We start from the raw sequence: 529,838 nt of genomic DNA on the forward strand, positions 1-529,838 counted from the left end.
ATTTCAAAAGATATAGCGAAGAAACACTCAGCAATAGGCTACACGAAATCGCATAGGAAACGAATGTTTCCATGTTGTGTTACGCGTATTTTTATCGTATCGTCTGGGTTAGCAGCGACGTTCTTAGTATGAATTTGTAATATGTGGTGTCAGAGGGAGCTGTGATGTCGTGGAAAATACGGCTATTGCCTCGAAACAACCCCAAATACGTGCATAGTAAGCCTACATTCGGGTAGTGTCTATGGGAACCAGTTGAATCAGAAGACGCCAATTCAAAATGTTACCTGAAGGCCAATGTAGTTAAGAAATAACTAACGATTCTCTCGCATTTTGTGAGCTGATATAGCTCATGGTGTTAGTCAACGGACTTTGATGCGTTTATGTTTTTACTCTAGTGCGATCGAATCCCACTTCATGCGAGTCTGCAAATGTTTTATTTTGTCTCCATTTATTTTGTCGCGAATGGTAGCCTAATGTAGTGCGCACGTAGCCTATAGGCCTACTTTCATATTTGCCGCAGCAAATATGAGATCCGACTTGAAAATCGCCAGTAATATGTTTGTGAATTTGTGACGAATCTGGTGACAGAGGCAGACTGATAGGTGCACGCACAGCTGGGGAACCAGTTAAATTGGGAACCAGTTGGGACGTAACACCGGTGCACGTAACTCTGCCAGCCGATTTTGTACTTCTGTCGATCAATTTCTTATTTCTTGTAAGTTAGCCTACTGCATCCAATCAGCGCTGAAGTGTAGTACCTACCCTTTCCGTTCAGAGTTAATGTAATGTTTTTTTGAGTTAATGTAATGTCGTTTTCCATTTGGGGGAGCGTGTTTTTGTATTGGGGGGAGGTGAAACTATCTACTATCTTGAATTTCTTGCTGATTTTATTAATCGTCTTGGGTGTTCTCTCTCGGTAGGCTATGTCTGCACGCATGTGTGTGTTGTGTGCAACGCGTTACAACTCGTTCCTCTAAAACAAACCAAAAAAAAAGAGATAAAAATGCCATATAATAAACAACTTACTAACCTTGACCGTTTGGTCATGCCTGGAAATATCAAACCTCGGCTTTGCCGTATCGACCTCCAAGCCTCAGTTTGATATTTCCCGGCATGACCTCAATCTCTATGGAAGCAAATCGTGACCAGTTCTTTGCGGGCAGAACACAAAATTGAAAATGCAATGTCCGCTCTTTTTTCGTTTTGATTATGGCATAAAATGTGCAGTCTGAAAAATATGCCGGGGCATATTTTGAAAATTAAATCTCAAATGTCTATTTATTTTTCATTTTAATTGAGTGAAAGATTGAGCACTGTTGAAGAAAAAAATTCAATGGATGATTATTTACTAATTTCATTTTTGAGTCAAATAATGCAGCCACATTCTTAAAATGAAAATGCATTTCTGGAAATGCATTTGAATTTGAGTCACGATTTGCTTCCATAACTCTCGTTTAGTAAGTAGTTGGTATTAAATTAGAAATGTAGGGAGGAACTTCTCCATGCAGTGCTATGAAGGTGAGGACCAGAATTTTAAATTGAATTCTGTACTGGACTGGTAACCAGTGGAGTGAAGATAAACAGGTGTGATGTGTGCTCTTTTGTTAATGTGTGTTAAAAGCCTTGCAGCAGAGTTTTGAACGGCCTGGAGACAGTTGAGCTCCTTCTTGTTTCAACAGGTAAAAAGACTATTACAATAACCTAAACTAATTGCCTCGGGGGAATGTCCCTGTAATTACTGTAAGTCTCTCTGGATAAGAGCGTCTGCTAAATGACTAAATGTAATGCGATGTAGAAGTGAAAGGGACTTCTTTGAGGAATCTTAATGACGATGTTTATTACAGTACAGTAGGAATTCTTGCTGGGGCTTTGCAGTTGATACACCTGGAACAAAATGTATCCAATTTCTTCCTGTGGCTTGATATGATTGGACGTGGTCCTCCAGAGACTTTGGGCGGAACTGCTTCCACAGCAATGGTTTGTTATTCAATGTGGTGGCCTGCTTTTCAGGAATAAAAACGACATAATGCCGTGATTGACCAACCAGATTAAAGTGTTCAACAAAGCTGCAAAACAAACACATAACACACACGAAGAAATATAACCCTGTGGCTTTTACTATTACTATTATGTTGCAGCTGCTGTTTGGCAGTTCTTTACATTCACACACATGCTGGTTAGACATACCCTTAACACACACACACTAGGAAATAGATATCTTACCTGTCTGGTTTTTCCTCGCTTCAATTTAGTTCCTTGTTGGTAGTGCCATACACTTGCACACATCTATACACACAACACTGTTGCTGTCTGCTCATTCTTAAATGTTGGCTCAGTAGGCTGATATCTGGCTAACTATAGAGCTAAAATTGTAGCTGAATAAGTTCCAGTGTGGACTTAATGGAATCAATATACTTCAATAGACTCTGGTTACACTTAGGTTCTAGTTAATTGAACAGGTCCATAACACTGAAAGAGGAGTAACAAGAGAGTGGAAAACCAAAACATAGAAGAAAGAAGAAACTAAAAAGAAGAGAAGGCTTTAGTAACATCCCATACTGTAGGTAAGTGAAATTACTATAGTTAGTATGAATACACTGCATACAATCTATTTATCAACAGTAGCCTTAATGTGTTTGTCATATTGTGAGTTGCCGTCAAGGTATTTGGCCAGAGTATTATATTATTGTGTCCCATTAGAAACGGACCAACTCTCTTTATTTGTCTCTCATGCTCTCTATACAAGCTCACTTGTTCTCTGTGCTGGTTGTGAAAAATGTAACACAGTGACATTTCTAAGCAAAAGAAGGCCCTTCTGGAGATTTGGTACAGAAAGAATGGAATATAGATCTGACTAAAGGTAGAATAAAGAAGGAAAAGACTGAAGAAACAATGTATAAACCTATTACCTGGAAGCTGGCCTATTACTTGGGGGATGGGGGTGAAGCTCACTTTCCTAGTGCTCAAACTGTACTGCACATTATTGAACATGTAGTATTCACTCATGTACTCAATGGCGGATCTAGAAAATTGTACATGGGGTGGCAAGAGGTCTTGGCATGGGTAAACGGTACGTGGGAATCCCTATATGTGAATGGCTTTAACAAAACAAACAAAAATTGGCAACAACCTTGGTACACGCACTTGTGTTTGAGAAAGAGAGAATGTGCAACAACTGAAAACAGCACTTTTTAATGCACAGTCTGATCATGCGCTTATTTAAATTAAAACCTAGTGTAGCCTATTAGCTTACTTATCAGTCACACAGTAACTTAACAAACTTAACACATCGTTTTATTCAGTGTGTGAAAAAAACAAAGACAAAGTAAGAGATCTGCTGGCCCAATTTATGAGCTGGCAGAGCAGCCCACCAGGAATTCTCCCAATTCTTCCAATGACCACTCAGGGCCTGAGCCCATGTGTTCAAACAAAACAAAACTGTGCATCTTTTAAAAATTCAAAGTATAAAAAGCTAAATTAAAATTCAAAGTACAAATATAGCTGCAAGCAGCAATGAAGGGGCCAAGCAGCATTCGATATTGAAATTCAGTAGCTAAAGAAAAAAATCATAAAAAACATTCATGTCATTGTGAGACAAAATGCGCTGGCTAGATGTAGCAGCGTTATATCTACAAAGCAGTGTTAATTTCGTCGACGAAAACTATGACGAACTATGTTCGTTAACGACCTTTTTCCCATGACTAAAACGTGACGAAAACGGATCTCTGAAAATAAAAACTATGACTAAATATATTACAGCTTTCGTTAACGAGACGAGACGAAAATGTTGGTGGTTGACAAAGTCACAATACTTTTTTCCCAAATGTTTTTATATTTAGATAAATTCCTCCTCTCTGTTTACTAAGCGCGCTCTCATCCTTACTGCTGTCAGTGGCCGATTCTCGTCAAGTCTCTCGGCCAAGTTTTGCACGAGTTAGAGGCGTGTTTGAGCAAGTGTTATCGACCCATGCAATTGGCAAGATATGTCGTGCACGGTGCTGCTATAACGTACACAGGCAGCACGGCTGATTTAGGTAGTCACCTGAAGAGGCTACATGGTATTTGTGTGGAGACGTCTGCCTCTATGGAGGACCAAACCTGCCATATTTATGAATGAATGAATAAATAAATGTCCACATCCATGCATTTAGACAGAAATAAACGAATATATATATTAATTAATGCACAATTGTCAATCAATAGTTACATATATTTTACATTTATGTATTTATTTATTTTGTATTCATTTATGTATTGATTTATTTATTCATTCATTCATTTATATATTCATTTATTTATTTATTCATTCATTCATTCATTCATTCATTGTTCCCAATATGATAATGAGAGGAGGCCAGTAGGCGTGGAAACTGATGTTCAGACATTGCAATCAATCCAGAGCCATAGATTCAATCTAGCTAACGCCTGGGACACACTGGCTGCGAAGCGCCCTGGAGCGCCACAATATACTACGAATGGCGCGATGCTGTTCACACTAGACGCGCATTTCTCCACGCCGGTCACCAAGCCTTTCACCTTCTCTGAGATTTTCTTTTCTACGTGTAAAGCTGACATGTACATAAACATGGCATAGGCTACAGGCTATTTAGGCAACTTGTTGCTCCAACAATAACCGTCGCAACGGCATCCCATTCCCAACATAACGTGGCAACGTTTGGCTTTTGTTGCCGTAGTCTTTGTAAAATATGTGCTATGGGGCATACAACTCCATTTAGGACTAAGCTACTTTTCATCTTCGATGATTAACTTTGTGTCGTCAATCTTCACAAATTTATCTTCTGCTTGATTGGGGGCTATATGCCAGATTGTCTATCTCGCTCTTACACACAGGACAAATATGTTGGTTTGACAATCAACAAGGATTTTTTATTTTAAAATGTTTAAGTTTTTATCGGGGTAAACACATGGTTGGCCGGTCAGTGTAGTGAAGTTGGGTGTTAAGTGATAGCCCACAACTAACGTAGTAAAATCTTTATAACATGTTTGTTTATCCAAATATCATATATGGTGAATTAAATCTTTGTTTTCAACAAGGTCGGCCAGCCTGTCCAAATAGGCTATGTTGTCCATGACAGCAAGGATGAATGTAAGGCTACATAATCGAATACAAAGCGTGAAAAACGATTAACCAATGGTGTGTCAAATACCGCCTACCTATTTTGATTGACACATCTCATTAACATATTGAGAAGAAGAAATACAGGAATGAATGAATGAATAAATGAATGAATAAATGAATGAATAAATGAATGAACACATGAATTAATAAATGAATGAATACATGAATGAATAAATAAATGAATAAATAAATGAATACACAAATAAATACATAAATACATGTAAATTATAAGGTAATATTGATTGACAATTGTGCATTAATTAGTACATGTATTCAGTTATTTATGTCTAAATGCATGGATGTGGACATTTATTTATTCATTCATTCATTTTTAAATATGGCAGGTTTGGTCCTCCATATGCCTCCCCCTCGGATTCAGCTATGGCTACAGTTAGTGGCTAGCTCCACCAGTACCCTTAGCAATAATAGGAAGCTATTCTCCGACAAAACAAATCCCTGTTGTGTACGACAAAGTAAGACGAGAGATAGCTGAGTCATTGAGAAAAACCTGAAAGTAGGACATGAGTTCAATTTAGTGTGTGGTGTTAAATGAGTGTTTACAGCAGCTTGTGACTGCCAGTAATAGTTTACCATTTTTACATTCAGAGAACACAGCCTACAACAGGAAAGAAGGACTAGTTTAAGGCAAGGTCCAGGTCTGATGTTATGTATTTTGTCAGAGACTTTGTTTAATATGTGAAGTTAAACTTTAACTTGGTTAGTTAATTGATGATTTGCTGTCTGACAAAGAAATACATAAAGGCTACCATATTAAATTGCATAGCATCATATTCATTTGCGTCTCATTGAATCACATCTTGTCAACTCGCACTACATCGCAATGGGGGTGAATCGGATTGTATCGGATTAGTAGTTGCTTTTATGTATCTTTAATGTATCGGATCGTTGGCAATGCATCGAGATGTGTATTGCATCGTCCTCAGTGATGGAGATGCACTCCTAGAAAAGGAGTCTAATATGGCTATTAAATGTGACTAAAACTAGACCAAAATGTTATTAGTTTTCGTCGACTAAAACTAGACTAAAATGTTTTGAGTTTTCATCGACGAAAACTAGACTAAAACTAAGAAGGATCGAAATGACTAAATGTGACTAAAACTAATAAGCATTTTCGTCTAAAGACTAAGACTAACTCAAAAATAGCTGCCAAAATCAACACTGCTACAAAGCACAATAAATCTGACACTTCTTAAGTATAAATGTCCTGAGAATGAAACATTATTGTTACCATTATGATTATATTGCTCGACAGCTACTATAGCATCACTAAACAGATTATCCAGTGTCACGATGCTTGATGACTGTGGTTGGATTAGATCCTACGACCTCACGTTTCAAAGGAGCTTGTCTTATCCCAATGAGCTATTCTGGCTGCTGGGAAATGCTGTGTTTGGTTACTTTATTCAAAAAAAGGATGCTGTTTCTCCCGTGGCGAGCTTTGTCAGATTTGACCCAAGAATAAACAGCTGTAATTCAGTCATATTTTGACATATCAAGGTGATTGTGGTAGGAAGATGATTAGATGACATGCTCGTGATGACATTATCAAAGTTTCGTCTCCATACAGTAAACCGTCACAGAGTCAAGGCCTCACATCCGCTTTGGTGTCCTCTTTGTCAAAACCCTAACCCTAACGGTTTGACTTATCAATAACATTTTTATAACTTTTTGTCGGCATGGTCTGAAGATGATCTGTTGCAATTTTCATGAAAATCGGAGCAACGGCCTAGGAAGAATTGGAAAAAGTTGGCATTTCTTAAAATACAAATGACGGAAAAACCATCATGACGACAATGACGTCACAGGGTTCAATCGAATCGTCTGCATCCAAGGAATCCAATGATACTTCAATTAAGAAAAACGGTCTCACGGTTCAAAGGTTATGGGCGTAAATGCACCTCTAACTTTGACACCTTGGTGGCGCTATAGAGCTTCAGGGATCGACATGAAACTTTACTGACGATAATCAGGAGACAGTTCCAAATCAGTATGCCAAATTTCAAAACTTCGCACCAATGGCTATGCATAATAACAATAATAAAACTAACAAAAACAATAGGTGCCACAGCAGCTTCGCTGCAGCTTGGCCCCTAATAATTGTGTCCAAGATGCAGTGGACTACAAGTATAAAACAGCAGACAATACTCAAGTAGCTGACTTATTACAATTAAAAACGTAAAATTTCAGTCCACAAATGACCCATGATCCTGATGAAGAAAGTGTTTTGTCCGTCTCTTCATAAACGGAGTGACTAAGTTCAGTTGAGTTCTGGATTTCAATAAGTATTATCAATCTGCAGATTGGGAGAGAAAATCGGACCTCTGACCATAAATGACAACACAACACCAGGCTTAGGTCTCAATCATGTCTCTCTCAGCCCTGAAGGCTGGAGGACCATCTTTTATAGGGCACAAGAATGTAAACACAGATAGTGACAGTCAGGCAGTAATGACGTTACAACAGTCTCAGAGGAAAAGATTCACAGCTCCCAACACATGACCACTCAGCCTAGAGAGTTCATAGTTGGAGCTCTCCTTGTAGCCATAACAAGGAACATTTAGCCAGCACTTTCTCCTGACCCCGAACATCTATTAACCCTGACACATAGACACAATCTACTCTTATTAATAGCAAGCTTACATGAGAACATACTAACTAGTATCCAATGACTAGTTCTATTGATTAGTGAATAATGTAAGCACACAGGAAATCGCAATTTCTTCCACAGTCCCCCCCTTTTGACGTTTAACGTCAACACAACAACTGTTTATCTGGGGCCTGCTATGGTGCCTTACATTTCATAAGTTTTATAACATTTCAAAACCTTAACAATCAAACAATACCGTATCTGTTACTACCCAACGCAGCATACATGATTATAGGATTTAAAAGTATTACGTAGTACCCAATCATAGGTAAAACAAAATCAATGAAGTGAACAGCATAATGACAGTTCATCAATGATTCTAGAAACATAGGCATATTTCTCTGCTGGACATACCCCCTGGTCATGCTCTCGTGAGCTCAACACAGCAGGGTATCGATCAAACACTGTTCATTAAATTCAGAGTATTTCAAACAGTATTAAAGTAATAAAGTAACCACCTTTAATTATTGTTAACTAATCTGTGGTCAAGGACAGATCTATTCACATTGCATACAGCATTGTATATCAGTTGGAACATAGAAAGGAGCCAAATGGCCATCTTTATTACAATGGCAAAGTAGACACTTGGTACTTGAGATTAAATATCAGACATTTCAATCATTCCCAGGGCAATAAAGTAATCATCAGTCTTGCTTGCTTTTGTCTGTGGCTTGATTTGGGCTACCATAATCTTACTGGCAGCCTTCCGAGAGCCCACTGCACAGCACTGTACACAGCAGGCAGTACACATCTTCCAAGCACAAACCACAATCAGCACAACAACGATTAACATGCCCAATCCAGTGATTCCCATTTGAATGATAGTCGAAAAGAAACCCCCCACAGAGGAGGTCAGCCAATCAGCAAAATTCCAAGGTTCAGGTTCCCCCAAATCGGAAATGATCTCTTTAATGTGCGCAGCCATATTTGTGATATTAGCAGATTCATCTGGGATAAAAGTACAACAGTCATGACCTATCACAGCACATGTACCTCCCTGAGCTGACAACAGATAATCCAGTGCCATCCGGTTCTGCAGCACTACTTGTCTCATAGCCTTCATCTCATAAGCAACCGCAGTTAAGGCGTCGGCTGTCTCATTACCAATGGACTCCAACCCTACTGCTAAGCTCCTAATATCTCTAAAGGCAGTGATAATACCATACGCAGGGAGAATGGCAGCTGAGAAACGTGAAAAGTGGTTGTGCACTATTGATTCCAAGTGATGTGATCCCAGCTTCTTAGCATCTGCATTAACAATACTTCTCTTGTGGCGGTGCCACCAATGTTTTGGCAAGGGGTGCAGGGGCAACCCATCTACAGGTCTGAGGGCTCCTACAATAAACCCAAGGTAACATGTTCCTGACCAGTTGGCTGGCAGAAAATAATAAGCCCTGTTACCACATACCCACATGGTGCCATTGTTAGCTGCAGAGGAACCCCAAATGGATCTGTTGTAATACTTATCGGTCCACCTTTAACAGGCAAATCAGACAACTTTGTATAAGCATATGTCGACACAGTATGATTACACGTGCTGTTCCCCAATGCCCTCCCTGTCCCGTTATGAGTCACACATAACCACGCCTGTGGAGCATAGGCTAACCACAATGGGGGCGAATAGGTAACTCCTTTAGGAATGTGTCGCTTGTGTACAGTAACATTTTTCACATTCAACCCGATACACTGCCAACTCCAGATCTCACACATATCTGCCTTAGAGAGTGGGACCGCTATCCAAGGATAGGTTCCTGCATGTTGGGGAATCATACCACACACCCAACAAGACCCATTTCCTCTCATTTTCCGTGCAGTCATTTTGGCGGTTCTTAGGAAGGTGTTGGCGAAGTATTCAGTCTTCATGTGTACTCCAAGGTGATGGGTGTCAATGTTCAAATCAGTTTCTTTGGGAGCATGTAATATTGACTCTGGTAGTGGCTCATGTCTGCGATATCTGTGGACTCGTGCGTCCGTTATCAGTAAATGTCTGTCAGGTGTGTGCGTCAGTTTATCTGTGGATATCATCTCTCGTCGTAGCTCAGGCAGCGGGCTCGGTTTCCTTGAAACAACCGAGGTCCTCTGCCTCAGTATCCTCTCGTTCCCGTTCTGGGTGCTGTCACCTGCTTTATGTAGAGGCCGGAGGAAGACTGAAAGTGTCTTCCCCTCTCCAGGCTCCTCTCTCTGGTTTCCTGTCTGGGTGCTCTCATCTGCTTCATGAATCACACATGGGGGAGAGAGGCATGGTAGCAACAGCAGCCCCTCTCTGGCTTTCACCACATGTGACTCACCTTTTGACGTCTTCAACACCTCCGGGTGGGTGCTCTTTGGGACCTCCGTCTCGGCGCCCCTGGATTGGAGTGCTGGACGGCAGGGTCCTGGTTCTGGCTCAAATCGGTCCGCTGGACTGGAACCTGCTCCCGAATCAGCCGCTGCGACCGGGTCTCCATCCCCCTTGGTGTACTCCCGAAGGAGCAGCCCAGTGGGGATGAGACAAATGGCAAGTTGGAGCAGGCACCATTTGGAGGTGCACCTGCTCCTCCACCGGCCCCTTGCTCTCCGTTGGGACCCTCCAACGTGTTGTTCGGTGGAGGGGCCGTTTTGCAGTGTGTCGCATGGATCCATGTCGGACGACCCTCCACTTTCACCGCTGTGTGAGTCACCAAGAGAACCAAGTATGGACCGGTCCATCTCGGTGAGAGGGCAGTCCTCCGTTTGTGCACTTTCACATACACGTAGTCTCCCGGTTGATAGGGATGACATGGCTCCCCAGCAGGTTCAGGCAGGGCAGCTTTCACCTGTGAATGCACAACCCTGGCTGCTCTAGTTAGGGCGTAACAAAAGTTTAACATTGTATCATCCATCTGGTGGATATTCATCTGTTTCAATGATAGTGGGGGAGAGACAGGCAATCTCATGGGTCTCCCTAAAACTATCTCGTGTGGAGAAAGTCCATTCCTCCTTTGGGGAGTGGACCTCATGGCCATAAGAGCTAGTGGGAGTGCATCAGGCCATTTTAGGCCAGTCTCTTCACATATCTTGGCTAGTTTGTTTTTCAAAGTTCCATTTTGCCTCTCCACTGCCCCCGCAGACTGTGGGTGGTAGGGACAGTGGAAATGCTGGTTGATCTGGAGCGCTTTACAAAGTTCCTGAACAATCTGACCTGTGAAATGGGAACCTCTATCACTGGACAGTCTTGTGGGGATCCCATATCTACAGATCACATCTCTCATGAGAATCTTGGCTACCGTGGTAGCATCCGCTTTCCGACATGGGTAGGCTTCTACCCATTTCGAAAACATGTCAACAATTACAAGTACATACTCAAAATTACAACACTTGTTCATCTGAATAAAATCAATTTGTAAATGCATAAAAGGACCACTTGGAGGTGGGTGGGCTGCGTCTCTTCTCTTTGGTCCCTTTCCGGGATTATGCTGCTGGCAGGTATGACACTGAGCACAATGTTGCTCAGCCTTTGTGGAAAAACCAGGCCAAACCAATCAGTATTTACTATTGAGACCATACCCCCCTTGCTCGTATGGGCACAGCCGTGCGCCATGCGAGCCAACCAAGGGAACAATGCACGTGGCGCCACCACGCGGCCGTCGGGGTGGCTCCACACTGCTGAAGTAGGATCTTTCACACAGCCTACGGATAACCAACCATCCCTCTCAGTGTTATCAGCAGCGGCTTGAAGGTCCGCCACATCATGAAAAGAGGGAGTGTGTGTTTCCGGTTGCTGAGACACAGAAAAAATAGAGACCTGGGACACATCAGAGGATTTGGCCGCAGCCTTTGCTGCTAAATCAGCTTTAGCATTTCCTCTTGAAACATCATCTGTATTGTTAGTATGAGCCTCACACTTAACAATAGCTAGCTTTCTCGGTAGTAGTATTGCAGATAACAAATTATCAATCATCTTTCCATTCTTGATTGCTCCACCTGAGGAGTTTATGAAACCCCTTTCTCGCCATATGGCACCAAAATCGTGAGTAACTCCAAATCCATATCTTGAGTCGGTGTAAATATTTACGATCCTTCCTTCTGATAAACAACATGCCCTTGTCAGAGCAAACAACTCGGCTTGCTGTGCAGTGCATTGTGGAGACAGTTTACCAGATTCGAATGTCTCACTGTCCGTGCAGACCGCATATCCAGAGTTTAGAGAGCCATCCCATGCTCGGGACGAAGATCCATCTACGTACAACACAAGTTCAGCATTTTCCATAGGTTTGTCAAACAAATCAGGTCTGGGTGTTAGCACTTTATCGACAACCATCTCACAGTCATGTGGTTCACCATCATCAGGGGTGGGCAACAATGAAGCTGGATTTAACGGGGAGCATCTATGGATTGTAATGTTACTTTGAGTCAACAAAATCAGTTCATACTTTGTAGCTCTGGTGGCTGACAGGTGTTGAGTCTTGGTGCGTAACAGAAGAGCACTTACTGCGTGAGGAACCATCACTGCCAAGGGCGACCCCAGCACTATATCTGAAGTTGCTTCCACACATGTTGCCGCAGCACAGACTGCTCGTAAGCACGGGGGAAAACCTGCTGCCACAGTATCTAAAGACGAACTCACATAGGCGATAGGCCTCCTAAGATTACCATGCTGCTGGGTCAGTACACCCTGGGCAAACCCTTTGGCCTCGTGGCAGTACAGTGTGAATGGCTTGGTGTAGTCCGGCAGACCGAGGGCTGGCGCCTGGGCCAAGGCCTGTTTGAGAGATACAAATGATTTATCAGCTTCAGTGTTCCACAACAAATGAGTATCAACCTGGCCCTTCATTAAATCAAGGAGAGGTCTAGCCAACAAAGCATAATCAAGGATCCATTGACGACAATACCCCGCTGAACCTAGAAAAGACTTTAGTTGTTTTGCTGTTCTAGGCTTCGGTATCAACCGGATGGCCTCCACTCTATCAGGAGTCAATAGCCGCTCTGTACCTTTGAGTGTATGGCCCAGATACTTGACCTCCTCGGACCATAACTGCAGTTTTGCCTTTGAGGCCTTGTGGCCCTTCTCAGCCAGTGCCTGTAGCACAGCAATAGTGTCCTGTTGGCAGGAAGCAAGGTTCTTAGAACATATCAAAAGGTCATCAATATACTGCACCAGAGTAGAGCCGGCTGCTAAGGTGACATCCTGGAGGTCCTCTCGTAAGGCTTGACTAAACAACGTAGGTGATTCGGTGTACCCCTGTGGCAGAACTGCAAACTTATACTGGACCTGGCGAAACGTGAATGCAAACAGATACTGGCTCTCTTCTGCAATGGGAACAGAGAAAAAGGCACAACATAAGTCAATTACTGAGTAATGAGTTGTGTCAACTGGAATGCAGCTGAGTATTGTAACAGGGTTAGGCACGACAGGATGTGTTGGGATAACACATGCGTTGACTGCTCGCAAATCCATAATAAACCTCAGTGTTTTTACTGGCCTTCTTCAAAGGGTAAATTGGGGTATTACATTTGCTCTTACAACATACAATGATTCCTTGTGCTAACAATGATGCAATTACTGGCTCAATTCCCTTTTCTGCGTCCTTACTGATAGGATACTGTGGTTTGTTCGGCAAAGGTTTTCTGGGATCTACAGTGATAACTACTGGGATAGCGTTCTTAATGCGTCCTACATCATTTGCATGCTCAGCCCATAACTGCTCGGGCACTGCTGCTAATAAGGCTGCATCCGTGGTGGAACGCTCTGAACAATCTCTGCAGTCCACCAATGGATCTGTGTGGGAATACAGAATGTGATAGGCCAAGTGTTCCTTTTCCTGAGGAATAGATAAGAACACTCCATCAGTAGTGCATTTAATGTCACAATTCAGTTTGCACAACAAATCCCTTCCCAAAAGATTTACTTCCCCCCCCTTAGTTAAAAGAAACGCATGCTCATCACTCAATGGACCAATATCAACTCTTAACGGCTTGCTAACCACTGGTGGAACAGGAATCCCAGATACCCCCACTGCATTGACTGTGTGTCTTGATTTTGGAAAATTTGGATAGTTTTGTGCTGCAATAACAGATCTAGTTGCTCCTGTGTCTATCAGAAAAGGAAGGTCTCTGCCTTCCACCTTCAACGTAATCATAGGTTCATTATCACTAGACACAGTTACTACCGGCATACATGTTGATGTTTCGAGTCCTAGGCCTCCCTATTGTTGTTGCTGTCTCTGACCTTGCGGCGGCTCGAACGGCTCAGTATCAGGCCAAGTCAACTGTCTCTGTTGGGGGTGGTGATTCTGGGGCTGTGAAAACCCATTGTACTCAAGGCGATACTGTTGGTTAGGAGGGGACTGGATCCCATACGAATGCTGGGTCTTTTTACCAAACTGCGCATACGTCTCAGGGCACTGGTGGGCCCAGTGACCTTTCTTCCCGCAGCGTTGACAAACATCCTTGCCCATTTCATCTGTCTGTCTCCCCCCCTTCGAGTTTCTCCCTTTTCCTTTACCTTTACCTTTACCCTTGAATCCTTTTTCCTGTTGTTCTAAAGAGCTTATTTGCAAAGCCATTAGTTTCTCAACTTTCTTTCCTGCATTTGCCTGCATTAATGTAAAATTATGCTTTGCATAATCCATAATCATATCAACTGTTTTGTTCTCCCAATGCAGAACTTGTTTCTTAACTTCTACCTGGAGTTCAGGGAGCAAACCACACATGAACACATGACAAAGTGGCACAGGGGAAGCGGCCGCAGTAAACCCAGAGTGTTTGTCAAATATCTTAGTAAGCCTTTCTAGGTAGTCTGTAGGTTCCTCGTCTTTCCTCTGTTTACAATCATACACTTTATTCCAGTCCAGAACACCAACTCCCATTTTTGGTATTACAGCTATCAAACGGCGTTTAAGTGCTTCATATGGTGCATTTTCAAGTTCAGCGTTTGGTGCAGGCCAAACTAGTTCTGCGTTATCCTCATTAGGAATCAATGCTTTCAGTTTTCTCAACACTCCAGGCTGGAGTGCTACCTCTAACAATTGATTCAAATCTAGAAAAGTAGGTCTGTGTGCATTGATAGTTATTTGCAGCTCTCTAATAAATTTTGCTGGGTCTTCTCTTATGTCAGGGAAACCCTTACCTAACTCCCTCAGCTCAGTCACTGACCACGGGCGATAAAGGTACACAGGCTGTAATGCATCAGGACCTGGATAAGCTCGCATAGGGTACATGGGCACTGGAGGGTCTAACTGGTCAGTGTTACATGTCTTGCGTGTTTGATATGTATGGGGCTCTCTTTCTTTGCTTGAGTTACGTGAACCCCGAGCTGATTGAAAACCCCGACCTCTAGAGATTGCCCTCTCTATTTCTCGCCGTGGGTCGCTGCTCAACTGTCTCAATTTCGTCAGCAGGGCTAGTTCATCTTTAGTTAGGCCTACCGGATCAATCACATCTGTGGTGCTTGTAGCACCAAGTAACCCTTCAACCTTTTCTGGTAGTTTCTGTGCTGGCTGCTCCTGACCCGATGCTTCACCTAACAATGCATTTTCCCTGTCTCTGGCTCTCCTTTGCATAGCCACAGTCATAGCAACAACATCATCTTCATCTTCGGTAAATAAGCTACAAATCTTAGGTAGTGGTTTTCCTAGGGAATTTGCGCTACCTTCAGCCTTTTTCACGACTACTGACTTCTCACAATTTGTTTTCGCACTAGTCTGTTCACGCAACTCCATGTTAGCATGTTCAAGCAATGTCTCGAGTTCCCTCACTCTCCGAAATTGTTCAGTCTGATCACGTTTTAACAATGACTCCCGCATCTTCTGTTTCTCAAAGTGCTCTAGCTCGATTCTAGCAGTCTCTTGTTTGTCTCGCTCGAAACGTTCCAACTCTTTCCTAGCTTCTCTATCAGAATCAGTTTTAGCTTGTTCGGACCGTATTTTCTCAAGATAGCCAACTCCACGTCGTCTCGTAGCTTCAGTTAACCATATCATAAACATTGGCCAGTTGACAAAATGTTTAGTCATCCGACTTGTTTCCTTGTCTTGCAAAACCACTTTTAAGCTCTCCAATACTTTTACGTCAAATGTTCCCTCCAACGGAAAACAATGTGTCGGGTCATGATTAGTCCATGCATGCCATTTCTCAACGCTTGACACTGCTTGAATTCCATGTAAATCAAACATATACCGCGCTGGACTATTCTCAGGTAACAACGTCTCTATTGCTTTCGTATTGGACGCTAGATTACCCATACTGAATTACAATGTAGGCTATCTGTAACGAATCTCATAACGGTATGAAACCAACTTAATTGATTTACTGCAGCAATAATCAGACAGCACTTTAGAACAGTCACACAAACTCTTAAGAATAAACTACAAGAAGTGTGGTGGTGGTGAACTACAAATATGGCCTTTTCAAGCCAAAGTATCCTCGCCTTCCGGCGCTCGATCATGGGACGCGCATACAAAGACCCGACTCTTTGGGAACGCGCATACACTCATTTCCAAAACTCCGTTACCTCATGAGTAACAAAATAACCACAATTTTGTGCTTTAAAAAAACGAGTTAAATCATATAGGCTAACTGCCAGTCTATATTTCCCTTAGTGTTTGATTGTGTCCCTCGCTGATCATTAAGTGCCAAGATTGTCAGTTAACCTCCTAACTGTCCCTTTTACATTGACAAAGTATCCCTAACTTGTTTAAAACCCACTTTACCATTAAAAGTCGGTCTCTCGCATAAAGCCTTTGACCCTAACACATTATGACCGCCCACCTACTGTGCTTGGTCTAAAGGAAGAAAAACCCAAACAACACTTAATACAGTTACAATTCAAACGAAATAAAATCCCAATAAGATCTCTGTTCAAAAGAGAAAATTTTTAACATGCATTGAAAATAACATTTCCTTGTTTGGTTCACCCCTGGTCTGTATCTGTAAAACCATAACTCTCTGTTAACAGATCCTTTACCTCAGATCAAGAGTATATGGTCCGTATTCTCTGTTAACAGATCCTTTGCCTCAGATCAAGAATACAGATATGTTACATACTTTTTCAATACTTCCCGCGACCAGGGTTCTTGTACGCTATCAGAGTTTGCCAACTCTGACCAAGACAAAGTAAAAATAGCAAGTCAAACAATGACCCAAATTTACTAAACCAAACTCTACCTAAACTAAAACCTTCTATTATCTTCCTCCTGTTGAGGCCTAGCAGACTCTGCTCTGCTAAGACCAGGCTCCCAACTGAACGTCACAATAAAAAAAAGGTTCTTAAATTGTTTACGTTACCAGTATCGCAGAGGGACAGCAGGCGCACCAAGCACAAAGCAGTCCGTGAATGGGGTTTTTTAGAAAAAAGGATCCCCTTACCTTTTTGGTTTTGCGCGTCACGGGTTCTGCTTTATACTGGTGCCGCCGTGGGTCTCTCCTGGATCTGGTTCTGCAATCCTGCTGCTCGACAACGCCAATTGATGAAGAAAGTGTTTTGTCCGTCTCTTCATAAACGGAGTGACTAAGTTCAGTTGAGTTCTGGATTTCAATAAGTATTATCAATCTGCAGATTGGGAGAGAAAATCGGACCTCTGACCATAAATGACAACACAACACCAGGCTTAGGTCTCAATCATGTCTCTCTCAGCCCTGAAGGCTGGAGGACCATCTTTTATAGGGCACAAGAATGTAAACATAGATAGTGACAGTCAGGCAGTAATGACGTTACAACAGTCTCAGAGGAAAAGATTCACAGCTCCCAACACATGACCACTCAGCCTAGAGAGTTCATAGTTGGAGCTCTCCTTGTAGCCATAACAAGGAACATTTAGCCAGCACTTTCTCCTGACCCCGAACATCTATTAACCCTGACACATAGACACAATCTACTCTTATTAATAGCAAGCTTACATGAGAACATACTAACTAGTATCCAATGACTAGTTCTATTGATTAGTGAATAATGTAAGCACACAGGAAATCGCAATTTCTTCCACAGTCCCCAATATTTTTAAGGAAAGCTTAAGGCAACGGTTGTTGTGCTTTGCAGAAAAACGTTAAAGGTTACAAGTCAGTCTCACTATCCTTTCTGCTACACACCAACTGTTGAGATTTTATGAATAGAAAGGGCAGAGTTTTACCTTTGGTCAGATTTGGGACAAAGGTTGAGAAACGGTCAGCATTTCAAGGTAAAATTGCATGAAATTGTGCATGGTACTACTTTAGAATTATGTAATCTCGAAGCCAATAATGGTTGAAAAACCCTCAGTCAAAATGATATTTGATTTATTGACACAAAGATATTGAGGCAATGTGGACATTTACATAAATACACCTCTTTCAGCCATTTTGTTTTGCATTTCTTATTCCATTTCCCCCTATATAAAGACACATCTGCCCACACACAACTTCCATCCATGCTTTTTCCCTCTCTCCCAGCACAGGTCATGCCAAGGCATGAGGTTTAGGGGTAGCCCAAAAACATGCCTCCATGCCTCTTTCCAGAATCTCAGTTAATGCACAAATAACAATAGTCATGTGGGCAACTGGGCTAGGGCAGTGCTCATGTTCAGCAGAATAGTAAGGATGGGCAGATCAATCCTGGCTAACGTAGGTCTATTTCTCAGGCAATTGACAAATGAAACAGACTCGCCTTAAAAAATCCTATATACTGGCGTTTCTGGAGTAGAATTGAGTGAAATACAAAATAGTTTACACACTGCCAGTGGGCGAGCCGAGTCTGACTCTGAGGCTAACGTCATACAATGTACAGTATCACCGGGCGCAGTCTTACTCCACTTGCAAGTTTTGCACAAAAAAAAATCTGGCTAAAAGCACAATTCACACATCTCTTGAAAGCTGCCCTGCTCGTCTTTTTTGGTGTAGACCGAACTGTAAAATGGTGAATTTATGAACATGACGCGACCAAAGCATGGCTGCCACCTAAGCCTATGTGGTCTCCCTTGCATCCGAAGTCACTCCAATTACAAAGACTTTCACGACCCAAACCCAAAATTCTGAGCCAACAGGTCTGTTGGGAATCGCTTGTTCTCCTAAAAGCCGCCCTCCTCTACCTTTTTGATGAATTCGCCGAGAGGCTAAACGATTCACTAATTACACAGAGGGAAAAAGCTAGCTACTTTTCGAATGCGGTTTTCCGTCACTTCAAACTCATGATCTAAAGGTCTCAAAGTGCTCAAACCTTCACCATAATTCAAGAGTAGTGTACTTTCACGAACCCAATAATTGATTCTAGCTTCAAATGTGTAAAAATAAGACCCACCGAACGTGGCTGCCTCCAACACGGCTATCAGGCGATTCCAGTTGAAAACAACAATGGCCGCCAAAAATTATTTATATTCGTAACAGCGAGTTGCGATTGGAAGCAAAATGAAACAGGAGCCCAAGGGTGGGGGCTTGGTCAGCACACCATTTCCAGGAAGAATGTGTGTGCGTCTCGCCAAGCTCGCACGTGTGTCAAGTAGGGTGACCACCTATCCCGCTAAGCGCTGTATCGCACAGCGATACGCAACATATGCAATATGCAACATTCGCAACAAGGGTTGAAAATGCTGTGCAACACAACGCAAAGCGAGACAGGTGGTCACCCTAGTGTCAAGGAGCAGGATGAGCCTGTGAGAATTTGGTGTGTGCGCTGTGGACCAATTCAAATTAATTCAATCATATATAGACATACCAAGGTGAAATTGTTTATGGTACTTCAGAGTGATGTCGTCTTGAACCCTAATAGGTTTGAAAAACCACCAGTCAGAATTATATTAGATTTATTGACACCGAGATACTGAGGCAATGTGGACATTTACATAAATACACCCCTTTCAGCCATTTTGTATTGCATTTCTTATTCAAATTGACCCTTTATAAAAACATATATTCTACACATCTGTAACAAATTTCAAGTCAATTGGATCAATGGTTCAGGAGAAGGGTTCTAAAGGTTGTACCAAATTTGGACAGTACAAGAAAATTCAAAAGTCTGACAATATGGGTCCTTGAGGCTTTTTTGTTCCCATGAGAAATAAGGCATGCATACCAATTTACAGGCATTTAGGACTCATGGGGCACTGGGGAAATCACAGACTTTGGGCGTGTTTTATAGCGCCACCTATGGGCCACTAGCCGTCTGGGAGTAATGAGTGACCTGTTGAATCATTGGGCCAAGTTGGAAAAAATTGGGTACAGGACTTTTTGAGCTATTGAGCCATTTAACAAAGAAGAAAAATAATAATAGGAATACTATTATTCCTATATTCCTCCTACCGGAGGAACCCTAATATTAATAATAATAAGAAGAATACTAACAAAAACAATAGGTTCTCTCCTACCGGAGAAACCCTAATAATACCAACAATTACAATAGGGTTCCTCCTGACGGAGGAATCCTAAGAAGAATACTAACAAAAATAATAGGTTCCCTCCTACCGGAGGAACGCTAATAAGAATACTAACAAAAACAATAGGTTCTCTCCTACCGGAGGAACCCTAATAAGAATACTAACAACAATTTCAATAGGGTTCCTCCTGATGGAGGAATCCTAATAAAGTTGCAAAAGTTTTGTTTTTAATAGTAGATACATTTAAGGCGCACAATACATCGCTGAGTCGAAAGTGGTGGATCGAGGCCCTGTAGTGGGTCAAATGCATGCTCGCCACACGTGTGCCGGCGGCTCTGGTGGTCAGGTACTTTCTCTGAATCTGCTTTCAAGAAGTCATACATACAGCTGGCCTTCCTAGAAAAGTCTTTGATGTACTGTCTGTAAGTAAACCGAGCATTTCTCTGAGCTGGCCCACAGTCTCTGGTCTGAATTCTTTCAATGCTCTTACTGCTTCAAAATTGACTGGGTCAACTCTGCTGCCCTCTGCAGACACTATTCTGCCCACATCGGGGACCTGGGGAGATCACACTTACTTGGCTTCAGTTTGATGCCATACTCTCTGAGGCGCTGCAAAACGTTTTGCACATCATTCACATGGCTGTCAAAAGCTTTACTGAAAACCAGTGTATCGTCCAGATCCAAACATTCCTCCATACAATGCTGAAAAGCTGCAGCAGCGTTCATGTGGCCAAATGGCATACGTACCCATTCATAGAGTGCCCAGGGGGTCACAAATGCTGTCAGTGGTCTGCTTTCTTAAGAGATAAACCCCTGGTGATATGCTTTCCCCTGATCTAAGAGGGAGAACCAACTAAACTGTCCATGATGTCTTGGACCCGAGGGATGGGCTGGTGGTCAGGATGTGTCTTCCTGTTCAGGTTTCTGTAATCTATACACAACTGGAGCGTCCCGTCCTTCTTCCTAACGCACACGACAGGTGAAGAATTGTTGGAGAATAGTTTGACTTCCTAACCCAGCCCTGAGCAATGAGGTCTTGAAGATTACTTTTCATCTCCTGATACAGTGGCCTGGGCACTGACATGTGCAATTTACTGGTTCAGAGTCCTTTACAGAAACTGTCATTTTCAATCATTCAATGCAGCCAATGTCTTTGTCTGATCTGGAGAAGGAGTGACACGTCTCTAAGCATTTGCCAAACTATCTCTCTCTGCTCTTCGGTTAAGTGACTTAAAGCTACTGGTGGAACCCACTGTTCCGTAGCATTACATGGGGTTCAAACACTGGTGTGATTCACTATGACTAGGGTGACAGCTTTTTCAAAGACTTGGGTAGGTAGCACAGTCATAATGGTTTGTACTGTACTGATGATTGTGCTTCCTAGCAGGGCAATGTCATGGTCAGTGGGGTTAGTAACATCAAGCATGATAACTGGGAAAACACCTTTCCTGACTCTGAAGAGTGTGTCAATGAACTCAAGTCCATCTGGCCACTGAGGGTTCAGGTCTGACTGAAAAATGAAAGGCTTTGAAAGGCTGGGAAACTACCCAGCATTCAGTCTGAATACTACTGTGTTTTGGTACAACAACCTTCTCTTTCTTGGTTTTCACCCCATATTCCCCTGTCCTGCGCTAACAGCCTGTATAAGAGCCCTCACCTTCATTCTTTTGAGGCTTGGGGAAGCTTTTCTCACTGTACTGTACTGCTTAGTCTTTTCGGTCATTGTCAGGATGTGCTCAATAACATTGAAACTTATTATGGGATGAGATAAGTGGCGCCTTTCATTACCAGCACTGGGATGATCAATTCATTTGTTTGTTAAGTTTCAGAGGCTAGCCGAACAGTTGTTTCAATCCATCCCAGGTACGGCATTTCAGTCCCATTTGCTGCAGTCAATCTTAGATCATCAGGTGAGTCCAGGATTTATGAAACATCCCTCAGCCTTGCGTTTGGGAGGGATTCCTCTTTCCATCATTCATTAATGACCGATACCTGAGAGCCTGTGTCCCATAGAGCTTGGAGGTGGTGGCGATTCAGGTGACACTCAACGAGGCACTGTCTGCCAACTAGCGAGGTAACCAGAGATGGGTAAAAATACATCAAAATGTATTTTGATACAAAATACCCCTCAAATAAATGTATTATTAAAAATATATATACATGAATTATGTATATGTTTTGATTATGTAACATAATCAATCAAGTTGTTGTCTTTTAATAGTTTGGCTTAGTTACACTGACATTCTTTGACTGTTCTTTCTTTTTGTGGGGTTCACCAAAGCTTTGTGTACATTACATAGCCCAAACCTGAATGCTCTGCTATACCAAATTGTGAGAAAACAGAAAATCCAGAAAAAGTATTTCCTATATTTTAAATACAAAATACATGTATTGTATTTTGTTACATTTTCTGGCACCAGTATTTTGTATTTTATTTTAATGAGAATTAACAGCCCATAAACTTACATTGATACATTTCACTTCGATATATTTATTCATTCAATATTGTCTCAAAATTATCTGATAATGTTCTTCAAAAAATTATCTCTCTCACACACACACACAGAGGCATCAGAGGATGAGTAGGCACACACACACACTTTTCTGGTGTCCTCCAGAAAACAAAGGGTCTTTAACTCAGCTTTGCTCATCTCCTGTCTTTCCTGGACTTGAGTTTCTTCAGCTGAGAAAACAAAGAAGTCATCTTCCTCATTATCTTGGAGGTTGGAGGAAGACGTTTTACTCTCTGCCACCAGGCCAAGATCTTCAGCTGAGTGGAGCATAAGCTGGTGGATTCGCCTCCTTTCTCCTGACAATTGTTGTGGTAGCCAGTGCATTATGAAGAATGGGTGGGTGATTGTTGCCAAGATTACTTCGTTCACATCCGTCTTTAACTCCAGATAGCTAATGAACCCTTTCTCAAAACCTACCAAGATGGTTTGTTAAAGGGGAGAAGTGTGCCATAGGTTGGAGGCTTGTAGGTCCTGGAGTTTGTATTGCACAGTAAAAAGGGTAGGGATAAGTTCACCATAGTAGCAGGATATCTGACCCTGTAGCCGATCTATGGCTACTGCAATAGGTCTCAGGATTTTGCAGTACTCAGCCAGCTGGTCAAGCTCCATCTCTTAGAATGGAGGCAGCTGAAGTTTTTCAATCATTTCAAGGAAGTTTGCCTCTTAAAGAGGCCAGCTGATTCAAACTGTCATACATAGAATTCCAACCTGTTGGACATGGTGTTTTCAACTGTTCTTTTGTCCCTTCTGACAGGAGCTCTGCCGTCTTGAGTCTTTTTGATGGATTCCACAAAACTGAGCACTTTCCCATGGCTGTGTGGTTCAGACGGGAGAGTATGGGAGAGTCCTTCATCGGCTGCTTCGCATCAGTGGTACACACAAAGCTCAGTGTATGAGTGGCACATCTCACATGAGGTGGTAGGGGGATTGCACCTTCAGACACTTCCTCTTCGGAAGCATTGATGGTTACAAAGGATGGCCATCCTCTTCGGTGTAATCATTCTCGTTTTCATCTGCAACAACAGATATGTTGAACTCCTTAAATGCCTTTACAAAATTTGACCATCGTCAGTCACTGTTGCAATGAGGTTTTCATTTGACAGGCCAAATTCTGAGTGGATTTCCTCCAATATCTCAGCAATACGGTTGTAGTTGTGTGGACTTGGGAAATGTCTGCATGCGAGAATGACTGATTCACGTTCAGTTGAATCTGGCTTGATCCAGTGAGCTGTTACGCCCATGAAGCTAGTCTTACTAGTGGACCAGATGTCAGCAGTGGTGCAAACATATTGCACCGTCTTCAGTTTCTCTTTCAGTTTATTTTTTTGGGCATTGAAATCTGCTTCTATTTTTCTTCGCAGTGTACGTCTGGAAATCACCATCAGATTGGGGTTTGAATCAATGAATCAATTCCACAAATTCAGTTTGTTCAACTGTATACAACGGATGCATTCCCTTCACTATGTACAAAGTAATGAGAGAATCAAGTTTACCCTGTGTTACATTGTGTTCAAAAAGGCAGGTCTGCCTATAGGGGGTATTTGTCTTTTTGACACTATAATTAGGCTTACACTCTGTCTTGTGCTTTTCAGAATCATCAAGATTGTCAGGGTGAAGTCTCTTCAGGTGAGTTTTGAAATGTTATGTATTTAAAAGAGTTCCAGATATTACTGCTTTCTTTTTGGTGCAGAGTTTACATTCCGCCTGGACTTTCCAATCTGGTGTTTGAGAGACAATACTGAAGAACTTCCCATCCAAGATTGCAGGGAATCTGTGCTTGTTGATGGTCCTTGAATATCATGTTACTGAGACATGTTTTCCACCTGGCCAACTGTAGAATGTATGAAATAATACAACTAAGAATACTTTCATAATATGCCTTTTAATTCAAATAAATTGGATATTTAATGTTTTTTTTACAAATAGACATATACTGTCATGGACTGGCTAACTGTGAACTATATCATCTGCCAGTAATTGATATGGCATTATGACATTCACATTGAGAAGATACAGCAAAACTTGTAATACAGGGCTATTACGGTTATATAAGGTTATGAACAAGCTCCCAATCTCCCTCTTCCTATAGCTAGCTACTCAACTGATAAGTTAACTTGCTAAACACTGGCTATGCACTAGCCTAGACAGCATGCAAGCTTCAAAAGCATGTTAGCATCGCCAGCATCACTAGCTTGACATTATAACCTTCACCATGTATATATAATAGGCTATGTAGCCAGACCCAGACATAAATTATACATTAAGCTAGTTGACATCTGCCACATTGTATAAGAATAAGAATAAGAATACGTAGAAACACTTAAGGTGGCTTCGCCGCTTCGCGGCTTGGCCACCAAAAATACTCAAAAGTCTTGAAATGTGTATTTCAAATACAAGTAATTGAAATACTGCCCATCTCTGGAGGTGACCTTATGGGGTGGCAAACTTGAGCTAGGGTTGGTAAGGAGTGGGGATTTTCCTCTGGGCAGGAAAACTTTTCCCTGGTAGAGTCAGTCTTCTGGTAAGTGCCTTTTCCCCTATGTTTAGGTGGGGAATACGCATAAGGTGGTGACTGAAACATAAGCTGCTGTAATGTCTCTTTGATCTGAGCTATCTATGCACTGAGACCTTAAAGAGAAGCTGCACCTGTCCTAAATTCAGCTAACTCTGTTAACAGTTCTGTGGGTACTTAGCTTTGGCTTCGTTCACAGGACACTTTGCAGATGGCGTATCTTCTGATTGGACTTACACTTACAGTTGTAGCAAGCTGTGGGGCATTACACCGCTTTTTGCTTAATCTTTCTATCTTGATAGCACAAGCAATGTTAAGTTCTAGCAAGGTTTGTTCTTTTTTTGAATTCCCGCCATAAACGGAGAGACAAATAGTTGCTTGGAGACGTATGTCTCAAACAAGTCCTTCAAAGCTTGTAAGCCAGCAGGGGGGCATCATATGCAGAGTGGGAAGGTACCCTCACCCCACACTCTATGGTCACTTTTGGCATTTGGTGGGTAATCAGCATACTGAGGGTTTCAAGAAGGCTGGTTAGGTTGGTCTAATGTGGAGAATCCACAGGTGTCGGCTCTGTGTGGTCTGGCTGACCTTGCTACACTTAATCATGTAATAATCATGGACCTATTATTAACTTGTGATACTAGCCAAATTGATGCAGCCGTCATTTTCTATCCATGAAAAACTGTTTTTTTGCTACTCCTCCTACAATTTTTGTCCAATGTTCCCCAAAAGTGGCACAGATCATCTTCGGAGCAACCACATAAAAAAAAAAACACATAAATCATCAATAGATTTTTGATTTTTTGGGTCAGTTGATCTGCATGGCCCCCTCGTTGCTGCTTGCAGCTATATTTAACTCTGGATTAGCAAAGGAAATATTTAACTCGTCCCCCATTGTCAATATGCCCCTCACGATTGCATGAGAAACATTCACTTTCATTATTTCAAAACCAAGCTGTAATTTTTCAAGTACAGCAAGAACAGATGGAAGCAATTGACTTATTTCCTAAATAAATACCGAAATAAATAATGAACTAAGGGAACAAATAATTATATGTATTTGATTATTATTCTTTATTTATTTATTTAATTATTTAATTTAGGCACAGATCTTCCTCCATACTGTTATATTTCAAACTCAATTAATTAGACAATTAGTTACCGTTCTGCAATTGCATGCTTATATATTAATTAGGGCTGCACGATTATGGCCAAAATAATAATCACGATTATTTTGATCAATATTGAGATCCTATTAATTATCACTATTATTTGTTGATTTTAACCTAATCAAATTTGATTGTCACAATGCATTGTACTTGCAGAATGGATGTGAATAAAATAAAAATATACGATCAATAAAAAACAAACGATCTCCGTCCACACTAGCGTTTTCATATTGTTTTCCAAATGTTTGCCGTCCACACTAACCCTACGTTCACACTGCAGCGACACGAATCGCTTGCCGTTGCTCGCCTTCCCACAGTTCTCCACAATCGGGGGCGTTTGTTGGGAAAATTGAAGATGTAACACATTTATCCTGTATAAGAATGATTCTGTGTTCAGCATTCCTTGTGTGTAGAGAGAGGCCTACCCCCAAATCTGAACTTTGGGGAACACGAGGCATATGTAAACAAGGTGACCTGGGCGGACCACTCTCTTACTGGAGAGGCCATAAAAGATGTCTGGCCTTATCTGTGTTGGGTGAATCATGTGGTCAAGCTTACAGGGGTCAAAAGGCACACACATTCAAACACGTACGCACACACGCCTGCGCCAGGTCTATGCAAGGAGCCAATGAAGAAGAGCAATGGAAAATTTGCATGCCTTTGTCTTAACCAATGACTGTAAAGAGCGGTTCTGCTTAAATAGCTAGCTAGCACAACATGTTAGCGGACAAACTTGTAGCACAATGGCGTGTGATGTTTTTGTCTCTTTGTGGGCCGGCCGCAAGCATTAAACTTTCTTAAACTTGTTCATCGACTGACTGTGCAATGCTTGATAGATTAATATTTCTGACAGCGTTTCAAACAGATTCATTTAGAATGTAGTTCTCTAAAGTCACTGTTGTAGTTGTAATGGCCAAGTGTGCAGACTTGGGTTAATAGACATACACGTTGACATGTGTATAAAACGTTTTATTATATTACTCAAAGTCTCTGCTAATCTGTCGATACGACAGGGAGTTCCAGCCGGGCTAGCTAGCTAGCTACAGTAGGCTAGTTACCACAGAACGAAGTTACGTAATGTCACTAGACTGAATTAGAAAGTACAATCACCAACAACTTCGGCAACCTTGCGCCATGCATGTTTTTTTTTTTAAATTAACATCTCTGTACAAATACAGCCATGTATCTACAGGACTGGGTAAGCAGCCACACAAACGATTAGTTTCTCCTCCATCTTGAAACCGAGAAAGCTAGAAATGTTTTCCATGGTTGCTACGTTACGAGAAATAAGAAAACACTCCAATTGGCCATCGCTAGCGAAAATCGCTCCTCATTTGCATAAAGTTTAGAAAATCTCAACTCTGTCGAGTCGCCTCGCTACCCACAATGCACCACGCAAGCGATTCGCCTGCCTCCATAGAAAATGAATGGAAAACATGTTGTCGCTCGCATTGCGTCGCTGCAGTGTGAACGCACTGTTACACGGGTACGTGACAATCGTTGTCATGGTTACGCCACTCCTGCCCCTCCCTCCCGCCACAGTGCCCTGTTTACATACTCCTCTGGCGATACTATTTGGTGTTTTAAAATTGTGCCACCAGATAGCTGTTCAGCCAGGTCTCACCCAGAACCGCCGCTCTATGTTTGGTTTAAACCGTCTTATCTGCCCTGTCCCCCTATCGTTCAAGCACACCGAGTACAACACTCGCCTTCTGCGTAGGAGTAACGCTATTAAGTGATAATACTTGTACCTGAAGTACACTAACTAAACTGGTTAATAAATTATAAAGATGGAGCAGCATATTTCTTTCAGCTTCCATGTTCATCTTGACATTATAGCTATAGAGTGAAAGCTATCCCCAATGCCATAGCAACTGAACGTCATCGTATCTAAAAAGCTTTGTGGACCCCGTCCACACTACTACACAAACCAAGCGTTTTTAAATGTCTCCGGCTAGGGGAGCATATTCAAAAAGCTCTGTTTTCAGTGTCCAAATACGCCGTATTAGTGTGGACAGGAGGTGCAAACGCAGACATATGTATGCGTTTTTAAATGTACTCGGGCTAGTGTGGACGGGGCCTCTTTCCTCTGTAACCGTCTACATCTAAAAAGTAAGCTGCGTGGTGCAGGGAACATCTTGTGATCAGACACTATGTGTATTCGACTCCATGCAGCGCCGCAGCCGGCTGCAGCCTACAGATTGGAGAAAGAGTTTATCATAGCTCAAAACATAAAATGACAAATTTTCCGACTTTACAGAGCCGTTATAACTAGAACGCACCTATTGGTTTACGGAGCGCTAGATTGGCTTTGCAAAAAGTAACTTTGATATGGAGCGTTCTATTAACGGAATGACGCATTTTAAATATTGCTCGATCACGTGATTTGATCGTAGGAAGCCGAAATTGTGATCAAAATTCGATTAATCGTGCAGTGCCCTAATATTAATGTATGGTGTGAGACTAAAAAACTCCTTGTAAGACAAATATATAAACTAGAGAGGGAAATTGTAGGGTTTGCTTGCGTCGGTTGCAAATGGGGCTGTCCCCTAAAGTTATACCCTTCTAGTGATATTTTCAAGCATTTAGCCTACTCATATTGCATTAATTAATTAAGAACCACCATTGAAACAAGCTGAACCCCCTTTGAAACAAGCTATTGTAACAACGTTCCCTCACGAAAAGAAGCATATTTCAAGTTTAATTTGTAAGTATACTTAAGTATAAAAAGTATACTATTATCATGGTACTTAAAGTTTACAAGCAGTGTACTTATTTATATACTATTTTTGTACTAAGTAAACTGAATTGGCGCACTTTTTAGGTCATTTACTACACTTTAAAGTACACTTAGTGTATTTGAGGTTTACTTTTGAATACTGTAAAGTAGCCTGTGTAGTGCACTTTTAGTTTATATAAAGTATACTTCCTAAAGTACTTCAAAGTATACCTTTGAATACTCTAAAGTAACCTGTGTAGTGCACTTTCAGTTCATGAAGTATACAAAGTATACTTGTACCTCAAAGTATACTTTGGAATACTTTCAAGTGCACTTTCAATTAGTGTAAGTACTTCAAGAAGTAAACTTAACAAATGTCCATTTACTGTGAATTACTAATATATTGAAATGTTTAGGGGCTCCTCAAACGCCCCCATTCTTGCGACACTTGACGAACGGGGCCCTTGCCATGGGACACTGCAGGTTATTAGCTGAAAGAAACGAGTATGAATGAGTATGAACTCATGTAATATCAATACAGCTCTTCTTATCAAACGTAACAGTCATTTAACTCATGGTTAACCAGCACAACAAAGACAATTACCACGCAACAAAACACTACATTCTAGCAGACACATTTAACATTTTTAAAAGTTACATTTGTATTTGGAACAAACGGCAAACTTATCAGCAAATTTTAACACTATTTACCACTTTGCATCAAGGGAATTGACCAGCCAATGAGCCATGCTATCTTGTTTTTTTCACTGCATTTCAATGCATAATGCAACCCTTGTGCCTGCTCCTTTCTCAAGTAGCTTTTTTCCATTAATACTCCAATTGATAATTATTAATATAAGAGTGTAGGACTTAAAAATGTTTTGGCAGTAAATAAGGTTCCAGCTTCAGTAACAAAAAAGATTAGATGTGCAATGCATAATAGATTTTCCTAGACATGAATAATTAGAATATACAAGATGGATCTAAAACATTTTACCCGTAATGTACTTTGTTTACCCGTAATACTTTGTACTAAGTATTTTGACTGTTTTTGCTAGGTATAATAACAGAAAACGTGCATAATACTCAAGAAGAAATGTATACAATTTTTGTTTTCGAAGCATACTTCTTAAAAGTATATCAAAAGTGAACTAAAAGTGTACCATCCATACTTATAGTAGGCTATACTTTAATATAGTTCTTTTTTGTAAGGGTTGTCACCGGCAGTATTTCAGATGGAATCGCGATTCAAAAAGTACCATCTTTAAACTGAAAATATGGCCCCAAAAACGTATAAGCTTGACATTTGTTTAGGGGGAAATGGCTAATTCATAAAAAGTTAGCTGGAAGCGATCATTGTCAGTAATAATGCCAAATGCGACCATTTGGCCTCAGTCTAGAGCCCTGTGTGGAGAAGCTAACCCCGGTAAATTGTGCTACGAGCAAGCTAGCTGCTGCTGCTATAGCCAAACTTCAGTGAGGGGATTGTTTGAATGCGCCGGAAATGAGAAACATTTCTTTTGACAAAGTTTAGGCTGTGTCATTGACAACAGCGATGCACCACACAAGCTTGAATTTAAATAAATTATTTAATGTGACATTACTTACTGTACATGCAAGTCTTGATTTGCTTAAATGTATGATGTTGCATGTACACCACGGCGCAACATGATACTCGCTGTGCAACAGCACATATATGCACGTAGGGTGACCAGAAGCATGACCCTGAAAAGGAGGACACTTGGGTCCAAAAAGGAGGACAAAGGGTCAAAAAGGAGGACAGGGGGGGGGGTTATCCATGTGTCGTTGCTAACGTGTGCTGAAGTTGTGACGTTAGCATTGAGTTCCCTTTGTGGACACAAGGCATTTTTTGCCACTAAAACTTTGTAACCTCTTAAACGGTAGCCTGACGTTGTCATATTCATAATTCTAGTCAGAATATGAGTCTGAAAACTCTGTTGGGCTGTGACTATGGGGCGTGTTTCAACCGAACTCGAAAAACTCATCTCTCTCCACTGGCTACCCATCAACGCCCGTTTCAGATTCAAGACCCTGGTACTGACCTTCCGAGCAGTGAACGGGACTTCACCCGTCTACATCAAGTCTCTCCTGCAACCTTACACCCCCACCCGTCACCTACGGTCTTCTTCAGACAACTGCCTGGTGGTCCCACCGCTCAAGACTGCCCGGTCCCAAAACAAGCTCTTCTCCTGCCTGGCCCCCCAATGGTGGAACCAGCTCCCCACCTCCATCAGGGACACTGACTGTCTCCCCACCTTCAAGAAAAGGCTCAAGACGCACTTGTTCCGGGAGTACAACGGCACTTAAGAATTCTTGGCTGGACTTGTCAGTTTGTTTCCTCCAGGATCACAATGACTCTTATTAAGTGACTCATTGCTCTTTTAGATTAGATATAACGAAGCTAAGTCTTGTACTCGCTGTGAAATATGTTACTGTTGATTGTCTTCTATAGGTACAGTCCTGCAATTTTGTGGTTCATGTTGTTTTAATTTGTAACTTGTATAACTGCATGCTCTTATGGGTCTTCCCTTTTGGCACTTGTTTAGCTTTTTCACAATGTATGCTTCATGTTTTTGGCTACTTGCAATGTTTGGGACAATCTCGTTGTTATGATCAGTGACCTATGCTCTTTTGTAAAGCTCTCTCTTGGAAGTCGCTTTGGATAAAAGCGTCTGCTAAATGAATAAATGTAAATGTAAAACAAATGCCTCTTCGCTCAATTGGATAGACCTACAACCAATCAGAACAACGTAATATGTTGTTTGTTGAAAACGAATTTAACCCAAGGTACTCATTTCATTTTGTGGACAATAAACCGACGGAGGAAATCCGCATTCTACTTTGTGTTTGGGCTACGAAAGACCTCCACAGATTTAGTCACAGTTCTGCCAGTAAAGGTATGAATTTTTGTGGGTTAGTAGTGCCCTGGTCCAGCAACACATGGGCACCCAGCCGTTTGTATTTCACCTGACAATGAAACTAAAACCCAGGACCGGTGATGTGGGACTTTGAGGATCCCCTTACAAAAAAGAAGTATATTAAAGTATACTATAAGTATACTAAAATATGGATAGTACACTTTTAGTTCACTTTTGATATACTTTTAAGAAGTATGCTTAGAAAATAGTTAACTTTTAATATACTTTTAAGAAGTATACTAAGAACATAGTTTACTTTAATATACTTTTAAGTATGCTTTGAAAATAGTTCACTTTTGAATACTGCAAATTAGCCTGTGTAGTGCACTTTCAGTTCATCAAGAATACTTCCTAAAGTACTTCAAAGTATACTTTGGAATACTCTAAAGTAACCTGTGTAGTGCACTTTGAGTTCATCAAGTATACTTCCTAAAGAACCTCAAAGTATACTTTGCAATACTTTCAAGTGCACTTTCATTTAATGTAAGTACGTCAACAAGTAAACTTCTAAATGTAATTTTACTATTATTTACTAATGTATTAAAATGTTTATGGGCCCCTCAAACGCCTCAGAACTTGAGTCACTTGGCGAGAATGGGGCCCTCATAAAAGTTTACTGCAGATTCGTAGCTCTTCACTACGTACTCATTAACATACTTTTAAGAAGTATGCTTAGAAACAGAAAATGGTATACATTTTTTTCTGGAGTAGGATGTATGTTTTCGATTATTATACAGCAAAAACAGTCAAAATAATTTTAAAGTACATTACAGGTTACATTTTTTAGATCCATCTCATTCTAATTATTCATTTCTATGAAAATATAATGCATTGCACATTGAATCTTTTTTTGTTACTGAAGCTGTAACCTTAATTACTGCTAAAACATTCTGAAACCCTATACTCTTATACTAATAATTATCAATTGGAGTATTAATGGAAAAAAACGAAAAAGCAACTTGAAAATTTGAAGGTTATACTGTCAAACTGACTGAAGAACGAAATAACGACGTGAAATAATGAAGATAGTGTGGCTCATTGGCTAGTCAATTCCCATGATGCAAGGCGGCAAATAGTGTTAAAATTTGCTGATAAGTTTGCCGTTTGTTCGAAATACAAATGTAACTTCATGAATTTCGTTTTTTAAATGTGTCTGCTTAGAATGTAGAGTTTTGTTGCGTGGTAATTGTCATTGTTGTGCTGGTACCATTGTAACCATGAGTTAAATGACTGTTACATTTGATAACCACAGCTGGATTCTAGGAACATTAATGAATACGTAGTTAAGAGTTATGAATCTGCAGTAAATTGTTACGAGGGCCATGTTCTCGCCGAGTGACTGAAGATCTGAGATGCTTGAGGGGCCCATAAACATTTTAACATAAATAAATAATAGTAAAATTACATTTAGAAGTTTACTTGTTTATGTACATACATCAAATGAAAGTGCACTTGAAAGTATTGCAAAGTATACTTTGAGGTTCTTTAGGAAGTGTACTTCATGAACTCAAAGTGCACTACACAGGTTACTTTAGAGTATTCCAAAGTATACTTTGAAGTACTTTAGGAAGTATACTTGATGAACTGAAAGTGCACTACACAGGCTACTTTGCAGTATTCAAAAGTAAACCTTGAAATACACTACAAGTGTACTTTAAAGTGTACTAAATGACCTAAAAAGTGGGCCAATTCAGTTTACTTAGTACAAAAAAAGTATATAAATAAGTACACTGCTAGTATACTTTAAGTAACATGATAATAGTATACTTTTTATACTAAGTATACTTACAAAATAAACTTGAAGTATACTTCTTTTTTGTAAGGGTCTGACCAGGCTCTATATCTGCTTTAAGGTAGACACGGTTGTGTCCCACCTCCTTTATTAAAACGCGACCAACTTTATTGCTGTGGAGGTGCCTAGTTACTGATAAGACTCAGAGCTTTTCAGGTTATTCATCGCTTCATCGTCCGTAGCAACAGAGTTAATAAAGTGGCTAAATATGCTAGTGTACGTTAATTGAGGCCACTTTTTCAGGTCGTCCTCCCATCCCTCGATAGTAGAAGGCAGAGGTATGATCAAATTGTCCAGTATCAGGTGTAACAGGCTGTGTTCCCACATGTTTTATTTCGCATCAGAATTAGCTTACCGCAATGACAGTTTATAAGCGCACCATGACAATCGCCAGCTCCGGAAGACGCAACCATAATTCAGGAAATGGATCATGGGAGCTAGGAATAAGGTGGATAGAAGCAACCAATCGGGACCAAGACAAACATTTTGACTCTGACATTGTGCATGTAGTCCAAATATTCAGGGATCCTTAGAGGTGGGTAAATAATAATATATATGTGAGAGAACAATGGTTGTGTTCGCCGAAGGTGTGAGCACACCCAATAAATAGTGCTGTAATACTTGAAAAGTTCAAAATTGTGCATCCCTGAACTAAATCAATGTGTATGATTGTGTGTGCACCCGCACAGATTTAGTTATATTAAACATTAAATGTAAGCATTGTTTACTCCCAAGTTAATTGTGAAATAATTTCTGTTTGTGCAGGGTGCAGCGAATGTGTGACTGTTCACATGACTATGCATTGGATATGATTGCCTCCAATTAAAAGAATAATTCAGTGATTAGGTGAGTTCTTGTAAATTCAAAACAAGCCTAAACTGTATGAATTCATTTGTATCAACTTACTGCAGTTTGTCTAGTCTTGTCTCTTATGGATGTTTGTAATAGAAAGTGCATACCTGTACAGTTTTCAAGATGTATCCCCTTTGTTAATAAGCCTAGATTAAACTTTGTCTCAGGTTTGACCATCTCATCGTACCCAAATGCAACGAATAAAACTACAATGGAAGGTTATTCTCATTCTCATATATGCAGTTGCATGTATGGTCATTTTTGGATTCATAACTCGTATGAAGTCTTATGCTGTTCCAACCAAATCAGAAGATCTTTGTCTTTCACTTCACGTGTCAAATGAGACCCTCACCCCTCTAACTGGCACCAAACATCTACTGGTGTCCGCCTACTTGGAGCGCAGGTTGGAGGAGAACGTGGTGCGAATTATCAGTGTGTTCAAGAGAGACTCGGTCCAGGATCTCTTCTGTGTGTTCTGCTGCATGGATAATATGTCGACTACCTTGCCCGCTCAGGTGCTGATGCACTCTGATCACTTTGGCTTCCCCTTTGCTACCACTGACATCCTCTGTAAGATTCCTGCTTACTGTAGCATTGTGAAATATGTCACGTTGATACCACATGCCAATGTCAATAGTACGCTGGAGCAGACCTTCCTCCCCATCAAAAATCTGCAGAGTGGACAGAAAAGGGAGGAGGGCTATCACTATCAGTTTAACTTCACCGTCTGCATCTCCAACCTCTTTGGGAACTACAACAATGTGCTTCAATTTACCCAGAGCCTAGAGATGTACAGGTGAGTGTCTACACTGATGATGGAAGCACTGTGTGTCTGCAAGTGTCTGGCAGCATAATGCACCCTCAATACAGGACCTCCATGCTCTTTGTCTCCCAGATTGCTGGGTGTTGGCAGGGTTGTGGTGTATAACACTAGCTGTGGACTAGAGCTAGACATGCTGCTGAAGAGCTACAGTCAGGAGGGCTTTGTGGAGGTGCTGCCCTGGCCCATTGAACTTTACCTCACTCCATCGCCTGGCTGGACACCAGACCAAGGAGGTGAATTACATTACTACGGCCAGCTGGCAACACTCAACGATTGTGTGTACAGATACATGTATCACTCGCATTACGTCTTACTTAATGATATAGATGAGATCATAGTACCGTATCAACACACCAGCCTCAAGTCTGCTTTCGACATGCTGCAAAGACAGTACCCACAGGTGAGTGTATGTGAAAATGCTTGTGGGAATATAATTGTTATAACATTTGCTGTAAACTGTCTCCATCCATCCCTTTGCACAGGCAGGAATTTTCATGATCCAGAACCATATATTCCCTAACACCCAGTTTGATCTGAGTGGAAGGTACCATGTACCCTACTGGGAGGGGGTGCCAGGTGTCAACATTTTGGAGCACATCTACAGAGAAGAGCCAAACTGGAAGCAAACATCAAAAACATCACACCCATTCAAGATGGTAGTGCAGCCAAGGCAGGTGTTGGGGCCAGTGTCATTTTATGTACACATTGTATGAAATCATACAAGAATGTTCATCCAATCTGCAAAGCAAACTTTCTGGTCTCTGACTTCCAATGTGTAATTTTAGTTACTGTTTTTTCCCATGGACTTGCATTCATTAGAAATCACTCATTCACTATCGATGTGCTTACACCTTCTTGTGTGTCTCCAGAGCGGTGGAGCAGACATCAGTGCACAGCGTACTGCACACCTTCAAGGATGTGGTGGAGGTTCCCCCAGAGGTGTGTCGGATCATCCATGTCAGAGCTGCCCTGCAAAATGCACTGACAAAGAATGAACTACATCAGGACACCAGATTATGGGACTACCACAGACAACTGGTCCCCAACGTGGACAAGGCCCTCAGGAGGGCAGGGCTCCTGAAGTGAAAGGGTTTGTGGATACCAAGCGGTATCCATTGTAACTTTTTTATACAATGAAATAACTCATATGAAATCATATATATATATATTTATATATCTTGTATAAACATCCAAGTTCTATAAATTGATCCTAAGAAAACTTATTTGCTTACTGCTTGTTACTATTCATTGGTTGTATAATTTTGTTATATGTAATTCAAGTTAATTGCTTTGAAGTTTTGTGATCATTTTTTATTCTCTTGTAGTTCTTGGAACAATATTCCAGATCAAGCTTACAAGCTGTTTATTTTAGAGCTTCATGTTGTCCAGTATGGTTAAGTAGATTTCCTTTTGTCCAATATGAAACCAACAAGTCCGTACATTCTTGATGCCTGTGTGCATGCCAATAAACTTACTAAGATGAACAAGTGCTGCTTCATCCCTTCACTGTAAAATCTGCATTTATTTGCTTGCACTGTACCTGAGCGACTTGGTCTTGTAGATCCATGTTTTAAAAAGGTGGTATCTCTTGCAAAGTGACTCGAAGTGACGATTCAGACATTTCAAGAACATAACAAATAACAAAATAAGAAAAAGGACATTTGCCAAACTTGTAGTCATGCCATATTAATTCCTAAACATCATTATAACACTCAATGTCTCAGAGTTCATGACCAAAGCTATATCCTATCCTGCTACACCCATCAATAATTATTTTCCTTGTGCTCTCAACTAATATGAAAATATACACTCTGCAAACTCCCTCCATGGCTTTCCCCAAAACATAACTCCAAAAAACACCATTCAAAAACGATTTGGAAACTATTTATTGAATATTTGCAATCAGATATCAATTAAATACAGGACTTCATTTATCTTGCTGTCTTTGAACAGCAGGGACTGATTGCCCTCTCCTGAGAGAAGGGAATGCTACAGGACTTGGTAAGGCGCACACTGTGCTTAAGTATTCTAGCTTTCCGCCGTTGGATAAAGGGAAGCAATTTCATCAGTTAAGCCTACTGTTTTATCCTCTCCTGTTCTCCTGTCCTTCATCTGCACTGCAGTCACGGGACACAGCGTAACAAGTGGATACTGAGCCCGTTACTTTTTCCTATCCTGTGTTAACAGATCAGTGTAATGGAAGGAGGAGGGGGCCGAGTGGAGGATAGCACTTGACCAAACATTCTCCCACGGGTGTGTGACTGAAATCACAATTAAAACGCTAAAAGTAAAATAATCACATGAATATATTAGAAAAATGGCAATTAGTATTTAATTAAACACCTTGCCTATTTCCCAACTAGACCAGGGTTATAAATTAAAACTGTTCAATAAAATCAACCAGACAGGGGCAGTTCAATTCCATCTAAAGACTTAAAAAAAAAAAAAAAAAGCCTTGCCAAAAACAAATTGCACTTTTCAGTCTCTGGAATTTGAATGAATGGAATAAAAACTAACCCCTGCCCTAAAATCAACTCTTCTATATTACATACATGTATGCTTCAACAGGCCACCAGTTTGGATTTTTGCCTTCTGGGAAGCTGGGATGTGGTCTCCTGGGCTAAGCCACAGTTTTGAAGGTCTGCAGTATGAGGTTGGTTTGGTGGATGAGCCGGTTTGCACTGATGAACACATTTATCGCCCTGGAAGACAGGGAGTAACAATTGGACTAACACTAAACACTTGCAATCTACAATGCAACAATTCTCAGTAGGGAGCAGTGTAATTAACAGTCTTTTAACAAATGAAAAATCGTTTTCTTGTCTCCCCACAACAACATTAGTAGACATGGCTTGACACACAAACATACTGAAGATGAGGATCTCGATGTTGTGCATGTTAAACAAAACTATTTCACATGGGATGGAACCAAGTTCTGCCTACTCACTTTCCGTCTTTGAAGTATGTTTTGAGGGTGTCGCTGAAGCTTTTAGAGTATTTCACAAACTCTTTCTTCTGATGCTCCAAGGCCTGGGTAAGGTCAGAAAATTGAAGAGCATTGACAAAGACAATGTGGCTGACTAACAAGATTAACATGTGTTTGTGTGTCTCACTCTGCGATTCTGGTACTGGTATTTTTTAAAGACGTTGTTGACTGTGTCCAGTAATTCCTTTATGGCACTGGCAATGTCTCTGCAGGAAATAAACATCAAACCAGAATGGATAATTCATTAATAATGATGTCTGTGGGCCAAGAATGTGTAGTAGTAAAAATATTACATATCATTTGAGTATGAGATTTAATGCATCCTGTATGTTCTGAGTTTGTTTAGGGTTCAACCTTACTTAATGGTCTGTAAGAAGCGGACTCTGTCATTGATCTCATCTGGAATCTTGCTGAGGATGTGTTTCAGAGCTCTGGCCTTCTCGTTCAGGTCTTGAAACTCCTTTTCGGGACGGTCGATCATAAACTCTGTAAATAAAAAGAATAGGTGCACTGAAAAGAATGAACAGAGAAAGAGTGTTTCAATAATCTACTTACACCAGGCATATCTCATGCGTGCTCACTCACCTTCCACATCGTCCGCAGCCATGCGCAGTAAGGATTCAGTGAAGTTGATCTGGACATTCTTCTTCTCCAGAATCTTCATGATAATATCCTGGGTCAAACCTGGGTTCTCCCTCTCGGCCTAGTGAAAGAACACAACAATCCCATTTTAAATCATCCTAAACTTCACACTCTCTCAGACACACAAACTCAAAGATTAGCCTGGTAATAGGCTACTAGTCAAAGACCCAGTGTCCATGTAGATATTACTCATGACAAATGGCCGAACAGACAAATCTCCCAACCTCTGTGTAGAGTTTGTTATGCATTACAGATATAGTAAATAAAGCAGTGTCTAAAATCCAGCTGTGTGGAAAAAAAACTGTGTGATTGTTTGAGGTTGTGTTTCACGCCATGACTATGACGTTCTACCTTGATGAAGGCTGCCCGCAATGTCTGAGCAGCTGATAGGTTGATTCTCTCCAACTGATAACAAAAAGAAGAAAACCATACAACCTAACCATTAGTAAAGGCTCAGCAGTGAATCTCTGGCTCTCAACGTCAAACACACAGACAGGCACACAGAACATAAAGTTCACCTCATTGAACACTGGGTACATCACAGCATATAGCGTCATGGAAACCATGGAGCTTGTCTCCGCTTCGTTCTTCATCTCCTCCATTGTCATCCTCCAGGAGGAACTGCGCTCAATATACAGGTGCAGCACAAGCAGGCAGCAACTCACACACACACTCAAACATACACTCACCCACCCACACAGACCGTGAATCCAACAGGCCCCAGAGCGTTAGCAACCTGGACAAATAGAGAACAGTATTCATTGTCAGGATCTCCTTTTCGGCTGAGTACTGTTCATGAGAACCCTACCACTAGCTATTACCACTACCACAGCTGCTGGGATACTTAGTAGTAGCTGTCTAGCTACGTACATAGACAGATGAGCCAATGCTACTTTGACATGCTTCAGATCTAACAACTTAGACGTTTGCTGTATTTATTGATAATTGAGTGGATAAGATCTAGAATTGCATGACAACGATTCTGACAATATTGTTAAATCAATACAGCATTAACACACATGACAGGTACGATTTGACTGGCTAGCTAGCAAGTTAGCAAGCCGAGGCCTCGTCTGCTCTGCAATGGCTTTGGTTAGATTACTGTAGTTAGCTCTAGCCAGATGGCTGGATAGCTAGCGCGTATAAACTACCAAGCTAAACACAAGACGATTGACAAATTAGTGAGTGACAAATTACTTTATGGGTACGTGACAATATATGTAAATAGTTATGATTATTGTTCCATATGTAACTAGTCTACCTTTCTTTTTAGTTCTTCAATCGGCAAGTTCGTTCGGCGATTGTTGAATAGTCGCTAGCTGCAATGGTTTCTTCACAACTCAACAAGGCGGAAGTTTTCAGTTACAGTCAAATGAGAAGACTTCCGTCTACAATCCAATCAGCTCGCTTGTAATCAGAGAACGTCAAATATAGGGAGAACTCCCACTCTCGGGAAACTTCCGGGTTCTGAACTGGTTGCAGTTCTACTGAAGTTCCATATGAGGACGCTAACGGTCGAGTGCAGAATGAATGGAGGTCTATGGAGCTATATAGACCAACTATCACCATAGGTCACACAACTGTCAAGCAGGCTCAACTGCGCATGTCGGTTGCAAAAGACGAACTTCTCTCTATTACACTTGGAGTGTCAATCAGGTCATCATACATCTCTGGCCACTGGATTGCAGGGCTTGAAATTAACTTTTTGAGGCTCTTGGCCTTTGGACAAATACATTTACTTTTCACTTGTCTATGCACAAAAGTCACTTGACCCCAATACCCTTAAAAAGCCTGACCAAGTGATCGGACAAAACTAGCCTGGCTAATGGAGGTCGCTTTCTCAGGCAAATGACGAATGAAACAGGCTTGGTTAAAGAAATCCGAGATGCTGGCTATCTCCATCAGGCTCGTATCTACATTAGGCAGTCCTCCTGACGTTTCTGTTGTAGAATGGAGTGAAATACAACATTGTGCACACTGCCAGTCGGCGAGTCTGACTGAGGCTAACGTCAAAACAGTGTAACGGGGATGCAGTCTCACTCAGATTGCCAGTTTAAACAAATCTGAAAAATAATCTGACCAAACGGTGTGTCCCGGGCGACATTCCCACTCAAAGTTTCAAAACTTTCGTGACCTAAAAATTCTGATACGACAGATCAATGGGTAATCGCTTTCTCTCTTAAAGGCTGTCCTCCTCAACGTTTTAGGTCTTTTTAAATCTAACTATTTGTATAATCTGCGTGGTCCTTTTGCCATTTAAAATGCTATCCTTTCCCGGTTTTCTGCAACCAGATTGCACGCGCATCCCGAATGTTTACAAACAAATAATTGGACTATATGGAGCTAAATCAGGGCCAAATGTTTTGTTAATTTGAAAAAAAAAATCTTTAGTCGAAAAACTAAAGCTTGACATTTTAAATGTACGTTTTGGTAGAAAACCTGAAAAATAAAACCATGTTTTCAAAGAAAAAATAAGCATACCAATTTTTTTTTCAGGTTGAATAAAATTTCGATTAAATTCTGGAATTATTTTGAATAAGTTATTAATTTTCATTTTCATATTTTCACAGAGTTTCACATTTCATGTTTTCAGATTCAAAACTCTTTTTTTGAGTTTCAGGTTTTTTTTCTTCAGTTTCAGTTTTTTTTTTCAGTTTCAGACTTTTGGCCCCGATTTTGCCTAGGGGGCAACTCAGAGGCCCCTCCATGAGTCACCACCTTACCGCGGTGGAGGGGTTTGCGTGTCCTAGTGATCCTGGAAGCTATGTTGTCGGGGGCTTTATGCCCCTGGTAGGGTCTCCCAAGGCAAACAGGTTCCAGGTGAAAGACCAGACAAAGCGTGGCTCAAAAAACCAACCATGAAGAAACACAACAATGGTTCCCAGTTGCCCCTGCCCGGAAGCGGGTCACCGGGGCCCCCCCCTGGAGCCAGGCCCGGGGGTGGGGCTCGATGGCGAGCGCCTGGTGGCCGGGCCTTTTCCCATGGGGCCCGGTCGGGCACAGCCCGAAGAGACAACGTGGGACCCTCTTCCAGTGGGCTCACCATCCGCAGGAGGGGTCATGGGGGTCGGGTGCAGTGTGAGACGGGCGGCGGCCGAAGGCGGGGGCCTTGGCGGTCCGATCCTCGGCTGCAGAAGCTAGCTTTAGGGACGTGGAACGTCACCTCGCTGGCGGGAAAGGAGCCTGAGCTGGTGCGCGAGGTAGAGAGTTTCCGGCTAGATATAGTCGGCCTCGCCTCGACGCACAGCACGGGCTCCGGAACCAGTCTCCTTGAGAGGGGCTGGACTCTCTTCCACTCTGGAGTTGCCTTTGGTGAGAGGCGTCGAGCTGGGGTGGGAATACTTGTTTCCCCTCGGTTCGGTGCCTGTACATTGGGGTTCACCCCGGTGGATGAGAGGGTAGCCTCCCTCCGCCTTCGGGTGGGGGGACGGGTCCTCACTGTCGTTTGTGCTTATGCACCAAACGGCAGCTCAGAGTACCCAGCCTTTTTGGAGTCTCTGGAGGGGGTGCTGGAAAGCGCTCCTCCCGGGGATTCCCTCGTCCTCCTGGGGGACTTCAATGCTCATGTGGGCAATGACAGTGAGACCTGGAGGGGCGTGATTGGGAGGAACGGCCCCCCCGATCTGAACCCGAGTGGTGTTCTGTTGTTGGACTTCTGTGCTAAACACGGTTAGTCCATAACGAACACCATGTTCAAGCATAAGGGTGTCCATATGTGCACCTGGCACATGGACACCCGAGGTCTCAGTTCGATGATCGACTTCGTAGTCGTGTCGTCGGACTTGAGGCCGCATGTCTTGGACACGCGGGTGAGGAGAGGGGCGGAGCTGTCAACTGATCACCACCTGGTGGTGAGTTGGCTCCGATGGTGGGGGAGGACGCCGGTCAGGCCTGGCAGGCCCAAACGTAATGTGAGGGTCTGCTGGGAACGGCTGGCGGAACCCTCTGTCAGAAGGAGCTTCAACTCCCACCTCCGGGAGAGTTTCGATCATGTCTCGGGGGGGGCCGGGGACATTGAGTCCGAATGGGCCATGTTCCGGGCCTCCATTGTTGAAGCGGCTGACCGGAGCTGCGGCCGCAAGGCGGTCGGTGCATGTCGCGGCGGTAACCCTCGGACCCGGTGGTGGACTCCGGAGGTGAGGGATGCCGTCAAGCTGAAGAAGGAGGCCTATCGGGCTTTATTGGCTGGTAGGACTCCTGAGGCAGCTGATGTGTACCGGCAGGCCAAGCGGAACGCGGCTCTGGCGGTCGCGGAGGCAAAAACCCGGGCATGGGAGGAGTTCGGCGAGGCCATGGAGAATGACTTCCGAACGGCTTCAAAAAGGTTCTGGACCACCATCCGGCGACTCAGGAGGGGGAAGCAGTGCTCTGTCAACACTGTATACGGTGGGGACGGTGCGCTGCTGACTTCGACGGGGGACGTCCTGGATCGGTGGAAGGAATACTTTGAAGACCTCCTTAATTCCACCAACACGCTTTCCGACGTGGAGGCAGAGTCTGGGGACATCGGGGGGGGCCCTTCTATCTCTGGGGCCGAGGTCGCCGAGGTGGTTGAAAAGCTCCGCGGTGGCAGGGCCCCTGGGGTGGACGAGGTCCGCCCGGAGTTCCTTAAGGCTCTGGATGTTGTAGGGCTGTCTTGGTTGACACGACTCTGCAACATCGCGTGGACATCGGGGACAGTGCCTCTGGACTGGCAGACCGGGGTGGTGGTTCCCCTCTTTAAAAGGGGGACCGGAGGGTGTGCTCCAACTTTAGGGGGATCACACTCCTCAGCCTCCCTGGGAAAGTCTATTCAGGGGTCCTGGAGAGGAGGGTCCGCCGGATTGTCGAACCTCGGATTCAGGAGGAGCAATGTGGTTTTCGTCCTGGCCGTGGAACAGTGGACCAGCTCTATACCCTCCGCGGAGTCCTGGAGGGTACATGGGAGTTCGCCCAACCAGTCTACACATGTTTTGTGGATTTGGAAAAGGCGTTCGACCGTGTCCCTCGGGGGCTCATGTGGGGGGTGCTCCGAGAGTACGGGGTACCGGATTCCCTGATCGGGGCTGTCCGGTCCCTGTACGACCGGTGCCAGAGTTTGGTCCGCATTGCCGGTAGTAAGTCGAACTTGTTTCCGGTGAGGGTTGGACTCCGCCAGGGCTGCCCTATGTCACCGATTCTGTTCATTACCTATATGGACAGGATTTCTAGGCGCAGCCAGGGTGTTGAGGGGGTCCGGTTTGGTGACCTCAGGATCGGGTCGCTGCTTTTTGCAGATGATGTGGTCCTGTTGGCTTCATCGGGCCGTGACCTTCAGCTCTCACTGGAGCGGTTCGCAACCGAATGTGAAGCGGCTGGGATGCGAATCAGCACCTCCAAATCTGAGGCCATGGTTATCGACCGGAAAAGGGTGGAGTGCCATCTCCGGGTCGGGGAGGAGATCCTGAACCAAGTGGAGGAGTTCAAGTATCTCGGGGTCTTGTTCACGAGTGAGGGAAGAATGGAGCGCGAGGTCGACAGGCGGATCGGTGCGGCGTCCGCAGTGATGCGGGCTCTGCATCGGTCCGTCGTGGTGAAGAAGGAGCTGAGTCGAAAGGCAAAGCTCTCTATTTACCAGTCGATCTACGTTCCTACCCTCACCTATGGTCACGAACTATGGGTAGTGACCGAAAGAACGAGATCGCGAATACAAGCGGCCGAAATGAGCTTTCTCCGCAGGGTGTCCGGGCTCTCCCTTAGAGATAGGGTGAGAAGCTCGGTCATCCGGGAGGGGCTCAGAGTAGAACCGCTGCTCCTCCGCGTCGAGAGGAGCCAGCTGAGGTGGCTCGGGCATCTGATTAGGATGCCTCCTGGACGCGTCCCTGGTGAGGTGTTCCGGGCACGTCCCACTGGGAAGAGGCCCCGGGGAAGACCCAGGACACGCTGGAGGGACTATGTCACTCGGCTGGCCTGGGAACGCCTCGGGGTCCCCCAGGAAGAGGTGGTGGAAGTGGCCGGGGAGAGGGAAGCCTGGGCCTCCCTGCTTAGGTCGTTGCCCCCGCGACCCGATCCCCGTACAAGCGGCAGATGACGAGACGAGACGAGACGAGGCAACTCAGAGGCGGGAATTATGAGTGACAGCCTAACAAAGAGGCAGAAGACCCGGCAGTCGGCATGGCGTCTGCTCCGCCAACCCTGTCTCATACTTCTGCTTATCTATGACACGGGTTTACACATCTATTTTGCGTGCCATATACGCCAAATCGGAGATCACTAATTAGACGTGTGTGGTAAATATTGAGATGATTGTTGTTCCGAGTTATAAAGAGTTAAATCAGAAAACATTCTCCACAGCCCACCCATCCATAGCTGGCAAGAACCTGGTTTGACTACATCTTGCATGTTGTTGCCAATGTTGCTAATGCTCTGACATTCTGGTTCTGCTTCGGATGCCATCAAGCGGGATCTCTGGTCGTAGTCAGTCCTTCACTAACCAATCAGCATTTGTTAGCAGAATGCTTGCGTGTCATGGGCAACAACAACTTACCCTGTAAGAAATCGAAAGGACATAAGTACTCGTTCATTCAACTTTTGACCTGTAATCCATGTTGAACATGCAAAAACTACAATCAAATCTGAGATTTATCTACACCACACTTTGTAATGTTCGGCAAACTGTATAAGGGCGGTAGAATGCTGTGTATGGAAGTATTAAATGACCGCGGATACAGACAACACATAGCCAACACAACCACTGCTTATATAGGTGTCTCATTCCTCACATTTGTGATATGTATTGTGAATCAGGGGAATACTTGTGGGGACAGTGGGGATGTGCTTGTGCAATATGAAAAGGCAGTGTACCATAACGGGGTTCACGGGAATGTGTTTGTGCAACAGTCTGATTTTATAAGTTCTTATTTAGGAACAGGATTTGTTCAACTGTGCTGGGCTTCAGACAGCTTCTCCTCTGGCTCACAATTTCACCAGCCTTGGAAAAGATCTTCTCACAAGGCACTGAGGATAATGGTGTACACAGGAACTGCATGGCCACTTTAAATAGCTGAGGGTAAAGGGCCTTGCGTGTTACCCAGTAGTCCAGAGGGCCCTCCGTCTTGGCCACATTTGGTTCTTTCAAATACCTGTATAGAAAGAAATGTACTTGTATTAATTCTACAGAGAATAAGCATCGTCATTTAATTCAACCAATTGTAATTCAGCAGCAAACAATACAATTGGAAATACTATACCCTTGAGCCTCCACAGTGGCACTGGCAGTTGGGTTGGTCACCTGCTGTGATCCAACTTCGCAGTCCAGCAGGGCCCAAAGGTTGTCCTCAGCTTTTTGACCCAAGGTACCCGGTGTCGCTGCAGACTCCTGTGGAGCAGAACCTTCTGAGACATCGGTCTCTAAGAAGTGGGCACATTCCCTGGTCAGCCTCACATTGGCACCCTGTGCACAAGTGGCACTGCAGAACCCCGCTGCTTTGAATCTGGGATCCAGCTGTGTTGCAAAAGACAGTGTCGATATCTTCTCCAGGAGAGTGAACTTGTCGAGCAAATTGTTTTTCAAATTCGTAACAAGTTTGGCAGCAACGTTGTGCCTTATCTGGGCACACTGTCCCACCACAGTGTGCTTCAGCATTTTGATTAGTGGGATGACTTTGGATCCAGACACCCTTTTCTCTTCTGACAACTCCAAAACGGCAAGGCACTGACGGATTGTCTCATAGTCCTCAGCAGTGATGGGACTCAAGTCTGCCCAAAGTGGTGAGAGCGGCACCAAGTGGTTCTCTGACATTGTAGAGTCTGTCCAGCATGGCAAAAACACTGTTCCACCTGGTGTCCACCTCCTGGATCAATTTCAGTTATTTTCTTCCCATATTGACCTGCATTTCCGACAGCTTCTCTTTGGCTTTGGTGCTGGATTTAAAATGACCCAAAATTCTGCGTGCCCGAGTGTGGATCTCTTCCAGTTCTGGGGTTTGAAAAAGGGATTTTTTCACCACAAGATTTAGGATATGGGGAAAACAAGTCACATGCCGCACTCTGAGCTGGTTTTCAGAGGCAATCATGTTGGCTGCACAATCTGTGACCAGGCTTCTCACCTTTCCTCTGATTCCCCACTCTACCATCAGGGTGTGTTTTACCTCAGCAAGCTGAGCTGTTGTGTGGCTTTGGGGAAACTTTCCTACACCTAAACAAACTGTGGACAGCTTTGCCTGGTCTGTAATGTAGTGACATGGTACAGCCAGTTAAGCTCATGTTCATGGAAGTCCACGTCAGTCGTCAGGCTAACGGCAGAGGCCTTCCTCACCTCAGCCATGGCCTCCTCTTTAGTGGCCTTGTACTTGGCCTCCACCATTTTCTTTAAGGCCATTCTCCCATGGATGTCGTAGGTAGGGTCCAAAAGGTGGACAAAGGCCTTAAACCCGTCGTCCTCTACCACTGTAAAGGCTGGGCATCCTTCACAATCATGTGGACCAATGCATCATCCAGCATTAGTTTTCTGGACACTGTAACAAAGATCATATTTATGATCATCATTTTCATGATGATCAATAGAATGGACAGATAATTTAAACTGAAGCTAAACTTTATTAACTACTTACTAACCTCGACCGTTCAGTCATGCCGGGAAATATCAAACCTCGGCTTTGGCGTATCAACCTCGCTAGTGCTCGGTCGATATGTTCCTGATATGTTCCTGCCTGTTTGATATTTCCCGGCATGACCTCACTCTCGGTTAGTAAGTAGTTAAAAAAGTTTAGCCATAGCTGTGGCATACTGTAGTAGTCTACTACACTGCCAGTGGGAGAGCCGAGTCTGTGACTCTGTGGCTAACGTCAAAACAAGACGCAGTCTCACTCAAATTCCAAGTTTTAAACAAATAACAAACTATGCTGACCCGCTGGCTGTCTTCGCAATTGCCATATCTTTAAAACACTGCTGTCCATTTAGATGTAAAATTGACCCTGGTACAAATTTAAGAAAATACTCACCAGATGCAGATCGACAGTGTCAACCTGTTGAAAACACTGTTGCTGCCGCAATCGTCAATGGAGGCTGACAGGCTCTCACTTAGCACTTAGGTGGCTCTCACCACCTGGCTGTTTTCACAATAGTCATATCGTCATAACATTTCCCTCTTTCAGTTTTTTTGTGTAAAATTGAACTATGAAAGCTACAAAAAATACTACTATGACGCTTTCTATGTGGTGGTATTTTTCACTCGTAATCCAAGCTCCAATTTGCAAGCTAGAAAGTCTATCACGTTGTATCCATGCGTCGTTGCTAACGTGTGTTAGCGTGGTGAAGTAGCTAGCACAGGTTACCCTTTGTTGACAAAAGGCACTTTGTCCCCACAAAAACGTTGTAACCTCCTAAACTGTGCAGCGGAACGTAAATGCAAATAGAAGCAACGCAATCGAGACCAAGACGAACCTTTTGACATCGACGTTGTCTATGTAGTCCAAATATTGACTGAGCCTGAGGGGCGCGAAAATAAACAATAATAATAAAAAAATATACAGTCATGGCCGAAATTGTTGGCACCCAGAAATGTTTCCGGAAAATCAAGTATTTCTCACAGAAAAGTATTGCAGTAACACGTTTTGCTATACACATGTTTATTCCCTTTGTGTGTATTGGAACAACAACAAAAAAAAGGGAGGAAAAAAAGCAAATTGGACATAATGTCACACAAAACTCCCAAAATGGGCTGGTCAAAATTCTTGGCACCCTTAACTTAATATTTAGTTGCACACCCTTTGGAAAAAATAACTGAAATCAGTCGCTTCCTATAACCATCAATAAGCTTCTTACACCTCTCATCCGGAATTTTGGACCACTCTTCCTTTGCAAACTGCTCCAGGTCTCTCTTATTGGAAGGGTGCCTTTTCCCAACAGCAATTTTAAGATCTCTCCACAGGTGTTCAATGGGATTTAGATCTGGACTCATTGCTGGCCACTTTAGAACTCTCCAGCGCTTTGTTGCTATCCATTTTTGGGTGCTTTTTGATGTATGTTTGGGGTCATTGTCCTGCTGGAAGACCCAAGATCTCAGACGCAAACCCAGCTTTCTGACACTGGGTTGTACAGTGCGACCCAAAATCCTTTGGTAATCCTCAGATTTCATGATGCCTTGCACACATTCAAGGCACCCAGTGCCAGAGGCAGCAAAACAACCCCAAAACATAATTGAACCTCCACCATATTTCACTGTAGGTACTGTGTTCTTTTCTTTGTAGGCCTCATTCTTTTTTCGGTAAACAGTAGAATGATGTGCTTTACCAAAAAGCTCTATCTTGGTCTCATCTGTCCACAAGACGTTTTCCCAGAAGGATTTTGGCTTACTCAAGTACATTTTGGCAAACTGTAGTCTTGCTTTTTTATGTCTCTGTGTCAGCAGTGGGGTCCTCCTGGGTCTCCTGCCATAGCGTTTCATTTCATTTAAATGTCGACGGATAGTTCGCGCTGACACTGATGCTCCCTGAGCCTGCAGGACAGCTTGAATTTCTTTGGAACTTGTTTGGGGCTGCTTATCCACCATCCGGACTATCCTGCATTGCAACCTTTCATCAATTTTTCTCTTCCGTCCACGCCCAGGGAGATTAGCTACAGTGCCGTGGATTGCAAACTTCTTGATAATGTTGCGCACTGTGGACAAAGGCACATCTAGATCTCTGGAGATGGACTTGTAACATTGAGATTGTTGATATTTTTCCACAATTTTGGTTCTCAAGTCCTCAGACAGTTCTCTTCTACTCTTTCTGTTGTCCATGCTTAGTGTGGCACACACAATCAAAGCTAAGTAAACTTCTCTCCTTTTTATCTGCTCCCAGGTGTGATTTTTATATTGCCCACACCTGTTACTTGCCCCAGGTGAGTTTGAAGGAGCATCACATGCTTGAAACAATCTTATTTATCCACAATTTTGAAAGGGTGCCAAGAATTTTGACCAGCCAATTTTTGGAGTTTTGTTTGACATTATGTCCAATTTGCTTTTTTTCTCCTTTTTTTTTGTTTTCTTCCAATACACACAAAGGGAATAAACATGTGGATAGCAAAACATGTGTTACTGCAATACTTTTCTGTGAGAAATATTTGATTTTCTGGAAACATTTCTGGGGTGCCAACAATTTCGGCCATGACTGTATATATATGTGAGATAACAATGGTTTGTGCTTGCGAAGGCAATGGGTATAATAATGGGTATTATCAAATACGTCTTCACTAGTTAATGGATTATACTGGGCTATTATTTTGGTTGTCTATTCTGTGGCTATGGCTTCTCCATTGAATCATCACTATGGGGATCCGATGAGATGAGTTGTCAAGCTGTCCAGCATGATCCCCAGCAGTGAACTCGCCTTCCTCATCAGTTCATTGAGTATATCCACATCCACAGCCGTGATGGAACAAAGACCTAGAGTCACTTGATTGGCATAGGATCTCAAGTAGCAAGTAGAAGTCACTGCTATCATCGAGACTCACTGCTCTGCTAACCTTGAGTATCTCATGCTTAAGTGTAGACCTTTGTTTCTGCCCAGAGATCTACTGCTGTAACTGCAGCTTATATCTGCCCAGATTCTAATGCTAAGCTTGCAATGAAAGAACTGCATGCTGCCATTAGCAAACAACAGAGGGGGGTGAGGGCCGTGTTTACACTTTGAACAGTGTTTGCATCAACATGGCTGATGCTAACAAAGCCGTCCCCCTCCCCCACCTTGGACAGTCTGACCACCTCTCTTTGTTCCTTCTCCCAAAATCTTGACCACTCCACCCTGGCCTGCCACAAAACTTCCTCCAGCCACTGTACAGTTGCACTAGACTTTTTATAACTACTGTACAGTTCTCACCTATAGTGTATTCATATGTATATCTATTTAAATACATATATTTTCCAAATGTATTGTGTTTACATCATATGATGCCTCTTACCTTATTCTGTATATAACTTCTACCATCACCTGTACTTACACCTGCACATTATATATACTTATATCACATCTGCACTACCTACTGCTGCTTGCTGCTCATTGCTGCTCATGTTCATAGTCTTACCACTGCTTTACTGTCAATACTGTTCATACTCCATATATCTTATTTCATACTGTATATATCTTATTTATTTATATATTACCACTAGATATATGCGCTTCCACTGAGCATTTCTGCTTTTTTGCAATCCTGGTTAGATGAAAAACTGCATTTTGTTGTCTCAGTACTTTGCAATACTGTGCAATGACAATAAAGTTGAATCATCATCACTGAATCCTAAGATATGTTTCCTATCTAGGACATGGCATTTGTAAAGAAAAACATTTTACTTCTAGTCATGTGATTAGTTTTGTAACCCAAATTATATTATTGCCAACTAAATGTGGCTCACGATAAGATTATATGATTTAGAGAAGGACTTAATGTAGATATCTATGCAAACAAGAGCGCAAGACAACAACAAAAGTTCAAGGGTCCTCTCAACTTGGTCAATCAACCACTTATAAAGGACTCTTTAATAATCGCTGACACAAAAACAACTGTAAAAACAATTATTGAGGATTAGACTTTCTTTGCAGGCAGGTTGCTATAGCGTATGTTGAAGTGATAACAAAAGATGTCAGTATCTTTAAACTTAATTAGTTGTGCAGTTTTATTCTGTTGTATTGCTGAAATTGGTTCTCCAAGTAATGCTACATGGAATACAAATGGTAAGTACAACAATATGCTGTTTTTACAGCACAAAAAAAGTATTAGATGGACCATGTAATGCCATATAATGCAACGCAAATAGAAACGATGTTATGAAATATTTTTTATAATTATTATTTGAACAACTATTAAGGCAAATGCAACTTTGGACAATATTGAAAATACAATAGCAAAAGGCTTTAGCAGTAGGGCGAGTTACATCCTAATGTCTCTCAAAGTGTATTGGTAAATACTTGCGATAATCTAGTTAAAAGAATGTAACAGATTATTCTAGTTCCTGCAAACTATAATGAACTAAAAATAAAGACATCATTGATTGGAATTTTTAGTTACATCAGCATATGTAGGAATGGGACCAATTAAAGTGTTGGGACATCACATCTAGAGTAACATCATGGCTCTTTTTAAATGTCCTTACTCCCACCGTATTTCTGCTTTATTAATACCTAGCAATAAAATATACCATATACCATATTTTCTGGACTATAAATCTCTCCGGAGTATAAATCGCATCAGACCAAAAAATTGTCATGAAGAGGAAAAAAACATATATAAATCGCACTGGACTATAAATTATATTTATTTAGAAATGTATTTCACAAAATCCAAGACCAAGAACGGACATTTAATCTGAAAGGCAAGTTATTCAACCACACAATAGCAGAACAACAGGCTGAATAGGTGTCAGGTATGTTAATGAAATACACATTAACAGTTATTCACAGTGCCGCTGCTAGACATTTTGGTGCCCTATAAGCATTATTCCTTTATGATGCCCCCCCCTCCCCGAAAAAACCCGCTTGTTTTTGCCAGTTTACTTTTTTATTACCAAACATATAACTCAATACCAATAGCCTAACTCAACAGTAGCATCACAAATATAACACCTATTCAGAGGTGGTGGTTCTCTGCTGTGTATCTGTCAGGGTGGTTGATCAGGGCTTGGTAGGGACGGACTGGGAGTAAAAATAGGCCCTGGACTTTGATCCAGACCGGCCCACTAGAACCATCTATACCCTGCTATATTAAGCTCATGAGTACATAATCCTTGGTAATGTCCAGAAGAGAAAAATGCACATCTATTAATGATGTTTCTTATATCATTGATAAACTGTTATTATGCTGTTTTCTTATGCCTGAATAGCCATAAGTTAGTTCTTTGTAAGGTGCGACTAAGAAAGACCTGTGACACTAGCGTAGGTCAGAGGTCACAATATTACCAAAGTGTATAATGCCATGCAACTTTGAGCTAGGAAAACAGAAGGAATGTCAAGGCCATTTCTGGGATCCCTATCTAAAATACCATAACAAAAGTTATGCAGTGTCCTATTTCTGTGCTTGCGATGGCTATGCTAATCATCGCGCATCCTCCCATATTGTGAAACTATTTAACTCCCTTGATTACCTTTATTCAATGTCCAGTCTTCTGAGATACTTAACCTGAGTGTATCAGACACCTGCACCTTACATATATAATAAATACGTTGATTTTGTCCTGAACTTGTACTTACATATTCCCTTCATTGACTTCGTACTTTCACAGCAATAGGGTATTATCAAATACGTCTTCACTAGTTAATTCAAGTGTTGGGACATCACATCTAGAGTAACATCATGGCACTTTTTAAATGTCCTTACTCCCACCGTATTTCTGCTTTATTAATACTTAGCAATAAAATATACCGTATTTTGTGGACTATAAATCGCTCTGGCGTATAAATCGCATCAGTCCAAAAAATTGTCATGAAGAGGAAAAAAACATATATAAATCTCACTGGACTATAAATTGCATTTATTTAGAAATGTATTTTACAAAATCCAAGATCAAGAACAGACATTTAATCTGGAAAGGCAAATTATTCAACCACACAATTGCAGAACAACAGGCTGAATAGGTGTCGGGTATGTTAACGTAACACACATTAACAGTTATTCAACTACACAATATCTTAAGAACATACCTGGCAGACTGAATAGGCTATATTAACATAACAAGTTAGCGAGTCCAACAAGCAAGTTACTGGTAAACTAGTTCACCAAGCTCCCGATCTCATTCCACATCACGGAATCCGTTGAACTTGTTGGTTCATGTCAGTCAGTATAAATTCACATTTATAAACATGTTAAATTATATATATTTTAATATATCAATTGCACCTGAGTATAAGTCGCAAGACCAGCCAAACTAAGTGTGATTTATAGTCTGGAAAATACGGTGCTAGTACTGACATGAATTTGTTCCATAGCACCAAAGGGTACCAGTATATCAATAGTTTGAGTAATTGCTGCATAATTTGTTTGTTTGTTCCAGACTTCTACAGGATTAAATTATTTGCTTGTTGTCTTTTTTCTCATTCCGTAATTTATTTTAGGTGTACTCAACAAAAAGGAATTGATTGTTTCCTCATTTCAAGAAGGCCTTGAGATGGTAAACAATGCATTGTTTCAGACTATGATACGGTAATCAACTTTTTCTTATAATCTTTATATGCTTCAAATGAGATAAACAAATAAAAAAAGTCAATTAAATTCTACCCATTCCTCTGAGTTACAGGAAAAGCATGCACCAGTCACCATTGCAGATGTATACTTTTCTCCGGCAAGCCGAGTCTAAAACCCAAGAGATTTCCACAGCTGCAGAAGTCTTTGAAACTACTCTTCATATTTTAAAGCACAGAGTCAGTCAGAGAGATAAAAGGGATCTCACTTTAACAGGTACAGTCACATTTTAATTCCGAGCTATCAAAAAATATAGACAAAACCAGTCTGAACCAATCTTGCAATTCGACATTCTTCTGAAAAATGGTCATAAACATTTTTTGTGAGTTGTTTGTTCGTATGTCAGGTAAAATGCATGTGCACATTATTTATGCATGTATGTTCTTTGCAGTGAACACACTTTAGAAACAGAATTGCATGGGATAATTGCATTAGTGAACTTGATGCTGCCACTTTTCCAGAAATCCTTTCATGGCAGGATATGGAGCTGATTGGAGACATGTCAGGATGTCCTCCACCTATGTCCTCAGTCATCTGTCGTCAGGACCACCTATTCGACAAGTACCGGACCATATCTGGCGTGTGCAATAATAAGTATTCAAATTTATATTTACTTATATGAGTAATATGTCTGTTAATACAGAACATTGAGACAGATAAGCAGAACAGGGTCTTCTTGATTTTGCACATGTCTGAGGCCTATTCCATAAACTGAGTTTACCGAATAAGCCAGACTTTTGTCAGTTACAGACTCAATTCTAGTTCATTCGGTTCCATCAAGCTAGCTCAACGTAGTTAGAACTCGGTTACTGTGGCAACTTATGCTGCGAAACTAGGCAGGCTAACTGTCAGGTTTAGTGAGACTTGGTGCTTAACCAGACCTTCCTGTAACACTGCTCCAACGGGAAAACGATGATTTACCACGGATATTCTAATTTTCTTAATCTCATCAGTTCAATATGTTCAACATTTGTAGAAAATCAACTTAAATGGCCAACATAGGCTACAACATTTAGCCTAATGCATTAAACGATGATGAACAATGATTTGATACACACTACGTTAAACGTAGTCTATGGCTTGCCGAGTTTGTGATTTCAAATGTTTAGGCATCAGGCATAGCCTATCTCAATCTAAATTATCCGAGTGTACTTATCATAGCTACATAGTTGTTAACAGTAGTCTACAATTGCAAAACAAACCTAAATCCATAGGCTACATCTATATCCACCATTTTCCCGACACAACCATGTAAAAAAGTTAGGCTACTGGGTAATGTATTGAGTAATAGTAGGATATTTATTTAAAACAATGTCAAAAAAGTAAATTTACATGTGTTTAGAGGGTGTCTGTTTTTTAATCAACGAAGTAACTAAAGGTCTAAAAAATCGACCTACGTAGCCTATCGTTCACGTCAATCATGGCGTATCATTTCATTTTGATGAAGCGGTGGATGAGGGAGCTGTCATAATACAAGGCTTAAAGGGAACGTTCTTTCTGGAAGAAGTCACGTGGCCGTGTGCATTGCTTTTGCCGTGGTGGATTGTATGATCCATGTTTTACCTCTCAGGCTGTTTAAGAATAGGGTGCACGCGCAATTAGCTTGACTACTTAAATCTGACTTGAATTAGTAGGACTGCGTGAGCTGAAATAGGCCTTTATGGAACTGATTTAGCCCCGCTTGACTTGTTAAGGTAATTTAAGTCTGGTTTGTGACTTTAAGTTATTTATTATATTCTCATGTTATCGTGTTCTCATGTTATCATGTTCATGGAAGATCCTTTGCAAGTCTCCTGCACTATATATATATTTTCCAATAGACCTTTTTGAGTATCAAAACAATTGTTTAATTTAAAGTTAATAAGTTATGGATCTGTTAATTTAATAAGTTCTAAAGTATGGTTCACATGTCACAAGTTCCTCCAAAGCCTATTTTTTGTGGTCTCACTGTCAAACTTTGTAGGCCTATGTTTATTATCGTCATAGATGTGTATTCAGCAATGACGATATGACCACTTGAGTTGTGGTATAGAGATAGACTGAGTGCATCTGTTCAAACTGATTTCAATAGCAGAAATCTTTTTATAATGCCCATGTATCAATCTTAATATTTTTATGAAAACATGTTTTAAGTTGTGATTTACCACCACTGGCACGTCATTGGGCCTGTGGTCCTTGTGGCCCCGAGGGGTTGGCCCCCGCTGCGGCAGGCGTCCCTTATTTTTCTGTATTGAAGGTGGCAACCCTAATTCTAGTACCTCCTGCTGAAAAAATGCGCCCAAAAACAGATATAGCCTAAGCTTGAAAGTTCTTTTTGTAGTTTACTGGAAGCGATCATTGTTTACTGGAAGCGATCATTGTCAGTAACAACATCAACAAAATGCGACCATTTGGTCCCAGTCTACAGTCCTGCTAGCTAGCTACATGTGATCACCCTGGCATTTGCCTGTGGCGTTTCTGCAGCAGTTTTGCCATTTGAACTAATGTTCTACTATAGGTAATTGCACGGTGGTTTGTAACGTTAGTGACTGTGGCTAGCTAGTTAGCCACTGTTAGCTTAACATTTCTCCACAAAAACTTAAATTAAACCTAAACTGTGCAACGGAACGTAAATTCCAATACAAGCAACGCAATCCCGACCAAGACGAACCTTTTACGACCAACATTGTTTATGTACTACAACTGAAGGACGAGTTAGGGTGGGAACATAAATAATAATAATAAATATATATGAGAACGAATATAGGTTATGCTTTTTCAAAGGCAAGCACACCCAATAAAAAAGTATAACAGTAGACACAATAGGTGACTTCGCAGCTTCTCTGTTTGGCCCCCAATTATAATACAAACCAAAGCAGCAATAGGTGCATTTGCAGTTTTGCGGCTTGGCCTCTAAACATGTGATTTACTTTTTTCAGACAAAACCCTCTCTGGGGAGCAGCCAACACTGCATTGGCTAGATGGCTACCAGCAGAATATGAAGATGGAGAAAGACAACCCAAGGGCTGGAACCGTGGACGGCTTTATAATGGCTTCCAACTACCCCTGGTAATACACTGTAATATTTTATCAGAAATGTGTGATCCAATGAATACTTTTTCTGAAACGTGTTTTGTTCCATAGGAGACAAAAGTATTTATTACTATTTAGTCAGTAAACATGAATTCAAATACTTATTTGATGTGTAACCCGCTGTGTTCCACGCCTGTGATGTTGCAGTGCGTTGTGTTCTGGTTTGCTCAGATATTAGGCAGGAGAACTGGGTCTCTGGGTCTTTATTAAATCCTGTGACACACAAAACAAATTTATCCCTGATTTAGGTGAACCACCAGTTGACTTCCCTTAGGTCAGATGGAAAAGCCTCTTTTTTGAATCACATCAGAAAACACATATGGGATAGGACACTATGAAAAATAACAAATTGAACGATTTTTGGATGAGCAATTAGATTCAATAAGATAACCAGAAATAAGATGTAATAAATAAAGAACCCCTTTTGAAACAAGCTGATTCCAACAATGTTGTCACTGGTAGTATCTTTAGGATTCCTCCGTCAGGAGGAACCCTATTGTAATTGTTGGTATTATTAGGGTTCCTCCGGTAGGAGGACATGGCACATTGATACTACATCCAAGTGGGTACCCCATACCAAATATGGGCCACATCGGACCATAGGGGGCGCCACAGGCCTCGCCCAAAAGTCCGATTTCCAAAGTGATGGCATTTCCACCTTATTGCTCCAATTCTTCTGAAACTTGGTGTGCATGTCTCATTTTTTTCATGAGGAACAAAAAAGCCTCAAGGACCCATAAGGTCCGCCATTATGGATTTTCCTATACAGTAATAATTTTGGAAAACATTCAAAATTCCTCTTCTCTTGAACCAAAGGTCTAATTGACTTGAACTTTTGTACAGACATGTATCATTGACGTATTTTAAATGTTACTTAAGGCAATTGAATCAAGTACAAAATGGCTGAAAGGGGTGTATTTATGTAAATGTCCACATTGCCTCAATGTTTGTGTCACTAAATCAAATGTATTTTGAAGGATGGTTCACCTTGATATGTAAAAATATGACTGAATTACAGCTGTTTGAACTTGGACCAAATCTGACAATGCTACCATTGGAGAAACAGCTTTTTTTATTATCCAGTTATTGAACTTTGTGTATTCCATGCCTGAGAATGGCTCAATTGGCTGAGATATTGTGCTGGTAAGCAAAAGGTTATAAGTTCAAAACCGGTCAGGGGCATAGTTTTTTATTCTGACAAAACGGTTTCTAGTCTTCTGATAAATCCTCCGGTTGTAAAACATAGCAATGCGTGTTTATTCGAGCCCATCACAACACTCCAATCATCTGTTTAACAAGACAAAACAAGCCAGGTTCACCACAGTAGCTCGCTACTTGTAGTCTACGCATGCTAGAGATAACGCTAATGGTTATCTCTAATGAAGTGAATTGATTGTTCAGGTGGATCCCTTGTCCATTGCGCAAATTAATTTCAGGAACCTAAGCCAGGACAAATCGCCACTGATGCTAGTCATGATTTTAAATTCCCTTACATGACAAGTTATGGCACCCCAAATAACCTTTTTAAAGTACTACGAGTAAGCTATTCTTTACAGCAGCAACCCAGTCATCCTGTTTTTTTATGTCCCATATATAAATAGGACTAAATTACAGCTGTTTGAACTTTAACCAAATCTGACAATGGGTGCCATTGGAGAAATATTTTCTGATTCAAAAACTGAATGATCTAATGTCTAAGTCTGTGAATGACTTAGTAGGATGAGATGCAGTGCTTATGTGTGAAGGCTGGTGGGTTCAAATCCAATCAGAAGTACAAACACTTTTCTTTTATTCTGACAGAAATTACATTTCCAAGTCTTCTGGTTAATCCCAGTGTAACTATCTTTTATGTCAATTTTACAACATTTTGCCATTTTGAAGGAGGAATCAGCCATTGCTGCTTGCGGCTATATTTGCTGGGATTGTGATTGAAACAGTTCCATCTGCAAACTGAAAATATGCCCCCCAAAATGTAAATAAGCTTGAAATATATTTCTGGGAAAGCTGGCTAATATAACAAGTTTACTAGAAGTAATCATTATGTGTCAGTGACAACGTCCCTGTCTGGAGACTTTGGAGCCATGTGACCGTATGTGGGGAAAACCGCCTGGCGCTTATCCGCTCTAATTGTTTGGATATCGAATGGCATTGATTGTTCTACAGGACTTATGATCATCATTAGATACCCCTCTCGTGGTTACTTGCTTTAATAATCTATCAATCCCACCACAATACTGGCTACTGTAGCTGGCTAACACAGCCTGGTACATCCTATGCTCTTGAAATTTGATTATTTGCTACTGAAGAGCACCACCTAGCAGGCATAATGTAAAATTTTCTTCACCTCGACATTGAAAGATGTCCCTGTGTCTTTATACTTTTAACTGAGGACAACAACGCAATCTTGTCAGCCGACTATAAAATATTGGTAATGTCAGGCTACTTAAGACCAACTGCAGTGAAAGATGGATGAAGGCACATTAATTTTCCTACTGCGCCTTTGTTCCGTGCAAGAAGTGCCATCTAGGGAACATTATGTGTCAGTAACATTGTCCCTGTCTGAAGACTCACGGGTGTCATTTGACTCCAACAGTGCTATAAGTAGGGGAAAATGGCTTGGCGCTTCTAGTGTTAAATTGTTGATTTGAGGTAAACATTTTACCATTTGGCTTAGGTCAATGTGAGTCATTGCCACAACCTATATAATTGATGACCCAAAACCACAGAGTTGTTCAAAGAGACCACTTTTTGGACAAGCATTTTTCTATAACTGTTATGGGTGATGCACAAATACATTTATATACATGTGTTTGAAACCAAAATAGATTTGCAATTATGCACCAATGCAGAATGTGAAAATGGCTGTACATATTGCTGTCTCCTAGAGTAGTTACTATGTATCTTGTCCTGTAAATTATTTTACTAACAGTTAATACCAAATTATACTTAGGTCGCAGACACTTTTGAAAAGGTCGCCGACAGAAATGACGTCACGGTCAACACTTTTAACCGTCGCTTGGAAGTGTCGCCTACCAGGAGAAATTTCTACTGGCGCTGATGTTGTGAACCTTGAGCACAGGCAACTGTTTGCCGAAGTATAATTGCAGCAGCCTGAGCGACACTTTTTTTTTGTCGGTGACCATTTCAAAAGTGTCGGCGACATAAGTATAAATTAGGCTTTATTGCCAATATGTTGCTAAAAGTGATTAATGGATGGTTAGTGTGTGCTAAATTGGACCCATCCAAATATAATGTAGGTATAATCTAAGAGCCTAAAACAAAAGAAACCACTTTCTATTTAATTTATTGCAAAAGTCTGTCAGCACTTTCCTAACCAATACTGATGCAGAATTACCATTGTCATTTTTTTATTGTTTGTTTCATGTTACGATTGTATTTCAGGTGCATGAGGTCAGCAAAAATATAATGCAGAGGTCTTCCAAACATATGGCACAAGATGAGGTCTACTCTCAAATGCTTGTGGACTGGGGCCAGTACATAGACCATGATATGTCCTCCTCTCCTCAAAGCACAAGCAAAGCCACATTTTTGGGAGGACTGAACTGTTTAAGCACATGTGAGAACATAAATCCATGCTTCCCTATTGAGGTACTGTAATTCTTCAACTATTACAGTGTACAATTGTCACATGCCTATATTTGTGAAGGAATGTGGGTGATTTTCATAACCATATACAAGCATAGAAGCATACAAGAAACATCAAATTATAATTATATTATTTTTTTAATATTTATTTTCACTACATCGACCACATTCACTACATAGAACCCATCATGCCCACTTTGCACAGTAAACTGAACAATGAGAAATATTGACTTTTTTAGCAGTGTTATGTGGCTTGTATGTCATGAGGTTTTCTGAAGTTTATGTTTTTCAATCATTTTCTTCCCGCTGCAGAAAGTCCCCAATGACTTGTTTTCTGAAAACAGAAGTTGTTTGCCTTTTTTCCGCTCCTCGCCATCCTGCTTCGCTGGTAATACACAGTCTGTGATTGGGGGCACCAGACAAGGGTTAAAGCGCCAACAAATGAACTCTATCACATCATTCATTGACGCATCTTCTGTATATGGCAGCACCCCAGATTTACAGAGTTTCATCCGTAACCTCTCTAGTCCAGAGGGCCAAATGGCCATCAATAGAAGATTTTATGACCAAAGGGGTCGATCATACCTGCCTTTTGTCCACACTGGTCCATCTGCGTGCTTTCAAGATCCTAAGAACCCCCATGGAGAGGAAAGGGTGGATTGTTTCCAGGCTGGAGACAGCAGAGTGAATGAGATATTGACTCTGTCTGCTCTGCACACACTATGGGTGAGAGAACACAACCGAATTGCTAAGACTCTAAAGAGTTTCAATGCCCACTGGAGTGCAGAACACATATACCAAGAAGCCCGCAAAATAGTGGGAGCTCTGCATCAGGTAATAATTTTCTTGAACAAGTTTACTATTAAATGTACAGTTCTTGATAAAGTACTATTCTCTTCCAATTCATGTTGTGAAAGCAATGTAAAGCAACATAGTCAGACAGCATTGTTGGTATCTTGATGTCTAACTTGACACTAAATGACAAATTTATACAAATCAAATGGACACGTACCGTATTTCAAATAAACGCTGCCCTCGATTAAACGCCGCACCCAAAAATCCGAAAATGGTTATTTAATTGGTTAAATTAAAACTCAGTATTTATTAGACAAGTAAATCATAAGTGTACTATAATTCCCTTAAAGCACTGGCAGACACAAGTGGCTTTCTTGGTACAGGTCTATTTGAAGCTTCTTCTCCAAATCCACTGTGAAAACTAAACCCACAATATAACGAGAAAATAAAAACCACTTTAGCATCATGAACATACGATGACATGCGCAGAATGTAAATAACATTCACCAAAGTAAAATACAGACACAAAACAACACACCTCGTTAGCTGCATGCTGTATATAAGGGAATAGAGGTTTCCTTAGATCGTGGCTTCAGTTTTACACTGTGTTTGACCTCCTTGTCTGTTCTTTGTTTGTCTATGGCCGCACTGCAGTTACAATTCACTAAATCTCTCTTATTATTTAAACCCTGCCCTCAAACACTGCACCAAAAATGATAATTGTGTAACCACAGCGTTTAATCGAAGAAATAAAGGCAAAAAAGGCAATTTACCCAGTTGAATGAAATTCACTTTAGAGTAGTATATGCTTTAAAAGGTAAGAGAAGTTTCACTGAGACAAAGTTTTATAAGGCATCTTGATTTTGTCTGTTGTCTGAGGTTACAGCTACAGTGAAAAATGTGTTATGTTAAGAATATGCTGCAATATGTTGCAGGTTGTCTGGGTACAACTACATTACAGTTGTCTGTACAGTGTCTTTTAAAGATTTTTGTTGATCCAGGTGTAGGAACAAGGCCTATATAAATAGTGATACAGGTAGAGGAATTTCCCTAAGGTTAACCAACAGAGAGCAAATGTGCAAGTATATAACATATCTTAAACATACCCTATCTCATATGTATTTTTCATTAATGTATGTCCTATATATGACGGTCATCTTTAGGATTTCTAGCATCATATTAAAGTACGTTCATCAAACAACTATAGATGCCCATGGAAAGTGGAGTATCAAGAAGAGTTCAAAACCAAGGCACAAGATATCAAAGAAATATTTGTTTTATTGGAGTTTGTTCTCCCTGCTCCTCACTTGGATCTATAAGATGAAAAAACAAAAGCATGTAAGGATGGGACAGGCAACACTGAATATATGAGACTACAATACACAATTTAGCTTTTACTTAATTAAAATAAACATTGTATGCTTAGGCTGTAAGTTAACCTATACACTACCTTGTTGGTTGGGCAGAAGAATTGGCACAGAAATGGAGGGCCTCTCAAATTTCATTTGCGCCAGTAATAGCTTATTTTCCTCAATTTGGAGGCGAGCAGTTTTGATTTGCAAGACCTCCTCCTTATAATGTGCATCCCTGGCCGCTGAGTCTTGAAGGGTTTGCTGAATGGATTTGAGGATGTTGATTTTCTCCACCAGATCCTGGCTGCAGGCACAGGTGGTCTCGAACCTGGGTGTGTTTGAGGCTGCTGCTGCACACCAGAGACCAGGGGGGACCTGGGGAGACCCGGGGGAGACCCGGGGGGACCGGGGAAGACCCGGGGGGACCGAGGTCATGTGTTCTTGAGGTGCTGGCTGTGGGCAAAACACCCCTGCGGATATCCAACCCCCCAGTGATTCTGTCAGTGGACGTGACACCCATGATATGAATTGCCCTCTCCTCCTCGGGTGTCAGGGATGTGGCAGAGCTTGGGCCACCACCAGTTTGGCTCAGGGAAGCCCTCACTGCACCTGCCTTTCTTTTTGAGAGGCTGGAGAAGTCTTGCCACTTTTTCCGTATGTCGCTTCCCGACCCCACTGACTGCCATCAGTTTTTGGCCAATGTCCTCCCACACCTTAGTTTTCTGTTTATTGGTGTGGGCACCTTTAAACCTCGAAAACAGTACGACTTTATGCTTTTCAACTTCTTCTATCAGAATGGCCATTTCGTCAGGCTTGAAGCCTTTTTTTCGGACGCCATTGGTCTTTCATCAAATGGTTTGAGCGTCACCTGAGCATTTTTATACTCATCGCGGTGATTTCAGGGAACTGACACCGGTGTAAAACAGTTTGCACGATCACCTTAATGTCTTTGCCTTCATGTAGCATCATACAATGCACGTAAGAAATAACGATGGATCGTTATTTTGATCATAGGGAACCCTCGTAACAGCTACAATCCATCGTTATCGGGAAACGCAGCCCTGGCCTTGGGACCCACAATTTGTTAAGGTGATTGGCCGCGACCCACTTTTTTTTACATTGAAGAGAACTTATTTTATTTCTCAAACATATTACTGCACATATTATATAACATTGGCATTTGTATTAAAATATTCAATCATTGGTAAACATTTCATCCATTTAGATTTGACATCACACTGTATGTGAACGCTGCAAATAATGAGGTGGGCCTACCACCTTTTACATTGACCAGATTTACAATGAAAAGACCAGGGCTGCGTTTCGCGAAAACGTTGCAAGCCTAAGTTGATCGTAGAGTCCATCGTACAACAAACCTTAGTTTTATGGGCCGTTCCCAAAGACATCGTACCTAAAATGTCTCTTGAAAATGTGCAGCTCTTGAAAGCGCATAGATTAGCCTACTCCTTACGAGCATGTTTGGGTAACGCACGTAAGAAATATCGATGGTTTCGTTTTTTGCTCGATCATTGCTACGATCCATCGTTATCAGGAAACGGAGCCCAGAACAGGCTGTTTCAAGAATTCAGCAAATTAGGCCTAGGCTGTTTTAGGGTCAATAATGAGAGAACTGGGCAAAATATTACTGTACGCCTGATATTGGCATTTTTAGTAAAATATTCATTGGCAAAATACTCTGATACTCTAATACTGACAAAATAAAATGTCATCCATTTAGATTTGACATACGTAGCCTACTAACTGGATGTGAACACTGCAAAAAATGAGATGGACCTACCTCCTTTTACAATGACCAAATTTACAATGAAACCTGAACAGGCAGTTTTAACAATGAGCAAATCAGGCCTAGGCTGTTTTAGGATAAGTAATGAGAGAACTTCGAATGCTTTTTAGATCTGATCAGAGACTGAAAATCAGGCACAGGTAGACAGAGCTACACGTAAATCATCTCCAGTGTCCAACCTGTTTCTTTGATTGGACTTGCGCTGGACCAGAGTGGAGAATCCACTTTCACAGAGATAACTAGTGATTAAGGGCAGTAAGATTTTAATTGCAGGGATAGCCAAGGAGGAATACTCAGCCATGACACTGCTGCACCAGAAGTGAGAGGCTGACTTCTCCAAATGTCTTTTTCAGCGTCTGGTCGAATGAAAGCTCAATCAGCTGATTCTCTTCATTACATGGCAACACGGCGCTTTCGAGGACGATTCAGGGATCGCACACACTGTTCATCTTCACTCCATGTCTCTGAGAAGTAGCCTAATTGTGTGGCCCGGTAATAGTAAGAACGGACATAGGAATTTAGATTATTTATATTTATTTGTGGATTTTTATTCCCTGACTGCACTCAATGAGAACAGTATTAACAGTATTAATCTTTCAGTTTTTAGGAGCTTTTGTAACTAAAATTCTTATTTCTTATACTGTGACTTCGTATTCTGTAAATTTAGCTCAATATGTGGGAAGAACAAACAAAATAGGCACAAGATAGGCAACAGTAGTGGCTCTTCTGAATAATGAAAAAAAGGTGAGCCACATTAGTACATTGGTTAATTAAAACATTTTGTTGACAATTAGCCATGATTCATGACATATTCCTTCATATAAAAACTCACTTTCACACCGGTATACAGCCTGTGCGCTAAATCGCACATGGAAACCAGAAATCCAACCAACAATATCTCCCCTCTGGATTAGGCAAGAACATAAAAATAAACCCAATTTATTAGTATATAAACGGATCATGCAATATTGAACAATTATATGTTCTGATGTACTGTCTGTATCGCTATCCCGCTGCTCAATACATTCCACGTTGTGGTAAGTATTCTTCCAGCTCACTCGCAGTCACTATCCAGACTAAATCTACATCAATTTATAAGCATCAACAACAAATATTGGTCAGTTACATTCACAGTGTTGTCATTCACTAACATCAATAGCTAATTTTTGTAAAGTAAACGTATTTAATCCCTATTTCTAACTAACTTTGTCGGCAAGTAGGCTATACACACTTGTATTGGAAGCTATAGCTCTGCAGTCTTCTACCCGCGCTAACTTTGTGACTTTAAGCGCGATTTCAAAACCCTAGCAAGCTAAACATGAACTGCTCTTAAGGTGACAGTAGGTGCATTCGACATGGACTGACTTCATGCAGCGCTGCAGCCGGCTGCAGCAGTGAATTTTGGTTAGACTTTTTGTCCGACTGGAGACGGCGCCAAAGCTAGGTCACTGTGACGTAGCCATCAAAGTACCGTGAGATCGATTCAAGAACTGCCGGCTATGTAGCCGAGCGCATTTTCTCAAGAGCAACTGCACAGGTTCAAGTGACGACACAGCTTTTTCATGATTGGCCAGACTCACACACGACAACTTTGTGTTTTGTAATTATTCTGACACCTTCAGTTTCGCCAATGCTCAAATCCGGTTTACTTTTCCGGTGTTACCTCCCAACTGGTTCCCAATTTAACTGGTTCCCCAGCTGTGCGTGCACCTATCAGTCTGCCTCTGTCACCAGATTCGTCACAAATTCACAAACATATTACTGGCGATTTTCAAGTCGGATCTCATATTTGCTGCGGCAAATATGAAAGTAGGCCTATAGGCTACGTGCGCACTACATTAGGCTACCATTCGCGACAAAATAAATGGAGACAAAATAAAACATTTGCAGACTCGCATGAAGTGGGATTCGATCGCACTAGAGTAAAAACATCAACGCACCAAAGTCCGTTGACTAACACCACGAGCTATATCAGCTCACAAAATGTGAGTGAATCGTTAGGTATTTCTTAACTACATTGGCCTTCAGGTAACATTTTGAATTGGCTTCTTCTGATTCAACTGGTTCCCATAGACACTACCCGAATGTAGGCTTACTATGCACGTATTTGGGGTTGTTTCGAGGCAATAGCCGTATTTTCCACGACATCACAGCTCCCTCTGACACCACATATTACAAATTCATACTAAGAACGTCGCTGCTAACCCAGACAATACGATCAAAATACGCGTAACACAACATGGAAACATTCGTTTCCTATGCGATTTCGTGTAGCCTATTGCTGAGTGTTTCTTCGCTATATCTTTTGAAATCAATTCATTTCATAATTGTATATTAGGTGGTATAATATACAGAACCCCCCGTTCTGCTGTTGGTGTTATGGCTCGCGATATCCGCTTTTCTCCACATTGAAATGACTGTGTGCACCTCTGCAAACCAGGGCGATCAGTTGAGAATGGCTAAATTCGAGGAGAAGGGTCCAAATGCAGTGCTCCCTCCTCAGGCCCCTCTAAACCGGAACTCTCTCCTCAGGCCCCTGAAGCCGGAACTCTCTCCTCAGGCCCCTCTTTTCATGTGTATCCGAGGTATTAGTGCCACCGCTGGTCGGAGGATACTGTAGGCTATTTATATTAATAGGCTAACTTACATTGAACTTCGGTTTTAGCATAAGTCAATAGTGTTTAACAAAGCGGAAATTAGCATTGCGGCTAGCGTTAGGTACAGAGTTCTAAATTAACACCCTCCAAATGCGGGCTAAATTTCATTTTCATAATAAAAACTCGCTAGCCAGTTTGGCCGGTGATAGCCTAAATGAGGCATTTCATCAACGATACATAAGGCTATGTTCTCGGCATGGTTATTGTTAATTTATCCCCCTGCAGTAGCCTAAGTTTCCCATGAACACCGTAATCCTACGTTATTGGAATATGGAATATATGTTTAGTGCTATTACACATCTTTATGATTGAAGTGGTAATTGATGAAGCAACATTTAACATAAATACAAGGATGGATATTGATTTCAGATTAAGAGAGTAGTGTTGTTTGTATTATCAACGTTAAAAAATGAATTATTTCAGAGCCGGCTCTTGTTGCCGTGGAAACAATAAACAATAACACGAGCCAGCTGTTGCTGCTGCAAATGACCAACGGAAAAAATGTGATATTCTATAATGACCACTAGATGACGCTAAACTGCCAAACCTATTTTCTATGCTTGCCAGGGTTAGAACAGTGATCATGTTTGTAATGTTAGCAATACGTAACGCTAGCCGCAATGCTAATTTCCGCTTTGTTAAACACTATTGACTTATGCTAAAACCGAAGTTCAATGTAAGTTAGCCTATTAATATAAATAGCCTACAGTATCCTCCGACCAGCGGTGGCGCTAATACCTCGGATACACATGAAACAAGGGGCCTGAGGAGAGAGTTCCGGCTTCAGGGTCCTGAGGAGAGAGTTCCGGTTTAGAGGGGCCTGAGGAGGGAGCACTGCATTTGGACCCTATTGAATTCGAGGCATCTTATAGCAACGGGGGCTACGAGCCATTGCGATACATCCGTTGTAAACATTAGCGCATGTTGCCGCCCCTCTCCTCCTCGTTAGCATTTAAAGCTACAGACACAGAAACTTCTGTTCTTCTGCGTTCTGAGGAAAGCTGATTGTGGGACTACTTGTAGTGGCTATAATTCTGCACCATGGCTGAATTTCGGGAAAGAGACTAATCGCAGTTCAGTTCCACTTTAAGCTCCATTGTACCGAATTTGGCTGCAGTTCCACCAGAGTTCCACTGGGGGTGATCGCGAGTGCATGTTGAATGGGAGCTAAACGGCTACATTTGTCTCTTTCGTCTGATTGTTGTTGAGAAATCTCTGATTATATTGTAGTTTTTGCATGTTCAACATGGATTATAGGTCGAAAGTTGAATGAACGAGTACCTGTGTCCTTTTGATTTCTTACAGGGTGAGTCGTTGTTGCCCATAACACGCTAGCATTCTGCTAATGAATGCTGATTGGTTAGTGAAGGACTAATACAACAAGCTCCCGCTTGCTGGCATCCAAAACAGAATCAGAATGTCTGAGCATTAGCAACATTAGCAACAACATAAGCAAGCCAAAACTCTTTCTAGCATGTGTAGAGGAAGAGCCTAACCTGTCAGCTGTGTTGTCGATGCCTTGAGAGAAAAAAGGAAGTGAACAGAGCTTGCCGTAAAGTAGTAGCTCTGGTCGTACAATGTGACATTTTCAAAGGCTTTTTAGAACAGAAAGGCGACTTAAAAAAAAATCTAACAGCCAGCAGTGTGTATTTTTTTGCCTCCCCTTTCGAATTCAGAATTGAAATTACTAGACCTAAAATTATATCCTGAGAAAAGTGGATTTTGAGGTGTATAGCTCCATAGACCTCCATTCATTCTGCACTCGCTCGTTAGCGCCCTCACATGGAATTGCAACCAGTTCAGAACCCGGAAGTTTCCCGAGAGTGGCAGTTCTCCCTATATTAGACATTCTCTGCCGCTATTCAAGCACCAAACCTCCATCAAAACAAACAATAGTATTTGAACCGCTGAACAATCCCTTCCCATAGTTCACCTGGCTACATATGAAACCGCAATTGCAGTTTCCCGAGGTGCACCGTAATGATGCTCTTCAGGGCATTTTTGTCCGCGGAAATGTCCAGCTGAAGTATTTCACGATGAGCATTGGGAAACATGTCCAGCCTGTCTTTGGACACACACAGTGCGATCTTCTTCTTGAACGCATTCACTTTATCAGACTGCTCAAGCTTATTATGACCCTTCCCTACGGTGGCCGACATGTGCAAACGCGCTGCAAACAGACAAAGCACAAGCAAATTGACAAAACACAAGCAAATTAAGAAAGCATCTTCATGTATTTGACAACACATGCACAGCATTCAGCAAACGCGCTGCAAATATAGAAATGCACTGCAAATACTCACACCACAACCAAATATATAAACACGCTGCAAATATATAAACGCGCTGCAAAAAGGAAAGCATGCAAACCCCGAAAACAAATGCAAACAGAAAAACGCTGCATCCAGATAACACAACGGAAGTGCTCCAGACCTCTAGGGGGAGCGCTAAGGGGAAGAGCGTGATTATTGAACAAGAGAGGGCAGATGAGAAGTTTGTTTTGGAATGGGGACCAAAATCGAAGTAAAGAGGCAACATAAAAAGATTAGTATTCATTTTTACATGTGCCCCTCCTCTTTTACAGTTTTACTTCGATGTTGGTCCAAACTTTACATATGCTCTCTCTTTCTCTCTCGCTCCATGGGGCCACAAATCAAGATGTTCCACTTGGCTCTCCCCCCAGAGGCCTGGAAAACTTCCGTTGTGAAAAATGGATGCAGCATTTTTGGTTTGCGTGCTTTCGTTTTTGCAACGTGTTTATGTATTTGTGTGTTTGCAGCGCGTTTGCCAAATGCTGTGCATGTGTTGTCAAATTAATGAAGATGTTTTCTTAATTTGCTTGTGTTTTGTCTATATGCACGTGTCTTCTTAGTTTGCAGTGCGTTTGCACATGTCGGCCACCATACTTTCCTTGTAGGGATGTGCATCTCCATCACTGAGGACGATGCGATACACATTTTGATGCACTGCCAACGATCCGATACATTAAAGATACATAAAAGCAACTACTAATGCGATACGATACGATTCACCCCTATTGCGATGCAGTGCGATTCGACACGATGCGATTCAATGAGATGCGATGCAAAGGGAATATGATGCCATGCAATTTAATATGGTGTATATTGATGTACATTTATGCTATGATTTATTTCTTTGTCAGACTGCAAATCGTCAATTAACTAAACAAGTGAAAGTTTTATTTCACATATTAAAAGTCTCTGACAATAGATAAAATAACATCAGGCCTGGACCTTGCCTTAAACCAGTCCTTCTTTCCTGTTGTATGTGTTCTCTGAATGTAAAAAAGGGTAAACTATTACAGGCAGTCACAAGCTGCTGTAAACACTGTCATAATACAACACACTAAATTGAACTCATACGTCCTACTTTTTCCCTAAACATTTTCTCAATGACTCAGCTATCTCTCGTCTTACTTTGTCGTACACAACAGGGATTTGTTTTGTCGGAAAATAGCTTCCTATTCTTGCTTAGGGTACCGATGGAGCTAGCCACTGACAGTAGCCAGCTGAATCCGAGGGGGAGGCAGACGTCTCCACACAAATACCATGTAGCCTCTTCAGGTGACAACCTAAATTAGCCGTGCTGCCTGTGTACTTTATAGCAGCACAACATATCTTGCCAATTGCATGGGTCTTGTCAAATTGCCCAGCTTTCTTGTAAAATCCGAAGTGTTGCCAAACCTTGGATTTATTGCAATTTGTAGTAACGTGTAACTCTTCCTCCGCCATGATAACACTCGCCCGAACACGCCTCCAACTCGCGCGAAACTTTGCCGAGAGACTTCACGATAATCGGCCACTGACAGCAGTGGAGATAAGAGCGTGCTTAAGAAACTAACTAATTATAAAATTAATGGTCACAAATCATTAGTCAAATTTCTAAATACTAAAGGTGTTCGCATACACATCATTCTATATAAATACATCGGATTATACCGATGCAAAGATGTTAGAAACGATGCATCGCGATTTCATCCCACATTGTATCCGGTGCACACTTTTTTGATCCGGGCCATCGCATCGTGAACTTTTATGCCGATGCACCGATGCGAATCGGTGAATCTTCCCATCCCTATTCCCTTGCAAAGATAAGTTCAGTGCGTTTAGGTGCTCAAACACATCAACAAGATAGGCAACGTGGGCCAGCCAGATCTTACTGTCAAACAGCTTAGCATAAAGCGAGTTAGTCTCAGAGAGGAAATCTGCTATTTCCTTGTTCAATTCGTAAAACCGAGTCAACATTTTTCCTCTAGACAGCCAGCAAACTTGTGATTAAACAACTGCAAGTGCTCTGCACCCAGGTCTTTACAGAGTTTTGAAACACCGGCTACTCTTGGCACTGCATTGAATGTGATTCACCACTCTTACAACATCTTTCAACGTGCAATCAAGCACTAGAACCATGTCTTTTGCGGTTAATGCCTCCCGATGGAGAAAGCAATGGTTCCAGGATGCATTCGGTGCCCTCTCAAGAATTATTTTCACCACTTCCAAATGCCTGCCAGTCACGCAGGCAGCTAGCACCATCAGTTGTAATCCCAACGCAATTGTCCCAGCTCAGGCCCACAGAACCCAAGTACAAATCCACAGTTTAAAATTGTGTATGCCGTTGTAGTGGTAGGCAGATCTCTACTGCAGAGAAACTGTTCTTCTTTTCATGAAAAGAATGCAATTTTTGCAACCATCCCTTCACGACCCACCCAGGACACCTCCTCTAATCGGTAGTCATGCCAGCCGTGTATTGACCTCATCGCCGGTCTGCGGTCTGATACGGATTATTATTGCCCTCCTCTGACATAATCTTCAAAATGAGCGATATCGAGGAGTCAGGTGAGTTTACTATCCAGATGATACGGAAGACATCAACAGCGATGAAGAAATTGTTAACTTTCGTTATTTGTGTTGGAATTAAAGCCATTTTAGCAGAACCGTGTTGTCCGCTTTATCAAAAGTAATTGGGTGATAGGCAACACCTGAAACACACCGTGAGAAGACTTGAGAGCTAGCTACAATTAGCCTACCATTTATTTTCATTTACAAAATAAAAATAGCTAAAAATGCCATATAATAAACAACTTACTAACCTCGACCTTTCGGCTTTGCCGTATCAACCTTGCTATCGCTTGGTCCATACGTTCAAGCCTCAGTTTGATATTTCCAGGCATTACCTCACTCTAGTTAATAATTTTTGGTGCAGCGTTTATTTGAGGGCGGCGTTTAATTAGTAAGAGAGATTTCGCGAATTGTAACAATGGTGAATATGCCATAGACAAATAAAGAATACGCAAGGAGGTCAAACACAAAGCCTAGTGTAAAAGCCTACATATCTACATTGTGTAGAAAATCTGAAGCAGCATGCTGAAACGTTCTTGCACTAGCTTTTAAACAGAAAGCTGTGCAGAAAGCATTCACCAGCAGCAACAGATGTGTAGCACGCAAATCTGGGGCTGATGAAAGGTGAATTTGCAAGTGGTGAAGTCAGCTACCTCGCTATATTGTACATCTAATTGTCGCAATTACATTATAATAATGTATCATTTGTTTTCAACCAATGTCATAATTTAAAATTATATAATTGCATTCAGTATTATTAAGTTACTTTATTTTGTAAGAGTACAGTGCCTTCAAGTTGAGACTTTGGAACACTTGTGAGTGAGAGTTGACAAGCTAACAACAAGCAAAACACAGACAATTTAATGCTCCAATGAAAGTTTAAAGGGATCATTGATTGCAAAACCGATTTTACCTTGTCATAGTTGGATAACGACAGTTCGGTGGGTAAAATGAACATACAGTGAACCTCAAAGTCCATTGAAACCTCTTTCTGATCTAAGTCTCACAACTTGAAACTGCAGCTGCAAAATGATAGGTTTTGAAGACGTTGTATTTGTGACGTCACAAATAAGGTATCGCCTTTGTCTTGCCCAACATTTACATACAGACCAGTCCTCTTGGGTTTTGGCCCTGGATCTCAGACACTAGTTTAGCTGTGCGCTGCTCTGTGTACTTCCAAGCGAACAACAAAGTAGAAAGTTTGAACGTTTTTAAAGTATATCGAAAATGGACTATCGTAAATGCAGTGTTCTAGGCTGTACTGGGAATGCTGACACTTTTCATAATCTTCCCATGGAACCAAACACTCGACGGGCATGGCTGATGTTTGTCTATGAGAAGATGCCTGTGAAGTTCGACCATCAGTTATGCATTTGCTCAAATCATTTCACCAAAGACAGTTTTGAAAACCAAGGACAATTTAAAGAAGGATTTGCTGGAAGGAAGCTGTTGCTGAAGAGGTGCTGTTCCGACCATATGCTCATCACAAACGCAAGCTGTAAGTAACTAACAGTTAGCCTATTAGCAATGCTAAAGTCTCCTGTATCTAGCATAGGTACAATGCTAAATACATTTTTAAACACATCAACATACCTTACTTAGCAAATGACTCTAGCTAGACTCACTGTAGTCTGCATTAGAAGGGAAGCTTCCCAAAAAATATCCAGAAAACAAATAGCAGTCTAGTCTATTGCTGTAACGCCTGTCTAGATTATCTATTTGAAAGAACTGGAGAAAGGCGGGTACTAGATATTGAATCACGATAGTTTATTTGGTAAGCTGTAGTGCTAATGTTATCCAACTAAGGCAATCCTGTTTGCTTCGACAACAGAAGTGGAAACAACTAACGTAATAATTTCTAGTCAGTTGTTTTCTAATATGTTGAAAACAGTGTTGTGTAGACACAATAGATTTATTTGTACGTTTTTATTTAAAGTCTTCACCTTCTTGTTTCAGTGAGTGTTGGCCGTGTTGCGTCTTTGCTCCGCAGCTTCACTCGTTGTAAGCCAACCAACCAGCGCGCAGCTCATCTATATATTCATGAGCATACCTTAAAAGGAGAAAAACTAGCGTTTTTTCCCCAGGATGTATTAGGGGGCATAGAACAGCACCCGGGCCATTTTCAGCCCAACCAATGTTACATACCCTATTCAGAGACCTTAAGGAACAGTGTGAAATACCCCCAAAAAACAGTCAATCACCCCTTTAAGGTTGTTATAGCTGATGTTAGCCATCTAAGGAAACCTCTATTCCCTTGTGTACAACATGCAGCCAACGAGGTATGTTGTTTTGTGTCTGTATTTTACTTCGGTGAATGTTATTTACATGCTGTGCATGTCATTGTCTGTTAATATTAAGCTAATGTGGTCTTTGTTTTCTCGTTTTCATGGTGGATTTGGAAAACAAGCTTCAAATAAACCTGTAGCAAGAAAGCCACCTGTGTCTGCCAGTGCTTCGAGGGAATTATAGTACACTTGTGGTTTACTTGTGTAATAAATACTGTGTATAAATTTAACAAATTAAATAACCGTTTTCAGATTTTTTTGGTGCAGCGTTTAATCTAGGGCGATAGTACACAATGCTTATAATTGAAGAAATACGGTAGTTGTCATTCTGCAAATAAATTGGTATGGTCACGGAAGATGCGTTCCCTCCTCAGGGCACGATCTGCAAAGTTTTGCAGCAACAATAATACACCTTTGGGTGGTGTAGTCCTAGTGTGCGGAACAGGCCTACCTATAACCGTGATAAGTCACTTATTATTGGATGGCAAGATTCCCCGTTAAAGGTCACATGACATGAAAACTTCACTTTAGGAGGTTATTTAACGTTAATATGGGTTCCCCTAGCCTGCCTTTGGTCCCCCAGTGGCTAGAATGTTCGATAGGTGTAAACCAAGCCCTGGGTGTTCTTCTCCGCCTTTGAGAAAATGAAGGCTCAAACGCTCTGTTTGAAAATCTGCTTCTTGTGACGTCACAAAGAGCCTCTGCACAACCAGTAGCCTATCTTAATTTTTTTTTCACTGGAAATGCACCGACACAACCTCTCAAAGTTTTGCATGTCTGCGCCAAACATTTCAGCCACCACTGTTTCCTTAACTTGAGCCAATACATAGTTGGCTTTGCTGACCGTCTGAAATTAGATTCTGGATCAGTACTCCTTGGTCCAGTTACAAACCTCAGACAAGTAAGTCAACTAACGCTATAGCATTTTGTTGCTTACTATATGGTTACCTAGCTTGCTACCCTTAGAATCTGGTAACATTAGCTCTGCAGCTATCAGCTGAGGTACTGTCGCTAATGTAAAGGTAGATAGCATCAAATATGTGTGTGAATACACATTCTGTAACGCAGTTAAGATGCTTCGGATTTGCCCATTCTCATCTGATAACCCTGGTTTGCAGAGCTGCACACTCAGTCACTTCAATGTGGAGAAAGGCGGATATCGCGTGCGCCATAACACCAACAGCAGAACGTTATCCACATAACAACTAAGCGTGTTATGGCGCACGCGATATCCGCCTTTCCCCACATTGAAGTGACTGAGTGTGCAGCTCTGCAAACCAGGGTTATCAGATGAGAATGGGCAAATTCGAAGTATCTTACAGCAACGGGTCTACGAGCCATTGCGATACATCCACTGTAAACATTAGTGCATGGTGCCGTCTCTCTCCTCCTCATTTAGCATTTAAAGCTACAGAAACAGTAGCCTGGTCCTAACCAGACCCTCGTACATTTCATTTGTACAGAGGGTCTGGGATCTCTCCATTGACAAACGTTAACTTCCTTGAAGGCGGGTCCTCTGTTGAAGTTTAAAACTATTGGATCCGCCCAGAGCCACTCTGATTTGCCACAACCAATCGCAAGCGTTTGCCTTAGCCAACTCCTTCACCACTACTGTAACGAAGCTAGCTGCCGTAGCTGGAAAATCAAACTGTTCCCGAACCCCGTGGGGAGGAGGGCCACAACATCATGGCCACCAACAAAACTCAGCAAGGAATGTTCTTGCTCCGGCTTTAACCTATGGATATTTGGCAGCGTTGCCACAACCGCAGAATAGTTTTGCTCGCATCTTTCTCCGCCGCCATTACTGAACTACTCAAACTAGTGCACGACATTAACGTCATCGTTCTCAGCCACTCCCTCTGTTCACTGATTGGACCTACAAACAATTTGTTTCTGGAAACCGAATTCAGAGCCGAGCTCCCAGACCTAGTACAGAAGCAAAATCCAAATTGAGTAGAAGTACGTAGGAGGGCAGAGCCAGGCTACAGAAACAGCGCGTTCTGAGGAAAGCTCATTGTGGGACTACTCGCAGTGGCTATAATTCTGCACCAAAGCTGAATTTCGGGAAAGAGACTTCAGAAACAGTATTAGGAGACCACTAAGGCCTATATAAAAGCATCCAAAAACAGCATTTCATGTAAACATTAACATAATTAATGTGAATTGAAGGCAAAGCAAGACTAATTTGTTTATATAGGCCGAGCACAATTCATACTAATGGCAATTTAAAGAGCTTTACAAATGAGCAGAAGTGTAAGTAGTAGTATGTATTTATTAAAACAAACAAGCATAATTATGTGTAAAATAATAAATTATTAGCTGCAAAATTATAAAAGACAGAACTATTCAGTTTTAAATAAGAACCGACAAAAACGGTATACCTTATTATTTTGGGCAAACATGTCAGCTCTCAATTGTGTCGCTGACATGTTTATAGTAGTGCTCTTGGGTATGCGTAAATTCTCTTCTTACCTGAGAACAAATCCCAAATAAGAACATTGGTAAACGCCAGAATCTTCGTGAAAACCGCCTAAATTGGGTTTAAGAAATTCTTTAAATCATCAAAGGTTTTGATTTAAAACTGTCTTTGGTGAAATAGTTCGAGTAAATGAGTGTCGAACTTCACAGGGATCTTCTCATAGAAAAACATCAGCCATGCACGTCAGGTGTCTGGTTCCTTGGGAAGATTATGTAAAGTGTCAGCATTCCCAGTACATCCTGGAACACTGCATTTACGATGGTCCATTTTCAATATACTTTAAAAACGTTCAAACTTCACAACAGTACATATATGTACCCATTATGAGGTTATTTTTGTTGATGAGGCTGCTTTACTGTTCCCGCAAATGTTTGTATGCCATCATGATTTCAAGTGTGGCACATTAGCAGTGTGAAATTGGTTGGTTGATGGTATTATGTGCATGTACTGTAGGTATTGTATGTGCATGCGTGTGGGTGACATACTTTTGTATTTGTACGCTATGTCATTGTTTAACAGTTAACAGTGTGTCCTAGAGACAAATGTATTTTTTTTAAATTCATGCAATGAATCTAAACCTCTCCTATTGTCCTCTGTAATTTACAGATTATTACCATTAGGGATTATGTTCCAAAAATCATTGGCAGTGAGGCTTTTGATCATTACATTGGTCCCTATGGGGGCTATGATCCGACAACAGACCCCTCAGCCTCCAATGTCTTTGCTACGGCTGCATTCCGTTTTGGCCATGCCACAATTTCCACTGTTCTCAGGAGACTCAATGAAAGCTTCCAAGAACACGAGTGCTTCCCTTCTTTGAGTCTACATAAGACTTTCTTCAGCCCATGGAGATTAGTTAAAGAAGGTTGGTGTTCTTTCTATCTGTCCCCTATTAACTACTTACCATTTCACTTAAAAATGTTGAAAACATGTAGCAGACGTGGCCACGTCCCCGTCGAGGTACACTTATACCCCTTTTCCGCCAACGTATTTTGGGTGCCGGTTCGGAGCCGGTGCTTAATCGCAAACCAGTTCTTTCTCTTTTGACAGAATGAGAATCGGAAAAGTGGTTTGTAAGTGGTTCGTACGTGGTTCGGAAATAACAATTTCGGCGCTGGGCTAGATTGGGAACCAAATAAGAACCGCTTGGGCTGTGGTTCCCGTGACCAACAAGACGAACAGAATCCTTTGACCGCCATTGATCAACGTTTTTACAATTCAAATTTCAGCTAAATGGTACTTGTAAATCAGCATCTGAATTAAAATGTAACGAGAAGTGGGCAGTGTAGTTGCTGAAAATAATTTGTAAATTTGCTCCGACTTTTTGATAACCTAGCTAGCATCGCAGTTCAGTGCAGTAGTTGCTGCGTTTTATCATAATCCTATCAAATGAGTGAAATGACAAACACAAATGTGCTATTGCGCCTATATTTAACACAAATGTAATACACAAGCACTAAACAGCAAAAGTTTATAAAATGTTGCGCTGGTAATGCCAGTGTTGCATGGGCGTCAGCAGCATTTTGAAAGTGGGGGGGGACACATTTTAGCCTGGCGCTGCCCTCCTACGTACTTCCGCTCAATTTGAATTTTGCTTCTGTACTAGATCTGGGAGTTTGACTTTGAAGTCGGTTTTCAGAAACACATTTTTTGTAGGTCCAATCAGCGAACAGAGGGAGTGGCTGAGAACGATGACGTTAATGTCGTGCACTAGTTTGAGTAGTTCAGTTATGGCGGCTGAGAAAGATGCAAGCAAAGCAATTCTGCAGTTGTGGCAACGCTGCCGAATATCCATAAGTTAAAGCCGGAGCAAGAACATTCCTTGACGAGTTTTGTTGGCGGCCATGATGTCGTGGCCCTCCTCCCCACGGAGTTCGGGAAAAGTTTGATTTTCCAGCTACGGCAGCTAGCTCCGTTACAGTAGTGGTGAAGGAGTTGGCTAAGGCGAACACTTGTGATTGGTTATGGCAGATCAGAGTGGCTACAATAGTTTTAAACTTCAAAAGAGGACCTGCCTTCAAAGAAGTTAACGCTTGTCAATGGAGCGATCCCAGACCCTCTGTACAAATGAAATGTACAAGGGTCTGGTTAGGACCAGGCTAGACACATTTTGCCGGGGGGTCCAATTTTCGACCAATTTTTTCAAGATGCAATTTCCCGCATTCTGGTGCATTTACCACAACTTTTACTACCATAGTTGTTATACATATACTGAGGGGCTGGACATTCAAATATTTTGAAAACTAAACTTCCCAATAAGCAATAGGACATCTTCAACTATTACCTGTCACCTTTCAACACTCACCTCAGCTACAGAGCCGTCTCCACTGCCCCTGCATGCTGCCCTTGCCTCTGACTCACTCTCAATTTTAAAAACCAGCTAAGCTATATCAGGAGACATGGAGATGCATTGAGCATTCTTTCATATTGATAATTGAAATAAGCTTAATGTAGATTGTTCATATGAAGATTTCTGAGATGTAAATCATGTTATCAGCATATCAAATTCACAATTGGTATAGGTTTAGAAGCCAAAAAATTATGTAGGCTACATAAAAAATTAGCATTTCTTTAAAGCATGACTTGACAGTTCAGAAATGGTCAAATGTGTGTTCAAACCTGTAGTCTTTTACACAGATCACATCCTTAGGATGTAAGCTCTCAGAAAATAAATGGTTTAGGTGGTTGAATCCGTTTCCCTAAATGGCACAGCCCAAAAAAGCCATATACTCCATTTACCAATACCAAATTTATTATGCATGGGCAGCATACTAATATGGAGAGAACGACATGTCTCTTGTCTCATTAGACAATATCCTGAGGGTATAAGCTTTCAGAGGATATATGGTTTTAATGGTTGAGCTTGCTTATCTAGCTAGCTATAATCCTAATGTTTGCAGAAGGATCTTTGTGACTTAACGCTAACTAATGCTATTACCTCCTTATGTCCATCTCGTCTGTGGAACAGTCGTGTGTGAAGTGCTAGTTGAAAGCACGATGCGTCGATCAAAGAGTATGGGAGTTGAATCTGCGTGCATGATGCCGTTTGTCTAGAAACGTGGAGTGGAATTCTATCGCTATGGCTATTCTCCCTACTGAAAAAGTGGAACAGATTTGATTGTGAAGCAATGGAAAGATCTCTGAACTAGTAGACCAGTCATGCACTAATATTTTGATTGCAAAAGTGGGGGGGTCCAAACACATTTTTTTTAAGTGGGGGGGACGTGACCCCCCCCCCCCCAGTTACATTGCGGCGACGCCCATGCAGTGTTGTCACACTGCTGGGAGTCCAGGGTATTGTACAATAACCAAGAAAACACGCATCTCACCCTCACGTTCTTAAGGCCGATTTATACTTCTCCGACTCCATTACGGAGAGATGCACGCACGGAGTCAGACAGATTGGTTGAATTTATACGAATTAACTACGACGGCTCTGCGTGCTGAAAGCAATTCACTGCCAGAACAGTAGGTGGCGCTGCACTGCGATGCTAGCTAGGATATCGAAAAGTCGGAGCAAATGTACAAATTAGCCGTTTCATCAATAAAATAAGCACATTTTCAGCAACTACACTGTCCATTTACATGTACTGTTTATCTGAAATATGAATTGTAAAAACTTACAACAATGGCGGTCAAAGGATTCTGTTCTCTTGTTGGTCACAGCAACCCCGCCCCCACCCTTGACGCAAGCGGTTCTTAATACAGACCAATTACAGCCAATGGATGTAAAATGACGGACGGACGGATAGTCAGGAAAATCAGGAAGTGCATGTAGAGCTCTCCGAGGGGCTCGGAGAGGGCGTTCCTCGTCGGAGAGGGCGTTCCCTGTGTGTGTGTCCGTAAAAACGCAGAAGTATAAATTGGCCTTTAGCGTTCTTCGGATTGATAAACAGCCTTTAAACGGGCTCTGCTTTGTGTTTGGCGCTGCCGCGCTAGCGTTGCTGGGAAAGATGAGACATACAGTGATGTAATTACGTGGCTCTGTGGTGGCTCTCTAGCCCGTGGAAAAGCAAACCGGTTCTTCGAAGGCTCCGTTCTTGAACCAGCTCTGAACTGGCTCCTGGTTCACTTTGGTAGAAAGGGGGTATGAGTCGACTCGGGATCAAACCCGCCACCTCTGATATAACAAGCATGACCACTATCAGCTTCGCTAATCTTTTCGCTGTTGTTTTGAGACAACCCCAAATACGTGTTTAGCCTACATTTGGGTATTGTCTGGTGTGCCCATGGTAACCAGTTGTTTTCGATGAACCCAAAACAAAATGTTACTGTAGAGGGTCTGGGATCGCTTCATTGACAAGCATTAACTTCCTTGAAGCCGGGTACTCTGTTGGAGTTTTAAACTATTGGATCTGCCCAGAGCCACTGTGATCTGCCATAAACAATCGCCAGCATTTGCCTTAGCCAACTCCTTCACCACTACTGTAACGGAGCTAGCTGCAGCTGTAGCTGGAAAATAAACGTTATCTGTTCATGGCTATTGCGCAATACCCTGGACTCAATTAAGCAGTGGTATGACAACACTGGCATTACCAGTGCAACATTTGATAAACTGTTGCTGTATTGTACTTAAGTTAGACAAACTCAAAACTTGTCATTGTCTCATGTGTCCATATTATAGTGCCAGGAGTTTGAGAAACTGCCCTGACCAAGCCCCCACCCCAGAGACAGTTGGTGACAGAGAGGTGCAGACCATAAGTTACAGGCATGCAAACAGGTCAGGAGTAAAAAAGGTGATAGGATACTGCGAACCCCCGACCCTCTAGGGGGGTCCGGGGCATGCTCCCCCGGAAGGACATTTATTTATTTTAAAAGTTAAACGCATCAATCTGGTGCACTTTGAGAGCAAAATTAAGATTAAGCTTGCTTTCCGATGGACATTTTCTGCCATGATCAACTTCAGTTCGGTTCAGTTGACGGACTGCTCAGTGTTGCAGACTTTGAAAAAAACCTCTCCTCACCAGAGGCGATTTTAGACCCTTCTTAAGGGTGCTCAAGCACCCCTAAATGTCATCTCAGCACCCCTAAAAATAATAATAAAAAAATAACAATTATTATTGTTTATTATCATGTGATGCTGGTAGTTCATGAAGAAAGGGACGTCCTTAGTTTTTTTATTTATTCAATATTTTGCATAATAATAGATGTATTAATTGTTATCCTGTGAAATTAGGGATTTATTTCAGGCATGCAAACTCCTCACCTTTAGGTGAGACTCACTGTATTGAAACCAAAATGGCTAACCTTCGTGATTCGTGCAGATCCGATGAGAATTTGTATTTATTTATTTATTTATTTGGGGGAGGGGCGTGGCGGGTTGTGGCCATGGCCAACACAGCATTTTACCCGTGTTTCCAAACTTTACAATTTGTTCTGAACCAATTGTCACTACTAATGCCTAAACCTCACAGCCAAATTAGAAGCAGAGTGGGGAGATGTTTACTGCTCGATCTTACAACATCTAGTACAATTTTAATGCAATATAAAAAATTATGTCTATTGGATGTGTGTTAGCTTAACAGTGAGTGATGCTTTTGACTTTTGCTTTTTAAAGTAGTTCAACACAGGTTATTCCGTTTGTTTAATGCGTTTAACTTAAATGTAATACATTTTCTTCCGGGGGAGCATGCCCCCAGACATCTCTAGAGGGTCAGGGGGTTCACCGTTTCATTCTCACCTTTCTTTACCCCTGACCTGTTTGCATGTTATTAGCAAGGGGAGTTAGCACTTTTGCCAAGTACTGTATTCATGTCTCATTCTCATCGGGGGCTGAGCACCCCTAAAGGTCTGATTCTAGAATCGCTTCTGCTCCCCACGCTGCCTCTGATTGGCTGTGAAGTTTACGCCTGGGATACACTGGCTGCCAAGCGCCTGGAAGTGCCTTGATCGGCTACGACTGGCTCAAGGCTGTTCACACCAGACGCGCATTACTGGACTGGTGATATGAGTCTTATTTCAAAGTTGTTGTGTGTGAGTCTGGCCAATCATGAAATAGCTGTGTGGTCATTAGAACCCGTGCAGTTGCTCCCGAGAAAATGTTTTCGGCTACACAGCCGGCACTGTAGCCAAATCGATGTTGAGTCGATGCATACCTGTCAACATTGGAGTACCAAAATCCGAGAGATTTTTTTTTGGGGGGGCGGGGGGATTGTCGATGCGGCTTGCTGATTAGACATTAAATTCCTCCGTCCATGTAGCCTACTGACAGGGACGGACTGGGAGTAAAAATAGGCCCTGGACTTTGATCCAAACAGGTGTTGTATCACCCGATGCATGACTCTCTGGATTGGCACCCCCTCGCGGGAGCGCGCGCGATTCAAAGAGTGAAAGATTTCGTCTTGATATTGCATCCAAAAGAAGGGGAGACAGAAGTCTCACATTATACCGTCTTTGTTGTTGAATTCAAGAGAAGGATGTCTGTTATCTGTGTAAATATCAGATGCTATTTTCAACACAAAATCCTTAAAATTCGTCATTCAAACGGTATACGCGAACCAACATTCTTGCTCCACGACATCGCATTCTGAGGAAATATAACCCAGTATGATCATGATTATTGCTACACAAAATGTATTTTGTGTTGCAGGTTCAAAGTATTTCACTTATATAGCTCTTCATACTAATGTATAGGTTCAAAGGCATGCGATTTTAATGCAGTTAGCCTGTGCGTAGGCTGGGTTACTCAGACAGGTCGAAAACAACAGCCTTCTGATGCAGAATCAGCTGTCCTGAAAAGGGACCAAAGGTTCACATGCCTAGCCTACAAAAGACAAGTACTAAAAACAATGTATCAACCATGTATCAACATCAAAAGAACCATCGAAATCCTTTTTTAAGATAGGAAATATTATTCTTATTGTTTAAATAAATGAAATAAATGAAAAAATAAAACATAATAATCCCTCACCTACCATGGACTATTCTGTTTTCAGACCTGTCCACCCTATACATACACATGTATTGGTATTCAATTTATGCTATTAAATGTACATAATGCTGGCGTAGAAGGATAGAAACGTATGCAAGGGGAGAGCATTTCATGGCAGGTTTCCCATTAGATGTAAGTGCAATGAACCCCCTGTTAACCCTGACCAGGACAGTGTGACATGCCTGAAACTTACTGAGGTTACTCATACTAGTGCCCTTAGTGTACAGTAAGAATCATTTGATGCTGGGATATACAGAACAGACAATAGAGGGGGGGTGCATCTCACGACAGGCTTGTTGTATTCCTTCTTGTCACAAAATGCACCCCCCGCTAACCCTGACTAGCGAAGTGTCACATGCCTGAAACTTACTGTGCTTACTCATACTAGTGCCCTCAGTGTACAGTAAGAATCATTTGATGCTGGGATATACAGAACAGACAATAGAGGGGGGGGTGCATCTCACGACAGGCTTGTTTCATTCCTTCTTGTCACGAAATGCACCCCCCGCTAACCCTGACTAGGAAAGTGTCACATGCCTGAAACTTACTGTGCTTACTCATACTAGTGCCCTCAGTGTACAGTAAGAATCAATTGATGCTAGGATATACAGAACAGACAATAGAGGGGGGGTGCATCTCACGACAGGCTTAATGCACCCCCTGCTAACCCTGACTAGGAAAGTGTTACATGCCTGAAACTTGCTGTGGTTACTCATACTAGCCCCATATTGTGCACTGCACACACTCTGTGAATAACAGACACTATAAAATTAAAGATTTTGAATAAAATTTAATAATATAAACCTTTTATTATTTTCAATGCAGTTGCAGTCCCATATTACTTGCTGGTAGGTATTTTGATTTGGGGAAACAGTGCAAATGAGGTGACAGGACAACCACTGTCCTGTTGTGTTGTAGTATATGCATAACCAATACAATCTAGTGTATGATAAATATGTGACTCCTTTTTTGTGTTATTTTCTTTGTTACTAATGTTTATTGAGGTACATCTTCACAAAGTACTTCTTTATGTCAAGGCAGTTCTGTATATCCCAGCATCAAATGATTCTTACTGGACACTGAGGGCACTAGCATGAATAAGCACAGTAAGTTTCAGGCCTGTAACACTTTCCTAGTCAGGGTTAGCAGGGGGTGCATTAAGCCTGACATGAAATGCACCCCCCCTCTATTGTCTGTTCTGTATATCCCAGCATCAAATGATTCTTACTGTACACTGAGGGCACTAGTATGAGTAACCACAGTAAGTTTCAGGCATGTAACACTTTCCTAGTCAGGGTTAGCAGGGGGTGCATTAAGCCTGTCGTTAGATGCACCCCCTCTCTAGTGTCTGTTCTGTATATCCCTGCATCAAATGATTGTTACTGTACACTGAGGGCACTAGTATGAGTAAGCACAGTAAGTTTCAGGCATGTGACACTTTCCTAGTCAGTGTTAGCAGGGGGTGCATTGCACTTACATCTAATTGAAAACCTGCCATGAAATGCTCTCCCCCCGCATACTTTCTATCCTTCTACGCCAGCATTATGTACATTTAATAGCATAAATTGAATACCAATACATGTGTATGTTTAGGGTGGACAGGTCTGCAAACAGAATAATCCATGCTCGGTGAGGGATTTTTATGTTTTATTTTATTTCATTGACTTAAACAATAAGAATTAATATTTCCTATCTTAAAAAAGGATTTGATGGTTCTTTTGATGTTGATACATGGTAAATACATTGTTTTTAGTACTTGTCTTTTGTAGGCTAGGCATGTGAACCTTTGGTCCCTTTTCAGGACAGCTGATATCCTATTCTGGATCAGAAGGCTGCTGTTTTCGACCTGTCTGAGTAACCCACCCTATACGCACACGCTAACTGCATTAAAATCGCATGCCTTTGAACCTATGCATTAGTATGAAGAGCCATGCCATGTGAAGTACTTTGAACCTGCTAACAAAATACATTTTGTGTAGCAATAATCATGATCATACTGGGGTATATTTCCTCAGAATGCGATGTCGTGGAGCAAGAATGTTGGTTCGCGTTCGTTACTATACCGTTTGAATGTCGAATTTTAAGGATTTTGTGTTGAAAATATCATCTGATATTTACACAGATAACAGACATCCTTCTCTTGAATTCAACAACAAAGACGGTATAATGTGAGACTTCTGTCTCCCTTTCTTTTGGATGCGATATCAAGACGAAATTCTTCACTCCTTGAATCGCTAGCGCTCCCGCGAAGGGGTGCCAATCCAGAGAGTCATGCATCGGGTAATACAACACCGGACAGGCAGCTATGACGGTAGTAGTAGCACTGTTAAGCCTCAATTTGAGCAGATTTCTAGAAAACTTGGAAAAACAACATTATCTAGCTAGATTATGTACACTGTAATGTAAATGTACATGCCTTGTTTGGCCAATTTGGTTGATTGTGGAAGAAACTCAAACGGTTTTTAGTTATCGAGAGAAGTATCCAGCCATAGCACTATCTACTTTTGGGGGATGAGAATTCCGGTTACCCCCATGTTTCCACGAGTCACTAGAATGGTCATAACTTTTAATCAAAATATAACATTTCTAATCTGTCTTCTGTTCTACATTTCCCACAGATTTGTGGATATTCCAACTACTCAAAGTATTTCTCCATCTTGTAAATAAAGTGGTTAAAAATGTATTAAATTGTCTGATGAGGTATGGTGGATGGAGACGTGTATGTAAAAAATGGCTGCCTGAAATCACTTTGATAAACATTATTTTCCTTAAGTGATCGTATTTTTATTAATATCATAAAAATCCCTTAATTCTCCTCTTCAATATGGTGTAAACAGTTCTGCAGATGCACTGTTCTGTCGTGTTTAAGTTCTTGTTATAAATAAACTAGGCATCTTGTAATTTTTCCTTTGATATAATTGTTTCTTCTCTGATTATTTTCCTTTCAGTTTGTACAATTGTGGGAACATGCAATACACAGGTTTTAAAATATTAAAAAAAATTAATAGGGGGTCGCCAGACGTCACCACAGAAATTTGGGGGGTCGCCAGGGGAAAAAACTTGAGAACCGCTGCTTTACAGTACAGTAAAACAAAAATGATAGGCAGAAAATCAAAGAAAAAAGCTATTTTATTTGTCAAAAAAAAGTACGCACATTTGTCTATACCTGACCAAAAATAAAACAAATACAATCATCACACTGGCATCGTTTCTTTTTTGTACAGTTACAGTAACAATTTACAGAAGAACAGAACATACTGCCAACTGTTAAAAACACTTCATCACCCCCTAAGCTTGTTCATGAACTTGAAGCTTGTTACAAGCATTTAGTATTTTACAGTAAAGGACACGCTTCAAAGTTGTCACTTTCAAAACGGTGGCATTTTGACCCTGTCAGGCCAAGAGGTCTAATTTGGTACGCATGCCTTATTGCTCATGGGGCAAAAAGTCTTAAGAACCCATAATGTCGGCAGCATTGATTTCTCTCTACAGTGATAATTTGTGAAGAATTTCTAGAAATAACTTAAAATCACCCATTGCTTCATTTGTCTTGAAATGTTATGTATGTTATACATGTCTATCATATCAAAAGTTTGAAATGGTGAAAATGAACCCGCCATTGCTGCCTGCAGCTATATTTGGGGGTCAAGCAGCAAAGCCACCTAAGTGTTTATCTACCTTTTCTTATTATTGATGGCGAAGCAGTGAAGCTGCAAAAACACCTTAAGGGTTTCTACCTTTTCATATTATTAGGTGTGCTTGCCTTTGGCAACATAACCTATTGTAATCTCACTTTTTTTAAATATATAATTTATTATAATTTATTATTTTCCCACCCTTAACGGTGCGTGTCCACTGCAGCGACACAAATCGCTTGCCATCGCTTGCCTTCCCACAGTGCACCACGGTTTAGGCTGGATTTAAGATTTTGTGGTAAAAAGTTAAGCTAATGGTGGCTAACTAGCTAGCCAAAGTCACTAACGTCATTGGCCGGGATTCCCAGATTCGTTAACAAGCTCTTAACGCTAAGAGCTTCTTAGGAACGTTCTAAGAGCGTTCTAGAGCACTGTTAGAACGTTCCTAAGAAGATCTTAGCATTAAGAGCTTCTTAATGAATCTGGGAAACCCGGCCATCATCATCACAAACACATGCGCGACTACCTGTAGTAGCACATTAGTTTAGCAACTTGTTAACTTCTGGTAGATAGCTAGGCTAATTACCTAAAACGTCAAGACAGCTGCAGAAACGCCACAAGCAAAGAGGCCAGGGTGATAACCATTTACTGATTTAACATTGTGATAAAAAAAAAAAAAACATTTTGAAATGTAATGTACAATATGATATGATAGGGATAATGATATGATAGGCACCCCACTGTGCATCGGGGTGTTATTTTTGGATGATGACCGACGGACAATAGTCCGTCGGTCATCATCCAAAAATAACACCCCGATGCACAGTGGGGTGCCAGGACAAATCGCCACTGATGCTAGGCATGATTTGAAATTCCATTACATGACAAGTTATGGCACCCAAAGAAACCTTTTTAAAGCACTACGAGTAAGCTATTCTTTACAGCAGCAACCCAGTCATCCCGTTGTCCCGTTGTTATGTCCCAGATATATAAATAGGACTAAATTGCACCTGTGTGAACTTTAACCAAATCTGACAATGGGTGCCATTGAAGAAATGTCTTATTTTCTTATACAAAAACTGAATGATCTAATGTTTAAATCTGTGAATGGCTTAGTAAGATGAGACACAGTGCTGGTGTGTGAAGGGTGGTGGGTTTGAATCCAGTCAGAGGTATAAACTTTTTTGTCTATTTGTCAATTTTACAACATTTTGCCATTTTCAAGGAGGAATCCGCCATTGCTGCTTGCAGCTATATTTATGCTTTATGAAGGCCTTCCCAAATATATTGTAATACATAAATATATTGGTTCAATCAAACAATATATAACAGTTAATTTGAAAATAACTGCCATTTCTCTTGTCCAAAAGGTGGAATAGAGCCGGTGTTACGAGGTATGTTGGGGACGGCTGCTGTGATAATGACCACAGACAAGCTACTGACAGATGAGGTGACAGAACGACTTGTGGTGCTAAACATACCAGAGAAGTTGGACCTGGCCTCACTCAACCTACAGCGTGGCAGAGATCATGCACTACCAGGTGAGACACAGTGATGAAATATCCATGCCATGATGGCCAATAAGGTAGAAAGCTCTTATTCAATAACATGAGGAATCACAATACATCCCCTGGACAAGACTGGTGAGTACTGTGATGTGGTAGTGGGTGTTTAAAGGAAAACAATGAAAGGAGATGATGGGTGAACAGGAGAACAAAATGGCACTATAAATGAAAGTAATAAAATAATTAATTGTTTAATGATAAATTGGTTAACTAAACCTGATCATTTCTAGTCCCAAATTTCAAATATTTACAATTAAGTATATGTATTATGGCAAAATTGCAACCTTACTAAATTCCTTAGTGTTCTGTCACTCAACGCATTGCGCTCATCCTCTTTTTGTTACATATGGTCTTTGTTGGCAGACATTATTTGCATTAATATGCACATTCCTGAGAACATGTACAATGAAGTAATCGTACTTGATACTTATCCGAAACAATATCATGAATTCAGTTTTTGTTTTCATTCACACCAACAAACACATTTTTTTGAGATAGTCACGTTCTTCATTGTAGGCTGCATTGGAGTACATTTGAGAGGGTGTTGGATGAAAGGTAGTTGTGTAAGTAATCTGATATTTTTTTCTGCATTAAAAAAGGGATAACAAAGATATATTATATTCTCGATAGTACAAAGGAAACTGATGGACAACTACTCCAGAAAATCTTCCATGCACAAATAACTTATGGGTCTTCCCTTTTGGCACTTGTTTAGCTTTTTCACAATGTATGCTTCATGTTTTGGCTGCTTGCAATGTTTGGGACTATCTCGTTGTTATGATCAGTGACCTATGCTCTTTTGTAAAGCTCTCTCTTGGAAGTCGCTTTGGATAAAAGCGTCTGCTAAATGAATAAATGTAAATGTAAAATGTAAACAAGGGGGCAGCTATTACACTACTGTTACCCCAACCCTGATACACAATTAACACTGGTTGTTTATCAATCCATGTTTTTCTCCGTTCTTGCGAACTCATTTTACGTCATATTTCATTGGCAAATACGGTTCCAATCCAAAGAACACAAGTAACCAAGAACGTCAAAAATACCCGGAAGTGTTGGAAAATCGAATGGTGACTTGGCCAGCAGCTTGGACGCATATGATTTCCGAGAAGTCATTGCAAGATGTCAGGAGAGGCGGACAAACTTCATAACTATGTTTTTACTACTTCAGCTAAACAATTAAGGAGGACCAAACCTGCCATATTTACAAATGAATGAATGAATAAATAAATGTCCACATCACTTAACACCCAACTTCACTACGCTGACCGGCCAACCATTTGTTGATTGTCAAACCAACATATTTGTCCTGTGTGTAAGAGCGAGATAGACGATCTGTCATAGTGCCAATCAAGCAGAAGATACATTTATGAAGATTGACGACACAAAGGCTGTGTCTACTACCATGCACTTGTGCACTTCGAGCACTGACTTTCAGTGCTTTGGGCGCTTCACTCACAAAACCAGCAGAATTCAGTGCACTGAAAGTACCCCGATGGCGCACTGCAAACGGTCCAAAAAAACAGTGTACAACGATGGACACTACTCGCCCTAAATGGGCGCCATCTTGGCTACGTAGCGGAAGAGGAGGAGTCCTTTCGGCAGCTTTTTCCACTTGGGGTGGATAAGCGCGTTCATTTTGGCGGGTGTCGCGAGCAGATTTGCGTCTGTCACTTCCGTCAAGTGTTTAACGTAAGTGTTCCATTTCAGACAGCACTTATCAGCGACGAAGTGCACTGAATATGTAAGTGCACTGTTTTGCAGTGCACTGTACTGCCCTACAAAGCCAAAAGACCGTAACTCGCCGAAGTGTAGAACTGAGAAAAACGACTTCAAAGTTTTTGCACTTTCAAAGTAGTTGTCCTGCCAAATGCATTTTAGGTAGGACACTGGAAATCTAGCAGTTTGATGTTTTAGTGATTACACATTATCTAAACTAGACATTTTTGAAATTGTTGATCTTAAACTGCACTTTTGACCCATATTTTGAAGTTACAGTAGTATACCATAGTCTATCGTAAGTGGTCATGCCAAGGCAAAATACAGTAACTTCCGTTTCTTCGCTCACTTAGTTGCTTATCACGATATAAACTCTGTATTTTATAAGCCAATGTAACATCCAGTGGATACCTGTCACAAGACTCACAAGACAAGAGTGTTTTTGATTTAACTGCCAGGGTAAGATACTTACAAACGACTCATGTTTGGGATGTTTGGTGTTGAATGCCAGCGAGTAGGCTAAGCTAATGCTAGATGTGTTTATTGTTGCTAGGTTACGTATTAGTTCAATTGAAACCATAACTCCGTTTGAGTGCCGCAAAACAAAGGCAAAGAACCGTAACTGATGTTACGGCATTCTGCAGTGGATTTCTAAAGCCAAAGCAGGCTTTTGGAAGGTACGGTGAAGACAACAACCTTATTTTCTCTGAAAAACAGACGAGTTCATTTAAGATATTTGGCCACATGATAAAGCAGACCTTAACTGTTCCGAAAATGAAGAAAAATAATTTTCGACAAAATTGAAGTTACGGTCTTTTGCCTTTGCACGGCAGTGTATTGCAGCGTACTTCGTAAAGTGAGCGGTAGTAGACACAGCCAAAGTTAATCATCGAAGATTAAATGTAGCTTAGTCCTACATGGAGTTGTATGCCCCACAGCACGTATTTTACAAAGACTACGGCAACAAAAGCCAAACGTTGCCACGTTATGTTGGGAATGGGATGCTGTTGCGACGGTTGTTGGAGCAGCAAGTTGCCTAAATAGCCTATACCCTATGCCATGTTTATGTCCCATGTCAGCTTTACATGTATAAAGGAAACTCAGAGAAGGTGAAAGGCTTGGTGACCGGCATGGAGAAATGCACGTCTAGTGTGAACAGCATTGCGCCATTGTGCATCGCAGCCAGTGTGTCCCAGGTGTTAGGTAGATTGAATCTATGGCTCTGGATTGATTGCAATGTCTGAACATCAGTTTCCACGCCTACTGGCCTCCTTTCATTATCATATTGGGATCAATGAATGAATAAATAAATGAATATATAAATGAATGAATAAATCAAGAAATCAATCAAGAAATGAATACATAAATAAATGAATACAAAAATAAATACATACATAAATGTAAAATATATGTAACTATTGATTGACAATTGTGCATTAACCTTTAGAGGAGTGAGTTCTAAATATTACCGCCGCTGCCACCAGAGTGAGTTATTTTTTTTAAACGAAAGCTAGCTAGCTTTCGTTAGCTTCCGTTACCTAGCAACCTAGCATAATACTCGTAGCAATGCTACTACCTGCTAGTGTTACTTGTTAGCCTCCTAATTGTAAATTTTGAAGCCATACTATAGCGTTTGTCATATAGTTTTTGTCTATAGGAAAATAGTCGGTTGGAATGTTCAGAATCACGTGTGACTGTACTCTGTGGGGCCCGCTTTCGAACGATCACATATACGTGACGCTACTAATTAACGGGTTAATTAATACATATATTTGTTTATTTCTGTTTAAATGCATGGATATAGACATTTTTTCATTTGTAAATATGGCAGGTTTGGTCCTCCATAAACGGTACGTGAAAATCAGCATCTGAAATAAAATGTGACGAAAAATGGGCAGTGTAGTTGCTGAAAATGTGCTTATTTTATTGATGAATGGCTAATTTGTAAATTTACTCCAACTTTTCAATAACCTAGTTAGCGAGTCCAGGGTATTGCACAATAGCCAAGAAAACCTGCATTTCAATTCATTTTCCGTCCTCGCGGTCTTGCAAGACGGGTTAGGGTTCTTATGGTGCATTCACACTGCAGCGTTTTTTAATGCTCTGCTCCGCTCGCCTTCACACAGTGCACCACGCTCGGGGGCATGTTAGAAAAGTTAATACAGAGTTGTAGTTCTCTAAGGTCACTGTTGTAGTTTGTGTAAAACAGTGTCATGGACAAGTGCAGACTTGGGTTCATGTACATACAATATAATTATTGATATAAATATTAGGTGCGCCTGTCTCAAAATACAGCTTTTACATGTCATGATGCAAGGAATCAGATACGCTGAATAGATGTTGCATGATTTTGTCAACTAGGCTATACAGCATTTCATACATTTTTCCAGGAACATTTGCTAGCGTTTTCAAGCTCCTCATTTACATAAAGTTGACAAAATACAACTTGCAATGCTCCGCTCCGCACGCCTTCCCACAATGCCCTACGCGTGCGTCAGAGCCTGGTTTCATTGAAAATTAATTGGAAGCCGACTCCCCGTGCCGCCAGCTCTGCTGCAGTGTGAACGTACCGTTAGCGTTCTTCGGATTGACAAACAGCCACTGTGTTTATTAATGATTATCACACTACTGGGGGGTATTCCAGGTAGCGGGTTTAGTGAAAAATTTGAGTTGGTTAACCTTGAAAAGAGGCATACTTTTGGTCAGTGTCCTTTGTAACTTACTCTTACCTAACTTACCTAACCTGCTCGCTAGCAGGTTTGTCATGACTAACTCTGCGTTTCTACCTATCCCCTCCAACTTTCTGAGCCTGATGGCGTTCGCAGACATTGGATATCCTTTCCTGGTTCAGCTGACCAATCTCAAACAAAATGTAATTTGCTTAGTTGTACATCGGGAGAGGATTTTAATACTGCAAATCGATGTGCTTTAATTCCCTGATGAATACCTAAATTAACGTTACCATTACCGTTTCACAATCTGTAATTTATTTTTAGCAACATTCTCAGCCCTTACATGGGGGGCTCTGGGGGGTCCAGGTAGCGGGTTTAACAAACTCTGAGCCTAACCCTGAACTCTGAGTTGAGTTACTCGTCGTCGTCGTCATCTGCCGCTTGTCCGGGGATCGGGTCGCGGGGGAAACGACCTAAGCAGGGAGGCCCAGGCTTCCCTCTCCCCGGCCACTTCCACCACCTCTTCCTGGGGGACCCCGAGGCGTTCCCAGGCCAGCCGAGTGACATAGTCCCTCCAGCGTGTCCTGGGTCTTCCCCGGGGCCTCTTCCCAGTGGGACGTGCCCGGAACACCTCACCAGGGAGGCGTCCAGGAGGCATCCTAATCAGATGCCCGAGCCACCTCAGCTGGCTCCTCTCGACGCGGAGGAGCAGCGGTTCTACTCTGAGCCCCTCCCGGATGACCGAGCTTCTCACCCTATCTCTAAGGGAGAGCCCGGACACCCTGCGGAGAAAGCTCATTTCGGCCGCTTGTATTCGCGATCTCGTTCTTTCGGTCACTACCCATAGTTCGTGACCATAGGTGAGGGTAGGAACGTAGATCGACTGGTAAATAGAGAGCTTCGCCTTTCGACTCAGCTCCTTCTTCACCACGACGGACCGATGCAGAGCCCGCATCACTGCGGATGCCGCACCGATCCGCCTGTCGACCTCGCGCTCCATTCTTCCCTCACTCGTGAACAAGACCCCGAGATACTTGAACTCCTCCACTTGGTTCAGGATCCCCTCCCCGACCCGGAGATGGCACTCCACCCTTTTCCGGTCGATAACCATGGCCTCAGATTTGGAGGTGCTGATTCGCATCCCAGCCGCTTCACATTCGGTTGCGAACCGCTCCAGTGAGAGCTGAAGGTCACGGCCCGATGAAGCCAACAGGACCACATCATCTGCAAAAAGCAGCGACCCGATCCTGAGGTCACCAAACCGGACCCCCTCAACACCCTGGCTGCGCCTAGAAATCCTGTCCATATAGGTAATGAACAGAATCGGTGACATAGGGCAGCCCTGGCGGAGTCCAACCCTCACCGGAAACAAGTTCGACTTACTACCGGCAATGCGGACCAAACTCTGGCACCGGTCGTACAGGGACCGGACAGCCCCGATCAGGGAATCCGGTACCCCGTACTCTCGGAGCACCCCCCACATGAGCCCCCGAGGGACACGGTCGAACGCCTTTTCCAAATCCACAAAACATGTGTAGACTGGTTGGGCGAACTCCCATGTACCCTCCAGGACTCCGCGGAGGGTATAGAGCTGGTCCACTGTTCCACGGCCAGGACGAAAACCACATTGCTCCTCCTGAATCCGAGGTTCGACAATCCGGCGGACCCTCCTCTCCAGGACCCCTGAATAGACTTTCCCAGGGAGGCTGAGGAGTGTGATCCCCCTAAAGTTGGAGCACACCCTCCGGTCCCCCTTTTTAAAGAGGGGAACCACCACCCCGGTCTGCCAGTCCAGAGGCACTGTCCCCGATGTCCACGCGATGTTGCAGAGTCGTGTCAACCAAGACAGCCCTACAACATCCAGAGCCTTAAGGAACTCCGGGCGGACCTCGTCCACCCCAGGGGCCCTGCCACCGCGGAGCTTTTCAACCACCTCGGCGACCTCGGCCCCAGAGATAGAAGGGCCCCCCCCGATGTCCCCAGACTCTGCCTCCACGTCGGAAAGCGTGTTGGTGGAATTAAGGAGGTCTTCAAAGTATTCCTTCCACCGATCCAGGACGTCCCCCGTCGAAGTCAGCAGCGCACCGTCCCCACCGTATACAGTGTTGACAGAGCACTGCTTCCCCCTCCTGAGTCGCCGGATGGTGGTCCAGAACCTTTTTGAAGCCGTTCGGAAGTCATTCTCCATGGCCTCGCCGAACTCCTCCCATGCCCGGGTTTTTGCCTCCGCGACCGCCAGAGCCGCGTTCCGCTTGGCCTGCCGGTACACATCAGCTGCCTCAGGAGTCCTACCAGCCAATAAAGCCCGATAGGCCTCCTTCTTCAGCTTGACGGCATCCCTCACCTCCGGAGTCCACCACCGGGTCCGAGGGTTACCGCCGCGACATGCACCGACCGCCTTGCGGCCGCAGCTCCGGTCAGCCGCTTCAACAATGGAGGCCCGGAACATGGCCCATTCGGACTCAATGTCCCCGGCCCCCCCCGAGACATGATCGAAACTCTCCCGGAGGTGGGAGTTGAAGCTCCTTCTGACAGAGGGTTCCGCCAGCCGTTCCCAGCAGACCCTCACATTACGTTTGGGCCTGCCAGGCCTGACCAGCGTCCTCCCCCACCATCGGAGCCAACTCACCACCAGGTGGTGATCAGTTGACAGCTCCGCCCCTCTCCTAACCCGAGTGTCCAAGACATGCGGCCTCAAGTCCGACGACACGACTACGAAGTCGATCATCGAACTGAGACCTCGGGTGTCCATGTGCCAGGTGCACATATGGACACCCTTATGCTTGAACATGGTGTTCGTTATGGACAAGCCGTGTTTAGCACAGAAGTCCAACAACAGAACACCACTCGGGTTCAGATCGGGGGGGCCATTCCTCCCAACCTTGAGTTGAGTTACTCTAAAATGGGAAACTCCGAAAACTCAGGTCCAGAAAAGCTTATGGGAATTTTTTTAACTCAACTTGGAGTACATCAACCGGATCTCTATTGTGCACAAGAAGTGCCCATCAAGCCAATCCAACTTGCGAGAGGTGCTTCAGATTAATTCAACAAATTGACAACTAGAATGCCAAAGGTCTTCCAAACTAAGGTAGTGGTAATGTAAATGATCAAGGTAGGTTCTCTAAATTACCTTTAAATCAAGGTAACATTACAATAATATATTTTGAGTTAGTATTCACTCACTCACCCCATCACCCTGAGTGACTCCCCAGTCAGCACTGTGGAGTCCTTCTGCTTCCTGGGCAACATCCTCTCCAAGGACCTTAAGTGGGAACTGAACATCAGCTCCCTCACCAAAAAAGCACAACAGAGGATGTACTTCCTACGGCAGCTCAAGAAATTCAACCTGCCAAAGACAATGATGGTGCACTTCTACACAGCCATCATTGAGTCCATCCTCACTTCTTCTATCACCATCTGGTACGCTGCAGCCACTGTCAAGGACAAGAGCAGACTGCAGAGTATCATCAGCACTGCTGAGAAGGTGATCGGCTGCAATCTGCCTTCCCTTGAGGATCTGCACACCTCGAGGTCCCTGAGGCGAGCAAGGAAGATTGTGGCCGTCCCTTCCCACCCTGGACACTCCCTGTTCCAGCTGCTCCCCTCCGGCAGAAGGCTGCGGTCCATCAAGACCAAAACCTCACGCCACAAGAACAGTTTCTTCCCATCCGCTGTTGGCCACTTTAACAAGGCCAACACCCTGCACATTGCAATTTGCACTATTGTATCCTTCTCTTTGCACCATCTGTATTTTTTGGTTAGATTGTAAATCATGGCTACTTATATTTTATTTTGTATTCTAAATCCCCTTAGTATTAGCTAGACTTAGCTCCTTTTGTATAGTCAGTCCACATATTTAAGTTTCAATATTCCTATGTGTTTAATGTATGCACCTCCCTGCCAAAGTAAATTCCTTGTTTGTGCAAACATTCATGGCGAATAAAATCCCTTCTCATTCTGATTCTATTTTTAAATAAGAGCGACATTATAATGTACTTTTTGTAATTGAGTATGAGAGAATTGGTCAGGAGTCTGTGGTCCGAAATAACTTTTCATTCCAAATGTTTGAGGTGTCATGGACAGGTGATTAATGCCTTTTGAACTCCCCCAGAAGTAGCAGGTTCTGTAAAACGGGTTGTTGCATTTGAACACCATTATTATATCACTCAGACACCATTTGGCACCTGTATACTATCTTGACACCTACCTTGCTTATTCAGAGCACATACCACTGTGTATTATTCTCTCCACTAGGTTATAATGAGTGGAGGATATTCTGCGGTCTTAGCAGAATAAAGACTCTAGACCATCTGAGAAAAGCTATACGGAATACAAGTGTTGTAAAGAGGATCATGGAACTTTATGGACACCCTGACAACATTGACGTGTGGCTGGGAGGACTCGTCGAAGATTTATTACCTGGTTCTAGGACTGGCCCACTATTTTCATGTTTAATTGCAAAGCAGATGAAGATGCTTCGTGATGGGGACAGGTAGGCTATTTGGGAAATAAAACCAACACATAAAAAAAACTAAATATAACATATTGTCGTTATTCAATTCTTATTTCCGCACATTGGCATTACGGCAGGAATGAATGATGATATACAGCTGTTACGTAAATACAAGGAGATATTACTAGAACAATTATATATTGGGAAGCCAAGTTGCTAATAGGTTATTGTCATCCTTTTGATTATACCACTGATTCACTACAAAATTTAAATAGTAATTTTAGAGTAGTTTCCAGGTGACCAAGGGTGGACTGAAACAATAATTTAGGCTGGCGTTGGGGTTTAATTGTTGGCCAAACAACCAAAACTATTCCCCTATGTTTAACACTAGAAGTGCGGAGCCACATTTCCCTACTTATAGCACTGTTAGGTGTCTAATTGACCCATGAGTCTACAGACAGTGGCATTGTTACTGACATGTAATGATCAGTAGATGGCACTTTGTTGTCTCCAGTCAAAAGTAGTGTAGCGACCCAGCAAAGGGAGTTTTTTGTTAGCGGGTCAGCCTGTCAGTAGCATATACTTACACACAGGGACATCATAAACATTCAATGGTCTGATAGATCCAGTCATCCTGGCAAAACAGTTATTGTTCTTTATTTATTGACAGGGCACGGTCCAAGTATTGCAAAAATGAGAGAAGTGTATTAGTTTGGAATTTTTAAGCTAGAAGCTACGATCTCTGCTTCGTCTCCCGTTTATCCTGCTCTCAATTCTTTGCTCCCTGAACAATACATTGCACTGTGGCTTGTGTGTTTACATCCACACAAAATGCAAAAACTTGATGCTAGTTTCTTATTAGGCTTCTGCTCATCGCTGGTGGAGCTTATGAACGTTGTGTTCACACTTGTAGTTCGGTTCTCTTGAGTCTTGGATCACTTGGTCTGGACCCCCACATTTTGGGAGGCTATAACCTACATTCAGTCCTGGTTTGCTAACAGCAATTGCATCAATTTTGGTTTTCATCAAACCAAACTAAGTGGGAACACACCCTTTGTTTGTACTCATAGTTTTTTTATTTACCACTGGAATTTACAACTGTCCTGTGAGGCTACATTTTCCCCAGTGCAAACGTTAAGGAAGCACTCTGTGAATAGGGCCATCAACAAACTGCTCAATCTGCCCCCACTTCGGCTACAAAAAAACACATTTTTGTTATGCTTTTCCCCGCATACAGACTGCCTGTTAGACGCCCGAAACCGGTTTTAAAGCAAATGGCTCATCACTAGAATAGTGTAGGCTGGTTGGCACTGCACTGTGTGTTGTACAGTCTTTATTGTCCTGTTGCTCATGTTTGTACGTGCACTGTAAAAATGTGTAGGTCTTATTTAGTTCTATGTAGTCTCATGTATTTCTGTGTTGTTTCATGCAGCTTCTGGAGGAACGTTGTATCACGTTATATCCATTAATTGGCGTTTGGTTTTGTAGGATGAACATATAAAACACAGGCCACATTTCTACACTGATGATAAATTGAAGGCAGTGTGAATTTCATGGCATTTCGTTTGAATATAAAGTGGACAGTAAGCTATGGTAAGTCTGCATTATGGAAGATTTCGGTTTTCAAAATAACTATTAAGCTTTCTTTGCCTGGCGAGAACAACGACGGAGCTGTTCATGTTAACAGTTTATTTCATGCTGTCACTGTATAGTATTCCTTTCACTTGATTTTTAGAAATAGGCTATAGGGCGAAATATAGGGCTATTCTAGATGGAACTCATCACATATGTTGCTTTTTTTCTTCGTGATGAGTATGATTTTCAACACATTATAGGCCTATCGGATGAAATAAACTGTTAACAAGAACAGCTCCGTCATTGTTCTCGCCAGGCAAAGAAAGCTTAATAGCTTTCTTATTTTGGTAACCAAAATCTTCCATGATGCAGACTTACCATAGCTTACTGTCAACTTTATATTCAAACGAAATGCCACAAAATTCACACTGCCTTCAATTTTACATCAGTGTAAAAATGTGGCTTGTGTTTTGTATGTTCATCCTACAAAACCAAACGCCTATTAATGGATATAACGTGATCTAACAAGACTTGGTAATAATGTAATAAATAAAAGCTTGAGAACTGTGTCTAAACTATACTTTATTGAACATTTGCCTTTGAAAGGGGCATATTCACAGAACCATACAGGCTACACAACGTTTCCATCAGATGTAAGTGGGGGTGAAACAGAGTCACTGAGGACCTTCATTGTCCCTTAAAAGCAGTCTGGCTTGATGAAACGATCAAAAAAAGAATAATGGGGGTGTTTAACATAAGTCATGTTGCGCTGCATTTAAAAGCCTATACGATTCGTATGTCGTGCTACATGTAAAATCTGAATGATTGTCTCACGAAAATAGACTAAATGTTGAGCTGCACTTGAGAAACAATGTTGATGTTGTGCTACACTGTCCTATTATCGGAATGAGGTAATATGTGTATAATGTTGTAGTTGCGACTGCTGTTATGTCACTGTCTGGTAAAAGTGAGCATCCTCTTTGTATTCATTTGTACAAATTACTGTTAGTAGAACTATTCACTTCTGATTCTTGATTACGTTGTATTTGCTATTATAGGCTACTTACTAAATGTACTATATGCCAATTGTGATAGAATTGTCTGGTAAATGAGTATAGCTACATTATTTTAAACATTTATATAAAAAGGCCCCTGCTCACAGCCAGATAGAGGTACCTGCTACCAGAATTCAACTTATATTTCCCTCTCAGTGAACTACTTGCCACACAACTGTTTTGTGTTTACAATCATATCAATTTTATGGATCCTGCTTCCCACAGCCTTGTTGGTATCTTCTCACTTGCAACATACAGTGCTTGTTTTCTAGTACCTGATAAGCCAAGCCTGGACCTTCCCTTTGTGACTGGCTAGTGGAAAACATCTAATAAATGATGACATTTTGATTGGTTCCATCAAATGTATTTTAAACAAAAAACTATAATGATGTACTTAACAAAAGGTAGAAAAAGAAATTTAAAAAAATTGTGATAATTTAAATAATAGTTTTAACAAGTTTGAAGCTTGGTCCTGAAAACAGGTCAGGGCTGTTTACGGCAGGCAGCACAGACATATTCCTATAATGGCAAGACTTCAATATCTATGTTCTGTAGAGCACTTTCCCGCCCAAAGTACCTCTACAAAACCTACAATGTGTGCCGAAATAATATATCCTGACAAGCCATGCTGATCAATTTAATCTATAAGGCCAGCATGCGATCCCTGACACGACTAATTCAAGTGTTGAGCATTAAATTAGCTGCACGGTCTGTAGAGATCTTGGGACAAAGCCACTTTTTTGTTCTAAAACCGGGCTATAAGCCGCTTCGAAATATAAGCCGTACAACCACAAGAAAACTGTAAAATCGGGGTACAAGCCACGGCTTTATTTCTGAAAAATACAGGAATATGTTGTAATTCTGTGGCCAGATAATGTATTCTCCTGAGTTTATTTGATACACTGTTTGCATAATAGGTGTATTGCATGATATTGTGTGATGTTGCTATAGGCCTGTATGAGACTTTGTTTGTCAAGTTCAGTATTGTCTTTTGCAGTGTGTTGCTCTGCTCACGTGACTGTTCTGTGTAAGTGTGATGGCACTGTTGTATCTTCAGTCAGTCACATTTCAGAATTACTGGTGGGCTTCTGCTTGGAAGTGAACAATATTAGTGAACAATATTGCAATAGACTTGAGCCTTACACTGCCTTGAGATGATTTAATTAATTGTATCATCGTCTTGTGATTGGTGAGTGAGATGGCAGTACTTGGTTTATCGAATTGGACAGGCATACCAGAGAATGTCAAATATAGAGAGAACTGCCACTCTCGGGAAACTTCCTGGTTCTGAACTGGTTGAAGTTCCATGTGAGGGAGCTAACGAGCGAGTACAGAATGAATGGAGGTCTATGGAGCGGTACCCCTCAAAATCCACTTTTCTCAAGATATAATTTTTTGTCTAGTAATTTGAATTCTAAATTCGAAAGGGGAGGCAAAAAATACACACTGCTGGCTGTTAGATTGTTTTAAAGTCGCCTTTCTGTTCTAAAAAGCTTTTGAAAATGTAATCGCCGTCATACACACCGTTCGACCAGAGCTACTGCTTTACGGCAAGCTCTGGTCACTTCCTTTTTTCTCTCAGGGCATCGACAATACAGCTGACAGGTTAGGCTCTCCCTGTCAATACACATGCTAGAAAGAGTTTTGGCTTGCTAATGTTGTTGCTAATGTTGCTAATGCTCTGACATTCTCCCTTTTGGGGGGGGGGGGATGAGCTTCAATGCCTGGGGGCTCTTTGGGGGACTAATCTGGCCTGGCATAGGGGACTGTCACCCCCTGAACCTGCCTCCCCAAAAAGTTTGTGTATTTATTTGCTGGGCCACACTTCTTGTGATGTGAATTGATCATTATCTAGATTTTTAGTTTTATTCTGCTAAGATTTTGTGTTGTTGGGTAAGTTAGAGAAAAGTTTATAAGATAAATTATTGCAAATCTTTGTTTAGTGAGGCAAATATAACTACCTAAGGACTAAAACCAATCAAATCACATATTTTAAAACTTTTTTTTAAAGTAAAGAAGTGATCAAAAGCCTACTATATGAGAACCGAGGGGTACCGACATGCGATGCAAAAAAAACGATTACACACATTCTTTTGTTAGAATGAACTTTTGAGGTTGGAAGTTACAGGAATTACAAAATAATTTACAAGAATTTCACTTATTCTATTCAAAGAGCCGCAGCAAGATAGACCCCAAAGTATGTGGATTGCATTACATTTTAATTGACAAGACAGACTGACAGTTTAGCTAGCACAAACTAAGCTACAGCATGGCAAGTACCCACCCCACTCAAAATGTAAACTGATGTGCAGCTTAATCATTAATTAGAACAAAATATTGAACATTAGTTACAAAATTACTGATCAGTTGCTGGTCCAGAGCAAAAATGTATGTGATTTACCATTTGTATTAGCTGGCATGACTGACTGATATGAATTGTTTATATTTTCAGGTTCTGGTGGGAGAATGAAGATGTGTTTACAGAGCGTCAGAGGGCAGAGCTTCAAAAGCATTCTCTCTCAAGAGTCATCTGTGATAACAGTGATGTGTGGGAGGTTCCTCTTGATTCCTTTAGAATGAGGAAATACCCAGACAATTTTCTCTCATGTAATGACATTCCATCATCAAATTTGGAGGCCTGGAGAGAGGTTCCTAGTAAAGGTAAGACAAGTCTCTTTTCATAATGTATTTTCAATTTTTAAGGCTTCGGTTAATTCACTGCCATATATATATGAATAATAATAGCAGTTGCCCCAAAGATTTGCATTATCTGAATAAAGCTAGATTCAAATTGATACCATAATGGAAACGTACTGAATGTGTTGTAAGCAACAAATACAACTTTTAGGAACATGTAATTTTGTTCTACTTCTCTACTTTGATCTACTCCAATAATAATGTAATCAAAATATTGTATTTAAGTTCAGTTTACGTCTGACATTTGACAGCAATTGTAATAATTATTGACTGAAATTTTATAATATTAGGAACTACTGGAACTGTTTTAACTATTGAAGCTCCCTCCAACTACGTGAATGAATACACAATTAATATATTTAGATATATATGGTCTGTATATAATTTTGTTTTATTTCAGCACATGTACACTGTGGCATACCAGGAAAGATAGAGCATGGTGATTACATACTTTCATCCACTCCAAACAAATTAGTGGCTTTGTATTCTTGTTACCATGGTTATACTTTAAAGGGTAATGTAAAAATTGTCTGCACAGAAAATGGTTGGAGTGGCCAACCACCTCAATGCTCAGGCAAGTAATCATGTTTTATTGCCTCAAATGTACCATAATTTTCGGACTATAAGACGCGCCTTTTGTCGCATTTTTTGACCCTTTGGCTTATATAACGGTGCGGCTAATCTATGGATTTTTACGGCTAACGGTTAATACATGGGAGCTTCCTCAAGCAGCCATCTCTTTCCCGACAATCCCCTCTGTCCACGAACCCTTACATATGGTAATTAAACATTAGAACACCTGTGGCTTATAGTCCAGTGCGGCTTATTTTTGTACACATAATTCAATTTAGCTGCTGCGGCTTATATAACAGTGCGCCTTATAGTCTGAAAGTGATGTTTTTTCTTATTTTTTTAAACATTGCACTCATAGTTTAAAGACCTCTGCACTCTTTACATTTATTCATTTAGCAGACGCTTTTATCCAAAGCGACTTCCAAAAGAGAACTTTAAGAAGTGCATAGGTCACTGATAATAACAACAAGATAGCCCCCAAAAATTTTTCGGGTAGCCAAAACATGAAGCACACATTGTGAACACCCAACATAAGTGCCAAAAGGAAGAACCATAGGAGCATGTAGTTAAACAAGTTAGTTTTTGTCCTTGATTATTTGCTGCACTTAATCAATTAGCATTACAGAGGTAGGTGTCAAGGGATTGTCTTTTACCAGACACAGTGTGACAACAATAATATCTAACAAAAAAAACTGCTATAATGACAACATATATGAAGTACTCGCAAGGGAAGTCTGTATTAGTGGAATAACATCTCAATTTAGCAAAGTAATCAAGGGTTGTACCATGAACTGTTCTTTTTCATTATTCGACTTTGTATCTGTTTTTTGTTTGTTGGGATTGTATACATTCTTTGTAATAAACGTGCCATTCACTACATCAGGGGTCCCCAAACTTTTTTCTGCGTGGGGTTTTTTCTTTAATTTTGGGCAGGGTCGGTCTGTAACAGTAAATTACATGGGTCGCAGTGACTACCAGTATTATTGTGGAGATGTTATTATGATTTAAAATGTATTTATGATGCTAGATTAGTTTATTATTTTGTTATGCATCGTACATCCGTACATATCAAAGGATATATAGCCTATTAAAAGATCATTATTAATATCGTAATGACCTTTTTTCATATTCATTGCTATTGAAATGAAAACATGTATTTACTTATGCATATTAATCAGTGTAATAAAAATAAAAATACACAGAAAAAAAGTATCTGGCATCGTTCAGAGGGCCGGTCCAAATGCGTTGGCGGCCTGTATTCGGCCCGTAGTTTGGGGACCCCTGCACTACATAATGGGGGTATTTCAGGAAGCAGGGTTAACCTAAACTGAATTCAAACCGTTACTCTGGGTTGACAGAGCTGGGAAAGTTGACGGTTTCAGAACAGGTTTTTTTTGTAATTGTGCCCCCCAAATTGATATCAGATTTTCACCCATTAATTCTGGGACTCTAATTGTACTTCATGTCCTTCATACTTTGTTTGCCAGTAAGGACATCATTTACGTCTTAAATTGCATTCATAATGGTCTTCAAAAGATGGTCTTAAAACAGTGCTCAAATTACGTGGGAGCCAGAGGGAGCCGAGCCCCCAAAATATGAAGGGGTCTCTCATATCTGAAGGTGTCTACCATATGTTGCATTGTAATTTCATCTTAAACAATGCTCATTATTACGGTGGCCCACGGGTGCACACCACAGCAACATTAGCAAAGCAAACAAAAGTTGAAAACACAACAATATTAACACACAACACAACAATATTAACAAGAACTAAACATTTATAAAAACGCTACATTTCAAAAAACAATATACTACTTACAACACAACAGCATTGGTGCACACCACCAACATCAGCCGAGAACACCGCAGCATTAGCCGAGAACACTGCAGCATTAGCCGAGAACACCGCAGCATTAGCACAAAACACAACATTTGCAGAAACGCTGAATTTCAAGTTCCCACCGAATCGTTCTCCAGACCACTTTTTAAATGTAGCGTTTAAATGTAGTGTTTTTTAAATGTAGCGTTTTTATAAATGTTTAGTTTTTGTTAATGTCGTTGTGTTGTGTGTTAATGTTGTTGCGTTTTCAACTTTTGTTTGCTTCGCTAATGTTGCTGTGGTGTGCACCCGTCAGCCACCGTACATCAGGGGTGTAGCCACGGGTAGGCCTGGGTAGGCACAGGACTACCCAATTTGTTCTAAGGCCTACCCAAAAATGAAAATATCACTGAATAATTATGCTCTGGGTGCACATTACAAAGTAAAGAAGTAAAACAAAACTGAAAAGATGCCTATCCATATTTTTCTAGGCCTACCCAAAATATTTTTCTGGCCACGCCCCTGTCATACATTATCCATCCATGTGCGCTGCGGTTTCTTACCATTAAAGACCTTAAATTAAAATATAGGCTACTACGGGACGTACATAGACCTGAGCCTACCCCACAATCATGAACCATGACTGCAGTTCACTACCACACCACTGGGCTATGTGTGAGCAAACCGCATACAATCGATTTGACAGCACTCGCAAGTCCAAAGAAGTCACCTTGCTTTTAGCTTAATGTGCTTTTGAGGTAAATAACACAATACACCTTCAATATAAATATCACTGTCAGTCATGCCACCTAAAAAAGGCCACCTGCGCCAAATTCATATTTGGCCCTGATAAGTTTAGGTTTTAACCACCAAAAAATTAAAAATAGTTGCAGATTTAGAATCTGAAAATATGGCACTAGCAACAGCTAGTTTTAGCTTAGCACCTACTTGGTCTACCAAGGCAGAGGACGTTGAGGAGGAATTTATGAAGGTAAATACGGTGGTCTGGTTCAAATGAGTTACGTTATATTTCATTTTGAAATTGGGAATGACACTCAGACTAAATCTTTTAGGTTACTTCTTTGTATTGTGAAATTGAAATTAAATATTATCAACTATTACAATCAATAATACGTTGCAGGCATGCAAACTCCTCATCTGGGGGGGGGGGGGGGGGTCATGGCCTTGGCCAACACAGCATTTTACCCAGAGCCTGTTTAAGGAGAGCCTGCCCACTCCCTGTTAAGCCCCATTGTACCGAATTTTGAATGAAATGAATGAGAGTCTATGGAGCTAAACGGCTAAATTTGTCTCTTTCCCCTGATTGTCGTTGATAAATATCCGATTTGATTGTAGTTTTTGCATGTTCAACATGGATTACAGGTCAAAAAATGAATGAACGAGAACTTATGTCCTTTCGATTTCTTACAGGGTAAGTCGTTGTTGCCTATAACACGCTAGCATTCTGCTAACGAATGCTGATTGGTTAGTGAAGGACTGACTACGACCAGAGACCCCGCTTGATGGCATCCGAAGCAGAACCAGAATGTCAGAGCATTAGCAACATTAGCAACAATATTAGCAAGCCAAAACTCTTTCTAGCATGTGTATTGACAGGGAGAGCTTAACCTGTCAGCTGTGTTGTCGATGCCTCGAGAGAAAAGTGGAAGTAACCAGAGCTTGCCGTCAAGCAGTAGCTCTGGTCGTACGATGTGTATGACGTCAATGCAATTTTCAAAGGCTTTTTAGAACAGAAAGGAGACTTAAAAAAAATCTGAAACCCGGCATAGTGTGTTTTTTTGCCTCCCCTTTTGAATTCAGAATTCAAATTACTAGACCCTTATTAGACCCTTTTTAGGGGTGCTCAACCACACCTAAATTTCATCTCAGCACCCCTAAAAATAATAATAATAATAAAATAAAAAATAACAAATATTATTGTTTATTATCATTTGATGCTGGTAGTTCATGAAGAAAGGGACATCCTTATTTATTTATTTTATTCAATATTTTGCATAATAATACATACATGTATTCATTGTTATCCAGTGAAATTAGGGATTTATTACAGGCATTGAAACTCACCTGCACTGAGCCTCACCTGCACGACTGTTATTAGCAAGGGGGTTTAGCACTTTTGCAAGGCACTGTATTCATGTCGCATTTTCTTTGGGGGCTGAGCAACCCTAAAGGTCTGATCCTAGAATCGCCCCTGGGAGTAGCAAAAAACGTTTATCCTTAATCTTTATTGAAAAGAAAAATCCAATATGGCGGCCGTTATAGGTTCTTGAGGCTTTTTTGTTCCTCGTAAGAGGTAAGGCATATGTACTAAATTTCCGAATTTTGGGACTTATGGCCTGCAAATGGCATCACTGTCATTCCTGTTAACAGTCATTAGAGGGTGCAGTTGTCGTTATCAGGCAAGTCAATTTAAATAGAAAAATATACTGTGATACTTTTCGGGATATTTAATATTAAAATAATAATTTGTTAAGTCTAGCTTACGTTAGATCATGTTTACGATATTTAAATTACTAGTAATAGTAACCTAGCTAGCCTAGTCTAATGATGTGTTGCAGCTAGCTACTGTAAAGGCTATAATGTGTCAGGTTGGACTCTTGTTACAGTACCACCATTCTCTAATAGAGAGATATCAATAGTTGAATTCATTATACAGTTTGAAATGTTCTTACTTTGCTACTTTACTTTTCATTTTTGAGATGCAGCTTATTTTTTGGTCAATCTATTACAGAAGCGGGTGAAAACGATTTTTATTGATTGTGTACAATAATGTGTTGATAGCCACCTGTAAATCGATTTCTAACAGATTTAACGCAGAACCAAGAAACATTTCCAGCTCGTCCACTTACTAGGGTGAGTATTGGATAAAGCAGCGGATTAAAACGATCACATCTAGACCTATTCGTTGTATAATGTGTTGGTAGACATAATCGCCTCTGACTTGAGTTCTGGTTACAAAACTGCTCGAGAATGTCCTCTTGAGCAGGACACTCGCGCTCAAGTCAGAGGCGCCCACTTTAAACGGTGAGTTCTGTTCACATCACTATATGGAGGGCAATTATCACTTACTTGATCCACAAATACATTTAGCTGTAGTAGGACCTTATTCTGTAGACTAATTTATTTTCTGTTCATAGATGATGTACCATATTGTTGACTTTCTGGACACGGGAGACACAGAAGTTGTTCCAGCCTCTTGGGTTGCTAATGGAAGAAGTTACTGGCCTCCCTACAAAGCCAGGGAGCGATGCAACAGGGCTTTAATGGGAGCGGACCCACCTGAAGAATCGTGGGCAAATCATAACGTCAGGATCCAGGCCACTAAAAGTATAATTTAATTCATTATGATTAAAGTGTTAGCAACCACAATTGGCATTAGATTTATTTAAGAATTACATTAATTAAATTAATTGTTTCCATTTTAATGCAGATACATTTAGTGAGGCATGGCCGCTGCTACCAAGGGCACTGCTTACATCTGATCTTCAAACTGAAGATGAGGAGGACCAACGTCCATCTTATAAGAGAAGGAAGGGAAGGTAAGATGGAGTTTGCTCTCTTAGTAATTATAAATGAGGTAGTAACTATTGATTCATAAATCCAGAAATTAAAACACAACTTATTTTGTTCAATAGAGGCCAAAACTGAATTTAGGACTTAGGGCCTCATGTACTAACATTGCGACCGCAGCTTAATCTGCGCCTTTGCCTAACCGCAAATAGCGGACGGGGAATTTCCGTATTTTGCGTGGTATTTATCAAACCAGATCCTTGTCAGGCAATCAGCGCCCATTAGTGTTAATTAGCGCGCCGTTAAAAGACGGGAAAAATTGCCTGCATGTTACTGCCACCTAGGGTGATTTGAGGAAAAAAAGTTAAGCAATCAAGAGCTAGAAATATACACACCATTTTTCCCTTATACCCTCCCAGCAGCGGTAATCGGTTTTTACTTAAGTGTGCTGCCTTTGTAAATACAGTGTTATATCTTTACCCGCTATTTCACGCCTGAAATGGGCGCAATCCTGTTAGTAAATTAGGCCCTCAGAATGAAGATGACAGCACACATGAGCAACCCAGAGGGGTAAACACCAGAGCACCTTTAAGTTTACCCCCTGCACCAGTTAGTGCTCCTCCAACTCCCACCAGACCAGCCATTGCTACAAGTGTCCCCAGACAAAACTTGAGCATGGCAACCCCTAACCGGCCCAGGGTAAACAACCAGCCCATGTGTGATCGTAAGTGTTTAACAGCAAGTACTACAAACAAACTTATTAATTTCTCAAAAAGGTTGTAGTAAAATTGGCTTATTTGTATTTGAATATACTATTTAAGTACTTCTGTCTTTGGAAGGACAGGACTCACACATTCCTCATGTCTCTAAGAAAGGTGGTGGTGTTGCTATGATATATGAAGCCAGCTTAAACCTCAGCCTAAAATCTGTGAACAACTTTAAAACATTTGAAAAAATGTGCATGAAACCACCAACTACATTAAAGAGGAGTAATGTTAATGTTATTACTCCTGCCCCTCCTCCCTCTTTTTGTATAGTTTCTCTATACCTCTAGCCTGGCTGCCAGCCCAACTTAGCCCCGCCCGCAAAAAAAAATTGTCGGGAAGTTGGGTCCCCCTGGCCCGTACCCCCTCTTCCTAGAGGAATTTTCTGATTTTAGTGTTGCTCCCATAACGCGCACTACGCGCTGTGCGTAGGGTACCGAGTCTTGGGGGGGCACCAAAAAATTGCCAACTGAACAATCATCATAGTTATAATAATTATAATGCCAATATTATTTCAGTATAGAAATATTAGGCACCTTTTAGGCATGTATATCACAACATAGGCAGAACAAGAGATATATTTATTTGCTCAAAAAAAGTTACGATGGTGCCTGTTGTAGAAATTTTGGGCCTATGTACAATGTATGTGTTTAGGAAAAGTTTCCAGTTGGATAAGAAGCTTGATACAATGTATGTTGATTCGACTTCATTTGGTAGACATGCCACCTGTAGTTTTATAACACCTAACTAGGAGACATGAAGTCTAGGAGACAGGAAGTCTAATTCTTGTTTGAAGATGGTCACACAAAGGACAGTCGACCATTTGACTGGTCAACCCCTGTGGATCTACTGCTCTGGAGAGAGCCAGACAACAAAGAACTTTGGGACTCTTGGTGGAGATGTATTGTTTCAAGCTGTCACTAAGTTGAGTTAGCCAATCACAGAGTTTGCTATATTGATTGATTGATCTTACAGAATGCCATTCATCTAAAGTTTATATAAGGTTGAGCATGTGTGATAGTTGGCTATCACTCTTACGAACGATCTGTGTGAACGGCACCTCCTTCGTTAATGACTGATCACAAAGTACTTTGTTTAAAACATATGTATTGTATAGTCTAAATAAATTGTATTGTAACCATATCCCTTGACTATTCAGATCTACACAGTGCCACTGAAATTCTTCCATAACAGTGCCCCCCCCAAAAAAATAAACTTCCCAAGCTCGCCGTGGGTGCCCTTTCCTATCTCAGTGGCCTGACGAACTTTGACAGTAGGCTAGGTCAACTATTCGAAAATTGCCTCAAAAAGACAAGAGGAGTCAGGGGCAGAAAAAAGAAAGAGAAAGAAACTGCGAGATGATGCCCATGCATCACTTTCAGGTAAGTCCATGTTTATTCATTGTTAAATATGGGAAATGTGCTGCTAATTTAATGGTTAGCCTATGCATACACCTCGAACTAGCTGACGTTATTGCTAATGTTAGCACACTCCAATATGTTAGGTGCAAGCTAAATTGAGATTTTACTGTTAAACATTATCTATACATTTTACAAGTAACTGACGCCAGCTAGCTGTTACTTTACTTTACATTCTATGATGCTTTTATATAAAATGTATCAAATAGTTTTAAAATGAGTAATAAAAGGTGGAGAGCTCCTTGGCTGTTTTCAGTTGTAAATGTTTTGGAAAAACAGGCTAAGAAATGTAAGGGTGGGGCTGAAAAATTTAGAGACAAAAATACATCAACTTTACTAGACAAGGTTTTACCAATTTAAAATCGGCTGTTTATTTTACATGAAGCTCAAAAAACTATTTTGCACTGAAATAAAGGCCAACGCTTGCGCGTGTTGCGCGCTCGCATTAAGTCGGGAACTCCGTAACTAGCATCATCAAACACAGAATGTGGATGCATTGGCAGCAGGGTTGCCAGGTCTGTGTGACAAAACCAGCCCAATGGCCAATCAAAACTAGCCCAATATCAGAACTCGAAATATGCCCCTGCTAAACCATATACACTGCTTTTAAAGTCCAACAGCATTGCTTTCATTGCCAAATCTATTGTAATATCTACAAAGTAACACCAAATGTTTAGTATGCCAGCATTAAAACCAGTTTTTAGAAGATTCTCAGAAGACTGAGTGCATTAGGCACGTCTGCACACGCACAGTGCGTGTGTGCATGTGTGCGTGCCCCATGTCCATGTGTGTATGTGCTGATCTGGAGTCAGTTTGGTAGGATTTGGGCATAAATAAATTATTTCATTTAAAATATAAATTTATAGTTAAAGATATTAATGTAATTTGCATGCAAAATATGTCTACCCGAACCAGCGGACAAAAAAAATCAACCCGCGACAACACTTCAAAAGTAGCCCAATTCCACGGGAAAACCGCAGACCTGGCAACACTGACTGGCAGGGCAGCTGTAGTGGCGTATACGGGGCCGGTTCTGGGGGGCCAGTTCTGGGGGGCCAGTTCTGGATCAAAGTCCAGGGCCTATTTTTACTCCCAGTCCGTCCCTGCCAAGCCCTGATTAACCACCCTCAACCAGCTGTTTATGGACAGATACACAGCAGAGAACCACCACCTCTCAATAGGTGTTACATTGTGATGCTGCTGTTGTGTTAGGCTATTGGTATTGAGGTATATGTATAGTAATAAAAAGTTAAACTGGCAAAAACAATCGTTTTTTTTCGGAGGGTGGGGGTGGGGGCATCATAAAGGAATTATGCTTAGGGCACCAAAATGGCTAGCAGCGGCACTGCATATACTGATAACATCTCAATTATGGGTGATTTTAACATTCACGTGAGGGGAGCAGAACACAGGCTTAACGTAGTCATACAGCAGGTAAGTGTCAATGGGCTTTGTGACACCAAAATCCATTGTTCAATTGGTAGATATAGGAAGGGACCGGGAAACTCGCTGTGTCGCAAAACCAATATGCACAGTTTTGAAAAAGTGTTTTGGAGCTTGTATCAAATTACGATAATAACGTGATAGATGACTTTCAATGCTGCAAACGTCACAAACTGGTTCAAAGTTTTACCGCTCTTCTGAACCAGAGCCATAGAGGGAACAAAGCCACTGCTTCTTGTTACAGACAAATCACACATTGCCAGAGAAGCAGCACTAGGCACGCTCGAGACTAGGTAGGTCTATACAGTGCCCAGAAAACAAATGTTGAGGATTCTTCAACATTGTCAACAGTAATAATAATTAGTAACTAGAGAGGATACAATTTCTGGGGAAATTGTGACGGTGTGCTTGCGGCTGCCCCAGCTGCCCAGTCTCCTGGGGCCTCATGTATAAAGGATCGCTCAGCTTTCATTCCAGAAGATGGCATACGGCCAAAACTCGAAAAGTACCTATGCACAGAAATATTTGTACTCGCTGAGAAATATTTTTACGGTTCATTGTTCTTCTACAGGTACAGTCCTGCACTTTTGCGGTTTATGTTGTTTTAATTTGTAACTTGTATAACTGCATGCTCTTATGGGTCTTCCCTTTTGGCACTTGTTTAGCTTTTTCACAATGTATGCTTCATGTTTTGGCTACTTGCAATGTTTGGGACTATCTCGTTGTTATGATCAGTGACCTATGCTCTTTTGTAAAGCTCTCTCTTGGAAGTCGCTTTGGATAAAAGCGTCTGCTAAATGAATAAATGTAAATGTATTTACATGTATAAAACCGGTTGTACGCCAGGACCTGCGCACCTTTCCTTTATAAATCACAATCAACGTGAGATTGACCGCACGTGAACGAGCCACTGACCCCGCCTTGCCTCCTCCAATAAATGAATATCCAGATGGACTATAAATGCGCTCCTGAGGTCAGTTATTTGTCTGAATTACTGTATTTCCGCAAATAAATGCTGCCCTCGAATAAACGCTGCACCAAAAATGAACGTTAAACGCTGCTGCGTTTATTCAAAGAAATACGGTGACTGTGAGACCGAGGTTCTGACAACAGAGGTGGAGGCGAGAAAATGTGTCCTGTTTGGCAGCCGTTCATCAGGTATTAGCGACAAAAGAAAGTGGGCGGTGTGGAAAACTGTCACTATTTGCACACTTTCTTGATTTTAACCTGTAGCACTTTGAGATTTAGCTAAATGTAAAGTGCATTACAAATGAAATCATTATTATAGGGCCATAAATGCTGTGGGTTCAGAGAACCGGACCATGGCAGAAATTAAGAAGAAATGGTCCGATATAAAACTTTTAAAAAGGAGAAACGAGTGGTGGTGCATCGTAACAGCATGGCAGCTATAGGGTTAACGTAACAAGCATTTCCTGAGTGATTTTATCGTTCATTTGACACCCTCAAGTTTAACAGAAGTTATTAAGTAGTGTCGGATTAAACAAAAGGCTATATAGCATTTACATTTATTCATTTAGCAGACGCTTTTATCCAAAGCGACTTCCAAAAGAGAGCTTTCCAAAGTGCATAGGTCACTGATAACAACAACAACAAGATAGCCCCAAAAACATTGCAAGTAGCCAAAACATGAAGCACATATTGTGAACAACCAAAATAAGTGCCAGGGAAGAACCATAAGAGCATGTAGTTAAGCAAGTTACAATTAAACAACATGAACCGCTATAAGTGCTTGTGTATATGTAGAAAAACAAGCTACAATAAAAACAATATCACAGCGAGTACAACAATCTAAATCAGTTACCACTAACCACAAGAGCATCAAGTCTCTCAGCATTTCCCGTTTTGGGTTTTGGCATTTTGATGTGATCATCCACATTAATTATCAAACTTTTGTACGTTTTTTTGAATAGTCAACGTCATAAACGTAGTAGTGGAAACTTTATTTTGTAATGTTAGGTGAGTTTCGGCACTTTTCAGTTATAATTGGCCATGTTACAGAGCCAGACAACATTCTCACGTCTGCTCAAAACTTTCCGTGACGGCCCTTACATTCCCACGTCAAGTAAATCTTTATACATCACAAAGTGTGCATGAAAACCAGCGTACGCAAGCTTTTTGTGCGTACGCAACGTTTATACATGAGTCCCCAGTGGCCTGTTCCATAAAGCGAGTTTACCGAATAAGCCAGACTTATGTCAGTTAGTCGGCCTCATTTCTTGTACATTTGGTTCCATAAAGCTAGCTCAACGTAGTTCGAACTCGGTTACTATGGCAACTTAGGCTACGAAACTAGTCTGGTCAGGGTCAGACTAACTGTCAGGCTTAGCGTGACTTGGTGCTTAACCAGACGTCCCTGTAACACTGACCCAACGGGAAGACGATGATTTACCACATATATTCTCATTTTCTTATTGTCATCAGTTCAACATTGATAGAAAATCTACGTAAATAGACTACATAGGCTACAACATTTAGCCTAATGGATTAAACAATGATGAATAATGCTTTGATAGGCTACCCACCATAGCCTTTAAATGTATGGATGTTAGTTTGTGATTTCACATGTTTAGTCATCAGGCATAGGCCTACATCTCAATCTAAATTATCAGAGTATAATTATCATAGCAATATAATTGTTAACAGTAGCCTACAATTGCAAAACGAACTTAAATCCGCCCCCCATTTCCCCGACACAAAACCCATGTTAAAAAGTTAGCACTTGGCTACTGGATAATGTTTTATTAATAGTAGGCTATTTATTTTAAACAATGTCAAAAAAGTCGATTTAGATTAGTTTAGAGGGTATTTTTTAATCAACGAAGGTCTACGTTCACGACGTCAATCATGGCGTGTCATTTTACATTGATTGAAGTGGTGGATGAGGGAGCTGTCATTGTACACGATTTAAAGGGGACGTTCTTTCTGGAAGAAGTCATGTGGCCGTGTGCATTGCTTTTGCCGTGGTGGATTGTATGATCCATGTTTTACCTCTCGGGCTGTTAAAAAATAGGGTGCACGCGCAATTAGCTTGACTACGCAAATCTGACTTGAATTAGTAGGACTACGTGAGCTGAAATTGGCCTTTATGGAACCGCTTAAGCCCCGCTTGACTAATTAAACGTATTCAAGTCTGGTTTAGGACTTTAAGTCTAGCTTTTTTGAGCGGCCTTTATGGAATAGGCCCCAGGTCTCAGTGCAGCTTTCTCAGTCTCTGCATTGGGAGGTTGTTGGTCATGGTCTTCCTGTTGCTCATAAGGAGGCTGTAAAGCTGCAGACTTTGCCTCTGATAGATCAGCACTTTCTATGCAATTAAGTACCTCCATCATTTCAGTTTCATCATCGCTATCAAGGTCCATCCGATCAACATCATCGTCAGATCAGCTATGATTGTAATGTTCCTGTAGTCAGGGTGTGTCAATGAGCTTTGAAAGTCCCACTACTACATTTCTCATGTTTACAGTGTGAAACAGCTGGTGGCCTTTGTAAACCAGACGTCTTTTCAGCTTCACTCTGTATTTACCGTTGTTTCCACTTCGGATGGTTACACCCCACAGCATTATGTATAGCTGCTTGTCGACCTTTAGAAAGTGTGACAATCTTGGCAAATGGCAGTATTTTGGCCAAAAGTTCAAATCACAGAGCTCTGGGGGAATGGGCTCTTGCTCCAGGTTGTTAGCCACAGCGATGGATAATTTGTTTCCTGCCTTCAAATGGGAATGACAGCTGTGACAAATTCACAGTTTTTTCCTTTCTTCCAGTACAGTGCATTGTTCAGGGCCTTGACATTGGTAGTTGCACACATGGACATATTGCCCTGTCAAACAGACAGCAACAACGTGTGGATTCTTCTTGTAAGTGCTGCGATTGCAACACTTTATTTGGTTGGGAAAAGGGTGCGATGGCACATTGTGCATACAAAAGTTGGGCCAGCGTGTATAATTAATCCATTGTCTGTATTTACTTTCAAGGCACAGCGCATATTATGGGCCATCCAAAAGTGTGCTTCACAGTCACCGTGGTTACATGGATTCGAATTACTGGCTTATTTGGACTGAAATAGAATTATACCTTTCTTGTAAACACCTTTGTTCTAATAATTGAGCTGAAATTTGTCATTTTATGTTTTGGGCTATGTTAAACTCTTTCTTCAATCTGCAGATTGATAACAACCAGAACTCAATTAAACGTAGTCTTTCCTTTAGTGAAGAGGCGGACTAAAACCCTTCAAAAAATATTTTATTCAATTAAACTGTTTGGTCCAAAGTTAAGCACTGGCGAAACTGAAGGTGTTAGAGTAAATACCAAACATCGTCAAAGTTGTTGTGTGTTAGTCTGGCTAATCATGAAATAGCTGTGTCGTCATTAAAACCCGAGCACTTGCTCTTTAGAAAATGCACTCGGCTACACAGCCGGCTGTTCTCGAATTGATCTCACGGTACTTTGATGGATACATCACAGTGACCGTGACCTAGCCTCAAAATTCTAACCAGAATTCACTGCTTCAAATCAGCCGGTGCTGCATGAAGTCGAGCACACTTCATGCTCTTGGTACCCAGAATGCTACAAAGTTAAGGTAGGGTGACCAGATTTGACTTTGTGAAAAAGAGGACACTTAGTTACGGGGGGGAATGCATACAAGTGTCACAAATGAAATGACACAAATGACATAGGCTATATGATCATTTATTTAAACCTTAACAAAATTGCAAAATACAAATGTAAACAAATCTTTTTGTGCCATTTAGTCCAGTGCTTCTGTGGCTTTCAGTGGTTGTTTAATGAATGAATAAAAACCTTTAATGTGTCTTGTCCATATATTAAAGCAATAAATGTAACAAATAATACATAATTTATATGGCCACATATTACAATAAGAAAATAAAGACACATTTACATATCGGCATGGCTGCAGGTGTCATGTGCTGTTGTAAACTATGCAACTAGTGGAGGCGGCAAGGTGCTCAGTGTTGCCAGATTGAAAATGCTGAAGTATTGTACCAAAGTCTCAATTATCGTATTTGGAGGATAATGATCGTGCATCTGGCAACACTGAGAAGGCGGTCGACCTATGACAGTTCTCTACAGTCAAGAGCTCGCCCAAGAAGTTAATTGAGGTAAGGGAGATACACTTTCCAAAACTTGTAAGGGCGTAATAATTTGTTTGTGAAAGACCCAGAGAAACACAAACATCTGACAAGACAAAATCCTGGATGTTTTTTGAATACCTGCCGGACGCATATTTTAGGTCTCGAAAAGAGGACATGTCCGGGTAATAGAGGACGTCTGGTCACCCTAGTTAAGGGCATTAGCTTAGTTAGATAAGCATTGTTTGGAGTTCTATTGTTGTGTTTGTTCTGTTTTGATATGTGTAATGGTCTGTAGTTTAGATAATTTGAGTGTTCACCCTGATTGGGAGTGTTGTGTAGTTAGATGGATATCCAAGCTGTCCAATGGAAAAGTGCTTCTGGGGAAATAAACTGTCGAGAGCATTGTTCTACTCAATGCTAGTCGGTGCTACGGTATCTTTGTTCCCGATTAAAGTGCGGCCTATACTCCCATTTGCAAACACAAAGCTCCCATTCTGGTGTGGTGCGGCTTATTTCCGAAAAATACGGTACATGCAATATTGACTTTTCATTTATGATGTGTCTGTAACTGTATTTTTTTTAAAGAAAAGTAAAGTAAACGCTTTGATTTGTGGCAGGAAAATAAATAATGCAAGAAACTTGTTTGGATGTTTCCTATGTGGATTCTATGTGAATAAGTTGAAGTAGATAAAGTAAAGGTAAAGATAGGGCATACCTTGTTTACCAGTGGTCTCACCAAGCAGACATCCTATAAGACAGTTGCCATTAAATTATTATTTTGCATGCATGTACAGATTACTCAGATTTGTCAATCAACATTTGCCTGTAGGCAATAATGCATTAGGCAAATTACCATGTTTTTCAGGGTGGACTTAAATTGTTTTATCTGGAAATCACTTTCTCACACTTTGGGCAGTGCCAGTGGCTCCGTTTGTGATCTGTTTCTTTTTCACAAAGGCAAGGAATTGTGAACTTCTCTGTTGAGAAATTGATTTTTATTTTTATTTTGCTTAGGTTGTTAACCAAATGATTCATAACTGCCAAGAAAAGCATGTACTTTAGTGACCATAATAATTATAATCTAAACATAGATAAACTATTTGTATACTTTATGAAAATGTATATGGTCAATCAAGGTGCCTATTAGACTGCTCTTTGGGGGATCTCCCACAGTCCACTAAGGTCAAACTAGGCTAAAATGGGATTTAGTGTGACCAAATTAAATTGAGGAAAGAAAATAAGAAAACAGGCTTACCTTTGCCAACATCTATAAAATACACAGCATACTTAATGTGCCTTTGCTTGAAATGTTGTTGAGATGCTGCTGTCCGAGTGCAACAGTACCTGCAGTCATCTTCCCCAAAAGGCAAGTCGTCGGGTGAGCTGAATTTGAATATTGGCTTAGACCCTGAACACAACAAGAATGTTCAATTAGCAATGTGACAATGAATCACACCTGAACCAATTAATCTATGCCCATCCAATGACAAGGTGGTCTACCATGGAAAAGAACTACATTTCTGATTCTCAGAAGTTTATTGATTCACTCACAGCACAATAGGGGTCCCATTTTAGGATATATTATTGAGTGGCCTGTTATGTTAGGCAGTGTATAGTAAATTATGACTTTTATTGTGAAGGAATAAGCTGTGTGCAAAGACTGTGGAGACAAAAGGTGTGTTTGACTTAATTCGAGGCTTGGTCACTGTGGAAGCAGGAACGTCCGGCTTACCCCCTAGCATATCTAATAGTTATTTGTTTGTATACTGCTTGTTTGTATATTGATCTTTCTCCAATAATAAAAAAACAGAGCCGTTTTTAACTCCTCCCAACTGCAAGCTGCAACTCTCGCCAGCAGTGCCAGTCCAAGCACATTGGACACCCTGGGCGAGTTTATAATTTTTTTTTATGCTTGTGCGCCCCCCACGTGACATGAAAAAATGGCAGCTGCCCGGTCCGCCCGTGCCTAAAACCGCCCCTGCTCGCCAGTCGTTCATGCAGCCGCAGCCGATGTCGAAAACACCTAAAGTGTAGCCGCCTTGTAGAGTCACAGACAGGGGCCCACACAAATACCCATGTAGTGAAGCAAATGCACTTTATAGAATTGAAAAAAAGAATATTGTCACATAATTATATGCTATATTTAAACTATACATATTTTGCTTCACATACAGTGTTATTTAACTAATGAATGAAAGACTTGGGAGCAGAGTCGGACTGGCTGTCGGGAGATTTCCCGAATGGCCGGTTAAACAGCCGCAGCATAATGCAACAAAAATATATATAGGCCCTATAATAATAATACACGATAGTTGGCTGGTCTGCGTTTCAAAGTCCAAGGCCATTTTTCGGTCTCATGTCTGCTTTGGAGTAGCCTGGCTCTGCCCTCCTACGTACTTCCGCTCAATTTGGATTTTGCTTCTGTACTCGGTCTGGCCATTTGGTACGTGAGTCAGATTTTGCAAGTTGATTTTCTACCGGCGAATCAGCAAACAGAGGGAGTGGCTGAGAACGTTGATGTGGTGCCTAGCGCTAGTTTGTGTTGTAGTTCCGTAACGGCGGCGGAGAAAGATGCGAGCAAAGCCATTCGATCCGCTGTGGCAACACTGCCGAATATCTATAAACTAAAGCCAGAGCAAGAATAAGTTTTGCTGAGCTTTGTTGGTGGCCATGATGTTGGGGCCCTCCTCCCCACAGGGTTTGGGAACAGATGATTGATTTTCCAGCTACTACAGCTAGCTCTGTTACAGTAGTGGTGAAGGAATTGGCTAAGGCGAACACTAGCGATTGGTTATGGCAGATCAGAGTGGCTCTGGGCAGATCCAATTAGTTTTTAACTTCAACAGAGTACCCGCCTACAAGGAAGTCAACGCTTGTCAATGGAGCGAGGCCAGACTGTCCAGGCTAGCTTAGGAGCCCTTGCAACATCAAAAAGAAAAGAGAATCGCAGCCTTGAAAGGAAGGTGGAAAATGGCTGAATGTGCAGCCAGCACCAACTTAACAGAAAAAGGATAAAATAGCATTAAACTAGCTTTTCCCAGTGTGATTTTGAAAATTTAAAAATACTGGATGATAAACATACAATCGACAAATATTCAGTTTGTGCAACAACAAAAAAATGTTACAAGATTATGTGAGTGGCAGTGGTGGACAGTGGACAGGTGGCAGTCTGCAGAGACAACGATAACAGGACAGCGGGGATTTGTCCTCTTACAAATACACTTTCTATCGACAAATATACCATTTAACGATGTCAAAGTCAAATATCAAATTATTTTGACCTTATTTCAAAACCAAATTTATAGTTAGAATCAGAAAATGTCAGATTACCCACCATTGATTGCACCAACACTAAAGTAAAATGTTGTAGAACTGTAAGGGCCAATAGTGCTCTGGTTTAAACCTATTAACTAAGAGGCACACTCACTGTATAGGGGGTCAGATGGCTGAGCGGTTAGGGGATTGGGCTAGTAATCAGAAGGTTAGAGCTAAATGATGTTGTGTCCTTGGGACAGGCACTTCACCCTACTTGCTTCGGGGGAATGTCCCTGTACTTACTGTAAGTCGCTCTGGATAAGAGCGTCTGCTAAATGACCAAATGTAAAAACCGACTGTTTTACAGCTACATTTTTTAATTGTGAGATTTGCATAGGAAAGAGGTGTCAATGGACTTTGAGGTTCACTGTATGTCCATTTTACCCACTGAACTGTCGTTATTCAACAGTGACAAGCTAAATTCGGTTTTGCGGTCAATGACTCCTTAAAGTATTCTCCTATACTTTTTTTAAAGAAAGATTATTTTTTGTCAATCTCGATAAACTATGCTGGGCCTGCTCAAACCATACCTCTTCCACAAATACTGGTCAGGGAAGCACAGTGCATTGTCTCTGAAAACCCTTGGGGCTGGTGGAATAAACGCTCTTTGGTACCTGTGCACCTTCATCCACAGGGTCGTCGAAAAACAGATACACCATAATTGGTTGTAACTTGTCTAGACGCACTGCTTAGGCTTTTTGTCATGTCAATTAGCCAATGGCTTTTGAAAACTATTGAAGTGACATGATTTCTTAATTAACTTGTTTATTTAAATTAATACGTTATTTGGAGATAAAGCAAACACGTAAATTAATTCATGCTGGGTCATATTGTGAAAAAGAAAGTCTGCACTTATGTTTCCCGACACGAACAAAACACACTCGACGGAACTATCTTTTAAGATTATGTTTCCGCTTGATTGAAATTCTTTGCAACACAGCTAAATTCAGCTCGACTTTCAGCCTGACACGGAGCAGGCTTGTTAGAGGTATAAGTTGCCTATTTTACTTAGCTAGGGCTATAATAAGTCTACTTAATGGAACGGAACCCTCACTGAAATAAACGAGACTTATGGAAATAGTCTGTCTTTTCCTTAATCTACGTTGATGGAATACCCCCCAGTTCTCTACGCGAAGGATCGGGGCGAGCATTCCAAACGATTCCATGCTCCAAACAAATCGTTCCTGAGCAACGAGTCACTTCCGTTGTTAATACCAAGAATAATGGCGGAGAAACGTCGCCCCGCTGTCCCTGCAGCGATGTCAGAAACCAAGTCGACTAAAACGGACAGCGAAAGGGAATTTCTTTCGCAGGTGGGGGTGGGAGAATTGCTCCGAGGCGCTCTGCTTAAGATGGTTGAAGCTAGATCGGATGACCCTATCGGGGTCTTAGCCGATCACTTCTGTAATGTAGCATCCGAGTCAGAGAACGGCACAGCGGGATACAGCGACGGAGAGCAAAGTATCACACTCACCGCAGGCGTTCAAGAACAGCAACCTCTCAACAAAGCACTGTGGCACTTGAAATTAGCGCATCACTCCCAGAGGTAGGAATACCTTGCGGTCCCTCCAAGGGCGTAGGTTTGGCTTGAAAGTTGGTAGGAACACAAGGATCAGTCAACTGTGTAGGAGGATGTAACCACTGGCACTGTTATTATATGGTTGGGCAAATTTAGTAAACAATCGCAGTAGGGATCTGACGGGGACAACAAGAAAAGCCACAGTATCAGGGTCTTGGTTGTGGTTATTCATTTTCTCTGATCAAACTGTGATACTGTGGCTTTTCTTGACAACTTTTTTATATTGCTCACAGAATTCCTTGGCAGACCGGGGAGGGGGGTTGTAATAATAATTAGTTACACAAAACTTAATTATATTAAATAAGCTTGAAAATATTGTACAAATTAATAACATAACTACTAACACTGGTCGGACTGTTTATCTCTGTTTCAGACTGGTTCAGGCTGGTCTTCATCTTTAACACGTGCCTTTTTCAGTCTTGGAAAATACTTTTCAATACTCATCTGGATTAAAGCAGCAAACATTCAGTAAAAATACAAGAGTAAAAAAAATGACATAACTTTATTTATAATAAGTTTATTTGATTCACAGCTGCTACATATAGGCTAGTGTTTTGACATGTAACTCTGTCATTATCATGAACTTGATCGTTTTGGTTGGAAGGAAAGAAGCATTTGTGTTAACAATTCAGTCATGACTTGCACTACTCTTTATTTTAATTAGGGTCATTCCTATGAAATAATCTTAGATATGCTGTTAACGTTTCACAATATTAAAAGCAAGTATTATATGGAAGGAAGCAGGACTTTTCAGAAGAAAAAACTAATAGTCCATGACAGATCAACGAAGTTACGTGGACCAGGATAGTTGTTTGGCTATCGATTTTTACGTTCCAGCACGCAATTTATGCTTTTGCATAAGTAGCCTACTATTTGCTACATGCTTCAATACCCAAATAAATGTCCTTGTGCATGTAACTCTGTTAGGGTATTGCATTTTCTACTTCTGTCGATCAATTTTTTATTTCTTGTTAGTTACTGCATCCATTCAGCGACAAAATGTTGTACCAGTACCAACCATTTCCGTTTTGAGTTAATGTAATGTTGTTTCCCATTTGGGGGAGCGTGTCTTAGTATTGGGGGGAGGTGAGCAAGTCATCCTATTTGGGGGGAGTTGACTTGTATTTGGGGGGAGTGTTTTCATTTGGGGGCTGTACTCATTAGGGGGTGTGGTTTGCACTTCAGGGCCACCGTACCTAACCGCCGAACAGCCATCTGACCCCCTATATTGTTATTGATGCATATTTGTTGTTTTGGCCGTTGGTAGCTTACTGTTATATTGTTGTTTTTATGTTGATAATGAATTGTTTTTTTTGACAGAGACAAATAAACACCACAGATTCTAATATTTTGACTTTGAATGATATTGTTATAATTAGAGCTGAACGATTATTTGCATTGATAATATTGTGATGTGACAAAACAAGATTTTGTAATCGCAAATGCTGCGATTTTACTTTGGTCACGTGACACGCGTGACAAACAAATGGGAGTCAGGTGGCTGAGCGGTGAGGGAATCGGGCTAGTAATCAGAAGGTTGCCAGTTCGATTCCCAGCTGTGCCAAATGACGTTGTGTCCTTGGGCAAGGCACTTCACCCTACTTGCCTCGGGGGGAATGTCCCTGTACTTACTGTAAGTTGCTCTGGATAAGAGCATGTGCTAAATGACTAAATGTAGAGCAGTTTGTAGACGAAGGATCAATTTTGCACGCTACACTTTACCTTGACGATTGCCTTGGGCTTGACAGAACCTGACACTACAGACATTTGTGTGTCAAAAAGGCACAGTATGTCAGTTGTGTGGGGATATTTCGCCCTTAAAAAAGATGCTGTGCAGTGTCAAGTATTGTGCAAAACCTACCTGGCCAACGTTGCTACCTCATGGGACAACCACACCAATCTATTTCAGCCCTTAAAAAACACCACAAAGCCATGTACAAAGCATAGCTAAAATGCAGTACACCAGTGTGTCAAATAAGCATGTCTGACAGGTTAATACAGAGTTGTAGTTTTCTAAGGTCACTGTTGAAGTCATGGCCAAGCATGCAGACTTGGGTTCATGTACTCCCAATATCAATCAAAATACAAATTTTACACAATATTTGTGGCACAGAACAAAGTCACGTAATGTGACGAGACTGAATTTAAAAGTAAAATAAAAAACACACCAGGGACACTAACAACATCAACAACCCTGCACCATGCAATATTATTTTAATGTAATCTTTAAATTCAGTCTCGTCACATTACGTAACTTTGTGTTCTGACCGGGACTGGATGTGAAGCCACACAAAATACATTTCTCCTCCATCTTGAAACTGTGAAACCTAGAAATGTTTATCATGACCAACAGTTGCTACGTTACAAGAAACAAGAAATCAATCCGATTGGCCAACACTAGCGTTTAACGCTCCTCATGACGTTGAGAAATTTCAACTCGCAACGCTCCGCTCGCCTTCCCACAATGCACTATACGAGCGTTAACACCGGGCTTCATAGAAAATAAATTGGAAGACGACGCTCCGCTGTAGTGGACACGCACCGTTAGCCTTCTCATTAGTACATTTTGAAGCCATACTAAAGCGTTTGTCGCATAGATTTTGTCTATTGGAAAATATTCAATTGGAATTTTTGTACTCACATATTTGATGTTACGCTGTGGGACCCACATTTGAATGATCACATATTTGTGAAGCTGCTCCTTATTAATGATATCATAATAAAAATCATATTAAATCGCAATATTAGAAATTAATCGCAATAGGCTTATTTTCCTGAATCGTTCAGCCCTATTTATAATGTATTTTGACGTTTGTGACCCGGGCCACTGGTAGGGGGCTATGTGCTATTTTGAAAACTGTTGAACAGACTTGCAAAATTCATGTTTTTTCAGGACTAGGCCTAGACGTGAATTGGACGTTGTAGGTAGTGTTGTTTTTGGCGGCCTGTTTTAATTTGAGTCTAGTCTTTGTGTCAAGCTGTCGTTTTTTTAAATAGTTTTAGTCACATTCATACTCTTTTTATTGTAGTCAAGTTTCAGTCGACCAAAGGTTTGAGCAGTTTAGTCTTATTTTAGTCAGACTTATCCATGACTATTTTCTTCTAGTTTTAGTCTGCGAAAACTGATACATTTTAGTCTAGTTTTAGTCGACACAATTTGTATTTTAGTCTAGTTTTCATCACGTGATAAAGGTCCGTTGACGACGATATTTAGTTATAATTTTCGTTGATGAAAGCAACACTAGTGGCTAGGAAGTTACAAATTCACAAAATTCAAGTCTAGGCCTAGTCTCTTCAGCCTAAATGAATTCTGATACATTTTGATAACTGAGTGAGTGCATACCTGAGTTAATGAGTGCAGGCCTGGGCTGCGTTTCCCAATAATGATGGATCGTAGCAACGATTGAGCAAAAAACAAAACCATCGATATTTTTTACGTGCGTTTCCCAAACATGCTCATAGAGTAGGCTAATTTATGCGCTTTCAAGAGCTAAAACTTTTCAAGAGACACTTTAGCTAAGATGTCTTTGGGAACAGCCCGTAAAAGTAAGATTCGTTGTACGATGGATTCTACGATAAACTTAGGCTTACAACGCTTTTGGGAAATGCAGCCCTGGTCAGTAAAGTCAATCATTCAGAAAAATACTACCCCGTTCTAGCTACAGAATTTAATAAAAATGTATCAGAGTTAGCTAGCTAACAGTAAGCGTCTGCTCTCACAAGTATTTTCCAACTGTAGTAGAAAAAATACATTAATTTTGAAAGTCTGTTTAACAGTTGTCAGAATGGCACCCGCAACGATTAAATGACTCACCTGTTGTCGTGGAAAACAAGTATATGGCTGCAAGGTATGTCGGTCTCTTTTAGAGTCAACATCACAAATATGGCTAAACAAAGCGAAAACTGGAGGTGGCCAATACAAACCAGCAAAGGTTGTCATATAATTGTTAAATTAAATAAATCAACCATTATTTTCAATGAACGCTGAAACTGGGGAAGTCCCAGACAACTACAATGTGTTGTCTAATCTCATGAGTTATTTAAATCACTTTACAAAACTCAGACAATCAAAGTGAAAGTTTACAATGCATGTTAGGACAAAAACAGCGAGAGAAGCAAAAGCTGAAGTGAGAGAAGTTGTAGAAGGACTTGCGCAAAAGTCAAGATCAATACAGCCATACCTTGTATTTCTCACTCTGAGAAGTAAAGAATAACTTGTGAAAGGAATGGACAAGGCACAGGCATACGGAGGGTATGCCTGTGCCTTTTTCTGCCGAGTTGATAGCTGTCTTGAGTTATGCAGACTTCAATGCCATCTACCAGTCATCTGATACATCAATAATTGAATTGTTGGCACTGACATTCGTGTTGTATGCCTGGCTAGATATTACTTTTATGAAAATATGTGTTAGCGATTTGAACCACCCCATATATGCCTCTTTTTTCTTCTTTTTTTAATGTTTCCTTACAGATCTGCCTTCAGCAATAATGTACGTGTGGCATATGACCTACTGACCCAGGCGGGCCCCCAGAGGTATAGAGAACAGTTCTGTGGAGGCCCTGGAGGCCGTAGTTCCAATAGGCCAACCGGTGGCGGTGTGCGAGGGGGCCTCTACACCCAGACTCTTCAATGCCTGTGTAGCGAAGGTGGAGTCCCTGCCTCCACCTCTGCTCCGCTTCTAAGGCGCCTTCACTGCCAGAATCACGAAGCAGTACCTTACGATGTGTTCGGGCAAGGCGTGTTGACGTGTGCCGTGTTCTGTGACTACATACGGCGTGTTCAGCGGTTGTACGCAGAGGTTTGTGGCCCAGCCGAGGGGCCTGCAGGCCGGGCTCTGTGTCTGGCTGTGCTGGGGACCTTACAGGAAGCCCTGGAGACCTCCCAGGGATGTGACACCAATGCAAATGCTAACACAAAGGCTAATTCCTACCTAGAAGCTAATGCTAAGGCTAATCGCTATCTGGAGGCGAGTGCTAAGATCTCACCCTGCAAGCTTGCGCAGGCCATGGCTGAGGCACACACAGCTGGAGAGGCATCAGGAATCAATATGGACGCCAAAGAGTTTGAGGATGCAGCAGCAGAGTTGTTCATCACTCGAGTCAGAGTTATATCATAAGTTAACTACTGTGTGCATTACAGATTTGTACAACAAATGGTGTACATGCTCAGAATAATATGCTTTCCTGACTTATACTAAACTACATGAAAATGTGCAAGCGGCCGGAAATATTTAAGATATTTTCAAAAACAAAAGTGACAAATGTCTGTGTCTGTTAAATTAGTCTACCTTCATCGCTTGTATAATTTATTTCAATGTTAATCATGTCACAAATAAACCAACCTATGAAATACTTCCTGTGTTCTTGACTATTACAATGCTGATCATATAGGATTCTTCATTGATATCTGTATTGACTTCAGGGTGTATTCACAAAGATGGTTAAAAGGATCAAAACCTGATCAGAACCTCTACAAAAAATGTGTTGATAACATAAATTGACAATTAAATTGTTAAATGGTCCATGGTCATCAGAATGTTTGCTAAATTAACACTGCACATTGTAGTCAGGTGCATGCACTCTTGCTAGATGGATGACTGAATGGCTGTTGATATGCAGAAGTTTTACATAAGACTATCCTTTGCTGAGGTCAAGAGGCCATAGAGAGGCTCCTCACAGTACATATTTAGAATAGGAATGCACTGTCCAGACTCTTGGGAGACAGAAGGAATCATGTATAAACGGTATTTACATGAGTTATGACGTTATCACCTGTTGGTCTGTTCTACTATACGCATGGGCTGTACTTTCCTTGACTTTGTAAGGAAACGTTCTCTGGATCCTATATCTGTACTGTCCATCCATTATATAAAGGACGTCTGTGAGACATGTTCTTCACTCATGCTGACCACTCTGTTGTGAAAAAATCACATGATCCGAGTTAATCTAATAAACAAAGTCAACAATCTTCCATTGTCGTGCAACTCTTTCCGCCTCCGACTGACAGATTTCATCCTATCAATTGGCGTCACGAAACAGCCTACCAGCAGCAAGACAGACCAACAGGTGAGCAGTATTTAATTGTTATTATTGAAGGATCATATCGCTCAGGATAAGAGCGTCTGCTAAATGACTAAATGTAAATATCGACTTCTGCTCACCTGTGGTTAAACAGCTGTTAGGTCACAGATCTGTTCAATCAATTTACAATTTTTCACAATCAATTTAAAATTGTTTTGGGATTTAGAAAAATGTGCATTTTGATCTATCAGTTGTGAGTTTTGTGTCTAGAGTTCTGAAAAAGGACATCAAGGTTTTGAAATTTGTGTCAAAGTGATTGTAAAAAACGGTATAAAATGGGAAAAAAATGAATTATATATGGTCTAAAGGCAAGAGGCACTATTTAGTTCAAATATAGTACACTAATAGTGAATTGGCAGAAACGTGCATTAACACCACTTAAATTACCAATAATTGTATGCAATATCAAAAAAGGCCTATAAGTTGCTTGGGTAACAACCAGTGCCACCGCTCCCATAATGCGCACTATACACGCTGTGCGTATGGCACCAAGGCCTGAGGGGGCACCAAAAAATTGACAACTGAAAAATTATCATAGTTATAATTATAATGCCGACATTTTTTCAGTATAAAAATATTAGGCACCTTTTAGGCATGTATATCACAAAACAGGCAGAACAAGTGATATATTTTTTTAAAGTTACGATGGTGCCTCCCCCCCCCAAAAAAAAAAATTATATATATATATATATATAGCTGCAAGCAGCGATGCGGGTTCCTCCGCAAAATGGCAAAATATTAAAAGTACAATGTAGAATGTCAAGAGTTGGACAACAAGAGAGCAAAACGACTTCATGTTTGGCCAACAACAATAGGCTGAATGGGGATTTGAACTCATGAGCATAAGGTTACAAGTCAGTCTCTCTATCCTTTCTGCTACACACCAACTGTTTTGATTTTATGAATAGAAATGGCAGAGTATTACCTTTGGTCAGCTTTGGGACAAAGGTTAAGAAATGGTTGACATTGAAATGACAAATTACATGAAATTGCACATGGTACTACTTCAGAATGATGTCATCTCGAGCCAATAAGGTTTGAAAAACCATCAGTCAAAATGGTATTTGATTTATTGACAAAAAGATATAGAGCCAATGTGTACATTTACATAAATACACAAAACAACTAATGGTTAATTTGGAGTGTGTATTGCTTAAATAGCAGTATAACAGTACATTTCATTAATAATAATCACCCAACAGTCATATTTTGATGAATCGGTATGTATAAAAAAATGGATAAATATCATCAAAAACAGGATGAAAACTTCAAAGACCCCCTGGTCCATTGTTCACGTGCAATGGTAGTCCCAAAAGCAGTTCCTTTCCTCTGAAAAGCAGAGATGGAGATTGCACTTTATGCAGAGCGTATTAGAATATCCTTTTATGCATTGTTCGCAGTGTCCTCTCGTTGTCTTCACCGATATAATGAAGATGTGTGCCAGAAGATGAATCTGTATCAGCGGCGCAATTTCATGAGGAACTTGTATACGGCTCCAAATGAGTCCAGCAAATCCACACCGCCCATGTATTTGTAGTATGCACCACAATATGAGGTCTCTCAACTTCAATGTAGGATTTTTTTTGTTTGAGCGTTGAATCTTTTGCACAGGATCAATGCCAGCTAAGGATGACACAAGTGTGACTGCCCTGTTGTCATACCACTTGACAGCACATATGTTGTGGTTTGGTTGGCTTGTGTTGGTTTGCTCGATGTCTTAACCATCATCATCATTAGTTGGACAATCAGTCGGTCTCTGATTCTCTTTTTCAACTTCCTCAACATTTTCAACCACCTCCTCCTCACTCGAATCACTGGTGTCTGATTCCATGTCAACATCACTTTCTCCATTTTGGATAGCATCAATTACATCATGCACACTGAAGTAAACTGTCCTTGCTGGTCATTCTGAAATGGAAATAATAGTTAGAGTATGTTCAAGTATACCTAATTCCAATGCAAATGAATCTTATTCATACAATACATTCCACTGAAGGCACACAATACTGTCTGACTAGCCTAATGTGCTCTCTACTTAACATTCTAAAAGAAAGATACAACCCCCCAGATCTCTTACATCCCCATATTGCAGAACATTCACACCTGTCCCTGAACGATGCACCATACATGCAACCCCCACATTCCAAAACATTTACACTTTTCCCTGAACAACCATCCTACAAAGCATTCCACAAACAGTATTTGCCTCGTGCAACAAGCAGATATTTGTGCAAACAAGCAAAGTCCAGATTTTAAAAAAACAGTTGACTATGTTTCACTGCTAACATAGAACTAACAATCTTCAAATCTGGTTTAAACTGAAAAGTATAACAAATAGCCCATTTGTAAAGTGTGAATCATCAAATACATTATATTTCTGTAAGTATGTATCCTGTATCTGAATATTCGAAAAGTGTGTCTCCATGTAGAGTGCAAGGTGCATGCTATTTTAGCTACCATTTTGACCCAACGTTGTAAAATTACAACAAAGACAAAACAAGCTGAAAATCAAAAGTGATGCATGAATTCCACAATAACTTCGCCCCAAAAAATCACCCAAAAAATTATTTAATGGAATTTACTTACTTCAATGTCGATCTATCCAGTCAAATGAATTTGCTTCCAGGAAAGTTGGCTGGTGGGATGAGTTCATGGCCTTACAGCCAGATCTATATACACAGTATCCAAGTGGCATTGCAAGGCAATACAATAACACCCAATGGCTTTGAAAATGTGGTCTTTAAAAAAAGATTTGGGGGAAAATGTGTTTTTTGGAGAGTTAAAGGTGACGTTGTTATATTACAACAAAGGGTCTTACAGGGTTAACTCAGAGTGGACGTAGCTTACTCAGAGTTGATTTAACAAATCAGCTTTTCTGTAACCGAAAAGTCGGAGTTTCCCATTTTAGAGATCAACTCAGAGTTCAGGGTTAGGCTGACGTTTGTTAAACCCGCTACCTGGAATACTCCCCAGCCCATTTGGAATGGGTTCGTAGTTTTTAAATATCTGTCAGTGTTCAGTAGTGTGTTAGGACAATCAGCGACCCCGACATTTCCGTGCGTTGAAGGGGCCAAGCCAGGACGCAGTAGGGTCGCTGCTGTGTGTCGCCTACTCTGCCGCTCACCTAGCGTAAGGAAAAGGTTGCACAGGTAAAGGAGTGGAGCCGGAAGAACGAGCAAATCGGGTTGCTCAGTTTTGCATTCTTCTTTACAACTGAACTTGATCATTTCATAGTAGTTCTGATATTCTGAAGGTAGAACAGGGGAGACGAATCATGATGGACCAGGGAAAGAAGATCATGTTGATTGTAGTGGATGTTCTTTGTGTGTTTGCTGGTAAGTGATCCCTTTTCACCACAACATGGCTGAAATATTATTTGTATTACTTCACAATAACACAGGCAGACTCAAGCACAGTGTTAATCCTACACGCGTGTCATCATTCTATACAAATAAGTCTAGATAGCTAACCTTTTTGAAAGAAAAACCTATGATACACGTTTTTGTAAACAAGTTAGATTATAGGACGGGTGCAGTACACGCGCGCGCGCGTACACACACACGTTATTTTTTTTGAAGAATCTGGATGCATGTTGCGTCAATTTTGGTACTGAAATCTAACTGCAACCAAATGTAGCCTTCTGTAGAATAAAAGTTCAGTCAAGCCAGGCTCATTCGGACCTGCCTTGCTACGGGTGTATACATTTTTACATTTTCACAATTATGGATATGTATTTATATGCAATTCCTTAAGCATCCCTCGTGTCTTTGTAACTCTGGTGTTTAACTCATAGAAGCAGGTGTGTGAGGGGTTATGTGTTTCTGACTTCAATGTTGACTGGGCCTACCTGTTTTGACTTGTAGTGTTATAGTTTAGAGAAGGCATGTAAAGAGTGTCCTCTTACTGTACACGCTCATGTCTCATTCATTATCTCTTAAGAAACGACAAATGACACTACTGGGTCTTTGTGTTAGGGGGTTATTATATGTGTGTATTGTGTGTTTTTTAGTGTTTTTTAAGAGTGTGTGTATATGTAAGTATGGGTGAGAGGTTATCAGAGTGTGTCCATGCATTGAAAAAGCAGCGATGGATATGGAGGAAGGAAAATACCAGTCTTTCCTTAACCCCCTCTGATCTGGACCTTTGTACAGTACTTGTTGGCTCGGCTGTGTTTGGTCCGATGTGTACACACACTCCTGATATATCTTTATCTATAGATTAAGTAGTTATGTTCTATTACAAACATCTTAACTGTGATCGGTCTTCTTTACTCCCTCTTATTCTCGAGTTTTCTTGTCTTATCCATCTTTGTGTTACCCTCCTTTTGAGGAGCAGTCAGCTGTACAATAGTCATTTCAAATGTCCAACACAGGTGAGATACGTTCCTTTATTTGTGTGTGTGTCTGTGTATGTATGAACTGTATGTGTTGCAACATATTGATGTTGAAGGTGTTGAGAAAATGTGCTGAAAAGCCCATTTGTAACTTATCACCGGACTCTCTTTCTTTCCCATAATTTTCCCCTGTAATCCTCTCTGGTGACCATTCCTCTATCTCACCCCTATTCCCTTCCTGTTATCACAGCCTCAAAACACACACACACACCACTGCACATACAGTTCTCTCTTTGACACACAATGCCACCAAAGGACACCAATACCAGGAGATAAACATGTTTACACTTTATGCACTCCTCATCTCTCTCGCTCGCTCTCTCTCTACCTCTCAAATATGTCAACGACAGCATGCTATAGGTCACCCCTCAATGTCTTCACTGAGCAGCACTCAACAAATTATTTGAATGCCTTCCGCCTTGTTGACCATCATTAGTTGGGACAGATTGATACAATGTGTTAAAGCCATCTGCGCCCTTTCTAGGGTAAGTACATTTAAAACAGAGGACAGCTGTTGCTGCTGGTCTTCAAGTCAAAATTATCATGCAGGCAATGACAGGATAAGTTATTGCGTCAGTTGTCCTCTGTTGTGGTTTTGGATGAGAATGAAGTTGGGCCCTTTTCACAAAACATCTTAAGGCTCAAAGAAGCTTCCAAATTGTTATCAAGTCACTAAGACAAATCACAAACCTAAAATGGCCGCAGGTAAAATTTTTAGAAACATCTAATGTAGTTTTTGTCTTTTTAGCTTTTCAAAGGTATTGGACTTAATCACTTTTATGACCATAATAGAGCTACTCAGGGATGCAGTCACTTCACCAACAAGCAACCCAATAACACCAGAGATAAAGGTTGTGACAACTCTGTTACTTGGCCACAGGGAAAATGTGCCCTCCAAACTCCATATCATCTGACAATTCAAAAGTGTTTCGCTTGATGTTTGCCAACTACAAAGTGAGGAAGACAACTTGATTTCAATAACTGGTCAACTGAGTGTAGCTGTGTCATAGATTGGATACATCCAAATTATTGCGCCGTTACAATATGAACATGCATTTGCGAACATCATTTTGTTATAGCATCAACACACCAGTAGCTTAGCCACGGGGGGATCTGGGGGGGCCGGAGGCTTCCTCATTTGCAGTTCTGGAAATTAACGGATAGCAGAGAATGTCTAATATAGAGAGAACTGCCACTCTCGGGAAACTTCCGGGTTCTGAACTGGTTGAAATTCCATGTGAGGGCGCTAACGAGCGAGTGCAGAATGAATGGAGGTCTATGGAGCGGTACCCCTCAAAATCCACTTTTCTCAGGATATAATTTTTTGTTCAGTAATTTGAATTCTGAATTCGAAAGGGGAGGCCAAAAAAATACACACTGCCAGGTTTTAGATTTTTTGAAAGTCGCCTTTCTGTTCTAAAAAGCTTTTGAGAATGTCATTGACGTCATACACATCGTACAACCAGAGCTACTGCTTGACGGCAAGCTCTGGTCACTTACTTTTTTCTCTCAGGGCATCGACAACACAGCTGACAGGTTAGGCTCTCCCTGTCAATACACATGCTTGAAAGAGTTTTGGCTTGCTAATGTTGTTGCTGATGTTGCTAATGCTCCGACATTCTGATTCCGCTTCGGATGCCATCAAGCGGGAGCTCTGGTCGTATCAGTCCTTTACTAACCAGTCAGCATTCAGTAGCAGAATGCTAGCGTGTTATGGGCAACAACGACTCACCATGTAAGAAATCAAAAGGACATAAGTACTCGTTCATTCAATTTTCGACCTATAATCCATGTTGAACATGCACAAACTACAATCAAATCGGAGATTTTTCAACGACAATCGAGCGAAAGAGACAAATTTAGCCGTTTTGCTCCATAGACTCCCATTCAACATGCACTCGCTCGCGATCACCCCCAGTGGAACTCTGGTGGAACTGCAGCCAAATTAGGTACAATGGGGTTTAATAGGGAGTGGCAAGGCTCTCCTTAAACAGGCTCTGCGGATAGGATGACTTTATAGTGCAAAATAGAGAATCCCGACTCTATGGTGGCCCACGGGTGCAGACCACACCAACATTAGTGAAGCAAACACATGTTGAAAACAAAACAACATTAACACACAACACAACGACATTAACAAAAACGAAACATTTATTAAAACGCTACATTTCAAAAACAATCTACTACTTACAACACAACAGCATTGGTTCACACCACCAACATCAGCCGACCCAGCAGCATTAGCCGAGAACACCGCAGCATTAGCCGAGAACACAACAGCATTAGCCGAGAACACCGCAGCATTAGCCGAGAACACCGCAGCATTAGCACAAAACACAACGACATTGGCAGAAACCATGGAGTTGATATAAATAGAGACAGCTACTTCTGTCTTCCAAGATGGCGTCCCCATTCATTTCTATGAAAGTGCTCAGTGCCGCAGTGAGGCAAGCGAGAGCGCGAGACTGGACGCAGCCATTTTTCCACTTCCGTGTCTTTCGGTCTAGCTTTAAACAGTGGCTCTTTTTTTCCCTAGCTCCGAGACCTCGTGCACGCTTGCAACTAGCTGCACACGTCATACTTTGCGACAACCAGTCGCGAGCATAGATTTATATGGTTACGAGCGTGTGGGCATTGCAGTTTCAGAATCTATGGGCAGAATGGGGTACAAGTCCAATAAGAATCAGACACATGATGCAAACTTAACGGAAATGTAGACTATTCTGTCACTGTATAGTATTCCTTTCACTTGTTTTTTAGGCTATATGGCTAAATATAGGGCTATTCTAGATGAAACTCATCACATATGTTGCTTTTTTTCTTTGTGATATGAGTATGATTTACAACGCATTGTATCGGATGAAATAAACTGTTAACATGAACAGCTCTGTCCTTGTTCTCACCAGGCAAAGAAGGCTTAATAGTTATTTTGGTAACCGAAATCTTCCATAATGCAGACTTACCAAAGCTTACTGTCAACTTTATATTCAAACGAAATGCCACAAAATTCACACTGCCTTCAATTTCCTATCAGTGTCGAAATGCGACCTGTTTTTTACATGCTCAACCTAGAAAACCAAACGTCTATTAATGGATATAACGTGATCTAACAAGACGTGTTAATAATGTAATAAATAAAAGCTCGAGAAGTGTGTCTAAAATATACTTTATTGAACATTTGCCTTTGAAAGGGGCATGTTCATAGAACCATAGGCTACAAGACGTTTCCATCAGATGTAAGTGGGGGTGAAACATTGTCCCACAAAAGCCGTCTGGCTTGATGACACGATCAAAAAAAGAATAATGGGTGTGTTTAACAAAAGCTTCTGAAGGCAAGACTAATATTATTTAAATATATATAATTTCCTATTGTGGTTAACAGTTAAAGTATTAATCTTCGTCTTTGCTCCAGATAGACATGTCAACAATCTATGCTTGCGCTTAACATAATATATTTGCCATCATGTCATGAACGTTTTTACGAAAAATCAAATCTGTTTGAAAATAACGGGAATAAACTATATTAACAACATTACATGTTGGCCTATGAGTGACAACGATTTGCTAAACTTGCTACAACAAGGCAGGCAACTCAAGCCATTTCTCCCTGTGCTCATTCAATATAAGTCTATGGCTCATTCAGCTCAATGTAAATCGGCTATCGGCCAATGTGAACTTTTGTGCTTGTGCCCTGTTAGTATCCGCAGGCACATTTGCAGGCAAATTTTCTTGACGTAAGCAAATAAATGGGCTGCTAGTTTACCCGTTTCGGATTGGTTTCAATCTTAGCAAAAATCAGGAAAAATTATTCTATGAAAAAGCTAGTAGTATGAGCCAGGTTCGAGAATCGAACAAAAATTATTGGGGGAGATAGTTTTGTAAATGTTGACTGGAGTTAATAGAATAAAAACGACCGGAAGAGTTGGAAACCTAACCGTAATGCAATACCACCTACATTCACCGGGGCCGTTGCTTCAAGCCGAGGGTTGGGGGCTTGGCAGAAACGCTGCATTTCAAGTTCACACCCAATCGTTCTCCAGACCACTAGGGGCAGTGCCAAGTGGAATTAGTTGGGTTCTCATCTAAACAAATAAAACTTTTGGACAGCCGGGGGGTGTTCCATCAACGTCGATTAAGGGAAAGCGAGACTTATTTCGCCAAGTCACACTTACTTTAGCGAGAGTTCCGTTCCATTAAGGTGGATTATTCTAGTTCGAGCTACGTAACCAAGGATCGGGACTAGCCTGATCCGTGTCAGGCTAAAAGTCAAGCTAAACTAAAATGTGTTGCAAATAATTTCAAACAGGCGGAAACAGAATCTCAAAAGACAGTTCCGTCGAGTAAATTCCTGCGCGCAAAGCACTTTAGTCCGTGTTCGGGAACGTAAATTCAGACTTTTTGAAGTGCAGACATGAATTATTCTCGTGTTTAGGTCTACTTCATCTCCAAAAAATATAATAATATAAAATAACAAGTTAATAAATAATGTCACTTTATCTGTTTTCAAAAGCCATTGGTTAATTGACATAAAATAAGGCCTTAGAAACTAAGCAGAGCCTCAAGACAAGTCACAATCAATTATGGCGTATCCGTTCTTTGACAAGCCTGTGGTGGATGAAGGTGCTCAGATTAGACAATGAGCGTTTATCCCACCAGCCCCAAGGGTCTTCAGAGACAGAAGTAATGCTTCCCTGACCAGTATCTGTGGAAGAAGTATAGGTTCAGCATGCCCAGCATAGTTTATCTAGATAGATTTAATTGTCATTCTTAAATAAAATAAAACATTAATTATATATATATATATATATATATATATACAAATATATATATACTGTGCAATAACACTTTAGCAACTCTTAAGGATGGCAATGAACACATAAGAGCAGCCTACCATCCTTTGTAGAAAGTAATAGAAAGGAGAGTAGACTATAATAGTAGAAAGGAGGGTAGTAGACTGCAGTCTATGTAGGTAGGCCTAGACTATGTAGTCTGCTGGAATCACACAAGGAAGCAAACCCACTGCAGCCAAGCCTCGACACTGTTCAGTCTGTCTGCATCTGTCTATGTCTTTGCATGTGGGACGTTCTTGAACTATGCCAGGAAATGTGAAGGGTATACTTTGCTCCAAGCAGTACCTGAATATTATCATCAGTTTTTCAGGTAATCGTGAAACACAAAGAATCAAGGAGACTTTTTATTCAATTGTATAAAGTATTTTCATTGTTTAAAGTAGCCTATATGTTGACAAGCCTCTATATTACCTCTCCTCTGGCTTCCCGAATATTATAGGTGTAATATACTGTCCCCATGGGTGTTTCCAGGCCCATTGGAAGACTCAGGGGGTGACTGCCTGGTGCCCCCATGGTTGAAAGTGTTTCTAAAATGCCCAGTGGCAAAAATTAGACCAAGTGCCCTACTGTCTGCCATTCACATTGTGAAATATGCTTGAGTGCCTGCAGGATGCCCCACACAATAAATGACAGTGTGCCCTCTATAAATGTAAAAACATGTCTTAATGAGTTCCTTTATAGTATAGAAAATGTGATGCAGTACCCTATATGGTGCCCTTATAATGGCCTAAATTGGACTGTTCCCATGCCCTTACTTCCAATGGAAAAGGGTGCTGTTATGAAGTGCCCTTTATGCTGCCCCTACATGACAGTGTCCCACATGTTGCCCTCTCCAAAGAAGACAATTAGATGCTGTGCCCAACAGTCTCTCCTAATGTTCCCAGTAGGGCATGCTTTCCCAAAGTTAGTCCATCACTGTCCAAGCCCCCTCTGGATCTGTGGAGGCAGACTATTTTAATTGGAAATAGCCTACTTGTGATATAATAATGCTAGTCATGCTGAGCAATTTAAAATAACTGTTCTGCCAAACAAAGTGTGCAGTTTGGGTCACCTTCTGATCTAAAAAGTCAGTGAATCCCTATTTTAGTCATGGTTATCTTTCCCTTTTATCTTAAAGCTCAGTTAAAAGATCAGTTAATAAATGCGTGTGGCAAAGTTATTTTGAAGTAATTTATTCAAGATGTGAAGACAAAAACATTATTAGCTCACATCAAGTGCAATTAACCATGGCTTTCTTCAGTGTTTTGAATTTTATCCTACAATCTTCAATTGCTCCCACGTTCTTTTTTGGGCTATTATTCTCAATCTCCTGTTGAGAATATTGGCCATAGGCTAGCCTGTCAGAACGGTTTCAGACAGCTCATCAAATTACGCTAATTATCAGTAGGCCTAAATGCATATAGGCTATATATGTTAAGTAGATTTGGTAGGTCTACAATATACGCATTTTAACGGTCGTAATGGTTTGACAAGTTGATCTCCCTTGCCATGTTAATTGCGGCAACATTGCCCTTTTTGGGGACAACTAAAAAAAACTCAAAAAATCAATTTACGCTGCTGAAACAACACCTTTCTGCTGCTTTACGCTTTGCTTTTTGCGACATAACTCCTCTTTTCGACGATCGCCTGATCTGGGCTGCAGAGTCTAAGCTTATTGAGGTCTAGCTTGAATTAGCGTTGCCTGTTAGTGGAACGGAACGTTAGTGGAACGGCTTCAGGCTTAAGTCTAAGTTGACGTTTGCCCAAGTGAGACTTATTCGTGTTAGCGCGACTTGCGTTAGCGACGTTGATGGAACACCCCCCAGGTCAATTTGAAATCATTCAAATCAAGAACATCAAACAAGAACACAACTTAAATTCACCAATGAAAGTTGGTTTTATTATATTTTAATTATAATCTTATGTTTTACAAAATGCACGCCCTCTCTTAGTTTCAATGATTTTATACTGTTATGTTCGAAAGCAAACCTCCAAGAGGTAGGCTACGTAAGCGTGTTCCCGTAGAGTTAATATACTTCACTTGATTTTACTACAACAGGTAAAACACCCCACTTTGCATGCACTGCCCCTAGTGGTCTGGAGAACGATTTGGCGCAACAAAAAAACAAAACACTACCCTTTGCACACCCAGTTTTAAAACCATAACGTTCTGCTCAATGTTCTCTGAACGTTCTAATCGTTCAATTTTGAGCGTTCTAGGGCGAGGTTGACACATCTGGCGTGTGATTGGACCCTGCCATTGGGTTTGCGGGAAGGTTCGTCTCTTTTGTGTTTTCTGTGTCGTGTAATGTTGTTGGCATTTGACATTGCTGTTCTGTGTTTGTGTATGTGTTTTTGACCCCTGCAGCACACTAATTTCCTTTTGAAGGATAAATAAAGTTGGCTAACGCATGACTGGAGTGGGACTGCACATGAGGAGTGTGTAACAGCGACCAAGTAACGCTAGGGTAAGACTGACTAACGATAGCCAAACGCATGCAATGTTAGTCAAACGTTCCACAAACGTTATTCAGCGTTATCCAGTATTTAAAATTAAACGTTGAAGACCGCTGGTCTCCATGAGAACTTTTGTCCATGTTCAAAACTTGTTTTTTTGGACCAGCGTTCTCCGCCGATCATCACCGATTACCTGCGTCACGCTCTTCTGGCGATGTTCTGGTGCTATAGCAGCGACCATGGACCAACGTTTCATATAACGTCATAGAACGTTGACCAGACCGTTATGGTATGACGGGGCCTTAACATTATGGCATAACATCCCACTCTATAAAATAGCTTACTATAGCATTTCTGAAAATGCTATATGAGTAAATTATCATTTTACAACCTCTACATTTGGCTGCAATGAATGCCCATATTTTCTACAAAGAGTATGAATTTAACAGTAAGCTAAATTACATGTTGTGTTGAGCTGTAATTTGGGCTATCAGAATGGAATTCTTGGAATGTTGGATAACTGGATTTGAGTAGACAACATTGAAAGGAACTGTTAAGGCCAAAATGCATTGATACACTATGCGATCGATCTTTAGAAGGGGGGATGGGATACATGAAAGATGCATTAATATAGTTTATAAGCACAAAAAAAAAAAGAAATCCTGTGGACAATGCAATACCCGAGATTAGCCTATTAATTATATTTAGTCCGTAGATGTAAAAGCTACAAAACGTATTATAAATTATTAGTACTGTCAGTTAAACGCGTTATTAACGGTGTTAAAAACCCATTTGAACTGTGTAAATTTTTTTATTGCGAGATTAACGTTCTTTTTGGCCTAGAAAAGCTGTTGCAACAAATACTGATGTTAGAAAAACTACAACACCACACCGGATCTAGGTAGATCGGAAACAAAGGCGTAGCAGGCGTTTTAAGTGATGGCGAGTGCGAAATGCCGAAATGGATGCCAATAAAATTCTGAATGGAAAGTTCACTTTAAAAAAGATGCCAAATGGTTACATTGACAAGACCAAAGTGATCTGTGTGTTTCGTCGTTGTGAACTGAGCTATCATCACAGCACATCCAGTCTGAAATACCACTTGATGGCCAAGCACACAGCTGATGGGAATCCTCCGCCCCCTCCTCAAAGCCAGGCGATTGCAATGTTGTTTTCAACAAACAAAAAAAGATTTGCACTAAGCAATCCGATCCACTTTTCCATGTAGGTAAGAGCGTAAAAATGAGAACAAATAATGGGCCAAAAATAAATCAAGGGACATTTAGAATAGAAAAAAAATGTGCGATTAATTATTGTAATTGTTTGACAGCACTTTAAATTATCTGTCTGGCTAATTGTAGTAGAGACGCAACCAACTTGATTTATCAAATACAACTTTCATTTTACATAGGGTGACCAGATTTGATTTGTGAGAAAGAGGACACTTTGTCATGACAAAGGGGGGTATTGCATGCATTTGTTATTTTAACTTTTTTGCAATTTACTTACAGTTTAGTGCAGTTTAATTGTTTCCCGCAATAATTAAATGCTAGCGTGATAATAAGTGACCATTTCAAATCATACAAACTGTCATGATGCATTATTTTAATGCAGTCATTTTTCTTTTAAAATAGCATCTGCTGGTTTTACATGTACTAACATACACATGAGAATATGATAAATGTTTGCAGTGGGCGTATTTAGGCCAGGGAATTGACTGTAAAATCCCCCCCCACCCCCCGTTGAAATGAATGAATGACTCGAAAAAATTTGTTCATTTTAATGAACGAGATTCAAAGATCCGAACTTCCCATCACAAACTAGCACGTCATATCTATGTGTTGTTGCTAATGTGCTGACATTGTGATGTTGGCTAACACTAAAGTGGCTAGCAAACTAGCTACCATTCAAGGTACCTTTTGTCACAAAGACTTTGTTTCCTCCTAAACTGTGCAACAGAACGTAAAATCCAATACAAGCAACGCTTTCAGGGACCAAGACGCACATCTTGATACCGACATTGTCTCTGTAGTACCAGAATTGAGGCCCAAGTTAGGGTGTGAAGATAATAGAGATAGCTAATAAAAAATAAAAAAATAAATATGTGAGATAAAGTGGCTGTTTATCTATCCACGTTTTTCGTCATCTTTCATTGCCCAAGTACGGTTCCAATACAAAGAACACAAGTCACCAAGAACGGCAAATGCATCTGATTTCCCAGAAGTAATTGCAAGAACACACTAGGGTGACCACCCGTTCTGCTTTGCGTTGTACCACACAGCATTTTTCTCCCCTTGTCCTGTATGTCGCATATTGAGAAAATGTCCCGCATTTTTATCAGTCTGTTGGTTTTTAAATATCATCTTCAGAAAACGTACATGCGTTTCTTTTTTTCTCTGTATTTGCTCCCGCTGGGGTCCATACTTAGGAAGCCTGATATGTGTTTTCACCGTTATGCAGATGATAGTCAGATCTATGTCCCTCTTAAAAATGATTAAACTGTTGGTCCATGACCGTGTCCGTGTCTTGATGACATAAAGGCCTGGATGGCTCTTAACTTAACTAAGTTTTAATAAAAGTAAGACAGAAATTAAGTTTTTTGGTGGCACCACCGGGACCCTTTGTGCTAATATGGGTTCCTTAAGCCAATATTTTAAGACAACAATCACTAACCTAGGGGTAAAAATTTACCCTGACCGTGAGATGGACAGACAGATGTCAGTGGTAAAAAAATGTTTTTTTGTCATTTGAGGCAATTGGCCAAAATAAAGCAATTTCTGTCTTGGCAGCATTTTGAAACAGTATGTTTCCATGATGGTATCAATTCGAATCTAGCTTTATTCGGATAATGCTAATTTGGGGGGCAACTGCTATTATCCTAATATATATGTCAGTGAATAAACGTAATCATTGGCCGAAAGCATGTCATGTCCCAGTACGATACGTGGAACTGTTTTCATTACAACTAGTGGCGATACAGGCCTTTCCGCTTGACCTCTTCACTACCACATCAATAACAGCGAGAAAGACGGCGAACGGAGAGCAAGTTGAAGCTACGTCCCTCTACATTTGGTGCATGATGACAATAGGAGTACTGCGTCCAGTTCATAGTCCAATTCACTGTTTACAAGCATGCGATGTCCAAATTATCAACCGACTTGGATCGAGTTATCTAGAGGTGTCGATCGGATCGTAGTCGGACCACAATTATTCGAACAAAGGTGTTTACAAGAAAGGGATCATTCTATTTCAGTCCAAATAAGCCAGTAATTCGAATCCATGTAACCATGGTGTTTGTCACTAATAGATTGGATTATTGTAAAGCATTGGATGTGGGGGTCAGTGGGTCCTCTATCGCTCGTCTCCAGTTGATGCAAAACGCTGCTGCACGTCTTCTAACTGGAACACGTAAATACACTCACATTTTCCCAGTTTTATCTTCACTCCATTGGCTCCCTATATATCAAAGTATGCATTTTAAGATTCTTTTATTTGCTTTTTAAAGCCTAAATGGCCTAGCCTGGCTCTGCCGAGTGCCGACCTACGTACTTCCGCTCAATTTAGATTTTGCTTCTGTACTCTGTACAAATGAAATGTACGAGAGTCTGGTTGGGACCAGTATATAAATGGCCTTGCCCCCCTCTACATCTCTGAGCTGTCACATCCTTATAGACCCACCAGTTCTCTCAGGTCAGCCGATAAACTGCTCCTAAGTGTGCCTAAAACAAAGTGCAAGCTAAAAGGGGATTGTGCTTTTGTGGTAGCAGCTCCTAAATTGTGGAACGATTTACCCCTACACATTAGACAGGCAGCTTCACTGCCTGTTTTTAAGTCTCTTCTTAAAACCCACCTCTATGCTTTGGCCTTTGAAAACTGAAATTGAAAATTAATGTCTGGTTATATCCCTAGATAGTATTAGGTCTTTGTATGGTGTGTTATTGTTTTTGTATTTGTAGTTAGGGCTTTATGTATTCATCTATTGTTTTACTGTACAGAACTTTGTGTTCATTTCGGATTTTAAAGTGCTCTATTTTTTTGTTGTTGCTTGCTTACTCTTTCGCCGGCTCGCAAGCCCAAACAAGTGTGTGTGGCGTGCCTGTTGTTTTGTTTCCGGTCTAGCTAGATCCAGGGTGGTGTTGTAGTTTTTCTAACAACGGCAGTTAATTGTTGCTAGCTCTAATCAGATGTACTAACCATGCTAATAAGAGAAGACTAACTTTGTATGCCAACGAACAGCAATAACTAGAACTAATTTGACAGACTATAACCAAAAACGTATAATACACGCGCTCTCTAGCTAGCTACAGTAAAAGTGTTGCTTACGTTAGATACTAGACCTACAGTCTAGCTCTAACTGCATTTAGAATAAGCTATAGCTTACAATAGTAAAGCTGGCTTGTCGGATATTTGTGTTTCTCCCTTACAAATGTTGAAAAAGTTTTAAAATAATGCAGTAGGCTAATTTTATCAATTTACCAGCTAACTTGCTTCAGAACACTGAACATGAATGGGGTTGAATGTTTGAAAAGACAATGTTTGGGACTAAAGGTCGCAAATGACACGCTTCAACCTTCTTCGATTACAATGGAAGTCTATAATGTACCAGTATTTTAAGAAAATATTATAAACTATATACATGTTTCTTAAAGTATTTGTCGTAGTTTTATCTAAGTGAAAGTCGCTAGTTGTCTAACAGCATTAACAGTTAAGTCAGTGGCGTTGTTAGACATAAAACTGTACTGGGGCACAGGCCTCTATTCATATACCTTCTTCCAAGCGTGTTGCCCACAATGCACTATTAGGCTATTCAGGGACGCAGGTTTGATATCAGCTTTGGCAGGGACATCTAAAGTTAATGCAAGCTACATTTTTTTACCTTCATATAATATTGTTTTTATGTTTTTATAAAAATAAGATGATTGGTAGGCCTATCATTTAGAAACTATCTTTAGTATTGTAATGTTTTCTTAGCCTACCTCCATTCTAACTTGTGTGCCGAGTCCGACACGTGGACTTCTGTGTGCGTGCTGCAGTGGCTATTTGGCAAGCTCAGAAGAGCACGCTGACATCCATCGGTTTGTGTTTTTGGTTAAACTGCTTTGATTTTACAAGCGTTGATTGGGATACTGCGTGTATTTTTTCGGGATTGTCAACCTAAATTAATGCACTGACTAATGAGTAAATTGTTAAAACTCAAACTTTAGATTTTACTGGGGCACAGCAGATTTATACTGGGCACGTGCCCCTGTAAAAAGGGTCAAAGGACGCCCCTGTGTTAAGTTATGTTTTATAAACAAATACAATAAAAAAAACACTGTGCTCCTAAATGTCTTTGTGTGCTCCTAAACTTTTCATGTACTTCTTGGTGAGAACATTAGCGTAGAGCCCTGATATTGGCCCTTCGGAAGCCGAGGCTCTGCCCACCTACGTACTTCCGCTCAATTTTCATTTTGCTTCTGTACTAAGTCTGGGAATTCAGCATATTAGTCGGTTTTCGCAAACAACATTTTTGTAGGTCCAATCAGCGAACAGAGGGAGTGGCTGAGAACGATGACGTTGCAGTCACGCGCTAGTTTGAGTTGTAGTTCAGTAATGGCGGCGGAAAAAGATGCAAGCGAAGCCATTCGGTCCGTTGTGGCAACGCTGCCAAATATCCAAAAGTTAAAGCCGGAGTAAGAACTATCTTTGCTGAGTTTGTTGGTGGCCATGATGTTGTGGCCCTCTTCCCCATGGGGTTCAAGAAAAGTTTGATTTTCCAGCTTGTTCCGTTAGTGGTGAAGGAGTTTGCTAAGGCGAATGCTAGCAATTGGTTATGGCAGATCCAGAGTGGTTCTGGGCAGATCCAATAGTTTTAAACTTCAACAGTTCAAGGTAGTTAGCGCTTGTCAATGGAGCGATCCCAGACCCTCTGTACAAATTAAATGTAGGAAGGTCTGGTTAAGACCAGGCTAAGCTTCCCTTGCAGTCTTAAAGAAATCGCCACTAGTAGAGAATAGTGTGCACTGTTTTGTAAAAAGTTTGAAGCAGAATTGGAAAATTAAGAAATATTCTTAGAATTTTTGGGACTCAGTTTAAGTATTTGGTACATTTTAGTACCACATTAAGTCTCTGTGATTGCGTTTCAATTTTAGTTTGTAAACAATTGGGAAAAACTGTAATCTATGTCTGGGCAACTGAGAGTTTGGAAATTTGGGGTTTGGAGGTTTAGAAGATTGGAGTGGGGGTTTAGGAGTCAAAAGCAAAGAGACATATCATGTGCACAGTACAGGTTTATTATAGACAATTACATTCTTGTGACATGGCAGCTATGTATAAAAAAAGGAAAAATTAAATGAAATGCAAAACACAATCAAAGGAAAGCGCGCACGCAAAAACAGAGTATTGCAAAAATAAATAAAGTATAAGAAATTGCCACACCAAAATACAAGAATGCCAACAGTATTATTGATATAAAGTGAAGATTGCCTATGAGTATGAGTTAGGGTTTAGGAGTTTGGCATTAGTAGTTTGGAGTTAGGGGTTAGGAGTTATGGTTTGGAGTTAGGGTTTAGGAGTAATCGTTTTTGTCCCAGTTTCCCAGACATGGATTAAGCCTAATCCATGTTTGGGAAACTGGTCTCGAAGTTTGGAGTTGGGTTTTAGAAGTTAGTAATAAAAGTGTTTATGTAGAGGTTAGGTTCAGGAGCTGGGGTTTAGGGATTAAAGGTTTGGGGTAGGAGTTAGGTTGAGTGTTTATTTAGAGGTTAGGCTTACAAGTTAAGGTTTTGGAGTGAGTTATGACTTGTTAGCCTTAGGTATTAGGGTGAGTTTATGTAGAGACTAGGTTCAGGAGTTAGGGTTTATGAGTTAAAGGTGAGGAGTAAGTTAGGATTTAGCAGTTTGGAGTTGGAGTGTTTCAGTGGAGGTCCAACATTTGTCTGACAAAGTAACATAAGGGTTAAGATGATCCATCCCACAGTTTTACTGTCTCACAAAACAGACAGCCTCTTGAGTTCCAACTATGTGTCAATGTCAAGGGGGGGGGGGGTGTTGACTCCTGCTCTCCGACGTTCCTGTGTGAAAATATCCATGATTCTGACAGAGAGGGAAAGAGTGTCAAGAAGAGGAGAGACAAAAAGGGGAAAAGAGAGGGACAGCAAAAAAGGAGAGCAAAAGATGAATGCTCATTGTTCAAATCAAAAGTGTGTGTGTGAGAAAGAGAGCAAGAGCAATACATTTAATCATTGTTTACATTTGGCAGTGCATGTACAGTGTTAAATGAAGAGGGCAGTATGTGTCAGGATGTCTGTTGTTGTTGCTTTTGGATGGGACTGTAATGTGAGTGCTGGTGTGTACAGTTTGGCATTCATGTTTCATCTTAAGCAGAATAACAGGAACACTTACACTTCCTGGCAGGTCAGAGGTTAAGAGGAAGTTCTACTTGTGCCCAATTGCAAATTCCTCCATGTTTATTTTCTCTGAGTGGAGTCCGGAACTTCTTGCCAGATGAGATTATGAAAGAGTAAAACAATACTTTCCCTTCTTTTTCTTTTATCTTACAGTTTCATACATTCTGATACTCAGGACAAAGAATACCTTTGCCCAGATCTGTGTGTGTGCGCATGCTCATGTGTGTGTAACCCAGACAGTGGAGGGTTTGTGTACAAGATAGCAATATGGATAACTTGTCCCCGAGACTCAAATTGTTTCTAAAACACAAGCTTACTTGAAGAATAGTGGACACAACTAGTCAGGTCAAATTTAAAATGATATGAGCTGCTTGAGGAGAGGACAGCAGGAGATAGGAGAGGAAAGGACCATGATGAGAAGGCTATAGTTTAACATTACATCTGATGAGAAACTAAATTTCCTGCAGCTACTGGCAATGTACCCTGCTAACTAAATGCTTGATGGTGGACACTTTAAAGTCCCTTTAATTGTATAAGATAACCCTCACATCTCAAAATGTTCAGTGACTGTATTAATAAACTGTGTCACACTCCCCACAAAGAAATATATTCATCTCATCTTAAAATATTGACCAGTTAATAAGCATGATGTTAAGGAAAACAGGAAGACTAATGTTCGTAAAGTCCATGACATTAGCCGGTAAGGTTGAGCTATTGTGCCTTGAAGATTTAAGAGACAGCTTTACACACTCTGGTGCCAGTCTGCCATTCAGTCTCTTTGTCTTTGGTCTGACTCACTCCTCAATTTGTGTATGTTTGTGTTTTAGAGAAAGATAATGTATGTGTGTTGCAGAAGGAGAGAATGTGTGTGTAGGTATGCTTCACAAGGACAGATAATGAGTGTGAGTACTTCGCAGGGAGGGAATGAATGTGCGTAAGATAGGGAGAGAGAAAGATAAAAAGGTTAATGGAAACAACTTTTTCCATGGACCTTTCCACGACAGATCAGAATTTCTCATGAGAGGAGTGTATAAAGACATTGGTGACCCATGAGTGTATATGTGAGATTGTGTACTAAAGAAAAAGGATGTCTATATAGTTGACTGTTAGTTAACAAATTAGTGTATGTGTGTCGTAGAAGTAATGTGTGTGTTTGGTTGTATTGTTTGAAAGTGTAATGGGTGTAATGTATTTCACGTGTCAGTGGTTGGTTCCCAGGCCCCTGTCTTTGTCAGTAGCCCTCAGGGTCATACGCTAAAGGCTAGTACACCAAGCCACGTATCAATGGTGATAGAAACTTCCTCCACAAGGAAAGAGCGGGAATTTAGCCTATAGAGGTCACAACCCTTTGAACTATATACTTCATCTTGTACTTCTCTCTGTCTCCCTTTGACTTTCTCTATCTTTCTGTCCCTCCACCGTCCCTCTTTCCTCTCTAGTTGCCCTACCCTCTGCCATCCTGACCATAATGTTCCAGCCATACCAGCGAGGCATCCACTGTGAAGACAAGTCCATCAGCTACCCGTTTAGACAGGCCACCATCTCCCATGGCACCATGGCTGCAGTTACCATCTCTTCCTCCCTCATCATAGTAAGTTCAACCCTGCCCCCATCTCTCTGGTCCAGCCTGGCTGCCATGTTTTCTCTATACAGCTATGGGATTTTGGGGATATTAATGGGTGAAAGGAACAGCTCAGTGGTAGAGTATTTTCACTTTCTGTCTCTAAGATCACCGTTGGAGAGGCATATTTGGTCTACTGCAAGCGGCTCCACTCCAACTCCCAGTTCAACCAGTACCTGGCAGCTCTCTATAAGATAGTGGGCACCTTCCTGTTTGGAGCTGGTGTCAGCCAATCACTTACAGACATGGCCAAGTTCACCATAGGTCGACCTCGACCCAATTTCCTGGCGGTCTGTTCTCCCGTCGTGTGCTCTGGGTATATGCCTCAGATCAACTGTACCGGCAACCCTCGCAACGTCACAGAATCCAGGTGGGTCTTATGGTACTTGTCTGTCTACCTCCTTCTGTCCTACTCCCTCCATCTTAGTGATGTGCTAAAGCATTGCGTTAACCGATCGGTTTGTTCCTGTATGTTCCAGGTTGTCCTTCTACTCGGGCCACTCCTCTTTCGGGATGTACTGTATGCTGTTTCTAGCAGTGAGTGCTGGACTGTGCATATGGTGCTTTTCCAATACATGGTATCGGCTCATCTTGACGGACTCAACTGTACTCGCAAAGTTCATTTTCCACTGCAGATAGTACCCACTCTATGAAGCTGGTCGTCGTATAGCAACGCTGCATGAAACTGTCATAACATCTTCAACGCAACATACTCCACTCTCACTGGATCCTTTCATCAGCAACCACAGGAACATCTACACTTCCTCAATTGACATTGTTTTACTGGTTGACATTTAATTGAGTTGTCCATGGAATAAAACTGTGACAGCTATTATAGCCAGCAGTTGCTATTATTGTCTTAATTCTCTCTGACCAGTCAGTAGTCTGCACTGTTTTCACTTCACCTTTTGTTTTCACTTTGGCTTGCTTTTAACCTAGACGGAGATGGAAAACCAAAATAGTTGAGCCAGTACCATGCAATGAAAAAGCACCAATAGTAGTGGAGTTAAAACGACCATAGACACAATTTTTCTATTAACTGCTTCTTCTGTTTCTTACAGATGACCATGTGTTATGAGGATCATGACCTGTGCATGTGTGTGTGTGTGTGTCTAGCTGTACGTGCAGGCTCGTATGCAGGGAAAGTGGACCCGCCTCGTTCGACCTACCATTCAGTTTTTCCTGATTGCGTTTGCTGTGTACGTAGGGTACACACGCGTGTCGGACTTCAAACACCACTGGAGCGATGTGGTGGTAGGTTTACTACAGGGGGCGCTCATTGCTGTGCTGAACGTAAGTGAGAAAGAAGAGGGTAGGAGTGGCTGTGCATCATGCACTCTATATCTAGTTATCATTGATCTATGATCTAAAAATGTACGCTTCTCTTCTCTCAGGTCTGCTATGTGTCAGACTTCTTTAAGTCCCGCCCCTCCCGCTGCCTGCGACCAGCAAACCCCTCTGAAAACGAACATCTGGAACGCAAACCCAGCCTGCAGCCACCTGACAACCAACATAGCAACCACTACAACTCCTCTGCGCCTGTATGAGTACTTGACAACACAGTAACATCTACCACTGCCACCAGATGAGCTGTGTGAAACAACCACACTATAAAAAAAGTGACAATCCAGGACATGTTCAGACAACTTAATCAGAATGAAAAACCACTACATCCACTCTGGTGCAAGCTTGTGAGCGCAAAGACAACACAAACCACAATTCGCTTTAAACAAACCAATTTAAGGGATTTATATGATTTAAGCTTATATTAGTAAAATGTTTAACCTGCTGAAGAGAAAAGGGGAAATGGATGGGTACAGAGATAGAGGTAGAAAGAACCAGACAAAGTGCAAATGTTGTTCACCAACTTTATTCCAACTGAAATCATTATCCAGCTTGTGCCTTTCAAGAGATGTGTATCTTTCTGAAACCAGTGTGCATTGTAGCTATATCCCTTATTTGTCTTCTTCCCTCTCTCGTTCCACTATTGTGTCTTTGGACCATGTTTTTTTAACTCAATAATACATGTCAGAAATATGTATACTGCATTACATGTACCAAATGTTGTCATGCTGTTATATCTTATTTTTGTTTACAGAATCATTGTCAATTCATTGTCTAAACCAACGTTGTACAAACTGTAAGAAAGAAATTCCAGTTAGTAATTGTTCTTATCTCAAAGAAATATTGGACTTTTTGTACCTTTTATAACCTTTTATGTACACAATACATGTTTTATAATGACTATACCAAACTGTAACTATTATGATTTCCTTATTGTTTGGAGATAGCCAACATCAGTAAAGAGTCAAGCCATGGATTACACACACACATAAAAGTATGTTTGTAGGCCATGCACACCTCTTAAGCCTTACTGTGATATATCACCAAACTCTAGAAGATGCCTGGGTGCCTACAGAACCACAGACCAGGGGATGGGGAATTACAAAACATTAGTGTGAAGTCTGTGTATGATGGGGTTTTACACATTGTTTTAAAGGTTTTCAAATATCTTTTGATACTTGTTCTATATCCGTGGGTATGTTTTTCAATTATTTCATGATTAAATATGAGTCAATATGCCTTATAAGAGGTGGTGTCTTGATTTTCTTTGAAAGGGAAACAGTGTGAGACAGCATAATTGTGTTTAGACCCTGTGTGCAGATAAGGACAGCAGTTGAATATTTTTGTACTTTCCCTTCATGCAGCTTTTGACAATAGTGTAGAGCACAGAGATGGGTCATGTTCAGACCTGCTCCAAGGGGTTGTGGTTCACATCAGTGAGAGCCAGAGGAATGACATGGGTTAAGCACATAACTCAGGAGCTTCAATCAGGTCTTTTATTTGTAAGGCACAAAAGACATTTCCTTACTGCAGAATGGTTCATTCAATTAGAGTAAATGGTTTGTGGGTTTTACAATACATTTCTTTCCCCCTGCGTTTTAAATGAAGCTATAGTACACTTTTTTTTAATAACATAACATTATTAACAAGTACATATTTGTAACTTTTACATACAACAAAATGAAGAGTTTCAATGAAAATGACAAGACATTTACAAAGCTTAAAGCAGTTGCCTCATCGTTGTCAAGGAAAGGAGGGGTGGGGGGGGGGGGGTGTATAGAGTCACTACAGCATTCTAACACACACTCACTCTCCATAGTCCTCCATGACACATGCTCAAACACACATTAGAAAGCAGCTCTGAAACATACAAAAATGCTTACAAAATTATAGGTATATTCATGTACGTACATAAATTGGCCCTTGACAACATACACAAACATCTACCATTCACAGGTCTGAGTTAAGCTTTGTTCACCTAAGGTTGTCCTATGCTAGCCTAGGAGGGGTTTCACAAACAGGAGCTATATCAGGGTAGTAAGCTTGGACAAACTGTTAGGCTTCCGCTATCCCCCCCTCCCCCCCCCCCCCGACACCACTAGGGTTTATTCTAGAAGGCGCTATAGTTTCTGCCTTTAAAAAGATATTTGAGGAATGCTGTGCTTTTTTGAGATCCCCGATTTCATCTGGCTAGCTAACATTAACAATAAGTCAAGTGCATCAGTCAACAGTGCTGCTTTACTGCCATCTTCTGGCTAAAAACACCACCACACATCCTGTTCTTCTACTAAAGACACTTGCAATATGTGAGAAGGGAAGCAGTACAACAGTCAAGTTACCCAATGACCCTCTACAAACTCCTCATGGAAAATGTAGAGAGCTAGGTGTTATTGTTTGCCTGACATGTTCATGGACTGAAATGTCCCTATCCCACTACAGCTGAAAGCTGATTGGCTGAGACCCAAACAGCCATGTAACTCGAGGTCTACCCTAACTTTAAGAATGCTGTGGGCTAAAGTAACCCTAGTAGGTTAATGTTCTCTTTATAACTAGTTAAGCTTTCTGATTAGGCCAAAATTGACTTTTACGGTCCCAATTAAGTTAATCTTGGTTGAAAAAAACAATAAAGGAAGCAGAAAAATAAATTGGGAGAGATGAAAGGTGCTTAATATAACAAACATTGATTTGTTTACACGCACATTTACACCCCCACCACACTTGTTTAGACACACACTTTTAATTAGACTGTCTCTTACTTAGAATCCTCTTCTTTAAGGTTGGAACAGAACATGTCTTGAAGAGGTCCCTTTGGCTCTTTGTGCGGATTTGCATGACACCACAGTACTTTCCTCTGCACTGAACTTACATTAGATAGGGTGAGGGGTTGAGGGGACTAAGCCACCAATCAACAGACAGATACAGGATGAAGGGGGGAAGGTCTATTGACGCATCTCCTTTATCCCACTTGTCTAAGATGAAGGTGTGGAGATAGAGAGGGAGGGAAGGGGGAAGAGGGACAGATGATGGGCCAGGCAACAGAATCAAATACAATCAGACTAATTTTATATATCAACAAATAAAGGAAACCCTTGGAGAAAAAAAAAAAATCAAAGATGATGCGCGCAGAAGAGGAATGAAGAAGAGAAGGAGGAAATCGGAGAAGGGGAGAGCAGAATGATGTTGCCTTAAGCAGAATCTGGGGAGACTGACAGTCAACTCTTACTAAACTCCTCTCCTCCTACCTCAAAACCCTTTGAGACAATTCCTCTTAAGGAATAGAATTCTAAGCAGCATCACCTACCCATAACTATGTGAATCTCTCCCTTTCTTGATGAGAAATTCCCTATGATCCTCTCTCCCTCCACACTGTGGCAACAATGGGGCATTAGTCAAACTTGTCTCCCTACCCTCTCTCTCCTCCTCCCAGCCTCCATTCACTATGCCATGCTGCACCACGCTTCAAGGTCTCTTCCCATCAGTCTGACTTGTCCCCGTCCTCTTCTCTCTGGTCCCTCTCGGCCCCCTCTCGGACCTTGTCCTCCTTGGCTAGCTGAGCCTGGGCATGGGAGTGGGAGGCCAGGATGGAGGAGAGGGAGAGCAGGCCAGAGCTGGAGGTGACAGCAGGTAGGCTAGGGGGCGTCAGACCCAGGGGCAAGGGTGTCATGGGCAGGGCCAAGCCCTGGAGCTGAGACAGCTGGTGAACCTGGAGCTGTTGCTGAAAAGAGATGACACACACAAGAGCTTACTACAATTAAGACCGGGATCCACTGAAAGGAAAACAAGGCAAAATTCATCCAACAAAATGTCTTCCCCATTCATTGGGTGTGCTCAAGCCTTTCGGCAAGCACAACCATTGTTCTCTCTCATATATATTATTTATGGGTGCACGATATTGAATTCTAGCCGATATTCGATATGCCGATATTTACAAGCTCATTTTGGCCGATTGCCGATGCCGTTACCGATATACACCTCTGCTTTTTAATTATTGAAAAGTCTCTCCTGTACTAGAATTAATCTGTTATTATGGTGGGGTACTTTCTGTAAATTCGGGACATTAAAAACTTTGTATCATTTTAGAAATAGACATTCACTCATGAAAACTATTGAAATGATTTCAAATATGGCAGATTTATTTATATTTTCACATCACAATTTTCATACTTGAACAGTACCTCCTTGAACTTGAACAACTACAGTTTCCTTAAAACTGTGTTGTTGACAATGACACATTCTTGACACATATGCACAGAAAGGCAGCTGTAACTCTGTAAACTTAAAATGTATTGCATCACTGACACTGTACAAACTCCGCCAATAGCCATTTTGTCATCATCCTTTGATACTGTGAAGTCCTGCCACACAGCCGACATGTTGAATCATGTTGTTGGCGCTCGTAGTAACTTCTAAAACTGATTGTTCTAATCCTTGATTCTGATTGGCTATATCGCGTTCCATGCCGTTGTAAAATCCAGCATAACCTTTCAAGTTGTCCTCATAACATAACATTCCATATTACTGCGCATCGAATATTTCAAATAAAAAAAGACAAATTACAGCAAGCAAGCAACCTAGTCGTAAAGAGAATGGCAACATTTGTTGTGAATTTTGATTAGCTGGGTGGGCTGACGTTTAACGACTGGTGGGAGACTATTGATAGAATGGAGTAGAAAGAGTTTAAAAAGACCAGTCATGCAGAGAAGACAGAGGCTGAAATCGAAGCGTTAGCAAAGCCAAGGAATGAAGCCGCCACTATAAAGACGATATGGGCCGCCCACTGTTTTCAATCTGTTGCGTGGCAACGATTTATGTAGGAACTATACTTTGTAGTGGCGGAAGAATGACGGTTTATTATTAAACTATTTTGTTTCTTAAATTTGATTGTCTTTATTTATGAAACCATATCAAATATTTGTAGTAACAGTTTTAGAAAAGCAATAACGCCCGCAAGTCCGCGTTTTGCGCTGATTTAGAACAGGTAAGGGGAGTTGTTAGGCACAACGCGACGGGCTTATTGCTTAATTAAACATTTGCTTCGCGTGCGCATAATTTGCACGTCACCTTATGGGCCAGGTACATCGGCAGAAAGATTCATATCTGCAGATGCCGATAATCAAGTTTTGAAGCTTTTATCTGCCGATACCGATGACGTGCAGATATTATCGTGCATCCCTAATATTATTTATTATTTCTCCACCCCTAAGAATCCCTCAATATTTGGACTACATAGACAACGTTGCTGTCAAAAGTTTGTCTTGTTAGCAGATGCGTTGCTTCTATTTGGATTTACGTTCCGTTGCACTGTTTAGGCTTGAATTAAGTTTTTTGTGGACAAAAGTGCCTTGTGTGGCCACAGAGAACTCAGTGCTAGCCTAACGTCACAACGTCAGCACAAGTCAGAACGTCAGCACACGTTAGCAACAACACAGTTGTAGTAAGACAGACAGCGATATCAGTGAGCCCTCAGCATTAGTACCATAGCTTAAAGTCTAGGAAAATTGAGGCTACTTTTCCCTAGGTAGCTACGAACATGTCTTAATCTGCTACACAAATCGGTTCCCCTTCATTCTTTTGGTGAACAGTCTCACAAGCCCTACTTACCGGGCGTCATGGAGCCAACCAGCCAAATATTTATTTTGCACTAGCGTTGCTACCTGCATAATACCTACAGCTGGCAGCTGTGCTCCATCTTGCTCCTAGATTTGGACCTATTCCCAGTAAATTGTAGAGCTAGCTAACTACTACACTTCTGTTGTGTGGGAATTGCAGCAGCTAACCAGTCAAAGGCCATACAAAAATACAGGAGCACACCCCACAATTTCCCCAGAAATGGTACCCTCTCTAGAAATTTATCATTTTCCCATCCCTAAGGATTTCTCAATGTTTGGCCTACAACGTCGGCATCAAAATGTTTGTCTTGATCCCGATTGCGTTGGTTCTATTGGGATTTACGTTCCATTGCACGTTTTTCTACGATTAAATCACAAGTGTACAATATGAAATGTAATTCGCCACTCGCCTTTCATCAACCCCAAGTTCGCGTGCTACAGATCTGTTGCTGCTGGTGAGTGCTTTATGCACATCTTTCTGTTTGAAAGCTAAAGTGTAAGAACGTTTCGGCATGCTGCTTCAGATTTCTACACAATGTAGAACATTTGTATTTGTGACAGTTAAAGTAGGCCTGCTACACATGCACACCTAATTGATAGCCAATGCAGGGTTTTTCCTGCATAGAAGAAAATGTTAGCATGCGCCAAAGCCGTTTTCCCGAGTGCCTATGACAAATCCGGAGCGCCTAAGGCAAAAAAAAGTCAGTGATTAATAAAAAATAAATAAAAAATAAAGTCTATCTAAATAAAGTTAATCAAGTTGATAAGCGTGTCTTCTTGTCTGATCAATACGCAACTGTGAGGTGCGCGAATGGACAGAGCAGCCACTAAACTGTCGTTTCGCTGCGAGGGCCTATGGAGGACCAAACCTGCCATATTTACAAATGAATGAATGAATAAATAAATGTCCACATCCATGCATTTAGACAAATTAATACATTGTACTAATTAATGCACAATTGTCAATCAATATTACCTTATAATTGACATGTATTTATGTATTTATTTGTGTATTCATTTATTTATTCATTTATTTATTTATTCATGTATTCATTCATGTATTCATTCATTCATTCCTGTATTTCTTCTTCTCAATATGTTAATGAGATGTGTCAATCAAAATAAGTAGGCGGTATTTGACACACCATTGGCTAATCGTTTTCAACGCTTTGTATTCAATTATGTAGCCTTACATCCATCCTTGCTGTCATGGACAACATGGACAGGCTGGCCGACCTTGTTGACAAAGATTTAATTCACCATATATGATATTTGGATAAACAAACATGTTATAAAGATTTTACTACGTTAGTTGTGAGCTATCACTTAGGCCTAACACCCAACTTCACTACGGTGACCGGCCAACCATGTGTTTACCCCGATAAAAACGATATCCGATCAATTTTCAAAATGTAAACATTTTAAAATAAAAATTCCTGATTGTTGATTGCCAAACCAACATATTTGTCCTGTGTGTAAGAGCGAGATAGACGATCTGTCATAGCCCCCAATCAAGCAAAAGAGAAATTTGTGAAGATTGACGACACAAAGTAAATCATTGAAGATGAAAAGTAGCTTAGTCCTAAATGGAGTTGTATGCCCCACAGCACATATTTTACAAAGACTATACGGCAACAAAAGCCAAACGTTGCCACGTTATGTTGGGAATGGGATGCCGTTGCGACGGTTGTTGGAACAACAAGTTGCCTAAATAGCCTGTAGCCTATGCCATGTTTATGTACCATGTCAGCTTTACATGTATAAAAGGAAAGCTAGATTGAATCTATGGCTCTGGATTGATTGCAATGTCTGAACATCAGTTTCCACGCCTACTGGCCTCCTCTCATTATCATATTGGGAACAATGAATGAATGAATAAATGAATGAATGAATAAATAAATGAATAAATAAATGAACAAAAAAATGAATATATAAATGAATGAATAAATCAATCAATAAATGAATACATAAATAAATACATACATACATACATACATGTAAAATATATGTAACTATTGATAGACAATTGTGCATTAATTCATATATATATTCATTTATTTCTGTCTAAATGCATGGATGTGGACATTTATTTATTCATTCATTCATTCATTTGTAAATATGGCAGGTTTGGTCCTCCATAAGGGCCAGCCTCGACGTTCTCTTTAGAGCAATAGTAATCCCGTTGATAGAAAGATCGAGTGTGTCTTCTTGTCTGATCAAGATGCAACTGATGTGCGCGAACAATAGCTTGCTTCGATAAACTTGAATTTCATAATTTGTGTGTTCCATTTCTGGCCACTGGTTAGTTCTAGATAATATTGATATAAATTTTAGTAGTTTGCATATATATGTAAAGAGGTAAACCTTGAAAATCTTTGAACCATACATGATAGCACCATGGGGCTTGGACTATTGTCAATCTATTAGCTTATCTTTTTTAGTCTAAAGTGGAAGCAAAATGATTTCCTCAAGCATAGCCTCCATTATTTATGAAATGGTGAAAACAATTAATAAATACATGTCTGCTAATAAGGTGACACCGGTTTTTTTTGGAGCACCGAAGACCCATTTTGACCCAGGAAAAACCCTGCAATGAGAGGGCGTTGACGCACTCATACTGCCCTTGTACTCCCGATAAAACGTGCGGCTTAAATTTTACACTAAAAGGTCAACCCTTTGTGTTTGATCTCCTTTGTATATTATTTGTTTGTGTATGGCCTACAATTCACTAAATCTCTCTTACTAATTAAACGCCACCTTCGAATAAACACCGCCCTCAAATAAACACTCCACCAAAAATGAACATTGTGTAATAAACGCTACGTTACTGACAATGATCGCTTCCAGCAAACTTTTGAATTAGCTATTTCCCCTTAAATCCGAGAGGGACCAAAGAGAAGAGGACGGGGACAAGTCAAGCTTATTTACGTTTTTGGGGGCATATTTTTTGGGGGTACTGTCAATCGTTGCTAGTGTACGTTATTTGAGGCCACTTTTTCAGGTTGTCCTCTCATCCCTCGATAGTAGAAGGCAGAAGAATAATCAAATTGTCCCGTTTGAAGTCTAACAGGCTGTGTTCCCGCATGTTTTATTTTGCATCAGAATTAGCTTACAGCAATGACTGTTTATGACCGTTACCATGACAATTGCCGGCTTGGGAAGTCGCGCCAATAATTCAGGAAATGGATCATGGGAGCTAGGAATAAGGTTCTACACTTCTATCACTTTTTGTAAATGAGCAGCAACAAATGTATGCTTTTAAATCTATGCAATCTTCATAAATAATAAGTACGCATTTTAATATAAAATATACAGAAATATCAGTTGCAAAAATTACAGTTAATAAATGGACCCATCTGCAACCAATGCAAGCAAGCACACCCTACAATTTCCCCAGAAATTGTACCCTCTCTAGCTCTCAAGTCATATGTAACCGCCTCCACAAGGCAGTAAAGGATAGCTGGCGACGCGAGGCAGGCGAATAGGCCACCCAGCAAGAGGAGCAAATCCGATTCTATGCTAATTGCACGCAAAATGTTGCCTCGGGTTATTGAGCAACAACCAACTAGCATCTATGTTTATGTGTTTCCAGCCCTCCATTATGTTGTCATCCGTTATCAAAGCCATATAGCTACCTTTAGTCGCATAACTATTGCTACGTTTGTATAATTATAGTATCACTACCGGTTCCAAGTAAAAAACTAATCACACACACACAGAACATGCTTGTCACTGTTTACTATGGGCATTAGTGGATGAGCAACATCAGTATGGCCCATACTATGAGCTACTGACTTAGCTCATGTGTTAGTTCATGTGTTTTGGGAGAGTGGCTTTGAAGTGAGGGGGTGGGATATTTGGGGTTGGATACTTTCAAAGTCAAGCCAAAATGGCTAGTTTCACAAAACGTATCCAACCTTTAGCCTTAGGCGCTTCAGAGTAGCAAGCACAGCTTGCGTCTGTCTAATCTGCATCTTTTCACTGCAACTCTGCATTGAGATTTAGGGAATGATGTGATCCGTACAGGACATGGATCAACTACAGTCTGTTACACCACCCACAAATTGCCTAAATACATCGGCAATTGCCGATTGAAGAAGTGACGGCTGTCCATGGGGAAAGGTGCGTGTATCGCTCAACCCTATTACAGAAGTCCCTATGTATAGTGACGAACACACAGAGTACAAACAGATTCACAAGCACACATATGAAGCACACACTTACCCGTATGATGGAGTTCATCTCAGGTGGGGTTACCTGCTTGGCTCTCTCTATGGCACCCATGACCTGCTGCTGATGCTGAAATATATACAAACGCACACAATCAACACCAGAAGTTATATTACAATGATCAATAATCTACACTTATCTGAACAGTAACTTTACATGACAATCCTACCAATAATTTGATTGAGAATCTGAACGGAAACGTAGCTCAACTGAAGTTAGACAAGCAAATCTTTGGAGAGGAGGGTGCCATACCTCTTGTGATAGGTAAGGGAGAACTTGAGCACAGATTCCATTGAGTCTCTTTACCACCTCAGCCTGGGAGGAAGAAACAACAAACCCAGAAAAACTGGATTTTACTGAACAATGCCGTAAAGACTTCAAAAGAAAGAGACAACAAAGTAATGGTCAGGTGCGGATAGAAGTCTCTTACCTGTTTGTGCATTTCAATGTTCAGTCCATAGGACATCTCATAGTACTGCAAAATTAGCATGTGTGAGACATCCAATTACAGCAATAGTTGGTTTATGAACTTTGGTATGATATCAAACTAAGATGATGTCACTGACCATGATGTAATGACGCTGCATCTCTGACTTCTCACTAGCTAGTTTATCACACTCCATTTTCAAACTGAAAAGACAGGTCACAAAGCACACATATTAAAGTCAGCTTTCCAACTGTATGTGTATCTGTTTGTATTTACTAGACTTGTACTTACATATGTGTGGTTAACTGACTCTTTACCTGTGGTATTGTGCTTGGAGGAACTGGAACTCATCCTTGATCCGGTCACAGGAGTCTGAGGTGGTGAACTTGAGGGGCTGACTGGACTGAGAAGATGTCTACAAAACCAGTGTGAGAACACCCTGTATGTAAAATACTCTTATCTACTAAAATGTTTCAATAAAATAGTAACCCTCGGTTACTAAACTTTAAGGTTAAAATGTTCGTTTATCCTATACCTTATCTTTGATTTTTTTTAACCAGTTTTAAAATTAACCCTGACCCCCCACTCTTAACCTTAAATCCCACACTTGTCTCTGAACTATGTTATCTAGGACTCAAACGCACGAGGATGGGGGGGGGGGGGACACAATGATGAGAAGTAATCCTGGATTAGATAGCAGCGTTTTATGATAAGGTTAGACAAATGGGGGTCTGATTTACCGACAGCAAAAGTATCTTAACCAACACGCTACCTTGATAATCAACCAAAGAGCTAGCATTTTGTGTGTTTTGGCAAGCTCCTTGGATGTTATAGCAATTCACTAAAGGATAACTTTCTACATGATCGGGGGACAGAATATAAACAGAATGCCTGGGGCACATGGCACACACGAACCTACGCTTATTCTCTAGTTTATACGATTTGAGGGCGAATGTTGGTAGCTGTAATCATTGTCTTGTTGACTAGACAATAGCTTAACAAGAGTAAAACTAATGAGCAGTTTCTATTTTTTTCTATCAAGAGGTTAACTTGTGACTCCACATATGCTAACACAGCTAACGCTAGCTACGAGGTTAAGATAGTTTCGCTTTTTAACTAGAGCTAACGTCGTTAGCAAAATTACGCTTGGAATAACTACTTACCGAGTGTCTTGATTGTGGAAACATCATGTCAGTGGATGTTACGGAATATTTCCTTCCGCGGTTAGGTGAATAAACTCAACCCCTCCACCTATTCGGTTGGGTAGTTATGTCGACAGGCTATTATACTTGAAGTGGAACCGCAGCAGCAGCAGTAGCTTGCTAGACAGCTGTATTGCAATCGTTTCTCAATCTAACACCGTTGTTTTTGTTTAGTTCGATTTGCTTGTTAAAAAGCCAACTCAAATGTTTTGTTTTCTTTGACAATCCCTTTCCGTGACATTTGATAGACGTTAGATCAGCAAAAACTGCATGGAATTTTCTAAACAAAGGATATGTTAGCTAGTAGCTAGTTGTCTTAAATTAAGTGGATCATCGCGAGGAACATCTCCGTTATACAGATTGGAAAGGAGCCTCGAATTTTTTCTACATTAAACAACGTTTACAAGCTTATTCCACCCAAATTCCCTGTCTAAACTGGCTATCCAGTTAGCTATACAATGTACGATGTCGAGGAACGAACGCCCCATGTGATGTGGGATTGAGGTGGCGCACTAAAGGTCCATTTTAGATGTCAAATGTATAAAATTACAGTGCGGAAGTGCTGTTGCAGCATGGCATGCCCCTGGTGGAAAGCGTGCAGAACTGTGGGTCCATACGTTTTGAACTACAGCGGCGCCATAGACGGCGGGAGGAGTTACCAACAAAGTGTTGCAGGAATGACGTATTTTGTAGGCCAACCCGGAAGTTAGCATATCGCCAATTCGCCATACCCATAGACCTATATCTCTAGACCAAGCTACGGTCCGTTTCGCGCTCTCGCTTGCCTCACTGCGCCACTGAGTACTTTCCGTAGAAACGAATGGGACGCCATCTTTAAAGCACAAGCTCGCTGTGTCTACTGTAATAAGTCTACGAGTGAGGCAAGTGAAAGCGCAAAACGGACCACGCCGGCTTTCCAGTTTCGGCTCGTCCGGTCTTGCGCAGAACAGTGGCTAGCTCGTACAGGCCAGAGCCATAGAAAAAGAGTTGCGACACTTCCATAGACTCCCATTGTTATCGAGGAATGCGGAAGCAAAGCGTGTCTCACTCGAGCTATAGTTCCAAACATTGTATTTTCCCCCGTTGAACCCCATTCATTTTCAGTATCTCCGAAGCAAGTTGGCTGGTAAATTGTTTAAAATCATGCATTTTTTCATATTTCAACCACCACATATCAATTGTTATGAGTAGTATTTCATATAGCCAACTTTAGATAAACAATTTCGTAAGATTTTAGCTTGTTAGATTCTAAATGCAGTTAGAGCTAGACTGTGGGTCTAGTATCTAGAGCTAAGCAACACTTTTACTGTAGCTAGCTAGAGAGCACCTGTATTATAACCAGAAGTTCGTTGGTTTATAGTCTGTCTAACTAGTTCTAGTTATTGGTGTTCGTTGGGATACAGTTTACATAATCTGCTCTTATTAGCTTATAGTAGCCTACATCTGATTAGAGCTAGCAACAATGAATTGCAGATTAAAGCCTTGGGTCCCCTATCGTCGAGCAACGCTCGACAGGAATTTCAGGTCCACTCAATAGCTAGCTAGTTAGCTCAACTAGATGCATCTACTACTGCGGTCTAAGGTTTGTGAAAAGCAGACATTTAGATCACCTGGTCACTACAAACAAAAGAAGTGGAAGAACACTGGACATATTGTACAATAAAATGTTTGATTGAATTGCAGTTGGTTGCCTTGTATATTCTGTTCTATTTTTTTCTATTGAACAGTTGCTGGTGATCATGGTTAGATTCAACTTGCATCAAGTACTACAAACGTCGAAGGTTAAACGTTAAAGTGGAACTGAACTGATTTATGAAGTACGGCTCATAATTATTACAATAAAATCACAAAATGTATCATACAAGCCCCAACCCCTCGGCTTGAGGCAACAGCCCCGGTGGATGTAGGTGGTATTGCATTTCCGATTTTCTACCCGACTCGTCCGGTCGTTTTTATTCTATTAACTCCAGTCAACATATCTAAAACTATCTCCCCCAATAATTTTTATTCGATTCTCGAACCTGGCTCATACTACTAGCTTTTTCATAAAATATTTTTTCCTGATTTTTGCTAAGATTGAAACCAATCCAAAATGGGTAAACTAGCAGCCCATTTATTTGCTTACGTCAAGAAAAGTTGCCTGGAAAAACGTGCTCGCGGATACAAACAATGAACGAGCACAAAAGGGAGCATCAGCCAATCGCTGATTTACCTGAGCTGAATGAGAACAAGGAGAAAGGATTTGATAATCTACAGCTGCCTGCCTTCATTGTAGCACGTTTTACAAATGGTTGCACATACATGACGGTTGTTTGTAGAGTTAATTTCAATCATTTTCATGCAGATTTAACCATTTTGTAATGAACGCTATTATGCTCATGGCATGACAAACGTAATTATAGCCTAATATAATTAGTTATAATATCGTGGCATGTTACGGCGTCATTATATATTGTTGACATGTTATTCTGAGGCAAAGCCAAAGATGAATAAATCATGTCTGATAACGTCAATATTGTTAAGGTCGTTATATTTTTAGAACTTTAAGTCAGTTAACACCACAATGGTGGCATTAACAATAAGCTAGTAATAGTAAACAACACATCATCATTATAATAGTTACAAAGGTATAGCTTTATTTGCTTTGCAAAGCTAGAACAACAACGGAGCCAGCTCACAAGCTCGCGTACGGTGTTCATTTTAGGACATCCTCAGATCTCAGACTCAATTGTCAGACTCAAACGAAAAAGGCGTCAAGTCTCAGACCAAAAGTCATCAGACTCAGGCGAAACGGCTTCAGTCTCAGAAAAACTCTGTCATTCTCAGACCAAACGCCATCGTTCTCAGACAAAACGGTCTCAAACCAAACGCCATCGTTCTCAGACAAAACGCTCTCAAACTAAACGCCATCATTCTCAGACAAAACAGTCTCAAACCAAACGCCATCTTTCTCAGATAAAACGCTCTCAAACTAAAAGGCGTCATTCTCTGAAAAAACGCTGTCAAACTAAACGGCGTCATTCTCAGACAAAACGTTCTCAAACCAAACGCCATCATTCTCAGAAAAAACGCTCTCAAACTAAAAGGCGTCATTCTCAGAAAAAACGCTGTCAAACTAAACGGTGTCATTCTCAGACAAAACGCCCTCAAACTAAACTTTGTCAGAATTGTTTTTATCAAAACTTGGGTTGAATTAGTTTTCAACAAACAACTTAATACGTTGCTCTGATTGGTTGTAGGTCTATCCAATTGAGCGTAGAGGCATTTGTTTTACGAGTTTGGCTCCTACTCAAAGCCCAACGTAGAGTTTTCAGACTTATATTCTGACTATAATTATGAGTATGACAACGTCAGGCTACCAGAGTTCCACTGGGAGTGATCGCGGTAGAGTGCAAAATGAATGGGAGTCTATGGAGCTAAACGGCTAAATTTGTCTATATTATGCTGCAATTTAAGTCCGCCTTTTAATTCTTGGACAATCTGCTGTTTTTCTTGGAGGATATATTTGCAAATTTTTTCAGTGTTTGGTGACAAAATGCAAGCGCGCATAGCGCAAGAGCAAAACTTGTTTTGACCTTCATCTGAACGCAGAATAGCTTTTTGAGCTTTATGTAAAATAAACATTGCCGTTTTCCAATAGCCTAGGTAAAACCTTGTCTAATGAAGGTGATGTCTTCATCATTGCTGGCTCCAAATTGTCGATAAGGGAAGCAGAAACATGCTAGCTTGGCTGAGTACTCTAACCAAGTTCGAGAGCGATACCAACTTGGGTTGAATGCCCGAGGACCTTGGCTGAAAATGCACATGGGGTACGTTCGCAGAACCGGCTGCATTGGAGTGCTGTCATTCAAACCATGGTCGCCTTCACCCAGTTAAACTTTGCGTTTAACACTGATTAACACTGCTGTTTAACACTGCTTTCTAGAGGCGGGATGTCGTCACTTTGCCGTAACACAATTGAAATGCATGGTGAGAGATGTCGTTTATGGTCAATCCACGCTCTAAAGCAGCGTAGACTTATTTCAATAGCCCATTAATCTTCCGCGGGCCACATAAAATGACGCGGCGGGCCTTGAGTTTGTCTTTAATATAATATTATGTGACTGCACCTGCAGCACTCATCGTCTGACTAGTGACAGCTGGTAAGAGTGTCACACGTGTGATGAGAGGTGGGAGATAAACAACGACGATTTCTAACTTACAAAGACGCAACAAAGCAACGTGTTTTCGACAAAAAACCGCTTCTCCACCTACTGTTCTGGCGGTGAATTGTTTTCAGCACCCCCAGCCTTCGGAGAACCATAAAGGCAACAGAAATGCTAATCCGTCCTATCCGGCGGCCCGCCCATCCGTAACGGAGTCGGAGTACCATACTGGCACCTTAACCTGTCAGCTGTGTTTGTCGATGCCTCGAGAGAAAACTAGAAGTAACCCAGACCCCCGCCCCTCAGCTTGATGCAACGGCCCCGGTGGATGTAGGTGGTATTGCATTTACGGTTAGGTTCCCGACTCTTCCCGTCGTTTTTATTCTATTAACTCCAGTCAACATTTACAAAACTATCTCCCCCAATAATTTTTGTTCGATTCTCGAACCTGGCTCATACTACTAGCTTTTTCATAGATTAATTTTTCCAGATTTTTGCTAAGTTTGAAACCAATCCGAAATGGGTAAACCAGCACCCCATTTATTTGCCTACGTCAATAAAAGTTGTCTGCAAATGTGCTCGCGGATACTAACAGGGCACGAGCACAAAAATTCACATAGGCTGATAGCCGATTTACATTGAGCTGAATGAGCCATAGACTTATCTTGAATGAGCACAGGGAGAAATGGCTTGAGTTGCCTGCCTTGTTGTAGCAAGTTTAGCAATGGTTGTCACACATACATGAAATGTTGTTTATATAGTTTATTCCTGTTATTTTAAAACAGATTTGATTTTGGTAAAAACGTTCATGACATGATGGCATATTATGTTAAGCCCGAGCATAGATTGTTGACATGTCTATCTGGAGCAAATAGACGAAGATTAATAGGCTACTTTAACTGTTAAACACAATAGGAAATGATATAGGCCTATATTTAAATAATATTAGTCTTGCCTTCAGACGCTTTTTGTTAAACACACCCATTATTATTTTTTGATCGTGTCATCAAGCCAGACTGCTTTGTGGGACACTGAAGGTCCTCAGTGACTATGTTTCACCCCCACTTACATCTGATGGAAACACCTTGTAGCCTATATGGTTCTGTAAATATGCCCCTTTCAAAGGCAAATGTTCAATAAAGTACATTTTAGACACAGTTCTCAAGCTTTTATTTATTACATTATTACCAAATCTTGTTTGATCACTTTATATCCATTAATAGGCGTTTGGTTTTGTAGGATGAATGTTACGTGCCTGCACGTTGTGTGGCCCTGCATGTCCTGTGTTCTGTTTTGTGTTCTGTCTCCTCCTACTGGCTCATCTTCCCAGTCATCAGTCACCCGTGTTCAGATGTGCACACCTGGGTCCAATTGGTCATCAGCTCCTCGCCACACCTGTTCCGGATCCCCATCAACCAGTTCCCTTTATAAGCCCGTGGTTCTGTGTGTTTTGTGGGAGAGAGTTGTGTGTTGAGCTGTGGCAGAGCTTTGAGTTTGGTATTGGTTTCCCCCTTCTGGTTTACGTCTATTTGTGTGTTTGGTTTAGAGGCTGGCTTGTGTCGTGTCTTCAGGTTCAGTGGCGTGCACCGTGGCAAACGAGGATAGGTAAGACACCCTGGGTCTACATTCCACACCCACGTAGTTATTACTTTATGTTACTTCCCCAGGTTAGCAGTGAGCACCACCCTCTGTCTTTTTTAGGTGCTTAGCACCGGTCTAAGGGGCAGGTGGGTTTGTTTATGTTCTTTTCTTTAATTGGTGCCACTGATTGTCCTCTTTGATCCCGGTATTGCTGTAAAAAACAAATAAACTACATATTGTTTATAGTGAGTCTCTTGGTTTGTGTGACTGCACCCTCACTGGCTTTACCTGTAGCCCTATGTGCGCATTTCCACCCCGAGCCATCGGGAGGTGTCACAATGAACATATAAAACACAGGCCACATATGTGATGAGTTCCATCTAGAATATAGCCCTATATTTAGCCCCATTGCCTATGTCTAAAAAACAAGTGAAAGGAATACCATACAGTGAGAACATTTTCGTTAATTTTGCATCGGTCTCAGATTTTTATCGGACTTGTACCCCATTCTGCCCATAGATTCTGCCACTGCAATGCCTTAGCTCACACGCTCGTAACCATAGATATATCTATGCTCGTAACCATACAAATCTATACTCGCGACTGGTTGTCGCAAAGTATGACGTATACAGCTAGTTGCAAGTGTGCACGAGGTCCCGGAGCTAGGGGAAAAAAGAGCCACTAGGTGCGTTCGACATGACCCGACTTCATGCGGCGCTGCAGCCATTTTTAAAATTGTTTTTTATTGCAAAAACAGAACAACAACACACAATAACTCTCGCAGGGGAAGAGAGAATATACATACAATACAAATATTTTCAAAGTGCAAGAAAGAACGACTTAAGCAGTAAAACAAACAAAAACAAATCAAAAGGGGAATTACTTGAAATGCACAAGGCAATATTGTAGCATCCCCGGTTGAATAAGATGGTCTCTTTCACTGATGGTTCACAATCCTTTATTAAAACCTTGTGTTGTGAACACACCGTAAGAGCTGAAGATACAAATACATTGAAATGAGTGACTCTTACGTGATGTGCTTCCATTACCTTTCACTATAGCTAGCAACAAAACGACACGTTTTATCAATAGCATTAGCAATAAACATATGCGCATAGCAAATTATTATAAACATGAAATATTAACAACTTAAACACATTAATCAAACAAACCTTGTTCCCTCATCAACCAGTTGCTAAATATGAATGATCTTCTCAGTATTTATTACACTTCTACTAATTATTTTACTCATGCGCTATCTTTCACAAACTCTTCTTCGACTTCTTCTTCTTCTGCAGGTAAGTTCGATAACAGCACCTAGAAGCAGCTTGTTACGCCATCATTTCAAAATAAAAGCAACTACCATATAAAACGGGAAAACAAGAATCTAAGCATATAAAACATTTGCAACCGTAAGAAATGGTTGTGAAGTCATTTACACTCCCATCAAATCATTAGAGCTTAATTGAGAATCGGTAATGTAGAACGATAATGATTTCTTAATGAAGTAATGACCATAAACTCTTAAAGTCAATGAACACTTTAGTCCATATGCAAAACAATATACTTCAAACTTTAAAGGATATCTGTAGAATGGGTTAAACAGTCTCTAGTAGCAGAACTAGTTTCTGCACTGGGCGGTCAACAATAGACCGTTTTCCAGAAGAAGGTTCCTTTTCTATCTTCCTTTCTCCAAAACAAATCTTCACTTTTCTAACTAGTCCATCATTGTCTATTACTGTATCTGTTACTCGTGCTAATCTCCAATCATTGCGAGGTAAGTCGTCCACCTTCTCCATGACAACATCTCCAACCTTTAAGTTTCTCTTTGGGGTATGCCATTTCTGTCGTGTAGCAATATTGGAGAGGTATTCTCTTTTCCAACGGGACCAAAACTGTTCTGATAAGTACTGAACTTGTCGCCACCTTTTACGTGCATACATGTCTTCTCTGATGAATTGACCTGGAGGAGGCAGTGCTACTTTAGACTTCATTGTTAGCAGGTGATTAGGGGTCAATGGCTCTGGGCTATTAGGGTCACTTAGATTGTCCACTGTAAGAGGCCTACTGTTGACGATAGCCATTGCTTCGTAGAAGAAAGTCCTTAGTGATGCATCATCTATTCTACCAGATGAAAGTGAGACGGTGGAGCGAAGAACATTTCGTACCGTTCTGATTTGCCTTTCCCATACGCCTCCTGTATGGCTTGAATGAGGAGTATGCATTATGAAATCACACTGTTTTTCAGCTAAGAATGTGGTGAGGCGCTCAGAGTCCACTTCCTTTAAAGCCTCATGTAGCTCATTTTTAGCTCCCACAAAGTTACTTCCTTGATCACACCTTATTTCACTCACGGTTCCTCTTATTGCTATGAAGCAGCGGAGCGCATTGATAAAGGCGTCCGTGGTCATATCGTCCAACATTTCAATGTGAACTGCTCTGCAGCAAAGGCATGTAAAAAGTAGTCCATAACGCTTATGAACTTTGCGTGCTTGTTTAGTCAGAAAGGGACCAAAACAGTCCATTCCACAATATAAGAACGGTGGAGATGGATCTAAACGCTCTGATGGGAGATCTGACATTCTTTGCTCTTCTGTAGGTCGTCTTAATCTGCGACACTTTACACATTGATGCACATAGTTAGCTACAGCTTTGTTTATGCCTGGGATCCAAAATCCATTCGACCTGATCTCATTAATAGTCTGTCCTTTGCCTTGATGTTGCACTTTACTGTGGAAATGGGCTATTATTAGTTTGGTTAAATAATGATTCTTTGGAATGATAACTGGGTGTTTCAGTATAGTTGAGAATGATGCATTTTTCAGCCTTCCTCCCACCTTGAGGAGTCCATCGTTATCAAGAAAAGCATCTGTTTGAAACAGTTGGTTTTGGTGAGGAAGTGACTTTCCCTTGGTAAGCATCCTTATCTCTTCTGCATAGACATTGGCTTGTAAGTCCTTTAGTATAACACATTGTGCATTTTGTCTTTCTTGTACTGTACTATGGCCTGTAGCTTTATCTTTCTTTGCACGACGGGTGAGACGAGCTATAGCTTGAGTGGCCTTGTACCATGAAGAAAACTTAACCAACTTGTCTGATAGACTTGAGTGTTCCGTTTTGAGTGTGTTCAATGAATGTACCTTTTTGACCTCTGGATCTCCCAATGGTATGTCTGTGACGATTTCTGCAGCTGGAGGTATTTCTTTGGCCCGGAGAAACTGTGGCCCTTTAAACCAGTCCGATGTGATGAGCTCACTTGCACTTGAACCTCGGGAAGCCATATCCGCAGGGTTTTGATCTGAGGGGACATATCTCCACTGCTGAGGGGAACTGTTAAGTCTTATCTTTTGAACTCTATTCGACACAAAGGTGTGGAAACGACGTGCTTCATTATTGATGTAGCCTAAAACGACCTTAGAGTCCGTCCAGAAGTATTCATCCACTTGTGTCAATCCAAGCTCATCCTTTAACATGTTACTGACAGTGATTGAGACAACAGCAGCTGTCAGTTCGAGTCTTGGTATTGTTGTGATCTTTATAGGAGCGACTCTGGTCTTTGCTGTAATTAGAGCACAATGTACATTATTCTCTTTGTTTACATGACGTAAGTATGAACATTGACCATAACCATATGAGCATGCGTCAGAGAAGTGATGCAACTCTGTTTTCACTACTTGGCCAAAGTCTTTAGGCACGTAACAGCGTGGTATGGTGATTTTCTCTAAGTTCTCTAGGTCACTTTTCCAGTTATCCCATACTGGCCTTAGTTCAGTGGGAAGGGGATCATCCCAGTCCGTGCCTTGTTTGCATGTCTCTTGGAGCACTCTTTTACCTATGAGTACAAAGGGGGAAACAAATCCCAGTGGGTCGTAAAGAGATGCTACTGTTGATAGGATGCCACGCCTTGTGGCATGTTGGTCGTTGGGGCGAAAGCAAAATCTGAGTGTATCAGACTCAATGTGCCAGTGGATGCCTAGCGCTCTTTCCATTTTAGAGTCATTAAAGGCTAGGTCGCAAGCCAGCTTTGGAGTAACACGTTCAGATGGAGGAATACTTTCTAACACTTTTTTGTTGTTACTCATAAACTTGTGCAATCTGAGGCCACCTGATGCACAGATTGTCTGAGCTTCATTTGCGAGCTGAATGGCTTCCTCTACGCTTGAAGTACTTGTTACACCGTCATCCACGTAGAAATCTTTCAGCATGAACTGTGACGCAAGGGGAAACCGTGTCTCGTTCTCTTTAGCTAGATGCTTTAAGCCGTAGTTGGCGCACCCTGGCGAGGATGCGGCGCCAAAAAGGTGCACTTTCATTCTAAACTCTTGAGGCTCAGTATTCAGATTGCCATTTTTCCACCATAAAAATCTTAAATAGTCTCTGTCAGCTTCGTACACATGAAACTGATGGAACATTTTTTCAATGTCACAAAGTAATGCAACTTGGTGCCTTCTGAATCTGATGAGAACACCGTTTAGACTGTTCAGCAGATCTGGGCCTGATAACAAGTGCTCATTCAGACTGGTTCCTTTGTATTTGGCTGAGCCGTCAAAGACTACTCGGAGTTTGTCTGGTTTCTGAGGATGATATATCCCATGGTGGGGAATATACCATTTTTCTCCTTCCTTGGCTTCGCTGTGCGCTTCCTCTGCGTCACCCTTTTCTATTACTTCACTCATGAACCTTATATATTGTTCTTTGTACCTTTGGTCCTTTGACAGTTTTCTTTTTAGATGTTCTAGTCTGACAGTGGCTGTTCGTTTTGTAGGGGGGTAAATATTGTCCAAACAACCAAAACTAATTCCCCTATGGTTTAAAGGAAGATGGGAAACTGAACAGTGTATTAGCATGAACTAAATAATGCCAATACCAATAGAATTCCAGGTATTTGACTCTATGGGTTAAATCAGAGCAAGAATGGTCAAAGTATGGTTAAATGAAATACGCATTTAATAACTTTGCAAATGAATGAAATCAATTACAAGGCAAACATGTTACAATATGAAAGTTTTCAATCTTACCTACTCTACCATGATCATTGTAAATCAGAGAGAAAACAAGAGGTGAGGAAGGAGTAGGACAGTAGGACAAGGCAGAACTGAGGAGAAGGTCTCAGGAGATGAAGAATCCAAAGAACAATGCATTACAATTCCCTTTATACACAAGAACAACCAATCAGACCACATCTTGAATGGGGTGTGAGAGCCATCAAGTTGAGACCGTCCAGAAACTCCAGACTTTAGCATATGAGAGGTGGGGGCAGGTTTGACACCCAGCCTTACAATCCTCCCTCTTGGACACAAAAGCACATGAAAAGCTGCTGTGTTCATCCTGTGATAACCTGCACCCATAGGAAAAGGAACTTGATTGCAGACAGGTCAGCATTGAGATTCTAATGGTCATGGCTATTGCTCAGAGGATCACTTTTGGATCATGGCTAGTGCTCAGAGGACCAATTTTGGATCATGGCTATTGCTCAGAGGATCACTTGGAAGAACCTTTGTATTGGCATGCAGACGTTCCCTTGGTTAGCATATTCCTGCTACTTACGTTCTTGTCCTGTTACAGCAGAACACAATTGGAGCACAGCACTTGGTTAACAATGAAAATGGTAAAGTTTGGAGTGGTCTGGGGTCTGAGTGAGTCGGATTGGATACAAATGGAAATTAGTGAGACAGTGTCCTAAAACTCAAATGGAAAAAATAGGTGAACAACAGTCCTCCCTTTTGATAGATGAGAGGTACACAAACATATCATCTAGCAGATGAAAATGGCAATTAAAACAAAAGCGTTCTTGGGTCCAAAATAAACAAAACACAAATTACACAGCAATCATAAAATAAAATACAAGTTATACCAATCTACATTTACAGGTCAGGAACCAATGTGAGTTTAGCTAAAACCTAGAACATTTACCACCAACTCTATAAAACACACAAAGGTACATACTGATCCATAATACCCAATACTCATCCACACAAACCAACATAGGAACTAATGGATGGACAAACCATATGCACTATGCATATGCAGCTAAAGGAACTGGAGCAGCAACAAATAAACTGTCCCGAACGAATCTTTGAACTACAACAAAGACTAAACACAGGGGTAATACAGTAGGAATGTAGCAATATCACAATTTGGACCTGAATTAAGTAAATGTAAAAGATAGTTGGAATTGCATGTAATCACATTAAAAAGTTTAAGATTTGGTTGTCTTGATAAAGGCTCAGCTTATGCTGCATGAAAAATGGGGGAGGCCTACCCTTTCCCAGATCCCAACATTTGGACTCAGTGTGACCACTTCTTAGACAAGCACGACAAAATCTAACTTTGTTGTTAGCATAAAACAAGCGTGTGGGTGGAATAGGCATATTTCTGCCAAGATCCCAACATCGCATTTCGGTGTGTCCTTGTCTTTTACAGAAGTTACACTGTATATGATGGGGCTGCTGGGGCTTGGGTTTTGCCTCTGTCACCATTTTTATGGCAGCAATGCGTGGCGGATCAGGAGCACGACGGTTCTTTGTAGAACGCGGTTTGGGAATTTGCGCACCAATTCCACTCTCTGTGTCTGAACACTCATTAGTAGAATGTGAGCCAGCATGGCTGGTCTCTTCACTGCTTTTATTAGCGGTGTGTTGCCTTGTGGCACTAAAAGGTGTCGCTGCTTTGAGGACAGAGTTGAGAAGACATTTGCCAATTAAATGTACAGTAATCTTCAATGTTTGTTTCTTTTCTGCTTTCTTTTTATGGACTCCTACAGTTCGCCAATGTTCAATTATTTCAGCTAGCGTAAAATCAATTTTAAGACCGTTCTTGTCTTTCTTGCTCAATTGAGATAACGTTCGGTTAACGCTAACTTCTTCCCATAGGTTAAGTAATTTGTTAACTTCAGTTTCCCATTCCATTTTTGTTCATTTCATGCAGGAGCTAATATCAGAAACTAGTAATAGGCTTCTACCAACAGAACCAGGTGGAACACAATTAATGTACATTTGTAAATGCTTACTCACCGCACCATGGTTTGAAACGCCGGTTTGCCTAACTGTAACTGAATTGCTCGAAACATATCACGTCGTCGGGGTCACCAAAACTGTAAGGGGGTAAATATTGTCCAAACAACCAAAACTAATTCCCCTATGGTTTAAAGGAAGATGGGAAACTGAACAGTGTATTAGCATGAACTAAATAATGCCAATACCAATAGAATTCCAGGTATTTGACTCTATGGGTTAAATCAGAGCAAGAATGGTCAAAGTATGGTTAAATGAAATACGCATTTAATAACTTTGCAAATGAATGAAATCAATTACAAGGCAAACATGTTACAATATGAAAGTTTTCAATCTTACCTACTCTACCATGATCATTGTAAATCAGAGAGAAAACAAGAGGTGAGGAAGGAGTAGGACAGTAGGACAAGGCAGAACTGAGGAGAAGGTCTCAGGAGATGAAGAATCCAAAGAACAATGCATTACAATTCCCTTTATACACAAGAACAACCAATCAGACCACATCTTGAATGGGGTGTGAGAGCCATCAAGTTGAGACCGTCCAGAAACTCCAGACTTTAGCATATGAGAGGTGGGGGCAGGTTTGACACCCAGCCTTACAGTTTATTGTCAGGTAAGTGTGGTCTGTCCTTAAAGGGGAGCGGCATTTCGTAATGTCCTTCTTTATTTTTATATATGCTTTCTTTTAGTGTGTTCAAAAAGAGAATGTCGTCTTGGGAGACTGACCTGTCATCTTTGTTGTCATCCTTGAAGTCAGACTCGAGAACCTTGAGTGCATCAGCAGGAGTCACTTGGGGGAACTCCTTCACTATAACTCTGTGACACATAGTATTCATGTTTAACGAGTCATCGTGATATGATGATGGGCCTACTATACTCCATCCTAATGCTGTGCGAACTGCATAGGGTTCTTCCTCTCCTCCTAGTATTACCTGCCTTGGAGCCAGTGCCTTAGAGCAATTGTAGCCTATTAACAAGCCGACTTCACATCCTAACTGTGGGGGAATCTCATTTACTATTACCGTGAGGTGATTCCATGGCCTTGCCGTTTCACAGGTAGGGATGTGTGAGCGGTTCACTGGTATACAGTCCTTAGTGTAAGCAGGAGGGAGTTCGATCATTTCTGGGGAGTTGTAGCCTCTCACTCTAAGACCTGAGACACGTTTGCTTGACATTATAGCATCCTTTCCAAGCATTGTAGTGAGTTTTAACCTGACAGGTGTAGACTTAGCCTTGAGACTGTTAGAAACATCTTGGTCAATGAATACTGTGTCACTTTGCGAGTCTAAAAGTGCATAGACAAGTTTTTCCATACCTGGGTGGTGCTCTGAAGAAAGCCATACTGGTACGATCATTGAAGTGCTGGCACAGTGTTCGTTAGTGTCTGCGTTGAGTGACAGGGTAGTTGCAGCCTGCTCTATGTTGCCTTGATTTGTGGTTGTGGCTGATTTGTCATTGTCATAGCTAAAGTTATGGAGACATGTGGGGTGTTTTTTCTTACATACTTCACATACAAGTCTGTAGCGACAGTCCTTTGCACTGTGTCCAAGTTTGAGGCAGCCATAACACAGTTTTTTCTCCTTTATGTATTTCCTTCGTTCATCCAGTGATTTACTTTTAAACTGTGTGCAACTGTGAAGTCTGTGTCCGTTGTCTTGACATAGCATGCATGATGGTTTTGCGTTTGGTTTGCTGTGGTTTGAACTTTCAGTCTCTGTTGTTGTCTGCGTGTGGAGAACATTAGATGCAGGCCTTCTTTCCCTTTGGTGACTTTTACTAGTGGTGATGTCAGATGAGCGGAGTGCATGGAATGATGTAATTGGGTTGCACACAATCTCTGCTTCTGATGACATGAACTCAGCAAAGTCCTTGAAACTTGGGAATTCACCACTTATTTTCATAGACTGAGTAGCCTGTCGATTCCACCTTGCTGCTGCCCAATCTGGCAGCTTTTGAACCAGTTTTTGGTTCTCCTCACAATCGTTGAGGATGGTTAATCCTTTAATGTGTGGCATAGCTTCTTGACATGTTTGAATATAATCTGCAAATGTTCTGAATCCTGCAGAGTCCTTTGGCTGAATCTTCGGCCAGTTTGTCAGCTTTTCTCTGAATGCTCTTTGAATGACAAATGAATGTCCGTACCTCTGGTTGAGACGTTCCCATGCATCCTTGCGTCATTGTCGTTTCTGTAGAATATACCATCAAGTGTCTTACGAGCTGGACCTCCTACGTACTTCTTTAAGTAATGCAGTTTGTCAGCGGATGATATGTTCTTTTTATCAATGAGCGCAATAAATGAAGCTTTCCACTCAATGAACTGTATTGGGTCTCCTGTGAACAATGAGGGTTCTGGTATTGGCAGTCTGTTCATTGTAATGCTATCTTGTACTGCTTGAGCTAGGTAAACTACATCTGGCTTTGGTTCTGCAGTATACATTATGTGACTGTTGGGCATTTGACTAGGAGCTGAAATTATAAGGGGTTGCTGAGTCTCTTTACTAACATCTGTGTGAATACTATTCTCATTCCTTATATCTTGATCATAGGTTATTAATCTGGCTCGTGCAGCCTTAACATCCCCTTCTGCCTTTATCCTCTCTAGCTCACGTTTTTGAGATTCAAGTTCCTTTCTTTGCCTTTCTTCTAAAAGTTGAATCCTTTCTTTTTGCTTCTCCTCTTCCATTAACGCCTCATATTCTGCTTCCTTAGCTGCTAACTCTGCGGCAGCCTCTGTTCTCTTTGCAGCTACCACTGATCTTGATGAATGTGATTGGCTAGAAGTGGAGTGTTTACCTGAAGGCATGACTGAAGAACCGTATATGGACTGAGCATAGTCTGGGTCACGTAGCTCACGGAGACGGGCCTTAACTTCTTCACTATCATAATCATCTATGTGTGAGAGTCTTTCATGTGCAACTTTAATAATGTCCTTTGTGACAGCCTCACATGCATCTATCAGTCTCCTTGTGTCACTAGAGGGAGTAATGTGTTCCCTGATTTCTGTATACCACTTAATGACACTGTCTCTTTCCTTCTCTATATTGTCCATAAGTAAGGAGATTTGACTGTTTGATATGTCTTCCTTTAATTGCTGACGTGCTGTACGTACCTGGGTTTTCCATTGATCATACAGATGCGATAGCCGTTTTTCCTTTCTGTATGCTTCTTCCTCCAGATACATTTGCATCTTTTCTGTAGGTTTCCTTGGGCGAACAGAACGTAGAAGTTCCTCTTCCTTCTCGATCTGGCCGGCCTCCGTGTTCTCTGCGCCTTCATTAGATACTTCCATGTTGAGGATAGGCGATGCCGTAGACCATCGAATCCCAGTGGACCTTGATTAGAGCTGTGGTACCTTGCTGGCGTGGCTCTTACTGGGACCTCGTGCGTGAAGCTCTGAGCTGAGCTTCAGGGCAAGCTCTTACTGTAGCATCCCCGGTTGAATAAGATGGTCTCTTTCACTGATGGTTCACAATCCTTTATTAAAACCTTGTGTTGTGAACACACCGTAAGAGCTGAAGATACAAATACATTGAAATGAGTGACTCTTACGTGATGTGCTTCCATTACCTTTCACTATAGCTAGCAACAAAACGACACGTTTTATCAATAGCATTAGCAATAAACATATGCGCATAGCAAATTATTATAAACATGAAATATTAACAACTTAAACACATTAATCAAACAAACCTTGTTCCCTCATCAACCAGTTGCTAAATATGAATGATCTTCTCAGTATTTATTACACTTCTACTAATTATTTTACTCATGCGCTATCTTTCACAAACTCTTCTTCGACTTCTTCTTCTTCTGCAGGTAAGTTCGATAACAGCACCTAGAAGCAGCTTGTTACGCCATCATTTCAAAATAAAAGCAACTACCATATAAAACGGGAAAACAAGAATCTAAGCATATAAAACATTTGCAACCGTAAGAAATGGTTGTGAAGTCATTTACAAATATGGCTAAGGAAAATACAATTATCATTTAGGCCCTTGCAACAAGGAGAAGTGAATCAAAACAGTAGTTTCTGAGACATGTTACTACACATTTTTCTTGCAGATACACTAGATACTAGATTTGATCTTTTTCAGTGATTAGAAAAACAATTTAAAATAATTAATAAACCAGACAAAGGAAGGCTTAGAACTTCTCCACTTACTGCAATGAATATGATATTTACCCATAAGAATAATCATATTGACTAAATCTAATACAGACGAATCTACATCATCCATATAAATGAGGATGTGTGGCAAGGTGAGAACAGGGACACCAACAATTTTAGGTGTATCTCAGACCAGAAGACATTGGACACGGGACAAAAAAAGAAAATGTGATCCAGAGTCTCATCAACCACCTTACAAAAAACACAAGGGTCTACATCCAATCTGAATCTGTGTCTAAGAAAGTCAGCGACCGGATATATTTTATAAATTATTTTAAGGTGAGTCTCTTTTACTTTCGGGGAAATGGGCCATTTAATGAATTTAAAATATAACTTTTCTATGGGCAATGCACCCTGTTCGGAACCTGTATACACAATCCTCTTCCATAATCAAAACAATTTTTTGATTTGAAAGCATCATTAATAAATCTGTTTTTACTGTCAAACTAAATACAATCATTTATAACTAAATTCGGTAAAGTTGGTATGGGTCTTGTTCTTGCATACAACATTGTGCCTCAAACGAGCTGTAGTAATGGTACAGGTATTGCGTTACAAATCTTGATAAATTCTCTAGAAGTACAATTTAAACTATATTTATCCAAGAAAGCCTTATACTCCAAATATGTACCATTATCATCTATAATATTGTTTACAAACACAATGCCCTTTTCATACCAATCAATTTTAAATAACGATTTCTTGTTGTTCAATTACCCTTTTTTTCCATAAGGTGGATCCATGTGGAGAAAAGTTATTAGGTGCGTTCGACTTCATGCAGCGCCGGCGGCGCGGACAGCCGGCTGCAGTCAATTCTGGTTAGACTTTTTGTCCTACTTAGAACCATATAGGCTACAATACGTTTCCATCAGATGTAAGTGGGGGTGAAACGAGTCACTGAGGACCTTAATTCATTGTCCCACAAAAGCAGTCTGGCTTGATGACACGATCAAAAAAAGAATAATGGGTGTGTTTAACAAAAGCTTCTGAAGGCAAGACTAATATTATTTAAATATAGGCCTATATAATTTCCTATTGTGGTTAAAGTATTAATCTTCGACTTTGCTCTAGAAGTCAACAATCTATGCTCGCGCTTAACATAATATATTTGCCATCATGTCATGAACGTTTTTACGAAAAATCAAATCTGTTTTAAAATAACGGGAATAAACTATAATATAGCTTCAAGCAGCAATGTGGTGGCCAAGCAGTCAAATGACCCATAAAACAATTAAGAAATCCTCAGAACAGGGTTCTGAGTGCATGCAGCAAGTTTGGTGTGAATCCATCAAAGATTTGCTGAGATACGACCCAACTTCCTGTTGGCTGGCTTAATGGCACATTTTGACTGCCTGTACCGGGCAAATGGTTCTGAAAATCAAAAAATCATGTGAAACCCTATGTGAGGCTTGGTCTGAAGATACTCTCTGCCACATTTGGTGAAGATTGGACAACATGTGTAGGAGGAGTAAAGAAAAAACGTTTTTCAATGAATTCAAAATGGCGGCCGGATCAATTCGGCTATTATCACAAGTTATCATGTATCACATACGGGATGTCCCAACAAATCATGAGACAAAGGAATCACTTAATAAAAGCAAACAAATCAACAGTTATTGGCCAAAACACATTTTTGCTTCCTGCGGGGACTGTGCTTAATAAGTGTGCCAAATTTCACAACTTTTTACCATACGGTTCTAGGGGCTGCCATAGACTCCAATGACAGAAGAAGTGTAATAATAATAATAAGAAAAGGTAGAATCACTTATGTGGCTTCGCGGCTTGGCCACCAATTAACAACATTTCATGAATGTGTGACAACCATTAGCTAAACTTGCTACAACAGGGCAAGCAACTCAAGCCAGTTCTCCCTATGCTCATTCAATATAAGTCTATGGCTCATTCAGCTCAATGTAAATCGGCTATTGGCCAATGTGAACTTTTGTGCTCGTGCCCTGTTAGTATCCGCGAGCACATTTGCAGGAAACTTTTATTGACGTAAGCAAATAAATAGGGTGCTAGTTTACCCATTTCGGATTGGTTTCAAACTTCGCAAAGTTCTGGAAAAATTATTCTATGAAAAAGCTAGTAGTATGAGCCAGGTTCGAGAATCGAACAAAAAGATAGTTTTGTAAATGTTGACTGGAGTTAGTAGAATAAAAACGACCGGAAGAGTCGGAAACCTAACCGTAAATGCAATATCACCTACATCCACCGGGGCCGTTGCTTCAAGCCGAGGGGCGAGGGGTGGGGGCTTGATCTCAACTCGGAACCCTCTTTTGAAGATGTGCAAACAATTTCGTGTCATGTGACCACTGGGTGTGGCCGCAGGAAGCAAAAATGTGTTTTGGCGAATAACAATTGATTTGTTTGCCTTTATCAAGTGATTCCATTGTCTCATGATATCTTGGGACATCCCGTGTGTGACTCATCATAATTTGTGATAATAGCCGAATTGATGCGGCCGCCATTTTGAATTAATTCAAAAACGTTTTTTCTCTACTCCTCCTACACATGTTGTAGCCTGGCTCTGCCCTCCTACGTACTTCCGCTCAATTTGGAGCTTGACTTTGAAGTCGGTTTTCAGAAACGGTTTTTTTGTAGGTCCAATCAGCGAACAGAGGGAGTGGCTGAGAACGATTACGTTAATGTCGTGCACTAGTTTGAGTAGTTCAGTAATGGCGGCGGAGAAAGATGCGAGTGAAACTATTCTGCAGTTGTGGCAACGCTGCCGAATATCCGTAGGTTAAAGCCGGAACATTCCTTGCTGAGTTTTGTTGGTGGCCATGATGTTGTGGCCCTCCTCCCCACGGGGTTCGGGAAAAGTTTGATTTTCCAGCTACGGCAGCTAGTTCCGTTACAGTAGTGCTGAAGGAGTTGGCTAAGGCGAACGCATGCGATTGGTTTTGGCAAATCAGAGTGGCTCTGGGCAGATCTAATAGTTTAAAACTTCAGAGGACCTGCCTTCAAGGAAGTTAACATTTGTCAATGGAGAGATCCCAGACCCTCTGTACAAATGAAATGTAGGAGGGTATGGTTAGGACCAGGCTACACGTTGTCCAATCTTCACCAAATTTGGCAGAGATTATCTCCAGACCAAGCCTCACAAAAGCTATCACGTTTCTTTAATTTTCGAAACTGTTTGTCCGGTACAGGCAATTAAAATGTGCTGTTAAGCCAGCAAACAGGAAGTTGGGTCGTATCTCAGCACATCTTTGATGGATTCACACCAAACGTGCTGCGTGTACTCGTTACCCTCATATGAGGATGTGTAAAATGTTTTCTGGGTCATTTGACTGCTGGCCACCTCATTGCTGCTTGCAGCTTTATGTGAGTGGTGTAACAGTCACGCAACACAACAAATCGATAATGAAATTAGTTGCCAACTCTTAATAATCAAATTTTATCGAGTCGTTGTTGCAGCCCTAATTTGCATGAATGTACCAGAGCATTAGCAATTTGTTTAAAATAACAAGAAATTGCATTTATAATGTGCATAAGTGACAAGATGATGTGGAGGTTGAACAAGTATTTTTGTGATCAGAGAAATCTAGGTACTAAAAGCACTGAAACACATCTGCATCTATTACAGAAATCTGTGCATCATCGACGACATCACAGGCACTGTGCCCTATCTATAATTCCAAGAATCTGTGCTTGTCACCTACTTAATAACAGGCACTGTGCATTAGTGTGTTCTAATGTGCGCAGTGTTACACATACTCACGCCAAGTGTTTTTTTTTAAATCTGAAACTGTAGAAACACCTGTATGAATTTTTTATGCACCTTCGTACATTTAAGCTCAGGAATGTGTGTGCGCCTAGATTTTCAAGGGACCTTATCAATGGGAGTAGTTCGAAATGCCTCTGGACACAAATGGATTGAAACAACAAATTAGAGCAACAAAAGATCACACTGGTTGTGTATGAAAATGACTCAAATGCACTCCTATGTAGTCATAATATGAAATCATCCCCATTTCTGACAAAAAGGTTGTGAGTGGCTCAGCACTTTCCAGGACGAGGTGGAAACCTGTTTGAATGAAAGGCTAACCCTAACCACACCCATCTGCCAGGGCAAATAAAGCACAAGTTCACAATTTTGTCTGTTTCCCAAGATGGAGTATACTTCAGCAATTTGAATATAATCTCAGGTTTACAGAAGCATCACATCTTTAGAGATCAGAACTGCACACACTAAGCAATCATGAAACACACAATAAGCAAGTATAGGAACAAATTTATTTCAATTTAAAACAGATACCTTGTCATTATGTTTCTCTCTTAGAAGGCGGCAATGATCATAATTCATGTTCATGTTTGAATGAGGATCAGGCAACAGTGGTTGAAACAAATACATGAGACAAAAAAAAAAAGAAATATGGCAGAGTAATGAAAATCAATAATAATACAAATTAAAAAAAGATTCAACTCTTAAGAACTCTGCTTCAATAAGCACATATGAAACCTCACTTGCAAGACAAATTAAACACATGCAATTATAATTTCCCCCAAAATAAAATAAAGTTACAATTTTCTCTTAAATCTTAAATACAGAATAAAGTATTTTGTGTACTTCTAATCTACCTTTTGTTTCGTCTCTGGTGTGTTTGAAAAAAGAGGCTGCCTGGGAGTGCAGCCCTCTAACTGATAATGACCACTGCGTTGGCACTTAGAGATCCTGGCTCTAGAGTGAGGTTGGCACACTCCGTATAATACATCATTTACATTTGGTTTACATGAAAAGAAAACTGCATTTTATACGCCACTACACATTTACCATCAGGTTTCGTTAGATTAAAAAATCAAGTGGTCCTAAAAACAAGTATTTCTGTAATGTTTTCTTATCATACAAAGAAAGAGGAAGAAAGAGCAGGGGAATGGAACCAAAGTTAATAACTTGAACTTCTCAATTTGCACCGTGTCCATGTTGATTTCTAAACAGAAAGGAGATTCCACTGGTTAATTCGCTCACAGGAATGGCAAGTCCAACCCCAACTGTCAAATGGCTACAGAGTAAACTAGGTTCTAATTCTGAGCCAGCCTGCATCTGTTTTGTCCCCCATTTACCTAATACCACTAATTACAAACAAATAAAAGGAAATTCAAGTTACAGCATGATAGCAGAAACCTGTCCAGTCCTTTCACAAACTAGCAGTCATGTACAACAAAAATAAAATGGGAGCATTTGAACTCATTAATCCACACTGTCTACAGTCTTAGAATACATTTCTTCTCAGGTGAGATGAAAGGAAACCCAACTGCAAATACAGGGGAACTGAATAGAGAACCTCTTCTCCTTGGCACCCATACAGCCAGATGGAGCAGATCCGTTAACAGTCTAGCTGTCCACACTGTGCTGCAATTCTGTACTCGCACACAGGAGGTAACATGAACCTAACTTGCAGAGATGTAAACGTACCATATCACTTGTACAAGCCTCTAATCTGCGGTCCAGGGAAGGACAAACACTACTTACTGTGAGGGAACTGAAGCGGTGCTAATTACTGTCCACAGCTAATCAATTATCTATTGATAAGATCTGAAAAAAACACTAAGCAAAAAATGGCAACTCTCACTATTCGCTTCACTTCATAAAACTTGGCCAAAAGCAAACACCTGGTAATGAACTACGCTTTGTTTTTAAATGTGACAAGTGTTTGAGACTTCCTATAGATAAGAACACATAATAATTCACATCTGATACAATATATTGGACAGAGACATGTTAACCACTGTGCCAAACTGAATTTACACTAGCCAATGAACAAACATAAAACGATCCTACATCATATTAGTCCCTTACTGCCCACCACTCCCAAGCTTTAAAACTGCTGTGAGAACAAAGATTATCTGGGAACAAGCGTGAGTGAATTGACTTTGTTCACTGTGACCCTGTGCTATTACCTGCTTGATGCACTGTGATAGCCCTTAATGAGAATGGAGGATAAGTTGCCCGTAGAAAAAGGTAAAGCTTCAAAGACCAAAAGTATATCAGCACATCACTGGCACTAGTAAAGCAAGCCTCAAAAACTGGAAATTAAACAATGCAAACCAACGACAGAACCATGTGATAAATTACAAATAGCAAGCATAGGTCTTCAATCATTGAAGAAAAACAAAGAAAACACCTACGTTCATATTGTACATTGTTCTATGTTCGTATTACAGCGCAGCATAAACTAAAAATAAAAAAAGGAAATACTAGTTTTAATTATTAAACAAAGTGTGAGGGCTGCTAAAGAAACCATACCGTCTGGACATGGAGATGTAATGGCTAGTTCAACTGGAAATATCTTAAGAGAAAATAGAAAGCAGAGAAAGCCCATACTATACCAGACGGTTGTTTTTACAGCAGAGTAGACTCAAGTATGCCCCTGGTTTCCCATGGGAGAGAGGAGCACTTCGACATGACTTAACAAAAGCAGTCAAATCATCCACACCTTCAAACCTGGTCCATAAATTAGATAAATAAAAAAAAATCTTTAATTACTTTTTTTAAACATTTTTATTATCTCTTTTGTCACCATATAGTGTAGAATCTAGCCTGCTCTAGACTCAGTACTAAAGGGCTGTAGTGTCATGTTGGAGTCTAGAGTGACAGGACAGGCTGTGGACGTGCCTATTCTTCAGACTCTTATTCCCACAGCACCACTCAGCCCTGAATGTTTCTCTAATAATAAAGTGAACAAAATCCAGAATCACAGTATCAATACTATCTTAAATTCATACGAAAACAAAACAAAAAAACAGTACATTGTCAAACGAAGTGGATCATTTTTGTTTCCTTTTTTTTGCCAAATATTGTGTACCACAGAGTTTATACAGGAGTGTTTCTGTGTATATGTATTTACAAACAAATATACACAAACAAGAACTTTTGCAGACTTCAGAGTGCACGTGTCCATCAATCTGGGAAATAAAGGTCAGTAATCTCCACTTCATCACTCATAAGCAATCTTCTATAAAACAAAAAGTGACTATACAATAAAAAAGTAAACAGAAATCCTTCCTGTGTTTGATATAATGAACGTCACCATGTCACTCTCAGTATGTGTATCCAATGGGATTGCAGTGACAGCGATTAGATGCCATCTAAGGTGACATTCTTACATTTAATGATCGCACACACTGAATGACAACATGCTGCCCTTACTGATGGCAAAATCAGAGCACAACTTGTATCGAGTGGTAGGGTCATCATTAAAGTCTGAACGTAGTGTGGAACCAGATACTGAGATTGTTAAATGGAAGGTTACAGAGTCTGTCATTCCATACAGAAATCCTCTTGAGGAGGGAAGCAATGTGATCAACATAAAACAAACACAGAAATCTGCAAAGGATACCTATGTCAAGTAAGTTTCTGTTTCCATGTTTTTATTTTTGTATATTTCAGTTTTTGGACATTTAAGGTTCGGTGTTTTATTATCCTGTGTTATTAACCTCTGAGTCACTATTATCCCATAAATAGAAGTTACTATTTTTAAAAATGTTTTAAAAATCTCAGCAAGAGAGATTTTAGATTAGCTTTTTCTCTCCGTCTCGTGCTTTAGTGTTTTGACATATGCATTTAATATGTGTTGCGATTGCCACGCTCACACTGGAGGGTACATTCATGGATGCAAGGTGGAGACTCTTTTCTCCGCCCCCTACCTTCCTGTGTGTAACATCGTATCCTGTTCTGGGTCATGCTGTTCCTCCTTGAGCTCACGGCAGTGTTCCACGCTGCATTTTTGTTGATGGTTTCCTATTCGCTGCTTCCAACTTCCGCTGTCAAGAGCTCAGAAAGAAGGCAGGAAGTGAACTCACAAGCAGGTGTCAACTCAAGAGATTCAAGGGGTTAAACCCCTGACTTCACAAATCCACAGCACCTCACTGGTCTTTGCGGCCCCACTCCCACCCCCTCACACACACACACCCCAATGTCCCCTACATAGTTACTGTACAGCCCATGAGGGTGTATGTGTGCCAGATTAGTGTGGGGGGTGGGGGTGGGGGGGGCAGGGGGGTTTGGGGAAATACTGATCCAAGCTGCCATGAAGGAAGGTGAGTGCCAGCTGTGGCCAGGCAGGTGGGGGATTGACAGGGGAGACAGTGGCGTCTTTAAAACCATTGTAGTGAAAATCAAGAAGAGGATGGGGTCCAATAGGTGTCTGTGTTTTCATGTGTGATTGGTATGTTTGACGCATGTGGAGCCGAGCACAGACTCAGTGAGGTGTGTGTGTTCTATGACGGAGAGGTGTGCTGGTGTGAGCTCACACCAGGTTGTACTCTTTGAGATTGAGCTGCAGGATGGTGTCTTTGACAGCAGCAAACACAAAGCGGATATTCTCAGTGTCCGTGGCGCACGTAAAGTGGGAGTAGATGATCTTGTCGCTGTCGGGATTTAAGTCCACAAACATCTTCAGGATGAACTCCCGCGCTGCCTGAGCGTCTCGCTGGGGACCTATGACACACACACATACACTTACAATGTTGTCTTAACGGCACACAGATTTCTACCTAATAATGACCATCATACTCAATTAAAGCAGCGTGACCTCACATACAGTAATGTGCAGAAGTCTTAGGCACCCAAGATATTTTACATGAAGATTGTCTTATACATAAAATGTGTCTTATGTATTTGTGTAGCAGTATAAAAGTGCTTTGGCACAAAAAATTAAATGGTTTAATCTTTTTATTTCTTTATTTCCTAAAGCATTTTTGCAACAAAAAAAAAGGTTACTTGTGCCTCAAAAAATTACACACAACTATACCCATGCACACAAACGTGCATACTAACACCAGCTCACCATCAAACTCTGGGAAATAGTCAACCAGGTGTGAGTAGGTGATCTTCTCCTCAAGCAGGTCTTTCTTGTTCAAGAACAGGATGACTGAGGAGTTCTGGAACCAGGGATAGGTGATGATAGTCCTGAACAGGGCCTTACTCTCCTCCATACGGTTCTGATAAGAGGGAGCCAGAGAGACTAAGAGTGAGAGAGAAAGATGGACAGAAAGCCAGACAGGAAAGACAGTGCATCATCCAGATATACAATCGATGTTTATGTGTGTGCGTTACCTCGTTGTCAGACTCCACTAGGACCTGGTCGTACTCGCTCAGTGCCACCAGGAACATGATTGAGGTAACGTTCTCAAAGCAGTGGATCCACTTCCTCCTTTCTGACCTCTGACCCCCCACATCCACCATTCTTGAGGGGGAGGAGCCAGAATACGCAGGACCACAAACAACACATCTTAATATCTGTGTGGTTGTGGGCATGCATGTGTGTATTTGTTTAGCACAACAGCTACTTGAAAACAACTGATTTTATATGATGAGGTTTTGTCTTCCCTTCATGTAGGTTGTGATTCCATTAGCGAAAGTGTCCTCAGTAATTCCTAGAAAGTTTCAGAATGTTTGCTCAACTATGTGCTTTAACTTATAAGTAAAAACACTGTCATTCTCATTCAAGACAGATACAGAACCTGAAAGAGCATGAATAGATACTTATATGACCAGAGTCTGGCAAACTTAAAGTAATAGTAAGAAAGGTAATTTTTGCCATGGGCATGGTTGATGACAGCACAGCTGTCAGTTTGCCAAACCCTGCTTGGTGTAGAATACACAAAACACACTTGTGACATGAACACACATTTACAGGATACAAACATGAACAAGATTTATAACCACAGTGAGTGAGTTGTGCCCAACACCATCTTCAGTGATGCATTGAGGTAGATGTTGCCCTTAATCACAGTGTTTAAAAAATCCACACGAGCAAAGCCAACTCTGGACTTCCATCCCACTGGTCAGGGGCAACCTCTATACCCCCCCCCAACCCATGTAAATCTGTGAGACAGAAAGGGTGGAGGTGTATGTGTGTATGTGTTTGAAGCTTAAGACAGGATCAGCCATGCAGCTATGAAACCTTAGTGAAGGACGAAAACAGGTGGAGAGGAGGTAAAAATAATTAAAAGCAAAGGGGACAGAAATAAAAAAAGAGTGAAAAGGAGAGCCAGAAAGGTGGAGGACTGAGTACGGAAGACTGACGAAGGGGGCAGTAGAGTAGAAGAGGATGGGAGGGTGGAGAAGGACATTGACTGCGGGATTCCATGGTTGGGATTGCATGTGACGAGAATGTACAGAGGCAGGTTTCTGTGACCTCGAGCAGAGGGGTGTGGAACACGCCTACACACTGATAGCTCTTATAGCTCCACTGTCAGCATGATTGGACCCCTACTAATAACCATTCTGTTTCATCTCCTTCTCCTTGCCGACTACCTGATCGTCCTGTCAAGGTCAGCCAGTTCTTGTAGGAAAAGTTCATGTCTCAGTTTTATAGCGTATATATCAACTCCTCAAACATGAGATTCTGGACAATCAAGCTCATCAACACCGTGATTCAAAGAACAGATGTTTCTGAGTATGTATAGGATATACATACACTAGGCCGGGTTAGGAAATACATGGTCTCATGTAACAGATGGGATATTAATTTGCAGTTCATCAGTGCCCTCTGGTGGTGGCCCAGTCCACTGGGGTCCACAGAGACCCGGGGCCAATCAGAGCTCTGCAGGACCTGCAGCCCAAAATAACCCTCCTCCAGCGGAGAGGACGACCTCGTTTCTTCTGCCAGGCAGAGAGGAGAGGATAGGAAGAGAGGATTGGGGGAGGAAGAGAAGAGTGGAGCGAGGTGACCCATTTACTGAGACACAAAATGTAGGACTTTGGGCTCATGAGAATGTTAATGTGGGGATGGAGGAGAGTGCAGGAGTGTGCGAGTAAGAACAGAGAAGGTGTGTGTTATGAATGTGCATGGAGACACAGGGGGCGGATATGGGGCATAGCGCTAAACGCCAGCTTTCAGCATGAACTTTATATCCAAGATGGGGGAGGCACAACGTTAATGAGCGGATGGGTTCAGGAGACAAGCAGAACACATGGGATGATTGACTGGTTCACTCGAGTCTCCATATGGAAGCTAAAGCGAGCATCCTCTACCTGAAAATGATGCTTTGCAAGTCGAAGGGGTACTCTATGATCCCAGTGGTGGGGATGCGGACCCTGAGCACGTCCTGCTGGGTGGGCAGATAGTTGGGCTCTGCGATACGGTCCAGATCAGTTAGATAGCTATGAATAGACAATTGGAGAGAGAGAGAGAGAGAGAGAGAGAGAGAGAGAGAGAGAGAGGGAGAGAGAAACAAGGACAACAGTCATATAAAGCGTGACAAGACAGTTACCAAAACCCCCTGCCATTCCAAAGAGTGGATTGGTCTGGTGGATGAGGCTTGGGAGACCGTACCATGTCGAAGAGATACAAGGGTGTTAGTCAAATCATTCACCGCCACTCCCAGACCCTTAGCTTACCTCTGTGAGACCAGAGATTTGTCATCATAGAGAAGCCAACTCTACTTCTGTTTTCTTCACAGGTATCAACTCTTCCATTAAAATAAAGACCTTCCAAGCAATTTCGGTTGTCAAGTTAACAGTTCTAGGGTCTTGTTCAGATAATATTGTTCTCCAGCCCAGTCTCAAAGAGGTTGCTAAGTTGGGACCTGCGTGTGTCACACAAGGACGTGGCAAGGACATCAGTGGGAGCAGCAGAAGCTCACTGGAGGAATACTGGTTAGACAGATGATGTCATAGAGGAAACCAGGAAGCGGGCTACTTATGGGGACTGTTTCAGTTCCAAACAGTTTCAATAGATCCATCTCTTTGAAGAGTTTCATGGAGCTCACAGCGCAGAGGCCATACACAGGCCACCTGTAGAATGAGGGTCTATGACGTCACCTTTTAACCTTTCCTGGTCAAGGTACCGGATAGGACCGGGCCAGCTTCCCTTGAGACATCCAGAACTCATCTAGGTCCTGGGCACAAGCAAACGTTACCCCCTAACCACACGTCAGGGGTCAGGATTATCCTCCCTCGACTCTAATCTCTGCCAGAGGAGTGGACAATTGCCTGGCCCAGGAGCAGTGGGCAGGGGGCAGCCTCTGCCTGGTGCCTGATGCAGGGTTCCTCTTACTGGGCATCTACCTGAAGATGCAGTTCTCCAGGTCAAAGGGGTACTCTATAATACCGGTGGTTGGAACCCGGACCCGTAGCACATCCTGCTGGGTGGGCACATAGCCTTCGGCCGTCACACGGTCAATATCAGTAAGGTAACTGGAGACACACACATACACTTTTATTTGGGTAGCCGATGACTCAAACTCATGCATGTGTCAGACATCTTCAAAGACACCGATGCAGAGTCCATACACGCACACACGTATACACTCACTCCCACGCCAGACCTAGGGGCAGGAATTATACAGTATTAGGTTGTAATACACTCAACCTACAGCCAGGGGGCAGAGTGAGGTGATGCAGTGGCTCAGCTTTAATCTAATGTTTGAGTCTAGTAGCTCATCTTCACATCGAACACCAACCACCTTCCACTTTCGAATACAGCCTAGAAAGCATTCTGCACACATGCAACTCAGTTGACCACATCCATAACAAGTTAAATGTGCAGAGGTTTTCCCGCTTGCATTTGAGGGAGCGGTGTACGTCTGAGATAATGCTCCAAATCTCTGGAGTAGAGTCAATTGAATGACGAGCACAGCACAACGTAAGCCAAGCACAGACACACACACAGACACACACAATATTCCATGTACACACATGAAAGCACCTTTGCAAATAACACCACCAAAGACTGTACACACGTAACACACACACTCACGCGTAAGCATAAGCAAACATGCAAGCAAGCACACACACCATTTGCATCACCTGTCTCACCAAACTCTCACACATGCACATAAACACAGATGAGCTGTACGTATGCACACACACAAACACCCACTCACAAGCACATACTATTTGGTGGAGTCAGAGAGCTGGTACTCTCTGCGGCGGTCATAGGCTTCCTGTATTCCTGGATCAGCCCACAGGGTCTTGATGGCATTGATGTACGGATGGTCAAACCCAGATACCTTCTCAATGTCCACCTCCTTGACCAGCATGGCATTAGACTGCAGGGACAGAGGAATGAAGGGGGGGGGGGGAGAAGTAAAAGAGGAAGAAGGGAAATTTTAAAAATAGGGATGAGGGATGTTAATCTGTGCTTGGTTCAGTGTGCCACATTAACTCACCCGGTTTTGCTCGTATTTGTAAGGGATCTTGAGGTTCTCACAGGCACGGATCATGGACTGCATGGAGGTAAAGATGTTCTGGTAGACCAGCCTGGTGAAGCCCCTCTTATCCTCGTCTGTGTAGCCCGCCCCGTGGATGATCCTCATCTGCTTAATAAACGTGCTCTTTCCACTCTCTCCTGTGCCTAAAAACACCAGCACAGCAGACCGTCAGAGGGGACCAAAACAGAGCAGGGGGGAACATATAACAGCACACACATTGAATGCAGCACAGCTGAAGGGAGAACACAACAGACTCCGAAAAGAGGAACCAGTAAACCTATAGCATTCCAGAAATTAATTGTCTTGGTGAAGGAGACAGACAAGGGGATGAAAGCGAGGGAGTTCAGTCTAACAGTTTGAAGAGGAATTCAGAGAGGACATCTCCATTAGAAGAAGTGTGGCATTCTTCAAGTCCAACAAAAATGTCTCACAACGCAAACACTTTCCAAACATGGACCAACCAACAAGCTTCTCATCTTCACCACTGGCTACTCTGGCCCTGACCAGCACCAAGCACCCTCACCCTTGCTCCTCTTGACATAGGAAATATGCATCTATTTGACCCCAAAACAGAGTGGACCTCAACAGGGTCTTTCCAGGATTACAAAACCTAATGGGCACCGCACAAACCTAAATGGGTTATGCTAAACTAAATGCTGTCTAATGTCAAAGGTTATTTGTCTTTTTTAAGGCAGGGCAGGGGAAGGACGGAGGATCTAGGAATTAGAGGATGGTTGGAGAGTGACAAAGATGGCATAGAACATGAAAACAGCCCCGTCAATGAGCAACATGGCTCTCTATATAGTCTCTGATTCAGTTGTCAACTACAACTGCGAGTTCTGTTTTCTTTAGCACTGTGAAGGGTTTGTCTTAATCAGTCTACAGTAGGTTAAGTTTACGAGGGTGGCATGGTGTGTTTTTAGAAGGAGAAGGTCCATAACACAATAATAACACAGGCACACAGTCAGGCAGACATATACACATAGGTAAGCCATTTGAACAATAGACTTCCTTGGTAAATTCTACATTGCTAAACAAGTGTGTGACAATTCTGTTACAGGCCCTGCATTTTTGAAGTTGTCAAGTATTTCTCTTACCATCCTACTAGTTTTGCTTTGTTATAGGGTTTGAGCTAGTAACCCATATTTCATTCCCTCACTCTCCCCATAACCAGAACCTAACCTTAACCCGCAGGGCACTGGTCCACTGCCAGTTAAATCCTCAATTTCTCATCAAATCAAATGGACAGGGATCCACAGTATGTGCAAACTGAAAGAGAAGCAGAAGACAGAAGAACACACACCACCTACATTCAAGCATTCAAGGTTTTTGAAGAGCAGCCATATTTTGGTTGCCATGGCAACCTCTCCTCTATCCCTCCGTTTTGTTGCAATTTTTTCTCTCACTCACTCAATCTCTCTTTTCTAGAGGATAGTAAATATAACTATGATGCCCTCAGGCTCCCTCTTCCCTCCCTTCCCCCCACCCTACACCACTCCCCTCTCTTCATCCCTCCGGTCCTCTCACTGTTCCTTCACTCGCTACTGTAACTGGAAGGGCCTTCTCTCCTGCAAGTCTTTAAGGTTGGAGACCGAAGAGCAGGAAACTGCCACCCTACTATCTACTGTCGGGCCAGGCAGCTGGCTCCCTTCCATCAATCAAGTCATGCAGAAACAGTGTATCTGATAACCATGGCCACTTATAAGTATTTGCATCTTTATTCAAAACATGTTTCTATTGTTGTCCTTATCTCTATGTCCCCAAACATGTTGCATTCACTAATTGTCACCTGGAGAGGAGGAGAGGGGATCCACAAGTACAGGTTATATATCATTTTGCTGGTGCCTGCAGTGTAGAAACAGAGCAGACAGCCTAAGTGAAGCAGCAGGAGGATCACTTACTAAATGTCTGATTTATTTCTCGTGACCCCGTCACAAGATCATTCTCCACTCTCTCTCCCTCAGCTGTGTCACTTTCCTCTTCTTCCAGACAACACACCATATGCCTGTTTCAATACTCCCAGTACTCCTACCCACCCCAACCCCACCAATGTCCCTTAAGGAGGAAATATGCCTCCCTATTCTCAAACGATTCCCTGTCCGGCATTTTGGATATCCTAACTTGAATCTGGTATTTTCTTTTTTTGGAGGATGATCTAGAAAAAGAAGGTCACGTTTTAATAGCTCATACTACTTAGGTTTGATAACACTTCTTTCCAGATAGCAGAGAGGGAGAGAGAGGCATAGAGGGATCTTAGATTACGCCCCCGATGCAACAGTGCAAAGTAAACTACACTGCAGTGTGCCCACACACACACACCTATGCAGAAGTCAACGAGTTGCCAGGAGGATACTGTGTACAACCATGCAAGTTGTACACAGACAGACATAACACTAACACCTGGTGTAGACTTATGGCTCCAGGTTGATATGTTCACTGATGTATTGTCACACTAGGTTTTACCTTAAAGGGGTGGGGGATCGGTTGTCTATCGCTTGTTGGGTGGCCGCCTTAGCTGAAAAGTGCTGAAGGGAAACCCTGGGGTATGCAACATTGGTGGGCCTGAAAATGGCCTGGGTGCTGTTCTATCGCCCTAATGCAACCCTATGAAATAGCCCTAGAATTAAACGAGAGGTTTTCTCCCTCTTATGGAATGCTCATGAATATCTAGATGATGCGCGCTGGTTGGTTGGTTTACAACGAGCGAAGCTGTGGAGCAAAGGCGCAACATAGCCAAACATGCATCGTGAATTGTAGATTCACATGACAACACAGGTTATTTGTTTGAATGAAACACAGTCAGGAAATTGAAATGACATTAGCCCCATTGCCAATAAACTAAATCACACATTCTACCTATGCTAGATACAGGATACTTTAGCATTGCTAATAACTGTTTGCAACAAAATCATATTTACAGCCTGCGGTTGTGATGAGCATACGGTCGGATGTGTATGTAAATGTTAGGGCGTGACAAAGGTACAGACCAGAGCCAAAGAAAGTGGAGTTTTGGAAACTGCGCATATTACAGCGGCAGTTTCTAAGTGTGAGATTTTTATAGGAAAGAGGTGTTAATGGACTTTGAGGTTCACTGAATGTCCATTTTACCCACCGAACTGTCGTTATTCAACTATGGTAAACTCGGTTTTGCATTCAATGACCCCTTTAAAGATGGCTGACCAGGCAGGATTTCACAACCCTTTCATTGGCTAAATGATGTCAACTTGTAACAAGAGAAAAACTGCTGATGACTGTGACACCCCTGCTGGATAGGCCTGTGTGTCTGGCTATCTGCACAGATTTTCTCTGTCTATGAACTTGGTTGTCCAGATTTATCAGCTATGGAAATCCTGAAAGATATTTGCATCATAGTAAACATGCACGCAAATGCACATGGTCAGTTAGGATAAACGGTGTCTGCATGCGTGAGGTGCCAGTCTGGCTCTGTCGCTGGCAGGTAGTGCTGGTTAAGCAAGGAAAGGGAGCAGAGTCAGCCACCAAGTCAAAGAATGCACACAAATACACAATGCCAACAAACTGTCTACAAAGAGATCCTGTGGTCAACCTCAGGGCATAGATGTTACCTTTATTTTGGTGTCTCAATTTGGCAGACCTTCTACAAGCTGCAATTATTTCAGCTTTAAACAGTACTCCCTCCTGTATCTGGGCAAAATGGTTGCTTTGCACTGAACGCATCTCAGCTTTGCTGAGTGCTCAGTCCGCGTGGGTGTGATAGAGGAGCAAATTACGCGAACACGGTATGGCGCGTGCACACGCACACACACACACCTTAGTTTGACCACCTTCATATGCCTCAACTACATCTGTTTGGCAGTGAGTGTGCACTTAATGCTCTGTGTGAGTGGGTGGGAGTGAGCAGCAAATCAAATAGTCCTTCATAAAAGCCCTGGATCTTCATCCTGCACTGGTGAGGCGTGCTGCAGTGACATGCTGCTATTAGCTGCTGTTCAGCTACTGTGACTGGCCCCCTTCTCTGGGGCCTTGACATGGGACATATCCAGATTGGCAGAAACAGAGAACAGGAGCTCCGGGGTAGAGAATGACTGGGACGAAAAGGGAGAATAGGACGAGAATCAACAAAAAGGAAAATCGAGTCTGACAAGAGAGGAGTGGAATAAGTCAGGAAAGCTAGACTTCAGCAGGAGGAAGAGTGGAAAGAATGATGGAGCTTGTAGACTAGGATTTAGTTGAGAACCAGGCTGTGTATGCTCCATCTGAAAGCAGAGCAGCAGTAGGCCTATATGGGACAGTTACCATGTAGCTTCCTTATACACCCCCACATCTCAAGAGACCTACAAATGACCCCATTTAGCAGTGTGAGAGCATCTTATTCTCATGTGTAAAATGACAGAAACACCATGCAAATTGGAGAAAGTGAGAAATAGGAGGGTGTGTACTCGGCATCAACAGCAAATGTTGTGTGTCATGGCTGGAACTCGGCTGGCACTCCTCGGGCCAGTGGCAAGCACACGTAAACACACACACACACAAACCTTTGAAAGGCGAGCAGCACCTAGGAAAATATCTACATACAAGATTTCGGCTAATGAGGCTACACTCCACTTCCCTGGCATTAAGGGATTGAACACACATTCTCTCCTTCCCTCTCTCTGAAACGGACATGCACACAGCTGAACAGCGCAGAAATGGCCTTATATGATCAAAAAAAGACAGTTAGCCAGAGGGGGGAGGTCAGCACCTCAGTCCTACCCAGACACTTCCAGCTTCCCAATCCGCAGCAGGCTAGCCATAAGGAGTTACCAGGTAACCAGACCACGCTCACTTAAATCACACTGTTCATGTGACAGTATGATTGACAGCTAATTGAAAAACTTGATTCTGTAACATGCAGGTAACAGACAAGACTGACAGAAGCACTAATAGGGCAGGCAAATGAAACTATTGACATATTACACAAAATGTTCCACGGATAATGATGATAAATTTTGATTTTAAAACCCCATGTAGGAGTTTTTAAAAACCCTACATGGACAGCCAATCGTACAACAGAATCAAACATATGGTTGACGCATGTTTCCGGCCGGAAAATCGTGAGAGAGATGCAGATTGACACCCTTCAAGTCTACTGCGTAGGCTCCTGCAAAAACATATGGAGTAGCAACAGTGGCTATAATAGTAATAGATATGTTATGATCAGTGACCTTTGCACTTTTGTAAAGCTCTCTCTTGGAAGTCGCTTTGGATAAAAGTGTCTGCTAAATTAATAAATGTAATTATGCGAGATAATAGTCATTGTTTCCCATACATTGATTTATTTGTGGCAGCCACCCACAACAAAATTGATCGCCACAAGTGTGTGGGTGTATATGTATAAATATAGTGCTGTCAAGTAAACGCGTTATTAACGGCGTTAACGCAAACCCATTTTAACAGCATCACATTTTTTATCGCGAGATTAACGTTGTTTTTGGCCTCGCAAACTTTGTAGTTTTTTTTCACATGCTGTTGCAACAACTACTGACATTAGAAAAACTGCAACACCACACCGGATCTAGTTAGACCGGAGAACAAAACAACAGGCACGCCGCACACACTTGTTTGGGCTTGTGAGCCGGCTAAAGAGTAGCAGGCTGATGTTACGTCTTGAGTGGATGGCGAGTGCGAGACGATGAAATGGAATGGTGAGTTGAATGGAAAGTTTACTTAAAAAGTTGCCAAATGGTTCCATTGACAAGACCAAAGTGATCTGTGTGTTTTGTTGTTGTGAATTGAGGATTCATCACAGCACATCCAGTCTGAAATACCACTTGATGGCCAAGCACACAGCTGATGCAAATTCTCCACCCCCTCGTCAAAGCCAGGCAATTGCAATGTTGTTTTTCCAATTTAAAAATACATTTGCAACAACCAATCTGATCCACTTTTCCATGTTGATAAGAGCATTAAAATTGGAACAAAATAAGAGGACAAAAAGAAATCAAGGGACATTTAGAATAGATAAAAATGTGCAATTAATCGTGAGTTAACTATGACATTATTGCATTTAAATATTTTAATCATCTGACATTACTAATATATATATATATAGATATATATATATATATTTTATTTTTTTAGTGTTTAACATGGCAAAAAAAATAAAAAATCATTGTAGAGCTGCGCGCAGCACATTGATTTGCTTAGCCCCTTCTTGCCCTGCTCGCGTTCTCCCACTCACAACTGACCCGCCAGTGAATAGCCCCCTTTCACTGTGCACGCTCAGAATCAATGCGAGGGACGAACAGCTTTTTCCGAGAATTGGTAGGAAAATATATTCGGAGTTTACGAACGGTTTGTATCATAAATCTCTGCACAATGTGTCCAAAACGGATACATTCAAGTTAAATATAAATCAGGAGCGTAAACTCATCAGGGATGAAAAAGGTGACAAGGATCCGAACCCCCTTGGGGTCCATAGCATGCTCCTCTGGGATGGAGATATATATATATATATATATATATATAATATTACATATGCATAGTCAGTGAACACAAATGAATTTGAGGATTATAGGTCACATGACCAAAAGGCTATTGAAGTTTGAAGGTTTATTTTGTATAAAGCATTTTTTTACAAGATAAAGGCTTTGCAGCATGAATGCATACATCTTCAACAGTTAAACATTATTTTGACGCTCCTAGTTCATGTTGTGGAGAAGCTATTGACTTTTGAAACGTGTAATTGTTGATGGTCCCTAAACATACGCGTTCTTCAGACAGCCGAAAGCATTGGCTAAGCGGCCAGTCGTAGAGGTGCTAACACCGGTAAAAAAAAAAAAAAACACAATAGGCTACTGGGCGTCCCAATATCTGTTGAATATCGAACTTCAAACCAACTTTACCACTGTCATTCACCAGCCTAAAATACAATACAATCAAATCATCTCTGTCCATGACTGCACCTTTAGCTTGCTCTGGGTAGCCCCACACAGGTATAGCAGAACTGCCCGCAATATAGTTAGGCTACGTCGTTATCCCCAAAATAGCATTTTGTGGCCACGAATTTCAGATGTCATTTCTGGGGCTCTGGGAGTTACAGACCCGAAGACTCGAAATAGCGTTTGTGTCATGTTGACATTGGTTGGCCAAACAAGCTTGAAAACAATATTAATGACAGCTTGCGTTCAGTAGTACAAGTAGTAAGATATAAACAATGTTTCTTCATTTAACAAAGTCTGAACACAGCAGACAGCATTATTAGCAGTATTGAAAATCCTCAGAGTTGCTGGCCCAGAGTGTGCACTTTCCGCGGCATGTGTTGTTGCTAGCAACTCAGGATGGAAACGGCTAACGTGATTCCTTTAGTTAGTGTTCCCAACGTATTTAATTTTTGGTGTGACAGGCTTTGCACATCGCATGCGATTTATCCAGTTTGTGCTTCCCAGCCTGTTGGTAAAATCTGAAATAAAGTTCTATATCTCAGTTTGTAAAACGCTTGGAGCGTTTTTAAGGATGATCTCACAACCACCCTCAGTCATTTTGCTCTGGCACAGTGGCACCTATGCGAATCGCGACAAATGTCGACAGGTAAATGAGACCCAGACGAGACTAGTCTATCATAGGTCTAGATGAAACGGGTTAGGCTACTGAGAATGTTATTTTTCATTTGAATGTTTATGCTACGGCCGGAAAATTAATGAGTGACATCATTATTATATTATAATCGTTTATGGTTGGCCACTGCATCGATGCAGCACCGTCCATGTCCACATCGCGATGCATCAATTATTTGATTACCTGTCCACTGGTGAAAGTGTCAATAATGGGCATGTGAGCATCAGAATTGTACCACAGAGCAATGGAAAAAAGTGGCCTGGTCTGGTAAGAAAACGTGAAAAGTGTGCGTCGCTTGACTGAGGAACACATGGCACCAGGATGCCCTATGGGGAAAATGGCAAGCCGGCAGAGGCACTATGACGCTCTGGGCAATGTTCTGCTGGGAAACCTTGGGTTCTGCCATTCATGTGGATGTTACTTTGTACCACCTACTAATAGAGATGGGCAATAGGATTAATACATTGCCAATCGACATATGTACGTACCAGTGTGATGCACATGTGCCTTGCTGATGCACATTAATAAGGCTAGCTTCTGGTTTCTTTAGGATTTTAGCCTAAAGGATTTAGGATTTATTTTAATTTGTTATATTCGATATTTTCCGATTTTAAATAGTCGTCAGAATTATTGTGATATTATCAATAATATTCGATATATCGCCCAGCCCTACTGGGCATCTACAGTCCAGCCCTAATCACACAGGGCCAAAACCTCTAATTTCAGTACAAAGGCCTGGAGAATGTGGTGCAGCACAGTCAAACACCAAGTGGTGGTGGTGCTGGAGAAGTTCACCTGGATGTTGAAAACTGTAGAGTTTCAGTGGCCTTCACTTTACTGCCCACAGCAGCTGAGGCCACAGCTCCCAAGCTTTTGTGTTTTGACCAAGTAGAGGCACACTGCTGATCTGTGGAGCTTCCTGCTGCTATGGCCTGATATGGCCCTCGGGCCCAGACCAGACCCTGGGCATCAGTGCATCACTAGGGGGAGAGGGGGCGCAGTGAGGGAGAAGGAGGAGATTTGGTATGATGATGAGACCCTGTGGGTTAGATTGTGTAACACAGAAGCAGCTAAATGCCCCCCCTAAAACGACCTTACGCCCCCTTCAAAATATGACAAAATATAATTAGGCTATATATTCCAAAAAAACACAAGATAGAGTTGTATTAACACATACAAGCAATTCACTTCTTGCTCGTCACCTCAAGTTTAATGAATTAGTGACTAAAGTTAGTGCAAGGTTGCCTTTGTTATATACACCTAGGCCCTGTACTACGAAGCAAGTTCAACATGTCCGGGATAAATTATCTTTATCTTGCTTCACTAAGCCCAACAACTGCAATCGCACTAAGCAGTATTGCGAAGGTGGTTATCAACTCCTTAACTCAACCCAGGTTTCCTCAATTGAGCGATAAGCGCATTCACATAAATTGGGGGTTTTGCAAAATATGAACAATTACAAACATGGACAAGTCTACAAGCACCATACTACACACAAGATGAGCAAACTAAAATTGTAAACAAATACCAAGAGTTGAAAAGCATAATTCAAGCGAAAAGCAACACGGTTGCTGCTTCCAAAAAAAGAATGGAATGTTGGCAGAAACTTACATACTCTATGAATGCATAGTTAATGGCCTTCTCAATATCACTCATTAAGGCAGTAGTAGATCTGACTCTAAATACAATAGTGTTCTCCATCCAATTAGATCCACGGGTTCTTCGACAAATGGCGATGCCATTTTTCAAGACGATTTTGGTTGGTCAGTAGGCGGTGCTTTTATATGTGTTGATCTGTTATCTCGAACATAACCGGATACGGAGCAGGTTAAGTGTGCAGCATGAGTTACCATGGTGATCTATCCTGGTAAGAAGTGAACCATCTTGTGACACTGAAAGTTAAATATGAAGTTACCTCACTAACCCTACATCCGGCTTCATAGTATAGGGCTCTGATTGCCTGTCGATGAGTACACTAGACCCACTGGCAACTACAACATTTTTGTTAATTTGACTATTTGCTCCACACAAGGCTCAGTGAGGTGCTGTGAATAGCATTTACTTCCTTGCATACTATGCTATGCTAGCTATTTTCGAATGGCAACATACTGACGTTGCTCATCCGCAAGTGCCCTAATAAATGAATAGAATGGGGTTTGGTTCTCTTGCTAGACTACCTGTTTGCGCTGCCAGGTATCTCCCACTGCCTTGCGGGGCCTGTCACATAACTTCCATTGAAAATAAATGGTGGGCAAAATGTGTCAACTGCCCCCCCTGGAAAAAATCATAGGGGAAACACTTCAACCTATGGAACAAAGTGCCATGGAGATGTAATCTCCCCTCTGGGCTCTGATACACTGCAGTCACTGGAAGCATATATGGGAGACAGGGGATACCTGAAGTTCCTACACCCGTGTGAGGGGAAGGCTGAGGGGATCATCGGAGTCAGTGACATCTGCGGCTGTGTTTAACAAAGCCTATTAAAACCTGGACTAATCCTGCCTTACACGTCCTTATCCAGGCTTCCAGTGACAGCCTTAACTCACTTAGGATAGGCCATTTACAGCATGGCTGATCACGGCTCATGCAAACACACACAAACCATTCACATCGACACACACATTTGAAGACATACACATTTATGTACACACACAGAACGGATTCAACATATTGAGATGAGATTATTCAATTTCATGATCCTAAAAATGGCCAATTATTGTCCTCTAAAAAAAAGCAGTGTAAAGTTTGACTTGACTGAACGAAGTTTACAGAGCAGCACCCAGACAACCAAGTTGTCAGAGCAGTAACCAGTTTGAAAATTCTCAGTAAAAGGTAACATTGGGGACTAGGAATAGCAGACTAAAAAGAATACAATATTAAATCCTAGATCTGGTGTGGCCTACTTCTCCTTGCAGAGCCAGTCAGCAGGGAAATGAACAGAAGGAAGCCACATGTCAGGTAACCTGGGTTGTGTTTGGTGGGCTAGAAACAGGAGCAAACGTTTTGAAACAAAGGAGGTAACCTAGATAGACTTAATTGTCCTCAAAGAGGATAATTTGCTTTTTAAAACCCACTTTACTGACACATTAAACACAGGTACTGACATTTTGACTATAGTGGATCAAGTAGCTTGCAGAAAATACATTACAACTAATTCACAAAACCCCATTTGTATGTTTGATCAAGTGTTACCAAAGTGCAAGAACAGGAGTGCAGATCAAAAAATAGGTAGGCCTAAATGCACCAAAGACTAAGAAGAGCATTCTACCCCAACTACATCTCTCGACAAATGCTTTCAAAATGTGCAGTGTTGCCCATCCTTTTCACTGGCCAAGAACAACCTGTTCTAGAGTGTTTTACTCTAGAGTCAATAATAGAATTAAACACTGAGTTTCCCACAAACACACTTCCTGGTCCTGCTATGACATAATGAGGTCCCCTTGTATTGTCACTGCACGGGTATGTGGGAAGGATGGTTAGGCACTCTTAACCAGCACTAAATATAAAATAAATCTGTCTTAAAGGCAGGGAATCTGTCAAGAACCAAAGGAGAAAAAGTTATATGGCAAACAATAGCTACCATTTTAGTCAAGGGGCCCATACATTCTCATTGTACATTTGGTCCATCATGGATGCCTCAAAGACTTAAATCTGCAACGCCACAAACATATTCTCAACTTGCTAACTATCTTGCCTGGATAATAAAAAACAGAGCACAATCTTACAATCGCATATGTGCCTTGGTGCCTTAAACAACTATGTTGCAAGCACTTTGTAGCTAGCTACGTTTAAATACCACCATGTATGACATCTAGCCTAACGTGTTAATGATAAAGTAAGTGAAGACTCCCTAATATCAGTGTTGCAAGCTAAACAGCTGCCTACCTAGAATATATAGTGCTTCTGCTATATATCTTGCTTGCGTGAAGATTGTCAATGTGTCTTCGATCACACCACACGTAAAATTGTAGAATAAGCTTGCTTAAATGTTGTCGTTAGATAACGAAGCTAGATTGCACGTTAGCTGTTTGAATGCTACCTAGCTAGCAGTAGCTAAACCAACCAGGTCGAGAAGGCCAGGCTAACATTTTAGCTAGCTAGCGTTAGCAAACGTACATCTAAATTGAGAACATCGATCAAAGACTGGAAAATGCAGATGACAGTATGACTTGCCGAGAAGTAGTAATTTCAGCTCTCTCCTTGAATCCCGTTTGTCTCGACGGAGTTGCTTGTCGATTTCGGCATTGATTCGTTTCGACTCCTTCGCCTCTTCGCTAAGGCAGCAAGCCATCATGGACTCCAGAGTCATCCTCCTGGTTTAGGCAGCCCGGTTTTAGACGGGACCTGATGATTACACCGATCTACCTGTACAAAATTCCGAATCCCAATCTCTGCTCCGATTTGGGGCGAGGTTGTGGTAAAAGGGTCTAGATAGGAATGGGGGAGGGGAATGTGGGGCCTCGCTGTTAAGTTGTCCCCTTGTTGAAAACCGTCCGACTTCGCCAGTATATTCTAAATAAATCACGGGGGAATCAGGGAAGAGGGGGTAGTGTCAAAACGGAGGGCCTCTCCCTAGATGTTCGGTCCACTCTAGTCTTATCTTAGATTATTAAGGAAGATGGCTACTGCTTGAGGGCAATTTGCAAAAAAAAAAAAAAAATGCTTGTTAATTTCTGTCGTTTGATTTTCTCTCTCTGCCACCCTGGTCCAATGCAGTCTTCCGAGTCCGTCCCTCAGAAAATGGGACAAACTACTGGTACTGGCTGCACAGTCGCGACATCCAACGGCAACAAACTAGACCCCAAGACACGATCATTTATCTAGCAAAATGTACATGATTGACATCCATATGTTTGGAGCGAATAAATGGCACCGTTCTCACCACAAGGTGTATCCTCTTTTCCTGGCACACTTAGCCAGCTATACAGCTTAACGATTTGCTCTTCCTTCTAGCTAGCCAGCCAATGTCGTCGCTTGCGCCTTTGAAAATGTGTCAAACCCACCGCCGTGTGATGCTGTGAGGAATCAAACCTGGTCAGTCTGTAGAAGCAGCACTACATTTGTCCGGCTACCGTAACGAAGCTAGCAAACGAGACAGTTTTTGGATTACATTCCATTTATTTGTGATTTGATTATTAATGAGCTAAATACGTTTTACTACCAACCGCTAAACGAATGTTACAATATTGTGCAAGCGGAGTTAGCACTGATTAATCATTTTGTCTTGCAAGCGGCTTCCATTAAGTGTAGATCACTGCGTGCCTAAGCCTTGGCACAGTCTTATTTAATGACAAGTTAGGCCTACTTAGCAAAAACAAGTGAGTGACAGAGGAGGGGTAGCAAAGGACAAGTTTGGGGCAGGACAATTGAATGAACGGGGTTCTTAAAGTGGGCTTTGAGATGAGGTCGCAGCAGCTCTAAATGTTGTGTTCAGAGATTGTTGGTCATTAAAAAGAGGGTCGAAGTTCAGTCATTTTCCAAATGGTTTTCCAATGGTATTATAACCGTGTGTAGGCCTACCCTGTACGTTTTGTTGGCTGCAATTAACAGCTGATTAGGCACATCATGATCGGTTATAGTCTTTAAACGCAGAAGTGTAATAGCTTATGATTCAGGCTATTCATGACCACTCCGTCCAATACAACATTTCAATGAACTCAATACACAAGCAACCGACATTTGGAGTATGAGTAGCCTACCTGAAAGGTAAGAACATTAGTGGAACTCTACTGGCATCTGGTGTCCATAATTCTGAAATGGCTACCGCATCTCGTTCGTCAAGCGGCAGTAGCTGTCTAGTCAAGGGTGGCGAAACGACCACTGCCAGGTGCCCTCCAATCATCCAGATTTGCATTTGTGTATGAACATGATCCATAAACAGGCTCGGAGTCCCATGCAAAGAGAAGTTGTTGCATTAACATTAGTTTGAGTGGCCCTGTGTTAAAAAGTTAGCAACCACAGAATTTTGGTTAATTATTGTTCAAATGATCTCATTTAAGATGCATGTCACAAATGTTAAAGATCCTGTAAAGTGGAATAGAAAATTTTAATTCATCACACCACAGAAGAATGTGTTGTTAACTACCCAGCCAAATTCGAATGAAAAAAAAACCCCGACATGTAGGCTATAGGCCCAGGCTATGTTAAATTAGGCTTTGAAATCTTGAGAATCAGCAGTCTTCTCTGCTTGAGACTTGGGGGGCGCGCCTGAAGGGAGCTGAATCTCCGCCCCCTCGAATTTACTGAATTTAGCAACAACAGCAACACTAGCTAAATCAATTGCATATACTGTATATAACAGGCCTACCTGCAGTCTCTGAGTGTTTTATGTGTTTAATACTTTGTCTTTGCATCGTACCAGCTGAGTAACAGAATGCAACCGTCTGTGATCTGACGTAGATTGGTTGCTGTGACGTAGATCGATCGGGTTTTGGCTCCGCCTAATCACCTTATTCCGCCCCACCCACATTTTTCATCTTTTTGCACTTCCTTGTATTGGTACTTCCGGTTTACCGGGGATATCATTAGGTGCGTTCGACATGACCCGACTTCATGCGGCGCTGCAGCCGGCTGACTTGAAACTGAATTCTGGTTAAACCTAGTTTATACTTATGTCGCCGACACTTTTGAAATGGTCGCAGACGAAGAAAAAAAAGTGTCGCTGAAGCTGCTGCATTTATACTTCGGCAAACACGTAGCTATGGTTATATTGTTTACGCTTTGTAGCCTAGGTGATCGATCGGAGAAAATTGGCTGTAGCTAATTTTGACAGGCATTATAAAGCCCAATTTATACTTAGGTCGCAGACACTTTTGAAAAGGTCGCCGACAGAAATGCCGCCACGGTCGACACTTTTAACCGTCGCTTGAAAGTGTCGCCTACCAGGAGAAATTTCTACTGGCGCTGATGTCGTCACATAGTGTCCCGCAAGTGTGATTGGCTAGATAGACGGCACGCGTCGTTGACTGCATTGTTTTGAATTTTCAGTTAACGCTCAACAGCTGTTTAAGATGGAAGGAAAAGAGGAGAGATTGGCAGAGCAAGTTAGAACATATCCACACCTTTATAATGCCTGTCAAAATTAGCTACAGCCATTTTTCTCCGAACGATCACCTAGGCTACAAAGCGTAAACAATGTAGCCATAGCTATGTGTTTGCCAAAGTATAAATGCAGCAGCTTCAGCGACACTTTTTTTTCTTCGTCTGCGACCATTTCAAAAATGTCGGCGACATAAGTATAAACTAGGCTTTAAACAAACTATGTGACGACATCAGCGCCAGTAGAAATTTCTCCTGGTAGGCGACACTTTCAAGCGACGGTTAAAAGTGTCGACCGTGACGCCATTTCTGTCGGCGACCTTTTCAAAAGTGTCTGCGACCTAAGTATAAATTGGGCTTTAGACTTTTTGTCCGACTTGAGATGGCGCTGACGAACGTCACTGTGACGTTGCCATCAAAGTACCGTGAGATCGATACGAGAACTGCCGGCTGTGTTGCCGAGCGCATTTTCTCAAGAGCAACTGCACGGGTTCAAGTGACGACCCAGCTATTTCATGATTGGCCAGACTCACACACGACCATAGACATATATACACACGACAACTTTGACGCGTGTTTCGTCATATTAGGACACCTTCAGTTTCGCCAGCGCTCAAAAAAGTTTAATTGAATTAAAAATGTGTTGAAGAAAGCTTTAGTCAGCCTCTTCACTAACGGAAAGACTAAGTTTAATTATAAATTAAGTAAAGTAAGCAAACAGCGCTTGATCGGCCATGACTGACATCAACGCAACATACCACGAGAAGCTGGAATGTTCAACTTCACAGAGCCGTTTTCGACTCCTCTCTGACTGCAAGCGGCTACTCTCGTCAGTCGTTTCATGCAGCCGCAGTCCATGTCTAACGCACCTGTTCAATTCAATGGAGAACTGCCGAGAAGTCCCGCTGCTAAAATATTAAATAATTAGGTGGATTTGTGCCAGATGTGCTATGTTCCTGTGCTACAACAAGTCAACAATAGGCTACACCCTTTCACTGGATGGCTTGAAAACTACTGTTTATTTGGGTAATTCGTTTGCCAGTCTTGCTGACCTGCGCTCTGCTGTGCTGCGATAAGCAGGTGTTACATTAGCCACAAACATAAGATGTTCTAACGATTTCACTGCAGGGCATATGCTAGACCTTGTCTGAAAGCCCTAGAATTCAGTCGTGTGATTAATTTTACAGTCAGTAGGCCTACACATATTTGAGATTCCCCCGCAAAACCGACCAGCTAACATTGTTAGCAGTAGAACGTTAGCTTCTCTAGGCCTACTTGGCTCTAGTTTTTAGGCTACATTAGGTCTCTGCTATTAGCCGTAAACTGCAAATGTATGAGTGACATAATGACTAGTAACTAGTTATAATAATAATAACTAGTAAAAAAAAAAAATCATCAGGGGTCCTTGGTATACAAGCTTTATGCAACGTGTTAAAAGGATATTTTCAACAAAAATCTTCTGGGGGAACATGCCCCCATGCAGACCCTAGTTTTGCTGGGTCACAGGAAAAATGATAGTTTTTATCTAGGGGCTTAGCCCCCCAAAAGTGGGAATTTAGATTCACCCCTGATGTTTTCCCTCCAAGCTGAGCTTGGAGTTTTATGTTAACATGTTTCGTATACAGACGTTCACGCGAACATTCACGTCAAACATGAATTTGCGTGGGATGAAAATATTCAAACTAAACATAAATGTTGAACACAGATAATAAAAAAAACACAAACACAAAATTCGATATGGACACGAGCCACATGAAACAGGCAAAGTTTTTATTAAATAAAAAGTGCTTACAAAGAAATGGTTGGATGTCAGGGTCATGTAAATTAATAGTGTATGGAGTGGGTGTGGGATCCGGATAACATTTTGTATATTTACTCCACAGAGGCTAGAACATTTGGAATATAGCACATTTTTGGCTAGATTATTATTGATGCATTAAAAACTCTACAACTGCTTTCCAACCAGAAGCTTTGTTCAGTTGGGATGGTTTAGGTCTACGTTATCTGAAACTAAGGGAAATGTTAATTATACATTTTATTTCCATGGCGCCTTTCTCGGCACTCAAGGACACCGTAAAGAGGTACAAAAATACATTAAAAGCAGCTGTGGTAGAATGTCTGAAGTCAGAAGAATTTGTCTATCTGTTTATTTTTGCAAGCAAGGAGGAGCAGTTCTAAAACAGGATCATAAATGATGTCTGGAGTAGAAGGGCTCTCTAAAGGTATCATGATCTGAACACTCTTTTATACAGTAATTCCAGACAGTTACATCATTAGTTCAATTGTTCATGTCGATCAAAAGAGGAACTCTTGAATAACAGAAAGTCAAAAATGAAATGGGTTGCAGAACTGGATACAGATGCTCAATATTAAAAAAACAGAGCTTGAGACAACAGAAGCAGAACTTGTCAGCAAAAAACCCTGGAGTATGGGCAAAACAACCAGGGTCAAACAGTCAAATTGTTAGACGTTTGTCAGCAAACGGAAACTTAAGCAATACTGTCTTAGACTAAAAGGTTTTGCTATTTTTACAGAAGTTAAAACCTCAGCAATAATTGTTCTGGGCCAAAGAATATTATAGACATCTTAAAAAATAGTAATTTTCTATTACACAGCAGAAAAGAAAGAATACAACAACATTAAAAACAACAGAAAGAAGCAGTGCAATTGACATTAAGTGGAATAAACCATTTTAAACAGATGTGTTTTGAGTAGTGCTGTCAAACGATTAAAATATTTAATCGCATTAATGTCATAGTTAACTCGCAAGTAATCACACATTTTTATTTAATCTAAATGTCCCTTGATTTCTTTTTGTCGCATAATTTTTTTCAAATTTTAATTATCAACATGGAAAAACGGATCGGATTGCTTGGTGAAGCCAAGTTGGTTAATTGAAAACAACATTGCTATTGCCTGCCTTTGACGAGGGGGCGGAGAATTTGCATCAGCTGTGTGTTTGGCCATTAAGTGGTATTTCAGACTGGACGTGCTGCGATGATAGCTCAGTTCACAACAACAAAACATACAGATTACTTTGGTCTTGCCAATTGATCCATTTGGCAACTTTTTAAAAGTAAACTTTCCATTTAGAATCTTACTGGCATCCAATTCGGCGTCTCGTTCTCGCCATCCCACAAAACATAATGTTAGCCTACTACTCTTTAGCTGGCTCGCAAGCCCAAACAAGTGTGTGTGGCGTGCCTGTCGTTTTGTTTCCGGTCTAGCTAGATGCGGTGTGGTGTTGTAGTTTTTCAAACGTCAGTAGTTGTTGCAACATGTGAAAAAAAACAACGAAGTTTGCAAGGCCAAAAAGAACGTTAATCTCGCGATTAAAAAATTGACGCCATTAGAATGGGTTTGCTAATGAGATTGTTAATAACGCGTTTAACTGACATCACTTGTTTTGAGATGTGATTTGAAATGGGGAAATTAATCAATATTTCTAATTTGAGGTGGTAATGACTTCCACAGACGGGGAGCAGAGTGGCTGAATGCTCTACTCCCCATGGTGGTGAGACGGGCAGTGGGGACAGACAGGTGTATGGAGGAAGAGGATCTTTAGGAGCGGGAGGTAGTGGGACCCTGGACGAGATCAAATATATGTTAGAGGGTATGGGAAGGACTGAAGATGTATTTCTTAATTTTATTTCAAATGATACTTTTCCATGGTCTGGGTGAATAATAAATTCTGATTGGCTGCAGGGGTGTCCATTATTGGGTGATAACGGATACCTACAGCGTCTTTGCAGCAAAACTTCTTCACCGTAAATTCACCGTCTTTTCACCATTCTAAATTATTCCGCTGGCTACATAGGAGCCTGTACAAAATATCTGAAATAAGTAACCATGACAACAGTGACGGAGTCAAAGCCTCCAGTTACAACTTTGAAAGACTTTAACAAGCTAACTTGTATTTACAACAATGAGGGACTTCAATATTTATTTTAACCTATTTGAAAAAAAAATATTTTCTGAATGTAGTGTGTCAGTGTCAAGTAACAGCTCATCTCACATCCCATTCGCTATTCACCTCGCTAGTCAATCTACTTCAGACAGGCTGCGGCCAACACAACAGTAGCAGCAACTCTACACAATTTTATTTGGGGACAATGACATGGCTCGATAGTTGGCTAGTCTTGTAATCTTGTCATGGTGTCAGGACAATAACCTCTCTCTCAACATCAGCAAGACCAAGGAGATGATTGTGGACTATAGGAGGCAGCAGGAGGAGGAGCATGCACCCCTACTCATCAATGGATCTGAAGTGGAGAAGGTCAGCTGCTTCAAGTTCCTCGGGGTGAACATCAGCAACAACCTCACCTGGTCTGTTCACACGAAAAAGGTGGTCAAATCGGCCCTTAAGAGCCTCTTCTTCCTGAGGAGACTGAAGAAGTTTGGTATGGACTCAGTCATCCTAACTAACTTTTACAGGTGCACTATAGAGAGCATTCTCACTGGTTGTATTACAGTGTGGTATGGGAGCTGCACAGACAGGGACTGCAAGGCCCTACGTAGTGTGGTCCGTTCTGCTGAGTTCATCATCGGCAGGAAACTTCCAGCCCTACAGGACACCTACCACACGTTGCCTAAGGAAAGCCGGCAGGATTCTAAGAGACTGTTCCCACCCATCCTTCAGTCTCTTTACCCCGTTGCCTTCTGGCAGGTGTTACCGCAGCATCCGGTCGCGCACACGCAGACTGGACAACAGTTCTACCCAAGGGCCATCAGGCTTCTGAACGGACACTGATATGGACATTGATTTACTGCACACTAGTCACTTATACACTGTCACTTTCAGCTACTGGTTGCACTATCAGTAACATTGCACTACTGTACCTCACTGTACCTCGCCACCAGGCTCCTGTATGGTCATTGACATAGTCACTGATCTTCAATTTTGCACTATTGTACTGTACTCCACTTAGGTTAGTATAGGTTATAGGGTTGAAATAGGTTTTATGTGCATTTAGGGTTAGTATAGTGTATTATTTATTGGTATCTGTAATTTACAAAGTTTTAGTATTAGGGTTAGTATAGTCAATTATTTATTGCTATCTGAATGTTTAGGAACTTTCACTTATTTAAGCTCAGCATAGATGTCAATTATGTTCTGTTTACTTATATGTTGTGTTATGCCAGGTGCTTGCGTTGTCTTGTCTTAAGAATTTCAGTGCCCAGTCTGACCTTGTGTTGTTTTGTGTACCTGACAAATAAAAGACTTGGACTTGTTGTTAAACATACTGTCAAATTATAATCACTGTTTGGAGAATATGTAAACTTTGATGGGGTCATCTCACATCCATTTGCTCTTCAACTCGCTCCACAGGCTGCGGCCATACTGTAGCCGAGTACTAGTAGGCTATATGGCCGATATTGTACATTATCAGGTGATGTTGGACACCTCGTCGGGCATTATCCCTTACTTAATAGTCTCGTATTAAAATTATTAAAATAATTCAAATTATACTGTATTAAAAGTCTTTCTAGTTACATTAAGATTTATTGTAGTCTGAGTGCTCTGGATATTATTTCTGTAATGTTCCATATCCTGTCAAAACATAGGCCTATACATTAAATCTCACTCCAAGCTTTTGATAAAACTGGAGAACCCTGTCTAAAATAGTAAACTCATTGCAAGGCAAGGATATGGCAACACATAACAGGTGTAGGAAAACCCGGAGGACAGACATCAACACAAAAGAGAAAAACTGGTGATGAAACCGAAAATGAAGAGGAGACAAAGAAAAAAGACTGTTCAACAATAATTGTGGCTAATGAAATTGCTGAGTGGCTAGTAACTTTGGAAAACCATTAGCCACAGTGGCTGGTGAGCAAAAATGCTAAAGTGGAACTGGATCGCGATTAGACACAGTAATATTATAATAGTATACACATTTAATGACATAAAAAATATATAAAATACAACTGAATGCCATATTCTATAAATAATCGAAATCTCTAGTGTGGATTATGTACTTTAAAAAGAACTGGACATATACAGCTGACGTCACGAGAATGGTTGCGCTCAATTTCAACCCGCCAAACTAAATGAAAAATGGAAGAAGATTGACCCATCATACCTATCCTGTTCATCCCATGGCGTATGCTTTCGAACCAATAGGCCTACATAATTATGTTCCCACAGGGCCGCAGTTTTTCCATATGATGCAGAAGAGGTGGTTTTGTCAGAATATATAAATATTGTTAACACTGACAGGTTGAACAATGCCGAGTGGTTTACTTGTACTTGTCGTAACTACATGGCAATGCCAACAGAGACAGACTCGATCTGATCAGAGGCAGACCTGCATGACCTAAAGTATTGTTTATCATTGAGCACAGGCTCTTCCCCATGCTGTGTGAAGAGAAATACTACCTTTTATTATGTGTAAGCTTATCATAGGTGTAACCTATGGTCTGAGTACTTATCTGTCATGCTATGCCAGCTAGGTTGCCTTGCGTTGTCTTGTCTTAAGAATTTCAGTGCTCGGTCTGACCCTGTGTTGTTCTATGCATCTGACAATAAAAGACTTGAACTTGAAAGTTTGGAGCGCCCCTATAAATAACTGGTAAGTTTCAGTTAATAGGTTTGTGTTCGCTAGGTTAAACATAACAAACTAGCCTGTCTAGGAAACGTTACGGAGCTAGCTTTGTGCGTTATTAGGCTACTATCATATCTGTGAATTTAGGAGCTAGAGCTAGCTATATCAAAAACGCCAGTGTGTGTATGTAACGTTAGCGTATTTAACAGGTTTAAAAATATAATCCACTTCTGTAAAGTGATCTCTGCAAACTCTGAATCCGGGGCAACTGGTGGGCTTTGGCGCTTTATAGCTACAAGGCATTTTCCTAAAACCAGTTGCCGCTTGGGTAGGACATGATAGTGAATGCCTTCTGTCCTGTAAAATGTGTTTGTACAACCTGGGGCTATACAATAAGATCCTACTTTGCACCTTGTTTTAGATGGTTTGTTTGAAGCCATTTCTACCTCTGTGTTCTCCCTGACAATCTGTCAATGTCAATCTTGATGACTGCTAGCAGCTGTCAGTCACAGTACCTAACCATTCTCGTGACGTCACAGACATGACGATTCAACGATGGCTGCGCCCAGTACTTCAGTTGTAAAGTTTAAAACGTTTTTATTAATAAATGAAACATTTAGCTATTTTAATTGTCAGATAAAGTTTTGTGATCTTATTTTAATAATAATATGAGCCGTACTTCATAAATTAGTCCAGTTCCACTTTAATGTCAAGCGCTGCATGTCAGGTGTAACTACAAGCGCTAACTAACTTGTAGCCTACATTCGTCTGTAACTTTCACATGCACATTTACGGCTGCAGCCGCTTATTACAGTAAACAGATGCAGGCGCTTCCTAAACCGGTGACCAATGAAGAATAACGTGTTAAAACCAGGTGTATATATGTGACCCAATCGGCGTTACATAGTGACGGGCCGTGTCAAGTAAGGTGCAAAGAACAGCGAATGATGTAACAATTTGGGGGGGTTTTCAAGGACTACAATTAGAGACCTCATTTATCAAACATATACTTTATTTACTTTAAATTAATACTTAAGCTACATGTGGTATTCAATCAAGAGCACCGGGTGATTTTTCTTTTGTTCTTTGATTAACATTAATGAGACGGACAGCAGTGGGTTTATTAGACGGCTGTCTCTTTAAGACATGACTCATGTCGCGGATCTGACACAAATTCTTCCAGCTCTTCACCTTCATTGAAGACTTTGAAACAAATTTAAGACTAATGAGGATACATGACATTGTGACAATGTTCTGTTTCGTCCTCAAGTACGCCAAATCAATGAGGTACTGGCGCGCACTGTCTGAGAAAAAGCAGCTTTTCTCTCGGTGTGTGTATGACGGGTGTGTGTGCAAAGAATGCAGCTCCAGACAGCACTTCTTCAGAACCGAATTTATTTATACTTTGGCTCTTATCGTGCTTGAAAAACACTTAACTGAACTGAGAGCATGATCATATGCTATAACGCAAACCAAAGCATACAAGAAAAAACGGATGGTGCTTTAATTAAATTTGCAGGAGGCGGGATGGGCTGAGGCGTTAATTTTGAGCTAAAATACCGTATTTATGTTTAGTTTTTTTTATGTACTCTTCAAAATGACTGTAAATTCATATGTATTGTCTTTAAATAATTCAAGCACTTTTCATGTACCTCGTCATTAATATGACTGTTTTCAAGGGTTTTCCAGGACTTCAATTTCAAAAAGTCAAATTAAGTATTTCAAGCACTTTAAAGAGGCAATTGACTGCAAAACCGATTTTACCTTGTCATAGTTGAATAACGACAGTTCGGTGGGTAAACTGAACATACCGTGAATATCAAAGTCCATTGACACCTCTTTCCTATTCAAATCTCAAAAAGAAAACATTTGGCTGTAAAACGCTAGCTTTTCAACAAAGCTACCGGTCCTACATAGGACCGGTGATCGCCCTCTTATTGGCTCTGGTCTGTATCTTTGTCACGCCCCAGAATTTACATCCAGACCAGCCCGAGGTAGCGCTATCTCCGATACTAGTTTAGCTGCGCGCTGCTCTGTGTAGGCTACTTCTAAGGAATTACAAAGAAGAACGTTTTGAATTATAACAAGGATATTGAAAATGGACCACGGTCGTAAATGCTGTGTTCCAGGCTGTACAGGGAAGGCTAACACTCACAGTCTTCCCAAGGAGCCAAACATTCAACAGGCATGGCTGCTGTTGTCTTATGAGAAGATCCCGGCGAAGTTCGACACTCAATCATTCATTTGCTCTGAACATTTCAACCAAGACAGTTTTGACAACCTTGGACAATTTCAAGCAGGATTTGCTAGGAAGCTGAACCTGGAAAGAGGTGCTGTTCTGACCGTATGCTCATTGCAACCGCAAGCTATAAGGACAGTATGATGTTGTGCTAACAGTTATTAGCAATGCTAACGTTTCCTGTATATAGCATACCAGGTAGAATGCTAAATACGTTTCTACACACATCAAATGACTCTAGCTAGACTAGCTGTAGTCGGCATTAGAAGGGAAGCTTCTGAAAAATAGCCAGAAAACGAACAGCAGTCTTGCTTATTGTTAACGCCTGTCTAGATAATCTATTTGAAAGAACTGGAGAAAGGCAGGTTCTAGATACAGGATACGTAAGCATTGCTAGTAACTGTTACTAGTAACACCTAGACTGTAGGCATGTAAACAAGTTTAACGCTAGCTTGCTAGTTAACGCAAGAGCATAGGTAGAATGTGTGATAATTTAGCCTAGTTTATTGGCAATGGGGCTAACGTTGATTCATGTTCCTGACTGTGTTTCATTCAAATAAATAACCTGTGTAATGAAAATCTACAATTCACGATGCATGTTTGTCCAGATCTTTGTCATGTTATTTTACAGCAAGATATCTAGAGCTAGCCTAGCTAGATAACTGAAGCCGAGTAGAATCACGATATGGTTTGGTTGCTAAGCTGTAGCCTAACGTTCTACCCACCTAAGTCAATCCAGTTTGCTTCAACAGCAGAAGTGGAAACAAGTAATGTTATAATTTCAAATGATATATAGTCAATCTGTTGAAAACAGTGTTGTGTAGACGCAATAGACTTATTTACACGTTTTTATTTCAAGTCTCCAACTTCGGTGTTTTAGCGAGTGCTGCTGTTGGCCGTGTTGCGTTTTTGCTCCCAGCTTCACTCGTTGATAACCAACCAATCAGCGCGCAGCTTATCTAAATATTAATGAGCATACCATAAAAGGAGAAAAGCTAGTGTTTTTTTTCCCGGCAACATTTCAGAGGATCTGTCAGAGGGCATAGAACAGCACCCGGGCCATTTTCAACCCAACCAATGTTACATACCCTATTCGGAGACCTTAAGGAACAGTGTGAAATACCCAACAAACCCAGTCAATTGACCCTTTAAGCACCTTGTACGAACTCTGTAACAATGACAATTTGTTAATGCTTACAGACAGTTGTGTAGGCTATGTTATATGTGAAAACTCCAATAGATGTCAGTAAAGTCTAACGTCGGTTGAACATGTTTCACCGTGTGATAACCACCCGGGACTCCACTGTTTATAAGGGCCCTGTTCTGAGCGTTCATGCCTGTAGACTCCGTCTACTCTCCGAAAGTCTGCATTTCTATAAGTTAGTCTACACACGATTTTGTAGGGCTATTTTTTTTTAACTGCAAGCACAACCACATGATCGTTGAGGCTGGGAGAACCGGGGCGAAAGTAACGCGGGACGAAAGTAACAAAACGATTTTCTCAGAGCCCTGACTACATTTGCATTACAAGTTATGACAGCACCTTCAGCACGCAACCATTGATGAAACTTCACGTGATGTCGTCATCGTTTGTCGCAGTAAAGCACTTTTCGAGTGCGCAAAATGACTGAGGTGGGCATTTTTTGCTAATTAGCCTACAAGTTGTTTCCCGTTTTATGTGTCACAGTAATGATCAATCTACAGGTTATTTAGTGCTGTAACACATTCTGAAGGTTGCCTTGTCAGAGTTTTCCAGTATAAAAGTAAATCTGGTTTAAATGTCAGGATCCTGTTGGGACGAAAGTAGCCTAACACTTGTCAGGCTACTTTTGTCCCGCCGCTAATGCAATAGTAGGGCTATGCGGTGACTTTCTGTTTGTGGAAAGCATTTATTAAAACCTGTTTGTCATATTATACCAACACAACAGAATATGCCAAGAGTGAGGGTCAGAAAGACACACAGAGGTCTGATTCAGAAGAAATGAAATGAAATATCTGATAAAACTGACATTTAAAATGTAATTCATAATTGTTTTGCAAAAATGAAGGACAAAATATGTTTGCAGTTACATATTAAGAAGGTCATAGTCAGGTATATTTGATCTAAAAAAAACATAGTAGCCTAACACAAAAAATCTACCTTGTATCGTGTTACTTTTGACCCACCCGTCCCAACTGACGGGGTCGAAAGTAACAATGTGCAACTGTTCAAAATGAAATGATACTGAAGTTGTTCGACATTTGTAAAAAATACCACCTGGTATTGATAGACCACACTTGTGAGTTATTGACCCAAGCAAAATATAGGCTATGTATGTCTAAAACATTGTCTTTTCAAATTAAGTTTTTCAGAAAAATTGTTCTTTCGCCCCTGCTCTCCCCTAATAGCGATTCATTATTTTCAACAATTTAAATAATAAGCGGACATTATCATGTCATGCACGATCAACGTCTGTAAGAGCCTATACATTTCAGTTCTAACAGACACATAGGTGTCTAACTTGGGTGCCTAAAACCTGCAAATAAAGGATACACACGTTCAGATTGTTCAAAATGCACCAAACATCGCTGTTTGGTCTGTTTTATTGGTGCCACACTGCAGTGTCTGTGACCCGGTTTACGGGATGCAGTGAGGAAGAGGGAGAGAAGGGGGGCACCCATCTTCACTACCCAGTGAGAGAGACAGGCGCTATCTCGCGCGGAAACGGCTTAACTTTGATTCCAGACGCTGTGAGACAGGGGAAGAGGAGGTACGCAATAATCCTTGCTACCAAATGCAGGTAGGCTCCAGCATGTCCCGAGTCGAATATTTAGTAGATTGAAGATGTTGCCATATGGCTAATGGCTTTGCGACACACACAAAAACTAAAAATGTTTCCTAATATAATTTATATTATAGATGTGTTGTGTGAGGCTTTAAGTTGTGTACATACTCAGGCTTCTCCAAATGTTACATGCTTGGAATAGATTAAGTAAAAATATAGGAATTTGTGAGCCACTGATTGACCATGGATTTAAAATAACACGATGTGCCATCAAAACATGATGTGACCATTCAGGGCAAGTTTGAGAAGGTTTTGAAGAGACGTATTCACCCGTCCGAGAAACACAGTTTGTCTGCAAATGCGCTTTCCAGGGTGCTGAAACCAGTGACACGCAGTCACTGCATATCAACTTAGAAATTATTTTGCGTTCTGTATTCTGCAGATACCTCAATGATTTTCATGTTGTATAGGTCTAAATGACAGGTTAGCTACCTGTGCTGAATTGCATCAACATTGCTTATGAGCTGCACACTTGTATCTATGCTTTACTCGCAATTGTGTGCTGAAAGTTATATGTTCCTTAGACTTGACAGGGATTTCTTGGGCTATATGTAGGCACATATTAGTAGGTATACCATTTAAAGAGAAATTACTTCATTTCATCTTATCTCTCCTACAGGAAGGACATAATTGAAAGAGGGATTCTAAATTGATGGATATACCCAATAAAAACTTGGATGCGCAGTCTTCTTGGTTGGCTGAGATGACCTGATTCTGCACTCAGTACCTCTGACACAATGTGGAATATGATTCGTCCGAGTGCAATCAGTATTTTATATTTTCCAATTCTATTGTTTGAGGCGTTCGTGTTTCCCAGTGACAAGTATGAGAGGTCGTTGGTGCCGCGGGCGGCATCCCGCTTGGTGGCCAGGATGGACGGTGATGTAATTATCGGTGCCCTCTTCTCAGTCCACCACCAGCCCTCGGCCGAGAAAGTTGCGGAAAGAAAATGTGGCGAAGTCCGGGAGCAATATGGAATTCAAAGAGTGGAGGCGATGTTCCATGCATTGGATCGGATCAACGCTGACCCGAACCTGTTACCCAACATCACTTTGGGCTGCGAGATCAGAGACTCTTGCTGGCACTCATCAGTGGCTCTGGAGCAAAGCATCGAGTTCATAAGAGACTCTCTCATCTCCATCCGTGATGAGAAGGACGGCTCCAGGTGGTGTATTGAAGGAGTGCCCTCCAGCCAGCCCCCCCCAACAAAGAAACCCATAGCGGGGGTCATTGGGCCTGGGTCGAGTTCAGTGGCCATTCAAGTTCAAAACCTTCTGCAACTTTTCAACATCCCTCAGATTGCGTACTCTGCAACGAGCATCGATCTAAGTGACAAAACTTTGTTTAAGTATTTTCTTAGAGTTGTGCCCTCTGACACCCTTCAGGCCAGGGCCATCTTAGACATTGTCAAACGCTACAACTGGACCTACGTATCAGCTGTCCACACAGAGGGTAAGGTCCCGTTGGGTATCATGAATGCATTCATCTGGGCAAAACGGCATCTCCACTGTGCCGTTTTTCCTCTATTGTGACTCCAACTTGCCTTATGGACATTTACAAGAATAATCCAGTTTTATAGCGTGAGCCAAGTATTTAATCTCCCAGAGCAAGAAGCACAATATAAGCTTTTACATGAGGTCAAAAGGGATGATTTCCTGGTGCCATTAATCATCTTGTTTACTTGGTTTCCTATTAATACAACCAGTAGACATCCAAAAAGTTAAATAGTTGGACAGTAATATTATGTAAAATGCTATTTTTCTTACTTGATTCAAAATACAGCTGCTTCAAATGCTTCAGAAAGAAAATCTGCAATAATCTTAAAAAAAGTGATGCCAGTGGTAGGTTTCCAGTTGTCAAAATGCCTGTCAAGTTGACCTTCTCTAAATGGCTCCAGGATAAGGTCAGGAAGACTATAAGCTCATGCAGTCTGTTCCGCATTGATGAATGATAAAGTAATGACAAGCTGAATTGAATTTGCCCTGTGCATTTTTTGACTCGATTCAGTTTGGATTCAATGGCATCCCGTTAGGGCTGTTACAGTATAGGTTTTTAATTCCTGCGTTTCAGTTTTTCATTTAGAAGATATAAGGTTCTTTAACTCGGAGCTCAGATTGGGGACTGGATTATAAAATAATTAACATTCCTGTCCCAGTGGAGACCGTGGGATGACATCAAGTTCATAGCTGGCTGATTTCCATGATCTGTCCTCATCAGAACCCCTTGCTCCCTTAGCAGTAGGAGTCAGCGATATGTTTAGGATGAGGTGATAAAAATCCAACGCCTGTTACACCTCCATTACTTACCACAATGATGAAAATGGTTGTTCAAGATCAAGTGTTTTATTGTCAGATGCACAGAACAACACAAGGTCAGACTGGGCACTGACATTCTTGGGACAAGATAACGCAAAGACATATAACATATAAGTATTCAGTTCAACATAGATGACATCTATGATAAGTTAAAATATAATAAACCTCCTAAATATACAACATAATATACAATATACAGTACAGTATACTAAACCTATAATACGCATAATAACCTATACCAACCTTATAAAACTATACTAACCTAGAGACAGTGGGGTACAATTAGTGCAATATTGCTGATAGTGCAACCAGTAGCTAAAAGTGACAGTATGTAAAGTGGCTAGAGAGTAGTGTATCAATGTCCATTCAGAAGCCTGATGGCCCCTGGAAAGAAAATGTTGTCCAGTCTGCAGGTGCGAGACCGAATACACAAAAAACTGAAGGATGGGTGGTAACAGTCTTTTAGAATCCTGTCTGCTTTCCTGAGGCGTTGTGTGTGGTTGGTGTCCTGTAGGGCTGGGAGCTTCCTGCCAATGATGAACTCAGCAGACCTGACCACACTACGTAGGGCCTTGCGGCCTCTGTCTGTACAGCTCCCATACCACACTGTGATGCAACCAGTCAGTATGCTCTCTATAGTGCATCTGTAAAAGTTAGTGAGGAGGACTGAGTCCATGCCCAACTTCTTCAGTCTCCTCAAGAAGAAGAGGTGTTTCCGGGGCACTTTGACCACCTTGTCCGTGTAAACAGACCAGGTGAGGTCATTGCTGATGTTCATCCCAAGGAACCTGAAGCAGCTGACCTTTTCCACTTCGGATCCGTTAATGAGTAGGGCTGCATGCTCTTCCTCCTGCCGCCTCCTATAGTCCACAATCATCTCCTTAGTCTTGCTGACGTTGAGAGAGAGGTTATTATTCTGACACCATGATGTCACGGTATCACCTCCTCTCTGTATGCTGACTCGTCACTGTCAGAGATGAGGCCCACAATGGTTGTGTTGTCAGCAAACTTAACAAGGAGGTTGGAAATGTGCGTTGCCGCACAGTCATGAGTGAACAAGGAGAACAGGAAAGGGCTGAGCACACAGCCCTGGGGGTGCCTGTGTTGGTAATCAGTGTGGATGAGGTGCGGTCATGATCCTCACCACCTGTGGCCTTCCCGTCAGGAAGTTGAAGATCCACTTGCATAGGGAGGTGCTTAGTCTCATGTCCACAAGCTTGGAGATGAGTCTGGAGGGGATGATGGTATTGAATGCTGAGCTGTAGTCAATGAACAGCATCCTCACATATGTATTCCCTTTGTCCAGGTGGGAGAGAGCGGTGTGCATTGTCAGGGTGCATTGTTGTTGTTGCATTGTTGAGTAATATAAGCAACACTTTCAGCCCAGTCCCCCTCCATATGTTCAAGTATGACGCATGTGGTTGAACTCGATGAAGCTGTTCTATGCTTTTCAACAGTTACTACTCATACAGCAAATAATATCAAGTTACAGGTCCTATTAGGTAAAATGTTAGGTTACAGGTCATATTACTATTTAAAAAATAGCAGTGGGCCTCAGCAATGTGTTTTGGGTGAGGTGATAAAAATCAATCAAATTTACCATTTTAGTAAGAGATAAGTGTTCAGTGAACGTGTATTCATCATATGATCTTCAAGTGGATACAGACAAAACAAACCATGACGACCCGATCATCCTTTTCTCCTGTTCTCAGGGAACTATGGCGAGAGCGGGATGGAAGCCTTCAAAGAGCTGGCTTCCCAGGAGGGCCTGTGCATCGCCCACTCTGACAAGATCTACAGCAACGCTGGGGAGAAGCACTTTGACCGTCTGCTGAGGAAGCTGAGGGAACGCCTGCCCAAAGCCAGGGTGGTGGTGTGCTTCTGCGAGGGCATGACCGTGCGAGGGCTACTCATAGCCATGAGACGCCTTGGCGTAGTGGGGGAATTTCTCCTCATCGGAAGGTATGTCGGTACTGCTCAGTGGTTAGAGCAAGCCACTGCAGATCAAAAGGTCTTAGGTTCAAATCCCTATCATGTGTTGGTTTTGATAAAAGCTAAATAAATGCATTATGAATAGGGCCATGCCAGCAAATATGTTGAGAGAGTGTGAATATAACTATGGGTTGGTTTCATTGGCTTAGACCATGTGTGGAACAAACACATTTTTCAACTTTCAGAAAATTTTTCAGAAAACTTTCAGAGAACTTTTACAACTCTGCACATTGGTGTAATTTACATAGTCACCATCGCATTATGCTATGCAGTATAGTCATGTGTTTCTGTAGCTTACTTTGAAATGATAAGTGAATGAGAGTGTTCATGGTGACAACCATGGTTCACAATAAGGGCCTTTTTTTCCCAGGCATGCGATCAGGCCCACCGCGATTCACACACAATTCACAATTCACACTGAACTGGGATCATTATCCTGGCAGGAGTGGAGCTCCTTTGAAAGCAGAAGATTCTTTGAGTCAGGCTCAGTCATGAATAATGCATCTACAGCGAGTTCCTTCTCTCCCTGTCAGAACGTGGCATGGGGTACCATGGAACAACACCTCCAGCGCAGGCTTGAGGACAAATGAGTGCTGAGCATCAAAGCTGCTGTGAACGGCTAGATGTTCACAAACTGTAGCGCTCTACAGAGTACCAAGCTCATGCATAGTCCTGGGATGAGTGGCAAAGTAGAAGTAACAGCTTAAAAAGACATAAAATTCACCCCGAGTCTTAGATTCAAACAGCTCATTATAAATAGCTGAATATATCAGACAGAAACCAAGGGGGTTTTGAGGGGAAATCTGGGTAGACTATGTTCACTCACCCCACCAAAGGATTGATTTGAGACATTTTCAAAAGCAGACATGTAAAATGCAACTCAAGAGTTCAGGCTGCCTTCGACTGTAAAGTCTCTGCAGAGGATAAAGAGGACATTGATTCGTTGCGGTTGTTTCTTTCTGGGTCAAGGAGACTACTGGAACATTTTTAGAGCAATGCATTTGCGGCACAGGGAAGGTGGGCTGGTGGACTGGGCCTGTCAGAAGACCAGAGGAGCTGTCCATCTACAAGATGAACCTAGTTTGTCTCCCCTAAAATAACAAACAACACCTTTATCAGACTAACAGGATTGCAGCAGTCTACGATTGTTGGTGGATGATGCTGTGTGCTGGTTTGAGTGTGTAGCAGCGAACAGATGAAACAAGTCTGTGACTTCGTAGGATTGATGCATAGTCCATTTCACTGATGTGTCAATGCAATCTCTTCCTTTGCCTGTTTGGATTTTGACATGACTTGAATGATACAAATAGATAGCTCAACATTGCAGTGGTCAGATATTTGGCCTGTGGTGGTACAGTTTGATGCTAGGATAGGTTTGTATGATCACATTTATGTGCTTGCGTCAGTCCAGCAGGGTGCTGGCAGACAGTTTGGTTAGGGGGAGTATGGTGCTGTGAAACAGATGGCGAAAGGCTGCTAATGTTGCCATGCCAGATTGGGAGAGCCTGAGCTGGCCCAGTCTTGTGTTGTGAGTTTGTCATGAACTTGTGACACGTCAGGCATGTGGTAAAGGCTGTCGGCGTGAAAATGCACCATTCATAGGCTGCTGTTGCTTTTGGTAAAGCATCTCTGTGGAGTTTGAACATCCCTTCATAACAACGTCATTGCGCAAGTATACAATGTTTTTGTTGTAACGACAGTGCGCTTACACAGCTGCAAGACTTGTCAAGCGTTGGGGAGCATACATGGCTCCACACTAACCCTCCTACCCTTCCACTCCACCCCCTTCCCCCTCTACCCCCTGTCCATCCCCCAGTGACGGTTGGGCCGACAGAGATGAGGTGGTGGAGGGCTATGAGCAAGAGGCCGTGGGTGGCATCACCGTCAAGCTGCAGTCTGAGGAGGTCACCTCCTTCGACAACTACTTCCTGCAGCTGCGTCTGGACACTAACACCAGGAACCCCTGGTTCCCTGAGTTCTGGCAGCACCGCTTCCAGTGCCGGATCCCAGGTCACCCGCAGGAAAACGAGAACTACTATCGAAACTGCTCAGGTAGATATGAAAATGTTACTGTAAAGGCTGTCTGTCTGTCTATCTGTGAAAGTGACGCTGATTACAAAGCCAATTTCCTGTGTCAGTAAGATGTTTTTTGTAGAGTACAGTAGCATTTTATTGATCCCTTGATTGAAACTGCAAAGGCTGTCATTATTGGCCGCTCGTGCCAGTTGTCAATAACATTTGAATGATAAGGTACAACGTTTGTGAAAATGTTACATCCTCAAATGGCTGGAATCTTCAAGAAACTGAAAACTTACAATAGGTTTGACCTCTACAAGATGGGACATGCTATGCATTTATCCATACAATATATTAATATTTTCTTTGTTTTACTTTATTTCTAAAACATTCTCCCTGCTGACAAAAGCTGATCTAGGTAAAAATGGAATCCTTTTTCACATCGGCCAACACAGAAAGGATTAAATCAAACACATTAAAGACTCTTGATCACGTGAAAAAATGCTCAATAAGCATATTTTCAAAACAAAATAAACCTTTTTTTCCACTTTTCACATATTATTCCTTTTCAAAAATATATTTACGTTTTGTAAACTCATGAGCTGCTTCTGAGTCATATTGTGGTCTTTAAAATATCCTGTATTTAAATAAATTATGTTAAATTAATTGTAAGATAAACGTAAATATAAAAGTATGCATGCAACAGAGCACAAATCATTTTAGCCATTTATTTTATGTTAATTTAAACTCTTAAGTTCTTTAAAATACAAGGTATTTGCATGGAATTATTTTTCAGTTATTACATCAACCTTCCCAGTTGATTTGATCTTATTTTGGATCTGTGGATTTGCTTGATTGAAAGACATACCCTTTTCCTTGCCTCATTCACATATCTCAAGCATTTCAATATTTTCCACGGTATTTTCTAAACGTACAGACCTCTAAGTGATACCATGTGTAAAACTGATCCGTTGTGATAATCAGCGATAGTGTTATAGCTTGCTGTTCTGTCACTTTTATTGTCCCTCTGTGTAGAGCTTCGAGATGGTGAGTGTACTCCTCTGAATGACCCTCACTAATAAAACATCTCACTTTGGCAATATAGATAGAGGTCAAATGATTTGTTAACACATCCCACTTTGTGACCTAAACACTGAAACTGAACTACCCTGATATCCAGGGGGATCATAGAGGAAAAGAGGGAGGCATTCAGGACGCCTCAGCTTGTACAGGGCCCAGGAACATCTTGGGGGGAGGGATGCCTGGACTGACTTTCAGGCCCTAAATTCCTGCCACCACCCCCTGCTGATATCATTTGAAAATCTAAATGGTGGCAGATTTCAGATGTCAGTTGACCTCTAATATATGAAGCTATTGGGATGTTTTCATGCATTGCGCGTGAGAGCACAATTGACTGGTTTTTGTGTGTACTGTGTTCTCACACCTTCAAGACCTTCAGACTGCTGTATAATAACTTAGCCCAATAACAACTGAAGCACAAACTGCCCACTGGCTTCTCTATACAAACTGCATGTTGGCCCGGTAGTCTAAGCCAGTGGTTCTCAATCTTGGTCCTCGGGACCCCCTGCTCTGCATGTTTTAGATATTTCCATGCTCCAACACACCTGATTCAAATAAATGGGCCCGATAACGACCCATTAATTTGAATCAGGTGTGTTTGAGGAGGGAAACGTCTAAAACATGCAAGGCAGGGGGTCCCAAGGACCAGGATTGAGAACCACTGGTCTAAGCCACTTGCTCAAGTTTTACACGTCCTCACAGTTTTCTCCAATTTCTTTTTTCACGGTTGAGTTTTGATTACTTATGTTTCTGCTATCAGCACCACACGCGTTCAGCAGATTAAACTAAATGATGAACTCTATGGCGAACAACACTCATTAGTAGTCTTCTGCATGCTAGTACAATTTATCTACATGCAAGACGGGGTCGAACCCAAGGAGTAATACAACTAGGTCACTCCTCACTGGTGTCTGCTGGTATATGATATTACACATGGAGAATGCGCACATTGCCTGCGGCTAGCACACTGGATTGATTAGTAGTGTGTTAATTTGCACTGGTGTCAGATGTTGCCCTTTTTGGTAAATGAGTGAGTAAAAGTATGTAATATTTCTACCAAAGCCCTTCGAATATAAAACACACACATTGATAGTGTAACAACTTTTTGATCGTGTTGCTTGATAGATCTTGGTTTGTTGACATATTTATAATAGCTTCATTTGTATTTACAGTGTTCACGCTTCCTGCTTCTAGCTTGCATACAACTGAATTGATAGGGTGTCCTTGGACATTAGTGTTAAGAATGTGATAAGAATTGTTTCTATCACAGATATTCTTCTAAAAGAGTAAGCTGAGTTTTATTAGCACGCCAAGAACATGGTTAGGTCCCAAGTGAGGATACAAACAGAGGGAGGTCTGAATAAATTAGAATATTGAGCTTGTTTTCTCCCTTAATTAGTGGTAAAAAATCGGCATAATGTTAACATTGAAGGCTGAACTGAAAATGCAGAAATGGACCGCTGATCCCTGTGAACAAGCATTCTTTTGAAGCTTCACTCTTGTGCTGTCTGCCCTGTGATGCTCTCTCCCACAGAACCGAGGAAGTCCACTTGCCTAAAGCTTAACAATGTTAAGTGTCTTTGGACACCCTATCATTCCTTTGTAATAATCTGGTTACATCATGCTACAGACAGACAGCTGATAAACTCAGACACTGTAATTTTCCTCTTCTCGAGCAACAGTTAGTGATGACCTGATTGCGAATTTTTATTGTGTAATGCTTGCGTAACGCTTGTAGCGCTGTAACTGCTTAAACCAACACTCTCACTTATGGATCACTCCTTCATGGATGTCTTCGTTCCTTATTTTGATTCTGTGTTTTTTTTCTTTGTATTGACAGGTTATGAAAATCTGGAGGATAACTACGTTCAGGACAGCAAGATGGGTTTTGTCATCAATGCCATCTATGCCATGGCCCACGGCCTTCATGACATGCACAAACACTTGTGTCCTGGTCACGTGGGCCTCTGTGAAGCCATGGATCCCATAGACGGCAGCCAGCTGTTGGACTTCTTGTTAAGGACGTCCTTCGCCGGAGTGTCTGGGGAAGACGTGTGGTTCGACGAGAATGGAGACACCCCTGGAAGGTACATATATGAAGCATAGAAGCATGAATGTATGAAGCACTGCATTTTGGGCTATAAATAGTGCAACCTACAGTAAAAGCCAACTGTGAGTCACAGACAAACTACTAGAAGTGGATGAGAACCACAACCTCTGTGACAAGGACCCAACCTGTGTCCCTCTCCCCACCCTCAGGTATGAGATCATGAACCTGCAGTACGTGGAGCCTGGCATGTACGATTACATCAACGTGGGCTCATGGCATGAGGGGCTCCTCAGCATCGATGACTACATGATCCAGATGAACCGCAGTGAGATGGTCCGCTCCGTCTGCAGTGAGCCCTGCTCCAAGGGGGAGATCAAGGTACTACACAAGCCATGACTGGCCCTCTGGCAGATTTCAAGTTTAGTTTGCCATTTGCACCTGAGCTGGGGCAAGTGCAAGTTCGGGTGCACTAAAATTATTGGTCCTGCTCCTCTTGCTGGCGTAGCCGTGTGTTCATTTCCAAATAATTTAGATCTCAATTATTTCATGAAAGTCAGAGTTATTGGCATGGCCTGAAAGAAATCTTTAGAATTAGAGAACATATCATGTTATGGATACTAACTCTGTTCAAAGTGTGATTGTGTAATCCATTGTTTCATGCTGTGTGGTACAGGTGATCAGAAAGGGGGAGGTGAGCTGCTGCTGGATCTGCACGGCCTGCAAGGACAACGAGTACGTCCTGGATGAGTTCACCTGCAAGGCCTGCGACCTTGGCTGGTGGCCTAAAGACGAACTGGAAGGTACAGTTGATCCCAGTGAAGACATCTGCTGTAGAACAGGGCTGGAGGTTTTCATTGTCATAGGCTTTCACTCCAACCCCAGTTGTAGCTAACCTGACTCTGCTTGTTAACCAGCTAGTTCCTGGACTTGTTATTAGTAAATTATTTTATGAGGTGTGCTAAATTAGGGTGGGAGTAAAAAGCCGCCGTACGCAATAGCTCTCCAGGAACCGCTGTAGATAAAATCTGAGGATGTGTGGATACTTGTCGGATGACCTGATAGGTCACCTTGGTCGTTCATGTTGAGTTCAAGCATGAAAGAGGCTTCATCCTGCCTGAGGAATTTTGTTACTGCAAGCCCTCTCCTTTTAACTTGTCCTCTGAACAGTCTATCCTTCTGTGGTGTTACAGCAGTGTCTCGTAAACCTGGGGTGCCCCATTTTCAAAGGTTTCCCATGACACCTGAGCTCCATTCATCATCTTTACCCCTGATCCGACAGGCCACACTGGCTTCTACTGTGGCCTACTTTCACATACACCCTGTGTCGTACAAAGACACTTTCTTCAGAAGATTTCCTGTTTCTATCATTTTATCTGTTACATAAACATATAAACATTTACATTTAGTCATTTAGCTGACGCTTTTATCCAGAGTTACTTACAGTAAGTAAAGGGACATTCCCCCGAGACAAGTAGGGTGAAGTGCCTTGCCCAAGGACACAACGTCATTTGCACGGCCGGGAATTGAACTGGCAACCTTGAGATTACTAGCCCGATTCCCTAACCGCTCAGCCACCTGTCATCAATTGAAAGATAAAACAGAAAACAAATCTGGAAATAAAGACAAACTTTTTTGAATCTTTAAACTACAGTTAAAAAAATCGACTTTCATGATTTTGTTAATAACTGGTTCATTATGACACTAGGTTAAAGACAGTCCAATGAAGGAATATTCAGTGTCGACAGTTTGTATATACAGTTGGGGTTGATTCCTGTACCAGTTTTGATCTGCAATGATTTACTTTGTCCTGCTGCAGTGGCCTCAGTCTCCCCTGGTTGTGCTCTGTATCTCTGCCCCACCCTCCCCTCCTCCTCCCCCCTCAACACAGTGTATTTATAGTTGAGCTGAAAACCTACTTTAAGACTTGGACACACAAGAAATGCATGCGTACGTTACAGGCTTCGGTAAAGAAAAAGGCAAACAATCAATGCATTTTAAATTCCTCCCCAACTGTGCCGATTCTGTAACGATTCTGCAGCCAAAGAAAGGTACAATTTGAAAATGAGCATGAATCCTTTAGCGTATTTAATGGAAGTCATTTCAAAAACATTAACAACGTAAAAACTTACAGGAGATGTCTGTCTTCTCAGGTTGTGAACCCATCCAACTGCGCTATCTGGAGTGGGGAAACCCAGAATCCATAGTCCAAGTGGTGTTCTCCTGCTTGGGCATCCTGGTCACGTCCTTCGTCACCTTCATCTTCGTCCTGTACCGCGACACGCCTGTGGTGAAGTCCTCCAGCCGGGAGCTGTGCTACATCATCCTGGCAGGCATCTTCCTGGGCTACATCTGCCCCTTCACACTGATCGCCCGACCTACCGTGTTCTCCTGCTACCTGCAGCGCCTCCTGGTGGGCCTCTCGGCCGCCATGTGCTACTCCGCCCTGGTCACCAAGACCAACCGCATCGCCCGCATCCTGGCCGGCAGCAAGAAGAAGATCTGCACCCGGAAGCCCAGGTCTGTCTGTTGATATGGATTTTCTATCTGTCTGTTTGTTTGATTGTCGGTTGGTCTGTTTATTTGTTTGTCTGTTTATACAGCCTGTCTGTCTGACTGCCTGTCTGTTTATATAGCCTGTGTATTTGTCTGTCTGTTTGTACAGCCTGTCTGCCTGTTTAAACAGGTTGTCTGTTTGTCTGTCCAAATGTCTGTCTATTCATCTACAGTTTCATTTTGTATGAAAAACTCTCCAGGTTCATGAGTGCGTGGGCCCAGGTGGTCATTGCCTCCATCCTGGTCAGTGTCCAGCTCACCCTGGAGGTCACCCTGATCATCTTGGAGCCCCCGGAGCCCATCAAGTCGTACCCCAGCATCCGTGAGGTCTTCCTCATCTGCAACACCAGCAACGTGGGCATGGTGGCTCCGCTGGGCTACAACGGCCTGCTGATCATGAGCTGCACCTACTACGCCTTCAAGACGCGTAACGTTCCCGCCAACTTCAACGAGGCCAAGTACATTGCCTTCACCATGTACACCACCTGCATTATCTGGCTGGCCTTCGTGCCTATCTACTTCGGGTCCAACTACAAGATCATCACCACCTCCTTCTCCGTCAGTCTGAGCGTCACGGTGGCGCTGGGCTGCATGTTCACGCCCAAGATGTACATCATCATCGCCAAGCCGGAGAGGAACGTCCGCAGCGCCTTCACCACCTCCGACGTGGTGCGCATGCATGTGGGCGACGGCAAGATCGCCTGCCGCAGCAACAGCCTGCTGAACATGTTCAAGAGGAAGAAGAACTCTGGCAACGCCAAGTGAGTTCCTGTGTTTCAGTTCTGTCCTGCTCCGGAGGCACCTTGGGGATGCTGGTTCAGGCTTGCTGTAATTCCCTCTCAGGGCACCTGTAGCAGACATGGCCTAGTGGAGGTTTAATTAAACGGCGATGTGACATTTGATCTGTCGGTGGGACACAATTAAAACCAGCATCCTCAAGAGTACTAATGGATCACAGAAGGGCTGAAGATACACCATGGAATTATACAGTCAATCACCTCATGTTAGCTATTTATTGTTTATTATTTATTTCTCTTAAATATTGACATTGATCGAAACATATCACTTTGTATCAACATAGTTATATAGTTTTTAACTTATTTTTTACATGAACCAGAAATGCTGTTGTTGTCTCCACTTTTCTGAGTTCCTGTGAAATAACAGCCGTCTTTATTCTGTTTATAGTTCTAATGGAAAGTCTGTGTCATGGTCTGAACCAGGTTCAAGACATCCTCCAAAAGGGGATCACATGTGGCACAGACTGTCAGTGCATGTGAAGAGACAGGAGGCAGGTTCCAATCAGATGGCGGTCATCAAACCCTTAACTAATACCTACCATAACACAGCCCTGGAGTTCTCAGACCTCAGCACCAAGACTCTGTACAATGTGGCTGAGGAGGATGAGAATGACCCAATCCGATACAACCCCCCTAGTCCTCCCATGATGGCCCACGGGCAGACGCCCGCTGGCGGGCCCATGAAAGAGGTGGACGAGGACGAGGTGGAATTCTATACCCCAGAGCGCCTGCAGCAAAACAGCTTGATCCAACAACACGTCATTACCCCCCTCCTGGGGGTGGGGGGACAGTACCATAGTGATGTTCCCCAGCTCAGTGATATGATCAGTCTGCCGGATTCTATGGTGGGAGGGGGCCGGCCGGTGTACCACCAGCCCCACCTCATCCAGCAGCACCAGGTATTGCCCTTGGAGATGGACCCCTTTGATGAGGAGCCCATCTCCATTATGGATGAGGAAGAGGAGGAGGAGGAGCTGGAGGAGGAGCAGTTTGGTCTCCTCCATGGATACATGTACGACAATGCCCAGATTCATGATGAGGAGGAGTTGGTTCAGGTCAAACTGGCAATGGAGAACTCCTTGTCCCTGATGCCTCCTTCCCCATTTCGTGATTCGATGGGGACAGGGAATCCCTTTCCCAACTCCCCTGTGTCTGAGTCAATCTTGTGCACCCCTCAGAGTGTGACCTATGCTTCTGTCATCCTCAGAGACTACAAACAAAGTTCCTCAACTCTTTAAAAGGTGCACTGTATCCTGCACATACGGTGAATTCTGTTTTTTATGTGATGACTTGTCTAATTAAGAAATGGGGTGAGCTGGTGACTAAATGACTTAATGAATTAGGATCAATTCTGTAACATCAGTGGGAGTGACTTTTAAAAACCCCATTGCAGATGTTGTAATATGTTTTAGAGAACCCATCACAAAGTACAGTGTAGATGTGTAATAGATTGCACACTTGACGGCTGTCTCAAAATATGCTTTGAAGTTTATAGAATATTAGGAAGATGAATGCTAAGATGTGTCTGCATAATGCTTTCTGATTAGCAGAGTTATAGGATGCAACAGAAAACGGGGTACATATAACATATGTAGGAACTTAGGTATACACTGTTTAACTTGTAAATGAATAATTACTGTGTTTGTTAAAGAAAAGAATGTGTTCTTTATTGATATTTCCAGAGTGATTTGTGCCCAAAAAAGTATTCAATTTAGGTGGCTTATTGTGAAGCAATAAAGCATTCATTGTCTTGTCAGATGAATACAGAATTGATACATAGTTAAATCAATTACAAATTACCATATTACAGGAAAAAAGTGCTGTATCAAGAATGTAGCCTGTCTTAGAGATTTGTTAAAGTGCCACATACCTGCCATTAAGATATTTATTTTTGTGTCTAATTTCTGTTTTCCAATTAATTAGATTTGTATGATACTTTTTATAATGAGTCCTCAAGCCTATGTTAGTACATGCTAAAGTGTACAGTATAGTTAGTATTTCAAAAATGTCAAGGGTTTTGTGGGAATGTACATTCCAACTTTTGCTTGATGCATAAATAATCTGCTTGTAGCTTCTAAAGTGCTTGTTAAAGTGCTATGTACAGGATAATAACTTTTACCAAGTAATGATTTACCAAGTAACGATTTACAATGCAACAATTACATACAGTAGTGAGACAACAATGGCTGTTAACATTAAAAGACAGGCTTTATATTAGTACTAAAACATTTTTTATGCGTTTGTGTACTGTCATAATAATTAATTGCCTTACACAGTTATGTAATTAATTTAAATGTATTAAAATGTTTATGGGTTTGCTTGTGAATTATAAGACTTTGATTTACCGTTATTACTTTGATTTCGGTTAACTTGGCCAGTATAGAGAAATTATTTCTTCACGTTAGAGATTCTTATTAGGAGTATCTGAAAATACACAGACGGTATTCTACTTCAGAGTAGATATGGAAAGAGATGTTTTTAAAATGTTGTTCATTGGGGAACAATATTTATATCTGATATATCTGTGTGGAGCTCATGCACTGACATTGACTATTCCTGTGTTATAGAATATTTCTCCAACTTTGTAAAGAGAAGCATTGCAACAAGCAGGGTACCAGCTTTTGCTGTGCAGTGCAGTATCGTCATGACAGATATAATTCTTCCTTAGCAGTGCTTGTGTGGGTTCTCATAAACAGTCCTGTGGAGAAGATTGAACAAATTTCCCTTGTTAATTCAGTGATACCGTCAACAGGCCAATATACAGCGCAACGTGATACAGGGCATGCTGGGAGAAGGCTGTGGCACTCTCTTTACACCACAACCACTCTACACATGACCTACTAGCAGTGCCGGTCCTAGCACATTTGGTGCCCTAGGCACCTAGGTTTAAACCCTAGGTTTACCTACACTGCCCCCCCCCCCTCATTTTGGGGTGTTTGCTTGATGAAATATAGTGTCTGAGATTGCAACATGCCACAACACCCTCTATGGGTCTGTGCAATCTTGATAGGGGATTAATTTCCGTTGCAATCAATTTGGTTAAAATGACCAGATAAACCCGACAGTCCAGTGAAAACTCACCACACCACCTCCAACACAAATCAAGTCTGTGAATTCAGGAGTGTGACTGAAAGCATGGAGAACCGTGGGAGAGCTATGGCCCCCTCCGTATCAGACAGGAACCGGACATGAGTCATTGTGGTCACAAAACAGAGAAGACAGAGTTACGATCACAGTTTCTAAAAAAGAGTGTTGATTTTCACGTGATTTATTCAAACTGTTTTGGAAGACAACCCACTGTATTTTTGTTCCATTAAGAAATGATGAGAGAGAATTACGAAATATAACTTGTTCAGTAGTTCAGGTTGTGTACATAAGTCCATAAATACTGATAGTTGTTTGTTATCGTTTTTGCATTCAGTGAAAGCGAAACCTTGACCCTTATATTTGCTGACATGCTGTATATTAGTGGCTGGTTATTTTTACACACCCATCTGTTATTTGCTCTACTGTAGTTTTACTTTGCAGTGTCCTTGCTGTGCGTCTAGGGATCTGTTCTATATACCCGTGCTTACTGTGACTCTATCCAGCTCCACTTGTCTAACATTGAGGTTCCTTCGATGTGTCCAAAAAGTCATGAGGTGATATTTCCTTGCAGGGAACCTTGAGAAAGCCCTAGTAGGGTACTGTTGAATACTGGTTGGTGTGTTTCTATCACTCTCAGGAGTGATGCAAGACACACTTACTGATTGTACTTTACCTTGTGTGCCTGAGGGCATGTGAAGGAGTGGCAACAACTAAATTGGGATGTTATGTCCCAGATACACAAGACCTAGATTCTGAAGTCAAGCAGGGACGTTGCCTCCATTTGGTGTTGATCTGGACAAACACCAAAAACTCTCATCGATAATATAAATTATTACATTGAAGATTATACACTGTCCATCTGATAGCCTATTCTCGTGTGAAAACGTCATCAATTCCATCACCCGACAACAGTGGAATACATGCTTATAATGTATTATTTGATACTAAATATCAAAGATATCTCCAATCTGTCCTTAAGGCCAATGTTGCATGAGATGGTATACCAAGCCCTAATGTAACTCTCCATGGTGCTGAACTAATTTTAAATCGACTGACTTCAATTCTCCGAAGACATTAACAATCCCTCAACATCACAGAGTTCAGATCGGCCTCGCGAGGCATAGTGTTAAGTATTTCTCGTAAAGATGTTCCGAGGTGAGGTCGTGATTTGCAACCTAAAAGAGTGCACAGCCCTCAGTGGTCAGACTCGTGATGCAGTGATTATTCATTCATAAAGCCGGTGTGTTAAAGCAGATGGCGCAGAGGAATGTGCCGGTGTTTGTGTTGGACAACAGCTGGTCTTCGAGGTATGGCCATGACGAAAATTGCAATGGCAAGAACTCATGGAAAACCCTGAGAAAGGGTTGAGGGGGTACAAAACAACCATATAGGCAGCCTCCCTTCTACAAAATAATTAAAATCTCTTGTTTAATAATTGTACAGTAATATTTCTTCCCAAAAGGAAGTAATTCAAATATGTGGATATTGTCTTGGAGTTTTTGAGACGCCAAAAGTGAGAGAATAGTTTGTTGATAAATGGTTCCCTCAAGTGTCTACATTTTGTGTAGAAGATGTGTAGGCAGAGACACCTAGTGGGGGATATAGGGGATTGAAAATAAAATAGGCGCAGTTTTGAGTAACTGTCCTGTAGTTAAATGTACCTAATACAAATGGAATAGTGCCGTTTTTAGATACAGATATGCTGTGCAATGCTGGGCCCTGAAACCGATTCACCCATCACCCCAGGAAATAACACAAGAATATTCAAAGATGCTTTTCGCGTAGGTTCATGAAAAGAGTTGCCTAACAAAATGATCTAAAAACATAATCTTTGCGTTCTTCGACCATGTTTAGTGGGACAGCAAAGTTTACAGACCTGTCTTCCTAACGACGCTTTATTCTAGACATCCGGGTGTTCAGACGCTAGCTAACAGCGCACACTCAGTCCTTGCTGCTGTACTCGAGTCCTTGCTGCAGTTCATTGCGTTTCCGTGTTTAGCCACTAGCTCGGTTTTGCCTGTCAGAGGAGCTCACGGAAACGATTGAGTCCGACTGAAAAACGTCAATAGGCTACTACAATGTCAGTGGTTCAAAATTAATATCGTAGACGACTCAATCAATGTTTATTCGCGATCAGCGGGGTGATTTTGTTTTATGAAATGGAGAGTGCAGTGACAACACCCTCTCTAACATGTGAGATCAACAGAGGATTATTTTAACTGTACGTCTTTAACGAGCACTCCATAAATTGATGGTGACTCCGCTGATCATTTTTTTCTCCCAGTTTCATACTTGTCTATATTGTGGGAAAATGAAGAAGTTTAATATTAGAAAGGTCTTGGACGGCTTGACGGCAGCTTCCTCCTCCTCTGCATCTGCACAATCGGGAAACAAGGAAAACGATGCAATTCCAGAATCCCTACAATCAGAACATTTTCAGCTGTGCAAGGTAGGAATTTAGATAGCAATGCTACTGCCAACAGAATTGACTGATGCCAGTAGGAGCGTATTATCCAGTTCCCTAAGTCAAATGAACAGCGCAAACTAAAAATAACTGTAGCATAAATGCCATGGACAGCACCGAAATGGAAATTGTACTTCATTAGCAAGCTATTGTTGTGAGGGTAGCCTTTAAGCTAGTTAGCATGCTGGCTAGCTAGCTGTCAAATCCTCCACAGAGCACTGTCAGCTGACTCTGCTCCCCACATGCATTGCTTAGCATTTAGGCAAAGCTATGGCTTAGCTAAACAGCTACAGGCACACACTGTTGTTTGCAATGCATTGAACTTATGCCTCGGGCGAGGTGAGCCAGCTTCACATGCAAGCGTGTGAATTAGCAAGTTAGCTGCAAGCATATTATGAAGATCAATCAATTATCTGCTGAGAGTAGGCCTGCTTGTTGTCTCTAGTAGTCCAGTTTATGACATTGTCACGTGCTTCATACTATTTCAGTCAACAAACAGGCTATTTGTTTTATTCCACTTTGGGAGGCTAGTTCTTGGACCACTGTCAGACAGTATTGAACTGTCCAATGTTCAAAGCCTGAACAACATGGACAGAAACTGTATTCCCATTCAGGGCCGGCCCGACCCAATAAACAAACTAAAACATAGGGCCCCGCAGTTGGTTCGCCCCCCCCTCCCCTTGCCAATCAATGGGGCCCATAAACTATTTTTGTTTAGGGCCCCCAAAACCTCAGAGCCCCACTGTACTTTTACCTTAGCATTCAGTTACTGTTGACCGATAGTATTAACAACCGTGTACTTTCTGATATAGACTGTGCGTCACGGCTTCCCTCATCAACCGTCCTCCATGGCGTTTGACCCTGTGCAGAAGATACTGGCCATCGGGACGCAGAGTGGAGCTTTGAGGCTGTATCTTTTTACAAAGACAATTTAAAAACAAAGATTTGCATTTTTTGAACAGTCTATAAGTCAAAATGTTTATACTTCTCATGTCGTGCCAATCACATCTCTTCCTACTGCCACTTCTGTATTGTACATTGTATTTACACTCATCTATATACCTCACATGTAGGAAGCACTATACTTGGTAATGGCTGTGGAGTGGAGATATTGACTGATATGGGATGGTATTTGCAGCCCCTACATAATATTTTCCAATTCTGCTCCAAGCAAGCTCATTCAAGCAAAGAAGAAGTATTTCAAATACTGTTCACCTGAGACTAGATGGTTACATGTACATCTAGTCATTTAGCAGACGTTCTTATCCAGAGCGATTTACAGTAAGTACAGAGACATTCCCCCGAGGCAAGTAGGGTGAAGTGCCTTGCCCAAGGACACAATGTAATTTGACACGACCGGGAATTGATCCAGCAACCTTCTGATTACTAGCCCGATTCCCTAACTGCTTAGCCACCTGACTCCCAGATGGTTAGATGGTATTGTGCCATCTTTCTCAAAGCATTGCTGTGTTATTCCAGGAGAAACCTGGCTCATTAATGCCATCTCCACTGTGGCATAAAAAAGCTCAGCTGCCATATGTGGAACTGAGTTGAATGAGTTCTACTCACTCCTCTGTATAAATACCACCCATCGAACTGCTTGCTTTTCAGTGGCGTAGCTGGCTGTGTTCATGAAAGGTGGTCATTGCATGAGTGAGTCAGAGGACCTGAGTTCTGGCAGTGGGCAAGGGAGGGAGGGAGGGAGGGAGGGAAGTGACATGATGACACCCATGCCTTGTGCTTCTAATCCACCGTGCGGCCTAGTGTTTGCCAGGATGCCGTCTTGTGTGTCCTGTCAACATCACTGGTGCTGCTGTGCTCGTCTTGTAGACAGAGGGAAACCCACCGGGTTTCTTTGCCCTTTTGCAGGCCCCATGGGGAATCCCTGCTCGGTTTGGGAGAGTCAGGTAACTTCAGATACCTTACCGTGTTCAGGAAGACTTTTGTTATTTCCTGCTTGAGGATGTTTGATGTATTTCTTAATCTATATTGCACAGTTCGGCCCCAGCCCTCACCGAACATGCATAGCCATCTGCTTTATGGTGAGAATGATCTTGGACTGTTGTGTTAGGATAGGCCGTCCACAGTGTTGTCTGTGGCTGATCCAGACAGCTAGGTGTGCATAGGCCTCCTCCCCCAAAATACACATGTTGTCCTAATGAGCATGGGTGGAGGGGGGGGGGGTGATGGGATTACTGTCATCAAGGCAATTGGCCCATTTATCTAAAGACAAACTGTATCGATCCATCTCATGTACAGAAACAACTCTTAGCCAAGACATGCTTTTTTCAATAAAGAAAAGATCAGTAGAAGGAAAGGTTGTGCAATGTAGTGTGGCAGACCGCATTACCAAACCAGGAAGTGTTTTCTGTTTTCTGTTGCAGTTCCTTTCTTGGTATTAGGTTGATATTGTAGATAGTGCACTGTCATGGCAGGAGATGGCAAGAGTGTGTCTGTATGTGACCTCACTTCTTGTGACATTCCAAAATTACATTCAATTTGGCCATGAGCACACATGATAAATGTTTTTTCCCCCACGGCTTTTGTGTGCCATCTAAAATCTAACTCTTTCAGTTGCAATTGGGGAATGTCAGCTGTGAATGAACGCATGACAGATGAGTGAATGAGTGACCACAGCACAGTTGGTGGAGTTGGAATTCCACTTACAGCTTGCTCAATGCAAATCTTTAGGTTGTGCATTTCTTGATCTAACCAGTTTGTAGGGTCAACTCTTGTTTGTGAGGGAGCTAAGAAGGATAAGGGACACTGGATACGACGACCAATATAGAAATCCTCCCTTGTAGGAGGGCTGAAGAAACCCAGGGGTGAAAGGTTGTCTGGAGAGGGCAGTCAGAAAAAACATTATGCTGTAGCTGAGCCAGGCTGGTGCTGGGCTTTTATCCCTTTCCCTTTTTTTATGCCTGGCGCCAAGGAGATGCCCACTGTGGTGCCTCCGTTAATGGCTTTCTGCTGTAACTCCACCTTAGTTTGTTTAAGGCATGGAGGGATTGTTTGATTACAGCTTTGTTAATCTTGTTCAGACATATCTAATTTCAGCGTGTCAACTTTCGTTGACACTGTTACAAATGCTGCAGTTTCTGACAAGCAGAGCCTGTCTGATGGCTGTTGGTGGCCCGTGCTTGATGATTGATTAAAGTCGTTAAATTAGCAGAACAAAGCAATTACACCTGTCATATTGCTGGAGCCATGTTGGTCTACTATCCCACAAAAATGAAAACCTTGTTTGTGCATGGGTATAGTTAGAGTTATGGAGGTCACTGGAATTTCTTCAGTTGAGGCTTTTTTTTTCTTTTCAACTTATGACATTAAACATTATTACGCTATTACAGCGTATTAGGATTGTGGTCGCACGGTTCGACATGTGATCGTTCTTCACCAATAAGGTAGCTGCTTTTTGTCAACACGGACGATCATGTGTCGAACCGTGCAACCAAAATCCTATTACACTCTGAAGAAACTAGTTCTGCATAAAACATAGACGCATCGATAATCGACTGGAATTTCAGCGATAAACTTTTTTTTGTAGGTTAGCACGACTCGTTCTTTTTTATGAGCTAAAGATTGTGTAGATGCCAGACTGTGGAGCGGGAATCATTTTCTAAAAGATTTTTCGTGGTTTACCTTGCAGCTATATTGTCAGCCAGGTCAGCCATGGCTTGGCTTCAGACCAGTACCTAAAAATGAACATTGTGTAATAAATGCTGCGGATCGAAGAAATACGGTAATGTCACATAAATTATGTATTTAAACTCAAGCTTGTGAGGTGGTTGCTGTCTTCAATCACAGCCTAAACTTCATGTCGCAAGAAAAAAAATCATTTTCGGCGCATTCAAACAGTGAAGTGAAGTTTGGCTAGCAACAGCAGCTAGGCTAGCTTGCCCGTAGCACAATTTACCAGGGTCAGCTTCTTCATGCAGGGCTCTAGATTGACATCAAATGATGTTGCGCGCTTGTTTGTGTTGTAGTTCCGTAATGGCGGCAGCGAAAGCCATTCGGTCCGTTGTGGCAACACTGCCAAATATCTATTAACTGAAGCCGGAGAAAGAACAAGTTTTGCCGAGTTTTGTTGGTGGCCATGATGTTGTGGCCCTCCTCCCCACGGGGTTCGGGAACAGTTTGATTTTCCAGCTACGGCAGCTAGTGCTAGCTCTGTTACAGTAGTGGTGAAGGAATTGGCTAAGGCAAACACTAGCGATTGGTTATGGCAGATCAGAGTGGATCTGGGCAGATGCAATAGTTTTAAACTTCAACTGAGTACCCGCCTACAAGGAAGTCAACGGTTGTCAATGGAGCGAGGCCAGACTCTGTACTAATTAAATGTACGAGAGTCTGGTTAGGACCAGGCTACGCATTTGGAATGGTTACTGACAATGATCGCTTCCAGCAAACTTCTTTTGAATAATCCATTTCCCACTAAATAAATATTAAGCTTATTTACGTGTTTTGGGGCATATTTTCACTTAGCAGATGGTACTGTTTGAATTGCGATTCCATCTGAAAAATACTGCCGGTGACGTTGTTAGAATAGCTTGTTTCATAATAAACGGACCCATCTGCAACCGACACAAGCAAGCACACCCTACAACTACCCTCTCTAGTTGGTGATTATTACTGCTATTATCTACAGTGTTAAGCTAAATAAGAAGTCCTAACAGGTTTACTCTTCACCAATCATTATAGTTTAGTCGGTGACACCTGAGGTTGTACAGTTCTGGACAGGCTGGGCAGTTCCTGTAGCATCTGTTAGGTTCTGGGTCAACATCTGCAACATCTCTGAGCCTTGTATTATTTTTTTTGTTTGGCCTACTAAATTCTTGTGGATGAAGAGCATGTTTTTGTTTTCCCTGTAAGCTCTACTCAGGCACCTGTATTGACTTTCCTCATACCAACCTGGAGTGTGCTAGCAGGTCAGGTGGAGTATATCCATATTCTCTCTCCCTCCCCACTCTCTCTCTCTCCTCCCCACTCTTTCAGCACCTCAGTCCCCGATCTCCCTGCCACCCTCTGTTTGGGGCTGGTATATCAGATGTCACACGACAAAAGGGTAACAAAAGGAAATGAAGACTTTTGAACCAGTTTTACCACTTATGCCAGTTCCTCAGAAATGCTCCACTGATCCTATGGTACTTGACACCTACAAATATTTACACATTTCCTTAAAGTATGCTTATAAAGTAGTATTTTTCTATGGCTATATAAGGAATGCCTGTAATGTCCAACCAATTCACCATACACACATTAATCAACTTTATTTATATAGCACATTTAAAAAACCACAGTGGAAGCCAAAGTGCACATGACTGACCTTGTGATCACTGTCTTAATAAAACTAAGATCCTGTGATCTGAATAGTCAAATGGAGAACTGAGATCATGTTGCCCTGAATGCACTGAATGTAATAAATGCGTCTGTCAGAGCCTTCAGGTTTTTATTTATAGTGTAACTTTATTTATTCATTCTTGTATTCTTGTATTTAGGAGGCATGTTTGTGCCAACTCCTATAAGGCACACTGCCTAAATAGGACTGGTTCTGACTGCTGTTTAGAAGAATTTGATTAGGGAAGCCCATTGCTTCACACTCACTGCTCCTCTGTGTTTTGACTCGAGGAACCGAGATCATGCGGCATTACAGCTGAGGGGAATGTCAAAGAGTTCACACTGAAATCATTTTTAATGGGTCCCATTAAGACCACGTTGCTCCATATTACAACATTTAGTGTACAGTACGATAGTGGCTGACAGTTTGTTGTGTTCCTTGATGGAGCCTGGCTGCAGCTTCGGGCGTGCGGGAGTGGAGTGTTACTGCCAGCACGAGAGCGGAGCAGCTGTCATCCAGCTCCAGTTCCTGGTCAACGAGGTGGGTCGCGCAGCTCAGAGGCCTTCAGCCCAGAGGCCTTCAGCCCAGAGCTCACACACATACACACAACCTGCCCTTCTTCTCAAAGTTGGAACACACATGTTACTTGACCCTCTATCACACACACACACATACACACACAACCTGCCTTTCATCCCAAAGTCGCAACACACCCATGCTGCCTGACAGTCTTTCTACAACACACACACAGTGTAGTGTGGGCCTACTAGCCTGCGTCCTAGTCAATGTGGTGTGAGACATGCTCTGTGTTAATGGACTGTTCATCCCAGCAAGCTGATTTACATGGCCTCTGGGTGAACTAATTGATCAAACAGTAATGTAATCTTGGGGATGGGAAATGTTTCGGTAATGACCTCATGGTTTTGTGTTTCAGCTGCTCTGTCTATAGCAGGTTTTATCTGCATAGAAGGGGAAAACAAGGGGTTTCATACTGCTAATAAATGTTGTTTTGGTTTTGCACTTCTCCACAGGGGGCGCTGGTGAGTGCCTTAACTGATGACAGTATACACTTGTGGAACCTGAGGCAAAAGCAACCGGCTATCCTGCACACGCTCAAATTCAGCAAAGAGAGGTAATTTGAGTTTGACGCGCTTCAACACAGTATAGGAGATCAGGATCTGCGCAACCGGGTTTTACCCAAGACGAGCTTGTGGCTTTTGCATGGGACTATGCAAATAAACAACCTGGTGTTGTCTGGTTATCAAGTAGCACAGTGCTGCACTGTGTACGCTTCTGACACTTGTTTGTTATGTGGGCTCGAGAGCATGATGAGAGACATCCAGTATGTGTGCTCGAATGCACGCATGACATGAACGCATGTTACAGTTGAAGTCAAACAGAATGGTTCAAGTCTAAGCTTATGTTTGAACATAGGCATACTGCAGCTGTTTTTTTTTAAGATGTCATAAAACCAGGTTTTCATACCTGGTAGGCTCATTACAGTTTTTCACAATTGCTAAACCCCATTCTCTGAATCAAATGTTCAGTGGCCTAAACCCATTTGTCAAATCAGACACACTTTTGGCAAAACTTTTAAACACATTCTCATTCACTAAAAACATTTAGCAACATTTGGAAACACAACTACAACACAGTTGTCATCTGTAAAACACAATGACTCAAAATTGTTCACACTTGTTTTTAATGGTGGTTTGGGACCATGTCAGCTTTCACCGTGGTGTCCGTATACAAGAATGGTTCAACATTAACCAGCAATTTTTACTGTAAATGTTTGCCTTCCACCATACAGCCCCAACAGTTTGAAGATGTGGTTTTGTGTTTACAGTTTGAGAAAATGGGTGACTGTTTCAAGAAATGTGTTTTACCAATTGTGAAAAACTGGAAGAGAAGTCTTGGTTAGAGTAGTTGGATAAATGGCATAATCCAGCTAGCCTACGGTAATCTGGAATAATGCAATGAATTGCCATGTTGTCTTGCAGGATCACCTTCTGCCATCTGCCCTTCCAGAGCAAGTGGCTGTACGTCGGCACGGAGCGAGGGAACATCTACCTCGTCAACGTGGAGTCCTTCACCCTGTCAGGCTACGTCATCATGTGGAACAAAGCCATCGAACTGTGAGGCTTGTTCACGTAGAGCTGTAGTTAGGTGCCCTGTGTGAACAGAACAATGCAGGATGTTTTTACTTCTTTAGTTCAACCGTTTCTTCCTTCTTCTCTGTTGCAAAAACAAGGAAGAATGCCATGGTACATTCCATTGAGCAGTGGAGCAGGCTTGAAAATTGCCACAACACTTTCTTCGAAGTCTCTTTCTTCAACTTCTCTCTTTCCAATCTCTCTCTCTCTCTGTCCTACCAATCCTTCTGTCACTCCAACCTCTCTCCATCCGCCACTTATTTTTCTGCAAATCTCTCTTCATCCTCTCCCACCTCTCTTTCCTACTGCCTCTCTCCCTCTCTTCTATTACCTCTATCTTTCTCTCATTGTCTCTCTCTCTTTCTCCACCCCCCAGGTCCACTAAGACCCACCCAGGGCCTGTGGTCCACATCAGTGACAACCCCATGGATGAGGGGAAGGTATAGAATCCTCACAGCACATTTCCCACGCTCGACCAGAGCCCCCCTCTGACCATCAGAGGTGCTCTTTGACAAAACCCCACCACTGTTTAGTTTTTTTTCCCCTCTTTTCTTCAGCTCCTGATTGGCTATGAGTGTGGGATTGTGGTTCTGTGGGACTTGAAGTGCAAGAAAGCTGACTGCCGGTACAACTATGATGAGGTAATTTGTCCCTGAACACCTTCCTCAGAGTTCATCTGGGATATTTCTCTCTGTGTGCTGGTACTGGCCAGCTGGCTGAGCGATTAGGGAATCGTTTTTCTCAGAAGGTTGCCGGTTCAATTCCAGGCCGTGCAAATTACGTTGTGTCCTTGGGCAAGGCACTTCACACTACTTGCCTCAGGAGAATGTCCCTGTACTTTCTGTAAGTCGCTCTGGATAAGAGTGTCTGCTAAATGACTAAATGTAAATGTACTGAATAGGAAAAATACCATCAATTAATTTAACCAAGTTAATACTGTATGTCTGTATTTTATGGTCTGTATTTATGGTAATACAGTACATTATGTTGTTATTATTGGGTGGGTGTTTCCTGTAGTAATACTAGTGTGAATACACAGCATGTGGCCTGGTACTGTAATAGTTAAGCAGTATTACCAGTATTATTATATAGTAAGACAGTATTACACAGTTATATTGTAAAATATAGTTATTAGCTAGTAAGACAGTAATATATAGTTAAATAGTAAGACAGTAATATATAGTTATTATATTTTATTATATAGTTATGACTGTGTGTCTTGCAGGCCATCCACTCTGTGGCCTGGCACCATGAGGGGAAGCAGTTCATCTGCAGCCACTCTGATGGAACTCTGACCACATGGAATGTACGCGCTCCCGCCAAGCCTGTACAGACCATCACACCTCATGGTAGGGCTCCTCTGGTCACACACACACATGCAGGTATACACATACGCAGGCACTGACACATGCACATACACATTTGCAGATGAAGACACAGAGACAGCCATACACACAGACAGACACACATGCAAATACAGACAGATAGACAAAGAGACAGGCTTTGGGCCACTGTCTTGGTGCGTTTCCTTCAGTTCCAGACATCGAAAGCAGACTGGTGTAGATCACATGTCCTGTCTGCTGCCCTGTCCCAGGTAAACAGTCCAAAGATGGGAAGAAGCCAGAGCCATGCAAGCCCATCCTGAAAGTGGAGTACAAAACAACAAGAGCTGGGTAGGTTTCACCGGCACTCAACCCTAGTTCCATTCTGATAGACTATCTTAGTGATAGTTGTAGTGCATTTTCTGTAGGCTCAATCATCCAAGTCTATATCCATGCCCCCTCCCCAGTAGAGTGTGTGACTGTGCTTGGTGCTGTTCAGGGATCCGTTCATGGTGCTGTCCGGGGGGCTGTCCTACGACACGCTGGGGAGGAGGTCCTGTCTGACGGTGATGCACGGCAAGAGCACCACTGTCCTGGAAATGGACTACCCCATCGTGGACTTCCTGACGCTGTGTGAAACGCCTTACCCCAACGGTACGCTTTTGCACTAACCTGGCAACCCCTCGTGATGTTGTGCATAGCTGCTGTCTTCCGAAGACGTGGATGGATGTCAAAGCTGGGCTGAAGTTAATTTTGTTTATTTCTCTGATGTTGTCATTTTGTGTAATTGAATGTGAAGTCATCGCTTCAACAGATTTCCAAGAGCCTTATGCAGTCGTGGTTCTACTTGAAAAGGACTTGGTTGTGATCGACCTCGGACAAATAGGGTGATTACCAGATTTTGAGTCACCCCATGACATGGTTTCCATGACAAAACCAACTTTGAATTATGAACTACATTGAATGATTTCACCTCCATTAGCTTAGTCATCACAGTGCTGACTACATGTTGTTGATGTAGGTATCCCATCTTTGAGAACCCCTACCCACTGAGCATCCATGAGTCTCCTGTCACCTGCTGCGAGTACTTCGCTGACTGTCCTGCTGAGCTCATACCGGCTCTGTACTCTGTGGGCTGCCGCCAGAAGAGACAAGGATGCAGCAAGAAGGTACTAGAAAACACTCAACTGGTGGATTTGATATGTTGTATGTACCGACTGACTGATTAACAGTTTTATAGTATTTTGGAAGAAAAAGGAAGAATGGAGAAGCCATGTTTTAACTGTCTCATACTTGTGTGGTTCTTTGTAGGAGTGGCCTATAAGTGGTGGCAACTGGGGCCAGGGCACACACAGCTACCCAGAGATCCTGGTCACAGGGTGAGTGGTTCACTCAGACACAGAGGCTCAGCGTCACCATGCACGTGTGTTACGCACATTTTCACTTCCTCTCTCCTCACAAACAGACATGCGGACGGCTCAGTCAAGTTCTGGGATGCTTCTGTGTGTAAGTATTCTGCACTGGAGCTGTAATATCAGGCTGGGGGTTGGCTCAGAGTTGGCTTTTAGACCGGATGTACCTTCATGCAGAGGTGTAATTGTGTGTATACCCAGGTATACGCTATATCCTCCTCCAAATTGTGAGAAACATCAATCTACTTAGAGCTGGCCAGCAACCCTTCTTTAGATAATGATACTTCCCAGTGGTTCATTGTACGCAAATTGATTTTTCATAGAGAAATGAACAGTGTACTGTCATGAGTGGTATCATGAGCACACTCTTGGCTGTTAAACCAGACTTGGCTGTTCATTCCTCATTTATGCATCGGGGTATTCCTCTCTTCTATAGTTATATAAAATTATATGTAGCACAGTTGATATATAGATATAAATAGATATCAACTGTGCTACATATAATTTTATATTACTATAACTATATATATATATATATATATATATATTTATAGTAATAGTAATATAAAATTATATGTAGCACAGTTCAAGCCATGTTCTCTCCTGATGTCTCTTCTCCTAGTAATGCTTCAGGTCCTGTACAAGCTGAAGACAGCCAAGGTGTTTGAGCGGGCTCGTGGCAAGGAGGAGAAGCCGAGCACAGATATCGTGGATGAGGACCCGTTCGCCATCCAGACCCTATCGTGGTGCCCAGAGAGCAGGATCTTCTGTGTGGCAGGAGTCTCCGCCCACGTGATCATCTACAGATTCAGCAAACAGGAAGTCACCACAGAAGTGATTCAGGTAACTTCCATGTTATTTCATCACCTAGTTCCACAGGGTTTTAAATGTCGGATATCCACTATGTGTCTGTGAGTATGTTGTCTATGGATTTGAATTTCTAATTGGTTTTAACAGTTTTGGGTTGTTTTTGCCTTTGATGACGTCTGTATAGTTTTATATTTACTTTGATAAAGTTTGTGCTGTTTTCATCCTTGATAAAGTTTGTGTTGTTTTGACCCTTGATGAAGTTTGTGTTGCTTCACGGTGCATGTTTTCTCCTCAGCTCCTGGAGGTGCGTCTGCAGTGTGAGCTGAATGATGTGGGCTCTCCAGACGGGCCAGTGGAGCAGACTCCCACCCTGCCCACCCCGGGGACCACCTCCTCCAGCCCCCAGGAGAGCGAGCCCACCCCCCCGACCTCCACAGGCAGCAACTCCACTGACGGGCCCAGGGACAATGTGCCATGTCTCAAGTATGTCGCCTATGCCGGGCTGTCGTCAGCAGGACTTTGTTATTGAAGGGATGCATTGTTAGATTCTGAGGCAGGTGGGATGGCCTAAAAACTCATAAATAATATGCTGTAATATCCATAAATACTATGCTGTAATAGAGGTTTGTAATAACATAGTACACCACAATAATGTATATATAAATCAATAACTATTTATAATAACGTAATAATATGGACCATGTTTGTCTGCATGTGGTCCCACCCTTGTGTGTGTTTATCGGTCTTATGTTTGTGTGTGTGTGTGTGTGTCTGCGTATGTCCTCTCCTTTTACAGGGTGCGGAGTACCCCTCTGAATCAGTCTTCGGGGTACCAGGTGGAGCTGGTGGTGCAGCTGCTGTGGGTCAGTGGAGAGCCACCCCAGCCAATCACCAGCCTGGCGGTCAACTCCGCCTACGGCCTGTGAGTCCCTCACTCATTACCACTGTCACCTCCATCCCGTCACTCGTCACCATGGCAACCTTGTACTGTGAATTTGTCTTAGGCTCATTCACTGTAAAACTCACAGATATTCAGAATTACCATCACAGTTAGCTTCATGTTGAGGAATCCTGTCTGAGCTTTGTGTCCCTGATTTGCGTTACAGAGTGGTGTTTGGCAACAGCAATGGTCTGGCCGTGGTGGACTACCTCCAGAAGACACTGCTCCTCCATATGGGGACGCTGGAGCTGTACAGCCCCACAGAGCCCTACCTGAGGCAGCCTCGCTCGCCACGCAAAACACAGCCCTCTGGAGGTCAGGAGTTCTCAGCATTTACTTACCTTCCTCACCTGGCTGATCTACGGCTTTTGAAAAATCTGCAGGAGATTTTAGGAGATTGACCCCATTTTAGACTGTTTTGAAAATCTCCTGAGTGCAATGATTTTATTTTATTTTTCCACTCATGTAGACTATTTTTTTTGTAGACTATTTCTATGATCTCCAAAAATATATCAGTTTGATCTCATGAAGTACCGTATTTTTCGGAAAATAAGACGCATTTTCTATAAACCGCACCCCACCAGAATGGGAGCTTTGTGTTTGTAAATCGGAGTATAAACCGCACTTGAATATATGCCGCACTTGATACGGGAACAATGATACCAAGCAATGCACGAGTATAGGCGATCTTACAGCATGCTGTAACACACTTCAGTTGTGGATAGTATGTCCAGAATTAAAGCCAAGCCACTTATTTAGTGGCAAAATCCATTGTTATATCTACAAAATTATTTAAGATCTAGTATAAGTTTAGCTAGCTTGCAAATCCTGAGGTTAGCCTACCGAAGTTTAATTAGCCAATTCACTTGGTCTTACAGCTGTTTGATTCACTGAACTTATTATGAAATGTAATGTTCTACTAGCCATTTGCCTACTTTAGAAAGTCACTGTATTTTCAAGCCCTGATAGTGTAACTGAGACAACAAAGTAAATGATTCCTCTTTCAAGTAATAAGCCCCCGTTCAAGTGTTCAGCCTTAAATTATCTGAACGGTTTGTAGAGATCTTGGGACAAAGCCACTTTTTTGTTCTAAAACCGGGCTATAAGCCGCTTCAAAATATAAGCCGTACAACCACAAGAAAACTGTAAAATCGGGGTACAAGCCGCGGCTTTAATTCTGAAAAATACGGTAGCTATTGTAGTAACATTATGTCAATTGAAAATGTGATTTAAGGTCAGTGAGCAATAGAATATCAGGTCTCCCAGAAGACCGTTTAGTGGGTCGTCCTCCTGTGAGCCCAACCACTGCCTGCTGTAGCATCATCTCCCTCTCTAGGGGGCAATAGAGGGAATATTACTGATCTGTTTCACAGACATATAAACACTTCCTACCACTACACGCTGCTATAAGGCTGCTTAGCTACTGTTTGACTCCTCACCATAATCCCTGTTAAATAATCATGTTGTAGTGCAAAATAGGGATTAAACGAGGGTGTTAAGGGTTGTATTACTGCTAATGACAAAACCATGTTAATCCTGTCTCGTTTTTTTTCATGCGCTTTTTTGGCACCCCACCTCTCATGTCTTCCTGTCTCGTTGTGTTGACATAGCTTAGTCTAGCCACTGAGAGGTCTTAGACCTGGACTTACTACTCAGCACCAACTTTATCTCTCAAAAATGTATAATGGATGGGGAAAAAACCCTTCATCTTCTGAATGAATATTGGTGTTGTTTTGTTGATGTGCTGAGTGTCAATCCAGTGTCCAGCCTCTTGAGTTTTTCTGCTTTTTCTTTACTGTTTTCTTATGATTTCCAACCATTTCTTTTCTTACTCATCTTTTTGTATCTGTCTCTCTATGGTTTTGGTAAAGACATTCCACCTGTGACGTCTTGCATGTCCAGCCTGTCTAGCTTTTATACTGAGTCTGTGAAAAAACTTCGATCCTCTCACTTCCGTAAGTCACTTCATGTTGTTCTCAATCTCTCGTCCTTCTATCTCAAGTTTTATCTCTTCCTCTCTGTTGGTTTGATATCCATTCCTACCTGGTTCATTCAGACCACCTGCCCCTCCCTAACCTCCCAGTAGGAACGGAGCCTCACTAAACACAATGTCTTATACTGTCAATCAGGGAATTCACTCAACAGAGTGAATGTTCAACAGATACATTAGACTAATGTGTTGTTAGTCTAATGTATGGTGTTGTTAGCCAACATCACTCAAGTGAAGTCTAACAGTCAACAGTAAAACTCAACTCCTGAACTGTCTGTTTGCCCTGAAGGAGTGCTTAAATTAAACTTTTGTCTGTCTCTGGTTAAGCCTAGTTAATGACATGGCTTAAGTAGAAGATTAAGAGGTGTGAGAGCCATCTTTTGGCTGGAACCTGTGATGTTGTTTTACGTGGGAGATGTCCTCCTAACTTTGGTTTGCTCTCCTTAGCTGTGTGTGAAACCAACGAGGGAACCAACACCACAGAGGAATGCTGCAAGTCCCCAACATCAGGTAAATCTTCTAGTCTCTCCCCCCCCCCCCCCCAAAATAAAAAATAAGTCAGTCAAGTCCTAAATGGGGAAAAAAATAACATAGGGTTGTTTGTCAATGTTGATGACAAACATGGTGTTTAAGCAGTGAAATCAAAGAAAAGTGGAATGATAACATTTAATAATTATAATTTAAGTGATGTTGTTGCCACGATAGGCCCCACATCGCCCTACAACTCAGATGAAGAGCGCAAACAACAAAGGTTTATGCAGAAGGGTATGGACATTCACAGCTGCATGTTTCCATAGCAGTCCAACACACCAAACGGCTGACGTACTTTTGCTTTGTCTCCTTGTTAAACGTATGTGCAGTGAAATCCAAAAGCAGGCGCTTTTCCAAGACGGTTGCCAATGACTTTGGTACTGTATGATCCAAATGTACTGTCTTCTCCCTCTCTCTCTCTCTATAAACGACCACACGCTGTCATCTAACCAAGCCACGCCTTAATCGCTGTCCGCATCTTACCGTAGCCAATGAAGGGGACATGCGTTGGGCTTTTAGATCATAGCTAATATGACCCATAGTTGGGAGAACACCGTTGATAGGAATGGCTACCTGTCAAGTGATACTGTCACCCTTGGTGTGATGCATGGTGTGAACAGTGGGCTCATGTTCACCCAGACAGATTTACTATGCTGGTTGGACCAGACATTGGAACAACTCTTATTGTCCTAATCGAAGAGGAAAATAAGGTAGAAGACCAGGAAAACTTGAGGTTCCGGGTAAACACGTGTCAAACTGTGCACCCATTCAAAAGCATAGTCAATCTGCCTGTTCAACTTTCACAGTACTAATGTCTAACCTGTTCGTTGGGGAATCAGCACTCGTTGATTTGAGGGATTTGGCGGTGTTTTCTCTTTCCTTGCAGGGCCTACTTGAAGATGCCCAAATTAATTACTTTCATAATTCCCCCCCCCCCCCCGCCCCCCACTAATTTCACAAAATCGAAATTCTCTCTTGTCCTGCCTCTCCTCTCTCTGTTGGACATCACAGGCCGTGAGTGTGTGTAATACTATGATTTTTAGACTTCCCATTGCTGTTGCATTCTCTCTCAGGGCATGTGGAGATAACAGGGTGTATGTCTGTGTGGGGGTGGGGGGGTGAATCTCGAAGCCTCGGCTGTTCAGCACGATGTCTAACTACACAATGTCATGCCTCTGTCCTGCTGTTCTAATCCAGCTGGTTGATCTTCATTTCCAAGCTTCTTCACGGTCCTAATGAGGCCTACTGTGATCAAAGTGTTCTTCTCTTCACCCAGCCGCGTCTTCTCCATGTCAGAGAGGGAATCAAAGTGTTTGATAAGTGTTCTGTGCTCTGCTCTTCCCCACAGAGTAGTGTGGTAAAGAACCGTGTTGTCTGTTCTCTTGCAGCCAAGATGTCACGGAAGATTAGCTCTCCAACCACGGAGCACAAGCCAGACATGGGTAAGCCGTGATTTTGCATGGAGGGGTCTGTTTTCTTGCAGGTACCACATCTACCTCTTCACCAACCTAAACATGACTTTCTCTGTCTCGATGTCCTGAAGTGTCCGACTGTGTCAGAGCATGGTCACGAGGCTTGAGTAAAAGCCGTGTCAGTGTGAATGTGAAAAAATGCAGTTCTGTCGTAATCTTGTGAGCTGAGACACACTGTCATGTCTGTGTTGCGGGGTGTGCAGCGGAGATAGTCCTACGACAGTGCTTCCACAAGCAGTCTGGTTCTGTGAAGGTAGCCAGGAGACCAGGGACAGCACCCATGCTGGACGTCCAGAGAAGTCAATCATGTGGCAGCTTCAGTGAGTGGACCTGCTGTGGTCTGACTTGGGCTGGAGTGGGGTAGAAGTAGCTAGTACTAACCCCACCCTTCTCTGCTGGGCCCTTCCCTGCAACTCCTTCTGGACGTTTGATCTCTGGCTTCTGCTTTGGTTTTGAGGAAGTGTTGTGTTTTTCTCTGTCAAAATTGCCCTCAGGATTGTCTTTCTTGTTGACAAGGTTTTTATTTCCCCCACTGTTGAATACAGGATGCTGTTTTGAGTTACATGAATTGGGTGCATTGTGGTGTTTTTTTGTCATAAGTCTGCCAGACTAAACTATAGTTTCATCAGCGAATAACCATAGTACAGTTGGGTGTTGTTCTTCTAGAGGCACTGTGGTGTATGGGACTGGGTGTGTGGGATGGGTTTTATCCTTGTGGTAGATTTTGGAAGTGTTTAAAATGTCCCGTTTGACCTCATCACTTGGAAGGCTCTTCTTGGCCAACAAATTGGGTCGTAATGTAGGTGAATCAGGCTTGTCAAACATGTTTCTGTCAAAATTCAGCAGGCCTTTTCGGGTCCTCCTAATAAACACTATAGCCTCTAAGTGATGATATGCAATCATGGTACTTTCTAGATTGGTGTTCCTTTACCTCGAAAACACAATTTTACTCCTCAATCTCACAAGGCAACAAAGTGTGGATCTGTGTGAAGGCCCGTGCATCTCCACGGACGTGCTCAGACCTCCCATCTAACTGATGACAGCCCCCTTTCCTCTGCAAGTAGGATATTCTCCTTTCACTCTCTGTCTCACACTGTCTCTGTTTGTCCCTGGCTGCCTACCGCCCTGGGACCCCCAGATACCAACAACACCTTCGCCCGTTCGCGCAGCTCCAGTGTGACCAGTATAGACAAAGAGTCGCGGGAGGCCATCTCCTCTTTCCAGCTGTGTGACAGTTTCCCCAGGAAGACCGACCCTGCCTCCGCCCCGGGACCGAGCCTGTGGGTGGGCACCTCCCAGGGTGCCGTGCTGGCTGTGTCCCTCTCCATGCCCCCCGACGGAGACCAGAGGCTGCAGGAGCCTGTGGGCATCTCACCCTGTGGTAGGTAACATGGGTCGGGGGTGTAGTGGTGACTAAAATGACTCATGTCATTTTTAGGGTTCCTCCGGTAGGAGGAATGTATAATGTATTATGTTTGTACCATGGGAGTCATTCAATGGCTTCCCCTAGACCAGTAATGTAAAAAGTTGTGAAATTTGGCATGTTGAAACTGCAGCGTATTAGTAACTACCATACCAAACATGGCCCACGTGAGACAATAGGTGGCGCTACGGGCCACGCCCCAATCTGTCAGTTTGATGCCATTTACAGCCCCTAAGTCCCCAAATTCTGTGTACGAGCTGGTTGAGGGGGTACATCATGCGTGCGGATTGCGTCAGTCATGCGTGCAGGGATGTCTGCAGCATTGATTTTCCTCTACAGTGACAATTGTGAAGAATTTCAAAAAATAATAACTTAAAATCAGCCATTGCTCCAATTGTCTTGAAATGTTGTTTACATTTATGAACATTTACATTTATATTGCTGTTGCAGCTATATTTAGGGTTCCTTCGGTAGGAGAAAACCTATTGTTTTTGTTGGTATTCTTATTCTTATTAGGGTTCTCCGGTTGCAATTTGGCCCAATGATACAACAGGTCACTTACTCCTACTGGTCCGCTAATGGCCCATGTATGCCTATAGGTGGCGCCTTAAGCCATACCCTAAGTCTAGGATTTCCCAGGCGCCCCATTACTCCAAAATGCCTGAAAATGGCCATACATGCCTTATTCCTCATGAGGAACAAAAACTAAAAAGTCTCAAGGACCCATAACATCATACTTATGATTTTTTTTTGATAACATAATGCTACATATAGTCAGCATATCGGATATTGTGCATCATTTATGTAAAAGTTGTATTCTGATAGATATTGTGAGACTGCTTTGGGCACTAAACCGCAGTGCTCAGATAGTGCTCAGATTTCATAACAGAATGCTTCTAAAGCAGCCTGCTTTGGCCATCCCATCACCTCCTTTCCCTCTCTACTCCTTCATGACTGTAGATGTGAATCTTGCTTCACAAATAATATTTGTTGAGCATTTGATGTAGACAAATGTAGGCACCCATCTAGAACCTCTAAGGGATGGAATCCAGACACAAGCATTTCTGAAGGTCATGCCAACTTGTCGATCCTTTCATGTCTTTATGTTGAAAAACGCTGTCTTCCATCCCTCTCTCTTTGTGTTCCCTAGGGACCCTGGTGAGACTACAAGGAGGGGTGCTGACAATGGCCTTTCTGGACACGTCAGGGGCCCTAATCCCCCGCCCCTGTGAGCTGTGGTTCGAGCCCAACGCCACTGACCAGGACAAGGAGCGTCCGAAGAGGCGCCCGCCGGCCTCGCCTCCAGCCTACTCCGAAGGCCAGTACGCCGTGGTGTGCTCCGAGAAGCAGGCCAAGGTGGTGTCGCTGCCCTCGCACGTCTGTGTCCACAAGCACAACATCACAGAGGCCTCGTTCGTGCTGAGGGCCGAGGTGGTGCAGCTGGCAGGGGGACTCTGCATCGTGTGCTTCTGTGCCAACGGACACATCATGGCTCTGAGGTACCTAACCAGCACCACCCTAGGACTGGACTGGACTCTACTGTACTGGTCGATACTGTACTCTACAAAGTAACAGTGTAGAAACTACAATGTCGAGAACTTGTTTTCCCCATTCTGCTTTGATTTCTGACTCTCACTCGCTCTACCCTCTTTCCCTCCTCTCATTTTCTCCCCCCCCCCACTCCGCCCATCTCCTCTCTCCCTCTACCCCAGTCTGCCCAGTCTCAGGCCCCTGCTGGATGTAAACTACCTGCCCCTGACGGACATGAGGATTGCCAGGACCTTCTGCTTCTCCAACTTGGGCCAGGCCCTCTACATGAACTCGTCCATGGAGATCCAGAGGATCACCTACAGCCAGGAGACCTGCGACAACCTGCAGGTTTGCCCCTCTCTCTGTCTCAACTCCCTGTCTCAATGGCGGCATATAACTTAATAGTGTCCATTTAAATTGAATACCTAATTTATAATGTTCATTTGGATGGCCGGATTAAGGAAGGATAATGCTCTTTGTTTCTTATTTCCGTAGTGTTATATTTAGATCTTTTTCTTCCTGTATATTGGGTCTGGGGCAAGGGTCTGCAACATGTTGCTCCCACACAGCTTTAGGATTAGGTTTTCGGTTAATAGTCAGTAGCCCAACTGGAGATGCAGTCACCACTGGTCTTATTTCTGTTATTCCTTAACAAACGGACCTAAACTGAAAAAGGCAACAACAAAAAATGCAGCATTGAATAACTATATCAGCTATTTCATCTCTCAAACTCAAGTCAAGCTTTCCATCCATTGAGGCTCCCCATTTTTGTTGAAAAATGAAAAATTGCTCTTGTTCTTAAAAAGGTTGTCAACCCCTGATCTGGGGCTTATTCCATTTCCATTTGCGACTTGCCTGAGATGGAGGCTGTGAAAGTAATATTGACACAAAGCATTTGTGTGTTCTCCAGGAGATGCTGAGTGAATTGTTCACCCCTGTGGAGACGCCAGAAGCCCCCAACAGAGGTTTCTTCAAGGGCCTGTTTGGTGGAGGTGCTCAGTCCCTGGACAGAGAAGACCTCTGTGAGTACTCAAAGAAAAAATATCTCCTTCCATCAAGTACAAATTTGTCATATAAAACAGAATATTAACGGCCAAGGCAAGGTAGTTGTTAGGAATTTGCTTCAGTGTGCTCGCAACAGACACAACCAATCATAACAAAACTATACGTACATGCATATGCAAAATAAGTTACTGGCAATGAAATACTTGATTTCCAGACCTCTTCAACAGTGCAGTGATAGGTTGAAGTGGAAATTAAGCACTTCATCATCAGTAATTCAGATAATGTCTTAGATCCTCCTTGAGACTCAAGGTATTTTATTTTGAAGGACACACTGTTGACACCTCTGTTGTTCGCTCTGCCTGTGCTAGTTGGAGAGACGACTGCAGGGAAGGCCTCCAGCTCCCTGGCACAGCACATCCCTGGCCCAGGGGGAATGGAGGGCATGAAGGGGGCGGCGTCAGGGGTAATGGGGGACCTGGCACGCGCCCGCATAGCGCTGGACGAGAGAGGGCAGAAACTGGGCGAGCTGGAGGACAGGACAGCTGCCATGATGGCCAGCGCCGACTCCTTCTCCAAGCATGCTCATGGCGTAAGCACCTGGCTCTGGTTGTGGCAATCACGCTCTCTCTTTCTCACTCACTTTCTTTCTCTCTCACTTTCTTTATCTTTCGCTTTCTTTATCTTTCGCTTTGTCTGTCTCACTCTTCTAGGGCCTCATTTCTAAAGCCTGGCGTTTTATATGTCATACTACAGTATATGGAGATTTATGTAGGAAAGTACAATTTTACATACGAAACTATTTATAAACATGATGCATGCAACTTGAACGTATGTTTACAATCATAAATCTGAACTAATCCTAAAATTGTACGGCCGCGAATTAGTTTTGTGCTCTATGCCCCTTTAACGCATTCATGTCAGTGGCAACTACCAATGGTCAAAACTAAAGTAACTACTCCTGGCACAACACTGTGAAAGAGCTCTGGTAATAGCGTTTCCCTCTCAAAATGCATTGTAGTTCTCAATATCCAAACTTGAAGAAAAGGTTTCTGCAGTCTCACAAGATTCAGGGAATAACGTGCAGGGGCGCTCTGAAGAAACATAAATGTGTTGTCTCGTCTGGCCAGATTGCATCACTAATTCCCGCAGCATTTGTTATCTTCTGAATGTGCATATGCAGGGTCCAAACCCGCTATAGGAATGTGGGTTGTCTCACTCAAAGTTCTGTTGTCATAAATGCTGACGTGTGTACTAGGTTGCTCATGCAAGTTTTTTGTGCACACGCACGGTAACACCATATATTTTTCTGTCTCTGTCTCTCTCTTGTTTCTTTCCCTCTTTCTTTCTCCTTGTTCATCTCTCTCCTCCTGTCTCTCTCCCCTCTCTGTCTCCCTCAGATTATGCTGAAGTACAAGGATAAGAAGTGGTACCAGCTCTGATGGCCAAGCGTCTGGAGAGATGGACAGATCCCGCTCAGATCCCTCTCTTCCTGTCCTCCGCTCCTCCTCTCCTCCTTCCCCCCGAGAGCGCAGTGCCACACCGATGTTTGACCTCTGTCATCACAATGCCCTGAGTGTCCCACAGGCGGGGGGCATGGAGGCTGTCAGGGGCGGTCAGTTCTGGATGGTCAGTCCACGTCATCTGGGCGCTGACGGGCCTCATTTCCATCCTGTTGAGAGTCAGAGGAGACAGAAAGAGAGAGTGCATGTTTACTGTTTCCTAACTAATTCCTCAGTAATGCTCTCCTTTTGTGTGTGCAAGCTACTGTTTGGCAGTCTGGAAGAGAAGGACTACGAGATCTATGAACTGTGGAGCTGACAGGTTGTTCTGGTGACATCCCCATGCTCTCCAGTGTGAAACAAACACAACAGACTTCTTAAGCAGAGACACTTCCCATGTGATGAAGACAATGCTGGTGAAATGTCATATCTATAGCAATGGTAATGTTTGATAAATGGATGATTGTTATCTTTCCGTCATTCAAAATCTAGGTTCAGGTTTGCATTGACTGTCCCATGTCTCTTGTCGATTATTGTATGTCATTGTTTGGATGAGTCTGTTTTGAGAACACCATTCACCAGTTTTTGTCATGAATATACAGTTTAAATATTTTAATAATTTGCAGGAGGGAAATTAAAAAAGAACCAAGATTCTTTCCTCAAAGTTACTCTGCTCCTGTTTGAAATGATGTACAGTAAGTGGGTCCATCCACATCATGGCTGGGTTTGTGCAGCATACATCTGCAGCAGTTTACACGTCTGAAACAAGTTCCTCATGCACTGGAAAACCCGGTAAATTTAACTCCCACAATTCTTTGGGCATTCTATAAGGAAGTTGTTACTTTTGTCTTGAATGACTTCTGAAAGCTTTGGATGATGTCAAATAGTGTTTATATGTTTAAGAACGGAAACACGTGTCTCTTGGAGCAAATGGAAACTTGGTAAAAAAATAAAAATAATAACATTTTGTAGTAAAAATGGCCAAGCAACATAGTGTTTCGATGAAGCTCATCTCTCTCTCTGTCTCATCCTCTTCCTGGTAACTCTTTTCTGCCTCCACCTATTATGCTGATATCCTAACCTCTGTGTTTGTGAACGTACATATATTAAGGAATATATGTACGGGCATCTATATTTATACCTATTGCATAGACAGTATATTACAAAGGGTGTTTTGAGGAAAAAATGCTTAAAGGTTTTGTTTTTTCTTTTTCTTGTCTGATTAGATAGACTTTTAATGTAATTTGTTTTTTCTTAAAGAGATGCAAAGAAATGCTGCTATTTGTGTTATTGTAGCAGCATTCTTTCGGTTCTTATTTTGTTCTTTACTAACACGAGACAGATTAGACTTCACTCCAGATTGCTGCCAAATGTCGTCGACAATGCAACAACAGCTGATCTTACAGGGCTGTTAGAGGCAAAGTGACATAGCTAGCTCGGTAGCCATGGTCTTTTCTGACACCAAAGAGTTTCTTAAGTTTCACAGAGTTGTCTTGATTCTCCAAATTGCATATAATATTGGTTGTGAGTATTTTTGGTTGTGATGACAAAGACTGGGTATATTACATTGAATCCATATAACTGCTGTTTGTAGAAGGGGATTGGTTTATCGTACTGATGTGTGTCCCCAAAATATTGTTCCCTTCTGATATAAATGCTGTCCCTGTGGTGAAATGACACAAGAACAATGGATTTTCTGTTTTCTAAATTTGACCTATGTGTATTGGATACTATTGAACTGCAGTCACTGGACAACAATCATGTGATTTTGCACTATTTGGTTTTGTATGTTCAACCACTTTTTGTGTGCATTTCTTTGTTCTTTTTGTTTAGTTATTTCTTTGTTTCAGGAGGACCAAAATATGACGGAACTAAATCTGTCTGTCATTTGACAGTTGTACTGACTGATCTGTCGGTTCAATGATATTGTAATATATTTATATAATTGAGAAACAGATATATACTTTTAATTTTAAGAATATATAGAACCATAAATATTCTGTACATAATTTGCCCATTATTCAAACAGAAAATAAAACAATTCTGGAGATTTAGAGTCAGTTATAGCACCCATCACGTTTTGCAAAATGTGTGTACATTTAACGAACTATGTATTCAACAAACAGGTTGCTTCTTGGTTAGCTTGTTGGTGGTTTTACTCTCCCCTCCAAACAACAACAGGAGAGTTCCCTTCTAAAGCGCCATATTTCTGTCTTCTGTTTAAAACATGAAACATCTGGGATATTTAGGCTATTCATAGTAGATTTTTTGGTTCAGTTATTTTTATTTATATACAGTATATAGGCTATGCAGTCTATATACTATTGTATAAAGGCTACATACTTGAAAACAAATAAATACAACATTTTAATAAATGTATTGTCCTATTGGCCTATTATTTTGTCTGTCAGAAGTTGTACATAGACATAAATGTGTAGCATACATGAAAGGAACTATTGTCCACGTAATCAAAAAGATTAGGCCTGTGAATTAAGTCTGTTTTTTGCTTATCCTTCTTGCACGACACAATCATCCCGGTCCCTATAGGGGACGCCAAAGCACACAGAAATATGATAACTAAACAGACAGAAAACAAATCCCAAACGGGGAGTACAGCCACAGATTAGTGAGAAGTTCAATTAGGAAAGATGCACCAGCCGCAACATGAAGTGCAACAGAAACTGCTCTCGCACCAGGTAGGCAAATGAAAGAAAAGTCGAAGATTTTACGGTCACATTTCAGAGACCAAGCGCCGTCTATATTGTTTGCAAAGCTTTGCGGATAAGTCTGCCGATGTTTTAAGCGTGCCACCGTTTTCACAACAGCTGGGATGTGGGCAACAAAAGGATATCGGATTATGATTGATTTCAGCCAATGGACACTTGCCGCAGTTTATTTAGCTGTGTATTCTGGATATTTCTATTGTAGCATTTTTGTTGAACTATTAGACTGGATGACTCAATCAAGTGCTAAGCGTTCTCCTCAACCTGGACATGAATAATTCATTGGAACATGGAAACAGAAAAAGTACTTTGAATTCTAATGAGAGGTTTGAGTTTAGACAAGTTAAAGCGCCATCGATGTATTTCCATGCAGCCCACCAATTAACTTCCTCTTTCGCAATCAATAGTAGTCTAGGCCTAATCAATTTGTGGTCAACTTATTCCTCCGTTCATTTTTACGAAAATGATCTTGTTTTACCGCTCGGACTTTTTGATGCGTCGAACTGCTTTGGGATTCATGACAATGTAACATATTGAAATGGTCTGAATTTTTCAGTGAGCATCTTCGCCAACGACTGGAATTCAGTGAAATCAGGAGACCAGCAGAGCGTCCACTTTCCCGATGGCATGGAGATGATTGAATACTATACTATAGCATGAAGTCCAAAAATAGGCTACTACTAGTATTATAGAAAAATGACCCAGGGCCCCAATCTCGTGTTTGAGTGGTTGTCATCACTGCAGCTGTCTCAGTACTTGGAGTCCTTCGTTGACAATGGATATGATGATTTGGAAGTGTGCAAACAAATTGGATATCCCGACCTTGACGCTATCGGGGTTCACATTCAGCATCACCGACAAAAGTTACTCAGCGCTGTGAAGAAGTTGAAAGGAGATGACAAAAAGAAAATACCTGGCTTGTACTTCACCTTGGAGCCCTTAGACCCTAGTTCTGGTTCCCACGCACTCACCGCTGAACAGGGAACTAACCTGCTGGACTCCAAACCGTGTAAGAACATCCAGAAAGGCATTCACAGACACCAGGGCTCATGGTCAAATAAAAACAACCAGCATTTTACCAGTAACGACTTTGTCAGGTATCCCAAACTGAAACTGAAGGTGCTGATTCGGGATAAATTGGTAAAAGATGGAATTGACCTCAGGAAGCCACCGTACACCCACAAGGTTTGTTGGATTCTACCATGTTTGTTGCCCTGCCAGTGATAAGTGTATCAAATTGTTATATTGCTGTCTGTGTACCAACAATTACTGCCCTTCTAAGGATGACTGTCAGCTGTTTTGAGGGTGTGTTTGTGTGGGTGTACATGTACTTCTGTACACCACACACACACACACACACACACACACAAACTCCTAAGAACTGTGAGTTTTGTTGACGGTTAAATAAGGTCAGTACATTGCTAAGGGAGACAAAAATGAGCCATGAAGGTTAATTGTTTGAAGTCTCACACAGCATGCCTTGGAGTTGGATGGTATTGTTAAAACTTAGACTGTACAGTATGATTGGGCTGAGGCCAGTTGCAGTAGATACAGGGGCAGTGACCCATTTGGGATGCATTCAACAATCTGTTTTGCCAACAGGATGCAGTACTTACCAACTGCTAATTCATCCAAGTCCTTCTAATGCTTTAAGATCTACTGTATTGACTGTAGGATATAGATTAATGAGCCAGGCAATACAGTATGATGTGCATGTCAGTTAAAAATATGCCTTGGATCACTTATCCAGAAGGGCAAAGATTTGGTTTCAACATCGGTGGGAACATAGGTTGTTGATCACCTTGTATGCTAACACTACCCCTGCTAATTAGTGGATAGGACTTTTCAATGGTTGGCCCTTAAACCTACACCAGTGCTTGCCCCAGTACTGCATGCATTAGTGATTTTCTGTTGTACCTTGGTAACTTTTCTTCCATTTGAAATTTCCGGAATGTATAATACAGCATGCTTGTGCAACCTCCATGTTCTCTGCAACCTAATAGTTGCTGTAGACTAGGGGGTCATCATGGGCAGTGATGTACTGCTGTGGTCTTCAACCCTGGTCATCAAGGCACACTGTCATGTATGTTCTAGAACAATGGTTCTCAACCCTGTCCTCAGGGACCCCCTGTCCTGCTTGTTTTAGATGTTTCCCTGTTCCAACACACCTGATTCAAATGCATGTACGTTACCAGGCTTCTACAAAGCTAGATAACGACCCTTTTATTGGACTCAGGTGTGTTGGAGCAGGGAAACATCTAAAACATGCAGGACAGGGGGTCCTTGAGGACAGGTTTGAGAACCACTGTTCTAAAATGTTTCCCTGCTCCAATACACCTGATTCAAATGATTGTGTGATTACGACCAATCATTTGAATCAGGTGTGATGGAGCAGGGAAACACCTAAAACAAACAGGACAATGGGCTTTGATGCCGAGAGTTGAAGACCACTGATGTACAGTATAGTGGTGACTGAAAAGGTGTGTCCTGAATAATCAAATTCTCCACTAATTCTTCACTTTCTGCTGAAAGTGGGTTCTGTTTACATTAGTAGAGTTTAGGAGGGGTGTATAATCCAGGCGTCCATGATAAAGATCTGTCCATGCACTGCTATGCTGCATTTAGAGGTTAGACTCACTGCTCTGTTCACACTCTATTAGCCTGGCTGGGAAATGTTTCAGCACAGAACTATAAACAACTGTAAAGTAGTGCGTCCCCAGTAGCCTTCTCCTGACAGGTGTGTGCGTGTGTTTTTCAAGATAGTGCTACCTTTTGTGCTTGGATCCACTGGTACATGTACATAATGTTTATGAAATATTCACAAGGCACAACGTGCAAAAAGGCACTCTGTGAGTTACTCCTGACCTTTTCTATGTCTGTGCCAACGCAGGCAGAGGCAAACTGATTTTGCTGTCTGGAAAAGTTGTTTTTAGTGTTCAGGACTTTTGAAAGCACTGCAGTGTCTGTTCTGTGGAGGATTAGTCAGCAATACTGTACTGTTCAGTCTCATTCTCTTCTGGGGGTAAACACCTTTTATTGCTCTGAAGTAGTACAGTATGATGTGGATTGATAATTTAGATGTTTTTTATTTTTATAAGGAATCACAGTGATGGAAATCAGAAAGTGGCCATGCAGAGCAGAGGTCCTTTCACAAGCGTGTTTTTGAGATACTATACTGAAACATTGGTACACAGTATACTACACAGTACATAGTATATACAGTATACAATCTGGTTTCTTGATATGAGATACCTTCACAACTGCCAATGATTGAGTGTATGAGAGAGAATACGACTGATCCTAATGTTCTGTATTGTGAATCACATTTCCTGTTAAAACAGGATCTCTTGTCCTACACATCCCAAGTCAGTGGTTTGGAAAGAGACACTAATTAGACCCAATGCAGTATACTACACAGTATACTGTGTAGGCTTTTATGCAAGTCCTTTACTGAAACATTGGTACAGGAAGAGTAAGTCTCTTTTTCATAGAAACCAGAACAGCACAGAAATACAGTTTTGTACATGGCATCAAACTGACATCTATACATTAAATTGTCCAGTTATGAGTCACTCAAACTGCCACCAACAAAGATTGATCCCTATTGTGTTTACTGCTTTTGAGAATTGGAACAGTGTGTCCCTTTTCAGGATCACTCTTGGTAGTTAAGTGTAGATATTCAGGGCAGCTGTGCTCATCCAAACACAGAAGAGGTATTGCAGTGGGTTTCTGCTACATGTACAACCATCCATAACTTTTAGGTCCAAATGTGTTATTCTCTGCTGTCTGTTTACTGATTTAACCCTTGTGCTGCCTTCGGGTCACATGACCAAAAGGTTCATAACGAACCATCGTTGTGTTTACCCAATACAAAAGCAAATAAAAATAATTTTCTTTTAACCTTTGAAATGTGGGGGGTCTGAGACAGCCCAACGGTTAAAAGAAAATGCTTCATTTTGTTTTTGTATGCGGTAAAGTTGTTGCAAACGACGGTGGGTCACAATACTGATGGGTCAGAATGACCCGAAGAGAACACAAGGGTTAAGTATTTCTGCAGTTTCTCTAAAAACCTTCAATCTGGTTCTTGATATGAGATACCTTCACGACTGCCAATGATTGAGTGTATGAGAGAGAATACAACTGATCCTAATGTTCTGTATTGTGAATCACATTTCCTGTTAAAACAGGATCTCTTGTCCTACACATCCCAAGTCAGTGGTTTGGAAAGAGACACTAATTAGACCCAATGCCGTATGGCTCTGTAATCACACAATAATTCCCAATCTGTATGTGGACTTTCTAGCCTGATCAATAGTCACTGGGCAGCTCTCCAACTGGCAAGCACGCTTGGCAAGGCTGCTGCGCCCGGCAGGGTCTATCAGGGACGGCTGGAGGGAAAACAATCCATGTGAGGGAAAACAATCCATGTGATTAAAGCTGGTTGTTAAATGACCTAACTACAGGTGCCTGGATGTTGGCAGTTGATGCTGGCAGTTGATTTTCGGCGCAAACCCAACATTGTACATACTGCTTAATGAGCTTTTCCACCCGATTCACATGTAAATATTCACTATTGTAGAACCATAGCGAGGCATATGGGAAGTTGTTTATCCAGCAGGAACCCTGCTGGTGTGTATTCCCTCTAATGCTGTCACAACAATGGACACACCTCCCAGAATCCCTTACTGGAGAGCCGGAATGTTTTTTTTTTGGGGGGGGGGGGGGGTCTCTGGAAGGTTTGCCTGTTATGCCCTCTGTGAGACTCCCAGGACAAGCAACCCAGCAGGGCCTTTTTGATAGAAGCTGCTTGTAGAAAAGCCAGGCTGAATAGACCTGACAAACACACAGGCCATGCACCAGCTGACAGATGTCTGTCCTTGTCACCAGTAAATGTGCTTTTGAATGAACAGGTGTTGTTTTTTGGAACTTTATCAGTTTGACAAACATCTGTTGACAGTTGTTTTCTCACTCCTATCCAGCCTGTCTGTTTCTCTGTCTTTGATGTTTTAGTATCGAGGGAAATCAAAGCAAAAGCACTTCGCAGTTATGTATTAAGCTATGTTGAGTATCTACTGTTTATTTATTTTTGGTTTAGTTTATATACAGCATACACAGCCAAACTGTGACTTTATGAGAAATTGATCCAGTCTCACAGTTCATAACTTCCATTTGTCTCTGCCTTTGTTTCTGTGTCTCTGTGTTTACAGTACCATACATTGTTCTTTGCTGCCTGTGTTCATGTGATGCGATCACTGCAGTATATGGCAAGTGTGTGCTGTGCCTTGCTCCAAGGCTTGCTATATAATGCATCAGGCTTCTCCTGACATGTGTTTTTCTATGGTTGGGGATGTACTGTGTTTTACACCAGCATGGGGTAGGATTCATCGAAAGAATGATCAATTACAATCAGTGTCATGAGGTTTGTGTCAAAAATAGAGCAATTCTCCACAATAGTTTTTTTTCCCCAGTTATCATTAGTTGAACAACAGCTTGTTTTGCTTGTCTGTCATTGCAAGACTAATCTATTCTTATTTGACTTGCTTGTTTAGAAACAGAAAAGAACAAATAATTGCTGATGACCAATTATGACAAGAACAGAGCGAAATCATGTATATATTTGTACAGACACTTTTTAAGCTGTGTTCGAAACAGTCCGATTTCAACCTTTGATCTCCTTAGTGGAACACTGTCCCTGATAATCCCTCAATATACAATGTAAACATATATGCATGAACACATTTGTTCTTACAGTCTATGTACAGAGATACATTAATGGCTTATGTTAATGTTATTTCACTACAGTAATATATCATCCAAGTAGTTCCGTCTGGTTTCACCAGTTGACATTAGAGCAACGCTGCTGGATGTGTAACACGGATGATGTCTGGAGGGGGAGGTAGTGTTACAGAGAGCACTCAAAAGATTACAGGATCATTATGGTCTGGATATGGCAGAGCTGTTGCTGAAGCACCCTGGCCCTTTAACGAACGACCTAGATGTCTTGTCGAGGGGTACAGGCCCACAATGCACCAATGGGACCATCAGCGCTTTAGTGCTTTATTTCTCTTAGCTTTGTGTCCTCTGGGGGTTGTTATGGCCGGCCTGGTAGGGAACAGGATAGCACAGTATAAACCATCAGAGTGATTATGCAGAGAATGCTGAGCTCTACATAATGTAGGTACAAAGGCATACAATAATCACTGACCTACATTTCTGTGTACTGTTGGGACGGAAACGGGGTCAGAGGAGTCGAAGTGTAAGACATCGTTCCATCTAGAGGTTTCTCTCAGGAAAATGCTGTCTGGTGGTGGATAACCATGTTCCCCAGCCGTACCAGAGCCTCATACTGTTTTAGTTCAGGTATATGGATGGAGATTGATTTATTTAATCTCTGAATCAAACCATTGTTTATTTTGGATACTTTTTGTGGGGCACTCTTTACTGACTTAGTCTCCTTTCAAAGTAGTGTCCATTAAAATATCCCCCCACTCTCCAGCCTGTAGGGTTCCATGCCCATTTCCTGCTGGAACAATACTAAGCAGGTCTTTGAAGCCACAGGTTTGCTCTCTGAATATAAATCAGTGCGGATGAAAGGTTTCGGTTGCCTTTGCACCAGCCTTCATCGAGGCAATTGAATTGGGAACCGATAATGCCTATGGGAGTGTAAGAGGGGGTGTTTGGTCCTGCAGGGTGTTTAGGGGGGGTCACAGTCTGGCTGTGTGGAAGGCTGGCCTGCCTGGCTACCGTGTCTGTGTACCTCCCCTTGCTTTGAAGGGAGACTCTTGTCTACTGCTACTCTACACTCCTCTCTTTTTACATTTTATAACTCCCTCTTTCTCCTTCTACCTTTCTCTCTTACTCTCTCCCTCCCCAGTGCAGAGCTATTTTGGTAAGGGTATTCATTGAGTGTATTGGAGTCAGTGGAGCAGAGCAGGCCTTAATACTTGCCATTTGTGACTAATGCACTCGTTTCCACATGTTAGTCTGGTTGTCATTTATTTATGCTTTACATTATTCATGATTTAGGACTTTATCGCATGGTTGACTGTTTGAGCATATCTGTTCGATAGCCTTGTGTGAAGAGTATTGCTATTCTACTAATTGTGTTAGCAGGATTGATTAAGTTTTTACACCCAAAATCACACCCTGTATTTCTCGCTTCCTGTGTTAAAGGCCAACACTTCCAGCGGGGCTTCGAGAGCAAATGTACATATTATCTGTGAGTTGACCAGTGTGCTGTCTGGACTGGGGAGGCGGGAGATCCTGTTCCCATTCTTGACCCAGGCAGACTGTGCCTGCGGGCTTCACCAAAGTTTCAGTAGAGAGTTACGGATTCTGGGGGGTGGGAATCAAGGGAGAGTAATTTGGGGTGCGGGTCCTGTACTATTAGAGGTAATCCTGCGCCCTGCCCCCCCTGCCCTCTTCATTCACCTTGACCCCCCCCCCCCCCCCCCTCAAGACCTCGGACTCCCTTTAAACCTTGGTCCTGTTATTGACTAGCATACAACCTAAAGAACTTCCTGCCTGAGAACCTTGAACTCCACTACTGTACGTCCCCATGTTCCACAGAGAATTGACATGGTTTACAAACGTGTAGATTGATGGACCCAAACCAAAATAGTTACAGGTTAATTTGATTGAATTATTCAAATTTGGTTTTTAGTGTCCCACCCCGTCCAACTGTTGAGCAGTGTTTTTCTGTTGGTCTCTTTGTAATAATTTCTCGAAAATGGGCCACAGTGCATTTATAGACTATGGATTAGACTGAACCATGTGATTGAAAGCAGCCTCGTCTGAGGCTGCTAACCTTTCAACCTGACCCCGCAGTCAGGTCGAGACCCCGACCTGATGGGACGACACAATGAGGATGACGAGCATGCAGGTGAGCTCCTCTGAGACGGTTTCTGACAGTTTGTACAGACATTCTCACCCTAACCCTGACTGACTGGTTTTCGGACCCCCCCAATACAGTAAAACTGCACGTTGTAGAGTGGCCTTTTATTGTGGCCAGCTTAAGGCACACCTGTGCAATAATCATGCTGTCTAATCAGCATCTTGATATGCCACAACTGTGAGGTGGATGGATTTTCTCGGCAAAGGTGAAGTGCTCACTAACACAGATTTAGTGAACAATATTTGAAAGAAATAGGCCTTTTGTATACATAGAAAAAGTCTTAGATTTGAGTTCAGCTCAAAACAAAAGTGTTGCATTTATCATCTTGTTCAGTGTATCTTCACCCCACTCTCCAACCCCTCCCCCTTCAGACCATCCAGTTCAACTGTTCCATGAAAATAGCAGTTACATTTATTCATTTAGCAGACGCTTTTATCCTAAGCGACTTCCAAGAGAGAGCTTTACAAAGTGCATAGGTCACTGATACTAACAACAAGATAGCCCCAAAGCATTGCGGGTAGCCAAAACAAGAAGCACACATTGTGAACAACCAAAAAATAAGTGCCAAAGGGAAGAACCATAAGAGCTGAGATGTAGTTAAGCAAGTTAAAAGTAAACAACATGAATCTCTAAGTGCAACTGTACCTGTAGAAAAAGCAGCAACAGTAAAAATAAGATGAACTAAAATATTTTTGTATTTTGCAGCGAATACAGTTAATCTGGTGTACAGTATAGGTTTGTGTAGGACGGGGCTTTAGCATGATAATCACTTGTTAACGGTATGAATGTGAACGTATCCTGTAATACACCGGGAGTGCTTAGTGTAGGGGACTGGTTGCTGGACAGATTTCACAATAACGCTTCTCTCGATTTGAATGTTCCCAATCAGTCATTTCACCAAGCAAGTGAATGAAAAGGTAATACAATAACTGTTAGATTCTGTTCACCAGAGGATGTCATGGATAGAGAATGTTATTGAACCAGGGAGATGTTTACTCAAGACCCCAGCCAGATGCTCTAGGATGCCCCTGCAACAGCTGAAACTCAGGCATTCCCGTCTGTGTGATAAAGCTGATCCATTACCTTGGGAGACAGATGCAAGACTGGCTTTAACGTCTATCTGCCAGTGTTGTGTACTTTGACATCATACGACCTTTAAACATACATGTCAGAGTTAAGCTGGATGTTTTCCTGGCCTCTCAACTTCAGTCTGTGCATAGATTTTTATGTCTTTACATTATGTACACAGATGTGTCTCTGTCAACCGAGAGTGACCTTGCTCAATACACATGGAATGTTTTAATTTCTTAAAGATGTATTATTTTGTATTCTTTATCGGACAGTTTTAGGTGAAGTTTGACAGGAAAGGCAGAAAGAAAGAGAGCAAGACATGCAGTAAATGGCCATGGCCGGATTCGAACCCGGGCCGATGCGGTGTGGCCTGATAATAAACTGAATATTTCAGTTTATTATCAGCTTGTTTTCCTTGACTTCCTGGAAAAAAAACCAGCCTTCTCCTGATCATGGTTTGATGGAGGACACAGGGTATGTCTTGGCTTGGCTTAACCCCCCCCCCCCCCTGCCCCCTGCAGGCATCCTCTAACCTCCCTCCAGATGTACTGCATCAGATACAGTCGCACAGGAAGTTCCTTGGCTGCCCAACAGTAACAACATCATACAGTCATCCCCACAACATCATCCACTCATCCCCCCTCAGGAAATGGCAGGGGCGGACGACCGGGTCACACTACTGCAGTGCATACAGTGTGCCCCAGATTTGACCCACTTACCTCCACCCCCCTTCCCCGCGCGGAAGCGTCAAGGGTCGAGCCTCTCTCCACCGTGAAATTTCATAGAAAATCACTGACATTGTCCTGCGCCTTTCGTTTCTGAAGAAACATCACAAAACAGACCAGTGTTTCCCCTCGCGTCCATGAGCCACTGACACAAGATATACAATTGTAAGCGCCTGTGGTTTCGTTTTTTTCCCTTCAGGATAGCTTTCTGACGGTTTCCTCACAGTGTTGCGAGACGTGAGGTGAAGGCACAGTGTTCGTTACCTCGACACAGCTGTCTGTTCTGTGAGGACCATCTGTGCCTTGTCGTTTTGAACCGTACAAGAACAGGACTTCAGCATTGTGGTGCTGAGTTGTTTCCCCTTCATTAAAGATGGATGGATCTCTTTCTGTGTCACAGATCCAAGATCACAACAGGCAAAAGGCTTTACAATGTTACTGCGTAATTACACTTGAGAAGACGCAAAAGTACAGATTTGTTGTTTTTGTTTGGTTGAATTCTTTACAATCGATTCTAAAGATTTTCTATACAGTGTTGACCGTATATGGTAGTTCCATGCTTCATGCATCAGTGCCCACACACGCTATACACATCTGTGTATGGACTATTTAATAATCTGTAGACACACACAATACATATTATCGCACAGTACAGTATTACACAGTAATATCTGTTGAGAGAAAAACATTGCACATTTGTGACTCTCTCCCCCTTGGGTGTGTACATCCAGATATTACATATCTGACACAGAAACACCAGCTGTTGATAGTAATCCCAAACAGATTTATTTACAAAGCTGTTAAATCTTCCTTGATGATATTGACATCCATGGTTCCAGGTTCCTTGGGGTGAATATCAGCAGTCATTTACATGACATTGACATTTAGTCAATTAGCAGACACTCTTATCCAGAGCGACTTACAGTAAGTACAGGGACATTCCCCCCGAGGCTAGTAGGGTGAAGTTCCTTGCCCAAGGACACAACGTCATTTGGCACGGCCGGGAATCGAACCAGCAGCCTTCTGAGTGTTAGCCCGATTCCCTAACCGCTAAAGCCATTTGACTCCCAGCAATGGGGACAATGAAAGACTTGAACTTAAACATGGTTATATTTACATTCATGGTAGAAGGTAAGCCATATGCATCCCCAACATGGAGCCATGCTTTTTCTGTTTATCACTGGGTAGGCTGCAGGACTCTAGGACCTGGCCTGCTATCCCTGGAGCTGGAGTCTTGGGTTGAACACTGCTGCCCTGCTATGGAGATGGCTCAGCAACTGTCACTTACACAACAAGCATATGTATGAAGATGTGTGGTACTTCTCAGAATTGTAAATGATCCATGCATTCATCTTCCTACTCTTAGAGTCAGAGAGGGAATTATCTCTTTAGTGATAACACTGGATAATGAGGGCAAAGTCATCGACCTTCAGGAAGAGTACAACATCGCTCCCATGCTTGGCCCTCCTCTACCGGCCCCCATCCCTCTCCAGCTGAGAGAGACTGAGCGTTTAGCCACCCTGTGAATAATGGATGCCCATGTTACCCCCCCCCTATTCTGGAGACGCTGGAGCACAAGGCCCCTCTCAAAGAGCTACGGTTTGCTGGTAGCGGAGCACAACTCTTGGGACCACTGATGGGCGTCACTGGGCTGCAGATGCAGGTCGAGGTAGTGGCACGATGCAAATGTGTGTGTGTGTACGCGTGTGTGTACGTACACACAAGCCCAAGGCGAACGGCCTGTTGAAGGAAGAACAGAGAGAGTGCTCTGGGCAGAGGACATAACTGAAATATGAAAACATTAGGGTGGGTGTTATCTCATGAAGTGAAAGAATCAGGGCAAAAAAAGAAATATTGCACCATGAGTAAGTGCATTTCTGAATGAAATGCCAGCGTTAAATATCAATTGGCGTGTGAGTGTCTGTTTTTTTTACAATGACATCCCCTTTTCCCAGGATGTAGGAAACAACATGTGACAGGTTTCCTTCTCCAGACTTGTATAGGGACCTTTGCTCACTTGGCCTTTTGTGATTGTAAAATGTCAACTCTGAAGAAGCCAAAACATACTGTATAAAACAGTAAAAATTTGAACCTTCTGTTAATCCAGTGTTTATGGAGTGCTATTTGTGTTGATTTGCATCCACGATTAGGATTCTCTTGTAATCAAATGAGTAAGGGCTGGTCGAGCTGGATGGACGTGTTGTAAAGTGGTGTTGTTGACCCTTTTCAGTGTTGGTATACTTAGTCTCTTAATCTCTCAACAAGAATTCTTAACCGCATCCAAAATTGCTGCCATGGGGTTTCATGCCAATTCATACAGTAATGCTATATGAAAGATTAACATGTGGAAGGTCAATAGGGTGGCATGCTTAAGGAAGTTTTTCCGGACAGTGTGGGCAGTTTAGAAGTTGTAGTCTTGGGAGCTTTCCAGTATTGTTTGAGGCCTGTGATGTTGTCGCGGGCATGGAAGCATTTTGGTGTTTCATCTTTACACGGGCATTCCTGTCCAGAGGGACACAGTAAACATTCCTGTCCAGAGGGACACAGTAAACTGTAGAGTTCTTGGCGAGGCTCACCAGCAACACTCTACAGACAGTCGACATATGCTTTGTAGCTCAATTGTCCCCATCCAAGCCACTGTGTCATAATGAAAACCACTCAGACTTTTTTTCCTGTCGCTGGTCCAGCCATCTGTAGCCTAACCATCCCATTCTCCCAAACCTCTCGATCTCGGGTAATCCCTCTGTCCCTCCCCTTCTATCTCCCCAACCCCAACAAGGAAGGTTGTTAATCTATTTGATATCTTACTCTTATTACTCTGACCAATGTCTTCCTAGTTCATTCTTCTTCTAGAAACATGAACATTGTTCCAGGCATCATTCGTGATCATCATGATCATTCCCTGTCCTGTATAGGCTCTCGCGCTCTTTCGCTCTCTCTCTCTCTCTGCCATGTGGTGTCACGTCTAATGGGAATCCCCCAGTTTGAGCAGTACGATGATCTCGGCCGGGCTGCCGGCACCACAGACAGCCAGAAGGGTGGCTTCAAGCTGAGGACAGCGGGATGCGGGCATGGTGCTCCACTTGACCTCGACAGCTGAAAGCCAGTGGACAAAGCACACAGGCTTGTGGGTAATCCCTCTGTCCCTCCCCTCCTTTCTCCCCAACCACAACGAGGAAGGTTGTTGATCTATTTGATAGCTTACTCTTCTTACTCTGACCAATGTCTTCCTAGTTGATTCTTCTTCTAGAAACATGGACATTGTTCCAGGCATCATTCGTGATCATCATGATTCCCTGTCCTGTATTGGCTGTTCTGTCTGTGAGCCTTCTGAAGATCTGCCTTGATGTTGACCTTACAGTATGTACACATTGCTGCCTGTACTGGCATATCTGCCACCGTCATCCAGCAAGGGGAAGTGGTACTGGCAACGTCTTCACCAGCTCATTAGTTATTCATGGGTATACCACTCCTCTAATGGGAAAGACAGTTGTTTTATTTATTCATGCTGTGGTTGACAGCAGTCGGCCCAATCTTTCCCAGAGTTCCCAACATGTTTTACGTGTCCGTGGCGATATTCCTCCCTCTTCATCTTGTGCTTCACGAAGGACAGCAAGTCTCACAACACAGGTATATTTCTGTCAGGTGTCACCTTGAAGCAATCGTTGGATGTTGCGTGTACCTAGGAGAACGGGACGTATTTATGTTCCCAGTCTGTAGATACAGGAGGAGGATAATGACCGTGGAACAGGAAGAGGAATGTGATTCACTGACATTTACAGCAAGTGTGATGTGTGCATCATCTGACACACACCACCGGGGGATACGACTTCCCAGTTGGAGACCACAGTACTCAGTCTTCCTCTGATTCTTCTCTTCCTTCTTTTCTCCTCCTCTGCTCCTCCCCTTCCTCTTTTCCTCCTTCTCAACTACTGCCATGGACTTATCAGACACACACAGCCACAGTTTAGAAGGATAAAATACTGCTAGAGAATGTGAACCAAATACATGTAATTCCCCACATTGGGTCAACATTTGTCTAAATTTGTTTATTTCCAGCTGCTTTCTGTTGTCAGGCCGAGCAGAAGAACATGTCATCGGAACATGCTGATCCTTTTTATCCCTCTACAAATATTTTTTTTGGGAAAAAAGCAAAGCTTTGTAACAAAGCAATACTATCGAGGCAACACTCAATCCGTACTAACCTCCAACCTTTTAATTATGCAATGGCACAGAGTGGATTGAATAACTCTCACGTCCCATGTCTGAGCCTAGAAAAGGGTTTATCCCAGATTATTTTTGGAAAAGCATTGATTACTGTAGTTTCACACCAGGTGAAACTGGTGACTTGTGTCTGGCCTATAGGGTCCCCGTGTCGTTCTCATCCTCCAACACCAGGCAGCGTTGCTCTGGAGTTTCATCTGTGGAATGGTCATTAGCTCAATGACACAGGAGGGCTGGGAGGGGGTCGGGTGGATTTGGCAGACTGGCGCACCCACACTGTGACCCCTGTCGCCAGGGATGTTCTCTCTCCAGCCTGCGCCCTGTTCTGCTGACGATGCTGCAGTCACCAAAAACTCGTCTGCCTGGATGTGACAGCTGGACCCCCCCCGACCCACCTTTGCACCAGCAAGTTAAGGGACAGCTGAGCCCACCAATCTCTCTATGATTAGGACAGATGAGCAGACAATCTCCATATGGCACAATGAGGCTGAGAGTGCGCAGGCTGTACCCGAATCTGGTGGCCTCCATTGGGGGTTGACTCACTTTGACGACCCACCCCCCCGGCCATTCTCCTACCCAGTCACCTGGATGAAATGTGAAGTGGGGGGGGGGGTGTATTTTCAGAGGAGAATATTGGAAACTGGAGGTCTGACTTTGGTTTGTGAGGGATCTAAGTAGACAGGCTCTGTCTTAAACACAGACTCCTGAATGTCACCAAATGTCTAGGGCCCTCTGGAGGAGTCAGTTGCTGTTTGCGGTTTACATTTCAGCCTCGTTCACAGAGCTGTAGGTGGTGGGAAAGGCTTGAGGCTGACCCTTCCGGTCTGGCATGGCTGTTTGAGTGACAGATGTAATGTGACCTGCTTTATAAACTGGATTCGTGGAAGCTTTGTTGTGGTTGAAGGCAAAGGAATTTGACCCTTTTCAAGGACTTAGGATGGTCATGAAAATTGCTAATTGAATCTGAATACACACACCCAGTCAGAACCAGACTGGCTCGCTCAGTACACATGCCGTTTGACATATTGAAGGTTATAGTGTATTTGACTGTTTATGAGGAAGACATGGTTATTATTTTAAGGGTGGGTGGTTAATGGATTCTCACACCCTGTTTGTCTAATGCTAACCAAACATGTAGGTTGGGCCATGAGATACACTTAATGCTGGTTTGGAATATTAACCATCAGATTATAATTCTTCTTTTGTATTTAGCAGAACTTGCTGTAGCAGAAGTATATTTCAATGTTGTTCAACCCAGTCTGGCAAAGAAAGAAGTTCGGTTGAATTTCAATACGGTGGAAGCCCCCGTTTGTTTTTTGGGGGCTTTATTCTGCACCATTTGCTTTGGATTAGTCAGTCTAGGCTGCTCTCAGAGGAACCAGAGGAAGGCAGATGTACCCACCCACAACGTCCCAGGAGCAGGAGTGCTTTATAATGCTCAGTCCTAGACAGATTACCGGGAAACTAGGTTAGGTCCAACCCACTGTCCCTGACTGAGACACTGCACAAGGACAAAACCTTCCAGTGACACATCCAGAAATGCAGTAAGAAAATGGTTCATAAAGCACTAGTGTGTCATCTCTGTGATTCAGTGTTTGTCTATCCACAGTGGCACCCCTACCCCCACATCCTTCAATATTCACACTGATTAACATGCCTTACTCTTCACACCAGTCTCTGGCTGGCCTGAAATCAGTATAATGTGTTTGTATGGAGCCATGCCCTGTCAGTGTGCATTACAGGGCTGTCCTCTGAGCCACACCACTGGGTCAGAGTCTGGGCCGACTCTAGAATTGTACCTGGAAGGTTGTAGACTTTCATATGGTCTGCCTCGTCAACGTCGATCTTAAAATGCACACACCTTCCTGTGTGACTGGAGTAGGAGGTGGGAAGAGGGGGGTGGGGAGAGTAGAGGAGGTTGAAGAGTGGAGGAGGAGGAGGAGGAAGTTGTAGATGTGGAGGAGGAGGAATAGGAAGAAGTGTGTAGGAGGAACGAGGAACAGGGTTATTTTAAGTGGAAGGTGGTATGATCAGCGTCTCTACCTAGCCCCTTAAACCATGGCACACACAGCCTGGAGGGTACTTCACTCAGAGTGGTGACACACCCTAGACAGAACATTACATTTACCATGCAAGGTCAAACGACTCCTGTGAATGAGACTGTTGTGATTAGTTTTCTGTGTAGACCTATCGCTGTTTGAATGTTCTAACACGACCATGTAGCACTGTCCGAATTGTAATGAACTGGCATAGTACAGTGATACCCATGAAGTATCACTGTGTGTGTTGTGTTTGGTTGCTTGCTTACATAAATGTACCCAACAGAGTCCTGACGGTAATGAGACTGTGTGCATGCGTTTGCATAGAAAATTCCCTGGGAGGATCTCACTGAGGCTGACGTGTTTCTGGAAAGGTTTTACTGATTTACTGCTGCCATTTTCTTTGATGCTGCTATACTGAGCGTCCAGGTGAACACGGGATGGCAGCGCAGCTGAGGACATTGTTTCGCCACCGTTCTGGGTTATATACTGAACAACTGTATAATGACAACATGCCTCCGTTTCACAGTTTGTGTAAGGATCATATCTGTGGATATAACATGAGATTTTTTAAAGGGGTCATTTACTGATTTTATAGGCTATTTCACACTGTTCCCTAGGATCTCTGAATAGGGTATGTTACATTTGTTGGGCTGAAAATGGCCCGGGTGCTATTCTATGTGCCGATATGCACCCTGTAAAATAGCCCTGTAATAAAACAAAGTTTTCTACCTTTTATGGTATGCTTATGAATATATAGATGAGCTACGCACTGATTGGTTGGTTTACAACAAGTGAAGCTGCGGAGCAAAGACGCAACACGGGCAACAGCACTCACTGAAACAAGGTGGAGACTTGAAATAAAACGTACAAATAAATCTATTGTGTCTACACAACACTGTTTTCAACAGATTGTGTAGATATCATTTCAAAAGATAACGTTGGTTGTTTCCACTTCTGTTGTCGAAGCAAACGGGATCGATTTAGGTGGGTAACGTTACAGCCTAGCAACCAAACTATCGTGCTCCACTCTGCTTCAGTTAGCTATAGCTATCTTGCTTTAAAAAATGAATACAAAATAACCTGACAAAGATATGGACAGACGTGCATCGTGAATTATAGATTACATGACAAGGGTTATTTATTCGAATGAAACAGTTTGGTACATGAAATAACATTTGCCCCATTGCCAATAAATTCTACGTATGCTAGATACAGGCAGGATACGTTAGCATTGCTAATAACTGTTAACGAAAATGTCATACTAAGGCCGAATCCCAATACTCCCCCTTACCCCTTCCCCTTCGTTTTGCGCGTTCCCGTGAGAGCTAGTGGTGTCCCAATACTCTTTTTGAGCTAGGGGAAGGGCTAAGGCCGAATCCCAATACTCCCCCTTACCCCTTCCCCTTCGTTTTGCGCGTTCCCGTGAGAGCTAGTGGTGGCCAATACTCTTTTTGAGCTAGGGGAAGGGCTTAAAACCAAGTGAGGTCGGGATCTTACTTGAAACCGAGGGCTATGTGAAAACTGCTTGAATTGATAAAAAAATTATGACAGTCTTGTTTTGTGTTATATGCAGTCATGAACATATATATTTGCAACCATTTTCCTAATTAAAACGTTTCTAAAAATCGCTAGTTTGGTACGCTAATATTACAGTGCTGAATTGCACAACAGTCAGTTGCAAATTGTTAAATCAGTGCATAACACTACTTGCTTTGGAGATATCGATACGTGCTAGATGACGTACCTGTAACCAAGTGGTGTCCCATTTCCTAGGGCTATGTAGCCCTTACCCCTTACTTTCGAGGGCCAAGGGGAAGGGCTAAGGGGAAGGGGTAAGGGGGAGTATTGGGATTAAGGCCGAATCCCAATACTCCCCCTTACCCCTTCGTTTTGCGCGTTCCCGTGAGAGCTAGTGGTGTCCCAATACTCTTTTTGAGCTAGGGGAAGGGCTAAGACTAAGGGGTATACACCCCTTAAAACCAAGTGAGGTCGGGAGCTTACTTGAAACCGAGGGCTATGTGAAAACTGCGCAACCGGCAACAATGGCGGCCATATCGTCCAGAGAGTCCGCTAAATATAATATTTTCGGCTTAATTAATTGATAAAAAAATTATAACAGTCTTGTTTTGTGTTATATACAGTCATGAACATATATATTTGCAACCATTTTCCTAATTGAAACGTTTCTAAAAATCGCTAGTTTGGTACGCTAATATTACAGTGCTGAATTGCACAACAGTCAGTTGCAAATTGTTAAATCAGTGCATAACACTACTTGCTTTGGAGATATCGATACGTGCTAGATGACGTACCTGTAACCAAGTGGTGTCCCATTTCCTAGGGCTATGTAGCCCTTACCCCTTACTTTCGAGGGCCAAGGGGAAGGGGTAAGTTAAGGGGAAGGGGTAAGGGGGAGTATTGGGATTAAGGCCGAATCCCAATACTCCCCCTTACCCCTTACCCCTTCCCCTTCGTTTTGCGCGTTCCCGTGAGAGCTAGTGGTGTCCCAATACTCTTTTTGAGCTAGGGGAAGGGCTAAGACTAAGGGGTATACACCCCTTAAAACCAAGTGAGGTCGGGAGCTTACTTGAAACCGAGGGCTATGTGAAAACTGCGCAACCGGCAACAATGGCGGCCAGATCATCCAGAGAGTCCGCTAAATATAATATTTTCGGCTTAATTAATTGATAAAAAAATTATAACAGTCTTGTTTTGTGTTATATACAGTCATGAACATATATATTTGCAACCATTTTCCTAATTGAAACGTTTCTAAAAATCGCTAGTTTGGTACGCTAATATTACAGTGCTGAATTGCAGTCCCGCATTTCTTTGACTAGCATGTCTACAGTTTAAAGTAAACTCCATTAGCAGCGAATTTCGTTTAAATCAGTGCATAACACTACTTGCTTTGGAGATATCGATACGTGCTAGATGACGTACCTGTAACCAAGTGGTGTCCCATTTCTTAGGGCTATGTAGCCCTTACCCCTTAGTTTCGAGGGCCAAGGGCTAGGGGTAAATTAAGGGGAAGGGGGAAGGGGAAGGGGTAAGGGGGAGTATTGGGATTCGGCCTAGCCTGCGGCTGTGATGAACATAGCAGGTCTGAACAGCACCTCTTTTCAGCAACAGCTTCATAGCAAATCCTGCTTTACATTGTCCCATGTTTTCAAAACTGTCCTCGGTGAAATGGTTTGAGCAAATGTGTATTTGACGGTCAAACTGCACAGAGATCTTCTTATAGACAAACATCACAGACCGTTGAGTGTTTGGTTCCTTGGGAAGACTCTGAAAACTGTCAGCATTCCCTGTACAGCCTGGAACACTGCATTTATGAACGTAGTCCATTTTCAATATCCTTGAAAAATGTTCTTTGTAATTCCGTGGAAGTACGCTACACAGAGCAGTGCGCCGCAAATTTTGGGGCGTGACAAAGGTACAGATCAGAGCCAAATACGGTGATTTTTAAAAAAACCTACTGTTTTACAGCAGCAGTTTCAAATTGTGAGATTTGCATAGGAAAGAGGTTTCATTGGACTTTGAGGTTCACTGTATGTCCATTTTACCCAGTGAACTGTCGTTATTCAACTATGACAAGGTAATTTTATATAGTAATTAATTTCATGAAGTGTGTGTGTGTGTGTGCATGTGTGTCTGGATATATATATATCTATAGATCCATAGATGTTTGTCCCATATTTCTTTTTCAACTACTGTATGAAAGATCCCAGTTTCCTTGGTCCCATCTTCCAAATGCTTGCAAGCTGTCGTCAAATCCACAGACCAGGACCTATTGCATCCTACTGCATACATGCATACAGTAACTTTGGGACAATGTCTCGCAATGTTTTATTGGGGTAGAACTCCATGGGAGGCGACAGCCTAGTGGTTCTGTTCATGCGTTGACCGTGTTAAATCCTTCACAGCTCACAGTATGTAACAAACGCTATCTACTCACAGCTTTACTTCCGCATGAACGTGTCTTTTGCGTTTGTTTAGTAGCTGCTAGCCTTTTTCAGGTTGGAGGCATGGGCTGTAGTCAAATGTATTTATCCAAACCGACATACCGCATGGGGGGGGGGGGGGGGGGGGGATATGAACCAGCGACCTTTTTGATCTGCAGTAAAATGCTGTAGTGCTGAGTGACCGTATAACCACCCCCGGATCACACCAGGTAAGAAGGTAGCATCATGCGTTTGGAGCATCTGCGACAGTCTCAGAATGGCGTCTTCAGGGAGAGAGCTATGGCTTCCAACATCTGCTCTCTGCTGTGTGTGGCCAGGGCTGCCGGCCCACCCATGTGTGCTGCACTGATTTCTCCTATGAGGTTTAACCACATTGTGAAGGTCACAGAGAAAGAGAGCAGTCGCATTCATGAAGAAGTGCTCTGAAGTTTCAGTCATTTGGATCGTTTTTGATGATAATACTCAGAATCAAGCAGAGCTTGAAGTGGGCCGGTACCCACCGGTACGCAGTACCAGCACTTCTACATTTGACTCTTAAGCGTACCTGCACTTTTTCTTGCATGTAGCCTGTCCGGTACACTACCACTGACAGAGAAAGCGTCAGTGTCAGAGAGATTGTTGGACCCCAACGTTACATAAACAACACTACCCAGAAAGCACTAGCACTACGTGACTTGCCTCAGATCTTGACAAATCACTTAAAGGCAAGCAGTCACCCCTAACGAATTCCCTTGTGATGGAACAGCTCGGTGATATAGACTTTCCCATAGAAAAGCTATGCTAGGACAGCAACCTTGCTATTTCATTAAACATACCAATCATCATAGACAGCAAATGGCATGGTAAAATGCATGGTTACAAACCTGAAACACGTGTTAGAAGTCTCAAAACTATCCATATTCTTCTTACAAATCTATCCCCCCCTGTTTTATCTGTTAATACTCCACAGATGACAACGTTTTGGCTGATGCCCTTTCCAGAGTGTGATCGTTCTGTGCCGTCTGTATATGTATGGTGGTCTTTATTGCAGTGTAGGCTACCTGGGTTGGATGGATGCACAATGCCTTCTCATTTTGTTGTGCACCACATGCAGGTTTGCTCTTGGGCGTGTTACGACCCCTGATGTTGTTCTGTATTATGTTCTCTCCCCGTCTTTTTGTCTCCCCCCCCCTGATTGGTCCGTGCCGCATCCCTCCCTTTTTACCCCACTCACCTTGTCACTCTACAACGACCAATCGGCAACCCCTGCTCCTGACTATTAAGGCCGCTTCCTTTGACATCTGAGAGAGCTGTCAGAACAGAGAACAGTGTGTGTGTGGGCGCTTTGTTGTGTCAAGTTTGATTTCTGTGTTTGTGGATTTTCGTACATGTTCTCCCTGTTTGTTTTGCATCATTAAATATTAATTCATTTTTATGCCTACACTCGGTGTAGTGCTTTCAAGGAGACAGGCAAGCTACCCATGGGTCTACACCACCCATCACATAGTTAGCGACCTGTTGAAGAACACTAGCTAAGGAGCGGTGCCACACATTGTATTTCTGTTTGGTTAGGCAAGCAGGGCTGTTTTACTGTTCTGTTATTTGGCACCGCTCTCCGTTCCCTTGCACCCTTGTCGGGGTTGTTAGTTATAATAAACCACCTTTTTTACTATACATGCTTGTGTCCAGTGTTCCCTTTATACTGAAACCATCTCCCCAAACATTTGGGTTAGCAGTGTTGCATCCCCCTTCACCACCCTAGGCACACAACATCTGGGGAGGGTACTGTATGTAACACCTTCTTTGTTAATCTCTTTTGTAATTTACATTACATTAACCAAATAAAATCAAATTTATTTGTATAGCCCTTTTTACACGCAAGCATGTCACAGAGGGCTTCACATATGCCCATAGAACTGCCCCTAAACCAACCTAAACCCTCAAGGAAGACAAGGAAAAACTCCCAGAAAAACTCCCAACGGGAGAAAAAATGGAAGGAACCTTGGGAGGAGCAATTCAGAGAGGGATCCCCTCCTCCAGAGACGGTTGGCAAGAGAGAGGAGCAGAACACAAGCTAAACATAGTCATACAGTGTCAATGGGTTTTGAAACACCAAAAATCCATTGTTTGGCTTTATAGACGTTGGATGGGACCTGGAAACTCGCTGTTGGCCGTCATGGAGGCTGGTTTCCGGTTGACAACCTGGTCCAGCGGTAGACCGACGACCAGGCAGGTCCTGACAGCTCAGACCCCCCACACCACAGGGGATGTGTGGGGGGGACAGAGAGGAGAACAGGGATTAGAGAATGCCAGGAGCAGCTAACAGTTTCAGTCGTAATAGAATGAGATCCCCACCGGTCAAGTGTGGACTAGTGCAGCAATTTAACAAAGCTAAGAGGGTATTTGATGCAGCCCCACACACCAAGACAGCGACAGCCCCCCTTGGTTGGAACATGAAATCTGTTCCAGGGGAAACAACTCTAAAATAGGTTATATTTATACGAATAAGGATGAAAACAACCAGCCCCCCGTTGTCTCCAACTAGTAAACTATAACAATAAAAATATACAGCAACGGAACTATTACAGTAACAATATACAATAACAGGTTTACTTTATTTGTAACATTTAAATGGGCAGTGTGAACATAAGCTAAAATTACAATTTAAAAGTTACATGTGATACACACATAGGCAAACGCACACCCCAGGTTTACATAGAAAGTACATACATTTAACAATCATAGGATTGACTAAACAAGAAAGTTTTTAATCTAGTTTTAAATGTCGAAACAGTATCAGCCTCCCTAATTGAGACAGGTAATTTGTTCCAGAGAAGAGGTGCTCTATATGAGAACGCCCTACCTCCAGCAGTTTTTTTTCTTAATTTTGGTATTACCAGATAGCCGGCATCTTGAGATCTTAGAGTCCTTGCGGGGCAATAGGGTGCAAGGAGACCGGAGAGGTACAGTGGTGCCAATCCATGTAGAGATTTGTAAGTTAGTAGTAAAACTTTGAAATCAGCTCTGGCTTGGATAGGGAGCCAGTGTAAAGAGATAAGAGTAGAGGTTATATGATCAAACTTTCTTGTTTTTGTCAATAGTCTAGCAGCAGCATTTTGTTCCCGCTGTAAATTTTTCAAGTAGGTAATTGGGAGGCCAGAGAACAACACATTGCAGTAGTCCAATCCGGACGTAACAAAAGCATGTATTAGTTTTTCAGCATCATCCTTTGAGAGGAATTTTCGTATTTTGGCAATATTACGTAGATGGAAAAATGCAGTTCTGGTGATTTGTTTAATATGGTACTCAAACGAAAGGTCTGGGTCCAATGTGACTCCTAAATTTTTTACCAACTGGCTTTGAGATACTTTGACACCATCTAAGTTTAAGGTCAGATTGGATAAATTATTTCTGTATTTTTTGGGCCGAAAATTTGAACCTCGGTTTTATCCGAATTAAGAAGAAGGAAATTTGCTGTCATCCAAGTTCTCAACCCAGAAACACATTTTTCCATAGCATGTGGAAATTCTCCAGGCTTTATGGACATGTATAGCTGAGTATCATCTGCATAACAGTGAAAATTTACCCCAGAGCTTCTAATTATGTTTCCTAAAGGCAACATATAGAGTGAAAATAACAGAGGGCCTAGAACTGAACCCTGTGGTACTCCGTATTTTACAGTAGTGCTCCTGGATGAGCAACCATCATAGTGGACATATTGTGATCTTTGACTACCTTAGCTAATGCAGTTTCAGTGCTGTGGTGAAGACGAAATCCAGACTGGAGAGGTTCATAAAGCTGATTTGAGGAGAGGTGCTCAGTTAGCTGTTGTGCCACAGCTTTTTCTAAAAAAAGAGAGAAATGGCAAATTTGAAATTGGCCTATAGTTGCTAATACAACCTGGATCCAGGTTTGGTTTTTTAAGAAGGGGCTTAATAATAGCTTGTTTGAAATTGTCAGGGACTTGTCCAGTTACAATAGATTCATTAATAATACTAAGCATGGGAGGTCCAATAATAGGGAGAAGTTCCCTACAAAGTTTGGCAGGGAGGGGATCAAGAAGGCAGCTGATGGGTTTCGAGGAATCTACCAGCTCGATGAACGCTCCCATAGAAATTGGGTTAAAGTGAGTAAGAGCCTCAACATGCAGCATGCTGGGTATAGAGTCAAATTCCGTGTTGATGGCCACTCCTCCAGGACTAGTGCATAGAATTTTTGGTCAAAGAAATCTAAGAAATCATTGGGAGAGAGATCTGAACTAACACAGAGTGTACTTTTCTTAGTGAGTTTTGCAACAGTATCAAATAGGAACTTTGTGTTGTGTTTGTTTTTACTAATCAATTTAGAGAAATATTCTGATCTGGACCTGATGAGGACTTGCTTGTACTCCATTTGGCTGTCCTTCCAGGCCAGGCGGAAAACCTCCAATTTAGTGGTACGCCACTTATGCTCTAATTTTCGAGTGGACCTCTTGAGAGTGCGGCTTTCCTCTGAATACCATGGAGCCATTTTCTTGTCTTTTCTTTTCCTTGGTTTGAGTGGGGCAACAGAATCTAGGGATAACTGAAGAACCAAATTCAGATCCCTTGTTTTAGCATTTAATGATTTATTTGGGACGTCCAGTGCTTCTAGTGCAGCAGGTAGAATATTAGCCAGTTCCATAGCTGTGTTTGGGGTTATGCAGTGGCTAGTAATATTCTGGGTGCCTCCAAGGCTCTGGCAGAGATCCATTTTAAAGGTAACCAGGCAGTGGTGTGATAATATAGGATTGTGGGGGTGGACAATTATGTCACTAATCTTGATTCCCCGTGTGAGAACTAAATCCAATGTATGCGAGTGAAGATGGGTAGGTTTAGAAACCACCTGAGTGAGACCTGTGGAATCCAATAGAGCAGTAAAGGCCTTACTTAGAGGATCTTTTGGGTCATCCACATGGATGTTAAAATCACCCATAATTAAGACATTATCAGTATATGTCACAAGATCAGCACTAAAATCTACAAATTCCTCTAGGAAGAGGGAATACGGGCCGGGGGGCCGGTATAGAGTAACTAAACTAAATGAGGGAGGGGGGGCAATAGTAGAAGAATTAGTCCTTTTTAGAGTAGTTGGTGGTTTCATGCAAATTATCTAAAATGATTTAAAGGTATTTACAGATTTTAGGCTAAGGTTGAAGCTAGCTTTATATATCATAGCAACACCGCCACCTTTCTTTGAGACACGAGGGATGTGTGAGTACGCAAAATCCGGAGGCGATGCTTCATTCAGGGAGGAATATTCTTCAGGTTTTAACCAGGTTTCGGTGAGTCCAATCAGGTCCAGGTTGCATTCAGACATCAGATCATTAATCAAAACGGCCTTTGGGGATAGAGATCTGATGTTTAGGAGCCCAACATTCCAGTATGGGTTTTTGGCAGCTTTAGACGTAGGTAATCCTTCTGAAAAGGTGGCACTGCTATCACAAAACTTAGTAGGAAGAGCAACGGGGGAGCAAGGCTGAATACATATCAAATTGGTATAATTTCTAATAATTGAGGGCCGGAATTTGGAAAAATGGCGGGGGACAGACACCGTCTCAATGGGAGAAACAACATCAGCATCCACGCTGGCTACACTACAAGCTGAGCTATCGGGCCCCCAACAGCTCACAACATGCCTATCAACATATCTATCAGACTCTCTAAGAGACTGTGGCCCGGCTTGTTCTAGTGAGTGTCAGGCCTGCTCTAAAATAGCTAAAATGCATTTAGCAGACGCTTTTATCCAAAGCGACTTCCAAGAGAGAGCTTTACAAAAGTGCATAGTTCACTGATTGTAACAATGAGATAGCCCAGTGAAGGCAACTCTAAAATTAGACACGTTTTTTCGATCTCTCCACGCATTGTCTTTTAATAAACCATGCATCTACTCTGTTGTTGGTACTTACAGTGTAGTGTTCCAGATAGCCACTGACAGATAAAAAGCAGGGAGGGGAGACGGAGCACGAGGTGAAATAATACGAGTGAGAGAGGACATGGATTTCTAAAACCTCCTAGATGGGAAGAAAGGTATTAAACGGAGGGTGGAGGATGATGACCGAGTGAAAGGAGGTGGGGATCAGACACCGAAGGAGAGGGAACATGAAGACAAACAGCCCTGGCTGAGAAAGTTGATATTTCAATCAGCGCTGTAATCTTCACTCCAGTTGCCCAGGAAGCATGAGCATGAGGAAAGGTACGAACAATACACAAGATACAAAAAAATATTTTCAGCAGTACTTTTTATTTTAAAGAAATTAGGACTGGCTCACAGGAAATGAAAGCTTAAAACTCCCCTGGTGAACGTTGAGGGTACATGAAGTGAGAATAAACGGTTCATTCACCAGACAATCATGTGTTGACTTGGCCTAGAGACCTTTAGTTTTCTCTTGATTACCCAGTTTCTATGATTACCCAGATGACAGATTTTCTATGATTATCAGATGACAGATCATCTTTTAATGGGATTAACAGCAGGATATCACACCAGTCACATTTCCTTTTATAATTGTAAATATCAAAATAGAACAGTTTCTCATTTTGAATAGTTGAAATTTGACTTAATACTTTTACAGGGAGGATAACTGCATCCTGCAGGGAGATCCTTATTATAATTCTGTGATTATTACACATAATATTTAATATGACATTACTCCGGAATGGAGGTGGTTTAAAATTAATGTTTGTAATAAAATGTTAAATCAGCTTGAATTCATTCGCTTTAAGCATCCTGCAGTATTTAAATTGAGATTAAATATTTATAACCAGGTCATGTGCTTATCTTGTGAGACCACCACAAGAAAAATGCATCCAATTTTGTCTGTCAATGGTTTGAACCTCAAGCCCAGTGGGACTTCTGTAACAGCCTCCACAGGGGATGTGGAACAGCAGTAACAGGCGTGCAGCTGTGAAGGGCATGGAGGTGAGTGACAGGATGCACATTGACAGGGCTGAGGAACACTGTCATGACGGTGTCCAAGTACAGAGAGACCTGTGCGAGACATGTCGACTGAGGGGAGGCTGAGTATCGACCTGACCCGATCGATGCGAAACACGATGCACAACGCATATTCAATCACTCTGACAGGTCTCCTCCAGAGTGTCGGAGTTCGCGGCTTTAGCGTGTGTGTGTGTGTGTGATTACAGCCACAGTCAGCAGAATTCCTTCTGCCTCGTGGAACGGGAAAACCACTTTGTTGCCCGGCCACAGCTGTTTTTGTGACATTAGAAAATGTTGTCAGGAGTACAATTGCGTTCGAGATGAGGGCAGGTTAGTATTGCACTAATTATTTTTTTATTAATTAAGAGGGCATACAGCAGGTTTAGTAATAATGATTACTTGGCAGTCTAGCCTTCCCAAGCCTAACACAAGGCAGCACGTCCTCTCAATTTTGACGTTCCTCCAACCGTACTGAAGGCCATGTTGGCGTCACTCCAGATTCCTCTGGAGGTCTTCTGGTGTAAAGCGAGTATGCTTGGCTAATGAAGTTCTGTCTGTAATGGCCGCGTCCATGGACGATGCCGCTTGTCCTCCTCATATCCCTCCTCATCCATTCTCATCCTCATCCATCTTCCTCCTCCAGCCACTCTCATCCTCCCTCTTCCATTCTCATCATCCTCATCCTCCAGCCATTCTCATCCTCCCTCCTCATCCATCCTCCTTATAAGGGTGGAGCTGGAGAGTGCAGCGGAGGAGGAAATGAGACCAGACAGCCTCACCAAGGCGTCTGCTAGAGGTTGTGGTTGTCAGCGGAGGCTGGTTGAGGCTGTCAACAAGGTGAATATTAACAGTTTCAGTGAACTGTTAAATGAATGAAATGTGTTCACGCCGTGATATGACCTTATTCTATCAGTGTCAGTCGACGTTATCGATCACTTCCCATGATGCCGTCTGGGGATGTGGGCAGTACCAGAGTGACTGGCCTTTTTTTACTGATGTGTGAAGACCAGTGTTGTAGTCAAGACCACCTAAACCTAGACATGACCAAGACCAGAGTGTATCGAGACCGAGACAAGACCAAAGCTGTGTCTACTACAGCGCACTTGTGCAATTCGAGCACTGACTTTCAGTGCTTAGGGCGCTTCAAAACCAGCAGAATTCATTGCACTGAAAGTACCCGGATGGCGCACTGCAAACGGTCCAAAAAAACAGTCTACAACGATGGACACTACTCACCCTAAACGGGCGCCATCTTGGCTACGTAGCGGAAGAGGAGGAACCCTTTCGGCAGCTTTTTCCACTTGGGGTGGAGAAGCGCGTTCATTTAGGCAGGTTTTGTGGGTGTCGCGAGCATATTTCAGTCCTCGTCCGTCACTTCTGCCAAGTGTTTAACGTAAGTGTTCCATTTCAGACAGCACTTATCAGCGACGGAGTGCACTGAATATGTAAGTGCACTGTTTTGCAGTGCACTGTATTGCAGTGTACTTCGTAAAGTGCGCGGTAGTAGACACAGCCCAAGACTTTGAGGGGTCGAGACTGAGTCAAGACCAAGACCAAGGCAGGGCGAGACTGGGTGAAGACCAGACCACTCAAAATACACAAGCAGTAGGATTTGATTAGATAATAAATAACTGTATTTGAACTAAGAATTAGTACTCTTAATGCCGTGTGCTTATGGCCAGGCAAAACAGCATATGTTTTTTTTCTTTTTTTTTTTTTTTTTCTTAGAGGCGCATTAGTACTCTGTCTCTGCTTTTCCCATCTGTCTCTCACCCAAGTTTCAAGTTTTTATTTGTCAGGTGCACAGAACAACACAAGGTCAGACTGGGCACTGAAATTCTTGGGACAAGACAACGCAAAGCAACCTAGCATAACATAAGTACTAAGAGCATAGATTACATCTAAAATACAAATATAATAATAAACCTCCTAATATACAAAAATAGTATGCAATATACTAGACCTCAATACACATTTTGACCTATACTAACCTAAGACAAGACCTAAACTAACCTGAGTCAAGACCTATACTAACCTAAGACAAGTGCACCCAAGTGAAGGAGCGCGGTACCGCAGCGTTTAACTTAACATTATGAAGTCGGGAGAGGTATGCAGTTAACGTTGATGTAACATAACTTTATAGTCATCATTAGCTACATTGCTTTATGTGGCCTGGCTCGTTATCACAAACAAAATTTGTCAAGCAACTGAAACTTACGCCCTGAAACATACAGTAGGCTATGTTCAGAATCAGAAAGTATTAAAGTTTGCACAGACAAGGAATTTACTTTGGCAGGAAGGTGCATATATTAAACATATAGGAATCTTAAAACTTATACGTGGTTTAATTATACCAAAGGTACAAGTCTAACTAATACTAAGGGGATTTATAATTTTAAAAAACAAAATGTATATAAAAAATATATATAAAGTAGCCATAATTTACAATATAAAAATACAAATAATAAATAAGTACAAAGAATACAGATGGTACAAAATATACAAATAGTGCAAGGTGTCATTGTGCAGTTTATTAGTCAGTGTGTGTGTGAGCCCTTGGCCTTGTTGAAGAGGCCAACAGCGGATGGGAAGAAACTGTTTTTGTGGCGTGTGATATTGGTCCTGATGTCTGCAGCGTTCTGCTGGAGGGGAGTGGCTGAATCAGTGTGTCCAGGGTGGGAGGAGTTGCCCACAATCTTCCTTTGAAAAAGTCGAATGGATTTGGGAAATGGACTGGCCGGGATTTGATATTTTCAGAGCTAGAAAGAAAGGCGTAGGCTAGCAGTCATTGATATTGCCCGCATAATCATACAGTATGAACAAAAATTGGGGGGGACAAATTGTCGTTCTCTAAATATTGGGGGGGACGTGTCCCCCTGTCCGCCCATATAATAACGCACTTGGGTAAAAGTTTGATGTAGGCCTAGTGCCAGCTGCTTCAGTTAGAGTCTCTTTGCAGAATTTACACAAACTGTGTGTTTTCTTTTGGACGTTCTTATAAACTCTTTGTGGTTTAAGTAACCAAATCTAATTATAGCTGATTTGGCCAACAACTTCAGACAGCCACTGTTTCGCCCAACGTCCACATTCACTTTTTGGGCGCGAGGAAGGGTGATGGGTAATTTCAAATTAGAAATGAGTTAAGTTATTGGTTGTGTAACGGGTGTGAATTGGTGAAACTCACTCAAGTGTATATAACAGGCCACCCGCGTCAATGAGGGCTAGCTTTTCGTTGGCGCAGCTGGTAGTGGTTGCGCTTGGCAAGTCACAGGTGGCATGTTTGAGGCCAGCGAGTGGCAAACATCAGCCAACAGGTCTTGGGATGGAGCGTGGCCACGACTGTTACAGATGCATTTGAAGTGTGACGTTTTATATCCAATAGCAGTAATAAGACAAACAAATAAATTAAACAATGCACAGGCAACTATTCCCACAGTTGTGGTCTTGACCAGTCTTGAAATAAAATCCAGAGTCCTCTTTGTTTGAGACAAGACAAAGAAAAAATGTGGTCGATTCCGAGACAAGACCGAGACCTTCAAAATGTGGTCTCGAGACCGGTCTTGCGTACTACAACACTGGTGACGACTCTGTGAGTTGTCTGCCGACTCTGAGGGGCGTGAGATGCAGCCATATGGCAGCAAAGCAGAAGATTTTCAGCACCTCTGAATTAAACATGCTGGGGACAATCCTCGAGCTTCCCTCTACTGTACCATACCAGGAAATGCACAAATTTCTTTGGCTCCTTCGCGTGTGGGAGCTCCACTAAATCAAAAATTTCTTTTAGACCCCGGCAGAGCGTTATTTAGAAGTGCTATCTGCCAGTAAAGTAAAATAATTTAGGTTCATGGATTTAGGTTATCATTGGAACACCCCCTCACACACACACACGCATACATTTTTCTAGCTTGAGACAAAAGACCTGCTTTCGGTGTGTTATTAATCTTCTTTAAGGCTTGATCCAGCTCCTTTTCTAAGACTCTTGTAGTCCGTTTGTGTGTTTCTCTTGAAGAAATAATGCTTTCTTATAAATGTATGAGTGTTGGGTCACAGGTCTACCCTTCTGCCTAAAGCAGCTGTCTTTGAGCAGAGCTCAGGAGGACTGGCCAATCCACATTACAAAACAAGAAGAATGTTTGTACATTAAAATAATGAGTGTTTGGTTGTCTGTATGGAGGAGATATTTCTATTAGCTGAGAACAGATTGTGCCTGAGTGGAGGAGAGGTGGGCAGAGAGATGAAGGCAGTGGCTTGAGATGTGAGGAAACAGCGATTGAGTGAGGAGAAAATGAGGAGGGAGGTGTGGGGAGGAGTCCCATAAACGAGGTGGATAGGAGGAAGGAGAGACGAGACAAGGAGAGAGGGAGACAACGCTGCAGATGACGTGAAAAAGGCAGGATTAGAGGAAGAGGAGAAGGGGATGAGCTCAAGGGAATAGCGAGACGAGTGAAAGAAGATGGCGGGATAGATGAGATATGGAGGGGGTAGGAAAATGAATGGACAGAGTAGGGAGGGAGACACCCTCACAAAGGAGAAAAAATAGGTAAGTCAAGAAAGAGAAAGGTAAATTGGAGATGATTGAATAGGATGGACAGAAGTGACTGAAGGGATGGAACGAGGTAATGCGGAGATGAGATGGGGAGGCCGAGGAGGATAAGGAGTGTGTTCATGTAATTCACTCAGGGTCACGCAAAAGCAATTTTCCATGCAGCGTGCTTGTCATTCTCTGACAGCACACTTGACACAAAGTGAACCCTCTCAAGATCGGCATGCCTCATTTGGGACTTGTCAGAACCCACTTAGCACTCAGGCGTCCCTGGCTAAGCTCCTTGTCAGATTCCCCTGGTCTCTCTGGAAGAATGTCCTGCCTGCTAGCTGGATATCTGGGGTGCATCCCTCTCACTTTCACACTAAAACTGAAATGGTCAAGTCTGATAGTTGAGCTCTGTCAACCCGCCTCATTTGCTCTGCATGTTAAAATATCAGAACAGCTGTAGAATTTACAACCCTGCAACAGCACACGCCTACTTAATTTCTTGTTTAAATATACATCGTCCAGATGCTAGCCCAGTTATTATTAACCATGGCTTTCCCAGTTCTCATCCTAGAGAGTTCCAGAATACAGTCCACTGACTAGTCCCAGTGTTGCGTGTTCTGTTCCTAGTTCAAGCCCACATTCTAGACCCAGAGTTCCGTTCCCAGACAGCTGAAAATTCAAGACACGTTTGTGCCCCTTTTGACGAAGAAAGTGTTTTGGCTGTCTCTTCATTAACAGAGTGACTAAATTCAGTTGAGTTCTGGATTTTAATGAGTATTATCAATCTGCAGAATGTGAGAGATCCAGACCTCTGACAATAATTGAGAACAACACCAGGCTTAGGTCTCAATCATGTCTCTCTCAGCTCTGGAGGCCGGAAGACCATCTTTTATAGGGCACAAGAATGTAAACATAGATGGTGACAGTCAGGCAGTAAATACATTACAACAGTTTCAGAGAAAGAGATTCACAGCTCCCAGCCCATGACCACTCTCAGGGCAGAGAAAGATCATAGGTGGACTTCTCCCCGTTGTTGTCATCATCACAAGAGATGTTTACACAGTACTTTCTCCTGTCTCCGAACATCTATTCAACTTGACAATAAGACACATCTACTCTTATTTATAGCAAACTCGCATGAGAACATGCTAACTACTATATCTAATGACTAGTTATATTGATTAATTAAAGTTCTATTGATTAGTGAATAATGTAAGTACACATTAAATCCCAATTTCCTCCACACTAGACAGCTGTACATTCTAGACCCAGTGTTGCATTCCTCGACAGCTCGAGAGGTCCTCATAGCTCAGACGGTCGCTGCCAGGCCAGGCAGGCCGATTGACTGGCAGATTACAGACCCCTCATGCATGCCTAGCACCCATGTGCATGCCACTGTTGCTTGGTCAGGTGGAAAACTGCCCTTTCTGGCACAAGCTGCCTTGCCCTCCACTGGGTCCAGCTAAAATCTGCACTTCAACTTTATGTCCCATTCGCTTATGTGTATATCCAGATCTCTGCCTCAAATGTGTATCCAGCTCTGCTTTCTACCTCAGCTGTGAATCCAGCTCTGCTCTGTCTCCCTTTTCTCCTCCACGTCCGTGTAATCTGCAGCTTCTGCCTTGGATCTGATCATGGCTTTGTTTGCCCAATCGTTACTGTGGAAACGGTAGGGTGAAGATTAGATACCCTTTGCTTCAGATTAGACAAATACATGATGGATTTGTCACTCTTAATCCTACTATGCAGATCTACAATACTGCGAGTCACTGAAGGAGGTCAGATGGAAATCTCAAATATTTATACTAGCGGTGGGCATAGATAAAATAAAAAAAATCTAGATTAATATCACTGTAATTTGGGCGTTAATCTAGATTAAAATGGCTCATTTGAATTCGGCCGAAGGCATTCAGAATATGTGTGCACCCTAATAATGACTAAAAGTAAGTCTTTGAGAACGGGTTTGTCAAGCCAGGTGGGGCATTAGACCAGGGGCTCATCTCCTCTTTCCAAAATGCATCACAAACTGCTTGAGAAAGCTGTTCTATTATGATAATTGGTGATGAAAATAAATTATGTTCAATAAGATGTACTTGTGTTTTATTAACTGTTTATTAGATGTGTTAGCTTGGTTGATAGAGCTGTGCTGACTGGCTAGCCTCGGTTGCACTCAAACAATAGTTTGACGACGACTCTTCCCCTGCGCTATCAGTGCTTGGCCCGGCATGTTCCGCATAAGGAATGCTTTACGTTTAGGTGGTATTTGAGCCTGGAAGAACTCCTAATTCCGCATAGCACAACGTGCAAACAACCTTAGTCTTGTCGAGGTTTCCATTGGAAAGCTTCTTAAAAATACATTTTTCCTGAAGCAAACCCGGCGGCTTCTTAGCTGCAAACATGTTAGCACGTCATGTTTGATGTGATAATTTCATACACACAGGTTCGAAGACTAGTTCTCGTCCCCTACAGTGCAATTCGGCTAGGTATACATCTGCGCTAAAATATCAAGGTGAAAGTCATCTTAGCTTGCGGAGTATAGACCCAGCTCCCAACCCAACTTTGAGAATATTTTTTTTTCTTATCGCCTCATTAGACTCTGAGACTCTGAATGTGAGACTCTTACGGGCCGATAACGGCCCACCACTATACCCTCCTGGTTTAGTCCGCTGTGTTTTTACGAAATCAATAGTTAGATGAATGCCACAAACATTTGATTTAGAATGATGTTGTGGCTAGAAGATGAGATGGTCTAGGTTGTAGAGTTCTGTCGTTATTCTGGTGTTAAATCAATACATGTCTTGACTGAACTACAATGTCTGATTGATGAGCATTTTAGCTGGAGTTGTCATTTGCTGCCCTCTGTTGGTCATTGATAGGTTTAGTTTTCGCTTAACTATTCCCTTCCCTTAACACGCACACACAGAGAGACAGAGAGACAGAGAGACAGAGAGACAGAGAGACAGAGAGACAGAGAGACAGAGAGACAGAGAGACAGAGAGACAGAGAGACAGAGTCTCTAAGAGATCCAAGGTGGTTTATTTGGACCATTAGGTGGTCCCAGTGTTGTTCAGCTTGTGCAGGGAGTCCCTCCTTTCAGCAGGCTGTGGTTGACCCTCCGGCATGCTGTCTGATTTACAACCCCAGGACCTCCTTTTCCCTTGACTCACTCTGCCTCCATCTCCTGCCTGAGCTCACTGTAGGTTCCAGAACAGTTACGAGCAGATGAGTAGAGAAGCAGCCAGCGTATGGGAGACCTCTGACAGACAGATGGCAACTGGTGGTGAGTGTTGAATTGAACACTCTTAACGTTCCTCAACAGGAGTTAAGTGAACCGTTTGTTACTTTGTTAGGGATGTGCCAAGGGAAGACTTATCGTGGATCAATCCGACAGAATGCACCTATGATTTTCTTTCTGATAGTCATGTTGTAGTTGGATGAATTATGTGGATGAGGTTAGAAAGACAGAATTGTTCATGTTTGAGTTAGGAAAGTCTTCTTTTGTAGCTCTTCCCATGCTTTGTGATGTGACCTGTCAAGCACAGTGGAAGAGGGTACTCATAGTACTTCGGCTAAGTGCTGTTTGAGCACACAGCAGTTCCAAAGCCTGCTTGAGTGACTGGCCACTTGGGTCGGTACCTCCAAAGTGGTGAGAGTTGCTTGCGAAAACTCCGTGGTGGTTTTTAACTTTTTCCCGTTTTGCTAAAGGAGCAGTCGTATTTTGAGGTCTTGCCCAGCACAAGCTATTTTTGCTGGGCTGTCTACTGCATTACTTTAGAAACAAGTGTCCCACATTCAGGAAGAGAGCTGAAACATCTACCATGTTTGCTTCATAAATAATCACGCCTAATCACTTACGTAATGACTATGTAATGGGTTTTCTCATGTTGGAATTTATCTAGAATTGAATGTATCCGTACAGCACTGTATAAACAACGAACTAGGAATCAGGGCAGCAGTGAGACTGAGCCTGGTTGTTGAGCATGTGGTCAGAGCAAGGTCTCTTTCCCAGAAGAGGCTACTGATGCCTGGGAGAACAATGTGGGACAGACAAGCAGACTTTCCTGTCGTTGTCAGGAGTAAGGTGACACCTCGGTGTCCTTCTCAGCACCCACCCCCCTCCTCTTCAGACCTGACACGTTCAGTGTTTCGTGTGTGTCTGCCGGGGGGGGGGGGGGGTTAAAGATGGAGAGAGTTTGAGGCAGATCAAAGCATGTCTTTGATTGTGTCTCCCCTCACCTCCAATTTGGACTGCCGTTGGAGTGCGAACGTTTAAAAAACAAATGAACTACACTTACTTGTTACACTTGGTTTTTAAGTGTAACAGGCATGCCATGTCTATCAAGCTCTCGGGGCGATGCTATATCATGTGGTTGTATTCACAATAGGCTGTTTATCTGGATCAGTGTGCTGCGAGGGTCTGGAAGAGCCTCAACACTGTCTGTCTCTCTCTCTATTTCTCTGGATCCTAACCTCATTTTTGCGAAAGTGTAAAGCAGCCGGATATCAGTCCGTGGTTGACCCTGGGGCATGTCATTTAGCAAATGAATGGCCTGTTTTTCCGGACAGTTGAGTCAGTCACAGAGTATCATACCACGAGACAAGTGAGCCCACAGTGTTACTTCTCACAGCACAAGACTGTTTGGGGGCACATTTGCATACGGAGATAGAGACCATGTAGAGAGGGGAATGGTATAAAAACACACAAATCGTTCTTATTGTGGAGATCTATTGTGGAAAGCCTGTTGTCTGTGTACAGAGGCTGCCATAGTTGAAATACAACTCACCAACTGAGGATGATAATGCTAGCTACCCCATTAAAGAAAACAAAACATACCTTGTCATGTAGTATAATCTCATGTAAAAATGACTTATCCTAGGGGGGTCATTTCCATTTCCGAACGGCAACAATGTTTTGTAAATTATTCAACCATAGTATAAGTTTTTGCTAACAACTTGCCAGACAATTAAATGTGACATACTCTACATTCCTATGTTGAAGTATTCATCAACATTGAGTTGCCTGTTTTCAGTGCATTTGAGTAGTACATATGTACATTAAGGGTGGGAATCTTTTGGTACTTTCTATTAAAAATCAATTCACAATTTTTCAGAGATTATTTGAAAAAAATTAAATTGTATTTTTTTTGTATTTTTTTTTTTTCTGCACAAACTGTCAGAAACCGTCTCAGGGAAGCTCATCTGCATGCTTGTCATCCTCATCGGGTCGTCCTCATCGGATTGGGGTCGCGACTGCTTAGCTCGAGGGTTAGCTAACCCTAACCCTGACCCTAATCGTGACTGACTGGTTTTCGGACACAATCCCGGACCATCCCAATACAGAGAAACTGCACATTTTAGAGTGGCCTTTTATTGTGGTCAACCTAATGGGTCAAGCCATTATTCCACACCTGTGCAATAATAATGCTGTCTAATCAGCATGTTGATATGCCACAATTGTGAGGTGGATGGATTTTCTCGGCAAAGGAGAAGTGCTCACTAACACAGATTGACAGATTTGTGAACAATATTTGAGAGAAATAGGCCTTTTGTGTCCATAGAAAAAGTCTTAGATCTTTGAGTTCAGTTAATGAAAAATGGGGGCAAAAACTAAAGTGTTACATTTATAATTTTGGTGTGTAAGTGTGTGTGTATATAAGAAAAACTCACAACAAAAAATAGATTCACAAATTTGTGATTTGAATCGCTAGCTGAATCACAATTCAAATGTAAATCGATTTTTCCCCTACCCCTAATGTACATAACTGTACATTTTCTCTGCTCTATTAGTGTCACTAAACATCCTTCTCTCAGTCACACAAGATTTCCCACCAAGGTTTATAGAAGCACAAAGGCACATATCAACTGTGTGGTTACCATGTAGGTTAAAGTAGAAACAATGTGGTTTGACGTTTGTCTACACTATATGCATGCTTTCTGACACATTATGAAACTGTGTCGTCTGTGATGTTTGTTTATGACAAAATTGTATCTTTTAGATGCTGATGAGAAGCATTGACCTGGCATAAAACAATTGATTTGGTAGACAATGTCTTGTTTAGAATGTTAAGTCCTGAAAAGACCCTGCAAAGGTCATTGGTCCTCATCAGCCTCAGTAAACGTTTACTCTGGACACCAGACCGGTCTGTTCTCATGGCTCGGAGACTATCAGAGGGGTATTCCAGGTAGCGGGTTTAACAAACTGTGAGCCCAACCCTGAACTCTGAGTTGATCTACTTTAAAATGGGAAACTCTTTTTGGTTCCAGAAAAGCTTATTTGGATTCGTTAATTTAACTCTGAGTATGTCCACTCTTGAGTTAAGCGCGGGTATGAGAACTATTAAAAGCCAACATCAGTGGAGCTCCGATACTAGGATCCAGCATGGCACCCGGCGACAAAAAACGATGTCCTACTTCACCAAACTTCAGATATAAGTTTGATTTTGTGTTTACGATCAATCTGAGCACATATAAAACATTTTAAAAAAGCAACACGGCTGTAGCAGAGTAGATGGGGGTGGAAGACGATTGCTGCCGAGTCAATGCATACATTTGAATGCAGTAGCCAATTCCATACGTTGAACATTTAATCCCACTGTCCGTTAATATTACAGGTGAAAAAGTGGTGGAAATAGCATGTTCAATGTTATATTAAATATAAAAACATACTACAAACAGGTAAGGAATATTTTGCTTAGGCCTATAAGCTCGTGATTGTAGCCTCTACGTCACCTTGGTTTTAATCATATTTGACATGATACAACCTAAATATCAGTTGGTGCCTATTCAACTTGTAATAGAAGTTGCCCCCAACCGAATGCTTTTCATCACAGGATGATGATTAAGATGATAAAAACGACGAAGAGACCTTGACTGCTGCTGCCGAAATTGATGCAGAAAAGCCTATGTATGATAGCTACTGGCAATTCTCCCCCCCATGTACTTTTATTTACAGACTTGTGTGGGATTGTCAGTCACACTGACATTATGAGAATAATGAATAGAAAAACAGTTCGCACATTCTGATCCATCTGATTCTGAAGTTGAACAGAGCATGGATGCTGTATACAGTGAGTTATTCATTTAATGGCAGGTGAATTCTGTATGTGGAACTGTGGAATTTAAGGTAATCACGTATTCCCAGTTACAAGTAAGTGAGTGCCAAAAACTGACCGAGATGGTGTAGGCCTACTTAGGGCAGAAGAATAAGGGCTAATCTTGAAATAGATTCGCTGGAACACCAGTTACAGGAGGGTGCACGGTCACAGGTGATGTTAATTGTTGGAACAATGGCCTATATAAATACTCGTAGTTGAATATCTATTTGCTGAATTTCTATTTTGACCAAGAGATGGTGTACTTGGGGCAGAAGTATAAAGGCTGATCTTGTAAGGCTATCAACCTGCCCCCACCTCTCATATGGTAAAATATGGAGTTACTGGACAGTCTCAACTTGATGGCTCTCACACATCCTTATGTAACTTACTGTAGCATAGCTAGTCAAATGTTGATAAGTAAGGTTCAAGATTGTGGTGTGATTGGTTGTTCTTGGGTATAAATGGAATTGTGAAGCATTGTTCTGTGGATTCTTGATCTCCTGAGACCTTCTCATCAGCTCTGGCTTGTCCTACTCCTCCTTCCTCACCTCTTGCTTTCTATCTCTGTTTTGCAATAATCATGGTAGAGTAGCTAAAAGTTAACCTTCCTTTGTAATTGATTTCATTCATTTGCAATATGATTAAATTACTATTTTATTTAACCTTACTTTGACCATTCTTGGTCTGAATTAATCCAGAGTCAAATAACTGTAATTCCAACATTTCCAAAAAAGGTTTTTATTGCCCGTTTTCCTCGGCCCACACAACAAAGGACACTCATCAACAGGCAGCACAATTGTAGGAAGTCTCTGAGAAGGTCACACCTAAGTCTAGGGTCCTGTCCAGGGAAAGGCTCTGGATGGCCACAGGGATTTACGGCGAGCGCTGGGCACTGAGGTCATCAAGAGCTGCAGCTGCGTCACACAGCGGCTCTTAAGGGGTCAGGGATCACGGCTTAGGAGGCCTGAGGAGTGTGTGAGAGTCATTTGGAGAGGAGGTAGGGGGGGGGGGGGTGGAGGATGTGCACACAAACACACAGATGCGTATACACACACATGCACGCACATACACACACTGTACAAACACATGCCTACACACTTGATGGGAACAGAACAACCGGTTCTGTCACGAGGCCTCTTCCAGCTGGATCAGTGTTGATATTGACTAGTCAGTCTTTGATGCATTGTTTACATTAGTGTTTCGGAATCTTTGGCGTCTGTGTTCACTTCCCTTGGCGTGTGTTTCAGGACGGCTCGCTGGGGAACATTGCTGAGCTGGCTCAAGAATATTCGGCCTTCTACGGAACTTCTCTCAGCGACGTGAGCGACAGGATGGACGAGATTCGAAAACGGAAGGTCGTCCAGGATGCCGACACGGTGAGTAACCCACCTCAACCTCGTTCAACGTGCGTGCCAAGCAGAGTACGCTTTCCTAGATGTCTGTCTTGGGATGGGGTTGGGTTTAGAGCTGTGGTAGAACATTTGACTGTAGATCTAGAGGTTGCAGGTTCAAATCTACGCTTGGGATAAAAGTATCTGCTAAATAAAAACATTATTATTCAGTATACATTATTGATAATGCAGCTATCTCTAGTCTTTATGCAATTATATGGCCTGGATATGGCCTTCTGGTGCATTTTAGCATTTTAAGGATGACATGCATGCTTTTAAGTGCAGTGAGTCACCTGGGTGCGCATGTCTGTTCTAAAGATGAGTCTCATCTCTTCCCCTTGTTGGTGTGTTTCAGGGGAAGGTTGACTCAGTCTCCACATCCCTACATCTTCGCTTCCAGATACAGGTGAGGCCACTCCCCTTCCCACACACACTCACACACAACTATCCCCACCACAAAACTCCCAGGTCAAAGGCACTTCCTGGTCCCGTGCGTCACCGAGCAGGGCAGTGGAATTGGCCTGTCATGGTCAGGAAAACCGACAGTCATGTCACAGTCATGCCTCACTGAACATAACACAAGCCCTGGAAGTGTGTCCCAGTGTTTTCCCAAAGTGTACCCTTTTATTGGTTTGTTCGTTTTTTGGGGGTTGTTTGATTTCATAGTGACATTCAAATCATGCGTGTTTGCATCCATTCTCACCCTCTTTGCATGTCTGAACAATCTGTCATTTTCTCTCTTTGCAGGAATCTCTGGGCTTCAACAGTGCCATGTCCACCCCTGAGACAGAGAGACGGTACGATCCTCCCAGCCTCTCCTGAAACCCTATCCATAATAGCAGTATTATCAGTTTTATTATAAGAATGGTTGGCCAGGCAGTATTCGTAGCCATGGTGGTAATACATGTGCTCTTGGAGGTACAGTAGTAACCTGTTCTTACTGTCAACGGAGAGAGACGTGTTTATCTCACTTCCTGCTGACCTCAAGTTCCTCTCATGATGCGGCCCTCTAGGAAAGACCTCACTTCCTTCCTCCGATTGTGTTTGGAAGGATGGATTGCTCTTGTAGAAAATCTGAGTTGGGGTGGGGGTCACGTCATTTGTTGGGGAAAGCAACCCGTTATTAGCTTCGACTAGCAACTCTACAGCTCATTCTTTCAGTCAGTCGGTCCACACAAATTGCATGCGCTTACGTGGTTGCAGCTATTGTGAAGTTGCAAATGTTTACATATAAACTGTAAACATTTATAGAAAAAGATGATCCTATAAATCAAAGACCAAGTGTACATTTGAAAATGGTGTGTGTATATACTCTCAGTAAGAAATGCGTCAACCCTAAACAAGTTTTGTGTTGCCGTCCCTGGGAAAAAGCATGTTGCAGTGTCTTGATTAATCTTTGGAACAGGTTTTATGAATTGTGGGTTTGACTGCCCCCTTCTGGTCAGTTTGTAGCCCTTAAATACTGGGGCCTCATGGCTAGCAGCGTTAACAAGTGTTAATGTCTAAGATGAAAAAGTGTTTGAGAGAGGGAGAAAAAGAGGGTCGGGGGAGAGGGAGGACGAGAAAGAGGGAGTAGGAGGAAAAGAGACTGAGGGCAGATAGTGGGAGGAAGGGCGAGAGATATTGAGGGGGGGAGGAAGGGAGAGAGATATTTAGGGGGGTAGAGAGAGAGGGAGGAAGTGAGAGAGATATCGAGGGAAAGAGAGAGGGAGGGAGGGAGGGAGGGAGGGAGGGAGGGAGGGAGGGAGGGAGGGAGGGAGGGAGGGAGGGAGGGAGGGAGGGAGGGAGAGGAATGTGAGGGCAGCGTTCTAGCTGGTGTTGCAGTAAAGCCCAGTATGTGTGTGAAAAGCCCCTATTGTTGCTGTGATGGTCACAGAGATCTGACCTCTGCTCATAAGCCAGCTTGTTTAGTTTTTTTTTTCATCTGTGTTGACATCTTTGATTTAGCACCAGCATACCAAACTGGTAGAATGAAGGCCAGGGACCGTTTGTAATCTGTGGACTGGGAAGTAAATAGGGAAGGTGGAGGTGTATTTAGCTGGCAATGGTGATATAGTTAGCTGCAAACATGAAGAAAATTGCATGGGAGAGCAGGTGAGAGAAATCTTTCCATAACGTGTGTCTAGTGTTACTGGATCTACAGGATGACTTTTATTAAACTATAGGTTACTTTTTCTTCAGGATTACCATGCACAAGTCTAGCTCTGAAGATGGACCAGGGGGTGAGTTTATGATTTGAACTTATATTTATTAGACTTGTGATCTGACAATGTCTCTGAGACGTGTCTAACTGGACGTTACAACAGCTGTTTAGATACACACAGGTATGCCGTTCTACTGAACATTCAGATGGATGTACAGTATGGTTGGATATGTACACTATCATTCATAGGGTTTATGTACTGTACCTACACGGTTGTTTATCCAAATGTTCTATATTCCAACTAAAACCTTTGTTATAGTTGCTGTGGTTTATTATTTGCGCTCCAGTGACTTAACTACGAAGTATTAAATTATTGTGTTTCTGATCGTAGGACAATGGGATGGGAAGAGAAAAAATAAGTCTTTCTGGCAAAATTTCCGTAAGTCACAGAAAGGTGGCATGCGACAGATGTCTAAAGGTACTTATACACATATCAAATATATGTCTTTCATGTAGAACATCATATACAGTACACAATATGGCCAAAACGTTCCCAGAACAGTCAATGCAGATATAAGAGCAAAGTGGTGACCAGCTCCAAATCAGTGCTCATGATTTTAGAATAATAGGTATGACAAGCAGGTGTGTATACTGGGCAGTTGTCCACATACTTTTTGGCCATACAGTGTATCAGATCTGAATGTAAATATCTATGATATCCACGAACGTTCACTGGAATGCTCATGCCGGCGGTTGTGTCAGCAGGCGAGGACATTGGCTTTGTGGCCAGTGATATCACCATGAGTGATGAAGAGCGCATCCAGCTGATGACGATGGTGAAGGAGAAGATGATCTCTGTGGAGGAAGCCCTAGCGCGGGTACAACCTCACTTCCTGTCCCAGATGTCAGCTGACGTCAATAGTTTGCTAAACATGTTCAAGATGGCGTTGGTGCTCGGTCTTCTAGCTGCTTGTGACGGATCAGATCCAATACTCTTGTTTGCCTTGCTGTTCACAGCTGAGAGAGTTTGAGACCCAGAACAAGCAGTCCTGTAGTGCTGAAGCCACAGAATGGATGGATCACCCCTGTCCCGACCTGAACGAGTCCTTCAACTGCAACGTGAGTCAGCACGAACAACACGAGACACGGCCGTGCCCCCTCCCACTGGGAACGGAGTGCATTCTGGGCAATGGAGCACGTCTTCTCCGGGGCACTGGAGAGCACCAGGGCCTCTCATACTTCTGTGCTGTTGTAGACGCCCTCGCTTCCTCTACTGGCTTCTCCCTCCCTCGCTCTTCTTCTTGATCTCTCCCTTTCCCCATCTCTATCCCTCTCCCCCTCTCCCTCCCTATGTATGTCCATGTCCTGGCAGTGAACCGGGGCCCCTCTAAGCCCCTCCAGCCCCCCAGGGCCCTCTCCCATCTACAGGGCTACAGGCAGACTTCTATTCATCCCAGTGAAAGCGCTAACCCCCTATTGTGCTGCTCTGAGCTGGGTGATTCAGCACACAGCTCTGTTGTGCAGGCTGCAGCGCTTTCATGCTTGGGTGGGGTGATTAGGGGGCTCGGGTCCAGGGCACATTTTTCAGATTTGTCGGGATGGATTCCCTATTTCTCTGTTCCCTCTGTTCTCTCCTCGCTCTCTCCCTCACTCTTTCTTGCTGTCTTTCTCTCTCACTCTGTCCCTGTGTCTTTCTCTTTCTCCACTTATATGAGCAGTATTTGTACTTCTAAAAACATTGAAGCACGAACAAACTGTTTGCTTTGGTAGGTAATTATAGGTGCAGTCTGTGGGTTACTTATCAGAAATAATAAAGTTTCTCTTCTGTTCTCACAGCGTCTGTGGCTCCAGGAATAGAACCTGCGTGGTCAGGACACACACAAACACACACGTACACACGCACACATGTGGGAAAGACTCAGACGTGTCTCTGGTGTGTCCAAGTTATGATGGCTATTGATGGTCTCAACCATAGGACCTACTTTAGAAGTTAGATCTACAATCTTGCACACAACAGACGTGAAGAGACATTTGTTTGTAAACTGATATAATTGACGAATGTCCTGAAACAGCTTGCAAACCTAAAGTATTATTTTCCCTCACCAAAAAGCCCCTTCTTACCCATCTGTGTATGTAGATGATAGACCACAGGGGCTTCACTTAGCCTGCAGCTCTAGTGTGGGTTGTCTGCTGGTGCATTTATGGGGAGCGCAAGGCTGCTCGTGGCTTCTGCTGCTACACACGCTCCTCACTGCTTCAGTCTCTGACGCACATAGCCGCTCTGTCTCTGTGTGTGTGAAATGGTGAGCTGTATGTCGCTAACACCAAGCAGAACACATGAACGGACACTTACTCCATTAGGCCAATTAGACGGGCCTTTTTTTAGGCTTTGCTTTCTCTACCATCCTGATGAACACCAAACATTCAACACATACTGTTTCAAAGCTCAAATCGGTCAATGGTCTCAAAACCTACTGTTCATGGACCTTGTACAGGACTGACACTTGTACTGAATGCATCTAAATAGAAACCATCCAACCAGACCAGGGGTGTTATTGTCCGTGAGAGTTAGTACTGCATGATTTGGCACAGTTATTTTTCCCCTGTGCACTTCAGTGTCCTTACACTGACAGACCGTACATATGTTGACAGCCTGTAATATAGCTTGAGGCAAATCAGATAAGGACCCTTTCCATCCTCGCCTCTGCTAACAGTTGGCTCCTTCTCCCACAGTCATGTGAACTGTCGGACACCGAGCAGGAGGAGTCTGGCACCTTCCGGAGGCTCCACAAGCTGGTCTCGTCCACACGCAAGGTGAAGAAGAAGCTGATCCAGATAGAGGAGGCCAAGAGAGTTGGACCAGAGGGTAGGAGCAGCAGCGGTCAGCCGTGCATGAGACATAACCACACCTGGCTACTGTGGATGAGACGATTTTTCAAAGATTTGTGTAAAAGATGAGCTGAAAATAAACGTGTTCTATGCGGTTACTGGATTGTCAACCAAGCACTTATTGGGATAGATCACAGGCACTGTTCTACAAATGTTCTAGGTTTCCAAACACTTGAGTTCTGTATACCATGCTGTTAGTTGACCATGTGGCCTTCTGTCCTCCCATCTGTCCCTCTGTTCTCTCCAGAGTGCGTGGCAAGCATGGAGGGTCCCCTCCACGTGGATGCCGGCGTGTCTCTGTACTGCGGGGTGCAGAAGAAGCCTGCTCCCTGCCCCGTGGACACCCTGGCGACCGCCGTCCGCGACCATCTGAGCCCCCGCAGCCCGGCCAGAGACTCGGACAGCCTCACCACCTCGCCCTCCTCCAGCAGCCTGGACACCTGCGGTAGCCACAGGCTGCTCCGAGCCTTCAGCAAGTCTTCCGGTAGCAGCCCGCAGGAGAAAGGGCCCAGTGGCGGGGCCCGCGGGGAGGGGGAGGGCAGCAGCTCCTCCCTGTCGGAGGTGGAGAGCTGCGGAGGAGACGAGGCCCGAATGCCGCGCTCGGTGACGGATGGAGAGATCCGGCGAGGCCTTAGCCCGCTCAACTACCATGGGGTGTGTGGGGGGGTGAGAGAGGATGGTAGGGGGGTGGGTGGAGGGTCGGTAGAGGGTAGGTCGTCAAATAGGGAGGGGGGTGGGTAGGGTCGGTGGAGGGTGGGTGGATGGATGAAAGGTAGGGAGGCAGGTGGGGGGAGGCGGATGAGGGGGGGGGGGCAAGAAGGGGGATAATAGCTCAGGGATAGAGCACATGACTCCTGATCAACAGGTGCCAGGTTCAATTACCCCACTGAACGTTGCTTTGGAAAAAAGTGCCTACTAATTGAATACATTACATTAGAGGCAGCAGGCTCCAAGGCTGGAGTGAACTTGATCCACCAATCACAGTGAGGGCTTTGTCGAGTAAGCCACTCTGTATGATGCGTTATACAGACGCTTAAAAAAAATAAAAAATGTTTACTGTGAAGGCCTTCTTCAGAGTTCTTCCATTGATGGTCCGGTGTTGTGTTCTTCAGAGAACTTGCAGCTTTGGAGGCTTCGATCTGACCAACCGATCTCTGCACATAGTCAACTGTGACTGTGATGTCACTGTAAGTCTCTGCTGTTCACATGCTCTTGTCAGTATTAGCATTTCATACCGGGGCCGTCCAACACAATATTCACGTTACTTCTGAATCCTAGAACAAAGATGGAGACGGCTCCTCCAGAGAGGCTGCAAAGTCTCCACTGACGTCTCGAATCTCTCTGGGCAAGAAGGTGAAGTCCGTGAGAGAAACGATGAGAAAACGCATTTCAAAAAGATACCACTGCTCTCTCTCCGAACAGGTACGTCATCCAAATCAAACATGCACACCACTTTTGTTTTCTTGAAAACTTCACTTTACGAGACAGTATTTTCTCCAGCATTGTGTATCTGCCCTCCAGTCGAGCCCAGACAGGGCGTCCAGCTGCCCCCACTCCCCCCACCCGGACACACATTCCCTGGAGAAGCCCTCCCTGAAGCCTGGGGGCTCGGTGGAGAGTCTGAGGAGCTCTCTCAGCGGACAGAGCTCCATGAGTAAGTGTTCAACCAGTACAGGTCCCACATGTCATAAAATAGAGTCTCGCACTGCACTGACACCAACTTTGACTTATGGATGTTATTCAAACCACGTTGACCAGCTTGCTTTCTCCAGAACCTAGCTTCACCAAGCTAGCTTCAACATACCAGTCAGAAATCAGTTAGACTTATTGTATAGATGCACAGACGTTCTGTACTTGCTAGTGTGTGTACTACATTTATTATCTGCACTAGGTGTACGCACTATATTCATCTGTATTTGTTGGTGCGAACCACGTCTCCTCACCCCTTGGTAGTTTAAACAGAGTGATTCACCCTGTCCTCCTGTCCCTTCCTTCCCTCCCTGCTCCCACCTCGTCCTCCTGTCCCCCGTCTCTGCTGGCTGTGTGTAGGTGGCCAGACTGTGGGGACCACCGACTCCTCCAACAGCAACAGAGAGAGTGTGAGGTCCGAGGATGGGGAGGAGGATGAGCTGCCGTACAGGGGACCCTTCTGTGGGCGCGCCATGGTGCACACTGACTTCACCCCCAGCCCCTACGACAGCGACTCCCTCAAACTGAAGGCAAGGGTGCACACACACACATCCATCGAGCCGTTCAGTCACACCCTGTCTGGACAGCGCAGCTGATCAGATGAACAAAAGACGGATGTCTTCATTTGTCAACCATTTAGATGTTGTTCAGGTTGTTGCACTGTCCTATCATCAGAATGAGGTCATATTGCAGTTGAGATAGTGAAATACAGATTACCACTAAAATAGTCAGATGGCTAGCGGTTAGGGAATTGGGCTACTAATCAGAAGGTTGCCAAAAAAATAACGTTGTGTCCTTGGGCAAGGCACTTCACCCTACTTGTCTTGGGGGAATGTCCCTGTACTTACTGTAAGTCTCTCTGGATAAGAGCGTCTGCTAAATGACAAAATGAATGAATTTCCCACTGCACTTTCTATATGAACTATAAGTATGTTGCTTTGGATGAAATAATCTCCTGAATTAATAAAAATGTCAAACACAGTGGTCAAAACCCTCTGAACGTGTTGGTGTGTTTTGTCTCCAGAGAGGAGACGTGATCGACATCATCAGCAAGCCACCGATGGGGACGTGGATGGGCCTGCTGAGCGGCAAGGTGGGCACCTTCAAGTTCATCTACGTGGACGTGCTAAGCAAGGAGCAGGCCAAGCCCAAACGCACGCGCAGGAGGAGGAAGTGCCGGCAGCCCAAGCCTACATCTGTCCAGGAGCTTCTGGAACGCATCAACCTCAAGGTACCCAACCCAAGAAAGCCCTTCTATTTGATACACTGAGCACAAGCAAATACAGGTACAAGCTTTTATCCAAAGGGGCATGCATAGATAAGTGTCTGCTTAATAAATACAAATACTACAATGCATGGTAGAAAGTGCAGAATATAATCAAGAACCAGCATGTGTTATTATGCTGTATTAAGTATTTAAAGTATTTAGCAAAACAAAAAATATTTTTGTGAACACTTTAGCTCTAGATTGCTTGTAATAAGCCTTTTTAGCTAATGGGGCCTTAGTAAGTCTTAAATCGATGTGTTAATGATTTTATGAAGGCCCTATTATCTATTAACTAACGCTTGTCTCATCTTACAATAACACCAACCCTAGCCCTAATTCTACCTAATATTATAAACACATATAGTCTTATCACAAATTAATAAGCATCCTTAAAGGGCCTTCCTACCTATTAGCTAATTCTAATATCGCCTGGATCTAAATTTTTATGCAACACTATACTAAGTCACCATGGAAAGGGCTCGACCGTACTGAAGTGTTTCGCTTGAACGGTCTGACCTCCCTGAACGCCTCCCTGTTGTTTTCCTCAGGAACACCTGCCCACCTTCCTGTTCAACGGTTATGAGGACCTGGACACCTTCAAGCTGCTGGAGGAGGAGGACCTGGACGAGCTCAACATCCGAGACCCCCAGCACCGCGCCGTGCTGCTGACTGCCGTGGAGCTGCTGCAGGAGTGTGACGGTCAGTGAGCCGGGAAGAAACACACACCCAGTGTGGACTGTACTGGATACACACACACACACACACACCCAGTGTGGACTGTACTGGATACATACACACACACACACACACAGTGTGGACTGTACTGGATACATACACACACACACACACACAGTGTGGACTGTACTGGATACATACACACACACACACACCCAGTGTGGACTGTACTGGATACATACACACACACACACAGTGTGGACTGTACTGGATACATACACACACACACACACAGTGTGGACTGTACTGGATACATACACACACACACACACCCAGTGTGGACTGTACTGGATACATACACACACACACACACAGTGTGGACTGTACTGGATACATACACACACACACACAGTGTGGACTGTACTGGATACATACACACACACACACACCCACCCAGTGTGGACTGTACTGGATACATACACACACACACACACACACACACAGTGTGGACTGTACTGGATACATACACACACACACACACACAGTGTGGACTGTACTGGATACATACACACACACACACCCAGTGTGGACTGTACTGGATACATACACACACACACACACACAGTGTGGACTGTACTGGATACATACACACACACACACACACACAGTGTGGACTGTACTGGATACATACACACACACACACACAGTGTGGACTGTACTGGATACATACATACACAGTATTCTGGTTGTCATCGTTGAGAGCATCCTTGCTTAGGGAGAATTATGTTGTGTGTTAACTGTATGCCTCACATGCACGCACGTACTCTCTCTGTGGCATGCAAACACACTCTGTCTGTCCGCTCACGTGTGTGGAGTTCATGTCTCATGCCACACTAAACACAGGCCTACATCAGTGTTTGTTTTAAAAGTGTCGCTGTGTCTGACTGCCCCCTGGTGGTGGTGTGTGTACCCTGCAGGCAGCAGTGACCCGGAGCGTGGAGAGACGTCCGGGGACTCCCAGGAGAAGCTGCTCTTGGACCGGAGAGGCCTGCTGGGGGACTCGCCCCGGGATTCAGGCTGCTACGAGGGCAACGAGAACCTTGAGAATGGTAATGACAGCCTTGCTCGTCTGTGACTCGCCTTTGACTTGCCGCTGACTGCCCTCCATCTCCTCCTTCTTCTCCTTCGTCATCTCAGACCTCGATCTGAAAGTTGGCATTCGTCTGCAGTCTTCACGCTTGACATTCCAAATCCAACCTCCCAGTTTTCCTGCTGTACAGCAAAGAGAGACTTCTCGGCTGTACTAAGTCATTCTTTGAAACCTTTTTTCTCCGCAATCTTTTTTTAATTTTTTAAAATTATTTCTCTACTTCCTCCACACTCCTTCCACACTTTTTCCGCCGTTTTTTGCAGCATCAGAGTAAAGGACTCCTCCATCCATCCACCTACAAGTGTTTGTACATCAAGGGGCATACCATTTCCTTTATTTGCAGTTAAACATTCCCCAATTATTCTCAAAGGAGATTACATAGTAGGCTGGGAGGCTGACTGTCTGCCTGTTTGAACAGGGGAGAAGGGAGTTCTTACTGGCGCTGGCATTTTAGTCTGGCGCGGTTATCAGCCACCAAAACACAGGTTTAGTCGACTATTTCTTGATCTGCCAGCAGGTGCATTTGTCTTTGTGACATTCATCTCAGTGTGGCGGTGGGATTGCATTTGCTGACATGGGTGGCTGCTGAACTGATGGCGTGACAAAAGCTGTAGTTTAATGATTTTGCCCGATATTTTAGTCATTTACTGTGAACATTTGCTCAATTGATGATGATACTACCATATTACATCATTTTGTGGTTGGTTGTTTGCTTTGGTTTAGGTCCTAACCAAGATGTACACATTATTCAAAGAACTTGTTCTAATATTAAAAGATATGGTGAATGTCAGAAACCTTTGTGGAGAGAAAATGGTTCTAGAGTAGTGTATTTTCCACATGTATATTCCTCCCAAGATTTTTGTTGTTTTTGTGTGTATATTTTTCTAGTTCAATACCATATAATGTTGCACAATATTTTATGATGTGCCTAAAAACGTCTTAATACAAATCAATACAGAGTAGCATTACTAAATAATCTAATAATGTGTCAAAATTGAGCATTTTGTACAACAATTGTTTATCCAGTAAAATACTGTTCTTAGGTCTGGAAAACCATCTCTAAAATGACCAGTGAAGCTTTATGTTACAGAGATAGGGTTGTAATAAAGCTAACTTTATTTCATTATATCCTTTCACTTCTCACTCTGGAGGGTTCTGAAGTGTATGACTGTCACAGATGAGCTATGAGAATAAATGGTTTACTACAGTGGTCTGCCTGCTTATTGCTGCTTTCTCTCAGCCATCAGTCATGCATACTCAAGTCTTCCACGCGTGATACTCAACAATCATGCTCTTTTCTTTCCTTATACGTTTCGCTTCGCATTTTTCATGTCAATCCTTGTTTTACACACTGCTGTAATACAGCTGAGCTTGACATGTAACGACACACTGCCCCTGTTTGTTTCAGGGAGGGATACAAAGACCTCTTCCTCCATGAGCAGGTCCTCCTCGGGTTTTGAGTCCAGTCACCTCCTTTCCCCAGAGCTCCCCTGCCTCCCCCTGCCCCTCCCCAGAAAAGCCATGCCATACCCCAGCCCTGACCAGGTTCTCTGCATGGCTCCCTCCCCAGCAGGGCCCCACCAGACCCCCAGGGGGCAGCACTTCCCCCAGGGAGTGAATCTGAGTCACAACTGTGGGGAGATAGGAGGTGGAGATCCACATACAGACCTGGGGCGGCAGAGACGCGTCCGCTCCCTGGAAGACCTCCACCCAGAACAGGGGCTCCATGACTGGGTATTCCTTGGCCCAGCAGCCCCCAGGCTGGCTCACAGCACCACCCTCCAAGCCAAGGAGTTCCTCCATCTGCTGAGGAGCCAGCAGAGACATCTAGATGAGGCCCTGCTACTAACACAACCACCACTCTGCTGTGGCCTGTCAAATTCTTTGGGCATTGACAAGAGAGACAAGACTAGTTCTTCCAAACCAGGCACACATTCCATAATATTCCCTGTAGTCCAAGCTGGCAGGCCGAAGCATTACACTGCTAACGCTTCTACGTCCAACCAGATCTTGCGATCATCACCACCAGTGACAAACGGGGAAAATCCTTGCGAGTTCAAACCCCTGTCTGAGGACACAGCTGAGGCGGGCGTCGCTATGTTATCGCCCACGACCCAATCTGTGACCGCCCAGCTTCCGGGTTCGACCCGGGCAGAAGGCGCCAGGAAATGGCTGGTATCGGGGCGGAGAACATCCACCATCCCCATGGATTTGGCCTCCCAGCTGGGGGAGAGGCTACAGGCACAGGGCATAGACCTCACAGCCGAGCCCTTCTCTGATAAGGTACGGCCGTGTCAGCTTTTAATGGATGATATGTAACATGTAACTACCGACCTCTTGATCTGCAATCCAATGCTCTACCATTGAGCTAGACCCAAAACCCTTCTGTTATGCAATGTCTCTGTTAGATCTTACCTCCGCAGCTAATTTAAAGTATACCTCAATGCAATGACGCATCGTCACTCTTTTAATTGTTTCGATTTTTATTGACTGTTGACACACTTACACAATAAGTACCCATTATTGAATCAATAGGGGTGTTGTATTTGTATCTCGGTTTTTTATGAAAAAAGTTTTCTGTAAATCTTTAGGTACATATTTCAAATGTCCTATATTTATTTGATTTCATCTATGTATATCCTACCCTATCTAATGTATTGTTTTCTGGCAGTATGGTCGTTATGGGATCCCAGAGGCTCTGGTCCAAAGGTATTCTGACGAGCTAACCCAGCCGCTGAGAGAGACCGCCTGGGCCCTGGACCAGGTCAGAGTCCAGCAGCTCAACCGGCAGCAGCGCACAGCCGTGAGTCCTGCCCTCCATCATGTCTCTCAATCATTTACCTCATCTGGAACTGAAAAGTATGCCTTCGCTCTAACCGTTTTCTAAGCAGCCTTCCCCCTTGTCTTGTGTGTGTGTTCTACAGATTCCGTTTGGAGGCTTGGCCAAGATGCATCGGAAGCTCCAGTCCCAAGCGCCTCTTGCCAATGTGGTTGGATAGATTGTGTCCATGCACTTGTACAACTAGTCACCGGCGATCTGGTGGTCCTCAGATACAGCATCTGACAGAGAGCTGCCTTCTAATGTGACATGGTCCGATTAGCAAAAGCAAGGGATCAGATCCAAGCTTGACGATGGATGCATGCAAGCTGAACGAACCTGGACTAATTTAAGGCTAAATTCCATTTATTACAAAACCAAGATAAAGGAGTGTACCTTTAGGAGGATTGTATGATTAATCCCAGCAATCACCTTGTCATTGTGCCTATTTTTAATATAACAATATTTACATTCGGTATTGTTGAGTTACAGATGTGTATTAAAGCTTTTTGTGTGGGTAATGCAATTTGTTCAAGAAGAATTTCAGAAAAGTAGAAATATTCAGCATTTATTTGAGAGCTAAGGCAAAACAATCAAAAAAAGCTATAAATTATTTACACATTTGCACAAAAGCGTGTAAATTACAGCTACCCGAACTCATGACTCACAACTGCACTGAGACAGCCCCTGTAAAATCTGATGTATTAAACAACTAGTGTTTTACAAACATTTCCTAGCACAGCTTAATTGGAGGTTTAAACATCTAAATGCATTCTCCATAATTTGCATAACCAATCGAGAACCTTTTCAGTGACAACCGATATTAGTTAACCTGAGTTTTACTACAGTAAAGAGGTTTTGTCTGTTAAGGTGGCTGCACCTTTAATGTAATCAGTAGTGTGCAAAAAAATCCAAACAAGCTTAATTAAATGTAATTTCCACTTTTGTTAATAAACACATTAGCATTTTTCTATTTAAGTGCAAAGATTTTTTTCTGACTAACGGAATCAGCAGATATCAGCTCTGCCGTCGGTATGTAAAAGTGTGAGTATGAATGGGTGAATGAGAGGCAAAATGTGAAGCGCTTTGAGTGCCGCTAAGGTAGAAAACGCACTATGTAAGGGATAATGTATAGAACGCCGGTCATTATCGGGAAAATAAGCCCCGACAAGGCGAACGGTGGTGTAATAAATTTATAGCAGAACAGCCGTGTAATAAATTTATATAGCGCGTTTTCTACCTTAGAGGCACTCAAAGCGCTTCACATTTTGCCTCTCATTCACCCATTCATACTCACACTTGTACATACATTAATAAATGTATTTATTACATGGCTGTTCTTAACGCTGTAGAAAGCTCCATTCACTTGAATGGGGCTTTCCAACGTTCTGCGATCAATTAGAGTAAAAAATAAATTGTAAAAAGACACACTAAGTAATTTTGTTGGCAAGTAGTCGTGTAATAAGCGGGATAATGTATAGAATGCCATTGTCATTATCGGGAAAATACGTTCAGAGCGAAGCTACACACAGTGCTGTTCGCCCTGTTGGGGCTTATTTTCCCTATAATGACCGGCGTTCTATACATTATCCCTTACGTAGTCCATTTCAGTGTAAGTGCCCACTCCCAACACAGTGCTCCCTCACAGTCGGGCCTTAGGTGGGCTCTCACACAGCCAGCTCCTGATCAGCCCCAGAGCGTCCAGGGCAGTCCCCCAGCTCAGGGTGACCCCCCAGCCCCCATGCCCGTAGTTGTGCACCACTGGCACCTGCCGGCCCCCGAGCAGCACCAGCTCCCTTGCCACCCTGGGGTTCCTCCGGCCAGGCCTCAGACCCACCCACTCCCCCAAGACCTGTGCCCGGGTCAGAGAGGGCTCCAGCCGGCTGCAGCGCTCCAGGATGCCCTCGCTGTCCCCCTGGTCCACCTCGAGCCTCCAGTCACCCACCTGCCGGGTGCCCCCCACAGTGACGCTGTGCGTGCCGGGGTAGATGTAGGTGAGGCCGTCCCCGTCCCTGATGAAGTGCTGCAGCCAGGGGGCCTGAAGCTTCAGCACTTGGCCTCGGACCGGGTACACCTCCTCATCACCCACCAAGGACCTGGAGCCCAGACCACAGCAGTTGACGATCAGGTCATAGCTCGGGCCTAGCTCCTCAAGGCTGCTCACTCTCTTTCGTATTATCCGACCCCCAGCTTTTATAAACCTGGAGAAAAAAATTCATTGGGTCATGGAACAAAAAGGTTCAACAAATGGTATTTAATTACTATGCTTTACTTAAACATTGATTCAAGCATGTTTGTTTACATCTTGTTTACCTGTTCTCCAACCATGGCAGGTAGGTGGAACATTCACATTTGATGGTGGTGAAGGCTTGACCAAACTTGTGATTGGGAAACCGTTTCAGTTCCCGCCCCGACATGGTTCGGAACCCCAGCACGTATTCAGACCAGAAAGGATTTTTATCCGCAGGGACATCCTTGAAGATTTGCCACCTTGAAAAAAAAATCATAAGATGATTGTACTATGAAACTGTGCCAACTGTAAGAACGTCCTCACAAAGTTAACAGTTGTCACGTTGTGCAGGTGACCTTTACCCTGAACTCAGCAACACTCCGGCATCTGAGGACTCCTGGGACTGAGCGATTGCCAGCAGGTGATCAAAGGACTCCTTAAACCAGCGACGCTGTCTTTCCAGAGGGATCTCTGCAGAAACATTTGGAGCACAACGTGAAGGTCATCTGGCTAGTCTGTCACACAAACCATTTTCTTCTTCCATCGTCTATTAATTATGTTTGAATAATTTGGAACAATTGCAATTTGACCTCTGACCTTTTGAATTACAATTTCACCTCTTAATTTGCAAGACCGAATTAAGAGGTGAAACGGATGGTGGGCATCCCACATGTGGAACACCGAGTTAGTCAAAATTAAATAAATAGGTAAAGAAATAGATAAAAACATGAATAAATATGGCTATGAAAATAATTCTGAAATTTAAAAAAAGATGGCAATAAATATACCATTATATAATTATATAGCTGAATCCATTTACCGACATCAAAAAATTGATTTATTTATTTCAAAATGACGTTTTTGTAAAGACAACATTTATATATTTCTTTTATTTCCTAATGCCACATTTATTTTTTGAGACTTTTACACACCACATTTATTTCTGTGATGTATTTTTTTCCGATCTCACATGCAAACGAGAAAGGCGTGGTTATCTTCAGACCAAAGCAGCTCCACACAAGATCGAAGGCAGATAGAGACACCCATAGACATGTCTATGGGGACACCTAGGTAGATTCGGTAGATTATGGAAGACAGTCGTGTCAGAGATCGCATGCGATCAGCATGGCTTATCAGGATGTATTATGTTGACAAAAAGCAGCTACCTTATTGGAGTAGAACGATCACCGGTCGAACCGTGCCACCAAATTATATTACGCTCTGAAGAAACTAGTTCTGCATAAAACATAGACCTATCGACAATAGACTGGAATTTCAGCGACGAACTTGTTTTTGGTAGCTTAGCACGACTCATTCTTTTTTATTAGCTAAAGATTGTGTAGATTCCAGACTGTGGAGCACAATGAAACGTTAAGTGTTCATCTTACGGCCCATAACTCCAACATATCCAAAACTATTTCCCCCAATAATTGTTGTTCGATTCTCGAACCTGGCTCATACTATAGCTTTTTCAAATAATGTTTTCTGATCATTGCTACTTTTAAAACCAATCAAAAATGGGTAAACTAGCCCATTTATTTGCTATGTCAAGAAAAGTTGCCTGGAAATGTGCTCGCGGATATGAGCAAGGAACGACCACAAAAGTGAACATTAGCCGATCGCTGATTTACCTGAGTTGAATGAGCACAAGGAGAAGGGCTTCATAATCTACAGTTGGCAGCCAGCTGTAGCCAGTTTTACAAATGATTGCACACGATACATGACGGTTGTTTGTAGTTTATTTCCGTTATTTTAAAGCAGATTTAACGTTCATTTTGTAATGAACAATAGGCCTACATGTTCGTGGCACGACAAATGTAATTATAGCCTAATATAATAAGTGATATCGTGGCATTTTAATTGTGGTATTAATACATAGGCCCCTATTAATTACATTAGCCTAATACAGTTGTTGATGTGCTCTGGAGCAAAGACGAAGATTAATTACCACAATATTGTGGTTATCAGACATGTAGGCTACATAATATTAATATTATGAAACGTTGTCAATTAACACCACAATGATTATTTGACCTGTAATAGGTCATAATGTTCATCGGTGTAGCATTGTAATATAACGAAAGATGTTCAACCAACATACCTGGGAATTCTGAGGCAAATAGGATCCCAGCCGCTACATCGCTAGTGGTGTCTGGGGTGAATTGATCAGCCAGCACTGTTACTGAACAGAAGGGCAGTACCTCGGCGATGCAAACAGCGGTGGAGAACCCAACAACACCTGCCCCCACCACAACAATCTTCACACTTTTCATTTTTGGTCAGAGCTTTGGAGTAAAGAAAAATGTTATTAGGTTGACTTTTTTTTTTTTTTTTTTTGAAAACACAAAGTCTAAATTAAGATGCATGGGAAATTCACTGTAGGCTATGGCACAAACAGAAGGACCGTCAAATCTCTTCGCTTTGGTCTAGAAACCTATGTTCACAACTGCAACCGCTCTTGGAATTAGGCCTACATAAGAGAACGTGCTCTTTTTGTGAACAATTAAAAGATTGCTTATCTTATTTAAGAATCCAGTTGGTTGTTTTGCTTCAAATAACCTACTTTATAATAGGAGGCTGCCTACAACCATAGTTTGTTCCAATTGAACTTAACTATTTATTTCAAATTATTGCTCATAGAATTATGAGAGCGTGATATTTGCCAAACATAATACAAAGTCAATGTAATCGAATACAAAAATTATACATAGGCTACCAACCTGTTTAAGTGTTGGCAAACGTGTGTCAAGTCTCCTCCAATAGGCTACAAGGCAACGAGAAGCATTTTTCCCAACAGCTGGTGATTGCTTGAGTCAACCCGCGAGTTTAAACGCGTTTTATAGCTGCAAATATGACTTGCTATTTTAAACAACGTCTTTTCGGACGATATCCTTTATCTATACTTGAAAATAACAATTGGACTTATTCATGGCCGTTTTATTTTGTATGTTAAATACACATTATATAACTTCTGTCGTTGACAGGTCGCCAACCATTATAGCACTAACTGATGTGTTGTTATCCTGGGGTCGACAGGACATAGAATAATTTAATTTACTCAATCCAGAACGTTTTCAAATCAGTTGGTTCTGCGCGTGTGCGTGTTGTCCCAAACCTTAACTGCTTCTTTTACGACAATTTTACGACACGTACTACTGGATTGCTGAAAGGTAAGGTCCTGAAAGATTTATACATTTTGTATCTACTACTCGCTAAACGAAGAGCCGTGGTAATGGCAGTTCTTATCAAGTATTCAGTAATGACAACTGCAATTGTTTGGTCCGTCTGTTACATTGTCCAAAGATTTTAAGACAAACGACTTCGTTTCATTTACAAGAACAATGCTCATGCTAGCCGCTACCCCTGAGTTCATTTGCTGATGTTATGGGGCTGCACACACATCTTTTCCAGGATGTACTAGATCTTTGCACACATTTGCCCACATTATTGTCGGCTGCGATTATCTCTAATAATTCTCCTATAGTTTTCACGATATCTACGGTTAGCATATCCTATATTAATAATGTTCCCTGAATCTCGCGCTCATTCAGTAATTGACATGCACTTCTATATTAGCAGGGGCCACAGCTGGCTTTTTGACCCCAACATTGTCCTAGCAAAAAAAAAAAAAAAGAAGACATCCCTCATGGACCTCCATTCAGAAGCACACAAGGATACAATCTTGAGCAAACTAGACAAACTGAGAAAAAGAGACTTGCTGTGTGACATCACACTCATAGTGGAAGACGTGAACTTCAAAGCCCACAAGGCCCTCCTCGCTGCCAGCAGCGAATACTTCTGCCTCATGTTCACCACCGAGGAGCACATCAGCCAGTCCACCTACAAGCTGGATGGCATGGAGGCCAGGACTTTTGAAGCAGTGCTCGAGTTCATCTATAGCGCCAGGGTCTCCGTGGAGCAGAGTTCCACAGAGCAGCTCCTGGTCCTGGCCCGCCTCCTGGAGGTCAGCGACCTCGTCAAAACCCTGGCCGAGCTTAGCCCCACCTTTCCTGCTCGGGAGGAGACGGGAGACGAACCCAAGAGGGAGGGGCGGAGTACCGGAAAGACGCTGCTGCTGCCGAAACGCAAAAGAGGCCGACCGAGAAAGAACGCAGCAGTGATAGTGTCAGCAGATGTGCTTCCGGAAGTTTCCGCTAAAGAGAGCGCCCATAGGGTCAGCGAGAGTCCGGTCGCTGTGGAAACCCAGGTTAAAGCCGATGCCATTGCCAGAGGCCACCCTGAGGAACGTCTGGCAGAGACCCAGTCACATGACTCGGAAGACGCCGACTACGACCCCAGGACCCCGGCCCGGAGCAGGCAAAGCAAACGTAAGATCAAGCCGCCGGTGAAGTTCAAGGGCTTCCGAGTTGGGGATGACGGCGCTGAACGCAGGGAGCCTGGGAGGAGGGGTCGAAGGAGGAAGTACCCGAGCACGGAGCCGCGCTGTGAGGACTGCGGGAAGGTGTTCAAAAACCACCTGTTTTTAAAGATTCACAGGAGGACACACACAGGTGAGTTAGTTCGTCACCAAACCGCCTTCTCGTCTTCGAAACACGACCCTGCTGTGTCTCTAACCCTGTCTCCCTGCTTTGTGTTTCTGTGGCGCCGACAGGGGAGAAACCGTTCAGGTGTCAGGTGTGCGGGAAGGGTTTCACTCAAAAGCACAGCCTACTGGTCCACCAGCGCATGCACACGGGAGAGAAGCCCTATGTCTGTACAGTCTGTTCTAAAGCTCTGTCCACCAAGCACTCCCTCCTGGAGCACATGAACCTACACACAGGTGAGTTGCACTGGAACTGGAACAGAGTAGGCTGGTATGCAGAGTATTTTTCATTCACACCCAGAATACTATGGACACACAGTATGCCTGCTTATTAATTAATACTCAATGTTAACCCTTCAAATCTGTTATTACTACTATTAATGCACTCACCAATCACTACTAGGCAAATGCATATAACCTATGGAAAGTGTGACAACGTCTAGATTAGCTTCCGAAAAGATGGCTCCACTTATGTAACTTAATTGTTTGTCTCACTCATTTAGTTTATGTCTATCTCAGAGCAAAAGTCTTTCAACTGTGACAAATGTGGAAAGACATTCAGTCAGAAGAGGCAGCTGAAAAGCCACTACAGAGTCCACACCGGTAAGAATGGAACCCCACCAGGCAGGACTAAACGAGAGACTCACAGTTCAGCACACAATGTCAAAACAAAAGACACGTCTTACATTCTAGTAATACAGTTCTGTTCTTGTTTCTAGGCAAATCTTTATCCGAGTGCCTGCTCTGTCATCACAAGTTCATGGATGCCGCTCAACTGAAGAAACATCTGAGGACTCACACAGGTAACGTAGAGCCAACTACTGGCGGCAAAAAACTAGACACGAGTGACACCCTGGAGGAAATGGTACAGGGAGTAGTGCATGATATGATATGACGGATACAATTACAGGGAGGATGACGGATACCATTACAGGCTATTTCCCAGAGTGTTACTGTGTGGAAACATAGTTGCTTGTTGTTGCAGGTGAAAAGCCTTTCACCTGTGAGATCTGTGGAAAGTGTTTCACAGCCAAGAGCACTCTTCAGACACACATCCGGATCCACAGGTACGTTGAGATCAAACATAACCTTCATAGATGAAGAAATTCCACTATGCGTGCATTTTTCAACAAGCAAATGAAACAACAGAGACACCAGGAGCAATCTAGTGTTTCGGTTCTCCTTTTCAGAGGGGAGAAGCCGTACGTGTGCAACGTCTGCAACAAATCTTTCTCGGACCCGAGCGCGAGACGCCGTCACGTGGCCTCGCACACGGGGAAGAAACCTTTTACCTGCTCCTCCTGCAACCTGACCTTCGCCCGCCTGGACAACCTGAAAACACACACCAAGACCCACAACAAGGAGAGGCTGTCAGTGGAGGCCCAAGCCTCAGGGGCGGAGGCCGTGGGGGAGGCCGGACAGGCGAGGGGGGAGGAGGAGGTGCGCGGCCTGCTGCAGCTGCAGCCGTACTCTCTGCCCGCCCACCCGGGGGAGCAGGAGATCCAGCTGGTGGTCACAGCCGACGTGGGTGATATCGGCTTTGTCCCGGGCCAGGAGCAAGGCATCAGCATCATCGCCGCCACCGCGGAGCATCAACAGGCCCACCCCCGCCTCACCCTCCTTACCCAACCCTCGGGACACCTCCAGAACGTGGCGGTGGTTACCCAGGGCGGAGGGGGTGACGCCCCCCAGATCCAGACCATCAGCATGCTGGAGGGCCAGGTGGGTAGCGCTGGTCACCCTGAGCAGATGCACGTCATCACCCTGAGCAAGGAGGCCATGGAGCACCTCCAGGCCCAACACGGGCCGCCTCAGCCCCTGCACATCGCCCCCCACAGGCCGGCCCAGCAGCAGCTCCACGTGATCCCCCAGCTGGACGCCGATCGCCCCCTGCTGGGCCATGCGGCCAGGGAGCTCCAGGAGCAGAGCATCCACATCAGCCAGACGGCAGAGCAGATCCCCAGCCACCACATCCAGGGACACACCTTCCAGATCCAGGCGGGCAACGTCTCCTACCTCTACACCACCAGCCTGGCCCAGCACAACTGAGAGGGGGAGGGGGCAGTGCTGCGCACTGCCGCCTCACAGCAAGAAGGCCCGGGGTTTGATTCCCACGTGGGGGTGCGGTTGGTACTGAGGGGATTGGGAAGCTGATTCATGCGACTGCTTTCCTGCTGTCGTCACATCTGGGCTGGTACTTTTTGGAAGTACTGTAATCCACACACATGTCCTGACGGAGAGCTGTTCTAACACACTGACAGAAACGGAGGCCGTCTATCTTGTAGTTATCTAGATTAGTTAGAGTGAAACTCTGGGCTCCAGGAGGGATATTTATTTGGCAATCAATTTAAAATAAGTGTGCATTACTGGCATGTTTAATATCATTGTTGAATCAAAGGGCTTGAATTAAAGAGTGTATACAATTAAGTGGCTTCAGTGCATGAATAATTAACCACATCTGTGAAATAAGGACTTTGAATGAAGCAGAAAATGGGACAAACAGAGGGTAAGGTCCCTGGATCGGAACGTCTTGAGTGGTGCTGAGGGTCTTCTTCACGGTCGGCTGGTTTTGAGCGGCGGAGATGGTGCAAAGTGACGTGAGGGGCCATCTCTCTCAGAGAGATCAGGTAGCAGCGCCTCTGACGTGAGGACTCGCCGACGAGATAGGCCCTGAAACATGACACACTGAGGTAAGGCCTGACAACTATATATTGTGTATAAAGGCTGCAGACAGACAATTTGTGGAAACAAACAGTGCAATTTTACAAAGTTAAGAAGGGGTTTTATTGTTAAACCAACTTCAGACTGGACCTCCTGACTTAATTGAACCATTTACTGTAAGAGCGGAACTATGGTGGAGGAGTTCCGTTTGATAAGGAACGCCCTGCCTTACAACCACTAGTTTCAAGTTAGGGATGCTGTAGTTCCCTGCTACATACAGTGACAAGGCAGGGTGTACGCACCGATTTGGCTCTTCGAAGCGGCATATCTGGAGATCCAGCGCCGCCCTGCAGGTGACTAGGCTCAGAGTCGGGGACACCCTGAGAGTCACCCTGAGGGAGCCTGCAGGGAAAGCTGGGCTGCTGCCTGGCCCTGGAGTGCCCTGAGACAGACAAGATATACATCCTTATACACAGTGTATATATCAGGGGAGGAAGAGGAGGATCGTCCTCAGTGAAATGTCTTTTTAAAAGTTTTTTAAGTGACACATTTTAGATACATTTATAATAATTTACAATATTGAACTGAAGGGCTACTACAGTAACTCAACGGCACTCTCTGTGATAGAACTATGGTACATCCGGAGGACAGGTAGCCTCTGGCTGCATTGACACGGAATAGGTGAGGACGTTAGACTATAAGTATTTATTAGTACGAAGGTTTGAGGGGTACTGCGACCTTAGGAACACCGGCGGCAACACAAAAGCAGGGAGCAGTTAAATGCCTACATAAGATTCAAGCTTCTAGGGAAAAACCTCATCGACCAAATTTGCCTACCTGGTATCCTGGTATTAATAAAGATATCTGTATCCAGTTCCCTTTTTTATTTTTTTTTAACAAAGTGGTTTGTTGTGTACAATTGTTCCATGCATGTATACACATAATATATCCTTTACAAACGTAGATTCTCAAAAGTATTAGAAAAACATATGGGAAGGATATTCAAAATACCTGCTGACACATTTCTGAGGCTCGATTGGCTCAGGGCCACGGTGTAGGAGGACTTCTTGCTTTGCCCTGTGAAGAAAGATCCAGAATGATCCTTGCTGAAGAGGACAATGTATTGGGATTAGAATGTATCAGGAACTTCCTGACGCTTTGTCCTCACACACCTGGTGTAGCAGAGCACCTGGACAAGGCTGTCTCAAAGTCACAAATATGAGTCTGCAGCTTGTCAACCTGCTGGAAAGCTTCCTGTTTGAGGCTTCGCTCCACTTGAAGCTGGTTTCTCACCTACGTATGGTACAGGACACAGGTAATAACACCAGTAAACAGACCTATCAAGGCCTCGTTTCAAGACCACTCATACTGTCCTGAATGTTTTTAGTAGTAGTTGACACACCCGGGTGGAGAGGCCCTACCTGTTGGATGTCCTTGGCGCTGCGTTGCCTGTGGAGCTGGCCCTCGCGGCAACCCCTGTCGAGCTGCAGGCTGAGAGCCCGGAGCTGCTCCTCCCGGTCCAGCACCTCCCCTCTCAGCTGCTCCATGCTCTGCTGCCGGTAACCGTCCAGCTCCTGCCGGCCCCGCGCCTCCTCCGCTGAGCGGTGCCTCACCGCCTGGAGGGCCTCAGTCTGGGACACCAAGGATGACATGGGAGTTCACCCGGATGATTACACATCCAGAGGTAACCTACCAAGGGGATTTGAACCTGGGTTCTTGCAGCCATGTTTTTCAAGGTTGTGTTTATCTGGAGTCAAATGCTCGACCACTGAGATATACCCAAGAATAGGAATAGATAAATCAGTTTATAGGAAGCATGGAAGCTGACATACAAATGCACACTAATGCTGTGGCATTATTGAGGTGCACCAAGTCACAATAACGATTGGATAGATTTGCTTTTGTGTTATGTGGGCTTTTTAGAACGGTTCGTAGTTTCCCTGCTGTAGGGGGCTGTGGATGGGAAAACTCCACCTGTTTGGCCAGCATTCTCCTGGTGTGGCTGTTTTCTGTCTGACACTGTGCTATGGCCTTCTTCATGGCCTCCAGCTCCTCCTTCAGAACGAGCACCTCCTCCTCCGACATCATTTGTACCTTCAAGGCCTCTCTACGGCAAGAAATCTCCCTCTATATGGTAAAAAGGAGACAAGAAACATCTTGATGAATGTCAGTCAAGTGTCATCTTTAGGCCCAACCATCATCCTTTTCCACCAGAGTTTGAAATGAGGGGTGTCTGAGACCCTCCATAGGTCTATAGGGACTCCACATAAAAAAAACAATTGTTTTGGAGGGTCCCCTATGTTTTCATGTCGTAGGTAGCGGCCAGTAGGGCTTGATACAATATTCAGAAGTAGATTATTGTTCAAATTCACAACATAAGATTTCTTTAAAGATATGGATAAGACAACAAGATAGTCTTCAGAATCGTTCATGATTCAATTTTAGGGGACTTTTATAGGGGGTCATTTCAAACCCTGTTTTCCACCACCATCTCTCCTACCTGCTGGCTTTGCAGAAGCTGAGTATGTAGTTTCCCCTGGCTGACCACCATCCTCCAGCGGCCCAGGGCCTTCAGCTGGTTCAGCAGGCCCCTCAGCTGGCTGTTCTCCAGGCTCAGTTCATGGACCTCCTGCTTCTGGTCCACCAGAGTCAAAGGCCAGATGTTGTTTGGCACCCCGTAAACCATGTTTGCACTTACTAGCCATGCTGACGACAACCATCACTACTGCATGCTGTCTATTGTCAATTTACATTGTAGATTGAATTCAGTATTGAGTATATTTTGTTATTTCCTCCAATACTGTAGCAGTGCAATTTAACCCATAGGATCACAGAAGTGTTACTGTACTGTACACTATTCATCACATTATAGTGATAAAGAGCACCTATAGGCATTAGTAGAACACTCACCCTAATGAGTTACCATTATAGTTAACAAGCTTGTTATTGAGGTACCGTCGCTAAAGTCAGTAGCTGGCCTGTGATGGTAGTCACCTTGGACTGGGTCAGAGCCAGAGCATGGTCATCTCTGGTGGAACCATACTTCCTCTTCAGCTTCACGATGCTCTGCACACACTCGTTCCTCACCCTGCTCACAAGCTCACTCACTTCCTGGTCCATCCTCACATGGTACTCATCTAGCCCAGCCTGGGATCCACAGCGATGATTCGGGTTGTCATGACAAATGACTTCAAAGAGATTCTAAACTTTGCCTCAACAGTTGGTACATTACTTAGATTAGATTACTTAGATGTTCTCTTTCTCCGTGTAATTAAATACATTACTTAAAGCAAAGTGCTCAATTAAATTGTGAACATTTCAAGATATTGTAACTGTATCAATGCTTAAAGTACTTTTTGTATTGAAAGACATATCCTAATTTGAACCGTGGAAGTAACTTTAATTATTCCTTGCCTCTGTATTACTTGAGCTTTAATGCAGTACCTTCATTTGTATGCAGGCGGTGAACAGCTGGCGGACCAGGGAGTCGTAGCGCTGTTTGTACTTGAGGCTGAGCTGCTGTTCCAGGCTCTGGTACTGCTTCTCCAGCTGGGCGTTCTGGGCCCGTAGGGCGGACAGCTCCAGCATCATCCCTCCACACAGAAACTGGGGAACAGCACCAGGGAAAACATGGCTGTCTGTCCGCTAATACAAACAACCATGGATGGATGTTTCATATTTCGGACACATACCTCATTGGAAGGGTTCCCTGTCAAAGTCTCAGAGTCTTGTAGGTTCTTTACATCCTGAGGAAGAAGACTGTGCTTAAGATTTTGTTCAACATTTTAAATAAATAATCCAACTCTGTGTACAGTTTTGTTATTCAAGATTTGTTAATCAAGCTTATTTACATACTTGTTCTCTTTGATAAAGTAGCTGGGTCTCGTGTTGCAGGATTTGCTCGTAGAACTGGGAATAGAGGTGAAAGTTGCTCCGTTCTCTCTCCAAGACAGAACAGCCCAGAGCACCGAGGCATCGCTGCAGGTGAGCTTGGGAGACCTTCAGCTGAGGAACACACCGTCAGCACCTGTGTTGTACCATCCCAACTACCCCTAACCTCGTACATTCCCCCACCACCTCACACACCAAAACAATTATAAAGACATCACTGCGACAGGATTTCCAAGAACCCGATGATAAAATGGGAAAATAATGTGCTTTAGTTAAATACAAGGTATTTGAGTCATAAAGCAGGGAACACAAGTGCTATGATGAAATGGGAATGTTTCAGTGGTCAGGCATTTGCCTTCAAATCAAGACGTCGTAGGTTTACATCCCCTGTAGATCACTTTGGAGGAAAGTATCTGCTATTATATATCATAAGCATGATATTCCATCCATCTTTGGAGTGTCCGAGGGCAGGAGAGCGAGAACACGCATAGCATGGCCTCTTACCTGTCCCTCAGGTAGCTCGTCCACCTCCTCCATCAGGAGCTGGAAGAAGTTCTCCACCATCTGAGGCCTCTCCGGGGACAGGCTGTGCTTCATGGAGGCTCTCTTCCACAACTCTAGCCATGAGAAAGAGGAAAAAAAAAACATGAAAAGGTGTCAAAAAGAAATCACTCATGGAGGTCTACTAAAGTATGTCATGGTGTACTCTACCAGTAAACTGACCAGTAGGAGGTGTGTATTGTACCTGTGGGCAGGCCTGTGTCTTGGCGGGCTCGTTCTGACATCACCAGGTTCAGCTCCTTGGCAATCCTTCGCTGCACCTCTCGGATCATTTCACACTCTGTGCTCTCCAGGAGTCTGAGCAACTGAAACAGCAGCAGAGGAAGTGAAATATGGCATACTAATGTACATGTTGTCATGCCAACCTGTAATAAGGTAATACATATTTATTATATTAAATAAATGAACACAGTAAACTTTGATGTACTACTGAAATTCTGAAATTGTTGACCAATAATAACCAAGCAGCAATGCCCCCTAAAATGTATCTTTAAGAAATATACATATTAAATGTAATGCACAGAGTTTGTGTACGAAGTCAAACAAGATGCATGCAAGACTGCAGATTACCTGCCATGTTTTCACGTCAATCTCAGAGGCTCCAGCAGGGGGCAGCAGAGGCTGGTTCTCAGAGACCAGGGCCTTGTAGTCCTTCTCTTTGCCCATTTGTTGGGCTAAAGCTCTCATGCTGGGGTATTGTATCTCAGCTCTGCAATGGCAAATCTTAGTCTCTCAAGAACAAAGTAATCTAACTGTCAAATAAACTGACATTTATTCATTTAGCAGATGCTTTTATCCACAGCGACGTACAGTACCAGTCATGAGTTTGGACACATTTTCCCATGTGTCCAAACTTTTGACTGGTACTGTACACACACACACAAACACACACACAGATACACTTACACACACATACAGATACACACACACAGACACACACAGATACACAAACAGATACACACACATACACAAACAGATACACACACACATACAGATATACACACACACACATACAGATACACATGCACATGCACACACAGATAAACATGCACACACACACAAGCAAAACACAGGTTGGCAAAGTATTACATTGTTCAAATCACGTACAGTACAAGTCAAAAGTTTGGACACATTTTCCCATTCCATGTGTCCAAACTTTTGACTGGTACTGTACAACAGTGCATTTAGTAAGTGCTTTAGAGCAGAAACCTTGGTCATCAGGGTCCACTGTCCTCTATGTTTTAGATGTTTCCCTGCTTCAACACATCTGATTCAAATGAATGGTCATCAGCCCTATCATTTGAATCAGGTGTGTAGGATCAGGGAACCATCTAAAACAGTGGTTCTCAACCCTGTCCTCAGGGACCCCCTGTCCTGCTTGTTTTAGATGTTTCCCTGTACCAACACACCTGATTCAAATACATGTTTGTTACCAGGCTTCTACAGAGCTAGATAACAACCCTTTTATTGGAATCAGGTGTGTTAAAGCAGGGAAACATCTAAAACATGCAGGACAAGGGGTCCCTGAGGACAGGGTTGAGAAGCACTGATCTAAAACATGCAGGACAGTGGGCCCTGAGGGCCAGGGTTGAAGACCACTGCTGTAGATAGTTAAGGACAAAGTGCACAGTTTTAACAGTGTAACATTGGTTGGAGTGCCAAGGAATAGTCTGTCTTACATAATGCAACATTATGTAAGACAGACTGAAAATAAACATTGCTCAGAGGTATAGCCGTTGACTGCAGATAGAGGTCCCAGCCCCCTTCCCCCCGATCCGTACATGATAATGAAGGAATTCCAAATGACCAATCTCAACCTTCATGTGTCATAGAAATTAGCTTTCCATGGGACACTGACGAACCTGTAAAGCCTTGAGAACTCTCTGTAGAGTTTCACAGTATTGATCTGCTGGACTCCCAGATGTCTCCGGCCCCAGCTCTCCTTGAACCTCTCCAGCTGTTTGGCCAGCAGCAGGAAGCCCTTCAGCCTGGACGCGACCTGGATGGGCCCCTGAAGGCTGCCGCCAGCTCTCCCCTCACCTCCTCCATCATGGTCTGGACAGCTGTCCACATCCACGGACTTCCCCCGGGGGTTGTCGTCATGGAGATGAAGTGGCGCAGCCTCCCCGCCGCTGTTTAGGACATCCTCCATGAGGAGAGACATGCCCAGGAGGGCAGCGTTGGCCTCCCGCCTACGACGCTCGTTCAGCCCGCTCAAACACAGCTGGAGATCACATGACCATGAGAAAGTAGGTCAGGAGATCACATGACCATGAGAGGAAACCAGTGGAGATCACAGGACCATGAGAAAGTATTATGTTAGTGAATTTTATCTGGGGAGGAATAATCAGGTGTACCTGCATGCAGTACTCAATGGGTGGGACATCCCAGATTGCCACAGGGTGCAAACCATGGACAGTCTGAAAACATCTCCATGGAAACATTTTCTGAGCCTGGAGAAGGGGAAACTGTATGTGACAGATCCTAGTACATTACAGTCAGAGGATAGAGATGTGAGGCTGATAACCAACCTTAATGCAGTGAGGTTCCAGGGGTTGAGGCAAAAGCAAGAGGGAGGTGAGCTGATTGGTTCTCAAACTGTCACTCAACGCAGGGAGGGCGTGACTCATGTTGTCTGACACACTCTGATAAGATGCCATGTCACCAGAGGAGAGGAAGGCTTCCCTTGTAAAATGAAGAAAAGAGAAACATAAAACACAGAGATAGAAAGACAGTTAGAGAGTTTGTTCCAGAGGGGGAATGAGGGAGGTGTATTAGAGGCAGAGAGAGACACAGCAAGAGAGAGAAAAAGAAAGATGGAGCGAAAGCAGTAGTGCTCTTGTTAGGTGTTAGAGAGAGCAGGAAAGAGAGAAAAAAAGAATGCGAGACAAAATGAGACAGTGAGAGCAGCCATCTTAGGCCAGGGAATCGAGACCGGGTGCCCCAGTCCCTCCGCTTCCCTTCCGACTCACCTGATGAGGTGTCTGACCGCCGTGTCGTACTGCAGGAGGAGCACCTGGCGGCGCAGCTGCAACAGGCGACCCACGGCCTCGGGGCTGGCGGGCTCCGAGAGACGGCCCACCTGCCTCTGCAGCCCCCACAGCTCCGCCCCTGCGGGGGTCAGAGGTCAGCTGTGGTCCAGTCACACACCAGCATTCCAGTATGATCAAGAACAGATACTGTTGCAGCGGAATATGGAATTGAAGTCTTTGATAGAAAATGGAAGGACATAGTGAGAAAAGAAACCAAGCTACAGGTATGTTGTGTTCTTAGCTACAGACTAGGAGAGGTGTGCATTGCAGACTGTAATACCCCCAGGCTGTACCTACTGATGCCTTCAGCTCCTCCCCAGTCAGCAGTCAGTTGAGGTTCTGGATTCTGTCCTCTCCTCATGCTGGATAGATCTCCTGGGTTCCCCAGCCGGGCAAAGCTGACCAGGTAGTAGAGGATGTCATGAAGAGCGGACGCTATCTCCAGAGTGTGATGAAGAGCCTGGCTGCACTCCTAGAATCAGCAGAAGAAGCAGACCTTGTAGTGTATTCATATAGCAGTAGCATATACATAAATACTACACAGTCTTGGGTTCTATCTCACTGCTTGGGGAGGGTGTCAAGACAGGCGAAAGACACTATGTAGCATTGCCATAACATCACCTGGTACTTTTATGGCAACTTGGTATTTTAGGGACAAGAGCCTTGTTTGCATCCTACAGACATCCCAAAATGTGTGTTTGTGAACGTGTACAAACGTCCTAGGTGGGCTAGTCTCGTACAGAGTCATTTAGGGTCCTGAACATCTGGAGAGCTTCAGTGTAGTGGGGAATGAACCACAGGTTGAGCAGAGTTCTACCATCCTCCGATAACAGGCTGCGGGGTCGTGGGCGGAACGTCCTGTCCACCCAGAGAAAGATACAGTAGAACAAGATCTCCTGACCAACTCTGAACAAGCTATTACAGCATGTCTCAGCTCTTTGATTAACCATGTGAAGTTTGTGTACATGATAGAGGTGCTAAAATGTCTGTCTAGATGGCTACAATGTTTACGTTAATACAACTCTAACTCTGTGACGTTGTTTTGACTTTTTTAAAGTAATGTAGTTGCCCGAATAACATCTCTGACTGCCCACCCTGTCTTGGAAGTTATCACAGAGCTGTGGTACATGTATAGTACAGCTAAAGCTCAGCGTATTTCACACATTGCTCTTACCTCGGGTCAGGACATAGGCCATGCTCTGAGTCCAACTTGCTTTTTACCTCATGGGCTCGCCCAATCATGAAGTATGACTGGCGAATGACAGGTAGGTCATCCAATAGGGAGGTTAGGCTGTGGTACCTTGCGATTATCTGCCCTCTCACACAACACTCAGACATGCGGTTACTGAACCTGAGGATAACCACAACAACATAAACAAAGCAACATGATACTGTCTAAAATGACTGATCGTTGAGTTATTGACTGACGTTACATTTTAAATACTTAAACAGTATATAACCAATGGAATGGTATACGGTCAAAAATATCTAGCAAACAATCTATTTCTAAGATCAATAGAAACAAATTTAACAGCGGAAAAACATGAACTTACATTTGACAGAACTCAAGAATCAACCATCTCTTAGCCTTGGCCATTTCCTCCTGTGGTGCAAAAGACAATGATATGACTACAGCTGAACGTGGGAATCACCGTGGTTACCGCTCAGCTCGCCATCTGACTCACAGGGTTCTTCATCAGGCCTCCAGTCACCTGCTTCCTCTTGAGGAAAGAGTTCAGCATCAGGTCTCGCAGTCCCACCTTCTCCAGCTGGATGGAAACAAAGGCCTGAGCAAGCCTACAGGGAAAAATAAAAGTTTTTCCAACTCTCCAACTGCAGTATCAACGGGGTTAACAACAATCCATTATGTTTTATTGACCTCTCCCTGGCTGACCCTTGGGTTGTTGCCGTTGGTCCTGCTGGCGAGGAAATGTCAACCTTCTTTAATGAGCAGTTGGGGTCCTTTTTTTTTCCCTCAGGATCCAGCATATCTGAGGGCCTGACAACATCACAAGGACTAGGGCTCCCCTGAACCAACGAAAAAAAAAGAAAAAAAATCTTAAGGACTCAAAATTGCAGTTCTGATCAGTTACACCATGGCTTAGTATACCTCAGGTGAACTTGTAAACATCTCTGCCCAATAGCAGAGACATGCCTGCTTCACAGCACCAATCAGGGCATTCTTCTGCGTCACCTGACAGGCCAAGGTCACCTGAAGGTTCTCTATACCTGACCTGTTCATCAGCTAGGCAGAGGAAGAGAAAAGAGGTACACTGTTATTTTAAGTAAGTAAGTAAATCATTTTTGACTAGTAATAAAGTCAAAACCTCTCTAAATGGACGGATGGATGGTCGGACAGACAGAAAGACAGACAGACAGATACTTTCTCCATCCCCTTTGACATATATTACTGCTTGTGTTATGTACATTTATAACTGCCTCCTCTGAGCTGAAACTGAACCGGCCTATCTGGTTCTCATCGAGCTCCTGGATTCCCAGTGGCAGGCAGGATGGAGTGTACCTGTATGAGAGTAACATTCCATGTCAAGGTTCCTCACCATGTTTTCATTTGTAATTCATGTAATTTACACAGTACTTGTTCTATGTATTCCTCCATACATTATTACAGTTAAGTTGTTCAAAGTCTATGAATATCTTCTTTAAACAATTATTATTACATGAACTATTTGAGCAATTGTAATGTATTTAATGTAACAAGCAGTCTACCTGTCCAGAGAGTTGCTGTCCTGCAGCAGACTGGTGAGAAACACAGGCCTCTGCTCTGCTCTGTCTCTCTGGACAGCAAACTCAAACTGCACTGGCCGAATGAACAGGTGGAACTCATCAAATCCCAGCTCCACAGCCAGCTTCTTATACAGTCTTGGAGATAGGAAACACACAAGGCTAGTTTTGTACTATTTCTGTTTTCATCGTGATTTGAATGCCATGGAACATTTGACTAGAATCCATCAATTTGAGGGGGGGTGTTAGGGGTGGACGTGGCCACTAGGATCTCAACTGTGCCAGATGTTCTGTTTCTGAGACAGACTCCATCAATCGATGTCGCAGGGTGACCAGCTCCAGCAGCTTTGAGAGGATCTCCACAGCGTGGGACTGCTTCTCCTTCCCCTGGAGAACATCCTTCTCCTCAGCAGCCCTGAGGAGAGATGAGCCCAGGCCTCGCACCAGAGCGGGATCCTCAAAAAACACGTCTGAAAACAACTGAGACATAAAAAGATGGAAGACATGAACGTAGACATCGTTGCTGTGTTTTTGATGGTTTGAATGTGAGGCGGGGACACTTACATCCTTTTGAGTCTGAAAGCTGTAGGAGGCCCCGGGAGAAGCCAGGGACTCCCAGTTCTGTAGTGCCTGCTGCAGGAGTCTCTGTTCCAGGGCTACTCTGTCTGCAACGCCCCTGGGGCTGTGGAGATGGCAGAGCTCCGTATGGGCCAGGGTCAGACCCTGGTACACGTCAGCGGCCAGACAGAGGGAGGGGTGGACCTCCAGCAAGAACACACTCATCAGAGCAGGACTGCAACCAAAAAATCCAAACAAGCCGAGGAGTGAGATACAAACACATATGTACATACACACAATAAATATGTGCAGTATCCGATAGTCTTAGAGGTACTTTACTAAACTGATTAGGACTTACTTGTCCCCACCCAGAGAGACCGGATATTTGGGAACATAGTTCTGCGGAAGGCCGTATTCATCCACTGTGCCTCTCTGACCCTCTCTCCAAACACGATGAAGGTACTGTCGCTCTTCATCAATCTGTTATTTATGTTGCAGACAAAAACTGAATATGTTTCCAAGGACAAGGGGAATCTGAGAGAAACCTGAATCAGATTTATTTAAAAAAAAATCTAATAGCTACCTGGCAGTCCAGAATTGTTTTGATGAGTTGCCTGTGGGTTTCAAGGCAGAGTATCTCATCTCTGTATGCTTGTACAAAGTAGTCTGAACCCAGGTCCAAATGAGGCTTTCTGTGCATGATGTCTGTGATGACCTGGGCCAGAGCAAACCTCTGCTCTGATCCTGCAGCATGTTGATAGGCCTCAAAGTAGCAGTTCAATACCTGAAAATGAAAGAAATCGTGATCTAGTATACTTATTATACCAAAGTCTCAACTGAAGAATACTGCACCTGTATTTTTTTCTCCAGAAAGTCAGCTTTGCACATTACGTTTATCATATTAATCCCACATGTGAATAATGAATTAATACTGTTTAATAATGAAATGAGCATAAGATGATCACTGCTAAAGCTACTTATAAAGTACCTGTACTTTGCTCTCCAAAAAGTCAGCTTCACACGTCCACAGGTCTAGAAGGACAGCCACGCGGTCGATGTCCGTTTCAGCCTGAGAACAGGAGACTGCTCCAGAGACATACGACTCCTCCGATCTGCCACCTGGCTCTCGCCTGCTGTGCTGGATGTAGAAGGAGCCCAGCAGCAGCAGCGTGTCCCCCAGCTCCTCCAGGTCCCGCAGGGCTGCGTCATAGACCACGTAGAGACCTCTCTGGTCCTGGGTGTGAAGAAACCTCCCCTCAGAGCAGTAGAAGTCATGAAGGTTCTCCACCTCTGGGAACTCCATGAATTCCGAGCAGTGGACCTGCACTCAAAAACAGAAGACATTTTGACTGAAAAAGATTTGACAAAATCTTTAAAAGATCAACATTTTGGGGTCCAATCAATGTTTCAAGTAGCATTTCCATGGCTCACCTTGTAGTCAACAGGGGTGTTGTAGCAGTAGTGCCGAGAGTCCAGGCCGCCTGGTAACCCATCCCCTCCTCTGACAGCGTTCATCCAGCCTGTCTCCTCTGCACTGGCGAACAGGCCACCTCCCTCCACGCGCAGGCCAGCTGTGTCAAACGTCAGGGTCCTCTCCACGGAGCGTAGGTAGTTCAGCAGGCCCAGGCACACACGCTGGGAGGACAGGCGGAGACCAAGGGAGGCAGGGTGGTTGATAGGGAGCTACTACTATACAATACCATCCTAATGTGTTGATAGAATTACCTGAACTTAAATCACTGCAAGTGTTTTACACACTTTACTTAATGCTTTCAAATATGAATATATTTGCATATAAACTCCTTAAAAGTTGTAGTGGTGATGTGCACTTTGTACTCTCCCAGGGTTGTTTTTCTATAAATTTCTACAACTCCAACTACATTTCAGAAATCCGTTTGAAGCCATCAGAGGCATTGCCACGTTTAAATGTGTGACTGTGAACGTCGGCCCTCCTGACCTGCAGCTCCCTGATCTTTAGGTGGCGGAGAAAGAGGAGGGACAGGTATGCCCCCCGAGTCAGAACGGGGTCTGAGCTGGATTCCTCCTGGATCTCCTCCAGCCCCAACAGCTGCATGCTGTCCATGTAGTTGTAGCTGTGAGGGAATGGGGGAAAGGGGAGGGGAGGAAGAGAAGGAAGGGAAAGGAAGAGGAGGCCGAGAAGAAGAAGAAGGAGGAGAGGTAGGAGGACGTGTATTAAGGAGATAGCCAGATACTTGTTTAGGCTTTAAGAGTTGGGAGTAAATATGATTAAAAACGACTTTCATTGAAAGAGACTCATTACAGCATGTTACTCTTTCTCCCATTACAAAGTACCATCTGAACAAACCTTTCAGTTGCTTTCTTCACTGCCGACGGCCTGCTCTTAGTGCTGCTCTGGTCTTGTCCCCCATTGAGTCCATATCTCAGTAGACCCCTGTCTTTCAAACTGGAGTCCTGAAGGGGGGGGGGGGTTATTCTCTCTTTCAGTTTTGACTAATTTAGGCAGTGTTTGAATAGGTCTTTGGGGTCTCCTAAGCAAAGCTTTGTTCAGGCATGGAACTTGGGCAGCGCACATCTTCCTCATCAACTACACCTGTGTAACATCAAGCCTACAGGTCCGATAAGTCAGTAGTAGAAATGCCACATGGATACATGTAAGCTCACTTCCGGTTGTTGTATTATTGTGCTGCTGCCGCCCTCCACCATACCCATCTCCCCTGCGCTGTCTGTAAATTAGTTTCCATCAGGGGAATTTGTACTCTATACATCCTCTCTGCCAAAGTCTACCCATTTCCATGTCTATGGCTATCAATAAATCATCAAATCAATACGTGAGTGTCTTTGCTGAACTGAATTTAGGCGCAATCCAGGAATGCCTTATAGAAAATGTATTTACCCCCGTAATGTAATGCTCAGTGTAGAGAGTTACAACAAAGTGGTACATGCCTGAAAGAGATGTGTGGCATTGTAGATGCTGGTCCAGATCTGGGAGAGGTATGGTTCTCTACTGGGCTGTGGGGTCAGGGTTTGAGGGTTTGAGACCAGGGCAGCATGGTCCTTCAGGGCATCACTCAGACACTGCTGATCAGACACCTGGAGAACCCAGACAGAGGGTTACACAGGGTTACAGTGGGCCACAGTGAGTTACAGAGGGTTATGGTGAGTTATGGGGTTATATTGGGTTACTGAGGGTTACAGAGGGTTATGGAGTTACAAAGGGTTACCGGGGGTTACATGGGGTTAAAGGAGGTTACAGGTGGTTAGATACAGGGAAGTCTGCTTGGATGCAAGTGTACAGAGAGAAGGTTTGAGAGACATTACAGTATCTTACTATCATACCTGAAGGAACTTGCTGTGCATCCAGAGTAATTCATCTACAGACTGAAGCTCCTTCAGCTTTGTGACAAGCTTTTGTTGCCATGGATCTCGTCTGGGCTTCACCTGTTTGTGGAGCGACATGTTCATGTCTTCAAAATCATCCACAGCCCTAAAATACAGTGGGAACTGATCAAACTAGAAGTTGGCCAGGAAACATGCGAGCAACATGACGTGGTCTCTCCACACCTGGATGAAGGAGATCCAATTGGCTTCCTTCATGAGCGCCATGCTTGCCCTCATCCTTCCCCACTGGCTCTCCGTGGCATCAGTGCCACCGTACACCAGAAAGGTCTTCATCTCCTCTTGATTCTTGAAGAGAGACCTGAACTCCCTCGACACCTGTCAAAAAAAAAAGGATTTTCCCGAAGATTTGTGGTAGAGTCAACATCAAAAACCCTCTGAAGGAACTGCAGTCCTACAGATCCTTAGTGTTTCCCCACCATGCTGCAGAGCTCCATCTCATCTACAGGGGTTTTGATGTTGACTGTGTCGTAGGGCAGTTTGAAATATGAAATCAGAGACTGGAGCTCAAGGCGAAACTCCTCCAGTTTAAACGTGTGAAAGGGAACGTTATTAACCAGGTCTGGACACACTGAAAGTACAACCCAACAGCATTAAAGTTAAATTATTCTTTCATAAACATTGCATCACCATTTAGGTTAGATTATAGTGTCACAACCGTTGCTTCTGTGCAATTTAACTCTTAATTTATTGAACCCAGTTTATTAATAAAAAAATGAATTATTCCGGATTTCCAGTTCAGGTTTTGCTCTCGCTCTCTGAAAGCTGTGTTATCTGAGTTTGGACAGATGTGCTGAAAAATGAGGTCAAACCCTCTCCTGTCGTTCTGTTCTCTCTTTCCCTCCTGACACATGCTGGGAGATGGTATAAAACCTGAAACCAGAACAGAATGTGCACTTCACCATACTGGACAGAATTCACTGTGAGGTTTATTGAATGTACTAGATGTCATGTGTATGTGGAGGTATATAGAGAACACTCACTTATTTCCTTGTCACAGAGATACCTCCTTCTAAACCATCGTAACCAATCTAATCAAAACCAGTTTCAAATCAAACTACACCTGCTTCTGTTATTCCCCAATAAAAAAAAGTTCTAAACAATTAAATAAAATGGATGACAGAACAACAACTACACCCGTGTATCCAAGTTTCTCAGAGTGGGTCTTCTCTCTACGTTGAATATCATATACACATATCCTATATTGAAGCCTGCTTACTCTCAGGAAGCTGTGGATGGTTTTGAGCGAGTGGAGGTGGCACACGAGCCAGCTGAGGTAGACGTTGACATCCTCCCTGGTGACCACAGTGATGGGGCTGCCCCTGCCTGAGAGTAGCATCTCCCTGGAGGCTGCCAGTCTGTGTGCCCGCTGGACTGCGTCTTCATACTCTCTCACCAGGTACAACACCTGTGTCTGGGCACCAAGCAACCAGGCCAACAACAACAACAAAAATAATGTACATTTACATTTAATCATTTAGCAGCTGCTCTTATCCAGAGCGACTTACAGTAAGTACAGGGTACTTTGTATGGTATCCTACCAGTGTTGGTCCAGTGGCTTGGTATAGCATTATCAATAAACCCTCTATTTTCAGAGAATACCCACTTCTCAACTACAGCTAATGTACTGTTAAAAACAATCCTGTATTATTTTTGTTATCAATGTTGTTATATCATGTTATTTGAGTAGTCACATTATTTCATACAACACTACCCTGCTGAGATTAGCTATAACCTTAACTGTATTGAGAAATACAATGTCTAGCAATATTGACTTTTTGACTATTAGGATATGTGAATAGTTTATAACACATTACCTTATATGTAGGATACAGCTTCTCAATGACGTGAGAATGCCGACTGAACCTCCTCCACCTTAGCATGAGAATGTATTTCATCTGGGCCAGTTGATAGGATCGGTCTACATAAAACTGACCAACAAAACAGGAAGCGTTTGTAGACTTTTGGAGTGCTGGTACTGGTCCAATAAATCTGCACTAATCTACAGTAACAAGATTACAGATCAAGATTGCCCTGGCCACCAAAAACGAATCTGCACTAAAACAACCCACTATAATAAGATTATAATTTAATGCGCCAGATTATGATAATGTCCACAGCAAGGGTATGGTTTTGTTTTTAACACTGGTGTGGACAGACCTTTTTCCCCCCCAATATGCTAACACTACCCTCAGCCCGGTTGCCAAATGGTCTTTTGACATTGGTGAGGGCATTTCTCTACTGTTTGCCCCGAAAACTACATCTTAAGGTGTTAGTTGGCACATATGTGCAGTATATCTGTCTGACTGCAGACACACATTCTGATAGCGGATGCTATAGTTTTACGCTATGGTGTTAAAGGATTGTTCAGTATGTCAGTTTGGTTGGCTGTCAGTATGAGCCTACACTAGGTCACCTGGTGCAGGAGTAGAGGCAGGCTCTCAGGTGTGTACTCCAGGCTGAGACAGCTCTCCAGCTCCCTCTGCATCACCTCAGCCTGGGAACATGCCGGCAGGCCCAGGGACACCTAACACACCAACGTTAAAACTGTACTGTTATAAACACTTGAAAAACAACTAGGCCAAACGTAACTAACTTTGAGTGTTAAAAAATTATACTAATATAGGCCTATGATGTAGTCTACATTTGCCGATTTTCTGGACCAAGAAAAGTAAGATGTAAGGTATTTCTTCCGAATTTGTATTGTTACTGTATTTGGACATGAAGTTCTTTTAGACACTGCGTGCAAAGGGCTATACTATTGAATCAACTGAATGTGTTAACCTGAAGGCACCTCTTCAGGAGCTGCTCTCTCTCTCTGCGGAAGTAGGACACATCTTTAGGAACTGGCACTGAACTGAAATTAAAATAACAACTAGTGAAGGGTCAAACATGAACATGTGTCGATGTTGCACACACACACACAAAAAAAGAATATTCTGTTAGCAATATCAACTTATTTAGCTAATAAGAGTATTATACATTCGGGACACACCTGAAAGATGTCGAAGGTGCTCCAGACAGCAGAATTCCACTTTGCTCAATCTCTGACCTAAGCGCAGCGAGTTGGACAGATAGCTCCTTTTCCATCTGCTCTACCCTAGCAGTGGAGGACACTTTGTACACCTTGTCCTTATACATGCTTAAGCTTTTTCACCGAAACCCTTTCTCAGTAAATAGTAAAACCTCCGGCTTGTTGCTCAGTATCCAAGGAAACTGTGCGCATTTCAATAGGGTTTCTGTTCCCCTTGTTGAGTGCTTTGACACGGATTCACAAGACCTAGACGGCATTTACTTAAGACCTGTCGATATGCGCTGGCAACATCTTTATGTAAAATCTCATTATTCAATAACAAAAGCAGCGTCAGTGCTTCAACCAGCTTTATTTACATGCACCATTTGTTGTATAACCTACATTACAATCCTTAGTGGGTATTAACATGGAAATACAAACATCATTATGAGCTGATGAGAAGTATAGACAATTGGCAGTGAGTGTTTTGTCAAAGACGTTAAAAATCAAATTCGGGTTAATTTATCTACATTGGCAAATTGGCCAACGATAAATACTAAATGTACATGGTGAGGTACCCCTACAACCAGTAGTGATATGAAGTTGACCATGATGATATATGCCGAAATTAGTTAATGAATTAATAATTGTGTCACACCACATCAAAGTAGACATATAGCCTAAAGTTGTTAATTGGCTTCTTCAGCTCTCCTTTTCCTCTCCTGGACTAGTCTAGGACGCATTTCTGATGCTACACGGAATGTTTAATAAAGTGTGCCGTGTCTGCTTGCCTTCGTCACTTTTTTCCCCCTTCGGAGGCCAAGAGTGCATTGAAGGAGAGCGGGCGATCTAACGCACGTAGCGCAAAAGCAGCCTGCGCCATGCAAACACAGCCAACACAATTTTAACATATTTACGTGAAATAGCCTAATAAAAAGTAAAAGAAGATAGGCTATTTTCCCTGGAATAAAAGAGAGGATGAGTTAATGCAGAAAAGTTTGACTGCACACACTGGTAAGAGCCAAATCAGGCAAATTCTCCATTGTAGCGATTGTAAACGTTTTAAAATGTTGCTAATGTTATTGTTCATACCTTACCACTGCTTCATTTACATTTTACCCATTTCGCAGACGCTTTTTGTTCAAAGCGACGTACCGTGGTATTTGAACCTGCGACCTCTTCCTGCAAATTCTCCACTTCTATATTTCTTGGATAGAATTTGGCAAAAATTCAAGATAGTGTTCTACACTTTAACAGTACATATTAATACAATGTATTTGTAAAATCCTGTACATTTTTTAAAATACAATTATTTCACCACCTGTTGAAAATACTGATAACAAAAGGGAGTGCACCAAGGAAGATGTTTATACTGACATTTTCACTTGTTTCCCCCTTAGCACCTAAAAACTAGCATGCTAGCTTTTCTCAGGCCTCTGTCTTCCATACCCAGATAATGTAGGACTACATGTTATATTGACACTTTACATTTCCACTGTAATGGAAGCCTCTGTAGACAGCGTTTTATTCTATCCATTGTGGTAACTCTTGAGGTTTCCAGTATTGCAGTGAGAAGAAAAGATGGGCAAGGAACTGGCAGGATCCCTTGTGAACATACAACTTTTTCAGTCAGGAAGGAAGTTCTCAGAATTATTACTAAAATCACAGGGACAGGAAGGCTAGTAAACACTTACAAATCACACTGTGAAAAAACTTCACGTTTAGCTAACATTGTTGCTCTTTACGACATTGTTGCATGAAATGGTGCATGGAGGCAAGATGTTTTCCCCAAAAAATTTGTTCATTTCTTATTCAGCTAGGGAAATTCAAAAAATACTCCTAAAACAATGTACCATTTTCTGCAGGTGTTCAGTAAACAGGCCAGCTTCAACAAGGAGGCTGACAGATGGTTTGGCAAACATTGTGTCGCATCAGGTATAATTAAGAGGATGTAATGACAGGCAAAGCAGGGTGAAACAATATTTCCATGAGTGTTACAGCTCATCATGTAGATGGGTCCCTGAGACTTTAAAAAAAGTGTATATTTACATGTATTTCACATTAACCTCTACAAATCCATTCATTATAACGCGTTATTATAACACCTCATGGTCACAATGTCCAGCGAACACAACTATGAATCTTGATCAAACTTCCTTTTCTAAAATATGGGACTCAAGAAATTTGCTAATCTCATCCATCATGCCTTTTTTTAACATTTAAAAATACAGTACCCAATGTAATGCCCAATAATAATAAAAAAGTCACACTACCATATCAAACATCAATTAACGCTTACATTTTAAAGTTCTCTTCCCTCAAGTTCCATAATTCAGCATGGTGAACTCTCCTTTTCATCCCTTGTTCACCACTGTTTTCTCTGATGTTCTGGCATGACGCTTCAGCTAGGAACCCAGCTCTGGGGGCTGGTTTGTTTGGAGCTAGAGAAGCTCCCAGAGCTGATGTTAGCATTATCGCCAGAGACAAGGTGAGAATCGAAGCTCAAGTCTAGGCAGTCGGCATCCATCAGTTCGTTACGGATAATACTGTCCATGTCACACTCAAGACTGCCATTGAACACATCTAAATCCAAATCTGTGTGGAAACGTTCTGGGCCAAGCTGCAGAGTGGAGTTCTTGCTGGGAGACGGCTGGAGATGCTGCTTAGCTTCATGGCGGTCAGAGTCGTTTGTTACTCCCAAACCCCCGTTAGCGGAGGCGGACAAGCCAGCTTGCCAGGCAGGACATTGGGCCTGGCCGACAGCAGCGGAACCTGCCTGGGTGAGCATGACGGGGTCCTTACGCAGCAGCATGATGTTTCTCCTAGAGTTCTGGGAGCTGATGGACGTGCTTGCTTGCGATATGAGCGGGTCCGACTGGGTGAGCATGACGTTGTTGGGGTTGTGTGACTCCATGTTGAGCAGGTCCTGCAAGGTCTGTTCGCTGAAGCGGGAGATGCAGGAGAAGGTGGCCTGCTTGTTCTCCTGGATGGTCTGCATGGGGGACTGGCGTAGGCTGGTGACGGACGGCGGGCTGAAGACGGAGTTAGGGCCGTAGCTGCCGGAGGGGACGCCCAGACTGCTCCCCGAGCAGCTGAAGGTAAACACTGAACTCCCCTGCGCATTGGCTCCATCCTCCTCCTCCCCAGGGGGCTTCTGGGACGCCGTCAGGCTGATATTGTCCAGGAGATCGTCCATCAGGTTGTCGGAGAGTGCGTCGTTGAGGTTCATGGTCCCGGCCAGGTCAGAGAGGCCGGTGGGGCCGGTGGATGGGGACATGCTGCTGGGGCTGGAAAAGAGCATGGGGGAGAGGGAGGAGTCGTCGTCAGGCACCTCGTCCAGCTCCAGGTTGGCAAGGATGGGGGAGAGGCGGCCGCTGATGGTGCTGGCGTTGGAGTTGGTGCGCGAGCGGAAGTCAGTCCAGGCGTCCAGCTCATCGCTACTGCGGGAGGTGGGGCTTCCTGTCCACTTGGACAGGCTGGACGAGCTCTCGGAGCTGCCTTCCTGAGCAGCCTGGAGGGAGGCCTTCTTCTTGGTGGCACGCCCCCTGGCTCCTTTGATGTACTTGTTGCTGTTGTCCATGGAGACGGCCCGTCGCCGCGGGGCTTTGCCTCCCTTGCCGCCCTCTGGGTTCACCATCCACCAAGAACTCTTCCCCGTCCCCTCGTTCTGGACCTTTACGAACCGGCTATGAAGCGACAGGTTGTGCCGGATGGAATTCTGGAATGGAAAAAAAAAGGTTTTGTTTGGAATTGGGCATTTCGGGAAGTTGACATGCTTTTTTATTATTATGAGTTTTTTAATATTTGTGATATCAAATATATATTAATATATGCGATATATATTGGGCAGTATGCCTATGAAGCTAAAAGGAATAATACATTAGGAGATCACACTGCAGATGGAAACAACTAAGGTAGTTCTTCTTACAGAGATATTCCTTCACATCTCCTTATGGTGACCCATTTCTAGCTGCTGGGAAAGATTTACAGAAGTTCCCAAGAGATATTCTGAAGCATGTAGAAAATGAAAGAGCTGGAGTGTGTATGATCATAGGCTGCAGCAGCCGAGGAGAGACCATACTCATCTCTGCAGAAAAAAGAGGCTGGCAGATGAGATGATGGGTTTGGGGAGCGGTCCCTTCTTAACTCCTGGCCAAGCAACAACTTTATATTTATTCACTTAGCAGACACTTTCCTCCAAAAGTGAGGCTTGAAAGTGCAGCAGATAATCAAGGGCTTGAATTGCACGGTTCTAACTGTATTACAGTGGTTACAATACCAAGGATGAGTCTGTGAAACAGCGCAACAATACATCTCAAATAAGTCACAAAACATACATGACAACTGACAGTTTGACTCCAGTCTGAACCACAATCTGTAATGGTAGACAAAAATAGACAGATGCTAGCCCACTCTACTCAAATATTGTACCGTACTATTGCTTTGTACTCTACTTAAGTGTTAGTAAGGTCAATAGACCCTAAAAGCATGGACAGGAGGTACCATCAATGTAAAGTTATGGTAAAGGAACTACCTACACAATGTTAAGGTACTACCTACAGGTAGAAAAGTTAAGGTACTACCTACAGGTAGAAAAGTAAAGGTACTTACAGGTAGAAAAGGTGGGTACTATATGGGCTAGCCTCAGTCCACTATACTGTATAGTGCTGCAGTATGACTGAAACACTTTGTATTGGTTATTTTCATTACAGTATACCCTCCTGAATTTAATGCACAAACACAAAATCGGCCTTTGGAGGGCAAAAAAAAAAAAAAAAAAGGAACATGAGAGAGAACATTGGACAAGTAATGCTTATTCCTTCCTATAGTGTGATTCAACGGAATTACCTGCTGACATCAAACTTCTAGCAAAGCCTTTGCTCAAAGCCAATTATAGAATTAGATTAAGCAGTGAGCACTTTCATCGCTTTGGAGCAAACAGGTGGTCTGAATCTTAATGCAAGTAGATAGTTATCCATTTTCCTCCCTTGCCTATAATTGACCTGGAAGGGGAAGATTGATTGGATTGGGCAACCACTCTGAACAACACTATAATTAATAGGTTTGTATGGACATCCCCAGACCAGATTTAGGCTTTGCCCTTGATCTTAAATGTTGCTGACTTATGTTATTTGTATTCCAAGTGGAATATAGTAGAGGGAAGCCTGAGTAGAAAGGGAAAATACCATGTTTCCTAGAACAGCATGGAGACAGACACATGCTACAACCCATTTATCAGTAGACCCACCCTGAAACATGGTCTCAAGCCAACAGACTGACAGTTGTCACCCAGGTGGCTTCACTTACATGACAAACGCAGGTACAAAAGTTCAAAATGTCTTCCTGCTAATTATATACAACAACAAGAAGGTTTGGGGTATTTCTAAAACGAACCTTACCAGTAAGCAAGCATTATCTGATGCAACACAATCGTCAACACTGATGCAACAAAACAACAAATTATTAACACTTAAACTAAAATATTTTAAATTTAAGCTTACGTTACAATGCGGAACCTCTTTCATTTAACAATAAAATGACAACTGGACAACTGTTCTATATCATTAGATTAGTTAAGATGGCTAAATAGGTTGTTGTACTTTTTATTCTGCATTGTAGAATTTGACTCAGACATTCAGATTAAAAAAAAATGCTCCATGATGTTAGCCTTGCATTGCTACACAGACCAGAAAGATCAAACTGTCAAGCTACCTTCTCCCCTCCCCCGCCCGGCAGCACTGCAGCAGCCACAAGCCTTGTTCTGATGAGTGACTGGAACTATGCCAGTGGATCCAGTCTGACTGCTGGAGTAAAACAACCAGCTTCTCTCACATTGACCTACATAGTGTACAGTCAGCTGATTGATTTTTCAGCTCTGGGCCACAGGCCAATGAGATGGAGGTTCAGAGCACCACAGCCAATGGCGAATCTACAACGGATTTAAACGTAGAAATGGTCCCCATTATTGTACTTGCATTGGACTATTATGAAAAGCTAAGAAGGGATTTCACTCAGATGAGACGTACAAACTCTCAGGATCAAATGACTCCAAGAGAAGAAGCAACCCCCCACTCCTGACCCCCATCACTGAACTTGTGAAAGCTGACAGCAAAATGGGAACAAGTAACAAAAGTGTTTTTCATTGACAGTAAACAAACAAAGGTTCTAAATCGGACCATTCTCTGAAAGGGAACATAAACAGGACGGTCATCAACCTTTGTAAAGGATGAACAGAATGTCTACAGTAGGCTGAATGAAAAGGTTGTGACATCGATGGCTGAAAACCGTGCATGGGACTCGTCTTGAATAAGATAAGTGTCCCCAGAGGGGAGCCAGATGAGCTACAGTCGCAAGACCTGATTACTAGTCCTGCACCTCCTACAGGCAGTGTTATACACAGACGGTCGCAACCCTCCCCAAACCCCTTCACAGATGGACAACCTGCTGAACTGGCTCAATCTGCCCAAAAAAAAAAAAACTTCTGAAAAACAAGGAATGCTCATCATCATTTTAAGAACCCTTACATTAATTCCATTTCAAATTAAAGGCTATCCGGTTTGCCTGTGAATTATGAATGCAAACTTCACAGACTGATATTGATTCTATGCATACCATTCATATTGACAAACACTGCACTGCTGTACATTGATACAGGGAGTCAGATGGCTGGGCGGTTAGGGAATCGGGCTATTAATCAGAAGGTTGCCGGTTCGATTACCAAAATAAAACCACCTTGAGTGCCACAAGTACAGCACAAAAAGATAATAAATACTCCTATCTTTATCACTGAGAAGCATATACACACATTCCATTTCTCACCCTCAATTGTTCTGGATTACAAACCTATTTCCAGCTTTTTATTTATTTATTTATTTATAAACTCTCCCTCCATTTAAATCCCATAAAGCTACAAGCTTTCATTACACTCGATTCCATGACCGATGAATTGGTTCTCCAGGTCAAACTAATCCCTGATACCAAACAGGCACACTTGCGCACAGTCCCATGCAGTACAACACGATTTGTAGATCCATAAAATAGGGGAACTTCACTGGGATTTTAATTATCACCATCATTATTATCATTATTATTTACACAATGTGAAAACAATCCAAATACTTCAGGGGAAGGGAAGTTACTGTGAAGAGTTTTTACAGCAATTAAGCAGAAACAAATACAGTTGCTCCAGATACTGTGACTGACTAATCAAACCTTAGTATCTTTGATCTGGGCTGTTGGGGGTTATTTATAATGCAAGCAGGCCCCATCCTGTTTCTACCAGGTTGGCACACACAGCCTACATAACATAAATACACATCACCATCACATCTGGTTATCAGCCTAACACACTAACTCCCTTGCTCCAGTTTCATGAGCCAATCTGGGCTTTATAAGGATGTCAAAGATTTATAAAGTGGGCTTTGGCTGCTATATACTAACCCTACATATTGTATTGTTACCATTTAATTTTGTTGGTTTACTTATCCACTCTCGGCCCTCCAGATTAAAGCTAGTTAAGCATTTTCCAATGTGCACACTGATGCAATGACATATTGCACATCCTTCATTATTCATAAAATCTGAATTTATTTCGGATCTGCAGTAATGTATGTGACTATGTCACTGCTGTACATTACTCACCTTCCATCCTGCGGAGCTGTTGCTGTCGCCTTTGTCCTTGAAGTATGGCACAGACCTCACCATCCACTCATAGATTTGAGACAAAGTTAACCTATTCTCTGGGGAGCTCTCAATGGCTTGTGTTATAAGGTCTGCATAAGAGTAGTTTCCCCAGGCATTCCTGCGGGTAGAGGACTTCCTCGGCTGTGACGCGGAGCCGCCAAGCGCTGAGACGAGTACTTGGGTGGCTGAAGGAGAACCGTCGTTCCTCTCCCCTTTGAAAGCTGGGTTCAGAACTTCTATCGGTTGCGTAGTGGTACGGATTTGGTCGTTAGAGATCTTTGTTTTCTGAAGGGTAACATTGACTGTTTCACTTTCGTCATCTTCCTCTTCTGGAATTACGTCGTTGTCGGTCGGTTCGGGCTTCCCTGCATCCGACTCAGGACGAGGCAAAGGCCAAGTACAAGACCTCGGCCTTTTCTGGGGTTCAAAATCTGGGTCTATAGCAACATCCAAAAGATGTTCATTGTGCGACGCTTCAGCCATATTACGATACATGTTTTGCTTTTTAAAGCAATTTATCGTTCAAGTTATTCTGAGAGCTATTAGTATTGTTGCATTACATTAATGTCATACATTTGGTTTGATTATACAAACATTTTCGGATGGCAAGTTTGCTCAGTGCATAATGAGCGAATATTGTCCACATTCCACACCTCCAGCTGAGTTGAACTCCACGTGCGTCTGTCTTATGCTGGAAATCGCGATAGCCATATTCATAGCGACATAATCTACAAAATGTTGCCTGCAATAGCGCTCAAAAGGAGTATGAATTCCTTTATCCCTACTGTTTTTCGTTTCCGACCACAGCTCAGTTCAATGCAATTTGCAGAAATGTGTACAGTGTGCATGCAGACGTTTTAAAAACTGCAGCAGACTATTTTTGGAAACGTGCGGCGACGAGGTGGAAAAACCGTACGCAGTGAAGAGTTAACGCAGGGAAGAGGCAAAGCGTCGTTCTTTCACAACTTGCTCATTCTATTTCCTCTACACATTGCCCATCGACAAATGTGGGCACCTTCACATTCCGAATGGAGCTGCCATCTTGACCATTTTCTTTATTATCCATGCAGCTAGCTACAGGACAGCTCCCAGCCGTCCACAGTAACATTAGCTCGGACTGTGAATCCCGTCAAGGCGTTGATTCACTGTAGTTTCATTCTGTATATCCGCATAATACATTCTTCCAAGACAAATCTTTCACTGCAGTGTGTCACGCTGAAATGAGGATTTTGGAATGTTTCTTTGCTCACTCCTCGTCGTCTCATCCTGTGCAAATCTTTCATCGCAAATAGCTAGCTACAGCCCTACAAGGCCATCACTGGCTGGCTGGCTGCCTTGCGACTCTCCGTGCAAATAGTCCCAGCGGAGAAGGGAAGACCTGCCCCCTATATTGCACTGAGCGGATCGTCTTAAAGAGACAGCATGACAGGCAATTCATGTCCTCCAAATGACAATTTCCAAAGAAATATAATTACAATAAGGTATACACACAATAACATGAAAGTATGAAACCGTGAAGACATAAAGGTATTACATTTCTTTAAATTAACAAATCATTAAAAGTCAACAGAAGGCCGTCTTCCATCCAACCTCATAACCTTCTAATGCACACCATTGGAATTTCATTTTCAAAGGTCAGAGTACATTTGCCAAAGCCCTCTTTCCGTGAGTAAATAGAAGATGTGCCAATAAAACTGCAATTCAATACTTGGCCACAATATGACAGTATTGAAAGCAAACATATTTAAAAAGTATAATTTAAGATGATCTGTACAGTACGGTCAGTTGGTAAAGTGCAATGGCAAAGTTAAGCAATGAAGTCTTAAAATAAAATATAAAAGCTTATTCCAGAAAAAATATTTAGCATGGGTTTGACTGCCTTCAGTGTGTAGTGGGTTTCATGTCATTGTTGCTGAGTCAGATATGAGAAATATCAGCTTTCAGTGCTGTTCTGTCCTGGCTTCATGGGAGTGTGGCTGCAGTGCTGAGTTGTTAGGTGGTGCTTCTGTCCCCCTCCAGCCAGTATTCTCCCGTCTGCATCTCTGTTAGCCGAGACAACGTCCTCTGGAAGGCAAACACCTCCTCCTCTCCGCTGAAGATCGACAGGCCACTGGCTGAATCCTGCTCATTCAGGCAAAAAAAAAAAACACACACACATCAATAAGAGGTGTTTCAGTCATGAGGCCTCATCCGTGAAATATTAAACTTTGTGAGATTCAGAACATCATGAGCACAAACAAGAATAAGAAAAGTATTATGGGGTGGGAGGGTTTGGGGATGTGGTTCCTACGTACCCTTTTGAGCCCCAGGTCGTCCATCAGGACATGGCTTTCATCATGCTCGTCATGTCCCTCATGGACAAAGATCTCATCCAATGCATGGTCCGCAAGAATTACCACTCGCACCTGGAGCAAAGACCAGAAGCCTGAGCCATTTCCCATCCATACACACACTGGGGCGCCTGCATCAGTTCGGCACTGAATTCTGAATATAGGAAGGCAGGCGGGCAGATAAACTCAAAAAGAGCTTGCATAAGGTGTTTGTAGTTACTGTACCTTATGATCATAAAAGGCATCTATAAGTGTTATTAGGCGCCGTGCTTGAGTTTTCTTGTTCAGTGTCAGCAGGGGAATGTGCCGGATAAAGACTGTGTCAAACAGTCTGGACATCTCCAAGTAGTCACTGGCACCTAAGGGCTGAAAACACATGAACGATCTGCCACAAATAATTATTTAGTCAATTATAATTTTATATAACTCCTTCTTTAAATATATTGTATTCAATATAATACTTGGGGGACTAAAAATAAATGTTCAAAAACCTGTATGTTTACAAACATAAGTTTTAAAATATTAATCAATATTATTATGTAATCACGCTTGCAATCGTTTTTTTATGCAAGACCTTGTTGAAAAAAGTGCGACTTGAGATTAGGCTGACTCACCCGGTCACACAGCTCCTCAAATGTACAGTCTGCTATGGTTCCACAAGTTTTGCTCAGATCCAGGTTCCGGCCTTGGATTTGAAGCCTCCTTGGTCTTGTGACTGTAGGGAAGAAAAATATAATAAGAATAAAATTGGGACTGAAATTGTTTTGAACTAATACAACTACAACATTGACTTCCCAACATGACAGATTTGTTTCATTTAATAAAGAGTACAAAAGGAATACATTTCACATGGGTGAGATTTTACTCACAAATGAAGTTTATATATGGCTGAGGCCATAAGATGATAGATCTTATGGCATTAAGAACAAAACAGCCAACTCACTGTCATTCTGTTTGAAAGCCAGCTCATCAAACATCTTGTCCAGTGTTGCCTCCACATCAGGTTCACTAGAGCTAAAGTAACATCAAAATACATTTCATATGGACATCAATTGGTTGCTGAAGATCAAAAAACAAATAACATTTTTGAACACTGCAATAAAATATATCTATCGATATATCTATCGCTGGATAGCTATATTTTATCGCAGTGTTTAAAAGTGCATGGGTCTACCCCATGCACTTCTTACAGGTAGTAGAGTTTTCCACCCGATGGTCTGTTTCTTCTACGATAATCTATCCCCGAATCCAATCTGAGAGTTTGGCAATAATTCTGCAAGAGAGAAAGGAGAAGGGTAACTGCACAATAAACTTTGGAAAAGGCACGGTTCTTCCTTTCTCATTAAATAAATCTAGAAAACATCAAAAACAAAAAACTGAATAGGACTGAAAGAATAAAAGGTATGGCAAAATGTGGTTACACTGAGTCATGTATCATTAAAGCATAATAACACATGGAGCATCTTTACCTTCAACACAGCGATGAATGGGACAAAGTTAACCCTCTGAAGTCCATTCTTATATAAATCTAGAAAGACACAGACAGAGCATTGTTAATATTTACTCTGTCTTTTAAAGTGTGGATGTACAGTCATGACAAACAGTCATGTTTTATTAAGCACGCTGAATCCAGAGTGTCCACCTGCTTCTCACCTTCGGGAGGCCTGTTCGAAGTGGCCACAACCACAACACCATTCAGGAACAGGTTCTCAAAGAGCTGCTTCAGTATCATGGCATCTGCAATGTCTGTGACCTGAGGGATGGGATCAGCATAATAACTAATCAGTTATTAGTTCATCAACTGGTCAAACAAATATTGAATGCTGTTGTACATTCATGTATAAGACAATGTGAAATAATATGTCTACCTATCGTACCTGGAACTCATCAAAGCACAGCAGACAAGCCTCCATGCTTATCTCCTCTGCGACTGGAGCTATTGGGTCATATGATTTAGCCATTTTTCCGGCCTTCCTCTTGGGCATACTCTGTTTCAGGCGATGTATTCCTAATTACACACAGTCACAGTACATAGTAGTTTGCTAACAGTAGTAAAAACATATAGTAAAAACATGTTGTACCTTTCATTAAATTGAATGTAGGCTAATAACATCTATGTATGTATGGCAAACATAGCTATGGTATCTATAGCTGACCAAAAGTATATTTAGATAAACTTAACTTACTTTTGTGTACGTCTAACATAAAGCCATGAAAATGAACTCTCTTTTTCTTGGCAGTCTCCACATGTGAATAAAACATATCCATGACCATTGTTTTTCCTGTACCTAGTGGCACAAAAACATGACAATGATTGAGTGTGACTTTTCATCATAGTTAAGTCAAGCAGATATTACAAAAGGGATGGGCGCCTTACCAACATCCCCGTAAATGTAGTAGCCTTTTGGAGGTTTAGGCTTTGAGAAGAACTGTAAGATATAAAATCAACCAGTTAATATTCAGGGACATCGTGGGCAATGGTAACAAGTGAATGACACGTGCTTACTTTGGAAAAGAGCGATGTTGGCTGGTTACTGTAACCTCTCAGTGTATTTTGCATCTCCTCCAGTTTTTCAATCACCGCTTTTTGCTGAGGATCCTCACGCAGTGCACCGTCCCTGATAAGACCGTTGTAATGTTTAAGTGGTCCACTGAAACCGGAGGCACTGATGCAGTTTTCAACCGACTGAGTATTTGCAGTGTAACCTACGGATAGAGAGAAAGTCAAAGAAGAGAATACAATAGTGGCTTTTACCATGTTGGACGACCTCGTCCAAAAACAGTACCTAACCATCCACAGAGACCATCCACGTTCAAAGGTTGACACGCTGGCTGGCTACCCGTTGCCTACTGCATACTGCATTACAAGATCGATCCGAAGATGTCAACCAACGGTAAGCATTTAGATGCAACATTTCGCTGTTTTACGGTGACAGACATCACCGGCAAAAAGAAACCTCGTAGAAAACCAGATGTAACATAACACACGACTGACAAGAACTGCCACTCAGTTGAAGTAAAGGTAATTTGCCAGCTAATGCCCTAACTAGTACTGCTGGACAACATTTTTCACTCGCCAAAATAATAGTTTCACCTCGTCTGGAAATGTCCGTCATATACATTGTTATCGTCCTTGTAGAATATTGCATTTTCAAGAGAAATCGTATAGTTGGCAACACCAAGGGCGACATATTTGAAAACATGCACGTCGCCATTTTTGTTTTTAAAAGAAATGTAACTTTATTAGCCAACTAGGCCAGACATTAAATAGCATCAGAAATTACTGTAGAGGGCGATGTTTGCCCTGGGCAGGTATTCGCTGCAATCCATTCATTTTTACCCTTTCTTTTGCAACATGAATAATGTACAATATTTAGTTTGTGTAGATGACTGTATCGTGCTAAACTCGAGATATCATCATTATCTTCTCCTTTTGCATTCCCTGGCATCAAAGAAAAACCTTTTTAGTAATAATCGATTCATTTTCTGACCTATGGGTAAATCATTTATTCTGCAACTCTATTGTTTTATTAAACAATATTATGTTTAAAATGTTGACCATTCTGCTGGACGTGATAGATTAACACAACAGTAGAGCCTCACAAAGAACAACATGTGTGATGCAGAGGCTAGATGTTATCCACTACACAAAAGAGAGAGAGAGAAAGAAAAAAAATATGGTGAGAATATGTGCACACATTACGTATGCAATTAATTTTCTATTGTAATTAGCAGTGTGAGGATGTCCTCTGTCTAGGCTAATTATATCACTCTGTATTAAGCCTCAGTTGCACACGCAAACCATGAGAGGGTGTTTCAGGCTTGTTGCCATGACAACAGAGGAACGTTTCCTAGAACTGGTACATATATGCACACACACACACACACACACACACCAACAACCCCTCTTTCCACACAGACACACACAAACACACGTTATATTACAGTGGAATACGCATTGCTTGGAGACTCCACTGTACGCTCTGTTCAAGACATTGGAAGCAGACAAACAATAATAGAGAAAATTCATAAGGACTGAGCTAATAAGGGACATACTCTCCTATCCATATTTATCTGGATGGTGAGTGCATATTGACCATTCAGTGCAATTGTTTCCATTGTGGTGCTGCCTAGGCTACTATATATTCTACTGTAACATGCAACGGTGTTTTAATGCAATTCATGTAAACAGTGAGTTGGTTACAGTATACACGTCCTGCTTCATAACTGAGACATCCACGCACTTGTTTTGGGAGGTTTTTATTTTCCAGCATTGGCACTTGGGGCTGTTTTTTTAAGATTAGGGTGAAAGCTGTCATCGTAATGGTAATTCATAGCTGTGTAGCCATGGTGAAGTCAGTCCCTCCCCCCTCCCTCCCTCTTCCTTGGCTGCTGAATGCATTAGTTTAATGAGATGTCTGCAGCCTGAGTGCCGTGCAGCCGCCCAGCATCGAGCGCCGAGCTCGGATACAGAGGCAGGCAACAGATAAGAGCAGAGTGCAAGATGGCTTTCCCAGCTTGCTGAGGGATTGTGCCGTAAACCTTCTCCTACTGTCCATGCTTCTGGGATACTGAGACAAAGGGCTTGGCTCTCAAGCGTTTAGAACTAGAAGGCGTCAGGTAACGAAAGCCCCCGGTAGTCGCTAATTTGACGGGATGTGGCATGTTTCATGTTTGTGAGCTTTATGCATGGGTGCCTTTTGTGTTGCTGGGTTTTTGGAGCTTTAAATGTTGTAACTGGCTGCATTGCTCTGCTGGATACACACAGTAAGCCATTGATGCCTTTATGCTAATGTTGTTATGCTAATTTACTTCAGCATCTTCAGATGAAGTCATGATAGGGCACTGTGTATGATAAGGCACTGTGTACTGTAAATTGATTTCTGAGTAATTATTTTGGCGTGCACTGTTCAGTAAAATGTTTTATAATAATAATTTAAAAAACGTATCTAGACATGTATGTAGCCTATGCTTCTGTTTTGCTCTGTTTTTATATTGTGATGTTAATCACAATATACATCTAAAATTAAGGATTGATTTATCTGTAATCATTTGTCTCTTATCTCCAGCTCAAATGAGTGTACCTGCAGCAACAGCACAGAAAGCAGACAGCAACAGTGAAATGCAATCGGCTGCAGTGAGCCCGTCGTTCATCCCCAGCCAGCCGGGCAAGATACCAGGCAGGAAGAGAGGGAGACCCCCGCTACGCAATGTTGCCAAGATGGATTTTCCAAATCGCTATGCTGAGTCTCTCCCTCCCTTGAAAGTGCCGAAGAAGAGGGGCAGGAAGCCAGGTTTCAAGGTCAGTCTGATGGGGATAGTAGTGGGAGCCTGTTTTCAAACTGCTAATGATGCCCACATCCCACATGTCCTTCAGATTTGGTGTGATTTACCTGTTTTGGTGCGAGGAAGTGGTAGCACCAACAAATGACTGCTGTGTATGTAAAAATACTTTGTAAATTTGAGTGATTTTGTTGTGTAAACACACCAGCAGTGGTATTCCAAGTTGTGCACTATGCCACAGATGGTCTACAACAATGTCATGTAACATTCTGTGTAAATATATCAGCTTAAGCGTCTTAACTTTTAGAAGCCCTAAAGCTCCATGCATTTTTATAGATATACAATCTAGATATAAAAGATATAAAGATATAAAATATAAAAGTTTATTGATCAAATACTTAGTACACAGGATTAATACTTTGCCATGAAAAACTTTTTTGTAGCTTCTTCAACAGTTCAAAAAAGTATTGCAAGTATGAAACAACAACAAACAACACACAATTAACATAAGTAAAAGTAATAAATAATTAAAATAAGTAGATTGTGCTCGAGTGAAATTCATTTGCAATAAGAAAACAAGACAAAAAGTCAACATGACATACCAGTATACAACATAAAACAGATTTACAGTACAGTGCACAAACTGGAATACAATCTTTCACCAGCAAAAACATAGCAGTGTGACAATAGTAAACTAGTAAAACAATCAGAACAGCAGAATTAACGTGTTTTTCCACCTGCAGCTGAAGCCCAGGATGGGGATGACCCCGCTGGCCATCTCCCCCCCCAGCAGCACCCCAGAGCCGGACATGAGCTCGATCCCCCAAGACGCCGCAACCATCCCCCACTCCGCCACGCCCCAGGTGCTCACAGGTGAGGCCGGCAAGCCCAGCTGGGCCCTGTGGAGGTGCTATTTTTACACCGCTTTGGATCAGGGTGACTACAAAATGGCTCAACGTTAATGTAAGGGATTTTGTGTGACCATGTGCTGGTTCGGACAGGACTAAAGATTCATCAACGTTTAACATAATCATGCTTTGCCATGTGTATAGTATGACCCGTATTGCTACATTGAGATATTCAAATCAGGAGACACTTCTGAATTAGCTGCAACTTCCCTGCGCACCAAGAAATACTTTTTACCAATTAGAAACAGTAATCCGTAAGGTTATCACTGAACACCTCTGTTCTCCTCCCTCCACAGTCTGTATCTACATTAACAAACAGGCCAACATGGGGCCTAACTTGGACAGGAAGAAGGTCCACCAGCTCCCAGATCACTTTGGACCTGACCGGCCCTCGGTGGTGCTACAGCAGGCCGTCCAGGGCTGCATTGACAGCGCCTTCCAGCAGAAAGCTGTGTTTACTCTGCTCACACAGGGCTATGGAGGGGAGAAAATATCAGGTAAGCAAATGTAGATCACACTCTGGTTATTTTCCAGTAGTTATTTTATCATTATTAGAAGTTATTCAGTAGTTAATTATATAGTTATATTTTATATATAAACTTCAGTAATTTAAGGTACATAAGAGTATGATCATTCACTTCATTTATTCAAGGCATATATCCTATCATTTTTATTATAAACACTGGAATTATGATACATGACTTTCTGCAATACTTTCATGTGTTTTTCTCAGCCACGTTTGATGGGAAACAACACCTATTGAGTCTCCCTGTTGTGAACAGTATTGGCTATGTACTGCGCTTCCTGAAGAAGCTGTGTCGCAGCTTGCACTGTGAAAACCTCTTCAGTGACCAGCCCATCACCCAGCACAGCTCTGGCTCCTACCACTCCGATGGTAGCACTCTCTCACAATGACCAAATTATCCAATGTTGGAGTTGGAACGATGTTGTTGCACCATCGTAAAAAACACAGACACTGACTGTTAAAGCTAGTCCATGACTAGAATATATCTGCAGCACTTAGTAAATGCACTATTAGTACTTCACTTGGAATAAAAACTCCTTGTTGTACTGCACATGAATCATCACAACTAGTCCTGTACTTATTTCAAAACATCCCTAAATCTTTTTCAAGTGTAATTCCTGTCAATTCAACTGCCCACACTACGTATACGGTATTAAATTCACCTCACTTTAACATTGATATTGCTAATCAGTAAAGTGATATAAATGGAATATAATTGAATACTATATGAATACTTAGTCTTTTGTATCTCAAACAGCAGAAACGTCGATGGCTGAGGGGTACCTTCTAGACCCATCAGACTCCAAGCAGTACTCGGGGGATCCAGGTGACTCTGCCTTCAGCTCTATAAGCTCCACCTACTCGCCAAAGTCCTCGTATGGGTTCCGCTCGTCTCAGCAGTTCCCCAAGGGAAGTTGCCGACAGACGTCCAGCCCCAACGGCAACTCTTTCATGGAGACCAACAGAATTGGTAGGGAGGTGAAGTCTACACAAGATAAAGGCTGAGGGAATCCAATAATAACACACTTAATAAGACAAACACAGTAATCATGGGGATAAAAATAATTTTGACCTGCCCTAAAGCCATTGTTCTGTCATAACCCTAGAAAATATAAGCAGAGCTTTCTAATTATTTCCTATTCTATCTTCCCGACAGCAGTTTACATTTTGTTCTTTACTTATAAGTCATTCATCAGCAGCTGTATCCCCTGCTCCACAGGTTACAACCCGTCACCTGAGGGCCAGGAGTCCAAACCGCCCCCAAGTAAGGACCCCTCCGCCTGGTCTGTGGAAGACGTGGTGTGGTTCATCCGGGATGCAGATCCCCAGTCCCTGGGTCCCCATGTGGAAGTCTTCCGGAAACATGTAAGCCTGATCACAGCATCCGTACACAGTAAGCGTGTGGTACGTGTGGCTCTCATCATCATCACCACCCTAACCTAACTTTTTGTTTTTTCCACAGGAGATAGACGGAAATGCTTTGTTACTTCTGAAGAGTGACATGATTATGAAATACCTAGGACTGAAGCTCGGGCCAGCCTTGAAGTTGTGCTACCACATCGACAAACTAAAGCAGACCAAGTTCTGAATTTTTGTTCTTTTTATTTCCATTTTACCAAATGGTGGGACTCCACAGTGTACTATATTGCTTATATAAGTTTTGCATTTCGAGACTATAGTTTAGTTTAAAGACAACTGATCAATGAATCTCTGGTCTAAAGTTGTGAATATTACCTTTCTTATTTTGTTTAATACAACATGTAGAGTCATTACTGATAATGGTATCTACATGGAAGCTGTTTTGTTGACAGGATAGATAGAACACTGAAATCATTTGTGAAGAAACACATGACTAAATCATTTTGAGATGTGTCTTGAAACAAAAATCTTTAAATGCACATCCTGTGATACACTGTTTTTGTCAGTTTCCTATATTGGACTTAGTCCCAGACTGTGAAACATCCTGAATCTAGATTCTAGAACATACATTCCAGAGACTAGAGTCTAAAATCTAGATTCTCAATTCCTAAAAATAATTTTAATCTAGATCTAATATGTAGCTAGAAAACACCCGTATATATTAATTATCAGAAGCATTTAATCCATGCAGAAAATATTTGGACTTATTCTGTTATTAGCTACACAGAATTAGCTTACGTTTAATTAAATTTGTACACAAAATACTGTAACCAATATATAGATATACTAAATTGACTGTCTATATGTCTATATAATTTTATTAAGAGTATTGTAAATGTGTTAAAAAACAAACACACAATGCCTGTTTGCTTCGATATAAACACTATGTTTGACAAATCAAGATTATATCAAGTATCTCCACTGCCTATACACACAGTTATAAAAACTGATTGATATCATTCACCATTCCTGTAAATGTCTTTTACCATGTTATTATTATATAGCATGGCAAACAAAACTAATGAAAAGAAAAAGGTCATAGAAGAGGAATGTCACGCTGCGAAGACGTTGGTGACTTCCCAGGCTATCTTATCATATTTCTTTTGTATGCCATTTTGGCGTAGAATATGCATCCTTTTCACAGTATTAACCTTTGTAAGTGAATGCTGCTGTAACAGATATTGACATGATGTACTGTTCCATCATGCCAACTGAGATCAAGCTGAGACAATGCTTTTTATGATCATTATTTATTTTTTTAAATCATAATGAACACAGTGTCAGAGGATCCGCTGGATTAGTAAAGACAGGTGCTAATGTTCACAATGTGGTTTAAAATCTTGTTTGATTTTGTGTTGTGAAGTTTACATGAAAACAATTATGTGTGTATTTAACCTGGATGTGTATTGTATGTGAGTATTAAATTAAGAAAACAAAAAATGAAGGCTAAGTCTTTGTAGACGTTGTAGCTTTACTTCTCTGAACAAAAGTTTTCTTATGAATAATGAACGAATAACACCGATATCTTCAGTCATATTTTGAAAAATGTTGCCCTCGAGCGATAGGCTATAACTGGTTATGAGCGGGTGCTATTGTCATAAGAGTGACCTGGGTTCAATCCCTTGTCAGTCACACTGATGTCATGACTCGGATATACCCCTACCCAAAACAGACCAACGAGAAGGGTGTAGCCAAGGTGATTCGGAACCAGCCGTCGAGAAGTAGGCTACAGAGGGCTACTGTAAGGCCACTACGTGTTGCTCTCCGACCGTGTCCTCTTGGTCAAATGGTAGACTTGCAATCATGCTCTAAGACCTGGGATCAGTACCATGGTGATACCTCTGAACTGAGGATGGAAGTGTAATTATTAGAAGAAAGAAAACCCGAGTTTTAAGCAATAGCCTATATTCTCCCATTAATATTATAATGAATCGGGGTTTTGAGCAGTGCTCTGAATCTATTGGCAAATTAATCCTTATATTTGGGCCTTTTCAATGTTGTTTTTAGGACCCGACTCACAACACATTGCCTTGTCATCTTCTTACATCCAATGCTAATTAATAAACCAAACAGTGGAGCAACACACAAGCAACACTGAATTTAAGATCAATTTGTGATGCACACGGGTGACGACGTGCCCTAGTCGCATAACATAACCAAAGACTAGCGTGGGATCGGTCCCTACTGCGCCTCCTCTGGAATATCATCGGAAAATCGTGAAATCCGGCATTTCTAACAGGAATTTATAGGGGATAATCCCATTTGATCAAACGCAATAACCTAGAGGTTATTTTCCCAATTTTTTCAGCAATAGCGCAGACGTCCATAGCAATAGGCTATAGCATCACCAACATTATACCAAGGTAAGAAGTATTGCCTGCATAGACGTATGTTTTATCGGCATCGAGCATGTTTCAAATTCTGGATCGCTTATGGCTCAAATAGGTCTAATATATAACGTAACCGTGTTTTTTGTGTACATTTGTTTCATATTTTTTTTTAAATCATTTGGGGAGAGGTTTGCCATTGTGTTGTGTAGAGGTTTGGCACCTGCGCAACCCATAAAACGAAGGCATTACGTTTAGCCCAAAAAATTGGAAATATTGTTTGGGGGGGTGGGAAATGTGTCCTGTTAATGGGTTATTATTTGATGTAATTTGTGTTTTTGTTAACTCTTATACCCAACAAGGTGTAAAAGATCCGTCATCCATTCTGCAATATTTGTGGTCCAGATTTGGCATATTTTTTAAACGATGCGCATGGTAAAATGTCAAGAGAAATACACGAAGGCACAATAGAATATGACATGCATTAACAGACCACTGCGTCGTTTCCATCGGAATGCGGTTGCATCCTCCTTGTCCGGGCAGTGGCTTTAGTCTACCACGAACCAGAGATGTGACTGCTAGCGTGTGGAGATCAAAATTGCTCCTAATAGCCTACTTATTTTTTCCTCATTCATGTTGTTGCTGACGGTACGTGTTGTGGAAGGTATCATGATAAACAGATTAGGTAATTTAAGAGGGGCAAGTTGATTCCTCTGACACTGAGCCATGGCCTTAATCGCCTTCCTGTGAATATGTTCGTTTTGGCATCTCTGCAAAATGTTTGTCCTCAAGGTCATTCGATGCATTGTATTGGTCTTGGCTCATTAAGATACAATTGTGTAACATTTATCTTAAGCCACTGCTTTAGCACGAGTTGCATCATCTAGATTTACGTATGTAAGGAGAGGTGGAGAGAAAAATGAAAACGATCTTTAGACGTCTTAGAATGCATTGCAACACATTTTTTGTATGTAGAGCAAAAAGCCTGAGCCACTGCATGCTTGTGGAAAAGCACAGCTTCCTATGAGGTGCCCTCTGCAAAGGGGTGGTTTCTTCGTCTTGCCCTGCAAAGTGCTGTCAGCTTTGTGTTCTCCCTCACTGGAAATGAAAGAATGATTTGGACTGAGGTTTTGCATAGACCCTGACGTCATAAACAGTGTTTAGTAGGATTTGCCATGGGCTCAGTTTGTCATGTCGAAAAATATAGATACTAGATAGTCAATTCAAACTGGTGAGTCTGGCATCATTACTTCCCAAGGCAAGCTGATTCCCCTGTTGAATCGTTTAATAATTAGCTGTTGGCTGTGAATTACCAATCAACGATAAAGGACACGGCCTTGTGTCAGAGAGAGGAACCCTAAATAAGCAGACAAGTTGCTGTCTCAGCCTGAAGCTTTGGCTTCCTTGCCACTGTCTGGCGACACGATTTGAGGAACATGATAGCACTGTAATGATGGAGACACTTAACGAAGCTGCAATGCTGGCCGCAATCTGGACCAGCGTGTGATGTCGTCCCAGAGACCGCATCTACGGAGCAGAAACAGACAGGAGGTTGGACAGAGTTGGGCTGAAGTGTTGGACACAGTGTTGATCAGTGTTGGACATAAATTGTACTGTGGTATATCTGATCCTGATGGCAGTCCACTTCACATCAATACACTGTTTTAAAAGGCATGCTCTCACCAAGGCGATGGGTGCCAAGCAGTCATCCTGGAGAACATTGATTGCATGTTCAGGGTTGATTGTGTTGATGTGTTGGTTGTCGATGCGTTGTGACAGGGCTGTTATTCTGCTTGTTTCATTGAATATAATGGATAACTGTGATTGGTTTCTGGTCACTCTGTGGCTGGATTGTTCACCTGTGCTTGACCTGCAGGAACCATGGGGAAACAGAACAGCAAGCTGACTCCTGAGGTGATGGAGGATCTGGTGAAGAGCACAGAGTTCAATGAGCACGAGCTGAAGCAGTGGTACAAAGGCTTCCTGAAGGACTGTCCCAGTGGCAGGCTCAACTTGGACGAGTTCCAGCAGCTCTACGTCAAGGTGAGTACTGTCTATCTGTACTGTATCTGATGCAGTTCTACGTAGAGGTGGAAAGTGTCTGTGTGATACAGCTCTATGGAAAGGGGTGTTCTCAATGTGATGCAGCTCTGTGTGAAATTGTGTACTGTACGCGATGCAGCTCTATGTAAAGGTGTGAACGCTGTGTGATGCAGCCCTACATCAAGGTGAGTACTGTCTATGCGATGCAGCTCTATGTAAAGGTGTATACAGTACGTGTAATGCATGGTTACTGTTCTTTTTCAGGGTAATTACAGGGCAATGTTGACTAGCACTGTGAGGTTAAGTACTAGGTCTTTGAGGATATTGTATTCATTTGTAGAGATAGTTTTTAAAGGCCTTTCACACTAGACTGTGATAATCTGGAAGCTTTGCCATTGCATTGATTAGCAAAAAGGATCCTTTGTTTCCCTCCAAATGTTATGAATGCTTAAGCCTTGAAATGGAGACATGGCACAATCCTTTAATATGAACCATTATCACACACTATAATACCTCTGTGAAAGATTCTATTGTCTAATACTAGTGACTCTTGTCTGTTGCAGTTCTTCCCCTACGGTGACGCCTCAAAGTTTGCTCAGCATGCCTTCAGAACCTTTGATAAGAACAGTGACGGAACCATCGACTTCAGAGAGTTCATCTGCGCCCTGTCCATCACATCGCGTGGCAGCTTTGAGCAGAAGCTCAACTGGGCCTTCAACATGTATGATCTGGATGGCGACGGTAAAATCACACGGGTAGAGATGCTGGAGATCATTGAGGTGAGGATCCAGAGGTTTCACATCTTTTTCACATTTATTTACAATTTGTAGAAGTAAAAGTACAGTGGTATTCTTGGTCCGGCTCCTCTCGAATGTTTCCTGGCAGTCTATCTTTTTATTACTTCTACTTTATTTTGATAGTAACAGTTAGAGACAAGAAAGGTAAGGAGAGAAAGAGAGGGGATAACATGCAGGGAACCGCCCAGGCTGGAATGAAACCCAAGCCCCTCCGACAAAGCTTTAGCCTATGTGGTACTCACTCTACCCGGCAAGCCACCCATATGGTTCTGAATCTTAATTTCTACATATATAACATGCTGATACTGGTCTGATTAAAGTTCAGAGAACCAATAATACAAAGTGAGTTTCAGTATGAGGTGGTGCTGATGAATGGTCCGAGATGACCGTTCAAACCTTGAGCCTTTGAGTGCGTGAGTTCAGCAACAGCCTCCTTCATCCCTGTGTCTTGTCTGTGTGTGCAGGCCATTTACAAGATGGTGGGCACGGTGATCATGATGAAGATGAATGAGGACGGCCTGACACCAGAGCAGCGCGTGGACAGGATCTTCAGCAAGATGGATAAGAACAACGACGACCAGATCTCGTTGGATGAGTTCAAAGAGGCAGCGAAGAGCGACCCGTCCATCGTGCTCCTGTTGCAATGTGACATGCAGAAGTGAGGCTCACCGCCCTGGCGTTGGCCTCGGCTCACTCCGGACAGCACCACACATTTCAATGTCTCATTTTCAGTTCAGTCATTTCCACAGGAAAAAAAAATGCTTGGACTATTTTTCAATGGACGCGCTTCTTGTGGTTGTATGCATGAGAATGTTAAAAGCTGACTAATAATCATTTTGAATATGGCTATATACAATATCACACATTTATATTTCAAACCTACCAATGTGAGTTGTGCAAAGTAATCCTGATCATTCCTATTTAACTTCACTTTAGCTTGTACCTCAGTGATGTGCTGCATTGACTTTTGTTCCTGCAGTATTTACGGTAGAATCCATGTGCAGCAGCTACTGTCTGCTTTACTTGCTAGTAACAAACAATAATTCCTATGATAATTGTAACTGTCTCTACTATACAGAGTTCTTGAGCCCGCGGAAATAGAGACTGCTGTCTGTTCCAAATGGTTTCAAATGTTGGAACTGGAAAGTAGGTTCTTTGCATGCATATGTTAAGTGTCAAAACTATAATCTCTTTAATTTTTTGCATCCTTAAGTGGGTATCAAAAAGTAGCCCTCTAAAACACGTTTGGTATTGTTGCATGGGATGTACAGTAGTGAGTCATCAGACCAGTAGTTTGTCTCCTGTGGGAGCATGTCCCCCCCTTCTCCCCCAGCACTCCCTCCCCCTCCTCCCCCAGCACTCCCACTTCTTACTTATGTGTGTGTGTGTGCGCCACTCAAGTTCTTGAAAGACAGCTATTTGGTCCTGGTTGTCATCTGTGGTGGAGAGCAGTATTTTTATTAAGCGTTATATTGAGTTTTGATCCAGCAATATGGAACAATAGAAAGAAAGATTAACAATTTCGAGATGATGCTTCACTCCCCATCTTTTGTTACACTTCTGAAATGAAAAAAATAAAAAAATAGGCCAAATACGCCAAATTACTACCACCAATATAAGGCTTCCATCATCACAATGCTGGATACCCTATTACAACATTTTCCTATATAATTTAGATACAAATAACATAATTAATAGTACATATCAATATGTTTACAGAGATTAAGAGCACTGCTAAATGTTACAATCTTGGCTGTAATCCTGGGTGGTCAGAGCTCCAACAGGGAAACTGGCTCTTTTTTCAGTTCACCCAAAGGAAAGCCTAACATATGTTTACTGGACATTCTGCATTCCAACTTACGATACTTTTGTAAAACAACTTTTTATTGAAAGTTTAATCTTATAATTAATTGATTAAAAACTCTTCAGAATCTTGAGGATGCAGAAAGGCCACTGAGACACAGCAGCGACCTGGTCAGTTGGAGAGGAAGGTTTCGGAGCGGGCTACGTGTACCTTGAAATAGTACTTTTCGTTTGACAGTTCCAGGTTGACTTTCCCAGGCTATGCAAGCGTGGGCCGAGGGTCTGCTTGTAGTTAACACAGCACAGTGGAAGTTACACTGCTTCTCACAGTTATGGAGACAGCATCATTGAGACCAAAACCCACATTGTCAATTAGTCTATTGTTTGCACAATATAATCCAAACTTCATGTCAAAATCTTTGTCTAGTAAATGTTTCTACTGAATATGAAAGATCTAAAACAAAACATAAGTGACCGTATTTCTTTTGTTCTTTTATACATGTGGCATGTGTTGCACACTAAATTACATGGTTACATTACGTATGTAGTGATTAAAATCAATAAAATATATATGGGCTTTTTCAAAAGGCATGGTCTCACAGGTGCCGTTAATGGGATGGATGAATATTATAACAGTTTAGATGTGACTGAAATTTCCAATCTGTTAGTGTCTATCCATGTACTGTGTTCTCTCTGTATTCGGCAATTGGACTTCTACAGGATATTTCTACAGGATTTGAATAGTATGGCAAGAACAGTATAAAACCACAGCTACAATCGAATCTTCTCGAACAAACTTCTTACAAGACAAATGACACTCCAAAATATCACATACAGTATAACACTTTTTTCAAAACACGTTATTGTTGCCGAAGAATTATGTTTTCACACACTCACAAGTCAAACAATTTACACAGAATCTGAATGACTTCTCACAAGTAGCATTATACAGTCTATAATTATTCACACCCAGAGAGGCTACAGTTAGTACTACAGTTATACTGTACAGTTAGTCTGAACCTTCTTCACCAGTGTGACTCCTCTCTCTCTCCGGGTCCTGAAGATGATGGATCTTGATATGGCTACTTTTCGGTAAATTACTAAAATGCACATGAGAAACCAAGCGTACAAAATATTTAAAATCAACCATGCAAGTCATTTAGCAATGACCAGTTAGCTTTTTACTGTATGCCTTGAACACCCAAGATCCTAGAGAGTTTGCCAACAAAGAGGTCTGTCTTTGCACGGCACAAAATGGTTTGTTTGACTAACGCTGTATAATTTCACACGGAGAAGATTACCTTGTGGTCAGAGGAGTGATGAAGATGAACTGACGAAGATGTTGCCGCTCTGAAAGTTCTAGAAGGAGATCCAACGAGATCCTGCGATTGTGCATATCCTGCAAAAGGATAAAAAAGGCGTTATTTTCACTTCACAATCTACAATTGTATGTTCAGGAAATGGTACCTCAGCTACCCTCATCATTGGTTTTATTTTAGCAGTACGGTTAGGGTTGTACAGTACCGTTTCAGTTTCATACCAGAGTGGACAGGAGATGTAAACAAAGTGTAAACAGGTAAATACGGGGTGCTCACCATGTAGACGTCAAACTCGTCCAGGCACCTGAAGGGGGACTCGGTGATCTCCCACAGAGAGAGGATGAAGCAGACAGTCGAAAAGGAGCGCTCCCCTCCAGACAGCGAGCGCATGTCGCTCATGCTGTCGTTCTCCCGACCGGGCGGTTTAACCTAGTCCAGAGAGTCCACATTTTTTTTTTTACAAACCCATCAGCTGACATGTCTCAGTCTCTAACATACAGTAAGGACTGTACTACAAATCTCAGAGAGGTCTACTCATGGGGCAGAGCTGCTCAACCCTCTTTCTGTAGAGCTACCCTCCTGGAGGTTTGGCTTCAATCCCCATTTTCGTAACTAGCTAATGATTAAACCAGCATGCTAATTTGGGGGTCAGGGAAGGTCTGCTCTCCAGGAAAAGGGCTAGGAATCCCTGATGTAGGGGATCGATCAAGGAGGAACACTGATGCTACACAGTACCGATATTGAGAGTGTCTCGTTGTTGTGGTCAAACATCATGGAGCCACAGCAGCTCATCTTGAATAGGAAGTTGTTAAAGTACAACTTGCATCTCACAGAGAGGGACCTGAGGAACGAGGAAAACAACACGCTACAACTTGAAAGGCCTGAACCAAAGTTATCACGTGACCCATTTGATTTCAGTGAAAGCTTTTGATCTGTCAAATGAATGTGTTACCTGCGCATAATTTTATATCTGTTCTGTCTGTCAGACATGATGTTATCAAGACGGTCGATGAACTTCTTCAGATCTCTCACTTGGTTGGACTTGTCTCTGTAGTTGGTAAGGGCCTCAGCATACTCCCTTATTAAAAAACCACAGGGTTGTCAACAACAAGCAAATAGTCATGTTTCATGTAAACTAACCAACAACCATACAAGTTCAATCAAAATCAGGCAAGAAAAGCTTTTAAAGAGCATTCCTTGGAACAACAGTGATTGATTAACTGAATTATTGATTAATTGATTAATCAATAAGGGATTGATGGGGACTGATGTGTGGAGGTGGTCCATGAGAGCTGGACCTTACCGGACCACCTGCTCCTGGTCTCCATGGCTGCTCTCCTGGACACTGATCCTTTTCCTCAGCCGTGTGATCTCTGTGTCAATGCTTTTGGCACTGCGATTCACGTCCTGGCGCTCTTGGCTGATCTCCTTGGCCTTGGCCACATATTCCTAGAAACCAGTTGTTATTGTTCATCTTTTTCTGTTTTAACATGCCAGTACATTACACCTACACATGGAATGAAGGTCATGTCATATTCTTTGGGAAAGAAATACAAAAATAATACCTTCATCTCCTCTTCTTTTGAAGCTAGCTCCATTCTCATAGCTTGGATGTTGTCTTGGTGACCTTTCAGCTTGCTCTCCAGAATCCTCAGGTTCCGCTCGTGTTTGGAACACTCTGCCTCTATCTTGGCCTGCTCTTCCTGTTGCACCGAGAAAACACAACAAACACCAGACACAAAAATGACAAAAGATTGTTTTGACATTTATATAAGAATAGTTTCATGAGAATGGCAGAGACTTAAAGTATGTCAGATGGTATTTTAGTGGCGGCGAAAATCTGTATACTTCTATTCTTCAATCAAATAAAAACTTTTATCACAGACTCAGGGTCCAGTTAAATTACAAGACAATACATTAAATAATGATTGAGGAATATGTTGTTTTCCATTTCCAACAAACATTCACTCCATTCTTACCTTTAAAGGGTCCATTTCTTCTGCCAGCTGGTCTAACCTAGCTCTCACATCAGAATACTGCTTATCTATATCCATCACTGCTTTGGCATGTTTGTCGAGCACTTCCTTGGCTTCATGCACAGTTTGTTTTTCAGATTCAATTTTCTGATTGTTCTCTTGTGCCACTTCTTCCTGCAATGTTTGAGCAATTGAACAAATCACGTTTCAATAGTATTCACAGTTGATTATGCAGTAGATAATAATTTGATTCATGAAGATACAAAACAATTCAAGGTTTTACCAACGAGCTGATGTCATCGATCTGCTCGTCCTCAACATTCTCCAGCTCTGTTAAACTGGCTTTGACCTGGTTCACCAAAGCCTGAAGTAAAAACAAGCGCCCAGGCTCAGACAGTTAGACATCCTACACCTGAACAGAACATCACATCCTGAACCAAAACACAGAAAGTCACCCGGTGGGTGTTTTTAGTTTAGTTTAGCCCTTGCTGCCTGTGCTTCCACGTGTCAGAGGCCTCGGCCCCACCTCTGAGCCCCACATTACCAAAGTCTTCTTCAGCCCCATGATGTTGGTGTGCAGCTGGCCCTCCATGTGCTGTATGTCCTCTTTCACAGAGCCCAGGTGCAGCTTGAACCTGGACAGCTGAGCTGTGTGGTTCTCCAACTCCGACTCCACCATGCTGCGAATACCGAGAGAGAGAGTTTGTGAGAGACAGAGACAGAGAGAGGCAGAGAGTGACAAAGAAAATGTTAAAAATTGCCAACAATCCTCTTTTTTCCCTCTTACCGTAGTTCTGTTTCCAGATCTCCACCAAGATACTTAGCCATGCTGTACTCTGCGGTGTAGTAGCGATTTGGGTAGACCTGGTCTCCTTCCACAGTGAACGCTTCGCGGCAGTTCCTAGGAGGGGTGCCTTGCTGCATCACTTTCCTGGCTGCACTCTTCTCCTGTGATATATGGTAACACAACACATCAATCACCAGAAAAACCAGCGTATTTGCATGTATTAAAATCTAAACAGACGCTTACTTTGATGATCAGAATGGATTCTATGCCCCTCATGTCAATTAGACAGTTGGTGATGACTGGACTAGATATGATGAGGGAGTCAAGCACTGAAGGGTAATCAGGATGTTTGACTCCACTGAAACACAAGACAAGATGCAAAGATGTCATGGACTTATACAAACATTTCTTGAACCCAAACACAAACATTTTGTGGTTTTCTTGATAGCAATAAATATTTACGGTTAGTCATTGTATGTCTCATCATGAAAAAAAACTAGAAATAACAATAACATTTCTATTCCAAAACCAAGGTGATCTTGATTACCGTCCTTGAGTTTTGTAAACTCGCTCTGTGAAAGGGCTGACGATTATCTGGGGCCGGCTGCCTTTAGAGAAATAGAGAGACATCAGTTCTTGGAGGACTGACTCGTCTTTGTAGTTGTCACAGCAGAAGGTTTTCATGAAGCTGCGCAGGCAGCTCTCCACTGCAACAGCTAGCATGGGGTCCTTCAGGTTGATGCATGCCCCTGCAGAAGACAAACTTTCAGCTGCAGCCACTTTTGGAAAACATTCTTGAAACACCTTTGGGGTGGATGTTGGCGTCACCTATGGGGCCGATGGGCTTCTTGATGAAGCGTCCTTTGCTGTGAGCCTTGTCTATAGTGTCAAGCAGGTCGGGGATGTGGTCGCCGAACCTCTTCAGTTTATTGGAGCGACTGGCCACCAGCTGGTTCTTTCGCTTCAGTTTGACCTCAAACGAAACCTGTATGTTCTTCTCTTCCAGTCTAGAGCATGACATTGGATTGAGATTAGTCTGTCAAACTGCTGACAGCTTTATGCCTGTTATAATGTAAATAGTGCCCTTTCACAACTGCTTTATGTAGTCTGGAACAAGAGAGACATTGATAATTGCATTTGAATCGTATAACAAAAACTGGTTATGGAAATGTAAACGAAAATAGGCCCAGATTCACTTGAATGTGATGTGTACCCACCTGTCAGAGCTAACCAAACAAAGCCAAGTTTGGAACTAAATTTCCACACAAGTTACAAGTGAAAGACGTTTTAGTCGGCATTTTGGCCTTGTACACGCAAAAGATGAGTATTTCAATTGTCAAGAATAGTTTTTGGTGCCCAGTGTGGTCTGTACATGAAAAGGCTTGCAAGGTAATTCTGTTCTGACGTACCTCAACTTGTCCAGCTCCTCCTTTCCCTTGAAAAGTGCCTGCTGCTTGTCCTTGATTCCCTGGTTCAGCTCTGGTAATTCTTTGTCAAGCTTTTCAAACTGTTCCTTTAGAGTCGATATCTTCTGCAGACGCTTGGTGTGCTCTGCCTCTGCCTCACTGTTCTGACTCCCTCTGTCAGGGAAGGTCAAAGGTTGCATTTTTAGTGGATCGCACTCTGTGTATCCAAAATGCAAATATTAACAGGGCCTTTTAAAAGAAACAACCCACTCACATATTTTTGGCCTTGTCAATCCTCTCCTGAAGAAGACTTTGTTCCTTCTCCGACTGTTTCAGTTTGTTCCGAGCTCGGATGTAAACCACCTGCAGCACAGTTTTGACTAAATAAAAACACGTCAAAGGAACCAGATATACATTCGAAGCTAAAGAACAGTGGTACTGAAGGAAAGGTCTGGGCAGCGGCAGTGCAGCCTTAGACAATCAGCAGCACTGCACCTCTTGTTCTTTGTGAGCTTTGTTCTTTGTCTTCTTTTCTTCTTTCAACTTCAACCTGTCTTCTGACAAGCACTCCTCTTCTGCTCTCAGGCTGTCAAGGTTCTGCTGGTTGTCCCGGAGTTTCTCCTCAGCCTGACTGACTTTTTCCTGGATGGAGGAAGGGAGATGACAGTTTGAAAGTAGGTTGAGCTGAAAATGGCCCGGGTGCTGTTCTATGTGCCTTATTGCAACCCTGTGAAATAGGACTAGATTGAAACGAGAGTTCTTCTCCCTTATATCATGAATATTTAGATGAGCTGCGCGCTGATTAGTTGGTTTGCAATGAGCGATGCTGCGGACGCAACATGGCCAACCAGTGGGCTGGTCTGTATGTAAATTTTGGGGCGTGACAAAATTACTGACCAGAGCCAAATAAGGTACAGCCACTGAGTTGACGTCAACTCGGTCCTTCTTTGGGAATCGCCCGTTTCACAGCGGCAGTTTCAAATTGTGAGATTTGCATAGGAAAGAGGCTTCAATGGGACTTGAGGTTCTCTGTATGTCCATTTTATCCACCGAACTGTCGTTATTCAACTATGACAAGGTAAACTCGGTTTTGCCTTCTATGATCCCTTTAAACAAAACCCATCTGAAACTTTTCTGTGTGTGTGTATATATATATATATATATATATATATATATATATAAAAGCTCCCATGCATACCTGACACAGCTGTACGTTTTCTTCGTGCTTGTGGATACTTTCCTCTAATTCTATAGCTTCCTGTAGCTGCTCTACTATTCTCTCTTTCTCTCTGACCTGGACACAGAGCATAACATTAATTCAAAGTTCCAACAGCATTTTCCCACAGGTGTAAAAGCCCAATTTCACAGAGTTTAGCAACTATTAACATGCAATCTATCAACAGATTCCTTCAGGTTTCTAACTAAACAAATATATTGATATCACTGGTGAAATGGATAGGAAACATCTGTAAACACACCAAGCACCAAGCCATCTTCTTCTTCAGGTCCTCTAAGACTGCCTTAATCTCCCCAAGGGTTGACAGGTTTTCATACCTCTCCTTCTTCTGCAGGAACTCCTGTTTGAGGTCTTTAAGACACTAAACACAAAACAGTGTGGCAACATCACAGAGACTCCATTCCGGGACAATCTACCATTTCCGCACATGTATTTACATTGACCTAGAACTTTTTACATATTGTTTTTATACTATTGCTCTTATACAGTGCATCTCTGTTAGTGAAGACTTACCTCCTCCTGCCTCTCCACCTGCTCGCGTGTCATAGCTTTAGTGTGCTTGATGTGGATGTAGTCCCTCTTCATCTGCTCCAGTAGGGTGGCTTTCATGAAAAACTTCACACAACGCACGGAGCACACACTTAGATTCCTACATTGATGTACACAGGGATATGCGTAATTGTAACTGTGCATTACCTTGTATTTGTCCGATTCGCTTTTTGAATGCAGAAACTGCTTGCTCATTTCTTGGTTGAGAATTGAGACAGGGTTGTCGACCTGTGACATGTCGTCGATGTTAATGAGGTCGTCCATGTGTGAGTAAAACATTAGGATTAACAGAAACAGAACATTAACAGAAGATGACAAGCCAGAGTACGAACCTGTATATTGAAGTGGTCTAAAATGGCGGTCAATTCTTCTTTTTTATTTGAAACTAGATGCCCTGTAATACACAACATAATGAAGTACAAATATGACTTCAACATTACAAGGAATAATATCATTTGAATAATACCAACCCATTGCATACATCTACTTGATGTACAGTTTCAAAATCAATCAGAGACCAAGAACTCTTGTCTCTCATTAATAAATAGACAGTGAGACAAACTAACAGACTTACTATTTTTAAGAAAGACAAACTAACCAACTGACAAGTATTTCATATACAGATAGAATAATATGCTGACTAGTACCTGATTTGCTCTTTAATCTACATGTCCGAACACCATCACTCGAAATCCGTTGCTCTATGGAGATGCATTCTCCGTACACCTCCCGTTTGTACGCATCCGGCCCTCTGTTTCGCAGTTTCACTGTGACGTCTGCAGTGCTAGACACAAAGAACAAGCGAAAATCTGGCTGACGTATTCTTGGCTGCTTTCTGATGACCTTCAAACATAATCAGTTGTCAGTGGACACTCCTGTAAACTTACCTCTCTCCGTGCTTCACAAAGCCTTTCAACGACACTCCTCGGTTGGTGGTGGTGGCCTTTCCTCCAAGGCCCACAATCAGAGCAGTCAGGATGGCACTCTTCCCACCTAAAGAATCAGTCATACTGCTAGCATGTAAAACTGTATAAATAAAAATGTCCCTACTGGTACAGTATACACTCACTGGCCACTTTATTAGGTACACCTCGCTAGTACCGGGTTGGACCCAATTTTGCCTTCAGAACTTCCTTAATTCTTCGAGGCACACTTTCAACAAGGTGTTGGAAACATTCCTCAAAGATTTTGGTCCATATTGACATGATGGCATTACACAGTTGCTGAATTTTTGTCGGCTGCACATCCATGATGCAAATCTCTCGTTCCACCACATCCCAAAGGTGCTCTATTGGATTGAGATCAGGTGACTGTGGAGGCCATTGGAGTACAGTGAACTCATTGTCATGTTCAAGAAACCAGTTTGCGATGATTTGAGCTTTGTGACATGGTGCATTATCCTGCTGGAAGTAGCCATCAGAAGATGGGTACACTGTGGTCATAAAGGGATGGACATGGTCAGCAACAATACTCAGGTAGGCTGTTGCGTTTAAACAATGCTCAATAGGTACTAAGGGGCCCAAAGTGTGCCAAGAAAATATCTCCTACACCATTACACCACCACCTCCATCAGCCTGACCGTTGATACAAGGCAGGATGGATCCATCCATGCTTTCATGTTGTTTACGCCAAATTCTGACCCTACCATCTGAATGTTGCAGCTGAAATCGAGACTCATCAGACCAGGCAACGTTTTTCCAATCTTCTATTGTCCAATTTTGGTGAGCCTGTGCGAATTGTAGTCCCCGTTTCCAGTTCTTAGCTGACAGGAGTGGCACCTAGTGTAGTCTTCTGCTGCTGTAGCCCATCTGCTTCAAGGTTCGACGTGTTGTGCATTCAGAAATTGTATTGTGCATACCTTGGTTGTAATGAGTGGTTATTTGAGTTACTTTTACCTTTCTATCATCTCGAACTAGTCTGCCCATTTTCCACTGACTTCTGACATCAACAAGGCATTTTTGTCCACAGAACTGCCACTCACTGGATATTTTCTCATTTTCTGACCCTTCTCTGTAAACCCTAGAGATGGTTGTGCGTGAAAATCCCAGTAGATCAGCAGTTCGGGTTGGTACTCAGACCAGCCCGTCTGGCACCAACAACCAGCAAGGTGTCTTGACCGCGTCTACATGCCTATTTGCATTGAGTTGCTGCCATGTGATTGGTTGATTAGCTGTTTGTATTAACAAATACGTGGCCGGTGAGTGTGTATATATATATATATATATACGCACACAAACACACACGTGCATATATTTGCGGTATACATACAGTAGAATATAAATATATTTTTTCTTACTTCCATTGTTGCCAACAATAAAGTTCACATGAGGGCCAAACTGGAATGGACCTAGCAAATGGTGACACATGAAATTCTTTACGGTGATGCTTTCAATGACGCCGATATCTCCAGAACCCTACAAAATATAAACAAAAAGACCACCATTAGTTGTGAAGATTTAAGATTCAGGAATTGCAGTTGTAACCTGTAGCTACAGTAACTACATCATAAGAATCACTGACAGTGGGAGCGATGGAAAGATCGTTGATCTTGTGGGAATCCCTTTCATCCACTGTATTTTCTCTATGGGAGTCCTCAAATTCCACTCTGCGGTTTTTGATAGATGGCGTATCACTCAAAGATTTAGCTTTCCTTTTGTTCATTTTGAAAGCTGAACGCTCTGAAAGAAAATATAATGGTTGCACACTTTCAGGAGCATATTCAAAATAATGTGAGCTCTAATAAAAACAAAGAATTAATAATGCACATATCTTCCTAGTATTCATAGTAATCCTAGTATTATGTAGAAAAATATTTACAGAGGCAGACACGTTGAATGTAAAGTCTGAAATTGTAAACTTAGTTAACGGCAGGAAGTCGTTCTACCAGAACGCTCACACGGGATCCATACATTGTCTTAACCTGCAGGTGCAGTACATATTAGCATCTGGTGATAATGTCAACACTTAACTGTTTTCGTGTCAGGATCTATAAAATCTGCAACTGTGTCAATGTTGTTTTACTTGACAGCTTCAATAACTGGATTTAAAGATTGCGGATCGATATAAAATAAACTCACGATGAAACTCGATGAAACTCAATGTTTTTATTGTAAGGAGTTTTTACGACTCCCTTTGAATAAAGCTAATATATATACACACCGCCTGTTGTTATGCTGATATACTCAATAAGCTAAGTTTAATTAACAACAAAGTAAAAGTCCAAAAAATGTAAAAAAAAAAACGTTTTTTACATACGCACCCTTCAAGTTCGAGACTTCCTGGTTAACACATTGTTGCCTGACAAGTGGAATAGTGGGTGTGTCTTTGACGGTTAATAATCGACACATTTTAGGATCTGCAGTTCTGCAGTGCTGTACCATATAGGCATCATACAGCATCGTATACTATTTTGATTTAGAAAAAAATGTCGAACCCTTACGTGATAAGCATACTCACTGGTAGCCACAGTGCGGCAAGCAAGCGTTGTAAGCTAAGAGGTGAAATGAGGAAGTTGCGCACAAAGATAGTGAAGTGTGAAACTGTAGACTGACTCATGCAAATTGTTGCGCAACTGAGCCTCAGTTTTAAAAACACAATATGGATAAGATCGTTCTGTCCTTTGGCGTTGCCTAAACGTCACTGAACTTCATGCTTGCCTGCATTTTATCGTTCACGGAGTTGAACACCCGCACCACTTCCACCACCTAACCCCAATTACTTAGTTGTTTCTTGAGATGGTTTTGTTGAAACCTAATGCAAAATACTTAAAAGCCAGATTTTGGAGAAAAAGTGAGAGACCCTCTGTCTTGCAATTGCTAAGGAACGTGTCATTTTTTGTCCATGGCAAAAATAACATGCTTAAGGATAAGCCATATGCGTTCAGAAGATAAGGGATGCCTTCAAACTTTTATTTCATAAGTAAACCTCTCACAATTATTAAAATGGACCTAAAGTAATATGAACTATGCTACCCACCTGCTTATATTATCACTACTTCATCCAGCCTCCTCACCTACAATACCCCTTGTTTGAAGCTGCTGAGAAAAAATAATACAACATCCACATAGCTACAAATCTTTTTTTTCTTCTCCTTTTTTTGTCTAATTGGTTATGGCTGTTGTTGATGTAATTACTTTCATTGATTGATTAGTTTTTCTTTTGTGGAGTTGTCTTTAAATACCAGATATGTTTTTCACAACTTTTCTTTTACTATGTTTTATAGATATCTATGTGTGGTAAATGCCAAATAAAGATATTGTGAAAAAAAAGAAGATCCGTCTGACCACAAGAGGGCAACCCTTTTCTATTGGTACTGTCATTAGGCTCAGGCCCGCTTGTGTTTTATGTTACTTAGCGACCAGAAAAATGACAGAGTTGCATCAGGCAGCAGCTTCTGGGGACTTTAACCTTGTATTGGACATTCTGAGAAAGAATCTATGTGATCCCAACCAAAGAGACATTGACTGGAATGGTAAAACACCACTTCATTGGGCAGCAGCCAAAGGTAACAGGTTTTAGTTAACTGAAATAATTTACAATTTAAAACCGCCCATCTCACCCTGCCAGTGGTGCCCTCAGAATTTTTCATAGGGGTGGCAAGATGGGACCACTGAAAATGTTGGGGTGGCACAAAATCAAAAGCCATAACTGAATTTCCGGAATTCTATTATGCTGTGTAGTATACAGGCTTGTTGAAAACAACGTGAATATGACACTTAGAAAATTGCATACTGATATACTTTCTTAAAAGTTTCTTAATTTACAATTAATGTTACCAATTATCTGATGTGCATTGACTAGTACCCAAACGGTTAACATTTTGAGTAAACAAATCATTCCGGACAAAATACCAGCTATTGTATCAGGGTGGCCATATCCTGCGGCACCCCCTTGGGGGGCGCCACTGCCCCCCGCCTGACAAGGTATCCTAAAAACACAGTCACATGTAGTGCTTGCTTTACAGGACAGACAGAAACAGCGAGGATCCTAATAGAGAACGGGGCCAGACCTTGTCTGAGAGCTGACAATGGCTGGACGCCGGCCCACTTCGCAGCCGAGTCTGGACGACTTGGAGTGCTGCGTCTGCTGCACTCTCTCCATGTCCCCATAGATAAGGAGGATTGCTCTGGTGACAAACCAAAAAGGATAGCAGAAATCTACGGGAACAATGATTGTGTTCGGTTCCTACACACGTAATCCACATTTCAATTATTCCACTGTGATTTTGTTGTGTTCTCAGAAAAAAGACATGTCTACATTAATATGTAGGCCTCTACAAGATCTACTGCTTTCAGCGTTTCCCCGCACCCTGCCTCATTAAGAAAGTGTAATGGTCTTGTGTTTTTCTAATATGTTGCAGTGCAGAGAAAGAATGCGAGCAATACCGCAAGATGTTAGTGCTGAAAGGCACGCATCTGGATGATACAGATGATGAGTGGGAGGATCCCAGAAGGGAGCAGGACCAAGGAAGGGCCGCAAAGGGTTGACCCAAAACTTCTGCATGAATTACGAATACATTTCTTAGACTCCAATGTGTTACACTGTTAAATTTGATAAAAGGCAAATGGGTAAACTAATGAGATTTTTGAAGGTGTAGGCTACAGAAATCATCAAATGTGTATTCACAGTCTGTAATATCAGGTTTGTAAAATAATATCTCCATATCTGTATTCACATGGATTGAGATGTGTTATTGTGTAGACAAATCTGTAAAAGTGTACTGTAGATCTGACCTAAGTTTCAACCAACTAAAGTCCATAACATCTTACTGTGTAAAGCCAGGCAAACAAACTGGGAAGGGTTACATACATTAACATTTAATTGTCATTCTATTACCAGTCAAAATGAGTGTACAATGATATTATTTGCACAAAAACTAGTGTACATTGCAGGACATGAAAATTACAAAAACTATACAACACACTGTAGAAATAAATAAGAATGCTTGAAGTTAGGAAAATATGACATGCAAAATGTCATAATAACGTACATTTTATGGTTTTCTAAACATAAAAATCCCAATATTTTTAGATCAAAAACACACGTGTATATGATGCTAAACAAAACCCCCCGAATAGTTTTATCTAGATCAAAAACACGATTGTATATCATGCTAAACATAAAACCCCCGATATTGTTATAAACAGTATATCATAGAGCAGTGTTTGAGAAAAAACTAGACATGCCAGCCCAGCAAACACATCAGTGACTCTTCATTGATGATAGTTTGGAAGAGCTTGCACTTGTGGTGGACTTTGAACGCTGCAATACAAAGAAAGTAAATGATAGAAAACGGTCAATTAACAGTCATATATTCGTATGTCATAGAACTTATCAATTGAAGACATTAACGTGATAAACTTACACTCCACCCCAAACGATTCAGCAGTGCCTCTCGAATCTGTGAAAAATGTATAAACCTTTTAACTGACTACACGGGAAGTGTAATGAATCGTCTCATTTATATATTAGTCTATACTTGATGTAGAGTGGATAAGGTACCGCTTTATCTGCTGCATATGTGGCAAGCAAAATGAAGAATCCCTGTAATAGCAACAAAAAGTGTTAATGATGCAACAAGAAGATTTGCACATTGGGCATACATCATATACATTAAAGAATATTCAAGTTTTAACACTGTATGAGTTATTACCTGGAATCCGTTGAGCAAAGTGAAGGCATAATTGACAAAAAAGGCGAGGGGTCCTTTAGTGAGGTCAATTGTTAAAACAAAAAATCCCAAAAACCAGGTTGTTCCCAAGATTGGGGTTAAAAGGATAACTGCCTTCAAGATACGTTTGGAAACCTGTTTTTCATCCCTGTTGCTGTGTTCAGCCATTGCGGGATTTAAGAGTTTCATGACAACAACCAACATGCAGAACACATTGATGATCACAATCGTTCCAACGGGTAGAACGAATGCATACATTGACCCTTTAAAAAGTCCTTTATATAATAACCAACATGTCTTAGGACTATAGTAGATGTCTTCCTGTCCATTGTTATAGCTGATCATTGTAAATGCAACAATCACCAGGGGACAAAAATAGCCCAAAAAAAAAGATGATCCCAGGAAAACGTTCTTGCTAAGTTTGTGGAACGTAAATGTAATCTGATGAAGAAGAATAATACTCAGGCATAACATCCAGAAAAACATGGCCAAGTAAGAGAAATGTTTAAGCACCACACAAATTTGACACCAACTGCCAGTCATATTGTCTGGGAAAGCTGAAACTAAAAAGGTGATATGTGCTATAAGCAAGCACAAACATATATTAACATGTGTCGTGTGACGAAAAAAGGCAATGCTTGATTTCACAACTGAGTGCCAAACCAGAATTTCTATTACCAGGCATAAAACCAGAGAAGCGATTGACACCCCCAAGCTCACATAGGTTATCTCATCCATATACATCAAAGGTATTGCTTTCTTTGCCATAAGCATGGTAAAGGATGATAGATGGGTGCATTCACAGTGTCCCTCATTGTCAGAACCTCCCCATGTGCAGTTCACACTGGACCATGTGTCTGCCTTAAAATCCCAAAATGCGCAATACATTTCAACATTAGGTTGTCTCTCTTCCAGCAACTCAAAATCTATTGAGATTGCTTTAACGTTGTCTTGAACAACTGCAGATACCACATGGGAATTTGGGCTTGAATCGTTGTTTTGGGGTAGTAAAAACTGGTCCAGAAATTTAAACACCACAGTTTTAGTTTGACCCTTCCCACCGTCTAAAGATACATTCACATTGAACAAGGACACAGTACCATTGCAGTTCTCCATACAGGAAACCATAGCAATGTTTGGTTTGATAATTGGATCAGAGTTACTTTTTATGTCCGTCTTTTTAACCATTCCTTCCACAGATTTCAAATATATTGAAGCAAGATTTGAGTTGCTTTTATTTTCTTCCTTTGAAGTCCAAGAGTTTTTAAGAGTGCTATCCAAAAGATTGCTGGAAGATTCTATTAAGTCCTGAAAATAAGGCAATTTGTTTATTGTTACAGTGTACTATTGATCCTTTTGTAGAAAAGTAATAATAATAATTTATTATCACTTTTCATTTATTCATCCAAATATTTGACGATGCAGTGTCCTTCTTTGCAGTCAAATGCTCTATCCCTGAGCTATACCCATGAATTTGTGAAGATAATTTAAAAAAACTTACATTTAAAACAGACTGTTTCAGTTCATCTGAAACCTTTAGCATGGTTTGTAGAATAATAACAGAAGCATTAACATTAGCAAATGTGTTGATTGCCTCTGTATTATTTGTGGAATTCTTTAAACGAATAAATATGTCTGGGGTATTTTGCTCTACTGTTCCAAGTCCCCTCCCTAGATTCTGTAATGGCAGAGAGGAAATTTACAGCTCATTCAATTGACTGATGTCAGGGCACATCTTTGTAAAACAATAAGGGTAACTGATATAAGTTGATATAACTGAAGGTTTATAACTTACTTGTGCATCCAAGAGAATATTGTGAAGATCCACATTAACACAACTGGAAGATTCGAGCCCCCAAATTGAATTGTTACAACTCCTGCTTCTTTCCCCTACACCATTTTTACATCTCATCTTGGCAACGAAGTCCGACTTGGCCACTGGCCATATATCATCCTTTTTGCAGAAGGGATCGTCCTCTGTTATGAAAAAAAGGTTTCAGTCAGTCTTAACCGACAATGAGTGTGACCACAACGTGGTATTTCTAATGGAAATCTCTCAAATGTAGTAATAGAATTAGAACCTACTGTATATGACATTTATATCGACTTTAGTTGTTGTACTTTGACTTCGCCTGTTAGTAAATGTGCATTCACAGTGTGGTGTGTGGCCAATCTTGCTACAGTCGACCTTCGTATTCAATGTATAAATGATTGAACCATAGGGTGCTGGACATAAATAGAAGATGACATTTGTTAGCAAATTGTTTTACATGTCCTGTTAAGAGATTGTATTGAATTAAAGGACTACTGTAAGAAAACTCACATGAACTTGGTTTGACAGGAACGGGATAATCTAAACTACAATTCCAAGAAATGTTGTAGGTTTCAGTGGAATCTTTTATTTCACACAAAACTTTTATGTCTTTAAAGCCCTTTACATCAGTACATTGTGGGAATTGGGGTTCGCTACTTATCCTAATCTGTGGCAGGAGGGCTACATCCAGTACAGCACTGGCTTTATGTATTATTGTCACGTTTAATGAACTTGTTTGGAAGAGGCATGAAAAAAGCCCTGTGGAAGATCAAAAGTGGAAGAAGTAGTGATGGTGAGTAAAACAGGCTTCAGGAATGAATGACTTAAAACAGTAAATGTGTCATGATAAGTCATCATCATTGAACTCAAAACATTTGACACATACCTGACCAGACCTCTGATACCAGTGTAAGATTAAGTGCGGTCTTCCGAGAATTATTAACTGTCTTAGACTCAGTACCATTGGTTACATTAAAAATCTTGTCAGTATGTACAATGTTTTTCAATTGCCAAGAATATAGAATCATGTCTTCTTTAGTTGAGCAGGACAGGGACTGGTTTGATCGAAAATTCACCGGGCCATTTGGTGCAGTCATTTCTACCATTCCTGTGAAAGACAATATTAATACTGTTATGCATCTTGAAACAGGATGGAAAAGGGCATATTAATATGATCTTCTTTCATGTTTATTCGTGTTTCATAGATCTTAAAGACCACTTTTCAAACTCAGTTTATTTTGTCCATGGAATGGACAAAGGCTTGAGATTGTCACTGGTTGCTTTATCTTAGTAGAAAAAAGACATGAGTATAAAAGACAGGAGATAAAACAAAACATAACCTAGGGAAGCAGGTCAGGATGTAAGACCTGGAACATACTGCGCAGAAGCCAGACCAGTCACAAATGGCCCTCTGTTTATATTTTCTCGAGCCAGGGGAGAGTGCAGTGGTGCAGATAAAGAGCAAAATAATCCTGATTGATCAGGAGATGGCAGACCTCAAGAATTAACTCATATCCCCAAAGGAGATAGGCCACACAAGCCTCACGCCTGACACTAAGGGTACCGTGGGGGTGGAGCCAGGATGCTGGTTCCATTAGCCCTCGATTTTTGAGTGGATCTAAAATCCAGCTGTCACGCAAGGTAGAAGGGGGACGGTAAAACAGGAATTAGGGGTGTTGTAATCAATACAATAAATTAAGAGTAATAAAGGCCAAATTATACTACACAGTTTTCACAGAGACGGACACAGGGAACGCCCTCTCCGATGAGGAACGGCCTCTCTGAGCCCCTCAGAGAGCTCTACGTGCACCTCCTGATTCTTATGAGTCCGTCCGCTAGCCCGTCATTTTGTGGATACCCCTTGGCTGTGATTCAGGGTTGAAGCCAGAATAATCTTTTTGGGTAGGCCAAGAAAAATAGGCATCTTTTCAGTTTTTCGTACTTATTTACTTTGTGATGTGCACCCGGTGCGTCATTTTTCTGAGATATTTTCGTTTTGGGGTAGGCCTTAGAACAAATTGGGTAGGTCCTGTGCCTACCCAGGCCTACGCCCCTGCTGTGATTGGTCTGCAATTGGTTCCAGACACAAAGACGTCATGTGGCAAGCTGCTCAAACGTTCCTCCACCTACTTTTCCGGCGGTAAATTGTTTTCAGCACCCACAGCCTTCGGAGTACTATAAATTCAACCAATCCGTCCAACTCTGTCCGTCTGTCTGTCCGTAATGGAGTTAGAGTAGTATAAATCGGCTAGACCACTTTCTAATTTGAATATTAGTTTGAGCACCATGGACAGCGTACACGACGCTTACCGTATTTTTCGAAAATAAAATGTTAGAGTCAGATGGCTAAGTGGTTAGGGAATCAGCTAGTAATCAGAATGTCGCTGGTTCAATTCCTGGCTGTGCCAAATGATGTTGTGTCCTTGGGCAAGGCACTTGCCTCGGGGGTAATGTCCCTGTACTTACTGTAAGTCGCTCTGGATAAGAGTATCTGCTAAATGTAAAACCGTGGTTTATAACCCAATTTTAAATTTTTCTTGTGGTGGTGCGGTTTATATTTCGAAGGGGCTTACAGAACGTTTTATAACAAAACAACAGTATAAACTCTTTTTGTGAATGCTATTTAACCCGTTAAGGAGTAGCGTCGCACATGTGATCGAATGCGGGTCTCACAGCGCAGCCGCAGTCCATGTCGAACAAACCTAGTGTCTAATATGGGGAGAACTAGTCACTTATACACTGTCACTTTCAGTACTGGTTGCACTATCAGTAACATTGCACTACTGTACCTCACTGTACTTCACCATCAGGCTCCTGCATGGTCATTGACATAGTCACTGATCTGCAATTTTTCACTATTGTACTGTACTCCACCTAGGTTAGAATAGGTTATAGGGTTGTAATAGGTATTATGTGCATGTAGGGTTAGTATAGTGTATTATTTATTGTTATATGTATATTTAGGAAGTTTTAGTATTAGGGTTAGTATAGTCGATTATTTATTGCTATCTGTATATTTAGTAAGTTTCACTTATTTAAGCTCAGCATAGATGTAATTTATGTTCTGTGTACTTATATGTTATGTTATGCCAGGTGCTTGCGTTGTCTTGTCTTAAGAATTTCAGTGCCCAGTCTGACCTTGTGTTGTTCTGTGTACCTGACAAATAAAAGACTTGAACTTGAGATACCAGAGCCTGTTTAAGGAGAGCCTTGCCACTCCCAATAGACAAATTATTTGTTTATAAACATTCGGGATGCGCGCGCAATATGGTTGCAGAAAACCGGGAAAGGGTAGCATTTAAAACGGCGAAAGGACCACACGAATCATACAAATAGTTAGATTTAAAAAGGTCAAAAAGGTCGAGGAGGACAGCCTTGAAGAGAGAAAATGATTACCCATTGATCTGTCACATCAGAATTTTGATTTGGATTAAGAAAGTCTTGAAATTTGATTGAAAATGTCGCCTGGTAGACCGCATAGTCAGGTGGTAGCCGTGTCTTCACTTCATGTCACAAAATTCATAATTTTAAAGTTTTACAGTCAATTCTACATGTAATATGTCGAGCAGGGCAGCTTTCAAGAGATATGGGAATTCTGCTTTTAGCCAACTGTTCCGATTATTTTTGTAATTTGTATAAAATTGGCAATCTGAGTGAGACTGTGTCCCAGTTTTGACGTTAGCATCTGTCAGACTAGCATGCACTTTACATAAGTAGGCTAAATACACAACTTCTTATTAGCATACCTTTTGTTTCCACCTGTGCTGTTGCTTTCAACAATACCTCCAATTTGGATGTTTTGTTGGCTAGGTCAACAGAGGAAATATTGCTGTTCAATATCAATTGAAAATCGACTATTAACGATCCAGGCCTACAATTCAATGGAAAGAGATATAGATTCAGTGATCTTTCTTTACTGTACACAAAAAAGTAAAGACAAAATGTGTATCCTATAGGAGTGCATAGGCCCTACTTACCTGAAACCTCTGATTGTAAGACTGACAAACTTGGGAAATGTGCTATACACTGGTAACATCTAAAGAGGAAAAAGTATTTACACATTAAACATTTGATAAAGTTGCCAAACATTCAGCCCGTTCATATGGAAGCCTACTAAATATAGGATTTGGTCACTTTAACGAGTGCTTTGGATAAAAGCGTCTGCTAAATTAATAAATGCTTCCATGCATACATACATCGTTCAGTATTTCTTTCCTTGTATCTTCATACAATGGAGTTTTCGAATCATCTAGGTCTTTATTATACACTTGCGCTTCCATGATAAAAAATCCAGATATATCAACTACATGGAGAAAAAGATGACAGGTTAGAATGAGTATTTCACATTCTTAGGTGCACAGTAACCATGAAAACAACTTTATTTCACACCACCTCTTGCTTTAGGGAAACACAATGGTGAACTCGGCACAGATTGCATTGTGCATTTTTCATTTTGGCAGCACTTTGGGAAAGACGTGCACACTTCATCATTCCATTTGTAGTGCTCCATGCATTGACATTCTGTTTTGTTGTTTAAAGCACAACATTCTGATGATGAAATGTGCATAAAATAATCAGTGAGCTTGAGTTATATTGAAAAAAAGACAAAAAGAAAATATTCTCTGCTAAATGTGATGCATAATACATTTAACATGCAGTTTATTAGTTCAATTAAAACAATAACAAGCAGTTATAGTAAATCATAAACATGTACTTGTTGTAACACCAACGTCTTTAACACCAACGGGACTGGTCATTAAAAATGATCTTAAAACTGATGTAAAGTTGTTGATTGCGCTGGACTCCACAGTTAGAACAGCATAGAGGACTTTTGTTGAGTTCTCTGTAACATGCAAAGCACAATGCAAATCAAGCTGTGTTGGAACTTCAAGAAATGCGAGGCTAACAATAACAGCTTGTGCTCTTGATGTTGTGAATGTAACAGAAACAAATGCATTACTGTTGTTCCTTATTGGCAGAATCAAACCGTACTTACCACCAAATACAGATACCTAAATGAATAAATAAATGCATACATAAATAAATAAATAGAATACATAAATACATGCATACAAACGCATAGGCTACTGCACACACACATACATTTATATCTGTGATAGTTTGAAATGTTGACTGACCTTGAAGCCTAACCCCATTAAATATAATAATATAAGAGCCTTCATTTTGAACCTGCATATGGGACACAGACCATGAAAGATGCGTTTGGTTACCTAGTTCAATAATTAAAACCACCGAATAGTCACAGTGCAATTTATAAATCTAAGGTATTGATCAGTGTATAATAATATAATATAACAATATAATTCCCTATCCCAAAGGGAATTATATTGTTATATTATTATAATCAGACACAACCATTAACCAAAACTTTCAAATCAGACATGTCAGTGCTGTGTCTAATGATAAATGTAGGCCCAGGAGTAGAGATAATAAGACAATATCTCAAATGTAACATGCAGAGAATTCGGATATATAGCACAGTTCAAATATGTAGGCTACTTACCTTTCTTCCTTGACTTCCATCAAAGAAAGTTTTAAGAAAATAGTGAGTCAGTCAGGAAAGTGATGTGCGTCCATTTACAAGAAAACCTGTTGTTGATGTGCTAGGTTTGTATATTACATGTAAAACGTACAGTTTAGAGTGGACATCCAAATTGTGCTTGTCCTGTTTCTGACGTCAATATGCACCTATACTGTATACAGCCAATGCAAATGTCCTAGGTTTTGCACTGGCCTATTTGACTATCGAAATAGGAAGGTTTGCATGTTGGGCAGAAACGCACAAATAGCCGAATATGGTGTGGTTGTTACAAATGTGTATCATAATATTTCTACACTCGTTGCAAGTTTATCTTTGCCATTGCTCTGATTATATTATTTTATTATCTAAATAGTGCATTAGTCGGATATAGGTTTCAGACACAGCCTTTCCAGTTGACAGGTTGTTGCTCAGCAACTAGCTACACAAAGGATAGTCCTAGTGATTAACGGACAGGCTATGCGAGCACTCGGTGGTAGGCTTCTGGGCGAATATAAGCGATTTGGAAGTTGGCTTTTGAAATTTCATACTCTGGTTATAATGCAGGTATCAATGACTAACACTGTAGCACGCTCAGAACTACAAGCCCACAGAAAATGATATCGCTTGCAAGTGTACGGTGTACTAGGCTGACTAACGCTAGCTAACAACGTTAGTAAAGTCCGTCACTTAGCTCTAGGCCTCACCATTACAAACGGTAGAGTCAAGTAGACTTGTTTTATTAGGGCCAGCAACGTTAATTCCCTTCTTGTACCTGTTTGGAAAGCTTATACTATACTAGACTTACTGACCCTGAGCTGTGGTTAGGGTGGCTAGGCTAATAGCTCTATACAGATTAAAGTCAAATGTTTTGGGGTTAACATTCATTGGCGTTGTGCAAAGTAGAGCTAGCCTAAGGATATAGCGTTAGCTTTACTTCTCGACTCCAGACCCGTGGCACATGGACACATTCGAACAACTAGGATTGACACATTGAGGGTGATACCTTGAGGGTTTAGGTTAGTTGAGGGGCAGTTCTATGGGCGTATGTGAAGCCCTCTGTGACATGCTTGTGTGTAAAAAGGGCTATACAAATACATTTTGATTTGATTGATACTTCACAGGAAAAATGTGAAAAGAATGGATGAAGTCAAGAGAGATATGAGAATGATACCAGCCTGTAAGTAATGACTTTTGTAAATTGTTTTTGTTACCACACAGGTTACTCAAAAAATGCAAATCCTTCAGTAGCCTGAGCCCAGATTGAACTGCCACATTCCAAGAATCTATCTCTGAGAAACCACTGACAATGAAAGAGGACTTAAATCCTGAGTCAGAGAAAAGTGAGATACTTTTTCCAAACCAAGCACTTATGACCGCACGATTAAACTTCAACCTCACCAGTTATTTACTGCCTGCCACACACATCTCTCTACGTGCCACAATTAACATAAACAATATTTTTTCTCTAGGCCATTCAAATCAAAGAAAGAAAGAGCCAGCCTGTGCAAACACTTTTGCACTTAGGCCAATGAAAAAGGTTAATAAGACATCTGTTCCCGCCACATGGAATTACAGAGGCAAGAGAGTGAACAATGTCCTTTATGATTCGAAAGGTAGGTCCAGACCAGGTTCAGGTGTCACTTCAACAGGCGGGGACACTCACTGTATGATACCACAGTTAGCCAACTGATATCTGAATCTCTCACAGGACATAGTTTGGTTTTGTATAGGTAGTGTATGACGAAACATTTACGTTCTTTCAGAGCCTGAAAATGATTGTGTTATAAATCACATCATTCGACTGAGAAAAAAGCTGGGTTGGAGCACGGAGATACCTGACAGGAGAATCATGAAAGCAGTCAAACCAAACATGAATCCACAGGTCTGTTTTATAAATAGATTTACATTACACAAGACCACCGAGTGAGGCCAGATTAACGCTGAATTCAAAATCACTCATTGATGGTAAATTGTTGTCATTGGCTCATTGTAATTCCATTAGAGGGAAACAACAGAGCCAGCTGAGGATACAGGAGAATATATATACTGTCTAAAGAGATTCAGACATGACACCAGTATGCAGAGCAACCCATATGACCTTCAAGTCGTCTCTGTCCAAACAGCAAAACAGAATCTTCAGTACTGGACCGTCAGCGCCTCAACCATTTTTAAGGTAATTCGAATTTTTGATGGGAGTAAGAAAATAAGTAATATAAATATGTAATATGATGTTACCTTGTACACATTCTTATATTTTCTCTTATTGGCTTTACTTTTGAGGTCTCTGTCCTGGAGGATAGGAGTAGTGAAATCATACCAGTGATGGATTGGCTGTCTGAGAGGAAATTGTTCAATAAGATATTCAAGTTACCGTTCTTTAAAAAATTCAGGTTTGTGTGGTTGAGCATTTATTTCATTAGAGTTAAACTTAAAGTCATAGTATACTGTTTAAATAATGCAATTAAGCTCATTGTCTTGTTTCTGCAGGATTTGGAAAGCTTTTACCATCTGGAAGGTCACTGTGTGCCATTCAAAGTTTACAAAATCAAAGTGAGTATATTATGTTTCCTCTACATTATATTTGATTTCTAGCTTGGTAAAGTTGATCTTGTTTAGGAATAGTGTTATCGGAGCTTCTTGTTTACTAATATTTTGTTGTACAGTTTAAGTGAATACAAATTATTCAAAGGTTTAAAATTGACTTTTGCCCTAGGGATGTGCTGTGTAAAGATCTGTTCATTGTTGATGAGGTCTTCTGGAGATGCCTAGTTGAAATCAAGGGTCACTTTGAGATGGCTAAAGAAAACACAAGACACAAGGATCCAGGAAGTCCCATTGTTCTAACCAAGGTAGATTACAGAAAACCAACTGCAATTCTAATATTATGCCATCAATTGAAATCCATCTCTCAATACGTTTTTGTTGTTGTTCCTGATAGTTAGATAGGTCAGTCACATATTCCTTGCCGGAGTTCTGTGAGGTGCAGACGCAGCAGTGTGCTGTCGCATTGAAACAGCTGCATTGTCTTCATGACCGAGTCGCCAGTTTGATTCTATCAGCTTGCATGAAGGTAGGTGGTCCTACATTAAATTGTTATGACACGGTACTTTTGTCTCCTGTTTAAGGGTCCTGACATATATCTAGGGCTACAACTAACTATTATTTTAATAATCGATTAATCTGTAGATTGTTTTTTTGATTAATCGATTAATCGGATAAAAAAACCAAAAAAGCATTAATTTCCAACTCTTTATTCAAAAACAGAAGTTCACAGTGCAAAAAATCTTCTGAATGTGCCACACAGGCACACAATTTTGGAAAAGTTAAATTACAATTTGTGTGGATTTAATGCTATTTTCCAAGATGAGCAATTTATTTGAGTTTTGTTTAAAACTTTATTGAAAATTGAAAGGTTGTGGAAGTAGGCCAGACTTTATTCGAATGATCTGGTGTATATTTAAGATTTGTTGACTCAAGTAAAAAAAAAGTTAATATTTGAAAAAAGTTAAGATTTGCAAGGATTAAGCTACTGTATTTTCAAAGATTAGTGATTTCTATAATTTTATTTGAAACTTAATTGAAAAAGTAAAGGCTGTGGACGTATACCAGACACTGTTAAGATACTCTGGTGTCTGTTTGAGGTTTAAACAGTCTTCCGATTGTGAGATGAGTGTCGAATATGAAACTAATTTCACCTTGGTCAATTAACACACTTTTTCGATGTATTTAGTGTGAAATGCTCCCACACCTTGGATGACTTGGGTCATACTGATTTCTCATACAACGTTACTCAACAACGTCTCTCCGATGGCCTTTCCTCTACGTCCGCTCCGTTGCGCACTCAACTAAACTTTTTAATACTCAAACATCTCCGCGACTTATTGAGTGGCACAGGCTAATAATCGCGTGACACAACAAATTAATAATTACATTTGTTGCCAATGCTTTTAATAATCGATTTTAATCAATTTAATCGATTCATTGATGCAGCCCTGCACATCTCTCTCTCTGTCTCTCTCCGTCTCTCTCTGTCTCTCTCTGTCTCTGTCTCTGTCTCTCCGTCGCTCTCTCTGTCTCTCTCTCTCTGTCTCTCTCTCCCTCTCCGTCTCTCTGTCTCTTTCTGTCTCTCTCTCACTCACTCCCGTCTCAGATGGTCCACTGTGTGAGTTGTAACAGTTTTTTGTTTGATTCTTCCACCGTTCCTTTCGTAGGCAGCAGAAAAGCAGGGTGCAGAGCGACTGTTTCTCCCCTTGGCCTCGGCCTCAGCTAGAAGGCCGCTGTATTGCGAGGTGGGCGAGTGGAGAAGCCTCCTGAGGCGCTTCAGGCGTCTCCTCAACCTGGTGGACAGGATGTTCGAAGAGCTGCTCTGTCACTTAGTGAAAACGGCCGCTTGTCTCTTGCTGTCATTTCTGCAAGCGTCTTACAACGGCGGTGGGGAGTGTCAGAAGGGACATGAGACAAAGTAAAAATGAATATTTCAAGGAAAAATTTGAATTTGTAAGTAAGCAATACATTTGAGGAAAGATGGTATCTAATGTGGAAATGTGTGTATTCAATGCAGACACAAAGTCCTTATACCAAGTTCAACTCTCAAAGACCAAACACTGTCCGTCAAGACGGTATGTCTGCTTGTAATTATTCTGCTGTATTTTTTGCCTGCACGCACACACGCACGCGCGCGCACACACACACACACACACAAAAGCATTACTTTCATTAACCTACATAGTATTTCAGACGTACTTGTATTTGAATGCCTTGTGTTGCCTGTAATTCCTACATTAGATAGAACCTGATATCAAGAAGAAGGACATGGCAAAGACAGAGATCAAGGCTGTGTTTATAGTGAACGTCCTGCTCTCAGTAATGGTACCTGAGAGTAAAGAACTCACAGAGACTGTGTCATCCTCACCTACCACAAGGCAGAGTTCAGAAACCACTGAAGGTACAGTACATCACTACCTGTGCCTTGTAAATCACAATTCTCAAATATGTAGTCAGTGTCACTGGCAAAAATGTTTGACAAGCTCAAATCCCACATTGCTTTTTGCACTTTAGGATGTTATGAGTAGAATGTCACGAGTAGATTATTTACTATAGTCTGGAATGGTCATCTTCTTTCTCTTTTCAGATACAGAGGACAGTAAACAGGCTATACATGAGGAGAATATGGCTCCACAGCGGTAGTTACAATTTCATACTGTGTCCTGTACAAGTTTTCCTCCTCAAAATAGATTGAAAAATAGTCCGTTTTTTGTTTTGTTTTGCATAATCTAGCCCTTTTAAAGAAGATTGATTGCAAAAAAAGGACAAAATATTCTGGCAAGTTTTCTTCAAATGTGCATGCTGATTTCTTTCTCCCAGGTCATCAAGCAAGAGTGCCAAATTGTTCATTCACCCCAGCCCTGATGACTTTGATCAGCAAATTCAAAATGTGTTACATACATTCGAGCAAGTAATTGGTAAGTGCTACATGTTGTGCTGTAGTTGAAGATACAGTTCCCAGATATGGAATGACTGCTTGGTCTACATCAGTGGTTCAGTCAGGCCCACCTTTGAAAACATAAAAAAATGTTTTTTATTCCTACTTCTACACTTGCATTCTCTTCCTATAGCAGTGTCGTTCTATTCTAAACTCCCTCAACCCCGTCATAAAATAGGGTTCACGCTCCACAGTATGAAAACCACGGGTCTAAACGGACCGTAAGTGTTCAGGTTCCTGGATGCAGGGTTTACATTTATTCATTTACGAGACGCTTTTATTAAAAGCACTGCCAATAGAGAGCTTTACAAAAGTGCATAGGTCAATGATCATAAACAACGAGATGGCCCCAAAAACATTGTGAGTAGCAAAACATGAAACATACATTGTGAAAAGCAAATAAGTGCCAATGGGAAGAAACATAAGAGCATGTAGTTAAACAAGTTACAATTAAACAACATGAACCTGATAAGTGCAAGAGTATACCTGAAGGAAAGCAAGCAACAATAATATAATTCACAGCGAGTACAATAAGTTAAATCAGTTACAACTAACCAACAAGAGCAACAAGTCCCTCAAAAAGAGGCATTGTTTTCCTGAAGGAAACTAACATCAGGTCTAGCAAATCATTCCTAATTAGCCAAGACCAAGTGCGTCTTTTATCTTTTGGGTTGGTGATTTGATCCTCACTTACACCCCCATGTAATATTCTATGATATTATCTTCTTCTCTATCACTGTCACCTAGCCGATCAAACGTCTTTCAACCAAGATCCGACACTCCTCGCTTTGCGCTCGTGTCCTGTTTTTGATCGTAAACTCTCCGTGGATGACAACCTCGACAAGGAGAGTGCTCAGAATGTCAGACCATGGCCTGACCTGGAACTACTGCTGGGAACCGATAGGACATACCAATCTGACGTAAACGCTGACCTCATGACGGCACCATTTTCACATTATCTGAGAGAGATATTTTGCCTTCTCGTCATTGTGGTCATTTGTCTTCTGTGATCTTTACGGCTGACAGCTGTCCAGAATTCTCAGGATGGTCCAGAAAGGAGTGGATGGAGTGGAGAAGCACTGCCAGAAGACTGAGAAGTTCTGCGGGATGGTCGACGCAGCCATGTTGACGGACATCGACGCCTTCTTAGCTGGGGAGAAGTGGTCTAGCCAGGACATCAGAGCTCTCCTGGCCATGCACACAGAGAATGTCCGCCTCATGGGGAACATGGAGATGGAAACGAGAGTCAACATGATGCTGGTCAGCTGCAAACAGTACCAGAGAAACTGTCTCCTCTATCCCGAGGCCCTCCTCACCTCCATACATTGCACGCTACCTGCTGTATCCAAGAGAAAGAACCTGGAGCTGATGGAGGTGTGTTTCATTTCTATCTCTGTGGTTGTTCAGCAGCACTTGACTTGTTGTCAACATTCCCGCATTCCTAGTAAATTTGCGGTTGTTAACGTTGTGTTGTGGTATTTTGACGATACAACTTCTCCCCCACCTATTTCTCTCCCACCGCCTCAACTGGGTCAGGTGATCAGAGGAGTTGTGAAGAAGCTGGACAAGGACCTTGTGACTGTGGAGGAGTTTGTTGAACATCTAACTATTCTCAGTCGGATATGTGTTCAAATGCCGTCCCTAGTGAGACAATATCAGTTTCTGATTCAGCTCTATTGCATCTTTAAAGAATATAACATTTCCATCTCCCCTGAGGAGCTTGCCTTGTACCAACACCTTGTCCCCAGCTTCCAGCATCTAAAATCTGCTGTCATGATATGTGAAACCAAGAGGGATGACAATGTTTTTAAATTCAGTGCTGATGTAAGCAAACAACTGAATCAGCTTCGATATGATCTTGTTCTGGTAAAAAAGAAGGTGGGTTTTTGCTGATCTTAATGGTTTTTGTCCGTTTTTTTAAATTGAGTGTCAGTTAGGGCGCCAACTACGATTATTTTAATAATCAATTAATCTGTGGATTTTGGGGGGGGATTAATCGATTAATCGGATAAAAATTGGGCTCAAGACTTCGGCGAGAACAACCATTGTTCTCTCTCATATTTATTATTATTATTTTCAAAATGTTCGTCTTGGTCCCGATTGTATTGATTGTATAGGGATTTTGTTCAGTTGCACGGTTTAGTCTGAAATTACGTTTTTGAAAGTTCGGCATCATGGAACCAACCAGCTAAATACTTATTTAGCACTAGCGTTGCTACCTGCATATACCTACAGCTAGCAGCTGTGCTCCATTTTGCTCCTAGATTCAGACCTAGCCCCATTAAATTGTAGAGTTAGCTAACTACTACACTTCTGTTATGTGGAAATTGCAGCAGCTAAATTGTACTCTCTAGTTTAGTGTGAAATGCTCCCACACGTTGGATGACTTGGGTCGTACTGATTTCTCTGCCTCCGCCATGTGTTTTAGAACAACGTTACGGGTCTCTCCGATAGTCTTTCCTCTACCTCCGCTCTGCTCTTTTTTATGCTTTGCTCTCTCTGCGCTCAACAAAAAAAAAATTGTTATACTCAAACATCTACGCAACTTATTGAGTGGCGTAATAGGGTACACAACAAATCGATAATTAAATTTGTTGCCAACTCTTAATAATTTAATCTATTCGTCGTTGCAGCCCTAGTTTCAGTACATCTAAATGCAATTTTGAAATCCCATATGGCAGATATCTCCCTCACAAATCTCAAGCTTTTATCTTTCTCGCTCACTTTTTAAAATCTCCCCTCTCCCTCTCTCCCTCTCTCTCTCCCTCTTTCTCTCAGGTTAACAATCCCATCCTCCTTTGCTCTAGCACACCTGCAAAAGTGGCAAAAAAAGTCCTCCAAACCCTGTCGGCTGAGGCCACGTTCTTCTCCAACAAAGCTCACAGCTACGCCAGTTATGGGGAGCTCCTGAGCAACTCTTACTCGTCGAAGGCTGTGATGCGCATGAAGCAGCCAAGAGGCCACCACACCGCTGCGCTGGAGGCTGAGCTCTCGGAAGTGGACTGTGCCCTCAGCCTGCTCCAGCTGCTGTGGGACATGCTGGATGAATGGGACAGGCAGCACTTCTTGTGGAGGACCACCACCTTTGAGCTACTCAACGTGGACAACCTGCAAAGTGACGTCAGCCGGTTTGTGCAGAGCATTTACATGCTTGAGAAAGGTCTGTAGATCTGTCTGTAGTTTGGGTTTAGAGTTCTAATTTTTATGTATGGTTATAGTTATTTTGTTAACCTAGGTTGGTTGAGTGGGCAGTTCTATGGGCGGACGTGAAGCCCTCTGTGACATGCTTGCGTGTAAAAAGGGCTATACAAATACATTTTGATTTGATTAATCCATATATTAATTGTTTTTGTGTATCTAGAGGAAACTAGAGGTTTGACTGAATAATATTCTCAAAATGAATCGGAATCCATTCAACACATTGCTTGTTCTCTTTCTCAGGTTTACCTGAAAATGATATAGTTCCCACCCTGAAACTGAAGGTTATGGACTTCAAGCTTTGCCTTCCCGTCATTGTAGCACTGAGAAATCCTTACCTTTGTCCAAGACACTGGGCAGATATTCAGAGCAATATCGGGCGGTGTTTCATTAAAGAGGAAAACTTTACTCTTGGCAACCTGCTGGATTTAAAAGTAGAGTACATTTATTTTGAATAGTATTCACCTTTGTGTTCTTCATGTTAGTGTTATGGGCACAAATATTTGTTACTTGATAACCTTTTTTGGTACTGACAGTACTGTTTGACCTGAAAAACCATTTAGGTGGATGTTGGTCTTGTGGGTGACTTTAACTGTTAGGACTATACTCCTCACTTGATACACAGATTCTTCAGTTCAGTGATTTCATCGGAGACATCTCCACCACCGCCACGAACGAGGCCACGCTGGAAGGGATTCTGCACCGAGTCGTTGAGTTGTGGAGGGGCACGGACTTCCGACTGGTCACCCACCAGCTAGACACGTCCACGGTCAAGATCATCGCCTCCGCTGATGAGGTGATGGCCCAGTTGGAAGAGAGTCAGACCACCATTATGAGCGTCAAGGCCTCCCCCTATGCAGGGCCCATCAAGGTACCTCAGGGGTCTAGGGGATTAGACTTTACAGCTGTGTTGCGTTGTTTTTGGTGTGCTTGTGGTCTCACAGTTATTCAAAATAAGGGCAAATGTAAAAAGGGAAAATGGATGAAGAGTGTGCACATGTTGGTGTGTGTCTGTGTGTATCTGTGGGTGTCTGTGTGTTTGTGTCTGTCACAGTGTGTATTTGTGGGGGTCTGTGTGTTTGTGTGTGTGTAATGGTTTAGTTTTCTCCTGCAGCAAATGATTGAGGAGTGGGAGCGAAAACTGAACCAGTTCTCCCACACCCTGCAAGAGTGGGTCACCTGCCAGAAGAAATGGTTGTATCTGGAGCCCATCTTCTCAGCTGGGGGAATTCAGAAGTGAATTGACTAGATTCTTACCACGGTTTGATTCACTGCTGTGGTTTATTTGTGTGGAACTGTGATTTGTACAGAACTGCTGTAACGCTGCAATTTCTTCTAGGGGACGAATTAAGTATCTTGTCTGTCTGTCCGTTCGTCTATCTCTATATGTATCTTTCTTTGTATCTCTCTATCTCTAGACATATCTGTCTGAGTTAATGCCAGGGTTTATGAGCATCTCTCCTCAACAGGCAGCTTCCGTCAGAGGCCAGGGTGTTCTTCCAGGTGGATAAGTCCTGGAGGGAGATGATGCAGAGGACCGAGGACAGGCCCAACGCTCTGCTTGCCGCCACTGCCCCCGGTGTGCTGGAAGTGCTGCAGACCAGCAACGTGCATCTGGAGAAGATACACAAGTGCCTGGAGGTGAACACATCCGTGCCGTGTCCTCATTGGTCATCCTCAGTTGTATGCCTTTTTCCTGGAGATTTTGTTTTGCTTCTTCAATGCGGTTGTTTCCACAGGATTACCTTGAATCCAAAAGAATGGTTTTCCCCAGATTCTACTTTCTGAGCAACGAGGAGCTGCTTGATGTTCTCTCCCAGAGCAAAAACCCAGACGCCATCCAGGTTAACCTCTCAGTTTAACCCCCACTATCCAGGTTAACCTCGGTTAAACCCCCACTATCCAGGTTAACCTCAGTTAAACCCCCACTATCCAGGTTAACTTTGGTTAAACCCCCACTATCCAGGTTAACCTCGGTTAAACCCCCACTATCCAGGTTAACCTCAGTTAAACCCCCACTATCCATGTTGGCCTCAGTTTAACCCCCACTATCCAGGTTGGCCTCAGTTAACCCCCCACTATCCAGGTTAACATCAGTTAAACCCCCACTATCCAGGTTGGCCTCAGTTAAACCCCCACTATCCAAGTTAACATCAGTTAAACCCCAACTATCCAGGTTAAACTTGGTTAAACCCCCACTATCCAGGTTAACCTCAGTTTAACCCCCACTATCCAGGTTGGCCTCAGTTAAACCCCCACTATCCAGGTTAACCTCAGTTTAACCCCCACTATCCAGGTTGGCCTCAGTTAAACCCCCACTATCCAGGTTGGCCTCATTTAAACCCCCACTATCCAGATTAACATCAGTTAAACCCCTACTATCCAGGTTAACCTCTCAGTTAAAACCCCCACCGTTAATTGAATCCCTGTTCTTTCATTTCATTACAGCCTCACCTGGCAAAATGTTTCAGCAACATACACCATCTGGACATCCAAGAACAAGCTGCAGTTCACAGTGTAGTTGTATCAGTCCAGTCAGCAGAGGGTGAAATTGTGGCCATGCCAAAGTAAGTTGTAAATAATCATAACAATATATCGTATTAATGTTATAGACGTTTATCCATAGGGTAATGAGGTATAGGGGGATAATTGAATCAGCAATTTCTTGATCTGCAGTCAAATTCTACCACTAAACCATACCTAGCCCCCTAAGTAATTCTTTTTAATTTGTTCCCTGAAACCCAATGTAAAAATAATATTTGTATTAAACATATTAGAAATGTCCATATACGTGGGCCTGTGGAACAGTGGATGGGTTACGTGGAAACAGCGGTGTACAACACTGTGAAGAGGTCAGTGGCCTACCTGAGGATTTTCATAGTGTTTGTGAACATTCACAAGGTTGTTTTTTATATCGAGGCCGTACCTGTTTGACCGTTCCTGTGCTTTGAAAACCTTTCAGGCACTTAAAGATGGGGGTTGCTGACTGGAACGCAAAGGACTTTAAGAAGTGGGTGCTCTCGCACCCTGGCCAAGTCATCCTCACAGTCGTAAGTAACTCAAAAGTGAATCTCGGAAAGTTTGGACTATACAATTATCAGTGACCTATGCACTTTGTAAAGCTCTCTCTTGGAAGTCGCTTTGGATAAAAGCGTCTGCTAAATGAATAAATGTAAATGTACAAAAAGTCTAAAATCCCAAAGTCATCTCATACCGGGTCCTGACTTCCCCTCATCTGGCCCATCCACAGACCCAGATCATGTTCACCAAGGACTGTGTGGCCTGCTTCAGCTGTGGGGACAACGTGCAGGAGAGGCTGGTGAAGGTGGTGGAGCAGCCTCTGGGCCAGAGTGTGGAGGAGCTGGCCGACCTGGTGTCCCAGCCCCTGCCCTTCCACCAGCAGGCCACGGTGGAGGCCCTGCTCACCACCCTGGTCCACTGCAGGGACATCCTCAGCCATCTCATCCAGCTCAGGATCAGCAGCTCCCAGGACTTTGAGTGGTCAAGGTCAATCTCTTCTCGGTCCAGAGTGTGTCATCATGTTCTTTCCTGTCTTTTTGAGTCTTGTCCTGTGCCTTCCTCTCCATTCCTTTTTGATAATATGGTTGCTGTGTTAACGTGCTTGTATTTCCCTAAGTTTGTTTCCTGTGCGCTATTTTTATACAGAGTTGGTCATGTCTAGGGCTCAGCAAATCTTAATTGATGAGATTTGATGTGGTTTGCCTACTTTAGCTGTTCTGTTGCAGGCAATTACACTATGACTGGCATGACAGCACCTCTGTGTGTTACGTGATTCATGCCAAGGCCTCCTTCATCTATGGGTATGAGTACCTGGGCTGCTCTCCAAGGCTGGTCATCACCCCGCTCACTGACCGCTGCTGGCTCACCCTGACTGGGGCCATCAGCTTCCATCTGGGGGGCGCTCCAGCCGGGCCCTCTGGGACCGGCAAAACAGAGACGGTGAAAGACCTGGCCAAGGTAGGAGCTGTGAGCAGCATCAGTTAGGATTAGGGGCAGGGTTAGACTGTGGTCACTGGGCTCACATTACAAGTAATCTCTCATTTCAACTTTCCAGTCAGGGTTTACATTGTTCTAAATAATTATTCTGTGCTTTCAGGCTCTGGGGAAGTTCTGTCTGGTGATGAACTGCTTCGATAGTCTGGATCATAAGGTAACCATGACTACCATTTAAGGTAACCACAACGCAACATTATGTTGCTATGCTTAAGTACGCCATCTTATCCCCCTCCCGAGATATGCTAGTCCATAAAGGGTTGACTTTTCTCACCATAAATACTAAATAATGAGCATTTTAAATGAATGGATTAAAAAAAATTGTGCAGTATAAAAAAAGTCAGTCATGCTCGGCAACACAATTCACTGGTAAAAATAATTATTGCTTAAGGGCACAAAACAGCATGATACCGGGTTGCGTCTTGACTTGCAGATGATGGGGAAGCTGTTGTCTGGCATGGTGCAATCAGGCTGCTGGTGTTGCTTTGACGAGTTCAACTTCATCAATGTGGAGGTGCTGTCGGTGATCGCTGCCCAGCTGCAGGCCATCCAGGCTGCCAAGCACAGTCACAGTTTGCGGTGTGTATGTTATTTGAGGTTGCAAAGAATTGTTTGTGAATGCGCCAATTTAATTCTGCATTAGTTGACCACCGAGTCATAACACATCAATATAACCACCCATTACACATACACACTCATGCCTTTTCATTTTGAACGAAGACTTTCACTTTGCCATGCAACCACCAGGTTTGTTTTTGAGGGAAGAGATATCCGTTTGAATGAGTCATGCGGATTCTTTATCACCATGAATCCGGGGTAAGGTTCTACACGTGTGTCCAATCTTTCTCCAAACATAAAGCCCTCACAGCCACAGACCACAGTATTCATCCAACATATCTTCTCTTACAGCTGTGTGGGTCGTGTTGATCTACCAGACAATCTCAAATCCCTCTTTCGGCCCGTCGCGATGATGGTGCCAGACTTTGATCTCATCGCCGAAATCATTCTGTTTTCCGGAGGATTCCAGTTAGCCAAATCCCTTTCCAGGAAAATTGTGAATCTGTACAGGCTGGCCAGCAAGCAGCTGTCTCAGCAGGTACTCACCTGAACTGTTCTGTGTGTTGGAGTGGGAGAAAGTCTAGCTCAATGGTAGAGTTTTAGAGGTTTTAGTTTAGAGGTTGCAGGTTCAAGTCCCTCTGTAGCTATGGATAAAATGGTGTGCTAAATAAATACATTGTTACATAATAGAATTTCTTGGTAGTATTTTTGCAGTATGCCTTGTTTACATGTCATCTGTTTCTATACTAGGATCACTACGATTTTGGAATGAGAGCAATTAAGTCAGTTTTAGTTCTCGCTGTTCAGAGGAGGAGACAAGCAGCCATGTTGTAAGTAAATCACTGCAATTTCACCTTGTTACCTGGTAAAATAATCTTAAAGAATAAAATAAATGTTGTATTAACAAACATTTTGTTAAAAAGGTCTGTCTAACCCTGTGTCTGTGTGTGATTCCACAGGCAGGTTCTGCAGTCGGAAGAAGAAAGTTGCATCCTTATCCGGACGTTACAAGATTCTAATTTACCCAAGCTCATATCTGAGGATGTTCCTCTGTTCCAAAGCATCATGGACGACCTCTTTCCTGGAATCTTTTATCCCAAAACGGTTTATCCTTGTCTAGAGGTACGTGTCAGATTCACATCAGATCATTGGTGTGGTGATGATGTCATAAGGGTATTTTATGCTAATGTTGTTTTTCTGCTGATATCTCTTTCCCAGATGGCAATCGCTAGGGCGACAGAAATGCTGGGATTCGTGGAGTGGCCAAACCAGGCAGAGAAAATCACACAGCTGTACAGTCAGATTTTGGTCAGAATTTGATTAAAAGTAGTTATTTCCCCCTCTGTTGAATGACAGTCTGTTTGCAGCATGTAAACAGACTGTGTTTGTGTCAGGCCAGAGGAGGGGTGATGCTGGTGGGCCCTACAGGAGGAGGGAAGACCACAGCTAGACTCATCCTGCAGCATGCTCTTCTCCTTCTGCCAGTTCCGTCTGAACCTCAGAGGAGGAACAACCTTTTCATGCAGGTGCACCACACTCCCTACCTCTTTGAGATACACACGACTAATATCATGGTCGTATCTAGACCTATGTCCCAAAAATTGTAGGTTTTATCTAGAGGCTTAGCCCCCCCCCAAAAAAAAGTGGGAACCTAGATTCGCCCCTGACTAATATACTGTGAGTATATTTGCATAAACTGAATACCGTATTTTTCGGAAAATAAGACGCATTTTCTATAAACCGCACCCCACCAGAATGGGAGCTTTGTGTTTGTAAATCGGAGTATAACCCGCCCTGGAATATATGCCGCATTTGCATTTAGTCAATCATTTTATTTTTTGGGGCAGGCACTTGATACGGAACAATGATACCAAGCAATGCACAAGTAGGCGATTTTACAGCATGCCGTACGTAACACTTCGGTTGTGGTTAGTATATGGATGGCAAAATCCATTGTTATGTCTACAAAATTATTTAAGATATAGTATAAATTCAGCTAGCTTGCAAATCCTAAGGATAGCCTACCGAAGTTGAATTAGCCAATGTCGTTAGCGATGCTAGCTAACGTTGGTTTGCTAGCTGAATAGCCTATAACATTTCACTGGGTCTTGCAGCTGTTAGATGTACTGAAATGATTATGAAATGTTATGTTCTACTAGCCATTTGCCTACTTTAGCAAGTCACTGCATTTCCAAGCCCTGACTGAGTAAATAATTCCTCTTTCAATTCCTCTTTCAATAGGCCCCCGTTCCAGTGTCGAGCATTCAATTAGCTGCACGGTCTGTAGAGATCTTTTTTTTGTTCTAAAACCGGGCTATACGCTGCTTCGAAATATAAGGCGTACAACCACAAGAAAACTGTAAAATCAGGGTCAGACTCTGCTCCAGAGCGAATTAAATGGGGGGGCATTTTTTCACAAGGGGGGCACGCATTTACAAAGCATGCATGAGAGTCAAAATAAGATCAGAGCTGCATATTCTGCAGGAAAGTGTAGCCATCTTGATATTTAATTTATAGCCAATGCCAGTATTTCTTAATTTTCTAATTATAAATTATTTTTTGAGGGGGCACAACATTCCATTTGGCAGAACCAAGGGTGGGCATTGGGGTGCAATGCTTCACCTTGGAGCCGACCCTGATCAAGCCGTGGCTTTATTTCCGAAAAATACGGGACAATCAATTGTAATTGAAAGGCAAAGCAGACACATCCATACCTTGATTGATGTCATCAACTGTATTCTAAACACTTAGATGCCTCAAAACACCCGGGTTCACGTGGAGAGCTTCACCATTAACCCCAAGTGTGTCAGCTTGGGAGAGCTGTATGGCCAGGTGGACCCCAGCACCATGGAGTGGTCAGATGGCCTGGTGGCATCTGCTGTGAGGGCCTACGCCAAGGAGCTGTTCCAGCAAGAGAGCAGAACCTCCATCAACTCCTGCTTCTCTTCTGTAAGACAGGATTCAATGTGATTTATAAAACATGTTGTTTATTAATGTATGAATGTGTAATGTATTTTTATAATTGACTCAATTTCAGATATTCATTACGAAAAGTTATAAATTAGTAATAAACTACAAAGATGATATATATGTTTATGTAGAGTGTTATTTCAAATTTGTTGTTTGTTAGGTTGTGTACGGTAATGTGTTCCAGTAAGAGGCTTCTCATCCCATTTTATATTGTCTTCTGTTTCAGGATGTTGTGAATGGCTCCTCTTATTCCCCCGCCACAAACCAGCCTGACAGCCAGCCACCCTGCCCAGGTACAGTGAGCTTCGAGGCAGGCCACCTCTCACACCCTTCCTGACACGTCACCACCTGAGTGACGTCTTTCTCCTCTGCTCTTCAGACGATGCCGCAGTCAGCCACTGGCGTTGGGTAGTCATGGACGGGCCGGTGGACGTTCTGTGGGTGGAGAACTTGAACACAGTTTTGGATGACAACAGAACCTTGTGTCTGGTGAATGGGGAGAGAATCTGTTTGCCCGCAGGAATCCGATTCCTCTTCGAAGTGGACACCCTCTGCCAAGCAAGCCCTGCCACGATCAGCCGCTGTGCCATGGTCTACATGGTAATGGGATACTGGAACACACACCAGAAATTGTCCTCATTAGTGTCTGTTATGTATCTGGGAATTTTGATTGTGGGACAAGTAAACATATCAATGATATAAATAACTAAAACAAATGCTCACAAAGTTTGGAACTCAGGGGGGAACCTTTTGGTACCTCGTGATTCGATTCAATTCAATTCTTGGGGCACACGATTTTTAATAAAAATAACTTTTTCTATATATTTTTTTAAATTATACATTTGTTACCAGTAGCCATGTAGCGTAATCAGCTTTTTTTTAGCATTTGTGTGGTGGCGCACCGTATCCTATAGGATTCCGGTTCCAAGTTAATATGCAATATTTATCCATGTGTGTCTTTCGCTTTTATCAAGGATAGCCTACCTAATGTGTTTAATTTCGTCCAATGTATTTTTTTCTTTTTATTTCACATAATAGGCTAAGCGTTATGCGTGACTGGAATTTTTCTCCGGACATTTCACTTATATATTTACTCTCTATTATTTTGTGATATTTTGCCATTGGTACGTTATAGTTGGTCAAAGATGCATAATGCATTTCTCACACCATTGGTCTCTCACTCTAGGGGCTTCAGATAACAGTTTTATAAAAATCAGGCCTGCTCTGGCCTTGAAGACCAGCTGCACCAGATTCCTGGGTGTAGGGTCGTAAATCTGTCCCATGATATCTGGGCATTGTAGTCCTGGATATCAGGGACTTGTAGTTTTTCTATGGAAGAAGCCTCTGGCTTCTCTTGCCCCGAGCCCCTAAATGTTCAGATTTTCACTTTGGGCTTAATATCGTCTACATATTCGTGGCAATACTAATCAGTCAACAGCTTTTGTTTTTTTATGTGGACCATTAGTGGTCAGTGTTGTGAGTGACCTGTAGTTATATTGGGCCAAATTTGAAAAAATCGGGTCTAGGACTTTTTGAGATATTCAGCCATTTCATGGAGAAGAGGGAAAAATAATAAGAAGAATACGAACAAAAACAATTCCCCCTACCGGAGGAACCCTAATAATGTACATGAAAATGTATGTAGAATGGAACCCAAACCTTTGTGTGCACTCAGTGTGATGGAAACAATCACCACTCATTTCTGAGAGAGATTCTAAAGGCTTTATGAATGGCTTGTCTGTTGTCAAGGACCCCGTGGATCTGGGTTGGAAGCCGTACGTCAATCGCTGGCTGTCCCAGCTGCCCAGGCAGGTCAGCAGGGAGGCAAGGGCCTACCTCCTGAGGCTCTTCAACCACAGCGTGACGCAGGGCCTGCTCTTCATCAAGAAGCACCACAAACAGCTCAGTCTCTCCCTCCCTGAGATCTCTATAGTTATGACCCTGTGTAGCATTCTGGGAGGTTTCATCAACTTTATGCAGACTAATGGAGGACTTGGTAGGAGAAAACTCCAAAAGCATTATACATACATAAGGACTAGGCATGTGTGCTATGGTTACCTAGTGACTTCTATGAGTTTTGGGTTTTGTTTCCCTATCCATATCCATGAACACAACTAAACAACTACAGTATCTGTACATTTTGTAGGTTTTTCTGGGCAAACCCTTGATTCTGAGTCTGAAGAAGAAATTGGGAAGAGTTCAGAGAACCAAAATGACTTCTCTTCAGAAAGCGTTGATGATTTGAGAACATGGAGGTAAATTTTCTGCCTGACATTTCTAGTTCACATAACATTTCTACGTTCACATGTAATCATTTAGCACTGCTCACGACCCCATGCCCTGCATGCTTTAGATTCAAATGGGTTCTACTAAGCTTGATAATGAACCATTCATTCGAATCAAGTGTGTTGGAAGAGGGTAGTGTAGGGGGTCCCGAGGACCAGGATTGAGAAAGAGTGATTTACCAGAAGCTTTTATCTCAAGCAATTTACAATAGTGCAGGGGTGTCATATGTGAACTCTGCTGTATCTCCTATGGTCCACAGGAAAGAAAAGTGGTTTCTAGAGAAATACCCTGAAAAGCTGACAGTGCTTCTTGGGAAGCTGTTTGTCTTTGCCTATGTCTGGGCAGTTGGAGGAGTTCTGAACCACATCGATGACTTAGATGATTCCTCAGTAACATTTAAAGACAAAAGCACTCCTATTTTAAAGGTTGGAAAGGCCTTTAAAACCCTGATCCAGCAGTTATTTGAGGGAGCTACACCTTGTAGTAAGTAGATCGTATAGGTATCAAATACTGGAAAAGATTCTCTCTTTATAATAGCTTTTATTATCTCTTGTGTTTTTTATATATTTTGTATTTTTTATGTTTATATCTCTCTGTGGTATATATCGACTTGTTATCTGTTATTTCTCTTGATTGTCTGTATTATTTATGGGTAAGGGATAATATCTTTACGTGTTATCTTTATTGTCTCCCTGATTATCTCTATCATATGTTTTGTATCTCTCTTTGGGTTACCTTTATTTTTTCTAATTGTTTTATTTATTATCTCCAATTGTTATCTTCGTTATGTCTTTTTGTTTATCTTTACCATCTCTCTTGGTTATCTATATTATCTCTGCTTTTTTACCCCCTCCATCTTTTCACAGGTGTGACTCTTCCGGCCGGGAATCGGGGAATCTTCAGCTTCTTTGTGGATCTGCAGACGGGGGCTTTTGTCCCCTGGGATGACCTGGTTCCCTCCAATGAGAGTCTGATTCGCAAAGGTCTGTTGTCCCCAACCCTAACTTTTCCACCTGCAACCTGCTTTACTGTTGTAAGGTTACAGAGAACCAAGATCTATCTACCTGTTCTGACTGTCTGTTTCCTCTGTCCATCAGTCAAATACTATCTTAATGAAAGATGGTGCTTGCTTCCCCAGGACTAAACATGTCTTCCGGTTCTGAAACAGCAATAAGCAGAGGGACTGGAAAGTCCAAAGTCACAGAGGCCAACTGTCAACAATCTGAACTGATATGCAGTCTTGACACTGTACGCTACTCTTTTATAATGAGCTTACTTTTGCTCAACAAACAACCAGTTCTTCTTACAGGTGACTTTCTCATATGGAAAAATATATGTTGGGCGATTGTTTTGTGGGTTTTGAATTGATTGAAAACACATAATTTGCTCTCAGGGGATTCTGGTGTTGGAAAAACAATGATTATCCAAAGTGTTCTCAAACAATTACAAAAGGATGGCAGAGACATGTCCAAGCGTGGGACCATTCTTGGAAAAGTATTTCTACACAACCAAGCCAAGTCAGCTAGGTACACTGTTAGAGGATTATCATCTTATATGATAATATGTAAATGGTATATATTATTATTACTGTGTAACATGCCTTGACATGTTTCATGAAGAGAGATTAGTATGTTTAATTTTTTGTCCCACAGCCTTTTGGAAGATGTATCCTTGCTGACAGCTGGTTATGGTGGAGATGTTGAGAAATCCGTCACTAGCGACTCACAAAGTAAGATTCAGAAGAAGATGAGCATCTGTCACCCTCCTAACGAGTAAAAAAGGTCAGTCACATTGATATTTTTTTTCATATTTTCTTTATTTGTATTTTTTTAGACTTCTTGTTGGGAGTTTTGAGTAAAATTAAAAATCCAAGCCAGCACCCAGAGTCCTCCAGGATCTTGACAAGAAGTGTTCAGTGTACTGCTCGGACCAGCACCACCGGTTTACAAGCTCACCTGCTACAGAACCTTGTCAAGAAAGGGAAGAATAAAGTTTTGCTCTTTGTTGATGACCTGAATATGCCTATGCTAGACAGCTACGATGCCCAACCTTCTATGGAATTAATTCGACAATTCATTGAGCTCCAAGGACTGTATGACACAAAGACCTTAACCTGGAAGGTACTTTACTCATCACTTTGAAGATACAGTTTCCACAGCCGACTTCAATGTTGACATATGTCTCTCTCCCTCCCCACTCTCTCCCTCGCCCCCTCCTTCTCTTTTCCTGCTCTCTCTCTTCCCCCGCCCCACCTCTTCTCTCTTTTCCCCTCCCACCCCGCCCCACCCTACCCTCTTCCACTTCCTCCTCTCTCTCCCACTCTCCTCCCCTTCCTCCCTACTCCCTCTCTCTCCCCATCCTCCATACTCCCTCTCTCTCCCCCTTTTTCCCTGCCCCCCTCTTGCTTCTCTCTCCCCCCAACCCCTCACTTTTTCACTCACCCCCCTCTCTCCTTCTCCCTCTCTCTCTGAGTAGGGCATCCAAAACGTGACTCTGTGCGCCGCGTGTGGCCCTCCAGGATGTGGGCGCCAGGACCTCAGCCCTCGTCTCCTCAGGCACTTCTCCGTGCTGGCACTGCCCCAGCCATCCACCAGCAGCATGCAGCACATCTTTCAGGTGAGGCTGTTCGCATTGACCTCCTCAGCACTGTCTCATGGCCTGGAATCAAACCACTTGTCCACCATCAGGGTATTGGCTAGATTTGGATTGTTTGTGTCTGTCTGGCGGTCTGGGAGTGCCCTAGAATGTAGGGTAGTGAGGGGTGTAGGTCCGGGGTTTGAGACAGATTTCATATACTGTTTCCCTTCAGGTTCAGTTGGGCCAATACTTTGGGCTGAGGGACTTTTCCAAAGAGGTGCGTAACTGCAGAGGGTCTTTGGTGTCGGCCTCCATTGCTGTGTACAGCGAGATGTGCCAGCACATGTTGCCCACCCCAGCCAAGTATCACTACATCTTCAACCTCAGAGACGTTGCCAAGGTGGGACTGGGTTATGTAGAGTTATACCTCATCCCTGTCAGTTTGATAGGTGTTTGATGTCAGTAGGTTGGCATGTGATTGCATAGCATGCACTGTTTATTGTATGTATTTTTCGGAAAATAAGCAGCAATATTATGAGAAAATGGAATGGGAGATTTGTGTTTTTAAATCTGAGTACAAACCGCACTGGAATAAATGGCGCACTTGATACGGGAACAATGATACCAAGCAATGCACGAGTATAGGCAATACAGCATTACGTTGTGTAACACACTTCGAAAACGAAAGCAAGTGTGCAATGTACCGTATTTCTTCGATTAAACACCATCCTCGAATTATTGCCACCCTCAAATAAACGCTGCACCAAAAATGAATATTTTGTAATAAACGCCCTCCTCGATTTAACACTGCACCAAAAAAATCTGAAAACGGTTATTTAATTGGTTAAATTAAAACATAGTATTTATTACTCCAGTAAATCACAAGTGTATTATAATTCCCTCGAAGCACTGGCAGACACAAGTCTGTCCCCCCAGGATTTCGCAGGCGATAGTTTTTTAGGTGTTTGTTGTGAAGAAATTGCGGGAGCAAGTGAAAGTTGCAATAAAAAGTTGCAAATTTCCCTCTTTGTAATTTTAATTGAGTTATTGGTTGACAAATAAGTAATTAATAAACAAACATTCATTAAAGAATAAAACCATTGAGAAATGGTCCCCAACATGCCAAACAGAAGATAACAAGGACTACAAAAATTTAGCAAAATAGGCTTTACTTATCCACAACATGAAACAGATACCTATGGATCAACAAAATTCAAGTATACAAAAAAGTCAGTTCAACTCGAACTCAATACGGAAGTAAGGCAGAAGGGAGAGTGAGAGGACACTTCTAACCCAGTATTCCTTCATGCAATTGGCTGTCAACGGTCGATGCTGCTGATTGGCAGCTCACAATTTGTAATCCTTATCCAACCAGGATTTCGCATTGAAGGGAGGAATTACCTTTTTATTTTTTTTACAAAAAAGATTGAAATCTTTATCTTTCTGCAATACCGCCCTCGGCCACTACACAACTTTGGCGCTCGGCATAGACAGTAGAAGAGCAGCGATTGACTGGTTGGGCAACCGTGGATACAGGACTGTTAACGGTGTGTTTTTCTACTGGAAGTTTCTAGAAATCTGGCACCTTATTGAAGGAAATTAAAAAGAGTGAAAGAGTTCACAGACACCAGAATGAACGCGTTCACAGTATCGTTCATCAGGCAGTAATACAAGACGTTCACCAAACTTGCGAGTTTATGAACTTTAGTTCAATGAACGCTTTCAGGCGCAACACTGGATTTAGCTACTGGAGAGAGTTGTGGGAGACGACGATGATTGGTCAAAGTTGTGGGAAAATTGCGGTGATTGGTTAAAATTGCAACGTTGCGCTGAATTCGCAGGGAATTGTTGAATTTGCGTGAATTGGTGCGATCGCAAAATTGCGGATTCCTGGAGGGTGTCTTTCTTGCTACATGTTTGAAGTTTCTTCTCCATCGCGGATTCCTGGAGGGTGGCTTTCTTGCTCTATGTTTGAAGTTTCTTATCCAAATCCATCGTGAACCTACTAAACCCGCATTATAACGAGAAAATAAATACCACTTAGCTTAATTAGCTTAATATGAACATACAATGACATGCGCGGCATCATGTAAATTACGTTCACCAAAGTAAAATACAGACACAACACAACATACGTCGTTGGCTGCATGCTGTACACAAAGGAATAGAGGTTTGCTTAGATAGCAACATCCAATAACAACCGTAAACCTTTATTGGAGCATTAAATTGTCCGTGCTTCACTTGCTGTTAGCTTGTCGACTCACGCACACAAGCTTTCCAATAAGCCTTCAAAATAAAGGCACTGTAGGCCTACTCTTACCAAATAAAGTCACTTAATAATACAAAATGCAATTATATAATTCTAAATTTTGACATTGGTTGAAAACTAATTATACATTATAATAATGTAATTGCGACAATTACATGTAGCCTACAATACAGCGAGGTAGCTGACTTCACCATTGGCGAATTCGCCTATCATCAACCCCAAGTTCTCGTGCTACTGATATGTTGCTGCTGGTTAGGGCTTTCTGCACAGGTTTGTGTTTGAAAGCTGTAAGTGTAAGAATGTTGCGGCATGCTGCTTCAGATTTCTACACAATGTAGACACGCGCGGTTAAATTTTAAACTAGGCTTTGTGTTTGACCTCCTTTTCTATTCTTTGTTTGTCCATGGCCGCACTGCAGCTGCAATTCTCTAAATCTGTCTTACTCATCAAACGCCGCCCTCAAATAAACGCTGCACCCAAAATCATTTCTTCTTTTTCTATTTCTTCTTCATCTTGTTCTTCTTCTCCTGTTCTCTGTAGGTGATTCAGGGCCTAATGCAAGCCGATGACTCTGAGCTGATCTCTGAGGAGGCCATGGCCTACCTGTTTGCCCACGAGGCCTCCAGGGTGTTCCAGGACCGGCTGGTGTGCGACCAGGACAGAGAGCTCTTTCACCAGATCCTGTCCAACGAGCTTCTGTTTCATTTCAAGGTACACCACGTGTTTCCTTTGCCTCAACCCTCTGTTCCTCTCTGGGGTTGCCATGGTGTTTATAGCCCTCCCACCATCTCTGGAGCCAATCAAATCTGGCATGTTCTCACTGCCAAGGTCTCCTGCTCGCCTGAGGATCTTTTGAGGGAGCCTATCAGGTTTGGAGACTTCCTGGACCCCAATATCCCAGCATGCTCTCGGGTATACAAGCAAATGCCCGACCTTAAGAAAATCCAGGTGCTTCTAGAAGAGTGCCATCTAAGAAATGGAAGAAAGAACTCCCAGGTACATATGTAAATCTACTGATTTTAAAACAGAGCATTGAGTAGCAAAGTCGAGAAATAGATTTGCATTGTAAATGATAGTCGCCCGATCGTTGGTCATGACCCCTGGGAAGCTCACACTGCATGCATGACCATTCACCCTGCTGTCCTCACTTCCTGGTTGTGTGGTTTAGTTCCCCATGGTGTTCTTTCCGGAGGCGGTGGAGCACATCATGAGAGCAGCCAGGGTGTTCAGGATACCAGGAGCGCACATAATGCTGGTAACTATCTCCAGTCACCACAGACCCACACTCTGCTAACTGTTCACTCTGAATGTCTGTGAGATCTCAGATCATTAGATCAAATCAACAAACACGTTTTCTGGGGGGGGGGGATTGGTTTCTTGTCTCACCGCCATCAACTCCCCACTCTGGTGAGCACTGAGTCACCACTTAGTCCTGGTTCAGAAAGTAGAAGTAGGATACTCTGCTCCAGCATGCCCTGAACACACAGAACACTCTGCTCTGAGTACTGTGTTGATTAGCAGGCCTGAATTGTGGTCATCATCTGGCTCAGTGCATGGCTGGAACAAACACACTCCTACTCCCTGAAGCTAGGATGGGTATCAGTGGTAGAGCAGTAATAGGGCCCAGGTTTTTGTCCCCCTTTGCGTGTCTCATTGGATGAAAGTGTCTGCTAAATGAAACAAATACATGACTGAGCTTGATTGAGCTTAGCTTCGGTGTCACGAGTTCCTTGTCCTTTACCTTAACCATAATCAGTTATTTGAACCTATTCTCCCTTCAGATTGGCCTGGATGGCACAGGGAAGGAGGAGTGTGTGACACTGGCATGCCAGGTGTCAGACTGCCACCTCTACAAGCTGTCCGTGCCATGGAACTGCTGCCAATTTGACTTCAGAGACAACCTGAGGAGGGTTTTTAGGCAGGCCGGGGTTCACCGCAGAAACACAGTGCTTTACATCACCGATGCAGACTTGGTCCAGGTGTGTCTGAGGGGTTTCTCCAGGGTTGAAACTGTAACAGCGAAAAGGCCTTATGTTTAAGAATCTTAGTTATAAGCCTACTCTCTCTCTCGCGCTCTCTCTCTTACATTTACATTTATTCATTTAGCAGACGCATTTATCCAAAGCGACTTCCAAGAGAGAGATTTACAAAAGTGCATAAGTCACTGATCATAACAACGAGATTGCCCCAAACATTGCGGTAGTCAAAACATGAAGCATACATTGTGAAAAACCAAAAAAAGTGCCAAAGGGAAGAACCATCAGAGCATGTAGTTAAACAAGTTACAATTTAACAACATGAACCTCAAAAGTGCAAGAGTGTACCTGTAGAAAAGCAAGCAACAAATATAACTGCAAGCAGTAATGGCGGATTCCTCCAAACACTGCGAACCATTGAAAAATGTTTATTCTTGACAAATTGTAACTGTATAGAAAAATGTATGCTGCAGAATTACCAATGGCATACCAAATCTGAAATGCAATACCATCAAGATCCACAAGGACCTTTATTTCAAGCCAGTAAGTGAAGGAAGGGGGCTTGGTGAGCTTATCCATTCCAGAAAGCCTTGTATCTTTATGCATTAAGGCGTGGCCTGTAGCGCCACCTATGGGTAATGGTGGGCCATTTGTGGTGTGGTAGTTACTCTTGGCCTATACTATTAATGTTTCAGGATTTTAAAAACGTTTTACCATTGCATATAAAATCGGAAATGCAATACCAACAGGATCCACATGGGCTTTGGGTAAAGTGTGGTAGTTACTCTTGGCCTGTACTGTCAATGTGTCAGGATTTGGAGACCTTTTTACTATTGCATACAAAGTAGGAAATGCAATGACACCAAGGTCCTCAAGGGCCTATGCTGATATTCAAGGAATGAGTGGGGGCTTGGTCAGCCCACACAGTCCTGATATGTTGCGTGTGTGTCTTGCCAAGCCCGCGCGTGTCAAGGGAAGAATGAGTGTGTGAGAATTTGGAGCATGCGCGGGGAGGAGCAGGGGACACATTTCATTGTAAATTTTCCTAGAAATTAGCCGAGCATGCATGTTTCAAAGATTCACCAAAAATCGACCTTTCATCTTAGAGTCAACTTTTTCTCAGATTTGTGTACTAAACATTCTCAAGAGTCTTCATATGAACTTGTTTGACTGGCTTACGTGTAAAGCATTGCGAACCATTGAAAAATGTATATTCTTGACAAATTGTAACTGTATAGAAAAATCAATGCTGCAGAATGTCCAATGGGATACCAAATCTGAAATGCAATAACATCAAGATCCACAAGGGCCTTTATTTCAAGCCAAGAAGTGAAGTGCTTTAATCTTCACAAGAAGTGAAGTGCTTTGTGCTTTAGGGCGTGGCCTGCAGCGACACCTATTGGTAATGGTGGGCCATTTGTGGTGTGGTAGTTACTCTTGGCCTATACTATCAATGTTCAGGATGTTTTTAACTTTTTACCATTGCGTACAAAATCGGAAATGCAATACCAACAAGATCCATATGGGCTTTTGTTAAAGTGTTGTTGTTACTGTTGGCCTTTACTATCAATGTTTCAGGATTTGGAGAACTTTTTACCATGGCAAACAAAATCTGAAATGCAATACCATCAAGATCCACAAGGCCTTTGCAAAAGACCAAGGAATGAGTGGGGGCTTGGTAAGCCCACACTCTCCTGAAATGTTGCGTGTGCGTCTTGCCAAGCCCGCGCGTGTGTCAAGGGAAGACCTATGGGTAATAGTGGGCCATTTGTGGTGTGGTAGTTACTCTTGGTCTATACTATCAATGTTTCAGGATTTTTATAACTTTTTACCATTGTATACAAAATCGGAAAAGCAATACCAACAAGATCCACATGGGCTTTTTGTAAAAGTGTTTCTTTGCCTATACTATCTATGTTTCAGGATTTTGAGACCTTTTTACCATTGCATACAAAATCGGAAATGCAATACCATCAAGAGCCACATGGGCCTTTTTTTCAAGCCAATAAGTGAAGGGAGGGGGCTTGGTCAGCCCACACTCTCCTGAAATGTTGCGTGTGCGTCTTGGCCGCGCGTGTGTCAAGGGTAGGCTGAGTGTGTGTGAGATTTTGGAGCACGCGCGGGGAGGAGCAGGGGAGACATTCATTGCAAATTTGCCTAGAAATTAGCCAAGCAAGCATGTTTCAAATATTCACCAAAAATCGACCTTTCATCTTACAGTCAACTTTTTCACAGATTTGTGTTATGAACATTCTCAAGAGTCTTCATATGAACTTGTGATTGAATCAGAGTATCAGTTTTTGACTGGCTGATGTGTAAAGCATTATTTTAGCGTTAGCGATATGTTCAATTTGCTTTATATCAATCATTTTTAGAGATATGAATTTGCCTTTGCACATGGTAACATGTTGTAGTGTCTTCCTCCAATCTACCAAGTTTAGTGTTGATATCTCAAAGATTTGCTGAGACATGACTTCACATCCTGTTTGGCGGCTTTTCTGATGAATTTGATTGGCTGTACCGGACAGACGGTTATGAGGATCAAAATTCCTTTGATACATTTTGTGAGGCTTGGTCTGAAGATCATCTCTGGTGATTTTGAAGAAGATATGACAAAAATTGTAGGAGGAGTAGGCTTTCAAAGGTTTTTGATAAAACCGGAAATGGCGGGAAATCTATATAACCGGAAATTAACGCCATGGTGTGCGTTGAACTCGGCTTGATCCAGGGAACCATATGGTACCTCATTTTTGAAAATGAGTCATACGGTTCAAAAGTTGCGTGTGTAAACACAAGTCCAACTTTGACCCATTGGTGGCGCTAGAGTGGTCTAATGGGAGACATGAAACTTGGTGTAGGTATAGAAGAAACTGTCCTTAATGAGTGTGCCAAATTTCACAAAAAGTTGTCGATGGGGTCTAGGGGCTGCCATTGACTCCCATGGTACAAGAATTACAAATAATAAAACCACCAATAACAATAGGTTTCCTCCTTACGGAGGAATCCTAATAATAAAATTCACAGCGAGTACAGGAATTTTAAATCAGTTACAACTAACCAACAAGAGCAACAAGTCTCCCAATAAGAGTCATTGTGATCAGGGCCAGCAAATCATTCGTAAGTATCGTCACGTCTTGAGCACCTCCTTCATTGAGCCTCTCTCCTTCCTTCTATCTCTACCTTCCCTCTCTATCTCTCTCTGTATTTTTGTATTTATTTATTTATTTCAAGACAGGGACAGCGCACAATAAAACATTAATGTTGCACAACAAGAGAATATGCATTGTGCCAGGTTCTAGCAGATTGCTATTTTCCACCTGTAGTCCCTGGGCAGGTTGATGGAATGGTACATAGAATAATAAGTATAGGAAAAAAAAAAGAAAAAAATACATTATTAAGTAAGTAAATAACAGAACAAGGCCAATAATGATAAAAAGACAATGTATAAAATAGATAAATAAAAACATGGATGTTGCTGTCTCTGTTTCACTCCAAGGATTCGGTCCTGGAAGATCTGAACTGCATTTTAAAGTGTGGGGACGTACCTGGCCTCTTTGACAACGACGAGATTGACTCGTTCTCCCAGGACCTCAAGACCTCAGCAGACGGCTGTGTCCGTGGAAACAGAGACGATGTGTACTCTTATTTCATTCAGGTGTGTATTCCAGGTAGAACGTCTAGGTCCTGGGTTATCATAACCTTTAAGCTCTTGAAGTGATTGCTTAATCTCAGAAGTGACAAAACCAGACATTAGGACTTTTTAAACGGGTCATTGACCGTAAAATAGATTTACCATGTCATAGTTGAATAACGATTGGACGAATGAACATACAGTGAACCTCAATGTCCATTGACACTTCTCTTTCCTATGCAAATCTCACAATTTGAAACTGCTGCTGTAAAACAGTTGGTTTCCAATGTAGGTAGTGAATTGTAAGGCCGGAGACGCTTCGTGTTTGTCCCTGGCTTGGGAACCACAATTCACTTTTGGTTAGATTCTCAGGGAGATAATTGACTCGCTAATATCTGACTCCAACTTTAGAAATGTGCACAAGAGCGTTACCTGTAACCTTGAGCGCTAAACAGTTAATGACATGAAACTGGCATAGGTAAAAATCGTCTGCTTGATCAGAGCACCGACCCTAAAGTATGCGTGTTCACTAATCAGTCATTAATCTCTACTATAATATGGATTTAACCACCAACCTAGTAGGATATGTAAACCGATCACTCAGAGGCTCCGGTAAATTTCTTCCGAGCGTGGAGATCCACTGTAAGTGACTCAGAGGTCTTAAGTTAAAACCTACTTCAAAAGTCTATGTTTATAATCAGTTAGCCGCATCAACCAAACTAGATCGAAGTTTTCACCGCCGTAGCTTGATAGATACGTTTCAAGGAGAACAAGTAACTTAAAATGCACAATAATAGTTTATTATCTAAATAGTAAGATAATTAATACAATGATAATTAAATATCATCAAATACAAAACATATCTTCAGAGCAATGGTTAACAAAGGTATTCACAATGAAGACTAGGCGCCTATCGCACCGGAGCAGTATCGTAAACAGAACTCAATGTGTTTGGTAAAAACTTCTCCCTATATACACCCAAACCTGACCAAAATGGGGACTGACCATATGACAGAAAAGTTATCTGACGCATACAAATTCAAATTGGATCATTAATCAAGGCTGAAGTAGACCAAGTGGTGCCCTTGCAAGACAAGGTAATATGTTAAACACATGTTGGTCTGCTGCAGGCACAAACTCTGTAAACCCTGTACATGTACATGTTACAGTATTAAAATTATTACTAAAATGTAATACATAAATTAAGAAACAAAAGCATATCAAACATGACGTTAAAAGTTGTTTAGAACGATATTTACAAGAACACAACTTTTAATGATAATTTCAGAATCTTCCTCTGTCCACCTTCCTCTTCAACTGTTGAGATCACCTCTCCAGAGGTGTGACAAAAAGGCTGCCAAAACAGCTCTACACCAAAAAGCGTTGTCACGCCACAACGGTGGCCCCACTTTTTTGGCTCTGGTCTGTACCTTTGTCATGCCCCAAAATTTGCTGCGCGCTGCTCAGTGTACTTCCACGGAATTACAAAAGGAAAGTTTGGTCTTTTTTCAAGGATATTGAAAATGGTCTGGTCGTAAATGCAGTCGTAAATGCAGTGTAAAAAATCCAGGCTGTATTGGGAATGCTGACACTTTTCATAGTCTTCCCAAGGAACCAAACACTTGATGGGCATGGCTGATGTTTGTCTATGAGAAGATCCCTATGAAGTTTGAAACTCAATTATTCATTTTCTTGAACCATTTTGCCAAAGACAGTTTTGAAAACCTTGGACAATATAAAGCAGGATTTGCTAGGCCGCTGTTGCTGAAAAGAGGTGCTGTTCCGACCGTATGCTCATCACAACCGCAAGCTGTATGCGTTTGTCGCTAACAGTTATTAGCAATGCTAACATATGCTGTGTCAAGCATAGGTAGAATATGTGATGATTTTGTTTATTGGCAATGGGGCTAACGTTATTTAATTTTCTGTGTTTTATTAAAATAAATAACCTGTGTTGTCATGTAAATTTACAATTCACAATGCATGTTTGGCAACATACAATGTTGCGTTTTTGCACCGCAGCTTCGCTCGTTGTAAACCAACTAATCAGCGCGCAGCTCATCTATATATTCATGAGCATACCATAAAACTGAGAAAACCTCTCGTTTTATTCCAGGGCTATTTTACAGGGTAGCATTAGGGCGCCTAGAACCAATGTTAGATACCCTATTCTGAGACCTTAAGGAACAGTGTGAAATACCCTATAAAATCAGTCAATGACCCCTTTAAGGTACTGGCTGCATGTAGCTAGCCAACAAATTAAATCGTTTGTTTTTGTTTGTAACTTTGAAACCAAAGATAATACAAATATGCAGTTACCAACTTTTTCATTCAAAGCAACACACAAGTAGATTTGAACCTACAACCTCTTGACCAGTAGTCTACCACTGAGCCATAGGGCTACCTCTTACCACAGAGATTTGTATTTGGGCATATTTCAGCAAGTGCGCCAGAGGCTGCACATAGCTGTGGCTGTGAGTCCAGCAGGCCAGCGTCTGAGGCAGTATTGCTGGACTCATCCCTCCCTGCTCACCTGCTGCTACATGGACTGGTACAGCGACTGGTCCTCAGAGGCCTTGCTGCAGGTGGCCAGCAGCTCCTGCATCGACTCCAGCGACTTTGACAGCCTTGGCAAGGTGGAGAACAGTGTGTGTGTGTGTGTGTATTCAACATGCTGATATATAATTTACATTTCACACAGATATTTTGTATTCGATTCCACAGTGACTATGATTAATCTCCACTTTTGAACGGCTTGACTCTGATCTGATTTCAGGTTCTCCAGGAGAAGATTGCGGGAGCCTGCGTTGATATTCACAACACTTCCACCAAAACGGCAGTGGGCTTCCTGCGGGAGACGAGAAGGCCATACTACATTGTTCCTAGCACGTTTATCACATACATAGTCACCTTCACAAACATGTACCAGTCAGAGAGATTAAAGCTCCACAATATCAGGTAGGTTATGTTTTTCACATCATGTTTTGTTATATTTTTATGATGGGTAGAATTTGACATGGATGGGTGTTTTTGCATGGAATTTAGAAATGTGCATTTGATTTCATCTGTTAAGAGCTCGCTTCTCTAATGGACTGGACATACTACTGGAGATGACATCCCTGGTCACGCTCATGCAAGAAGAGCTGGTGGAGCTGGGCCCACAGATAGAGGAGAAGTCCAAGGTACAGGAATTCTGTCACCCATCCAGCAGGCTCTGATAGCACATGGCGCTCCAGTATATCAATGATAAATAACATGGGGGTCAAGGTTATTAATTAGAAATAACATGGGGATCAAGGTTATCAAGTAAGGGGTAATGTATAGAACGCCGGTCATTATCGGGAAAATAAGCCCCTACAGGGCGAACAGCACCCCGACGAGTAGCGGAGGGGTGTAGCTTCGCTCTGAAGGGGCTTATTTTCCCGATAATGACCGGCGTTCTATACATTATCCCGCTTATTACACGGCTACTTACCAACAAAATTACTTAACACAGTGTGTCTTTTTACAATGTATTTGTTACCATTTGTAGTGTTGATCAGCAGAGAAATAGTTTGCCAAAGACGTTGAACTTCATAGACGTTGAACATTCTTTAGGCTTCAAATCAGCTGACGTCGCTAAGCAACGGAGTACGCTGGGGTTGAAAAGTTACCGGACTACTTGCGGAGTGCTACGAAAGACATGAATCAGAAGCAGAAAGGCCACTTTCCTTGACAGCGGTCTGTTATTCATAGCAACTGTCTGTTATCAGAAGATATCAGACCGCAGAACGTTGGGAAGCCCCATTCAAGTGAATGGAGCTTTCTTCAGCGTTAATAACAGCCGTGTAATAATGAGAAATAACATGGGGATTAAGGTTATTGATAACATGGACATGTTTTTTTTACTACGGACATCAGAAAAATCCATGACCAAGGTTAAACGATATGACAGGGGGGACCAAGGTCATAAATCAAATGAAGCTTAAATGTTGCTGCTTGATAGTGCCAAGGCAGAGACTGAGATAGCAACTGGGCCTGTGTTTCCTGCAGGAAGTAGAAACGTTGATGGAGAAGCTGAAAGAAGATTCCAGGGCCGTGAGTCAGGTCAGAGCCATCGTGAAGAGGGAGGAGGAGATAATGACTCAGGAAACCCAGGTTGTGCATGAATATGCAGAGGTAAACCAACTGTTCCATTTAGCTTCTGGTGGCATGATCATCAGGTGATGTGTCGAGTTACATTTTATGGAAATGTATTGGTTGTTATGTAAAACTTGTTTGCTCAACTGTAGGCGGCCAGGGCTGATTTGAATAAAGGATTGCCACTGCTAGAGAGAGCAGTTTTGGCTTTAGATGCTTTGGAAAAAAGTGACATTTCAGAAATAAGGCAAGTGGCCCTATGCCTGTTAAATATCACTCACAGTTCAAATATCTTTTTAGTAGACGTGGGCAAACCATGTGCCAGTAAGACTAACTCTGACAGATAGACTTTCTGTGTACAGTATGTGATTTATGAATTCTTTTCAGACAGAGTCTACACAAATCCACCAGACTTGGTGCTGACAGTCATGCACGCTGTGTGCATCCTCCTGCAGGAGACCCCAAGCTGGCCCACAGCTAAACAGTTGCTAGGAGACCCCGGCTTCCTCAAAAAACTAGCCAGCCTCGATAAAGACAGCATACCTGACAGGGTGCGTAGTCAAGTAGCTACATGCTGTAGTTGGAGAATTTTTAAAGGTGTTTTTTGACAACATGTCAGTTGTCAAACAACACACTGGCTTGTTTTCTAAAAATTATTTTCTGTAGGTGTTTGTGCTCTTGAGGAGGTACTCCAAAACCCCCGGCTTTACTCCCCAGAAGGTGGGGAGGGTGTCTGTGGCCTGCCGTTCCATGTGCCTCTGGGTCCTGGCTCTAGAACGCTACCATGACGTGTCCCAGGTAGACCCCACCCCTCCAGTCTGGTGTTCTCTGGCCTTTTAATGATTCACTTGCTCAATTATTATTTATTTTTCTCCAGATAATGAAACCGAAACAAAGGAAGGTGGAAGTGGCCCAGGAGGCGTTGGTGATTGCCCAGACTCATCTGACAACCAAGAAAAGCAAACTTTTGAAGGTAAAACTCGTTTTCAACCCAGGCTTATGAAGCTTACTAACCATTTTACAAATTGCCCCCCCCCACCTCCCCAAGGCCACTCCCCCTTCCATACCCACCTCTCCCACCACCCCCCTACCCCTTGCTTGCCCCCCCCCCCAAATCTCCTTCCACCCTCCCTCGTTCCTTGCCCCACTCCTCCATGATGCAGACTGCGTTTGTGTTCAGATTGAGCAGCACCAGAGGACCCTGGAGGACAGGTTCAATGCAAGTGTGTCAGAGCGGCAGGAACTGGGGAGACGCAAAGAGCTGACCACGAGCCGCCTGCTGACAGCTGCCGCCCTCATATCAGCCTTGTCCAAGGAAAAGGCACTCAGCACTGTCTTGTCTTATCTCCTCTGTTTTCTATGAACACTGGGCACCGTATCTATAAGAAGGCACCATGCTGTATTTATGAGAAGACGCTAGACCTTTGGACAAGTTGGATGTGTTTGGAATGCACATGCCATTTTTTGTTACTGTGTTTCAACCCCCACGCCCACCTCTTAACCTTTTTTAATTGGTGCAGAATCGGTGGGAGGCAGCTGTGGCGGAGCTGAACATCAAGCTGAAGAACGTTGTCGGTGACGTCATGATGTCGGCTGCGTTCATCACTTACTGTGGTCCGCTAATGGCGGACTATCGCAAGTCTGTAGTGAAGGAGTGGTTATACATCTGCCACAGTGTTGAGATCCCAGTTTCAGCCCAATACTCGTTCCTCTCCAGCATGACAGACAAGAACCAGGTATGCTCTCTTGCACGTTTTCGCCTGAGGTTTGCCCCCAGACGTAGAAATACACATTTATCCAGTCTATTACCCACAATGCACACCCTCACCTGCAAATTCAGATGTTGTTGTGCTTGAAATTGATCCAAACCACAGGGTTTCCCGCAGAAAATGTGTTAGTCAAGGTGGTAAGGTGAGATTTGCTGATGGACCAAGGGGCGGGGTGTTTCCTCCAAAAACGAAGTTTTCTAGAGAAGGGAGACTGCCGTTGGAATGAAAGGGAGAAAACTGGCGGAAAAACGGCAATTAAAGCTAATTTAAAAAAAAACACACACGGCAGGCGTGTGTTGCTAAGGCAGCCGCCGAACAGTAAAGTGCTGCGGGAAGCCCTGGTAACCCATCCTTCTCCCTCCCGATCATCCCAAACCCCTCTTGCCCCCCCGACCCCCTGGCAGGTCAGCCGCTGGCGGAACACAGGCCTGCCTCCGGACCGCAACTCCTCGGAGAACGCGGTGATGGTGGAGAGTGGAGGGCTGTGGCCTCTCCTGATTGACCCCCAGGGCCAGGCCACGCGCTGGGTCTGCAGCATGGAGGGAGCCCGGCTCAGGAGGGTCACGGCCTCTGACGCCAACCTGATGAGCACGGTGGAGAGGGCTATACGGATGGGAGACCCCGTCCTCATTCAGGTACGGCCTCGACGTACCGCTGTAGGAAGAGCTGTTTCCATATCAATCTAGGGATTATCCAGGCATTGACTCATTGACTTAAGTTAAGTACATGTACACTTAAAGATGCTGAAGAAGTGGAATTGAAAATGAGTTTTATGTTCATCACACCACAGAAGAATGTGTTGTTAACTACCCATCCAAATTCAAATGGGAAAAACCACAGATAAGTATGTTAAATTAGGCTTTGAAATCCTGAGAAAATCAGCAGTCTTTTCTGCTTGAGACTGTGGGGGCGTGTCGCCTGAAGTAGCTGAAGCTCCGCCCCCTCGAATTGATTGAATTTAGCAACAACAGCAACACTAGCTAAATCAATTGCAGATACCAGAACAGACCTACCTGCAGTCTCTGAGTGTTTTATGTGTTATTTACTTTTTCTTTGCATCGTACCAGCTGAGTAACAGAATGCAACCGTCGGTGATCTGACATAGATAGGTTGCTGTGACGTAGCTAGGTTGGGTTTTTGCCCCGCCTATACAAAACCTGAGCTGAAAATGGGAGAGAAAATGTTCAACGGTCTAACTCCACATTTCAGTGCGACGTTTTTGCGCTTTGCACATGCTTTCAGGAACTAATATCACACGTATATAATGTACTGAGAAGCAAATCATGGAATTTGCTTTACAACATCTGTAAGTGTCTGACATACTTCAGTAGGTAGTCACAGTACAGCTTCTGAGCCCTGGTTCTAAGTAGCAGTTTACTGAGCTTAAACATTGGTTTCTGAACATCTTCAAAACTCTGGATACTTTCAGGATGTGCAGGAGACCATAGACCCCTGCCTTTACCCAATCCTGATGAAGGACATAATCATCCGGGAGGGTCAGTCACTAATCAAAGTCGGCGACACTGAAATCGAGTATAATCCCAACTTCAGGTAAATACACTCAATTTCCGTTAGTGGCAAGTTTGAGCTTACCTATGACCTTGACCTGTGGCTGCAAGGTCATAGGTAATCTTCCAGACGTTGCTTAGTTTTTTTTTTACACACATTACAGTACTGGTACTGTACAGTGTGTTTTCATTTTTCAGTCTCCTCTTATCTTTCTGTTTCTGTTTTTTTAACAAAGGCTGTACCTGGTCACCCGCCTGCCCAACCCCCACTTCCTGCCGGCCGTGTGTATCGTGACCAGGCTCATCAGCTTCTGGGTGGAGCGGGAGGGCCTGCAGGAGCAGCTGCTGTCCTCCGCCGTGTCCCTGCTGCGGCCTCGGCTGGAGGAGGAGCACGGTTGCCTGCTCCACACCATCACCGCCGACCTCTCCAGCCTCCACCAGCTGGAGAACAGGTCCCTGCTGCTGCTGCAGGGGACCAGGGGTGAGGAGGGGAGGGGTAGGTGTTTGGGTGGATGGAGGGAGGGGTGGATGGATGGGTAGATGTATTTGATGGAGAGATAGGATGGTGGAAGAGGGGGGAGGAGTTATGAATGAGAGGGATAGGTGGTGGGTGTGGACAAAGGGAGGATTGATGGATGGTGGAAGGTAGCAAGGATCGATTGGTGGAAGAATGGATGGATAAGAGACCACAAACAGCGTAATAAGACCCTCTAAAACAACCAATCGATTTCAGGACACATATTGGATGATCAGGACCTCATAGAAAACCTCCAGAACTCCAGGGTCACGGCGTTTGAGATCTCCATGCGGCTCGACGTGGCCAAAGAACAGGAGAAGGAGATCGACGAGGTTCGCAGGAAGTTCCTCCCCATAGCCAACCGGGGAGCAGACCTCTACTTTGTCCTGGCCCACCTCCCCCAGATCAACTGCATGTACCAGTTCTCCCTGGACTGGTTCAAGGAGATGTACATGAAGGCAATCCAGCTGGCTACAGGAGGCCAGGAAGGTCCCTCTCTGGATGTCTCCAACCCTGTGACGGGCACCCTGCGCCCAGACAGCGCCCGGTCCTTGAGGAAAAGGGACGCGCCCCTCCTGGAGGGCTTCAGCTCCCACCTCCTCCACATCATGGATGTCATCACTGAGACCATCTACAAGGTAAACATGTCACAGAAATTTCCGGCTGTCTTGACTGCATTGCTGCTGTTTTTCATGTCTGCTTTGTAACGACCCTTGGATTTTCTGCTGTATTTTCTATATTAATTACTGGTATAGCTGAGGATAAACGCTTCTGCTAAATGAATAAAAGGGATACTGTAATGGAATTGTACGGAAACATGGTCGTTCCAGGAAGTGTCCCTGGCCCTGTTCACCGACCACCAGCTCTGCTTCTCCTTCCTCATCTGTCGTAACATCCTGCAAACCAAACACCTCACCTCGCCGGAGGGAGGGAAACAGGAAATACATCCGGAAGAGTGGAGAATATTCCTGCACTCTGCTGTGTTGGCCAGCATAATGGATGCAAAGAGAGCCCAGCGTGATGAAGGTAGGCATTGGTATATTCAACTGACCCAAATGTCCTACAAGAGTCGTTTGCTTCACAACGTCTCACATCAGCATTTGGTGGAAAATAATCACATCTGAGCAGAATTTGTGTAAAGATTGGTGTTCATACAATGCTGAGGATATCAATGTTGTTGATACCCTGCTGTAACATTGCAGTTTCCCCTGAGGAATCAATTAAGTATGGTCTGTCTCTGGCTGTCTCTCACTCTCTCTCTCTTTCTCTCTCTCTCTGTCTGTCTGTCTCTCTGTCTCTGTTTCTCAGTCTTTCTCTGTCTGTCTCTGTCTCGCTCTATGTGACACAGTAACGACCATTCCTGGTGTTGATGTGTCCTTGTCCAGGTGAGCCGGGGGTGGAGCGTCCAGAACACCCGTGGCTGACTGACTCCATGTGGGCACAGTGCCAGTACCTCTCCGGCCAGCTGGCCTGCTTCGCCCACCTGCACAAGTCCATCCAGACCAACCTCGATCAGTGGGCTCTGTTCAGGTCGGCCGCAAACCTGGACGAGCTCCTGAGAGAGCCCTACATCTGCGACACTGACGCAGACCAAGGTTGGAGCACACGTTGTGGGGCAAAGCCAAGAAGCTCACCAGTAACCATATAGCTGTCGGTCTTCTCTAGGAATAATCACAATATTCATACTGTTCACTTACTGTTAATACTTCATTGTCAAGTTCAGGGCGCTACAAACAAGGTTTACTAAATGGATAAATAATAAGTGCATACATACAGTGTACATACATACAAGTGCATACATACAGTATACATACATACAAGTGCATACCTACAGTGTAGAGTGTGTACATTTACATGACATTTACATTTATTCATTTAGCAGATGCTTTTATCCAAAGCGACTTCCAAAAGAGAGTTTTACAAAAGTGCATAGGTCACTGATCATAACCACAAGATAGCCCCAAACATTGCGGGCAGCCAAACATGAAGCATACATTGTGAAAACCAAATAAGTCCCAAAGGGAAGAACAATAAGAGCATGTAGTTAGACAAGTTACAATCAAACAGCAAGAACCTCAAAAGTGCAAGAGTGTACCTGTGGAAAAAGCAAGCAACAAGAATATATTTCACGGCGAGTACAATCATTTTAAGACAGTTACAACAAACCAACAAGAGCAACAAGTCTCTCAATAAGAGTCATTGTGATCCTGTGTGCAGTGTATATATAGCATATCAAGTGCTAAAAAATAATGACCTTCTTTAAGAGAAAAGCTTTGGACATTTGGCTGTTGTGACAATCCTTTGGTGCCCTGTTTAATGCACTTCAGTGTGTGTTGTCCCCTGGTGTGCTTGTCTTGTTTCCAGCCTCCACCAAGCAGAAGGACAGTTATCTGACCAAGTGTTTTAGGGTCTTCCCCTGGGAGAACCTGTCTGGCTTCCAGAGGATCATTCTGGTGTGTGTGTGTGTGTGTGTGGGGGGGGGGGCGGTGTTGATCAATCAATCTAACACGTTAACTGTTGACACATTTCACAACACAATACATAAAATGACACGTCAGAAACAACGACAGCCATCGTAACATGCTTTGGCAGTCTTTATGCAGACTCAGAGGCCTTAATGTCACACAAGAAGAAGATGATCTGTCTAGAGCGAGCCAGTTGTGATCCTGTATTTACCTCTCAGATCAAGGTCCTGCGACCGGAGTGTCTGACTTTGTCAGTGAGGACGTTCATCACAGAGAAGATGGGCTCTAAGTACCTGGAGGGAGGGCAGGTGTCTCTGAGGGAGGTGTACCATCACTGCAGTGCAAACACACCCATAGTCTTCATCCTGTCCCCTGGTGAGTAGGAAGACCAAGTCCCTCTCTCTCTCTCTCTCTCTCTCTCTCTCTCTCTCTCTCTCTCTCTCTCTCTCTCTCTCTCTCTCTCTCTCTCAGTTTTCAGTTCAGAATGCTTTATTGGCATGACAGTTCGGGTTGAGCAGTATTGCCAAAGCAGTCCATATTGAAAGGACATTTTACAGTAATATATGTATCATAGCATTTACATTATAACAATAATAATATGGTAGTATACTATAACAGTAGCATAGTAAGAGTAACAGTAACACATAAATGCTTGTTAATATACAGAAAGGTTTTAACAGTTGTACAGGGTTGGTTCACTGTCCCTCAGGTTGTGACATTGAGAGACATATCTAGCGGCAAGGCTTGCAGTCGGCCCTTCGCCCAGAGATATCTTTAATTTCTCGTTTAAATTAAGCTCTGTGTAGTTTTCAATTAATTCCTTACATTTTTCCAGATATTGATCTCTTATACTTCTATATTTGTAACATTTAAGTAGGAAATGTTTTTCTGTTTCAATTTCCCCTGATGTACAGTGTCCACAGATTCTGTACTCTTTAGGTAACCATGTTTTTTTATGTCTTCCTTTTTCGATTGCAAGGGTGTGGTCACTCATTCTGTATTTAGTGAGCAGCTGTCTCTGCTTTATGTCCTTAACAGTATATAGATATTCAGCCATTTCATATTTTCTATTTAGACCCCGATAGCAATCTAATTTGTTTTGTGTCTTGGTTTCATTCTCCCAGTGTTCTACGTAGGAGTTTTTGTTTTCTGTTGTGATTAGTTTAATTCTGTTTGGTGTTAGTAAAAGTGAAGAAGGTGTACCAGGTGGTAACAGGTTTGTTAGTCTCATAACCAGCTGGCACAGGGGGCTACTCTCAGGGTTACCTTCATGGACTGCAAGGGCTTTAGATTGGAGGGTTTCCTCAGGACTGGATTTTAAATGGGTGTAAAATGTTAATGATCTTTTCTGGATTTCTAATGTTAAAGGGAATCGGCCTAATTCTGCACGACATGCATTTGTGGGGGTTTTTCTTTGGATATTTAATATATTTCGACAGAAATCAGCATGTAGAGTCTCTATTGGGTGTTTTTCCCAACTATTGAAGTCTAGATGGCTGAGTGGGCCCCATATCTCACTTCCGTAGAGAGCAATAGGCTTGATGATGCTGTCGAATATTTTACACCAAATATTAATTGGGATGGTTATTTTGTAGAATTTTTGTTTTATTGCATAGAAAGCTCCACGAGCTTTTTCTTTAAGTGCATTTACTGCCAAGCGGAAGCTACCAGAGGCTGTCATTTGTAGGCCTAGGTATGTATAACTCTCTCTCTCTCTCTCTCTCTCTCTCTCTCTCTCATTCTGTCGGACTCCATGTCTTTCTGTCTCCTTTCGTTTCCCTCCCTGTCTTCTTCACTCATGCCATCGCTGTCTCTCTCGCTCTCATCCTCTCTCTTTCTCTTCCTCTGTAGCTCTCTCTCCCCCTTTTTCTCTCTCTGCCTCCACTCCCTTTCTTTCTCTCTCTGCCTCCCTCCCCCTGTTTCTCTGCCTTTTCGCCCACCCTCTCTCCACCCTTTTTCACTCTCTGACTTACACCCCTTTCTCTCTCGCTCTCTCTCCTCCCACCCACCCTCCCCTCCTCCTGGACCATCAGTCCCAGCGTATCTCCTCCCAGCCAGCTTGGTTACCCTGGCTTCTCCGCCCCTCCTCAGGTGTGGACCCAGCCTCCCAGCTAGTGCGGCTGGCCCAGGAGCTCCGCGGCAGCAGCCTGCACCTGGACATGGTGTCCCTGGGCCAGGGCCAAGGCCCAAGAGCCAACGAGCTCATCTATCAGGCCCAAGTCCTGAAGGGCCGCTGGGTCTTCCTCCAGAACTGTCATCTGGCCGCCTCATTCATGCCCAGGCTGCAGAATATAGTGAACTTGTGAGTGACATGGAGTCCTTTACATTTTATTGTGCCTCGTTGTTTGGATAGAATGTAGTTGTATGACACTGTTGTTAAAGTATATATTCTGTGTACCTTGTAGCCACAGCGTTTTGTGGGTTACTGAGTGTGTGTGTGTGTTTGGGCGCGGTCAGATTGAAAGGAAGAGGGTTAGATCTGGACCCCCACTTCCGCCTCTGGCTCTCCTCCAAGCCTGACCCAGGGTTTCCTGCCTCTGTCCTGCAGAGCGCCATCAAGGTGAGACATTACCACGCCCCACCCCTAGAGGGCAATCCCACATTCACTTACCCATGGGAGAGCTTGAAGTTAAGAGAGGAATGTTATTTTGTTCTTGTGTATATATATATTTTGTTTATTAACAGTTTCTTGGCCATATCAGTTGTTATTAAAACTCCATCATTTGACGAAGGCTGCGTGTGATTGTGTGTCCCTGCAGGTGGGTTTGGACCCTCCCCGGGGTGTGAAGGAGAAGTTGCTCCACACCTTCAGCCCCAGCGGAGAGGCAAGCGAGAGGACCTTTTCTCAGGCAGACTGCAGCCCCCACTGGAAGAGCCTGCTCTTCAGCCTGTGCTTCTTCAATGCCATCGTCCAAGAGAGGGCCAAGTTCGGGCCCCTGGGCTGGAACGTCCCCTACACCTTCACCTCCTCCGACCTCGAGGTAGAACCATGGGTTCAGTTAGCTTTTATCCCAAGCCAGCTGGAGCACGGGGGGGGGGGGGATTTGAACTTGTGACTTCTCTTGCTGCAGTTAATTGCTCTAACCATTAAGCTATACTTGGGTAGGAGGGGAAGGTTGTCATGCTGAGACTAACCATGATGAGATAGGTGGTGCTGGAGTGAGAGATGGTATTTGGATCTATTCAGTGGGTGCATGTTTGTGTGTGTGTGTGTGTGTGTGTGTGTGAGTGTGTGTGTGTGTGTGTGTGTGTGTGTGTGTGTGTGTGTGTGTGTGTGTGCGTGCGTGTGTGTATATTTATATATATATATCAGGGCTTGACATTAAGGCTTGTCCGCTTGTTCGGGACAAGTGGATTTTTTTTTTCGGACAAGTGGAAGAGAAATGTACTCCGACTCCCTAACCGCTCAGCCATCTGATCCCCTGTAACTTACTAAAGTAGGCAAATGGCAAACATAACATTTCATAATAATTTCAGTAAATCAAGCAGCGCTGCAAGACCCAGTGAAATAATATATACAGCAAGCAAACTAACATTAGCTAGGATCACTTACAACATTGGCTAACTCAACTTCGGTAGGCTATCCTCAGTATTTGCAAACTAGCTAAACTTATACTATATCTAAAATCATTTTGTAGACATAAAAATTGATTTTTCCACTAACTATTAGTGTAAACTTTTTTTTTTTTTTTTACAATTTCTCTTTCTACCAGACAGGCTGATTTACCATGGAATCTTTAAAAGTTGTATACTTAAAAGTTGAATATTAGCTGATATTTAACACAGCTGCCGACGCTTGCTGGCTAACGTTAACACAAAATATATATACATAAATAATAAATCTTTACCCGGACAAGTGACTTTTGTGCATGGAAAAGTGAAACATTAATTTACTTGTTCAAAGGACAAGTGCCTCAAAAAGTTAATGTTGAGCCCTTTATACATGTGTGTTTGTGCGCTTCACCCAGGTGTCCATCATGAACCAGGAGCGCCTCTTGCGTGGGGTGGATGGCTGTGCGTTGCCATGGGCGGCGCTGTGCTACCTGACAGGGGAGGTGACCTACGGGGGCCGTGTAACCGACCCCTGGGACCGCCGCTGCCTGATGGCCGTCCTCCAGCACTGCTACTCCCCCCTCGTGCTCCAGGAGGGACACGGGCTCTGCCCCGCCCCGGTACAGCCTTCCGCCCACCTCCACAACAGCACTGTCTGAAAGGTCTGAAACAAACAGACCTTTTTACAAGCAATGAGAGGGCTTCACAGATGCCCACAAATCAGCACCTATAACCAATTGGAACCCTAAAAGTAGACAAGGAATTAAGAAACCTCGGCAGGAGCTATTCAACTTTTTACTTTACTCACCAAATACTCCCAATTATTAGTAACTCACAAGGTACTCCAATATTATTTACTCACCAAATACTCCAATTATTACTTACTCAACTGAATACTCCAATTATTACTCACTTATCTAAATACTCCAGGGGCGTAGGTTTCATCATACAACTAAGCCACAGGCACCAATCATGAGCTTGTCTTTAGTGTCTCTTATAAATAAAGAGCACTGTGTTCCTTTCTGAGCAGGGGTACAGAGCCTTCCCCAGAGAGGCCAGCTGGGCTGAGTGCCGCTCCTACATAGAGCACCTGCCCGACCAGGACCTGGCCCAGGCGTTCGGCATGGCCAACCAGGCTGAGGCTGTTGTCCTGCACAGCCAGAGCCAGCTGCTGCTGCACAACATCCTCACCCTGCAGCCGCACCTCAGCGACAGCAGCTCGCTGGCCAGGTGGGAACCCCAAGGAACCCGGGGTATTTAAGCCTGAGACAGTGGGACCGAGGTGTTGCAAGGTACTCTGGGTATTTAAGGTTAGGGTTGGAAATCCAGATGTGTTGCCAGGAGCCCTGGGTATTTAAGGTTATAGAACAACACTACATATAGAAACATATAGAAGCAATACAATACAATAATCCCTGGCAAACCTTTCCCCTCTCACCTGTGGTCACATCGCCCCCTACTGGTAAATTCACACCCCCTGGGTATAGTCGGGGTGTGGACATAATCTCATCACATCACCGTAAAAACATTATTTACCAACACCTACTTACATTTTATACACGTTTAGAAACTGACATTTATCATGTGTATGAAGGTATCTACAGGTGGGTACATATGAATGTGTGTGTGTGTGTTGGCAGAGATGGACAAAGCCAGGATGGAGATGTCCTTCAGATGGCCTCCTACATATTAAAGAAGCTTCCAGAGACTGTGGAGGCTGACCATGTGACAGAGAGAACCCTCCTCCTGAAGGACATCATAGCCAGAGTCAACACTGCAGCGGAAGGTGCTGGAACCCTCTGCTAACCTGGTCCCATATGCTACACTGTGTTAGCCTGGTCTGGATGGGGCGGGTTAGAACAGGACCTTAGGGGAGAGGGGGGGGGGGGGACATGACAGAGAGACATGATCACCCGACCATGTAGAGACAGAAATGATATACCGTTTTGGAAATAAGATAAATAACATATGGCCATTTAGTTTTTAATAAATTGTTTAATTTAATAAAAGAGCAAGCTATACACTTGTTTTATAGGAAAGGTAACCTTAAATGACTTATTTTATGTATATCTGGCACTATATACATATATTTTTTTCTTACAAACTTAGCTTGAGCTTCCAGGGGGGGCGGGGGGTGCCGTTGGGGGGGCGGGGCCCCCCCGTAATATAATGGTAGGGGAAACACTGCATATGCTACACTGAGACACACATAGCAATCAAAGTGAAAAAACGAAGTCAACAAAAGACTGTGTGCACCTGTGTGTGTGTGGACCTGTGTGTGTGTGCGTACATCTGTGCGCGGCTTCACTAGGTGTGGAGCGCCCCTCCATGGCCTCGTCCGCCCTAACCTCATCCTCCTTGGCCTCGTCCTCCTTGGCCTCGTCAGCCCTGGTGGTGGTCCTGCGCCAGGAGCTGGACCGATTCAACCGTCTGCTGAGCGTGTCTCGCTCCTGCCTGCTGTCTGTGTGCTCAGCCCTCAGGGGAGAGCTGCTGATGAGCCCCAGTCTGGAGGAGGTCTGCAACGCTCTGCTCTCCATGCTAGTGCCCTCCGCCTGGCAGGTGGGCCCACCTGCATGTGTGGGAATATTTGTGTTTATGTTATCTATTATGTGTTGCGCCTTCATATTATGTGAGTATGTGTGTAACACCTTCATACTTCAAGTTCATTGTCAAATGCTCATAACTGATTGATTGGCAATGATATGCTGGATTTAGATGTATCTGAATTTTTGAGTGTTACAGTTTCATATGTCAGTGTGTGTGTTAAAACTTTATATGTGAATATGTATTACAAATCCTTAAAATTTATTATTTTAAATGCATATGTCTGTTTGTACAATACAATTGTCTCTGTTGGCCACTTTGGTTGGATTATGGATGATAAAGTAAAATATATTTTGTTGACAAACAAAGCTTTAGCCATGAGGGTGTTGTCAACCTAAATGGACACTGTTGTGTCTGACCATCTTTGTTTTGGTAGCACTGTTCCTACGAGTCCTGTCAACCCCTGGGGTCCTGGGTTCTGGACCTGGAGCAGAGGGTGTATTTCTTCAGACTCTGGGCTGACCACATCAAAACCACCCTCATGGACAGGTAGTACGATCATGATGTTAACATATCTGCATCTACATATCTACATGTTTTGCAGGACCTTACCTTACCTCTCTCTGCACTCGACAGTAAAAAAACAAAAACTGATATCCTTCTGGAAGAATTGCGCCACCTGTAGGACACTGTTTGCCTGTGTCAGAAAGGTCTGCTTAACACTGGTCCTGGAGAGCTACAATACCATAATTACTGTTTATGCTACAACCTTAATCTCACTCACCTGGTTTAGAAATTAGCTGGTTAACTTAGGGCCAGACCTAGTGTAAAACATCTCACCTATGAAAACACAACATACTTTACTGTAAAACTTCATCAGTCATGGATTATTCCACTTAGCTGTACAGAAACATTTTACGTTCTGAACCGTAGTCTCCTCGTAAACGCTCACAGGAGATTTCTGTGTTTCTGCAGCGGGTTGACTCCAGGCCTCAGAACTGGAGTCTTCTCTCTCGGCCTCCCAGCCAAGCTTGACCAGCAGAGCAGCCATCGCAAGAAGAAGCCTCGCAGCTACTGGCTGTCTGGCTTCTTCTTTCCCCAAGGTATTTCCCATGGTCGATCTGACCGGATCTGGGTATATCAATCCTTTTTAGTGTTTCATTTCATCCGTGGTTCTCCACAACGGGATCCTAACCCCGTGGGTCCTGATCTGTAGGTTTCCTCACGGCCGTGCTGCAGGACAGCTCCCGTCAGAAGAACCTGGCTGTAGACTCCTTGACCCTCACCTACCGCGTCCAGCCCAGTGACGCGTCGCCCTGCGCCTGGAGCAAAGAGGCTGACAAAACCAAGCTCTTCTTTGAGGTAACCCATGATAGGAGTATCAGCCGCTGTGTGACGGCCAGGAAAACGTGATCATGTACCGTCTATGATGTGTGTGATCGATTGAGTGGGATTTGACTCGAAGAAACACCTGTGTCTCCGAGGCGCTCCTTGTCTGAATGAAGAATCAAGCAGATCAGACGCGTGTCACCTGCTGGGGTGGCTCGTACCAGCGTACCGTGTCAACCCCCTGCTGTGTTCCAGGGCCCCGCCCCGCCGGGGGAGGGGGTGCTGGTGTACGGGCTTTACCTGGCTGGGGCCGGCTGGGACCCGCTCTCCCACTCTCTCCAGGAGCTCCAGCCCAACATCCAGCACTGTCCCCTGCCTGAGATACACGTCCTGCCCTGCCGGGTAAACGGATGACCTTCTCATTTTTGACTTGCTTCCAAAACGGAAACCTTTTTTTTGTTGTTGTCTGCAATGTTTTATAGGGTTTCACAGCCAGACTGGGTCATGTTTTATCAGTTACCTATAGCATTGTGTTTTAACACTACTTATTAATTTAGCAGACAGTTTTATCCAAGTTGTACACCTGTAGTGTCATGCATTACCAGACACATGCAGTGTAATGTATGACCAGGTGCAGTACCTGTAGCATCATGTTTTATAAAATGTTATTCACAAAGCATTTCAAATTTCAAAGGATATACATCAGGTATCTGAAGAATTTTGTCAGATTTTGTCGTGTCTCATGTTGTATCTGTAGCATCACCATATCTTATCAGATCCAGTACCTGTAGCATGATGTCCTGTGTTCAGATATTAGATGATAAGGCAGTGGCGCCTCCAGAGTCTCTAGAAGAACCCCAGCTATACGAGTGTCCCTTGTACCGCACCTCCCAGCGTGGCGGCTCTCTCTCCACCTCCGGAACCTCCTCAAACTTTGTCACGGCCGTCTCTCTGCCCAGCAGGGAGCCCGCCGCTCACTGGATCCTCCGGGGCGCAGCACTCCTCCTCCAGCTGGACGACTGAGCTCACCGCCACAGCAAGCACGCAGACTAGCTGGACAGACTAGCTGGAGAGCTGTCGGCTGCATGTCGGTCATTAGTTGTTTTTTTTCTCAATGGAAATAAAGAAGATTTAGGATGCCGTGAAATGTTCTTTATTGTTTGTACGGTACAAATGGGCATCGTTTAAAAAATGAGCATCCTTTTATAAAACGTAGATCTTGTGACTGAATTGATGTTTGTGTAGATACTACAAAGTGGGACTGAGAACATTGAGCCACACCACAAGTGCGATAGTCCTTCTCAGATCTGGAGAACAGTATGTAAAATCAGCATGTTTTTTGAATTCAACATAATATATGTAATTCTACATCCCCCCTCCCTATTCTTAGTTTTACGAGGCAGAGTGCCAACCACGCACTGTGACTGACAGGCGACTGACAATATGTAATCAGCAGTATACAGTAGGAGCAATATCAGCAATCATGTAGCCATACTATGCCTCATTGTAAGTTAATGGAAGAATTTGAATGTTAATGGCTCATAACAGTAGGCTAAATACAAGTCAAACGTTTTTTTTGGTTGTGATCGAATTATTTAGTTACCGCGGAATCTTACGGGAACCAAACCAAAGGTAAACATGACATCCAAGAACAAGCTTTGCTCTCATACCAAACTCTTTCATCCCAAACCACCACAGCATATCCTTTATCTTTGGTCTTGTAAAAGGCTGTGGGTTAGTGCAACGTGAATTTCCAGTTAACATTTACATCAAAATCTAACCGTAATGGTTTTTATTATAAATAATCTCTCATCTCACACCTTACTCAGCTTGGTAAGGCGAGGGCAGCTACACCTCATCACTCGTGACCGACCACACGAGAATCCCAAACGTATACTTTTGACTATGGGTACTGCAGCTGCTCTTACGTAGTAGTGCAATTAGAGCCAGGAGTACTTTACTATGGGTATGCAGCTATGCAGCCATGGTTACAGTGTTTTTCACAATGCCGTTTCGTGCTCCAGGATCTGTGTTTGACAGGGTAAAAAACTGTCTGTGTCGCCCAGCTTCGAGCCCTCCTCCCTCCAGAGGGCCTGCCCGTTGCTGTCCTTGAGAGTTGAAAGTTGGCACTGCGGAGAAGACGCCTGTAGGAACACAACACACAAGTGGGTTGTTTGCTCAAGGTCCATTAGATAACCTTTTTTTGTGCCTGTTATTTGTATTTGTTGTCTCACACATACGTATAAGCACAGGAACTGGTTTTGGCAGCTATAATATCTGTAAACCTCATGTCTGTTAAACGTTCTCTTGGAGGCCACCTCTACTTACCCTGGTCTCCTTGGGAGCGAGACGACACATCTTCACTCTCAGCTTCTCTGGCAGGAAGAATAGCAGGTTGGTCATCAGAGGGTAGATGGTTCCTGGGGTCACCTCCTCCTCTTTCATAGGACCTTGAGAGTCACCAACACAACAAAGACAGATGATGACTTCTGGATAAAGACTACTGAAATGTGTATCTCTTGGGAACATGTTTTTGAACTGTCTATCCCAGAAAGATTAGAATGACCTACCAGTCAGGAAGCTGACGGCCAAGCCAGTGAGAATCACAGTGAAGCAGCTGAAGGCACTGTACCACATGTACGACAGCTGATAGAACCTGAGAAGCCCCACTGGTCGGCTGAAGAAAAATCAAACATTTCAAGTTAATTCTCATATCCAAATTAACAGTTTTTGGCAATGCAATGCTGGATTTCCAGACTACAACAGTGCAGCAAAATATTCAGCAAAAAATAAGGTTTTGAGATGAGACTTTAACAAAGGAAAATCAACAGGCCAAATGGGCCAACGCTTCAACAAACTATTTCTCCTGGCTGGTGGAGGTCTGTGTGTCCCACCTGGAGCCTTCAGAGGTGGTGAGGAGCGTGAGTCCCACTGCAGCTGTGATGTTCCGTGGCAGAGAGACAGAGCAGTTGTGGCTAGACGGGGCTCGGGAACCTGGTCTCCGGGTCACGATGCTCCCGATGCCGACCCAGAAGGCCATGACCAGCCCCGCCCCCAGCCCTGTGAGCGCACCCTGGAAGACGGAAGCGGTGAAATACCAGAAGTATTGTCTTTCTATTGTTGGTTTAATGAATGAACAACATCATTTTAATGTATAATAATGTATTCATTAACAAACACAGTTATCCAAAGTAACATGCAGGGGTGATCGGAACTTACAACCTCTTGATTTTCTGTCAAATGCTATACCATTGAACTTTACCTATACCCAACATAGGAGTCATTGTTCTGTGTTGTGTGTTTAATGTCTGACTGCACAACAAATTTATCCATGAGTGATCTTTAAGATCACACTGACACACAGGACAGCACTCACATACAGGACAGCACTCACACACAGGACAGCACTCACACACAGGACAGCACTCACATACAGGACAGCACTCACACACAGGACAGCACTCACATACAGGACAGCACTCACACACAGGACAGCACTCACATACAGGACAGCACTCACACACAGGAAAACACTCACATACAGGACAGCACTCACACACAGGACAGCACTCACAGTAGAATTGGCCCCTGGGAAGAATATCCCCAGACAGAAGAGGCCTAGAAGAGGGCCACCTACTATGCCAAAGACTTTCAAAGCCACCTGAAAGTGAAACAGATACACTGTTATGGACAACAGCAGAACTTACATCTGCTGTGATGAGTTTAATGTTCTTCTTTTAATCACATGTTCACCTGTAATACTGAATCCCCCATCAAATGGGTAACATAGGCCATGGCTAGACACACCAGCCCATAAACCAAGGCTGAAGAGAGAAGAAAATTATAACAATCGTCATTTGAACAAATCTTTTGGACATCTGACATGTTTTAGTAGTGTTTCCAAGGCAACCGACCCAGGGCCTTGGAGAGCAGCGTGGCTCTGGCTTCAGTCATGGAGGGGAAGTGGGGCTTGATGAGGTCCTCCATGGTTACAGTTGCCAGGGAGTTGAAGGCAGAAGAGATAGAGCTATGGAATAAGAATTCTCATCACTAACAGTCATTTAGTCATTTAGCAGACGCTTTTATCCAAAGCGACGTACAAGACAGAGCTTTACAAAAAGTGCATCGGTCAATGATCAAAAACATTGCGGGTAGCCAGAGCATGAAGCATTAACTGTGAACAGCAAATAAGTGCCAATGGGTGGAACCAGAAGAGCATGTAGTTCAACACATTTCAATTAAACAACATGATCCTCGAAAGTGCTAGAGTGTACCTGGAGGAAGCAAGTAACAATAATATAATTCACAGCGAGTACAACCAGTTAAATTAGTTACAACTAACCAACAAGTGCAGCGAGTCCCTCAATAAGTGTCCTAGTGTTCCTGGAGGAAATAAACTAACATCTGGACCAACAAATCTTTCTTGAGTGCCATTTTACATTTTACAAGTGCGTCTTTAGTCCTTTAACATTCCAACAAATAATAAGTTAAATAAGTGGCTTGAGTGATGTGCCTATAGTCCGTGCAAATTCTCTCTGGGCAGACAGCAACTTTAGTACACTAATGACCTTGTACAATGACCAGTCCTAGCCAGGCAACAGGGGGAGAGTGTTGGAGAACATACCTGAGCGCAGCGCTGAACAGACAGGCCACGAAGAGTCCAGGCAACCCAGGCAGACCCTGGAGCATGTCCATGACAAAGTACAACACCATCTGAGGACAACAACATTCCACTGGGTTGACACAGCATTGACACCATGGCTGCCAGATATAGGTTACACCAGCACCAGGGTCAGCTCAGGTGGTTATAGCTCAGTGGTGGAGCATTTGCCTGCAGATCAAGGAGGTCACAGGCTCAACTGAACACACATTAGTATCACCCAGTGGGTTTCAGACACTCATTGTGGACAGGGGGACAAGGAGTAGTCACCATGTCTCCATCTAGTGGGGGCAGAAGGAACCTACAACTCATAAGGGTCACTTGGTCACCCAAAACTCTAATTCCCAGCTGCCCCCACCAGGCTGACAGCAGGTGTGGCAGCTTCAGCCACTTTCCGTCACAGACTGTGTGGGGGAGACTGAACTGATGGAAGGGGAGAAGACATACAGGGTAGGGGGCCAAGTTGCACCAGGAAAGTAGAGTACACATTTGTTTTGGGAACATACTTTCAATCGGCTGGTTTGAGTTTAAGCAGATAACAAAGGTTTTGAAGATGATTACTATAACTATACAGTTTCCGTTACCGGCCTTTCTTTTTGTCCTTTATCTTCATTGTCCCTCACCCATCCCTTCACAGTAGAGCCTCTCATGATGTACTGACCGCATCTTTAGAGGAGGTGCCTATCCTGTCGGAGAAGTCCTCACCACAGTATCGAGCAAACATGACCAGGCCCATCACACAGCTCAGCGCTAAAGCAACCTGCAGGGAGGGGAACACCATGTAGCAGGACCTGCCAAACACACACACACACACACACAGGACCCAGAATAGAACCAATTTATGTAAACATAAATTCAAGTTACATGTAATAACATAAAACATTAGTGATTATTTTAATTGACTGATGAAATAAAGTAATGATCAAATTGACTGTGCAAAGCATAATTCATTGATTACACAAAGCACATTCAAAATCATTTCTAAATAACAATAACAATTGAGTCACAGACATCAATTATTACAAAGGCATGATGGGAGATTCTTACATGACTGCGACCCTCTCAGTTCGAGAGCTGAGGTACCTCTGGACCTGAGCCTGGTTCACCCCATACAGGGACAGCATCAGGAACACTCCGCCCACCCCCAGAGTCCAGAAGGTGTGTCTCTCTGTTGGGTCAGGGTTCAGGCTGAACACGGCCAGGAAACAAAACTTATTTGGACTGAAACTTACAAAAGATTTCCATCAAAAGTATAGAGTTGAAAAGATATGTTATAGATGAGAGAGGAATTAAAGAAGGGAGGTCAGTTAGGGCAGTTCAGTGTCATAGATGTAGATTTATGTACCAGTGTCAATATCAATGAGTGATATCAAAAAATTGAAAAATGACCATGACCTACTTGCGGACCAAAATACCAACACCTGTCTAATATCATGAGCGTGCGTGTGTGCGCTTGTGTACACTCAGAACACTCACTCCAAGCCGGCAATGCGGTTCCCCTCCAAGGCTCTCCTCCACACCTCCGCCGGTCCCCCTGTCTTCTGGATGCCCACCACAATGACCGCCAGCTGTCCTGCGAACATCACCACGGTCTGGAACACGTCTGTCCAGATGACTGCCTTCAGCCCGCCCTGGCAGCGGATGGTGCAAACAAAGCAGACGTGCGTCCACAGGAGCACAGCGTTAGATGTTCTGGGATTAACTGTTGTTGATTAGGAGGTATTTTATAGTGATCTCAGTGTTGATGATGTAACTGTCTGCAATCTTCTTACCAGTGCTGTGTAGAGTGAGCATACCAGCCCGGTAGCCAATACTGTTCCCCATAACTCAAATCCGGTAACTGATACAGTAGGAGACAGAGTTGAATCAAACACACACAGTAACATACCTGTACACAGCTGCCATAATGTGTGAGGACTGACAATACCACTACTGTCTGATGGACTTACCAGCATTTAGTGCAAAGGCAGGAGTATACACACAAACACCCATGTAGACAACCTGTTAATACAACCCAGGCCAGAGAGATGAACACATAGATTAGATAGATACTATAACTTTATTCATCCACAGGTGTGTACATCAAGATAATTTGACGACATTTACAACCCTTCTGTTTATCTCAACCGTAACTTTGTATTTGAGCCAGGTACAGAACTCACCATCTGAAAGATGAAGGTGACCGTTCCACATATGCGCACCGCTTTGGAGAAGCGCATTTCAAGGTACTGAAAAGAAAACAATCATAAATATAGCTGCAAGCAGCGATGCAGGTTCCTCCACAAAATGGCAAAATATTATAAACATGTACACTTTTGAAGATCGAGAGTTGGACAACAAGAGAACAAAACGACTTTGTTTGGCCAATAACAATAGGCTGAATGGGGACTCATGAGCATAACGTTACAAGTCTGTCTCTCTATCCTCTCTGATACATACCAACTGTTAAAATGTTATGACTAGAAAGAGCAGAGTATTAGCTTTTTATAGGATATTGAAACTCTTCTTGAGTTGATATCTTTCCAGAATCTCAGTCAATTCACAATAATCATGTGGGTAACAGGGTTAGGCAGAGCTCATGTTCAGCTGCTTGCGAGAATAGCTTTTGATACTACAGCTGACGACTCTCTGGTCCCATTAAACTACACAACATGCACAATCAGGGTGACCAACAAGATTATATTAACTGAACAAATAATCAAAATTATGACTGGCCAAAAGACTGTGCCTGTGACCTTGCTCATTGCAATGCACTGTCTTAGCCTCTTGAGCTATTCTCAGTGTTGGAAATAACTATAGTCAGTTACGGTATAAAAAAGTATGCTGTTTCTCCTGTGGCAAGCATTGTTAGATTGGGCCGAAGTTTAAACAGCTGTAATTCAAACATATTTTGACATATCAAGGTGAAATTGAGTATGGTACTTCAGAATGATGTCATCTTGAACCCTTATAGGTTTGAAAAACCATCAGTAAATATAATATTTGATTTATTGACACAAAGATCTTGAAGCAATGTGGCAATTTACATAAATACACCCCTTTCAGCCATTTTGTATTGCATTTCTTATTCCATGTCACCCTATATAAAGACATTTATTCTACACATCTATAACAAATGTCAAGTCAATTGGATCTATGGTTCATAGGAAGGGTTTTGAAGGTTGTGCCAAATAGGAATACTAACAAAAACAATAGGTTTCCTTCTACCGGAGAAACCCTAATAATAATACTTTTCCAAATATTTTGATCTATAAAATGAATCAGCTTTAGCAACTCAATGAAAACAGACACTTTCTATTTCTTACTCTATAACCCGCTGCTTTCTGTCCAACGTCTATGATGTATGCACACCTGGTAGGCGCTGGACAGATGCAGCCTGTAGAACACTGGAACGAAGACATGCGCTGGGATGAGGAGACCCAGGACGTAGGCCACGCCGATGAACCAGTACTGCGTGCCGTGGGTGTAGATCTCTGCCGGCACACCTATGATGGCCACGGCTGACTGGAAGGATGCGATGAGAGACAGGGACAGAGGCAGGCAGCTCATGCTCCGGTCAGCCAGCAGAAACTCCTGCGTCGTCCGCTGGCGGCCCCCGGACAGAGCATAGTACACTCCTATCGCCATGGAGGCCGCCAGCAAGAGGGCAAATATGACGTAATCGACCGTAGTGAAGTGCTTCTGTGCCAGGGTATCCATTTAGCTTCAGTCTGAGTAAAGTCTGCACAGAGTGGAGGAGCCTTCTGTTGAAGCAGCTTAGCGGTGCGAGGAGAGTCCTTGTCCACAACCATGAGTGAGGAGATCAAGCCTTGAACAACACAGATATGGGAAAACATGCTGATTAAAACTGCATGTAGAGTCTAGACAGACTATTGACAGACCTAACCTTGACTGCAATCTGTAGGAGAAAAAGACATTCAGACCAAGTTTCTCTTCCCGAGTTTGCAACCCTTACATTTGTCCATTATGGCTATAATGTAAATTTGTCCATTATGGCTATAATGGGGTAAGATTGAAATAGTTGAACTGGGTTGACATGCAAATGACTACTGGATTAGACCTGTTAAAACCCTTATTCTGCGTATTTTAATCAGTGGTTATATTCGAATTACACATAGTCAGATGTCAATTTTAAATGTTTCAGGGATTTTTTCTCTTCAGATTATTCGGGCTAAACAAGCACATTCCAAATACTAGAACGTCGGATTTCCATCAATGAGTTTAATCTGCGCATGTCGATCTCGCACACAGGCACCCACGTGTATTGGCATAAACTGTTCGACTATTGATGCCTTCTGCGTAAGGAATGGGGACGTTTTCTGCTTTTCGCCAACGTAGACACGAATTGAAGTTACTTTACCGTGGGTAGTTGTAGTCGGCGCCCAAAACAAGTAGCTACCTCTGACCTCTGTTGTTGTTCCTGTGGGTTCATACTAGGTGAGGACGGAAGTTGACAAGCAAGTTAAGCAGAGGTGGGAAGTCTCTACATCATTCCCCCCTTGACTAATAGGACTTATTAAGCCTTGGGTCGAGATAACCCCGTTATAAGCACATTAGTTGATTTCAATTCATGATGACCATGATATTAGGAAATAGGTTTAGTAGGGATTTTAGCTTTTTGTGAAGCATTTAAGAATAGGCTATATCTGACAAAGCTTACCACTTACGTAAATGTGAACATTCTAATACTTTTTTCCGAGTAATGTTCCTAGTGGGGTATGTGCCAGTCCCATCCAGACCCAACGTGCGCCAGACTCAAAGAACCTTTCACATTTGGTATTTTCACATACCAAATCGACTCGTTTGCGTTATCCATTGTGTCAATGCTTTCACGAAAAAATATTAATTATAAGCACGATTAGCCTAATATGTGTGTAGGCTATATTAATCTGCAATATGACAACTGTCAAAGTTGGCAAATTGAAGATTTCATATGAAGACTGATGATCACTACAACATAAACCTTTTGTAGCATGCTGAGGTCACCGCCAATGCAGTCGTGAACTTTACCCTGAATAGTGATGAATAGGCTACCCTGAACCAGTGTTCCACAGGTTTGGAATTTCGATATTCACACTAACACGTTTGGGGGGAATAAACGGTGAAATACATTAAAACTATGCCTCTAAACGGTGTCACATTATTTATACGTGCTTTGGGATGACTACATCATGTGTCCTAAAATTAGACTTAATAGAAGCATGATAAAAAATATTACATTGTTTCACAAACTGAGCAATTGGTGATTTGAAAATGAGGAAATCTCACCTTTCTGTGTCTAAGGGATCGCCAAAGGTAAACTGCATCATTTTGTAGCCTATTTTCTCGATTTAACTTGGTTCACGGTGCCTCCCACTATCGCAATCCGTCTCAGCCAATAAGATGAAGAGATGGCACTAGCTTGTTTTGATTTAGCTTCCGGGTTGGTGGTCTTACCGCCAAATTGAAATGAGCAATACTTTTTAGTTGGCAGATTATAAAGTGTCTTGTTTGCTAGTGCTCCGTCTCTTTTGTTTGGCTTTGGCAAATACGTAGCCTACAGTAACAATCTTGTTGCAGACGACAAAGGCGTCTTAACAAAGTAAGCCAGCTAGCTTTTTTGCTAAGATTACGACGTTAGCTCGTTATATGCTTATGTGCTTGTGATGCAATGATTTAAATACCCAAATCGTTTTATTACATGGTAATTCACGCATTGTGCATTAACAGAAGGTTTGAATCATTGGAATATGTTGAAGATGCAGGCGAACAAACATAGACATAATAAAGGGGCAGAGCCACTGCATGACCAGAGAGACAGACAGAAAACAAAGATCGAAGTAATAAACAGGGTGAGGAATTCATGAGACCTCTCAAAAGTCTTTTTTTTTTGGATGTACTCATGACAAAATGTTTTGCTTTTTTATTGACATATGCTCCAGACTCTTAAGATGAGAGATCGAATGGACAAAGTATCTCCCTTTGATGGAGCGATAGATGATGACCCTGAAAACACTCAACTTCTGCAGCTGATGGCTCGACATTCTCAACTTAAGGATCTGCTTCAAGCTCATCACCTCATCGGTACAGACTAGCAACCAGTCAGATTCAGCTGTGTTCCTTTTTCTGGTTTAGAGTTTACTTTGTGCCTAGGAAAGTGCTATATTGTGCTCAAATTGAAACAGATCATTACAAGCAGATCTATACTCCCCTCATATAGCATCAACACCTTCAAACATTCTCTTTGCTGTCCTTGCAGGTGGCTACGATGTCACACAGACTCGCAACGGTAAAGGAGTGTGCGTGTCACTAGCCACGTCCTACGAGGGGGTCTATCTTGAGACGTACAACCTGGATGTGGACCTCTCTGCGTCCATGAAGATTTGCCGTCACAACATTCCCCCCTTCATTCCCCTGGAGAGACTGTCCGAGCAGAGCCACCTGCAGACGGATGTAAGGGCTTTCCTGGACACCCTCAGCCAGCACCTCAACGCCTACGTGGGCCGCAAGCAGCAGCTTAACATTGTAAAGGTGCTCTTTAACCTGCTTCCTTGAGGTTTTAGGTCAGTTTAAGTGCAGTTCCTTGGGCATATGTGTAGCCCTCTGTGACTGCTTTTATAAAAGGGCTATACAAACAAAACTTGATTTGATTTATGCAATTGTGTGGGCCTGCAATGTTGATCTGTTCATTCGTGAACAGAGCATATTTCAGTCACACTGCCCACTACTGTTAACAATTAGTAGCAAGAGTATGTACTTTTGATTTATTGTAAAAGGTTTGAATGGACACTAAATATGTTTTTTTCCCTTGTTTAGAAGTTCCACAAGTCTGTTGAGGTCATGGAGAGCAACGCACCGTGTACTGTACTAGTGTTGATGTTGACAGTGCCTGAAGATGCTCCTCAGGCTCTGCTCTGTTCCCTGCAGTATGGAGACCTGACACGGTGCCTGCCAACACACGCCAGTGTAGAGGCTGAAGGTAAGATTCAGGTCTGGATGCCACACACACAATATAGATAGGAATGCATTATGTAACAACCTCAATTTAAAGTGAATCTATTTCGTATGTGTATGATGTGGTAATTGTACGTATTGCTTACTAGTGTGTGTTTGTGTGTGTTTAGACAAGGTGCTGCCTGATTCTCTGCAACTGGAGAAATACCGTGCCCTTCTCTTGGAGTTCCCTGTCCACACAGCCTTGCAGACAATGCTAAAAATGGGAATGATCCTTTAATCACAATCCATCTGACATATAAAAAAACACACAGTTTGTTTATTTCAGAAATTCTGCTTTAGTACGTCAGAAAAGTGTTGCATGCCACAATGTGTAAAGGCAAGGACCACATCAGACAACTTAATGAATATATTGTACACGGTTGTGTTATAATAAAGGATAAATCTGTTAAACCTGTATCAGAAACATGATACACATTTCCTTCTTCAACCAGATGCATTGTGCTACTGGCTTAGCACAGGTCACTAGGAAACCCAAGTATTTAAACAGTGTATGAAATCACGAACCTCGTATTTCTTTAGTGAAAGGCAAAAGCACTTGTCAACTGTCAATGAGACAGAAAGAATTGTTCCTCTTTCTGCATTTGCTTAGCAGTGCTTGGGCCTGTCAAGTGTTTCCAGAAATACCTGTATCTTCTGTTGTAATGTGTCCTTCTGTAACTGTTTTAGCCTCTCCTTCTCTTCTCTAATATATTGTTGTTGGTAGACCAGCTCCTTGTTGGATATGCAGTCAATCGTAGCTATTTGCTTAAGCTGCAGGATAGACAAATCAGCTTCCCGGTGCTTTGCAGATCGTAGGGTGTTTCTGACAGGGATTGGGAGTCCAGACTGAGCTCTCCTCGAGTTTGGCAGTGGAGGTCTTATGTCATAGGATAGAGATTTACTAGAATATATTCTTTGTCGATCAGAGTTGTAAACATCCTGTGAATCCGTCCTTCCATTCCTGGTTTCTGATATTTCTCTCATGGTTTTGTTGATGGTAGCTTTAGGTTCACACACTTTCAGAAGCAGCAGCTTTCTATGTGCCCTCACCAGGGAGTCCCTCTCCTGATGAAGTGTTCTGAGAATGTGTCTGTGCCTCATGCCCAGAAGGCTCAGCTCATGCTGAAGGTAGAGATCCTCTTTTGAATTCTTCAACCTCACATCCATAGAGAAGAAGGATCTGAGTTTGGTACAGTTTGGCTCCATGGTTTCCAGCTGCATCTAGGAAAATGAGCAAAAATGCTGTCCTCTTCACCACATTACGGATCTAGGTGCTGAACAAAAATAATCATTGATTGGCCAATAGGCAGGTAAGTTATACTGCAGGCTACTTTATGTTTTGAATATAACCAGATTGTATCATTTGAAAAGCAATTAATTATTGTAGATATTATTAAATCTGTTTGTCAAATCTCAAACACATTTACCTGACTTTCTAGCTACTTTGCTTTAGAGGTGTGAAAACTCTCATGCGTGTTGTTGCTGATGTACTTGTAAGACGTGCATTGTAAGGTGTCCTGTTTCAAGGACTGCTTTATAGTCTGGTAATTGCTTGTGTTTGTTGTTCCCTCCTTTAATCCTAGTGTTATTTGTTTCCCCCTTGACAACAATAAAATGGGCCATTCTGACAATCATCTAAATTATTCTAAAATCTAAAAAGTAGTTGACACTATTTGTATTATTCACTAGAGATATTCACGTCAATATATCAATCAACACATACAGTAGTGTAAAGCAGCCTTCGGCCAGTACTGCAATTTAAGGTGAAATATCCCTTTAAAACATTTGTTCGTAAGAACATTTTAACGTGCTGGGAAAAAAAACCTGAAATCTGTTAGATCCAGTGTTTTCCCTCTTTGTATGAGTATATGTGACCGACTCTCAATTGGTAAGTTTTTAAATATCTACTTTTGTGAACCCCATTATAGCCTACATTGTGTTATTTCCAGCATTACGAAATCGTCCTCGATGTTTTTGTGCAACCGAGCTTCAGGTTTGGAGTTAGCCAATAAGACCGTTGCCTATACCCATTGATATGAAAAGTCGTATCATGGGACAGTAGGCAATGTTTATTATCAAGAGATGCGGTATTACCATGCTATCTAGCCTACATTGTTGGGATAAATTGTCTAATGAAAATTGTTTTGTTCGCCAACGCATGTTTTCCCGTTTTAAGGCTCAGCGTTTCCACAATGGCACAGAATTACGGAAATAGGACTCAAAACGAAGCAAGTATCAAATAGTAGCCTACATGCATTACATTCCCACAACGTAAATGATCTGACTGATGTCAACCTCTTCAGATGATGCTGGCGGTATGTGTTGACGCACCAGGGGGTCCAGAAAGTCTGCTTTTGAGGAAAGTCACTAAACCTCAATCCAGAGCTGGAGAAGTTCTTATCAAAATCCACGCAACTGCTCTGAACCGGGCAGACTTGTTGCAGGTAGCCTGCAAGTACTTTTTTAACCAACCTGACTGCAGTAGTGTGATTAGGGCTAATGTCTATTGTATAATGTCTGGGTAATTATTCATACTGAGATACAAAATATGAAGATTTTTTTTTAATACGAATTATTTGTGTAATAAGTAGGTCATTATTGACGTCATCACTGCACACATTTATTTTTTGTCGTTGTCTTTAGAGGAGAGGACTGTACCCAGCTCCTCTAGGTGAAAGTGAGATCCTGGGCCTGGAGGTTGCTGGGACTGTGGCCAGCACAGGTGCCGGGGTGAAGGGCTCCTGGAGGACAGGTGATCGAGTCATGGCCCTCCTGTCTGGAGGCGGATATGCAGAGTACGTCTCTGTGCCAGAAGAGCTGCTCATGTCGGTCCCCTCCCACCTCTCTCTCTACCAGGCCGCTGCGATCCCTGAGGCCTGGCTCACTGCCTTCCAGCTCTTGCACCTCGTAGGTATGGAGTGGTACTGTTGTTACATCAGCTGCTGTGACTCAACCAACAGTGTGTTGAGTTAGATTTGATCCTGTTACACCTGGAAGGAGAGTCTGAGCTGTCTTGCGTCATTGCACAGCCCGGGTGAAGGAGGGAGAGGTGGTTTTGGTGCATGCCGGAGCCAGTGGCGTTGGAACCGCGGCGATCCAGCTCGTCCGATTGGCCGGTGCCATCCCCGTGGTTACGGCAGGAAGCCCGGAGAAATTGCAGATAGCAAAGGAGCTGGGGGCAGCAGCTGGTTTCAACTACAGAAAAGAAAACTTTGCAGAGAAAGTCTGCGATTTCACGAAAGGTCAGTCGTTGATAAGAAACATACCCATTTCATCTCACTCAGACGTGACACTTTTTTAAACTTTTGTTTCTTCTCAGGTGAACATCTGAGAGAACATTCACAGACCATTGGAGCATAAACACTTATAAACACATTTATTGGATTTTATTTTACAATAGGCAGGGGAGTAGACGTTATTTTGGACTGCGTCGGGGGAAGCTGCTGGGAGAGGAATGTGGACTGTCTGGCCCTGGACGGAAGATGGGTGCTGTTTGGCGCCATGGGTGGAAAGACGGTGGAGGGAGAGCTTCTGGGAAGGCTGCTGTCCAGGCGAGGACAGCTCCTCTGCAGCCTGCTCCGCTCACGCAGTCTGCAGGTGAAGGAGACAGGGGAAAGAAACGGCAGAAAATGAATGTTGAATTATGGTGTTACATAATATAAGCCTGTGTGTTTGAGAATATGGATTGACAAACTTGTATGAAGTCATTTAAGACTGTGCATGTGAAGCAGTGCACTAGAACATGGATTCACAATGTTGTATGATGTTACTAGCCTATATAATACGGTGTGTGCGAGAACGGTCACATTAATTTATTCATGTTGGTCACAGCACTGTTAACCATCTGGTTTTGTCACCTCTAACCCAGTACAAAGCAGATCTGGTGAGGGCTTTCTCAGAAGGGGCGTTGCCCTCCTTCTCTAACCAGACCTCCTCCCTGAGGCCGGTCATTGACAGCACCTTTGACCTGGAGCAGATTGCAGACGCTCACAGACACATGGAAGCCAATAGAAACATGGGGAAGATTGTCATCAAGGTTTTGTCATCCCCACACCTTCAGTCTCAACCATTTATCTCGACTGGAGTCTCTAGTTCCTGTGATTCATTTTGAGAGGATGGTGTCGGGACCTGTTGAAAGACTGTCGTCGTTTTTTAACTGGGCGTATCCCTTCTATCAATATAAAATACATTGGACTCCTATCCCCCAGGTGTAGGTTTGTTTAAAATGTGTGGGGGGGAAGCTTTGTTTAATAACTGAGATTGCGGCTGTTTAAATACAAATGTCTGAATAAAAAGTTGGGGGGACAGATATGCCGTTTTCAAAAAGTGAGTGTCAAATGTCCCTCAACCTCAACCTACCCTTTAAACAGTGTAAGGCTGGGTGTCACCCCCCCCCCCTCCCCCCCCTCTCATATGCTAAAATATGGACAGAGTCCCTATTTGATGGGTTTCACACCTCATTGTGTAACTTACCAGAATCAGAATCAGAAGGGATTTTATTCGCCATGAATGTTTGCACAAACAATGAATTTATTTTGGCAGGGAGGTCCATACATTAAACATATAGGAATATTGAAACTTAAATATGTGGACTAACTATACAAAAGGAGCAAAGTCTAGCTAATACTAAGGGGGGTCTAGCTAATACTAATGGGAATAAAATACAATATAAAATATGAGTAGTCATAATTTACAATCTAACCTAAAAAAAACAGTGCAACTGTTACTGGGCTTACTGTTGCATTGCTAGTCATATGTTGATAATTAAGGGTCAAGGTGTGATCTGATGTTGTTCTACAGATAATGGTTGGATATAAAGGGAATTGTGAAGCATTGTTCTCTAGATTCTTGATCTCCTGTGGGTTTTTCCTCAGCTCTGGCTCCTCTTACTTCACCTTCTTACTCTTTCTCTGATTTATAATAATCATCATGGTAGAGTAGGTAAGATTTTAAGTGTTCACTTTGTAACATGTTTGCCATGCAAGTGATTTAATGAATTAGCAATGTTATTAAATATCGAGTCATCTATTACTCTAATTTAACCCATCAGTCAAATAATTGTACTTCCAGCATGTTTGGTACACTGTTCAATGTACCCCTCTTCCTTTAAACGTAGGGGAATAGTTGTGGTTGTTTGACCAAAAATGTAACCCCTTACAACAGCATACGCGTATCCTACAATGTGCATGTAGCTACAGTGCACACGAAGGAGACATGACATTGCGTAATTATTTTGTATATTAATTCAGGAAAAAATACAATTATTACAAGTTGTTGAAAAACTTTATTCGAAATGTTTTAAATTCACAAAATCGAGGCTTAAACACAATAGGGTATAGCTTACTGAATAGCCTTTAACTCTGATGTAGCTAATGTAAGGTATTGCAGCTATAGTATTAGGCCTATAAGTACGTCACATCGCAGGACTACCGTAGGGTAAATTGCTTAAATAGTCTATGAAGTAAACTTAATTTGGGGTGGGATTATGTGCGTAAACTGGGCTACAACCACGCTAGACTAACCAGTGGACAAAATGACAAGAAGCCGGAATCGGCCGTCACAAACAAAAATGTTTCACTTCCTGAACTCACAGAGAACATTTGTTTTAGAGGTAGTTTCTGAGTTTGTCTTTTATTTTGGAACAAGGACATTCCGTTTTAGCTAAGGATTAACGCAATCAAATGCAGGCTGCATAATTAAGATAATGCCCTTCTGAAGAACTAAACCAATCTTCGTAAACCGAGTAGGAAATGCTAGTGGAGTTTTTTGATCCATTTCGAAATCAAGTTGTAGTGTTATTGGAGCATTTCAACAGCTACAATCTGTCACTTTCAACAGAAACAACAAAGGTACGTACGCTTGATAGGCTTTAGTTCTTGAGTGTGTGTGTGTACGCACGCCTGTATATTTATATTTGTAGCCTTATACAGTCAATGTCTTGACTTATAAAAGGGCTACGTGTTATGACATTTTAGCTTAAACCTGTAAAGTTGAAATGGAAACACCATCACGTCGGTATAGTTGTCATGCGATGACAGTGGTTGTTACAATTTCTAATCTTTCTTAATTTGGTAGAAATAAAAAACAACATGGCAGAACGAGTTATACCCCATCGGAGGATGTCCACAGAAGGGGTCAGTTTATACATGCTGATGGAGCTGGAAAAAGGCGCAACAGCAGAGCAGATCAAAAAGGCGTACAGGTGCCCTGTCAGCAGGCTTCTCAGCCAGATCACATGTTTATTTCTGGGTAGTTAATGGTGGGTGAAGTCCACCGGTTAAAAAATAAATTGTCTGCCTCTTTCAGGAAACTGGCACTTAGATATCATCCTGATAAGAATCCCAATAACCCAGAGGCTGCCGAGAAGTTCAAGGAGATCAACAACGCCAACACTATCCTCAATGATGACACTAAGAGGAAGATCTATGACGAGTATGGCTCCATGGGCCTCAACATTGCAGAACAGTTTGGAGACGGGAGTGTCAAATACTATTTCCTCATGTCCAAATGTTGGTTCAAGGTACACACAATCAACCATAGAAAGCGACAAAACACCTTTGACTACAAAATATGTTTTTATTGTAAGGAATGTGCCAACAATACTAAGTGTCTTACACTGTGTAAGCAACTGATGGGCATTCATTTGAGTCTTTCTATTAATGACAAGTCAAGTTGGCCTGTCTGTCTACCTATCTTAACTTTCAATCTGTCTATTTTTGGATCTATCCATCCATCTTCAGACCCTGATGTATTGCTGCTGTTTCTTCACCGGCTGTTGTTGCTGCTGCTGCTGTTGCTTCTGCTGCTTCGGCTGTGGGCGAGACAACCCCAACGAGGAGGACTTCGGTAACATAGATCCAGATGAGCTGGAGGCCCAGATACGAGCTGAGCAGGAGCGAGGTCAGTGTGGGGTGGGAGTATGGTGGTGGGTGGGATTAGGTGAATGCCCTGCCATAAGCCATATTGAATTGTTGTGACAAACAGTCAACAGACGTGAAATCTGTCCATGTTCGCAAAACATAAACAACGTACTTAAAAGTAGTGGGAAGGAGGGAGGAGCGTAATAGGACAACCCCTGCATGTATTTTCAGATTGTTCTGAACCTTTTCTTTTGTTTCAGCTGGTGACACTGTTATAGTCGCTCAACCGAGCCCTAGTGAAGCCACTGTGTCGGCTGAAACTGTGATAGTCATTCAGCCAGGCCCTAATGAGGGCATTGTGTCAGGTGAAACCCAGAATCTGCTCAGACAGCTCAGACCACTGCTTTCCTTTTATGTGTTACCAACAAACGACCTCAAATACTCTTCATTATGCAGCTTACTAACCCCCAATTCATTTAATTAAGGTTTACTCGTTTGTTTGTTGCCTATTGCTGTCACTCATGACAATTTCCTTTTAGCTCTAACTGCTTACTAATGGGCGGCCCAGGGGGTGTTTGATGTGTGTGGTTGCTGTAATAGTAATGGTTTTGACGGTAATACAGTCACTGACTCTTGTGGTTGACATGTCCTTAATGTTGCTGTGGAGGGAGTTAAGACATTGGTATGTATACAGTATGTTTGTCCTGTTTGTGTAACATGACACATGAATATTGTTCTCTGTTGCCCTCTGCAGGTGAAAATGAGCCTATTGTGATCCAGCCCCATATGGACATCACAGACTAGGACCTCAACATGCCACAGTAGCTTTACTATCTCTTCCCATGTTTGTGTGTTTTTTAACCGTGACAGGAGTTGCAATGATGTCTGTCCCAAAGATCACATGAAGTTGAAATTAGTTGTGAATGTATTATTATAATATTTTTTAAGGGAATTTGTTTACAGGATTCATTCTTTCTGATTGTGTTATCCTTTTAATGTTGCTACTAATTTGACGCAGAGGGGATTATTTTTGCATTGAATGGAAATGTGTATCAAAGTAGTATCAAAGCACACTTGTGAATAAGTGGGTTTGGGATTGAAAGTGAACCATGCCTTTTGAATAAATTGTAAATGTGTGTGCACTAAAGTTCATAAGATGCTATTTTTCCACTTTAGAGATGTAAAAAATCGCAATTGACCGCAAGTAAAATATTGTTTTACAAGGAGAAATGTGAAATAATTACAAATAAATGTATAGTGTCAATATCCAGATAAATATTATTTTCTGCTTGCAGCTTGTGTATATCCAGGCTAGCTCACTTGTCAATGACTGACTTTTTGGTAAATTATGCACTTAGCTTGTTATAAAAACTTGATGAGAAATGTCCACTGCTGTTTTCTCATGATTTTCTTATTTTCTTTCTACACTTGGTACTGTAAAATATATGTTTTATGTATCTGTATGTAAAATACAATTCCGTAATATCATTAAAACGGGATGATTCATACTGCTTCAAGAGGTAAGCAGACATGCAAATATGAAGAAGCGTTCCCAGACGGACCGGGAGCCTATTAGTGAATGACCCGTCCTGTTATTGGCTATTTCTGAAACATGGTCCTCATGAGACCTATCACACGTAACTTTCCAGGTGACAATTTTCCATGTGAGGACAATAAGCATAGAGAACGAAGCGGCGCTTAAAACCAGTTTCAGCGTTTTTTTTTTTCTTCCATTTAATTGAGAGAAGTTTGTCCTGTTGCTAACAGTGTTGGACTATTGGTTCATTTAATTAAAACTAGCATGACCTTTAAGCCGATGGCTTCCGAGAGGCACAATCTCATCGAGGATGAATCCAAAACGTATTCAGTGGCATTGCTAAGGTATGGGGGTTTACTGTGGAAGCAAATCAGTGACATAATGTTTTGTATTTTTAACGGCATTGAATACTTAATATTGAATTTCAAACAACACCGAATTCACATGTTAATATATATTTCAATGTTTAAAAAAAAATCTGATAAAAAAATTCAAGGCTTCAAGGAGAATTCGGTGTTGTTTACATTTCAATATTAAGTATTCAATGCCTTTTTGAAAATATGTCACTGATTTGCTTTACCAATATTTTTTGTATTCTCATGCTTGCGAGTTGCTTTTCCCCCCTAAGTTCAACAGAGGATATTGAAGATACACCAAGCACTGTCAATGCTTGGCAATCTACCGCTCACTGCCACGGCAATGACAGGATTCCATGGACAAGAAGAAATGAAAAACAGGTGGCCAAACAAAAGCTCATGATTGCTTGTGCCGTCAGCCTAATATTCATGGTTGGAGAGGTGATTGGTAAGACTGTCAGTTTTTCAGAATCCAGTCATCTTTTAAGACATATTATTGTCTCTTTTGTTGTTGTTGTCTGTTTCTGTTGTGAAAACAGATACGTTTGTATTTCATCCTGTACTGTCCAGGTGGGTATGCAGCCCATAGTCTGGCTATAATGACAGATGCAGCACATCTCCTCACAGACTTTGGCAGCATCATGGTTAGCCTTTGCTCCTTGTGGCTATCATCCAGACCAGCCACCAAAACCATGAATTTTGGATGGCATCGCTCAGGTGAGTCTCTACTGCTGTTAATAAGATGAAAAGTCCACCTTGTAGAATACAAAAAAATCTAGGTTTTGGATACAGATGTATGCTTCAATACCACAACAACCACCTTCATGTTCATGTCTTTTGAAACAGAGATCTTGGGTGCCCTGCTGTCAGTGTTCTCCATCTGGGCTGTCACTGGGGTATTGGTGTTCATCGCTGTACAGAGAATCCTCAATGACGACTACGAGATCAACAGCTATGCTATGCTCATCACCTCTGGCTGTGCAGTGGGTGTCAACATTTTGTGAGCGAACTGAAATTCTGACTAAGTTGTACACTCTTCCATCTACTGTTCTTAAGATTGTGTGGGAGCAACATGGTGAAGTTGGAGGTTGGGGAGTAGGGGATGCATGTAGCTCAGTGGTAAAGTATGTGGTTGCCAATCAAGGGATTGCAGGTTAAAAAGCTCTCCCATACATCTCTGGAGAAATGAAGACTTTATTTATTTCATAGGATGGCCCTGATCCTCCACCAATCGTCCTCGCACGGCCACGCTCACAGCCACGGGCTCGCTCCTCAACATGGCCCTCACGGTGGCCAGGGCAACACCAGTGTGAGGGCGGCCTTCATCCATGTGGTGGGAGACTTGCTGCAGAGTGTTGGTGTACTTGTGGCAGCCATCACCATTCACTTCTGGGTAGGCAGAGGGCCAGTAAACACTGGACAGCAGCCTGAATCCACAAATAGTAGAACATAGTTCAATGGATTGATGACGACCATGTTGTTTTTTTAAACAGTTTTATTGTTCTAACCTGTATTTACTGACCCTCTCCCTACTTATCCTGTCCTGGACAGCCTGAGTTTAAGATAGCTGATCCTGTCTGCACCTTCTTGTTCTCCTTTTTCGTTCTGGGAACCACCGTCACCATCTTGAAAGACATCTGTAGAATACTCATGGAAGGTACGTCTGGTTCAATCATTCTGCTTGAGCTGCGGATCCTGTTGACTGCCTACTAATCAAATTCAAGGTTGTTAGAGGCTTAAACTGTCATCACCTTCAATGATCCTGGCCATGCCAACTGTACTTGACAGGGGTCCCCAGAGGTGTGGACTTCAACATGGTGAGAGAGCTGCTCCAGTCCCTGGGAGGAGTCAAGGCAACACACAACCTCCACATGTGGGCCCTCACCACCACTCATTCTCTGCTGTCAGTCCACCTGGCTGTTGGTGGGTTCCACTCCATGGACTGACTAAGCAGCACTCTGCTGTTTCCTCCTGTCCTGTCCGCTGTCCATGGCAGGAGAAGTTCTCTAAGGCTACAAGGACTCTATCAGATAGTCTGTGTGTGAGCATACAGGACAGATAACAGACATGAGAAACACCCTAGTAACTGGGATATTTACCTGTGTTAGCATACTGTAGATGAATATAAGTATGGATACATTTTTTCAGAAATTATTCCAGTTAGGATTACATTGGTTGTTTTGACGTTATACTGATATTACAAGAATCACAGGATATTAGAGGAATCATCTGCCAACCATGAAAAAAATGCAGTGATAGTTATTTGAAATCATCTGTGTCTTCAACCAAAACCAATCTTGAACAAATTTGAAAACCAAACGGATGGTTTGTTTATTTATTTGTTTTCTAGAAGAGGATGCCAATCCACAGGTAGTCCTCATGGCGGCAACGAAACTCCTGCAGTCTGAGTTTGGCTTCTCCAGCATCACCATCCAGGTCGAGAGGTTTTCAGAGGACATGGCCATCTGCTCACGATGCCAGGACCTCACAGACTGAAACGGACTGGGGAGAGAGTACTCCCCTGGTTCCAATGTTGTCCAAATTAAGTCTTTGAAGAGTCATGGAAAATATGAATTTAATAGTAACATGTAGAAATATTATGAATTTTATATATTTATTACATGTAGTGTAAAATGGGTGTGTAAAATTAGTCTTTGTTACAGGTGTGAGATGTGTGGGAAAGCTCCTGGTTCAATCAATATTGGCTTTTACTGTCCCAAGATAATGGACGGGCAAGGTCGATTCCGAGGCCTGGTGAAAGGTCAAGTATTTTTTTGTGGTATGATGTACTTAAAGCCTGCTTAACTCAATCAGCAGACCGACACCAATGGCACAGTAAACACAATGTGCCCTATTTATTGTTTCAACATAGGCATGAGTGGGTTCCAATAAGTAAATAAAATGCAGCAAAACATGAACTCAGAATGTGATATTCTTATTGAATTTTGTCAACTTCAACAGACGTTTCACTACACAATAAAAGACAAAGCATTAATAATTTTTTCATTACAATATAGTTATTGGTATACCTAGGTAATACTGAATAGGTAACAATCATTCCTGTTGTCAAATGTACTTCAGAACAAGAAAAGTGCATTTGTGTTTCAATGGTTTGAGTGTTTTTTAAAGCATTGTACATTTTAATAGAGACTTTATGAATAAGATACCTCAGCACATTTCAATACATTCACACTCATGAAGTTCAGCTGGCCATACACCTGATGTATTTGTGTCCTGGTTAAGATCAGAGCTGAGGGCTGGCTGGGCGCTCTGTCCGGCCTATTCTTACAGTACTTAGTGTACGCCTCCTGGAACATGTCCTTACAGGCAACCTTGGCGCCCAGCCGCGAACAAATGAGGAACGAGCCGCCCCTTCTTGCGATGGAGAGACCATCAGAGTCCATCAGAGGTCCTCCTCCGGAGGTGGGGCCAGGCACTCTCTCAGCATAATAGTGATCAGACTATGAATACAGTCTGTTGTGCTCTGGGCCTCAAAGTCAAACGGTTCCTCGGATGAGAAGGCCTACCGCCAAATCATCACTGCATCCACGTGGGCGTTCTCCATTGCCTGGGGTTGCAGATCAATTCAACAGTCAACAGTCAACATTGAATTGACCTTTTTAGCTGTTGCTGCATCTGATCAAGTTGGTGAGGTGCTCCGTACCTTTGATTCGTAGCCCTTGAGGAACTTCATGTCCCTTGACCACTGAAGAACTGTTTTGGTTTGCTGCTGCCTTGATGACGTGGTGATGAAGAGCAATTTGTTTTAAACAATTTTGAGGTTTAAACGATTTTTGCTTTGCCAATTGAGGTATTTCATGGTTTTTAATTAAGACTGATTGATGTGTGGCCTCAAAATCTAAAAGCGCAACCTGAAAGACAGGAGAACATGGCTCATTCATACAGAGAGAAGGCATTGTGTGATAGAATAAACCCTAAAAATCAGTTTGAAGGAAACATACCCTGTGAGTTTGGGGATCAAAGAAGAAGTTGGACCAGTTTGGATCTGTCTGCATGTACCTGAACTCAAACAGCTCCCTCAAGCACAGAATGAGAATATGCTCACAGATCTGAACAGACCAAAGCCAATGACAATGAGAAGAGAGAGGGACAGAAACGTGGCGATTCTTTTTTTAAACTAACAATAACATTGTACCACTTCATATCTTGGCATCATGTTGATGATGTCACCTTGTTGGTGCCTCAGCCTCTGGCACATGAAATCTAGAAACATGTCATGGCATGTCTTGGACAACTAATGACTTGTGAGCTGGCTGTTGACGTGGGTGCGTACCTTGTTCCTTAGCTCCTGGGAGAGGTCATTAGCTTGGTCCAGGGGGAAGCCAGGCACTAGGACGGTGATGAGGACGTGCTGGCTGCACAGTTCATCCACCACATCAGGTACCTAGAAGAAGGGGTGGTCCTTTAAAAGCTCTGGGAGGCAGACAATGAGGCAGGCTAATCAAAATAGAACAACGGTACTGACTAAATATTTCAAGTTCACATATTTTAACTTGCGCAATCTAGCTCAAAGCCCCTAAAAGTATGCTATCACTTAAGCTGACAGGAAGACATCGAAATGACCTGTTTGTCCTATACTCACTTGAATTTCTTGGCACATTTGGCCTCTCTTACGTAATCACACTTTAGCGCCAACTCTCTGCTGATGACCTTGATCAAGTGCTCAGGAAACCTGGGATAGGGAGAATAACATTGCTCATGTCCCTGGATTTGATAGGGAACTCGCCAAAAAACTGTTCTCTCTCCAAATCTCCATACTGCATCATTTAAATCATACCTTTAGGCAGCATGTTGTTCAAACTCAGGACGATCATCAAGTTGTTGACATCACTGTTGATACTCTTGCCTCTCCACGATACTGAATAATAAGTGTTACAATAATTTCAAACATGAATGGTTCAGAACTAACCAGAACTCGTTTCCTCATACCCAACCACACTTCCTGTCGTCACCTGGATCTTCAAAGGCCATCTCTCTACCATCCTTCACCTTGGCCAGGTGCACTTGTCCAAAGGAGGCAGCAGCAAACGGTCTCTCCTCTAAATACTCCAGCTTGTCTCTCCAGTTAGGACCTAGATCATTACTAATGGCTTTCGGAAGAGGGCAATAAAACCAAGTTGTGCTTTACAGTAGCATGGCCCCCCTCATGTGAGGTAACTATCTTTTCACACGTATTTAATTTTGATGTACAATGACTGAATGTCCTCACACATACCTCAACTATCCCTTCCCCCTGGTGTCTCCACCCCCAATACCAGACACTATTTTTCGAGGGGACTTTTATTTATTAAATGATACTTCATCATCTGCTTGGTAGGCATGACGTCAGCACTCTGGCGGACACGCTCAAAGATTTTGGCCAACTGAGGATTGATGAAAGCATCATCTGAAAAGACAAAACATCAGTTACAGATATGCCACTTCAGAGTCACGTGTACAGTTGCCTAATTATTATTTATTCAGATGGGTATACGTTAAGTCATCATACAAACAGCAGGAGCAGAAGGGGACTGAGAACACATATAGCCGCCGACATGCTAAACTGGCCGTAGCAGTGAAGCATGACGGCTATTGTGATCAGCTGTCCGAAGGCTTATTTTGGGTGATGGCCTTCTTGTCACCTAAACAATACAAGACCACAGCATGACACTTTGACAGTCACCATAGAACAAACAGTACTACCGAGTAAACATCACCACCTTGTTTTGTCAACTTCCAAACTTACCACTGAGCTGGTCGGGCCTCAAACTTTTTTTGGCCACCACAGCAATGGCCCCGAGGCCAAGACCAACTGCCAAACCTGCAGTATGAAATTAGCATCACTAATAAAAGAATGATATACATGAACATGTTACTCTAAACAACCTTCATACAGATGGTAGCAGAAAAATACAAAGAGCACTACAGCAATTTAGGCAATGTCAATTCCACTTCTTAATCAGAATGAGAGATCCGGAGACTGTAGGCATTCAAAGGTTAGCTAAAACCTGGTGACTGATAAGCTTCACATTGTTTTGAAACAATAGCCTAAGTTAAATAAAGTTCTCATGTTGCGACACCTTAGGCTAGAATAATGAGACAAACAAACCCCCCATCTTGTTGTCTGACCTGTTGAGTATTCAAGCCACACCTCACTAGACCTGGTATACAGCAGGTGATGTTGACAAGTACTGGTAGTATGCTTGCTGTACCTCCAAACTTGACCAGCCCCAGGCCCCAGGCCCTCTGCTCCGACAGCAGCCTCCCGGTGCAGGCCCCCGAGGACCCGTACAGGTGCTTGACCCCCGGGACGCTCCTTCTCACAGTTATCAGCTTGTGTGAAGAAGACCCTAGAGCAGCACTGGGCTGGGGAAAACCCTGCGGCTGCTGCTGGACATGCCCCTGAAAAACAGCAACATAACTAGGCGTGTTGATAACAGAGGACATATTGAAACAGGGAGCGTTCGGTACTGTGCTCTTAGGTGTGCTTGAGTGGAATGCAACGCTTCACAACGAACAAACAGGATGAGTGACAGGGATGAGGTCACTTGGGTGAAGCCCTCTCGGGAGGTAAACAGTGGCAGAGTGCTGCGTGTAGATCACTCTCTGGTCTCTGTCACCAGCCATGTGCTTTAGCCAGGTCAGGCTTCGCATTATCACTGTGTCTCCTCCCCTCATGCTTTCTGTCTCCAACCTGCACAGACAAACAGCAACAGCAGCATGTTGACAACAGCGCACTTATGTTCTAGTGGCTGCTCCCACTAACACTAATAAAATAGACTAGGCAGATACAGATAAAACCCTATAAAAAATGTATTCTGAAAGCACCAACTAAAAGATACTATGTAAAACACATAATGTTTGGTTCTAGTGGTGTAATTGATTAGTATGAATAAAAAAGTGTAATTTATTTCCTCTCACTGAGAGACACCCTCAAACGATATTCATTTTCAAAATAACATTGATATTTACCCATAACTGGTAAATATGGGTCATCATAACTGGTAAGTCCATACTGTCATCAGAACATAATAGGCTATAGGCTATATTAAGTTATCACCAATCAAAAAGAGAGCGAACAAGCACAGTTCTTAAAGTTACTATAATTTATGGTAAATCAGTTCCAAAGTCTTAACCTACAAATCAACGTAGCCTAAGTAAGCCTATTATCAAACGCAGACTTCACTTTCAACTACATGCACAATCGCTTCTTGCAAACAGTCGTACTCAGGTGAGAGGCGCTAAAGGACAACTGAATTCCCCCAGACCGACCTGAAGGGGTAAATGGACCAATCAGAACACAGTATCTCGGCCGTTTCGTTAAGTAATCCTTCTATTGGTGTTTTTTTTTTGCTGTTAGTTTGAACCATAGAGGTTAGAACGCTGCTCCAGTCAAGTCGGACGCCCGTGCGCTGTGGTAGTCTCCACGTCTATGGTCTGGTTCCAACCTACCTTTAATTGTCTGGCATGCCCCCCTTGATCTGAACCAGAAGGAGCTATAGCTGATCAGTGGTCAGTAATCGTGGACAAGCCTGACCATTCAGAGTAAAACATCGAACTAACCAATGACCAGACAAAAAAAAGGACCTGGAAAGGACGTGCTTTCATAACTTGCATAGTGGTATGCCAAAATACAATAACATGACATATCATTTGCATACAATCAACTGATATTAAATGTGTGCTTTATATTCTGTGCATAACATTGTTCAAACTACTAACATTATACATTAGCCTTAAAAGGGATATTATAAGCAAAGATGATTTAACTTTAATAATTTTTTTAAATTCATTTTATTCTTCAAATTCAACTTTGCACAGCAGTCAGGGGCCTATGAGGCCATAATCCCACTGCAGTGGTCTGCTATAAAAGAATAAACAAAAAATGTTTAACAATAAACATAAATCACAGCAGCAGACTGTGGCAACTGAAGTCCTTCAGAACAGACACAGTCCAATGAAAGGGTAAAGATCCTCCCAGACTGGGCAGGTCAGACCCTGACGACAAGTTTCAGCTTAGGGAACAGCCGGAGGGCGTTCTGGGTCGTCACCTCCAACACCATCTCCAAAGGGACTCCCTTGATCTTGCTGATGTATTCGGCACAAACAGAAATATTTTTGGGCTCATTTCGGACCTGTGTATGAAATATGAAAAAATGTAATCTTACATCTTTGGATTTTCCACCCAGACTGGGTTATTTACCAGCTCATGGTACAGAATAGGGAGGTTTGAATGGCTCTACCTGCTTTTCTGGACCCAGGGCAGGTGAATCTGTTTCTAGACATATGCTTTCCAGAGGTAGCTGTTTTACAAGCTTCTGCTTCTTGTGATAAAACACAAACCAAAACACTGTCAGTCAGTTAATAGACGTTTTATTCAGTCACCAGGATTCACCCATTTATTCAATGATATGTCCTTCTATTATTTTATTGGACAAAAAATTGCTTTTATTATTATTACTATTATAGACAATTTCTTACCTGTTCACTTCTTATGATGGATGGCGGGATGGAGAAGTAGTAACCTGCTCTCACACCCTCCATCGCCACAGAGGGCTTCCCATCAAAAGCATGGAGCAAAGCTTTCTCAACACCTAGTAACAATGGAGGCAATCATTACAGCGTCATCATTTGTATGCTTCAGGACTAGATATCTCTTCAGAGACATAAATACTACAGCATTTAGAAATACCTCAGGTGCAGTCATCCATTACCTTGCTCCTTTAAGAGGTGTATGGTGGGCCTGCCAGCAGATCTAGAATGAACATTTCTATCCAATGGAAAAAGAGAATCTGTCTGTGATACTTTCTAGGTATATAAACTGAAATATGAAAAGTTGTATAGAATAATTTGTAACAATGGAGTAGCCCCCTGTGGGAAGATTCCATTTAGAACACATGGTACCTTTTCTAAATGCAACCTTTTTTCCCAGATGATTCCTTTTATTATCATCTTTCCTTTAATATGTTTTTTTTTTTTTTTAAGAATATGACTACTGTAAGGAAAATCCATCACAGTATCAACTCTACCTGCATTCCACTACCAATACTAATTTGTGATTTGGTGAGTAAGCTGTGCATGACTTACAAAGGCAGGTCAAGCTGTTTGGCAATCTCTGCCTGACGAACAAGCACCTGTCTCTGTGCATCTTTATCAGTGTCACTACTGGCATACCTGGGGGTAAAATCCAGGCCTACCTGTCAGGATGAAAGGATAGATTTAAACTGATGAAAGCTCCTTGATTAAATTAATGTTATCATCAAATATAAGCTGGTCCTCCATAAGGTACACTGGCCTACCTCTCCAATAGCCACGAGATGGTGTTTATATTTCTCTATTAGGGGCAGAGCAGCGTCCAAGTCCTATATTGACGGGCAATCCCACAGAGATAAAATATACAGACACTCCCCAGTGTACAATAAATATGTAAGATACATGAATTGAGCAGACGTTTATCTAAAGTAACGCACATAATGAGGAGACCACTATGCTAGGCATTCGTATGTTGTTTTAGTTTAGGAAGGTAGGCCTACCTCCAGAGTGGCCCCCCGCTGTTGCGCTGGGGGGGAACCTTGTACGGGGTGGACTCCCAAACACGGGAAAATAAAGCCAGGAAACCTGTGAAAATAACAGGACAAAGACACGTGCAATACCCGAAATGTCTTAGATTCAAATGTTCAAATTAAGTTTGTTACACGGTTGTACAGGTTGTTTACCTTTTTGACAATTGAATGATCTTCTCAAACTCGCCAGCATGTTCTGCAACGGCTAGCAGCGCAGAAACCCCAGCCTGAAATGAGACGAAAGCTTTATTAGGCAATACATAATCAGCCTGAGGAGCCATCGCTATACACACGATAACAATTAAGACAAGTTACAACTGCGTGTTACTTACCCTTTTTGAATTATCAATCACTTCCTCAATGTCCTTACAAAAAAGAGAGCTATTGATCAAAACGTGGCTTACAGTTTCCTTAACTAAATCTTACGCAATACTCGGTACACGGTAAGCCTACCTGGTCAAAATCTCCTGCTGAGATATGACAGTGACAGTCGATGAACCCCTGCATTTGTGTTTAATACAGCCAACATGAGTGCACAGCGCCTGCATGGAGACTGCACTGGGGACCCTACGCTGTGGGCCGTGCGCAGCATTTGTGACGGTCCCTGTGACAGACGGACTTCCGTTTCCTGGTTTGTTGGACTAAGGTGCAGCCTAAATATTATACACAAGGCGACTGATCATGTGAGAACAGTCGTCATATAGCTCTATATAAAAACTTGTGACTTGTGCTTGTACTAGATTAGATTTTGCTCGCGGCAGCAATGGCGCTCTCTAATCTTGCTGCGGTCGCCTTCCTGTTGGTGGTCGGCCAGTGTAGATGCGACTACAAACCTACCTGGGAATCAATCGACTCTCGACCTTTACCAGAATGGTATGACCAGGCGAAGTTCGGCATCTTCATACACTGGGGTGTATTTTCGGTACCCAGCTTCGGTAGTGAGTGGTTCTGGTAAGTTGTATTTTTTAGTTTTTATTGCAAATTAACAAACGAAAGAGGGGGAATGTTATTTTATTAGTTTAACTTTTTGTGTGTATTTCAAGGTATTTTTTACAGAAACAGAAACTGAAGCCTTATGTAGACTTCATGAAGAATAATTATCCTCCAGACTTCCAGTACCAAGACTTTGCCCCCCAGTTCACCGCAGAATTCTTCGATCCCAAAGAGTGGACTGATATATTTGCCTCGTCAGGGGCCAAATACATTGTCCTCACCACTAAACACCATGAAGGTGTGTAACATTAGCTATCCCTTTCTGTTATAGAAGACACTCCTAACTGGAACAATGACATGAAACATGCATTGTCATAGTCATACTAATTAGCAGGGAGGAAGTTTATGAAGTGTTATCTGTGTGTGCTATTTCTTAAGGTTTCACATTATGGGGCTCCAAGTACTCCTGGAACTGGAATGCCATGGACGTTGGGCCCAAGCGGGACTTGGTGGGGGACATGGCAGCTGCTCTCCGGGCCAACAGTGACCTGCGCCTGGGGCTGTACCACTCTTTGTTTGAGTGGTTCAACCCACTGTGGCAGCAGGATGCCGCTAACGTGTTCTCCACAAACGTCTTCCCCACTTCCAAAACCCTGCCTGAGCTCTATGAGATAGTGACTAAGTACAAGCCTGAGGTGCTATGGTCTGATGGGGATGGAGACGCACCTGATAAGTACTGGAACAGCACTGGGTTCCTCGCCTGGCTGTACAACGAAAGGTAACAGAATTTGCTACATGCATGGGGGATGGCTATGCCTCAGTGGTGGAGCATGTGACTGCACATCAAGATGTCCCAGGTTCAAATCACCCTGTATGTAACTTTGGCTAAAAGTGTCTACTAAATAATGAGGGGGAGTCAGGTGGCTGAGCGGTTAGGGAATCCGGCCCCATTCGTAATCTGCCCTGATTTGATTGGCCAAATATGACAAAAGTGTTTGTTCATTTTTTTTTTTACTTCCGCAGCCCAGTTAAGGAGACGGTGGTGACCAACGACCGCTGGGGCTACGGCTCCATCTGCAAGCACGGCGGCTACTACACCTGCGCTGACCGCTACCAGCCAGGCCACTTACTCAAACACAAGTGGGAGAACTGCATGACTATAGACACCAAGTCCTGGGGCTACAGGCGAAACGCCCCTCTCCAAGATTACCTCAAGATTGAGCAACTGGTGCAAGTGAGTTATGAATCCTGAACATTTTTCCAGATCTTTCTGCATGACAACCAGTTTTATCTATGGAAAAATGACTCGGCATGAAGTCCGTAATGGGTTTCTGTGAGATATTGTAAAGTTTAGTTTATATCTTAAATTACTTTGAGGGAGGCCTTCATCCACAAAACAGCATGGTACATTGCCTTGGATATTGTCTTGACATTCTGAATTGTTTTAGGATAGGTATAAAAGCTCAAAGGGAATTGATTTTTTAATTTGTTTGTCGTTAACAGGAACACAGCTGAGACGGGTAGAGTGGTATTGTGTCTCTAGGAAACCTGTGAATGATTAGCTGAACTGTGTGTGTGTGTCTCAGACCCTGGTGGAGACTGTGTCATGTGGAGGGAACCTGCTGATGAACGTGGGACCCACTCACGATGGTAGGATTGCCCCGATCTTCGAGGAGCGGCTCCGGCAGATGGGCCAGTGGCTGAAGGTCAACGGGGAGGCCATTTACAACACCTCAGCTTGGAGGGCCCAGAAGGACAACACTACTGCCGGAGTTTGGTCTGTTCTCCTTCCCAATATTCCTAATATTCAGGATCACTGAGTTGTGCATGTACATCATACTAGTGTTAACGTGTTGTTTACATGCAATAATATGCTTGTTTTGTTTATTTATTTGTATAGGTACACAAGTAAACCACAGGAGAAGGCTATCTATGCCATATTTCTCGAGTGGCCTGTTGATGGAAAGTTGTTTCTGAAAGAGCCTGTTGTGACAGGGCAGACTGAGGTAAAATATTCTGTTCCATTTGGCTATGAATACAGGAAGTATGGACACATGACTCACATAACTCGTGCTGAATTATCTGCTTAAACTGTCAAGTGGAATTCAATTGGGGAAGAGTGTGGTGGGACTGGTTTGTCAGGTTTGGCTCCTTTTAGTGGTTGAGATGCTTTGAACGTGCATGAATAGTGTATTATGTGTGGTGTTGCATTTAGTGCGGGACACATTCTTTGCCTTTCTTGCCCTAAAAGGTGGTGCTTCTTGGTCAAAAGCCATTAAAATGGGAGCCTTCCAAGCCTAGTGGGATGACTGTGTTCCTGCCCCAGCTGTCCTACAGTGAGATGCCATGCCAGTGGGCCTGGACACTGAGACTGACAGCTGCCACGTAGAGGAGGAAGAGGTGGGACTGGAAGAGGAGGAAGGGATAGCAGGAGAAAACAAGGGAAATCCAGTTTGTTGTCAGGTTAGAGGCAACGCAAATCATCTCTAAAATTATTTGGGACATTGTCTACACTACCTGTACTAAGGCTTAAATAAAATGAGGTTTTAATGTGAATTCAGTGCCAACTGATGCATTATGGAACTCAGGGTATAGAGATCAATTATTACTTTCATTTAACAATTCCAATTTGTGTCCAGTTTTGGTGACTGCTCTTCATATGGCAGTTTCTCATTAGCAATGTTCCCTGCCCTTTTGAGGTATCTGGAAAATACATTTAGATTTCTGGAATATCTGTAATTATTTTCAAATGCAGAGCACATGTACTTTATGGAGGAAAATGGGTTTACTCTAGAATTATCAGTGGTTTTTAAATCTTTGTTATAGAGAATTGTGCACTTTTTTACGATTGATTTTACATTTTGTATGTGGTGAGTATAAATATGTCATCCATTCCACTGTCACTTGAAAATTGAATAAACATTATTTCTTTGAATTGTTGTTTATAAACCATTATAAAGTTATTTTGATTGTGCATAGAAAATAATTGATCTGTCAGTTCAGAACGTTCCGTTTGGCACTTTGATGGACCACGGGCTCCCTCTATTGGCGCACTGTGAGGTCGCAGTGCGTCCGCCCTATTTTCAACTGAAGCATTTTTCCGACGTGTTAGAGACCTGAGATGTGTAAAGAATAGCTAATATACATATATACACGGAATTAACGACACTAATAAAGTATGTTAGAACAAGCGATGTTTTAAAAAACACGTGTAGAAAGTCTTTTTGGGACAAGGCATCTGCTGACCTCTATATTCATGCGCCTTATTTTGGACTGTTAAGTGTCCGTGCTGGAGGCAACGTGTGTGTATCAATGTTGTGTCTGCTCACTGTGTTGCACGCGCCTGAGAATGTGGGAGGTACTTGTTTAGCCAATGTTCCATGACGTGAAAATAGGGGGTTTGCAAGGGGTTCTCAAGTGCCCCCATATCACAGGGTAGTCCAGTACACGTAAACGCACAATTATGCAAACGGCTCCTGTGATATCCACCTCGGCCTCCCAAACAAGGACAAGTGTTTGCACACATGTGGAACTGGGAGTCTTACAGCGAAATTAAACCATACCGACTGATGTCATATTTCCATAGGCTATTATTACTCAGTATTAGAACACTCCTAATTAAATGTTACTAAAGGATTAAACAATAATGAATCCATTCTTGGGGGGGGGGGTGTACTATGATTTTTCTTGAGTTTGTAGACCGGATGTGCTGCTCAGGTTTTGTTCGGGTGCATAGAACATGGAGACAATGTGGAACTGTTGGCCTTACGTTGCCATGGGAACTCACAATCGTGCCAGATGTAAACTCAGATGACGGAACACGAATAACACAGCCTGTCTCCACTGATCATCTGAGAAGCACTTGCCTATCACAGTCCTGATGTGTTTCTCATAAACACAGTCCCCCCCCCTCTCTCTCTCTCTCTCTCTCTCTGCCTATGCCTCTTTATCTCTCTTTCACACACGCACACATGACCTACACAATGATACATAGCCTACACCTTCTGTTCCCCATCAGTCTGAACTCTCATATTATTAGAGGCTTGCTGGTAGGAGGGTGCATGTGAGGCATTCAATCACATGCAAATTAGTTGCGGATGTGAGCTGGTCAGCAGAGCTGTGTGCCTCAGATAGTGGAAATGCCAAGCAGTGTGGAACTTCCAGCGGGACCGACCATTATATTTATAGAGACAGGCGACTTGACCTTCACTGCACATTGAGTATCAGCCATTTTAGTGCCGCTCATCAAGATACGGAATACAGCATTACGGGCCTTCCCTGCAATGCAGTCGTATGTTCAGCTTCAAGTTCATCTCAGTCCCGGTTGATCAAAACCTGTAGTCTCATTCTGTATGAAGCATATTAAATTACATTTCATTTATTTAATTAATTTGGACCGACTTTAAAAAAAGAAAAAAAGTAGGCTAACTTTTTGAATGTTACAATTGTAAATGAATGAACTGTCATTTCTGACATTGCAGTTCTGCTATTTGGATTAGAAAGTAATTTAATGAAACATGTTTGGAAAAAATTGTCTTGATTCTACATAGGCCAAGCTGAGGGCAAGTTAGGCCTAAGTAAGCAAACTTTTGTTTGTCAGCTTGACAGTTTTATGTTACCAATAAGCCTCTAGTTGATAGCCCCCCCCCCCCACACACACACACACACACACACACACACACACACACACACACACTATAGTAAGCCCAGCTGGGGCAAACCTCTAACCAAGGTCTCCTATTCATAGACACGCAAAGTTGTTCTCACCTCCGTTCCTACTGAAACTGAAGAAGACGGTCAAGGCAGATCTGCTATTTATAGTTGTGTTTATTGTATTGTATTGATGAAAGGGCAAAGTTTTACCTAAGTGACAGGGGAACCTAAACAGAAGTGTCATAAATGTCCTGTAAAATAATATACTGGATATAATTTGATTTACATATAGTGATTACTTTGGTTATGTAGCCAAATCTATTTCCTTTGGAAATGAGATGATATTGTAGTCTAAATTATATAAAGATAGGCTATTTCTAAAGGTATTTCTCTACTGACCCTGTTGGGTTTGCGTGAAAGATTAATCATAGGCTACATTTCTATTTCCTTGACCTACAGTCGGTCAGATTATGCTTTTCAGTGTAGCCTATAGGATGTGGTTTCCCTTTGCGCATCTATAAGGTGGTCCCCCTTTGATTCTATCAGCTGCCAGGTTGTCCCCAATTCAGGCAGCCAATTGCATGGACTGTGTGTATGGTTTTACTGATCTCCGATTAACATGTGGGAAGTGACAGAAAAGGTCGGCAGATATATTATTCGTGACGTTTGACGTGAAACAGTAGCGTTTTGTTTTTACAGACCTTACACGTACCTCTTCGTGTATTCTAGTTTATTAACAAATGCAAGTCATATAATTATTTATTGCAGCCTTCGTTTGACAATATTTTGTCTTTTAAGCGATTGGGATATTTTTATCTTCGTTTTGTGTAAAGTAGCCTATTTCCCGTCATCGAGAGATTAAGCAATTGCTTCTCCACCACAGACCACTGAGAAAGTGTCCTTAAACGTGGTGTGTTGTGTAAGCCCTCTCAGGGCCCCTTTGCTATTTTTGTGCCTTGGTCCGCGTCACGGTTGGGTATTTTCTCCGGTGACTGGCTCACATCAATAGATCTTCTAATGCCTACTCAGTCAGCCAGCCGCGTTTGATTGATGAGGTTTTATACCTTCCTGATTTTTTTCTTCTTCCTGATTTCAGTTTCATTCATTAACCAAAATATGCGGATAATGGACAACTGGAATATACAATACGAAGAATGTCACATGTGACCGGCAATATGGGACAAGGGAAAATACGACTGTCGGGTTTGTATGAGGGGGTTATGTTTGATACCTCGGCGGCTGTTTCTGTGTATGGGGAGGTTTTTCGGCTAACCACAGACCTTGAGGTTGTCTGCATTTAAACCAGGCAGTAATAGTCCATGCTGATGGTTGTTCTGAATGCTGTGTACTGGGCACTACAGTATCATATGATGGGGATTACACCCCAGTGTCCCAAACAGTGTAATCTGCTTATTATATTCATGTATTTCATGTCACCGTAACTACCCCTGCTAATAAATGCTATAGGCTCAGACGTGGGACTGCAGTATGGATGTTGTCCAGTTATACAGTAATTGCCTCATTGTTCTCTTGCAGTATGCTGTAAGCTATGTGGTGCTTGTTGTTGTTATTCTGCCATTCCCTATCGACTTGGAAAGTGCATGCACCATCAGAACCCTCCACCCACAACCATTCACAACACCATCCTACCACCCACCTCCTCCACAGTAGCACTCCAGTGTCAGTATTGTACAATGGGTTGATACAGCTCTACTACCTCCACAAGGCAGAGACAGATTTCTGAATGGGGGGCTTTGATGATGTATGAGCACACAAAGTCTGCCTGTTGAGTTAACGTGTTGTTCAGTGTTACATTGTATGCTCTGCATCTACATGAGTGTAGGCTTCACTCCCTCTCTCAGGAGTTCAAAGGTATTTGTTGTTTGTGGTGGCTTGCTAGAGCTTGTCTTGTCTCTTGTCTACCTCATTCCCTCCTCTCAATGCCGAGAAAGGATGGAAACAGCAATGAGGTCGTGACCTTGAAGAGAGCAGGCTCCAGGGGTGTACAGTGTTGTCATCTCTGACATCCCACCTTGCTTACCTCTGTAAACCTCATCTCTGGGCATCGCACTGGCCTAAGAGAGCCACCTTCATACGCCTTCCCTCTTTCCCTGTCTCTCCATGAAAGGCCCCCGGAAACAGAATGGATGACTGTGGCACAGTCTTCTAGAACCGGCGGTGTGAGGCCATTTGTCAGTCACAAATATTCAGTGTTGGTTCTCAGGCTTGCAGCTGCTTTTATCTAGACATCTTGAGAGTCACCTTGGATTTCTGTCCTCAGGTTCATGCCTGGGGAGCTGCTGTAACAAAGACGGAGAGAGAAAAGGAGTGAGAGAGCGAGAGAAAGAGAGAGAAAGAGAGAGATGAAAGAGAGATAGAGAGAGACATAGGATGTCCTAATTAAGGGGAACTCAGAGGGTTTGAACCAGATAATCTTGCATAACCTCGTTATAGTGCACACAGCCTATGATACTGAGAAGATAGAAGTAATGTTCCCTCAGAGACCCTGGCCCCTGCTGTGGAGCTGGTGTGTAAAGGCACTTTAGCTCAACAATGCCTCAGACTGGCCCTGTAATGACAGGCACAGACTCCAGTTGTACGTTGAAGATCATGGAAGGATGCTACTTTTACAAGACTGATTTTGGAGCTAAACAAGTACAGATCCTGGGTCTGTTAGTCGCAGGGTTAGGGCAAGGATTGTGTTTTAGTGTGTGGAAAAAATAAGCCTCACACAGGCTCAAAGCTAACTTAACCAAACGCCATGTTACGTTGTATGTAAGCAATCACAAGCACTACATGCACATGCATATACGTTCTCACACACACGCACACACGCACATGCACACACACACAGTTCTGCAGTAAATGTAGGGCATCAGCCAGGGGTAAGATGAGGTTGTGGAGGTATTTTAGAGTCTGGTTAAAAGACTGATTTTTCCATTCCATTCCTGCTGTGCACATTGCTCATTATACATTTTATACACCACTTTTTGTTTATTTGAAGGATTTAAAGAGGGCAATCATTTTGATTAGGAGACTATTAACATGTTTGATTTGTTTTCTGTCATCTTAGATTCTATTTTATACTTGATCTGAGTGTGAAAGAGTTATGTTCAGTTTGCTTTGTTTGTCATGAAAGAACTTGGAATATTCTATGATTATAATTATATTCTATTAAGTTATATTTTCCTTAGTTTTGTTTGTCTTCACCTGAGCAATCATTCTTAGCATGACTGGCTAGTTTCATGTTTTTATCAACTTTTTAACGTCTCATTTTACAAATTATAATTTCTCTCTTTCTTTGGTTTCTTTCAGATGTCCCTGTCCTGCAGCTAATTCACATTTCTGCTAATATTATTAAGATTACATAACAGACATTATCCGGAAATCGATCCTCAAAGAAGGTGACATTGGATTAACAGGAGTCACTTGAAACTACAGCTGAAGAGAAATGCTCTGTGTTGCCCCGGGGGAGGAATGTTGAACAGAGAAAAAGGACATCAGAGCCAGCAACTGTTCAGGCTATAAGAGGAAGCCCCTGGGTGGATTTCGAGGGGGAGGGACTCGAACCTACAACCTCCGGTGGCTCCAAGTGGAAACACATGTGCATCATCAGAAATGCCTCTCTCAGGGAAAAGGCAGCAGCCGTTAGAGGATCAGCACGCCCCCCAACCCCTCGCCGCAGGCCATCGTTACCATGAGCTACCCTTGTACACTCCTCAGGAAGACCAGTCACTTCCCTTCGCCAGACAGAACACCGTCAGCCAGTTGGCGTCAGTGCCATCCCTGGGAGGCTGTGGGCCCTCCCCCTTGAGGAAGTCCCCTAGTTTATCCCTGGTCCCCCAGCCACAGGGCCCCCAGTCAGGCACAGAGCTGCTATCGGAGGAAGTGTGTAAGATAGAGCCGAAACCGCAAAAGCCTGGAAAGTATGTTTGTGATTATTGTGGAAGGGCTTGTGCCAAACCCAGTGTGCTCAAGAAGCATATCCGCTCGCACACCGGCGAACGGCCCTATCCCTGCATCCCATGTGGGTTCTCCTTTAAAACTAAGAGTAATTTATATAAACACAGAAAATCTCATGCTCACTCTGTCAAAGCTGGAACAGTGCCATTTTCAGAACTGGGATCTTACAGTGCCAACATGGATCAGGGGTCCCTGGAAGGGGAAGGGGAACTGTATTCCGACGCCGAGCAGAGCTCAGACACAGACGAGGACACACTCACCGACTCTCTGTTAGTGGACTCGGAGGAACCAGATAGTGTTGCCGTGAAAACATCCCATCTCATGGCACAGAAACAGGGATCCACAATGACGCCGATTGAGGACGGCTCATCCCAGCTCAAAGAAATCAATGCATCTCTTGCTCTAGCTCAGGTCAGCCCTGCAATCCAATCGAGCGCCATCAAGCAAAGGCTTGCGCTGCGGCTCTCGGAGAAGAGAAGCGGCGACACTGACCAGTCCCTCTCCCTCCCCAGCCAGTCTAGCAAAGGCAGCACAGACTCTGGTTACTTCTCTCGCTCTGAGAGTGCAGAGCACCAGAGCGGTCCCCCAAACACCAATGCCAAGTCCTATACAGAAATCATGTTTGGGAAGTGCTACAGACCAAGTCCCAAACAGATGGCTGTTGTGACTTGCAGGGCCAACTCTAGCAATTCCACGCCTGGAGAGGGGAAGGGTTCAGAGAGGGGGGTATCCCGTGTTTTTACGCAGGAGAAAGAACTGGTTGAGTCCATCAAAATAAACACAAGGTCTTTCACGAGAGAGGAGATTAAAGATTCCCATCTGGACCCTGGAACTGATGCCGGGCCTCTGTTCCGTAGCAACTCCATGCCCACTTCATCGGCAGCCTGCCTCAGTATGCCACAAGGCCTGCGAGGCAGCCACTCCTTCGATGAGCGCACGAGCCCCGGAGGGATGAGGAGGCTCCGAAGACAGGCTGCCTTCGAACTCTCCGTTCATGAAAGCCACACCGAGACCGAAAACTTTGCAAACCTGGCTGAGAGCCCCCAGCTCGCACCGTCGGGGATGGGCGGGGAAGGTCTCTCTGAGACGGTATCCTGCGCAGCACTTCAGAAGCAAGGGCTGGAACTGGCGACGAGGAAACGTCGGAAGGAGAAAAGGGAGGAGGAGGATTCTGTTGGGCCATATGACAGGCGCTGTGACCTGTCTGAGGAGAGGCAGGACTTAGCCAGGCTTTACGAATCCCAACAGCTCAGCCGTGGGGCCGGGCACAGCGTGCACACTCAGCTGGACAGACACGACATGGAGGTCTTAGTCAGCCCTGAAGCCGTAGGAAGAAAGTCTTTAGGTAATGTAATTTCTGTCATTCAGCACACAAACTCATTAAACAGGTCTCAGTCGGAACCATATCAAAGTCAGAGGCAGGACAGCATTTGTTCACTGCAAACCGCAAAGCATGTTGAAGTGCAGGAGAGATTGAGTAGAGCTGAGATTATGAGGCATCAGTTGAGTGAGTGTAGACTAGACCAGTCATATCAAATGGGCCCCAAGCTAGTCCGCCAGTCCAACATCCAGGTCCCAGAGATCAGGGTCACTGTCGAGCCTGACACCCCAGAGAAAGTCCCGGAAGTTCAGGTGAAAGAGCCTGAAAAGCACGTGGAGGAGTTCCAGTGGCCTCAGAGAAGCGAGACATTATCACAGTTCCCCCCTGAAAAACTCCCCCCGAAGAAGAAGAGACTGCGCCTTGCTGACATCGAGCACTCCTCCGGAGAATCTAGTTTTGAGTCGGCATGCACCAGTCTCTCCCGGAGTCCCAGCCAGGACAGCAACTTATCCTACAGCTCCAGCTTTTCCTTTGACAGAGAGGACAGCTTCAAGTCAGTCTCCCCAGGACGACCTGATGATGGTGGAAAACCGCTGGAGTTCCTTGCTGTACCAGGAAGTGGCAACTCCCTCTTGGTCCTGAACCAGCGTCAGCAACATGAGATGAGACGCTCCTCGTCTGAACAGGCCCCGTGCAACCTGCGCAGGGAGTTCCCAGAGGCGCGCAGCATGTCGTTTGACTACGGCAGTCTGTCTCCAACGTCCCGGCTTAGGCATGGGAGCGTCGCTGGGGCTGAACAAGACCGGAGTCATTTGGAGCGGCAGGAGTCCTTGAACATGGACCCTGAATTCACCCACTTGCGTCTGTTTCCCCAGTGTTACGGCAGCAGTGCTCTGGCGTTGTCAGCGTCCGCCGCGCTTTCACAGCCCCTGCCAGGATCTGCCACTGGTAACATCTGCCCTCAGCAGCCCCCCTCCAGTCTGACAGTCCCTGTCAGGATCCAGACACATGTGCCGTGCTTTGGTAGCATCACCTACACCACCGTGTCTCAGATTTTGGACAGTCACCACAAGAACCAAGGTCTCGGTTCCACCACAGTCTCTTGTCAGCCTGTATTAGGTTACACCAGAGGACTTCCCTCTGAGCCACTAACAGTTCAGATTCTCGATCTGTCCCTGGCCAAGCTGAAGACGGGCATTCCTCTATCCCTGACCTCCAGGACTATCTCAACCACCAATGCTTCCAGTGGGGGAGCCAGCAAGCGCGTGCTGTCTCCCGCCAGCAGCCTGGACCTGTTCATGGAGGTGAAACAGCAGAAGCGGGTGAAGGAGGAGAAAATGTTTGGCCAGATCGTGGAGGAGCTGAGTGCTGTGGAGTTGGGGAACCGCGGCATTACTGAGCAAAGGCACGTGTCGGAGGTGGGGAGTGTGTCCTCTGTGGGCTCTCAGGAAGAACCCCTGGGAGCACGGTTCACCTCAAAGCAGCACATGCTGACAGAGAGCTGTGATGTAACAGACTCAGCCATGGCTTGCTCTCCAGAGGAACCCAGCGCCCGGCCGCGTTCTCTGCAGTGTGCAAGCGACCCCCCAGAGGGTGCCATGGACACCAAGGTGAAGATGGATACGTCAGAGCAGTTGGTGCACAGTCAAGACATCCTGTTTTCCGACTGCAAAGGCTCCAAAGTGCTACCTCAGTTTCCGAGTCTCGGCACAACAACAGGTGTGAGCTGGTGCTATCTGAACTTCACCAAGCCCTGCAGCTCCCACAACGCGCCTCTTTCCTCCGTGTACGCTGCCTGGTGCGTGAGCTCGCACGACCCCAACCCCCCTGACCTCAGCACCTCGGCCTTCCTGGCCCTGTTGCGCTCCAAGCAGACGACAGATAACTGCGCCTACACCACGGCAGCTATGCATCAGCCAGGGACAGGGAAAGTGGTGTCCTCGCTCCTCCTGTGGAGACAGAGACTGGAACAGGTGAGAGACATCTTATTCCCCCCCCCACCCCTCCCTCACCTCCCTTGCCCTCCTTCCCCAGCCACTCCTGACCCCCCTACTCCCACGCCCCACCGCCAGTCTTGGCACTGTGTGTGTGCGTTTACAGCACTAAGTCCCATCCTTACACGCCGTGCATTAAAGCATTGTGTTACATTGTCAATATCCTGTGTGCTTAAACGGCATGTTAACAAGAATGTTTGGTCATCTGTTTCAGCTCCAGAGGAAACCAGAGCTGAGAGAGGTGGACCCCCCCTGTGGGAGGAGACCCAAGGACACCAGCTGCAGGGGCAAGGCTGCAAAGGAGGACTGGAAGGAGCGGGAGGCCCCGCCAAAGCAAGTTGCACCCACTCGCATCAAGATCTTCGAAGGAGGGTTGGTCACGAAAACATAAACATTTTACACATTTAGTCGACAATTTTATCCAGAGTGACTTACAGTAAGTACAGGAACATTTGGCACGGCCGGGAATCGAACTAACAACCTTCTGATTAAGAGCCCGACTCCCTAACCACTCAGCCATCTGATCCCCACAACGCAGGATAAAACGTTAACACATGTGTGAGGATTTTAGCATGGCTGATGAAAGATTCGATCTAACCGTGATATATTGTTTCCTGTCAATCACTGTCATTTGCAAAATGGTTTCAAAAATATTACTAGGTTTTATATCTCTTCTGACTGAAGATACACAGCTTACAATATAGGCATAAGCTGTTATAGAATTTGGAGTTTGTATAATGTTTGACTTCTTACTTCTAAAACTGACGTTTTTAATATTTAACATAAAGAACTCCCAGTTTTACAACTAAGAGGTGTTTCACACATTCTGTGAACCCAGCATTACATCGCTCCAAATGAAGGCCCGTCTCTTCCTGCCAGGTACAAGTCCAATGAGGACTACGTGTACGTGAGGGGCAGAGGCAGGGGGAAGTATATCTGCGAGGAGTGTGGCATCCGCTGTAAGAAACCAAGCATGCTGAAGAAACACATCCGCACACACACGGACGTGAGACCGTATGTCTGCAGGGTCTGCAACTTCGCCTTCAAAACTAAAGGTGCTCAAAGATTTCCCTAAGTCTCTTTGCTTATTTCACGAATGTGAAAGGAATGCCATTTGTAATCGTCAAATGTACGGCATACAGGAAACCTGACCAAACACATGAAATCGAAGGCTCACATGAAGAAGTGTCTGGAGCTGGGGGTCTCCGTCTCCCTGGACGATGCAGAGATACAGGAGTTTGGTAAGAACAATGGATGAATGCCTTCTTGGGCTGTTGTGTACTAAAATATGTATCTTGAAATTGCATGACAGCAGTTAGAAAGCAAATGGGTCCCCATAACATTGATGTTTATAGATGTGTTTGTTGACAAAACAGATGACCTCCAGTCCAAGGCAGGCGGACTGAGTGCAGCCAAGCACCAGTTTTCCGACGCGGACGACTCCGACGGCATGGACGAAGAAATTGACGAAATCGACGAAGACGAGGAGGAGGATGACGAATACGAGGGGGACTCTACTCCTAAAATGGGCTCCAGGAGTACGAGCCCCCAGCCTTGTGGCATTGTCTCTCTGTCAGTCACCGCCACCGCTGTCATCCACGGCTGCTCGTTCATCCCCCTGCCAGATGCAGAGCTCCACCCCCAACCCCCCTGCAGGAGGACGGGCACCGATCGCAGGAGCGTCCTGGCTGTGGTCGACAATGACCAGAGAGAGAGACCACAGGACGAGGACTCGCTGAACGCGCTGTCCTCAGACCAGACCTGCTTCCTTTTCGACACCTATCCTTCCTGTCTGCTGTCCCCGGGCTGGGAGTCGCCCCTGCGTGAACCATCTCCCTCCCGCCTCCGCTACCCCTCCCCCAGAAGAGAGCTCTCCCCTCGGGGACGCTCGTCCTCCTCCCCCCGATGGGACTCCGCCCCCCTGCGGCCCAGCTCTCCCAGCCTGATCCCCATCCAGCACCTCTCCCCGGCCTCGATGGAAAGGCCCCTGTCCCCCGGAGCGGAGCAGGGGGGGAGGAAGGAGCCATTGGCGAGGGGCCGTCAGAGGGTGGTCCTAAGGGCTGTGTCCCCGCGGCGAGGCTCGCACCAACACAGAGGAGGGGAGAAGATCAGGCACCAGGTCAAGACTGAGCTGGTCCCACAACCAGAGACCACGGAGATGGAGCTGGTATGTGATAGGAACACCCTTATTAATCTGTCTGTACAGATATCGTAAAATGTCTGGTCAGCTATATTTTAATGTTTTTTTTTACTTTCAAACATAAATTGGCAGGTTGTATTTGAGGGTGTACTTTCATCATTAGGAAGGTGTGAAGCTGTAAGGGCGCTCATGGTCACATGTTTTCCTTTAGGATCAACAGAGCAGCATACCCCAAAATCTGTCTGGTCCTGCCGGTTCCCCCCAGCAGAACCTCCTCAGCCATCTACCCCTTCACTCCCAGTTGCAGACCTGGAGCCTCCTCCCTGTGGTTCCCATTGGTGGGATCCAGCTGTCGCCTTGCTCCCTGCTCTCCTCCAGCTCAGCCCAGGGTCCCTCTCCAGCTATCAGCCCCCACACCAGTGACAGCCCAGGAGGAAGCACTCTGGACGGCTACGTCAGAGCTCAAGACAACGGGGAGGAAGACTCGACCCAGCCGCGTGACAGTCTCTCCCCCCACCAGGACTCCCTTGAGAACGCCCCGCACCTCACCATCAACAACATCAAGCAAGAAGAGAATGTCCAGACCTGCATGAAAGCAATCGCCTCCCTCAGCATCACCTCAGGGGATATTAAGTAGGCCCTCAACATAGAAACACCCTGGAGGATGGATACACCTCCAGTGTGCGTGGGTTCGCTAGATCCCACAACCCGCAGATCCCTCCGCCCATCCATGACCTCTTATATGACCTTTCAAGGCTTTATCTTGTCCATGGACTACCTTTACGGTTAAGAAGCAGCCATGTTGCTAGGGTCGCTAGAGACTGGTTTGATTTATTAATTCAGAGGCAGGAGTCCAGGGGACGTTTTGTGGGTAAATGTGCAATATGGAAAGAAAATTAAGCTTAAATATCCCTTTATTTGACGTAGTAGTTTGCATATAATTGCACAAACATTTATTGATACAAATATCTATACCCAATGTGCATACAAACAATGTATGTGTACTTCAAAAATAGACTGTTGTTTAATGTATTCATATCGAATGGTGTAGGGGTTTCATTGTTAAAGTAAGGATTTAATCCTAAGGAAAATGAAGAAAAAGGGTAGCGTCTGTATTTAGAAAAAACTGTCAGACCAAATTTTTTGTAGACCTGCTTATTGTGCAATTTGGTGCTTTTGAATAAGCCTCACAATTCTGTGCCTTTTTATTTTGCTTCAATGCCCTGTTTTGTCATAACTGAGCAAGAAGAAGTGTTTTTCGGAAGTAATTTCCAAAGTGTAGGAAGTGAAGTGTTATTGTCAGAGATTGCTCTTATCCATAGCCTTTGATTTGTGTAAACTAAACTGCTGATAAGTGCAGCTTCACTTCTGTTCTACAATCAACGTAAAATGTTTTACTTTGTTGTGTTTTCTCAGTGTTGTGGTTTATCTTTGCAAAATGCATGAGTTTTGTTATTGCACAATTAGAGAAATGTAATTATGTATAAGATGTCTTTATAACATTAGAAGATAAGCACTTATTGATCCTGGTAAATATTTGAGTACTATTTATACACTATATAAATATATAGATACCTATATGTCTGCATCGGTGAGCAGGCTGATATACCTTTTTAACAGTCATTGCTTTATTGGCTTAACCGATTTTAGTTTGTTTGTAAAGACCATGGAACTAATGAATGTGAATATGCACTTTCATCTAAACTTGGATGACAAACTGATTTGGTTGGTTAAGAAGAAGCTACAATCAGAATTGATTCAAATATGAGTTTAAACATTCCAGTTATTTGATTGATTTCTAATTTTCCGTGCGTGTTCGCCTGGCAAGCTCACATGCAGCTCCGGTAAGCATCAGGGGCTTGTTTTGTATTTATTTGAAGCGTTGCAAAACAACTATCATTACTGTTTTATGTACTGTGGTATGATTATGTTTAGGTGTCGAAGGTTTGGCTAGGATGCTCCAGCTCAAAACGTTTTTCACTTAAATGCATATTTACTTTCTGTCATTTGATGACTTCAGCTGTGGCGTTGCATCCTGGATCTTCTATGTGATTTGTTGGTATCTGTTTGAAGGTGTTTTGACTTCAGTTTAATGTAAGGACAAAGGGAAACTTCTATTCAGAATAACAACCGTCTACTACCACAGGGAAAGAAAATCACATTTACATCTTCAAAAGTAACAAACACTAGTTTGTTCAATATTTTGTAAACACATTTTATTCCCTCATGTTTACATTATGAATTACTGGTGTACTTCTCATTTTAGTTTGAACACATCAAGTCTTGAGTGTAATGATCTAAATGTTACCAATGTATAATGCCAACAGTGTTCAATGCTCGTTCTTGATTCACGGAAATGGGTGGTCTTCATTTTCCGTTCCATTTGAATTCAATGTTTGTGACTGTTAAAATTGTTTTATTTTGTATTGTATTTACGGAACTGGATTGTGCCTCATGTTTTCAACACTCCCTGTGCACATACAGAGAACATGTTATTTATCTCTGCAATGGCATTTTAAAGGTACATTTTGGGGCATAGTCGCTTGTTTAGTTGTTAAGCGTCATTATGGATAGTACGGAAGGAGTGCCTCTTTTACTCTAATAGGGAATTTATTGTTTGGTGCTCTACTTTTTAAGATTAAATTTAAAATTGTTTTAAAAGAAGATACTCCTAATCTATGCATGTGTTGAGTCTTATTGTTGCTTATTGTTATTGTTCCTACCCAAGATTTATACTGCATGTCAGTCAAATTCACACCACATTTATAGTTTAGAATGAAATGAAATCAAACTTTATCTGTTTAGTCCTTTTTACAAGACATGTTATACAGGACTGCACAGATCAGCACCTGTGCCTAAACCATCAGGGCACCCCTTAACGTCCAGTGAAGTTCTATGTTCCAACATGCACATAAGTCCTGAGGACATTCTTTCTAAATGAAGCTTCAAACACACTGACATCCTCTGGTGTGAAACAATCACTGCAATATAAATAAAACAGCTTCAGTAATTATATAGAATAGGCTACTTTTTCTGCATTTAACACTGCTGACAGTGAGATAAACTTGCAGCAAATACAATCTATACAGTATCACTTTGGGGATTAGGTCTGATCCATCCACTGTGGTCTGATTCTCCCGGTACGGTCTAGAGGCTAATCAAACTATGTTAGTTTTCTAATCTCTAAAGTAAATAATAAATACTAGATTGTATAAATTACTATTCAAAAGGCATTGCTTGTATTTCTTAAATAGTTTGTTGTCATCAGTTTCCACAAAAGTTTAGAGTTCTGAATATATTGGGTCTGCGAGGCAGTGCTACTGTAGGAACAAGGGTTTAATTCTCCCAGTTCTAAAGAGTAAGTTGCTAATTCTCCCAGTCCTACTGTAGGTACCAGGGTATATTCACTCACAGCAACTGCAAACAGCAACTATTATTCTCAGTAAATCCAATTCCTTTAAAGATATAGGACAAATAGCTTCAAAGACCACAAACGGACTACCCCAACATGGTGCTGAAGAATTCCCACAGAAGCCCGGTTCTGTCCTCAGTTCTCTTTAACAGGAAGTCCCTCACATCCTCCTCTCACTTAAGGAAGGTTTCTGGGTCATTTCTCCTGAGCAGGCTCGTCCGTTGTATGTGGGCAGTGTTATTTTGAGCCATGGCTATGTTCTCTCTCTCCCCTCCCTCCCTCCCTTTCTCTCTTTCTTTCTTTCTCTCTTTCTCTCTCTCTCTCTCTCTCTCTCTCTCTCTCAGAGTAGTGTCTCTGAGGTTTATTTTGGGGTTGTCTTATCACAGCTGTTGTATCTGTGGTGGCTGAATCTCTGGGCCCCTCGCTCCACTTCTTTCCCCTCCTCGTTCCTGTCCCGTCCTGGTAAGAGGAACTTCACTCCTTCCTATGTCTGATTAGGACATTTTATACAAGTTCATGGTGTAGAATGTATATTACTCTTCAATAACTCTTCAATAACTGCAACTTCTACAAGGTTTCCCGATGTCCATACTGTTGACCAGATTTTTGGGATTACTGTTCTTTCGATGAGCTTTGTATTGTAATTGTTGATGATAAATGTTTACTGATTTGGAGACAATGACGATGACTATGGACTGTTTGTCCTTTGTTTGTTTGGAAACAAACTGAAAGTGTTTCATGTTTTACGTGTCCAGTGCAACATGGACTCCAACCTTGTATGTTCGTTCTTGGAATTGACTACTTGGAAAGACAGCTACTTGGAAAAGGTTTACATTTCAGTTGCAGTAGCTATGCAAGACATCCAATTTAACTAGACAATGTGTATATTTAACTTTCAGTGGATTTGGTGAATATTTTTGAAAGTAATGTATTTTTGTATTTATCTACCTATTTTTGTATACGTGTAACTGGTTGTCTCTGCTGGATTTATCTAAAATGTAGTTTTCCATGGTTACTTAGTAAAGTACTTTGAAGTACAGTTCAGTTTTGGGGGTAATTAAAAAAATATTGCACCACACATGAAGTCTACCATTAACATCAACAGGGGGGATGTGAGTGTGGGGGAAATAAATAAATAACGTGACCATATTAAGTAGTTCCTAAAATAGTTTGTGGGCCCAGAACAGGTGCCATGTGCTCAACTTGTTAGAGCAGGGGGACCGGGGGAGTGGGAAAGCTGTGCAAGCAAGCTCGTTTTACAGAGATAAACAGGCTTGAGCCACGGGATAGCAGGACCCACCAGGACACACACGATATTGAATGTTGACAGATTAGATTGCAAAACGTATTTACATATTGTTAAAGTCCGAAGCCTGTTAGATACAAATAACCACTACGGTAAGACATTAGATAACTGGCAGATACTTTTTCATTGACTTTCATATGTTTCTGATCATTCACAGATTTCACCTCAAATCCTCAAAATAAAAAAGCAAATCTCTGGCCAAAAACAAACAAACATTTACCTTTTGTCACTAACAACCAATACGACTTTCCTCTCAGTGAAAGCCCTAGCTGTCACAGTAAAATGGAGACCGTTCAGGAGAGCAGCCCTGTGGAGGTGCCGGCTCCTGGGGGCCCGTCTGAGCCCCAGGTGGACCTGACTGACGACTTCCGCCAGCAGCTGGAGGACATCATCAGCACGTACCAGGCGGCTGAGGACAACGGCGAGCCAGAGGACACAGATGAGCTCTCCGGCGGGAAAGATTCAGGTGGACCCAAAGACCAGAGATTGGAAAAGAAGATGCTGAAGAGCCTGGGTGGGTTCTCTGTTCTGAACACACACAGACGTTCAGGATGAAGTGCACTAATTGTTGCATGGAAGCATTGCGCACTATTCGAGTTTTGATATTTCCATTCAGGGAAGGAGGCCATGCTTTTAATGCAAAGTCTGAACAAACTTGGGACCCCGGAGGCAAAACTGGAGGCTATCATTAAGAAGCATGCTGAGCTGGTGAGTGAGTCGAGACCTGTGGCACATTTGCTCTAGTACACGGCTGGGGAGGAAACTGTTACAGTAACATAGATATATGTGTATGTGCCTACGTGTGTGTGTATACGTGCGTGTACGTGCATGTTCTTCCGTGTGTCTGTGTGTGTGCGTGCTTCTTTGTGTGTGTGTGTGTGTACTTCTGTGTGTTTGTATATGTATGTGCTTCTATGTGTATGTGTGTGTGTGTGTGTGTGCGTGTGCGTGGCAGTTGGAGGAGCACCGGAGCGACCAGAAGCAGCTGAAGATGCTGCAGAAGAAGCTACTCCAGGTGATGAAGGAGAAGGACCAGCTCCAGAGTGAACACAGCCGGGCGGTGCTGGCGCGCAGCAAGCTGGAGGGGCTCTGTCGAGAACTGCAGCGACACAACAAGACCCTGAAGGTAAGTCTCCAACAGTCCAACTGTACGCTTCCTGGTACAGTGGGTGTGCTGATGCAGATACTGTGGAAAATAAGTTGAGGATTGAGACTTTTCGGACTCTGTGCTTTAGTTTGGATGCAGCTTGAGCGTCATATTTGGTGAGGTGTAAAACGAATCAAACACAGTTGGTGTGCTGATGCAGACACTGTCAAAACAAAGTAAAGGGGTGAGACGAATAGTTTGGATGCTGCTTGCATGTGGTTATTGAGGGTAACCGTGGGGCTGGTCCAATCACAGGAGGAGACGCTCCAGAGGTGCCGGGAGGATGACCTGAAGAGGAAGGACATCACCACTCACTTCCAGAGCACGCTCAGTGACATCCAGGCCCAGATCGAGGAGCACAGCAGTCGCAACACCCGGCTGTGTCAGGAGAACACCGACCTGGCGGAGAAACTCAAAGGGCTCATCTCGCAATACGACCAGAGAGAGGCGGTACAGGCCCACGTTTTAGCATGGTGGGAGGGCGGGGGAGGGTGGGGAGGGGTGGAGAGAGAGTTAATAATTAAATCAGTGTCTGCTCTCTCCTCTTGTTCTGCTTTAGTGATAGTCCTGTGTTATATAACACATTTTACTTTGTTCGATATCAATTATCACCGTCATCTGAATATAGAGGCCTATCTTACAATGGTGTTCTTTGTCCCGTTCAAAGTAGCTCATAGCTGTGCTTACATCAAGCACATAGATGTGAGATATTTTCAGTAAAAACATCTCATTTTGAAGTATTTGTCTTCTTCCTTGCAGAACCTTGAGAAGGTGTTCAAACACAGAGACTTGAAGCAGAAGTTGTTGGAAACCCAACTTTCACAAGCAAACCTGATCCTGAAAGAATCAGAGGAGAAGCACAAGATAGAGAAAGAGCTTGTAAGGGTCAACTGCACTGACAGGGGAATGACTGAACTCAAACGTGAGATAACATTCATGCAGCAAACAGGAACACGTATTCACAGACCTCCGTTCTCCACAGTTACTGAAGCAGGCTGCAGAGTGGAAGCTACAAGTCAGGCATATGAGAGAGAATGAAAACAGCATGAAAGCCCAAGTAAGTCATATGTCATTCTGTTATCACACATTAACTAGAAGTAATGCAAATAATTGTGAATTGTGCCAAATGGTTCCAAAGGTTTAAAATACCATGAGTGATACCATTACTTGTGCAAAATGATTCCAAAAGGTTACAATACCATGAAAACCTTTAAATCAAATTTAAATGTAAAACCTTTAAAGTCACAATTAGTTCAAGTGTCATTTAGTTAAGCAATAAGCCCCAAGAGGCCGTGTTTTGCGCAGATTTTAGAACAGGTAAGGGGAGTTTTTAGGCACGACGCGAAGCGGAAACCTTTAAAGTCACAATTAGTTCAAGTGTCATTTAGTGGAAATGTAATGTCATCCAAATACGTCCACCTGTTTACTGGAATGTTCTGAGTGCGTCATCTCCTGCCTTTTCTGACTTCTGGGATGGCATTTTCTCCCTCAAGCTCTCCATGTACTCTGAGAAGTTTGATGAATTCCAAGGCACCGTATCCAAGAGCAATGGTGTGTACGCAAGCTTCAAACAGGACATGGACAAGGTTAGTATCACACCTCTGGTACATGTGGCATACTATCATGTCATTTCCAAGCATGGAGACCACATTTTCTGTACACGGTTCATGTTGGACTCCTGTCTCCTAGATGTCTAAGAAGATGAAGAAGCTGGAGAAGGAGTCTCTTTCCTGGAAATCCCGCTTTGACGGCTGCAACAAAGCTCTTGTGGATATGGCTACAGATGTAAGAAACATCAGTCTGTATATTGACTAATCTTCTCGTTGAAATAACAAAAAAGGTTTCAAACAGGAAGTCATCATAACTGGTTTTCTCACTTTGATTCAACCCCATACAGAAAGCCCTGAAGGAGAAGGAGTTTGAGCTGTTTACTGTGAAGAACCAGAAGCTGGAGAAACTGTGCAGGGCCTTGCAGGAGGAGAGGAAGAGCCTGCATCAGAAGCTACAGGAAGCGCAACAAGGGGCCACCAACGGCGGCGAGACGACGGAGACGGTGACCACCGAGGTTCTGGAAGCAACCGAGGAGAAGACTAACCAGAGCCCTTCTGTTGCCACAACAATGAACGCCTCCGAGGCTGCCTCAGAAGCTGCCTCAGAAGCTGCGTCCGAGGCGCCTGTCGTCTCCACCCCAGTTGAGACGCCGCTGACGAGAGAGCTGGCAAGGCTGAAGGCAGAGCAGAGTCACCTGCAGGAGATCGCCTCCTCCTTCACCATATCCCATGTCTTGGAGCAGCTCTCTGAAGACACTGAGTCCAGTGAGAGTGTGGAGTCACATGGACACACTGAGGCCAGCCAGGGCCCTGAGGAAAACCACATAGAAGAATGTAATGGATGCCATGGTGATCACACCGAGGAGACAACCGTGTCACATGACCTCACCAACCAGGAAGAAACGCTGGCAGGAGAAGCTCAGGAGTTGAGAGATAAGGAAATGGAGAATGTTGACTAAAGCAGCAGAAAAACCTGCTGACTTATATTTCAAATAAATTCCTATGAATAAAGAACAACTGTACATGTGTGCATTGCGTTGTCTTTCTGTTTAGAGAGAGAACAGTTTGTGGTATTATGATCACACATGCTGCAAGGATAGATATGTTAAAATACACTATTAACACATTTCAATGATTTTTTATGTAGTTTATGATAAAAGTGTTTTACTTTATTGGTAATTTGAATGTTGGAGATGACGATTTATTAAGATATAAATCAATGTATGTATTAATTGATGTATTAAACAAGTCACATGGTAGTCATTGGTCACTCGAATTAAATTTCAACAAAATATATTCATGCCATTAATCTGCAAAATACAGTTTTTCACAATTGCTAAAACACATTCTTGAAACAGTCACCCATTTTCTCAAAACTGTAAACACAAAACCTCATCTTCAAGCACTATTTACAAAACCTCTGAATCCTCTTGCTAAATGAAACTTTCGCCTCAAAACAGTTTTACTTGTGCTCAAAATCAAACACTGCTCTCAAATCACAAACAAAGTGATCAAAATTATAAACACTATCAAGCAGTCAGTGAACAATACACCAAAAAATTGAAAACACGTTGTTCAAAACATATAGTTCTCAAGGAGAATTATAAATTTTTACGTAATCTCAAAACAAATTTCACATTTATCAGGGTTTTTCCTGGGTCAAAATGGGTCTTCGGTGCTCAAAATATATATAGGCCAACATATATATATATATATACCTTTTTTCTCCCCCAACCCCACATATTTTTGTCCTATTTCCGCAAAGCAATAAAGTTGGACTACTTAAAGACACTTTACACTCATAAAGCATGTTCTAAATGGTATAAATGCTGCTAATTAATAATTGACGTAACAACTTATTGTAAATGGTCAGTAGCCTATCGATTAAGTCTGGACACTCTGAAGCATGTACACTGCCTGCTTCATTTGATCTTGATAGGCTTAGCATTCTACAGCAAACACAAAAAATAAACCCACTTTTTATTAATTAAAACTACTTCCCCATAATAATGCACCTTAAATACAAACCTGAGCAAGGGCAGAATCGCTACCGAATCAACAGACATGTGCAATTTAGCTAGCAGGGGAAGAATACATACAACGAAAATCACCAGTTAACTTGATTTAAACTTGCAAGAACTATAGACTTATACAATAACAGGCTCACATAAACTGACAACATAAATTATACGACTTACAGTTCTCAAAGACGAACACACGCAATCTCAATTGCGGTGTGAAGCGCGTGTCCTTGCAATTCTCCGACATGCACTCTAACTATCACTGCTGATAAGACGGGCAAAAATGTTGGTCAGCATGATTTCTGATACCGTGGCGGCAGAAATGTTGCCATAGAGGAAACACTGAACTATATATTATCATTCCAGGTTAAGAATACCAATGGAGGCTGCGTTTGAAATCATAAATCAAACTTTTGTCAGCATTTTGAGTGGAAATTCTATTTGCATTTCTACAGGTGTGTTTGTGCACGTCGGGCTGGCCCTCGCAGCGGAATGACAGTTCAGTGGCCACTCTTTCCATTTGCGCACCTCACAGTTGCGTATTGTTCAGACAAGAAGACACGCTTATCAACTCGATTACTATTGATCAAAACAGAATGAGGGTTCGGCTGTAGCATGCTTGAAACACACTGTTGAGAACATATTTGCTGACATGCATTGCAGGCGTTTTTTTCTTTTCATTGTAGACTTGTTTTGCCTTTGGCGCTCGGGATTTGTCATTGGCGCTCAGGAAAACGGCTTTGGCGCGCGCCAAAATGTTCTCTATGCAGGAAAACCCCTGTTTATCCGTCAACGTCTTTTGATGAACGAAAACATGTTCTATCATAGTAGCGCAACATTTATCAGAAATTACTACTCTGCTTTGCTCTTTGCAATTGTTATTGTTCTTTCTCCTCCTTGTACAGTACTATACCCTGCATCTCACTACCCACAACTCACTCTTGTTCTTTGTTGATATGAACCTGCAACCAGTATAAATCTATTGAGCAGTCAGTACTGTTACTGTAACAAATGGAAAGTACAATGTTCAGAGCCATAACATTTGTTCATTGTAGTATAGAGCCTACAATACACTGTACGACAGTATACAATACTATACAGTAAAAGGGACACAAATCAAAGGAGTAAACGTGTGATCAATGTGCTTCTTCTTGTCTTTGGGCTGTGTCAGGGTCGTAGACATCACAAGGAATATTTTCCCACCTTCAACAACCTGTTTGCTCTCTGAACTGGTTTACTGTATATTGGTTGTGTCACATCATTTGAAACAAGTGAAATCAATTTTGAGGGGTTGTGTTTAGTCAATGACATGTTTTCTCTATTTGAATTTGATTGTTGCCATTTGTGTTGACCAGTATGGATGATGTGCATTAGAGTGCAGAATGTGTTATGAGAATGAGAATGTGTTTAGAGTTTTGCTGAAAAGTCTATGTGAGATCTGCAAATCGTGTTTTACCATGTCAAATGGTTTAAGGTATTGACAACAGACTGCACAATTAGCTACATGAGTTCAGGCAACTGATAACTTTGTTCAGCCTATGGGTTTTAGTGTTTTAGCAATTCAGAAAAACTGTAAAAAGGGGCCAGAATGAAAAGTGGGTTTGTCTAGGATTCTCCAAGACAAACACAAGAGGGCGCAGTTCTACCACTGCTATGGGACTTACTGGCCGACGTTCATTTGAAACATTTATGGCCAGCGATAAGACAGACATCCCTTATCAGGAATAGATAGACTAAAATGAGTTCATGTTCTCAGCTGCAACTACAGTGTAGACCAATTTATGGATTATATGGCTGATTTCTTGTCAGTTGTCCTTTTAAAATACAGTGTCTATTTTCGTCTTGGATACCACACTGTAACACAACCAGTCAGAATGCTCTCTATAGTGCATCTGTAAAAGTTAGTGAGGATGACTGAGTCCATACCAAACTTCTTCCGTCTCCTCAGGAAGAAGAGGCGCTTATGGGCCAATTTGACCATCTTGTCCGTGTGAACAGACCAGGTGAGGTCGTTGCTGATGTTCACCCCGAGGAACTTGAAGCAGCTGACCTTCTCCACTTCAGATCCATTGATGAGTAGGGGTGCATGCTCCTCCTCCTGCCGCCTCCTATAGTCCACAATCATCTCCTTGGCATCTCTGTAGGCTGACTTGTCACTGTCAGAGATGAGACCCACAATGGTTGTGTTGTCAGCAAACTTAACAAGGAGGTTGGAGCTGTGCGTTGCCGCACAGTCTTGAGTGTGCAAGGAGAACAGGAGAGAGTTGAGCACACAGCCCTGGGGGGTGCCTGTGTTGGTGATCAGTACAGATGAGGTGCGGTCACCGATTCTCACCACCTGTGGCCTCCCCGTCAGGAAGTGGAAGATCCACTTGCATAGGGAGGTGCTTAGTCCCAGGTCCACAAACTTGGAGACCAGTCTGGAGGGGATGACGGTGTTGAATGCTGAGCTGTAGTCAATGAACAGCATCCTCGCATACGTATTCCCCTTGTCCACGTGGGAGAGAGCAGTGTGCATAGTCAGAGTGACGGCATCGTCTGTAGACCCGTTGGACCGGTATGCAAACTGCATAGGGTCCAGGGTGGGGGGCAGCGAGGAGCAGATGAATGATTTGACTAGCCTCTCAAAGCACTTCATGATGACAGAGGTCAGTGCTATCGGGCGAGAGTCATTCAAACATGTGACCTTGGTTAGTGTAGGCACACCACTGGCTTGGCCTTCAGATAGCTTCACTGCAGGGGGGTCACTGTCCCTCTCAAAGCGAGCGTAGAAGGAATTCAACTCGTCTGGCAGTAGGACAGAGGACTGGGTCTCATTGTAGCCTCTTCCTTTGTAGTCAGTAATGGCTTTAAGTCCACTCCACATGCGCCTGGGGTCAGAGCCATGGTAGCTGGACTCCACCTTGGTCCTGTGATCCCTTTTTGCTGCTTTGATGGCCTTCAGAAGGTTGTATCTGGCCTTCCTGTACTCATCAGGGTCCCCAGAGTTAAAGGCGACAGTGTGGGCTCTCAGCTTGGCCTGCACCGCGGCATCAACCCAGGGCTTCTGATTTGTGGAAAACCTGGACAATCTTCTTGGGGAAAACGTCATCAATGTTGGATGTAGCTGGAAACAGTGTCCGTGTATTCGTTAATGTCCCCATCTGCTGCCTCCTTGAACATCAGCCAGTCAGTGGTGTCAAAGCAGTTCTGGAGGGTCGCCACACTCTCGTCACTCGATAAGTGAACTGACCTCTCAACTGGTCTGACCTGTTTAATCTTTTGTTCATATGCAGGCAGGAGAAGAATGGAGGTGTGATGAGCCTTCCCAAAAGCAGGACGGGGGAGGGGTTTGTAACTGCCCTTGAATACTGTATAACAATGGTCAAGGATCTGGTCTCCACATGTGAAGAAGTCTGTCATTGTAAGCTGAGTTACAAATTTGTGACTAAATAAATCGGGAACAGAGTTGAACTGTAATTCAGATTCATGGTTACCCATAACGCCCTCAGTCAATTATTTGTCATCAGTTTGCACAGTTCACCATGTGTAACATATTTATGAAAACAATTTCTAAAGGGGGAAGGAGGTCTTAAGCCCTGAAAAATAAACATAATTGATTAATTTTGTGAGTAATGTTAATGATTCCAAAGTGCTTTGGTTAAATAAGTTAAGTTATTTAAGCGTAATACATAAACATGAGGATAGAACAGTTCTGAGAATGGAGAACAGGTGTACAGTGACGTAGTGACCCCTCGTTTGTTTGACCAGTGTCTGAGGTCTGGTGACTGAGTCCAGATGGTGGGCAATAACATTGCTTCACATGCTTACCATAAATCATCCCAAGCTGTCAACTGAGGTTGTCACAGATTTCTTAAAAAGACTCGTCGTTTTAGTAAATTGCTTTCAAATGATTGGAATGGTAGAGAGACATGAAAACTACAAGATAAACCGTGTAGCTTATTACAAGGTAAACTCTCTCTTGGACCAACGACTTCTTATTTGACTCTTGGACTTTAACCAACCCTCTCGCCACACCTCTTTATTGTGACAGAGGATGTAGCAGATAGACTATACCAGATATCGATGTGACACGATGAGTTGGTGGGGACACTGTTAGAAGAGTTGTAGCAATGTTAAATGTAGATGAACTGCTCGGCTGCATCGGCGACTTCGGACCCTATCAAAAGCGGATTACAGTACTCGGATCCCTTCCTGTGTTACTTTTTGCTTTCGTGCTTGTCGGCGTCGTGTTCCTCGGATACACTCCAGATCACTGGTGTCGGTCTCCGGGAATAGATGACATCCAAGAGGAATGTGGATTGACAGAGAGCCAGTTGAAGGAACTGACCGTGCCCCGCAACGAGGGGTCAGGCGACCTCACACGCTGCCAGAGGTTTGCGGTGGACTGGACCAACTGCAGTGACCTTAGCCAATGGCACTTAACGACACATTTCAACCAGACTGTTTCATGCGACAGTGGATGGGTCTTTAACAAGACCCGCAATACGATTGTTTCCGAGGTATACGAGAAATTAAGTTACCCAGAAATAGGTCAAAACATGCACACAGAGACAGTATTATTTATGTATTTGCTTTGACAGCATTGTGAATGCACATGTGTTAATTGCTCAAAATCTGAAATGTTTGTCAATTTTTGTTCAAGTTTTCTTTAGTTTGTGAGGATTCATGGCTTGTTGGTCTGGCCCAAGTATTCCTCGCAGCAGGTTTCTTCATTGGCTCTTTTGTCATGGGATACTTGGCTGACAGGTATACACAGGCCTGCTATGTGTTAGTATGTATGTCTGTCAGTTGTCTTTTACAGCCCAACATTGAGTCTTCTACAGCACCTTTTCAAAATAACATATTTTTTAACTCTCATCCCTCAGGTTTGGCAGGAAGCCATGTTTTATTGTGTCAATGTTTGGCCTTGGATTATCAGGAATAGGTGTCATGCTTTCGCCTAATTACCCCCTACTGTTGTTCTTCCGGTGTTTGCAAGGATTTTGTGGAAAGGGAGCATGGACAGCCACCTACGTTCTAGGTAGATTTTTCGGTTTCTCAATTATCATTAAAAATAACCGACAATCTATGGATAGACAGGTAAAGCTGCAGGTTAAAGCTAATCAAAATCTGTCTTTGTTTTTGATCTAGTGATAGAGTTCTTTGGATCGAACAACCGGAAATTTGTGTCTGTGGTATTCCGTACCTTCTATTCCGCTGGCATGGTTATTTTACCTTGCCTGGCCTATATCATGCCTTCATGGAAAATGCTGCAGCTGGCCATGACCCTACCCTCCTTCCTTTTCATCTCGTACTACTGGTAGTCAACAAAACACACACACAGCACACACTGGAACAAGGGAGTTCCATCAAGACTGTTTTGATAACTCCTAAATTACATTTGTAAGAATATCACAAAACTTTGAGACTATGGACATCTGAGACATAGATGGGCTTTCATTTAAAGGTTAATTCCGGAATCTCCTCGCTGGTTGTTATCCCAGAGAAGAAACAAGGAGGCCATGGCTGTTGCTGAGTGCATTGCCAAGTGCAACAAGAGAACTCTCCCACTTAATCTCAAAGAGGTACGACAACCTCTGGAGAAGCCGGCATCGTGGTAGGATAAAAATCTTTTTTTTTACTAAACGAGTGACAAGTGCATTGTACAAACGGCCACTGTGACCTCTCTTTCAGTTGGACGTTGTACAGGAGAAACAGGAGGTCAGTCGTCCGTCCTTTATGGACTTATTCAGGACAAGAAGGATGAGGAAAAACACCCTGATCCTCATCTATGCCTGGTCAGAACTCACCCACCTATGTTTAATATTTGATTATTGATCCTGTCCAATTCACATGTGTTGGTTCTTTTTATGTTTTCGTGTTACAGAAATGTATGGTAATGTCCAATCTGTCATATGTTTAGGTTGAGTATAGTACTGTAAAGTTGAGTAGAGAAGCACTAGGGGATTAGGGGAGATAAATTGTTAATTAGCAAACATTTTAAAAACCTATTCCTCTCCCTTCTCTCTATCCCACTCCCTCCCTCTCCATCTCCATCTCCCACCCTTCTTCCTTTCTCTCACCCCTCTTCCTTTCCCTCTCCCTCTCCTTCTCTTCCTCTCCCCATCTCTCTTCTCTCCCTCTCACACCCCTCTCCTCTTCCTTTACCTCTCTGTCTCCCTCCTCCCCTCCTCTCCCTCTTCTCCTCTCTACCCCTCTCTCCCTGCCTCTCCCTCTCCTCTCCCTCTCCTCTCCTCTCCCTCTCTTTCTCCCTCTTCCAGGTTTACTAGCACTGTTGTTTTCCAAGGCCTGGTCTTACGTCTTGGGATCACAGGAGACAACATCTTCCTAGACTTCTTCATTTCTGCCGTAGTGGAGCTACCCACTGGTCTGATATTCTACCTGTTAGTAGACCGGATGGGACGGCGCCCCCTAATGGCTGTCTCCAACTTCATCGGAGGTGTCTCTTGTCTCATAGTCCCCTTCGTGCCCATGGGTAAGTGGATCTCTGCTCAGGAACGGTTAAGAATGAGCATGTGTCTATTGTTTTGTTCAGGTGTTGTACGTGTTTTGTTCATTTGGAGCTTTGCAGCAACTCATGTCATGTTCTTGATATTTTCCTTCATCAAAAGACCTCCTGTGGTTGAAGAAAAGCATAGCCATAATTGGGAGGCTGTCTGTAGCTATTGGGTTTGAGACAGTTAACTTTGCCAACACAGAGCTCTACCCTACACCCCTCAGGTAAGACAGGACATACTCACAGGACATAGACAACTAGCATGCCAATAAGGTGCCCATGCCAGTAAATATTGAAAGTCATGCTACTTGATAATGAATGAATTTGGTATATTCATTCATTCATTCATTCAAGAATAAGGCTGATTGTCACAGTTGAAAATGACTCTACACTGTATATTTGATAATGATTTTCATGATGTTCATACTTGACATTGATGATATAGCTAATGTTCTATTCTATGTGCTAAACCAACAACCCCAATTCCCCAAAAGTTGGGACGTTTTGTAAAATAAAATAATAAACAGAATACAATGATTTACAAATCTCATAAACCCATTATGTTATTCACAATAGAACATATAAAACATGTCAAATGTTTAAACTGATGATATTGTACCATTTTAAGGAAAGACTAAGGTCATTTTGAATTTGAACTGCAGATATCTGAACAGACCTACCTGCAGTCTCTGAGTGTTTTATGTGTTAATTACCTTGTCTTTGCATCGTACCAGCTGAGTAACAGAATGCAACCGTCTGTGGTTGGACGTAGATAGGTTGGGTTTTGCCCCGACTAAACAAAACCTGAGCTGAAAACAGATGAGAAACTGTTCAACGGTCTAACTCCACATTTCAGTGCGACAATGTTTTTGCGCTTTGCATATGCTTTTAGCAACTAATTTCACACGTGTATAATGTACTGAGAAGCAAATCATGGAATTTGCTTTACAGCAGCTTTAAAATGGTAAACTTTTATATGTTTTATTGTGAATAAGGTAATGGATTTATGAGATTTGTAAATCATTGTATTCTGTTTTTGTATGTACAACGTACATTTTAAAATGTTTACCTTTCTCATGAAAACCTGTCTGACAGGAACCTGGGAGTGTCTGTGTGTTCCTCAGCCAGTGACATTGGGGCAATCGCTGCCCCATTCCTGCTCTACAGGCTGGCCAGCATATGGCAAGAGTTGCCTTTGTTTCTCTATGGTAAATAAGCCTTGCTTTCTGCCTAGGATGTTCATTCACACAGCATCGCTTCAGAAAACATCTTTCTGGAACATAGTAGATTTAAGGACAGACAGTAGGGGCATGCCTCTTCCCCAGTCAAGAGACCAGTGAAACATTCCCACCAATCATTAGCAACAGAGCTGGGGATAGTGTTAGCAGATAGGGTGCTACAGATGTTTGTCCCCACCAATGTTCAAACCAAACCTGGTCTGGAATATCAAAACAAATACTAAACAGACCACAGTGCAGTACAACTGTGTCCCCTTTCTGGTTGCAGGTGCCATGTCTGTGCTGTACAGTGGACTGGTGATGCTGCTGCCAGAGATGAGAGGAGTGGATATGCCTGAGACCGTGGAGGAGGTGGAGATGATGAAATGGTACAGTACAAGACAGCAGTGCATCTGCGTACAACACACACACTGGTCTCTCAAATCAAGACAGAAAAACAAAACTTCCAGGTCACGAGATCAGTCAGACACAATATTCCATGCACTGTATTTATTCCAACAAGTTTATCTCTTTTATTTGTTTATGTTTACTAGGGGAAAGTATAAAGAAAAGCAGTCAAACAGAAATGAGTCAGTTGTTGGACCTCTGACTTCAACTTGATAGCTGTGAAGATGCTCTTTCGGAATCCACCGACAACTCTTAAACTCCGTCAATGTTATATGATTGAGCTGCTGCGGATACAGTGGAAGAAATTGGGATTTCCTGTGTGCTTACATTATTCACTAATCAATAGAACCAGTCAGAAAAATTTAGAATGGAACATTATATTCTGAAAATACTGGTGCTAACATTCCTTGTCAGCAGAGAACCCCCTCCTCACATGACTCATTGATGACACTAGGCCTACATAAACAAACCGACCTAGACTGACCATTATCATACTAGAGGTGCAATACATGTGTTTATGGTCAAGCCTAGGGTCAGAGAACTCTGCAAGTTTCCACGCACACACTGTCCTTGGGATCAATCATATTGACAGTTGGTATGCAGAGGAGGGGACTTCTCTCCATTAAATGGTCTTACATGATAATTTGTGAACCAGACAAACTTTGTATTGCGATCAGACTTTGTCTCCTTGCTGGCAAGCATTACAGTATTGTACTTTTCTTTGAATCAGACGACTCTGTGCAATACTTCGACTGTCCTTTGACAACTAGTCATTGGATACTAGTTAGTATATTCTCATGTGAGCTTGCTATTAATAAGAGTGGATTGTGTCTGTGTCAGGATTAATAGATGTTCGGTTTCAGGAGAAAGTACTGTGTAAGCGTCCCTTGTCATGACTTCAAGGAGAACTCCAATTATGATCACTCTAGTCTGAGAGTTGTCATGTGTTGGGAGCTGTGAATCTCTTTCTCTGATACTGTTGTAACGCCATTACTGCTTGACTGTTACTATGTTTACATTCTTGTGCCCTATAAAAGATGGTCCTCCGGCCTTCAGAGCTGAGAGAGACATGATTGAGACCTAAGCCTGGTGTTGTGTTGTCATTTATTGTCAGAGGTCTGGTTTTCTCTCCCAATCTGCAGATTGATCATACTTATTCAAATCCAGAACTCAACTGAACTTAGTCACTCTGAACTTATGAAGAGACAGACAAAACACTTTCTTCATCAATGCACAGACCCATTGAATATATTGAGGTTGAATTTAGATTTCATGAGACCAGCCTTAACTCCTTTATTCTAGCAAGAGAACCCTAAATTAGTTCAAAGCTAACTGTCACTTCTCATAACAAAAAAAAAATATGCGAAAGATTGTAAAACTAACTCATCATACAAATCAAGATAACAATATAAAGTGTTAATGTAAAATGTATTTCAGCTATTGAAATAATCTTGCCATAAATTGTAATGGAATCAGTTAGTCAAAGCTGGCCCTATATGCTCGTGTCCATGAGCAATTTACGTCCGAGAAACAGTCAAAGGCTCAAGTTCAAGCAGTTGACTTGTCTCATCCTTCCTATATTGATCCGAGCAGACAAAATTCCTGCCACCTGACAGCCAATGGTCCAACCAAGGTTACAAACTATTATTGGGTTGATCTAGAGGGATTGGAGGGGAGGATAGACCAGTAGATGACAGCAGCTGGGTGAATTGAGTTCATGCTAGAATAGTCCCAGGCTGCTGCTATGTGTTATTCAGTGGGTCTGGAGGGTACAGGTGCAGGAGGAATCTTGGTTTTGCACGTCTCAGAACAAGTAGAGAAACTGAACAAACAATACCTCGCCTGACTTTATGAAACTTGATTGTTGATTAAGTACAGCAATTTTTGTGTTTTACTTGTGTACAATTTTTTGGCAATATTTGGAAAGTTAAAAAAAGTTCAGACACTCCTGCCAAGATGTCTTTCCCCCTGTTTTAATATGTACATGGAGTAGTTGCTGAGCTAATGTTTATCTGTTTATGTTTATATGACCTATTCTGCAAACACTGGCTAGGGGGCCCTTGTCAGCTTGTCCAATAGGAGGGTAGAACAGAGAGCCTGTTTTCCATCAAAGTAACATGTATTCCAGCCATGGCCCTACTTCTGCCCCAGTAATGATGCAGATATTGAACCAGGACGTTAGGAGGAATAAAACAATAATTGGATACATTAGCATTTTCAACATCCCAATAGCCATTTTCCACATCCAGAGGACAATACCCTTTGTTTTCACTTGAAGAAAATAATCATAACATAATTGGTGGTTGGTGTATGTTGAGGTCTTTGTTCCATTGTGAATAATCCACACAAGCATCCCTGCCTTTGACAAAAGATGGCCTAAATAAATGGCCTTGATTGAATAGGAAGACATGTAACATGCATTCTAGTGAAAATCCCTGATATGAATGAGAAGCAGTGTTCTCTCAAGCATGACTCGCCCTGATTCTGCAGCAGGAGGAAGGACTGCACAGAGCAGTGGGCTAGACCGCAGTAAGGTCTTCAACCCAAAGTATGCAGAAGTATATGTTGGCAAAATGTACCAAAATAATCACTACTACTTTATTCTGTCCTGTTCTGTCCAAAATGCTCCAACCTGTATTTGCATTACATATTTAAACAAAGAACGATTTCAAATTTCAAACAAAGTTCAATAAAGATGTGAGAAATGTGTTATTGTGTAATGTCCTTTCCTTCGGTGGGTCTGCTGTAATTGGTATTTGACAAAGACTGTCAGCCTGACGCACATAACAGGGACACAGTGACCCGTGGTTAAAGAGGGGGTGGAGGCAGCTGGGGAGATGATATATGCAGAGGAATTCAGCACTAAGTCGTAGAAAACAACTAACGAGGTTCAAATTTGTTCAAAAGTTTAGGGCTTAGTTTAAACATTCAGATGTCAATGTCCTCAATTTAACTAATGCTTTGGAGCTGAACGCAGCGACTGTTCTTGTGTGTGTGGAAGACATCAGTCAAGGCAGAAAACTTTTGACAACCCTCAGGATAGCTGTGCACCATGCCTGAAGAGGAGGACTGGCAGAAATTGGCAAATGTTATCCTGCACTGGAACAGTAACAGGCTTGACTTGTTTGAAATAAGCCAGCCAAGTAAAGTACGTACACTTCTTGGAACTTCCCCTGATTGAAGTCTCTGTATGAATTACAAATATTTTGTTTAATAACTGTTTTTTGCTGCATGTTTTTAATATCTTGACCAGTCTCATCCATGAAACCAGGAACAGATATGTCTGGGCATGTGTGTCTCATCTGTAAGGAAATGAGAATTCAATTTTTCCAGATAGAAAAGCACATTATTCTGTTATGTTTAAACAAGCTTGTGTGGAATGTAAGTATGTTTTAAAAACTACATAAAAGGGACAGTTCACCCAAAAATCTAAAATACACATTTTCCTTGTGCTATTTATCCATATGGATTGTTTAGGTATGACTTTTGTAGTTTGGGACTTATGAACCATAGAGAGGTCTGCCTTCTCTCTATAACTGAATGGAGCTCGATGGCACTCGGCTTGTGCTGCTGGATTACGTATCTTGAGGAACCAAATGTGCATTTTAGATATTTTAGAGAACTGTCCCTTTAAGGTCTTGATATCAACATACCAATAGTATTACAGTTATTACTTAGCAGTAACAGTTTGTGTAGAAATTGATTCAAGAAAACTGGGTCTGACTTATTCCATTTGTTGCGCAAACATTGGTTACCATCACAAAGTCGTCCAAGAATAATTAATTAGAAAAAGCTCATTATGACATTATCAGCAGTTTTGATCCCCTCCAAGAAATCCTAATCTCAATGAATTACCAAAACATCAGTATCCCTTCTCTTTTACAACTTCTCCCCAGAGTTTGGAGTTCCAAGGCGTGATGCGCTTCTCCTTGGAGGACCGCACCACGGGGAACTTTGCCACCAAGTGTCTGCGTGTCTGCAGCAGCTCCACCACCCGTGAGGTCATAGAGACCCTTCTGGAGAAGTTCCGACCAGACATGAAAATGCTGTCCACACCGTACTGTCTGTATGAGGTCCACTCTGGGATGGGTGAGTTCTTTTTCACCTTACATGTCCATTCCAAGTGTGCTAAAGTTAATAAGATTAGTACGTAGTATGCTCATCACCTTTCCTTTCTTTTATGGAGGAAGAGCGTAAACTGGACCTGAGGGAGAAGCCTTTAGTTGTGCAGTTACACTGGAACACTGACAACAGAGAAGGACGCTTTGTCCTGAGGAACGATCAGGACATCCTCCTAGAGGTAACCGGTCTTTTAAACCTCGATGCCCGACGTATCTTTGATAGATCCTGTGGATGTGTTCTCCTTGTCACTTTAGCTCATAGAAATTCTTCAGTGAATAAAGTGGTCAGAGAGAAACTATGTAGAAAGTGAAGGAATAAAAGTTGATCTGAGCGATTGTGTAAAACATTTCGTATATAGGCTAACTGCCATGAGAGGAAGGAGAAGGGGGGAATGATACAGAATTTCAAGAGGACACTGTCACGGAAGGAGAAGAAGAAGAAGGAGAGGAGCACAGATGCAAACCTCAACACCAAGACTGAGGGCCTGTCTTCAGGAAAAGAGTATGGCAATTTTCTATTTCATATCACACACAAACAAGTATTCTCTCTGTAGACCATAGGGTCAGTGCGGCTTTCAGGGAGACTGTAAAGAAGATATATCTATTTCTAGGCTGTTATCACAGGTGTTCAGCAATAAGATAACTGTCATTAACCATGAACCCACCCTTAGGCACTCTGAAGACAGGACGTTAGGTCACAGGGAGCACAGTGCAGGTGGGTTAATCTGTTATTGAATCCATGGCATAGCACAAACATTACTGTGGTTAGCTTTCATAACCCTAAAAATATTATACATTTTTAAGGAGAAACGTATTTACAAAGCCTGAGGCCGAACAAGTCAACAAAAAATGGAGACCAGATTGAAAACACTGAAAAACTACAACTCCCTTTGGGGGTCAAATTCAGAGACAACTGTGAGTAAAATTATTAGCTATAGTGTCATGACAAACTATCTCTTTGCAACCTCACAGCCCACTTCCTCCACTCTTCTGCCCCCTTCTGGTGTCTCTGTGTCACAGCTGAAGATTCCTTCCTGTCAGCAGTCATCAACTATACCAACAGCTCCACCATTCACTTCAAGCTGTCCCCAGCCTACATCCTCTACATGGCAGGACGCTATGAGCTCCAGCGTCACGGCAGGTCAGACTCGCCCTTCCCCCCAGAGCAGGCACACAAAGTCAGCTTGCTCGTCAACAAGATGGTGAACCTGACACAAAGTGTGATTCAGGTGAGCAGGATCCTGCAACCGCTACTCCAAGGATTGCTTTCTTAGACAAAGAACATAACAAACACAGAATGAAGGAATATGTCACTACTGTTGCATGAGTGTACAGTATCTGTGTCATTGGAAACACCAAAACATGTGTACAACTTCAAATATCTATTTATATCTTCAAATATCTATCTATCTTTCTATTTCCGAATTCTGAAGACACTGTATACTCAATTTGTCAGGATTGCCGGATTAATACAAATTCTTTATTCAATATGAAAGTACAGAGCACTCTGTGACCAATCTACTGGAGGACACGTAACACAAATGTCATTCAGCACAGAATGATAAGGATCCTAACACATACCCATACTCCTTATATTGACCAACAGCATCTGGTCATTCTAAACAACAGTTAATCAATATAAATGTCAGTCACATTATCCTACACAATGATGTCCTGGACTAGAAAACAGACTCAGTCTCTTCCTCACTCTCTTCCTATCATTAGCTCAATCCTAAAACAACACAATCTTAGTTGAAACAACAGCCTCAGAACCTGATGTCCCACAGCTTCTTCCTCCCCAGGTGATTAAGAGCTCTCATCCTGCAATTCCTGCAAGTCAGGAAGTCATAAAACTCCAGAAGTTGACCATCCGAAATGGAAATGAAACTGTCCTTTGTGGGATCATCACCCTCAGAAATATTTAATACAGATAGCCGTCTGACCTACCATAAACAATCGCCCAACAATTCCAAACACTTTACAACCTCTCAATCTTCTACAAACTCAGCTTAATTATCTCCCCTTCCTGCAAACAACATAGGTTGCTGTTCCAGTATGTTTCTTGTCAAATAACTACATTTTATACACATTAAAGGCATGGTAGGCAAGTTGTGAGAAGCTAGCTATTTTAGCTTCTTTTTGAAACATTCAAACCAAATTATCCCACCTCCTCCCTTCAAAGCCACTCCCACAAAACTACAGTTACGAGTAATGAGATACCCCTTAATGATAGGTCATGTTATTACAGTATTGCGACGCCCACAGATGTCGGAATGATTTTATATTACCGTCAAACCTTTAGATATATTGATGGCAATCAAGACGTTAAGTTACTTTGGCAAATATGACAAAAAGTGCTTCTCTACAACATTGCCTACCCTGCCTTTAATTATATTCTATTACACCATCTATCTAAAAAATAACTAGTGATCTATCGATCTGTCGATCTATTGATCGTTTGGTCTGTCTGTCTGTCTACTGAATATAGATTTAGCGTTGTGAGTGTGATGTTGTTGCTGTGCTCACCAGAAGCAGCAGGTTATGGCTGGAGCTCTGGCATTCTGGATGGCCAACATCTCAGAGCTCCTGAACTTCATCAAGCTGGACAAGGACCTGAGCCTGGTGACACAACAAGCCCAAGATGCCCTGGCCCATCTGGTGCACAAAGCTTTCAAGTAAGACACAGAGCTAGCTAGCTAAATAGCTTTTTATCTATCTATCTATCTATCTTTCTTTCTATCTTTCTTTTTTTCTGTGTCTGGCTGTCTTTCTTTCTGTATCTGGCTGTCTTTCTTTCTTTCTTTCCTAACTTTACTGTATGCCACTCTAACCCCTACAATCAGATCAAAGTGGGACATCTAATTATAAGATAATTTGCCATTAATTTGCACTGACCTCATCATACTTTATTGAGTCTATGTTCTCTGTGTAGGAGTCTGGTTTACTGTCTACAGATGGACTTGAGAAAACACATGACAGGGTTCCTGATTGACCCTGAGAGAGAGGACCAACTCCCTGGAATAGGTAGGGTTGGGCTGTGTCTGGAGAAGATGTCCAAACAGTCTCCCTATCTCCTAAACTGTCACCTTATCTCTTAACCGGTCTCCCTATTTCATAACCTTTCTCCATATCTCCCAACCTGTCTCTCAGTCTCCTAACCTCCATCTCCACCTTTCCAGAAGGAGTGGTGAACACTTTGACGGCCACCATGTCTCTGCTGCGTCGCAGCCGGGTCAACCCCGCCCTCACCATTCAGCTCTTCTCGCAGCTGTTCCACTTCATCAGCGCCTGGCTCTTCAACAGGCTGCTGGGTGTGGAGGCCAGCACCCTGGGCCTGCGGTCCCACTACTGGGGGGCGGCCCTCCGCCAGAGGCTGACCGCCATCGAGGACTGGGCTGAACGACAGGGGCTGGAGCTGGCTGCGGACTGCCACCTGGGACGCATCCTTCAGGTGTGTGTCTTGCCTTAGGTTTAGAGTCTTCTTCCACCTTGGGGCTTGTCGAGATAAGATAAGAACTTTATTGATCCCCCAAGAGGATATGTACTTGTCACAAACCCTTTTAGACGTCTATACCAATTGAACTTTGACCATGCAGACGCATCAGTTAGGTGAAGTAAATGCAAAAAAATACATGTATAATGTTTTCCAGGCAACAATGCTTCTGACCATGAACAAGTATTCCATGCAAGATGCGAAAGACATCCAGAAGGCCACCTTTAAACTGAACTCCCTGCAGCTTAAAAAGCTGATGAACAGCTACCTTTACGCTACCAACGAGCCACTTATCCCCCCTGTAAGTACACATCACACTCGAATGAATTTGGGCAGTTTAGTAGTTGTACGTTCTGGAATCTTCTACAGTAAATGGTATTTATTAAGAACGTGACATGAATCAACCTTGTTTGTGAATTGGTAGACTTAGGGTTGTGGTTTAAAGTTCTTTTGAATTATTGGGCAAACCCCAGCTCACTACGTAAAACATAATTGCTGGCTAAGAGTCAGGGCCTGGCACAACAGGCTGCTTGAATATGAAAATACGTATACCCATCTGTTTTCAGTTTTTACTCACTGTAGCATGCCCACACCTGCTCCTATGATGACCTTATCTCCTCTAGGGCTTGATTGACAGTGTGGTGGCCCAAGCAAAGGTGTCTGCAGATGAGCTTCTGCACTGCGAGGGGCGGGACCTGGAGCTCGAGGAGAGCTTGGACCTGCAGCTGCCCTTTCTGCTCCCTGACGGGGGGTACTCCTGCGACACCGTACAGGGCATTCCGCATGGCTTCAGGGAGTTCCTGGAACCCATTTGCCGCAAAGGTACAGCGAGTTCTTATCTTTGACCTAATTTTATTTCTATCATTCAAAGAGAGAAAGAGAAAGAGAAAAAGAGAGAAAGGGAGGGTAGAGAGAGAGAGAGAGAGAGAGAGAGAGAGAGAGAGAGAGAGAGAGAGAGAGAGAGAGAGAGAGAGAGAGAGAGAGAGGAAAAGAGAGGGAAAGAGAAAGTGTTCCCTATGTTCTGCTCTCCCCCAGGCCTCTGCACCCTGATTTCTCTCCCCCACTCCAAAGGCCTGTGGACTGTGTTCTTTGCTGGAGCCGGCACCCCCTCCTTAGGGAGTACAAACCTGGTGAGATCTCTTCCACAATGCAATAAATCAACATCATATGGCTCTCACCGTATGCCCTTTGAAAGCTGAGAAGGTGAATTATTTCTCACTTAATGCCTCTTGAAAGCCAACAACACTAACCTCCATGTGTTGCACCAGCCAGTGGGTAGAGATCCAGAGGTCGTGATCATCACGCTGAAGAAACCCTTGAACAGCGGAATGGGGGTCAGCATTGTGGCTGCCAAGGTAACAGTGACAGATTGGGGCCGCAACAAAAAATCCATAATGTTCCATTTTGAAACTGTTAAACCTTCCCTAACTAGTTAATTTATGTCTTCAATTTTGTGTCGCCACAGGGAGCAGGGCATGGCAACCTTGGAATTTATGTCAAATCTATTGTCAAGGGAGGACCAGCTGAAATGGTGAACTACAATTCCACTTTAGATATATAGCATTGGCCCCCAAGCAATTACACATGGGTGCAGAAACAGAATCATTGTATTCAAACTTGACATGACAGGAGAGTTTGTTCAAACACCTCTTCAGAAGGTCTGTCCTGTTTTAGTGATGTCATTCTTGTGTACACACATAGGATGGGAGGCTGGCTGCTGGAGATCAGCTGTTAAGTGTGGATGGACAAACCCTGGTGGGAATTTCTCAAGAAAGGTAGCCTAATACTCCTGGCATTCACTCAAAGTCATTTTTATTAAATATCCATCTGTATTTTGTGGTTTCAAGGTTTGAGGTATTTTAAACCTAATGTTTGAAAATAATTTTTGTTCGGCTGATGTGATGTGAGGGTTTCTGTGACGTCACAGGGCAGCAGGTATCATGATGAAGACCGGACCAGTTGTGACCCTCCAGGTCGCAAAGCTGGGAGCATGTTTCCATGGCCTGGATGCTTTGCTCTATCAACCACCCTCAAAGAAAACAATGGGTATTATGAGCTATTACAATAGTCAAAATCAATAAAGTTATAAACAGTACGCATAACATAGGATGTGTCGTCTAGCCCTGAACTTCGAATCAAATCTTTCTGTTTCCTAGATGGAAGTCATCAGAGCATCTCAACACCAAACGAGAAATCACCCGTTCTGAACATTGGTGTCGATCTGAGCACCTCGGGACTTTGGGGGGCCCAGCACGGAGCCAGCAGGAGAAGGCAGGAGCAGCTGCTGCTCAAGAACAGACAGCTTTATCGCTCCAACCCCAACATGATTGGTGAGGGTTAATCCACCTCTCATCGTAAACTGGATGGAGTGGCTTGAGGCTGATGCTCAACCGTTTCTCTTCCCCAACAGCTCTGGTCTCAGACGAGGGAGAACCTGCTGATCCTGTTGAGATACAAGGACAAATCTTGGCCGTCTCCACCCACGATATTTGCTTTGATGTAAGTGACTGATGTAGGCATTGGTGTGGCTCACTACACACACAGACACAATGACTTAGGGGAGAGTGACTCAGACACAGAAAGAATGTTGTGTGTGTTCCTCAGGAGAGTCAAAGGGAATACCAGACACTGCCAGCACCGAGATCTCAGGACAGGAAAGCCCCAGCCAAACATGAAAGACAACTTCAGAGCCCCAGAGTTACTTTCAGTCCTCTTGAAGAACACATCCCTGACAGGAGGGCTTACATGGTTTGAGACTACTCTTCTATCGAATTTTCACCATCAAAATGTTCATCAAACAAAACATTATATTCTTAAAATTAATGGTGTCTACGTATTGGGAATGCACTCAAGTTTACATTTGGTTATTTCCCCCCAAAGAGACATGCACACTCTCAGGACAACCTGTGTGTTGAGACTGTGGCGCCCCTAGTGGAAAAGCCACAGGGGCAGGCCAGAGGGAGGATGAGTCACCAGGCCTCTGTCCCTGTCCGCTCCTGCATCTCAACCCATGACCTCCACCTCAAGCTCCCGTCGGCTGACAGGCACCATCAAAGCAACCGTCAAAGTGGGTCAGGTTACTGGAGAACGCCAGCCATACAGAATCCAGTAACCTCAATACAGCCAATACGCATAGACATCCCTGCAACAAGGCCAATTGACACCCACCCTCCCCTCACCACCTTCAGGCAAAACGCAACTTTGCTGACGATGAGGTTGAGCCAAAGCTCAAATGGTGATGAAAAAACACAGCTTATCAATCAGGGGATGAGCTTCCAGAATCATGCAGGTCCTTCTTCCCCAAACCAGAAGCTTCCTCAAGCGTCTGTGAAATCCCAGCCGCTGCAACAACAGCCGAGCATCTATCAAGAACAGCAGACCAGAGCTCCGACAGTCCTCCTTCCGCCAAGACAGACCTCCCCTCAGAAGCCGTCTCCTCAGCAGCAGCCAGGTGTTATCTCCCCCAACCAACAAAACCTGTTCTCAGATCTCCACCGGGAGCTGTCCGGCTGCAGCGGCTTGTCCCCAGACCCCTGGAAGAGGGCGGCCCGGGAGGCACTGGAGAAGCAGCAACGGCTCCAGGTGGTGGCCCTGCTGGAGCGCGAGCTACGGGAGCTGCAGGCCAAGGCCCAGCACACCCCCGAGGAGAAGGACAGGCTCCGCAGGGTGGGCCTGGAGTGGCAGTTTCAGAAGAGGCTGCAGGAGTTCCAGCAGAACGGAGACGATGAGGAGGAGGAGGATAGGGACGTGAGGATGATCATGCAGCAACTGGAGGTCGAGGACAAGCAACAGGTGACTTAACTCACCGTCACTCGCTCTAAGGTCAAAAGATTATATAGGCAGTAGGATACTCTGGGTAGGAATGGTAGAGCATATAAAGCTCAATAAACGTTCATTCATAAATACTGCATTATGTGGGAGGTAACTATAATAAGCAATTGACTGGCGTGTTCTAATTTTCAGCTACAAGGGAAGGATCCCTGCAAACTCCAGCAGCACATTGATGAAAACCCTTCAAGAGAGGACAAGAAAATCACTTCATCAGGTATGAAGAACTTTTATTTCCTTTTAAATTACATATTTTTTGTTTCCTACTGTGAAAAACATGGCTTGTAGCATTTGTGTTAATTCGACTCTATTGTTTACAATGTTTTGTTTTAAATTTTTAGGGACAGATCAAGGTCATAATGGATCTGACAAACTTGACTTGCATACAAGGAAACCAGAGGAGTAAGTCTTCACACAATTACACATGACTCAGTATCCAATATTCCCAAGGAAAAGTTAGCTTAACAAAAAAATCAACATGTGGCTTAACTCTACATTGTATCAAGTATTCCCAACAACATAAATTACATTTATAATAACATCCATCATCCAGACCAGCAATTAACATTTAACCTTCTGTCATTAAATCACAGAGACCAGAGAGAGACTTTGAGGAGAGAAAAGGCCCCAGAAAAGCTCAGTTTTAAGGAGCGTCAGGGTCTCTTCATGTTGGGCTCCAGAGCCACAGCCAACGTCAAAGCCATGGAAGCTTCCTGAGGCCTTCCCCAGACAGCATATCAATCAACATATGCAGCCCAGGAAGAAAAAGAAAATGGTCGACAAAGACACAAACTAGCCAGATCTATGTTCTGTAGAACAATAGTGTTTAGCATAGCAGGAGTTTGTATCTAGCTGTCAAGTTGTTGCCGTGTTAGTTTAGCTTTAGTGAGTATTCTCACTTCCTGTGTCATGCTAAAATCGACATGTTTGTGCAGTTTTTATAAAACCGAAAGATACAGCATGAATTATGTCACATTGTAGCGGTTCAATCAGAGACAAGTATCCTGTAAGGCACCATTAGCCACTTGATTTTGTAACAACATAGATTCTAGTTTATGATGGGTCTATTTAGCTATTTGATGCGTTGATAAAACTGTACTACAGCCTTCTCCTGTTCGTGCGTTTCTATGGACCCATGACGCAGTCTGCGGATCTCATTGATGGCATCAATCCCAGTCATTTTCCTGGTCTTCACCAGGTAGCAGGCTAGCATGGTCCCGGTCCTCCCATGCCCATGCATGCAGTGCACAGCTACGCCCTGCAGAAGAGAGAAGAACTTTTCAGTCTCAACTTGTTCTGTGGATCCCCAGATACCTGTCCCTCCTACAGTAAATCACAGATGTGGACAGAGTTAAGACTCTTTCACAACTCAGGTAAACATTGACGAGCCAAAAGACGCTAGCAGGCTTTTGGTTGGGCCTTACCTCGCCTTTAGTGTTGGACTCCTCCACGATTGAAAGAAATCTCTGAATTTGGTCTGGAGTAGGTGGACAGAAGTCTGTTATATTTATGTGGTGCAGTGTCACTCCTGGACAGGTGTCATAGTGAGGTGGTTTTCGTTCACATAAACAGACCAGATGTTTTATGCCATTGTCGAATAGATAGCGATAGTCTGACGGCATTCTGGGGAAAGCCATTCCCGCCAACTTCTGAGGTTCCACCCAGGAGAAGTTTGACGGAGGTGAAGACACCATGGCAGAATATCTTCCTAAAATGTGAAAGTAATTCAATTCAATTCATTGTCATAGCACAATGTGCAGACACATATGAAAGCTGTGGCTTCACCAAAAACTGTTTACGTGTGTGTGGGGGGGGGAATATCTGCATAAGATTAAATAAACACAGCATAGCAAGACACAATATCATACATATAAATATATAGAACAATCATTTACATTATAAATCATAAACATATGGCAGTAGTGTGAAAGAAAGACAAGAGTAGACACTCACAGGGAGGAGAGATCTGGGTGTGAGTGTTAGTAAGTAAGAGAACATAAAGGTATGTGTGTGTAGGGTTCAAGGGGACTGATGAAGGTAATGGCATTTCCTCCAAAACACAATATAATCTTAAGGCATCGGGCTCTCGTCATGCACTGGTGGGATCCATAGGCACCACCATTTTCACTTGACATACAGCTGTGTGAAACTGGACACTTCTTTATGGGAACTTCTTACCTAACAAGGCATAGGTCAGTACAGTCTGTGATTTCATACTAGCCTTTAGACAAGTTAAATATAGTTTGTGGTCAAATCTCTCAAAAAATTGCATTTACTTCAATCCTAACATCATAACTGTACTAAACTACACATACGTGGACGTATATTTCATCTTCTTGCCAATGGGGTCTTGGTTTAACGACTGTAGATCAACTGGGTAGTTAATCAATGGCAAGTTAGTGTAGCCAGTTTGCGATTAGTTCGCCAATAAAATATAGTGCTACATACAGAAGAGACATCGTCTGTTAAAAATAGTAGGCTTTGTTGGAGAGGAGATACATTTCTTAAGTTAAAGCAGCTAGCTATCACCAACAAACACAAACGACACACTTACACTTGTCTTCTGAAGATAGATGATTCGGCAATAGTGTTGTACGGGTCTGAGACAAACTTGCAGGACCAGTTGCAGTATTCTACCTACACTGCTACAGTTACCATATTATTGTGCTAAGTGCGGAAATTGTCTTCGGAATTTAAAGTGGGATTGTCCATTCCTTGGACAGTAAGTAGTACATAAGAATTCAAATCTAACCAGCAGGTGGAGACTTCGACTAGGTGTAATACATACTGTTTCCGGTTCAGGTGGAACTCCCGAATAAACGCCCCCATTAATAAGAAGACAACCAAAATGTATTTATTGAATGCATTTAGACTAAAAATCAATTACAATTCAAATTAAACATTAAAAGATTTATTATATAAGACATATTCAGTCTTCATGGAAATCCATATATTAAACAGCAAAAAATAAATCCAGGCACTAGACCCCTGACAATCGTATCACACTTGATAATGTTGCAACTATATGTAGTCTATATCAGTGGTTCTCAATCCTGGTCCTCGGGACCCTCTGCCCTGCATGTTTTAGATATTTCCCTGCTCCAACACACCCGATTCAAATAAATGGGCCTGATAACGACGCATTAATTTGAATCAGGTGTGTTTGAGGAGGGAAACATCTAAAACGTGCAGGGCAGGGGGTCCCGAGGACCAGGATTGAGAACCACTGGTCTATATGGTAGTTATATGGTAAGATATTATAGACTATGGTTGCAACGATATCTGTGATACCAATTGTAAGTATATAAAGCAGGCTACCTTTTTAAAACCCATTTGACTACATCTAAAAATGTATTTGTCACACCAAGATATTAATTGTCATTAAATTAATATTTAAACTCTACATACACTGTGTATGAATATGGGCTAGTTATTAGCTGTTCTTTTTCTTATTTTAGTTTTCCTGGTAACACACCTCTTCGAGAAAAATGTACGTCAGTGTGTCATGTGTGTCCAACGGATGTTGTAAAATAGCCTACTTATTAAATATACGGCGTCAAGTTGTCTATCCGTCAGGATGGCCGAGCGGAATCTCAGTAAGTGTGGATTCGATACCCACTTCTGAACCCCCCCCCCCCCCCCCCCCCCCCCCCTAAATTTTTATTTTATTTCGTTTGGTTCATTCCCCGTTAGGCTACGGTTCAAAACTTAACATTTCTATTAATAGACTTTATATTATTTATATTTTTGTTGTTGCTGCGCCCTTTTGGCTTAGTAAAATAATTCTGCCATACGTTTTGTGAAGGTGAGTAGAAATTGTCATGGATCAATGATTCACTCATGTTGACGTGCATCTTCTCCCTCTATTTTGTCCCTGCAGAGGTTCTGAGATGTAACATAGTTTTATGAATGGCTCTACCCTCTGGGCTCCTCTGGTTATTAGAATGTTGTTCATGGTTGCTTCAGTTTTTAGAAGAGCTCCAAACCACAGTTTTCTATATCTAAGAGATATTCTTGTTGAGTCCAGCATAGTCATGATTATTTTAATATTTTTGGCACTTCCAGATAGTCTGCCTTATTCATACAATATCCACATTAAAAAGAAAGAAAGAAAAGTTTGTAAATTTTCATGCAATTAGTAATGATACCAACACAAACATCTAGAACACTCAACACAGCACAGTTTACTTGCTAGTAGTTTTATACAAATAGTAAAAAGAGAGCTTTGATTTGAAGGAAACAAATACTGCCACATGGCCTGATAGATATTCATGTACTGAAACTGTTTTTTTTTTCTCTCAGAAAGGTATCTGTAAAGAGTATCACGGAATAAAACGTTCAAATTTGCTGTTAAAAAAGCTTTCACCATTCTATTAAAGTAAAAAAAAGTGAATACAGCCTTTTCAGTTGTCACATACAGTAATAGAAAGCTATCTAAGTTCTACAGCTTAACGCTAAGAGGAACATAAAACAAATAACAACCCTCCCAAAGTAAAAACATTCCAACAAACAGGTGTGGTGAGGCAGTGAGCCCAGGCAACCATCAAACCATCAAACTGAACATTTGGAAGTTCCGAAAGAACCACAAAACAGTTTTTTTTTTTTTTTCATTTTCCATATACTTATATATATATATATATATATATACTTTTGAACCCAACCTGAAGACTCAGTTGATTGGTTGTCCATCATGTGTCCGGATCGTAACCTCGGCTCACCTGACTATACAGATCCGTACAACATACTGCACACCTTTCAACACCAATCAACCCCTGGAAATGGTAACATGTTACTCTGTGGCTTTAAGTACACTCTTAAGGTGCCTTTTGACAAAAGAGGGATTTCCTCATGGCCTCCTGCTAGAAGAACGTGTCGAGCGTCCGAGGCCGCGGAGCAGGCAGCCTGTTAAAGGGCCGGGCCTCTTTTACAGGATGGCGCAGAAGAACTTCTTCTCTCTGAACGGGTTCTCAGAGGCTGGTACGGGGGACAGCAGTGGGTCTTCTTTGGCATGAGCTTCGCAGTAAGACATTAGATCTGCTGCTGCTTTTGACACCTGTGGTCAACAGAACACGCAAGGAAACACATACAAAAACGCACGCATGAACAAAGAGAGTTACCCAACACATAAGGTGTATCCGTGGCTTCTTGTTGTGATGTCATTGAATGGGATTTCCGCTCACCTTTATCCTGTCGATGTTGGCCTCCATCTTCAGCTGCTCCACCAGTTTCCTGGCTTGTGCAATGCTGGCTGTGTTGTTGCTGGCCATCGGGCTGGTTAGTAGGGCCTTGTGTAGCCTGTGAAGTATAGACAAATAAAAACTGGAATCTCCAACAAACACACATGCATTAAATCACACGCAGACACACACACAAACACACACACACTGACATGCATGCACACACGGATGCACGCCCATCCACGCACATGCACTGTCCACACACACACCCACCCACCCACACACGCATGCACGCACACACAGACACACGCAGGCATATTATTTATGGTGGCAGTTGCTAGGCAGCCTGTGACAGTGAGGGGGAGGGGGAGAAGTGTGAAGAGAGACTCAGAGGATGTGGCTCTGTCCATTGTTGGTGTTTGCAGCTGATCCAAACAGTGTTCCGTGTGTTCTGATAAGAGCTGCCACTGTTTGCTGACCACATAGGAACCACGCCAAGGTCAAGGGGTCATATTTCACATGGATGTGTACTCTGTAAGGTACATAGAATACAGGAGCCTAATGTCAATATCTGCTCACTATGCCGGACAAGGTTATGTTCATCTCAATTAAATTCAATGAACTTAATTGATCCCTAAGGAAATCTGTTATTTTATGCAGGTCATAGATTATAGAAGATCAAAACTTAGTGAGTAAATGCAACAGCTGTCCTTTGTTTTTCAGTAAGACTCATGTGTCTGGGTGGTGTTATAGGTCATGGTTGTTGGTGTTATGGCATCCGCACAGTGGCGTGCATGTGTGCGTGTGTGTATGTGTGTATGCAGACTTAGAGGTCTACACAGATGCTGAATGTATGTAACGTGAACAGGCCTGGTATACAACCACCAGCCACCAACAACATCAATACAGTGTGTATCAAATACAGCAGACCCGGCTGGCTCATCACCACAGCGACATCGCATCCTCCTCATCGTAGAGAGCAATCCATCTCCTACCCTGACGCAGAAGGTTACACACGCTAAAATACGAAAACTACGCCTCACCCCTCAAACAGACAGGTTCCAAGTCACACATAACATGTGCCATGTAGCCAGCACTATGTAAGATCCTACTCAGAAGGTCTGTGTCTCAAGTTTTTGCCAGCCTCGGTTTGACGGCTTGAACTGTGGTTAATCCTATCCACCCTCCTGCCTCTCCTCCCCACTGATGCCCCCTCCCCCCCTATAACCTCCCCCCTAGTACCCATGCACCGTGGAGTGAGCCAGTGTGTCAGAGACTGATCTCAGTGTGGCGCCCGAGCTTGAATATTGATGTCCCACTGTGGCACACCTGTCCACCCAGAGCCCTCAAAGAGGACGCCTCCACAGGAAGCCTGGAGCTACTGCTGCTGGCGTTTACACAGTCACATCCTGCCCACCCTGGTCCACCTCAGCGGCGAGATCCGTCCTCACTCCCCAACCAATAACCGCTCCCGGAGTCAGGAGGTCTGATGGCATTACTGGTCCCCAGTGCCTGCAGAGCCATATTTACACCCCAGCATGGACCGCGTGAACATCAGCTACCCCCTGTCTGTCACTTTGAACTAGGTTAACAAGCACGGAGACAGAAGCGAGGAAACCAGAATCTTTATCCCCTCATTGTCCTTTAAACTCTGAGGTAAATGTAAAACAGACCATGAGCTGGGAGCGTCCTCTTGTGGTAGGGTAGCTAGCTCCAGACTTCAGCTGTGAAGTCTTATCTTAAGTTTGAGGTAGTGTAGGGGGTTTAATATTGGCCAAACAACCAAAACTAATTTCCCTATGTTTGAAGGAAGAAGGGAAACTGAACAGTGTATTAACATTAACAAAATAATGCCAATACCAATGTTATTTGACTCTATGGGTTAAATCAGAGCAAGAATGGTCAAAGTAAGGTTAAATGAAATAAACATTTAATGACATTGCAAACGAACGAAATCAATTACAAGGCAAACATGAAGGTTAAGTCTTACCTACTCTACCATGCTTATTGTAAACCAGAGCTAGAAACACAATTCCTTTCATACCCTAGAACAACTAATCACACCACATCTTGACCCTAACCTATCAACATATGATTAGCAATGCGATAGTAAGTTACGCAAGGAGATGTGAGAGCCATCAAGCAGAGACTCAGTCCAGCAACTCATATGATGGGTGGGGGCAGGGTGATACCCAGCCTTACAGTAGCTAGTTTCAGACTACAACTGTGTAACTGACAGTGGGCTGAGCCGGTCAGCTATCATGGTTTATTTATCAATCACGCACCCAGTGCACTTCCACTACATGACCTGCTGCTTAGTGCTGCTCCCTGCTGACATGACATGACACATTTACAAACCAGCCCTCAAAATGATTACTATATGCGCTTTTTGTATACGGAATGTTGCTTCTATCCAGAGAAATCCAAAACGCATGCTTCTCTGACAAGGCAGTTGCATTGACATCCAGTTGAACCAGTCAGGTTCTCCCCCTGTCCTCCACCAGCCTTTCCACTGTGACTGGGTCCAAACCAAACACTAGCTGGTTGGAAGCCTCACTCAAAGTGATTGCAATGAAGAAGACATGACAAGTCGGATTTATAACCGGCGTACTGTAAGCAGACTAAGTTGTATCAACAGCACAGCATAAACTGAGTTTTACAGGCCCCACTTAGGCCTAGAGCCCTGGCATTTCTCATACGTAGAACAACTTCACCTTATAGGGACAGCATCAGTCTTAATAAACACTCACAGGAACTATTCTAGGCTATGCAAACCTGTTCAGAATATGCTGTCGGAACTGAACCAGTCGGGTGTGTGGTTGTAGAAATGTGCCCTTGTTGAAATAGGGCACAGAGCAAGTACAAGGGCATAATTGACAACTCTGCCACAACTTCCCCCTCCTCCTTGAAATGTCTGCCTTCAGAACGAGGCCACAATATAATATATATGAGCGTCTCCCACTCTCCAGGGAATGTCAAAACAGGCCAGTGTATCAGAGACCTATTGATAAGCATGCCCCTGTTCAAGGTTTCTGGGGTGTCTCTGGGAAAATGTAGTTCCACATTCCTTGCAGATGATATTCATCCAGATACCCAAGGAGTAGCCTACTTAGTGTCAGACTGTGTAACATCCAACTGTGAGGGATGTGGTAAAACGGTTGCATGAATTGATGACAAAAGTAACAGTGAGAGTGATTAGACGCGGTGAGGCGTGTGGTTGGTTCCTTCTGAAGCCTCCTGAACTGTCTGCACTCAAAATATCTTCTTCAAAGCTAGCGCATGGGTGTTAGCCCGGCCGATAACCGTGGCATCGCCATGGACGCGGATAGCTGTGACATTCTAACTGAGGCGTTCCTTATCTGCAACAGGAAATCACTTTGCGGGCAACTGTTACGCACTGACTGGACATTGTCCTGTTATGCTGCCAGCCTTGTATCTCTTGACAAATAAACAAAGTATGAAGTCATCATGGTTAATACTCAGTGTCCCAGTGTCACCTCTCAGACGAGCCACTGTACATTTCGGAATAGTGAAAGCAGAGCTTGACCCCCTCTGGTTCATCCAGCCCATTCTTCTGTGTTCTCTTACCTTCTTTGCTTTCTCTCCCGCTCACTGCCCGGCTGTCTGCCTTCTGTTCCCTCTGCAGCGTGGGTCTGACCAGGTCTGTGGAGACAGAGAGGGAGGAAGAGGGAAGAGGGAAAGAGAGAGGGAGGGAGGTCAATCAAAAGAGAGGGAGCAAGAGATAAATAAAATAGAGAACGGAGGAGAAGGAAAGTGAACAGAAAGAACAAAGTAAAGAGAGAGAGAGGGAGAAAAAGAGAGGGCAGACCATCCAGAAGACAGGCACAAGTAGTGCAGTGTGACTCTAGTTCTTTTGCATTCCAGTTAAATGACAGTGAGGCTTCTCTCTCTCTCTCTTTCTCTCTCTCTCTCATTCTCTCTCTCCTCTCATCTGATCACTAGACGTCAGAATGTCACAGCTCTCCTTCCACACATGCTCTGAGGCTTTTGAAAGGATTGGGTACTGTCTCAAGGTATTGCAACGACACACATGCTGTATAGAACAAACCAGCTCTGTTGGAGATTCTGTTCAGCTGCTCTCCTGTTTAAATAGATTGGGCCCCAAAATTCAACCCCTCGGACCTCTCCTCTCCATTCCCTCTCTCTTCTCTCTCTTTGTTTGGGATACTCTCATTCACTCTCTCTCTCTCACTCTCTCTCCCCCCTCCCTATTGTCTCTCTCTCTCTCTCGCTCCCTCTTTCTCTCTTTCTCTTTCTCTATCCCTCTTTCTCCAGCAGATTCATTCTTCATGCGTCTGTGACTGCGTTTTCTGCTGCTTCTGATAAATGGGCCAATTACTCTGCAAGAGCAGATCTGCAGTGGAAGGGAATTCTGTATCCGTAAATCAACCCAGCGTGGAAATGCAGGGGCAACCTCCCAAGCCTCGGCCACGAGAACATTCTAGAAGTGCTTATCCCCCTGGAAACAACAATGGATACCGGAGCGTGCAGTGTTACATCATCATTACAGAGCCCTTTGATGTTTCTGAGGCTATGAGCCTATTACTGTGTGTAAGCTGTTTGTTCTTCTCAGTAACCCTAGAATGTGTTGTGCTTAGAGTGTCACACTGCACAACAGAATAGTGAGAAATGTGATCTCTGTTGACTTGCGCATTCTGTGTAGTCTGAGGTCAAGAGGACCCATGTTTCCATCAACTCCAGACCCCAGAGACAGGAAGAACATCTGCGCTTCCTTTGGGACTAATGAAGCAAACTGAATGACTACTAAGATTTTTAATCAGATCCATTAGAGTTAATGAAGCAGTTGAACATGGTCAGGTCTGGTGTGATGCTGGAAGGTGACTGAGGGACTCCTGAGGATAGCAGACTAACCTCATGAACAATCTCTTGTGGAATATGTGAAGTGTGACAGAGAGAGAGAGAAAGAAAATATGTGTATCTGAAGAAAAGTATCAAAAATTATACATAAAGAGCGATAGAGACAGGGAGAGATTTAGATAGAGACCGAAAGAGAGAGATAGTAAGAGATAAAGAAAGAACGACAGAAAGGGAGAACTTGGATTTGTTGAAGTCAATAGTGGTGCGATCACGTTGTTATGGGCACTGTTGTTGTTGTTGATGACTCTGTTGCAGGCGTCATCACTGCCGAGTCACGCGTCTGAGCGGAGCAGCAGGTCTGGGGTCGAGGACATGATCTATGAGGAACACGACCAGTGATCCAGATCTCCCCCGCGCTCCTACCTTCTGCTTGCTGCCCTCCCCCTGCCCTCTTCCTCTCCTCGCCTCCTGCTCTCTCCCCCTTCTCCTCTTATTCTCAATTCCTCATCTCCTCTCCTCCCCATCTCCTCTTCTCTCATCCCCTCCTCTCATCCTCCTCCTCCAACAAACACAGGTGTTTAGTGACGATAAAAAGGCTCCCAGCATGTTTCATCCTGTCACAGGCCTAATAAATCAATGATTCACTCATTTGGCTTAGCCCTGTGTGTCTGACCCCCCTCCCCCTCTCCCACACACCCCCAACCCATCCCATCCCCTGTTACTGAGGCTCTGAGTGCAGTTTGTTCCCCTCAGGTTTGAATGCCTCTCTACACAAGTAATCTGGTAATCGACTCTGGATGGCTGGCTCCAGGTGACTTTGACTGAGTGTCTCTGACTCTGGGTTAACTCTGGGTCTTAATAATGAATTACTTAATTTTTACGTTAATATGAGTGTTTCTGACTGAGGGTGATTACAGAAAGAACCAAAGGAGAGATCCTGTGGAGAAAAATATAATTCCTAGCCTGTCGACAATAATGCTCTCACACTCCCACACAAACTAGAAAAGTAATCACTCTTTATCTCTTTATCTGTCTCTCTTTTGTTCTTTCTCTTTCCCTCCCTCCGTTTGATAGTCTGATATACAGAGCCACGCACACTCACACACACACCCACATTGACAATAACAGTGTTACTACATTAACACCAGCGTGGTTCCCGGTTTCGATGGCGTGTGCTATCCGGGGCATGCATCCATGGAGAGGAGGGAACGGGGACAGGAGGCGGCTGCTGCCCTCCGCCATGCCCAGGGTGTCAAATCAGAGCGTGGTAATTAAAACCCTGTCCCTGGCTGAGCCATCTGGCCCTGGGAGAAGGAATGATTAAGCCAGCAGGGTCTACTGGGAAGGGGGGCTGGGACCCCCACTCAGAGCTAATAGAGGCCAAACCTATAGATACACTTAAATACACACACAATCACACACTATGCAATTGCACACACTCCACTTCAAACCACCCCCCCCCACACACAAAAACATCTTACACACCCACACATATACCTACACACATACAAAATACAGTGCCTGACTTAGGGACTGTGACAGAGGTGACACAGGAAGCGAAACCAGCAACACAACAGGAAACAGGAAGCACACAATTATACTTATGTTGTGTTTTAATGTTTGTATGATATTATTCAGACTGCAGATTTCTGTCACTCTCAAGCACTCAAGCCCTAAGTCACAACACCCCCCCCCCCACCTTCACTCATTTACTCATCCCCCCTCATCCTTCAAAAACTAAATATTAAAATAAAACATGCAACAGGCAGTCTCTCTCTCTCTCTCTCTCTCTCTCTCTCTCTCTCTCTCTCTCTCTCTCTCTCTCTCTCTCTCTCTCTCTCTCTCTCTCTCTCTCTCTCTCTCTCTCTCTCTCTCTCTCTCTCTCTCTCTCTCTCTCTCTCTCTCTCTCTCTCTCTCTTCACTCTCTGCCTCCTCGTCTCCCTGTCTTCATGTCCAGCTGATGGCTGAAGGATGACATCCTCACCCGGCGGCTCCCTCACAGCAAGGCCACCACCCCCGTCATCATTAGATTAGCCCAGACATCTGTGCCATCCCCGGCCCACACAGCCTGCTCCTCCTGGCCTCCCTGCTGGAGCCCGTGCACCCAGGACCCAAAGGGCAGGGTGCAGGAGGCAAAGAGTCGGAGAGTCAGAGGCAGAGAGTCCGAGGCAGAAGGTAATAGCCCAGAACATTTTTCATCCCATCATGGCATGCAGGGCCCCTTCTTGGGCAATACTATGTTATATTTCCATTTTCGATCTCTATTCGGACATCTATGCTGATGGTCTGGGGTCTAATGGAGAGTATATCAATTCAATACCCTTTATAAATCCCAAACTGATCCCACACCGATCCCATAGCGATCTGATAGAGACCTGCCACGAACAGTTCAGATGTTCTCAGGGATCTCCTTTGTCTTCGGTAGCCAATTTTGACAAGTAATGTCACAAAAGGCTTTACTTCAAAACCTTAACCCTCAGAGAAGACTAGACATTTCTCTCACAGGAAGGAGAAGAAAATAAAAGAATATCCTCCAAAAGACAAACTCAATATGTGGAGGGCCTCCTAGGTTGGAAGCAAAGGCTCATAGGTAATCAATGACCTCGTCGGAACCGTATGGATTGAAGTAAGAGTTACTCCAGACCATCTACAGTCCATGAATGGGACAAGATCAAATTACTAATAAAGTGCAGTTAGTATGTTGGGAGTGTGGAGTGTCCTTCTGTTTAAAGCATGCACTGGAGAGTGGAATCGGACCGGATTGGAGAAATTCTGGCCTTGCAATGGCTAGGTTGACCAGGTACGGGTCACAGGAAGTAGACTGCAAACCTCACTAACTGTTCTAGCTTTGACATTACCCCTATTGGTTACCAGTGAAGTGAACACTTTTATAAAGTTTGTTAAATGCCAAAAAGATTAAGAGATTGTAAACTGCTGTCGAAATGATTGATTTGACCTTAGCTGTTGCATGACCAGTGTACACTGATGTGCGTTTGTGAAGTCTGGGTTGAAGCATGGATGTTGTGATGGCTGTGATAGCATGATTCTTTGAACGTCATGTTTCTGCCCAAGTCTCTGCTCTGTGTTGTTAAGTTAGTGCCAGTTAGCATAGTCTGTGCTCTGGGAGAAGCTAGTGTGTTAGCATAGCCTCTGTTCTGAGGAAAGCTTGAGTGAGTTAGCATAGACTTGACTGAGGGAAGCTAATATGAGTTAGCATAGACTTGACTAAGGGAAGCTAGTATGATTTAGCATATAGCCTCTGCTCTGAGAGGAAGCTTGTGCATTAACATTGCCTTGACTGAGTGTGAATAGACCTAGCTTCCTCTGGAGTCCATCACTCAGCCAAGAATAACAGTAGCAGACTGGTACAAATATTACAAACACCAGGGCTTGTTTGGATTCTTATGGAGCAGGCTCTGACTCTGGTGTCCTCACTGTTCAAGATACTCGCCAAAGGAATCCTTAAACGGATGCACCAAGTATACTCAGTTTCATCAGTTTCCCTCAGAAAAAAACTGGACTTCACTGATGTAATCTGAAGACCAGCTGGCGCTGTAGTTTGAGATGCTATTTACAATTAAATGTGTCAATTGTTGGTTTATGTTTTATGAAACTTCTCAATTGTTCCAGATCTACTACTGATTCCAGAGTCCGAGGGCACACACCAGAACTTTGAGCAGATTTGTTTGCCTGTTCTTGCTCAATTTTATTTTGCACAAACACACTCACACACTCATGCATGTCCACCCCTCAACTCACTCACACACAGTCTATTGTGTGATGGTAATTGTGATATGTATGTTGGGTGTCTATGGTCTGTGTTGACATTTAGTGTGCCATTATTCTAGTTTCAACAGCAACGTGTGTTCAACTAGATCACAGCAGCACATGCCAACCCTTCCTGTCTGTTATTCTGCTCATCTGTGTGGCTGCCTGTCTGTCTGCCTGTCTCCCACCTTGCGTGTCTGCCTGTCTCCCTGCCTGCTTGCCTGCCTGCCTGCCTGCCTGCCTGCCTGCCTGTCTGTCTGTCTGTCTGTCTGTCTGCCCATCTGTCTCCAATCAGCAACAGGCCCACATCGCTGCTCTGTGTCACGAGAGCTAAACAAACTGGCGCTCAGCTCTTGTATAATTTACATTTTTAATGTGAGACACTTGTTCATTGATGTTCACCGAAAGACCCACGTGATTGTGTCAGTGAGCGAGTGGACACGATGTTAACCATTAGAACAACCACAGAATGTATTGTATTTTAACATGGTTGACTGGTGTGTGTGTGAGTGGACATGCATCTCCATGTGAAGGTGTGTCTCCATCTACATCAGAATCTTTTTCACTCGGTTTGCACTTCTGAAACGCAGCTCCACAAACCATCATAACCAACATGGCCAGCACACCCTGCTTGAAGAGCTTGTGAGATTGACCTGAACCGGTGGATGACAGGGTGGCTACGAAAGATCAAAACCTTAAAGAATCTGGAGGGATCGCTCTCTCATTCTCCCTGCTCTGTTCTCTCCCTTCTTCAGCATCACTCCTGTCTCTTCCGTTCATTTTCCTTCCCTTTTCTTTTGCCTCCCTTCCCCCCAGTTTCTCTCCATCTCTCATCCCCCACTCATGCAAATGTTCCCCCTAAACAGATGCTCTTAATTCCTCTGGCTCCACATTACAGACCCTGCTCTGAAAGAGAGGAGGAGAGGAGAGGAGAGGAGGAGGGGGAGAAGATTCCATTCGCTCATTCCCTCATATATACACACACAGAAGGACTGGGGAGAAAAAAGAGAGAGACAGAGATCTGACGGTCCAGACCTCAGAACCAGAAGGTTGAGAACCATGTTCTAGAAGGTTCTAGGATGTGGATCCTGCACCGTTGACAAAATGACAGCTCAGAGGCGTCCTCTGACTGAATCACACCCTGCTCGGCTCTCCACACACACAAGATAGACCATAATATGCAACAGAGGAAAATGGAGGCTGTGGTTAAGGCTTACCTCTGTCTGTGTGTGCTCCTCTGGCGACGCCAAAGACATCCAGTCTGGTGGAGTAGTGTCCACACGTTCTCTCTCTCTCTCCTACACCCTCATGCACACACACACACACAGTCAGTCAGGCGCGCGCATATACACCCTCTCTCTCTCTCTTAGTGCCTTCCTCCAGCTCTCTCTGCTCGCTGCTCCAGCTGACAGACTCCCTCCCTGCTGCTCTCAGTCTCCTCCCTTCAGCCAGCACAAACGTTCAGGCTACAAGAAGCTACCAGGCTCCCTCCCTCCCTCCCTCCCTCCCTCCCTCCCTCCCTCCCTCCCTCCCTCCCTCCCTCCCTCCCTCCCTCCCTCCCTCCCTCCCTCCCTCCCTCCCTCCCTCCCTCCCTCCCTCCCTCCCTCCCTCCCTCCCTCCCTCCCTCCCTCCCTCCCTCCCTCCCTCCCTCCCTCCCTCCCTCCCTCCCTCCCTCCCTCCCTCCCTCCCTTCGTCCCTGCCTGCCTGCCTGCCTGCTTGCCTGCCAGCTCCTCTCTCTTCCCTCTCTTATAAGAGGCATGACTGTGTCTCTGAACACCCATTGTTAACACTCGGACCTCTGAGCTTGGACCAGAACCCAACCCCGGTTCTTATGTTCCGAGCATCAGACTGAATCTCACTGAAGCTTGTGGACCTTTCACTCACCTAGTTTCCTACTCCCTTCTCTGGGCTTCGGACCGGACTTCTGGGTGTGCATCAGAGCCCGGTATGCTTGCTCACAGAGCCATGAGCAGAGACTTCCTGTCGCCCTGACACCCCCCCCCCCCCCCCCAACAGAGACATGCGCAATGTCACTCGTGCCCCCTGTGTGAGCTGAGCTCCTGTAATCAAAGGCTTTAATCTTCCGACCACTCACGTATTAAAGCCGAAGATTAAAGAACAAGAAACGGGGCATCCCAAAGCTGAATTATACACAGCTACACCACACACGGGTCTGTCTCTTTCTTCTTCTTTCTCTTTCTTTCATAGTGTAGTTCATCCTTACCAAACATTTCTCATTCTCTCTCTGTATTCTACGTTTCTGTGAATCACCTTTCCCCTGCTCTGCTCCATTCATGCAGATGTTACACTGCATGATGTGCCAGTGCACATGCAGGGAAAGAAGGAGAGAGGGAGGGAGGGAGAGATATATAGACGGAAAGAGAAAAGCTGACAGAAAGGATGAGAGAGCAATAGAGAGAGAGAGGGGGAGTAAGTGAGTCATAATTCCGCCAGCAGAAAACACAGAAACGTGTGCATGGCGGAGACAGAGATGAAGAGAGGCTGACAGAGAATGGAGAGATGACTTGGAGAGAGAGGGGGAGAGAGGGACAGAGAGAAAGGACCCAGGGAGACAGAGAACTCAGGGCAAGAGAAAGATACAGAGAGGGAGAGAATGGGACAGAGAAGGTGAAAGGGAGAGAGTTTCAGAGAGAAGGAGAGAGAGGAACAGAAAGAAAGAAAGATTGAGAGAAAGAGAGAGACAGACAGACAACAAAGAGAAGGAGAGCGGGAAAGTGCATCCGTCCTGCTGCTGCTGCTGCTGGGCCAGAGATACATCAGGATTATTTGTTTATGTGTAATCAGATTATCAGATTTATCAAGGGATCGCCGGATCATCTCTAAACCTTGTTTTGGTGTCACTAAGGATGTTTTAGTTAATGAGCTTGTTTAATGAGCACTATGGCTTATCCCTCTCGAAGAGGGGAGCAACATCTCCAGCACAGTGCCTGGTCAGATGCTATGCTGTCATGTCGCTACAGTAACCTCCCATGTTTTAAAGAGAGGAACACAGAGGAAGATGGGGGGGGTGTATTCTACATTCAGAGGCCTGCTGTCTGGGATGTGTTTAGGGTGGGGATAGCATGAGGGACAGTGGGAGGAGGGGGGGGCAGAGAGAGGCATGGGGAGGCAAGGAGAGAGGAGGGGGAGGCATGAGGTAGGGGGGAGCAGGGAAATACAGGAGAAGGTGCGGGAGGCAGAAGGGGAGAGCAGGGAGTGGAAGGGAAGGGGAGGCAGGGAGAGGCAGGGTGAGAGGAAGGGGGAAGCAGGGAGAGGCAGGGTGAGAGAAAGGGGGAAGCAGGGAGAGGCAGGGTGAGAGAAAGGGGGAAGCAGGGAGAGGATTTCAATTCTGATTTGCTACCATCTGGCTCCTCCAGCAGCTGCCCATCCTGCCCCAATGCCCCCTGGGATTAGAGAGAGGTCACACTGCTGGAGACATGTCACCATGTCACCTCACTGGAGATAAACGACAAGACACGCGCACACACCCTCACACCAGCACCCTGCCCTCCCTCCCACTTCCACTCGCCAGTCGCCACACACACATCTTACTTGCTCTGCCCTCTCCTGCTCTGTTATGGGCAGTCCAGGAGTTGTGCTTAGACGTGGGTCTCAGTTAGCAGTTGGCACGGATGCTCTTTCTGCGTCATGACTCTCCCTCTGTGATGATGGGGTAAACTATTTCATAAAAAATACTTCACCCAAACATCATTTGACATAGTCTGTGATACATGCAAGCATCCATTCAACATCTCATCACCACACATTTGTGATCTTGGCTGAATTTTGATTTGAGAGAAATAACATGAATTATGTTTGTATTTTTATTTTCAATTATCCTTGACAATAGACAAAGGGATACACTACAATGTAGCCTGCGTACGTACGTGGTTTGTGCGGCTATGTGCGTGTGTGTAGGTGAGAGAGAGAAGGAGAGAAAGAATGGATTTCCCCTCTGTGTTGCCATGGTGACGGTAGTGGATGGTGGATGAGTGATTTCCTGTACAGCTGTGTAGCTCGGAGGGAGAAAGGGGCGTACGAGGGAGGCGAGCGAGGCACTGCATTTATGTCAGAGGATAGTGGGGAGGAGCTCAGTGGGAAGGAGCTCATGAGCTCCTTACAAAATGTAATAAAAAGACGCTCTCGTTTTGTAGTCTAGATTTTCTTTCACACTTCCGTAGCATGTTTTTGCATCTGCGACATTTCAGGTCCAGGTGCAGTAACAAAGCTAATTGTCAACACATCCGAATGAGCGCTTGCACTTAGCATCAATCACATTCTGCAGTATCAACACACTCACAAGTTGATACGGTAATATAACTGGAACCAGTTAACGCATCCAGTAGGCCACATCTAGCTTGAGGCACACCCACTAATCAATAATCCAAAACTCTCCAGTCCTCTCCAGCCTCAGCTGAAGAACAATGTGAGCGTTTTGACGAAAGAGAGCAGCGCCATCAGGTGGACAACTTGGTCAGCGGATTTGAATATAAAATAATATAAACGTGTTGCATGTACGCTAGAGGGCAATGTTGGATCGCAATGCATTTGACGGACGCGAAGGAACACACGCACACTTAGCAACCTCTTGTAGACTACTCTACTTATAACCTACTGTGGCTTCATCATCACATTGCTCCACTTCTTTAAAAACAAAACAAAGGACGGTTTCACTTTGGCAAACAAATGTACCGTTTTATTGAGTATTGAGGGCATTAGTACCAAGAAGGCACAACCAGACTATTTCATGATAACAATTTTCACTAGAGGGTTTGAAAAAAAAAAAAAGATTAAATCATTCATTCAATTGTTTATCTCCTGAAGGGAAATCCTTTCACAGAAAGGGTTAGAGTTATGGACACTTAGTGCAGACAAACAGACGCTACATAGGCTAAGTATCGCTATGTAATATTAAGTCAACACAGTCAAGAATTGGAGACAATGCAAAAGACTCAAGTTGCAGTTCTGGTTTTATGGCTATGTACCTTGAAACATTACACTGTTATCATAGAGAGGAGACACATCAGTTACCAGAAATTGAAACATATCCATATGTTTACAAAGCTATTTCAGTTTGTTGCAATTTTCCTTCACAACATAACTCATAAATACATGAAAGCAGGGAAGCAAGACCCTCTTCTTTGAAATATAAATCATTATTGTTTGCTTTTTAAATCACACAAAAGATAAATTCATAAGTGTATTAATCATTCCACATTTCACCTTTTGTGTTTATCCCATCCAGGCTTTATTGCTGCCAGATCCTGTGTCTGTGAGCCAACATGGCCCGTCTAGCTGGAGGGCCGACTGAGCAGAAAAGTGGGACTTGCCAGGTCTTGTCACTCAAGATATGACGCCATAGCAATACTGGTTCTAGAACTGTGCTTCTCTGGAGCAGTCAAGCTCAGCTGGAGTGGATTTGTAGATGTGCGAGCACGCACGTACAGACACACAGACACACACTCATACAGACAGACACGCAAGCACACTGGCATACAGACACGTACTCACACAAACACACACATTTTAAGGTACAAAGTGTTCTAGCTCATTCCAAATAATCCAGGAAGCCTAATTTGGTATTTAACATTTTCCAGGAGAGATTAGACACAGGTGGGAAATTAAATTGAAATAGCTGCTTTGAATGCCCTCCTAACGTTTGACTGTCCAACTAAACCCTCAGTTTAAGCACCTTTGACTGGGGTAACTCTTTGGAAATAACTGGTAATCCAAAACATGAACATTCAAAACAGAGAAATGTATATTTTTCAGAATGGTTGTTTGAACGTGACAGTAAGCAGTCGCACCTCGTGAAATAATCTAACTCAACTAGCTCTAGATGTCAACGGCAAAAAACTCTGCAGTTTCCCAAAAAAGGAATTAACTTGATCTCTCGGTGAAAACGGCCCACAATATCAGACAATATAGACGTGTGAATCTGATGTCACACGTTTGTAACACTGTCACATACATTGCTTATAATACTGAAAGACATTAACCACACGCACAGAATAACTTTCCAACATAGAACACATTTTCTAAAATGCAGCATACAAAAATACTACAATTACAATCTATTGAAATGACAAAATGTAAGAAGTTCCAGTTTAAAAAAAAATAGCATACTGTAGGCGTTCAGGACAAAAGACAAAAACCACTGGATTACTTCCCCCTCCTGCCCCCCCTTCACGAAAAAACAAAGAGTCTGAAAGTCAGCCTCATTTCCTGGTCATGAATGCGGCTCCATTTTGTGTCAGGACCTGCCGTTTCCTCAGCATGCAGGAGGACCAAGTGTGTGGGGACCAGGGAGTGTGAGGACCAGAACACAGGTGTTGGGACCAGGGTGTGGGGCCCAGGGCATGGGGAGGCCTGTCATGCCTCAGGCAGGCTGGCCAAATCTAAGAGAGGAACACCACCACACTGACTCAGGTCACGCCTGGGTTCTCTGAAGGTTGAGTTTGAGAGGATGACATCATCAGAGCAAGACATAATTCACCCATTACTGGTTGGTCTGTTTAAGGTGTGTTTCATGAAGTTATGACTCCTGGCCAATGGTGGCTTAAAGCGCACCGACCTTCAAAGCCAGCTCTCTGACTCAGGTCCAAGTCTGTGAGGTTTACTACTGTGTGTGTGTGTAACAGAGAGAGATTGTCAAGGCAAGGTTGTGGTTCCAAGACCTGCATAGTGAATTGAAGGCACAGTGGGCAGGTTCATATTCGTCTGCTCATAGGAGACAATGGAGGAGGAGGAGGAGGAGGGAGGTGTTGGCACATTGCGCTTCCTGTCAAAGTGGGGGCAGAGGTGAAGTGGCACACTGCTAACAAACAGGGAGATTACATAATTGTTCCTTCCTCTAAAGAGCCAAAGGTACCTCCTGTTGATGTGGTTCTGCTCTGTCCTGATGTCATGGTGGCGCTTCCTTGTATCGCTTTAAAAACTGCAACCACGACAAGGACCTCCAGGAGCCTCATGGTCTCTACATGTTAGCGTTAGCTTGTCTTTGGTTCAAAGCTCCAAAACTCCCATTCTTCTCCATGTGGTGTTCAGATAAGGGGGTCTAATCTCTATGACAGACTGTTGGTGGGTGTGTACTGCCTTTGTTGGTCAATACCAGATAGAGTAGATCACAATTTCACTCAAACCGATTGAGAAATGAGTTATTTGCAAAAGTGAAACGTCCCTACATAAACATCAAGGAACAACCTGAGAAACGTTTGGAAACAGTTAGGTTTCTGTAGATAAGGATTATGAATTTCCTCAGTATTCCCTTATTTCTCCTGTAATCCAATTCCCAACGTGTGTCACAGTGGAGAAGCATGGGTTAAATTCAACGCAGCCTGAATGGTATGATTTTCCATTCGAGAAAATCCGACTTTGGCAGCTTCCTTTGTGGACTTGTGGCTTTTATTCGTCTTAGTCTGTTGCCTCCAGGGGTAGGCTAACTCTGGTTAGCGGAGAGCCAGAAGTTTCCTCATAAGGAGTCTACGTTATCAGGTATGAAATCAGACATGCCCCCATTTCCCTCTCCCAGCCTAGCCTGAGTTGTCTCTGGGTCTACCCGGAGGGTGGGGAGGAGTCTGCTCCCTCCTTCACACCACAAACTCGGGCACCTCGTCACTGGTGAGGTCCAGGGAGAAGTACTTGCTGGTTCTCTTGATGGGGAAGGGGTGCTGGTCGCCACGGATGCCGCTGCACTGATCGGCGAGGCCCTGGTAACCGCCGCCGTCGCTAAGCTCCTGGGCGCAGCCGAAGGTGTAGCTGTGCGCCGTGTCCTGGCAGAGCTCCGCCCACTGCAGGCAGTCCTTCTGGTACAGGCGCACGTCGTCCAGGGATTGGCTGTGCCGGTCGGTTGACGTCTGGGGCTTCCTGCACACAGATGTCTGTGGAGCGGGAAAAACCCAAAACAATTAACATGTTAAAAAAGTAATGTTTAGAGCAGCTTTATAATGGTACTCTTCTTCTTTTATTCGAATAAATAAAGCGTACAAATAGTACATACAGTAAGTTAGCAGTGAGAAACAGTAAGCGTCAAAGAACCAGACAGTGCAACAACAACGTTGGCGTTTGACTACAAATGAAATCAACAGACTACAGGTTCAAATCTCCCTGTGTGTTGGCTTTGGATCAAAGCATCTGCCAAAGGACTACAAAGGACTACAACTATCAGGTGTCACCTGAGGGAGAGACTCGATGCTCTGGCCCCTCATCTTCACCACGGTCTCAGAGGAGCTGGAGGTGGACGAGCTCACGTCCTTCACCACGAGACCTGAGGAGCACCGAGAGGAACACGTCACACAACAGCACGCTGCCTCCTCCAGGGCACAATGGTCATGAAGCAAGGTAGGAAGGGTGTGAAAGGATTGTTCCGGTTGATGTAAAATAGAGGTTGTATGTGTCCAGTTACTATCATATGTACAAAGGTAGCATAATTATCTAGATT

General features: G+C 42.7%; 40 protein-coding genes, 1 long non-coding RNA gene and 1 pseudogene across 92 annotated transcripts in view; 23 read left to right on the forward strand and 19 right to left on the reverse strand.

Annotated features, from left to right (window-relative positions):
* Positions 1-7,523: 7,523 nt before the first annotated feature.
* LOC146299389 (uncharacterized) lies at positions 7,524-11,269 on the reverse strand. Its single transcript, XM_084676178.1, has one exon. The coding sequence runs from the start codon at positions 10,566-10,568 to the stop codon at positions 9,144-9,146; it is 1,425 nt and encodes a 474-aa protein (XP_084532304.1). The 5' UTR covers positions 10,569-11,269; the 3' UTR covers positions 7,524-9,143.
* Positions 11,270-34,513: 23,244 nt separating this feature from the next.
* LOC146299390 (glycosyltransferase family 92 protein ZK381.2-like) lies at positions 34,514-36,904 on the forward strand. The gene is made up of 5 exons (XM_084684525.1): positions 34,514-34,594; positions 34,768-35,396; positions 35,496-35,823; positions 35,906-36,093; positions 36,293-36,904. Exons 2-5 carry the CDS (start codon positions 34,792-34,794, stop codon positions 36,507-36,509), a joined length of 1,338 nt encoding a protein of 445 aa, XP_084540651.1. The 5' UTR covers positions 34,514-34,594; positions 34,768-34,791; the 3' UTR covers positions 36,510-36,904.
* Positions 36,905-37,291: 387 nt separating this feature from the next.
* Positions 37,292-40,496, reverse strand: LOC146299391 (programmed cell death protein 10). The gene is made up of 8 exons (XM_084684524.1): positions 40,313-40,496; positions 39,570-39,787; positions 39,403-39,456; positions 38,995-39,112; positions 38,769-38,895; positions 38,537-38,615; positions 38,371-38,453; positions 37,292-38,125 (listed from the first exon to the last, which is right to left on the reverse strand). The coding sequence occupies exons 2-8, from the start codon at positions 39,657-39,659 to the stop codon at positions 38,044-38,046; spliced, it is 633 nt and encodes a 210-aa protein (XP_084540650.1). The 5' UTR covers positions 39,660-39,787; positions 40,313-40,496; the 3' UTR covers positions 37,292-38,043.
* A 5,420-nt stretch (positions 40,497-45,916) lies between these two features.
* On the reverse strand, positions 45,917-46,810 carry LOC146299392 (E3 SUMO-protein ligase ZBED1-like). Its single transcript, XM_084683126.1, has 2 exons — positions 46,260-46,810; positions 45,917-46,151 (listed from the first exon to the last, which is right to left on the reverse strand). Exons 1-2 carry the CDS (start codon positions 46,808-46,810, stop codon positions 45,917-45,919), a joined length of 786 nt encoding a protein of 261 aa, XP_084539252.1.
* Positions 46,811-53,899: 7,089 nt separating this feature from the next.
* LOC146299393 (thyroid peroxidase-like) lies at positions 53,900-63,492 on the forward strand. Its single transcript, XM_084683138.1, has 7 exons — positions 53,900-54,183; positions 54,278-54,438; positions 54,684-54,816; positions 57,141-57,270; positions 60,697-60,903; positions 61,213-61,734; positions 63,358-63,492. Exons 1-7 carry the CDS (start codon positions 54,149-54,151, stop codon positions 63,490-63,492), a joined length of 1,323 nt encoding a protein of 440 aa, XP_084539264.1. The 5' UTR covers positions 53,900-54,148.
* A 22,328-nt stretch (positions 63,493-85,820) lies between these two features.
* On the forward strand, positions 85,821-87,256 carry LOC146299394 (uncharacterized). The gene is made up of 2 exons (XR_014735176.1): positions 85,821-86,370; positions 86,678-87,256. It is a non-coding gene; the product is annotated as an uncharacterized LOC146299394 (long non-coding RNA).
* Positions 87,257-107,468: 20,212 nt separating this feature from the next.
* LOC146299395 (uncharacterized) lies at positions 107,469-111,260 on the forward strand. The gene is made up of 3 exons (XM_084683150.1): positions 107,469-109,170; positions 109,274-109,382; positions 109,872-111,260. The coding sequence occupies exons 1-3, from the start codon at positions 108,981-108,983 to the stop codon at positions 110,134-110,136; spliced, it is 564 nt and encodes a 187-aa protein (XP_084539276.1). The 5' UTR covers positions 107,469-108,980; the 3' UTR covers positions 110,137-111,260.
* Positions 111,261-122,342: 11,082 nt separating this feature from the next.
* Positions 122,343-128,333, forward strand: tpgs1 (tubulin polyglutamylase complex subunit 1). Its single transcript, XM_084684527.1, has 2 exons — positions 122,343-122,947; positions 127,452-128,333. Exons 1-2 carry the CDS (start codon positions 122,508-122,510, stop codon positions 128,095-128,097), a joined length of 1,086 nt encoding a protein of 361 aa, XP_084540653.1. The 5' UTR covers positions 122,343-122,507; the 3' UTR covers positions 128,098-128,333.
* A 3,659-nt stretch (positions 128,334-131,992) lies between these two features.
* LOC146299397 (phospholipid phosphatase 2-like) lies at positions 131,993-152,339 on the forward strand. Of its 6 annotated transcripts, none has more exons than XM_084684528.1 (7): positions 132,002-132,210; positions 132,315-132,396; positions 149,568-149,719; positions 149,857-150,119; positions 150,229-150,286; positions 150,866-151,042; positions 151,144-152,339. In XM_084684528.1, the coding sequence occupies exons 2-7, from the start codon at positions 132,336-132,338 to the stop codon at positions 151,294-151,296; spliced, it is 864 nt and encodes a 287-aa protein (XP_084540654.1). In that variant the 5' UTR covers positions 132,002-132,210; positions 132,315-132,335; the 3' UTR covers positions 151,297-152,339. The 6 variants fall into 6 exon arrangements, with proteins under 6 accessions (XP_084540656.1, XP_084540654.1, XP_084540659.1 ...); XM_084684532.1 differs by lacking the exons at positions 132,002-132,210; positions 132,315-132,396 and adding exons at positions 140,171-140,559; positions 140,673-140,751; XM_084684530.1 differs by having other exon boundaries at positions 131,993-132,396; positions 150,811-151,042.
* A 236-nt stretch (positions 152,340-152,575) lies between these two features.
* On the reverse strand, positions 152,576-163,435 carry LOC146299398 (TLE family member 5-like). The gene is made up of 7 exons (XM_084684534.1): positions 162,523-163,435; positions 161,677-161,774; positions 161,499-161,562; positions 161,363-161,407; positions 161,185-161,247; positions 160,927-161,001; positions 152,576-154,808 (listed from the first exon to the last, which is right to left on the reverse strand). The coding sequence occupies exons 1-7, from the start codon at positions 162,547-162,549 to the stop codon at positions 154,569-154,571; spliced, it is 612 nt and encodes a 203-aa protein (XP_084540660.1). The 5' UTR covers positions 162,550-163,435; the 3' UTR covers positions 152,576-154,568.
* Positions 163,436-183,692: 20,257 nt separating this feature from the next.
* LOC146299399 (guanine nucleotide-binding protein subunit alpha-11) lies at positions 183,693-207,030 on the reverse strand. Of its 5 annotated transcripts, none has more exons than XR_014735187.1 (8): positions 204,384-205,381; positions 192,594-192,778; positions 192,319-192,473; positions 190,456-190,584; positions 188,533-188,662; positions 188,264-188,417; positions 187,122-187,914; positions 183,693-185,919 (listed from the first exon to the last, which is right to left on the reverse strand). XR_014735187.1 is itself a non-coding variant. In XM_084684538.1 (8 exons), exons 3-8 carry the CDS (start codon positions 192,738-192,740, stop codon positions 187,724-187,726), a joined length of 906 nt encoding a protein of 301 aa, XP_084540664.1. In that variant the 5' UTR covers positions 192,741-192,778; positions 205,910-206,092; positions 206,518-207,030; the 3' UTR covers positions 183,693-187,723. The 5 variants fall into 5 exon arrangements, 4 of the variants coding, with proteins under 4 accessions (XP_084540664.1, XP_084540665.1, XP_084540663.1 ...); XM_084684538.1 differs by lacking the exon at positions 204,384-205,381 and adding exons at positions 205,910-206,092; positions 206,518-207,030 and having other exon boundaries at positions 183,693-187,914; XM_084684539.1 differs by adding an exon at positions 191,491-191,619 and having other exon boundaries at positions 183,693-187,914; positions 204,384-205,408.
* Positions 207,031-219,594: 12,564 nt separating this feature from the next.
* On the forward strand, positions 219,595-233,862 carry grm1b (glutamate receptor, metabotropic 1b). Of its 2 annotated transcripts, XM_084683199.1 has the most exons (10): positions 219,595-220,309; positions 222,885-223,134; positions 224,981-225,216; positions 226,216-226,227; positions 228,101-228,347; positions 228,520-228,688; positions 228,984-229,110; positions 230,461-230,827; positions 231,064-231,624; positions 232,049-233,862. In XM_084683199.1, the coding sequence occupies exons 1-10, from the start codon at positions 219,595-219,597 to the stop codon at positions 232,896-232,898; spliced, it is 3,534 nt and encodes a 1,177-aa protein (XP_084539325.1). In that variant the 3' UTR covers positions 232,899-233,862. The 2 variants fall into 2 exon arrangements, with proteins under 2 accessions (XP_084539325.1, XP_084539324.1); XM_084683198.1 differs by lacking the exon at positions 226,216-226,227.
* Positions 233,863-236,368: 2,506 nt separating this feature from the next.
* stxbp5b (syntaxin binding protein 5b (tomosyn)) lies at positions 236,369-261,011 on the forward strand. 10 transcript variants are annotated; one of them, XM_084684540.1, is made up of 30 exons: positions 236,369-237,196; positions 238,024-238,121; positions 243,008-243,089; positions 243,581-243,681; positions 244,550-244,684; positions 245,079-245,142; positions 245,260-245,343; positions 245,928-246,051; positions 246,297-246,375; positions 246,524-246,678; positions 246,839-246,911; positions 247,046-247,193; positions 247,336-247,403; positions 247,490-247,530; positions 248,059-248,279; positions 248,542-248,729; positions 249,043-249,168; positions 249,353-249,501; positions 251,058-251,141; positions 251,624-251,686; positions 251,882-251,941; positions 252,037-252,084; positions 253,096-253,149; positions 253,383-253,499; positions 254,318-254,560; positions 255,753-256,101; positions 256,315-256,480; positions 257,043-257,154; positions 257,506-257,726; positions 258,535-261,011. In XM_084684540.1, the coding sequence occupies exons 1-30, from the start codon at positions 236,999-237,001 to the stop codon at positions 258,574-258,576; spliced, it is 3,693 nt and encodes a 1,230-aa protein (XP_084540666.1). In that variant the 5' UTR covers positions 236,369-236,998; the 3' UTR covers positions 258,577-261,011. The 10 variants fall into 10 exon arrangements, with proteins under 10 accessions (XP_084540666.1, XP_084540667.1, XP_084540668.1 ...); XM_084684541.1 differs by lacking the exon at positions 252,037-252,084 and having other exon boundaries at positions 236,370-237,196; XM_084684542.1 differs by lacking the exon at positions 251,058-251,141 and having other exon boundaries at positions 236,370-237,196.
* An 893-nt stretch (positions 261,012-261,904) lies between these two features.
* Positions 261,905-314,387, forward strand: LOC146299402 (SAM and SH3 domain-containing protein 1-like). Of its 4 annotated transcripts, none has more exons than XM_084684551.1 (20): positions 261,905-262,544; positions 301,092-301,220; positions 301,591-301,641; positions 301,983-302,032; positions 303,417-303,457; positions 303,770-303,856; positions 304,144-304,256; positions 304,396-304,497; positions 306,112-306,244; positions 306,515-306,921; positions 307,380-307,454; positions 307,546-307,689; positions 307,768-307,921; positions 308,317-308,486; positions 308,981-309,187; positions 309,772-309,922; positions 310,876-311,007; positions 312,457-313,331; positions 313,720-313,851; positions 313,973-314,387. In XM_084684551.1, exons 1-20 carry the CDS (start codon positions 262,056-262,058, stop codon positions 314,045-314,047), a joined length of 3,717 nt encoding a protein of 1,238 aa, XP_084540677.1. In that variant the 5' UTR covers positions 261,905-262,055; the 3' UTR covers positions 314,048-314,387. The 4 variants fall into 4 exon arrangements, with proteins under 4 accessions (XP_084540677.1, XP_084540678.1, XP_084540679.1 ...); XM_084684552.1 differs by having other exon boundaries at positions 261,907-262,544; positions 307,789-307,921; XM_084684553.1 differs by lacking the exon at positions 261,905-262,544 and adding an exon at positions 295,816-296,030 and having other exon boundaries at positions 304,141-304,256.
* Positions 314,388-314,418: 31 nt separating this feature from the next.
* ddo (D-aspartate oxidase) lies at positions 314,419-319,115 on the reverse strand. Its single transcript, XM_084684555.1, has 5 exons — positions 318,817-319,115; positions 318,198-318,381; positions 316,459-316,567; positions 316,180-316,356; positions 314,419-316,067 (listed from the first exon to the last, which is right to left on the reverse strand). Exons 2-5 carry the CDS (start codon positions 318,367-318,369, stop codon positions 315,509-315,511), a joined length of 1,017 nt encoding a protein of 338 aa, XP_084540681.1. The 5' UTR covers positions 318,370-318,381; positions 318,817-319,115; the 3' UTR covers positions 314,419-315,508.
* A 15-nt stretch (positions 319,116-319,130) lies between these two features.
* On the forward strand, positions 319,131-322,955 carry zbtb24 (zinc finger and BTB domain containing 24). 2 transcript variants are annotated; one of them, XM_084684558.1, is made up of 7 exons: positions 319,131-319,266; positions 319,673-320,607; positions 320,709-320,876; positions 321,159-321,242; positions 321,359-321,442; positions 321,625-321,706; positions 321,830-322,955. In XM_084684558.1, exons 2-7 carry the CDS (start codon positions 319,743-319,745, stop codon positions 322,686-322,688), a joined length of 2,142 nt encoding a protein of 713 aa, XP_084540684.1. In that variant the 5' UTR covers positions 319,131-319,266; positions 319,673-319,742; the 3' UTR covers positions 322,689-322,955. The 2 variants fall into 2 exon arrangements, with proteins under 2 accessions (XP_084540684.1, XP_084540683.1); XM_084684557.1 differs by lacking the exon at positions 319,131-319,266 and having other exon boundaries at positions 319,505-320,607.
* A 3-nt stretch (positions 322,956-322,958) lies between these two features.
* On the reverse strand, positions 322,959-336,493 carry ccdc162 (coiled-coil domain containing 162). The gene is made up of 35 exons (XM_084684556.1): positions 336,411-336,493; positions 336,042-336,177; positions 335,516-335,719; positions 335,073-335,405; positions 334,668-334,868; positions 334,443-334,564; positions 334,091-334,319; positions 333,804-334,006; positions 333,512-333,664; positions 333,212-333,305; positions 332,895-333,029; positions 332,664-332,812; positions 332,470-332,581; positions 332,338-332,387; positions 331,959-332,135; positions 331,525-331,642; positions 331,082-331,256; positions 330,725-330,863; positions 330,284-330,437; positions 330,110-330,205; positions 329,615-329,976; positions 328,323-328,461; positions 327,937-328,057; positions 327,696-327,808; positions 327,156-327,305; positions 326,993-327,046; positions 326,745-326,906; positions 326,295-326,447; positions 325,801-325,935; positions 325,275-325,427; positions 324,722-324,931; positions 324,473-324,593; positions 324,312-324,377; positions 323,603-323,742; positions 322,959-323,309 (listed from the first exon to the last, which is right to left on the reverse strand). The coding sequence occupies exons 2-35, from the start codon at positions 336,165-336,167 to the stop codon at positions 323,193-323,195; spliced, it is 5,166 nt and encodes a 1,721-aa protein (XP_084540682.1). The 5' UTR covers positions 336,168-336,177; positions 336,411-336,493; the 3' UTR covers positions 322,959-323,192.
* Positions 336,494-336,988: 495 nt separating this feature from the next.
* On the reverse strand, positions 336,989-340,603 carry LOC146299406 (putative uncharacterized protein C6orf183). Its single transcript, XM_084683151.1, has 9 exons — positions 340,458-340,603; positions 340,247-340,319; positions 339,879-339,989; positions 338,682-338,876; positions 338,275-338,335; positions 337,882-338,033; positions 337,628-337,780; positions 337,403-337,504; positions 336,989-337,156 (listed from the first exon to the last, which is right to left on the reverse strand). Exons 1-9 carry the CDS (start codon positions 340,601-340,603, stop codon positions 336,989-336,991), a joined length of 1,161 nt encoding a protein of 386 aa, XP_084539277.1.
* A 230-nt stretch (positions 340,604-340,833) lies between these two features.
* Positions 340,834-349,489, reverse strand: foxo3a (forkhead box O3A). Its single transcript, XM_084684559.1, has 2 exons — positions 348,117-349,489; positions 340,834-344,193 (listed from the first exon to the last, which is right to left on the reverse strand). The coding sequence occupies exons 1-2, from the start codon at positions 348,651-348,653 to the stop codon at positions 342,877-342,879; spliced, it is 1,854 nt and encodes a 617-aa protein (XP_084540685.1). The 5' UTR covers positions 348,654-349,489; the 3' UTR covers positions 340,834-342,876.
* A 120-nt stretch (positions 349,490-349,609) lies between these two features.
* On the reverse strand, positions 349,610-353,703 carry afg1la (AFG1 like ATPase a). Its single transcript, XM_084684560.1, has 13 exons — positions 353,583-353,703; positions 352,995-353,194; positions 352,866-352,917; positions 352,675-352,776; positions 352,366-352,496; positions 352,142-352,241; positions 351,958-352,016; positions 351,679-351,761; positions 351,432-351,502; positions 351,103-351,203; positions 350,714-350,854; positions 350,453-350,563; positions 349,610-350,279 (listed from the first exon to the last, which is right to left on the reverse strand). The coding sequence occupies exons 1-13, from the start codon at positions 353,701-353,703 to the stop codon at positions 350,151-350,153; spliced, it is 1,401 nt and encodes a 466-aa protein (XP_084540686.1). The 3' UTR covers positions 349,610-350,150.
* Positions 353,704-354,328: 625 nt separating this feature from the next.
* On the forward strand, positions 354,329-360,051 carry scml4 (Scm polycomb group protein like 4). Of its 5 annotated transcripts, none has more exons than XM_084683237.1 (8): positions 354,329-354,348; positions 355,558-355,790; positions 356,515-356,644; positions 356,976-357,176; positions 357,413-357,574; positions 357,963-358,175; positions 358,425-358,570; positions 358,668-360,051. In XM_084683237.1, the coding sequence occupies exons 2-8, from the start codon at positions 355,563-355,565 to the stop codon at positions 358,791-358,793; spliced, it is 1,206 nt and encodes a 401-aa protein (XP_084539363.1). In that variant the 5' UTR covers positions 354,329-354,348; positions 355,558-355,562; the 3' UTR covers positions 358,794-360,051. The 5 variants fall into 5 exon arrangements, with proteins under 5 accessions (XP_084539363.1, XP_084539361.1, XP_084539362.1 ...); XM_084683235.1 differs by lacking the exon at positions 354,329-354,348 and adding an exon at positions 354,357-354,569; XM_084683236.1 differs by lacking the exon at positions 354,329-354,348 and adding an exon at positions 354,925-355,108.
* Positions 360,052-360,793: 742 nt separating this feature from the next.
* vsnl1b (visinin-like 1b) lies at positions 360,794-365,115 on the forward strand. The gene is made up of 4 exons (XM_084684564.1): positions 360,794-360,987; positions 362,828-362,994; positions 363,558-363,773; positions 364,256-365,115. The coding sequence occupies exons 2-4, from the start codon at positions 362,833-362,835 to the stop codon at positions 364,451-364,453; spliced, it is 576 nt and encodes a 191-aa protein (XP_084540690.1). The 5' UTR covers positions 360,794-360,987; positions 362,828-362,832; the 3' UTR covers positions 364,454-365,115.
* Positions 365,116-365,228: 113 nt separating this feature from the next.
* Positions 365,229-376,330, reverse strand: smc6 (structural maintenance of chromosomes 6). Of its 2 annotated transcripts, none has more exons than XM_084684563.1 (27): positions 376,308-376,330; positions 375,389-375,546; positions 375,165-375,282; positions 373,756-373,861; positions 373,516-373,652; positions 373,201-373,262; positions 373,016-373,096; positions 372,833-372,934; positions 372,561-372,680; positions 372,281-372,376; positions 371,578-371,724; positions 371,357-371,445; positions 371,086-371,256; positions 370,505-370,683; positions 370,224-370,425; positions 369,920-370,034; positions 369,677-369,837; positions 369,434-369,569; positions 369,173-369,253; positions 368,893-369,063; positions 368,479-368,616; positions 368,217-368,362; positions 367,866-367,991; positions 367,649-367,754; positions 367,190-367,342; positions 366,896-366,993; positions 365,229-366,694 (listed from the first exon to the last, which is right to left on the reverse strand). In XM_084684563.1, the coding sequence occupies exons 2-27, from the start codon at positions 375,527-375,529 to the stop codon at positions 366,604-366,606; spliced, it is 3,273 nt and encodes a 1,090-aa protein (XP_084540689.1). In that variant the 5' UTR covers positions 375,530-375,546; positions 376,308-376,330; the 3' UTR covers positions 365,229-366,603. The 2 variants fall into 2 exon arrangements, with proteins under 2 accessions (XP_084540689.1, XP_084540687.1); XM_084684561.1 differs by lacking the exon at positions 376,308-376,330 and adding an exon at positions 376,128-376,279.
* A 903-nt stretch (positions 376,331-377,233) lies between these two features.
* On the forward strand, positions 377,234-378,606 carry ankrd66 (ankyrin repeat domain 66). The gene is made up of 3 exons (XM_084684587.1): positions 377,234-377,372; positions 377,832-378,060; positions 378,228-378,606. The coding sequence occupies exons 1-3, from the start codon at positions 377,234-377,236 to the stop codon at positions 378,352-378,354; spliced, it is 495 nt and encodes a 164-aa protein (XP_084540713.1). The 3' UTR covers positions 378,355-378,606.
* A 9-nt stretch (positions 378,607-378,615) lies between these two features.
* On the reverse strand, positions 378,616-387,012 carry adgrf3a (adhesion G protein-coupled receptor F3a). 3 transcript variants are annotated; one of them, XM_084684577.1, is made up of 17 exons: positions 386,876-387,012; positions 386,490-386,541; positions 386,348-386,363; positions 386,066-386,194; positions 385,744-385,899; positions 385,548-385,654; positions 385,329-385,387; positions 385,098-385,222; positions 382,238-382,459; positions 381,862-382,110; positions 381,624-381,764; positions 381,334-381,515; positions 381,040-381,216; positions 379,521-380,846; positions 379,370-379,411; positions 379,233-379,268; positions 378,616-379,129 (listed from the first exon to the last, which is right to left on the reverse strand). In XM_084684577.1, exons 1-17 carry the CDS (start codon positions 386,893-386,895, stop codon positions 379,070-379,072), a joined length of 3,099 nt encoding a protein of 1,032 aa, XP_084540703.1. In that variant the 5' UTR covers positions 386,896-387,012; the 3' UTR covers positions 378,616-379,069. The 3 variants fall into 3 exon arrangements, 2 of the variants coding, with proteins under 2 accessions (XP_084540703.1, XP_084540702.1); XM_084684576.1 differs by having other exon boundaries at positions 379,370-380,846; XR_014735233.1 differs by having other exon boundaries at positions 379,068-379,129; positions 379,233-379,411.
* Positions 387,013-387,336: 324 nt separating this feature from the next.
* On the forward strand, positions 387,337-434,797 carry LOC146299414 (dynein axonemal heavy chain 6-like). Of its 10 annotated transcripts, none has more exons than XM_084684566.1 (84): positions 387,337-387,457; positions 388,112-388,233; positions 388,363-388,506; positions 388,657-388,775; positions 388,896-389,066; positions 389,174-389,283; positions 389,381-389,443; positions 389,607-389,742; positions 389,832-389,963; positions 391,105-391,355; positions 391,455-391,512; positions 391,679-391,838; positions 392,025-392,076; positions 392,258-392,355; positions 393,123-393,295; positions 393,402-393,749; positions 393,912-394,253; positions 395,154-395,535; positions 395,817-396,007; positions 396,199-396,444; positions 396,688-396,809; positions 397,043-397,214; positions 397,313-397,417; positions 398,022-398,140; positions 398,351-398,425; positions 398,536-398,623; positions 398,824-399,080; positions 399,320-399,551; positions 399,691-399,744; positions 400,021-400,166; positions 400,335-400,403; positions 400,497-400,683; positions 400,896-400,975; positions 401,105-401,267; positions 401,364-401,453; positions 401,540-401,671; positions 402,897-403,094; positions 403,342-403,408; positions 403,495-403,715; positions 404,865-405,111; positions 405,262-405,370; positions 405,661-405,884; positions 406,268-406,384; positions 406,540-406,710; positions 406,795-406,927; positions 407,054-407,130; positions 407,235-407,521; positions 407,877-408,017; positions 408,211-408,378; positions 410,788-410,958; positions 411,076-411,243; positions 411,416-411,502; positions 412,029-412,226; positions 415,720-415,878; positions 418,296-418,490; positions 418,631-418,812; positions 418,928-419,036; positions 419,887-420,012; positions 420,126-420,220; positions 420,365-420,524; positions 420,640-420,771; positions 420,851-420,946; positions 421,154-421,294; positions 421,494-421,709; positions 422,147-422,377; positions 423,172-423,293; positions 423,487-423,731; positions 423,984-424,405; positions 424,598-424,793; positions 425,153-425,362; positions 426,132-426,220; positions 426,451-426,607; positions 428,324-428,534; positions 428,690-428,792; positions 428,992-429,213; positions 430,201-430,404; positions 430,815-431,014; positions 431,425-431,570; positions 432,096-432,343; positions 432,765-432,877; positions 433,304-433,431; positions 433,545-433,690; positions 433,913-434,059; positions 434,468-434,797. In XM_084684566.1, exons 2-84 carry the CDS (start codon positions 388,200-388,202, stop codon positions 434,678-434,680), a joined length of 13,449 nt encoding a protein of 4,482 aa, XP_084540692.1. In that variant the 5' UTR covers positions 387,337-387,457; positions 388,112-388,199; the 3' UTR covers positions 434,681-434,797. The 10 variants fall into 10 exon arrangements, with proteins under 10 accessions (XP_084540692.1, XP_084540691.1, XP_084540694.1 ...); XM_084684565.1 differs by lacking the exon at positions 388,112-388,233 and adding an exon at positions 388,015-388,070 and having other exon boundaries at positions 387,339-387,457; XM_084684568.1 differs by lacking the exon at positions 388,112-388,233 and adding an exon at positions 388,015-388,070 and having other exon boundaries at positions 387,339-387,457; positions 406,570-406,710.
* slc5a6b (solute carrier family 5 member 6) lies at positions 434,795-443,682 on the reverse strand. 3 transcript variants are annotated; one of them, XM_084684579.1, is made up of 16 exons: positions 443,586-443,682; positions 441,669-442,125; positions 440,480-440,545; positions 440,267-440,318; positions 440,090-440,157; positions 439,794-439,948; positions 439,365-439,505; positions 438,979-439,108; positions 438,282-438,370; positions 437,572-437,684; positions 437,411-437,481; positions 437,232-437,318; positions 436,552-436,730; positions 436,228-436,334; positions 435,986-436,107; positions 434,795-435,801 (listed from the first exon to the last, which is right to left on the reverse strand). In XM_084684579.1, the coding sequence occupies exons 2-16, from the start codon at positions 442,014-442,016 to the stop codon at positions 435,658-435,660; spliced, it is 1,872 nt and encodes a 623-aa protein (XP_084540705.1). In that variant the 5' UTR covers positions 442,017-442,125; positions 443,586-443,682; the 3' UTR covers positions 434,795-435,657. The 3 variants fall into 3 exon arrangements, with proteins under 3 accessions (XP_084540705.1, XP_084540704.1, XP_084540706.1); XM_084684578.1 differs by lacking the exon at positions 443,586-443,682 and adding an exon at positions 442,678-442,773; XM_084684580.1 differs by lacking the exon at positions 443,586-443,682 and having other exon boundaries at positions 441,623-441,863.
* Positions 443,683-443,734: 52 nt separating this feature from the next.
* Positions 443,735-445,721, forward strand: cenpo (centromere protein O). Of its 5 annotated transcripts, none has more exons than XM_084684582.1 (6): positions 443,735-443,898; positions 444,027-444,148; positions 444,239-444,380; positions 444,556-444,821; positions 445,113-445,275; positions 445,421-445,721. In XM_084684582.1, exons 2-6 carry the CDS (start codon positions 444,047-444,049, stop codon positions 445,528-445,530), a joined length of 783 nt encoding a protein of 260 aa, XP_084540708.1. In that variant the 5' UTR covers positions 443,735-443,898; positions 444,027-444,046; the 3' UTR covers positions 445,531-445,721. The 5 variants fall into 5 exon arrangements, with proteins under 5 accessions (XP_084540708.1, XP_084540711.1, XP_084540710.1 ...); XM_084684584.1 differs by having other exon boundaries at positions 443,738-443,898; positions 444,053-444,148; positions 444,556-444,827; positions 445,421-445,720; XM_084684581.1 differs by having other exon boundaries at positions 443,738-443,898; positions 444,556-444,827; positions 445,421-445,719.
* Positions 445,722-447,070: 1,349 nt separating this feature from the next.
* Positions 447,071-449,603, forward strand: tp53i3 (tumor protein p53 inducible protein 3). Of its 3 annotated transcripts, XM_084684589.1 has the most exons (7): positions 447,071-447,180; positions 447,469-447,520; positions 447,596-447,736; positions 447,936-448,203; positions 448,322-448,534; positions 448,693-448,889; positions 449,161-449,603. In XM_084684589.1, the coding sequence occupies exons 2-7, from the start codon at positions 447,485-447,487 to the stop codon at positions 449,401-449,403; spliced, it is 1,098 nt and encodes a 365-aa protein (XP_084540715.1). In that variant the 5' UTR covers positions 447,071-447,180; positions 447,469-447,484; the 3' UTR covers positions 449,404-449,603. The 3 variants fall into 3 exon arrangements, with proteins under 3 accessions (XP_084540715.1, XP_084540716.1, XP_084540714.1); XM_084684590.1 differs by lacking the exon at positions 447,071-447,180 and having other exon boundaries at positions 447,304-447,520; positions 449,171-449,309; XM_084684588.1 differs by lacking the exon at positions 447,071-447,180 and having other exon boundaries at positions 447,320-447,520.
* A 127-nt stretch (positions 449,604-449,730) lies between these two features.
* On the forward strand, positions 449,731-453,539 carry dnajc5gb (DnaJ (Hsp40) homolog, subfamily C, member 5 gamma b). Of its 2 annotated transcripts, XM_084684591.1 has the most exons (6): positions 449,731-451,141; positions 451,368-451,494; positions 451,599-451,812; positions 452,033-452,192; positions 452,413-452,517; positions 452,907-453,539. In XM_084684591.1, exons 2-6 carry the CDS (start codon positions 451,382-451,384, stop codon positions 452,954-452,956), a joined length of 642 nt encoding a protein of 213 aa, XP_084540717.1. In that variant the 5' UTR covers positions 449,731-451,141; positions 451,368-451,381; the 3' UTR covers positions 452,957-453,539. The 2 variants fall into 2 exon arrangements, with proteins under 2 accessions (XP_084540717.1, XP_084540718.1); XM_084684592.1 differs by lacking the exon at positions 452,413-452,517.
* A 96-nt stretch (positions 453,540-453,635) lies between these two features.
* LOC146299419 (proton-coupled zinc antiporter SLC30A2-like) lies at positions 453,636-456,948 on the forward strand. The gene is made up of 8 exons (XM_084684594.1): positions 453,636-454,033; positions 454,318-454,493; positions 454,616-454,762; positions 454,892-455,045; positions 455,255-455,438; positions 455,597-455,702; positions 455,834-455,968; positions 456,396-456,948. The coding sequence occupies exons 1-8, from the start codon at positions 453,954-453,956 to the stop codon at positions 456,539-456,541; spliced, it is 1,128 nt and encodes a 375-aa protein (XP_084540720.1). The 5' UTR covers positions 453,636-453,953; the 3' UTR covers positions 456,542-456,948.
* A 36-nt stretch (positions 456,949-456,984) lies between these two features.
* LOC146299420 (atypical kinase COQ8A, mitochondrial-like) lies at positions 456,985-458,913 on the reverse strand (annotated as a pseudogene). Its single transcript, XR_014735249.1, has 6 exons — positions 458,844-458,913; positions 458,649-458,738; positions 458,340-458,450; positions 458,008-458,115; positions 457,710-457,917; positions 456,985-457,613 (listed from the first exon to the last, which is right to left on the reverse strand). The product of XR_014735249.1 is annotated as an atypical kinase COQ8A, mitochondrial-like (transcript).
* A 730-nt stretch (positions 458,914-459,643) lies between these two features.
* Positions 459,644-460,699, reverse strand: LOC146299421 (uncharacterized). Its single transcript, XM_084683152.1, has 4 exons — positions 460,568-460,699; positions 460,258-460,447; positions 459,792-459,866; positions 459,644-459,687 (listed from the first exon to the last, which is right to left on the reverse strand). Exons 1-4 carry the CDS (start codon positions 460,697-460,699, stop codon positions 459,644-459,646), a joined length of 441 nt encoding a protein of 146 aa, XP_084539278.1.
* Positions 460,700-461,661: 962 nt separating this feature from the next.
* LOC146299422 (deoxyribonuclease TATDN3) lies at positions 461,662-464,216 on the reverse strand. 2 transcript variants are annotated; one of them, XM_084684596.1, is made up of 10 exons: positions 464,062-464,216; positions 463,941-463,973; positions 463,762-463,835; positions 463,579-463,663; positions 463,345-463,407; positions 463,133-463,242; positions 462,760-462,815; positions 462,527-462,639; positions 462,289-462,369; positions 461,662-462,180 (listed from the first exon to the last, which is right to left on the reverse strand). In XM_084684596.1, exons 1-10 carry the CDS (start codon positions 464,113-464,115, stop codon positions 462,037-462,039), a joined length of 813 nt encoding a protein of 270 aa, XP_084540722.1. In that variant the 5' UTR covers positions 464,116-464,216; the 3' UTR covers positions 461,662-462,036. The 2 variants fall into 2 exon arrangements, with proteins under 2 accessions (XP_084540722.1, XP_084540723.1); XM_084684597.1 differs by having other exon boundaries at positions 461,678-462,180; positions 462,289-462,366.
* Positions 464,217-464,231: 15 nt separating this feature from the next.
* On the forward strand, positions 464,232-467,476 carry fuca2 (alpha-L-fucosidase 2). The gene is made up of 7 exons (XM_084684595.1): positions 464,232-464,559; positions 464,652-464,839; positions 464,980-465,319; positions 465,565-465,775; positions 466,128-466,318; positions 466,442-466,547; positions 466,793-467,476. The coding sequence occupies exons 1-7, from the start codon at positions 464,372-464,374 to the stop codon at positions 466,928-466,930; spliced, it is 1,362 nt and encodes a 453-aa protein (XP_084540721.1). The 5' UTR covers positions 464,232-464,371; the 3' UTR covers positions 466,931-467,476.
* A 2,740-nt stretch (positions 467,477-470,216) lies between these two features.
* hivep2b (HIVEP zinc finger 2b) lies at positions 470,217-481,276 on the forward strand. Of its 2 annotated transcripts, XM_084684598.1 has the most exons (7): positions 470,217-470,397; positions 472,510-476,451; positions 476,687-476,844; positions 477,352-477,527; positions 477,615-477,713; positions 477,849-478,639; positions 478,824-481,276. In XM_084684598.1, exons 2-7 carry the CDS (start codon positions 472,813-472,815, stop codon positions 479,247-479,249), a joined length of 5,289 nt encoding a protein of 1,762 aa, XP_084540724.1. In that variant the 5' UTR covers positions 470,217-470,397; positions 472,510-472,812; the 3' UTR covers positions 479,250-481,276. The 2 variants fall into 2 exon arrangements, with proteins under 2 accessions (XP_084540724.1, XP_084540725.1); XM_084684599.1 differs by having other exon boundaries at positions 470,217-476,451; positions 476,687-476,805.
* Positions 481,277-482,346: 1,070 nt separating this feature from the next.
* On the forward strand, positions 482,347-487,055 carry txlnbb (taxilin beta b). Its single transcript, XM_084684600.1, has 10 exons — positions 482,347-482,486; positions 483,588-483,844; positions 483,947-484,038; positions 484,286-484,456; positions 484,733-484,927; positions 485,237-485,356; positions 485,460-485,534; positions 485,971-486,063; positions 486,167-486,262; positions 486,375-487,055. The coding sequence occupies exons 2-10, from the start codon at positions 483,613-483,615 to the stop codon at positions 486,984-486,986; spliced, it is 1,686 nt and encodes a 561-aa protein (XP_084540726.1). The 5' UTR covers positions 482,347-482,486; positions 483,588-483,612; the 3' UTR covers positions 486,987-487,055.
* A 4,934-nt stretch (positions 487,056-491,989) lies between these two features.
* slc22a3 (solute carrier family 22 member 3) lies at positions 491,990-497,256 on the forward strand. The gene is made up of 11 exons (XM_084684601.1): positions 491,990-492,550; positions 492,694-492,797; positions 492,917-493,071; positions 493,182-493,350; positions 493,498-493,615; positions 493,725-493,828; positions 494,312-494,526; positions 494,663-494,771; positions 495,643-495,755; positions 496,054-496,153; positions 496,319-497,256. The coding sequence occupies exons 1-11, from the start codon at positions 492,161-492,163 to the stop codon at positions 496,383-496,385; spliced, it is 1,644 nt and encodes a 547-aa protein (XP_084540727.1). The 5' UTR covers positions 491,990-492,160; the 3' UTR covers positions 496,386-497,256.
* A 1,815-nt stretch (positions 497,257-499,071) lies between these two features.
* afdnb (afadin, adherens junction formation factor b) lies at positions 499,072-508,333 on the forward strand. Its single transcript, XM_084684603.1, has 24 exons — positions 499,072-499,320; positions 500,069-500,261; positions 500,363-500,472; positions 500,653-500,795; positions 500,965-501,008; positions 501,098-501,208; positions 501,314-501,522; positions 502,823-502,968; positions 503,226-503,317; positions 503,473-503,744; positions 503,944-504,087; positions 504,410-504,608; positions 504,822-504,916; positions 505,055-505,141; positions 505,252-505,317; positions 505,488-505,561; positions 505,714-505,832; positions 505,943-506,116; positions 506,197-506,285; positions 506,391-506,534; positions 506,667-507,578; positions 507,750-507,831; positions 507,956-508,016; positions 508,208-508,333. Exons 1-24 carry the CDS (start codon positions 499,225-499,227, stop codon positions 508,329-508,331), a joined length of 3,786 nt encoding a protein of 1,261 aa, XP_084540729.1. The 5' UTR covers positions 499,072-499,224; the 3' UTR covers positions 508,332-508,333.
* Positions 508,334-508,381: 48 nt separating this feature from the next.
* dusp23b (dual specificity phosphatase 23b) lies at positions 508,382-510,384 on the reverse strand. The gene is made up of 3 exons (XM_084684604.1): positions 510,169-510,384; positions 509,039-509,322; positions 508,382-508,872 (listed from the first exon to the last, which is right to left on the reverse strand). Exons 2-3 carry the CDS (start codon positions 509,306-509,308, stop codon positions 508,687-508,689), a joined length of 456 nt encoding a protein of 151 aa, XP_084540730.1. The 5' UTR covers positions 509,309-509,322; positions 510,169-510,384; the 3' UTR covers positions 508,382-508,686.
* A 1,259-nt stretch (positions 510,385-511,643) lies between these two features.
* gng2 (guanine nucleotide binding protein (G protein), gamma 2) lies at positions 511,644-523,347 on the reverse strand. The gene is made up of 5 exons (XM_084684605.1): positions 523,283-523,347; positions 522,616-522,696; positions 516,380-516,454; positions 512,795-512,909; positions 511,644-512,667 (listed from the first exon to the last, which is right to left on the reverse strand). Exons 4-5 carry the CDS (start codon positions 512,879-512,881, stop codon positions 512,539-512,541), a joined length of 216 nt encoding a protein of 71 aa, XP_084540731.1. The 5' UTR covers positions 512,882-512,909; positions 516,380-516,454; positions 522,616-522,696; positions 523,283-523,347; the 3' UTR covers positions 511,644-512,538.
* Positions 523,348-526,066: 2,719 nt separating this feature from the next.
* The window catches only part of frmd6 (FERM domain containing 6), a 23,700-nt gene continuing 19,928 nt past the window's right edge, over positions 526,067-529,838 (reverse strand). Inside the window, exons 13-14 of the mRNA XM_084684608.1 lie at positions 529,573-529,664; positions 526,067-529,278 (exon numbers count right to left, since the gene is read on the reverse strand). Coding sequence (XP_084540734.1) covers positions 528,988-529,278; positions 529,573-529,664 — 383 coding nt within the window. The 3' untranslated portion in view covers positions 526,067-528,987. The remainder of the gene's footprint in view (positions 529,279-529,572; positions 529,665-529,838) is intronic.

This window comes from Hypomesus nipponensis, chromosome 3 (assembly GCF_054491055.1).
Source record: "Hypomesus nipponensis isolate SF chromosome 3, ASM5449105v1, whole genome shotgun sequence".
NCBI classification, from domain to species: domain Eukaryota; kingdom Metazoa; phylum Chordata; class Actinopteri; order Osmeriformes; family Osmeridae; genus Hypomesus; species Hypomesus nipponensis.

Coding starts and splice junctions, on each gene's coding strand:
- LOC146299389 (XM_084676178.1), bottom strand. CDS start 10,568: ATGTCATCCCTATCAACCGGGAGACTACGTGTATGTGAAAGTGCACAA.
- LOC146299390 (XM_084684525.1), top strand. CDS start 34,792: ATGCAACGAATAAAACTACAATGGAAGGTTATTCTCATTCTCATATAT. Junction 35,397..35,495: donor CAGAGCCTAGAGATGTACAG/GTGAGTGTCTAC, acceptor TTTGTCTCCCAG/ATTGCTGGGTGTTGGCAGGG. Junction 35,824..35,905: donor TGCAAAGACAGTACCCACAG/GTGAGTGTATGT, acceptor CCCTTTGCACAG/GCAGGAATTTTCATGATCCA.
- LOC146299391 (XM_084684524.1), bottom strand. CDS start 39,659: ATGACAATGGAGGAGATGAAGAACGAAGCGGAGACAAGCTCCATGGTT. Junction 38,896..38,994: donor GGCTGCGGACGATGTGGAAG/GTGAGTGAGCAC, acceptor TTTTATTTACAG/AGTTTATGATCGACCGTCCC. Junction 38,126..38,370: donor ACATACTTCAAAGACGGAAA/GTGAGTAGGCAG, acceptor CCTGTCTTCCAG/GGCGATAAATGTGTTCATCA.
- LOC146299392 (XM_084683126.1), bottom strand. CDS start 46,810: ATGTCAGAGAACCACTTGGTGCCGCTCTCACCACTTTGGGCAGACTTG. Junction 46,152..46,259: donor GCCACTGTGGAGGCTCAAGG/GTATAGTATTTC, acceptor CTTTCTATACAG/GTATTTGAAAGAACCAAATG.
- LOC146299393 (XM_084683138.1), top strand. CDS start 54,149: ATGGTAAACAATGCATTGTTTCAGACTATGATACG. Junction 60,904..61,212: donor ATCCATGCTTCCCTATTGAG/GTACTGTAATTC, acceptor TTCCCGCTGCAG/AAAGTCCCCAATGACTTGTT. Junction 61,735..63,357: donor TAGTGGGAGCTCTGCATCAG/GTAATAATTTTC, acceptor TCCTGGCTGCAG/GCACAGGTGGTCTCGAACCT.
- LOC146299395 (XM_084683150.1), top strand. CDS start 108,981: ATGATGTACCATATTGTTGACTTTCTGGACACGGGAGACACAGAAGTT. Junction 109,171..109,273: donor CAGGATCCAGGCCACTAAAA/GTATAATTTAAT, acceptor ATTTTAATGCAG/ATACATTTAGTGAGGCATGG. Junction 109,383..109,871: donor TATAAGAGAAGGAAGGGAAG/GTAAGATGGAGT, acceptor CAATCCTGTTAG/TAAATTAGGCCCTCAGAATG.
- tpgs1 (XM_084684527.1), top strand. CDS start 122,508: ATGGAATACCCCCCAGTTCTCTACGCGAAGGATCGGGGCGAGCATTCC. Junction 122,948..127,451: donor TTAGCGCATCACTCCCAGAG/GTAGGAATACCT, acceptor GTTTCCTTACAG/ATCTGCCTTCAGCAATAATG.
- LOC146299397 (XM_084684528.1), top strand. CDS start 132,336: ATGATGGACCAGGGAAAGAAGATCATGTTGATTGTAGTGGATGTTCTT. Junction 150,120..150,228: donor CGCAACGTCACAGAATCCAG/GTGGGTCTTATG, acceptor TGTATGTTCCAG/GTTGTCCTTCTACTCGGGCC. Junction 150,287..150,865: donor ACTGTATGCTGTTTCTAGCA/GTGAGTGCTGGA, acceptor GTGTGTGTCTAG/CTGTACGTGCAGGCTCGTAT.
- LOC146299398 (XM_084684534.1), bottom strand. CDS start 162,549: ATGATGTTTCCACAATCAAGACACTCG. Junction 161,408..161,498: donor TGCAGCGTCATTACATCATG/GTCAGTGACATC, acceptor CTAATTTTGCAG/TACTATGAGATGTCCTATGG. Junction 154,809..160,926: donor AGATGAACTCCATCATACGG/GTAAGTGTGTGC, acceptor ATCTCTTTTCAG/CAACAGCTCCAGGTTCACCA.
- LOC146299399 (XM_084684539.1), bottom strand. CDS start 204,519: ATGACTCTGGAGTCCATGATGGCTTGCTGCCTTAGCGAAGAGGCGAAG. Junction 190,585..191,490: donor CTGGAGAACTGCATCTTCAG/GTAGATGCCCAG, acceptor GTCTATTCATAG/CTATCTAACTGATCTGGACC. Junction 188,663..190,455: donor TTGCAAAGCATCATTTTCAG/GTAGAGGATGCT, acceptor CTCCCCCTCAAG/AATGGTGGATGTGGGGGGTC.
- grm1b (XM_084683199.1), top strand. CDS start 219,595: ATGTGGAATATGATTCGTCCGAGTGCAATCAGTATTTTATATTTTCCA. Junction 228,348..228,519: donor AATGGAGACACCCCTGGAAG/GTACATATATGA, acceptor CCCCACCCTCAG/GTATGAGATCATGAACCTGC. Junction 228,689..228,983: donor GCTCCAAGGGGGAGATCAAG/GTACTACACAAG, acceptor TGTGTGGTACAG/GTGATCAGAAAGGGGGAGGT.
- stxbp5b (XM_084684540.1), top strand. CDS start 236,999: ATGGTGACTCCGCTGATCATTTTTTTCTCCCAGTTTCATACTTGTCTA. Junction 245,143..245,259: donor ACCCCATGGATGAGGGGAAG/GTATAGAATCCT, acceptor TCTTTTCTTCAG/CTCCTGATTGGCTATGAGTG. Junction 253,500..254,317: donor TCAATCATGTGGCAGCTTCA/GTGAGTGGACCT, acceptor TGGGACCCCCAG/ATACCAACAACACCTTCGCC.
- LOC146299402 (XM_084684551.1), top strand. CDS start 262,056: ATGACCCAGGGCCCCAATCTCGTGTTTGAGTGGTTGTCATCACTGCAG. Junction 304,257..304,395: donor TGGAGGAAGCCCTAGCGCGG/GTACAACCTCAC, acceptor TGCTGTTCACAG/CTGAGAGAGTTTGAGACCCA. Junction 308,487..308,980: donor GCGACTCCCTCAAACTGAAG/GCAAGGGTGCAC, acceptor TTTTGTCTCCAG/AGAGGAGACGTGATCGACAT.
- ddo (XM_084684555.1), bottom strand. CDS start 318,369: ATGAAAAGTGTGAAGATTGTTGTGGTGGGGGCAGGTGTTGTTGGGTTC. Junction 316,568..318,197: donor ATTTGCCTCAGAATTCCCAG/GTATGTTGGTTG, acceptor ATGTTTCTGCAG/AGATCCCTCTGGAAAGACAG. Junction 316,068..316,179: donor CTGCCATGGTTGGAGAACAG/GTAAACAAGATG, acceptor TTTTTTCTCCAG/GTTTATAAAAGCTGGGGGTC.
- zbtb24 (XM_084684557.1), top strand. CDS start 319,620: ATGTTCCCTGAATCTCGCGCTCATTCAGTAATTGACATGCACTTCTAT. Junction 320,877..321,158: donor GCACATGAACCTACACACAG/GTGAGTTGCACT, acceptor TGTCTATCTCAG/AGCAAAAGTCTTTCAACTGT. Junction 321,443..321,624: donor ACATCTGAGGACTCACACAG/GTAACGTAGAGC, acceptor TTGTTGTTGCAG/GTGAAAAGCCTTTCACCTGT.
- ccdc162 (XM_084684556.1), bottom strand. CDS start 336,167: ATGGACAGCATGCAGCTGTTGGGGCTGGAGGAGATCCAGGAGGAATCC. Junction 330,206..330,283: donor TGGAACCTCACTGCATTAAG/GTTGGTTATCAG, acceptor CCCCTTCTCCAG/GCTCAGAAAATGTTTCCATG. Junction 323,743..324,311: donor CCTCAGAAATGTGTCAGCAG/GTATTTTGAATA, acceptor TGTCTGTCTCAG/GGCACTCCAGGGCCAGGCAG.
- LOC146299406 (XM_084683151.1), bottom strand. CDS start 340,603: ATGTATAAGGACAAGGTGTACAAAGTGTCCTCCACTGCTAGGGTAGAG. Junction 338,336..338,681: donor CCATCCACAGCTTCCTGAGA/GTAAGCAGGCTT, acceptor TTCTGGTTTCAG/GTTTTATACCATCTCCCAGC. Junction 338,034..338,274: donor GAACAGAACGACAGGAGAGG/GTTTGACCTCAT, acceptor TTGTACTTTCAG/TGTGTCCAGACCTGGTTAAT.
- foxo3a (XM_084684559.1), bottom strand. CDS start 348,653: ATGTATCGTAATATGGCTGAAGCGTCGCACAATGAACATCTTTTGGAT. Junction 344,194..348,116: donor ACAGCTCCGCAGGATGGAAG/GTGAGTAATGTA, acceptor TTTCCATTCCAG/AATTCCATCCGGCACAACCT.
- afg1la (XM_084684560.1), bottom strand. CDS start 353,703: ATGGCGACGTGCATGTTTTCAAATATGTCGCCCTTGGTGTTGCCAACT. Junction 352,497..352,674: donor TATGTTAGACGTACACAAAA/GTAAGTTAAGTT, acceptor GTGTGTAATTAG/GAATACATCGCCTGAAACAG. Junction 352,017..352,141: donor TTCGAACAGGCCTCCCGAAG/GTGAGAAGCAGG, acceptor GTGTCTTTCTAG/ATTTATATAAGAATGGACTT.
- scml4 (XM_084683233.1), top strand. CDS start 355,159: ATGTTTGTGAGCTTTATGCATGGGTGCCTTTTGTGTTGCTGGGTTTTT. Junction 356,645..356,975: donor CACGCCCCAGGTGCTCACAG/GTGAGGCCGGCA, acceptor CTCCCTCCACAG/TCTGTATCTACATTAACAAA. Junction 357,177..357,412: donor TGGAGGGGAGAAAATATCAG/GTAAGCAAATGT, acceptor TGTTTTTCTCAG/CCACGTTTGATGGGAAACAA.
- vsnl1b (XM_084684564.1), top strand. CDS start 362,833: ATGGGGAAACAGAACAGCAAGCTGACTCCTGAGGTGATGGAGGATCTG. Junction 362,995..363,557: donor TCCAGCAGCTCTACGTCAAG/GTGAGTACTGTC, acceptor TGTCTGTTGCAG/TTCTTCCCCTACGGTGACGC. Junction 363,774..364,255: donor AGATGCTGGAGATCATTGAG/GTGAGGATCCAG, acceptor CTGTGTGTGCAG/GCCATTTACAAGATGGTGGG.
- smc6 (XM_084684561.1), bottom strand. CDS start 376,266: ATGCTGTATGATGCCTATATGGTACAGCACTGCAGAACTGCAGATCCT. Junction 372,935..373,015: donor GCGAATCGGACAAATACAAG/GTAATGCACAGT, acceptor CGTTGTGTGAAG/TTTTTCATGAAAGCCACCCT. Junction 366,994..367,189: donor ACGAGTTTGACGTCTACATG/GTGAGCACCCCG, acceptor ATCCTTTTGCAG/GATATGCACAATCGCAGGAT.
- ankrd66 (XM_084684587.1), top strand. CDS start 377,234: ATGACAGAGTTGCATCAGGCAGCAGCTTCTGGGGACTTTAACCTTGTA. Junction 377,373..377,831: donor TCATTGGGCAGCAGCCAAAG/GTAACAGGTTTT, acceptor CTTGCTTTACAG/GACAGACAGAAACAGCGAGG. Junction 378,061..378,227: donor TGTGTTCGGTTCCTACACAC/GTAATCCACATT, acceptor AATATGTTGCAG/TGCAGAGAAAGAATGCGAGC.
- adgrf3a (XM_084684576.1), bottom strand. CDS start 386,895: ATGGAAGTCAAGGAAGAAAG. Junction 385,900..386,065: donor AGACGTTGGTGTTACAACAA/GTACATGTTTAT, acceptor TTTCATCATCAG/AATGTTGTGCTTTAAACAAC. Junction 381,516..381,623: donor CGATATAAATGTCATATACA/GTAGGTTCTAAT, acceptor TTTTCATAACAG/AGGACGATCCCTTCTGCAAA.
- LOC146299414 (XM_084684565.1), top strand. CDS start 388,031: ATGGATGAAGTCAAGAGAGATATGAGAATGATACCAGCCT. Junction 408,379..410,787: donor ACCTCAGAGACGTTGCCAAG/GTGGGACTGGGT, acceptor TGTTCTCTGTAG/GTGATTCAGGGCCTAATGCA. Junction 411,503..412,028: donor CAGGAGCGCACATAATGCTG/GTAACTATCTCC, acceptor TTCTCCCTTCAG/ATTGGCCTGGATGGCACAGG.
- slc5a6b (XM_084684579.1), bottom strand. CDS start 442,016: ATGGATACCCTGGCACAGAAGCACTTCACTACGGTCGATTACGTCATA. Junction 439,506..439,793: donor AACCGCATTGCCGGCTTGGA/GTGAGTGTTCTG, acceptor GGCCGTGTTCAG/CCTGAACCCTGACCCAACAG. Junction 437,685..438,281: donor CTGTTCAGCGCTGCGCTCAG/GTATGTTCTCCA, acceptor CTTATTCCATAG/CTCTATCTCTTCTGCCTTCA.
- cenpo (XM_084684581.1), top strand. CDS start 444,047: ATGTTGAAGATGCAGGCGAACAAACATAGACATAATAAAGGGGCAGAG. Junction 444,381..444,555: donor TCAAGCTCATCACCTCATCG/GTACAGACTAGC, acceptor CTGTCCTTGCAG/GTGGCTACGATGTCACACAG. Junction 444,828..445,112: donor AGCAGCTTAACATTGTAAAG/GTGCTCTTTAAC, acceptor TCCCTTGTTTAG/AAGTTCCACAAGTCTGTTGA.
- tp53i3 (XM_084684588.1), top strand. CDS start 447,425: ATGAAAATTGTTTTGTTCGCCAACGCATGTTTTCCCGTTTTAAGGCTC. Junction 447,737..447,935: donor ACCGGGCAGACTTGTTGCAG/GTAGCCTGCAAG, acceptor CGTTGTCTTTAG/AGGAGAGGACTGTACCCAGC. Junction 448,890..449,160: donor TCCGCTCACGCAGTCTGCAG/GTGAAGGAGACA, acceptor CCTCTAACCCAG/TACAAAGCAGATCTGGTGAG.
- dnajc5gb (XM_084684591.1), top strand. CDS start 451,382: ATGGCAGAACGAGTTATACCCCATCGGAGGATGTCCACAGAAGGGGTC. Junction 451,813..452,032: donor TGTCCAAATGTTGGTTCAAG/GTACACACAATC, acceptor ATCCATCTTCAG/ACCCTGATGTATTGCTGCTG. Junction 452,193..452,412: donor ACGAGCTGAGCAGGAGCGAG/GTCAGTGTGGGG, acceptor CTTTTGTTTCAG/CTGGTGACACTGTTATAGTC.
- LOC146299419 (XM_084684594.1), top strand. CDS start 453,954: ATGACCTTTAAGCCGATGGCTTCCGAGAGGCACAATCTCATCGAGGAT. Junction 455,703..455,833: donor CTGTAGAATACTCATGGAAG/GTACGTCTGGTT, acceptor TGTACTTGACAG/GGGTCCCCAGAGGTGTGGAC. Junction 455,969..456,395: donor GTCAGTCCACCTGGCTGTTG/GTGGGTTCCACT, acceptor TTTGTTTTCTAG/AAGAGGATGCCAATCCACAG.
- LOC146299421 (XM_084683152.1), bottom strand. CDS start 460,699: ATGCGAAGCCTGACCTGGCTAAAGCACATGGCTGGTGACAGAGACCAG. Junction 459,867..460,257: donor GGGGCTGGTCAAGTTTGGAG/GTACAGCAAGCA, acceptor TTCATACTGCAG/GTTTGGCAGTTGGTCTTGGC. Junction 459,688..459,791: donor GAGGCCCGACCAGCTCAGTG/GTAAGTTTGGAA, acceptor TGTATTGTTTAG/GTGACAAGAAGGCCATCACC.
- LOC146299422 (XM_084684596.1), bottom strand. CDS start 464,115: ATGCAGGGGTTCATCGACTGTCACTGTCATATCTCAGCAGGAGATTTT. Junction 463,836..463,940: donor TGATTGATAATTCAAAAAGG/GTAAGTAACACG, acceptor GTCTCATTTCAG/GCTGGGGTTTCTGCGCTGCT. Junction 462,640..462,759: donor ACACCTCTTAAAGGAGCAAG/GTAATGGATGAC, acceptor CATTGTTACTAG/GTGTTGAGAAAGCTTTGCTC.
- fuca2 (XM_084684595.1), top strand. CDS start 464,372: ATGGCGCTCTCTAATCTTGCTGCGGTCGCCTTCCTGTTGGTGGTCGGC. Junction 465,320..465,564: donor GCCTGGCTGTACAACGAAAG/GTAACAGAATTT, acceptor TTACTTCCGCAG/CCCAGTTAAGGAGACGGTGG. Junction 465,776..466,127: donor AGATTGAGCAACTGGTGCAA/GTGAGTTATGAA, acceptor TGTGTGTCTCAG/ACCCTGGTGGAGACTGTGTC.
- hivep2b (XM_084684598.1), top strand. CDS start 472,813: ATGCCTCTCTCAGGGAAAAGGCAGCAGCCGTTAGAGGATCAGCACGCC. Junction 477,714..477,848: donor TGCAGAGATACAGGAGTTTG/GTAAGAACAATG, acceptor TTGACAAAACAG/ATGACCTCCAGTCCAAGGCA. Junction 478,640..478,823: donor AGACCACGGAGATGGAGCTG/GTATGTGATAGG, acceptor GTTTTCCTTTAG/GATCAACAGAGCAGCATACC.
- txlnbb (XM_084684600.1), top strand. CDS start 483,613: ATGGAGACCGTTCAGGAGAGCAGCCCTGTGGAGGTGCCGGCTCCTGGG. Junction 484,039..484,285: donor TTAAGAAGCATGCTGAGCTG/GTGAGTGAGTCG, acceptor TGTGCGTGGCAG/TTGGAGGAGCACCGGAGCGA. Junction 486,263..486,374: donor TTGTGGATATGGCTACAGAT/GTAAGAAACATC, acceptor AACCCCATACAG/AAAGCCCTGAAGGAGAAGGA.
- slc22a3 (XM_084684601.1), top strand. CDS start 492,161: ATGTTAAATGTAGATGAACTGCTCGGCTGCATCGGCGACTTCGGACCC. Junction 492,551..492,693: donor GCAATACGATTGTTTCCGAG/GTATACGAGAAA, acceptor TTTTTGTTCAAG/TTTTCTTTAGTTTGTGAGGA. Junction 495,756..496,053: donor GTTGCCTTTGTTTCTCTATG/GTAAATAAGCCT, acceptor TTCTGGTTGCAG/GTGCCATGTCTGTGCTGTAC.
- afdnb (XM_084684603.1), top strand. CDS start 499,225: ATGCCTGAAGAGGAGGACTGGCAGAAATTGGCAAATGTTATCCTGCAC. Junction 504,609..504,821: donor GGAACCCATTTGCCGCAAAG/GTACAGCGAGTT, acceptor GCTCTCCCCCAG/GCCTCTGCACCCTGATTTCT. Junction 506,117..506,196: donor CTCCAACCCCAACATGATTG/GTGAGGGTTAAT, acceptor CTTCCCCAACAG/CTCTGGTCTCAGACGAGGGA.
- dusp23b (XM_084684604.1), bottom strand. CDS start 509,308: ATGGTGTCTTCACCTCCGTCAAACTTCTCCTGGGTGGAACCTCAGAAG. Junction 508,873..509,038: donor AGTCCAACACTAAAGGCGAG/GTAAGGCCCAAC, acceptor TCTCTTCTGCAG/GGCGTAGCTGTGCACTGCAT.
- gng2 (XM_084684605.1), bottom strand. CDS start 512,881: ATGGCCAGCAACAACACAGCCAGCATTGCACAAGCCAGGAAACTGGTG. Junction 512,668..512,794: donor CCAACATCGACAGGATAAAG/GTGAGCGGAAAT, acceptor TGTTGACCACAG/GTGTCAAAAGCAGCAGCAGA.